We start from the raw sequence: 532139 nt of genomic DNA on the forward strand, positions 1-532139 counted from the left end.
AGAAAAAAGTTTGATCAGAAAACTAATTCTTAAAACAATGATACTTCTTCGTAGTGTACAAACAAATACTACGGTTTTATTAGAAAGTACATATCTCCGATTCGCTTAAGTATTCCTCAAACATGAAGATAGTCGGCGAAAAATTCGAGTGGAGAAAATATGTATGGCAGCGGCATGCGAAGGGTGCCGAGGAGGCTGAGAACCGGGGAAGAGGGGGCGATCCCCCCGCAGCGCGTTTAGTTTGCTTCCAGCCTTCGTGTACGGCTGACGTTTGTCGTCTTTACATTTATTTTTCAACGAGACGCGAGTGACTGACCGCGAGACATAGGTGCGTGCTACTTGTGTATGATAAGTGCAGTGGAGTGTGTGCTGTGCTGTTTTGTTTTTTATTAGTGCAGTAAAGACGATGACCGCGTGTGTCTGACGCGGGGATGTATCCGAGCGCGGGCGCAATGAACGCCGCCGCAGCCGCTGCTGCCGTGGCGGCCGCTAGACATCCGGTAAGCGTCGATGGGACATTTCTTGTACTCGGTCATGTTTATTCAAAATTACCAGAAACTCGTCGAGACGCCTGTTCAATTAATACTTTATTAAGACACATGAGCGGTCGCCTCATATTGTTAGCGAATGTAGTCTTTACTCTTCAAATATCAGCAACAGTTTTAGAAAGTATTCTGTGTTAACAATATTAACTCTTAATAACAGAAATATAGTTGTGTGTACCCTTGTAATTACTTTAGCTAACACATTTAAATGACGCACATGTTTGTAGTAAATTCATCACATAGTATTTTAAAACGTTTGAGGAAAACATTGGCATGATCTAATGTTTAATCAGAGTTGTGCACGTAATGAGACTTCCATATTGATCTTTAACACATTAACTATAGGAGTTGTATTAATTCTATGTAAATAACCGCAAGCCGCAACGCATCTGGCGTTTTCCGACGGCTAACAAACCGCAGATTGAAACCGTTACAAATACTATTTTATTTTTGAGTAATATAATTTTCAATAATAATCTATTAATACGAAAATTCAATAGTAGTTAATTGAAATTTTTGATGTTGTTTGTATTTATTAACTATTATACTTTTATATTTTTTTTAATTTTCCGACCTTTATAGCGTTATAAAAAACAAGATTTATAATAAGTTCGTAGATTTCATAACAGTAAAAATGGTTTAATAATAAAAATAAAACGTAATAAATAACATCATTAACTGTGTTTACAATTATTAATAATGAAAAGTATATAAAGAAGCCTGTTGTTTAAAAATTTAATTGCATTAACAATAAAAAACGCATTACAGAATTTGTGTTAATTATAAAGTAGTTTAGGTTAAGCCACTGACATCCATTTGAATAATATTAAATCACATCTAAAATGATTTTTACAAATGGCGTAATTATTAGGCAATTAATGATAAATTTATGTTATAACGCAAATAAAAGCTTTCACTAAAAATATACATTACATAATTGTATTTGTTAAGTTTTATTTTTACGACTGATTGCAGCCATAGTTGAGAAATTTCCAGTAAACTTTATGCCTATTAAAGTTACATTTTATGTTGAAGGACATAATACATCAATTTATTTATAGAGAAAGATACAGTGGCAAAAAGAAAGTTCTATGTAAAAATTAATAATAATGCACTAATAACGTGTTCCCGCCTACAGAAGTATACACGCATTACTTTTCAAAATATTTATAGAATGAATGCACACAAGACATATAATACTAAACACTTTTTAGAATGACAATTGACCGTCAAATCATTGAGATGTTTTTTTTCTCAAAAGTCTAAAATTTATATTAAAAAAAAAGAAATTTAAATATTTTAATATATGCCTTGAGATGAAAGGAGAGAATGAGGAGAGAGGGAAGGTAGAGAGGGTGTTAATGTAAATGTCTATTCATGTGTTTGCTCAGAATCCGTGTCGCGTCCTAGGCACTCGGCTCGTAGTCAATATTTGAGTGTTGGAATTACCGCTAGGAACAAACGCCTCGGCGTCCCACCGCTCTTCAAATAACCGTTTCCTCTTACTGAGATTCCGTCACTTTTGATACTTTTACGTCACAATTCAACCCAACGTGTAAAAACATGAAACGATCCAGTCAATTTAGTTTTTTTTTTTAATTGTGTGCAAAAAATAATTTTTCATTAGTAAATTTCCTGTTCCAAAAATTTCGGTCGTTTGACCGAGTTGTTATTAAGTTCTTAAAATTCAGAATTGTAATTAAAACATTGTGTAAAAATCTTTGTGTTATTATCAAGTGATAAGTCAAAATTTATCTATGAAAATGTATCTTGTAGATGAAATGGATTTACGTATCAGAGCTAATCTGATAAGTGAAGTGCTTGAGTCAATGCTCGGCCAAAAATAATTCCCGACATTTGTAAGCTAGATAGCGCGTATCAGTTTGTACAAACAACGCATTTGGAGTATACCAACAGCACTTCGTCATAATCAGGATGCCACCAATTCATTCACCTAGAGGCAACGTGATGATCGGTTAAATATGTTAAACCTTTTAAAAGGGTGAATAGCTTATTTTTCAGCAAAAGTTTTAGATCATTTACACCTATATTGAATCAATCCTTTTTATTATACTATAAAGTTATTTTGGGAACTTGTTAATTACTATATAAAGTTCATCTAATTCGCCATAGAAATTTAATGAATATATAAATAATAAGGAAAACTCACAAATTACAAAAGCTTAAAATAAATCTGACACGTGATGGAAGGGCAGTAGCAGTGTTTCTCGGAAAACAAAATCTTTTTTGTTATTGCCCATATATTATATTAGTTCTGGCATCTTTTGCTTCACCCACTGCGAAAAGCAATAAATAACAACCGTGTCAATGGTTTTATGAGCTCTAATCCGATTGGAATTTGGCATAAATTAGCTTAAAAAGTTTTAACGCCGGGTCGTACATTAAGGAGGCAATCTCCGTGTTTAAATATTTGTGTACGCTTGTTTGATTTGTAAGTGCGAATGGTGTTTAGCTGTTTGCTTTGCTGCAGAGCTTGTGTACGCTTTTCGTGCCGCTCTCTAATATCGCTAATTAACAGTTGACATCGATCTCTTGTGTTTTCCACGAATCACACTAAAAATAAAATAAAGCCTTAGTTAAAACTTATGTTTTTTTGTGTACCATCATCATCGTAGCACCCGATAGAGGCCTCCTGAAAAGCATAGGCGTCACCCAAATATCGCGTCTTACACTGTACGCACCCTGTGCCTTTTCGCGATCTTTATGGTCGCTAATTGAGAACCTTACGGTCCCAACGGCCATCGGTTACACGCGGGATGTGCCCCATGCACTGCCACAGATGTAGATGTAGCCACTACGGATGAATATGTATTAAAAAAAATATATACAAATTAAAAAAGGTTACAGACATCTCTCGGAATATAAATTAAAAAGTTTTCAGCTTGACTCCGTACAAAAAGTAAATCAAAAATTCTATCAAATTCCGTTCATTCATTCTTTCCAAATTTAGTATTGGGATTCCAACAAAAGAAGGCCCGGGCTCAGAGACGCCTCGAACAGGTAGACGTGGGCAGACGTATTCAATAATTGGAAATGAGAACACGTACATATTTCTTTTTATATCCGTTTAAACGCATTCTGTTTAAGTTTTGTTCTTACGAGCGGTCGTGGATGTATGCGGGCCTTTCATCCGGGCCTGCATAATACTGCCACTCAAAAACTCCTCATTGTATTTTAATTTGACCTTTTCGGTGATAATTTATGGGATTTTTTTGGACATCCTTTATTCTATTGTCGTAGGTTGTTTTTTGCGATCTATTTGGATTAAGTATTAAAGAAGTTTTAAACGTTGTTATTTTTTATTGAAAGTCATTCAGTGTGCTATTTATTGAATATGTCATTTATAATGGCCAAATATTTTACTTTTATCATACAGCACAGACCTTGCTTTCTCTCACTGTAAATAACAACGTTTACAAATGTCAACATCATTTATTTTGTTAATGCAGTTTAAATTTTTAAGACCTAAGTATGTAAATGATAAGCTTGTAAAGTATTAACGACGATAAGACATAATAAAGATGACTAATATTGTTTTATTTTATAAAATAAGGCTACGTCTTTTTTATGAGGGTTCCATTAAGTATGATAAAATAAACTTGTAGAGAACGACGTCAAGTGGGCTTTCAATTACAAGACCACGTGTTTACTGAGACAAAGGATTGCATATAACTCGCTGTCAATATGCAACGTATTATAAAAATTGCAGTTAGAGTTTTATTGTTATTAATGTACAATTATAACTTATGATTAAGGCTCTCCCCAGTATATTACTATGGGTTCTATATTTTGGCGCTATCGAGCGTAAACAAATAAATGAATTCGAAAAATTATTGATTTCATGGAAAGTAGAAGTAGGTAGAAGTCCACGTGGATTACCTTCTCGCTGGTCTGATCAAGTCGTCTATACTGCTCTATTGCAGTGGCAATAGAGCAGTATAATGATGGCAGGAAAAGCGTTTGTCGTTGATTCCGCGAATGCGTTTCAAAACGAACACAACACGACCTTCAGAGATAAAGAAACGACTGAGGCGAATTAATAATTAACAAGAGTTGTTGTAATAAAATATAATCGCTCTGAGAATGTACTAATTGCTCAGAGTTATCAATTTCCATTGGTCCGCTGGTGGAACTGGCGGAGTGCGTTGCAGTGCGTCACTGAGAAGCAATAATTTCTCCGACGCAGGGTGCGGTCGCACGCACCGGTTGTCGAGTGCGAGCGGGCGTGAGCGACCGCAGCCATCTCCGCGGCGGTTACATTCACTAAATTCTCGGGCGCATTTTTCCCGGGCTCGATTGTCCGCAGCTCCATTTACAACGTCTACACGCCGCGCCAGTTCCTTTTACGCTTTTATTTACGCTCCTTTTATTATTTTTAAAGTCCGTTTGTTGCCCGCGCGCCGGCGGGCGACGGTTATTTATTTTTTGCCGCCCGGCCTCCCGGCGACCGTGTGTTGTTCTGTTCCTCGCTTTATTTTTATTTTCCTGCTTCTTATTATGGAGTTGGTTTTTTATTTTTTACTTTATTATTACTCGCGTGTTCGTGTTGCTTCATTTTTATGTTAAGAGGTGAGCGGTCGCCGTTGTTTTTTATTAATCGTGCCTCACACCGAATTATGGTCATTAAAGGATAATTTGTATTACGGTAATTTAGGATGCGTGTAATTCTTGTTTTGTTTTAAGCTTCTTCCTTATTTCACATGCTGTGGAAGCAATGGATCGGTTATTTATTTGTACAACAATTTATTACCACTTAAAATAGTTGAATAATATTTAAATTTGGTTCATATTAAAAACGGTTGACGATGTCAAAAATAAGAAATTGAGTTAATTAACATTACGGTATTTGTTAACACGATCGAGTAAGTTTTAAATGTAGCCTCAAAGTGCCAAAGTAAAATATTATTATTTAGAAATATATACATATTCATTAAATCTACAAATTCAAAAGAAATAAAAAAATGTTGAGTTCCTTGAAACAAAGCTACTGCAAAACTTTGCAAAATAAAATTATATCTAGTTCGCGTAAAAGATCCTTTAATTAAATTAGTTATTTTAGTGTAATAATTCTTTCTTATGAAACCTTAAACGTCGTTTTTGTTCTCTTGTTTATATAAAAGAGTCTAGTAAATTGAAAGTGTGCCAGGTATTTATGTTTCACCTTACCTCTACAGATTTAATAAGTAATAAGTAAATAAAGTATATTTAATATAATTTACAATCTATTCATTTTATATTTGTAATAATGTCAATTTATAATTTAATGATTTCTAACATATTTATTCTTTTCTTCATACAGGGCCCTCCACAGCCTGGGCAGCCTATCAAATTTACCGTGGGCGAGTCCTGTGATCGAATAAAAGAAGAATTTAATTTTTTACAAGCGCAATATCACAAGTGAGTATTAATTCAAACACTTGTTAATATTTAAGGGACTTCTTGCTATATGATTAAAATGCGAGCAGCGCTATACAGGTCATCGTGACGATCACTGGGGCAGGTCTATGCCTTGCAATGGGCGTGTATCAGCTGAAAAGATGAGAAGAAGAATTTGTTATCACAAATTCATCATTTTAGTATAACATTTAAGGGGCAAAACGTTCTAAATCGGCTAAAATTGGTTTCCCTTTCTTGTTGGGTACATGCGAAATTACACATTACCTATAATTCCATGAACACGGTATAAATGTTATTGTGGCTTGTTTTTTATTTCTAAAGTTTCGTTTAGTGATAATATCAAAGGACATTTACTATATGTTTAATCATTTAAAACACACACACACACACACACATTAAAGTGGTTTTTAATTTAACAATTAGGACAAATTGAAATTTTTGTTTGTAACTTTTTTCTTTGCCTAGTTTTTATGTGCGTAAAAGGAAGGAATGATTTTTAATCGTTGACATTTATTAGCTGAACAAAATTGATAGCTGTTTCAGCAATTGTTTTAAAATTTTAAATTAACTTTGAGTAAAATCCTACTAATTATCTACTCGACTACTGTGTCTATTCATAAAAACAATTATCGGATATAAATTTTGTGAAACGATAATTTACAACAAAGAAAGATCAGATATTCGGATACATTCTGTCCTTAAGTTAATTTTAAATAAGAAATTATGAAGGCTCCAATTTAATAGTGAATAGATGAAATATCTAAGAAAAATATTTCGGAGTCGCAAGCAAGTGTTTTATTCTTCCATATGTATTCTGGTTTAATAAACGTTCTTTCCATAATAGGTTAGAGTAAATATGCATCCGATAGTAAATATCCAATATCTGATGATAATCAAATGAATTTTAGGTCCGCGACATTCTTTTCATACAGCATAGATTTTACATTTTTTTAAATTTATTTTTGTAAAAAATACTATTAATTTTATAGTACAGATTATGCACTGGTATGTAGAGTGATGTTACTCCGATAGTAGGAATGAACTTGTGTTTTATGGGCTCTGTACAAACTTTCATTTAATACAATTAAAGTAAATAGTTAGAAATAGGTAACTAAAATTTGGAGAAAATACGAAAAAAGAGCACATTTGTTACTGAAGAGTACAAAAAAGTAGACCGGTAGAAAAAGTAATAATCTATAAACGAGTTGCACACAACGCTAAAAACCCCTTATCTTGTTATGCCTCAAGGGCCGCTCAAACAAAGCATCGAAAGCTTTGTTAATGGCTATTTGTTGTATCGGATTATGTTTTCGTATTGACATAAATGTTTTTGTGGAAATGTACATTGCCATTTTTTTTTTGGAATTTCAGTTCTGTTATGAACATGTTTTAATTTCATTTAGTATTTCTTGTTAAATATTTTTCTAAACATTTATTATGTATATATTTATAAAGGTATAAGTGTTAGTTATTTCAGTGATGTTCCACAATTATTTTTATTATAACAAGCTTCATATATATTTTAAGTAATTTAACCCTTTCGCTGCGAACAATGCCTTTTGGCGCTCGCCTATAGACCCTTTCTCTCAGCGAACAGCTTATAGTTGTTTTACATTATCGTGTCAATAATTACATGATTACGGTAATTAATTTGTTGGTTACCAACGCCGCTGCATACGCTTCCTGTGCGGGTATTTTGTCACATACCCAAATACAAACCAAAAACATAAATTTTTCCCCTATCATGGATAAATAGCTGAGAGAGTAATTCATTTTTGGCGTTCCGCAGGGAAAGGGTTAAATGTTTATACGTAGCTTTTTATATCTTAAATTTTTTTGTTGAGATACTGAAGACGTTGAAATTAATTTTACGATATGTTTACACTATGTACTACTATTAGGTGAAGGTCGAATCTTTAAGATTAATTATTAACGTTCATTACGGCATATGTTACGTCTTACCGCTATCATTACGCCAATAGGCAATCATTTTTACTTTCACTCGTCATCAATTCTTGTCAAAGTTTTTCTTAGATCCAATATGTACCCATAGAATGACTGCCTAAGTCATCTAAGAACATGGAGGTCTTCCAAAATAAATAACAGCACAATCCAACTCTTAAAAAGGCTTACGCATGCTAGGCTAAACACTTAATCCTCTGTCACTTCAAACCCGGCTAAACTGTAATGCTAGGGGACTGACGTTATTTACCAATAATACGAAAATCATATCCAATGAACAATTAGATCTCCTATATATAAATCGATATAACCTTTGTTATTTATTGTTACAGTTTAAAATTAGAATGCGAGAAGCTGGCTAGTGAAAAAATCGAAATACAGAGACATTATGTTATGGTAAGTAAAATAAAAAATTTAAAATGAAAATTAGTGAGAAATATTTTTACATCACCTACCTGCCTTCAGTGTTAATAGTACAATATATTAATTGGTCCAGTCCATTCTCCGCTCACAGCAATACTAAGCGACAACGGTTGACGTGAGTAATGTGTGTGCAATGTGAAAACCTCCTCCAGCGGCCGTTCATAATGAAATATTGCTTGTCCTTATCCTTATACGTTCCTGTGTAATTATTATCCAATGAATTATACACAAGCAACGTGCCGTTTTAACGTCGTTTCGTGCTGTTTGTCACCGCACCTTGAACTTAAATAAACATTTATGGCGAGTATAAACAGTACTTATTGAAAAAAATTAACCGTAGTTAATGCTGTTAACTATATTTAATTACTTAAGTGGCATACAATTCATGTGTAATAAATAAAGTTAAACGCGCTTATAAAGACAAAATAATGTTTGTTTATAACTAAATTATAATTTTGAAATCGGAAAGAATAACAAAACTGATACGTGGAACGCTAGCCGCAATAACTAGCAACATTCAACATAAAAAGAGTAGACATTTGGCGGGCTCTCAGTCCCGCATGTTGCTACCATTCAGATATGAATCACGATTAAGTGTTGCCAAATCGCTTGCAATTTATTTTAATATGCTCTAGAGGAAATTCTCGCAAGCATTTTTATGTGTCGGAATCACTTCTGGCGGGCTTCCAAACAGTGCTGCGGATGTTTAGTCACTTGCCCCCAACGATTTGTGGAAACTAATCCGCGCCAACACCATACACGCACATTTACGCGTCGTGCACCAACTAATTTGTGCCATTTATGTTTCAGTACTATGAAATGTCGTACGGGCTCAATGTGGAAATGCACAAACAGGTACGTAAGAATTTCCCACTGCATTTTAATTTTAATCGCAGATTACTCATGTAGACATGTCCTCCCGTAGGAACCAAAATGTTTCCACATTTCGCTAACGATAAAATCTTAGCCAAAATATAATAAAATTTTATATAACTTATTTACGTTAATCTATATTCATATAATTAAATTATCTGTTTTAATTTATAATATAAAAATGAAAGCTTCCGCTCTGGGTGGCACCCAAAATAAATACCTTTTAACAATTCAATACAAAAGTAACAATGTGTAAGCTAAGCTGTACAAATAAGTGTTCAAAACAAAATAAACCAAACCTCTTTTAAAGTAGATGATCACTACTAAAGGTTTCGGGTGTATGTTTCTGCAGAGGATTTTAGCGTTTCACAGTAAAAAATAAAAAACGCGTTAATAGGTTCTACAAAATAATAGAAATGTTATGTATGTTACGACACGAAAGTGTAAAACACTATAATTCCACTAGATTAATTGCGATAAAGTATCAAGAGCATAGGGTAGGGATAAAACACAAATACCCGAAACAAAAATAATTCACCTTATAATAGAAGTTGTTGGCGGCAAGAGAGAAATGTTGTGATGGCGTTTATTTCAATACACTACGTTATGATCGAAATATGATAGGGGGGAAACTCTGAACAAGCTCCCCTCAGGGTGAGCGACTGAAGCGAACAAAATATATCTTTTAGTTAGGGACGCTTAAGGGAATTCATAAAACGATCCTTTTCATGGTTGCGACAAATGTTTCTTACATGAATCAATGAATACAATTAGCATTATTTAAAAACTTCTTACATCTAACCGCTTCGCAATAACTCGAACGCCATATTCAGTGAACAATTAAATATTGATTAAAAATATAATAAAAAGAAGTGTAAAAAAATACACTACAATGCAATGCAATGGACTTGCCCACTTGACAAATAAACCTTCAACTACCTGCTTTACTATCTTAATAGCTTAGTTTAACGGCAATGTTGAATTTCAAATCCCTTGCATTCACTCGACAACCCTAACCGCAGGGTAACAATAGGGTACGTAACGAATAGATATGACTGTTATGCGCCGTGGTCCCTCGCTGCAGGGGTGACCCCCGGGGGTTCCTCAGTAATCTGTTGATTTTACGCTCCTCGGCCGGCGTGCGAGAACCCCACTTTTAGTAATAACCGTACTTTAACACGTCCTCAAAGCAAAAACAAAATCATTTTGCTCCTTCTCAAAATATTATTTAATCTCATCTTTTTTATGGAAGAAAAAAGGTTAACAAGTGAGTATAGCATATTTATATTAGATGTGGCAATACATACAAGTTCAATTTTCTAAATTTTATTGTATTATAACTACCGACTACGCAGTCAAGATCATCGATCAATGATCAAAACAATTAAAGATCAATACGGGCATCACAAGGTCATCGTGACGATCTTGCAGGAGGCCTATGCCTTGCAGAGCGTCGATAGGCTGACATGATAATAATGTTGTAATAAGTTTTGGTATCAATTGTATTAACTAAAATTGTAAGGATAACAGTGAAAAAACACAGCGTTGGTACAAATGATTAACCCATTTTTGTTCGCGTAAGACTAAGAAGCGCATTACACCGGTCTTCATGTAATATTGATGATAGCGTCCATAAAATTATACAGGGCTTGGGCATCGCTGCGCAATGTTTGCACAGGGCCAGCGAACCAGCGAGGGTGATTTAGAAGGGAGCATTGTTTGCCATTGTGGCGGACAGATGGCGGCACTGCTGTTGAACGCTCGAATGCGCTATTTAGCGTACACTGCTGCGCTTCATTGTAATGGATTATTACATTAGCACTTAACACGCTTAGTCGAGCGAGAATCAGAAATGTACCCCTCCTCTTTGTTGCACCCCGCATCGTTGTAGCATAATGGCACAACGAGAGATGTTTTTAAGTTTTTTCCTTGCATAGTGCGTGCTTTTGTGAATGCGATTGCGTGACGGCTCAACATTCAATAAAAATGTTTTGTTGTGCGTTCCAATAGTCAATTCCGAATGATTGACTGTACATAATTATTAGATTGGTCACTCCAGCCCTCGTATGTACGAAAACCTTAAGTTCATTTGGAGTATTTAATTTATTTTAAACGCACCCTCTCCGCATTTTGTGGGTTTTATTCCATATAATCTATTTTTGGCAATTTTAAAAATAACAAAAAAGTATTTTAGCCAAATTTATACCTATGAGAGCTATTCCGATCAGCCCCCTTAGCGGGTGGGATTCCCAAAAATGCTTTCATAGTTTACCTCTATTCGGAAAAAGAAATATTTCTAAGAAATAGTCTGCCTTATAGTGCCAGATATATCGTAGCGAGTCAGTGCACGGTGTAAATGTATAGATAGATAACATTTTAAAGTTTGTTTACCTTACAAAATTTCCAAGATCAAACTTTAAATTCATTCAAACCTTTGAGATTCGAATAAAAGAAACAAAATCAGTTGAGGCAAGAACAATATTGTGTAAATTTTATGGAATAAAGTCTATTTTAGTTTAGCGCGTTGGCGGCGTGACCGCATCGCATCGGGCCTCGTGACCGCGCCTAACGCCCGTTTTCCGCTCTTTCTAGCGACGACTAATTGCTAAGATTTTCTTTTGTTAGTCGCGGGGCCGGAGCGCAGCCGGACCGTGGCCGGACCGTGCCGAATTACACCTACTTATGGCGTGAATTGATTGTTGCGTCTTTGTGCCTGTATCGACACGGCGCGTTATTGTTCCGCACACTGGCTGCCTCATTATTCACGCTCCGGCGAACTTTCACGTACACGATTACCGTGTACGATGCGATACGATACCTGTGTTTATATCTCTGATACGTTATAACACGTTTTAACCTTGCTGTTATTGTACCCGTCAATTAAATACACACATGCATTAAAATTAAACGAACTATGTTTTTAATTAAACGAGTTACATTGATTATTCTATTTTATCGATGTGTTTATTATGTCATATAATTGATTGAGTATTCAATAAATGCAAAGTGTTTATGACTAATAAACTATCATTAAGCATTCTATTAATTTTTAAATTTGATAGCTTATTTAAGCTACAATAGATAAGTATAGACTAGAATCGCCCGAGCTTCTCTACCTTAAAAGAGGTCTTAGGCTAGGCTCTATCCAAATGCCACCAGTGAAAGTTCGTTCCAAAGTCAACTAGATGTGTAATAAGATAATAGGCAATTTACATTTACAGCGTCAATATTCTGGTTAATAACAACTTTCTGATTTTATTATAATTTGTACAAAAGGTAAAGTAATAGAAAATAAATTTTGTACATGGTACTTGAGTTAGTCACAACAGTGCAATATACAATAAATGATTTGTAAGACAACGCGTCTAAAAGTATATTATAACTGTTAACAATGGTTTCCCGGGAGTCAGGGCGACACAAAAGGGCTGCACAATACGGGTCGAGCCCAGCGGGCTGTCGACGAAACACTTTGTTGTTTTACGACCGTCCGACGCTCCACCCTCCTACGGTTCAAACTTTCACGGCGTTCAAAAAGGACGATTCCTTTACAAAATACGTACCATCTTTATTGTTGCCAATGCCGATGCTGCTATTACTGAAGCTTTATTTTGATTTAAATCTTACATTTTTCAACTATCTTCTTTGCTTGACAGCAATAGACTATCTTTAGTGAATAGTCGGACCGTTTGTTCCTCTAATTATCGTATTGATTGCCGTATCGATACCGGCCGTCTGCGGTAGATTCCTTAAAAGATATTAAGTGTGTAAGTATAAAGGAACTACTGCCACTACAGTTTCAGTTATAGACCAAATTGATTACACTACCTTTTTAATAGCGTATCTCCACAATCGTTGAACGGTGTCCACGCGACACTAAAGTCTCATTTTTAAAGCCATTACATTTAACCTACTATAACAAACACTTGCAAAAGTACTCTCACCTAACTACATAATTTTAATGGTTGCTAATAACTGTAAAGTATTATCAACTCGTACGCCTAGATGTAATACAAAACAATTCACCTGGTAATAATCGAGTGAAAGATCGCCGCTGTCACGAGTATTATAAGTTTATCTCGAAATTCAATCGTAAAAGTAAATTGAACGATTCCGCTTATAATTCCAAATTGAGGCCTGTCTGTATAATTAAATAATTTACGGGATATTGCGATTCCACGCCGCCTGTCCCCGGCTGCGATGTTCAAATTATTCATACGCAGGGCGGAGGTCTGTTTACCCTTGCATTAGGGTTGCGTCCACAACGCACCCGCCGGCTCTCGATGATAAAAACATTGCACGTGCCCGATCCGCTTAGCTACTATTTATAATGAAACAACAGGGGATGCGGGGCTCGCTTTAATCCTGTTTGTTTTCGACCGAGCTCCCGGCTGTCGCGCAACTACTCGCCGACTACGCGGTAATTGTAATTACAGAACCGTGAGCTCGCTCGCCTGCCACGCTGTCCCCTGCCCATGTATTATCTGTTGCATTATATCTTTCACATTTAATACTTAAATAATAGATAGGTGAAATCCCGAATATAATCTTTTTTGAATATGACAATGATATTTTGTCATTTCTTATTATTACAGTACGGCTAACTAATCTAAGTATTAATTTGATATTGATAAAGCATAGATTATGTTTACACACACCTACACTATAAAACATAATCGTTAATCAAGATTATCCTCGATTAACCTAAATGTTTACATCAAAATACTCCCGAATTGAATTTAGATAATGAACATTCAGTCTGAACATGTCGAATGAACAATATTTATTAACGGAGAAGGTTTTTAGGCGCTCGCAGTGCGCATTGTGGCGTGTGACGTGCCTTATCAAATTATAACTGTTGAGTGTTCACGTCGGCGTGCAGGCCGTCGCCAGGGGCCCCGCATAATGGGCGCGCTATCTCCTACATCTACAGACGTATACAGCGCTGTGAATTGTCTAAATGAACCCAACAACTCACAATGAACGCTCCGTCGCCCCTCCGCTTTAAAAGGGAAATTATCTCTCCATCCCGGGCGTACGGCAGATGGCGCTTGCAATAAAACCACTGAACGCGATATCGCTCGCTGCCCCTCCGCTTTATTATTTGATCGGGGAGCCAAATTAAAGGATTTGCCGTAACCCCTCACCGTCGACCCTCGCCAACAATCACCTCTGTATTAACTCTAATTGTGTTTTCAAATTCCGTCCCTGCATTGATATGGGGACGCCATGTGAAAAAATAGGGCGCACGTCCCCCATGCCATTATTAATTTCGTCCGGACAATGCATTCGTAATATTTCATAGAAGAATGTTTCACGTGCAATCTCCGTCCCGTTTATTACCAACTTATGACGTACGTATACTGTGATTAAACAACTGAAATGGCTTTTCTTAAAACTTCCTCTTTTATCGAATTCTTGTCATTTTGTTTTACATAATTACACATGTCGTACCTATTTTACTTATCGCTCGTAAAACCAAAATCGGCCTTTGAGATAGAAAGGTTCTGACGTGCATAGTACGGTCTAGATGGACCGACGACAGTCGCGGGAAGTCACTGAATCAGGCAACGCACGATCAGCTATCGTGGCTATCTTTTTGAGGAAGCCTGAACCTTGCTGCTTTATTCCGTAAGCTGGCACTGGCAAGTATCTAGATCGTTACCAACAGTTGCCACGCCAGTTTATATTGATGAAGCGAATATAAAAGTAAATTCAACGAAGACCTGACGATGATGTTTTGTCTGATATAATTCCATTTGTTGAAAAAATTGATAATGAAAGTATAAAGTAATATGAACCATTATTTTGAACGTCGTTCCCTGCTCGTTCGTCGCTCCCGCAGGGAGAATATTATTGCGGTCGTATAGAGTTTATTCAGCGGGAGCAGCCGGCGGCGACGGCGCGAATCTAATTACAATGAATACGGCCTCCATCGGATGGGCCGCCTTAATTGCACTGATTGAGACACGGATATTGATTTCGAAACAGTTTGCGCCGATGCCGGGCGGCGGTCGGGCGTGAAACGGCGCTCATGAATAATGTACGCCCGGTCCGCTCCTTGACTCCTCATTCAAAGCAGACGATTTCTATTCGACTCGTAAACTACGCGCCTATGACTCACTCATTTTACATTCACTCTAATACTCCGTAAAAATGCAGCTCGCGCGCCCTCCGAATGTTAAGCAGCCGCATTAGCATTGTTCCTTTGCGTAAGTATTCAAAATTAAACTTTACGACCGAAACCAATACTTACTGCACATATATTTAATGTTACCAAATGTAACAGTAAACCGTTCCCACTTTTATATTTGCAAATAATATAACGTGTTCTTTAAATTCTGTTTTAATTATAACATGTAATAGATATCGTAATTTCACGAACTTAACACTCAATTAACTAACAGTAGTTAATTATAAAGGTTACAAGATACAATTATTTTTTTGTAACAAGTTACAAAATAGTACAGCTGTTGTGTATCAGCGGACCCGTCTACGAATACAAAACGACACAAATGATTGAAGGGGTACTAAATAGGAGGGGCGCACACCCTTGAGCCATTACGGTACTTTACATTTTTCAGCTAGTGTAGCGCATTCTTAACCATACAAGTATTGATAATATTAGACTGATACGCGATTATAGTATTATATTTTACGACCGATCTTAAAGACGACGCAAAAACCGATAATACAATTAACGATATAATACAATTAAAAATTAAGTAATAAATAGCCAAAATTATAAAATATAAACACTGAAGTAAACATGTTATCTGTTTTATATCTTTAATAGAGATTACATTTCGTATTTAATCTAATAATCTTGTGATAGGTAAGTAATTATGAGGAAGATTTACATTAAATTTATCAGGACGCACGAAATTACGTCAAAACGTACAATGTATACACGCATATATATTATAAATAGCTTTATTTACTTAAACCATCGATATTTACACATAAACTATAAAATAGAATTAACTTATAAATAAAATTGGATATTGAGTAAGTATAGTAAAACATATTTGAAAATTATTTAGAAGGCAACTGGCATTCCGACTCAATTGACAAAGTCAATGGTGGGCAAACCTTCATCAATTCACTGGTGCAGTAATGCGTATTGACTTCACGATTATTATTTATGTGGCTATGTCAAGTCTTCACAACAACTCTAATAAGCAAACCACTTTGGATGACCTCGAGGCCTAAATTCAAGAAGCTATTGCCAGAATAATGCCGCATCATGTCAACAAAAATTGGACCGACCGATTGAAGCATTGCCAACAAAGCCAAAGGGGGATATTTAGAGGATGAGCTACGCCATACACATAAAATTATACTTATTTAGCAAACAAAGGGATCAATTTTATGTTCCATCGTTATTTTTAAATTTATTTCTATTTCATTCTTATTTTGAAACACCAAGTACAAATTATATTACTTCTAAAAGATAGTTAATTTTACCACAATCTTAATACAATTCTGGTTATAAAATACCATTCAAAATTTTGAAGGTGTCTGATTTAAAAAAGTATTTTGAAATCTTTATCAGCTTGCCCTTAAAATGTATGTCTACTATCATAATTATATTATAAAAAAATATTTGCAAAAGCAACTTATCTAATAAAGAACCAACGAGAAGGTCTCTAAAATTAGTATATGATTTTAAAAAATCAAGATAATGAATAAATATTTTCGAAAAATAAAAAATAGCAGCGATTGCCTGGAATAACCGATTCTTTATTATTTTATTGTATTAAAAGTAATTTAAAAAATTTAATGCAATACAAATTTAAATCATTTCTCTATTTAGGGTTATAACAATTTAAAAAAAAATTCTCACAGTGGATTAGACTTCTTTTGGTTTTACCATTTTAAATATTATTTTGTAGTTTAAGATCTAATAAAGAATATTAAATAATATAACTGTCACGTTTTTAACAAAAAAATAACATTGTTTCATTGATTGTTTTGTCACTGAAGCGTTAGTATAAATATTTTAATATATAAACTTCTAGCGTTTTAAATAGAGAGCTGTCGGAAGTGTCCTGTATCCAACGACTTAGGACGATTTTATCAAGGTTGTGTGGACGTCCTATGCTGTGCTGGCCGGTCTGTGATCAGCCTGTAGCCTCTATTCACTATAACATCGCTTAGTTCCTCTGTATATAATTTCATTTCATAATCTTGGACGTTTAAACGAGAATGTTTCCAATGGTCAGACAAATGAACTAGTTTTAACACATAATTAGAAGTACCTTGTTATGAACGGTAGTGAATATTGTGTACTCGTAGTAGTTGTAAAAGTACAACTTTATTTAACGAACTATGTAGAAGTGTAACTGTAGTATCGAATAAAGCCGGGATCGCGAGTAAGGACACGACCGGCTTAGCGGCGACGGGATCGCTGCGGTTAGCGGGCGGGCGGGCGGTCGGGCCGCTGCTGCGGTCAACCGCCCCTGCGGCGTGCGGTCGCCGGGCGAGCCTCGCGCCGCTGTCGCGTCTGACCGCAACGCTTCACTACGCTCTAGCTGCGCCGTTTTGTGCTTTATTGCTTTATTCAATAAATTATTTTTATACAAGTATTTCCTAACATTATTTAGTTGTTTTATTTTCTAAAATAATTCCATATTAAGTGTTAATTTTATCAACTTGTAGTCTCATCCCGAGAGCAATAGAGAGGGCTACGCTCAAATTTTCTTTCCAAAATTAAATCAGAGAGTAGGAGATTTGCAAAGTAAACTATCGTAGTCATCATTAATCACGTCCAGTGCAGGATTCGTTCAGATTTCTCCCATAGATATCCGATAAGACAGGGTGAAAGCCGCCTAGACTGTACCTTTGTGTTTACATTGGGTTAATGTTAATTTCTTTTTAATACCAATAAAAGTTATTAGAACTTAAATTTGTTTTAGTTTTATCTTTATTTAAGACCACAAAGTATCTAAGATCTTTACAAACTATTTATTGCCGCCATAAATTTTCAATAACACTCTTAAGAAAAACGAATCCGACGGTATAAATAATTTGAATTAGCAAAACGGTCAACTTAATTAAATATTCGTTGAATGTTTGTAATCTCAATTATGAAATTACTTTTAGTCACAAATGTTATGATTTATGATTTGAATTATTAAATAGTATGAGAACATTGCTAACAAGTCTGATTTGTCATGGAAACATGAAACGGCACGGTCGTCGGCCGCTCCCAATAAGCACGGTAAAGAGTAAACAGTCTCCGCAAACTCTACTCCGCATACACGCCGCCCGGCTCTTCGTACCAAATTAATTTCGCGATGGCTTCTTATATCTAACTTTTACTTATCTAATTTATAAAAAGATTTTATGTGTATGCATCACATGTTAAATACTCATTCAAATCGCGACTTTACTTTAAGTAATTTCTTGAAAACATATTTTAAAAAATCACAAGGTTTTCCGTCGATCACGCTCTTCTCACATCTTATAACAGTTTGTTTTATTTAAAAAAAATCCAATCGTTAATAAGTAATAGTTAACAATCGCTTAACCATTTTGCATTATTTATAATATTAATATATTACGTACTCATTAAACGCTACAAAATAATTTCAAACGATATATAAAAAATACAGCACCACAGTACAATATCTTTTAAATTTAAATTTGCATCACTTAGTAACTGGAGATTATTAATGGATATCTATAATGAATTATAGCTATTACTAGAATAGCGTACCTTCACCATACGTTGTGGACGTATTCAGCCTGTCAACATGACTTATAACAATGAAATTCCAGGAACTTTTGTATGTCAATTCAAATATGCGATATGCTTTCTGTGAATACCCTTAAATGTATCGACTAACATTTTAGACACAATGCTATGGAGTTAACTATTCTTATGATTCTATATGACTTTTAAAAACGTGTTATAAATATCAGCATAAATTATTGAAATCATTCTCTTTAAATTGCACCTTCAATATTATGAATGTAATATTTAGGGCATAATAGTTATAATTTCAATACAAGAATATGTTTGCCGCATGTCGATGTGAACTCTCGAGGTAGGTCCTGTATTCTCTGTAGTGGAGCAGTTCGGTGGCTCTGTTTGCACTGCCCGCGCACGTTGTACGACTTTGTAAACAGCGCACGGTAAACGTTCTCTCTGAATAAATAGTCTTCAAGCCTCACCGTCGGACTAGCCGACGCCACTACGCTCAAACTTTGTGCACTTTGATTAACACTATTTTCCTAACATTATATTTCTATACTGTTTTTATTATAGAGTCTCGAATAATCTGGAAAAAAAATTACTGTAATTGTTAATCGACTTTAAACTTCCGATTTTGTAATAAAGTATAAAACTAAAAATATACAATAATTATGATATTATATTGATGTTAGTTAAAGTCTCTATTTCATTTTCTGTATTTAGTTTTTGAATTAATATCGTTAATTGTTCAATTACCACGAGTTCATTTATGAAACTGAGTTTTATTCTCAAAAATTTTAAAGAAAAACAGAATAACGATTATCTTTTGAACTTGTGTAAGACTTATGGCTTTATAATAGATGGGTTATTCTTGCAAATTAGAGGGTAAGAAATTTTGGTTTGAATATCTATTATGATATATAACATCATATCTCATGTATCAACTCGGCAATACTGTGCAGGAATATATATTTGATAATTCTAGGTAGCGCCACGTATTTTTTAGGTCATTGAGCTAGGCTTAACTATAATTGATTAAGCAATTAGGATTAAGCTGCAGTTTCAAATGAAACATTTTTTTCATGCCATTCCTTTAATTGTTTTATGGAATAAAAAAACAGTATCTTAATTATTTTATATGTTATTTGAATTTTTAATGTTACAGATTTGCTATAAAAATATCGTAAGATTATTACTCGACTAGATATTACTTTATTCAATGAGGTAACAATTGTATCATTTTGGAAACTGAAATAATTACTTTACATCGACATTCACGAAGTATTAAGTTGCTTAAAATTTTCATTTACAAAAGCGTGCATAAATTTTACTTACCGTATCTGTTTTCTTCATAAAATATCTCCAGACATTACATCCGCGTAATAAGGACTCTCCGAAAAGTGCCGAGTCAAAAAGGCTTAACGCTTTAGCGGGAGGGAGGGTACACAAAGGGCAGCAAACGTTTGGTGTGGCCCTAAACAAACAGGGGTAGCTAGGAAGCTGGCTTTTTGTTTGCCGAGAAACACGCGAGTCAACAAACTCTTCCTTCATAACGTTCGCCATCAAAGACATGGCTTAAAACAAGATTTAACACAGAATATTTTCAAATAATGACGATTTAATTTCAATGTTCGAAGACGAAGGTCGTCGCCCAGTGTGTGTTGCCGGTGATGACCTACGGATCCGAGACATGGTGGTTTACGATGGACCTTATAATAATAGTCTAAGTCAGAAAGCAATGAAGGAGCTATGCCCCCTAGTTGGACCGACGACATAATTAAGGCTGCGGGAAGTCACGATCTTTAGGGGGAGACTCATGCCATGCAAGCGCGTCTATGGACTGATATGATAATAATGATGAATGGTATTTCAGTCGTTATATTCTTTATTTATTATATCATTTCAATCTGAAAGCCGACAGTGTTTTTTCTAATTAAACAAGAGTCAGCATTGATGGAACGAACGTAAAAGTGAATTCAATTCTTGAAGCGTTTCGTTGTTATGAGGCTTAGAGGAATGAGTGCTGTTCAGTGAAGCACGCCGGCACTCGAGCGCCGCACAATCTGATCACGAAGCGACATTGCCCCCGCTTATACACAATATACCTACAGGTTTTGTGACGCACTCGATATTCGATATCAAGATAACGATGTCTCCCGCCCCACTCGCCCACTTGCCCACTCCATAACTCTCGAATCAACTTGTCCACGCCGAGTAATTATAACTATTTGTTTATAATCAACAACACTGATACGCACTCCATTTTTATGATTTTATTTTCTCATTACAAGTGTCTACAATTAATAAGCAATTAATAAGATTAACATTGTAATAACGATGACACGACGTGTAACCAGTTAATGATGTGATTCAGAGTTCAATGTGTCCCTTCGTATGAATAATCGCAAGTCGCCTATAATATCCTACTTCGTGAATATGTTTACACAGGATGATTGGTTATAGCTGTAAAAACTTTAAAAGTGTAGAGTTCATTTGACGCTGTTAAAGTATAATTTATCCAAAAATTAATGGTTTCAGAAATAATAAATAACAACAGTAAGTTAAAGCGTTTCCAAAATTCGAATTATGACATAATGAAATAAAATATTATTTATATCTATCGCTGCACACTTTGTACCACTAGAAGTTATTGGCCTTGTCGCATTCCAATAAAAAAAATTAACGTAACTTATTTCAGAACAATCACTTTATGCAGGGTAACTTGAAATAGGTGATAAAGCTGTTGACAATTTAGCTATACATTCACCACTATAAGGATTTTACATCTATAACCAGTCAACCTGTACATTCAAAAGTAATTTCAGAGAAGTTATTAGCAAATTATATAAGATCGGTGTCGCGTCACTATGCCAGGGCTTTCGAGAACATTGACTGATTTGCTCAATGAAGTGAAAAGTTAGAAAGAGCTGCGGGTAGGACAAGTCGAGCGCGGCGTGCATAAATAATTCATAAAAGAGCTGGCGGCCATTAATGAAGGTCGAAACCGCAGCTGGGGCGCGCCGTCCGTGGTTTATTTCTCCCGACACAATCGCGGTAAAAGTTCATCTTGCGAAGTGCTTCGAGGCGGTCGCTACCTATTGTAGCCAAGTGCCTACTTAGACTCGAAGTATTTAAACTTTCAGAATTTTTAAGATGTACTTACCCTCATCTGCACTGTTTATGCAATATTTTACTTTGTAGACGTTTTATTGTGTTCGTTTAAACTTTTTGAAAAGAAATGATGTAGTATGTTGTGTTGGAAGCGATGTATTAAAAAACAATGTTCAATATTTTGAGTGCAAGTGTGTCCGTATGGGCGGGTCGGAACGCAAGCGTTCGAGGCGGGAGACAATAAATTGCGACGTGCAGCCACGAGCGACCCGCATCTGGGTCACCGGCGCCCTCGCCTTGCACCGCGCCATGTGCATTCTACACGACTACGCGGCACTGATGCTCGACACCCGCGACTAAACACTCTTCCTCGTGTTTGTTCGGTGCAGTTATACACAATCGCATTATCATTGCCTTAAATAACTACACACGTGAAGCATTATACCTCACGGAAGTACATTCACCATTTTTATTACTCAATTGAAAGGCTGATCACAATCAATTTACTCCTAAATTTTATAGTTATCATAGACACTTATGAATCATCGTAAATTCAATGATAAGAACTATTTTAAATACGATCGATTACTTCCCTTGTTGATATCAAATTGAGTCTACCACCTTACCGATTGAAATCTCTCAGACCTGAGAACAGGCGGAAGAAACTCAGCAGGCCAATATATTTTTTTATGATTCAAAATTTGATAATTTAATAAATGATGGAATAGCACAACCGGAGGCGAATACATCTTTCCCAAGGTGTGCTATATTCTGTTAAGCCATTTACAATGTAGTAGCACACAAACTTTCTTTGACAATTTTATTAAATCTCGAAAAGAGCGCTTTCTGCACATTTTCTGATTTCCTATTGTAAAACCTTATACATTGCTCATAGAAAGAGTCACTAAATCGAAGAAGTGGAGTCTTAAGTATCAGTAGTTTAAAAGAATAGTAGAAATTAGCGCAAAAGTACATAATGTATATAATGGAAAAATATATAGAGGAATGAGTTGTATTTTCATGACTTTACTTCACTCTGTCGCAACTAAATGGAGCATCACGGCAAGATGCAGCTCGAGATTAAAAGCTCGACCGACTAAACCACGTGAAAATCGCACAAAAAGAGGAGTCACCCGCGGCATTAGCGGATGAGTGTCGGAGCCATTAGTGCACGCCCCCACCCGGCGCCGCGCCCGCCCCCACTCGCTCCCTCGCGCTCCCACTCGCCCCCTCGCGCCCGAAACCCCGACGTACCTCTTTTATTTCTCGCGCGGGGATGAACTCCTTAATGACAAACCTTACTATATCTTTTGTGGAGAGCGAGCTGGAGTACGTATTTTGCGGCCCTTTTGTAGCTCGCTTTTTATTCTGCCCGGTTTTCAACCATTTATAAAGAAGCACAAGACCTATGTACGAATGTGAATGCCATTTTCAAAGAATTTACGTTGCTTACAACTTTTAGTTTAAACCTATGGTAGTATATGATTTTAACCAAAGTACTATTTCTCTGTAGTTTCCTTATGTACCTTACCTTATATACCTATTCTAAAACAGCAAAGACAGCAAATAGAAGAGGATATACATTATTAAAAGCAATTAACAGCAAAATATTTATTTTAAGAGTATGGTATAGTTGACGTGTCTTTTATTTGTTTTCAATAGGAGCTAAGTGACGTAAAGTTCAGACTTACTTCTTTGACTCAACGTTCATTAACAATTGCCATAAAATATGGTACAATATTATTTTAATTTATAGTAGAGATCTCTCTACCATAAACTAAAATATTATTTGGACAAACAAGGCATTAGCCTAATGATTAGGTGACAAGCACACGTTTTGTTCGACACAGCGTGTGCGACGTCCTCGTTTAAAATACTGAAAGTTGAAATTTAGCAAAAAAGATTACAAGTCTGAATAAACATAAACGGGGTGATCGCATTGTGAAATCGCATACTAATTGAAAATTTATTATTGTATTTTTTCATACGTATTTTTGAAGCACCATATTGTTACAAAGTAATTATAGATGGGGGTAAATGAATATAGGTAAGCATTGTTGTCATTTCAGCCCATAGACGCCCACTGCAAGGCAGAGGCTTCACCCAAAGATATTTATGGGGAGATACACCATAATCGCCGCGCTTAGCAGGCGGGTTCGCGATCGCAGTATAGTTTTATGGTACACAGGGAACACTGCTGCTAGTCCTCTGGAAACTTGTTTGTGAGCAGCGGCAAGCAAGTGCAGATTATATAAAAGATTGTATTCCGGGAATCAAATCCGCTACCTACTATCGCAAGTCTCCGTGCTTTACCGCTAAGCTGCCACTGTTTCGTGAAAGTAGTCTCGTTGTGATGTGCATAAATAACGATATGCAACGACTCGCACCTATGGCATAATGAAAGTTGCTTAAACCGAGAGTTTCGATCTTACGAGAGTTTACATTGTTAATCGAGTTTAAATACGAACTCTTCTTATAAAGAATAATTTCTTATACAAACACTGCTCAGACCATTTTTACAACATACATAACAATCAAAGGCATTCATTAAAAATATTATTTATAGTATATATAGCAGAATTTTAAAAATTTAGGAATCTTAGTGAAGCAATGGAAGACAAAAGAAATGTCCGGGTGTTTGTGTGCGGTGGCGGTTTATTATTTACGATTAACATCGGAGTGAACAGTCGGCGTGCGAGCAGCGATAAAGTTTCGTAACAAGCGCCGAGAAGCGGTAATTTGCGGTAAATCGGCTCGCTCTCCGCACTTGTCGTGTACAACAGTATCGCCCTAACCGGCAAAAACATTTATTAACACTTCAGATTTCCATATTAAATTATATAGTAATATTTGATAAATAACCGGCATAATCATGCCGCGGAAATTCACTGGATGCAGGCAACTCAAGGCAGGTTATTGTGGCGATCTTTAAGGGAAGGTCTTTGCCTTGCAGTGGGCATCTATCAGCTGATATGATGACGACTTGACATACCGCATTGACAAGTTGAAGTGGCAGTTGAGTTAGTACTGCTACAAGGCCCTTGTGGTTCTGGAGTAGACTACCTATCAGCAAGCACGGCGTAAGAACTTGACTCGAAAACTAGACAGAAGTTTAGGCCGCTTGAAGACTCTATATGCAAGAGTCTTAAAACTGTTTAATATCCTGCCGTGGAAATCATTCTTGATTTGAAAGTTCATATCGTTCGTATTTATTAAAATGTGTTTAAAACTAATTTCAGAATCCAATTAGCATCAAATGGTCAGTCCAATGTTAATTGTTGATTACGAAATTGTTTACTTACTTACCTGAGTATAATTAAAGCAAATAAAACGTTAACGAACAAAGTTGTACAGCGGTGTAAATTCAGTACGGTGGCGGCAAACAGTGCATTCATTAGGGTGAAATGAAAGTGCAATTTGTGGGATGTGGCCGCGCGCTGCGGTTCGGCGGTCGCGTCCATCTTGCGCCGCTGCATTACGTCATCGCTGCCCAACAAATGGAAACAGAAATAATTAGCTCCGATACTTACCTACTACTGTCGCTTTTTAACTAGCTGTTACTCTTTAGTTCACTTTAACACCAATCTACATATCTTTATCACATAATTTTTTAGGACACAACATGGAATTGATGAACAACAGTTGATCTAAATACGAGGAACTTGATTTGTTGACTCATTTACATGGTCGATATTATATATAATTGATACATAAAACTTTTTCCATTTAAACATAAATTTCATTATAAAAGACCAAATACACTCAGTATTTGGTTTCAGGTGGTAGTTTACAATTTATAATATTAAAATAATTGAGGAATCAAAATTGCGCGTAAATACCTACTTGAAAAAATGTTTTGAATTTATCTCAATCTGTTTTTATTACAATTTACCATAAACGTAGTGATTCTAAATAGTTTTTCAAAGGAGACTACCGTATATAAGTTGTACAGAAATGAAGAATTCTCTAATAAAAATTCTGTATAAAATAATGCGACGAACCTCACTTCATGCAGAACTACTTCTGATAGAAAATTAGTATGACGTTAAAATAAATGTTTTATGACGTCCAACTGTTAAGTAAGTTAAAATATTTAAGATGCAGGTCTCCTTTATTTATTTTTCAAATACAAAATATCATTTGAGCTGTAGACGTCTAATGCTTGACGTAGGCCTTCCCTATAAATTTCCCCTAGGAACTGTTCGAAATGACCTGCACTTAATTATGTAATGCTTTACAGTTAAACGTTAAAGCTGATTACTAATAGTTGTAAAAGCGTGCTTCGAGTGCCGGTCTGGAATTCAAGTCAGGGAGGAGACAATACCCTCCCTGATCAGTGGCGAAAATAAAAAGACATTTTTATCCCTATGTCGAGAAATCGCAAAAAAAGCCATCGACAGAAACAAAACAAACATTGTATAAAAAATATAAAACAAAATAAAAAGCTAGAAGAACAAAAATGTAAAATAATAGTATAAGATCAATGTTAAACAATGTTAAATGAAATTAAAATTATAAATGTAAAAAGGAGAAAAAAGGGAAGAATGTCAGAAGAATAGAGCGAATGAGAAAGAAAGACGAAATGTAACATGAAAGATAGACAAGACTGAAAGATTATGTGAAGAACGATAGAAGAGAAAGAAAATAAAAATTCTGTGAAAAAATTATATTAAAAGATTAAGTCCCTGTCCCACTCAAGATAGGGGAACGAGAGGCCCCCAATAGCGGGGGTCATTTAAAAAAAAAAAAAAAAAAAAAAAAAAAAGCGTTAAAGGGCTGAATGTGTTGTTCATTGTCAATTAACGTGTGGTGCACCCTATCCAAAGATAGTAGTAATAATAAGTAGTATTGGTAATAAAGTAAGAAAAAGCGTTTTGGAAAATAGGATTACTACATATTAAAATTAATTATTATGTATCTGTCCCTGCAGATTTTGTACTGACAGAATTTACTGACGTTACTATTTCTGGTAGAAAAAAATAATTATTGTAACATATGTAAGAGTGATCCTTCTATACAGGTAATAGTTAATAAGTGTGAAAATCTTTAAAGCTTTTTGCAGACAAATGAGCATTCACGCCGTTAAAGCCTCTTTACCACTCACCCTTTATATCTTCATTTTCATTCATTCATACAATATTTGTATTAGTGAATTTATAATAATGGATCTGTTATCGAAATCATTTCCATCAATTAACAGGCCGCCAGCGATTAGCGTGTTTCATTAACGCTATTAGTGGGTCAATGTATTTATGAATAAATTATGTCATTATTAAATAACCTTGCGGCTTAATTATAACCAATCGTGATCTTATCAGTATTTGCTTCGAGTACCATTTTACTGACTTGCTAAAAACTTGCCATTATGACGCTTAAAAATATTTCTCTTTCTTATGCGAAAATCATGTTGAACGTGAACACGATGTTATCACTTTGATATAATATTATTCCTCTAGTTTAAAAATATATCATCTTGCGTAGTCATTATCAAAACTAGAATTTGTTATAACTAATATATATATATATATATATATATATAAAATTTGATATATTCATAAATTGTTTCAATCCTACCAATCTTTTCGTTTAATTTTAATAGTCTTGTTTACAATAAACCAATAAATACTTTTTAATTGGAATTGGAAAAAGTTTTATTTCAATATCATATAGGACTGTTCCAGTAGTTACCGATATATTACATATTTTAGTAATCGAGCTCTTGTAATTATAGCCACTGTCAGTAATTTACTGCGTGGACTACATTAGATGGGTCGATTACTTAGTTAAAGTCGCGAAAAGTCGCTGAAATCGGCTAGTGTAAAACCGGCCACGATTTTTGGAGGAGGCCTATTCCATATATTGGGCATCTATCGGTTAATTTAGAACATCTGATTATTGACTATTTAATGCTGCTTCTTCATATCGCGGGTATACACGCTTTTTACTATATTTGTATTCTACTGTTAATGTAAATCTGTAAGTGGTGCTACAGATGGTGGCTACTCCACACGTGCAACGCTTGTGTAAAACGGAATGTTCACAGCGACAAGTGGCGTGACGTCCACGATGACCGCAGCAGTGGATAATTCTTCCCAAACACCTTGTGCAAGTCTACACTTGCGCAAGTTAAGTTTGCGGCGAAAATAAAGAGGGACTGATCTCATCTGACCGCATTCACATTGTTTACCGATTAAATTTATTCATCGCTCCCGATCCGGCTTATCGGTTGCAATTATGTATACGCGTGTTATTATTGAATTCGCATCGCGTCGTAATGTGGAAACATTTTGCGGAACTATATTTTAAACGTGCAATCATTAACGTTCCGCAACTCAATTGATACTGCCTCTGTAATTGTGTTGTTTATTGCGCCGTGCTGTTCATTATGCACACAGATAGCGGGTTATGAATAATTATAATTGGCTGTGACATGTATTATAATTTTCCGTGTCACTATTGTACAGCACATTCAATTTTCACCTTCATTGATGAAAAAGTTCACACTGTTCTTACAAGATTATCTTTGACTGCATGTATATTCAAAATTGACAATTCCGTTTCTATGTCTGACACACGGAGTGGGCCATAGCGAGTGAAACGTACGGCTGTTAGGAAGGTTGCCGAAAAACACAAGATGCAACCGCTTCCAATTTTATGAAAAACTATGTGGGAGGCTTAAGCCCGAAAGTGAAAGTCCTACAGCTGAAATGATAAATGTGATCTAAGATATGCAATTCTTCTCGTGTTGTTAACGTTCGATTTAAGTACTCAATTTACATACATATGTCATGCCCACTAACAACTATTGACAAAGACGTAACAACGTCGTTATAAAACTTTGATGACATTTACATTCGCTTAGTTATTAACTAAGTTCACTATATTTAACTTAAGACAGTGTGAATAGCTATACTGTTAGTACAGGGGTATTTGGTAGCATTATTACCCTCATAATTTCAGCTCTTGTCGTAGGTATTCCTCGAAGATTTCCAATAAGCCTTTATTTTAAGACCTTAACAAGGTTGTCTGTGAGTTAACCGTCCATCGTCTTCAGAATTTTAAGGTCCCAGCTGACATCTGTTCCTTGAGTTATGTGGCCTGCTCCGTGCCACTTGTGTTATGGTTTATTACAATATAATGATCGTGTTGCAGACGGAGATAGCCAAGAGACTTAATGCGATAATAGCTCAAATCCTCCCGTTCCTGTCCCAAGAGCACCAGCAGCAGGTGGCGTCAGCGGTAGAACGGGCGAAGCAGGTCACTATGACGGAGCTCAACGCAATTATTGGGGTAAGTTCTGTACATACATGTTATATATATATTCAATAATACTTTTTCCTGATTAATCCTGGAAAAGGCATCATTGGTCTTCTATTTGATAAATGAACAACAGCAATTATTTTCGAAGTTCATCTGAACATAAGAGCGGGCTTATCATAACGCATAACTGGAGAGTGATACGAGGATAAGTATGCCTGAAATTTATCCGTCTCACTCCCCTTTTCGTTACCTAAGTTTTTTTTTCGATACATAGGGCTTTTAAAAATAATAGCATATTTTGATACACTTCAAGTTTGATTCACGTGATTTGAGGAAAAGGCCTTAATGTTCTGTAAGAGGTTATCTCTTCTAGTAATAATGTCAGTTGCGCGATAGCAATATTGATTCTAAGAAATAATTAAATATTGAAGAAAACAACCCGATAGTTAAAATGTTAGAATGAAAAAAAAAGTTATGTATTTTTCACTGATTCAAACAGTTGTCATTGCAATAAACAAAATTCGGTCGTGATATTTTAAATACGTAACCATGACTTTGTTTATGACATTCATTAATTTTCAATAAACTGTTTATAATTTTATAATAAATGTATTGAAAATTATACAATCATTATTCAGAATTATAACTAACAATGTAAATTTAAGGTTTACGAGTTAAAATGCACATAAAATAGCAGATTTACACTTGTGCAAATACAAATTATATATCTTAGTAACAATAGCAACGTTTATTTTAGCTTCGTTTGCTGTTAATCGTTTTGTTAAAATTTATTCCATTATGTAAATTTATTTCTTTACAATAAAAGTTTTTATAGTCCGGAGCGATCGGAATGAGTTGGTGTTTTTAGCGGTTTCGCTACATTTAACCGACACCTCAATAAAAAGATATAGAATATTGAAACGTCGAGATCGTGTTTAGTTGGGAATGTGTTTATGACTCTGCATAGATCCCGTTCGGCAATTTACACGAGCCGCTGATGGAATCGTGTAAACATTCGAACACAGCGGAGATAACATATAAATCATGTAAAATTCTTGCGTAGAGAAGTATTAATTTGTTGGCGGCAACGCACCGCCGGAGCGATTTAAACACGTGTTTTGTTTGTACAGCGGGCCGTTGTAAATGTGCCGTGGAATGTTTAGTGATGCTATAGCTCCTCGCCTGCTGATTGTGGCATCTGTCCAAACAATCCACCGCTCGCTGTCGTACATTATTACTCATTGCTAGCACTGGCCTATCTACGCCTCGGCAATATTGTTGTGTAGCTTCTTGTCTCGTTACCAACTACGCTTTTTAATTTTTATAATTTCATTTAGCTCACTCAATTGATTTGGTCATTACGCGTATCACTTGTACATTTTAATCTTTAAGCGATATATGATCATATCTTATCACCGCATAATGGTTTATGGTATACGACATAACTGTTTTATATGTTTAATACATTACACAGGTAATCTATGTCCTGGTAAATTACTTTTTAATCTCACTTTACTACGGGAATTTTTCAAATTCAAATAAGACATACCACTTATGTTAAAATTTAATATTGTTAACGTCGTTGGCCCCATAATACGTTTAAGGTTAACATGCTTCCATCTGTTTATGTTACAGTTAGAACTAGTTCTTTCTAGTTAGGTCTAATTTTAACTAAATGCCTTAGTTAAATCTGGAATTCACAACTGATTTATGTTTTTCAGATAAAACTAGTTGTCATTTCGAGCTTAGATAAATCTAGCGTTACAGATACTAATTTGGGATTAAACAAGATATAAATTTTAAAATATTTATTTATATAAATCTAGGACACGGAGCCCTGTACCTAGTAAAATATTAATTTTATACTTAAGAAACACTTTTAACTGACTTGCTACAGAATAACGCTTTTTCTATGTTACATATAGGATTTAACTGGTATACAATCTTAAATATTAGTTAATTCTAGTTTTAGCAATAGCATTTACTAAAATAAGTTCTCCCTAGGAAAAAAGGTATAACGAAAAAGTGGTTTTAACTGTTACTTACCTTACGAGTATATAAGGAGTGAACCGCAAGCGCTCGATCGTCCGTATTGTCCGATGAGAGCGAACAAGGGGTGACGTGTAGAATAAGTTCATTCCGTGAAGGCGCTGCTTTCAACAGGTCGAAAGTTACTCGATCGTTAATTAAACGATCCAGCCGGGCTGGCGGCGCGCCAACGTCGCGCCAACGCCGGCCGTGATCAAAACCCACCAACTGGTAAACGGTAACGTCCGTCTCGGATATAAAAATATTTCAGCTCATTAAGTCGAAAGCCGCCGTCTCGCGATGTGAATTAACATGTTTTTATCATGTGAAATATTTACGACACGCTCGGTTCTCTCGCCCGTAACACTCGATGAAGACGCGGACATTACCGGCGCATTAACGCCGCGAACATTTCGCATGCGCCCGTTAAACAAATCAGCTATCGTGTTTTTCTTAGTAATTTATCATCGAGTGCTATATTTTTTGAGGTTTTTAAAGATTGTTAATAACTCAGGGTTAAGACGTCTCGAAACATTTTGCGATGCGTTTCAACATGTCGACCGGTATTCAGGGTAGCGGACGGCTAAAATTAATCACTTGAGAGATAATGAGTTCCAAAATAAAGCGGTGAAGATGTCGTCGCTCATCAATCCGCGGCTCCCGGGCTCGAGTGTCCGCACGTTGGACGGCGGCCAACGCGATTAGAGAGCTCACCAGCCACTCACATCTACAGCTTCAATCACAACCTGACGCTGATTTAACAAGACTGTCAAAACAATTTTAATCTTCGATGCAATTTATATATATATATATATATATATATATATGTATATATATATGACAACGAACATTTTTTCAATCCCTGTACGGTAGAGATTTTATATTTCTATTCTTATTTACTTATTGTCTTTTTCGTATCGTAATAATAATTATTTTAATATTATTTATGTTACATTTTTAAGGTGTGATTGATTAATGGTTTCTAAGATAATGATATTTTAACATAGTTACATTAATCTATATAACTTATTTTCCTAGGCTTATGTAAAACAAGAATATACAATTATATCTGCGAGTTAAATAACCAAAATATTTCCCTAATTAGTTGAGCTCGAGAGAGTGATTTGAAAGTTTTGGCCGCGAATCAACTGCGCCTTGAGTTATTAGCACTAACACAAAAACCTACGTCGTGTTAATGCCGATCAGTAATTATGATACTTGCCAGAATTTATGTTCCCGGTATTATCTCTGTTGTAATGAATTGCTCCTCAGTACATTTTAGTATAAAACATGCAATTTATTCTGCCATAATATTTATGATTAATATGAGAATGATAGATATTTATGTAAACTCTTTATAAAAGATCAACGACCTCTTATTCACGAAACTGCTTTAGGTATGTATCGCCGACCTTCGAGGGAAGCCGGCAAAACGCAATATCGCTTTTCCCCTATAAAGCACTCTAATTTAAATAAAAAAGTGGCGCTACCTTCCGTATGTCAGTCCTTTTTTTTATTACGAACCTTTTTTTATCTTCGGGTCAGCTAGGGATCAAAGGGTCTCTCCCCTGAGAGCGGCTTCCGCACTGCGCCCTCCACGGTCTGATTTGCGACGACTCCGCGCGCCGATTTGTGAAGTGGGAATACACTTCAAATTGGGGGCTGTTTGCTTGCCTATTAAAATCACTAACTGTCTCTACTTGTATTTACTGTGCAAAGTTAATCGTTGTTTATTGTTTAAAATTTTAATATAGATTCTCATCATTTGTTTCCAATTTATTAGTTTTTACGTTAACTAAGGTAGATTTATAACGTTCCGTGAACATTGCGCAGCAAATTGATTCGATAGCATCGAAGATACGACGCTACTGTAACTGTGTATTAAAGCAATGTACAAGAATTCATCGACAATAAGGGAGAATTTATCGGAACGTCGTCGCTGCGCTATCGGTGGGTATATCGTTTCTCGTTGTGATTTTATTCCGTGTCGTGGAACCCCCGGGGTGGTCCCCGACCGTCGAGGTAATAGCTTCCAGATACGAACCCCTCTCCCCTACCGCCCCCCTCGGCTCACCTATACATGACACAAATGTTCACGTTGAAACAATATTCACGAAACATCTGCAAATCGATAGGACATGCGACCTCGGTTCGACTATACGAGACATGAATCTGATGACATGTCCCCTTTGTTTATTGTACTGTGCTAGCGTTAGGTAACAATCATAATTGAAATACCGCAATTGACGCAAGTACACACAGTGAACAAATGTATTGTGCGTATCTACTTTACGGAATATTATCTCCGGCGACATGTGCACAAACATGACGTCTCCGGTGTAAATACTTATTTGTTTCCTCCTCAATGGCTTTGTAAATTGCACTGTAGTCGCCTCACCTATATTATTGATTAAAAAAATTACAAAACTAACGGGATTTTTTGTTACACGATCGGATAAAATGAAGTTTAGACATGTAATACGATAAAAAAGAAAAAAAGAAACATGCACGGAGCGCACCCAACGGAAAATAATACCAAGTCCCATTTATCTTTACGTAGCCTAAATAAAGGAACTTGGATATTCTCTTGGAAATTAATAAGTAGGACACAGGAAGGTGTGACAAAATATTTTTTTTACCTATTTAGTGTTTTGACTAAGGTCCACTGCGAAACTACTTGTCTATCCTACCTACATTTTTTTGCCTAACATTTATTGATTCATTTAATGCTATTATTATTTTAATTGAAACGATTCCTTCAATAAATTTCATGTTTATTCGTATTATCGTATATAAAGTTCGTACATGTAGAGTGTATAAATGTTATCGCTACTGTTCGGTATTACAAATTATCAATATTTATAGTCTCATATGGTCTCACAAATAATTTGATTATATTTGCAAGTTATTATATTACAAGATATCTTAGGCATTCATTTTCTTAGTTTTAAATCTAAAATCAATAGTATATTATTGAATAAACTTTGTTAAAACATCCAAGAGTTTTTAATTGACCGAAATTAGGGAAACTTGGTTTGTTGGCTCATTTACATTTGCAGGGTAGATAATATAATGTACACAACAATCATTTTTAATTTTTATTAAAAAAGAACATCTGCGAAATTACTGACCGACTCTTATCAACATTCCGAGCCGGGTGTAGATGTATACATGAATAGAGACATTTTGAAGTTGAATGTATGAAAAGATAATTTTCCTGTTGTTCACTTTACTTTTGCTGACCTCCATTTGTAGTAAATGTTAATTAATCATTACATTCCGCATCTCGCGTTATCATTCGCACGGTGTTTACGTTTGCCGATAGCGTATACAATAAAGGCGTATCATTAGAAGCAATTATGTTGAAAGTGTAACACGTGTCGGCGTCGCGTGCCGCCTGGAGGCTTCCTGTCTAATGGTGCGTGAGCACTGAGCCTCCCTAACCTCCAGCCCTCCCACACACCCCGTCTCGATAAACTGCCCTCTTTATAGCGAGCTCCGTCGGTTTGGGTTAGCCTTTACCAGGGGACCGTTTCGCCACCTCTTGTTTTTTCGTTTCAATTATTGTAGCGTTGTGAAATTGTAATTCTTAGCGACGAGTATAATTATTTTTGTAATCTACTTTTTTAAGTTCGACGTGGCAGAGTGCTGAAGACGCTTAGACTAAACTTCTGTTACGGTAACGTACCCTGGTGAGCCTCGGCTCAGGCCGGTACACACAGATTCACCGGATTGAATTAGAATAGTTACCTATTAAATATTATTAGTCCAATTCCGTGCGGAATGTCTAGAGGTAAATTGGTCCAGCCAAAGTGATGAAGAACGAAAATTTAATTAAAAGTCAAAGTAACATTAAGTTAATGTTAAATAAGTTAGGTTGAGTAAGTCAGAGCATTAACTATAAAAAATAAAAAAGGACTGTACTAAATATGATGGTGTCAGTTGAATAATAAATAAAGACTAAAGACACCGTATTCCACTTTTATCTTTGATTAGAACTTGCCTACAGTAAGTTATATCTATGAGAATCATATACAATTCAGAGAACTAGTATTTTATTTTTGCTAGTAAAGAATATAAGACCTCTACATAAATAAATAATACTAAAGTTGTAATTAAGGGTTGATAAAGATAAATTTAGGTAGTCAGAAGAAGTAACTTCAGCAGGCTATTTCCAAAAGGTCCTATAAGAAATCTATTGGGATAGCCTTTGTCCAGCTGTGGACCTTCTACGGCTGGAATGATGACGATGAAAGACAATATGTGTTATAAATTCTATGATAAGTAAATTTTTACTACATATACCTACCTTTATACGTGTCAGCTTAATGTGTTAGCAAAAGATGATAAGTTTGAAGAATCGTGATTACTTAACATTAGCAATGTAAGATCTTAGTGATGTAGTTCATTATTAATGATATTTATACAAATAAATAATATATTGGCGGGCCCACGCCTCACATAGGTTCATACATATGTAAGCTACCCATGAATAAGTAAAGAATAATCCGATAGCGTTCAGACAGTAAACGCGGCGTGAAAACCAGAGCGCGTCGAAGCATTTTTCTCGTGACAATAGCTTCTAAGACAGCGCACGTCTGCTACTCTGTCGCATTGTAATAAGATTACGTGGTACGTGAGCACAGGATTTTTATTTTCTTTGCCGACTCACTTTACTTTTATTTTTTGTATATTTTTCACGCGTAGTTCATTGCTTGAAGACACTTGCCGAGATTCAAAGTCAATTTAGACGAAATCGTTTAATATAATTATTTTTTTTAAAACTTGGTACAAGTGACATTATCGATGGAATACTTTTGAAAACATTTCCTTTGCGTTTTAACCAAGTATATTTTTCACCAAAAAATTTTTATTTCGTAAAGCAAAACAAGCTTTGTTTGGCTGCAAAAGTAAACATCAAAGATTACTTAGAGATGAGTAAGAGGATAAAAAGTTTGAGGTAAAAGTCTTAATACCCCCGGAGAATATTACCGACATTTAATCACTTCAGAAAATGCAAGTCGAAAAAATATCACAGTGAAATATCAACACGCCACGGTATTGTCATTCATAACAGGCGCGAGGGAGGAGGGTGGAGGGAGGCACGAGGGTTTGGGGCTTACAGCTCTCGATAGCGGGTTGTGTCATACCAGCCGTTTCGACGTACCGCGGCTTTGTGTCTCCTACTCTAGTTTAGATTCCTCCGGGGGCTCGCAGTTACCCTTCTCACTAGTTTTAACACCGACGACACGCTCTGCTTTTATAATAAAATATTAAAAAGCGATTTTGTTAAGATTATGTTTCACGTCGTGTTAAAACGTTATTTACTCGTGACGTGTTAATACACCAATTTTATGACGAAACCTCAAAAACCGGTTTTTATTTCGAACATATAAAACAAAGTTGCGCTTGCGTTATAAAAACATGACCATTACCGACACCCACTCCTCGCTCGATGCTCGTTAATTGCCTAACAGACACGATCAAAGCCAGACACATTCCGATGATATTAAAATCTGTTTTGACATAATCGCTACAGAACTAATTTGATTCAAAAGTCCCTTTAGTGAAAACCCACTCCTGCTAAGTGGCTCTCACCGCCTTTTGACACACAATAAATCACAGCACTGACCGGCCAATAAAAAATATATGTTCCACCCTCGGCGAAAAACCAATTAATTTTCGGCGGGTGAAAAAAGATCGTGCTCGGCGGAACGGAAAAAATTCCGGGCGGCAGGCTCGTGAGCGACAAAGTAGCGAACACGGACGCGGGAGCGGAGGCGATAAAGTAACAAGTAAAGATCGCCCGCGGGTATTAATAAAGTTAAACGAGACGAGATAGGAAAGGGAAGCAAGCGCGGGGACCCAAAAGGGGAATAATGCAGATGGAGTAATCAATTTCGCCCACTCGTCGCCGGCGGTGAGGCTCTCATTTAAATTTTAAAATATCGCTCGCGGAGCCCCTCCGTGGAGGACTTTTTAATTTGGTTGTTTTAAAAATGCACGGCGCCGCGCGACACATTTGCTTTGATCGTTCCCTCCCTGCGCCACCATTCTTTTAGTTTCCTTTTATACGCGCGAATCTTTATTGATATCTAAAAATATTTTAAGTTCTCACATTGCTTGTTCAATCTACATCACTACGATTATAATAAGGTTTTCTAATGTAATTAGATATCCTATCACTTCGAAATAGTATTGCTTTAACTTTTTAATTTATCTACTTTTTAATTTATTTACTTACTGGTTTAAAATGTTTTAATTAAAAACAATTATATTAATCAAGTTCTTCGTTTGCAGCAACAACGACCAGATTTGCCACGGTTACTGCAACAAATGCATGCGGCGCATCTGCCAGCGCACGGTGCTCCGCCACTGCCCCTCCTCGGGCAGGGTGCTCTGCCACCAGCGGGGTTACTCGGCTTAGGAGTGCCCCATCACCCTTTATCAGTGCTAGCAAAACCACCCGAAATACATCGACCCGATGACAAGGGAAATGGTAAGTCAAGTATTATTAAGAACTATATATTTATTACTTTAGATCATTTTCTAGGTTAACATACAAAACCATGAAAAACTTCATAACATGCTTGTTTCTGCATCCACCGTCGTCCTATTTCGGTAAATAGGATAACACTTTTAAATTTGCTAGATGTAAACATTTTTAACATAAATATAACGTTGAAAAAATCTGTCACACCTTAACCAAATATCTTTTTTAGTTCGATCTTACCCAGGCTCCTTGTTGTCAGTCCAGGAAGCGAAGATTTATTTCGGATCGATACTCCCAACTGAATATTTTAAAAGGGGAGTTGTATGGCCGTGTTGTTTGCGTAGTGCCAGGTATGGAGACTATTAGAGGCCTCCTTCCTCGCGCCGCCTGCGACCCGGCTCCTCCAATATTTACAGTCTTCGAGAGGCTTTTTGAACTTAATGTTTGCGTGTTTTCGGATCGCTGACGGCTACGCTTCGAAAGATGTTGGCTTAAGTACGGGTGACTCACTTCCTCAAATCGGTGTACCTACCCGCATGTTTGCATAGACTACGCAAACATCTGCCTAGTACTGTCTGATATCAAATTAAATGCGAACTCCGAGCGGCTTTCACGTATATTTTAATTATATATTGAACCTAAGGAAATAAAATTATGATTAAATTTTATGAATATAAATAATAATAATAATAATCTATAAAAGTATTTACTTTTATAGATTATTATTATTATTATTTACATCGTTTAGTGATATGAAAAGTTTAATCTTCGCGAATTAGCTTCACAAAAGAATGTTCACTGAGTCCGTTTGGATTACGATACGTATAATAATTAACAGTCGACTCGCCGCGGCGGTTACGGAGCGGACACCGCCCGCGTAAACAACAGGAAGCGAGCGGCGCGGAGAGGCGAGCGCCGCAAATGAAAATGTAACACAGAAATGGATTTGGAAGCCGCCCGTCGCCCCGGTTAATTACAAAAGCAAGCGGTAATCTGCGCTCCGGGATGTTCCGGCTTAGCGGCCCCCGCCCCCACTGCCACTTCCCCGGCTAATTTGTGCCATTATCGGTGTACTGATGTAAGAGTTACCGCGCAGATGGCCCCCACCTCTCCTCCCACTCCACACCTAGCCCGCGCTCAATTAATTATTCCTGGCTGGTGTGAGAGTCGCGTGTTTTAGTCAATTAGTAACGTAATTTTGCGGGTGACTTGAGTGCGCCGCTCGCCGACTCAAACGCAGCGTTTGAGTGCCGGCTAAATTATACATGCGAGGATTAATATGATTAATGGACAGTGGCGCTCCTAATTACAATGATAATGGCATAGGTGTGTTATTACGTGTAATTGCCCTAATGGCCGGTTACTGCGCTGCGGGCTCTCTTTCAACTGCGCTCTTATTTTTATTGTGCCTCTCGTGCTGTGCATAGTGTTATACATAACGATCAAATTAAACGTTAAAGATATCTTTTGTTGTATTGAAAATAAATAATTTTAATTAATATTGCTCTAGGGGTATGCTATATATATTGAATAAGAAAATTAAAAGAAAGCATTAATTGCTGGAAAACCAGAGTTATTGCCGATTTATAAGAAATAGCGAAATTATAGATGTCGTAAAGAGAGAAATTATGATTCAATATAATTTCACCCGTAGGATGTCAGCCACTGGACATAGGCCTCTCTCATGGGTTTCCAATGGGGCCGCAGGGTAGCGGCTTATATTCAACGTTCTCAGACAATCTTAACAAAGACGTCTGTCCACCTTGTAAGTGGACGTACTCCGCTGTGCTTGCCGGTCCGTGGTCTCCACTCCAGAACCTCAAGAACCAAGTAGCCACGTAGTCTGATAGTTTCGATGAAATTTTGATTTTTTTTTGTTATAAATACATATGAATATAATTACCCTCACTTAAATAAGATTTAATTATTTAATCAAAACGTGCTCATGAAAGCTGTCGGCGTTAATAAACTAATATATTATGTATAATCAACCGAACACGCAAAGCATATTCACAGAAACGCTAGCACAAACACAATCAGCATAATGCGGCATTTCTAACCATTCAAACATGCATATTAGATGTTAGATTTAATTGGGCGGTAGTGTTAGGCCCGGATAGCGCTCCTAGCTCTATCGCTCGCCAGTAATTGATGCTATTGCGCTTAAATTAATCGTGGAGATAGTGCGGGAGACGCTCCTCGCACTGACATATGTATTGCTTGTGTAATTACATGATTGCTTCACAATTAACTCGCAAACGACTGGCTCGCCTTTGATGTGCGCATATTGTTATAAACGTAATCTGTTTTAATTATCCAATCAAACGTTCATACGGTTAAAATTATCACGTATAATGTTAAATAAACGTTTATAAGTGATAAAACCCGTGTCTAATTTGATAACAAAGACTACAACCGCTGATAATATGTAAAAAGGCGAAATGATTTAACGAAATGGTAAAATGAATTCTTTAAACGACTTCTTACAATACAATCATTAAATGGTACTATATTTTTAAACAAAATACTTTAACACGATAACGGTTAATTTCATAATTTAAGAGTTAAAAAAATATTAAACAAAAAAGTCGATGCACATTTACAGGCTCTAAACAAGCCAATTTTTGGTAATTAATAATATATGAAAAAAATGCGTACACTCGAAAAGAAGACACAGGCCGAAACCATGTTAGTCAAATGTAAAAATACAAGTTGTTATTAACGTCACTTACAGTCTTACAAAATAATTAAGGTTAATGTGAACATTACTACGCTTTTTACTTCGCTCATTAGCACTTATTAAAAATTACTTGCTAACCACGATTCGCAGTGCGGTACATTCCTTTACTTTTAAAACTTTTTATATCGCACATACTTTAATGTACCTTTGATGATATCGTGTACACATTTTGCTGCCTTAATTAGGTTTTTGAAAATATTCGCCATGTTGAAAGTATTGAATACTTAAATTGTAATTATTTATTCCTCGCCTTCAATTGTTTAATTGTATTCAAAAACAATAACATCACAATGCAAATTTAATTTTATTCAACAATAGTTTTACGCACAATGATTTTTTTAAAAAAATTCAACATATCAACATATTATCATAACAATCAGTTTTTAACGTCTATGCACTATGAATTACCATTTTTTTCAATTCTCTTTGAATTACTATTAAATGTTTGCTAATAAAATGTTTTATATTGAATCTTAAATATCTGGGTAACATACTTGGCTCGTCTATTTAATTTATACTGTGATAGATCTGTCTGATACATATTTAATGTCGTAAAATCATTTTTACAAAATTATACTCGATTTTCGTTGTAATTTTTTAAAATATACGTTCTTTTAATTATATTTTGTTAATAACAAAAGAATAATAATGAAGGAATTAAAGTTGAATAAATAAAGCGTAACGCACTGTCGGTTCTGACGGTACTCGTAAATCAAGCCGATATATAATTAAGATATAAATTGACACGCGGCAGGGGCAGGAGTACACGTCAGTCGACAGCTCCTGCAATATTCATGTAGCACTTTACAGCCGCACCTGAAGCCGACCCGACCTCCATTATACTTGTATTCGTGTTCTGCTTCCTGAGATTACTGATCCGTTACTTTAGGGTTGCCTTTGTCACGTTTATTCCTCTAAATCTGTTTAACTGCTCGTCTATTAATTCAAACAATTTTATATGTTAGTTTTTTTTATAATAGAATGGATTGTCTTAGCTAGATTTTAGTGATATTTGTGGAGCTACGGTCGATCTCATATTTAAAGTGAAAGAGTTTTGGACTCCTTTTTGGAATTTTATTTTTGGTTACACCATTGTATAAATAATTATTGTATCGCATAGAAGTATGAAACTGTCCAATATATAAACATTATAATCACCACATATAGTTACCTTTTGTACGTTTAATGTCACCTTTTGTATATATATATACAATGGGTATACATAAAACTAATTATAAATTTATAAATGATTTATTGATGATTAAAACAGTCCCCTTGATAATCGTCGTTGGATCCTGTTGAACTATTGTAAGAAGAAATGGACCCAACTCCCCTTTCAAGGACTTTTTCATAGTGCTTTCGAAGGAAGCCACCGCTTGTTCAGCATCTTAAAACCATCTTCTACGAAGGTTTTCTTTTATTTTTATGAAAAAAATGATAATATCAAACGTGGTCACATTTGAAATCGAAAGCAGTTGTAAAAAGTAACACTCAATTCACCGTGTTCTGAAACGTAATTTTTAATGTTTTATGTCGACGACAATTTATCGAACATAAATTACAAAAGGATGTATTGGATGAAAAAAGATCAGCAATTACGTATTTTAAAGTTATTTTTTAACTTTCCAGTTCTAATTACTTTCAGTGCCACACACACAACGTATATTAATTAAAAACAAAAATGTTAATGTATAACCAGATTATATTAAATATTCTTACCATTTGTTCACAGGTATTAGTTCAGCGGAAGAAAGACATGTAAGTCAATTTAAGTAATTGTCAAAATAATATTTTAATATCTGTTTATAGTGTTTTGAGTTATGTATATAACCTGTTTTAATAGAGGAATTTGGCTGAAAATATAATGATAATGTTAAAAACAACACTGGGTTGATTAATTGATTTATGTTCCATATATTTAAATAAAGTGTATCTATAAAGAGAGTAAGGTGTCACCGGGAAGACCGACAACATAATTAAGGTCTCAGAAAGTAGCTGGATGCGGGTAGCGCAATCCCGGGTATTGTGATGAGTTTTGGGGGAGACTTATGCCTTGCAATAGACATCTATCGGCTAACATGATTATGATGAAACTATCAAAGTTATATAAACATTTTGATATTGTATGTTAATTGATAATAATTTTTTTTTAAATACGAGTAAGAACTCGACAAACTTACATTATAAGTTGATATAAAAATATGTCAACGAAACTTATAATCTTTAGCAATACTTTACTGAAATGTAGTGAAACATTTGGCCGGGTTTCGCTTTGAAAATTTCTCCCACATATGCAAGAATTTCCATTCGAAAACGCGAGGCTTGAGTGTCGCTCGAACACGTTGATTTCATAACAGAGCGCCGCCTGAAACAAGAGGGCGGTGCGAGTGGTGCGGTGTGCCAGCGCTGCAGGGCTGTCGATCCTGCATTCTTAAATTTATTATATTTTACATGGCTTCCTAGCGCGTTCTGAGAATATTACAATCATCATCATCATTACAACTTTAAGACGCCCACTGCTGAACATATACGCTTAGTGATGCTTAAAATACGTCTAAGACATGTTTAAAAAAGGTTTTAATTGGTTAATTATAATTTGTTATGTATATCCGGGGTCAAATATAAGGAATTTGGATTAAGTTTACAGTATTTCAGCCATATCATCAACCGGTAATAAGTATACAAAAGACAAGACTTCATTAATTCTGTTAATTTCTTTAATAAAATCTTTTTTAAGATAATATTAATAAATATATTCTTTACTCTCGTGTAAATCGAATATTTTTTTTATTTCTCTTACATCTATTTGACAGTTTTATTTTCACATTGCGGTTATTATAAAATACACATGAGGTAAATATGCGACAACCCTAAATTGAAGTGCAGCGGCATACGTTAGCGAGGTGTTGGCAATGGGAGTGCTCGGCGGCGGGGGTCGCACCACCCTTGTCGCTCCACTGAACGCACCGCGTCAGGGTTGATACACATTGACAAGTTTATTTTAAAGATATCTCATGGGGTCGGTCGGATCTCGATAGCCGATGTGATTTCGTATTACTCGTAACATCACATATAGTGACTTTGGATACACTGTTGCAAGTTTTTTTTTACACTTTCTTTTAAATATTACATCTTAATCTATTTAAACATTTCCTTTAGGTTTATCATATTACAACTTCAATAATCATAATACATACAGCGGAGTATATACATTTATCACATTATAACCATTTGTATGGTAATTTTTATTAAAAGTATATATTTTGTTCTTGTGCCTATGTTTCTTTCATTGCATCAAGATTTTATTTTTTGTACATTTAGATACCAGATTACACTATTATATATTGTGCGATGAACTGGACATCAGCGTTCTAATTATCTGTTCCTAGATTCAAAAAAGACATCATCATCATCATTTAAGCAGGATTTTCACTACCTGACAAATGCCTCCGTAATATATTTTCAATAAGATCACAAACGGCTTGCATTTAGTGTATTCGGGAAACTAACAAAGTCATCCTCCCGCTTTTGGTCTTACATTGCGCTACCCGCTTTCGCAGGTCCTTCATCTTTGGAAAAAAACTGTTAAAATTGCATTTGTGACAAAAAGAAATTCATAAATGAATCAGCCCTAGTTTCGAACGCGTCGCTTGGTGCAAGCGGAATGCATACGAATCGATATCGCGCACCGTCACCTCCTAACAGTTTGTTGACTAACCTACTTCGCGAACTCTCGCACTGTCTGCTTTTGTCACTTCGTCACACTTTAATATCTGAATTGTGATCGTTAGCCGCGTCAGATGTGACGCAGCGCTATTTGCATCCGCCGCAATTAATGTTTTCTGCTCCAACACTCGCTGCAGCGCTATTCGTTCGATGAATATTTAGGCCTTTAAAAATTTAATGGCTGTCGGTTCAATTTTGCTTTAATGTTGTGTTGTTGTTAATATTTGCCCCGAATACATTTTACGAAACCGATAACTTTATACTTAACACTTAAACTTTGCTATTTATGCACTTCATCACGTTTGCTTTAAAATGTTTATTATTTATTAACTTCGTTCGCCCTGTGTGTTATTTACTAAAATCTATTCTAAATATTTTTGATAGTGTCTTAACTTTGTACCAATAAGTTTTAGTTTTTAAATATGCACTTTTTGAGCGAATGTCTCGTTAACTAGAAATTCTTAAAAAATTCCTACCAAATTCCAACTTTCTGAACATTATAGTTCCAGAGATATTGTGACGAGTGAGCACATGGGTGGAAAATCTTTTACACGTGTAGATTAACACAAAAATTCAATGTGAACTTTCAAATTGACGAGTGCGCATATATAAGTTTTGAAGTCAGAGCATAATGTAAATGTTTTCTCGGTGAGAACACGCCGGGGAGGTAGTTTCGAAACGTAACATGTTTAGAGTTGCAGCGTGACCCCAATAGCGCGTCGTTAGCAGTTGGCTCACGGAGCCGTCGATCTGTGCGAGCCGTCGCTGGGGTAATGCACGGACGCCTTACAATTCGATGAGGGAGCAGGGAGAAGGGAACCGTAATAAAGTTTACACAAACCGTCTCGAGGGGGCGTCAGGTTACACGCGCTCGCCTCGCCCGTTTGTCCGGCGATGTTTTTGTTGCAAATCACGGAGCCGGTGTTGCTACACTGTTGCAACGCCGTTACTTATTTACGAACACGACGTGTTTGCTTTTCAGATTTCTGTTTATAGCTCACCAATATTTTATTTCGTATGTACTATTTATTTTGTACACATTTTGCTTCTGCGTATTAAATACGGTAAGTTTTATTTTAACAAATGTTTAATCGCGTAAATAATATTTATGACAATATAATTTAGATAGTAGAGACATATTACTAAATGTTGTATTCCTCTCTACCGAGGATCGAAAGAGCTAAATATCTAGTAAATAAATAAATATGATAGAGTCTGTGCGAAGTCGAGCACATGTACGAACATGTAATTGAGGCGGGCGGCCGCAATCTCATTGGGAACATAATAACCGCGGATTTATCCGGGGCGCCCGCTGATTCGCTCCCAAATCGCGCCTAATATTCAATTTAGCGCGCGAACCGCACAAAAAGTGCTCGGAGCCGGTTCATTACGACGCGCATCTCGGCTCTTCATCCTCCTTACGTTATCTAAGCCACCGTGAATAGCGCCCCCGTGACCCCACCGCCCGCCCTCCGACCACTTCAAGTGGAAAACTCGCAGGGCGAGGGCCGCTCAACCTTGTTTAGCATTCTCCTCGACTTCTTTATTTAATAGATGCCGAAAAAACTCCACTCGGAATAAATTTGCGTTTGTTCTCCGATACGCCTCGCTCGTTTCGTGTTTGAAAGTGCCCGCGCGCCTTTAATTAAGGTGGCGGCGGTGCGTGTAAATGCGACTTATTTATTTCGCCGGCTTTATTAAACCATTAAAACAAAATTGTACGAAGGTGTTTTTGCAGCGGTGGCTACCTCGGCGCAGCATGTTTACGCGCGGTGGGCATTGTCGTGGCGTCCCTCACAATTTATCGCCTGAGACTTTTCTTAATTGGAAGAAATGGCCACTTGTAATTATTAAGACGCCCCAAAGTGAAACAGATTGTACGATAACGCTCCTCGACACGCTTTAGCTTTTTCCCTTTCTGAATAAAAGAAATAAATAAACCTTTTTTTACTTACGCTGCTCATGTTCATGCCGGTATCGATTTCAGAAATATTATCAAGCTATATTTATTGTATTTAGTTTATTTTCGTCTATCATTTGTCCGTACCAACACAAGTCTAAATTCCATAGTTAGAATGCTCAGAACCTTATCTAAATTACTATTAACTTAACTTAGCCTGGTCTCGACACCCTTGGTACTATATTGCATACAACTTCCGAAAAGAGTCATTAACGCATTGGCTAGATAAAGACGAATAAAAATGATATTTTTGTTTTATTTTGTGATATACGGGGTCCGTGAAATATATATTTGCTGCTGTATATCATCAATATTGAGTATACTGTATGCACCTTAAATATTCAGGTGCTTCAGAATGCTTTCATAAAGCTTAATTTTAACATTTTAATGTTTCTTCTGATGCATTTTTCTAAATAAATAAGTTATCCTTAAAGATTTGAAATAGATGTGATGTTAGTAGTAATAATTAACGCGGGTTAGCCAGTAACATTTAAATCGAGTCTATCAAATGCATCTGACAACAGATAAGTCGAGCTGAGCGTTAGCTGAGTTCAAATCCATCTTGATATTACGGTACCTGACGGCGGGTAGATTGCAATTTCTCACTCGATCTTGTATAATATAATCACGTCGCATTGAGATTAAACGCTCCGATTTCTCTTATAAATGAAGCTTGGTCATTTATCGATGCCTACTAACTAAAGACCAAACATGTGCTAATAGCATTGGTTTTGAACATTAGAACTTTACGAATTAATTGATTATATTTTAAAATTTTAAACAAAATTTACCGATGAAGTTTTTACATTTATTTGTATAAAATGCTTATTAGTTTTACTAAATAATCAACTTTTTAAAATATCTTTTGACTATGTATACATAAACATGTTAACAGAGATTTATCATCATCATTACAACCGTACGACGTCCACAGCTGCACACAGGCCCCCTCAAAGATTTCCATTAATTTTCGACGATCTTTACAAAGATTGTAGCACGGGTAAATAAAGGTATAACTTTAATGTTATCGTAGAAATAGGCTAGAAAAATATTAAATCAAGGAATGAAGAAATATGAAATCCACGTTCGGCAGTAACAAAGGCAGTAGCGTTCTTCGTAAAATTCACGTTCACTGAGGTGACACAATGGCTAGGTACGTGTGGGCGGGGTATTGCTCTGGCTTGCGGCTTTGTTCCCGATCCGGATCGCGTAGATTTATGCAGGCTTGATCGAATCTCTCCCCCCTTCGGCCCTCTACAGCGATACCTGCCGGCGGCCTTGTTGCTCGGGAACATCGGATTACACTGCGTTAGTACAGATTATGTTCTGAACGAATATTCCATTACGTTGTTCACCCAAATCACCCTAAGAACACTTGAAGAGTTACAAAAGAGTTTATTCTCTTGCACACTGAGGTCACATTTAATTAACAGTACTTTTACATCTTTAAACAATTTGAACAGTTCTTAAAAGCAAATTCGAAAAGAAGTCAAAATGTTTATAACATATTTTAACAACTAACTAAATAGGATGTGGCGTTCGATTGTGTTGTCACTGAGTGTATGGATAGAATTATTTATAAGTAAATGTAATTCGAGTTTTTATTTATGAAAGACAAATATCGATATTCCAAAAAAGTCAATCGTAAATGGTTAATCGTTTCTTTACACGTGAAACATTTAATAATTCAAAAAACACAGTTCAAATTTTTTGTATTCATTTGGTAGTTACAGTTTTTATAATTATTTCATTAAACATTATTTATTTACTTCACTTTCTGTTTATGTTTATATTTAAAATTTTATTTTATATTGATTTGCATTTGATTTTATTTTTAAAATTTAAGTAGAGGCTTTGTTATCTTGGATAAGCTTTTTATAGTTAGACAGTTAAATAATATATAGGTGATTTTTGAGTTGATTAAACGTGTTTAAAAAGTTTCTTTTTATATTCAATGTAATTAGCGACAAAGGTAAGCGTAGGATGCGATGTAATCTAGAGACACGCGTTCTCTGCGGTCGAGGGCGGTGTTTAACAATGCATGCGGTGCCGCCGCAACATGACCGCCCGTGTCGACCAACCGGCCACCAGCCTATATTCACAACACGTCGCCCTTACGATTACCATGCATTTACATAAGCCCAGCGCACCGCCTAGCCTGTTTTGACCTTTTAAATATTTAGTACACGAATATGTATACTACTACATCGAATCCTTCTCTTACGATCGGTTTTTTTAACCTTACTTACACTGTAACACTAAAAATTCTCAAGGTAACGAAGCTCTATGACTCCCGGGGGACTCTCTGGAAATTAACGGAATTATCACTGGAAAGTGAGACGCCGATTTTTTATTTGATTGGACTCTCACTGCTGCCCAAATGAAATTTGCAGATTTCGCGGGTATGAGGTGGCAGGGCGTAAAGTGCCTCTTTTAAAGTAGCAAAGTTCGAGGAATCTCGAGGGGTGTCAGCTCGGGCTTGCACATGTTACTATTTTACCAGATTGAGATGCCGCCGAGCCCTTAGATCGCTGCGGTGAACATCATGGAGTAACTAAGTTCAAGGGGACCTCGGCTTGGACCGTCACTCGTCGAAAATACCCGCGAGGCCGCCGAGCTATTAGACCAGACTCGGCGCACGTTACATGGGGTGACTACACTCAATAGCCTCCACGAGAACACTTTGGCTTGGGCTATCACTCGGATCTAACCTCGACTTGGCTAGTCTATAATTTCGCCAATAACAATTTCGAGTCCCGCAAATAACACAATAAATTATCAAAACAGAATCGCGCAATCTCCGATTCGCTTGAAACCGATTCGCAATAAAAAGGTTGCAACCCTTTTTCAAATTTCCTCGTTACGGGCTAAGACGAGAATCATTAGGAATTAAATTTCCCCTTTCATTAGTCCCTCAACCCTCGTATAATTCCGGACGCAGCAATAACAATATAAATCCCCCGTCGCGCCGAGCCGGGGATTAAGGCTTGTCTCGGCCCTAATTTAGGGCTGCCCCTGCTCCGGATTAACGAAGTGGCGGAATCCGCTAGGGTTGTCGGTGCGCGTAAACTTGTTACGTGTTTAATGTTTTATTGAAGGGCGACGGGGGAGTGCTCGTTTAAATACGCGGCCGCTGTCTGCGCACGGTCATTGTGTCGCTCAATGGCTTTATGATGCGGCTGTTGAAGGGCTTTATACGTTCCATATTTAAACATTACACGGGTACGGCACTTTTTATTGATAGTGAGAATGCACTGCATATCACCATTGGGTGATTACTTATATAGATGTAAAATCTTTAAATTTTGCTAGCAAATTTTTAAACTGGATTTTTTTAATATACCATAAAGTGGTCACTCTAAAATATGTCACATTTTCTTTTCTTTATTGAAATGCGACAAATCAATAACTTCTGACAATACAAAATCAGCACGGACAGACAGTACAATAATTAATTTTAATGTGTTATATTATCATTACGTTTATTTTGTGGATACGGTGCACCATACATTTATTAGAAGCTTTTTCATCTTTGACCAATCAACCTGTATATGTTGATGTTGGAAAATAACTTTAATATAAATAAAAAATTAGATTGTAGCCTAGGCGCTCTATCGTACCTATGTAATGCTAAAGATACCTCTTCACACATGTATACTGGACTGATTACGATTGTCGCTGTTTAAAATGAAACGGCTAAAAATCGAAATTAAAAAACTGAAAGTTTTAGAATTAAGTTTAAAAAGATGACAACACAATAAAAAAATCGTATTATTCTTATTTTAAAAGTACCAAAACGAGTAAATCTTATTGTTTCCGTCTAGTGAACGGCTTTCTCGACTCGTCACATTATAGTTTGAGAAAAAGCAGTAGTTGCTTTTAAAATAAAACGATTGTGAAGGTCATTTACCCTAACAAATTCAATAGCTATTATTTGGTCACGCCGAATCGCTCTCAAAGCTGGAACGAATCGTTTATCTCCAGTATTAAGCCGTGGCAGGATTGCACTCGCACATACTGCGGGTGGAGTCCCTGAGGTATTGACGCCCCAATCAGCTCTCACGATTAAATGACTTCAGAAAAAAAACGTTTTCTAACATTGACCATCATCATATCAGCCGATAGGTGCCTATTTATATATAGACTACTGCTAGGTTCGAATTGTTGAATCTAACAATAAGATCGATCGATCGATTTTTATTTTAACGCCAATTTTATAATTTTTCCTGGTACAAATTGCTTATTTGTAACTTAAAAATCAGCATGATACTACTAATCCCAGGTATATTTATTTTACTTAAATCTTTAACACAACTTACGACCAATTTTATTTTAAAAACTTTAGAATTTTTCGGAAATAAATTCAAATTTCCTTCTGGGATTTAGACACCTGCCTATTTGATATTTCTGTAAAACCATAATTTCACTGGAGAAAAATGTCGATAAGGCATTATGTCACACAATTTATAAAATTAGTAAATAAATATATAAATGTTCTAATTCTTTATGGAAGCTAATTATTTAATCTTCGAGGCGAGTAAGCAAAACTCGCGCGGCGCCCGTGTGACTCAATTCGACTGTTAATTTATTAAAGTAATTGTAGAGAGCACGACCGTGTTCGCCGAATTAAAATTTGCCTCGAGACCGCAAAGTAGACGCTAACACAAAATTAAAGTCGTCGACACTTAAGGGCTTCGTAGTTTGAAGGGGTGCGTCGTGAAATTTCTCTCGGAACTCGCAAATTGTCGGATGAGTTTCGCAAGTCAACTCAATTATCGTTTTAATTAAGGCGCCGCCTCGCCACGTGACATTTGTTTGCATGCATGAAAACGATCGCAGCCGACGCCCTCGCCCCCACCTAACCCCTCTTGTTAATTGTGCTAATTACTCCTGTAATCGAGCAGCCGTGGGGTGATGTTGCTTATCGACGGATTCTCCGAACTCCGCCGATACATCTGCTACCGATTTCGCTTCATTAACCGCGGCTACTTAATTAAACTAGCGGGGCCATTAATATTTTGTTGATCAATTCATTGGGTCTGCGGTAGTCAAACATCGCGCGGGGTGTTAAACATCCGTTCTTTATTCTGTAACTAAACAGAACTGTTGGAAATTTAAAAAAGAAAAAAAATGTTTAAAATTGGCTTTGGAATATAAATACTAAATAGTCTATCTTACAAATTCGCTAATTTAATATTTATAAAATAGTTATTTTAAATTGTTCCACGAGTACCTATGTAGGTAGCCATGCAGTGCTATTAAATTTATCTTATTTTTGGGGACATTTTTTCGCCCATAAAAATGTACTCGAGCTATATTTACTTTTAAATAGATTCGCATGATCCGTGGCAGAAGGCATATTATTGTGAACGTAAGCGACGTTGGTGACCGAACGCATAACAATGTCGGGCAAGAGTCTAAGCGTGCGAGAGCATCCGCTCATGACGAAGCGGGAGCGGGAGCGGGCGCGACAGGTCGACAACGAGCGTCGGGCAATTCGGTTATTTGGGGTCGGCCGTAAACCGACAGCGCGCAGTAAACGCAATCCAGCACTCGCGACTATAAACTTTACGAGCTACGTAAAAACGCGCTCAGAACTCCGACTTGCTACCATAAATTTATGCTAATGTATTCTTTATTGGAGTTTAATGTGTATTCAGAAATTCCTTCATTATTTATGTATACGAATGAACCGGTAAAGTTAATTTTAAAATCGTCTTGCTTCCCGCGCCTTCGCTGCCGGTTCATTTCTGTTTTTATGTAACAGCTTTGTCCACATTTCTAGTCGTCGCAGCGCTTGGCTTCCGTTTTCATTATATTCGTAGTTTCCAAAAATATTGCGAACTTATTATCGTGGATATTGTAACTTATAACTTATATGGGTATAAGTAAAACTGTAAAGACGATACAACGACAATTAACGAAACTTTTTATTGCCAGTATCATAAACGAAATCCGGATAAAACCGGTAGTCACAAATAAAAAGTGTAAAACGTCGCGTGTAAATCGACTAACTTTTCGAAAACTATTACGTCTGAAATAAAGTCAGAACTCAATCCGTACATTTCCGAGTGGCGGGCGGGTGGTCTATTTATCTATTTCCCCCACTTCCGCCCCTAGCGTCCGGTTAACCGCCCCCCTTCCGGTTAACCGGGCGGCGGCGAGGCGCGCGCGGCTAAACGGCTCGTCGCGTGACCGCAGACAATAAGCCCGGGCGGCGTTAACAGCGCGCCTGTGTGTTGCCACTTTATACGTTACGTCAGTGTTGCCCTCCCTCCTGCCCTCCGCCTCCGCCCCCGCTACCGCCCCCGCTCCGCTCGGCGCGACGCTTACACGCGACACATGCGCGACCTCCGCTACGGTAGCCGATAAGTCGTGTTGTCGGAGCTTGTAGTGGTTCGTACTTGTTTAGCGTCCCCCTCCCGCGGCCCTCGAGACCGACTCAATTGCCTTTTTCTTGAGGTCGACCCACGTAATGGGATAAAGTACAGATTAGCTCTATTCGCTTTTCTGCTCCAAAATGGAAAAGGTTTTCGATACACTTTATATCGCCGGATTTTTGTCTCGAATTTTTAGCGGGGTAAATAGCTGGTTTCCTCGATAGTAGTGAAATGTTTTCATGAGCGTTAACGCTGTTGTTGCCGTTGATTCTTTTGATGTTTATGTATTGTTAGACAAAGGCCCGATTGTAGTTAGGGAAATAACATTTATTTGACATAATTAATATATTAAATAACCTCCATTAGTTTCTAATATATTATATTAAACGATAAAGTATTTATTCTAGGTATGCAATATTTTAATTAACAGATTACATACGACGTTTGCTTCGAATTCACATATGACGAAGCTATGTCTAAGGCTGTTTTTAAAAATTAGTAAAGCACAGTGTCTTGTAGGACAGAGTAAAATTAAAAATTAATGAAAATAAATTAGTTTTGTATAAATTTATTTTCGTTTACCAATTTATATCACACTAATTTATAGAATTTAATAGTTAATGAAGTTTATTAAAATTGACTACGCTAATAAACAAAAAATAAATATATAGTAATTGAAATTAAGGATGTGGATATAAAATACAGTTAATTACTGACACAAAACTAAAACGGACGAGTATTATTACAAGCTCGCAGGCCGTCTAGCGTCGGCAGTGAACCGCAAATTCAATCAATTAAATTAGCGATTAACCGCAAATGGTGCGCCCTCGAGCGAACGACTCCTACGGGCAACATAAAATCCATCCAATCGAGACCGACACGTCGCATTACGGCGCGCCTCTCGAAATAGCATCTCTCGAAATTCGATATCCGACGCCATGCCGACCGGCCGCTCGTAAACTTTGAGCCTCGAAGCAAGCACACTGTTTCCCAACACGTGACCAAGCATCACTACGCTTCTTCCCTTTTCGCACCAGTAATAAAACTTTGTTTGTTCCATCTGATCCTACAAATATTTAATAACTGTTTACTGTTGCATCCTAGCACCTTTGCATACGGGGTGTTCTTACCATTTTGTCGATTATTACAACTTATAGTTGTTTGATAGCGTGACATCGATCGGTATCTCGGCTTAGCCGCTTTTGTGTCGGAGGACAGAGGGTTGTAAGTCACAGCGGGCGGCGACAGGGCGGCGGCGTGGTGAGCAAATTAACAGCCGTTTGCTACCAGCCTCTAACTTAGTGCCTCGTAAAATTAGGCCCGTTAGAGCCCTCCGGCCGCCGTACCTATTGCCCTCCCCAGAGAACCCGGGATTAGACTCCGTCCATTTCTCATTCCAGATTACAAACGACGTGAGCAATTTAAACGTACCTACTAATTTACAATCCTTACGGCACAACTTAACACACAATATGTAGCCGATTCATTTTCAATATATGTGTGATCATTTTTTATTTACATTGTGAATTCGATTCGTATGTTGTGTTCGGAAAATAATTACACTCGAACAGTATTTATTTAGTAACACCAAATTAATTTTTATTTTAATTCCATTTATATACTTTATTTTATTTATTTTTTACTTTATGAAATTTTAGATCAATTATTGTGAACTTGATAGTGACTAATATTCGTTCGAGCTTCTTTATAATGACATCCATCGACTTACAGACACGAGGTTTACTAATGCTACTGACCTCTCTTAGTTTTTTATGTGATCACCTACACAACGTCCTTAATAGAGCGATTTACAGCAATTCATACTTATTTGTATGAACACTTTAAATTACTTTATAAACTTTTACTACTTTATAGTTAACGAACATTTTTTGTTTATTGATGGTCATTGCAAAAGCGTTCACAGTTACCTAGAACGGAGTAATTTTATCACTTTAGAAAAAGTCAAACTTGTCTAGAGCTAACCTTGTGTGTATCGCTAACTCTCTTCTTTTTATCTTCATTCTTATAGACACACGTATGTAGAGTAGGTTTTTATATATATGTATTGGGTAATGTCATAATTTTTAACTTTGCCTATTATCAGATATATATACGAACGTTGAAAATCATTACGCTATTGTAGAGAGTGCGTTCATTTGAAACGCTTTAAAGAGCGACCTTTGATACCAAAATAGCAATTGGATGCAGTGAAATTCGGAATATTGGATGCCATATACGCGCTCAAAGCAGCAGCCACGTCGAGCACTGGATGCGACAGTTTCAGGCGGGTATTTCGAAATGGAATGACTAATAGTGGCGGCGGTTCGTCACATATGATTATTTCATTAGGCCGTAGCTCGGGCAAAAGCTGCATCCGCCCCCGCGCTCCTCTCCCCCCCCCTGGCGGCAGGGGAGCGATCTCGCCCACACCCGCAGCTAATCATGCGGTCAGTTTGTTCTGCCTCAGCGTGTTTTGATATTGATATTGACTGTAGCGTCCGCTTTGCTGCGCGTCGATTTATTTGCGAACAATGATCGATTGATTGCCATACGTACGTAAGCCGTAAACGTTTTGATTATGTTTGTTCGCTCTTATTTGTACTACTAACAAGAGCCGACTGCGCGTGTTATGAGTATCCGCGGGCTTTTTTTCCTTATTACTAACCTTTTTGTTTTGTTTTACAGAGGAATTCCATATCACCTGGTGAGAGAGAAAAATACAGAACAAGAAGTCCCGCGGAGCCGGACCACAAAAAACTTAAAAAGGAAGAAAAAGATATGGGCCATGTAAGTCTTCACAGCGGTCTTCATTACTTATTAAATACAAGCGCCGGCAACTATGAATAAATAAATTTGTTTTATATATTTATGTAATGTGAAATACGTTGCATTCGTACGGAAGTAAGTGACGCATCATGAAAACTTTTCTAAAAAGATATTCAACGAAATAAGTCTGTTATAGAATTAAAACTTGGTAACTTGCAATGTAGGCTTCGTGCGGGGGTACAACTCAACAGGGGCCTTGTTATAAAACATCGCGGAGAAGCGTAGAAGCTGTTAATATTATTTTAAGGTATAAAGTCGCTTCGAGCAGGCTGTTGTGCTTACGGACGAGCCGCTAACTCAATCATAGGTGAACGTTCTACACGTTTTGTCATTTTTAACTAACACTAAAAACAAAGACTTATTTAAACATTTTTATCAAATTTAAAATGTTTAACGCGAACTCAAAATACGTTGCTTCATTGTATATATAATTTCAAGCAGTGTTTAACTTAAAATGTAACAAACATTTTCGGGAAAGTTACTACATCTTTAAGTATTCAAAATATGTATTTAAATGTGGTATCGGTGTAATTTTTTATAGAAATAAAACTTTGATTTAGTAATAAGCTGTATAAGTTGAGTTATAATCTGTATAAGCGCTTTACCTTGAAATAAATTAAATATTAATACATGTGCAAATGATATTCGAAGGCGCAATTTACGTAGCACAAAATTTTATCTAAATTTTAAAATTCTACAAACAAACCTAATAGCGTATTAAAATGCTATATGTCTGGTTTATTGTTTGTTGAAGGAGAAAATTGACGATTTTATTGATGATTTAATTATTTATTTAACGAAAGTTATTTTGCAATTCTATTACGTATATATTTTTGTTATATTTAGACTATAATAAGAATCTATTACGTCTATGATTTTATTCCTAGCGCGAAATATTTAGAGCGTGTCTTATAGTCGATGCAATGATAGAATAATTCGTTATTACACTTTTTATGACAGTTAATGACAAGATAGTGGCATAGCAATCATGAACGCGAAATACTTACCTATCTACAAATACAAGCTCTAACGATCTCCTTTTATATCAGTACACTGCATCGAAGTTACCCTGTATATCTCACAACTCCAATATAAATGTTAAACTTTGTGAACGTGTATTATTATCGTAAAATTAAAATAAAATTCCCTTTGTACAGGACTTAGTAGTAGACGACGCGAGTGAAGAGCCCACGTCACCACACAACGGAGCCCCATCGCCGCGGGAGAATGGACTCGACAAACTGCAGCCTAAAAAGGAACACCCGCCTCATAGCCCAAGGTCAGTCACTAAAGTACATTTTCATCATCACTTTTATAGATTTTCATCCTACGCTGCCCTTGTCTGTCCATGGTCTCCACTCCAAAACTTTAAAGCACCAGCGGCCATCTAGTCTGCGCGCTATGTGGCCTACCCGCTTCTACTTCAACTTGTCAATCTATCGATGACTTCCAGTCATTTTACATTGATATAATCCTAGAGTTTTTGCATTGAAACAAAACTTATGAAGTCTTTGTCTCTTTTTTCGTACCTGAAAACGTATATGAGATGCTCTTTTGCAACGAGGACACCGTATGCGATATGCTAGATTTCTTCTCACTAAAACCCTCACTGTGTTACTTTAAAGACTCTTACTTGTTCGATTTCACATACTATCGTAGTTTGAACAGCGCTGGTCTTGCACTTCGATGGCAAGGTAATCTCGTCCACCTGTAACTCGAAGCTAAACTTACAAATATTTGTTATGCTTTTGTGAGTATTGTAGCCTTAATGTTCAAGTTTCTGTAATACTTCGATGATTCTATATTACTGACGGTATACATACTGAAATTATTCAGTCATTCTTTCTTTTTTATTTAACAATATATCATTTATTTATAAAAAAATGATGGCTCTCATTGCTCTCTCTCTCTCTTTCTCTCTCTCTCTCTCTCTCTCTATATATATATATATATATATATATATATTATACAAAAAAGAAAACAACAAATACTCGTTCAATAACCTATCTCCGCGTTTTAACCGATAGCCGCATAAAGTCGAAATAACAGCTTGTATATAGTTTTGGACTATAAAAGATAGGCAACAATGAATCAATAAATTGGTTATGAATTATATAACTAAATGGCTAAAACAATACAAGTGCTGTAAATCCCATATTTTGTTTAGGCTGGTTAATAATGAACTTAAATCTCAGCAGATTCAACTTGAGTGCAATAACCACTGTGCTAAACTTTTGTACAATAATATACATGGCCGAAAGAAATAGTCCATTGTTAGTTACTTTAAAAAAGGAAATCAATTGTTCGCATTGAATAAACTTTCCCGCTATTGAGACTGCGCGCGTGTTTTTCGAATGCCGTTTTAAGTTCCATTAACAATTTACTGGCACGCCCACGGGCTTCTAATGGGTATTATGTCGCGCGCGATCAACGTCGGTATAATCGTTGTATCCGTTTAGCGAAGCCGTATTCTGTGAACTGGTACACGCGGGCGTGACTTGGTCACTATCGAGTAACCAGACTAATGGCAATCCGTCAATCAATTATGTAATAATTGCCAAACACGAAATCGGGCTCGTTACAAATGCAAATTAAGATAATTTGTTAGCCGGTTCATTTTAAAATAAATAGTATAATTTTTTGATACAATCCGAAAAAAAATACTTTTTTTTTGAATCATAACAACAATTGTAAATAGAATTATTTTTATTTAGAAAGAAATCTTTGGTCTATGTACAAGATTCCCTACCATCTGGGTTGATGATTGAATTTTATGGGATTACTAACAACTAAACTTTAAATTTATGTAGTAAGTTTGCATGAAAGTTTTGTTTAAAGGGAAATGTTTTTTTTTTTTTCAATTGACTTTGAATTAATAGTATAATCTATACTCATTTTTAATTATGTACGCCGTAAACTGTCTTTCCCACTATTTCTACCATATCCATCAAAACTACATTTGTAACTCTACTATGTTATTATATAATATGTATATTGTAGATATTATACGTATTTTATAGGGTAAGATCAAGTGTTAAAAAAAAATAATTGATTTAACCCTCCAGTAGGACAGCCATTAAATTTAATATAAGTGAGCGTACTTTTTACGACTACTAATTTATGAATAAATATTGCCTCAGTTTATGTTATATTAACCTACTACTAAAATGGACAAAACACGTAATTACAACTGCAAATATTTTAAAAACTTATTTCAAATGAAAAATGGTTGTGTATCATTCGAAAAGAGAGTGTAATTACTATGTAACTAGTTACAATATTTATGTATATTTATTATCATTACTATAAGTGCATGCTATGCATGTTGAAGAATAGCGTTTACACGCAAAACACCTTTGGAGCGCATCATTTATGCAAATTTTGTTTCTTTTTCGAAACAAATAACAGTCTTGTCATTAAAATCTTATCAATATTCGAATAACGTAATCAATATTTACCAAACCGTAAGTGGAAGCTCAACACGTTTTTTCTTGGAATAACACATTAAATAAATCATTCTTTCAAATTACTCATTAAGTTTTTTTCGAGACCGGACGGTGCAGAACACCCCAGTTTACAGATTCCGTAGGTTCGAGGCAGCACTGCGTAGAAAGCGCTTAGCTATTAAAGTGGCGAACCTTTTAAGTTGCCGAGGAGCCTATGTTTTGGCCGCTACATTCTTTTTTATACTAATTTTGTAATATTTTACGACATCACCTTCACTCGAAGATTAATAAAAATGATTTTGCTTATCAATAAAAACTTTGGTTAACAGATCGGGAACATCGAGCAACGCGTCAACGCCATCGGCTAAGAAACTAGACGAAAAGCCGAGTACCCCCATATCGAAGCCGGTGACGCCGACGTCGGCCAGCGGGGCTAATGCCGCGCCCTTGAAGGGAGCGGTGAAGCCGCCCGCGCTGCAGTACCCGTATCTTGGCAACGGCGCGCACGACGCCTACGGGCTCGCTGGGTACTCGGCGCGCGCCGCTCTCGCCTACGAGCCGCTGCGCGCGCCCATCGGGCCCTCCGCGCTGGCACCCATCCCTGGCGGCAAACCGTGAGTCTACTTGCTTTATTGAATACAAAGCTTTTCCTACGTGGACATTCAAACTTCACAACCTCCTGAGACAAGCCTCGATTTCCAGGCGACGTAACTTTTAGTTATAGTTATAACTCAATCAACACAAATCGCAGTTAGACGAGACCACGTCCTTGTCGACGGCAGTTATAATTACAAACCTACACGTGAAGCATTATTTTGCTGGTTGGTGCCACTTGTAACGAGGAACAGCTTAAGTTGAGATCCCCAAGCGACATAAAAGCTATACGGCTTCCTAATCCAGTAAAAAAATCTAATCTTCATTATACTCCCGGGCTTTTACAATTTACTAAGTTTTTGGTAAAGCACGTTTAGCGCCCTTTCGCTTCTATTACACGGAATCTGTAAATGTAAGTAGCAGTTACAAAAAAAGGATAGTTTTCAGTCAACTCTTTCATATAATGTCAGTAGTTTTTTTATTATCGTAACTATTAAAATCACTGGTCAATGAAACCGATGTTTTATCACTGTATCAATTGGAACTAGCGCAAACACTGTACACGTGTGTAAAATCCTGTGTAATTTTGTATTATTGAATCTATGTAATGCATAGACATAGATTCTCACTAATGTAGAAGTGTTTATCGTGTACACATCTTTGATGATAATCTTTGACATTCGGTTCATTCATTCACATTCGGTGAGTTTCAGTGTCGCTACCTTTATGCAGATTCATGGAATCCACGGACCCGAACTATGATATCTGTTTGAAATACAAACATAATCATACCTTAACACAAAAACTTCTTTTTAAATTAAATTAGAGTTAAGTTTTTTGCTTACAATAATAACATTCGCAAACTGTTGCTTCTGAATTTTTTTAATACGTTTTATGATGCTGTAATTACAAAGATTGTTACATAAAAAATATTAAATAGATAAATACTCGACCGAAAAACCAACTTGCTGGAAGTCATTTGCTCTTTATAATAATATCTAGCCAGAAATTTGTTGTTTCTATATACATACCACTATTATCGGACCAGATTCGGAAGCTGCAGAGCTCTTAAATTGCATCTTAGATGAATGTGACCTAGGCTAAAGAGCCCCTACGAGGGAACCTCGGTATAGGCTGTCATTCGTCGATAATATCCGTTTAACATTCCAACGACACCCGAGAGGGCCGGACCTTTCTTTACTTAGTCTGTTGCTGGCTATTGCCTAGCTTATATAACTATCTATTCAAAAATTGTTAAACCTGGGAAGTAGCAGAAGAAACTCCAATAACGCTTCAGATGATCTTAGGAGAATCGGGTGTTGGCGTCCCCTGTGATATACGATTCGGCCTCGTTTCCTACGAAACATGTTTAATTAAATGCGATACTTTTAAGTGTGCTTCACAAATTTTAGGGACTCTTAATTTTAGATTATGTCATAATTCATTCAATATTTCTACAAAGATTTTCATTTGAAAATGTCAAAATGTATATATATATTACAATATAGTACATGTATATTACAATATAGAATCTTCTATAGACATATAGATCCCTGTGATATACGAACTGACCTCGATTTCTGTTGTAAACAAACATTGCAATAAGGTGTATGTTTGTCCGCAGCGCATACTCGTTCCACGTGTCGGCGGAGGGACAGATGCAGCCGGTGCCGTTCCCGCCCGACGCGCTGATGGGACCGGGCATCCCACGCCACGCGCGGCAAGTGTCGGCGCTGGCGCACGGTGAGGTCGTGTGCGCGGTCACCGTCTCCTCGCCCACCAAGTACGTCTACACCGGCGGCAAGGGCTGCGTCAAGGTGTGGGACATCAGCCAACCGAGCAAGGCGCCCGTCAGCCAACTCGACTGCTTGGTGAGTCGGTAACTGTCCGATAACCTCAAATTATTATTACAAATACTCTCTGAAGACTCTGAAAGACTCTGTCTATAGCGTGAAGTTATATACAATAAAGATAATTCTCGAGGTCTTCGTATTCATTTTTATTAAAAAGAATAAGAACATTTTATTTCATTCTTTACACTTTACGGAAGACGCATGATGCTGGCCACTAATTGACAGCCCTATTGGAAATCTATATGGGAGGCCTAGGTCCAGACGTCTCACTGCTGAAATGATTATAATTACTTTACAAAATAGTCTCCAGGCATAATTAACATTTGAATTATTTAAAAAGTTAATGAATAATTATAAAAATTTAAATGAAAAAATAGGCTATAGGGTGTTTGACAGAATAGATTTTTAAAATAAATTTTAAGAAATCTGCCCATAGTGTTACAAGAGTGATAAATTGTTAAATTTTTAACAAAGGAGTGTAGATTTTATTGCTTAAAAGTATTTCTATATGCTTATATTAACTGTCATGTCGGATATACTCTTGTAGTCTTACCCACAGAATAGTATGTAGTATACCGTAGCATAAGAAATGACGTCGAGATTTTTTTAACTTACCCAACATTTATCGATCTAAGCTATTGTAAGTCGATAAATCAATATTGTTCTTTAATAAAAATATATCTAGACTTCGAGTTTAATTTCGTAAAGACATAATGTTTAATTTAATGGTACTTATTACAGCAACGGGACAACTATATAAGATCAGTGAAGTTGCTACCGGACGGCCGCACACTGATTGTGGGCGGTGAGGCGTCGAACCTTTCAATTTGGGACCTAGCGTCCCCCACGCCGAGGATCAAGGCTGAACTGACCTCGTCCGCGCCCGCTTGTTACGCGTTAGCTATCAGCCCCGACTCTAAGGTAAGTCTCTAAATCTATAAACTTACGAAAACATGCCTTATCATGTCCATCATTAGGTACGATTCAGTGGTATCGTATGACAGTTGTACCCGTAGGCGCAGCATATGTCGACCGCCCACAAGTTGAACGGACGAAGACTACAAAAGAAAATCTTTTGAAAATCTATGGAGGAAGCCTGAAATGATGATGATAGTCTAGTTATAGATAAATATACGAATACTAGAGCCTTACACAAAGATAGTGATAGAAATAAAAAGAAGCTTGTTATACTTTTCTGTAGGCTCCATGAAATAGTAAGACTTTTAGCAGTAGAGAAATACAAACTTTTCAAACTTCATTGTAATCAAATGTAAAAAGAAACTGGTGTAATGTCCTAAGCGTATAAGCAACAAATAAAACCAACCTAGTTTAAATGGCATCCTTAACTTTGGATAATTCCACACCCTTCGTCGCTTCATTTTAAATTAAAAGAATTCAAAAGAAAAAGAGAACTTGATTTGATGCTTGTTTTTATTAGGATCCTCTGGCATTCTTCTTTTCACGTACACAAGTAAACACTTTTAATAATCCATAGTAAAAGATATAATGTAATAAATGATATTATTTACTGTTATCGATGCAAAAGAAAGTACTCCAATAGAAAGCAATGTATTTATAACGATTTTTTAATATTAGAGCGTCCATTACGTCGAAATTACCCTCGAAAAATATAAAAACAAATACCAGAATTTATGATTCTTAATGTTTCGAAGTGTCTTCCGTTGAGCGTTGGAAGACATTACACATTCCATAATTAACGTTTTGAACTAGATTGTTATTGAACAAATGGTCGTAGTGATACATGGGCTTTGCCGATAGTTAATCATCATTATCATCATCATGTTACCCGATAGACGCCCACTGCAAGGCATAGTCATCTCCCAAAGATTGTCACGATGATCAGCCTTGTACTGCCCGCATCCTGCTACACCTGCGACACCTGGGACCTTCACGTAGTTGTCGGTCCACATAGAGGGCGCCGCCTACCCACGCCCCATCTATCGTGGTTGCCACTCGAGAACCTGTCGGTAAAAAGATTACTAATATACGTTTTTAATTATTATTTGCAGGTGTGCTTCAGTTGTTGTTCGGACGGGCACATAGCTGTATGGGACTTACACAATCAGACGCTGGTGCGCCAGTTCCAGGGGCACACAGACGGCGCCTCGTGTATCGATATATCAGCAGACGGCACCAAGTTATGGACCGGCGGGCTTGACAACACTGTCAGGTTAGTTATTTCATTTTGTGGTCTTTATCAAACCGATACCTGGCTTTTTGGAGATTTCAGCTTTATCCAGCTACTTGTCCGGAGACTAAAGTTTTAATATTGTCTGGAATCCTACTGTATAAGCATTGCATATGGTGTAAACATTTACTAAATCAATGTTGTCGAGTCTTAAGGTTAACAAAATTCATTTTGGCTTCTTGTGTTTACATACATGTAAAGCAAATACTTTAAAGTTTTCGAAAATAACTAAAAAACTTGTGAAGCTCATTTTAATTAATTTTTAATCATGGTTACAGCTAAATATGTGATTAATATTATTTTGAGGACTTTATTTTGAATAGTCAGTGTCATAAAGTGATTTTGAATTTGTATTTACATACAAACTAGACTCCAAATTACTTAAAGTAATATTTTTTGTGTATTTAAATTAATTAAAAAATGTTTTTTTTACAGATCTTGGGACCTAAGAGAAGGCAGACAATTACAACAACATGATTTCAGCTCACAGATATTCTCACTAGGATATTGCCCCACGGGTATGTCAACATACATTTTATAATTAGTTTTTTTACATAAATAATCTATTCATCACGTTTTACTTCTTTTTCTCTCTGCCAATTTCTCTACATATTAACTAAAAAACATCGAACTCCCATCGATCCGGTTTTGATATTTACTGGCAATATGCTTTTTCTTATACGTCATTCCTTATTCGCTATTACGAAATCTATCTCTACATTTAGAGAATGTCTTCCTATTTCTTACCCCTATTCTTCTCTTTCCTTTCCACGTTTTACAGTGTTTTCTCAAACACTTAAATTTGATGTTTGCTCAATGTAAGCAGTAGCTTAGAATCATATGATGTACTCATTTACTTTTGTGTCAAAGACTATGATTTCATTACTAAAACGTCAAAATTATGTATCGCGAACATCATCGTCATTTCAGCCATAGGACGTCCACTTCACAGGACATAGGCCTGTCCTATGGACGTTGTTAACATAATTAGAATGAATTTAAAAAAAAAAACTTGCTACAAAAATTAAATATGACAATTTATCAATGTATATTATGTTACCAGGCGAATGGTTGGCTGTGGGCATGGAGAACAGCAACGTGGAGGTGCTGCACGCGGTGAAGCCGGACAAGTACCAGCTGCATCTGCACGAGTCGTGCGTGCTGTCGTTGCGTTTCGCCTCCTGCGGCAAGTGGTTCGTCTCCACCGGCAAGGATAACCTGCTCAACGCCTGGCGCACGCCCTACGGTGCTAGCATCTTCCAGGTATTACCTCATCTGTTTCTCGTCCCCACTCACCACATGAAACTTTTACTATAATGACCATAGAGCTTTTTGAGAAACTTCTAAACATCATAATCATCATATCAGCTGAATTACGCCCCCTACAAGGGACATAGTTCATGACTCTGAGGAAATCCTCAAGAAGAGCCAGTATCAAAAAGTCCAGATGTGTTCAGCGCTTTGCATTTAAACGCGGTAAAGCTATAAAAACCAACAGGTAAATACTAATGACTAGTTTTAGATATTTCTGAAGCAAACTCAAACGAAACCAATCGCATTCCGTTCATTGGTCCATCCTAAATTACTTACTTAATCTATAGGTCGGGCACACAACACTTGGATCCTTGGTCCGAAAGTTAATCATCAGACTACTTTATGTCGCATTTATTACTCGCATATAAATTATAATGCACTGTTATGAACTTGTTTGGGTTTTGTTGAGGTACCTCGAAACATACATACACTAGATTTTCCGTCGCAAAAGCGCAGCGAAACTACTGATATTACTATTAAAAATAGGAGTTGGTAGTAGAATAAAAAAAATTGAGGTGAAACCTCTCTTATCACTTAGGGGTTTGAAATATAGTTTATTTATATTTCAAATTATTGTTATATATATATATATATGTATAAGAAGATTAGTGTTATTAAGCATAATGGATATATAAAAAATAAGATGTTTTTATTTCGTGCACACGTAAAACTACCGTGGGAGTATACAGCTTAAAATTTCCTATTCAGTCGAATGAGAAAAAGTACAATAAATGCTTAACATTCGTAGTAAAACATTCTCATGGTTCTCAAAAATGGGTTACAAGCTCATAACGGAAATCTTTGTTAAGCTAACAACAAAAAGAGTAAAACAGGTATTGACATAAAAATTATATCATACGAAAATTAAACCAACAGTGACAACATGTATTGTAATGACTTTATTTTAAATTTTTTTGTTACAGTCTAAAGAATCTTCATCCGTGCTGAGCTGCGACATCTCCTCGGACGACAAGTACATAGTGACGGGCTCCGGCGACAAGAAGGCGACAGTGTACGAAGTGATCTACTAACGCGCGGGGCGAATGCGTCGCGCGAGACGCGCGGACGGACATGAACAAACGCGATCAAACACGATCAACTGGACGTTTGGTTGTCTGACTGTGAGTGCAGTGCAGTGCTAGGACGTGCTGGTGATATAGCTTTAGTGTATAGATATCGGGGAGCCTGTATGTACTTATGCGACTTGTTTATATAGATTAGTGTGCGCGGTTTATGTTTATTTGTTGAGCGCCCGTAGTGTATGTTGGCAGCAGATCTCAAACTGACGATTTCGTTTCATTATTGTTGTATAATGCTCGTATTAAAAAGATATGCGCAAACTCTACTCGCTTGTCTTTATATATCCTTTACCCTCATTCCTATACCCCGAAAAATGCAGCTGATGGCGCAACAAGAGGCACAACAAATAATATTTGTACACAGTTCAAGTTTGTAGTCGAATTGTAACAATTTTTTTCGTTTCTACAACAATAAAATTAAAAAAAAAGTCAAAGAAGATAATTTCTGGAAGAGGACGTGAACCTCGCCAATCAGGACACGCCTCGTGAACGACACACTACTTCAATGTTTATCAACATTTTCTTCGATATTTGATCCTTACTAAAATTACATAAAACAAATTTGAACTTGTGTCTTGGTAAGATTTCACATCCTTATGTGCCAACAGTATCAAATAATTGTTGGTAGGAATTACGTGTATAATGTGATTGTTGTTATTAATTATAAAAATAGGACCGCATTTCGTCTTCGTCGCGTTCTGGCCGAGTAAACAAGCAAACAAACCTCAATTAAATGAATTGCAAAATTACATTCCTACAAAATAAATCATTAAAAAAATATTATAATTTAAAATATTTGTTTCGTTATTATTAATTTTAATAATTTTTGTTTTTTCTGCCATTCTCTTTTCCGTGTATCATCCAATTTCTATTTATTTCATCTTAGATTGCACCTTTTGAAGCATAAATCGTAGCCTTGAAACTATGCAATACAATTTCATTCATTAATTGTGAGCATAAACTTAAATCACATACAAATATTACTTCGTTAGATAAAAACATTTTATCAGGTTGTACCGTCGTAAAATGTAGTCGTCGAGGTTTTTTCATTTGTCATCTAACAAGAACGAAAATAAAATATTAACTAATGAAAAAAAACAAATTAATTAATTCGTTGGCGGACAGTAATACTTTAATGAATATAGACGGATATTACCTTGTAAGTATTATTAATATGATAAGAAACCGTTGCCTAATTAAATTTGCATTTATTTAACTGACAGCCGAGAATCGGGATTATAAAATTGTGTATAGCGCCATCTAGATGCACTCGAGAGTATTAAAACAATTTTCTGAATTATTTAATTAAAAAGTTTCAACAGAATATTAATTATACTTTTTATCTCATGGTTTTGATGTTGTTATTTACACGAGCTACATGATTTTTTAATCATCTACTATATGGTAAAATGTCACTCAAAAACATGATTTTTACGAACCACAAATAAAAATTTGTGTTTCTTCTATAATTGAATGTAACAAAATCAAACAGTCATATGTTTATCAATAATGATAAATAAAGATAATAAGTATCAGTATCAGTATATAGTAAAATATAATATTTTATGCAGGTAAATTTTACAGACAACCACAAACTTCAAATTTTAAAAAAAATTACAAAATTATCGAATCTATTAATAAAAACTATGGGGTTCATAACACTTGTAATTTACAACCAATTCATTATTTTTAAAAAATAACAATTATCTTTATTTAAGCAATATAAATAGTAAGCTATCACCGCCAACACTGATCTAGGCTAACTTCTGGTCCCCTTAGTATTTTAGTCCAAACAACCGCATCCTAAGTTTAAGTTGTGTACTGACTGGATGTTGGTTAAATAATAGAGTTCCACACCTGTTGGAGTTAAAAATACCGCGTGTCTTCAGCCCAGCACCGAGGTCGCTTTTGACGTGGACTGAAGGAAGGCCAAGACAGCGTGTACTCATGACCTTTCTTTCTTTGCCCCATTCTTTTTGACTCTGGTGCAAGTGTCAATTTGGGCGTTATGATGTCATCAACCCCGACATCTGCACCGCCAGTAAATCCTAGAAGCGACCACGTTTAGTCAAGGAGGGAATCAGAGTAGTGTAACACCGGCACTCACGTGCCACGTGCTTTTACCACGAAAGTAAAGTCTATTGCATTATGATCCACAAGTAACGATTTAAGGCGACATGTTCATATGCCTTAAACGACCGGTATATGCCGACACGACCGGTTACTAAGGTGGAAGTAGAGTCAGATGTACTCTTCTCCGAAGTGGGTTCTGTTAATCTACTTGGAGCAACCGGGCCGTTATTTAAAAGCCGGCCATATGAATTTCTCTTAGCTTCTGTCGCGAAATACGCGATTTTTCGGCTGCGCGGTTAGTGCAATTAAATGTATCAAACCTCTTTTATCACCCTGACGTCTGTGTTGTCGCTATGCTTTTTTACTTTTTTATGACAGATTATGTCAAGAAGAAAAAAAAGGATGAAGACTGAATTTTATTCGGAAGGACCGAATTTTATTTGGAAAGACAGAGCGAGTATTTTTCAGGATAAAGAGGAGGTGCGTGGGTGAGGCATGTGTTGACGCACGGAGTGCGCACGTGCAATAATGAAAACGATATGCGTCTAAGAGGGCATATATTGGCGCACGGAGTGCGCACATGCTGAGGATAAAGAGGGGATGCGTTGGTGAGGCATGTGTTGGTGCACGGAGTGCGCGCGTGAGAAGTGCAAAGGTGGTGCCGTGTTGTGCGGTGACCGATTGGTAAAACGGTCGCAGGCCTCACGTGGTAAGATTCTTGCACGATGACGGTTGGTTTGTACTTACCCTTGACTCGCGTAAGTTGCATTGGTAGATTGATTTGTATTATAAGATAATGTATATCGAGAGATAGACTAAAGACCACGTTGAGATGCTGGTGGTTGTGGCGGGTCTGCAGGGGCGAGTGTGGAGGACCCTTCCGGGTCAGTAATACAGCCGTGTTTGTTGATAGCCTAGGACGACGGGTCTACCTGTTTTATACGGGAACCGTGCCCGGGTTTCAGGGACTCCTGGGTAGGACTGAGTGTCCTTGGTAGAGGCCGATGTACTTGAAATAGTGGGTGAGAATAACAAAAAATATAGGCGCCGTATTTCTTAATAATAAAAACATATTCATTGTTTATTTTGTAAATTTAATACGTACTGTTAAATATTACTTGATACTGCAATTAAAATATCGATGGCACTGTTCACCCAAAATATTTCAGCCGTGTGTAATAGGAAACCGTTTTTATCGGTGGATTTCCTATTTGTTTGCTGATTTCGCGCGTCAATCGAAACAACATTATTCCCAGGATGACGTTTTTATCTGCCAAACGACGGAGAAACCGATTATTCAGTAAAATTTTATAGAAACAATTCGTGTTAAACATTACAAAAGATAATATATCCCCAAAAATGTTTAACATGAATGTATAATCTATACACAGTAATTAGAAATAATAGTAAATGCTTTAATGGGGCGAATATATGGCCCCGTTTATTAAAAAGAAAGCTTTACAGCATCTATTTACATTTACAAGTATAAAATGTTCACCCTGAAATACAAAACATTAATTATTATTTTTTCTATTGGAATGCGACGGGCTAATTACTTCTACCAATATATATTAAGAGACAGATAGTAAAGGACAGTTTACGAATCATTTTTAAATGTAGTAATTCGAATTTTAAAAACGATATTTCTCACCATGTTATCATTATGTTTATTAATTATTTCTGAAACTTTTAACTTTTTGTAAAGGTACCATAGGCAAAAATTAGCTATACATTCATTCCGTTTAAGCTTTCACACCCAGTATATTTTCATGGCCGTGAAAACAGAAGGAGGCGTCAGGATTTTTGGATTATGTTATGGTATACGTAAAAACATAATTAACAAATGTAAATAAATCTTAAGAATGTTACTACCAGTTCCTTTAACTTGCTGACAAAAATGCTGTGGAAAAGAAGTTGTTATCTCGGTAAGTAAAAAAAAACGCGACGGTTACAGGCTTAAATTTCTTGTTTATTAAAATAACTGACAAAAATAACTATTTAGAATGTTAACAAAATTAACATTGTTTATGTCCAGATCAAATATAAAAAAATTTTAAAACTTTTAAACTTAGTGTGTTAGCTAAGATAGTGTAACATGGTTTATACTAACTCTAAATATTTTACTACCATACAATAGACGAGCGATGAGCAACAATTTCTTTCACCTTCTGAATTGTATTAAAATTTACAGTAATTTTAAATAGTTTAATTACAAGTCACAATTACTTAGTTAAATGCACTCTATATAGAGTAAATTATGTGATGTAATACCATTTAGTCATATAGGTGATATAAAGGCCTGGTCTCGAGCTCTCTTGATCTTTAGTTCCTTTCTACATCGGAAACCCTTGTGGCCTTCTAATTGAAAGAACTATTTTGTATAAAGAACAGGACTGTCGCTCCCGGAGAATACCCCGAGGTTAGTTCCTGTAATGAGTCAAAGCTAAGCCAAAAATACAAAGTTTTTAAATAATGATATTCATTTTTATTTCCTCAACATTCGAAACTACATTAAAACCCACTGCTTTAAGAAAATTTCACTTGTCACTTTCTATCTCATAGGAGTTAATTATATTTGAAATTACACTTAGTACTGTCGTACAGCGTTGGACATTACTGAAAGTATAGGAAATAGGAAAGAAAACGGTATATAAAAACTGTACCTAAAATTTTCTGTTTGTAAATAAGGGAAATTTAATCATTTTTCTGCCATAGGTAACTCTAGCGACGTAATAGTTAAGGTTTTAAAATTTTTGAATATCGTTGAATTTGTTACATCTTAACTAGGTTTTAAGAAATCAAAGTGCCTAACGAATACTACTCGGACTGGAGGCACTGTTAAAGCAAATGTACGTTTAGTGGCTAGGAGTTTTATTACTTCTTTTAATATGTTACAAACATAACTCTTGCATCTGTTACACAAGCGCATGGTTGAAACTCTATGTGAGAGGAGACGTGTAGCTCCGTACCAGCCACCAAATATTATCGACGACTGGCACCGTGTAATACCACAGTTGTATGTCAACAGTTACTTGTACCTGAAGCCAAATAGTCGGTTAGTTTACGATGACGTAAGTAGTTGTTGACTTAATAATCGAAAAAACTGATCCATTCATTCACTGACTTGAAATAAGAATTTGCTTTTAAAAAATTATCAAAAGTATTATAGTTCTGTTTAATTTTTTTTTGTTTACGACACTTGAACGATTAAATGAATAAAATAATTACATAGCGTTGATTACTACATAAATAATTATACAGTATTGTCATCTAAATGTTTTAATATGTTTTGATGGCTATAACAGTAAACGTCATACTAGATTGATAAGTTTTTTCTAACACTATTGTAATTATAATTATTTGGCGAAGAAATTAAAATATAAACTCAGACCTGTAAAAAATATTAGCAGAGATTACTCACAACTAACGATTTTTTCATTTTATTTGGTTTTTTTTCTGAACATCGTGTCCATATTGAAATGCTTTCACAGAATCAATAACAAGCTCATTCCGTACCATGTTCTCTGATTTACTTCAAGCAGTTAGTAACAATAAAATCAAATTAAGTTGACTTCATCAGACCAACTGGTGATCGTACACGTGGTTCATCTATTTTTCCTGTAGCCGCTTTATCTAATATCTTAAGACTCGAACCTGGTCTTAATCTTGGAATGGTTAAGAATGGAGTAGTCCGTCTTAGTTCATATTATCCATAATTAGTCCATAATTTTTACACATCTAATAATTTTGCATGGCCAGGGTAAATCGATCGCATGCACGTAGATATCGTAGAACAGTGTTGCAATCGGAGCCGGCGTCACCAACGCCAGATGCCGGCGGTGCCAGCCACTGCCGCCGATATCAACGGCCAAACAACCGATAGTCGTGTCACCACGTCCACGGGCTGACGTAGTAGCGTACAAAATTTAAACAAAGCTATCAATATATATTTATACTATATACACTCTGATAACAGGTATTACGTCGGGACAGAACTCTTTTTGCAAATGATGTGTATAAACTAAAAGAAACCTTACAACTCGTGTACCTATTTGTAATAATTTATCGAAACATTTATTTATTTTTTATTTAACGTAAACGTTTCATTAGAAACCGGATTATTTAGAAGAAAATGATAACTGGCGATAAAAAGTGGATGAAAGAACGTGCGAAAAAGGTCGTGATGGGTCAGGCTTCGTGGACTATCCGGGCTAACTCGCAATAAAGTAATGGTTTGTGTATGGGGCGTTGTTTATTATGAGTTTTTACTGCCTGGCAGAACCAATGCTTCAGATCACCACTGCCATTAAATTTGAGATTGAAACAAGAAGTTCGGAGAAAACGACGGGAATTAATATAGAGAAATGATGTACACGAGAAAATAATTAAACCAATTAAAACTGTGATACTGTAATTGAAATGGATAACTAAAGTGTTAAGGATGTACGAAAGGAATGGAATGATTGAGAAAGGAAGAAGGAAAAAGATATTGTGTACTATGAAAAATGAGAACGAAATTAAAAATTCTAGTAAAAAAAAATAATTAAGAAATACAAAACCCTGTTCCCAATAAAATAGAGGGTGGAAGGCGAGGTCCCCAATAGCGGGGGCCAAAAAAAAATATATAGAGAAGTGATGCTGTTTTTCATCGCCTTTTTCGTATGAATACTGCGTGGACAGGCAGATCTTTCCCTGTAATAGCCCGATACAATTATATTTGCACCATACCTACTTTATGTTATGCAATCATAGCATTTCGGTTCTCTTTATCACCCTAGTTCATTTTAATATCACAAAATATTTGACAACATATAAAAATGACAGATTCCAAATCCAAAAGTTGTGTTTATTTTTATTTAAAACATTATTTATGACTAAGTAAACCGTAGTTAAATGTAAATGAATTGAATAAATATGTCCTGAGTTTTCATACAAAAGGCGAAGAACTTTTTTCTCAATCTATTGTGTTTAATGAAATAACTTTGGAAATGGAAGAAAAATTGAAAGAAATGCCCAGGATTTTTGAACTTCGAATCAGGAATGAGGATGTCGGTATACGAACGAAAGTAATGGACATATAAGAACGTCCCTAGGGCCTAACAGTTACTGTAGTTGAGACCACAGACCAGCAAGCGCAGTGTCAGACATCGACCCACAGTGTAAACAGACCACCTTGGTAAAGTCATCTGATGTCTGGGTGCAGACCGCTTTCTACGGGATTTAATGTAAGTCAATGGGGGAAATGAAATAAAATTGATGATGATAATGAAAAGATCGTTCAATTCAATCGGAAAGAGTCGACTGTAGCAAACAGGAAAGTTACAACGCCGAGGCGGGCGGCGAACAAACTAATAAATAGTAACCTCGTTTGCGATGGCTATTTATTTATATCCTCCACCTGACAACAATTTCACAGAATTAAATATAACATAGCAATGTCTGTTTTTATACACATGTTTTGCATTGCATAAATATGCAAAATTGTAATTATATCTTAAAATTTATATTTATATATTTACATACTACTATGTTATAACAAATGTAATAAAGTGATATCTACATGATATTGTTCAGAGAACATAAAGTATATCTTTTTATGCCTTGTCAAAGTATGTCAAATGGAAGATCAGAGCTATGTGGGATTCCTTCCCACTATAACCCCCTCGGTGGTTATTTTTGGTAACTTAGGTAATGTCGCCGGAAATCGCTGGTGCCCCTCAATACTATACTAAGACACATCCCGGTGGAAAGCAGGGTCTCTCAGCTACACAGGGTAACTTCGCATTGCTGCCCTCCTCGCGTTCGCATTGAGAGGAGGTTGAAGGTCCCACCCTCAACGCCCGCGAACCAGACGCTCTTTTAAACACTTTTTAAAATAGGAGACACCTTACTCCTATATGATAAACCCGGGCTAAAAGCTTCAAAGCAAGCCTTCTCCTACTGAAGTAATTATTTTATTAGGCACCATCGCTTTGAGCAAATTCGGGTTTTCGGTGCGAAAGCGAACTACGATGTGATGTGATCACATCGTAGTATTGGTAACATACTTCTTTCAGTAAATACTTAAAGAAGTATGTTACCAGTGCTAGTTCTCGACTAGTTGCTAACTCTAGTTAGTTGTTGCATATGATTGGCATTAAAAGTTCCTAGACTTCAAAGGCTCTTGAAAATATTATTTGACTAATTAGGCGTTTACCATATTTAAAACTTCCATCTGTCGAAGTTTGCCGTGCGAGTCTGGAACATAATACGAGGGCCAAACTGAAAGTTTTTAGAACTGGCAACTTAAAAGCATTATATTAAAAAAATAAGTTTAAATTTTGAAAATAGAACTCTTTACCAATAATATTGAGTATACATTTCATTCATTTGTCATTTGTTTTACGATTTGGCGGCAAATTGAAAATTGTCTGCGCACGTCAGAATGAATTTAAGCCGAGAAAATTTTCGTGCAATGATTTTTTATGACTTTCGATGTCATATAAGTCAACAAGAAAGTTATGATAGACTTCGATTGGCTTTTCACGGTGAAGCCCCATCTCGTGCCACAGTTTACAACTGGTTTAATGAATTCAAACGTGGTCGAACTAATCTCACCGATGATTTGCGTGAGGGACGGCCTTCTACAGCGACGACTGAAGACAATATCAGTGTTGTGCGGCGTATGATAGAGACTGACAAAAGAGTGACCTATCAGCAGATTCGGACAAGTCTAGGCATAGGTATGAGTCAAGTGCACAAAATCCTCCATGAACATTTAGCGGTCAGGAAGCTTTGTGCCCGCTGGATACCGCATAATTTGACCGAGGCTCAAAAACTCCGCCGTGTTGATTGGTGCCGAGAAATGATCCAAAAATTTAACGGAGGTAACTCAAATGCTGTGTTCGACATACTAACGGGTGACGAAAGCTGGATTTACTGTTATGATGGTGTTTCCTTCCGAAGAGTTGCCAACTAAAGTGAAGAGAGGTCGAAGTGTTGGAAAAAAGATGGTGGCCTCGTTCTTCGGAAAGACAGGTCATTACGCGACAGTTGTCTTAGAGGATCAGAAAACGGTTAATGCAGAGTGGTATACTAACAACTGTTTGCCACTTGTCTTGGAAAAAGTTCGAGAGAAACGACCTCGCAGCAGGATCCTCCTTCATCACGACAATGCCTCGTCGCACACCGCCAGGTAAACGATCGACTATTTGGCGACCTCAGACGTGGAAATACTGGGTCACACGCCGTATAGCCCCGACCTCGCACCCTGCGATTTTTATTTATTCCCGAAAATAAAAGAAAAACTTCGAGGAAAACATTTTATGGACGCCGAAGAAGCAGTGGCTGCGTTTCAAAACGCCGTCGAAGAGACCCCTAAGGCCGAGTGGGCAAGGTGCTTTTCTCAATGGTTCCATCGAATGCAGCGATGTATTGATGTAAATGGACGCTATTTTGAAAAGTTATAATAAAACTAATAACTTGCTAGAATGCTTAGTTTTTGATTTTCTAAGAACTTTCAGTTTGACCCTCGTATTCGGTAGGTTTGCTCTAAAAGAAGCAGGCTTAGCAGCGTCCACATAATTAATTCATATTAAAATAATTTGAAGTGATAACTAACAGTTCTTAAGATATTCAGTACTGTGAAAGAAAATTTCAATAATAATAATAAGAAGAAAGTTGTATTTACATATAGTAGATGGCAAAAATTGTGAAAATGAGACGAGGCTAATCATTTTTTTATTGCAAATAATAATAAAAAATCCAATCTCTGCATAGACGTGCATTATTATCCAAAACTGAAATGTTTACCTGTATATTTATAAGAATATAATCAATCTACCACAAAGAGATTTCTAAGAATTTTGATTTTAACATTAGTGTTTACGATCGTAATACTGAGTTATTAAAAAAGTTATCTCATTAACGCAGAAATTCCGTTACTTTCGTTTTATATCTGTACACAATTGCTTGTGCTTTATTCGCTTTTTTGGTGCCCGCCGGTTACCCGCCTCATGTAAAAAAGCCGTGAAGTACGGTACACGAAGTGATTCTGATATCAACCGCTCTTGGCAGAGATGGGTTATGACGGTGCATAAGCATATGAAAGTATGCAGTTCCCCGACCCCTGTAGATAACAACCAAACATTAAGAAATCAAAAATATTGGATGATACGTTTAAGTATTATATTTTTTTTTTCAACTATTAAAATGTAGACCGACGATATGCTTAGTATGGCCATAAATTCTATTATAAATAATAAAAAAATACTTTTGAATTTGGAATCGAAAATTGTTTTCTCTTCATTACATATAGAAAATGGCAGTATTTATGCTGAAAGCTCTTAAGCAGCTTCCGGGTTAGTCAAGAGTACAACCCGGTGCATTATCTGATTTTAGTGATAGTTTGGTGGTGTGTTGCCTGTGAAGGAGGGACTGAGCCATATTTTTAAGATAAAAGTACCAAAATATCGACACAGTTGTATCAAGATACCATGCTTAAGAAGGTTTCAGTTTAAGGAGACCTTCCTTTAACTATGTTCAATAACCAAGAATGGCAGTGGACTTCTTCAGAGCTGAAGACTGGCCGTCATCTAATCCTGAACTTAATCTAGTGAATTATGACTTATGATCATTTATAGAGAGTAAGGCGAGTTCCTACAACAATCCACACGACTGGTCTTGAAGAATTTTCCCACAGAAAGAGTGCGTGCTGACTGGTCTGGGAGATCATAACCAAAGCAGTTGCGCGGAATCTTTTAACTCTTCTTGAGTTGAATCAATTTATTTTCGATCCATTACTTATCCAACGAATACTAAATTAAAATGCCCAATTAATTAAGGGAGATATAAGCGTTAGCAAGTTTTTTTTTTGGAAAAGCCTCGTTGGTGAGAGCTATTAACGTACTAAACAACTTAAAAAAATATTGTTGTTTATCTTTTCCTCTTTAACTTGCTTATGTCTATCAATCATTGTTATTTTTACGGCAGAACTATTGAGAATAATATTACACCCTTGAAGTCTTACTATGAGAACGTCTATAAAGAAGGGAACTCCAAGTAGTACTATGCGGTAAAACTACTGGGAATAGCCTGTCTGCGTTACATTCCGTGCAATTTGCATAATTCAGCCGAAGTAAAATAAAATAATAATGAGTTTTTACTTATCAATCTTATATAACAAATAACGTACACAGATTTACATGGGTATATATGCAAGGTTGATTGTTGCCAACTATATTAAGCAAAATATGTAACGCCTAAAATAATTCGAACGCACAACTGAAATCGATATTTCATGTTATACAAAAAGTTCATAAAAAGACGAGCCTCTATAACTTTATAATTTCTATAGCTTACGTGGACTGATGTGCTGAAGGTCCGTTTATGGGTGGCGTGATAGCTTTTGAATATGGTGTTTTTACACTCAATATACTATTCAATGTAATGTAAAATTCTGATTTACACTTAATTTTTTTTTCATAAACTTCGTTCCCGTCCTTTTTCAACAATTTACGTTGACTGGCAAGTATAAATTAATATTAAAAATAAAATTTGATTAAAAATCCTAAGCTACATAAATTTGCCAAAGATTGCTTTGATTATGCCATATTGTACATCGAAACTCTCGAGAATATACTACCTACGAGATCTAAGTTATTTTAGCCACATCGCCCGCAGACAAGATAATTTGGACAAAGTTTTGGTTGCAGGGAAGGTAGACGGTAAAAGACGACGTAACCGATCACCTACCCGCTGGCCTGATCAAGTCAAACCGATAACTAGACTCTCTATTACTACTGTCCTGAAGAAAATATGCAATAGGATAGTATAGAAAGAGGTTGTCATCGTATCCGACAATGCTTTGTGAAGAGACGACTGAAAGAAGTACAATTAAAGAAAGAGTTTCATATTTTTTTCTTATTTTTACATCCCACAATATTTTTATTAATATTACAGCGCGAAAAACCCTTCAGAGTTTATAATTACACATTAGTAAAGAGAACTAAAAAAAACTGCTTTCTGCCATAACGTACAAAAATTTTTCTTTTTTCTTTCATCATCATTATATTACCATCATCGTGTCAGCCGATGGATATTTTCTTTACAATGTAATAATATAGGTAAATAAACTGCACGATTCTTCGAGCAAATAAAAGATAAGAACAAAGAAAGTGAATGATCCTTGTGTCATTATATTTAATAAACACTGCTCTAATTGATATTTTTTCTCTTTTATCTATTTAATACGCAGTACGTTATGCATACCTAAACAAAAACAAATTAATGGTGATAATACACTTGTTAATTACATTTTTAATTGAACTTTATGTAAAATGTGTGTATTACATGACGTATATACGTCATGTAGGGGATGGAGATCAATTGTTGGTGTAATGTGCACAAAAAGAGATTGTGAGTTTGTCTGTCCGCCGATAATCGGCGATCGGTCTTATCGCGCGTCCGCAGCGGTGTCCGGCGCCGCGCTGCGGGGACCAGCGGCGAGCAACACTCGCCACGGCCACGGCTAACCAACCGCACGCGCATCACTTATACACACGCACGTCAAAATACATATATTGTATTTATTCCATTCATTTAAATCAAAACGCTTAAACTGGCGCCAATCGTTAGTATTAACTTACAGATTCAAAACTATTTTTTATTATGAATTACTAAAAACATTTTTTTTCATTTTACAGACTGAAGATGTATCGAGAAAACTCTAATTCTATCCTCGAAGAAGCGTTATTGAATGATCAGCTGCTGTTCGAGTACTCGCCGGCGGAAAGTTTAATAAACTTCGAGTTGCCAACAACAATAGACTCTGAAGATTGGCAACTAAGTAATTTGGACTTTAATTGTGATGCATTTCTAGGTAGTGCTAGCGATAGAACTTGTGATGGATCCGAAGACAAATCACCAATGATTTTTGACTTCGCAGATTTGGATAAAAATGTGAATTTTGATGATTATTTATTAGAAAGTTTGAGTTGTGAAGTAACGGATAAAATACAGTCTGGTGGTAACTCAATAGACAACTGCGATGACACCACAATGGAAGAGCTTTCCGTTCTTGGCATCGATTTGGACCCGTTCAGTGATGAGATTTCATCAAATATATTAAAGCCAATAGATAATGCAAGTTCAAGTGAATGTGACGATATTGGGACCAAGAAAAAAGAGCGGTCATGGGGTGAGCCGGTGTTCTGCTCAAAATTAGGCGCGTTCCGTTGCCCCGTTGTTGATTGCGGAAAGTTATATGCAAAAGCGTCGCATGTGAGAGCTCATTTACGTCGTCATAGCGGAGAAAAGCCTTACAAGTGCACGTGGGGAGGATGTAGTTGGCGATTCGCCCGATCGGACGAGCTGGCTCGACACCGCCGTAGCCACTCAGGAGACAAACCCTACCGATGCGGTGAGTGCAGCAAGCGCTTTGCACGATCGGACCATCTGGCCAAACACGGCCGTGTACATGCTCGACGAGCTGCCGCCGCTCTGGCCATACATACTGTGCCTTCGCACTCTTACAGAACAAGACGCTATTTGTGAAATGTGATTATCAATTTTATCGATTTATGTTTAAGTATAAAAATGCGCGGGCGCGACTTTCAAAATGTATATTTATCCTGTGTTATGAGTAATTTAAATTTGTACGACCGCCTAAAGAGCTTAGGTTAATTAAATATCATTTTATGTTGATTTATAATATAATGTTTTCTTATATAATAATTCACGTGGCGGCTCTATTTTATTTTATCTGTAGTTTATTGTTTTAATGTCTTTTAGAATATGTTCATAATATTTTGTATGAAATATTAAAGAATTATGGAAGTCACACAGTGTGAAGTTGTTCCTATAACATTTTTAATGGCTTTTTACTTCTTTAAATCAGTAACTTTAGCGGATTACTTTAAATAGAAAATTCAAAAAATATCGGAAATAAAAAAATTAAGAGCTTTTACATTCTAAGCGACTGTAAAAGCTCATAATTTTTTTTAAAGATCGTAGCGTTTGGAAAAAAATATTTTTGCATTTTACTACCTAAACAAGAACCACAAACACATAGCGCACTTATAAGTAATATTGTCAAGATTAAAAAGCTATGTAATAATTATACTAATTTTTACTGTCTACTGAGATCCCACGAAATTGTACTGTAAGTGTTAATTAAAAATGATACTGTAGCATTTATGTCACCGATTTTATAAATTTTATACTACCTAAGCTAAAAACTTTGTACTTGTTTTGAAAGTAAATGCTATTGTTAAACAAATAAACCATAATATTGCTTTAAATCTTTTCAAATTAATTTTCACAAATATTGCTAGACTCTAAAATTAAACATTTATTATAAATAATACCCCTTCCTGGTGTTTTTTTATTCTGTGATTCTGTATAACCCGATCATTTCAAGAAGTACCTTGTCATCTAACTTTTCTTAAAAGTATTACAAGTATTTTTAAATAGTCCGCTTTTCCTATAGATACACGATTCAACTTTACATACAAATAAAAATGGAGGTTCAATTTCTTTAAAATAGTTTAATTATCGAAATAGGGTGCAGATATCAATGAAAGCGTGTGAGAAGTGGTAAACTATTGAAGCAAATTTAAAACTGTGAGTTGACGCTTTTTGACATTTTAGTGTGCAAACGAAGCGAGAGTTATGTATGACAAATAACAGGTTGTTGGAGACACCGAAGTCGCTATAATCCTGTATGTTAATCAGAAGTGTTGTTTTTTTGAACCGAATTGAAAGTATTTATAAAACACGAAGTTAATATATTGGAAATATTTTAAAATACATAAAATATTACAACGAAGTTTGTCTGCAGCATCACAAGCTTGTCGACTTTATTTTGTTCAGCATGTGACCCACATCTAAGATTTCTCCTCGGTGTTTTCAAATATATTGATCATCTTAAAAACTACAAACAGCAAAATAAAACCGAGGCCAGAGTTGCAAGTAAGAGTTGATCAAAAGGATGTCATTTTATGATGTTGTTACGAATGAATACATTCGACAGATCTACCAGGGGGTCAGGCATTTTTCGCTGCAATATATAGAATTTTAGTGAACGCTTATCTGAAAGTGTTGTTTTTAATGTATGCACCAGTCAGTTCAAATGTGTTTTTAAATTATTTTTACGAAATGCCTCAAGTTACAAAGTATGCGTGATAAAGACGGATTGTTCAAAATAATGGCATCGAGGTGTCAGTGCGACAATTTTAATTATCAGGATTAAAACAATGGTGCACAATGGCTCATGCTGAAAATCATAGATATATCGTGCAGGTTGGTGTTTATTTTAATTTTGTCTTTTTATATTTACTTAGCTGTTTATCTGCTTTTTATTATTTTCAAGTGACTATTATGAATTAACATAAATAAAACCTCATTAGGTAAAACCAAAGCTAAGAACACATGATAAAGCTGTAACCATATAGTTAGATATATAGCTAATTAGTGCTAAGGTAAACACTTATTCATTTTCTTGATTTGGATTAATGATTATGTTATTATCTAAAATGTTCCTATAGTTAAGGATACATATATAAAAAAGCCAGCTGAAGCAGTTTTAGTATAACTGTAAAAACATTGGGAAAAAAAGAAGTGTGAAAATAAATTGTTAAGTAAATAAAAACAAACCTTACAGGTATTTGTGGGAGCTCTGTCTGCACAATATGAGGCTTTATCAGTAGAAGCCTCAAAGCAAACCAGTTCAGAGGAAATAGTTTGCTGTATTGCAGATAAACTCAATTTAAGTGATGGATCTGGAGGACCATATGAACTGGCTGAGGTTTGTTACTAACAATAATTTAATTACTGAAAATTGTGTATCACACAGGACAATCTATTTTTTTACACTCTGGATGCTAGGCATGTTTAGGGAATGTATTTTAAAACTTGTTTTCAGTGCTTTCTTTTTGTTTCAAATTTATTTTATTATGCTAATTACTAACAATTAGGTCTAGTAATTCTGGAAATCTGGAAATGTAAGAAATAATCAATAAAAAATGTTAAATAAATATAGGATGCACATTCACCGATACTCATATGTGTTGGCATGTTATGGAAAGCAATTTGTAAAAAAGTGAGTGAAGTTTTTAATGGTACCTGCTTTTATTAATGAGATGGTAAAATACACATTTGTATTTCATTTATGTGTGTACACTCAAATTTCAAAAATAATTTCTCTCATCAATATATGTATTACTGTCTTGTTAACACTGCTTCAAGCAAATATTGTATTTAATCATCACCATTGCATCTGCCCACTACTGAAGAACATATGCTCAACCTATGGATTTTTAATAGAAGCGGTTGAAAGCCGCCTATATTCAGTTTCTTCCGATTACCAAAACATGATCATCTATACACATTGTTTTTACTAAACTTCTGTCAAGTATTTTTTATTGGACATAAGTTAAAAAAATCATGTTAGTCATAAGTGTTATTTACTACCTTTTTCCTTAAGCAACATTTACAACTAGGTCTATTATCATTATAACAGTTACTTGGCTGTGTTGAGGGTTATATGTGTCACAATGGAAGTACAAAGTACTTTTTTTATAATTACTGCAGGTAATTATGTAGTGACTCACCTTACTTTAAAATTCACTAATTGTCAAGAAGGTAAGGTTGAATCTTATCTTGAATTATTTTATTTTACTCATGTAGTATTTGTGTTTCTGTTTAAATACACTAAAATGTAATTTATTTGATATTGAATAAATTACTTAGCCATATTTTTACACAGACTGCTGAATACCATTGTTTTATTTTCTTATTTAGTAGCTTATACTTTACATTCATGACTCTTATATCAATTGCTTAGGTTGTAGGTGACACAGTAAGTGGAGAGTGCAAAGAAAGGAGACTTGGTCCTAATGAGTCCCCAGTTGCCGTCATGTTGCTGTGGCCTAATAACAATACAGACCAGTACTACAGGTATTGAAACCCATATTTACATCTACTTTTTTATTAAAGTTTCCAATTTCATTCAAATCTTCATTTTGTTAAAAATAAGTGCTTCTCCCAATTAAAATTAACAAAAATTGGGTTTTAATGTGTTGTTGTATATTTATCATACAATTGTATGTTATAAAAATTAGCCTGTTATGTTACTGGAATGTTGTTTATTTGTCCACTCTTTATAGTAGTATGATTCATTTAATCATTTACGTCTCATAATTATGGAAATTGGTATCTGTTTCCTTATGAGTTGAAAACACATGTACTTGAATAAGTAAACTACTGTACATAATTATGGTTATGTGGATCAACAAATAAAGCATTTTTATTTAATGCTTTGAAATTATGCATGTTTAATGAATATTGGAAACATTGTCAAAGCACAGATTAGTGTTTGGGTTGCATAGTGTGTGTGTGTGTGACTCAGTCTTCCTGTCGCCGCACCATACCATGATAACAACCTTCCTGCCAATCAAATTAAAATTTGCCGCTCATATTGAACAAACGTTTTGAAGCATCCTATAATTAATATTTCTATTATTTGCATTGACACAAATGTAATTATCACTATTTGATTGTAATTTACTCTGTGAATACTTTTCATGAAACTCTTTCTACTTACCAGGTTTTATCTACGTGAGAAAATACCTGATGAACCATGGATGGAAAAGTTTTCTGTTGATCCGCAGCTGATAAAGGACTATTTCCAGAGGTTCTTGTATCAACCAAAGGACCGAGAATATCCAGACTTGTGTCAGTTGCCTGAGTTAAATGAACAGACGCTGCTAGACAATCTGAGAGCTAGATTTGCAGCCGGTTACATATATACCTATGTGGGATCTATTTTAATAGCAGTTAACCCTTTTAAATTATACCCTATATATAACCCTAAATATGTGAAGCTCTATCAGAATAAGAGGATAGGGTCCAGTCTTCCTCCACACATATTTGCTGTTGCGGATGCTGCTTACCATACTATGTTACGAGAGAGAACAAACCAGTGTATAGTGATCAGTGGTGAAAGTGGATCAGGAAAGACTGAAAGTACAAATTTTCTTCTTCATCATCTTACTGCGCTGAGTCAGAAAGGATCACATGGGAGTGGAGTAGAGCAGACAATATTAAGTGCAGGGCCTGTATTAGAAGCTTTTGGAAATGCAAAGACACCCCATAACAATAATTCCAGTCGTTTTGGAAAATTCATACAAGTTAATTATAAAGAAAATGGAATGGTTCACGGTGCAGTGGTGCAAAAATATCTTTTGGAGAAATCCAGAATATGTAGTCAAGGTCGTAATGAAAGGAATTATCATGTATTTTACTACTTGTTAGCTGGGGCATCAGAGCAAGAGAGAGAACAGTTGCATCTGCTCAGTGTTGATAAATATAATTATCTTTCAAAGACTGGATGTAGTGTAGTGCCAGGTGTGGATGAACAATATGAGTTTTCGAGGCTAAAGCAATCTATGGACATGGTTGGTTTTACATTGGACAAGCAGCGACGCCTGTTTGCTGTGCTGTCGGCTGTACTTCTTTTAGGTGAGTTGTTAAGTCATTTAAGAATGCATTGAGCATTTTCATTTTGTAATTGTCTCAATTTGATAAATAATCTAAATCTAGTCTACATCTTTGATTTTGTAGAAAAAAATTCCTAAAAATAAAATAAATCAAATTATAGTTAATGATAATGATACATTTAAATTTTAATCTGCGATAAATATTACAATGCTCAAACTGAAAATTTATGACAAAGTATCATCAATACAAATTTGTGTTCTAACATTTTTATCCTAATCAATAGATATATTACTTGTTATACATCAAATCTTACTAGTACGTAACATGTGGTAAAATTAAAAAATTGAATTAAGAACAGTACATTGTTTTGGGTCCTCAGTATTTACTTTGTGTCAACTAATCTCCGTTACCATGTCAACCTTGGACAGTAAAAGGTTATATCATATGTAATCATGAAAAAAACATATTTACAAATATGTTATAGTACACAAAGTTATTAACTTATATAATAGATAATTTAAATAATAATAAAAACATATATCTTTACCAAATTTTAAAACTAAATAAATCTTTAAACGGAGACCATGTCACTTCGAGACATAACCCCCTTGTATTCTACACATAATAAGGATGGTAAGTTTGGACGGGATTGAAATCAATTGCTGTCAAATTTAGTGGTCAATGTTATGTATATGTTTAGGAAATGTTGAGTTCCAACCACAACGCAAATCATATCACCATGATGAAGCAGTCGGAGTACGCAATCCTGAAGTTGTTTCACTCATCTCGTCACTCTTGCGCGTCAAGCAGGAGACCTTACTTGCTGCGCTCACTTCCAAAAGGGCGAGGGCATCTGGTGAAACACTTGTTATCAACTACAGGTTGGTTTTGAGGGCTTTATAAATCAGTGATTAACATACAATGAAGCTTAAGTTAATAAGTCTTTTATTTCACTTTTTTATATAAAAAAATCCACTTATGTACTGACTCATCACAATACCTCTGGAACCATAAGGTTTGGAGACTTGAAATTTGGTAGAAAGTATTTTTATATGTTGTATTTATTAATGGGAAGCTCATCAAAAAATGCTTATTTTTAAAATCTAGGTCTTATAAATATTGGTAAGATTATTTTTTTTGGCATGCTATAATTTACCAAGAATTGATTTATTATTTATTTGTTTTCTAGCTTTCTTTTACTGTAGTAAATTTCATTTATGCAAAAACTTCTAATTTTTGAGCAGTGGTAGCTCACAGTGGTAAAAAAACTAAGACTTGCGATTGTAGGTAGTGGGTTAGATTATGGGATTCAATATTATATAATTCACACTTAATATAACCAATAATATAGAATTGCCTCGGCTCATAAACAAGTTTCCAGAGGATCTGCATCAGTGTCCTCTGGGTACCATAATACCAGACTGTGATTACTAAGCATGGCGATCATGCATTTTATTGCGCGTCTATGGGCTGAAACGATGGGCTTCTTACTCTTTTAGTATTACTTGCATGTGTAAAAAATCTAAGTGTATGTCTAAATTTTTCAGGTTGCCAGAAGCCATAGCAACCCGCGATGCTATGGCTAAATGTTTGTATGGTGCTTTGTTCGACTGGATAGTAATGCAAGTAAACCATGCTTTGCTCTCAAAAAAGGACACGTTACGGGAACATCAGGGACATAGTATAGGTAAGCAAAATTTGTCTCATTAATGTGTATAGTTAATACAAACAATTGCTACCAAACACCTAAAATAAATCAATACAGCTTAACTTAAGAAACTCATTTACTACTTTCTAGTTATTTAATGCTAATTATGTCTCATTTATTTATATTTATGTTACTTTTATTGTCTTAGTTATGTAAAGATTAATATGGTTTCTTAAAAGAATGTTTATGAAACCATTAATTTTCAGAAACCTTCCTCAAGTAAAAATGATATTATTACATATGATAGTTTTTAATTTTAGTAATCTCAAGAATTTTTTTTTCACAGGCGTTCTGGATATATTCGGTTTTGAGGATTTCGGTCCAAACAATAGTTTTGAGCAGCTGTGCATTAACTATGCTAACGAGCATCTCCAGTACTATTTCAATCAACATGTATTTAAATATGAACAAGAGGAGTATAGACGGGAGGGTATACGGTGGACAGACATTGGCTTTTCCGACAACACGGGTTGCTTACAACTCATTGAAGGGAAGCCTAGTGGGCTGCTGTGTGTTTTGGATGACCAGTGCAAGTATGTTGTCTGTAATAATTATCTTGTATATACCATTATAATTTACAGTAGTTATTTGTACAGTAATGCTATGCTATCCATAATGTTTCAAGTCAAAATTCCTGCACAGCATTACAATTGCAGATGTTTTAAATAAAATATAATGTTTTAAAATGTATGGTACAGAAATATTAAAGATTCATAACATTATGACTTTGGTTAATTGTATTACAATTTTTATAAGCTATGTACCCTTCCACAATATTCACAGTTAATGTTGTGAAAAGGTATGTTAATTGAAAATAGATTTGTGAATAAAGTATTTATTGTTTTTAACTTACAGCTTCCCATGGGCAACCAATGAGACATTATTACAAAAATTTAACTCTGTGCATGAAGATAACCCTTTTTACGAGAAGCCGCAGAGAAGGGAGCCCGCTTTTGTAGTGCGTCATTATGCTGGCCGGGTCAAATATCAGGTAAATAGGTATTACAAAGCATCATTATTATTATTTCAATTGTAGTGAGTCTATTTCTAAACATAGGCCCAGTGCCATGGATATCTGTATAGACTGGTTGAAAGCAACCTACACCTGGAATTAAAATAGTGAAAGAATGCTGTATGCAAATAAACTAAACCTCTTTACAAGTAACTAAGTTTAAGTTACCCAATGGTTTTTCAGCTCAGGCAGTTTCATTATTTATTTTACCAAATTGTTAGACGAAGAAAATAGCGTCATTCATTTAGGGAATATTGCGTATAGAAATAAATGTGCACACATGTATTTTTGTTATTTCAGGTGACAGCAATGCGTGAAAAGAATCTCGACTTAATGCGACAAGACATTGTGAGTGTATTGAAAAACTCCTCTCTAGCTTTCGTAAGAGAACTAGTGGGAGTCGATCCTGTTGCTGTTTTTAGATGGGCCATTGTGCGCGCATTTTTCAGGTATAATTGTACTGCAGTTGATTTAATAAAAAAAAAACTAAATTGTTTAATAAAGTATCGAACATAACTTTATTCTACTTTTAAGTTATTTTTTTAAATTAATATCGCACGTTAATTTAAAAAAAAAAGTTAAGATAAATAGTATGTTTAAGCTTGTACAAAGTTATAGTAAAATTAATGACGAATAATTAATTGTGAAACGTAGTCGGTGGAGAGGGCTCTATGTTTTGGATTTTTATACGAAATAGAATCAGAAATGAGAAAGTCAATATAGGAATGAAAGCAACCGACGTGGCCCAGCGGATTGGTAAATGAATATGCGTAGGGCACATAGTGCGCAGATTGGATGACCGCAAGGGCTTTAAGGCCTTGGAGTGGAGACCACGGATCAGCAAGAGCAGCGTTAGATATCCACCGAGTTAGACCACTTTGTTAAGCACGACGGAAAAATAGGTGTGCAGGCCACTTCCAACTGGCGCTATTGGAAATCGTTGATGAAGGCCCGTGTTTTACAGTGGACGTCTTGCAAATAACTAAATGACAATGACAATGAATTAATTCTTTTCCAGAGGTTACTTCGCATTCTTAGAGGCTGGCAGAAGACATAGAGTTCATAGAGTAGATGGCGCCTCAAGAGTTCCTCGACCCTCAATTCAGTCTGTCAATGATAACATTATAAGGTGAGTTCGTGCGGTCGTCATTACTTCTCTGTTACATTTTGCGATTGTCTTCAGATTGTATTACATGCAATCATTGTCTGCTGCTTCTATACCAGATAATGATCTATTTATGTATGAATGAAAATCGATTGCAGTGACATTATTAACATAAATAAGCTAATAAATGTAATATAATTACAAATAAAAGATATGTTTTATATGTAGATAAACGCTACATATATATTGAGCTTCTGCTAATAACGTTATGTGATGTAATGATATGTCTTATTGCTCAGCCAACTGGTGACAGTATCATCAATCAATCTTGCAATCAACCGTATTGCGTAAGTCACCCAGTTTACGGCATGCCTCGTTCTATGTGCACTTGCATGCTTGTTGACGTTTTTTTATCACTCTGTGACACCACCTTTTGATTAACTGCGTACCAGACTGTGATTAATGATTATCAGCTATTACTGAACGTAATATGTAATTTAAAGTTATATCTAAACACAGTCTATTACGTTATTTGTTAGTCCTTGTACGTGCTCGTATTAACTTATATCTAATTAAAGTAAAGACACCTAGTTACATCACGCACGAGCTATGCATGCGTGCCGACTACGGCACTAAAGGTTTATTTTTACGTTTTGTGTTAATTTTATTTTTAATCCTAATTTGATTTGTCGTCACGATAAACTCGTGAAGAACGCCACACAGAGCGGCGAGTAAGGCGCGCGAAACGCCATCTCGCGCTCACAGCGATAAACAGCGGCCGGAGGCAGTGGGCGTGGCGCGCCTCGGTGGGAAGGGAAACAAAAATTACAGGATCGCCGAGACGCGTACACGCCGCCTTGAAAGAGATTTCGACGACACGGACGTCATGCAACGCGCCAGCCAGATCGTCCTGTACGTGCGCGCTCATATACCGTGCTCTTGGACATGCTCTGTCTCTCTCTCGCACAACCTTCATCAAACAAAACATTGCTCTCGATCTATGATCACGTGCTGTCACCGAATAATTGTAATTCCAATGATGTGACCAATCTAAAAATATAATATGTAATTTACACAAAAACACCAAAAAGTTATACAAAAAAATATTTTTTTCTATAAATTAAAATGGCACTTCACGCGCCTCCCATCTTAAGTCAATTCTTTAAAAATAATTAGCAAAGGACTCTTGTATTAATTGTTTTGTTTTTTTTTTCTTTTATTTTGTTTGATGAATCATCTTTTGGTAGTGGTTTCACTTCTTGCTCTATTTTAAAGGTGATGGCTTTATGGTTTTAATTTTCTGGTTTTTCTTGTTATTTGTGATTAATCCGTGTTGTTTGTTGAGTTTTACATGGTCGAAGAAATTTGCCGAGTGGAGAAAGTTGCTTCAATGTTTATTATTGTAACTGTATAAATTGTTTTACATTTTCTGCTCATGATACTACACTGTTCATAACTTTCTAACGTTGATTGTTATAACGGATGCACAAATAATTCTATTTGTAGTGATCCCGTCTGTCCTCAGTAAAGAGATTCACATTACAAGTTATGAATCAAAAAGAAAACATGATTCCCTATTTAGTTCCTTCATAAGCCGAAAATGTGAAAAGATCTGATCAGATTTCTCTCTTATTTACATGATAGCTTTATTAGTTTTAAGTTACAATAAACAAGAGTACAAATTTAATCGGTTCAATATAATAAGTTAAAACAATATGTTCATTCCATCGCTGGCTACTGTTTTTCCTCATATATAAATTTTGGTATTATATATTTTGCTATTCCTTGCCTTTAGGGAATCACCTGTTACTGAAATTTTGTTTTTCATAATTACATTTTTAATTATCTGCTTACGGTAATCCTATTTATAATTAATTTACATCAACTATTTGTAGAACTATTTGTTTATTTTTTTTTATTAATTCATTACCGTTAAAAGGTAAGAGCATAGTTATGGACTATGTATAACAATTTAAATTTATACAATTTTATGTAAATATTTATTATGTCTTGCCATTGGCATACTAAATTAAAATAAATGATTAAGATTTATTTCAATTTTTTTAAAATGGACCGATTAAATCTTTACTCACAATATTTTCAAGCTTTCTGATGACTGAAACTACAATTTTATTTGCAGTATTGAACGGCATAAATAAAAAAATAATTGGTTGCATGTTAAAGTAGATATATTTTTGGTGGTTGGATGTTTGATTTTATTTATTATAATTTTAAGTGTAAGTTTTGGGCTTGGCAGGAAGAATAAGTCGTTCAGGCCTAGGGAGCGCGCCAAAAAGGGTTTGAAAAACCTTCAGAGTGTAAAGACGTTAGCGGGGCGCACGGCTGCACCCGCCGGCAAACGGAAACAGCCTTTAACTGTAGCCGCACAGTTCCAACACTCCCTAGCCGCTTTGATGGAAACATTGAATCAAGCCAATCCATTCTTTATAAGGTTTGTGTGTGCTACCTATATTTCTGTGCGTGCTAATTAACTTAACATATTGTACTGGTGAAATAGAGCATCATTATCATTTCAGCCGTTGAATTTCAACTGCTGAACATAGACCTATTTTAAAATGATCTGTTGACCTTTCAGCGTCTTCGGATGATTTTAATAGTGTTCTATTCATCTTGTAAATAGCCAATCTACATGGCACTTGTTGGTCCGTGATCTCCTAGAACAATACGGCCCCCGCGGCTGTCTGCTCTCTGTGTTATGTATTTTACCCAATGCCACTGTAACTTGCTAATCCGTTGGGCAATAACGGTTACCTTCATTCGTCTACAGAACCCATGTATAACCGTTACGAGACATTAAGCGACTGTAAGCTTGGTATTGAAGCTCGAAGGGAGAGATTATGTTTCTGTGCCAAATTGACGAACTGTTGTTAATATTTTTTTATTCATTGAAGTTATTTTCATTCATTTACGAATTTTCACAATCCTGATATCAACATCGTATTGAAACCACTCGCATAAGCTCGCTCCATAGCTCGTTGAGCCACTGTTAACTTGCCAAAGAGAATTGAAGTAAAAAAATATGTTTCAGTTAGCAAGTTTTGGGAATGCTTTATTTAAATTGTTAACAATAGAACATACTATTTTCACATGGTTTGTGTCAAATTTATAAAAATAGCATATAAAATTATCATGTAATTGTATACTTTGAATAGTAATTATTGAAAACCTAGGCCAGCGTTTTTAGCGTTCAACATGAAACAATCTTCAAAAACTATATATTTAATAAAATTACATGGTCATTTTGTGATGTTCAATATATACAACTAGTGTATCAAACATTACCCAGTATGATATGTTTATGTGCAAATATGTTTACATAGTAAGTACAAAAGGAACTTTTCATTTTGGGTGTCCGAATGTGTATTCGTTGTGGGGTAGTTGTTGGTAGATTTTAGGCTCGCACCATGCTTTTAAAGAAATATTACAAAGATTATAAATATAGTTCGGGTTTGGAAATTAGAAATTTCCGTAAAATTAAAGAAGCAGTGAAGGTGTTAAAATATTTTAGAAATGGTTAATCTGTTTGACTTGGTAATTTAATGGCGTTAAAAAGAAATTTATGGGTTTTCTAATATATGTTTAACAACATGACGGAAAATTTATTTGAAATTCTCAAAGAGCATTTTAATTTTCTTTTATGTCTAGATAATTTTCTTCTGTATACATTGGTAATTGATTATTGGTGTAAAAACTTTAGGAGTAGATGCAGATAGCACATTTTTCAGCAAAAAAGTAATTCTTATACACCAATTTCCATCACATATAGAGGGATTGGTCTGAAATATGTTACAATAAATTATTTTTTCTATTAGAATACAAAAGGCCAATAACTTACGAAGAATAAACTGACAGTAAAAAGTCTGCATTGACAGATGTACACATAGCTTTTTCTTATTATATCACCATTACATTATAAATTATTTCTGAAATCATTGATTTTGTATAGGAAGTGCCGTACATTCATTAACAGCAAATGAACTATACATATAGCCCTTTTAAGGCTTTTAAATCTATAACTCTGTGTAGGCTAAATAAATACATAGATAAATCCCAATTTCCTTCAATAATAAGGTAATAACACAGACGCCCTAATGTGAATACAAAATGCAGGTGCATAAAATCAAATGGCGACAAAATATCGAATGTTTTCGACGAGGACACGGTGCAGAGACAGCTGCGATACACCGGCATGCTGGAGACGGTGCGCATTCGGCAGGCCGGCTATAATGTTCGCCTCACCTACGAAGAATTCATTCAGCTCTACAGGATACTGCTTCCAAAAGGATTGTTGAGCTCACAATCTGATGTCAGACACTTCCTCGCCACACTTAATTTGGATAGAGATAATTATCAAGTCGGTAAGTGGAATAGCACGCCTTTACGGATTACGAATGGTTGCTTAAATCCTATCAGTAGGAATATTACAGGACTAATATTATACAGCCGACCAATTATTATTAATTTAACCCAGAAGGAGTTAAACATGTTTCGAAAGCCTAATATGGGTCAATATTTAAAAAAAAATGGGACCTGTGAACAATTTTGGAATTATCCTTGGTTTACAGTGGGAATGTACTCTTCTTTTCTTTCATTGTTTATATTAAAATATATTTTATGAAGCGTGTCCTTTAGATATAATTTAGGGATAATGAGATGGAAAGATCAAATATGCAGTGCAAGCCTATAGCCCATAATTTTCCTTAAAATTAAATTTAAAAAACCTCTTCTAATGTTAAAAAATAATTCTTCATTACTTTATGGATGTCAAACTTACCCACCACTGATTTAATGTAAAAATTACGATAATCTTATAAAGTAGTTGATGTATAATTAATATTTCAGGAGCAACAAAAATTTTTATGAGGGAGAGTGAACAAAGAAAACTTGAATATCGCTTGCATCAACAAATAATGGCGTCTATTATCACAATCCAACGCTGGCATAGAGCCGTGCTCGAGCGCCGTCGCTTCCTAGCTCTGCGCCGCGCCGCTCTGATCATACAGGGATATTGCAGGTACGACGTACTCCCGGATTACATGCTATACTAGCTATCCCCCATCGCGTGACCCGCACTACCTTTGTAATGTGGTGGTGAAATGAGATTAATGGATGCAATTGAGAAGATCCTAATTTATTGTTCACACAACCACTATACAAAGGTAGGCGCGTCGGAACGAGAGTTTATTGCGGTGCGCTTGCATGTGCGCTGATTTGCGGCCGAACCCAGAGTGCGGCGAGACGCGCGCGCCGAGCGACCGGGGATCCAGGCTGCTGGCTTACGTCAATGCGCTAGAACGCACATGTTGCCGCCGCGGAAAGGACAGTCCGACGTAGTGGGACTGCCCGCCATAGTGAGATTAATTTCGGCGAAAAGAATATTCCTGTCAAATTTTTTCCAGTGTTATTATGATTTCAGTGGTATTGATAACATAGTACCTAGCGATAGAAATTAATCTTCATGAATAATGACATATTTCTTACCCGATTTTTTTTTAAGAATGACCAACCTTGTCAAACACTTTATAGTAAAGGTAATTATAAATATAGTTTACACAGTGTAATTATAGATTAGTGCATAGCTGATTTGTTCCCCTTCTCTAATTCCTTTTCTCTTTTTCATCACACATACAATATATTGACTGACAGTACATCGTGGTACAAATCTCATGCAAAATAGGTCGGTAATATTTTACACGGTAGCGTTGGCGACGAATGGTTAGAATCTCATTGAAAACACGCCATATTAAATACTCTCTCATTAAAGAGCTCAAAAAATTACCCGACAATCTATTATATTGAATCGATCGTTCGATTATATCGAAGAGCGCGGATAACCTTGGGAAGCTAATAGTTGTCAGCAATATGAAAGGTAAAAGGGCTTAGTAAGAGCATGCGACATCATGGTACACGACTTCTAAAAACTTTCACAAAATGGAACAGCCTGGAAAAAGATAGTAGTAGAAACTCACCTGCTTGGTCGCTGCGATGAAGGAGGACATTTTACAGTGATTTCTCCGTCAACGTTAGCACTTATTGATCAAATTAAATCATGCGCATTTCCCCGTTTTGACATTTCCGAACACATTTACGTCCCTATACACAAAACATATCCAGAATCTGAGAGAAAATATGTTGCATATCAAAAATGTTAATTGGTCGTCACCAGGCAATGGATGGCTGCGCGACAAGAAGCAGCGACGCGCTTGCAATCGTGGTACAGAGGCGCGAGAGTACGTCGTTGGTACGTGAACTTGCGACGCGCGGCGATCAACTTCCAAGCGCACGCGAGAGGACTTCTACTTCGTCGTAATATTCCACGCCTAAAAACGCATCGTCCTTCGCGAGCTACTCCACCGGTAATTGCGTATAATTTCACTCTCGTGGTTTTTGTTTTATTCATTTTTATTTTGATGCCTAAATAAAAACTATCCAGATTTCCTGGCAATTATAATACAGCACCTAAAATTATATTTAAAAGCAGTAAAAGTCAAATAGCAATATTCATTATACACTCACTCAACAAGCGATATATCTGCCAAAAAACCAAAACATTTTCGATCATATATCACAGGCATTAATTAATAACATGCGATATTTCAATCTATCACAAAGCACAAAAATACATGGATATGTTTGAGACATTGTTAACCATATTGTGAAATAATAACCGATTGTTCCCCAAATACTAATTATTGCGATTTTCTGATTTTCCCTTACCTGAGATAGCATAGTATCAAAGGCCAGTTAAAATATAAGACAAGAGTAATCAAGTCTTAAAAATAATAACTTAATACATGGAGAATGGTTCACACATGTATATAGCATCGAGGTGTGTGTTTGTTTTGACAGCATGACAGTAACGCGGTCCCCTCGCCCGAGGAAAACAATTCCACGCAGGACTTCGATAAAAACATGCTCGTGCTCAAGAACATTATGGACCTTAAGTTGTGAGTATTGTTAGTAAAATAAAAAAAAAGATTTAAGTTTGTATTGAAACAAACCAAACTAACTTTTAAGCATGTTCTAGTAGGTTTTTACGCATTATTCACAATTATATTAAACTGGATCTAACTATGAAGAAAAACCTTAAACCAAACATAATTAGTTAGATTTTAAAGATAAATGTGAAAGAAATAAAAGAAACATTTTACTGTATTATCAATCTATTCAATCTCCTCATAGTTATCAATGATCATTTAAATTTGCAACAAGTATAAATTTGAACTGCTAATATTTATATATTTATTCATTACGTACCTATTAATATAATTTGACTCGTTAATCAAAATAACATTAAGTTTATTTATAATTTAATGAGAGAATAACAGCTAGCATAATGTAAATATTTTTTTTCACTCTTCAGGGACGTGCTTTTCGACGGGTCCGCAGGTGGGAGAGCATTAAGAGCCACCTACTCCTTGCCGGTTGATAGGTATGTGTCTAAAACTTTTGCCGCTCTAATTATACTAGTATTAAAAGAAACTTCACAATGTTGCGTGCAATAATCGTATGCGTGTCTTTGAGGACTAATATTTATAATCCTACTCAATATACCTTTTTCAGAGACAATATAATTTAAAAAACCAAAAAAATTGCCATGTTTCATATGTGTTTTTATCAAAACTAATTCAGATGACTTTTCCTTAATATTCCTGATGATTTATGAAATATCATATTAATATAAAATGATCAGTTATATTCAATAACATTACGTTGATACAACAATTAAATATTAAATTAAATAATGTTTTATTGTTATAAATGCTAAACGTTTTTTTTTTATACCTTAATTCATTTTATTTATGGCAGCTGGGAGAATAAACATGAAATTGTGAACATTATTGCTAACAATCAAAAGAAGAGGATTTCTAAGACACAAAATGTTACCGAACTACCGCTTAAGCAATCCAGTACAAGGTATTTATGTATGAGAACAAACACAACATTGTGATACTGCAATCCTAATTTACTTATGACTGATTCGTCGGAAAAGTAATGTACATTTATCATTTTAGACGCTTTTTCTTTTGATCGGCACAATCGAGTCTATTCATGTATTCCTATTCAATGGATATTCCATCAATGAACGCTTTAGTATTTATTCAAAACATTTAAATGTCTATTTGTATACGTAAAATTATTTTGTTTCGATTAATTATGGAAGCGGCTTTAATGTGTGACTTATGGTTAAATAACAACAAAAACTATTTTCATAAACCACTGGACTTATACTACACTTACAAGTGTAGTTTGTCATCTCACTTGCACAAGCTATCTATCTCACTGGCCCATTCACATCTTGAACTATATTTATACGAAGCTTTCTATGTAGCCAAATGTGAAACTCAATTTCTTATATCTACAATAACTGTTTACTTGATACTTAGTTGTCTGTTAGATGGAAGCTGATAAAAGATATCTTTGTAATTATCTAAAACGATGCTTTCAACGAAAATACTTGTGCTAAAGGTGTACCATATGTAATAAAAGTACTGTATTAAAATGCCAAACTGTCAGTTCTCAGTTAATTGCGTCATTAATCAGATAAAACCTGCCTTGCTATCTCATAGGTTATATAGAATAAAAGTTCGATTAAAAATAAAAAAAAATCGAGCTACTGATATCAATTTAGGTCCCATAGTGGTAAAGTTGGTGCATAACAACCCTAGAAGAACTAGAAAGCAAACTCATATTAATTTTGATTGATAAATAGTTATTATATATTTTCAATTGCTATTTGCAGTCTAATCAATCAAGATGCTAACGAGTCGTCCCCTGACGAAAGTTGGAACGTTATGAACGCGAATAAATTCCCATCCGGCGTCGCGGTGCCGAACAAAATCACCGCCGACGACTTGGCCAATGAACTGCTTTGGCTGAAGCTAGACCGCGACTATATTATTACAGAAAGAAATAAGGTACGTAACTTTATTGATTTATTTATAGTGTTATTGCACTGAGGATCTTTTACTGTGACCACGTGTGTACTCCATCAGAAGAATGCATGAAATGTCAACTTGGAAACTAAATTCGGATTCAGCTGCACTGTAGAGACACTCTTAAAATAAAGGTTCATTGAACAGTTTTTCTGTAACACAAACAAATATGTCAATATCAGCATCATTACAAATTACTCATAGGATGTAATACTGTGAAATTAGACTAATCAAACTGTGGTAACATCTATTAATTGGCGGATTTATAGAGATGATACCGAGGAAGCGGGATGGTTAACTATAATTATTTATGAGCAGGCTTAAACTCGAAAAATAGATCCTTTTGCTAATTTATCAATTCTCTAACATTTAAGTTGTTGAAGCCAACTCTATAATTCATTATTCACAAAATATCTTTAGGCAAATATGTATCCGTTAATTTGTAGATTGTATGTAAGATTACCATTTAATATAAATATTAACAAAACATGTAGCATAGTAGTATGTTGGATGTGTAAATTTTCAATGCAATTAACGGTTTATGAATTACCAAGGGCACCGTGTGGTAGTTAATGCCCATATCTTATCTCTAAAAGGAGGCTTGTCCCGGCAGTGACATGTATGGTTAGTACCAAAACATCGTAGATTTAGCTCATAAACGCCCACTGCAAGGCATAGTCCTCCGCCAATAATATCTACGCTAATAGATGCACTTCTGACCATCCTCCGGAAACTTATTTGAATGCAGTGGCAATGCTAATTAGCACAAATAGTGTTAATTATATCCAAGACTGCATCCTGGGAATCGAACCTTTCCGCTGTGCTGCCACTGGTCCACCACCAATATATATATATATATATATATATATTGCATTAATTCCATATAAAAAACAATTCTAATGATATGTCCTGGGCTTGCATCTACATAATAAACAATATTGGTAAGTCCAAGGGAACAATTTTTAATTGATGTATATTGTAGAAGCGCGAGCGAGAATTGGCCGAGTCCTTAGCGAGCAGCAGTGAAGAATACTTGAGGAAAGTCAGTGACTGGAATCAAACCGACAGTGAAGAAGCAAGCCTGACTAGTGCAAGGTATGTATATATGTGCCTACAATAAATTATTCGAAATTGCAAACCTTAGTTGCAAATTGTAATTAATCGTGTGTTTGGAAACTGCAATGTTTTCGATAATTTTGTCAACAAAAATATTTTTTCTGTTTAGACGACCCTCGCCTCAAATGTACCAGCGTAGTCTGTCCAGTTTGCTAAGCCTACCTCCTGTGCGACGGTCGCCGAGAGAAGCCAATCAAAACCGCCCCACGCAGGAGCAAAATTCTGAAGCAGGTACATAAACACTTTATTTTAATGCTTTGCACAATTCATTAGAGCTCTTTTTGTCAATTTTTTTGTCTCCGCTAGCTGTTAACGATTAAACTGAATTTGACTCTATTCTTTATATATTTTACAAGCAACATTGCTATGTATTAGATTCTACACAAAAATACAACAGTTGTAAAACATAATACTCAAATATTCAAAGTTGTATGATATATGTTTATGATTTGATTTAGTAATACTCTTTTAATAAAATAGTCAACACAACACAACAAAACATAATTTTTTTAGAAGGCTACACAGTTAGAAAAAAATACAGGTTAGATGCTCTGACCACGTCAACAAAAGAAGAAAAAGTCTAGTGAATCTACCGACAATAGTGGCAATGACTTATGAGTATATATATGTATATACATACATATATAAATATATACATACTTATTATCTATTTTTTTAATATTCAAAATAGAATCGCATCGCTTATCAAAAGGATTGATCTTATTATTTATTTATTTTTACGATTGATCCTATTATTTATTTACTCTTACTATGAACAATCACTCAAGCAATTAAGAACGAGACGCAGTCGCCGTGTAATTTGTAATAGTTTTTCTAAAACAAATTACAAACAAAATATGATCTAAGCAGAAGATCGTAAACTAAACATTTACTTCAATAAACTAATTACCATAAACACAATTAACAAAAAGGATTATATATAGTACTTAATTGTTAGTTAATTTGATGATTAGTTTTAAAATATTGAAAGTATAAATCTTAATGTAATTGCAGATAATTAAATAAGCCATTAAATTTTGAATATGATGTGGTAGGTTCAAAGAAAATTATCTCATTCGCATTTCTATTTCGCGTGAATAAGATGGCTCTCAAAGTGTGCGTTGTAACAGATCTACCAAAGGACAAACTTCATATTTATTGCTTAGCAGTTTTAGTGGCAACATCTGTGCTGGGATATTGTACTTTTTGTATTAAATTGTTGTTTTATTATTATGGTAAGTTACTTTTATTTTGAAATTTTCGTATAAGCTATACGAACCGTGGCCTATTTCTAAAGTCAAATATTATTAACAGATTAATGATTTAAATATATTATCAAAGGGTAATACAAAAGGGTTGGAATTTTTAATTTCGTTTCTAAATATGCCTGTATGAATTTTTGACTAGTATCATATAGTGAAAATGTTAGGAAATTAGTTAAATGGAATAAATAGAGATTTTTGTAAAACGCTTCTGGCGTTTTAAAGCTCTGGTCTACGTTGAATTATGTCGTAATAGTGCAATTAAATTAATTTTTGGTTCTAAACGAACTATTCTGGTATTCTTTTGACCATCACTATTGCTCTTAACATATGTACAAATCACGATGTATTATTTTACATATACTAATTACAATATAATTATTATTTTACGAATAGGTTCAATAAACAAGACAACTCTATAGAGTGTTATAACACTGATAAAAAATATGTAACTTCTTAAAGTTTGTTTTATGTCCCTGTTTATATAAATGTGTTCTATGTAGTGACAGACACATGATACTCGTAAATATAAGACATAAAAACAAACTCATTACGCCTAAATTTCATCTTCAAAAAGTTAACTGATCTTTCATGGGTCTGGGTGTATCCATACATAATAAAATTTCACAAGATATCTTGTACCTTCCATTTCTTAGCTTTAAATTTAAAGCTAAAAGTATATTATTACACGAGCAGTAGTAGCCCAGTGGTAAAGCTGAAGAACTCGGTAGAACTGAAACTTGAGATTAATGGGTTCCGGGTTCGATTTCCGGGATAAAATCTTATATAATTCACACTTTGTGTTTTAATTACATATGATTGTCACTGCTTACTGATGAAATGTGTGGTTTATCGATTCATTAGCAGGGTTAACTTTATATTCTAGACATTAAAAATGGTTAAGTTTCGTTTAAAAGAGCAACTTTTGAGTTTCTGGTCGGCTTTTCTCGGCAGTTTAAAATTCTGAGCCGATTGTAATTTACAATGTTAAAATAATCTACGATCCAAACCGACATACACACAAAACAACTTAAATGCCTACATGAATAAATATATTTTAAATTTGAATTGGTCAGCGTGCGTGATAGCGCAGCGAGGGGTGGAGTCCACAAGCAGCACCGCGCCGGCGCCTCCGGTGCGCGCCAGCCGCCGCTCGCCGCGCGCTTTGCCGCCCGACCTTGTGGAGCTGGACCGCCCTGACGCAGCCCCGCGCCCGTTGCCCGCACCGCTGCCCGAACGAGACATGTATGTTCAAATAATATCAACACCCTTGTCTCTAAACACTTAGACATACAATCATATGTGCATTGATGCATCCAAAGTTACAGTTTGATATGGCTTGCCAGGCACACCAGTGATGGCTCGTAGATAAGAATCAGAATCAGTGCGTTTTATGGTAAAACTAACATGGCCGTATATGATTTAATAACGTCGTGTACTATTCTGCTTGATTACAATATTTTAGTAATATTATAAAATAAATATTAGTAATTTATAAGTTAGTTTTGTAATTTTCACTGATTCATGGCATATGTGACATCTCTTTGTAGGATGTTGATCGCAGGGATGTTTTCGGAAAAATGTGCCTTGTTAGAAATCTATGGGGAAGGCGTATGTCCAGCAGTGGACATTCTACTGTTAAAATAATGATAATGATGAATGAATGTTAGCTTATTATGGGAAACCAATGTGGCCAAAAAAATTCAAAAATCAAATTACGAAAGAGATAGACAATGTGTGAGTAAAATGACAAACTATATCTGCTCGTGTGCAGGTAGACTTTGAACATAGCGCCTTTAGTTCCTTTTCTTAATTTATCTTAACAGATAGTTACCACCATGATTAAACGAAGTTACCTCCATTATTTATCATTTTGAATTGCTTTAGGTGCTCATTTGAATATCTGATCTATAATAAGAAAATTTTTACCTACATGTTTTACTTGTTGGTAGCCCATTTGCTGGCTGATGGTGTAGTTTGGATGCTCTATTTAAATGTGTGTTTTATAAGTATGTGTACTTCCGAATATGTTTAAACATCGCTATCACCAAAGTAAGAGTTCCATAAGGTAAAATTTAAATGTATACCTGGATAGATTGTTACATGTTAAGTTAAGATTTTTGTTATAAATTCGATGACAATAGTTATAGTTAGTTTTACCTTTAAGTTAGTTTATTGAATACAAGAAAGTTAATAACATTTTTTACTTAGAGCCAATGTGTTAATGTTAATAAATATTTCAGTAAAACTGATTCTGTGGTGGACATGAACTTCTGCACATAATAACATTAAAGACGAGAGTCATATCGGCGAGCCATCATCTTAAGAATTAGGATGTAACTACTATTAACACTCTAAAAACTCTCTAATCTTTCCTTAATGCAGTAAAAACATTATAAAATACACTTAGTAATTAAATATTTAATACTATAATAGATTAGAAATAATAGAAAAAACTTTCGTGTAATTATTTTAGTGTGCGTACCGAAGCAAACGGAGCTCGGCGCCGTCGTAACTCGGACCCTGCACCCGGTGCTCCGGAGAGGCGGTCAGACCTGCGACCCGACTTACGACCGGACTTGCGGCCCGACCTGCACTCCGACTTACGGCCTGTGGACCCGCGCTCAACCGACTATATTGGACAAACGGGAAATGGACTTTTTCGTATCGCGGGACACCGGTATGGCATAAAAAACATAAACTTGAACAAAATTGTGTCCATAACCCTTAACTACCTAACAGATTAAATTATAAAACGTCACACATAATCTTGTTTTTTTACGTTGGACCTTATTGGCAAGTTAACAGTTGCTCAACGAGTCATGGAGAATGGTATACTAGAAATTTCTCTACGAGAACGAACCGGCAGTGAGTAGTCCGTAAACAAACAATAGTATCCAAAAAAAAACCGACTGATTAGCAAGTTGTTATGGCAGTGAGCAAGCCACACGACAGACAAAACTGATAGTGAAGCTTACTTAACACAAAAGCTTTACAGCCCCCTACTCTTTCAATTTTTGTAGACCAGACCTTATAATTATAAATATCTGATATCGTATATAAAATAAAATAATTTCAGGTTTCGCAAAGGCACGCGTTTCGCAAAAGGAGACAAGTGCGTGTACTGTCATCAAGCTATCGACGCATTCATCACTCAAGGTCAGCGGTGCATTGACTGTAAACAGCTTTATCACACCAAGTGCATACAGAATAAGGGCGTAATTACAATGCCATGCTCCAGTCCCGTCACAATATCGCCAAGAGGTCGACATAAATACAGAAAGAGAATGATTAAGGATTCCGCCTACAACTCCTTATCTGACCAGTCTAAAAGCTCGGCTAGTTCAAATTTCAGTCTCACTGGCACCTCCGAGTTTATGGATAGAACGGATAAGATAATATCTGACGCCACGGAATTGCAAGCAATGCAAAATTTCATCACAAAAAAGATTTATCAAATGGAGTCGTCAGAAAATGAAAAACAATCAGAGGTAATTGTTAAAGTTGGTTTATTAAATAATTCCAAAAAAATACAAACAATACAATATTCATATATTAACAGGTGGACAGGGTTTTCAAGCACGCCCTACGAGAGTTCAAAGACAATCTCGTCGCAACGTACAGTGTCGTGGAGACACGTGGATCGGCGCTCAAGTACAAAGATCTTATCGGAAACTTCCTGCATGTCATGGAGACGGTTTGTGCAAGAGAAGGATCTACTCTGTCGATTACGATGGGAGTAAACGCCTTCAGAGGGTTTATGGACGAGTTCATGAGTCAACATGAAACAGATAAAGCCAGGACTAAGCGAAAAAAGGATAAAAAGAGAAAAGTAATAAGTTTTAAATTTATTATATCGATTGAAAATATTTATCATTTGCGAATAAAAAAAAATGGAATGTCAATAATATGAATATTAATTTTTATGTGGTTACCTAACAGCACTGTAATATTGCAGGTGGATGAACCAATACAACACAAAGGACACACATTCATTCTGTGTATGATCAACATCCCCACAGAGTGTGAGATATGCAAGACTTTCTTCATGTGGCCCATAGAGCGTTCACTCATATGCCAAATCTGCAAGTTAACTTCCCATAAGAAATGTTACATGAAGGTAAAGCAAGATTTTGTCGATCAATATTTTTGTCAACAAAGCCTATTGCTATCACAAGGGTTGTTAGCCATTGTTGTGATTTAAATATATCGTTAGATTTAAGAGATTGTATATCCAAAAAAAAAAATAGTGCAAGCATTGACCTAAATTATTTATTTAAGGATAAAACACTAAAAATTTCTTTGCCAGGTGACTACACATTGTAGGAAAGATTCTGTGACGCCAAGCGCCGCTATTGTTGGTGCAGTCGATGCTGGTGGAAGAGAACAGATCGGAGTTCTTAAACGGGGAAAGGTTAGATAAAATATAAATTAAATAATAAATACAGGCTGGGCAAAAATTTTTGCACTTTTGAAACATGTGTAGAAATAAAAGTACAAATGCTATTTTGTTTATGATTTATTTACCGTAATTATCATTTATTAATATTTATTTTTTAAAAATTACATCGTCGAGATGTGCTCCGTCTCGCCGTTGGCACTTCTGTAATCAACTACGTAAACTTTGGAAAACTCGTTGACACATGCTATTTGCAAAAATTTTTGGCCCACCCACTTATTGTTAACATCAGTTTGAAATATTTCCAATGCCAATCCAAAAAATATAAAAGTCATGAAAATGGTAAATAATTACAATAATTGAGTTTTTAAAACTATTGCTTATACTGGCTGATTGGTTATAGCTTTAAAAGGATGACTGCGTAACTTATTTGCTGTCAGTATGTGTATGGAACTCTCTATCCAGTATCAGTAGTAAGGAATACCAAAATTCGGCACACTACGTATTGAAACTAATTATTGTTTACTACCAGAAGTTATTGGCATGTCACATACTAAGAAAAAATTATTAATGTAACATATCAGACTGATCACTGATCACTGGGAGATTGGAAACAGCTGTAAAAGCTTTAAAGATTTTTGCTGTTAATTTACATGTACATGTAGGTTCACATGGAAAATCTTTATTAAATTTCTATATACTCTAATCCACAGAACATTGAAATATTTGTTATTGACCTAAACCTAAAAGTCATACCTAAAATAATCATACCTAAAAGTCTGCAACACATAAAGTAGTTATATAGTATTTGAAATATCTAAATTGGAGGTAATTATAATATGCAAATATCATTATTACAGGTTTTCGGCGTTCCACTGGGTGAACTTCCGACCGGCGACGGGAACATACCCATTGTAGTGGACAGACTTATCACAACTATTGAAATGACGGGGTTGTATACAGAAGGATTGTACAGGAAGAGTGGACTTAGCTCTAAGGTACGTCAATTTTTATTACCTTGTAGATATACTATAAAGTGTAATTTCAAAACGATGACATTTAAATTAACTTTTATAAATTATAATCTATACTAGTTGATCAGTTATAGGTACAAAAACTTTAAAGGAGTAAATGTGAAGCTCATTTGCTATGAATCAATGTACAGAACCCTGCGATAAATATTGCACATCGACCTTTGAAAAGAGACAATCAGCTAATTTCAGCTTCGTAATACTTTTGATAATTATTTTTAATCTTAGTATAAAATACACCAATTTTTCTTTAAGTGCTGGCTTTAGGTTAGAGTAAAATAAAATAAAAAAACACGTTCACATTTTGTTTATTATATGTATATTTTTATGTGTATTATTTAGGAAAGTTACAACTGTACATAAATATACTCCTTTATATCTATTGTTAAAATAGGACATTTTAATAAAAATATCAAAAGAAGCACACAGCCCCTATCGGTATCTATACCGGACTGTTTGTATTTCGTGCGACAGAGATAACGTTCTACGAAGCCAAAATTTGGCAATAGTCTCTTTCCAAAGGTCGATTTTGCAATATTCTTTGCCGAGTCCTGTATAAAGCAACCTATTCAAAAACTATAGTTTCTGAAATAAAATATAACAATGATAAAATTGCAACGAAAGGCATTTTCAAAAGTTCGGACTACTCCATATTAAAATTAATTATCGCTGTCCTGTCCCAGACCAGAAGTTTGGTCTGTCGCATTCCAATAAAATTATTTAACGTAACATTTTTCAGAGTGATTACTTTATATAGGGGATAGAAAATAGGAGTAAAAGCTTTAAGCTTTTTGCTGAGTTTAATTTTTTTTTATTTCATTTAATTCACTTCGTTAAACCAGTACAAGTCGCATACTAGTAATAAGATTTTTTTTTATTTATGTCTTGATTGTAGTGATTAATAATTTTAATATTATGTCAGCAAAGTTAATCCAAATAACATTGCGTTAATTTGTTTGTTCGTCGATTAGGTGCGGGAATTGCGGTGGCTGCTGGACGAGCGGCCGCAAGAGGGCGTGGAGCGGCTGGACGCGTACGCGGTGCACGTGCGCGCCTCGGTGCTCAAGAGCTTCTTCCGCGAACTGCCCGAGCCGCTGCTCACGTTCGACCTCTACGACGACTTCATACTCGCCGCCGAGATATCCGATCCCCAGGTACTTTACACGTTTAGTCTGTGCCGGAGTAAAATATGCATGTGATTCAGGTTAAAGATATTTATATATTTAATAGTCGCCAATAAAGTTTAGTTAATGTATAAAAAAAACAACAATTCGTTACACGGCGCAGAAACGTGATCACTGCTAAGCTTACAGTTACTTTATGTCTCATGAAAAGGGCTTTATATGGGTTTCATAGACAAATGTAACTGATATAGCCCAACGGATTTGTTTATTGAAGTAGCAATGCGCGAGCCACACCACACAACAGATAGCCACTGACCAGAGTGAGTGCACGAACCGGCAAGTGCAGCATACTTACAAGGTGGACTAATGATCTTGTTAAGATTAGCAGTCAAAGTACAGGCTTATTACATGGTAAACTATGGCACAGGCCATATATCTAGTGGTGGACTTACGTCTGAAAAGATGACAATGAACTGTTCTTTAACATCTGACGATTTTTATGGATGTAGTATTAAATTCTTCAATTTTATGGGATACTATAATAAGGTATAAATATATGAATTGTTATTTTAATATATTTATATATGCTTCGTTATCTTCTAGCAATGTAATCATCATGAATTATTTTTTGTAGGAGAGAGTATCGAGTATATTTACCATTCTGAAAAAGTTGCCCAAACCTAACTTCGACCTAGTGGAGAGGTTGATATTTCACCTGGCGAGAGTGGCTTTAGGCGAAGATCACAACAGGTAAACGAACTTTGAATTATTTTATTAAAAGCTATTTTTTTTATAAATGAACATATCATATCAATAGCAACAATTTTTATTGGATGAGAAAACGATTTAAGGCAGTTACCAGATACAAGCTTGAAGAAGTAATGTAAATGTTTATGAAAAGTAATAAGTGCAACAATTTGTCAACATAAAACATTTGAATCTTAATTCAATGACACACCCGATCCCGTTAATTCCACTACGCTTTGTTGTGACTGCTTTAAAAAGTCTAGCCTAACATTTTCGTCCAACAATTTTTTTTAACATTACAAATTTCGTTTTTTTTTTTAAACAAACTATTTTTTTCGTGTTTTTATTAGCGAATAAAATTAATATGATTGTGATTTATTCCAGAATGGGTCCTAATGCGTTGGCAATCGTGTTCGCGCCCTGTATCCTCCGCACGCATAAGGTGCAGCCCGCGCAGGATTCGCTGCACGACATTGCGCGCCAGACCGCCTGCCTCGAGGCCATACTTGTCGACAAAATGCGCACCGTTAGTTATTACTATTATTCCCTCTTAATCTTAGAATTAAGTGATTTTCGTAGACAGCAAACGTGACGACATCTACACAAGCACATGCAATTAAAAACTGCATATAATGGTACCTTATTGACATTTGTCCGACATAATGAAGACGAAGTCTGTTACTTTGACGACGAAAATTAAGTATTATGAGATTGAAAGGTATAAGCTCGCTGTTCCTCACAACATTGTCAAAAATGTTATCTGTTTCACCATTCCATGAGTAAATTAATTAAGCTGAATTTTCTATAAGTCGTTAAGACAATATAGTACACCCAAATCTTTTTTTTTGTACAGTAGATACGTTGCTTATAAAGGCATTCAAAAATCGTGTAAAACATATATATGTGACATATGGTTAATTTGAGGATACACGTCAATAACTAAAATAATGTGTAAAAAGAAAAAATAACTAAATATTTCCCAAAAAACCACGCTACATAAGTATTTATAAAACACAAACATTTCCTTGTTATTACAAAATTATAAAAATAACCATGCCATTTGAATCCAAGGTTTTGGAATGTTTAATCCATAATCGTCTCTGTAAATTCCCGACTAAAATAATCTTCTTAATCGCACAATTAATATCGCACAAGGTACACTCACAGGGGAGTAAGTTAACAGTTCTTGCTCTTCTTGATTTTGGTAATGCCTTCAACACCATTGATTTTGAATTCCGGCTCGGCATATTGAGTTCTCTTAACATATCTCCAATGGCAGTCACGTGGTTTCGCAGCAACCTGTCTGGACTCCGACAGCAAGTTTCCATTAACAACAATTTTTTCTCTTCTTGCGCTACAACAGCCGGCGTCCTGCTGGGCGACGTTCTATGTCCTCTTCTCTTTACACTAACTAATGATAACAAACATGCAAGTTTATTACGGAGTGCTCCAAAAATGCTATCGTCTATAGATAGGACAGATACGTCCAGCACAAATGTTGGCTTTCAAGAATGTTCTTAATGGTCTTTGTTGTTTTTTTTGCTGTTATTAAGTCTTATCAGCAAGCTGTACAATTAAAAAATATTTTTGGGGACTCGCGCTAGAAAAAAAATCTTGTAAGAAAAAGTTGCGTGTACATGGTATTTATGAGGAAGTTATGACACCAGGTACGGGGCATGCTGCAAGACATCGCGACGCTGGACACGGCGTGCCACACGGCGTCGCACCGGCTGCGCTCGCTGCGCTGCACCGCACATGCGCCGCGCGCCGAGCAGCAGCTGCTCGAGGGACACATCAACGAGATACAGAAGGAGAAGGAGATCCTCACCAACAACCTGCCGACTCTCATAAGGTTAACCAACATAATGTCTGCTTGTGTTTTTCATATAGAATGTCTACTACTAGACATATGTCAATATTGTTTCCTTCATCAAAAAAGAGACTATGTATTAAAATAAAACTTGGTAGGTGTCACGCTCTGACAAATATATATATATATATATATATATATATATATATATATATATAAAGTAAATTTTGGTTAAGAACTTTTCTTTGATTTAATTACGGCACTTTCTAAAAATATATTATTACCGTGTATAGAGCTACGTCAGACGACGACCTGCTGTCTACGACAGATCACGACGGCGAGTTCGGCAGCACAGACGACCTGAGCACGGGCTCGGCGTCCCTGCGCTCGCAGCGCCTGCTGCACCGACAGCTCTCCTCCGATGACCCCATCATGGTGTAGCAAAAGAATTGTCCTGGAAATCCATCAGGATGTGGAAAGGTGACTGCGAGCTACAGATTGTGACCTGAACTAGAATTAAGGCGCTCATAAATGCAATGGACTTCTGGCATTATTAGTTATTCAATTACATTCTGTTATTCCACAACCAATTGGAATTATTGTGACATATTACCTATTGTTACATAATAACTGTAATTTTTATACAAAACGCGTTTATAAATATAATAATGCAAATAATAAATAAAATCTACCAGATTTTTTGAACGTTACAATTTATATAATCAATTTTGTTTTCAATCTTGGAAACTTAATTTGTAATTATTTTTTAAATAGATCAATAAATTTAGACTTTTTTTGAAATGTGACATTAAACGTTATGTATATTTTTATTATTAAAATTAATTGTCCAATTAATTCAATACACAAATTTTACTGCTTATATTTCCATGTAGGTTTAATACATATACACATATTTCGTTTATCCAGACAGTATTCACGTAATATTTGTTCATGAACATTTACGTTACATATAAATAACTGACAAATAACGCTTTTTATTTTTCAGAAATAAAATGAACAAGAAACTGAGTAAGGCTGCATTATTGATACGGAGAAATACGAGAAGTACATGTTAACCCCAGTTTTTATCTTTCAGATCTTGCCTTATTTTACATACTTGCTCATATTTAGTTTTACTTTTAAATTTGAAGTATAAAGTGGCTTCCCAAGTGGATTTTGAAGTTTTATGAATGATTGTAATTGTTTAAGAGCTTAACGTTGTGTACCTAGTGAGACTTATTCAAGGTACATATTAGATTACCAATAAACACAAATATGAGATTATTGTTATTGTAACATATTGTCTTGGATATGTTTTATATTTATTGAAAATTTGTTATTGGATCGTGATGTGATTGTTAACTAAGCCATATGTATTTTTCGGAATTTTTAGCTATATATAATTTACTGTTTAATTGTTAATATTACACATATTATACATCTTATCAATGATACACTTTGCACTGGTTGTTTTAATATTGCTATAGCAAAAATGGGTTATTTTTTATCATTCCCAAATAAAATGCATATTTTATTTTCATCGACATAAATATCATTTAACGTAGGGTAACATGCCTGAGAAACCATTACTGACGAGGTGATGTTTATTTTGTGATAAAATTTAAAATCTGCAATCTTGTATACTTATGCATCTTCAGTTATGCAGTACCAGCACAGTTCGCAGGTTACTATAGTAGCAACAGAATACTTTTTATATTTCATGTATATTACTATTCTAACACAAATTTGTAACAAAATTATAAATTTGTTAAATTAAATTTGGGTGGAAATTACACTTGAATATTGGTTACGCGGAAAACTGCGTTGGTTGACCGCTGTTGGGAATCGCCTTCGCAAAATTAGATATATTTGACGCAGACATTTTTGTGAGCCAATGCACTCGCAATATGTTAGGTGTTATTTGTTGAAACAAGTACAATAAAAAAAGCCAAATCATCAAAATTTTTTAGCAAGAAATAATTGTGTTTATTGAAATTGATGAATTGAGTTTCAATTTTTTTTATTAGTTTTGTTCTCATAATTTACGATTGGTGATATCTATACTTGTTCGAGGAACTCTAGCGTTGTAAAAGGGAGTCATACATATACTGGTAATTATAACTCAAAATTTTCTACAATGTTAATCCAGTTTCATAACCAGCAGTACCTTGCTTTTATTTTCTATTATTATCTAAAAGACTGTCTATTATTAAGCTATTGAATGTATTGTTAAGTCACAAATACTATGTACCCCCTTCTTAATAAGTCTATGTATAGTATAGATACCTTCTTCATACAACGAACTATTCTGTGAAAAAACTTATGAATTGGAAATACTGCTTTAAACGCCAAACCTCAACTATAGACTTAATTTGTATTGTTAGTTGTTACTTTTATAATAGAATCTCGGTTCATGACAATCTGTACTTGGTAGTGCTAAATGGTAAGCTTTGCGCAAGTGAACAACAAATTCACTGCTAGAGTCGCCCGTGCGTTAAATTCTTTTAATGTGGTTGTGTCACAGTAACTTATACTGAATCTTCTGTGCCTTCACTAGTTTGCTTTCAGCAATCCACGTCTAGCAATGTTAGCCGTTTGCTTAATGTTAGTGATGTTTATATTACAATATTGTTATTGAATCGTAAGTCGCATGTTTTGATATTTTTGTGGCGGTGTTTTATATAAGAAGTTAAAATGCTATTTGCAACATATGTAGGTATCTTGTTAGCGACATACTCATACTGGAAGTCTTAAGTTATGTAAAGTAAATGTGCAATGTGACATAAAAGTCATCAAGCTAGGTGTGCGTATATGTAGATAAGTTCAAAGGTCTGTCAAGGATTCTGTAAATATGCTGCTGCGGTACTGTTAGTGTCTGCTACGGTCCTGTTACAATAGTAGTAAACTTTAGCTGTTACACCATCATTTGCTACTGTCAATTCTATTTTTAGTACTGGTGCAGATATTTTGATTTACATATAAACAGTATTTGAAAAATATCACAATAATAAAATATTAATATGAATAAACAGTATGAATCATAACTGGAAATAAATTGTAATTCAAAAATAAAACAGGCTTCTAGGCCCTTTTATATTATATTTTTTTAACAGAATATGGTCATGTCTTGTAGATATTTAAAAATAAACTTATTCTCCAAGGACCAATTCTGCCATTCTTTTAATAGAAATTTTAATATTGCTGTATCTGTCGATTATAATCTGTATTATGTATAGAGTAAGTTAAGTAATTTGTATATTATTTCACTTTTAGGACTCTATGATGTCAATACAATGAAATGTAACCAAACCATTAAACTGTATACAAATAAAAAAATAAACAATTGCTGTAGAAAAGTATTTTATTAATTTTCTAGCTTTCTCCACATGTACAAAACTGTCAGGATTCAGTCTCTTGCATGCTAACTTCCTGCTCCCATGGCAATGTTCCAATTGGACATTTAGACCAATCATGCTCAGTCAAAGCAAGCTGCCATTTTCCACAAATCTGTTGCATTGGACTTGGATTTACATGTGTCCCGTTATTGCTTTGGAGTGTTTCACAAATGTCATAAGGTTCCATGTCGATAAAACAGGTGTCTTCTGTAGCTGCTTTTACATCATCTATGGTAAAAACTTTAGAAGTCACAGGTTGTGACAGAGGCTTCCTTGGAGATGATATCAATTTAGCAAGTCTATGTATCCTCTCCTTCATATTTGGGGGCATTTTCGGGTTAATTAGATTTAGAATATCTTTTATGAAGTAAACAAGATATTCATTATAAGTTGAAATTATTGGCAGTACAAAATTTATATCAGTCAAGTCATTAGGAACTGGTTTAAAAAAGTCTAACAAAATACCACGGCCCTTTTCATTTGGAAACCTATGATAGAATAATAATTTGAGATCTTTTCTTTTTCGTTTCTCCAATTCATTAGCCTGCTTGCTGAAAAAGATAAAGGAATTACAATCAATTTTAACTATTATATATACATATCATAGACACTAATATATTTACTGTGCATAATAATTTTCATTAATAATTTTAAACTGAGATTCAATTTGTTACTTAAACAACATGTGAACAATTTTTTTCTTAATGTCATGTAAAACTTAAAAAATGCTCACTTTTATTGTATATGTTGTTTGTTTTTGTATATCTACATTTGTCATACATTTTTGTTACTTATCTAAATGTTGTCACTGTATAAGACAACATAATTTTTAGCACAATCCATATTACACAATATAAGGATCACCTAACTCATACATGACATTGTTAAAACATTAATTTGTTTATCAATGCTATGACAATAGCACATTTTGTGTTTATAATATTAGTTTTGAACTTATTTTAAGTACTTACTCATTAATTGTCTTGACAAACCGGGATGATTTTTTCAATGCCTTTAAAATCTGTGAAACCCACAAAGCAGCTAACTTTCGTTTATTGGTATTCTCATCAGAGTTTTGTGATATTTTTATAAGCTCTAATATAAAACTTTGGAGTAAATCATTTTTATGTAAGAATGTAAGTAAAACCTCAAAACAATGAATATAATGTTTACTGAGAGAGGACACATTTCTTGCATTACCACCATTCAGAAACTGTAACAACTCCAAGGATAAAAATAATGAATCATTACCAAGAAGAGCTTTATTTACATGACTAATTGTATTTTTAGATTTCAAGAGACGCTTAGAATTCACATTAAGTTGATTAATTAATGACTGAATAGAGACCTCTTTCAAGTTTGTTAAATCTATAGGCTGTATAAATAAGTCTTGAATGTCATTCACTATTGCTTTTCTCATATCGGCGTCGGGTATGTCAGCTAGACTTTTTATATTAAGTTTCGAATGTGCACAAATACTTAATGAAAAACAAAAATTCATTAAAGCTGTTATTTTGTTTGCATCATTTTCATCTGAATCTATTTGTCTGCACACATAATCATTAACGATTTCTTTATGCTTATCCCAGTAATTATTCTTCAACCAATGTAAGCTAATCGATGTCGCTTCTCTGAGCAACTCGATTGAGGGTAGACTGTTACCATGTGCAGTATCATGACGTAGATCAATTATCCAGTCGGGAACGCCCAAGTTCTTGGCTGCTGCGTACAAACTATTACCCTTAGCAGTTTGGGAATCAAGCATATGGTTTACAAATCGCATCAAGGCTGTAGAATAAGCTAAGCGGATTATTTGATCATTAACGGTGTCGTCATTTTTAATGTCTTGTACATGAACTTCCAACAATGTAAGAGTAGACTCGATACCCGAAGGTAGGAAAGGATTTCTTGATTTCCAAATTTGCAACGAAACAAGAGCTTCTTCTTTAGTAAAATTTGTCGATTCCGAAGAAAAGATATTCATATAAAGTTTATGCCATTCCCTACTATTTCGCCAAGGCACTACGTTATAATATCCACTCATGTCTATAGTTCTACAAAATTGTGACTCAGTTTGATTTCAAAATGCAATTATATTCAATTTAAAATGTAAAAGATACCTTAAGAGGTTATGTTTTTCACGTTAGAACATCGCGTAACGGTATTGCCATTTCTGTAAGCTTGTATAAAGTACAAAAGTAGCCAGTAATACCCTTTATTGGAAACTTATCGAACATTTTTCCCGAGAATAATATTAAACTCGCTGTTACTGTTCTACTTACGAGAATTTTCCTTCATTTTATATTAGAAAAATCCTAAAAAACACAAGGTGTAATATTACCTGTAGAAGCCGAATTTAATTGAAAATAAATAACAAAATACAGGTTTATTCGGTGAGGGCGACAAGATATGGTTAATCTTACATTTTGCTTTTTCTTCATATATAGAGTGGTAAAACCCACCGTGCAAATAATAAATATCGTAATGTTTTAAACATAATTTAATTCTTGACGCCCACATTTATATGCATATTGATATCTATAATATTGGGATAATATACTTATTTACATTTTTGTTGTATCTCGTTTAGATATTCATTAACAAAATCATATTTATATTAAGGTATGTAAATTAACCATTTAAATGTATATTTACTTTGATACTTCGCGCCAGTATAATTCCTCTATGCTTAAAGTATTGTTATAATAGTTGTTGTTTGGTTAAAATCAATTAAACAATAATTAAATGGACTTCGTTAAATTGACCGTGGAAGTTAGAATTGAATTGATTTTTTTATATTACATTGATGACATGACTTTATGGTATATTATAAAAATCAAAAACCATTAACTTAAGACATTGTGATATTTTCGATAATGTTTCGAAGCTTCCTGAACGCTCAATTGGGTTTTTAATGCGAGAATAAATCCTTTTCATGGAAAAATATAGCGCATGTTTCTTGCTTATACATGTCCATTCATCAAATATCTTTTACCTTTATTCATAGTATATACTATTATAAAAAAAAAAACTAGTTTGATTCAGTCCTGAACACAGCCCAGGATATAATAAAGGTTTAATTTGTTTATGACATTGTGTTCTTGTTTAGGATTGCAAACTCACACTAAAGTACAGGAGTTACTGTACTATTAACGACCAAGTAAATTGAACATCGGAGATAACTCTCAACTGATATATTTATTGACAAATTTTAGAATCTTTGGAAAACGGATAGCTGGGAATAAAAAACAAAACACATAGAGCATTTTTTTTAATAAAAAATCGATTCCAAAGCAAAAGTTTATATTTGTTAACAGTCAAAACGCCACATTATACTAGTCTATTATCATTCTTTGATCATATTTCACGTCTGCGCGATGATATGTTTAAATTAGCAATTTACATTACATTTTACGGTTTATTATAAGAATCAACAGTTTTTGAATAACCTATCAAATTCTTTTACATTAAAAAAACGTCTATTGCAATGAATCAAATATTTAAAACTTAGGTTTACAATTCTTAAGTCTACATATGATTTAGTACAATTATTAAAATTAAATGTTAGTTAAATTTGTGATAAATCTGACAAGAACATACAATTCAATTATTCCATATAGTGTTGATAACTTAATTTATTTTAACCATGTTTGTGGTCTTTGTCCAGGATTAAATTTTTATATTAATTGTAATCTCTATAACTATTGCTTATTTTGATACTGGTACAAAATAAATAGTGTGGCGTTTTTACTGCTGAACTATATTCATAAATGCACATTTTACTAAGGTTTTGGACACAGAAAAAAAAATTATCGAGCAATTGTCATATAACAAATTAAAATGAATAAGAAAGTATATAGTTGATCAAAATCAAATGCGAAACAATATTGGTAACATTTTATCATTACAGTTTACACTTGCCTTACATTAAACTTGCAGGTGTCGTCATGACGTTGTAAAAATAATATTCGTTGGGTAGTGCGCATGGTCGACGGAGCTACCTCTACACATACAAAGGAACATTATGAAATAACTACGTTTCCGATATAAAAGAGTAATCTTAGTATGTACCGTAATAAATATCTATCAATATATACTCTTGATCAACAGATATAATTTAAAATAGGCAATAATATTATACGAATTTTTAAATCTATTAACATTATCACAATATGAGTTTCGACGACATTATGCCGTCTATTTAAAAGGTATGTCTCGTTTGTAACCTCCTGAATATTTACAAACAATGCTTCCGCTATTGTATATTGTACATTTCGTCTTTTTATTGAAGATCACCTATTTATAGTGGAGATACCAATAACTATGTTCGCGGGACGCCGCGGACCGGCGCGTAAGTACAGTTTACACGCGAGACCTGAACGAATGCCGACGCTCCCGCACAACACGCCGCCTATTTATACAAGTAACCTTCAAGCACACAACTCACTCACACCACATATGAATACTTCGACTTATGCTCACTATCTTCACCGTCGCGTATATACACGAACATGATATATACTCGTGCTACCCGAGAGAATGTGCTTCCATGAACCACGCTTCTATTCCCAACGTCCTAAAAAAAATCTCTTGCCGTAATCTTAAATAAAACCACATAAACTGATCGTTCCTATACTGCGGTGTTGATGCTACGAGTAAACAAACACACGCACTAATCGTTCGCAAACAATTGTTCACATATGCGCCGTTCATAAATCGACTGAATCCAGGTCCTGTTTAGGTGCACGCGGCGAAGGCGGCGTAGGGGGCGACGGAGTTGATTGTGAAGAGGCCTGCGAGACAGGGGGCGTGGATGGGCGCGGATGGAATTTTCCAGGTAAGGAGGCGAGTGCAGAGAGGGCAGCATCCGCGTGGGGAATCCGTCTCATTATCTTTCCGGAGGTGATAAGGCGACCGAATCCTTCCTGGTGGGCGAAAGCGTAGCCCGAGCGGACGGACCGTCGGGCTCGGCGGGCGGAGGGCGTGCGCGGTGCTGGTGCCCCGGCCCTCCAGCGCTGGCGTGCCCGCAGCCTCTCTGCCAGCGTGGGTCGCGTCCACGAACTTGCCAGGCGCCATGAGACCACCGGCACCATCAGAATTATCATCTGCAACCGAATTTAAATTATTATCTCAATTAATACACTAGAATCGATAAATTTACTAATGTTACATTGTACAGGGTTGATTGTTGGATAATTTGTACAATATTGGTCTAAAGCTTTTACACATATAATCAATCATCATGTATAGCGCTATCGAAACCGTTGCATCGCCCCCTTACGAATGAATGCTATACTTGCTGTAATAATAAATAACTTCACTGAGTTCAAAATTAGGTAAATTCTTTATATGGTATAGTATTTATATATTTTATGTTTTATATTTTGAGATTGATTTTTATAATTTTAATAAATTATTGTCTTCGTTATATTTATTATACAATGTTGCGGTTTATTTTTGCTTCGTGGGATTTTTTTTTTGTTTTTAGTTCTGTAATTATTAGTACGACTTTTATCATGTTATAAATATAACGAAAGCATTGCCTTCGTTATATTTATAACATGATGATCGACGCTAGTTTATTTCTGCTAGAAAAAATGAAAGTTAACTTACAGTGAGTACGGCAGTGAACCAAAAAGTGGCCTGCGTGAGCGCGACCGTGAGCGAGCCGACGTAGGGGCCCCCGATCACGTAGTTGTAGAAGTAGTCCAGCACGAAATACGACACCAGCGAGCCCCATATCGTGATGTGGTTGAACACCGTCCAGTACGTTGTGTCGAGCGCGATCTGAAACAAATGTCCATTACTAAACTTTACTTTTCAATCATTTGGTTTACCTTTAATTCTTAAAGATCCTTAATGTCCTCGAGAGACATAACTATGATATACTTTAAGTTTCTACATTTAATTTCTTCTATGTCATCAACAAAGTACTGACAACAACTAGAGAATAAGAGAAGACAAGGTTCGAAAATGAATTCCGTTACATATTCAAGACAAACACTATGCAATGTTTCCTTAATGTTTAGTCTGGATTTTTTTGCCTTCTAACAAATCTTCATACTAATGAGAACAAGAACTCTTGTTATCGTTTTTAAAATCAAGTAATTTAGCCACAGGTTAAGGGTTTCCCGTTTTTGGAGCAAAACCGAATAGGACGAGAGAGACGCAGGCTCTTTCTTGATTTTATAGGATATCTATGGGGAAGGCTTAAGCAAAGCAGTAGACTTCCTCCTACGACTAAAATGACGATGATAAGAATTTAATGTTAAATTTTAAATCACTTTCTGAATAACCCAGGATTTTTATAATATATCTAATAATATATTGTTCATATATATTTTTGCATAACTATAATGAGCCATAAGAAGAATTATCATTATTGTTAATTTATTGGAAAAAAAGTTTCGTTGCAGCCAATGTATGCACTTTACCTGTGTAGTGTTATCTATAATTAAAATTGTTGCAACCACACTACCCAACAGCATGTGATCCGACAGAATCTTGCCGTCTGGTGCCAGCCCGTCCTTGTAAGTACCTGAAAATTAAATTGTTAATTTTTAGCAACATATTAATAACCTTATTAATTGATTGATTGATGCTTAACTTAGTTTGACTTTACAAAAAAATAAAAAAACATATACTACCAGAGTTTATGAAATCATCGCGTATAATTCATATTTTTCATTTTTTTTTAGTTTTTCTGCGTCACTCACCATAAGGTATAAGAAAGAGGACAAGCGAAGTGAAACATCCGTGCAGCGTGGACTTTATGAACTCGGTCTTATTGAAGAGCTGACTGGTGTGGCCGGGTGCGTACAGCTTGGGGAACTGCAGCGCGGTGGCATCCGACACGTCCTGCTCGAACACGCCCAGCGCAAGAACTGGCAGCGACGTGTAGAACAGGTTATACACGGAGATAAACATCTCGTCGAACACCGTCTGTAATAGTAAAGCAAGCTTTATTCCAAGTCTTTACCTGTACATCAGTAATCGCAGTTTATGATCTCGCTTGTCTATACAAGTGTATCTATGTCGGCCAACTTGAATTCCAGGGTTTTTTTCATTACAACAATGTTTTTCGTACGAAACCTACATTTTTAATTTTACGGTATCCGATATCTGACGATAACAAAAGTTTAATTTTATTGACTTACCTGTGCGCTGAAACCGCAGAAAAATGCGAACCAGAAATGGCAGACGGTGAACGCGAAGTTTTTGTAGAAAAAGTATCGCAGGAACTTGCACATGCGGTAGTAGGACCAGCGGCCGTGCACCAGCAGAAGTCGCTGCAGAAATCGAAACTGTGCGATCGAATAGTCGGACGCCAGGACTGCCTGCATGCCCTCCTGCCCCGATATCCCCACCCCTATGTGTGCCGCTGTAAAACACACACACGTATTATGACATCTTTTCTCATCATTCTCATCGAGAGAGAAAGAGACACACATATATATTTTAGTCCTTTTTAATCACTCAATTAATTAATTTATTATTAAAATTAATTGGTTTTTAAATTGAGTACATCTATTTGTCTTCTGTATCTACTGTACACAGGACTTTCAATTAATGTATGCTGAAAACTTCAGGAAACCTCCCCTCCCCAGTTATGTAGTATAGCTTCGGTACACATTAAGAAACATGGATAAACCTTTAATCATGGAGACATCATTAGCGCCATCGCCGATGGCTAACGTAACGGCTTTACGACTTTTCTTGATCAGTTCCACGACCATCGCCTTCTGCAGCGGCGTCACGCGGCAACAGATCACCGATCGACATTGTAATACCACGTCCAGAAATCTGTAAACAAGTAGTTTCATTTATTCAAAATTCATTTCTACTACAACACAATCAAGAAAAACCTGGATAGTTTTTTGTATTCATTTCTTTTCTTTAAGCACGTACGACACGTACCTGGGGCAGACAGTCAAACAGAATAAGGAAAATTTTGGGAAATAGGTTAATCGTCGAATACAACTCGACTGGGTAGCGTTCGGGAAGCTACGAAATAACTATTGTCCAATTTAGCTGTAGAGGAAAGAAAGTAACAGGTACAGCCCAGCGGAATAAATGGCTGCTTTAGCTGTAGCCTTAAGATACTAGAGTGGTAAACATAGCAAAGGACGTCCACTAACAAGGTAGACACACGACATTAAGGTCAAGACCCGTGGATGGCCTCAAGGCTTCTAACCGGCAGTGGACGTCTTACTGCTGAAAGGATGATAATGAAATGTGTTATATTATTATAAAAAAGAATAACAAAATTTGTAAGATTACATGAGTACCCCAAAGTTATGTGTTGAGGTTAGTGTACACTTACTTCTCCTCGAGTTTGGGATGCAGGCAGTGCACGAGCGAGTGTCCGTTGACGACGATTGCGAACCCGTTGGCGTCGTCGTTGCAATGCTCCTGCGCTTCCGACGAACACGCGCCGCCCGCACTGTACTCGTTACTGCAAACGTGTTGCACGATACACTATCTCCGTGTTACATTTGAATTATAGTCAACTGAATTCCTCGATAAAATAGAAAGAATCATTAAAGGCCTTGGATAGCTTTTCTGCGTTTATGAGCTCTAGTTCTTAAAAGATAATTAACAAGGGCAAATATAATCCATACTACAGTCCATTCACGTAAGAATGCAATAAATCGTCGTTCAAAATAACAAAGGCAACTTCACAGTGACCAACTGAAATTAAACTTCCGATCGCAAAGGCTAATTGGAAATAATTTCGTTGTTTACAGGTCGTAGCTGGCCAACAACGACCACTTAAAGCATTCTTAACGTGAACTATTTGTTATGTACATTTTAAACAATTCAAAACTCTGTAATAATCTTAGTCTCGAAATTTGATAGCAATTATTGCACTTCAGTGCAAAAGTATATTTTTATTTATTATAAATTTACCAAGTAATCTACAAAGTTATGTTCAATGATAAAGGAAATATTGTATAACAAAATTTAAGATTCACTTGCTTTTTGGTTATTTTATTTTCATCTTGAGTATGCATAGATTCATTATAGTTAAATACGTAATTAGGCACAATTTTAAAAATTAGTTTACAGTGATAAGCGAATAGTAAGAAGTGAGCAATTAGAAAAAACTAACTACGGGAACTTTACAGTTAGTATGTGCATACAAATATTATATAATTAGCTACCTTTTCTATAATAACTATGCTCGGGTACGTCTTCAGGAGTCCTGGCTCGGGGTGTTAGTTTATTTACATTAAAGGATTGGAAACCCACCTGTTCGTAAGGGCTTACCCGAGACGGAGCCTTGACTTATGCTGTCAATCATTTGAAAGTGCGAAAGAGAGGGCCGAACCAAGGCTCTATTGTTATTATAAGATCTTTGCGGTAAAAAAAAAGGTATTCATATACAGAGAGATAAGGTGTTAGAAAAATATTTTTCCGAAAATACATGCATTTCATATTCACATTTTTTACATTGACTACTACTTAAATAAAAAGTGTGTTGGTTTTATACTTAACTTTTTGTATATAGTAGCAGAGAATTTATATTTTAAATAATATTAGTTTAGTGAAAGTAAAATTTTTAAAACAGGTCACACAAAACACACTCACGGACAGGAAAAGACAGACATCACCGAGGAAAAGTAAGGCACGCACCGTGAACAACTACAGCATACGAACATACACTTCACTAACATCGACTTCGGAAAGCAGCTTAATGTTTATATAGCAGGCACTAATTTACTGTAATAACTGCTGCTAAATATAATAGCGTAATTATAATATTTTTTACTTATTACTTAAAAAAAAAAAGGTTTAAATGTCATATAATTGTTTCTATTGCGTAATATGAGGTTTAGGTGATATTATTAATAAAATTCGAAGTGTTCTGTGATGTCGTCTTCATTTAACGCCAGAAAACAACAGTAATTGCAGAATAATCCTAACTGTATTTATTGACTGTACTTATTTGTAATTAATAACTAGAGCTGGGTTTTAATATGTAGTTATTATTTTGGCTGTGAGACTGACTACAGCGCGTTGTTAATTATTAACCTTTAAATATCAATCATTGAACAAATCTATACTAAAATGTACACTTAGAATATGAATTTTATAAAAATAAAATATCGTTTATTCTGCAGGCATTTTGCATTGTTTAGTTTAATCAATATTGCTTAATGCGTCCCGAAAATTAAAATGTACTAAGTTGGTTTCTAATGCTTTATGTTAAGCCGTAAATTATAATTATTTAAAAGTATTAAAAGTTTTTAGGTTATTTATTAATTTATTAACTAAATATTTGCAAGACGCACTCTAACACAAAGACTGTAAATAAAGCGTGGCCTATAGTTGTAGTTGTCCACGTGACGAGGTAGCGGTAGGCGAGCGATATATAGCGTAGCCGTCGGTGTCTACCTGTGGGGCGGTAGTGAGTTATGTTCCCACCTAAATGTGACGACGGAGACGGCTGGCGCATTCAGTTTCACATTGGCGGCGCGGCCGGGCGACGGACGGCCCACATTTGCGCCGCCATTAGCTGTTGAATTTTTTGCCTCTGAAGTTGACCCTGTAAACAAATTAAATTCGTTAATGAATTTGAAAATGTGAATTTAAAAATTTAAACATTTATTTCACCGTAATTTTCTTAATATCTAACAAATATGTCTGAAATAACGTTGAAAAAAATGTCTTTTAGATGTAATTACATGATCTGTCGGGATAAATTCGATAATTAGGTTCTATAATAAATCAAAATAACTTGTATAACTAAATGGCTTTTATAAATTAAAATTGAAGATTAATACCCAAAAGATAAAACATAAAACATCCTGCATTATTTCTAAATTAAATTTTACAGATCTCCATTGTAAGAGATTTCCTTAAATTTATAGACACATGCAGAATATGCGTCTGTACCTTTCTATTTGCTTACACGATAGCGTACGCAACACAATCATTCATTTCTTGTTCGAGCTCTTTCGATAATAATTATGTTCTCTATGACAAATATCCTGTTACCTTTAAAACCCTGAAATGCGTTTGGTAGCAATGGTATTCCCTTTAGTCAAAGCATAGTGAAACAACTTCTCGTAAATAACAATCTCTATATCTCTGCGAAAATCTTGTCAATACTCCGTGAGTATTAGTAAATTCATTCAAAAGTATAAAGTTGAAAGTATGCAAGTGTATTGATACCCAGAAGTCAAAAGTTTCAAGCAAAGCATAATTTTTAAAATCATGTAGCTTTCTTAATTTACACGTAATAGTAAAAAAGATATTAGATTTACCACATGGTAAGAAAGTGTTGACCACTCGAATAGAGTCCCTGCACTTGGCAAGCTGTCGGGCGACGTCATCATGAGAGGCACCGTCTATGATGAACACTTCAGCCATATCGTCCGTTAGCAGTTGACATGAGTATCCTATGTTTATCGCTGTCTCTGTAAATGACAAGAATAAAGATTGTTGTAAGTCTAGAAATCTCATATTTATTTAACAATTTATCATCATTTCAGCCGTATATCATCTGTTGCTTGTAAGCCTCTCTCATAGATTTTTAAGACGGGTAGGAGGCGGCTCGCATCCAATGTTCTTCAATGACCTTAACAAGATCATCTGATATCTGGATAGACATCCATCTCGTGATTAGACCTACACTGCGTTGGTCGGTCCATGGTCATGGTACACCAGGACCTTGAGGTCCCAGCATCCATCCGTTCTGTAGGCTATGTCTGCCCACTGCCACTTGCCAACCTGCTGGGATTTGTCGTTTATACATCAGTGCACATGCGTTCGCGAGACATGATATTTAAACGATATATTGTGGAACTTACAACAAAAAATAACATTGATGGATAATAGCAGTATTTGAAATGAGAAAAAATTAAAAAAGAACCTTACATGTGCATTACATTTATTTAAAAAATGGTATTAAAATCCGACGCAAATCTATTTTAGATAACTATCTTTAACAGTCTCGAAAGCTTGATAAAAATATGTTAATTTACCTTGCTTATCTCCAGTCAGAACCCATATCTTCATACCAGCCATGCTGAGGTTTGCTATGGTTTCAGGAACACCGTCTTGTAATTTGTCCTCTATGGCAGTCACACCTATAGTAAAATAAAATTTGATTTAATTAAAAAAATGAAAGCATATTAATGTCCTCTAGATATTTTTTTAACATTTGACATTAAAAATCAAACAAACTCAAATACTTAATTTAAAAAAAAGTAAAGGCTGTTCATTTCGAAATGTGTACCTTTAAAACAATATCAGCGTCGTGCATTGCTTTTAAGTCTAAATAATAAAGTTGTTAACTGTCTTAATTTGTTGGTAGAAACAAGGTACAAAAGAATATAACGAAGCAATATGCCAGTTTAAAAATAACCATTATTTTTAAACTGGCATATGTATAATGTAATAGATTGATAGTTAAATTAACAACAGCAACAGCAATTAACAAAAGCTTTAGGGAGGACATCAAGCAATCAATAGACTATTATAGATAGATGCAGTAGGGAAGAAACATATTCGGTAAATAACAAACTTTAAATGGTGTGAAAAACGCTACGAAAAAAAATCAAATAAATGAAGGATGAGGCAAACAATAGACAGGAATGGAGGTGGTGGCAAAATAATAACTAGAATTACTGTATAGGGCTGAATAAAAGGCTATAATAACATAATGTTACATAACATTAATACACTTTATCGAGAGTTGCAAATGGTTATGTATACATAGCAAATCAAGGATAGAGTAAATGTACCCATGAGCAGCAGGTCGGTTTCGATCTCCTCGTAGATGGCGTCGAGTCGCTCGTCGCGATCTCGCAACGCAAGCGCAGCGGCCTGGTGGCGACGTTTCCACTCAGCAAACCCGCGCTCCTCCAGCGGCCGCCAGGCCAACGCCAGCGTGCGGAGACCCTCGCCAGCGAATTTCTGCAAATACAAAAATTTGATTTTATTAGTATGAAACAATTATAAGTAACATGCATATAACATGTTCAGGGTGTGTAGGATATAATACAGTATATTGTTTTTTGCATAAATTAGATGATTACATATGTAATGTATAAATTTACCTGAAACGGGCGGAACGATAAGATCTCTCGAGACTTCGTTACGCTGATAGTCGAATATTGAAAGAAACTATGTTGGAAATGTGTTTTAATTAGTGGCTATTTCTTCAAAAAATAGTTTATATTATTCAATAAAAAGTTAAAACAATTAAACATTTACTTAAAACACTAACTTGTATTTCAATAACAAACAATTGAACACACAGATTCAATAGAATGTATTCAACTATAAAATATAAAGTTTATGAAATAATGTAACTTGTACTCTGATTAAGAACAATTCTTTAATTTTGTTTTGTTTTTAGGCTCGGAACTAAAAAGCCGCAATTTCACATTCATTTAGCCGTAGGTTGCTCCTCTCTGGCCTAGCCATAAATATGTATATATTATGAAGATAATACAATGAAAAAAACTTTTTTTCTATTACATAAAACATTTTTACTGTAATGTTGAGTTAGTTCACACAATAATATATGGGTAATAACAATAAAAATTGAAAACAATTTACATTGGGTTTTATTAAGACCCTCTTCATGGTAAAATTCCTTACTGCCAATATTAATAATAACAGATAGCTATTATTCTGAGATATAATAAGAGGTGTACTCACGTTTAAATGCTCCTGTGTTTTAGACCTCACTTCTTGCTGACATTCACTTTTTAATCTGTCGTATATTACATTATCAGCACCTTTAGTGTATAATCTAATTTCTCCATCCTTTCTTAATATTACGGACATTCGTTTTCTAACATTATTAAAATCTAATATACACAACAACTCATACACCTAAAACAATAGGAAAAACATTATTATTTTTACATTAATAACATACTGGTAATTAACTCAGTCAAATTAGTTGTTTTTTTATTGGTAACCTTTAAATTATTTTTTCCATGGATAAAGTACACTGTTCTTTTACCGCCAATTTCTAAAGTCAATATATTTAAATTTACAATTACTGTCGATTTGAGATGCTGGCACACATTAGAACAAATTCGATTTTAATTTGCAATTAACCTGTTAATGGATTATCATCAGAAAATCTAGTTTATCCAAACTTTATTCCTTGATCAATGAACTGTCAAAACTTCTATCAGCTAATCTGTGAATTTGCCTAATCAATTTCTTTTAAGTAAAATCGTATGTTGTTGGTTTTACCATTGACTTTTTTTAAGTTAAAAAATTTGCAATTTTAAAACAGAATGTTTAATTATTATTTAAAACCACAATTTGCTAGCTTTAAACCAGACCATAAACAGTACAAAATGTAGTAAATATAATGATATGAACTTGCCAAATTATTTTATAATAATAATGTAAATCGTTATAAATATGAATAAATATATTCTTTTGAAAAAAGCTCAAGAAATATACGACGGCGCTGACCCGTATGCTATTTTTAATAGATACAACTGAAAATCATTGACGTAATGATTCGTTCATTATCATAGTTAAAAAAGTAATTAGCAATTTTTTTCTAACCTTTTAGAAAAAAGTCAAGGCAATTTCATGTGATTGGCCTTGTGGCAACTGGGCGCTAAAGGTTTATTTATTATTTATTACTATTATGGCATATGTTTTATGGTCGATATAACGTGGTATTTTGTTACTGTTAAGTTATGGAGTTAAAAATGAAGTACTACATGTGTGTATATAACGTTGGGTACAATTAATAAAAGATGTTCCTTACCTCTGTTTTACCCATTACTTCTATTGTAATACTATTAGGCGAGCGTTCTCTGAACACAAAACCAAAATTTCTTGCTGCAGACACTAGCGCCGCCTCGTCCGGTGACTGAGCCTGAACACATTTCATTACGATTTTATTATTTACCGAACGAGTAAAACACAAGTCAAGCATTTGTTTTTAATTTTAAGTATTTTGATCTCTAGATAAATCAGTAGTTTTATTTTTTTTTTAAATTATAACTAGTCTTTGTTTTTAACGTGAACAAATATTTATAAATAGAATTGATTGCAACTAAAGATTATGCACATTAAGAAACGTCGCAATTCTTAGCTAAATACATTATCGCAGAGTGCCAAATACTTTAGATGGGTCTTTTGTCAAATTTAAAAATCAATGCCTCAACCTTTGATGTAATGACTCGTGTTAAGCCATGTGACAACGATGAGTCACAATTTTTCTGACAGTAGTACGGAAACAGCTTTACCGTGTCACAGGTATTCTACGGCGTGGTACACCGGTATCAGTATTTTAAAGCGAATACATTATTTCTTAACAGCTTAACTTTACTAATAAATATTTTTTTCATAATTAGATGTATTAAAAAAACATCTACTTTTACATTTGTCTTCTTAAAGTCGTTGGAAGTCGCTGAATTAGTGCCGCTTTCACAACCTGTCCCATTGAGAATCTATTGTGAGGGCCTGTGTTCAAAAATTGACGTCTTATGGTTAAAACGATAATGATGATGACATCTGTCTGTTAATAAGTATATAGTATAATATCAAAATATTATCTTCCTAATCTAAATTGTGCAATTATGGTAATATTCTAACTTGGTACTCAAGGCGTCCGTTTTTCTGCTCCGGCATGACGGTGTGACAGAGAGCCAGTAGACGGAAGAAATCGTGCACATTCTGATCTCCGCGGCGGACCGCCTCCAGTAACGTTGCGTCGAAGAACTTGAACTCGGGCTCATACTCTGGATTGAACGAAAAGTCCAGCGGCTCCGTATTCTGTACGAAAACATTGTACACATCATTTTTGGAAGAAAATAATAATTATGTAGAAAAATGAAATGATTTTAAAAAATGATTAAGACACTATAGGACATTGAATTTTAAACGTAAATCAAAATATTAATCACACACTCAAGTTTATCTTGAAATAAAATAAAATAAAATTGTACATCAAAAAAAGAGAAAACTATTTAAGTTGTGTAGATTATTCTGAAGTTAGTATAACAAAACACTACATAGCAAATACAAGCATTTTATTTACCGAAAACTTGTTACAGCGGAAGCTCAGCAATATAATTACAAATTACAATATTTAAACAGCAGAAAATATATATTGAACATAATAAAAACGGATAAATATAATTTTAAATTGTCTGCTTTTTAAATGAGTAAGGAAGCAAAACAAAAAAACCGTATGAATACAAAGCACAAAAAGCAAAACGGACAGCAGCTTGCGCATGCTTCAATATTTACAAATCAATCATTTCTCATACTCTACTGTTCAGTTGAGACGTCACTTGCAATATGTGTGGGTACGGTTGTGTGGAGATAAGTGGGCCGAGACAGACCTAAGAAGGTTTACATTTAACGTTTTTAACTGTTTCAATAACTTCTTACGTATTTCATAAGTTAAATTTAAAAGTGAAGGTACCGAGCAGTCTTTGTAGATAAAATTTATTTACTTTTATAATATTATCTTGTAAAATTACACTAAAATTAGTTTTTGTAAAAAAATAGAAAAAAAAATTGAGAAATTTGTTGACAGATGAGTATAGGTAGGTATAATTGATATTTTCATAATCGAATAAAGCGTTACAACACCAAAATTAGAAGAAGTGCGTTCGGAAAGTGTTACGTAGTGAAAGGGACAGGTCAAGGAGGCAAAGAATCATATCCAGCTCGAAGATTAGAATAGCAACAAGACGCAGCCGTACCTCCTCTATTCATTAGCCCTCTCGTTACTACACCTTACATCGCAAACGGCCAAAAGTATATACCTGATGCGTCGCTGCAACGTCTTGCTATTGTACGAATGTTGCCTATTTAAATTAACAACATATAACTATTCTCTGATTATGTCCGAGTCATAATATTCTTGTTATCACCATCAAATAAAATCGCGATTAAGATCAGTGCTTCCCAACCTTTAAACGTTTCCGTACACCTCCCATCATACCTTTCACTAAAAATAAATATCATTTCTTTGACAGTTTATAAATTTTTCAACTTATTATTTTTAGGCCCTTACAAATATAAATCTTAAGTACCCCGTAGGGTACACGTGCGACTGATTGAGAATCACTGATTTAGATGAATATTTAGAAACTTTTATTCATCATTTATCTTACTTCGATTATGTTTTATAGACATGAACAGTCCCAAAAAATCGTATCTGATACTATATGTTCGGAAACCATGCTTGCTAACATGTCTCTTTTGTCGCGACAAAGTATCGCACAATAGGAAGACGTGGCGGCGAGAGTGCGTGGGTGCGTACGTGCGTGGTCGCGGACGAGGCGGGCATTGGGCGACGGGCGCCGGGCGTGCTGCGGCCCTGCTCGTGCTCCAGCTCCAGCAGGCAGGCGCGGGGCACCTCCCTCGTCTCCCGAACACCCCGGGCTCCTCGCACCGTCCGCTGCACCATACACACATCACACAACAGCCCCGCCGCGGTACTCGCACTTAACCCTCCCTCTTACATCGAATTCAAATTCAAAAATTCTTAATAGAACACATGATGAATTACATCTTTTGTTGATGTCAAGTTGAGTCTACCACCTGTTCGGATGAAACGTCTCAGACTTGAGAAGAACAGGCAAAAGTAGCTCAGCAGAACCAAGTTTTTTTTTTAATAATTTAAATCTACACAATTTGATATAGCCTGGAGATGAACATATTATTTCCAAGGTATGCTATCTTCTTTGTTATCATTTACAGTGTGATAATCCTTAGCGCAAAATCGTTTTTTGACAATTTTTTTTAATCTAGCTATAGCTTTCTGTACATTTTCTCGGACCTTACTGTAAACTTATATATGGTCCATAGAAAAATATGCTTTTTTAATATTACCAAATGAGTTTGTAAAATAAACTTCTCTAATTATACTATTCAAAATATTTTTATGGTAGTATGCGTTAACACGCACTCTTGAATTGCTAATTACTTTAACATTATATATAGTAAACTACCACCGCCTAGAAAGACTGATCTAAGAAGAGACAGTCAGAATCTCAACAGTTACTGTTTTTGAATTAAATACAACAATATTTGATATGTATGCTATAATACCAACCAGGTAAACAAGTCAACAAACCAAGTTCCAGATGTTTTGATCAACAAAACTGTTGAATGCTATAACAAGATTTGCTTAATAATAAACTTTTGATTATATATTTAAAACTAAAAAAGGAAAGTCTAAGTTATTTTGTGGAATTCTATTATATATGCATACACACAGAGCTATAAATGATTTTTTTATTTTATTTTTTGAAGACAAAAGTTGGAGATACGATTTTGTTTTGGTTTCTACTTTTATTTCTTGTATTTATCATGTATTTGTCACTATTATTTATATAAGTCAGGGCTTCTTAAACTTTTATCATTCACGACCCCATATATGATTTCGAGTTTCTTGACGACCCCATAGAAATATAAAAGAAAAATAAATTAAAATTTTTTGATTATCTATTTATTAGGTAACAATATACATATGAAAATATATAGTTTAAGAATTCGTTTTGAAACACAAAAATCTAAAATTAAAAATTACACAAAAAAAGTTAAAATTGTATTTATTATACTTTCAAAAATAAAAGGGGATTCTGACCGTCTTAATTCGCTCGAATATATTCAAGTAGTAGCGTGGTAAGTATTAAATTAAAATATAAGTAAATAATTTAATGAGATGGATGTGCCTGTTTTTTATTGCATAACAAATCAAATCTTGGCGGAATGTGTGAAACTGCTGAACGTAAGACCTCTTCATCATTTTTTAGCGCTGAACGATATTGGGATTTAATATGTGATATTTAGAGGTGGCGGTCAGAGTTGAAAGTCAGCGGCGCGCGGTTTATTCAACATGCATGATACCGACAAACGCACTAACAATATACATTGTTGCCACAGTATAATAATAGCGATCATCGATCGTTTACTGCTGTCGGTGAAGATAGCTCAAAACCTTCAACTTATGCGTGTGTCTAGACGTTGCAACACTACTCACTGTATTCCCCGCCAACTCTAGTGATGTAAATAAAATGGTATATATAAATATTTGACATTATAATATCACGACCCCAGAATTATGCTACGCGACCCCATTTGTGGTCGCGAATGATAGTTTAAGAAGCACTGATATAAGTACTTAAATTTCGGCGCATAAATAATATGTTAAAACATCATGAATGCAATCTTCCACGTATGTATTTGCGACCACATGTCTACATTTATCTCAAATAGACTCATCTTTAAATACTCAAATTTCATTTCCTTTTCCTTAATAATAAACATAGTTAATGACGTAGATATTCAAATAACGTACCTAACCTAACCGTACGACATAAATTTAGATATGTTTTTACTTCATACTTATTATAATAAAAGATAACATACACATTTTATTTAAATAATAATAAAACGCGAAGTTTTTAGTCCATTGCAATTGTAGCCATTAAATACATATTAAATGGGAATTAGCCTTTATTTATCAACAATATATCAATAAAAATTATGTAATGTAATATTTCTTTATAAATATGATTTATTATTATTATTAACTAAAAATTCCTGGGTGGTATAACACGTAAGATATGTGGTGATATTTTGTGCCGTGTCATAAGCTTGGAGTTCAAGTAAATAAATTAAATAATCTAGTTTAATGTATAGCAAACTACTTGTGTATTGTTGCATTATTTATACATGCAAACAAGATATAAGTCTAAATGTAACGCTTTGTTTTCTGACAAGTAATATCAAAATGCTGAAATGTACAAAATGCTTTATGGTATCATGTTTTCAAAATAGATCAAGCAAAAAACAGTACAAATGTTTTCGTCACAAGGCTTATTTGGTAATTCATAAACAATATGTTATCATTACACAAACTTTACAAAATTATAAACGGAAACATAATAAACAAACATGAATAACTTCAGGCGTACAAACCTGACAACCCCAAAGCTAGGACAAACGAAATAAAAACATAAATCACTCATATAAAAAATATGTTTATACAAACTGAAGTACATGCAAAATCATTTGATTTGTTGTGAGAATACTCTTCAGTGAGTGCTATTAAATATTCGTAATCTCCAGTGATACAGCCTACATGCGGATCTACGCAGTGAAAATGGTACAAATGTGCTGCATTACGCACATTCATTGCGATTTGAGTAGAGTAGGTGAGAGGAGGAAAAACTGTTACCTCCGTGAGTTCGATCGTCTCGCCGGTGCTTTCGTCGACGATGTCTCCGTAACAGATGCCAGCTATAGAGCATTTGTTGAACGTCATTATGTTTTGCGTCAATGTGCCGGTCTTATCCGAAAAAATGTACTGGATCTGACCTGAAAAAGTATGAAATGTTATTTTTTACATAAAACTAAATATTTTTCAAAGAGAATTTTACACGAATACCTATAATTATTTGGCGTAAATAAGATTCTCGTAAACTTAGCATTCTGTATGACGAGACAATTCTTGTCCATAAAGAATTGTTGCGATATACAATACGAAAATAATAAATAGATAAGTCTCCTCCAAAGATATCTATGGGGTATATACTATAGTCGCCATATGCTTGGCAGGCGGGTTGGCGACCAAAGCGTGGTATTATGCTTCGCAGAGGACGCTGCTACTCGTCCTCTGGAACCTTGTTTGTGGGCAGTGGCAATCCTATGTAATGAATGCACAAAATGTCAATTGTATAGGATTGTATCCCGGAATACGAACCTGCGACCTACAATCGCAAGTCTCAGTGCTCTACCGCTGGGCTACCACTGCTCGTACAATACAAAAGTATAGTAACTATATTACATACCGTGTCCGAACATAATATTTAATTATATGAGTTTTAAATTAATAAGAAATTATATTAACAAACATGTAGTCAAAAGAAATATGGTAACAAACGACATGAATAGGATTTTCGTTGAAAATATATAAAGATAAGGTTAATAAACACTTTCGGAAAACTGTCCATTTCGATTGACTTTTTCTTATTTCATTATAATTGATGTGTTTTTATTACAATAATTAGTTTCTTTTTATTGAAACATTACATTTCATTAGTTAAATTAACGTTAGAAAATAAAAACAGTATTTATTTACAATCTTCGAAAAATCCCTTTAGTTTTAAGATTATTTACCAACTGCTTGTGTAATGTCAGCGAAACATTTCATTAAATACTTTCTACATTATTATAACATTTTATGTGATAGTCATGACATCAGCATATTTCTTTCAATATTAAAATGTTGATGTAATTAATATTATAGAATATCACACTAAAATATATACCAAGCTCTTCATTCAGTGTGGTGGTCCTTGCTTTAGCTGCGGTTCCAGTCTTTTCGTAATACATTTTTTCATCCCAGTTTATCAGAAAACTCTGTGCAAATCTTATAACCTGAAATATTGATTATTTACATAAAGTCGAAATTTATTAATTATTTATTCTCAAGTTCTTTGCGAAAGTAAAGAAATTTAAACATTTTTTATTCTTTGTTGTAGTCCTAACGGCTATTCTTACAACAAAAGTAAGTGAATTATTAAACGTAGGTGAAAATAATTAAAATAATGGACTTTAATCTAAATCTTTAGCTACTTTATTAAATAAAATAAGTACATTGTTGGTTGAAATGTTTATCTACTATTAATGTTTCTCATTTTTATGCTTAAAAAGCTGCAGACTCCTTAAGAATCAGAACTTTTTCAATGTCCTCCATAAAAGCTATTGCTTTAAGATAAATAAATATATTTTTAAATGTTTGCCTTAAAGTAAATTCAGTGCCTTGTTTAATTTACTACACCGAAACTTCAGCTGTTGTAAATTTCTAAATTAATGTACCTCCATCTATTGCACTTTGCATATTGATTTTAATCGCAGATTCAAGTATATTATTATATTCCTCGCTATATTTATATCTTGTTTTAAAAAAAATATATACTCATAGATAGTTCGATGTTCGCATTAAGTTCGTTAAAATAGTATTTCCTTGATTTCGATTGTAATTACTGTTAGGGTACCGATTTATGGACGTAAGATAATGCGTTCACGTATGAACGAACGTACTTTTGACCGAGTTAAAGGCCGGAAGCCGCGCTAGCTATATAACAACATACGAGCACGACCGGGCGATCGTGGACGTAGCTCAGTTATATTTGAATGCCAACATGTGAGTAAACAGCAAAACAGTAACACTGTTGATGTACGTAAGTCAACTATCGATGTAGCTCTGCGCGAGTCGAATACATTTTCAATGGCATACATTTTCTATAAAAGAATACATGTGTTCGTTTTTTTGTTACTTCATATAATCTTAGCTTTTTTATACACGTATCTACATACACTTAATGAGAAGTCTTAAAATAAACTAACAATCAGAGCTTATATACAATTAGCAGCCCGCTTCCCGCTCCGCCAACTTATTGAACGCACCCTCAACCCCCTGCGGCCGGAATTTCGTGAAATCCGTTCTTAGCTAACTTCTACTTGTAGAAAAGCAATATTCCTTGCCAATTTCATTGGTTTTGATACTGTCTTCAAGAATCAGTACATAGGTGGAAATCTTTTCTCTGTCTATATTTATAGAACCATAAGTCTCATAGACTTTATTTTAAAAATTTCATATGCATAGGGATTGAGGGGGCGGGTAATTAGACAGGTACATAACAAAAAATTACACTTATTTGTATATTTTATGCCTTCCTCAACGGGCAGGGGCAATTACTAAATGTACATAAAAAGTAGTTACATCCATAAATGCATTGCAACAAACACGTCAGAGTAAAACGAACAACATTCATGAAATTCTTAAATACAGTAATATAGTGTTTTTACCTAGATTTAGCATGTTTAACTCACCTCCACGGAGACATACAGAGATATCGGCACTACAGTGTTCATTACGATAGCGTACGAGAAGAATACTAGGAAGGCAATGACCACAGCTCCAGAGACCGGCTCTGCGGGTACCAAGGTATCCCAAGGCAAGTACACCTGGAAGTAGCGCCCCACCAGCCACTCCCACACGCCGCACGCCACCGTGCAGAACACGCACATCGACAGCAAGAAGAACACTATCTGCGTTATGGAAGAAAGCAGGTGGTAATCACGCACGTATTTAAAGATAAATTTACCCTTCAAAATTAATATTATTTTACCGTTTTGATAAGTTTAAAACTATCAAAATCTGACAAGATTATAGCATTCGCTAATTAGGCTTTCTATTTTCATCTTATATGGCGACACTGTAACCCGGATCATAGTTTTTCGTGGGATCTGGCTTTATTTTTCTTTAGGTTTGAAATTCTAAAACTATCACCTTAACGCGTATTTAAAAAAAAAATGAAAATAAATCTGATAAAATTCATGTTCTAAATTTTCTTTATGTTTATGTTTATCTAGGATACATTTTTGTTATGGTAGTATAAATTTCAAGGTCAAAATATTCTTATTCAAATAGACATAACGCACTTATGGAATGTTAATATTTTTTTTCATTAAAAATGGTCAGTTAAAAAAGGTAGAGAGTCTGCGAGTGAGCTACCAACGGAAGGTTGATTTCTGAAAAGAGTGCAAAACTCCACAGTGACTATTTTTTGCTAAATTAGACAATGTTTGATGTATACGTTATAATATCAACCCTGGAAATATGTAAATTAAACCAATTCCTCTCATTTCCACCACCTAAAAAGTCTTGAATGCTATGATACTTTATTTTGATAATGTTATCTAAATTTAGACTGAAAACTACGAAAGAAAGATCTAAGATGTCTTGTAAAACTTAAAACCTGTTAACATATGTTTATGTACATGCCCTCTATTTAAAAGAGATGCATTTCGTGTTACTCTGGGAACTAAAACGTTTAGTAATGGCTCTTTTCACTTTCCAGTCTTCGTCAATCGGCTATAAAGTTATTTTTATAAAGACGTTACTACTCACCCCTATGATTAAAAAATTAAGTAGCCTGTCGATGCTGGTACGTTTGAACTTTGTCTTCCCCGAGTTTTGCATGAGTTTGGTATCTTTTCCCGCGAACACCACCACGCCGTAGCACCACGACGTGTTTCTCAATACACAGCCACGCAGTAAGATCTTGTCGTTGTCCAACGAGAAATGTTGTTCACGCCAACTTAAAGTACCTATTCGACAAAAATTGTGTATGATTTGGTTGTTCATTTATATTTTATTATCCATATGGAATCATTTAAAGTAACCACTTATGTAAGTCGTGAGAATAATGCTTGAAAAGTCCAGTTTGATAGTAACCAGAAACATATTGAACTTTTCTATAAAGCATTCTTCAACTTAAATCTCCGAGGGTTCCACGAAGCCCTGAACTGAGAAAAACCCACAACAAACAGTCAGGTTTTTGCGATCACTTTTACAATATTCTTAACACTGTATTTAGTTCAATTAATTCCCCAGTCTATTATCACTTCAAAACCTTAACTATTTACTACCTAATATTGTTTAATAAACTTTATAACAAGATAATTTAGAGCAGTGATTCCCAACGTGGGTCCCACGCTCCACAAGAAGACGATTTGATTGTCAAGGATGCCTATTTCAAAAGTGGACGCGAAACGAGTTTAACCCTTTGGCAAAAATATATATGTTATATAGGAAGGCGTAAGAATCTTGGAATGGCTAAAATGGGGTATGACACAAAGCTTGAAAAGTACTGATTTAGAGACATTACAATGGAGTGTGTAATAGATCAATTTTGAACGAGTCATGTTTATTTGGGCCTGCCATCGCGGTGCCTTTTACTGTCGCCAAAGAGTAATTCTCAAAAGCGTTTCTGGTTGCAGGGCTGGCCATTGAGGTTAAAAATATTTCATTTATATTTATTTATATCCATTTATATTTACATATATGTATATATATAAATATATATATATATATATCTCTGAGCTTTTTATGTCCATCATAAACGATTACATCATGTATTTGTACTCGTCTAAATACAAATATTAAAAAATATTATCTCACGTTTTTCTTTTTATTTGCTTCGCTGAATAACTTCATGGTTATAGTACCCGGAATTTGCATTCGAGTTGGCACATCACGTTACATTGAAGATCAACTACGTTATTGTATAGCGCTGTCTTTATTGCACGGTGCTCTGGCAGCACAGTATACATAAAATCAAGTTAAAACTGACTTTTTTTTATAAAAGATAAATATTTCCATCGTGCCAAATCAAATGCCGAATGTGATAACCAAGTACGCAAAATTCATCTTAATTGTGTGATTGTGTATTTTATGTATATTGAGCAACTGCAAAAGGTAGCAGTATTATGTAATAGACATATTTTAATCCGTAAAACAATTTCGAGTATAGATAAAAAAACTGTTTATACGGAATATTAAGAACAAAAACCATGTAAAAGTTATAAAAGATCTTGATATTGTTCTGCCTTAATTTCAAGCATTAAGTAATATATATCATATAACTATTAGAAGACAAAGTTTATGATTTCCCTAAATAAAAGTCTTAGAAGTCGGACAAAATTTAAAAGCAAGGCGATTAAAAATCCAGTCAGTGCCGGCACGGTTGTCTGGTGTTACAACATGTACGACAAGTGAACGTAGGCGTACGTAATTTTGCAAAATGTTTTCACTGACATGTAACGTTTAAACGTAATACTATCAATGAGCCATATTAACGCGAATACAAGGGACCATTTTTTAGTACTGTACTAGTTGTCCCGATAGATTTCATATTGTCGAATATCAGTGCGATCAATTTATTTATTTAATAGTTTAGTACAAGTTTAGTAACACTTAAGTAGGTTTATCTTTTAATATAGTTTTAGGTAATAGATTCATATGATTATAAAATTATGTTACATCACAATACCTTTGCAAGTTGACTGTTAATGGAAAGTCTATAGTGTACAAGTCAATATTTGATTTGAAACAAACATCTCTGAGCCAAATTTTTATTTACTTAACTCGATAATTGTTGACAGTATTGTGTGTTATTAATGAGTTATTTGCATTAGTTGCATTTATTTAGAAATGATGAAAGTATATTCAAAACCAATGGTTATAGTCTAAAATGCCGGAACATTTACTGTGAAATAACACTATTATGATTCCTTTTACGAGTATAATTAATAAAAACACAAAAAATTACCTTTTTAATTAATACAATGTATAATATTCTAAATAGTATTCTAAATCGCCCTTAGCAGAAGCCTACATTCATTGCAACGAATTTATTTCTCAAAATCTATACAACTGCCACCTTTATCGAAAATTTAAGTTTGATACGTATAAAGAAAACAAAATTGTATTCTATATAGCCTTTTTTAAAAAGAAACTTACCTTCAAATTTATTGAGTAAATTGTTTGGCGTTTCGCAGACGATCTCACCGTCGAAGGCGCCTAATTGTGCATCGTCCTGTCCCATCGCTGCCGTCTCCAAAAGGCATTGACGACATTTCAAATTTGTCTCCCTGTTCAAAACAAAATTTTCAATATAAAATTAAATTAGATAATAATTTAAATGAAACATTCAAGAAAAAGTGTACTAAACAAACTCAAAATAATTAAATGCAATATTGTAATGGAACTTTATTCTTTTTACTCACCTCTTTAAAAAAAGGAGCAAAAATATTGTGTAACGTATCTTTTGACATGTGTTATTTATTATGTATAACACACGACACTTATTTCTCATACTAAATTTTAAGAAGAGAAAGTAGAAGTTTGTATTCAATATTCAGGTAGATACGACACAGTTTTGTCCCTATCCATAATACATAGCATTAATTCAATAAATTACTAATCTTTTATTATTTTATTTTATTTCTAGTTCTTTATAATAATACATTATAGTAAGCATTTACATGCACTTTTGAATCATCAATTAACATTATAAAAAGGTCGGTATAGTCAATCCGTAAGTAATCCTGCTCGAATGTTCATCAGCTAGGAGCGGACCAGATACTCAACAATTGTTCTTATTAAATAAAAATTGATTACTTTTGATGTGTATATTACAATATCAACCCTGCAATATATAGAAACTGATACAACGAACATAGAGAATAAGGTTGCGTGCAGTATGTCATACAAGTTAATATATGGTCATTACATTGAATAATTTAGTTTTAATAACTTGTTCCCATATTACTGCTTCTTGTTTTGTGCTATCCGAGGGGGCTACAGTTCGTCTGATGCTATATTTTAATATTAGAATGCACTCGAACAATGATAATCCTGCCAAGATAATGTCGATTTGTTCCTAATACGTCTAGCTTTGGAGCAGACGGATGCTTCTTAAAATATAAAATAAGTCTTTGTGGTCGACTCACCCGTCCAGCTCGGCGGTCTCGATGTAGCAGAGACCATTGGGCTCCGAGCTGCTGAGGAGTAGGATATCAGCGGCAACGAATTGATCATTCTCCAGTCGTATGACATCGCCCACTTGAACAGACGCCCACTTTTCCTCAACCAGCTTGCCATTGCGTAGTGTTTTTGCTCTGCGATGGTTTACTTGCGAATCGTTTTGATGACGTTGCTGTGAAAAAAAATTGTTTATAATATTCTGGAATGTATGCATACGTAAATAAAAAAAAAATAATTTAAAATGTCATCGTGTTTAAGGAAGTGTTACGAATAAACAGTGCCATAATAAAATTATGGCATCCGTTTAAACAGCTTCGGAGATTGAAGAGGTAGGTATAACTACTTTTTTATAACTATGTAGTATAGTACTAAGTAATGTATAGTATATAACTAACTAGTATGTTGGCAAGATTAACGATAATAACAGACGATCGTCATAATTAAACAGATATAAATGCCTTTGATACATTGTATGCTTTACGACCTACCGATGAGCCCCTGGCGTACCAATTCAGACCAAGTTAAACCAGATCTATTATTTTTAATAACTAAGATTTACAATGCAAAGTATATAAGATGCGGATATTTATTTATACATAAAATATAAGCTAGTGACTTTTAATATCTAGTTTTAGTGATATAGTAAAAAACTTTAACCCTACAGGTTCTTAATAGATATGTAAACCACGGCATCCAGGGTTTTGTTTGATAGTTCCAACACGTGGCTTGCGGGAAATGTTTCTGATGAACCTTACAAGCGGCTCACGGGTGAGCCCCATGGTTTAATCAGTTCGGTGAGATATAGTTCACCGGTGATCCGTGTGGGCTGCTGTATGGAAATTATCGATTTTCAAATAGCATTCAAAGAGTTATGTTTCTTTACACCCCATTGAATGTTTAAGGTAGAGCTCTTTTTATGTAAACAATGTAAACATTATTAAAATTCCATTAGAGTTTTACGAGAATGGTTCAGCAGTAAAACTGAATGCACGCTACGTTAGGTGCACGTATTCTTAAGCGGTTAATGGCACTCGGCGCTGTATGAAAGCGTTTGTTTTTCCTGTGGCGTCGCTCTGTTTACTACGCGACGTGGTGTTTGTAATATAATCACAAATGTTAACGTTTTTCATTATGACAAAATGACTGAAACAAGAGGAATAATTTGTTATTAGCACTTTTCGAAGGCCGTATGTGCGATAGGTAGGCATACTACACATTTACTACTACAGTTTTTATTATTAATTATAAAATAAGGTGTTCACACATTCTACATTAGATGTTACTTCACAATTTATGACACATTTCGATTGTTAAAGCTTTTATCTCTTTCAAACGGTTTAACAACTTAAAGCTACTAGTTTCTTGCTTGTTAAAGTCATCGGAACACGCTGAATGCAGGCGGCATTCTACTAATACTTTATGGGGGAGGCCTATAGTCAGGAGTCGATGTGCGAGGTAATTCCAACGAAATTATAATGATGAACTACTACTAATCTACTTATTATTTATTATTAGTCTATTTAGTAGGATTTTTGGACCATAATGGATTAAAGCACAAAAGGACGTATAATCACGTCATACTGATCCGATGAGATCTTACCGAGCCACTGATAACATATCATTATCATCTACCCAGCTTACATGCATTCAAACAAATCTCATAATCCAACATTCAAACAATAAAATTCACTCGGGTAGAAATAGTACGTGACACTTATTAAATTATTATTAGGTATTATTAACGATAATGTTACTATAATTTATTTTATAATCCTACATTATGCAAATTTGCTTTAGTACTATTTTGACACACATTTTGAGTAGCAAAGTTATGGCTAAAGAATATTATTATTCTGTTTAACTTCAGTCCACGCTAAAGGATCAGGTAGGCTCTAATTACAACAATAAATCAGGCTTAAGTTCATATTAATATAAATTATTAACAGGATGATTTGCTACAGGTGTAAAAAGTTTAAAAGGTTCTATTGAAACTACTACAATTTAAAAAGTAATATAGCTATCTACAAGCAAGAAGCTTCAAAGCTTTTACATCTATTTTCAATTATGCTGTATAAAGGAATGCGACAGACTCAATATCTTTTATTGCAGGGCTTTTTAAACTTTTGTCATTCACGACCCCATTTATGATTGCGAGTTTTTTTGACGACCCATACAAATGATGATTAATTTATTAGGTAACAATATATATATATCTATAAATATATATATACATATATGAAAATATATAGTTTTAGAATTCGTTTTGAAACGTACAAAAATCTTAAATTAAAATATGCACAAAAATTTTTAAAATTTTATTTATTATATATTTTCAAAAATAAAAGTTGATTCTAACCGTCTTAATTCGCACGAATATATTCAAGTAGTTGCGTGGTAAGTATTAAATTAAAATACAAGTAAAAAAATGAATGAGATGGATGTGCCTGTTTTTTATTGTACAACAAATCAAATCTTAGTGGAATGTTTCAAACTGGTGGACGTAAGACCTCTTTAACATTTTTAGCGCTTAACGATATTGGGATTTAATATGTGATATTTAGAGGTGGCGGTCAAGTGCGAAGTCAGCGGCGCGCGGTTTATTCAACATGCATGATATCGACAAACGCACTAACAATGTATAGCCACAGTATAATAATAGCGATCATCGATCGTTTACTGCTGTCGGTGGAGATAGTTCAAAACCTACAACTAATGCGCGTGTCTAGACGCTGCGACTCCACTGTATTCTGCCAACTCCAGTGATGTTATAAAATGGTATATATAAATATTTGATATTAAAAAAGTAACTAAAAGTCTGTAGAGAAACATAGTAAATAATAATTAATTTTAAAATCTTATAAGACGAATCTGAAAAACGCTTTATTCACTAAATTATCATTAGTAATAAATAATTAAAAATATAAATATATTATTTTTACACCATTGGTTTTAAATAGGATGTACCACAATTGATAGTAAATGTGCTATACAGTAGATTAGATAGTATTTACCTAGTACAAAAGAACAAAAATTACTTGGACATGTCATGAATAAATAAATCTGTCAATGCGTCGAACTGAGCCTATTTTGGAAATGTAAATAATTTTTGGCAACTAATCAAACACAAAAATAATAACATTGGCATACAAGGGTGATCTATATTCTAATGCTAATGCATACATAAAGACGTTTTTGACAAGTCGGCTTTTTATTTAACAACATCATCATTTCAGCGACGTCATCATTTTGGAACGTCCACAGCTGAAACCATAGGCCTACCTCTTGAGGGGCACAGATTTAAAATAAGACCAGTTAGAAGCGGCTTGAATCCAGCGTCTACCGTCTTAACAAGGTCGTCTGAGATCAGTTTGTGAGTGAACGTCATACGTCCTACAACATATAAATAACAAAAAGGACTAATTTTGGAATTTCCACCTGCGCATGACGGACCTGTGCGTAAAAGCAGATTTAGTCATCCGTCTCACTTGTCCATTCGCAGCATATTTTTAAAGCTATTATTATAATAAACCTCTTTAACAGTTAATTAGTTATAAAGTCTCGGAAGTACAAGAAAACACGTTGGACTATAATGACATGGACAATGGTCAATGTTTATAGAAAATAATGCTTTTACATCAGGGTTAGCGTACTTGAGTGTATTAAAACGAGGTTATTCGCAAAATCGTTTGAAAACGTCTGCTGTGCGTGTCCTCGGCGCGCTGTGACGTCACGCGGGCAGGCGGTCCGTCATGTGTACGTGATTCGTTCAACAAATATCAGACTTAGCTTACACATCAGCGGAACAACGTTTTAGTTGAACGTTACAGTTTATTTATATTTACATTAGGTTCTTATGGAGAAACTAGGCTGGCGTTTGCGTTCACAGGTCACTATTTTAAGCTGCCAGTTTTCATATGTTTATACTCGCGCTTTGCCAATTTTCTTAAACGGGTTATTAACCGCTGTTTCAGATCGTTCATTCATTATTTAACGTTTAATCTTGTGTGGTTTCGCCTATAGCATATCTCTACAATATTCTGTAGCGAAAAATAATATTTAGTTTCATTTATAACATTACTAAATGATGAGGTAGGGATACATGATTACCAATTTTTTAATCGCCCAGTTAATAAGTTTTAACGAAAACATTGTTTTAAAAATCCTTTTATTAATACAATATTGACTTAGATATAAAATTAGGTCAAAATAATAAATAGAATCAAACAAATTGCGGTGTAATGGTAAGGTAATACATAATTATTTTAACATTAGTGATGTCATGATTCTTTGAGTCAGTTATTTGGCTTATTATACATAATAATGCTGGAGGCTAAAGTTCACATTAACTTAAATTACTTTATCATCCGATTTCTATTTACAATCATATTTGTCGGTTTTAACAAACCTTAAGAATGTTGAGAAAAATTTGGTATAAATAATGATATTTATATCAACCCGATGCTTTCGGCAGGAAAATATTGTTATCCTGACATTGGTTTCTACGATAGTTTTAAAACACTCGGACTAGAGGTATTTGTTGAAAATACGCTGACTGTAGTAAAAACATGAGTATTTCAGAATATCGGAATAATATCCGAATATCATTCTGTAAATGACTCTACAACCAAAAGTATAGTTTGCGAAATCACAAAAGCTTTGTTTGCCTTATTGTTAGAAATTTCTAGAAGCCAAGAAGGTTTCATCTTCGTGGCCAAAATCAACGATATTAAACAAATTATCTGGTAGATTTTTGCTAACATTTACAACCCGTCAAATTAATAAGGAATATTTTATTAATAACGTGACAAAATAAATAATATAATAGTAGTGTAAAAATTGAGTTTTTGAAAATAGGTACGATTTGACTGATATTTTTACTAAGAATAGTAAAACAGACATCGAAAATATGTCATGTGTTATAGATTGTGTCTTCATAAACACATTATGAAATAAATTTCTGATGAACTGGTGTTGATGTATGATGTATTAGCTGATGTATGGGGAAAAAGAAGACTATTATTAGGAATGCCGCAAAATATTGCCGATAAAAATTCTCTTAATTCAACAGTGATCATAAACATTGTACTTAATTTTAGTAACTGAAAAGATTTAAAATGTTGAAATGACAAAAAATGTTTAAAAATAGGATGTATACAAACGTGGACGTTTTTCAACTTCATAACTCTACAAAATCTATTGAAGCCCTCGAAAGTAGGGTAAAGAATTTAAAAATGTATTTATATTACGAGGAGTCATAAGTCGAAGCAGTAACCATGTTAGGTTACTGCTTCGTCTTAAGTGTTTGATATGATTGTAAAATATCATCTACATGTAGTCAGTATTTCAAAAATGTAATATTTAATGGCAGTTAGCAAACTTGCTTACTGTGAAATGTGTTAACACATGGATATCTTCGACATTTTAATGCTAACATTAAAGTGCTTAAAAAACTGTACAATGAAATAAGAACGCTTTTAGCTGCAATAAACGACTCATGAAATGACGTACACTTTGACATTCACCCCACTTGTACTTGTGACGGCTCGTAGATTTCCATTCTCGATGGTAAGGCACGAAGTAATTAGCGTTCAATGGACGTCGAAGAGGCGAGACGGGTGAGAGCGTCGGTTACAATAGACCACTTGATTCGAACATTCGTTACCACGGAACACTAAATTCATTTTTATGTTCCTTTACAAAATCACCTCAAAATAGCTGTTTTTATCTTTAACAAGGAAACCGCGTACTTTTCTCACGGTTTTAATTTTAATTAAATGTTTTTTTGGTCTCACTGCTGCTCAAATAGCCTTAGTAATAGTTCGTATAGTCAGCGGGCACCGGGGCATGGAGGTTTTCTAGCCTAAGATTCTTCTCGAGATAGCGAAGCTCATGGCTCCCTTGTGCCCTGGCTTGGGCTGCTTACGTTCTACATTTCACCGTACTGGAAGTTGTATGTTGTGTTATGAATTAATTCTCGTACACAGACTTTCCGTCAAACTATTTAAATACAATATAAACAACGTGTAATTGTTGCCGCATTTTTTAGCTACGACCGCGCAATGATCACTACGGTCACCGATGCAGAACTCGACTAGCAATTATACACCGCAATGATAGTAAAGTAACCTACGATTTAAAGCGGATTCGCGTTATTGGTCGTTAGCTGTTTACATGTTACTTTCCTTGGTGAGAATGATGTGATACTTTACTTAATCAATTGTAAGTATATTGATCCAAAGGCCTAACTTGCAAACTCCAATTGATGTAATCTGAGGCATAGGTGAGACAGATAGAATGTGTATGAAGACGATTTTAAATCTAATCACATAAGCACAAGATCAAGCATGTACATCGACTGCATACATACTATTATACTTCGTATTTGTATACACAAATAAATTTATTTCTAAAGTACTACATATTTAATGATAAACACCAATTATGCAAAAAATGTATTCTTTTTTGTCATATATAAATATTGTTGCCGACTGCTACCTAGGTCCTAGATTCCCACACTTTCATTACTTAATTTTAATTGCTTTTTAAGCGATTAAAGTCCTAGATCTCTTTAGGCGGACGCTAAATGGTGTGAATCTCCCAACAGTAGAATTTCGGTTGAGGATCTAAAAATAGCTGAATCTGAAACGGTATCTATTATCACATTATAACAGTGCAGGTATTTTAACGATAACAAATTTCGGTAATGCATTGCTTTACCACTGTTTGGGATCCTCGTAGCTTCAAGATGAAAATGCCAACAAAAGAGAGTTCATTCTGATTTTATTTTATTTTCCAGTTTTTCCTGTGTACACAAATAGTTACTATAATAGTATGAATAAATGAACAAATTATATTGTGTGGTTTGAAGGGCACTGCCATGAGAGAAATTGCTGGGACAAAAAATTGTGTCATTTCATGTTTCACAGCGCAGCACTGTGTGACAGGCTGCGTAAAAAATGCAAGAGTACGATCTCATTTAATGTCGTTAGGGTGTCAATATCTTGAACTGTTTAGTGTTAAAGCATTGCCGACGTAGTGCAACAAAACAGCCAACGTATGATTTATAATCCCTGAACAAAAAGAGAAAGAAAAAGCATACGCTTAACAATAAATAGTTTTGTTATGGTTTACGATCCATTTCGACATTTTGTATAACACTAGTTGAAAACAACGCAACAATACCTATAAATAATATAAATAGTAAATTTCTGAGTATTGTATTTAAAACACCAATTTTACTTACAAAGTCGTCGTAAGCGTCCTTAACGGCCGTGAGCGCAAGTACACCGATGAGCGGGATAGCTGTTGTTATGGGTGTGAGTGACGAGATTGCGGGGATCAACTGCAACACCAGCAGGCACAGGAAGTAAAAGTTGGCAAGCCGCTGGAACTGCTCCAGAAGATTCAGTGGCAGGAATGTTATGATAGAATACTTCGACGTCTTGATGTAGTTGTTCTGTTGAAGAAAATAACACTAAGTTTAAGGAGTCGGCTTCTGTCGTGAAAAAGCAAATACATAATTTTTTGTTTATTTATAACTAAGCACAGTTGGCAGACATGTGTTTACCAATAGATGTATCATAAACTATAAGTTTAGTTTTTGTGCACATCTATATCGATCATCGTCAACTATCTGATTTTATTACATAATCAGATTATCAAGAATTGTAATCTTAATAATTGTTTGTTTAGCGTATTACTTAAAAGTAAAATTACTTGTGAGTAGGATGTCTCGTGCGTCATTCTTAATGATCCTACGTCATCAAAAATATCCATTTATAGCATTTTTAATCCCGTCCTTGTTAATCACTAATAAAAACTAATTTTCGTGTTAAAAACAGTTGTAGTTTTTAAAGCTAAATACGTTAACACTAAACTTATCGACATTGCATGTATACCTATTCCTGCCGTGCTGTCAAATCGACTGGTAATTAAGTCAACAGATAGAAAATGAAAATAAACTTGATTATCTAAATAAGTATTATTGATTGACATCGTGGAGATTAATGATTTGTGTAATTACATTACAGTATACTATTATGGGAATGTTTTCGATAGATTACGTGTGATTTTTGCCATGAGTCAAAACACAAAAAATAAAAATTAAGTATTGTATAATCTTCATGGCATTTTCATAGAAAAAGACTAAAAAACGAACAAGGCTTACAAATCATTAAATCTTATTATAGCAATCACTACTTTTTTTAAAAAAGAGTTTCGCGTCTTTCGATCACAGGGTGTTAAATGCAAATTAGCTTAAGTTATATGAGATTATTCTAAAATATGATATTGTAAATCATCCTTGTATTGACTTACACTTAATGATATATCAAACGATACCAATTCCGAATTTTATAGAAAGACGTACAGGCGCGTATGTTGCATACAAAAGTTGATGTCGATGGCATATAGTTTTTAAGTAATTTTTTGTGAGTATTGTATACAGTTTGCAGAGGCCATATTGCATTTAGTATGTTTTGTTTGATAAGGAAGGTGCTAAAAAGAAATTAAAATCTTTTCATTAGACAATTAACCCAATCTAATGTGACGTACAATTTTACATGCCAAAGCGACGTAGATTATTCACTGCTACGCATGGCTTTATATTGGCTAGGTATTACGGGTTGAGGTCAGAGTCATATAATTTTGTATGTACAGACAATCCCTGTATTATTAACAACGACATCTACTCTACACGATAGAAAGAGGATAAACTAGTAACGCTTAATAATCCACAATTATCAAAAGAATAATTTGATAACGGTTTTTTGTTACCGGGCTCTGACTGCTGCCCAAATGGCATTTACAGATTCTACGAGTTCGAGGCAAGGCGCCCAGCTTATGACCTATCTAAAAGTTGCTAAGCGCGAGGATTCCCAGGAGAACCTAGGCTCGTGTTAATTACGTAGTTATTAACATTTGTACCAAAATTTATTGTAATTATTTGATTGCAATATATAAAAAATGTAACACACATAACTGATAAGTTATTTTTGAATGAAATTAAAAATTTTAAGCTTTTTTTCAAAAATCTGCACTGTATTATTATCTAGCGTGATTGAATTAAAAAAAATACATTTCTTATATCCCCGCTCGCGTTGTGAACTTTATGATCACTTCCTCAACCCTTGCGAGTGGGATTTCGTGAACTTCGTTCTTAACTGACCTCTGCTCGATATAAGAAATATTTCTGCACAATCCCCACAAGCAAGCCTAGGTTCTAGAGATATAGTACTGAGTACATAAATAAAAATCTCTGAAGTAGATAAATAGACAACGTAAATAATAAAATAATAATAAAGTCGTAATCGAAATACGATGTACATTGTATTATAAAAATGCTGCAATATTTTTTCATAACATTTTGTTCCTATTACATTGCACGCGTCGGCTTGTATCGTCCTTGACAATAACACACGCATAAGCTTTTAAAATGCGTATAAATATTTAAAAAAAAACATACTGCGTAGCGAAACTGCGCGTTGTACTCCCTGTTGTTGGCTTTGATTCTCCGTTCATTGTCTGTAACAAACAAAACATTTATTTTATTTATTGTTCCAAGTTTTAAACATTCAAAATGAGTTTAATATTGTAATAATTTCATTATAGAATAAATCATCGTATGTTAAAAAAGAATAACAATAGAATAACTTTTAATAGTACCGGTAATACGTCTGTAAAAGCAAATTAATTTTTAATCTAAACTCGCATCTGTTCAGACAACTTTCAGGTAAATAGTATTCAAATCGTAACAAACCCAGAGTCTGCTAACAATTAACGAAACTGCGTTCGATTTTGCTTATGCTATAAAAAAACTAAAAAATATAATTGAATATAGTAGCAGTGAAAACGTTAAGTTAGGTTTGTTGCAGGCGATTAGTATGAAGGGCAACTTGCGAGGGTTAAGAGATAATACCGTGGGGCTTCTATAATATTATTGTAGCGTAATACTCGATCCCTAACTACGCTTAACACTTGACCTGACTTGATGCTAGTTTAAATACAATATTACTACACTGCATTCGCCGGACAGACTTCATATTAGAAGATACACAATCTGCTAAATTTTGTTAGTGATAACGAGCTTAGGATGCGTTTACATGCAACTGTGCGTTGCCCTGGCATCGTGTTCTTTAATCCTGTGTATTTCAACTTAGACTTATTTCTATTTCTTAAGACTTATTTCTAAATTAAAATTCGAAATTGTTTATTTATAATTTATTGTACACGTCAATTGGCGCAAGAAGCCATCAGTAATTAAATTCTTTCACCTTTTTTATTTATCGAGATATGTTGCAGTTTGTCATTAATATAAGACGTTTTGTACGTAATATATTATTAAATTGAATTATTGATCATCGTTTACTACATGGGACTTATGCGGAGAAATAGTGAAAATTTTCGCAAAAGGTTACTATGTTCATCAAATTTCAATTACTCATAAATTACAAAAAATAGTAACAATCTTATAATTATAAAATATGATGTTACCATTTTTTATTACACTAAATTAAGAGAACAAGGAGCCGTAATTTTATTCTAAATGTTACCATTTTTTTTAAGAAATTAATAAGTAAATAAAGATAACGTACTGAAAATTGTTTCATAGTTTAGTGTTTAGCATTAGTTGATGGACTAACTGGTCACCTCCCATTATAACTCATTATGTAGTAATTAAGTAAATAACAGAAGCTGACGTAATATGCTACGAATATTATTATGTCGCTTGTGTTTAAATTTGGTGCCCATAGTCTAACAATATACTCGTCATATACCGAACGTCGGGTGATGTCATAATACTCTGAGATATATTTATAGTGTACTTCATTATCGTATATAAACCAAGAGCTAAGAAAAAAGGGTTGGCAAGCATATCTACAGACACGCATATCATTTTGTCTACTTTCTTGTAGCTCACTCACAAAACGTTAAGAGCATACCAAAAACAATATTTTGAAATATGCCGTAAACAGTTTTGTAACTAATGCCACTTTTGAAGAAAATGAGAAGACTTCGTATAATAGGCGATTTTAGATATATCTAAATAAATATTTAACTTGTGTCGTATTTATGTGGAATAATCGAAGATTTATTTAACATCAGCAAGCCAATGTTCTTAGAGTTCCACATTAAATTATAGCCTTAAAAATTAGTTAACAAAGCATTTTAATATATAAACTACATGTCCTTTTGTGTCAATTTTTACTTTTGGCTCTTATGAATAAGAAGTTATTCCTACGTTTGTTACTTAAAATAATACAAAATCTTTTCTTTTTGTTTTACATAAATCGATAAGCAATATGCTCTATCGTTAGTGCAAAATCTCCTTTGATTCACTTTGTATTACAAAATATATAACTATTTAACAAAAAAATTGTAATTCTATTGTAACACAATCACTTTAATAATCACATAACAATGTGTACTCACATTACAAAGGCATTGATGCAAAACATAAAACAATCGACTCTCAATAGAGCCTTTGTCAGTACTGAACAAACACTGGCGATCGCAATTATTTTGCAATAGCATGAACGTAGAATGATTGATCGAGACAAGTTATTTATTTACGCGGGTGGAATGCCATCCCAGTGTGTAAAGAGAAGCAATCAAATTAACTCTAATAAACATTTGTCATTTACTTATTAAATCAAAGTTGAAAAAGAAATTGCAAGGAAAAAAATCAAGGTATTTAATTTCTTTTAATATAGTTACAGCATAATATGGTTCATAAACAGATGTTATATAATTTGAATGACGTCATCCGAAATTATAAAAATTACCCACAAGAGTAACTACTCACGAAAAGTTACTACAGGAACTAAACACAGAAATGTTAACCAAAATATATATCAAAAACCAAATAAGAATAGAATTGTCGAAATCAAATATTTGTAAAAATCAATGTGCATATTCATACAAACCTTTTTGATCTATGTTGAGGTACTTAGAATTTTTATTTAAACATGAAATCTAAATACTCCAACATAAATTAATAAAAGTGATAAGAGATACATTAATTTAAAAATGTATAGCATTAAGCAGCACGTAAGTTTTTTGGAAAAATATTCGATGTGGAATTGTATTTAAACAATGTCAACCATATATACGATGTCAACCATATGTCAGTTTTTATAAACGTGTTTTCGAAGTCGCTACGTAATAACCAAAAAAATGTAATTGATACTAAGATCCGTTCAAGGACTACGATGTTAATAAATGTATTATCAAGTTCTCGTCACAAGTTTTATAGTCTTATCGGTAAACTAGATGATTATTGTCTCGAAACTCACTCACATGTAGGCAACGATTAATTATCACATATACCTTTAGGAATATTATGTATAAGGCGTAACGAAACAATAAGCTATCTAACTCTTACTTAAACACGTTTGCATTTGTTGTTATACGATTTTATATTAGCAAGTTGACTGCCAACTACGAGATAACTCGTAGATTGCGTTCTTTTCTAGGACACCTACTACGAGTTATCTCGTCCTGTGTAACTGGCCATTTTTGTGCAGCTACGATTGTTCTCGAAATATATCAGTGATAATATCGATAGACGGCTTCTGAGAAAAGAATAAAAAAAATCAATGCTGCTAGCACGAACAGAAAATTTATTAAAAAACGAACAACAAAATCAATTGTAAAAATTAGTTCAAAATCAGGAAATAAAATAACATTTTGTTGTCTATGGAACTTATGCTTGATGAATCATCAAAGTTATCAAACTATACACTACAATAAGAGTTTTAATTAATGTTATTAAAACAAGTTGTCATTTTAAACCAGATCTTTAACCATTGCCGTGACAGTCAACGTGTTAAAAATATGGGAAGTTTATATCGTAATTGTAGCAAATCTAAAAACGCAAAAAAGACAAAAAGGCGTAAAACGTATATTACTAATGATAATCTATCTTTGCTTATTATGAATAAGTTCATTCATTCACTAATTTTACACCAAAACCAATTTACCTGTTAATCGTTTTTGAACCAGGGTAATTGATTTGATAAGAGATTTAATTAAAAAATTAAGATAAGTACTGTAACATATCTTTATCTATGAGTAACGTCAATGAGTTTAAGTAGGTTGTTAAACTAATCGACAGATAAGGGTATATAAACAAGTTTTTTTTCAATTTGTCAGAAAAATTTTCATGGGTTTGTGTTACAATTACGGGCTTTAAATAGTTCCATATTAGAATTATATAAGTAAAAATGGTAATGTCCATTATGTTCAATTAAAATCCTCATGAGATTTCTAATGTGGTCGTGACTTAAATCCTGCAGTTATCTTGTTTTTCAAGATTTTTCCTTCATGTGTTCGAGCCCTCGCGATATGTACGGCATCAGAAACATTCGTATTGAGAGTGGTGGAGAGCGAATTTAGTCAAACCAGCGTATATGACTAAGCCCCGCTCCTTCCCCCTTGGGCCGCAGACTTTGTTGTCGACGATAAATTTTTGGAGGTGACCGTCAGGTTCTCGAACGACGTGTCCAAAAAATCTGAGATCCACCATGAGCAAACATTTAAGAAACGTTTGTATTTCTTCAGCTCTTCGAATATGGAGTTGTTAGTTCTGTGCGCTGCGTATGGAATTTGTAGAAGTTTCTGACAGCACCAAACCTCAGCCTTGAGCGACTATGTCTCCCTCCGCACCGTTTAAAAATGTGGAATATACCCGGCTCTCTAAATTGAAACGAAAATCGTAACAAATCATTTCCTTTGCTAGAACAATTTAACAAAGCAATTTCTTTAATATAAAGTGTGAATAAACATCAAAGTGTTTTTCTACCACACAATCAGACACCGGAATGTGCGGCGATTTGCTTGTACCCAACCGTATACACAGACGGACACGCCGTGGACAGCTTCTACGGCTTCATGGCTTTCATGGAACTAGTTGCGTTCCGCTTATTCGTATAACTGCAGATAGCCGTTCTAATTCATTGCATATATCTCATATTAGTTGTTATAAATGAATTCTTTATTAACTGGTTACAATGTCTTACACAAGTGTATATATATTACATTAGGTTTTCTCGTGTATCTAAACTAGGGCTAGCCTGTGTCGTAGACATCAGAGTTCCTGTATAATATATAAGCATGCAAATAACAAGCAAGCAATAACAATCTGTTCAATTGAAAGTAGGTTCTCAAGAAATAGCCAAACCATTAACTTTTGCAATCGTTTTTATTAAGTGAGTATACACTGAAATTTTTATTGACTTTACAGTAAAAAAGGATCAAGAAAACGCAGGAATCTGCGCATGAAGCTGGTCCTGAGGGAGCTAATTGGACATAATTTATAATGCTTTCCCCCTTTCAAACGTTGGGGATCATAGAAGAGGCTTAATGATGATTTAAAACGATATCCATTATAAACAACGATCTTACTAGAAGTACATCACAAAAGGAATATAATTCCTCAGTATGAAATCTGAAAGATTTAAAATACATCACGTTAAGCGGGGAACGTTAAGCTCTTTCCACTTTGAAAAGGTTTCTTCGCACCTATCCAAAGTTTTACACAATAAATCTTTAAAAAAATGATTTTATATATATTACGGGTTGAGCTGTATAAATCAGTTAAAAGCAATAACATAATAGCTGATTGATATGTGAGACACGCGTTTAAAACAAAAGTCATGACTGATTTTTTTGACTCATCTATAACATGGCCAAGTAGAAAATTTCTGATTTCTCCGGTTGTGGACTTTAAACTTCTTTGCAAGTTCTCTAGTCCTTTTTCAAGAGATTTTTAGTGCAGCTGCTTGTATTCTTTTTCCAGATAATGTTGTTCATCTCTTGTTTTTGTTTCATACTGAGAAGATATGAATTCCAATTCTCAAATAGAAAAGTTATAGACTTTTCTTTTGATGGATTTTCAAATTTCATTTTTAATTTCTGCTATATGCCAAGTCTGTTAAGGATAACATTTTGACTAATTTTTACGTCCGATAACATTTGCCCGATTTCACCTTTAAAAGTACTTATGTATTCATCTGTATCTCTGGTATTCGAGCTTAGAAACATCAGAAACAGATTGAGTGTGCTCCGACAAGTTTGCAACTAGGTAGACTTCTTTTTACTCGTTGCATTTTCATTAGTTTCAATGTTTATCTAATTGCAGTCCCTAGTTATTAATTTTCTAGATTACCCTGAGCTCTACGAGAGTACCACTCGGCGGAATTACTACGATCAAAGTGAACATGTCAATATAATAATTAAATTTACACATTACTTTTTAAACTATACAGCCTTTGTTTTTGTTTATAACTAAATATGTTAATTTACAGACGTGAAAATATAATGCACTCTACGATAAAATAAAAATGAATTATTTTTTTTTGTTATATTTTTTTAATTACAATCTGATCGCAGGTGCAAATGGCGCTTAACGTTATTTTAGCCAACAAAGCTAGAGAGGTCTCCTTTCGATCCCAATGCTCAGGCCGCTGTATCATACTGTTACCGGATTGAGTGGCCGCCGAGCCCTTAGATTCGATAGACGCTCTATACGATCACCTGGCGCAAGCGCTTCGAGTGGGAACTTCGGCTGGTCATTCGATACCAGTTCAGCATTCCTAATCAAGAGCGCCTGAGAGAGCCGAATCTTATCTAAGTGGGTTACTATCCCCTAGCTAACATTGTTACTACTTTAGAAGTGTAAGCGCTGGGACAATAAACGGCGGAGGAAATTCCACCAGACAATTTATATTCAGACAATATATACAATTTCGTTCTGTTGACAAAATACCGTTTTGTAAGTGTCATTAAACACTTAATACGAATACCTCGTTAATAAGAACTACTTTGTACGTGACATAATGAACCTATAAAACTGCAATTAAAATTGAAATTGTTAGTGACGCGTTACGCAAAGAATGCCATTACAAACAAAGCTTAATGCATTTAAATTTAATTCAAATAAAAAAAACAGATCTTAGTTTTCACGGGTAATTAAAGTAACTCAAAATATAGCATAAACACTAAAGAGTATTAATTTATTTCGTAAAATTCCCCTCCTAGAGACATATCTCTCAATATTAAAAATATCGTGACTGTTTTAGAATGTTTGTCGCGCAAGGTATTAAGCCTATGGAATAAATTTAACATTCCTTCACGCCAGGTTAAACTTATATTAAAATAAATTTCTCTTCATAACTGGGACCGCTGTTGCCGCGTTATCAGTTGGTGACGTGATCGGTAATACTACAATGAATACATTGTTACAAGTGAATGCGGCTGTGATTCATAAAACGGTTAATATTTGGTTTGATAAAAATCACGTCATACTGAACAGTTGTACTCTCTCAGCCATTCTTCGTATCTAAAATAAATGCTATTATTATACCGCTAACACTATGTAGGATCTTTGTAAACTTAGGTGTGTGTATGTAAATATCATATCTCATTAAAATTATATGAAGAATATGTAATGACTTACAGCGATCAAGACTTAAATTTTTTGCGATTTTTAAAAATTAAAAAGAACTTCTAAGTTGAAAAAAATATCCGACTTTATCTAATTAGAATCTCTTTTGTCATAATTAAACTATTTGCAGTGTGTAATGATGATACATAACATCATAAAAAACAAAAATAACTTTGTGTGAAATAGCATAATATGGACAAGATCACAAGACCTTTAAATAAATCTGTACGTTTTTTCAAAACTTCAAAGTAGATTTCATAAAAAAAAATATTGAAATTTTGGTTAGACTCATTTGATCGCTATATTTGATGATAAATTATATTATACAAATATGTAAAAGATACAATCAATACAAATACTAAAGACTTAAGTTATGATTCATTGCACGGAAATGTAAATTTATATAACCATACATAAATTATAGTGTGTTACAGCCTATTTATGCATTGCATTAATAAAAACACAGAAAATTTATATCAGTAAATTCATTAAATCGTGATACAATGATTATGCGTCTTAATGCTAGGTGTAAACTAAATATAGTAGGCTAGCATCTATAAATAGATTACGATTCCAAGTACTACTAGTCTAAGCTTAGTGTTGCACAAAGTAAGACTTCTTATAATATTCAAAACCTTAAGGTTTTCCCAACTCTTGTCTCCTTTTGGAATAAATGACGTACGAAAACCGAACTAAATAACACCAGCAGTAATATCTTGAGGTAATATCGCGAATCTCACAAATTCGCACTAAAGCATTGATTAAGGTGTTTTTAGGTTCACAAGTGTTAAGAATAAGAAATCATTATCTACGAAATCAAACATGAGAAGGTCATGCATAAGGCTTTGTGCTGAGGCGCGAGGAATGTCATGGTTCATCCTTGGACGTATTAAAATACTGTACGAGAAGATTCACTATTTCTCTCGATCGATAAGGTTGCGAAGACACCTTCAAACCTCCTCCCCACTCTAGTCAGATGAGCAAAATAAATACATACACTCTCAAACCATAACTGAAAAATATAGAACGAACATCAATCGTGTGTAAAAGCCGATTCAGGATTTTTCTTATTCAACTTTTAAAATGTTTGTAATAAATATATTTTTTTTTATTTTTAAGTTACCACCTAAACAAAGTTCACCTGATGCTATTGGCTAAGGCACTTATGTTACTAAAGAGAAAAAGCTAATGAGAAACACACTTGAGAGTCAAGTGCGTTTTCATCTTAAAAGGCTACGCTGAATCAAGTAACAAAATATTTTAGTTTCTGATCATATACGTTGTTAATATGGTTTATAGATACATACCTCTTTATTTAGAGTAGACGTGCTAACATACCGTGTGTAGAAAATACGGATGGAACATGATTTAAATGCAACCAAGCTATGCAAGGCAAACATTTTTTTACAAATATTGAAAACAGATTCTTTAGTATTATGTTAGTTCACTCTTTTAAATTAAAACAGCCGTTACCAATACGGCACGAGCTAATGTACAGGAAAATTGGTGATAGGTGTAAAAGCTTTAAATGGGTGAATGTATAGCTCATTCGCTGTCAATTTTTATGTGGTACACTCCTTGCAAAAATTAATAGTTTCAGAAGTAATTAATAACGTAATGCTAATATATACTAACAATAACTATAATAAATATACTAAGTAAAAACGGCAGAATGACGTAATGCACGTGAATATATTAGTGAAGAGTGTCATCTCAATTTTCGATTTTTTTAAATATTACTATACACTGGCCACTTTAAAACTTTCAGTGCTACCAACGTATGTGCTTAAATATAATTTTTATTTCGATTCTTTTAAAACTCGAAAACTTAGACTATGAATACAGTACAACCTCAACGTCAAATATTTGCCAGCCCTATCTTGCGGATAAAATAAACGTGGTTAGGTGTGATAATAATCGCCCAACAAGCTACTAAATTTAGCATCGCTGTGTGAAAGTGTATATTTATATACAAGTGATATAATACAGGAAAACTAGCACGTCCTGAAAATTCATTGTTCTATCATTTTACCACGAGTTACAACAAATAAAGTTTAAAGATAGCGCCATAAGTAAATTTTTGATGTTTTTTCACACACAAATATTAATTAATGTTAATGATAAATTAAAAAGGCCTTTCATTAACAACATTAAAACATTTTAATTTTGTATAGTGCGTAATGACGTAGTATATGTGAACATGTACTACTATCTGCAAGAGACGGCAGTTAAATTTTTGTCCTTTAAAATAATTAAAAAAAATATGTATTTAATTGAAAACGACCGAGATTTTATGAATCGTCAAAACATTTACATTTTACATTATATTGTAGCAAAGTGGTAATATCTTTTTATTTGTCATTACAACAAGGCCCTATCAGGATCTCTGGCAACTAATATTTTAATTAATAACATCAAGAACATTGACCTCAATTTTCAATGAGAGCGCCTAATTTTAATCGGAAGTTGCTGCTTTTAATGAGACGAGGCCGTCTTCAGCCGACACTAATAAGCTTTGTTCTGTTTATAAGCGTAACGTATTACATAAGTTCTGAAATCTTACGAAAATATAACGATTACTTCAACGTAAACGCTTAATTTTTGGGAGGAACTACAAAAGGCATTGCATTAATGTGACTCGTAATTTACGTTAATATTTGCGAATGAAATTGTTGTATTAGGTTCGAACATTCGGAATCCAAATTAAATAAAGAAATATTAACAGATAATCAATAAGCACTGTGTGCGGAGAAATACGCGAGGCGCCGTCGCCCCGGCCGTTGACCGTGTGGGGGAGTGTTACTTACGACCTTGGATTACGTTTCAATCACGTTACAATACCTCCCATAAGATGGTTGATTTTACACAGAAATATAACCGAAATGGACTTCTTAACCGTTTGAATCCCAGACGGTATTGAAAAACCACTCAAAAAATCCTAAACGGCGCATATTCACGTTAGGAATAAGTTTAAGAAAATATTTTGTAACGTATTATTACTTTATTATAATAATGTACTACATATTGTAAAATGTACTGTATAGGTATATTATGTACTCGCGTCAGTAAATGAGCACTCAACTTGGTTGTCCACCTTTAACGCACGTTAGTTGTCTTCAATGCTCGGAAAGTGCTAGGTTCTCTCATAAAATCTGAATAACGCGATGGCGCTGCTTGGATACGGTTAAGGTAAGCAAACGGGGTACGCGGAGTGACGGGTGTGAGACAAATGATACCGACCGCACGAGACGAAGGTTCGGAATCGATGGTTGTGACGGTTGCGGCGCGGGGCGGTCTGGTCGCGCCTCACCAGCTTGCCGAGGAGGCCGAGCAGTGAGCGGCGAAGCGGCCGCGTGGGCACGCGCTCGCCGCCGTCCGCGCCGAGCACCTCCAGCTCCACGGCGTCTGAGCGCGCGCACATCCGCGCCGCTACCGGCCCATGCCGCGCCCCGCCCAGCCGAGCGCGCTCCGCCACCGTGCCACACGCGCTCTCCGGCCCGCCGATGGGCCGATACTCGCCACTACACACTAGCGCCACGCCGGCGCGCGCATTCTGGGTTACCATAATACAACTTTTTACCGCTTTTATTGCACTGCGTAGCAGGGCGACAGTCGAATTAAATCAAATATCAGTTTCAAATTTCGTGATATACACTCATCTCTTTTTAGATACTTATGTAATATTGATTTCATTATTAATTATTTTGCAAGGATTTTGGGGCAAATATTTAGTTTTTCGATCTTACACGATTATTATTTACACGCTATTTTAAGTAACACATCGACCGTGGAAAAAAAGAGTGTATATACCCTACTCTTTTTATATATAAAACGATATTATATAAATAATTCTATACAAAAAAATTTAAACGATTCATCTTTATTACAAAAACATAAAATTAGTTAAAAATGAAAAATAAAACCGAAAAATACAAATAAATCTTGATTTTGCAACTATACATTGTTACTTTATAACGTGGACATTTATATACGGACTGGATCAAATGCCGCGTTTGTGTTATTCCCCCAATGTTATGTTATCTGTTATTATATTGATAAGTTTCTGGAAAAACATTCAACATTATAAATAAAAATGAAATACATAAATTGTTTCCTTATATTACCTGTCGGGAAATTTTAAACATTGTTATTACAACCCAGGCATTTCACTACTACAAATTTTACTATAGTATTATTGCTAAAATGGAATGAAGAGTCCCAAAGATAATCCAATAAGACGCGTTTGAACAATAGTAAATGCAAAAGGTAACATTTAACTACTTTAAGACACAAAACGTATGGTAATTGAGAAACATAACCCGCATTTCTTTCAATATTAGTAAAAGATAAGATTAATAGGGAGTTGTTTAAATTTTTACCATACAAATTAAACGTGTAGAGAGTAAGTTGGATGTACTGGTAGATAATGCCTATAAGGCATTAAGTCTGCCATTACACAAGTTGCAAAAACGGTAAATAAATAAACAAATTAATTAATTAAATATTTATTATTCCATTTACTAGTGTGGCACGCAGTTATAACTAGTAGTGAGATAAGGATTTTTACAAAGAAGCGGAAATTCAAATAAAAAGCATTAAATTGACATTCTTTTGGCGTCAACTATATAAAATTCTGCCCTCTGCAGACCAGATGTTGAGGGTTTAATTTGAGTGTAGAAAATTGCGATAAACTTGAATGATATTTGACATTTCATTTTCGCCCGCATTTTAACTTTCGAGACAAGCCGAAGCGTTTTCTGCCAATTGCCCTGTCTCAAGAACTGTGCCTCCTTGAATAACAATAAACAAATGTTTATGTCAATTTATCATCAGTGACGAGATAATGAGAAAATGGTAATGTTAATTGTCAATAGTTTTTATTGTAAATATTACGTTTAAAAAGTAAAAAAACTAAATCGGCTTTATCATCTCAAGTCGAGACAAAACAGCTGATTCGTCATGTAAAAAATTACCAATTTAAAGGTTTTAAATAGCGTAACTAAATTTTCAGTTTATCTGTACGGAATAACACTGAATTAATAATAAACGAAATTTAAAACAATAATTTCGTTCGCGACTCAATATAGGACTTTATTGTTGACGTTTTATCCACAAATACCTCTAATCATCTCTACAAAATTCTTTGTTAATTTCAAATTACACAGCATATTAAAGTTTAACTTAGAGGTTGCAACAATACTGTAAGGTTGAGGTGTAATTTTGGATTTCAGTCATAAAAGTCATAGTATAAGATTTTGACTATCTGGAAAAAAATTAAAAAGAAACAAATAAATCCAGAAAAAGTATGACATCAAAATACTCAATATAACAATTGTATGACAAAAGTCCGGCCTCCTTATACCTATAAAGAACGCGATGTATTCCCCATTCATGGTAAATTCAAAATTATTTTCAGATAAATGAGTGACGTTTAAGCTTCTTAATAATGTCACATGCAACAGGTAACAGTTTACATTTTATTCATATTTTTCAAAAGTAATTAAACGCTCGCAAAGTGTCTTTGCAACCAACTTCAACATAACGCGTGATCTGGTTTTGTTCATGTTTTCAAACGTGAACTTAAAAAAAACCTGCGGTAGCAATACTTCGCCATTCATTTTAGAAGCATACAAGTGCGTGTGAAACATTCGTAGTTTACAAAAGCCTACCACACTGACACACGATCGAGCGTTACGTACACATTTAGTTTCCGTACTAGTTCGACCAGACTATAGACGTATGAAAATCGAAATGAAAAGACATGAGTTGTAGGTTACTGTTTCCTCCAATACTCGTAATAAAATTGAGAATAATAATCATAAATTTATAAACGTAATACAAAGGATAACAATGTAAATACTTTTTTATAATTTTTAAACCGGACTCAATGCTGCTCAAATGGGATTTGCAGATTCCGCGAGTTCGAGGCAGCAGGACGCAGAAGGCGTCAAAACAAAACCTCTGATAAGTAACGAAGGTCGAGGGCATCCTGGGGAGCCTAGCCGCGGTGCGCTGCAAAATACTATTTCACCGGATTGGAAGGCCGCCGAGCTCTTATATCGCTTCAGCAGACGCTCCCTGGAGTAACTATTCTCGGCTTGGGTTCCCACTAGTCGATATTCTGACACAATATCGCCGAACATCGACTTGGTTAGTAGCTATTGCCTGGCTAATAACACTACTACCACTACGGAAAGAATTAGCGCTAGGAGAAGTGGTGCAAAAAACTTCAGCATCGCTTCTATCTGGTATGATCGGAAGTAGCCATCCGCAGTGATATACGATCCAGCCTCGTTTCTGACGAGACCGGTTGGTTATCAAATGGCCACGATGACACTGTGTACGTAGCTTGCCTTATAGTCGTCGTGTCTTCCGGAAACTAGAGTACGTCTCTCTGTCTCACGACGGTTCGGTGTTTGAATACCGCGATACCGGGTTTTATTTTATTGTTTGATTTTATTATAACCTTTGTGATTTTTCATCTTTGCACGAACATATGAATAGTTGAGAAAAAATTGTAATAAATAAATAATAGCATAAACTTACGCCCTTGTAATAATAATACATGTGTTTGTAATTTTACTATTGAATTAGTAATCTGAATGGTCCAGTTAAAGATGTCTTTTCTTAAAGAGGACATAATGTATTTGCGTTAAGAAAATAATGACTCATAATTGAACGAAGTAACCGCGATGTGTCACAATTTCTTAACCCGAATGCCTCTCAATACGTATAACAGAATGTGTCCAACATAAATACCAAAATCAAAACAATAATTTTATACTTAGCAAATTTGTCGATTCAAGATACTTTCCTATGAGCAATGTGTACACTTTTTACATTCAAATTTTAGTAAAAAAAACTTCATTTGCTATATTTAAAAATAAAATCAAAGAACATCTGTGTGCTAAGGTTTACTTCCCTGTAAATTATTTCGTAAAGTATATCATAATACACTTTGGGTATTATGTGTTCGCGTCCTGGCTTTTTCAATGGCAATTAACTAAGTGATTATGTATATTAACATTTATAAACCATATGTAGTCCCGCTGAGTATCTTAAGACTGTTCTCAGGTCTGAGGTATTTATCATCCAAAAAGGCGGAAGGACTGAATGTCAATAAAGATGAAATCCATCCTGGGTTTATTAGATTGAGCATTAAAATCAATGAAACATTATCACAAATTGTTTTTAATTTAATACTCTTTATTGTACTATACGCTGGAAAATATACATGTTTCATAATAGTAAAAAAAATTACAATGGGCGATCTTTTTATTAACTGATAAGTGGACAGGTTTTGTTGTAAAATTTTAGATGCTTTTTTTTCTGTTCTTGCCTGTTCGCGATTTAATTAATAAATTTAATAACTTAGTTTACAGTGGTGATCGAACGAAGTCGCCTCGCGTGATTGTTAAGGCATGCGCATACTTACTGCGCTATTATTGCCCAAACTTGCAAACGTTTCGTAAAGAAAGTTAAACATTAACCTATTTTAAAAGTAATGTACTTAAGATAAGGCATCCAGTACATTTTAAAACAAATGACTGTTAATGAATAATCTAGACGTCACGAAAGAAATAGGGTAGTTTAATGAACTTTGTATGTTATATAACATTACCTTAAGGACATAAATTATTGAACGTTTAAAACGTAATCGTTAACGACATGATTCATTCATCTACACGTTTAAGAACGGTGTAAAGTTTTTAATATACACTGGGTTTATTTCCGGAAAATATATGGAAATACTTATAGGATATGGATAAGGATAGAGATAAGGGGTAACCGCTACCTACGCTGTCCCAAGGGCTAGTAGTGTATTGCTTTTCTGGCGTACTTCGGAGAACCTGGCATACATAGTGACTATATGCGGAAGAAATATTATTAGTTAAATTGCAAGTATTCAATATAAAAGCAAGTGCACAATTGGTCCTCGCTCATTAAAACAGCTAAGAACAATAATTCGGCCTTACAGACTCGTCAATTTAGATTAATGTGTAAGTATTTAAATGCCAAAACAATTTATACACACATATGATTACGAAATCCTAAACCCAAATTATAATACACACTTTAAAAAATTTATTCTTGTCTACTATGTTTGATTCATATAACCTTAATCAAAAGGCCAGTAGGATGTGCCATGGCACATGTATAATACCCCACATTTTGTTGGAATTAAGAAAGAAAAATATAAGGGCGAATATAATGGTCATACAAAAAAAGATTCAACTTTTTATAAACAATGAGTGAAAACATATAGTATAAACTCAAAAAGTACAGAATATACACTATGTTCTTATTACAATTCATAATTAACTTAAATGTAAATCTCACAGATTGCCCTCCGTCTAGTATATTCGCGTAAGTTAGATTTATTAATGCTTAGAACGCCTCAATACATACTGATGTGGCTAGAGGAAAAACACACAGAGGCTACGTAAACCTTAAGGTTCGTAGTCTCCCAATGGTAGAGGTATGTACGCGAGGTCAAAAACAACCATTTAAAAAGGTTCATAGTCAAAAGATTCAAACACGTCTATGGAAACAAATAAAAAGAGTTACTATGCAAGTATATTGAATGTTAAATTTGTATTGATGTTGCAAAACATACAATATAACATGACTATAGGGTATTTTATTCGCTCTAATCAACAATAGGGTATTTTAAAAGCTCAAATTACAGAATATTAATAAACGTAATATTCATAGAATTCATAATTAAACAATTTGTTTATAAATATATGAATACTTAAATGTATACCATATTTTAACAGACTATTGCTACAGTGAATAGCACATTGAATGCCGTCTCATTTACACGTAAAATGTATCTTTTATCATAATAGATGTATGTATGGGGAATATTAAAAACCTCGTTTACGATAGAATTAAAGAGCCGAATGTTATAAAATACCGATTCTGTACTATTATTAACCAACACTAATAAATTTCCAATAAAGTAGGGTATTGCATGTGTGCCTTTTATTAATTAGACTTCTAAACGCATGCCATAATTAACTCGGAGACTTCATTACAGTGAAGCCATCTGGTACGGTGAGTACATGTACCGGATATAATTATTTGAACGGGAAATTCTATTAATGTGTAAACGGCAAATACATTTTGTGCAGGACCGACAACGGAGCGTAGCTGTGAAGTTTTTAACTATTACGTAGATAACACTGAAAGTTGTTAGAAGTGGTTTAAAATAATATAAAAAGAAATTATTTCAAAATTTTTGTTCACTAATCTTTTCACGTCATATTTAATTCAGAAATTAAATTTTACAAATTGGTTGCACTTAACAAAACATAACACGTAGCAGCGTCTGAAAATATTCATATAAATTATACGTTACGATTTTCGTTACGGTCTCAGACAGCAGCAAAGTCACGACTAACTTTAAATATATTTTGGTGATGAAACTCCTTGCACTGCTGTGTACACCGGTTTCAACGTATTCAAACGTCGTTATACTAATCTGAGTGATGATTCGTGTGGGTGACATCCTTCAACAGCGACAAACGAAAATAATATCGTAGTTTTCGGTAGATCATAACGTCTGGTAAGAGATTTACCTATTAGCAAAGTCAAAATATTTTCCACAATCATTTGGGCGGAACGTTTGTTTTACTGAAACCGCTGCTCAAAAGCGCGGTCATGTTGAATGTTGCTATAAAATTATATTAAAATTCAGCGGTAATCCCCGAATGCTATAACGATACTTGGATCCACTTTAGTTATTCGGAAACCAAAATACAAAAATTAAGAGAGGAAGAATTATATGGAAAACTATTATCGCTACTGTCTTTGGTCAGATAGGCAGCCACTGTTCTCTAAAACAGAAAAATAGAAGTGGTATTTCAGCGTGAGTTCTGCATCATGACAACGCGACCGTGCACTGGGCCAAATGAACAACTGAACATCTGACTATGGTAGGTGAGGAATTTTTGGGAGCATCTCATTCTTCATTCATTCTTCCTACAAAACCGACTTCGCACCATACAACTTTCATTTATTAAATATAAAAGAAAATCTTGTGGAATTTCGATTTCCAAAAGCCGCAGAAGCGGCGACGGTGTTCATAAACACTCGCTCGGATGTCTCTCATAGAGAAGTGGGCCAACTGCTTCTTACAATGGTTTTACAGATATTATTATACTATTATTTTGTGTTCCTATTTTGAAAAATCAAATTTATACAATTTTTAAAGCTTAGTTTAATTCTCGGTTTTTTTAAAAAATCATTCGGCACTTTTCGTACTATACATAAATTACTTTATAACAAATGCAAATATAAATTTTATTTACAATTTATTACAAAACTTTCGGGGGTATTCAGTTTACCAATTAATTATTGATAGCATGGTTTAATAATTATTGGTAGATTTATTAAATGTAGTAAAAATATACAATTTTATTTGCAATAATATTAGGCGAAGAATAACAAGAATTGAGTTAATTGAATACTAGCTAGAACTCTGAGGACCTGTTGACCCATTATGTAATAAAAATCAGACATAGCTGCTAGCCTAAATTATGGCCAATTTATCATATTAAACGAATCAATCTGTAATAGCCAAGCAGTAATTTGCAGAGCCGTAGGTGACGTCCTTGACAGCTAACTCGGGTTCGGTCCACCACCCAATATGCTTCTGTATAAGACAGTATATCTCGTATCTATGGTATAGAGCTAACTATATTCACCTAAACCAGGAATACCTTCGTCAGCCGACTAATTTACAAAGGCGACATATCGATAAGAACTAATCAAGATGCAGAGCTCACTCATCGATTTCCTATAACTAAACCTTGCAAAAAACCAAAATAAAGTAACATCGCATCTAGATCACACGAGAATAACCAACCACATACATGCGACACGCTACGCAATAGGTAAGTTGTTTCATATTTGTGGTATTATTTTTTTCATATTGTTAAAGTTATTTAAGAAACTTGTCTTAACGTTAATACATAGTAGCGTTGGCAGTAAATTCTTGCGATACATCGATAATAGCAACCAAATGTGCCATATTTCACTCCCTTTGGCACACCCTCCAAATAATAATAGTCAAATTTTAAATACTTATCTTAATCGGCAATTGAAGTAGCTTCTAGAACAATAAAGACCCTGTTTGTCTGTGTTCGACAAATATTATATATAGCAGCCTTTTTTTGTTAAAGCTCATTAAATATCTATAAATAACATTGCGTGTCTTAAAATTTTTGCCTGCTTTGTTTCAGGCTTAGCAAGTTGAACGCTAAACTTCGTAATAAATTTTAAAAATTCAGTGTTGTTTGTGTTTTTATGTGGCATTGTCCAAGCCTTTAAACTTTTCCAACATTTTCCTTATATAGCATTTAATAGCTTTGTAGATTTTTCTGGTAACCCCACAAACTTCATTTTCTTGATAACCTTTGGAATTTTGAGTTCATTGCACATTTGTCTTTATTATATTTATGGGTATGTTGGTGAATGTAAATACATAAAAATTATCGGTTATTAAAAAAAATAGTATTTAATGGTATAGATGTTTATGTACTAAATAGCCATAATATTTTTGTTGCAATGCAGTAAAAACAAATTAAATACCAATTTGTGAAACAAAACACATGGTTCATCGTTATTTATATTTGACGAATGCTGGTTTCGCCCAGTTCAATACAAAACAATAAACTAAACCTAGATTAAACTTAAATTTTTTCTGGTATTTTTGTTAAATTAGAATCAGTGATATTATTAAAACAATTTTTTTTTCAAAATAACCGTCACAGTGGAACAAAACATAATTCTGATAGCATTATATTTAAATCAAATTAGTTTGATATTAAATGTAATTCTAAAGTTCGATTCCAAATTCCAAATCAAATTAGTTTGATAGACGAGTACATTACACACTTAAGCGCAAAACAGATGGCCGCTAGATCCCTATGATCCTGGGGTGGAAACTACAGAACGGCAAGCGTAATGCAGAAAGTCTACGTACAGGTGAACAGAAAACTGTCTTAAGATCGTCGGCAGACGCTGTATGCAGGGCGCATCCACCTGGTACAGCAGAGCATACTACGACTGGAATTATTATGATGATAAAACTCTTTATAAGTCTTGAAAGTAAATTATTATCAATGAACGTACTCTGCGATCTCATTTCAAGACAAAGAATCCTTGCATCTTTATTTTTGGTTTCGAACCTTACAGTTGACGGAACGTTGGTGCGTCAGAGAACGACAAATTATTATTTATTGACTCTGTTATTCTTCCGCAATTGAACAGTTAAGACCTCAGCCATTGTTTACACCTAATGGTAACCAAATCCAGACAAATTTGCAGGACGTGAATCATAAGCGTAATTCGAGAAAAATTACAATGGAAGTTAAAAGTTCTGAGCGTCATTCGTCGCTATTGAAAGAAAATGTAAACAAAGATTTACGATAAATAAAAATAAGAAATGCTTGAGAAAATGACAATTGCCTGGTGGCAGGACTTGGGGTATAACCTCCCAACGAAGCTCTAGAAGCTTCTTTGCGTGTTCTTAAAGATCTGTGCAGCTTGACCCTGTCTTGATAACACAACACCTGCCAATTCTGGACATTTCTTATCGATTGCCTGCTTTAATCTAATCTTGTGGAGAAAATAGGAAGGTAAGTCCGAATTAAGTGATTAGACCGATAGGGAACTACTCATAGCGGGGGTTTCTTTTTCAATTCAATCAAACACTTAGTAAAACTTCCTTTGTTGCAAATCCAGGCTTGGCAATTTTGTAAGTCGTCTTGCAGCGCTTGGATCTTTTTCGTAGGTGAACCATTCACCATTCCAAGCCACAAAAATGTTTCAATTTCGCAAGAATCGCAGACGTCAATTTACTTCAAACGGTTATTTTTGGTCATTTGCTACGACATCCACCCTCTTAAGAAACATTGCTTATGCAATCACTTCCGAAGGCGCGAGAAGTCAGTACTTATTACGTTTTACAAAAGTTCTAATACTCGGTTATATAAATAAATAGCAAAAAAAAAGTCACTTAAGGTTTTAAGTATTTTCATTGATCAATTACATAGTCTATGCTACAAATCAAATTTAGTTTTGAGCCTATATGAATATCAAAACTCAAAACGTATTATTCAGATTTTAAATAAAAGTAAAAAATATCCATAATTTATTTATTTAAAGATTATTTTTAATTCAAGCTGTATTGGTTATTAAAATAAGATCAATAGCTGTATTGTTCACCATCAGTTACTATAATGAAATATTATAACAATATTTTTTATTTAAACAAACCTATTAGAACACGTGTTATTTCTTATAAATACATTTCTAGAATTGACATATAAATATATATGACGATCGGTTGATTTTTACTTTTAGTAAGAGTTACTATCATGACTGAAATGAATCCAAATGGTAACTTTTGTACAACTAGTGTTAATCGCAAAAAATATAAGGTGAATAATAACCAAAATAAATACCTACCTAACTGGTGTTACCAGTTGTGACAGTAAGATTGCTACAAGAATTTTCTGAAAGATTTCAATAGAATATTAAAATTTTATAATACTTAGGAATTATTTTACGGCCTAATAACTGAAAAATATACTCTAATATATCCACCACATGTTTCCACGCAAACTCAGGGGCAGGGATTTAATCAAGTCCTTTAACACGGTAAGAAGTAAATATTTTAAACATTCTTACCAACAATTTTTACGATAAATTATTGTTGATGAACAATCGGAAGAATTACATCTAATCTAATCTTTCGTGACGATAAACATATTGTAAAACACGTAATATACGCAGAAACACAATCATATAAATCATATGATAGCTATTTTAATACGCTTTAAACTAAAATACAAACAATCAAAATTGAAAAATAGTGTAGTGTTATAAGACGCTTTAGTTGTATAGTGCTATTTTATGTTTTCGTGAATCAGTTTTAGAATAGACCGTCACAGATTTCAAGCCCCGTCGACAGCATAAGTTATGGACTTAAAAAGAATTAGACTCGTGTCAGTATACCGCATTACATGGTTTTTTTTTATAATATCAAGGAAACAAGTTGTTAGTTTCATACGACTAATGGGCCTGCTAATCGTTTTAAAAAATGATTTGTATTGAAATTTAAAGCATAAATCATTATTTAACTTAGTATTAGTAGGGCACCGCTAAAAGAAACGATTAAATGATAGTAAAGCGTTCGATCGACCTTCACGGCACCGACGTCTAATAGAGAATTGATACAGGTTAGAAAATTGACTCACCTTGACCATGTGTTCTCGCCGAGGACTTTCCCATGTCGGCCGCACCATCGGCTCACACGCGCGCTCGCGAATACTTAACACTACCACTGTGCGTACTATACGTAACTACTTAAATTTAATTAGGTCGGTGTAAAAGTGGCGTAAAAAAGATTACACTATTCTATCTAAGGGCACTTGCGGGTCAAAATAGGTCTTCTACGGAATCGCTGGCGGTACGGCGGTATCGATACGGGCGGAGGGCCGCGCGGTGCGATCGGCATCCTGCGGACCCACTTTCCACTTCTCTTCCCTGTAACAACATAATTCTAATTACTATTCAATGAATCAAGTGATAATGGAACGAGTAACGAGTAGACAAACAAGATTAGAAAACCACCTTGAAAGCATTCTAATTTTATATTAATTAGGTGCCTAAGTTAACATTTAAAATTTGACCTTTGGTGCTCCATTTTGGTGAACATCGCAAAACATTGTTTTACACAACACGTGCTTTATACGTAAGTTTAAAAACTACAGACAGGTAAGAATTATTCTAAACGAATATTCACAAAATTCCCCCTGTACCTGAAAAGGACATAATAATTGATGTGGCACTAAAAAGTAAATTCTAATGCACATCGTCATATCAGCCGATAGACGCCCGTTGCAGGTCGTAGGCCTCCTCAAATGTTCGCCACGATGACCGATCTTGCCCACAATCTTATTTATGTCGTCGACCCACCTGGCGGAGGGTCTATTCACTAGGGTATAACTATAATACATTCTGTTTCTATATTTAATTTAAAGTAATTTTGTATTTAATTAATGATAAATTAAAATATATTTGCATCATAAAAACGGACATAACAATTTTTTAACACTTTATTTTTAAACACTAGAAATAAGATAATGACTGCAAAAATACTTATTCACGTTTTTATTTGAATGAGTGGTGCGGCTATAACAGAATTAACCTTTAGCAGGTAATTGTGGACTTGTTCATGAATTTGCTACGGAAAGTAATAAAAGCACAACCCATGCAACTGGAAATATTTATTATTATGTACTCATATTATTTCTGTACATTATAAACGATGTGAATAAAATATCTTAAAAATAACTTTAGTAGAAACTATCATATAACTTGAATACATTCTATACGAAAGGCAAAAAGAAACAGAAAAAATGTTAATACAACAAGATTTTTTCCATATGACAGAAGCCCACAAATAACACTCCTAATGAGACAATTAAAATAGATTGGCGGAATTGAGATGCGGTGCTTGATACGCGTGTCGAGCGTTGACAATGAGAGCCTATCAACAACGTTGAGACACATTCACAGAGCAACTATCGTGTAAACATTTATTAATTTGTTAACATATATTTTACCCGAGATATATAAAATTTATTAAAAATTATTTATCAAAATTAAATTGAAAATCAATTTAATGCTAAATTTAGTACAGTAATGGCTATTGATGCACATCGGTAGTACAAACGACGGGCGTTGGGGCCGAAAGGTTCTCAGATGACGTGCCGGTAGAGGCAACGTGGGTAAAGGCCACCATTAGCTGAACTGACCATATAGTCAGTCGCGGGAAATCGCTGGATGCCACCAGAGCAAAACTAGTCTCTGGCGGAGGCCTATGCCTTGTAGATATCTACAGGTTGATGTAATGGTAAAGATGATGTTTTGTTGTCATATTAAGACGATTCCCAATTAAGCAAGCTATCCTAACTGGCTTGCTTGCGTATTAAGTATAATCATGTCATTTCCAAACCCTTTTAAATTATTTATCTATTCAATAAACCTTGACATAGATTCATTCGCATTAGTGGAGATGCTAATGTAATGGGTAACATAAAGCTTTATTTTTACGCATATTAAATTTTCTAGACGCTCCCTGGTGGCTTTATTGCTGAATTTTTATATTACTTATCATTACTATGAGTAATTTGTTTTGGTCGGTATGTACTGTTTATTTTTTCCGAAGCAAATCTGAAGCGTGGAGCTTGTGGTTTCATCGTTATTTTGGATGTAGAACATCGACTGCTGGACATAGATCTCTTCCGTAGATTTTCATGGGCCAAGCGGCTATCCGTTCTGTTTATTATGTGGCTTGCGCACTGCCACTACAACTTGTTCATCCGCCGGGCTATGCCGGTTGCTTTTGTTCGTCGATAGATCTCCTCATTTCCCATCCGGTTTCCTAGATAAATCCCGAAGAAAGCTTTCACAATGGATAAGCGACGGTAAACTTTTCATTGAGGCTCAGTTTTGTAGTTTATTTTTAATAGTCTTAATTTTTATGTATGCTAATCAACAAAGTAAATACAGCATCTTAATAATATTAATGAATCAAAAATTATCATAATTCTAAATTTTACCTTTATGATTTGTGGCGCAATTTACAGAAATCGTGTTCTAATTAGCATTATGGTGGACAAAAATTTCGGAAAATCGTAATTACTAAAGTAACGGGTCGCCTCTATTACTGTTCTTGTGTTTGTATCGATCGGCTCAAAAATCGATATAGTGCGTCCGCTGAGGAGAATACGTATAAATCGGACGTAAAAAAAAAAAAATCAGTTTCTTAACAAAGTATTTGAAATTGTCCCAATCTCATAAAAACAAATCCCATTCTTACGATCCTCGTGTATTTAGATCATTTAAACAAAATTCTGATGTTGAAACAGAAAGTGGCACATCATAGGTTAAACAGCATTGCCTATTAATCCTGTAAACATTGAATAATGCCCTCCGTTAGTCATCACGGGATTGGTCAGATTAATACAGCTCCACTTACGCGTAACGGTCTAATATCGCAATTACACTTTTACAGGGTAATTGGTCATTGGTATAAAAGCTTCAAAGGGGTGAATGTATAGCTCATTTGACAGCTAAAAGCCTTAATACATATACATCCATTTACAATAAACCTGTATAATGACTCTGAAATATTTAATTTTTATTGGAATGCAACAGATAAATAAATTCCGGCAGTACAAATTCTGCATGGACGGACATGTATCCAATAATTATTAATTTTAGCCTCACAGCTGCAGCTTCAAAGCTTTGACGCCTAGAAATAATCACCTTGTAAATATCCGTGTCTTTATCTGTAGTAAGTTTTGTCAAGTGAACATTTAAAACAAGAATCGAAACTTAAAATGTTTTAGTCCAAATTTTTTCATCGATTATAAAACATTAAATAATTGCTAGCATATAAAACGGAGTAAATTAATAAACATTAAAAACATTAAATTGAATAAATCAACATTTAAAACTTATTCTTCTTAAAACTCATTCTCATTTTTCACATTATGGAAATCTGAAACAAATTTTCTTAATAAATTATTTGTACTTGTATATAACTTTGTGCATTAACTACATAGTATTGTCACTGTTTACAAACAAGATTCCTAAACGGTGGGGAACAGCATCTTCTGCATACCATAATATCACACTGCGGTCTGTAACTCGCCTGCTAAGCGTGGCGATTATGGTGTAACCCCCATAAATGTCTTTGGCAGATGCTTATGATTTACAGTCTATAGGCTTGAAAGCCGACGTCGTGAGAGCCTCTGCGTGCAAGCTCTCCGCGTGCTTAAAATAAAACATTGTAAATCGATGTATCGGTTATCTGTACAAAAAAACATAACACAACTCTGATGTCCATTTCGAAATCAACCATTTTCTATAGAATATTGTAAGTACACAGATATTAATACGTAAAAAGTTTGATACATATACAAATTTACATAATATAGAGGGATATAGTATTTTAGCCCTTCGTATCTTTTTCGTATGTACTTTCTTACAAATATTAGGTATTGGAATACTATAAACTTAAAGATGCATGATAAATAAAATCCAAACCTGCCTGCCAAGCTTGGCGATTGTTTGTATCCAAACATAGATATTTTCGGGAGAGGCCTATGCAGTGCAGGGGATAGCTATGGGCTGAAAAGGCGACAACGACAACGTTTAGTAATATAGGCCTTCACTATTAATAAAGGTTTTTGGTCACTATTAATTTAAAGATGAATGTGTAACTTTTGTGTCACGCTTTACAAAACGAATTAAAATTTTAAAGCCAGAAAAGTCACCTGAAAATACTGAGTCATATAATGGGATTAACCACTAAACAGCATCGTGCTTACGCAGAAATGGATTAACTTGATTACACTTTCATGTAACTAAAAGAACATGCACGATAGCTTAAAAATATGAACTAACTAAAATAAAATTTACACTATAAAGTTCATCACTGTAACCTTTAGTTACAATCACTCGTGATTTACATTAACTTATCCGTACAAAACAACTCATGGAAAATTTTAGTTAATAATGTCCTGTTCCTAGAACAATACAAAACTTTTTATATTTATTTTATCGAACGCCAATATTTGTAAAATTATTAATTTGTCCTGACATATATGACCAAGGCGGCATTATTAAACTTATTTTAACAAGTGTTTTTAACGACTCCGCTACCGCATGACAGCCACCCTTTTTATTGAAAACTATATACAAGGTGAAAGCCTTAAAGGGGTGAATCTATGGCTTATTTGTCAGTAAAAAGCTTTGAGAATTCTATACCTATGTCCGAACACTGAGAAAATTTATTTTCTCTCCTGGAATGCAACAGACCAGTACCGCCTGGTAGTACAAAGTATAGAGGGATTGATAGTAAACAATAAATAATTTTAATATATATTGTCCAAATTTTGAAATCGCTTTTCCTTTATATATTATTATGATATTTGATATTATTTGTGAAAACATTGATTTTTAGGGTGTACCATACATTAATTCACAGCGAATGAGCTATATACCAAATTCATGCAATTACCCCGTAGAAAATACCGTATTAGTTATAGCTGGTTTTATTTGCAGAAGAGTGAACGTAAGAAATCTACTTTTAAATTTTATAAAAGAAATTAAAATAGTTTTGGCATTGGTTACATTTAAAGCACTTTATCCATATTTCTTCCATTTTATTTGCATTTTGAAAGCAGTTTTTTACTGTATTTTAATACCGTATTTATTATTTCAAAAACCAATAATTTCGTATAAGGTGTACAATATATTAATTTACAACAAACGAGCTATACACATCATACACTTCTAACCAAACGTTCTTTATATTAAAAAAGAAGAGAGTATAAACAATACGTAATAAATTGAAATTTGTATTTAAACATTTGTATTTTTATTGTTATGGCCTCACCGGAAAATAAACTACTGCAGAAAAATATGATTATTGGTAAGCAATATTTATTACAAAATATTGCTAACCAATAATCATTTTTTTCTCAAATAAACCTCCTTAATTACACAATACAAAAATATTTTCCTTGACCAAAGATCCATAGGCCTAGTAAAACCACATTACATCAGTACTAATTTTACATCGTTTCTCTCGACGATGGCACCCAAGAACAAACCTATGAGTTAATGCTGACATCACCATGGCCATGAGATTCAATCTGCGCGTATTAAAGGCACATTTTTCACATGGCAAATACATTTAGGTCAATTGTTTTAGGCGTAACGTGTAACGACAACTAATTTTCTAAATGCTTTCTAACAAAGCTTTTATTAAAATTGTTTAATTAATGTAGTATACGTATAGATAATATTATTTTAGCACTAGTTCGATCTCCTGACGACGTTTTGATTTTGTAATATTTCTGAACGCTATCAGGTGGTACTTCTACAGGATGATTGGTTGTAGATATAAAATGTTTAAGTGAGAGAGAAGAAGTTATTTTTGCAGCCACATCAGCTACACATCACATATATATCCCCTGTATAAGATCTTCAATCTCAGAATCGTACTATGTGATCGGGCATACACGGTGTTTGATAACTGTTCTAAACCCACCGGAAAGGCGTTCAAACATTAATTTTCAATTAATATCACATTTTTACAAATTCCAACCCTACACGTCTTCTAATGTAGTTTAGATGTTCATAGGTCCGATGAACCACAATATTACATGCTTCGTCGCTATTTAACATTGATTACAAAGCCGCCATTGTTTTTCCACAGCCGTTTCATTCGCACAACAAACAGGTTTTGTATATTCCCAATAATTACATAATGTAAATAGATATTTAAATACTTCAGCTAATCAACGATTAGATTCATTTTAAATCAGCAGAGAACTGAGCCTTTGTTAATAATTATAGCTTTATTAAATAGAACAGTAAATGTCCACACAGTTGGAAAAAAACGCTCAAGCTGAAGGTGCAATAATCTGAATTTATTCTTAATTAACATTAAATTATCATTTTTTAATAAATGTATAATTTAATTTATAGACCCGGGTTAGTAGCCGAAACATGGCGTGTACATAATATTTATTTAAATAAATATATTCGCGACTGCTCGATGACACTAAATTGTAAATACGTTATAAATTGTTTACATGACCTATAACCGTTACGGTTGCATCCTAGCAAAATTTATAAATAAAATCACAACATGGCCGCTCAAGGTAAAGTAAAACTGTAAAGTATTATAAAAACGGATAATAAGATTATATCGCGAATACATGATTTTCTCGCGTCTTAAATGTAAATCTCATTGTGTTTTTAAACATTTCATAATTTAGTGTTACATTATTTTAAAAGAAAAGCTCGCTCCGCTAACTTATCGATAATATAATTTTAAAATCAAGCAACTCCAAAGATAAACAAAAATCTTTTAGTCAAACTTTTTAATAAACTTTTTTTAAAAGAATTTAAAATGACTAATTTGACACACCCACCAGAAATTCTTTTTAGCAAATGACTCATGTCAACTAACATTTAAATAAAACAAATATGATTATTAAAAAAAACCTGTTGTCATTTTATATTTCAAAAGGTTCGACAAAAAGGAAATTTTAAATTAAAAAAAAAGCATTTTTAGTCACAGACTTACATCATAAATCAACTAGGCAAGTCTTGAACAATCCGAAAAGCGCTAAATCACGTCACCACACAGAATAAAATTTAATATTTAAAGGATTATTATCACACTTGTCATAAAAAGACACTTGTTAAACACTTTTTAAAGCAAGAATTACTGCTTTTTAATAATCAACACATATTTGTGTTTGCGTATGTCAAAAAGCTAAAACCGGAGCGGCCCCGACGTGCGCTTCAAGACGACGAATCCAATACACTGTTTTGATATCGCAGTTTAACGTAGTATGTTAAGGAAAACTTCAAGGTGAGTGGGAGTTGTAGCACCGCCCACCATATTCCTACTTTCATTGGCGTCTATGCACAGCTATATATTTGTAGTACACTGTTTAAAAATATTACGTATTCATAACTTTTTAGTCTTAACTTGAAAGATGTTGTTACTTAAAAACCTTTGCCTGGTTTTAATTTCATACACCTACCGTTAATACACCGACCCACTCCCTAAATCAACTAGGGCGTAAATGGACAAACCCTCTCTACAAAAGTGATTTTATTTCTCTCTGTTCTTTTAGTTTTAACTAAACTGTCCTAGTATTGGGAAAAAAATAACTTCTTACGATGTAAAACATGTTCAAATCCATTTTAAAAACTAGTCACCAACGTGGATGGAACCGTAATCTCTACTAAAATAGTAAAAATATAATAGAGTTAAACAATACATGTTACATAATTATGTATGCAAAACTCGATCATCACGATATTGGCCACATTTAAACACACTTTAAGTTTGTTATTGTTAATAAATTTTCTAAATCTGACAAATAAATTTAACGTTCAAACTACAATTTGTTTGGATGTCGTTAAAATAATATTTAAAAGTCACCGTTTTTTTAGCTTTGATAGAATAAATTCCATTAATCAATACAGACAAAGAAGAATCTAAATTGTTATTCAAAACACAGTAAACACATAAGGCCGGAATTGAATTATGTAAAAATTAATAATCAATAATTATATATTTAATTTATACAGAAAAGTAGTTCTATTAATAAAGATCATTCTTAAACAACTTTTTTTAAATGTTAATGAAAATTTTAAACCATACAATCTTTAAACCTGGTATACAAAATCGAAACTATTATTTAACGCAAATAATGTAATTTGTTACTAAATTATAACATTGTTATGATAAAATGCATTTGGAAAAAATGTAGCCTATATATTACAAGTTAATTAAAAAGTAATTTTTAGTTATTTGGCAGTTTATTTTACAAATGGTTATTTGCTGTTCATAGTTAATTTATATATTTTATTGTAAGTTTAAAGCAAATAATCGATGAATAAATTTATTATGAAAAAACGTTTACCGATCTCCTAAAAATAATACATTTAAAAATTGAAATCATCGGATGAATAAATAAAGGTATACAATAAGTGTAAGTATAAAACGATTATCAATTAAATAATACCTAGCAATCAGTAGAGCAATTAAAATTACATTCCACCGCTATAAACCTAAGCTCCTTATAAGAATGTCTCGGTGCAAACTTAGTGCACGTGTACCGCGCGCATCGCTTTAAGTACGTATGCTCTTGCGCAAAAAGCGTTTAGTATATACGTCCGTACGGAGGCGACATCGGTGCGTCACAGTGCGATAACCGTAAAATATTTAACGCATTTAATATTCTTACAATGTCCGAGACCATCGGACTTTCCAGCTTTTCCAGCTTGAATTTTGCTTTAACCTCTTTTAGTATGGATACATTTAATGAAACCTATTTTATACCCCGCAAATCTTTTAATACCACTGACAATCGGTACAATGTATTTGACCTAAACCTGTTTTAACGAGTAAATCTGTACACGAATAAAAATAATCGACATGGCTCAGCGGATTGAAAAGTGGACAAGATATAGGACGCTAAACAGATAGCTTTAAAGTTCTGGAGTGAAAACCACGGGCCGGTAAGCGCAGCGTAAAAAGTCTACCTACATGATATACAGACGAACTTTTTAAGGTCTTCAGAAGATGATGGATGCAGGCCGCTTTCAACCAGTTCTAGATGAGAGATCTATGGGCAGGCTATGATTAACAGGATGCGTACTATAGCTTAAATGACGATGATATTATAATAAAAAATAGCTCTGTCGATCTAAAAGTAGTAAAAGCTTATTCCATAAGTCCTTATTTGTTATAATTATCTAACAACTACAACATAAAACGAAACCAAATATTGTTATATTAAAAAAACGCACTTACATTATACAAAATCTGGAACCATAAGGCTCAAAGAATGGAGATATGGAAGGAATATTCCTTACGTCGAGTAGTAGTCAGATAAGAAAGGATTTTATGTAATGCGTTCCCACAAGCGTGTTGAAGAGGCTTTCATCAAAAAGATGCATATTTTAAAACAATAGCTTTATTGGTATTAAACATGACCAGAATATTCTTTCTGAGTATTAAAAATTATCAAGAATGGATTTTGTGAAATTACACCCACAAAAGGCAGTGTAACCCGATGGGACTAACATGTATGTAATTTGATTATAAGTTTTATGAGGTACAATCATTTGAATAGCGTTTAATTAATGTTAGTACAACGGCCTTGTTTCATTTCCACGACATGAACTACTATGGGATTCCGACCGTATGTAAGTTGAAATCATAACTGAAAGCGTCCATGAAAGCGCCTCGTCGGATATTCCAAAGGCAAATAACTTTCGTAAATTTTTTTCTGATGTTCAAAAATATGTATCTATACCTAAACTAAATAAGATTTTTGTAATAAACATATGAAGATATGAGTATTTATTTATTAAATTAATTTGTAATAATTAAACGATTTTAAGTATAATTAATTTTCTTATTAATTTATTTTCTTATTATACAACAATTGACAAATTATATATTACATCAGTCCACAGCGTTTACCTCACATATTAGTTCAAACATTAGTTTTCATTTGACGAGCTATCCAGTTAACATCATAGATATTATTGGTAAATGTGTATAAGCTTTATAAGTATATCTATATGACTCATACAATAAATATCTTTAATTATTTTCTTCTCCTTGGAAAAAAAAAACTTCCAACGGTCTGTATTTGCGATGTTTATTTTGTAAATGACTAATTTTATTATATTTCTGTAACAGAAAATTTATCAAAAAACGTTGTTTATTATGCTTTGTAATATCTTTCTTCTCTAAGAATAAGAAAGGTTATCCACTACGAAGACCTTTATAAATTTTTGCCCACAGTATTTTTATACGAATGTTAATAATGTTTTCCTTTTTTGTTATAAATAACATTAAGTTTGCGCCTCTCGGGGTTCGAACCTGCGGTTACAAACTGTTAGCCGTCTTTAACACTCTAAATTCGAGACCAGACTAATTAAAAAAAAAAGAAATTTGGTTACTTCGGATTCAATAATCACCAAAAGTTTTGTATTGAAGTGCTACATGATATATATCAAACATGGGAGACCTATCCAATCTAAGTAAATGTGACTTCGGCACCATTATTTAGTAAAATATATTTCTGTTTATTCTAAAATTTTATTTATAATTTACATAGTAACAACAGCATTACGATTTTAGATGCAAATTGATTTTAATTTACAATTATTTCATTGAATTTAAAACAGACAGATTAGAATAAAGAAGAGTAAGTATTATTAAAAAAAAAATTGTTTTATTTACTATGTTAAGAATATTTGTGAAAGAGATCACAAAAAACCCACTTGGTAGTCTCTTCTCTCTTACATATTTAACTTGACGAATGTCATTATAGTTGAGCTCAATTTGATTCTATCAAATTGAGCTTTTTACTTTTTCTCTTTCGAAGTCAATGCTGTTAGCCCTAAGGCTTTTACAGCTTCATCAGAGCTGAGTTCATAGAGCGGAAGAGTCCGTGTACTTATAAGGGATTTTTAAGATCTTTTCTCATGATGTATATAAATTATTTAAAGTGGATAAAAATGTGAATAAGTGAATAATGTGTCATTACGTTTTTATTCTAGGCGCTCTAGTTTATGAGTTTAGCGTTAATTTTATATACACTTTGGACTATAGGTGTTTAAACTTAAATATAGATTAGACTAACAATAATTTATTACAAACACTGGCAGGACCATGCTGTCGTGCCCACACCATGTGCACGGTCAAAATTAAAGTTTTTACGACGTATACACTTTGCACGATGTTAGAGATCACTTTGAATCTATAACATTATAAAACTAACAAACTTTACGTTACGTTTAAATGCATGTACTGATATAATTATCAGTAGTTATTTAACGATATATAAGGTATTCTATTATATTCGCCGGGCAGATTTAATTGTATTTAAGAAAACATGTCTCCACTTTTCAAAAGACTTTTGTCCTGTGTAACTGGTTTTTACTAGCCAACGAGATATGCTATCCATTTTTTGGTAAATATACAAAAAAAGTCTAATCTAATAACATCCTGCGTGTAAGAAGTGAATATTTAAAAACAAACATTTTTGTGTTATTCAGAAGCTTGAGAAAAACAATAAGGACTATAAATAAACACATTGACACATAAAAGTAATAAAAACCCAAATCCGTAAATGAGAAGAATATAAAAAGAAACAATCTGGCAGAAGGCCAACATGCTTTATAATTTAATAGTGTTTAGGCTCCACATTTCAAACAATCATAACAAACTTCCTATGTTACGAACAACGCTAGTTTTAATGTAACAATTATAAAATTTGCTCGTTCTAAACTTAAATTGTAAATATTTAAATAGGTTACTAATTCGTCCTTTATATCGCTAACAACAAATCAACGATGAAGTAGAGTTCGGAGCGACATCTGTACAAAAAGGTAAATGTCGGATTAGCCTCGGACTTGTAAATATGATCTACAGATTGTATTTAAAGCGTGAATTAAAAGAAAAATAAGTCAGTGGTGCTTTGAGTAGTTCTGGAAATAAGCCTTGCTTTCCATGGAATGTTTTCTGAACTGTACCCTTTAGAACGTGCAAGCTTTAGCACGGCTAAGCCACCGTTCGAAGACAACGGCCGAATGACGCTCAGAACGGATTTTTCTGTGCTGGGCTAGAGATGTACTCAACACGAATCCTTACATGAAAATGATTTTCCATGTAAACTATGTACAGCGAGAAGAATCTATTAATAAGAGTATTTCACAGGCCCCGTAGTAATACTTTTATAAAGCAAATAAGTGAGAAACATAAAACCTGTGTGACAGTCACTTTTCATTGGTCAACCTCTAAGTTACCTATGACGGTATAAGAGACATTTTTCTCTTGCTATCGTAGCGTTTTTAAACTTCATGAGACTTCAATTTCGGTCAAATGATCAATGTGTCTTTTATGTTTTTTATATTTCTTGAAATTTACTTTGTATTAGAAAAGAAATATTCATGCATATATGGACCTCTATAAGTAAGGCGGGTTCCTCCTGTAACTCGACAAGAAAGAGAGAGCTCTCACTTAGGTTCACCCAGGTTTGACTGACTGTATATTAAAAATTCGTCTTGATCTATGTCAACAAGCTATATGCCCACAATCATCCATAAAACGCTTATAACCGAGCCTTACATACGGATAATCCATCGTCGATTTTCACAGCGAAAAGACTTGTTATAACAGGCAGAGAGCGTTTTTAATATTCCAATAAGAAAAAATACTGTTCTTCATCCTTATAATGTAAAGATTGATTTCGCATTTGAAGAATAGGCAACCTTCGGAGAATATTTAACTTATGTTAAGAAGATGGCTAGTATGAAGCTGTTTGAGGTTAGTTTTAACGCATTAAAATTCTATTCTAAAATACGTAATAAAAATATATAATCAATGAGAAATTTTAAACCGAGTTTATTCCTCAAGTCTAATACAGATCAAAATGCATTTTGTAACAAATAGATCACAAACTATAATCACAAGAGTCTGAACTTTATTACCAGGACACAAAGTAAATATTACATTAGCAAAGATATTATAGGGCCGCGTTCTACTTTGAGGTACATTAAAAGCTCAAGCCCGTGCTTATGTGATTGAGTTAGGAGCGGCATGCGGTCTATCACGTCACCGATATAGACACAGCTATCACTTAAGTAAACTCACGTTGTTGTAAGAGTTAAAACATCCGCAGGCATCATAAGGCTATAGGCACACTTATTGAGGTCATAAGTTCTGTTGCAAGTAGGTCATTAAATGTATTATACATCTTTTGTTGTTTGTGGTTTGTTTATTAATTTCTATGAAATTAAGAGTAAGTCTTAAATAAGAAATGGAGACCACGGACTAGCAAACGCGGCATATGATATTCATCAGCAGGGTGGACAGACGAACTAGTCGTCGGAAGACGGCCTGCATCTTATGATATGCCTATATTACTAGATGCAGGCCAACCGGTCCTTTTGGCAATATAATGGGGAAGGCCTATATCTAGCAGTGGCAGTCCTCGGCCTAAAGTGAGAATGATGATAATTAATGAGTCTTTTAAAGCAATATCATTTAAAGCAGTGTGGTTGACGGCTAACAACACAACTAACAGGTAGTCCAAACCAACATTAAAATAACCTGAGCTTTTTAATACGTTTCTTTCCCTTTTTTTTTCATGTGCGTATTTTAGAAAACTATAACAAAAATCATTAAATTAATGTAATGACAGGCTAGTCACCGAACTTATGACCCCAATACGCATTGATATTTCACTCATATAGTTCAACCTTTACACTATTTTTTATAGCAAAGTTACGGCATAATGAATACAGACCGATACAATCAGAATCTTATATATATAAATATATGTGTGTAAACGTATAAAGTTTCGCTATGTAATGAGTTTTCAGCAATAATTACAAATTCCTGGTCACATCTTTGTCAATGTAAAAGAAGAACAAAAAATCTAACCTGAAGCTAAACGCGGTTTTCCACATTGGCGACCAACATGGATACCCAAATCGCCATTTCGTACCTGTTAAATGAAAACACATATTGAGACTTTCGTCATAGAATGTTTAAGTTATAAAAGAAAACTGTTTACGCGTGTTTTTAAAAAGTACATTAATCAAAACCGAAAATAATTATAATAATAACAATGTGCTTTATTTGTATTGTAGAGTCATGCGCAAATCGATAAAAATGGTTGGATCGAAATCACAGCTATCACAAATAGTCAAACAAAGTACTTCGTCACCTCGACCCCTTTACCCTATTGTCCACAACATATAGTCAGATTAACGAGTAAAGTAAAACGGAATTAGGTCGGGGCACAGCGGGCGGCCCGAGGGACGATTTGGACAAGCCGTGACGAAGATTAGGGTGGGCTGGGGTGTGGTTGGCGCACCGTGAAATGCCGCGCCATTTCGCTGCGTGGTGACGTCACGCACCACTCCTGACATTTCGACTACAGCAACAATGGCCCTACCTCCAGCTCTGATAACTAAAAAAATATCTATTCTTTTTCCAGAAATATGCCACACGAACATATTTAGACCAGCAGTCGTTCTTGCCTTGACATTTGTGAAGCGACAGAAACTCTTTGATGTCATAACCAATTCAGTATATTAGGTCACACGGAAACACATATTAATTTCTTCTTTTAATAGTAATGCGACAGGCCAGTACCTTCTGGCGGTACAATCTGCAGGGACAGACAATAAACCATAATTAATTTTAATAATAGTAATTAGAATTCTGAAAAAGCTTATTATTTTCCTATTATCTTTATGTTATTGATTATTTCTGTAACCATTGATTTTTCGAATAGGGTGTGTCATACATTACTTAACAGCTAATGAGCTATATGTTATACACATCCACCCCTTTACCTTTGCCCTATTAAGGGTTAAAGCTTTGACACCTAATAACCAATCAAAAATAAATAGGAAAAAAAGGTCCACATAAGCAAATAACCGTAAAACATTGTAAAGAAAACTCCTTGCATTTAACAAATCCAAAAAATTGTCAATAAGTATTCTTTCATGAATAATAAGATTTAAAGCAACAACAAGTTCTGGACCAAAATAAAAACAGGTGTACTTTGATGGCGTTTGTTAATAAAGCTAATAAATACCGTATTTTGTTAATAGGGCTTGTAATTATTGCATTCCATATTTAATGATAAAATATCTACGATATTGAATAATCGTAAGGGCCATTAGAATAACGTAATAAGTCTAATTGTTCAAGTCCTTTAAAAAACAATCGAATGATTATTTTAATCTATTATTACGGATGGAAAATTCCACTAATAGAAAATTATATTTCCCGTTTGCAAATTGTATTAACTACATTTATACCTAAAAAAACCTTAGTAAAGATGTGTTTTTGATATAATTGATAGTATGAAAAGTTGGAATAGGCAATTTTATTGGCAATGTATTTTTGTAAGTACTATGACATTTATAATTTTTTTTTTAAATAATAGATTCCTCTTTCAACAAACAACTATGAATTCTTTTACAGGCAGTTGTCATATGCCAGTCATATGGGCATAATTTGATTGGTTGAATAATTAGATCATCCGTATAAATAGAACAGCAGGGAGTTAAAAACGTTCATATGCCTATTGAATTGCAGCAGCTAATAAATAATCAGCTTACAAAAATCGCGTTATTTACAATTTTAAAACACCAATGAAAAACATTTTCGTTGCGAATTAGTTCAAGGCCGCTGCGTGAAGAGCAATAATTATGTCATAAATAATTCAATAAGCTATTGGTACACACCGTGAGAGCTCCATCAGCTGTTCGCTATCAATATTTAAAAATAATTCAAGTTTCTCAAGAACGCTCCAAACTCTGTTATTAACCATGACATTAAATAAATGACAAACGAATCGACTCCAAAAATTAAAATTATATACTGTCTATACCAACTTTTTCAAAGTATTTCGAATATAACAATATGATATATAACGGTATATATTAAAAACGCAAAGCTTTCGTTCATGTACGGTGAACAAATACATATTTTTTTTACTATACATACTTTAATGCATAGTAAAATATACTATACGGTCGCGGTAAATCGATGGATACGGGTAAGGCAAGACTGGTGATCGTGGCGATCTCTACGGATAGAGGAATGTATTTTTTATAGTTACAGTAATAGATTAAATTTAGTTTTATGTTACATTTATCCTTTAGTTTTCGACGGTGTGATTTTTCGTACATCTCATCCCATAATAAATCTTTGTGAAGTCTTTAAGAGAAAAGTTTAAAGTAACCGAAATATTGTTTATTATTTCTCAACATGTATATAAAAATGTGTTAGTCCACAGAAATATTTCCCCAGGAAGTGTGATAAACAATGTACAATATCCAGGCAATTATACGTGATTACAATAGGAACCCGTTAATGCTCTTCTTTTTTAAATAAATCATGTTTTCGTGCGAAGGTTCCTACACTGTAATGACTTCATGGAAGATAACACCTAGAGAAAGATGTGTTCGCCTCCTGGCTATTTCAATGTTAATTGAATATGTAATTTTATATTATTCTAAAAATATGGCAGTCCTGCTGAGCTTCTTTCGCCACTTTTTTAGGTCTGAGGCATTTACTACTTAATATTTTTTTTCTTCATTATTTTTTGTATTGTTACCCCTACCAGAACTTTTGATTTCTTTAAAAATTTAATAATTTTCGTTTTTTTTTAATTTTTGTTAAATTTTCTCTTGTTTCATTCTCCACATTTCATCCCAAACTTTTATTTATGAAACTTCCTTGCATCACCACCCATCCTTCGCCACAATTCTTACACCATTACGTTTTAGTTCTCTGCATTGTATTCTTATTAATGTTTTGCAGCAGCGTAAGAATATATGGCGTCTATAGCCATTTCCCATCAGAGGGACAATACTGCTGCTTACATCTTCCTTCCCAGCTGTATCTCTCACTCTGCTTTCTGACAACTAAATACGGGCAGCAAACGATTACGTATACCAGAATCTGGTCCACCGCTTGGTCACAAGTACACGAGAGACTTTCGTTGAGATTAACCCTGTGTAGATACTCCAAGAATCCCTCGTGCCCATGGGCCAGAACCGTGTCCAGCATGATTTTGCGATACGCGCTACATGCTCGACGTCAGGGAAAAATGAACGTCTTCACGTCTCGGTTCGCCAGGTACATGCAACCTCCTTTCAATCGTCGTGCGCCTCCCTCCTGAGATGACGCTTGACAAACTTACGTAATAATAACTCTGAACTAGGAACACACACGGCTCGTGAGCTGTGCGCGGATCATCCGAACAGTTGTTAAATCCGTCTTGACGTCAATGTCATACACCCCATTTTGAAAAAGAAAATTTTTATCTCAACTTACTAGCAGAAAAATAAACACAAATAAAATTCTTATCATATACGAAAAACGTAATGAGTTACGTTTGACAGAAAAATTTAGTCTTATAATTAAATGCGGATTTCCTTACCGTAAATTGATAAGACGATTCGTGCGAACACCTAGTGGTAAGTGACAGGGCTATTAATGCATAACCAGACAGTATATTGTAATACATAAACTTTGTGCCGATGTGGTACGTTTGAGTTATTTATAACAAAATACTATCATAATTGCGCTAATATTTATCGCAAGAAATAAAAGTCGCGGTAATATACCTACCTACACGGTCTAACAACAATACCACCTACCACAATAAAATAAGATAAATGAATTAATTAATGTTCAATTGACACCTGTATAAATGAAAGTGTGTTGCTAAGCACAAAATTCAAGATTGATTTCATCAACTCAGCAATTTATTTTCCAAATTTATGTTATGGTATGAGGTAAGTTAATTGCATGAAAAATATAAGAAAAAAAAAACTTTTTCTTTACATCCAAAAAGTCTGCTGGAGTTAATCCAACAAATATGGTGTAAATTTATATAAATATATTATTTATTTTAGTACATTAAATTTAAATTATTTTGTAAGTACTATTCTAAGAACCTGCGTCTCGTGAGCCGCATGCGGTTCTTTAAAAGAATATTTGTGGCTCTTGGTACTCAAGTGTACCCGATTTTTCTTATCATTTTTGTGGTACATTTTTAATATTTTCGAAAAATTCAAACACCGTTCAGTATTAACTTTTTATACAAAATCTGCATGAATTACGAAGGAGTACTGCCACCAAACTTTAAAAAAAAACTATCGACAGTAATATAGTAACTGACTTTGATTTTGGACATTTAATTTTGATACACTTTAAAAATAAATTAATAAAAAATAAATTTTATAAACGTTTAAGTTTTCAATAAATATAATTTCTTCACAAAAATTAATATCAAATAGATATTAACTTTTATGCATACCTTGTAAACATTTATTTACTTGCGGCTCACTAAAAATTCCCAAATTTAAAAAGGGCACACACTATCAAAGAGCTTGGCTACCCCTGTACTACATTATATCAATAAAGTGGTCACTCTAAAAAGGTTGTTTAATTTTTTTTACTACATCAGGCTTAATTTTAGGCGAAGAAAATTACATGATTTCAAAATAAAAGAAAAAATCACACCACAATTACATTTTTATACTTTTTAACAACTATTAAAATGTGAGGGTAATTTTACAAGTAAATATTAAATTAGGGTAATCTTGGAAAAGGTAGTAGTGTTCGCTATCACTACTATCGCTTACAAACGGCGGGCGAGGCGCCCAGTGCGTATAGTGTTATTGTGTAAGGAATTCTTTTAGAGTTTATAGTGTAATATAAAAACTAAAATTCTATTAAGACTACTCTTCATTGTAATATTGAATTTATTGTTAATAAGTCAATATTGAGCGAGTTTCACTTATACATATTATATTTTTTAAACTAAAAGTATAGTTTATATATACAAATTACTTCGGTCGGTGAGATGTAACTAAATTTTAGGACAGTATGATCGTTGCGGTCATACATATATATGCAATGTACACATAATATAGTATAACTTATACTGTTTATAAAATGGCATTAATGAATTCAAATATCATATGTCAAAATATAACTCCAGTAAATAATTTCCGGTGGAAATCATACATTATGACGCGAGATAGAAGAATCACTAAAATAAGTACAAAGTCGATCCACAACCTAATGGAAGTTTCAAAAATCCGTACTTTCTGCCTGTTTATATAAAACAAGAGCTGAACATAGGACCACCCTTTGTGTCTTTCATCATGCCCGGTCTTCTATCATCAACCAGCCACCGTAAGTCTTTAACAAAATTATCCCATTAAAACGTTCCCTGCCAAGACAATTTTTTAAGATTTTCCATGCAAGCCGCGTTGGAGCGTATACAACCCACATTTTAAAAATTAAAAAAGTCATTTAAGACGCATACTTACTTTTTGAATACTGCAAAATTATAATTAGCGGGAAAGTTATAAATTTTAACATACATTACGTATGCGCTTACGTGATGTGAAGTTATCTATATTCGACCCTACAATTCATTATTTTAATAATCCTTTGTTTTTCAATGAGAACTGCAAATGGCCTGAACGGAAAGAGCAACGGGGGACGTATACGCCACACATGGCATGCAATGTGTTGATCCCAAACTCTTGCGTCTTAATCACGACCTCTAAATATTGATGCATTGGTAAAAATCATAGGTAGTATTTTTACACCCACCCGAATTACCTATAATTCCCGACCTCATGTTAAAACATGATTTGGATTTTAGTAACAGAAAATAAATACCTAATTAGCCCTTTTCCCTAGTTGAGTTTGATATTTTTATCGTAAACTTACTGATTATTACGGTAAACCAGCCAAACATTAGGGCCCTACGTTCCAAACGTCGTAATTATTTTGCGTCGTGTACATATACGACGCAAAATGAGCGCAGTGTCGCTTGGTTGCGGAAACCTGTTGAGAAAAAGCAAGAAACGACACAACGTCAAAAAGCATCATAGAGACCACACAACGTTTAACTGAAACACTATAGCTAAGGCCACATACATGTCACATTGCACATTTAACCAGACCAAAAACATTGTCTCATAACTTATAGCGTAGCCGTGAACAGTTTGAGATATAACATGATTTCGTCACATCTCGCTGCATCTGGAGGATTTGAACAACCAGCCTACCATCACTACAATTTTATTTAGCGCAAAAGAAATTTTTAAACGAGCTACAAAAATAAAGTAAATGGCAATTACTATATATATTATTTTGCTACCGAAATCTCTGTACCGCGCCTTAGGAATGCGTGCAGTAAAACGGAGTTGAGAATCTGCAGCGCACTTCCGTCTGTCCACCGTGACGGTGGTGGCGTTCATAATACTCATTTTTCCTTGACTTCACCTTGCTGCTCTATCTTAAGATATGGTACATAGATTTCCATAGAATTATAGTATTTTATACAAGTGGGGAAATTTATGCATTTTATACACCACTTTACTATGTTCAGGCAGCACAGGACAGATGGAGTGATTGTTATAAGACCACAATCCCTCCAGTTTCATCAATTGTTTATTTTTACTCAAGAATGTCCAGGATAATATCAAAGTGTATCAGTCTCATAGAATACACTATAAATACTTTTGTCTCATACATATATTTTTTTTAATAATTATTACATATGAAACAAGCAAGGCTAATGGTAAATACTATGATTCATCTATACACATAACATAAGATGTTTGTGGTTACAGAGTTATGTGATATGATTTTAACTGCAAAATCATATTGAGTAGTAATCATTTCTCAATAGAATAGCAACTTTAAGTATAGGCCACTGTAAATCTCAGCCATCTGAATATATCGCCTTCGAGTTGTCATATATGGGCAATGGCGTATGTTGACTAATCCATAGTAAATATAGTTCTCTTGATTATAGTTGCCCAAACTTTAAAAACTTCAAAGAGTGCTATTAGCTTAAGCATTTTCCAATTGAGACATAGGTTGGTAATACAGGTTATACATAGATACATCTTCTATTGGAAACTTATGCCATGAAACTTCCTCCATATGTTTTTGTTCAATAAGTTGTATTTAAGCTACATCAAATCAATGGCTTTGAGGATAAAAATATTAATTTATTCAAATATACTTAAATCACTCAAAAATATGTGCTATGATATGAACTTGTACTTATTAAAAATCTACTAATATGTCATGTTTTGCAAACATTAAAAAAGAAAAAGCAATTTGTAATTTTTCCCAGATATATCAGTAGTATTAGAACAAAAACTGCCTTAACAAGAAGTCTTGTAAAGTTTCTGTTACACAATTACAGGTACACATTGCATATAAAGATAAAATAACTTTCACTACTCTTGAAATTCTTATAAATCAACTAAGAAATTTATGAAAATGGCATCATTTTAAAAGTAATGTTTGAAGTATTTTTCCATTTTGCCTGATCACATACATAAATGATAAAAATTCAATATAATTTGTACAGTCACTGTTAATTCAGTTTTAAAACTTGTTATTTTGTCATGTTTTCTATTCAATAATTTTAAAATAATTATAAAATACTTAAACAAATTTTGGAATTATAATATATAAAATGTAAGTTATGATATATATATATATATATATATATATATATATACATATATATATTCTAAAGTTTATTACAGAGCTCATCTAGCTAGCTCATCTAAAGGAATGCAGAAGACTTGCTGATATATTACTTAAGCAATGTATTTAATGTTAACTTGCCCATAACTATTATAAATACAATATTAATTATAATTAATAGTTACAAATATTCAACATATAGTTCCGGTTAAATAATTAAAAGAAATCAAAGATATAAGATATTAAAACTTATTCACGAGCTTTATCCTGTTCATATAGTATAAATAACGTAAATTCACAAAAAAGAAACTGGTAAGTAAAATGAATTAAATGTAACTCAAGAAGAAATTTTTTAACAACATAAAATATATTTAAAATTTATATAGATTGTTTATGATATCGTTAATATATGTTTTATAACAACAATAATTAAATAGGTATTTAATTAAAATATTATTGGTATAATATTTTTAACAACGAAAAATGTAAGTTAGGAATTTGGTACTCATTAGCTTGCTTCTAACATGTTGTTACTTAAAAATAAATATAGCTGTATGTCTTTAATAAAATAAATTCGCAGCAGATCATTGGTTACGTATACAAATTTGTTTATGTTGAACTCATACCTAATAAAAGTGAAAGTCCCCAAATTTTGACAATTATGCTAGACATAAGCGAGAAAAAAAGTTTGCTAATAGCCTTATAACTTACTTGTAATGTGTTTACGGGAAATCTTTATCGAACACAATTAATCACTTTGATAAATATTCACTTTATTTTATTTGCAAATTCGCAAAGTAAATCCACTGTTAGCATTTTCTGACACTCAACGTTGACAATTTAAATAAAAGTTGCAACAGTTAGAATTCCCCAACACAGATTACAAATGGAACAACTGTGTTCGCCGGAGAGAAATAATGAAGCGTTCATTCAAACTCCTTTTCATAAACTATTGAAAAAGGAAAATTATTAAAACAGGCATTAACAAAAGTAAAGAATCCTTAAGATGTGGGTAGTTATTTGAAGTTCGCAAATAATATTTTTAAGTATTGTGAAAGTTTTTCAAAACCTTTGCTGGGCAAAACATTTTTATACCCAATGCAACGCCTCCACATTGAATGAAATCTATTTAATTAGTTTGAACAATTGATGCATGAAATCTAACATGTCATATAAATTTGGTTAATGCAATTGTTATTTCAGATTAATACCCAGTTTAATTTTTAAAATTTTGAGGAAAATATTTTTTTAGACGACGGAGAGTTTTTGTTTTAATATAAGATCTGCCTGGTTTAGTGTATTTTATGAAACTGTGATCTGTGTGTCTATATAAGCTGTCTATGGTGTTTTGTTTAAATTAAACATCTGTAAGTAAAAGTTGACATTTAGCTCTGATGAATATATTAAATTAAATACATGTGTTATCACATATTAAGCTACGTATATCATTATTTTTAAACACCCTTTTGTAAAAAGTGTCCCAGGTATATTGATGCTGAATATGAATATTTCCATCGAAAGAAAAAGAGCAGACTGCTCAGCATTACCGAAGGGTTGGCAAAGAGAAGAAGTCTTGAGAAAATCAGGATTGTCTGCTGGCAAAGTCGATGTTTACTATTACAGGTAATAAATTGACTTACTTTATTATTTAATGTTAATTAGGATTTTAATAATATAATTCCTATAATCTATTATTCGCCGGATGGAGTTAATACAACAAAATGCAAAACTGATCTCTCTTGTATTATATTATTATAACGAGATGGTTCCTGTTTTACCTGCGATATTTACTAATAGCATCTAACCTATTGTAGTGTGTTTGAAAGGATGCTATGTTTACTCTGTCCTGCCAATATAGTTAGCCGGTACTGTCATTTAAAATCTAGAATTTGTTTTCAAATTTGTAAGTATGAAGTAGTCAATTAAATGTATAAAAAATTAGGTTTTATTCCACATTAAAATATTATTGTACTTTTGGAAAGTCTTAATAAAATGGCAATGATCCACAAGTCTTAGTATAAATACACACTGTAATTTCTCATTTGTCATATTTTAAATTGTGTATAACTTCTGAAGTTTACTATAATGATTTTTACATGTGAAAATATTAGATTTAAATTCTTTTATAATATTGTATCTGTAAACCTATGTTTGTATTCATTATAAAGCCTTCTAGTTTGTATATTAAAGACATATTAGTAAATTCTTTTAATATATTAATACTAATGTAAACATTCATTGGAGGATAAACATTTAACAAACACTAACTGTAACATCAGCTTGTCATTACCAATTGGTCTAGGGTGATAATATATTTTCTACAGCCCTACAGGTAAAAAGTTTCGCAGTAAACCAGAGCTAGTTCGATATCTGGGTGATAGTATGGACCTGTCGTGTTTTGACTTTCAACAGGGTCAAATAAACACTATGCTCCTGTGCAAGACCAAGAAAGCTCGAGCCCAGTTTGACTACAGGTTCCATGTGTCATAATTTCTCACTTGTGTTGTGATAATTAGTGCAATCTAGTGCTTTGTTTATACCTACACCTATATTGCTGTTTCCCAAGTAGCTTTTATGGTAACAAGTAGCCAATGTGCTAGATTCATATTTATCTAAAAATTGTGTGTATTTTCATGTAAAGCTTATTCCAGTTTAGTGCAGTAAAAAGCAGCATAAATATTAAATAGAAATGGCACAGCTTCAAAACTTCACCAGTTCCATTATCAAAAAGCTTATTATTCACTTTAGAGCTTTTCCCTTGCCATAGAATCATATTTCTTAACACAAATGAACATAGCTATACACATTATACAGTTCTGCTAAAATTTGCTATTGTAAATAATAATTTTTTTTACATCAAAGTTGAATTATGTTATTCTGTAATATAATAGTTAATGTTTAATTATTTCTGTCATCATTCTTGTTATTAACATTTTTTTATTATTGAAAAGCATGTTGTGTCATTAAAGCATGTCAAGAGTCACCCTAACTTTGTACCGGTTAGGGGTATATACCATAAGCTTAATCAAATATTTCTTAGATAGAAAGAAATACAAGACTTGAGATAAGATTCTGATCATATTAATATGCACTGAACTCTTTTTTTATCAATCTTTTTTTATAAATCTCAATAAGATTAAGTGCCCTTTGATTTTGATAAATTATACAATTTTTTTTTTGATAAATGACTGAAAAAATTTGACAGTGCTTACCACATTTATAAAGCAATGAGATATAATTATGGGAATACTGTAACCCCGGTATACATAATTCAACAAACTGTTATACCATCCTTTGTACCCAATAGAAACCCTTTTTAGTGAATTGGTATGTTTAGTCTAGGGGAATACCGATAAAGGGTCTACTAAAAACAACATTTTTGTTCTAGGCTTTAATAATGTTCATGCTTGTTATCAATTGCCAATGAATACTTGCAAAATTGATTTTTTTGATTTTGAAATGTGTGTAATAAGGATCTCTTTGTTACTTCTTTTACAATTTTGGAGAAAATATTAAAAGTTTTTTGCCTTACTTTGGTTTTTTGCACACTTTCCAACGGTGTTTTTGTGTACCGTGTAAAAAAAGAGTTTGGTGTAGTATATTTTATATGCGTCAATTTTTTGTTAATTGCGTTAGACTGTGCAGTATGAGGTCGTTTTTTAACATTTCAATTGTTTAAAGCAGTATTTTACTTAACACTGGTATTTTATTAAAGACGTTTTAGTAGTTCATAGTACCAAAAATAAAAATTAACAATATTAAAACACAAGGATGATTGTTATAAAAGATAGTACATAATATACTTGATATACTTGCAGTTATATATTGTTATTCAAATTAGTGTCTTTAATAGTACTACAAATAGGGTAAAACAATGGACTTTTTTATATTAAAGGTTTTTAGGTTTAAAAATATAGATATTGATGTTATTATTGTATTGACATTGAATTTTTTTTTTTCATGGCAACAGAGGACGCTCTGATGCTTCACTAGTGCCTCCTATACGACAAACAGCATCAATTTTCAAGCAACCAGTAACTGTTTATAAAACTCAAGAAAGCAAAGTTAAGACAGATTTAAAGCAAGGCACACAAGAAAAACCCAAGCAATTATTTTGGGAAAAACGACTTGAGGTAAATGAAGATCTGGGTCGAAAGGTTTTAGTGGTGACTTTGAGGTGTTAGACGACGTGAGTAGGCCCTCCACTACACAAGAACGACGACATTAAAATGAACACATGTAATCACTGAATGAGTCAATCGTCGGGGAGGGTCTATTTCTTGCAGTGGGCGTCTATCGACTAGCATGATGATAATGATATTATATTCTTATCTCGCCAAGCGACCACAGGAAAAATAATAGTAAATCATCGTCAAAACTTATGTCACTTAAGTTTATCATGTATTATTTATACTGTTTTAGAATTTGACTGCATGTGATGCAAATGGAGTAATTGGGACCACCACATTGCCAAAATATATAAAACCTTTGGGACCATTTACAACTGATGCTACTACTATTCAATCACTGGCTACTGCTCTACATGTATCATCACAACCTATAACAGGTAATGAATTTTATCCAAACTATGCCAATAAAATATTTTTTACAGATAAAAATATGTTTACCAACTTCATTTTGTACAGTTTTATAGAAAATTATGAATTGATTTTTTATTCAAAGGTTAGAAGAATAAATACTTATGTGAATTAAAATCTTGTTGGATTTGGTGTTGTGATAAATTTACTTTATTATTAGTGGTGCCAATAGTGTGCATGTGCTGGGTGTAGAGAGTAATATGTATTTCTCTCTATAACCAGGCTATAAATATAGATCACTTTGTGTACTAAGATTGGAACTAGGTGCAAAAGCATTTTGCTGATAAATAAGCCATACATTCACTTCTATAAAGTTTTTACACCTAGAACCAATCGGTAAATAATGTTATTAAAGTACAAGAATAAGATTACAATACCAATTTACAATTTATTTTTATCTAAATATATTTTATTAGTATATTACACTTGATTTCAAGTACAGAATAGATAAAAATATCTGGTGTATTTAACGTTTTACTTTTGTTTAGGTCAAACAGGTTCAAAGCAAACAATATTGGAGAATCCAGGCGTTTTTTTAAATCCAGAACAGCCGCTGATTGCTGCCGTGACGATTACCAAAGACGATGTGAGGCGTCAAGAGGAAAGAGTAAATCGCGCTCGACAGAGGCTACGGGCGGCTCTAGCGGCCGCGTAGGGTTGTGACGGCGACGGGGAAAAATCTTTAGGTTCCTCCGCCGCCGCAGAGGGAGAACCGCAACTTCCAGACTCTACTGAAGGTGTCCTTAGCCTACAATCTAATTCTACACTTAATGATCTAATTGACTAGAGTAGTTCTAGGCACAATATTAAAATGCGTTTTTAATAAATTATACATTCAAAAATGTTAACAAATTAGCATTGTTGTATAATTGTATTGTTATTCAGATGCTAGTCTTAACAGAAACATTAAGGCTAGCATCTGTTTTTGAAATACCAATAATGCAGCTGATGTTAAGTGCCGAGATACTGTTTGTGCTGTTTTAAAGTAATACTTTTGTACAATTATAATCTAATTCCTGCTTGATGACAGTGTAGTTATTAAGTGAATATTTTTTAAACGATGCACCAATCGTGAATGTAATTTTTTAATTCTTTATTTAAAATGTCTCCTAATGATAATGTAATAGTTATATAGGATTATTTATACAAGAATAAAACAATTTTGAATGTGTCTTCATTAATCATTATAATTATTGGAAATAAACATTAAAATCATGCAGCTTTGCATACAAATATATATCAAACTACTTAATTTTTAGTTTTTAAGTTATCATGACTTATTGATTTACAAATAACATATTCATGTGTTTACCAAAGTACATTTTGTGTATCAATAAACGGCTTTCTGACATCTGTTACGAATTGAATAGAGAGTATTAAGTAATAGAATTTAGATATTTTGATAAACTAAATCGTATAGTGAAAACCCGTTTACATAATACAGGCTTATTAAAATACTAGATTTACTATCTTAATCCTATAAACTCTGTATCTTGTGATTTCACGGTGACGGTTTTAGTTTAAATGTATTATACAAAGCTTAAATTTACTCAACAACACGTCGGTTACATCAGTAGTTTTAAAATAATGTCAACATAAGTACGGAATAAAAGTTTTACAACAAAATCTTTATAAATATACACTGAATTGAAAAGACAATTTTAAAGTATTTCAATTAACTCTAAATTTGTTACATCTTAAAAAAATTGATTTAATATGTTGTATGCGTTTGCAATAACCCACTCGTCACGAATGAAACCATAGCAAAAAGAAAGAATGTTTAATAACTCGTTTTTTAGGCTTTTCATACTAAACATGCAATGTGATTTCGATATTTATGTCGCCTAACAAACGTTTAGTCACAAAACTCAACTCACTGACAAGTTATATAGAGGTTTGTTTTAAATGTTATATTTTCTATTTATGTATTGATACAGAATTTATTTGGTAACATTTTAATAAAGTTAAGGTACTAGTAGACTGAAGTTTTTCATCGGAGTGTTATAAACTGGTAATATTTTCTTCTAGTGCTATAGCGTATATAAACATTAAAGGACACGTTGAATTTTCTAGTAAAACCACCGGGTTTATAAAAGATTGCCAACTTAGAATCTACTAAAACACTAAACAAACATCAAAAAATAATGCCACAAACTAGACTAGTAATTATGCTATGATGCCCTCATTCCGTAACAATGCTTAGGTACAATTTGTCAGCAGATACAAGGTACTTAAATACGATTATCAAAATAAAGCAAATCATGGACTAGATTCATCAATCACATATATGGTTGCGTTGCCAATAAAACGATTAGTAAATGTTAGAGTTAATAAGTTTATAATAACTGACATTTTAATTAAAGTTATTATAACCAACTAGCTGATCCGCCAAACGACATATCCATGAATGACAAATTAAATTTTTGCATTAATTTTTATTTTGCGATATCCATCTCGTGCTACTATTTACTACTGGTTCAGAGTTCAAATATGGTCCTACTAGTCTGAAAAATTATCTCCACGAGGGACATCTTTTAATAGCGACTGCTGATGCACATAGAAGAAACTGGTGGAGAGAGCTGCATATCAGCAAATTCGGAGCAATTTTGAGAATCGCGAGTTAAATTCAAAATATTTAGCTGGATCACTTAGATGTGAAGAGGATTTTTGTAAAGTTGGATACCTCATATGTTGACCGAAGTTCCAAAAGCTTGATGATTGATTGGTACCGTCAAATTAATTTCAAATTCGACGGCGGTGCCTCATTTGCTCTAATTGACAATGTCACAGATGTCGAAACTTGGATTTCTTATTCAGAATCTGGAAGCGAGAGATAATCTTCACAGTGGATATTTCCTTTATAAGAATTCTTTACAACTTCGACTAACAGGATATTATGCAACAACTGTTTTTGAAAACAAAAAAAAAACAGTATTAGAAGTTGCCTGTTGTCAGTCCACGTAGTAGACTCCTTTAACAATACGTTTCAGCGCACTCGGCCAAGGGAACAACCGAGTATTTGACTAAGGCGGGTGGGGAATTGTAGGGTCTTCCTTTCATTCTCGACCTAGGCAGTTTTCATTCATTCATAAAAATAAAAACTTCGCGATATATATAAGAAGCAGTAGTTTTTTCGCCATCTACACACTCGGAAAGCCATGAAAACTACTCTCAAAGAGGAGTCGACCACCTGCTCCACTCAACGTTTTTAAAGCATGTAACGATGCATAGATAAAAGGACTTATTTTTAAAAACATCAATCAACTTGATATTTAGTTTAATTTTTGGTACTCTTAAACCTTTGTCACCTCTCGTAATACTAATCCTATAACTAGAACACAATAAAACTAGTAAACATTAATAAAGGCCACATGTTTTTAAGCTTATAGATTTAATTGGCAGTACATATTTTTTTGTCAATCTGATGAATTTTAAAACTTTAAAATTGAATGATATGTAAATATGAAAATTGTTTGATTACAAATATTTTTGTTAAAGCTTTAAATCTATAAATGTTGGAAATATGATATGTGATTGGAAGATTATGAAACCTTTATCATGTCCATGGATAAAAATTAGAAAAGAAAATGGTTCCTATGACTAAATATCCAATGAAATAGCATTGTATAAATCGTGACTGAAGGTCTGGCATCTGTTTTGATATGATAAATGTTTTCCATTTACTATACATATTGTCCACACCCTCTAAGTTGGCAATTGAAAGATGATGACTTGGAATCCGCTTGCCTAAACCAACACGCCGAAAATGTTCATTTATGGCATTCTGGTCAGAGGATGGAGTTGGTCCTACATTCATTCTACCTGCACAAATCCAATATAAAATAGGAGTACCTGATGCCAAAAGCCTAGTAGAAACCTGAATGTGGACAAATATGACACAGAAAATACTAAGAAACATTGCATGGATCACATACACAAACATACAAGGGTCATTGGCCCCAAAACCCTTTGAATATTGCTTTGGCCTAAAATTAATTTTGTTTAAATATCCATAATTAAATAAATTTTCTCTTATTCCAAGTCTAAAAAATAATCGCAAATTATTTTTAAGAAAAGAAATTGTATGAAATAAAATCAAAACTAAAATTGGTGAAGCTAATAAGAAATTTGGTACTTGTTTCATTTTGTAATATTTGAAAAACCCCACATCCCAGTAATGACTTTGTATGTATGAATAAGATAAAGGTATGGAGTAATTACACCATGGACTTTCTGCAGACCCGGGTAAAATATATTCTGTGTTAGATAAAAATTCTGGTAAGTTATGGTCATTATATGTACAAAATTTAAAATAATTATACAACTGAACAAGCATAAAAGGAATTAATGCAACAACAACTGTAAGAAATAGTGCTACACTGCAAGTCAATAGAGGCAAAAACAATAAAGGAAGCATTACTTTATACTTAAGTGTTTTATACTTGTATACAATTTCTGGCAGAGTTTTCTCTAATAAATTTTTGAAACTAGTGTAAAGAATGAAGCCCAAATTAGTTGCACCATTTGATCTTGTAATCATAGACAAACCAGCGGGAAATGCAGCAGTTATATCAATATTGGCAAATCTTAGTGACTCACTCTCTGTACATTTAAACATTGTGTAAAAAGACATAAAAGCAAACAATGTTTCCGAATATGGAGCCGTAAAAAATATGCTTGCAGGATTTACACAATACAATATTGTAGATTTATATGCATAACATTCATTTCTTAACACTCTTAAGCTTAAACTATAAAGTACATCAGCAGATTTTATGAAAAATAAAATATTGATTATTGTAGCAGATAATAATAACAAACTATGAAAGTTGAGTAACGATCCCAAAATACTACTAAACATGTAAGCGAGATATCTAATAATTAATGAATATAATGGGAAAAATGCAAGACAATTTTCGTATGTGTATCCATACTGGGCTATGTGGATATAATACTGCGAGTCCCATCTCTTCATGCCGCCTAAAACTTTATCAATGACGATATCTGCTGTCGTTTTCCGAAGCGACGGATCTTCTGGACTAATAAACACACCTGCATCATGGTCAGGAATAATAGCATTCGATATTGCTTGTAGTAATATTACAGCAATTCTTGTATTTAAAGCAAACCATAATATTTTTTCTCGTGGTGAATACATTTTATCTGTAATAATACGTGATAAAACTGAGAAGCAAGATTGCAATGTAGAAGTAAATAAGTTTACTTTAACTATATACAATACTTGCTTTTAGTCGAAATACTTTACTGTTTTTATAAGATCGCAAACATCTTATTAGATGTGGAAGTTAACTTTTTGTTTTCATTGTATTTATTTAATAAACTGTATGTCAATGTAAATAATTCAAAATATTTTCCGGCTATATTCAGACATTGGTGGATACGAAGTTACCAGCTTCAAACGAAAAATTATAGATACGCAAATGCAAAAAATTCATGTACACGCTACATGTATATTTATAATTCAATACAAAATATTAGAAATAATTATGTTTTCCGCGAAATATATGTTTTATTGAAATGACATGTTCATTATGCACCATGTAATATTTTTAGTTATTTTTTTTGGGTATGTACAACTTTAAAAAAAATGCTGTATTTATTTCTGTCGAGTGATGAGTACAAACTATTATTGATTTTTTTAGTATAGCGTACAATGATTTTCATAAAAAAATATAATTAATGATTACTAAGTTACGAATATGTACTCAATTATTGTTGATTTAAAAGGCGTAAAAATTGAGTTTAAAACAAATATTTGTTATTGCTGTCAATTTAGAACATAAATACTTTGTCGTGGCCTTTGAATATAACAATTGAACATTGTCACAATTTATATTTTATAGCACATATAAAAGTCTAAATAAACTCTAAACTTAACCTATCATGTATCAGCCGTATTTTATTTTTTTATGCAGATTAGAGTTTCGAATGCATTACAACTGGCGAAAAATAAAACAACAATATGCACCCGCCAATTTTACTGGACTCGGTCAGCACATTAGTAATGTGTTGTGTAGCCCCTGTCAAGAAATTTTGTTCAGCAGTACATATCCATTGATTTAATTAAACTGTTCATATTAATACACAAATGTATACAAGAGGAAATTATGAAAGTTCAAATTTTAAAAACATGCTGGCTTTTTCTTAAATGCTACTACAATACGCCCGGGTATTGTAACCGAACCTAAGTTACTTTGTGTTGCAACTTAATACATTAATATGTGTACATCATCATACATCTTTCTCGGTAATTGTTTTTAACGATGTATAAAGGGTAGTCTCCAGTCTTGGTTTTATATACGTATATATGATAAGGTAAGTTATTAAAAAAATAAAAACCCATATTATAATTTTATATTGCAATCCTATATCAGATATCAGTCACCACACAATACCATATCATATTTATAAAACATTTTGTAAGCAACTAATATAATTTATAAGCAATGAATAATATTACACACAAAGTCGTGGGTAGATAAACAACATGACAATTTGTTATATTTATAACCATTTTTACTTTTATATTTATTGTAAGACAAAACTATTTACATACACCTACAATCATAATTGTAATTTAATTCTAACTTTAAAGTAAATTTAAACATTGTTATTAACAGAACAAGTAATTAGAAAATGGGAATTTTTTTTTCTTTACAGAAATAAACGCTAAATAACCATTCTTAAATTAATACCTTTGCCCAACAATGGGTAAGGTTTGTTTACCCAAGGAAACAATTTACCTAGCGATAAAAAGGAATGGTGTTAAATTGCTACCGATTTAATAGATCCTTATAATCAAGGCATTTTCACACTAAAATAATAGTTATCAGGGCTTGAACTTTAGGTTTAAAAGTTTTATGGCTTGTGTCATAAACCCTACATATTTTTAATATAACAGAAAAGAAGTTTCTTCTATCCAATTTTACTTAAATAACATTTTGATCATATTTGAAGTCAAGGCTGACAAAATGTACTAATTCATTATATAGATTTGAAATATATAAAAATCAATTTTTTGCGTTTACATATCATGGAGGTGAAGTATGGTTTAATGAAGCATGTCAACTCGACATCTTAGTTTTATTATACTCTCTTGCAATCATTTAACAATTATATTTTAATGAGTGTCCATTCATTTTGCTACAACTGAAAAATGTGTGAGATAATTATAGATTTGCATTACTAGTCAAAATTTTTCATTTCATGTCAAGATATGATGGCTAATAAAATGTTATTAACACGATGATCTAATTAAATAGCGAATAATAGCAATATATCTAATTTCATAGCTGACAGTGTATTATATTAATAATATAGTGTTTCGTATTGACATATTTTTAACACTTTGCTTCAAATACTTTACTAAATTTTACTTATTAAACCAGAGTACTCTGTTTTAACCACTGCATCGCGTGGCCTACTTTATATCTTTACACATGTGAATTTATATGATCCAGTTTTGACTTTCATTATAAAGTAAAGAATGCACTTTGAATATAGAAAGGTTTACTTTTGATATCATGTATATTTGTGATGAGACGGCATGTTTTTTTTTAGTGGAAGTAAGTAAAGTATTTGAGAAACTATTGATAAAATGTAATTAAATTAACAGTAGATTATGTTTGTAAGTTTCCAAAACAAGACATGACAAATGATAACTTTGACTGCACCAAAAATTACTGTTTGATGAAATACTACAGTGCAAGAACAATTTCAAATGTATTTATCACACTATTTACTGCAACAAAATACGACAATGTAATGCACAATAATGTTTCAGAAGGCAAACTGAATGGAAAACGTATGTTGCGGGGCGAGTGGTAGCCTGAGAAGGTAGCGATATCTATGCGCATGGATGTTAGTTAGCTCATAGATAACTGCCCGAGGGCTAGTAGCCTCTCCACAGCTGCATTCACGTCTCCGAATGTTGCGATCAGTGCTGAAACATGAAATTAAAGTTTTTTCTCAGTTTTTTAGTCACTAGTGATTTTTTTTAAAAATTAATGTCTATTTTTTTTTCATGCTATTTTATTACAAAAATATTGTAATTCAATCATGTTGGCCAAGATGCTTAAAAATCGTCGAGCTATGTGTGTTATTATATCACTCTAGAAAAGTTTGTTAATAATTTTTTTGTTTGAAATCCAAAAATCAGCAAAATTAGTTAAACAAAAAAAAACTTTATTACTCTGCATATTTGTTAACACAAATTCGCAAGTTAAGGTTACCAAAACTTGTATCTAAGAATAACACACCTTGTAGATTGGCCTCCCTGTTTAGGAATCCCATAGCAGCTAGTTGTTCTAGTTGTTGGGAGTATCGTTGTTCTGGTGGCTGGGCTGTGTTTGTTTGGTTATTTGACATGGCCGACATCATTCGCTGCATGAACTAATGGGAATAAAATCACACATGTTAATAGAAACACAATAATATACAATATTTTGCTTTAAGTACAAATACGTAGTTTTCTTTTGATATATGCTATATTAGCACTTTTCAACTTGATGTTGTGTCAAAATACCTGGAAAAGGCCGAGTGGCTCACTGGCGATGGAATCATTCTTTTCCCTTGAAGGATACCACATTTCATTTAAATAGAAATTGTGATGCATGCAGACTGCTAAATAGCTTCTAGAAAGCTTGACACAAAACTATTATGTTTATTTATTTACACTGTATTGTACACCATAGATAATAACAAAAAAAAGAAACAGTTTATGTAGAAGTACAGGAGGCAGTCTCTACCAGACAACCTTTGGATGGAGATGGGAGACCTGAAGGAGAGATTTAGTAACTTAGTAAATCTCATATGTTTATATAGTACAAGGGAAAATACTCATGTAAAAAAATTCATATCGGCGTAATAAAGCATAAACGTAGGAACTGTCACAATCCCAAAGTCCTTTATTAATATCATTGAATTTTCTGCACAATGTTGGTAGGATAGTTTTCTATATATGATTTCAAGATATTTGCAAAATGTAATGTGTGACATATTTTAATGTCTAAATGCAGTAACTAATATAAAAACTGCGCTTTTTTGTTGTTTTATCGTACGTTTGTTACATAGCTTTTATTGAACAATTCTTACTATAAAAAACGCAAGCTCCAGATGTTCTTACTTCATGTGAAATCGGAAAAGTTTTTTCGCTCTGGTGAACAATATATTTGTAGGCCTTCATTTACAATTTTTTTATAATGTACGGAGGTGAAAAGTAAACATATTTCCGAGAATTTGAATAACGGCGACTAATTTTAAATGACATAGATTTATAGGTACTTAATTATGATAAATACAAACCTGTGTGAATAACTCTGAGTTCTGTTGTTGGCGCGGCGGGGTGTTGTTAGGCGCAGGTGTCGAGGGTGTGGTAGTAGTAGTGGTGGTAGTAGGAGGCTGAGCCCCGGCCGCTGCCACACCTAATCCCAGATTGTTTACTAGGCTTGGTGCAGCTGTGCGCAGCTGCTCTATGCCTTGTTGTATTTGCAGCAATGCATTCAGAGCCTTAAGAAAAACAATAGATATATATATTTTTTGTGTGTATTTAATAATTTGTGCTTTACATACCCCTTTAAAATTTTTACTACATATTCCCAATCACCCTGTATGAAGTGATCATACATTGATACATTATTTTTAATACCTACTGAAATACCACAGGCCAATAACTTCTGCCAGTGCAGTCTGCAGAAAGATGATAAGCAATTATTATTTTAACACATGGCAATCTTTATTTTAAAAAAACTTCATTATTACATTATCTTGTATCAGAAATAATTTTTGAAACTAGTTTTGGATAGGATGAACCATACTTTAATTGATGGCAACTAGCCATGCAATACACCTTTTAAATTTTTTTTTATGCTAATAATCAATCGCCCTGTACATGTAAATTTGTATTAAATACAGAACAACAATAGTTACAAATATCTAGGTACAAGATTCATTGTCTACAATGAAACAGAATTGTGAAAATGATTGCATATTGATGTCAATTTCTATGTATTGTAAATGACTATGAAGGTCAAAGTAACAATACATGTAATAAAAAAACTTTACATTTGAAAAATTTATAGACGTGATAAAAATGTTCTTATTTATTTTATATACCTGGGGATTAGACATCATCTGCTGCATCTCGGGATTCTGTAACTGAGCCAGCATTTGAGGCATCATAGTGCGGATTTGTTCCTGCAGTTGCGGATTATTGGCAAACATCGGATTCTGTTAAGGAAATTTAAATCATTTATATTTAAATACAATGTACAACTTCTCTTGTCCTAAAAACAACACAAAGATAAGGTATAAACCCTTTTACCCAAGCTCATGTTTTTTTTTATAATTTTTGTGGATTTGTTTATTTGGTGTATGCTTTACAACCTCCTGGAAAGCCTAGTCGTACTAATCTCTACAAGCCGAGCCAAAAAACTCCCTGATTTTAGCTCATCAGGGTGGATGACTCCCATAACTTAAAAGGTTCAGTGGCAGATGACTCACCGATGAGCTGTTGCCTTTATGGAAATATTAGATCTTACATATGGTGTTTAATATGAGTTGTTAATAAATAAAAAACTCATTAACAATTAAATCAACTCAATATTATAAATTATTTTAAGAGAAATATTAGCTAGTTAGGGTCCACTTATTAGAACACTTCAAAACACGACACTACAATATCCATAAGTAGTAATAAAAAATGGTGTTGGCATACTTGATTTATGAGCTGGGAAGCCATATCGGGGTCTGCTGCGAGTGCCTGAAGCATGCTATTGGTGTAAGGCGCGGACAACATGGACTGCACAAGACGAGGATTCTCCGACATTTGTTGCAACAGCGACTGCATGCCGGGTGTGTTGATGAGACCGGGTCCAGCTGCGGGCGTACTACCAGTGTTACCACCGGTGCCTCCAGTGCCACCGCCGCCGCCACCACGCTGCCACGGATTCGGCAAAGGCTGCCGGTTTTCAGCGCCTTGTTGCGGGTTTGTACCATCTGCTAGTGAATTATATTAGACTTTGATATACATTAGTAGAAATTATAATATTTTTAACTATATTCAGAATTTATAAAAATAATTTGTAATAGTTTTTAATTTTCTGTTGTTGTGAACTAAAAAGGAAGGAAGTAGTAGAACAGAAAATGAATGAACTGTAATCTTCCAGTCAAATCAAGTATGAGTTGCTGAACACTAATGTGTCTTTACTCAAAATGTGTATTCCTTTAGGAATCTATAAGCAAATTGCAACTGTAAGCCACAATCCATTATGTTTATACAAAAATTACATTGAATTAAAAGATGCATGTTAGGATTATAGTTAAATACAGATAAATATGAATTACCTATTTTATTCACAAATACACAATTTTTCACAATTATGTTTAGTTTTGACAACACAGATGATGCATAGAAGATATACATTCAAAATCTGAAACTTGAATATGGTTCACTAAGTTGTCGCTCGATGCGGGCAGCGCAAGACCGGCGGTCATCGTGGCGATCTTTGAGGGAGACCTAAGCCTGCAGTGGTCGCTTGTCGGCTTATATGATGATGTAGGAATTTTAAATCAATGACAAACCTGAATTATCAACAAGTCCTGAGAATGGATTTCCAGCCATGCTACTGGCCACATTCAACATTGGCTCTTGAATGTCGCGGTACATGCGCTGCAGGGCGTTGTATCCTCCTGTAACAATTTTTAATTAACAATAACAGCTTTATTTGTGTCAAATGAACAGTATGATAGGTATAAAAGCTTTGTGTGTGTGAATATATAGCTCATTTGTCAGCAAAAAGCTTTAATGATATTACACCTATTTGTATACACTTGTATAAAGTAATCACTCCGAAATATCGTACATTAATTTATTTTTTCTAATGGAATGCCAAAGGTCTGCAGGGCCAGATAGTAAACGATAATTAAATATAGTATTTAGTTTTTGAAAACTCTTTTTCTTACCATATTATAATTACATTATTTAATATTTTTGAAACTATTACACTTTTGTATTATAGGTAGTATGTACCATGCATTAATTGACAGCAAATGAACTGTATGTTCTTTAAAGTTATTACTCCTATAATATCCAATGATCCTATGTACTAAGTGTTCTTAGATTCAAGGTGACAGCATCGCGTGGATTGCTTGGGCAGACGAGCTACAAGGCACAAAAGCATTCAAGATCACTGGAGGCTTGGGATGTCACTAGTTACGCGTTTTTGGTTTTGTTCTGAGAAAACCGAAAAAAGCTGTACCAGGAACCCCTAGAATGTTTTTAAACAAAACTATTTTCCCGCTCTAAATAAAATTCTCTTACCAATTTTTTCCAGGACAAAGTTTTAATTTTTTGATAAAATTACAGTTGAGAAATGTAGCCAATAATTGTCACAAGGAAGATAATTTGTTTCATTTACTTTGGCACATACAGCCATTGGCCAAAAACAGTTCAAATTAGACAGAAAGTTATTTTATGTTTTATAGTTTATGTGATGTGAACTTTTATGTAAATAACATTATCTCACTTGGCTTTATTTTCGTAATACTATTCTATACACTGTTGCAATTTTTACATAATAATGAATAACGGGGACCTACCCATGCTTGCTAGCTTGTGGTCACACTTGAGAACCCTTTGGCCTCAAGGGCTAGATAAAAAGATACAAATAATAATTGATTACCTGGTATACTTTCAAGATTTGACAGTGCTCTGTCATGGGATCTCATGAGTTCTTGGAGCATAGCTGGATTACGAGCCAATTCCATAGTCTGGCGCAGCAACTCGGGATTATTTAACATATGGCTTATTTCCGGGTTTCTCTAAAACATCAATAAATGCCTTGCAATAATAAGAAACAAGTTGATAATTTACCATCTAAGACAAACTATATAAACAACAAACTGCTTAAAGCTATGGCATAAAAAGAAATTATTCCTACTATGTTCATTATCTTTGTTATTTTAAATCATTCTCTGTCACATTATAACTGAAAAGCATTAACAACACTCTTCTGTTAGCAATGTACTATAAATATTAAAATTTTTAATTTTAGGTTTTATATTATGTTATAGGAAATATTTATTTTGATTTTAATTGCATACTTAAAGCATATTTTTTTTATTTGCCACCTGAAACCTTTACTGCTTGTTGGCAGAGTCCATATGGGTAATAAGTTTTTTTTTTAACTGAACTGTTTTATTTATGCTATAGTCTTGCAGTCCATTTTATCCAACTACATACTTACAGACATAAGATCTTGCATTTGGGGATTAGATGTAATCAGTGTACGCATATTTTCTGGATCATTCATCATTTGTTGCACTAAAGGATTATCCAGAACTTGTCGGAGCATATCCGGATTTGATAACAGTTCTTGTTGCATTCTAGCCTATAATAAAAATATGATTAATAGTGAAATACTAATTAGAAATTCATATTATTTACAAACAAATAACCTCCTTTTACTTATTTAACTAATATATGAAGGAGGGTCAAGAAATTAACAATATACAAACTTTCGTAACAAAACTTTTTTGTTTTTCTATCAAAATGCTTATTATGCTTTTTACGCTTTGCAAACAAGTATACTTATACAAAAATGAAAAATATAAGGGGCAATGATCAAGTGATAGCAGGGATTGTAAATTCGATGGACATAAATTTTAAAATACAGAATAAATATAATAATATGTAGCAACATAAACTACACAGTTAAAATACTACTAAATACACACACATTTACCCCTTTAAAGCTTTTACACCTATTTCCAATTTTTCTGTTTAAAGTGATCACTTTGATTTTAGTTGCTTTAATTTTTTTTATCATTACCATAAATTACCATAGAATTACTATCATTATTGAAATATAGATAGACTTCAAATTTTTATTTTTATATAATACTAAACCATGTAAGAAATATTTTAGATGACCAAATTTATGGAATTGGGCTTAGGAAAATTCCAGATAGCTAGCATCAGAATAGTCAAAAAGTAGAAAAGAAGAGATTGCAAATGGAGGGCAATTTTGGAAGGAATAAGATGTAAATTACATAAAGTAAGCCGCAGAAGAAAATATTTTTTGACCCAATTCTTGCAATGGGGACCTAAAGTAGTAAGTTTTATAAAAGAGAATTCTTCAAGAATCAACCTCATCGCTTAAAGGTAGAACAATTATCAAAAAGGGCTTTGGGAAAACCCATTGATATTAATATTAGAGATTGCTACCATTTCAATGCCTGGGTTATTGCGAGATTTACTATAAAACCTAATTTCATAGTTTATTCACAAAAAAGTGTTAACTTTTATTTATTGATTGCAGAAATAGTATTTATGCAATCTGTTAGTGCAGAGTATTTTATTTCTTGGTCATCAGCATAAATATGATAGAAAGAGATAAGTCACATGTGATAAAAACAACAAGAAAGTAGTGGTGATAAAACACCTGTAGATAAATTAAACAAATTTGATCATTACTATTAAACAAGTATGTAACTATGAAACCAGCACACAACAACCTGAGCAGAACATCATACTTAACAGTATTAAAACTGTACAAAGCTACAATGTTCAACTTGCCCTTTTACATAGTAGCCCTGATGTTGTTTGTGATATTCACCAGTGCAGTCATAGTGAAATGACTAGGACAAAATCTGGATAAAGTATTTTGGTTAATTTGATTTACAAATGTGCCAGTTAAGCTATGTAGCTGAACTGGATAAGGTATGTATTACTGAAATGGAAGCTTGTGGATAAAACTTGCAAGTTCTTAAAAAAAGGATGATCATGTTGCAGCTGACACAGGCACCAAACTGCTCTTTTAATCATTACAATTAAAGAATTGATTCATGAAGATATTGCATGCTATAAAAAACCATCATTAACACCTATAAAACATAATTAGTATAAATTGTAATTTTACTTATGGTGATTAACAAAAAATCAATTTTAAAAACTGATGTGTCTCATAACTAAAAATCTCTATACCTCCAGTTTTTGAGGTAAATTATAGTCCTCACATGTTTTCTCAGAAAAGTCTTGACACACCTGTATCAATTAAAGATGCATGCTATTTTCATGTTTTTGCTGTATCTAAAATTCCCAGTTCTTTAAACCACTGACTACAGTTTACTATAATTATTTTTTTTTTTTTATTAAATATGTCTAAAAATGCTGGCATCTATTTGATAAAAGAGCATAATGTATTAATAACAAACTTCATAAGGTAAATTATGAATTTTAGCATATGCTTTCAAATTTCACCTCTTATTACTTCATCTGTAATTACCTGCAAATCCATGAATGTGCTCTGACCAAGGCCCAGACTTTCCAAGCCTGCCAGACCTCCCAATGAATTTAATCCAAATGGAGTTGCCCCAATATCAGCTGCAAGCAACAGATTTTTATTTGATTTTGGACACAATATTTAATGGTCACTGTTTAACTTTGGTCCTTTTTGACTAAAGTATTCATCATTCATGGTATCAGAAATATTCATAATATGTAACAATTTCAGTTTACACTTTTTAATAAAATAAGAGAATGGGTATTAGTATAAAATATTTTCTGATACAACATATAGCAACCATACCAAAAAACAAATGGTGGAGGTTCAACTTTAGAGAAAGATTTTCTTAAAGGAGTTTATTATACAAATTTAGCAGCAGTATTTTGTGATTTTAAGCTATATAATTACACAATACATTTATTTAAATGCATAATATAGTATAAATCAAATAAAGTAATTTTCTAATAAGACACCGGAATTTAGGGCCAATAAAATAAAAAGACATATTAGTAATAAAGACCTGGCGGACGGCGCGTCCCTCCCTCGGGCTCCGGTCTGGGAGGCGTCTTGATTACAAGATGAACGGTCAACCCATCTTTGATGTTATGTTGTTTCAAAGTATCGCTATCATTCATTATTTTTCCGGCAAAAATGAGACACAACTGCTCTGGCTCAGCGGTGAATTTAGGAGAAAGTACTTCTTTGAGCTACAAAAAAAGAACGACAGTAATTCTCACGTTTATAGATGATTAAAACCAATGTCATCACTGATTGCGTGTGCAATATCTATGTTATTACGCCATTAAATAGGGATCTAATTGCTTTGTACATACTTTTTTAATATCGGCATCTTCCTCAATTTCTACTTGTTGTTTCTCTTTTGGAGTTTTTACTGTAATTGTTATCTTTTTCGGTTCTTCTTGGCCTTCTGCCATTTTACCTGATATCGATGACTATGTACTTTAGAACAGTAAAATTTATGTAGCACTACAATTTGACGATAAAAACGCCTGACCACAGATAATGTAAAACGATATTTCGCTCCTCGGAAAATAAACAAAGATAAAATGAGACTTTGCAGATGAGCTTAAATGACCACTTCTTCCCAAGAAAGTGATACCTTTCTGAATTTAGTAAATATTTTTCTAAAATTACTTTTATTTACGGTAGCTTACGGTTTATTTACAAAGTTTTTAATGTAAATCTATGTCATTTCTCTCCTATATTATAATAATATTTTGCTTCATCATTAAGTTCGTTAAGAAGGAATTATTAAATATCATATAATAGATATTAAATTACAAGAATATTGTTACTAATTTTTTTTATTACGTACATAATTCTTTATAAGTACCTTAGATAATTTTAACATGGTACATTATAACAGACATATTTTAAAAATGGTAGCACCGTCAAAGTATAAAAAAACAAATGTCAAATTTAAATTTACAGACAGTTTCCGACAGTTTTCGTGTAGTCGTGTACTTTTCGAAGCTTTTTCAATTGAATTAACCTTATAAGTAAAATGCAATATTTGTAAAATAATAAGAATATAAATAAAGTGTTTATTTCAGTTTACAATGGATTTATAAATTTGAACACATTTATAAGTGTAATAATGAATGAGCCAATATTGCGTTATGAGAAGATAGACTTCTTGGGTGAGGGGCAGGTAAGTTAAAACAATACTATCACATTATTTACAACAAAATTTAATGTCCATAATCAATATGTGTAATCATCAGTTATTACCGTGTACCTTAATACAATTAGTGCATATAATTTTATTTTGATGGGATTTAAAATTTGCGTTTGTTTCAGTTTGCCACAGTATATAAAGCCAGAGATGTGAAAACTGATAAAATAGTCGCGGTGAAAAAAATTAAAATTGGATCCCGTCTCGAAGCTCAAGATGGAATCAATCGGACTGCTCTTAGAGAGATTAAACTTCTACAAGAATTACAACATATTAATCTGATTGGTTTACTAGGTTGATATAATGGAAATTATATATATATTATATATTCCCTTTTTATAAAAAACAGGACATGTATGACCTTTGTGATTTAAATAGTTTTGCTACTTGTCAAATAATGAATGAAAACAGCACAAGCATATTTGGGGACTATTTAGATCAATGCACTTCTCTTACTATGGAAAAGGCTTATATCTCAATATTGAGAATGTTAAAAGTCTTTTATATTATAGAAAATGTTCTGTGATATTATACATCACATAAAAATTATTAAAACATTAAGTTTTATCTTTTGGAAGATAATGTCATAGCAAGTTTACAGTAAATATCAAATGCATCTTTCTATGTACAATATCTAACTACATATTTATTAACATAGTGACTGTATTGGTAACTAATTATGTTAAACAGTCTGTAATTTTTAATTTGCTTATTATATTTAATTTCATAAATTCATGCATGCTCTAGATTTGATTAAATTAAGAATCAAAGGTCAAAAGAATTTACACATGAATTAAAACATTGCATACCAGTGATTGGTAATAAAAAAGATAATAAATATTAATATTAATTAGAGGTCTATTAAAGTATACAGGTTTGAGAAGCTCCTTTGTCATGATCATTTTGCTTAGTCACTTTAAAGAGAATTAACTCTCTATCATGAAATAGCATTCTAATAGAGTTTTAAGTTAAAATCAATTCAAATACCATAAACCTTTTTCTGATTAAAAAAAGATAAGTAGTGTGTATGGTCAAAAAAGTGCTATTTAAATGTGGATGCTCTTAAGGCACAAAATATGAGCCTACCTTGAAAGTTCAGCAAAAAATTGAAAAAAGCTTTCTCATTTTTTTATTGAGAGTAATCTTTGTAATATTTTTTCACTAACAGAAGCTCAGAATAGATTTTCTGAATGTTTCTTAGCTACTGATGTGTTGTTGTATTGTTGATTTAAATGTATAATACATCCAGTCCAAAATTTATAGGTTTTATACTATAACTTATCACCCAGTGAATATATATGAATCTTGTCTATATGGACTTAAGTTAGAGTTTTTAACAATTGTCATTTCTCTTAATTAGCAAATTCATTTTCAGATGTGTTTGGGCAGAAGTCTAATGTGTCCTTGGTGTTTGACTTTATGGATACTGACTTGGAAATAATTGTTAAGGACAGTAACATAGTGCTTACTCCAGCTAATGTTAAGGCATATACAATTATGACACTTAAAGGTGAAAGCTTTTTACTTTATAAGTATGATATGTAGCAGAGGTTTATGTCCTGGCATAATCCTGCTATAAATGTAATAAAGCTAAGGAAATTAGATAAATTGCATTCAAAGTTAAACAAGTTAAGTAAATTCACATGCACATTCTCACTAGCAGGAGAATTTATTATTTAGTTTTGACTTTGTATTTAAAAAGCTGTTGCCTCTGCTGAAATTTTAACACTTCTATTGAATACAAGACTTTTCTTAGATTTTTTATTGTTCTAGGACTGGAATATTTACATCAAAATTGGATCCTGCATAGAGATTTGAAACCCAATAATTTACTTATAAATCGTGAAGGAATATTAAAAATTGGTGATTTTGGGCTCGCTAAAGCCTTTGGGTCGCCTACTAGGATAAATACACATCAAGTTGTAACAAGATGGTACAGGTAGGTGTTCTTCTTAACCCCTTGGCTTACACGATATCTGCTAATTGCGCGTGCGACATATGTTTTTTAGAGCAATGAAAAGAATTGTGAAATAATTTAAAACAATGTTTAGGTACAAATAGTAATTTTTAGACATCTAGGGTGCAATCATAATCAATTAATCAGTTGACAAAAATAATACACGGCATCATATGCACCAATTCCTCATCGAGCCTGACTAGTGGCTTTTGTTTATGGCACAAATTCTTTACCATGAGTTAGACATGTGGTTTTTGCTTATGGCACAAACTTTTCACCACCAATCAGAATCATGGGCCAAAAGGTTAAAGAGTGTTTTCATAAAAAGTTAAATTTTACTAAATTGTAGTTTCACATTATTTCATACTTGTTGTACTTGAAAATATGGGGTGACCACAGGTCATTAGTATATTTATAGATTATAATAAAAATTTAAATCTTACATTATGTTATACAAATATTATGATGTGTAAAGACTAAATTAACAACTATTGTTATCTCTAAAGATGCCCCTTAATATTTATCAGAGATTTGCTCCCATGCAACATTTGAGAACTGAAGGGAGTCAATTGTAATACTCTGATTATTTTTTATTTTTTTTTAATCATGTATTTTTAAATTATTAATTAGTGGTTGGAACTCTTCCGTATCTAAATAGTTTCCTTCCTTGCAAGTAATCTTAATGTTATTGTCGTAATTTGGGAATGTAGTAGAAATAAATATAAGTATGCAGAGGATCCACTGTAACCAGCTAAATTTTGAAAATGGTCTATGAGAAAAAAAACTCCCTTATGGGGCACAAATAGGCTACTTCAAAACGAATATTGATGTGCTTTCTTCTGCAACAAGTTAAACTTTTTGATATTTTCATTTTACAGATCCCCAGAGTTACTGTTTGGTGCGCGACAATACGGTACTGGTGTTGACATGTGGGCTGTAGGTTGCATTTTAGCCGAATTATTACTGAGAGTGCCTTTCTTACCTGGAGAATCTGATTTAGATCAACTTTCCCGCATCTTCCAGGTGTTTGGAACACCAACTGAAGAAAATTGGCCAGTTTGTATTACAATACTTATTTTAAAATAAATGAATAGAATTTATAGTTTGCATAATCAATAATAAATGAATAACAATCGTATGACATACTTGTAAAATTGAGTGTGTGTATATGGATCACATTGTTAAGCGAAAGACATAGCTCAGTGGATTAGCCAGTTGAAGTGTCAGTGGATAGGTCACATAGCACTCTGGTGGCCACTGGTTCTCAAGTTTCTGGGTTGGAGAACAAGGATTTGCTAATGCACAGCAAAGGACGTCCACCCACAAGGTGCTCAGATAACCACAGTAAATGATGCATAGGAAGACAATTTATCTAGTCTGCTTCAAACCTTCGGGTTGGAAGAATGAATAGGGGAGACTATAGGCCTAGATACAGTCCTGGCAGCACTTGCAATGTTTATATAATAATATAAAAGTACAAACCGAAAATTACAAGCAAAATAATAATTTTTTAACAAAAAAAAATTATTACACTTTCGTTTTACAAAATTTTCATCGATGTTTTGATAAACTGTTTACTTGACGCTGTAAAATTTGTTTTGACGAAAATTGAATTTTAGCAGATATATTTAATAGTAAATTATTATTTCAGGGCATGATGGGTCTGACAGACTATGTGCAGTTCAAACAGTTTCCCCCGCAGCAATTACGTCACATCTTTAGTGCAGCTTCTGATGATCTGTTGCAGCTGCTGGAAAGCCTGCTTGCCTTGTATCCGCCAAATCGCTGTGACTGCACACAAGCTTTACAGATGTCTTATTTTAGGTAATTAGTGTATTAGAACTTTTCTTTTTTGGACATTAACGCAGTCTCACCAGGTTTGAACTCAAGGGTTACCCAGGATTAACCTCGTGTAACCTTTTGTAGCCTCACTATTTTTTTTAATTTACTAATATTCTTCTCGCTAATAAAAATAACTAAAACAGACTAATTGAACTGTGCTCACATGTGTTACTTGACGGATTTTTTATTGCATATATTGCGAAACAGTTTGTTTGATAAAGCAGATATATGGGGGAACCATTTTTATTTTGCATGTAAAATAAGCCAAAGAAAAACTGCAGTATATATGATACTAATTGACTACTTTGGTTTCAGTACTTCAATACTCAATGTATCTCAAGCGAAGGTTTTTTGGTACCTGTTATCAGTTTAAATGTATAAATTCTAATGATGTTTGATTGATAGTATATTAATTCTGATTATAGTAAAAACATTACATGTTTTATTCTACTTATTCTATTATTCTATAAGTTTTATTTTTATATATTAAGGTTACTGCTTTATGAAATAAAAAACAGAATCTTACTGTAAATCCGCTTTACTTGGCTACTTAAATATTTGCAGAATATATGTGTACAGTGTTCTGATTAAAACATTGGCCTGTTAAAGGCAGACACATAGAGATGACAGTATTTTTTATTGCAGTAATAAACCCGCTCCAACCGTAGGTGCGAAATTGCCGATGCCGTCGAATATATCAAAACTGGAGATGGAAAAGCCATCGCTGAAGAGGAAATTATTAGAAAATATTGATGGAGGGTCTCTGGCAAAAAGACTACAATTTTAAACTTACAATAATAACAACGTAACGTTCTTTGACACTGCCATCTGAAACATCGTTAGCAGGTGCAACGACTTTGATTGATGCATTTGTTAATGTTGTATGTTATTTGACAAGAAAACATTAAAATGAGACAAGAGCAGGACTTTACCGGACATAAAAATATTATTGATTAACGTATAAAACAGATTAAAAAAATATTTTAATAGAGGCAAATTTTGTTGTTTTAATTAGCGGGGCGCACACATTCACATGCACAAATATGGTGTACGGGCAACATTGTCATCGTCAGCGGCGCATCGAAAAAAGGCATTCCACAGAAATATAATTATTTATTTACATCTGTATTATAGGAGTAACATTACATCAGTGGCGTAGCTAGGATATTTGGGGCCCCTGGCAAAATTGTGGTCAGGTGCCCCCCCCCCATTTTTTACTGAGTTTGAGAAACCAATGGCCTTATCTTTTCACGCACATAAGACCATATGGTGTTCTCTTCAAATGAATCTTTTTTTTCTGAAAACGCCACATCTTGAAGGTCAAAATTTACAAAAAAACATAAGGTGCTGTCTTAAAGGAAAAACTTTTAACAAACACATATTTAGTTATCTTAAAGGATTAAAAAAACGGGCGTTGGTAGCTTTGGGGATAGGGTACCAAAAATAAAACGAAAAAATTACCTTGTAAAAAGAAATTAGCCGAAATTTTAAAAATAACATAAACCGAACAGGATGCATTTGAACCTGATGACCTACTCTGACTAGTGAATGTTTCTGTAAAATATCGTGAATGCGGCTGACCCACGCATATTGAAAAGGGAAGATTCGCCACGCTATTGACGGACGAATGAGGTGTTCACAGAAAACGTAAAAAAATACTTCTCTGTTTTATAACACAATTTCGAAAATTAACATATGGCGATTTCGGCCACTATGCGCATTTTATATATAAATTGTTTAGGCATGAAAATGAAGTATATTTCGGATGAAACAGATGTTAGCAGGTCTGCGATTTATGCTATAATTCATGGCTTCTCAAATTATTTAACTCACGATACCCTTTCGGTATATAAGTTTTTCGCGACCCCATTCAATAAAAGATTCCTTAGCGACCCCCTCCAAAAAATAAAAAAGGAAACAGTCTTTTAGAAATTCTTATTTTCGAAATCTCGCGACCCCCTAAAATTTTCAGGAGACACGCTAGAGGGTCCGAAACTCAGTTTTAGAAGCCTTGGTATAATCTATATATTTTTTAATAAATTCGATTATGGTTTTTTTTAATACTTATTTCGATAAATTTGGGCCGTTTAATACGATTGTGGAGGTGGACCAACCCCTACATGCAAAAAATAAATAAACATAAACGAATTTTACAAAACGAGAAAATATGGATAATTTGGGCAATTTGCATATACACTGAGAATAGTGCTCTGAAAGTAACACATAGACATCGTACTGTAGATTGTGTATATTTTGTTAAAGTACATGTTAATTCGGTATCCAAGTAGTGACTTATTATTAGAGGTGATACAACCAATTAAGTTCAAACGTTTACGTCGCGAAACAGTCACCACAATCTACACTTTGTTGACCTTAACGATCTAATAATTCATACACAAAATATCGAATGTTTATGGAAAGTCTTCAAGACTGTTTGCGTTAAAACAAATGATTTAGGTCTACTGAAATAGCTGCAAACCGTTTCGTTTTCAATAAAAATATGCGGCTAGTTCCCTATTTTAATAAATTCTTGGCCTATTTCATTAAATTCTTGATTTTTAATTTTAGGGCCACAAAAGATACCAACTCCCAAAAAAAATTAAATAATAAAAATCTCTGACTAACGAACCGAACCAGTTTCGGCATATATTAAATTTGTAAATGTTCTTAGGGCCCCACTAATCTGTTGAATATATCATTTTTGGCAAAAAAGGCCCCACTGGAGATCTGAACTCTGACATCGCTAGTTAAAATCGTGGTTTTCATTTTTGTTTTAACATTTTTTTGTTCATCAAAAAAAATATTTTCAATTTGGGTGCCCCCCTTGCCTGCGGTGCCCTAGGGCGACCGCCCCTCTTGCCACCCCCTAGCTACGCCACTGCATTACATCATCATTAGTGACGCATCGTAAAGGGGAATGAATTTTGCCTCAACCTCCATCAGAGTGTCAAATGTAGTAAGTAGGTTCTGAAACACGAATGCTTGTTTTTAATATGAGTTCACGGACGTTCCGGCTCCGTGTACTCATATCCGACAAAGCTGTAAAAGCCTCAAGGCTAGCGGCAATAACATCATCGAAACAATAGAATAGAATGAATATACACATTTCTACTTCGGACTTCGTGTCGTTACTACCTGAAGACCAACCCTACCCAAGACGAATCCCACAGTGGGAACACTGACTATTATCATGTTCAATTTTAATACTATAAATCTATTGCAATTTATATTTGTTATTACAAATATTACTAGTTACTTTGGCTCAATAATGTTTCTTTATATGAAATTATTGCATGTGTTTATATAAATTGCGCCAGATACTTTTTGCGTCTTTTTAGGTTGTACAGTTAATAAAACACATTTATGGCTTATTAAATTTATTCGAATTACATTATTTAACAAAACATGTTCTAAAAGATTTACACTACAGATGTTAACAAATACAGAATCCCACATTTATGTTGTCAGAATTATGGTTAGTATGCCTGGAAAGCAAAACAAATGGGCAGTAAAAAATATTAATTTGATTAATAGATGGGTTTCGATTTTTAAAACTGGCAAAAAATTTAAACTTATCGAGTTATAATTACTATATGATTTAAACCTTGGTTTTGATAGGGTGTACTATATATTCATTGACAGCAAATGAACAATACATATAGGCCTTTACATCTGTGTATAACCCCTATGTGAGTCGTATAACTTTTATTTCCATTGCGTTAAGCTTAAAATATTTTCTTCATTTAAAATTTAGATTGAACAATTTAATTTTGCAGGGTTGTTTCTTTTGATAAGAACTTTAACCCAGTAGAAAAAATTGTAGCCAGTATTATGAATTTAAATTTAATTGAGACTAGATTGAACTATGTGGTGATTTATAATTTCATCATCATCAGTCAGCCGCTAGACATGCCCACCGCAAGGCATAGGCCTCCCCTCCCAAGGCAAAGAACGCCAACACACTGATAAAAGATCTTCGATATTGCAGTATTATAATTTACTAATAGATATTATCTTACCAAATTGGTGGTCACGCAGTAGATTCTTCCAGTGCGTGGTTATAACGCATTCGGTATTTATTGACAAAATGGACGTCTCTGTATGATTGCGTCACGACTTTCTACGCGTAACACTGTTCAACGTACATTGTAATATTGGAATGATTGAAATTATTAAAAACCTATGCAGTGGCCACCCCACGTAATGGAGTCAACTCTAAGTGTTTGCTTGTGAAATGCTTCGGAAGAGCACTAGTAAGGCCGTGCGATGATTCCCGTGATCATGAAACTTAGTAAGATGAGAATGTAAATGAAATAATAGAGTTCTCATATTTAACTTAGGTTTATTATCTGTGGACATAGTTGCAAATATATTCACTTATTCATATTTTTATCCACATAAGATCATTAATAGAGATCACATACGTCCTTCTAAAATAGAATCAGATTGAGCTTCTATAGCTTCAAGCTACGAAGGTTCCAACCGATTTGAGATATACAATGGCTATAGGTTTTTTGTGGTCTCTTTCACTGTATCCTTAAACAGTAGTAGAGCAATTCATTCCTGAGCCTTATTATCACATAAAAATCCTTAAAATTAAGTTTTTTTTACAGAAATGAATGACATTAAATGAACTCAGACAGAGGACATGATAATTCAGAGGCATTAACATGAAAATGTATTATAATACCGTACATAGTTTAGTGAAAATTACTTTAATATGTTAATTATCTTTATCTAATATTTCAACGTGACCACAAAAATAGTAGTTGCACAGAGTATTGTAAAAAACGTGTGCACCTCCATGTTAATGATGTAAGCAATGCTTTCGTCACAGGTATGAAAAATTCTCTCGAAAGCTATCGAACATCTAACAGAAACTATTATTGTATCATCATATCAGCAGACAGACGCCCATTACAAGGCATAGGCCTCCCCCAAACATTGACACAGTAACCGGCCTTGCGCTTCCCGTATCCATGGACGTCCCGCGATTTTAACAATATATAATTTCAAATAAAAGTTAACCGCTATTTATATATTGTCTAACATAATGCTTTTACTGTTGAGGGAAAATCAAGTAAAATTAGTACTTACTGTCAAAAGATACACAAACTAACGTGTCTGTAAAATTATGTTACAAAAACACTTACGTTCATTTAAATTGTTGACATCTTTTCGTTGATCTTCATTTTTTAATGACTTTGTTCTTATAACGCCAATCTGCACACAATAATTTGTTCTGTCCCATGATTCTCATAATTTGGATGTTATATTTTTCTTTTTTTTTATGGTGCTGTCAATTTTATATTTTCTGTAGGAAAATGGTTTTCTCTAAATACTGTAAAGCCGACAATAGCTCTCAATTTACCAGTTCTACATACGGATTGTTTAAAAACATTCTTTTGTTAGGATTTGTTACGATAGTTAATTACAACCACCTTAGGTGAGCTGGACATGGCTGTGAGACGCCCGTAAACTCCATATTTGCGTTCATCTTCGGGCCTCAGGGTTCCCATTTTCTTCATCGCTAAGTAAATCTAAAAATAATTATTAAAAAATATCGATGGTCATTAAAAATATTATAGAAATCTATTGCGTATTGCATTTGATGTGTTTGAAGTTTTACTGCTAGACGATTTAGGCTTTTGCAGCTCCTTCTAAATTTACCCTGGGTGATCGTTCCCCAGTTACAACGAAAACGCACACGTAGAGGGACTGTACCCGTGTAGGTGTATAGTGTAGTGAATGAGGTGTGAAGTGAGGTGAGAAGAGACAAAGGCAGTAGTGACGAAAAGATTAAGAATTTTTTTATGGTTTATTTACTTTTTGGTGTAAATATTAAATGTGAAATGAATTCCTAAGTAACGGGACTTGATAAAAATAACCTTTTTATATTATATATTCTCATTGGATAAACCGATTAGAAATGGATTTTCGATTAAAATCGTCTATTGTATATGGGTGACCAAACTACTAGATAGCTGGAACCATTTCTCAAAATTTGCAATTTTTCGCGAGCCACAAATTATGACTTATTTAAAAGGTACCAATTTTTAATTTATATAAATTATACGAATTGGAAACATGTAAATAAAAGTACAAATTATTTTTATTGAATTTAAATATTACAGTAATTCAAAAGACGTTTTGCAACAGATACGGTAATAATTTTTGAAAATATAATTACACCAAAAAGTTTAGAAATTCAGGTACATTTACAGCGATCCACCAATAGTCTTTCAAAGAGCCGCAGATTTTACCTCTCTGGTCTACTGTTTGTAATAGTAAACGATGTTCAAATAGCGGTTGCTCGATTGTGCTGGAGAGCGTTGTTAACCGATTGCGAATGTTTAACCGAGAGGACAAAATTAAATTTACTATTCATTGAAGTTAAATTTTTTAGCAAGTGTTACATAGTCATAATATTATATGTATATTCAGATTCAAACGTCATAGAGAATAATGCAAATTGTGACAATGATATCTTATCTCGTACCTGTTCCAACATTCCGTAACTCCTGATGAGGAAATCACGTTGAGCGAGCAAATTGACGCGCTCACGTTCTTCTTTCTCAACAATTGGATCCGGCTCGAATGAACATAACACGTATGGAGGCTTTGATACTTTTTCCACAATCTGTTTAAAATAACATTTATTTTTATCGTAATAAAGCGTGTTTTCGTAGAACACAATTCGCAAATTAGAATTATTTGATTTAATGCTTGACTACTTCTAGATTTATGTTGAAGAACAAACGATACTATAACAAATCCACAGTTAAAAAAAGAGTAAAGTATTTCCAAATGTACTATGAAAAATGTTAAGGAATATATTAATTTCAATGTAAAGGACTAACAGGCTGTTGCGATTGCGACGTTTTGTCTTTATCTTGCTTTGATTTTTCTTTTTCTTCATTATCTTTTCGTTCTTTTGCTTCCTTTCTTTGATCTCTTTCCGAACGTGATTTTCCTTTAGGTTTCTCTGTGACTGAATCGCCAACAGATGTGATCGTTCCCTCTTCACCTTTCTTCTCGTTTTCTTTTATAGTTTTCATTTGAGATGGTTTCTTAAGAGCTTCAGCCTTTGCCTTGCCTTGCTGTAAATGCAAATACTTTCAAGTAAAAGCTTAGCGTTTTGTTGCCTTCATCGATATAATGGAACTAGAAGCCATTGGATATTATTTACATTTATAATAATTACACAAGATTTATTTAAAATGGAATCGTGACTAGAAGATTATTTACACATTCGAAACCACATAACGAAAATTCATTTCTACAAAGTTTTTAAACTGTTCAGCTGTTATTGACGTTTGCATCTGCCACTTGAACCTTCATATTTTATCGGCCACTTACTAACCACGAGTTCTGATCGAATTCAAAACAATAGCCTTGTTGATGGACAACAGACTTCGAGCAACGGCTAAAGTATAACAAGTCTATATTTTATGAGCCGCGCGATTTTGGGACATTTGATATTATTCCCGCAAGTAGTAATAATAATAATAAATAGTCATGTAACTTCGTCAAATACAAGCATTGAGTATTACCATTCCGTATGGAACAGTCATTCATTTAATTTAAGACACTTCTCTCTACTTCTATAGTCTCTATACCTATGCGTTAATTATCCAGGTAATTGTTCTTCGGAGCAGTAAATATGAACTCCCTATTGCTAGTGATTAAATATATCATAGTTCGTAAAGCCTGCTTTTGAATCTTTTCTTCTTGTATCAATTTACCTCGAACTGCTCGCGCTGCAAGCGGGCGCAGTCCCCGCGCGCCCGCGAGGCCGCCGTGCCCGTGTACAACGAGCCCGACGGCTGCTGGAAAAGAGCCGCATACCGCTCCCCTTCGGGATATACCCGCCTATGTTTATTTTAACAATATATTTTCTTATTTTTCAGAAAAGATAGCAAAGAACTTATTAAAATCCCTTACTATACACAGAGATTGTAAATAAAAAAAAACTCTGAACAGGTGAGCTTGGCTCGTTTGTAAATAAATAGTTTACTTGTCAGCAATTGCGTTATACATTCACCACTTTAAAGCTTTTATTATCTACTCCAAATAAAACTGTATAAGTAGGATAAAAAATATTTATAAACCTTACTGGATGGATTAAATGACGACACACCAGTGTCACAAAGAAAGAGAGAAAGAGAGAGTTGTCGCTTTAACTACCGGACCGATCGTTATATTAAAACGTTGCGATGTTAATTGAATATAAAAAGATTCTCCTAAACTGGTTTATATTGGAAACGTGATATAATCATCAAAGTCATAAATATTTTGACATATTTCCTTTTACGTCTTACTGAATAATTTGTATACAAAGTTTACATTAAAATTTATTAAACACTGAAAATAATATGCAAATAAATAAATTAAGAGAATATAGATACAATATATACACCAAAAAACATAAGCGTACCTAAAATTACCCAAATGTGTTTCTTCCCATTGTATTTGGGTTTGCCATGGAGTTTTTTCGTGCTCTTTGTCTTCGTTTCCAGGACTTTCAATAGCTCTGTATCAACAATTTATTACAATAATAAACAAAAATTAAACAAACTAAGTACTGTGCTAGATACGGTTAACACCTGAATATGCATGCAATTTTTTTCATTGTATGGTTATAAAAAAACTATGGATGTTTTTATTTAGACGAATGACGTTTGCACTTTGTTGACTTCTTCTCGTACTCTTGTCGATAAATCTTGTTTACCACATGGCCAATTTTTGGACTGATTTCTCTTTTATATGTTCTGAAACACGTGCAGATTAACTGAAAAGGAATTTCGAGGACCTTACGTTGCGCACTGTTAAGTTTTAATTAAAATATTAACTCAGTCCGGTTAATATAAAATCATCATCATTATTACAGCCGTAGGAAGTCTAGTGCTGGATAGTCTTCACCCAAAGAATTCCTATAGGACCATTCGAAAGGAGCTTTCATCCAGCGTCTTCCGATGACGTTACAAGGTCACCTTTCAACTTTGTGGGTGGACGTCCCTCGCTGCGAAACCTTAAGGTCGGTACCTTAAGGTTTCGCAGCTAACTTAACTTAGCTAACTTAGAATCATTAAATGCTTTTACTGAAATGTTTACTTGTTAGTTTGCAACAATCTATCTCGTATTCGCCTCCGGTCCTCCTCTAAGACACGTTTCTTGTCGCACTGCCAAATGTTAAGCATCGTGAAGGTATCGGTTAGAAGACCCTCTTTAACTTCTCGATCGAGTTGGGTGTCTGTATGAAAGCTTGGAGAGTGGTTTACCTAATAAAACAGACAAAACAGTATTTGACATTTTATGAGGCTGATATAAGGTAAGCTGTATACAGTACGGTACCGCAAGCTGATAATAGACATTACCACGGAGTCAGTTCTTGTATAGGAATAAGAAGACCCAACAGCACGCATTGACAAACGTCGCCATAACCTGCTATTCATACGTCATGCGACTGTAGATACTTAATGATAATTTTTACGCGTGTGTATAAATAGCTATGTAATTTTGTCAACTCAATCTTTCTCTATCGAACAACCGTGTGATTTACTTCGCACAACAGTATTTTGTTTCAGTTAGGGTATCAGCCTACTCTACTCTTCATGCCGTGATGCTTACGTGATACCACTACGATGCAATTTTAACCTTATGTATACTGTTAAAAGTAAATAAAAAAAAATTAAGAAAATGCTTCCTTAGGAACTCATGACAAAAATATATGCAGCGTATATATTTTTGAACAAAATCTTTTGTTTTTATTTATTTATGATTTAGTTTTTGTTATTGTACTTTTGTTTGAGCAGGGCGGGCGCTGATGATGCTTAGATCTCTTTAAAGTAATTAAAGTGGAGGTACTTTTCGGGCCTTTCCATAATTATTTCTTCTAGTTGTCAGTGACTGGACACAACGTTCACCGAGAAGTAAGCTCGGTTTGGACATATATCGTATAGTAACATGCGTTTAACGTCTTTATCTTAATTATTTTCATGGTCTATTATAAGAGCATTTAATTTCCTTTTTTTAAACTTACTTCTAAAATATACGGATGAAGCTTCTGATCCAAAAGTATATCAAAGCCGAGAATCTCAAAGCACGCGTGAACCTGTAAAATATGATTGAATTTTATTACGGGTATCCAACAGAAATTCATTTGTTCCTCATTTGTTGTTAATTAGGTTTCAGAAATAATAAATTTCGTAATGATAATAACATGTTGTCAAATATCTCCCTTCCGCTTTTTTGCTCTTTATTCAATGCTTTATAAAAAGTGTTACAGTGATCGGATTTAGTTCAAATATGCGCCGTTTTTTTCGATAATCTGTTTCCATCTAGACGGCAATTTCATAATACCTCCCTCGTAGAAGCCCCCCTCCTTATTTGCGAAGAACTCGGACAGCCACTTTTCACAAACCTCTTTTGAGTTCAACTTTACACCACCAAGGGCGTTCGCCATGGACAGGAACAGGTGATAATCACTTGGCGCTATGTCCGGGCTATATGGTGGATGTGATAAAACCTCCCATCCGAGCTCCCGTAGCTTCTGACGAGTCATCAACGAAGTATGTGGTCTGGCGTTGTCCTGGTGGAACACTACACCCTTCCTGTTGGCCAATTCTGGACGCTTCTGGTCGATCGCCTGCTTCAAGCGGTACAGTTGTTCGCAGTAGATGGTAGAATTAAGCGTCTGGCCATATGGGAGCAGCTCATAGTGGATGATTCCCATCCAATCCCACCAAACACACAGCAAAACCTTCCTGGCCGTCAATCCCGGCTTGGCCACTGTTTGGGACGATTCACCGGCCTTCGACCACGACCGTTTTCGCTTGATATTGTCGTATGTGATCCATTTTTCGTCGCCAGTCACCATCCGCTTCAAGAATGGGTCGAGTTCGTTCCGTTTCAGCAGCATATCGCAGGCGTTGATTCGGTCCAGAAGGTTTTTTTGCGTCAAATCATGCAGCACCCAAACATCAAGCTTTTTTTTGTATCCAGCCTTCTGCAGATGGTTTAAAATGGTTTGGTGACTAACTCCCATCTCCTGGGCGATGTCACGAGATGCCACATGCCGGTCTAACTCGATGTAGTCCATGATTTGATCGGTATTTGTCGTCACAGGTCTTCCGCCGGCTGGCTTATCCATGGTGTCGTTTTCGCCGGCTCTGAATCGTCGAAACCATTCCTCCGCGGTTCGAAGTGATAGCGTACCATCCCCCAAAACACCATTAATCTCACGGAACGTTTCTCTAGCGGATTTGCCTTTAACGAAGGAAAACTTTAAAATAGCGCGAATTTCGGCGTTAGTGAACTTCATGTTTACACGTCTGTAACTGTTGAAGGCAATATCCAAACTAATCATGCATAGCGTCGTTTTGTAGGTTATGTCAAGACCTTTCAAATTATGTATAGTATTGCCAGATACGAGCTCTGTAGCGCTTTGTACATAGCCGCGAAATTCAAAAGACAAAAAGGCGGAAGGGAGATATTTGACAACCTATTATGATAAGAAAATACGATTTAAAAATTCAGATTACTACAAATTAAAGTTAATCACTGTTTACTATTTGTCCCTGTAGACTTTGTACTGCCAGAAGTTATTCGCTTTTAATGCATGGTATGTGATGCGCTCTAAACAAGGTATCGCCACACGAAAGTCGTTTGTTTTTTTTCGTAATGGAACTTGCCGATTTCGCGGGTTTAAAAGGGTCGGGCGCAGAGGGCGCCTCTTTTAAAGTAGCGTAGCATGAAAGCTCTCGAGGGTGCCAAATCTCCGGAGGTCGCTTCATACTACTATTTTACCGAATAAAGAGGACCCCGAGCTCTTAGATCGCTTCAGTGGACGCTCCATGGGGTGACTAGGTTATTACATTCCGATTAAATAGCGTTTAAAAATGACCAATAGAGGCATTCTTTAATGGCGTCTCTAACTTGCCGGACGATGAAGATTCGCTGCATTCTTAAAGCAGTGTAGTAAAATGTTAATTAAAATCTATTTTCAACGAGCAAGTTACATAAATATTTAAAAGATAATGTAATTAGTAAACCGTATCGTGCGAAGGAAAGCAAGCGTGGTAGCTGTGCTTGAGGATCGGCCACGCGGCGATGATGGTCTTCACAATCACTTGGTCTATGGAATACCACAGCCGGCTCAGATCCACGCCTTGTGACATCAGAATCTTATTCAAAGTCGATATCTTGCTGGCATTAAAAATACAGTTTTAAATAATTAAAACATAATATACGTATATTATGTCGATTTGTAGTAGATTATATAAATCTAGTTGCCGTTGTAATTGCAATCGATTATTTAGAAGATATTTCGATCGAGGTATTATTTTTTTTAAATAAAACCTTTCAGTCTCACATAAACATTTACATTTCACACCTATCTATATTAATAAAAATGGAAAGTAATGATAATAAAATGCCATTAAACATATCATAGTATACAGAGTCAATTACGTTCATAATGTCAGTGCATTAATTCCCCTTCTATTTAAGGTTTTTATACTTTATTACTAAAATAATTTCCTAATTTCTTTCTGCACTTATTACTGCCTTGTATATACGAACTTACAACCAAAATATTCACAAAATCATTTTAACAGTCTTACTATATGTTTAAGTATTTATAGAATAAGTAATCAAATGTAAATGTTGTGGACTCCTGTAGAAATAAAATTAGAAATATTAAAAATCTTCAACATGTGTAATTAAGCCTTTGCCTCACCGTTTACTCCCGGCCTCTGAATCGTAAACATAAGTTCGGCTATGCTTATTCAAGGCATAATTCGTTAAGTGCATAAACACATTTGTCGTGTTGTTTGCATTGGGATCCGCGTATCTGCTTGTAGCAAACCTTAAAGGACATGGCAAAAGAGTTTAACTAGAGTGTTACTGAAACCGCTGTACCGTGCCTAAAGTGCAAGAGTGCGCGGCGGGACGGGGGTGGGGATGTTGATACCAGCCGCTCCGTTCCGATAGTTCGCCGCGCTTACATTAGACGCTGTACTGCGATTTCAGTACCACTTTAAATTACATTCCAATTATCAAAAGATGTTTAGGGATTAGTTGGTTCTGCTTGAATTTTTTAAAGAATTTATTGGATCGTACTTTGGCGCCTTACCGTACAAGACCTTCGTTGTAAACAAACACTCTAAGAGGATCACACGATGTTATAAGCGTATATACTCTGATATCGAATTTGTAACCATCCACTAAGTAAGGTTTAGATAAATACACCTGGAAATAAAAAAAAATTTCTGAGTGCACCCTCATTATATGTGTAACTTCCACACTTGAAGCTACATATCTTGTCTCCCAATGGCTACCACGCGAGTCCCGATCGACGTCACACTGAAGCGCAACAGGACACGGCGTTAACTAAAATTGCCACAAAGAATCTAAGGCTTGCTTAGAGCCCTACTTTGAGTCGGCTCCTTCTCACCCAATCCCTCTCATAGCCAGGTCTCCTCGGTACTCCCCCCGTACCTCAACAAAGCCAAAGACGTACTCCACACGGGTTCCCACAGAATACGCACCACATCATACCTATTGCGATACTCCCTCAGCAATAGAACAAAACACTACTTACCACACCACAACATCCGTTCTAAGGGGGCGGCTGCCCGCTCCCTAATCGCGATCAGCGTGTTCGTATCGAGGTTGGATCCGGGTACCTCCTTGGCTCGATTCCGATCTACGCTGCCGTCTCAAGCCGCATAACACAACATAAACACTACACAGCTCTACTCGGGTAGAGCGGTTTACTACGTGTAAACGTCATCGTACAACTGGAATGAGTCTGTTCAGCTTTTGTTTTATTTTTAAGTTCACAGACCCATCCGCCCCGTGAACTTGATTCCGATGAAGCTGTAAAAGCTCCCGAGCTGACGGCATCAATTTCAACCGAAACTAATAACAACACAAACACAAAGAGCCATCCATGACAAGTGCGACTGTAAGAAACCTTCATGATATTACTCCCGTAAATGTATAAATAGCCACGTAACCTCGTCAATACAAGCATTAAGTAATTCTTAATGTTCTCTATTCCTTACAATGTTTCGCTTGATAATAGCTTCCAAATATTTTTTTGAAATTAAACATGTATATTTGTGTTTATAAATTTCTAAAAGTAAATACTACTTACATTATCAAAGGATAATTCTTATTATTATTCTGGACTTTACCTGTGCAATTAACTTATCGGTAGGCTTAACTTCTTTTAGCGATTTCGTCAAGTAAATACCTCGTCCTTGACTTCCACACTCAGGTTTTATTATAAACGTTTTGTTTTTATGCGTTTTCGAGTAGTTAAGAGCTTCTCCAAAACTGAAAATGAAATTTTAAAAAATATCACAGCTTCTCAATCCAATGTATTAAATAGCTCATTTGTCTTACTCTGCCGGCAGGCACCATGTTTTAGGAAAGAAATTGTATTCCTTCGGATATATTTTTTGCATTCGGTTCAAGTTTCTTGCCAGTAAATCTTTCCTGCAAACGTAACATACGAATGTTTTGTATATAATTTAGAACTTCAGTAATTATCGAATGACAAGTATGTTACTGATTAAACAATTGCTAGATTTTACTGCCTAAAAGGAATACGAAAAATAAAGTTGAACATCTATTAAATATGTATGTATTGACTAATGACAATTTTTCTGGAATCACAAAGCTTAAGGAATTGAAATTTACTAGGAATAATCCTTTCGCCCAGTAAAGCGAGTCAGTTGAGAACGGATTTTACAAAACTTCACCCGCAGAAGTGTTGTGGGGGCAATCTTTTAGTTTACGAAGCGATCAGTTAAGAAGGAAGTTAGCATGTAACGTATAAAAATATCTTTATACATATACACGCGAGCTCTTTTGTTTGTTTATATTGACATAATTCAACAAAAAATTATAAAAGTAACAAAACAAAGCGATGACAAGTTTTTATTAAACCAGACACCAAGAAGTGACATGACATTCATTCTCCTGATGAGAAGTGGTACAGAGATTGTAACCTCTTTTCGGGATGTGTTTTAGCGCAGTAGTCAGAGGCACCGGGGTATTCCGCACGAGATTTTGGAGCCTATCGATAATACTGATTCTACCTCTCCAGTAACCCCAAAGTGGAGGAAGAATCATGTTTCGACCAAATAACAGAATATTTGCTGTGCAGAGATTTTCCCCACACGTTAGAGTCCTTTCATAACCGCACAGTTCTTCACAGAATTTTGATAAAAGGAATCGTGGCTTTATACCAAATTACATTTGAGCATTTGAGAAAATGCGACTCGAATTAGTCTCATTTGCACAGTACACTAGTCACAGCATTCTCAAACAAGAACAACGAACGTTTTTAATTTAATCCAAAGTAATGCAATGGTATTAATCTAAATAGTTGTATTATGAATCTATATTTTAAAAAAATTCTCTAGAATACCATACCTGCATATTTCTAACATTCCCGGGAAATGGTTTATACGTTGGAACCTCTTCATCTCTTTGGCTCTTTCGACGGAGACGCTCATATCGGTCCAATAAAAATTCCAAGTTTCCTCTTCAGAAACTTCTCGCATACCGAAGGCGCTGGCCACTTTTCGAATGGACTCATATCGACAGTTCGTGAGACAAACGGTTATTTGCGATCTAACAAAAAATTAACTTTTGATTCTATTTGATAATGAATGAATTTTTGTTTTATCTTTGAACATTCGCGAAAAGCTGAGTTTTAACTTCTCAAAATTCTATGGATTAACCGTGCCGGTATGGGGTTATCGCATTACAGAGAGAAAGCCCAGGTACGATGCTCGTGGCTGACCGGCATACTAGGTTGAAGGAGGGTTCCTTACCTTCACGGACATGGCCCCTCTCCCCTACTTTGCTATTTCGGAAACTAGTTCTAGGAATGAGCTGCTTTTCGCTTATGAAGAGCCTACATCCCCAAGCAGGTTGTAGAGAAATTTCTGCATACAAATTTACTATGAATTTATTCTAGTTATTTCGTCGAATGAATCGCATTACTTGTTCATCTTAGCTATGAGGGCTTTAGGTATACTTCTTTCCTAGAGAACAGTATTTTCTGTTATAACTGCACGTTTTAATGTTCTTGAAAACAGAGATAATTCTGAATACTAAAAGGCGTTATCGCCATGTCTCCATGGATGCTATATTATTTCTCGTATGTCCAATCAAGAGCTGGGTCAATACGTAATATTATCACAACTTATTAAAGAAAATTTGTTTTAATTGTGTGTTTAAAGCATCGTTCTCAATATAAGGTTTTGTCCAGTTCTCGTTCTTAATATTAATATTAATAGATACTCTGATATCTTTAAACAAGTGTCTGTAAATTTATCCATAACATATAATTGCCAGTACATGTTAATAATTGTGTATATCACAGGGAACACTATATTATTTATTAATAAATAAATAGTGTCTGGCAAATCTACGTAATTTATTGCAGGCTAGTTATGCGTAAACGTGGACATTACATAGGTAGTAGTTGCTGCCATATTTCCTAGATATGTTATTACCGAATTACTAACCCGCGTGGCCTGGCGAGTTTTTCTATATAGACGGATTTGAGTAGCGCCATTTGCAGCAAAAGCCTCTAATACATCGCGTGACTATAAGAACGTATATTGTGACGACGTGTCACGGGTATTATCAACGATGGTCAGGTTCACTGAATATCAATATTCATCTGATACCACCTGCCACCCTCGCTTCATTGTACGACGTAGTGCCACACATTTGCGTGACATAGAACGACAACTCTGTTATTCGATTCAGCTAAAACTAATCGGAGTAAAAGTTTACGTCTTCTTCCGACAATCGAGTAGATATCAATTAGTCAATATAATACATCAGGCGTCATCTGACGTATATATATACATATATACGTAATAGGGTTCCGTATGGAACAGTCGTGCGTTTTACAATGTAGTCTTATTTCATTTTTGAATTTATAAAAATAATTTAGGAGGTATAGAAACCTTTTTCTCCGTTTTTTCTTTTTGGTAGTTTCTTGAGGTATAATAGGAGCGGTACAGGAAGTAGGTTGCGAAGTATCATCTTCACCATAAAGTTTGCTATCATAGTTTCTCATTAACATTGTCATCTCATTCATATCTTCTTTAGCTTGTTGCTCCATTGCGAGTTTACCTTCTATGTGGCAAAAGAAATGATTGTTAATTAAATTTTCACATATTTAATGTTATTTAACAGGACGTAGGTAGTTTTGAACCAAACGGTCATAGCTTCGTATGTGTACAGAACCGATTGCTGCGAACACGTCCATGACGAAGGTTGTTCTCCTTCGTCATGAACATACTTGTATAATACACACTTAACAAGATATTTTGTAAAGTCTAATTTCCAAACTGTTATCAATAAGTGTGTTATTTTTACTTTAAAAATCTTACCTTCATTTTTTTGCTTATTTGCGTTGAAATATGATTGGATTTGATTATTAACAAAACTTTGATCTTCGCCGTAAGCTTGATGGAATTCCAACTATTAAAAATATAGACCATTTCATTATAACAAAAAGAAAATTTCAATATTTGTTATAGAGAAATAAACTGACCTCCATTTGGCGTGTAACACCAGTAGGCGAAGATTAAATGATCAATAGATTCATTACGTAAAAATAGTATTTAATTAAAAAAATATTTTTCTAAAACTGTTACCAAAATTACACGAAGAACGCCAAAAGAATGATTTTGTATGTAGAACGCGGTAATAAGTAAAATAACCAAATACAGTTTAGATTTTGTCTGACTTTGTCATAAACGACTAATAGAAATTTGTAAAAACGTGAACGAAATTGATTTTTTTCTTTTTTATTAAACCAATCCGCGTTTAAACTTTGACAATATTTCCAAGAAATTAGAGATTTAAAATATTAAAATAAAGAGTGGTGATTAAAATTACATCAATAATCATAAATACATGATTATATGTAAAAAAAAATCTAAGTGGGTACTTTTTAAAAGTTATTACGATTCTGATTGTATTTGGTTTCGTATTACAATAACCTGCGCTAATCATGTATGATGGCATGTCCCATTAATTAAGTAAATACACTATAGTTATATTTTTAATGAGATTAAATAATGATAAATAGTACTATTTTGTTAAGCAGAGAAGTGCCATCAAATCAAAAGATACTTATGTATAGGGATTTAAAAAAGGTAACGAAAAATTGTAATGCATATTGAGACAAAAGTGTTTTTTTTTAATGTTTCAATATGCAATACAAAGAAAATACAAATATTTTTTTTTATAAAATACATCATCGAGATTATGTTCACACCTTCAAAGTTAATTGTGTATACACTTCATAAGAATACGGCCAGCAAAGGAAAAAGATATATATTGTAAGTGTGCTTGTGTGTGTTTTTGATGTTTCTATATTTATTTAGTGATTTAATTACGTCGTCAGAACTGAGCATCTGAAAATTAAAGCGGTTAAGGATTTCGTGATAAAAATTATTGCAAAAAGCAATTTGGATAGATTATAAAAATCGAAATGTTTCCACACACCTAATTCTGCCTTTAAGTACACTTGCGTACTTTTCTATGTTTCAATTTAAAGGTCACTGTAGCTAGAGTAAATATTGTCGTAAATTTCGTTTGGACCTCCTCTACCGCGCGTTAGGAAAGCACGTACAAGGAACGCGTAATTTAGTGTAATATTTTTTATAAAATGTCATAATCGGTGCTGAACACGATAATTTGTTTTAAAACAGTCATATATTCTGCTACGTACGTTTGTTATACATTAAATGTTTGGTATAGTTGACAGAGATACGTCTTTTTTAATTTTTGTATTTACCAAATTCATATATTTCGTTAATAAAAGATGGTGGCTGCATCAACTATATTTCTTTGCCTAATTTCCTATACAAAAAATCTATGTAAACACTTAGACAGGTGTTTACTTTATAAGTGTTTTTAATATCACGTCTTTATTTAGTTTTTTTTATTCCACATTAGTTACTATTAAAATTAAAAAAATATTAAAATTGAGGTTAAATAGCTACCAAACATGTACAGATTCATATTTTAATTTCGAAACAATATAAGAATGTGATTGTAACCTGATTTATTCAATAATAACATGGGAACTGTATATTACGAAGATGTTCCACCAGGAATGCTTAACGAAGATGAATTTATTTGCACTGAAAGAATTGTTCCAAGAAAAATTAGGCCCCAGAATATTGTTATAAGACTTATGGACAGAGAAATTTACGGGTCTAGGAAGCCCGGATCCCATTTCCATGTTGTCCGAGAGTTTTACCAGAACGTGTTTCCTAATTTAACGATAGTGAATGTTGAGAAACCGCCTTGTTTCTTACGTAAATTTAGCCCTGATGGAAAACACTTCATAGCGTTCTCTGCTGATCAAACTTCTTTAGAGGTAACAAATATGCATACACAGTGAATTGTCTATGTTGCTTCTGTAGTTCTTAATTTAATCTATGTTGATAAGTTTTATTTTTATTATTCTTTTTCATAACTATGTATCATGACTTTAGTAACATTAAAATGCTTTAATTTAATTAAATTCTTGTTTATGCCAAGTTCTTCTTTTAGTTTAATTTTACAGTATGTAAATTTTGGTTTAGTAAATTTGCTAAATGTAACATGTCTACATTATTAGTAAGTAGTATAATAAAAACAATTCTCACTGAAAAAAAGTTTGAGTAGGGAATTATAAATTGATAGTAATAATGTCAACCCTGAGGGATAGAAAAGTGGATGATGAGATTTAATAGTAAGTGGAGCTTTTATTCCAAATTATATTATAAATTGTATCACATGTCAGAGAACAGATATATTTGGTTGTATATGTTGTAATGTTGGCTTATTACAGAATGCACTTGTACTTAAAAATTGCATATGAGCATGTCTGTCTTGTGCAACTGAGAACATTAACTTTATCTGCTTCTTAGTACAAAATAACCAAAAAATTATTTGTATTAAGTAAGCATCCAAATATTCAATTTTTGTTTATTTATAATAGATAAAAAGTTGTTGATAAATAATTATGAAATATTTTTCTTAGATATATGAATATAGAGGGGCACCATCCGCAGGTGACCTTGTGGCTGGATACCCATCAGATTTGTTAAATGCTGATGCAGATGCTCACCATAGAATACGAACACATATATTCTACAGATTTTTTAAGGTATTATTATTTGCGATTAATTTGCAAACATTATTGATTACTTGTGAGAAAATCAACCTAATCAATGATATGACATTTTTAATTTGTTTATTTCAATTTTATTTTAAAGGGATTTACATAATTCCAGCCAAAATTTACAGTTAATGTTTGCCAGCAAAGATTGATTTCAAGGTCAGAACGTAATCCCGCACAACTTCCATTCATAGAACAGCAATTGAATCGTGAGTGCAGCCTTTTCACTGAAGATGGTCGATATGTGATTGTCGGCTCTGCAGCACATATACCAGATGACCTTCGGCCTCACTTCTATCATATTCATAGTAATAATGAAGCAGTTACGCCAACAATTAGGTAAATTATTGTATATGTGCCATAAAAACTAGAGCTTTTATTATACAAAATGAACTTTTATCATATTTTGAATTCAAGGTGTGACACAAATGGCCAGACCTCTAGCCTATTCCTATGTATTCTGTTTATACTGGCTACAAAGTGCCAAACTATTAGGTCACACTAATTAGGAATGTAGGCCGATAAAGAGAGACCTGTTTATGATAGGCCTTGACTTCAGTGTCTCTGATGGCAGTATCTGTAAGATGAGTGTTCCATGTGCAAATGCACTACCGGACTCTTCAAATAAATAATTGAGTAAAAAGACAAATTCACTTCCCTTGCACCACCAAGAATGCACCAATGATTCACAAGGGTCCAATTTGAGGAATAATGTAGGAAAATTCTATTTTTAGTAAGAATAATTGATGTATGAATAGTTAGTAGTGAAGTAGTTGTTCTATACAGTTTTGCTGAATTGAACCAAACCACACTCGGCTTGTTTGTTTATTATAAACTTTCTATCACCATGTAGTTGGAATTACTATATATTGTTCTCATGTGTGGTTTTGATTATGTAATACAGCAAATAAAATCTATTTGTTATATTTTTTTGGTTTTTTAAACTTTTTTGCTGATTTTTGGGAGGTTGTGTAAGGATGGGTGTGTGAACAGTTAGAACAATCAAAATTGACCAGATAGTAAATGCAAAAAATAGCTGTTAAATTTATATCCATATGTTTTAATTGTAGATTTTAATTTTATTAATAAGTTAAGATCTTTTCAGATCTGCCCTGGAAGACTATTCACTCCATTTAGTTGATCTACATCAGGGTAAACTTTGTGATACCAAGCATTTTAGAATTGACAAAATCTACCTTTCTCACAATCAAGGAATTTATTTATATAAAGAGGTTTTAGCAGTGTTATCTGTACAACACCAAACAATACATTTATTTCAAATAGTTGAAGGCATGTTAATTGAAATTAGAAAAATAGGACGATTTTGTTATGATGACGATCCATTTATTGTTAATTCAGTTTTTACGCCACATACTAATGAGAGACCGTTTCATGAGGAGACAATAAATAGTTTAAAACACAGATTACTCGTATTTCTTTTTAAGAGAGCAAAGACAATAAGTGACGAAACAAGAGATCCTTTTGAACTTAGAAAGTTCTATAAATACTTTGATATGTTCAAGAGCCTCAGAATGTGGAAAATGCAGCTCTTGGATGAAGATCATTTATTTATTAAGTATGCAAGTGAAGAGGTTGTGACTTTGAGGGTAGCCGAGCCTAACAGCCAATCTTCATTCTTCGTTATCTACAATATAAGTGGAAGTAAAATTCTCGAAGTGTACGAAAATACATCTGAGGCGCTGTTACAACTGTTTGAAAATTACTGTGACTGTTTTAGAAACGCTAGATTGTGTGCCGATTCACAATTCACATGTTCACCTTCTAATAATTTATATGCGAGACTGACACAGCAGAGATTTAAACAAACTATTGTGCGCGCCATTTATGGAGGGCGGACGGAAGCAACGAAGCGAATTCTTGCGCAGTTACCAATAAGCGCTCAATCATACAGCGGGTCTCCTTATTTAGACCTTGGACTTTTTAGTTATGATGACAAGTGGGTATCTGTCATGGAGAGACCTAAAGCTTATGGAGAATACCCTATCAGGTGAGAGTTTCTGTAAATTATATAATTAAAGATTAGAGTGTTTAAAAGGTTATTTTTAGTAGGTTCGAAATTTGAAAACAGTAAAATAGAGATGGAATATTTAACAAAATCTCCTGCTTGTGGTGCCTGGTGCGGCCGCCCCGCTCGCCACCCCCTAGCTACACCACTGCCTATATATTGTACTTTGTTAAATGAAACTAATGTGAACTTATTAAAATAAATGTATTCAGGTTTTACGCCCGGGACTCAGGACTGCTGAAATTCAAGATTTACGCTGGCGTGATGGGACAATCAGTTCCAGCGAGCGCACGTAGACTTGTCGCCTTCACCTTTCACCCCACAGATCCCTTCGCAATTAGTGTGCAGAGAACAAATTCGGATTACATTGTCAACTTCCATATAAGAAATGCAGTCTTAAGTTGATAGTTTCAAGAACTATGAGTTCATTTTATTGTATATTAAGTAATGTACCTTAAATGGAATATAATGTTGTTTCTAGTACTGTTGAATATTAAAATTATTGTAATAAATATTTATAATTTTTCAATTTTGGTGTTATTTTTTTTACTTTAACAGTTTAATTATATTCATCTGCCCGCACGTCATATCGGTAAGGGTATATCATAAGAATTTTACATAGTTTTCGTCATATCCGTTCATGTTGAGGCCTTGCTGTTAAAAACTCATGATTATGAGGAACTAAAATACTCTCGAATTAAGCACTATAGAAGCGCTTATGTATTTTGTGATGTCAATAGTATTAATTAGCTTAGGTTACTCAAGCTTAAGCTATTTATTTAGTTATTTACAATAAACACATAAAGAGATGGAATAAAATTTCATTCTTATATATTATTATATATTAGTTATAGTAATATTGAAACTGCTCTACCACGCTTTAGGAAAGCACGACAAGGGTTCTATGACGGGAAAAACGCACAAATTAGCAGCGCGCCACATTTTAACAGCGGATTGTCGAAACGGATAGGGCGATACTCTCCCTCTCTCACCGCGTGCATATATAAGGCGGGATACAGTGGTTTCGGTAGCATTAAAGTAATTTAAACGTTTACGTTAATAACATTACATATTAAGTCAATGCCATTATACTCGTTTCTCGTTTAATTTTATTCCTTACCTTAAACCTTTTAAAGGTGACTATTTTTAGGTGTCGCAAACTAACAAAAAAGTTTTTAAGAAATGGTTACATTTAAATAGTGAAAAATTCAAAAAGTCCTTGTCAACGTTTAGCGTCATTAAGCAATTGCTCCACAATGACGTTCGCTCGAATCATGGACATCTCAACCACAAGAAAATAGTAAATATACAACAAAATAAGAAATGTTCATTATGGCCGTTTCAAGAATCAGTTATAATAATCGTTTAGTTTAAAAAACAATGCATTACTTTCCAATAATGCAGCGCAATATTTTTTACGCTTCGGGGCCTCAAAATACAGGGCCATTTACAGTATATCCGCAACGTAAGTATATAAATAGTTTATGTGCATAAATAATTCAACTATATAATAGCAGTTGCCTCTACTGTTAACCCGTGGCCCCTTTTGAACGCAGACGACTCTCTTTGAACAACTGTCATCCCTTCCGGTACTTTCAAACGTAAGGCCGTCCTAAAAACACAAGTTCCAATCTACGTACGATTTTAAGACAACCTAAGTACAAAACAATTCGCAGCCATGCGAAATCCAGCCGGCCTCCCGGTCTGGAGGCTCTCGAGATCCGGCTTGCTTGGAGGCTTCCGAGTCCAATAGTACACTAGGATGTAGCGGCCCAAGCCGAAGCTCCCGAAGGAATCCTTGAGCTTTGTTACAGATAAAAGTTTAGACTACTCGTCATCCAGGACCTTACTCACGAAGAGTGTGAAGCAGTTTACTTCACACTAAATCTTCTTATGCGACAAAGAGGCATTTTTCAACAACCGAGAAACAATTGTAAAAGAAACTATTTGCACACTATTAAAAGTTGCTTGTTATGTACAATATCCTTTATTTTTTTTTTAATTATTGACGACTACTCATTTATCTACACCCTTTGCTTATAAAAATGCAGTTGAAAGAGCGCTATATTAACTCCGCAGAAAAAGTGTAAAGCTCGTTATCCCTAATTATATAAATTCATCATCATAAAGGATACCTCTCTTAAAAATTTTCAAATAGACCCAGTTAGAAGCAGTCTGCATCCAGCGTCTTTTCACATTGACAAGGTCATGTTGTCCACCTTGTGGGTGGAAGTCCTCCACTGCGCTTGCAGGTCCGTGCTCTCCACTCCAGAACCTAAAGAGCTCAGTAGCCATTTCTTCGTTTCAGCAATACAAAATAGTGAACAATATCCAGAAATTGTGGGAGAAGGTGATGTTACATCTGTAATTCTTCCTAACGGTGGTGTCCAATATTTTTTCATCCCCACTTTGAAGCATGATTTTTGGACTCCGTTTCCATATAATCCAGCTGCCATGAACTCGAACTGGAATTTTTCTACACAGGCATGGTTTGTAAGGAATATTTCGAACCCGTAAGTAATAATTTAATGTTTAGTTATAAAAAATATTTGTCAAGTCCTTAATTACAATTACTTTTCCCGTAGAAATCCAACGCCTAACTGTACGAGTCAATATTTACCAAGGCCTCGTGAAGATCCCTTTGCAACAAGTTATTTTCCTCCAGATTTCAATGCGCCTGCGTTAGGGTACAATGTGGTAAATATGATTTTACAGCACAATTTAATGAATGGACAAGACTTCAGGTCTAAAAAAAATTTTTTTTTATGAAAAATGAGTGTCTGCATAAAAAATCCATCACTGCGAAACTTTAGCAATATTGTGATTATATTTTCATTGTAATGCTCTATGGTACTCGATATTTTTTAATTCAATTACATTCAACACAGTTTGGTCTTGAACAAAGATTTTTTTAAGTTTTTTCTCTATATTATTTCTAATATGGTCCATAATGAAATTTATTTATGAATAAGATTTTTATATGCGAAGACATATCAAAATCAAACGAATGTGTAAACGTCATCGTTTCATATTGCATTAATTTTTTGCTGTAAGCTTTAACCGAGTTCTCTTGGTTAGTGTTTCTTTATTACAATAAAGAAACACCTCGGAGAATTTTAATTATTTTATTAATCATCATCATTACAGCCACGTCCACTGCTGGACGTAGTCCTTAGATTTTCGGAAGCGGCCTGTATCAGCTGCGCCATAATCTAATAATTTATTATTATTTTGCAGTTTCATTATGACAAATGGACTTCCACGACAGACCTGCGATATTTTTATCCCAGCCAGTGCCATTTTAATCCAGCAAAATACACTGCCAGTGTTCAGATGGAAAAACCCGTCACGAAAACTATTTGCCATTACCAAGTTCTTTGTGATAGGCCGTGCCATTGTCTTACGAAATGCAACTCCGATATGTGCATGGAAAAGACTTCTAAACATGAAGAAAAAAAGTTGAAGAGTGTTGGCTGTTGTATGTCAGTCGAGGAGGTGAAGGCCTGTGAACGTCCGTCTCAAAGTCAAAAGTGCAATAAGAGCGTATCTATGGACACTTATCCACAGAGTAACTCTACGGAGAGACAAAAGGGCAATAAATCTTCATTTTCTAAAAAGAGAGTCGAATTATCTGATTGTGATGGGAAATGTTCAAAAAAGAGAAAAAACAGGCCAATTATAAAATTAATAGGCAAATGTGAGAATGGCTGTTGTTGTAGCAGTTCAGGGACCTCTGAAGCGGAGTAAATAAAACAATCTTTTTATTTGTAGATTCTTATCATACATTTATCCCTTAGTGTTACATGTATTTACAGTTTTAAAGAAAATGGTACAATATTAAACAATTCAAACCGAGAAATTGAAATTTATTCATCAAGTTATTTTTAGTTCTCACATATTAAAAACAGTACAAGCATTTTTGAGATATGTCAGTCAGTATGGGATTTAAATATACAGTTTCACTTTATGTGCGCCTGTGTTTTGTTGTCAACAATTTAGCAAATAATTGGTACGTCGCATGTAAATGTAAGAAGGTTCTTGTTTACGATTTTGATTGGTCGCTTGTGCGTTATTAGTTATAATTCCCATAATTAAACCTAAAATACAGTTTGAAATACAAGAGTGACGAAATGTTTTTTTTGTGAGCGGGTTGCGCTGCACGATTTGATGACAATGTTAACGTCATGTGATAAGAACATAGTTGATGTCAATAAGAAATAGGCGTGTTTTTACACCTACCCTCCTGTTTTAGACAAAGGTTAGGCATTTAAAGCGAAGCGAAGCATATTTAAAAGTTACTCTCATATGCTACAATAAATTTTAATGAATCTTCTTAAAATTACGTTTAATTTATTTGTGGATAAACTTTGGTTGAAAATCAACGGTGTTGTTGTCTATCAACAAATTAGCGACAATATAAAGTAAATAATAAAATAAAAAAAGCACATTACGCAGGTTGGCGGATAAGATTTTTTTTAGAATGATAATATTTACTAAAAAGCACCAATATTTAATAATTTTTTAAACAGGTGGGACGATTCAAAGTTATAAATGTAATATTTTTATTTTGACAAAGCAAAGTATGCATTTTTAAAAGTTTTTATTTCTTAAATAGCCTTCTGCTCTTAGAATAATTCATCTCAAAATTATTTCAGTAATAAATGGATAGTGGATATAAATAATTCGATAAAAATAACGTAACACTTATAACTAGTATTGCATAAGAATACATTACATGAACGAATTTTCCCATCAAATATCCAAAAATTTGGGCATTATCTAATTTAAAAATATATCTTTAGGGTAAATGTACTCCCATATGCTTGATGAAAGAGAACAATCAATATTCCAGTTTTATCTAGTATATTTACACACAAATATAAAATTTAAATGAATACATAACGATAAACACTTCAAGCATACAAGTCTACCTCAGCTTGTAGGATTTTTAATGCTTAATATAACTGACTTCCCGTTGAGATTCAGTTTTACACAATCATTTGTCGCATTGCACAATCCGACATAGCGGCAACGACGGCGCTATATGTTCCTATTCAATAGAATGGCGCAAAAAATATCAATTCTTACATTATCATTACAAATATCTACATTGTAAAATAGCACACAACCTTAAAGTTGGCTCACACAACTTTCCCCTTTATGACTAAGCACACATCACTATTCTATAACACAAAGTGCATATACAACCCTATCACATTGACGCAGATACAATTCACAAAAACATTTTACGAAAAATTCAATAGTTTCTTGTTAACGTCTTAGAGGAATGAATTGTTTACATTATGCCATAGAACTGTTCATTTAATACGAAAAAACTGGTAAAGAATATATTATTGTGCTGAAACTTGAATCTTATCCAAAAATAGAGAAGAGCTTATTTTGATAAATAGTTAAAATTCATACATTTCTATGTGCATTTGCTGTAATAGAATCAACAAGTTATCAGTCAGAATAATGATTATAATAAATGAAAAAATAATATACAAACAATAATTCAAACGTTATCTTGACTAGACAGTACGACAGTACCGACATACGGTCACCGAATTAAGTGAGGACTTTCTCAAGGTGTTGAAACAACAATCATGTCTGTTGTACTAAGGAAGAACTTTACGTGTGTGTATGTTTACAAGTATGCTAGTCGCACTTGGCTAAATTCCTTAAGCACTTGCTTAAAGAACACATCAAATAAATTGAGATTTTTTTAAAGTGGTGTAGGAAATATAATTCAAGTATAATTTGCGGAATTTTTACTTGACTGATCGATAAACGATGTTATGATAATATGAATAAACTTTCCCACGAAAAGTTCATCGAGAGTACATAACAAACATCGATATAATCTTATTTAAAACACATAAATTCTTCATTAAATTACTTTTAAGCGAGGAAGGGTCTTTAAATATTTATTATCAAAATAATTTAGTACTTACAGTAAACCTAATGAATCAATACACATATAAAATACAGGTGCATCTTCACAGCGCATCCTCTTAATGTACATGTAAAGTTGCGTTGTTTCTTATTTGGCCTTTTCGCATTCACTGTTCACTGTAAAAATAAAGTGAGAGATTTTTTTGATATTTGACAGTGGTTGAAGAGGTTACCAAAGTAAAATAATGTATTAAACGACTTTTACAAGGTTACAATAAAATTAGAAAAGGAATTGGGCTAAAAATAAAGTCGCCGGACGACGGCTTTTTGAACTCAATGTATCGAGAGTCCGTTCATTATAATTTTTCTGTACCTTACCGCTTCGTGCAACAGAACTCATCTCCCACGTTTTACTATAAAAACGGGGTTCTTAGTAAACTCTTTTCCCGATAATAAAGTGTTAATATAGCTGTTTTTCTTTAATATATTAATGTGCAACGGCAATGTTAATACCGTCTTTATTTTGGAATGGAAATTGCCTAATTTGTGTAACAGTAGTGCACTGACCTGGTGGGCGTGGTGCGCTGCATCGAGCATGGTGGATAGGCGCACGCGCGTGGCCGCAAAGGTGGGACGCTGGGCGGGGTCGGCGTGCCAGGCGGCCCGCATCACTTCGTAAGGGCCAGCTGGGCAGCCCTCGGGCGCCTCCATGCGGTAACCGCGCTCTACGTGACGCACCACTTCCGCGAGCGGCTGCGGTTAATTAACCATACAAATAAATTATCAATACACTATTTCTTCACAATTCCATCTTCGCTACGGAAATAGAGGTTATAGTATCCAACTCTGCAGCTCACTTTTGAAATGGTCTATCTGAACTCGGACAGCCGAAACAAGAGGCTCGGTTAGGGCTACTTATTTCTATTTATTTATCATCACACATTTTTATCAAATTAAAAGTAGACAGTTTTTCAGCAACAAGATAATGTTTCAGTTTGCTATTAAAATACAATTTGCTAATTTTTCCTAATAAATATATCCACCAACTGTATCATAAATCTTCCTTTGTCCTTTTGGACATTGGAGGGGGGGGGGGGTTAAGTACTATCTACTTTGATGTCCTGGCTGATATGATCGTGATAATAAAGGATTTACAATGATATCTTAAAAATAATAAAGTCGTTCGTGACAATGAAACTCAGACAAGACATTAAAAACTCAGACAGATCTTAACCAAACTTCCAATAAGTACTATTGGATATGTATGTAGGTCTAGGTCCGCAGGTTGTACTATGGTGTAACTAAATTATTAACAAAATTATACAAAATATACAAACGACAGAGCATAGTTTTATGTGAATCGTTTACTCTTATTTAATACAATTAATGACATTGCTGAGACACGATTTGTTCACATAAGAGTTTGGACTAATAAATAGTACAAAACAGGTACTAACAATTCTAGGGTATGGCACTCTTCCAAATGAATAAATCTCCCAGAGTAGAATTCCGAAACTCCATACATCTGACTTGTTCGAGAATTTCTGTAAAGGAAAAATGTTACTTATTAATGTGCAGACGTGATATAGAAATAAATATGGAATAACTACAATACAAGTGCGCTTTACAATTTTATTAGGCAGCAAAAATTTATATATTTCAATATTTGATCTTTAAAAATATTACACAAATCTTCCAACTATTGTTTACAAACTAAGACATTTATGAACTAGCTATTGAATTTCTTGCCAGGTTCTTCTCATTAGAATCGGCATAATGGCAATAGTAAATGGAGAAAATTGGGTGTAATACTGTGTATAATTTACACAATTAAATGTACATTGTATAAATGCTCTGGCCTATCGCAGGATCTTAGCATTACCTATTTGAAAGAATAAATATTTGTTTCATTGGGATATGGGATGCATTTTTGGTCATTCAAGTTACTAAGTTTTTCGGGACCTTTTTACTATAGGTCAATTCTGTAATTGTAACTAATAATCATTGTATTGTCATGAAAATGTAACATTCAAGTTGTGTTATTCTTGTGGGAAATTTGGATTATAACATATAATATACACACATTGTACTTGAGTGCCTCGGGGGCAGTCCATTTAATTGGCAGTTTGGCCTGCACTCGCATGGCGTCGGCTGGGTCTTCGGGTGCGGTTTCGCTACGCGCCAGTCCGAAATCCGCAACTTTGGCGGTTCCCTCGGCGGAGATTAATACATTACGCGCGGCTAAGTCACGATGCACCACTCGTTGCCTCTCAAGGTACTCCATTCCGCAACATGCGTCACTTTGAAAAGTACAAGCGTTTTATTGCACAAAGAAACAATATATATATATTTACATGCAATATTCTCGCGTCGAAAGTTATTATCTACTGTAAAGTTGTTTCAGACAAGGGTCGGATAAGCGTATAAATAATTTTACGTAACAGGTTGTCAACTTTTTGACATAAACCTCGTCTGTAAATATCATATTGCACTAGACATAATTTCAAATAAGCTAAATTAGAAGAATAAATTTCTTTTATTTCGCCACTATTTACCCTGTCAATAGATTTCAGCTTAGTGGACACTTTTACATAATTAACTAACTTAATTTTCTATTGTAACGAAACTCATCTTGGTGCTCAAAGTGTACTACTTTGGCGAGGTTTAGCAGAAACAAAGAGTGTGTAATAAACACTTGGTAGGATATAGAAGAACTCACTACGCGAAGTTGATCTGGTCTAGCTGCGTGACGTAGTGGCGACCGCGACTGCGCAGGTAGTCGAGCAGCGAGCCCTGCGCACAGTGCTCCGTCACTATGCACGTGCTGCCGTTCGAACTGAACACCACGCAGCCCAGCAGGCGCACCAGGTTCTCGTGCTTCAACGCCCTGATAACAAAGTGGTATTATGGAATTGTGTTATCATCATTATGTCAGTTGATACACGGCCATTGCAAGGAATAGGCCTCCGTCGGTGATTAATTCTTCTGCAGATCTCCTTATTTATGATACGGTCTCGCAGCTAAGCTATGCATAGCCTTTTCCACTATATTGTATACATTCCACTATATAGTAAAAAATAAGAGTGAAATGTGAGTTAAAACTTTACATACGACATAACACTGGCTTCAGCGCGAAACTTGCTAGCTGCCTCTCTATCTTTCAGTATCTTGACAGCAACTTTTTGGTTTCCGTTTAGGATGCCAAGCATAACATCTCCGAACTCTCCTTTGCCTATGTTTTCTCTTATCTCCAGATCACGTTCAGCTATGACCCAACCTAAGAGAAAAAGGAAACAAAATTAATAAATGTAAGAGATTAAAAAGTCGTTTAAGAATATAATCCCCCGGTAAGCTAAACTAAACTTTAAATATTACTGTGTTATTATTTGAATGTAGTAGCATGTTAAATTACTGTAATACTAATATAATATCTGCTGCAATATTTTGACCTTCAAAATTTCAAAGTTCCATTGAATTGTGATGGGTCAAGTCATGTGGACTGTTGTCTGAATATTTGTTCTTAAAAATTATTAATAGCAACAAATCTAAATGAGAGATTTCCACACTGACTTATCACAATAACTCCTAGAACAATAGAAATTAGAGACTAAAAATTAGGTAGGAATATTCCATTCACTGAGTAAAGATCAGCTAAGAATAGATTTCACCCGTAAGGTGTTGAGGGGGTGATAATTTAAAAAAAATGCATACTTTCAAACTATAGCTCTTATGAGAGAATAAAACTTGATAAGAATATTTTCTTGAACATGTTGAAAAATACCGAGATTGGATTTTATGAAATCACCTAGAAGAGGCAACTGTTTGAGTTTACAAAGTTGTTGAAAAGTAGTTAAAACTAACTCACGTGCATCAACAAATCTCTGCGGCTGCAGAGCGCCGTCGGTTTGATCCGCGTTGGGGACTTGCGCGGAGTATGTGTGTTGGAAGTGACCCGAGCTCAGCGCACTCGACACGCTCGGCGTCGGCGGGTACGGAGGAGGTTGCTGTTATATAAACATATTTTCAAACTTCTTAGACTTCATTCATACATTACAAGCATCAAACTAATCAAAAGTGTAAAAAAAAGTAAATCAATAATATTTACGTGACATAGATGATTATCGTTCTAGTGGAAATCTATAGAGTAGGCCCATGCCCATGTCCAGCAGTGGATTCTTAAGATTTAAATAGTGTTAATGAGACGATAACGATAAATTATCATTTATATACCGTCAGTAATCAAAAAAAATTACCATTTAAAATTATCACTGCAGCTTTAAATGTAAGTCATAAGACATTATTAAACATTTACATAGTAAGATATTCAAATATAGTAGAATATGCCATAAAACAATTAAACCCTATTCTTTCTTCCTGGTCCAACACAACGTCAATTTATTAATTTATTTACGTTTTAGAAAACTTGCAGCTATAAAAACCTGAATAGCTCTTAACTAATCAACTGACGGGCCTATAACAAATTGTTAATACTATATTCTTATAGCTGAGAATAATATATATATATATATAATATTTTGAAAAACTTACAGGTGGGTGTGGTGGGTAGGGCGGCTGAAGGACACCATTATTATTGGCGCCGTTGATCGCTGCTTTCGGCAGGCACCGGACCAGTTTCGTGCATAGGCCATCGGCGTCTTTAAGGTAATGCTGTAAAAATAAAATGGCATCAAATAATTTTATTCTTAATTACAAATTTATAAATACTACCAGAAGTTGAAGGTGCTGGATATATTATGAATGACGGTTTAAGCATATTCATATTTAGTTACCAGTCTCTTTCGGTTGATTTTATTGATAGTTTTAGTACTTTTATATACACTGCCGTTACATTACAACATTATAGAAACCATTGTCCAGATTACTGTTCTCCATACTTAACTGTACGATGTCTCTGTTATAGAAATGCGAACATCCGGGGCATTCTTTATAAAAGTATTCCTCTTACAGTGGTTAATAATGATACTCATTAACAGAAAGCACACAACGATAGAATCACCATAGCACTAATGCAAAATAATAGAATACTATAACATCAATTTATTACATTGGTGCTGCACAATAGAGAATTGTTTTAGCGACATACATTTTTACATTTTTAAAAATTTGGTATTGTTTAAGGGCTAATATTAACAGAATTGATGATTTGCGAATGTTATTGTGATTGTGGTTTCGGATAGTTTTTGTCTCAAAAAAACTCTCAATTTATTTGTAAGAGAAGACTAAGCGGTTCATACGATTAACCTATAATTTTTTACAAGCTTATTTAATTTATAACATGTTACAGTATTTCACGCCTATCATTGATTATAACAGTTACATATAAAACTAATAGTACACTAGAGACAATAATCAATGCTTCCAAAAATAATAAATAATGTAATGGTAATATAATAACAAAAGGCGTTTTGTAGTAGTACGAAACATTTTTGTAATTTTTGTTAAGAAAAAAAGAATAATCTTGGGCAAGCTTTAAAACGAGTAGTAGAAAGTCGTGGATATATTCAAACAAGTTGCTTTGCTTTAACTTATGTATTGCTGGCATTTAGCGGATTGGAAAATTTGCATTCTTGAGCAAAATCATTACAAAACTAGACTAGTATAAAACCATCTATTCCATAGACTGTTAAAGCATGGTGTACATAATAACACTACGAGTTTGTACGCATATTGTAACGGAAGACTGCCAAGTGTGGCTAAAGAGGAATTGGTCTAATCTGATCTATGTGTATCCACCACGAAGTAATGTGTTAACGTTGTAAGTAGTCTAAGACCAACTCTAATCATTCTTTGGTTTAAACTAAAAATAAAAATACAGCGTATAAATTTGAAAACTCGTATATGCTACGAATATGCAAAAGATTTTCATCTGACTAAAAGATTTAACGGTAATGCCTCATACTAAGTTACAAAAAATATAAAAAACTAAAATAATACAAAATAATATTACATCACCTCCTTGATTTTTAATTTCGCAAAGATTATTTGTACTAAATACAACAATAACTCTGCATCTTAATTTAGTCACTGTATATATTATAGCAACTTTGTACCATATATTTAATTCATTACTAGTATTCACCAGCAAAGGAAATTCAGAAATTATATTTGTTAACACTACAATACTTATTAATTAGTAAATTATAATCTACATACATGTATTAAGTCGGTCATTGTATCGAAAAACTCTTCATCGTCAATTGTCAGACGTTGAGTTTGGCTATCAGGTGCTGTTGCCCATTTTACCCTGTGAACAGAATTAGAGTCAAATTAATGTACAAGGACTTTATTATAGAACAAAAAGAAGACAGTTGATCATTTTGCTTGTAATTTATAACGCTAGCCTAAGAAAATGTAAGATAAATAATAATTTTCGATTTCTTACCAATAATACTAATAGCAAAAAATTAAAAAATATTCAACCAATACTGCATTTTTTTAATATTTGCGAAGATTAAACAAAAAGATTGAAAGTTGCGAAAAAATTACAAAAAAAAAAACAATTTTCTTTTCCCGGTAAATTAAAACATCTGTTTCTAGTTGTTAAAATTTGACGTATATCAAAACCAAAATAAAACGCGTCAGAATCTAATCTTTTATATCGTAAAGCATTACAATAAAAAATTAATCAAATTATTATTTAAGTGTTGCAATGTACGAAATACTAAAGTTATTTTCTCCAAGCTTGTATATTTGTTACAGTGTTTTTCAGACGCGAGCACATAATATGTAATGGTCCTTCAATGACAAAATATTTTTACATGTGTTTAGGTGTGTTGTTTGTCGAAAATTAAGCTTATAACACATGTAAATATTGTTTATAAAAGTAGTACGCAGTTAAGTGAGGAGTTTCAATGAACTATCGTACCGGTAGTGTTCGACGCGGCCACGAAAGCGAACGCAAAGCGTATGGTCGCCGGGGAAGTTGGTGCTTTCGCGGACAAGGAACACACCGTCGGGCGAGCCAGACAGAAGTGCTTCGGCGCGCTCGCGGGATATCGCGCCGTGGTGCCACCTGATTTAAAGAAAATATAACACTTATTAAACAGAATATACACATCACACCAACATCAAACTGTTCGTTTTATGGCTAAAGATGTTGTTATACCAAAAAACATGCGTTAAACCTTAAAATACGCTTTAATTCATTCAAATCAGCTGACGGCACAAAAATTTATAAATAAAATTAAACACTTGTCTGAAACATCACTATAAAGTTTTCTACTTAAAAAAAGATACCACAATTCTTGCCAATTATTTTGTTAGTAATAGAATTATCAGGAAATAACCTCTCTTATAACATTAATTCACATGATTCAAGAAGTTATTTTTGATATAGGCCAAGAGCACTGATGAAACATTAAAGACGATGTATGTAGGCCAAATGTTTGGCAGGAAAAACAAATATATAAGCGGTAAATATTGAGGTAGGTAACGAAACAGAAAATGTAATTATTATGAAGCGCAACCCCGTAAAACAAAGTTAATTATTTATTTTCATAATACATTACCCTGGTAATATTTATCACAAAAAATTATAAATTTATAAAGAACACTAGAAATATTTACTCGTAGATGTTGTATTGCACCGATGTATTTAATTCCGCGTTAGTTGATAACTCGCGTTTCACACTCCCCATAATTTAGAGGAACCGTGACTATTGCAGTCTTTACTCTCCGATACGCCTACGATAACCACCTATCTTATCTATAGACACTGTAGATATATGATTTAATTGCCGACATCATTGTTACATTGATAAGGTGTAAGTTAAGGCTAGTTTTGATTGTGGTTTTGAAACAGAACATTAAGGCAAAGCAACCGTGGATGTTTATTTAATCGCAATGCTAGTTGTGTCGTGATGAAAATACCGTGTACGTCGATAAAATGACAGATGTCGCGATAATGGAGCGGAATAACTATTTTAATAGACTAAAAAAATTAATTTGAAAACTGTAGCCTGCAGGTGGTTCCGATTGTCAATTGTTATATTAAGCTTCATGGGCATTCACGTTTAGGTTATTACAAACATTTAATCCAAATTTACATTGACGGTGTTCATTTAAATGAAAAAAGTATTTAACTTGATTCGGTAATGTAAACCTTTTGCCTATTATTGTATGAGATCGTAAAAAACATAATCCATATAATTCAGCTACCGTATTCTGTCTTTCAATAATTCTAATAATGTATATAATTAAAAGTATGGCGTCCATCTGAAGGTCTTTTGTGCAAACTGCCAACAGCAAATGATGTAGAGCGATATTTTGTAATAAAAAGTGCTTAACAAAATTACAACAATGCTTACAAAAAAGCAGACAGTGATGTTACATAATATTTTGGTAGCGGTTGTACAACTCTGACTGTTGGCCTCTATCCAAAGAGACCATCGAATGTAGTAATTAAGTGCCTACATAAATGTTTTAGCCGATTTTCTGTCAATATGTATGTAGTGTAGTGGGATTGTCTCAAATAATTGTACCCCTAACTAAACGAGTAACCGTTTGGTTGCCCCCAAAGCGAACTGATAACATTTTCTCACACAAAACGATAACATCGTGCTTGCAATATGTTTAACTAAGATAATTAACAACATCATTTCGACTGTAGAATGTGCAGCGCTGGAGTGAGTCTTCCGACGACCTTGATAAGATCGTCTGTCAGTCGAGTGAGTGGACGTCCAACGCAGTGCCCCTGCCGATAGTCCGTTGTCTCCGTTCTAATTTAATGAGCCCAGCCAGGTATCTTTTCTGCGCGCCATGTACAATGCACAGTTATTTTAACTTACAAATTCGCTGGGCTATACTAATTCCGCTCGTCTACGGATGTCCTTATTCCTGATTCAAACTCATAGAAAAATCCCGAACATAGCCCTGGTTGAGCGACTGTGAGCTTGCTGTGATCAAAATAATGTATTAACAATAAAATACAAAGACTTATGTTAAAGATGTACTTACGGCCACTGCGTCATGTTGACAAGCCTGTTGGCGGCGGACGGTGGGTTCTGCGCAGAAGAATTGACCAGCACGTCGCTGGCACCTTTGGGCACCGCTGTGTACATATTCAAAATTAGTAATTTTTAATAAACACGTCGATTAAAGCCTAATATTTTTAGGTACTTATAACTTATTTTCTTTGGACATTGAATTCTAAAGATCAGGTAAAAAGAATATATTATAACATACGCTAATAACAACAACTTAGCTATCTTGTGTATCAATATTATTACAACTACGAGAGTAAATGGTGGGAAATTAATTTTCATAAAACCTCTTATTGTTGGTTTATTTATAAATCTTAAGACTACCGGATACGTTTGTGGACGTTGATTTTTATGATATTTATGTCAAATAGTAATTGTAAAATCTATACATACATTATTCACATTTACTATGGTTAATACTATCATTTAATGTTTCCAGTATTTCAATGTCTTTATAGAAAGAGAAAATATAGTTGAAGAATTTAATTTCTATAGTTAGTACATCGCATCCAGTGACGCACTTGTAGATAACCCGGTCACTGGGCCAGGTTTTGACCCTAATTGTGTATTCACCTTATCGCAATATTAATAAACGTGTTCCTTGTCTATGATGGGCTTTTATTTCCTATTGGATAAATTTTGTAAACAGCGATATATACTCACATATGTGAGTAGAGATTTGATTATAAAATTTTCATTTGCCCAAATAACTCCAGCACGTGGGTCATTAACGCAAAAGGTAATTATATTTTTAGAAATTACCAATCAATACCACAGCGCTTTATTACGAGAAACCTCGTTTATTATATCCAATATACTGTAAAATTTTGCCCACAATCATCGGATAAGCTATTTACTATTGATTCATTACGAGTTAGTTTTACGGACTTTACCTTGAGTTTTCTTTTTCTTTCGGATTTTCCAGACGGATAACAATGCGCGTTTTCCGCTTCAAAGCTCTAGCGTCCGCGTGACTTTAAATTTATCAACGAGTACTACTTTACACAAGTTTACTACAACTGGCGATTGAAGCTCTGAATTTTAAAGCACATTTATTTGTTCACAATACCAAACTGTTTTAGGAATATTATACTATGAAACTTAAACCGTGTATATTGCTAATGGTAGATGTTTATACCGTCATTTTACTTAATTTTTGGTGGTATTTTAAATGTGACGGACAATATAGTGACAAATTTACATCTTTTGCAAAACACTGCGATTCCCAAACTCTATTGTGTGCGTAGTCCGATGGAGGGTACGTGTAAATGATGATGATGGTGGCATATAGTGATAATTAAAAACAGTAAGCTAACATGAACATTGCTATGATGACTAAAATTTATAGCCTAAAATGTATTTGATAACTTATCACTAATTAAGGTGCCAAACTATGAGATTCGGTTAATGTACATATGAGAGACCCCTACAGTAAACTCCTGCATATCATGTCTCTGCGACAGTACTATTTCTAAGATTGAACAAAGACCTTATTAGAAACAAACACATTTTTAGATGTAGGTGTGGAGTTATCAGAGGAGTGGATCTTACAAATGAAAGCTATTATTATGGGTTATGAATATTAAAAAAATGGTTGGGAAGCACTGACGTAAGATTTCATACTCACTAACATTAAAAAAAATTTCTAAAATCTTTTTGCTAACTAATGAGCTCTACATTTACCTTTATCGCCTCTAAAAAATTTACACCTATAAGTTAAGATCTGAGAGCTTGGTGTCCTCTTAATCCGGTAAAATTGTAGTTATTAGATACCCAGGGCGACGGTCTCCATGAAGCTCTCCAGTTTCGCTACTTTAGAGATTTTAGGATAAGCGCTCTGTGTATTCTGTCCCCATGAACATGTGCAATTTGCAAATGCCACTTGGGCAGCAGTGTAAGCCAAGAAAAAAATAATAGTGTCGAACAACATCGAATATATTAGAAAAAATAACATACCGGGCGTGGTCTGCGAGGTGTGCATCGCGGAAGAGGTGGCGCCAGTTGGTGCGCCCGGCGCCGCCGCTCGCACCGACGACGACATCACGTTCTGCTGCCCGAGTGCAATATCGCACTTGGCGCTGTACGACAACTAGAACGCACGCAAAAGCACATCTTTGTATATCACTAGTAACTATAATGTTGTAATGCATGTCGTAGTCATGCCTGCAATTACAAATCTAAAACTTATTTAACATTAACTATTCGATTCGGAAGAACCAAGATCACCGATGTAGCTCGAAGAATTGCTCTTCTGCAGTGGTAGTGGACGTAGCATATAGCTCGTGCAATCGATGGCCATACGGGCCAAAAGATTCTCGAGCGACGACCACGAGCCACAAAACGCTGCGTAGGCAGTCCGCGGATTAAGCGAGTGGTAATAGCAGTGAGCAGTATATAAAGCGAGCAGAACCAATGTCTGCTAAGTGCTTACAAGTTCTGGCCTTTTTCAGGTCGCCGGAATTTGCTGGATGTAGATAGCGCAATATCGGTCATGATATCGATCTTTGGGGCAGGGATATGCCTCGCAGTGTGCGTCTGACGGTTGACTCGATGCAGAAAATTCATTAATTTATCTAGTTCGTTTAAATAAACTAAATTTTGCACAATTAAACACATAGCTTTTATCATTAATGTCCATAATCCATTCGCCTTATTATTAAATTGAAACCAAACGTTGACGGTATCAACTGGTACATAACCAAATGTTATAATGACTACAAACTAATGCACCTCCAAATTGAAATACCCAAAACGAACATTTCAAATCTGATAAAAGTGCCCTTGAATTTATTTTTGATATGTGTCTTCAGCTGATAACATATCAATAGACAACAGATGATAATAATATATGAATATACCAAAATAAAACAAAATATTAATTGAAACGTTGTAAATAAATATTTACATATGAAGTCTTCTTAGAAATTGTTAGATGCAGTAAGAATATATAACAAATACAACAAAACTATTTGCAATCACAAAGAGCTACTTCTAGACACAAGGCTACTTCTAAAATTCCTAATAGAACCAGCTGGAAGCGGCTTGCATCCAGCATCTTCCGCTGACCTCAATAAGGTCATCTATCCACCTTGCGAGTAGACCACGCAGCGCTTGCTCCAAAAACAAACCATGACCTACATTTTTGCCAGAACATTAAAGCCTCGGCGAACATCCGTTCTGCGAGCTATATGGCCTGCCTGCTGCTACTTCAAATTACCTAACCCGCTAAGCCATGTATGATTTACAATCTACAAATCTCATTCCTGATAAACCTCGTAAAGAAATCCCGTGCCCTCTCCATGTTCCGTTATGTAGCTGTTAGTTTGTTAACGAGGCTCAGAGATTCTCACGCTTCGAATTTTGTTTGCAAGTACACTATATAATGTATTCATTGAAATCTATATATACAGTTCTAAAAATTTAAAAAAAAATTACAAAAGTCCACCGTTTAAAAATGTTTCATGTAGGAACAAACAGAGCACAACACGTTCACTGTTATTACAAATTGTTTACAACATAGGGATAATTACAGATCTCACAACATTAGTCTCTCACAATAGTATGAAAAACCGTTAAGGGTATTACACGAGTGATTGAATGGAGTTATTAGTATATCTTTACAATAACATTTAATGCAGTGTGGTCCAGATTGATAGCCAGGCGCAGGCTTGCAATGAGATGAGACGACATGAGAGATGAGATGACATGAGAGATGTGACGGTTCACAAAATTGATAGAAAGTGAAGAACTAAAATGTTGGCTTGACTTCACGTATCAATTAATGTAGGTAGATATTATTTAAGGTCAGCGACTGTTACTTATAAAAATGATAAAAGTGCAAAGGATTCACCGGAACCACATAAATTTTGAAAGTGGTCAATAAGATTTAAGTTTGGGAGCTTCTGGTTTAAAATATAAATTTAATATTACTAGTTCTGAACTTTTTATTTAACCGTGAACTGTGTTCTCAAAAAAAAAAGAACCATCTGTTTAGATCGCCGATCAAAAAGATTGAAATGTGTGAATAAAATACTTACATTATGTTGAATCGAATTCTGCAATGCTGTGGGCGAGAGAGGCGCGTGCGGACCATTACTGCCGACAGCACCACCTCCGGACTACAAACAAATACACACTATATTACACGCCACCGTTTCAAACACTATTATCTTAAATAATGACTTTAAAAACGCATGTATCATCTCTTTTAAGCTTTTCCAATTATAGTAAAATTTATTTATTATTAACATTGTCTCAGTAACAATGCTGCGTAAATAAAGTCGATGATAGCTTTGTGAAAAATAAATAGAGGAAAATTGTGTTCCGAGTGACACATCTGATCATATGATCGTATGCTATATGTTTATAACGTGAATTGCATTATGGATATGGACACGTGTATGGAGTGCATAATTAAAATATTACTCAAAGTCCACCATTAAAGGTACATTTTTTTTTCGTTACACTTGCTTTGTAAACTTATTCATTTTATAAATGTTTGTCCGTAAACATAAACTACATAAGTAATGTTATTTGGATAAAGAAGTTTATATTAACGTTTTTATAGCTTTACCACCTGAAAATCTATATAGCACTTGAGAAATGTGTGAAATGTACGAAATGAAAAGAAATTTGGGATTTAATACCACGGGGAGTGTACAATATTAAACCCTACGATATATATATATATATATATATATATATATATATATATATAATATGTGAGATATTACTTTAACTATTGAAAAAAATGGAACTGGTGATCATTATCATCACTTCAATCACACATAATACTAGGTTGGAACCGATTTATTACCTCGATCAAAGTTTCGTTTTGCTAAATTTTTAAGATTTATTGCATCGCTATCGTTAGAAGTTTAGGTAAACACGGGCTGAAAGAACCAAATAATTTGTATAGCAAGAAATCTATAGCCTAGAATCCTAGCCTCTAGAAGATCAGGAGGACCTAATCTCAGGAGTTAGAAGACATCTTGGGAAAAAGCGGCGAAGGATAGAGCGAGATGGATGATGATCGTGAGGGATGGCTAGACTCACAGAGAGTCGTAACGCCGCAGGAAGTGAGAAGATTAACTGCAAGATTGTAGGCACAGAATAGGCTGTCGTTAAATTCCACATATCAAGTGTATTTTGAATGGATATCAGAAACTGGACCTCAAGGCTGGACCTTTACTTCCTGCACAACAGCAGTGAGTATTGCAAGAAGAGTAAGTCTGTTGGCATTTTAAGTTTGTAAATCATACCAACAGCGAAGCTCCAACGTTAAAAAGATGTCAATTTGATATTTTTGAGCTCCGCAAAGACCACTTGTAATTTGCGGCGGGCAGTAGTCTCGTGAATATTTCCGGGTCAATTGCTATCTCGGTCGTCGCTTTTCATCACTTTTTAATTTGCTTTGGCAAATTAATGTTAAAGTAAAACCTCTACTGATTCTGGAACGGTTTTTTTACTTTCAGTAATCATTACATATAAAATCTGGCAGTGAAATAATTTATACAGAAGTTTTTTAAATGATAGAGTGTTTTTTAATGATATACCACGGAAAATGTGTTTTACATAAAAATTAATAATATATAATGATAACTTTTATCACCCATTTGATGATTGCAATTTTAATATCAAGTCAAATTAAATATGAACCAAACACTTTAAATGCCTATACATTAATGACTACAGAGAACAAACTATGACAAATATCTTGTCTGTGTGATTGATTGCTCTGATTGAGTTAAAAGTGTCAGGCCGCTAATCATCTGCTATTTGTAAGCCTCTTCCGTTATCGTATATTATCACTATAAGAAGCTTTCGATTATATGATGGAACACAGCGATAGGGGAACCCTAGATTGTAACTCTCTCGGAGTTGATCAGAATCGTGGAAATTCGAAAGTGCACTAATGTTGACACTGGAAATGTGCCGGCCATAACTTTCGCGTTGATGATCAACGGCAGATGCAACGGCAAACGGCAGATGGGGGAGTAAATATTTTTAACAGAGGCTTTGTGTGGAACAAAAAGGTGTAGGGCGTCTTTCCTGATGGATCTTGAAATTGTGACCAGATATCAGTGGGTAATGAGAGCAGGGCCTTTTTTAGCTTTAGGGACCATTTTTTTGAAAAGGCTTAAGATACCTTTCTCTTTGGGGGAAAGATAAAGTAATGGGAATTCTACTCACTGAAATCCCCTCGGTGATCTCAATCTCCTACACACCTCACAGGTATCCCACTGTTTTGTGCCAATATACATCCCGTGGTGAAATTGAACCTTCCCCGGGAACCTCGCTTTGCTACAATAATACGAAACCACTTCGCGTTGCTGCCTTTTCAGACTAAAAGCGAGAAGAGCTTATGTCCAAACTTTGATGAATGAACGCTTACAGTGGTAAGAATTTAAAGAAGAGAGTTAAGAGTTACTTACAGGCAGTTGAAGTTGGGGCTGCGCTCTTTTGAGACGCGCCGGTGCGGTGGGCGCAGGCGTGGGCGTCGTGGACGCGGAGTACCAGCCGCAGCCCACGTTTTGCGCCCCCGTGTGGACACCGTGCTGGAAATATATACACACTCGCACGCGTTCTTGTCTATACCATCACGAAATCATCATCATATCAGCGCATAGAAGCCACTAAAGCACTAATACTTATGTAATAAAAATGTTTACATAATTATACACTCAATTTGTTTTCAGTGATATAGGTAGTTTTTCCATATTTTGCAAATGTGTTAAGCTAGTAAACGACCCGAACAATTTTTGTTTTATGTTATTAGAACCCTTTAGTTATCAACTAAGCTTCAATTTTATATCTGCTCTTTTTATTCGATAAGATGACAGTAGATATGTTTGGAAATATAAGATACAAAGTGAATTGGTAAACGAAAGCGAGATTGTTTTATCCATTTCAAACAGATAAGTTCCTGTACAAAAAGACTGCACTTAACGAACGAGCTGCTAAGAGGCATGAGTTGGCAGCGCGCCAAGGCAATGCAGACACCGCTTACAATATATTGCCGTGAATTTGTTCACACGGATCCTCTTATTCTCGCGATTCCTTTGTGTTGTAGTGCAATTTATAAAATATTACATTTTTTTTCGATATTACAAATCTGCTTCGAGTGTTTATTGAATATCAACCTTTAAATAATTGATATACATTTCGTTCTGCCTTTTAAAATTTCTGTTTTATATTTTTCCCATCTATTGTATTTGAGCAAAATCTTAAAACACCATACAAAAAGTAAAAATGTTCTTCAAACGTTTTTTTTTAAATTAATGGTATCTTTCTCGAGTATTTTAATAATGTTTTCTTTCAATTCTACTTTTTAAAAAGTAAAAAAAACCTTGGCGAGTCCGTTACCAAAGGCACTTTGGTGGCCACTTACAAATAATATACATCTTGTCAGTTTATTTCTTGTGCTTTAATCCATGACTACTTTTTTAAATATTATTTTTTTACCCAATAATTACGCATTTGAGATTTAACACATTGCATGCCATGTGAGGCGTATACGACCCCGCTGCACTTTCTGTGCAGGCCCTTTACAGTTCTCGTTGAAAAACGAAGGATTCTTAAACAAATGAATTGTAGGGTCGAATATAGATCGAACTTCAAATCACGTATGTGCGTACGTAATGCATATTAAAATTTATAACTTTTCCCGCTAATTATAGCTTTGCAGTATTGAAAAAGTGAAAAGCATGCGTCTTACACGACTATTTTAATTTTTAAAGTGTGGGTCATATACGCCCCACGCGGCCCGAATTGAAAATCTTCAAAAATTTCCACATTATTAAATTATATAATTAACATGTCGTTAGCGTTGGATTCTTGAACCGGATCACCTGCTATCGCTGTTTCCCACCGTACGTAAACAACACACGGAGATTATACCGAGGTGTCAAATATTGTTAATATTTATGTTTGCATTGTGCACGGAATAACCGAATACGCATTGCACTCACACTTGGCTGACACAAATGACAATAACAATAACGCGGTAGTGTTATTGTGTGCACCAGGACGTTTATCAACACTCGTCACATCATCAACATCAATACTTGACATTCTACAAGTGAGTTATATAATATATAAGACTTATACAAAAGCGCGACGAGAGTATTTACCGCTGCTTACCATCAGTCCGTCGTCAACGCATCAACGGCAACATAGGTTTTGCTAGCAACAATAAAGCGCATATGATGCTTAGTCATATAATAATCACTGTATGAAAATATGGTAAGCGCTGGACGACGGACTGACGGTGAGGAGTAGCCGATACATGAGGTGAGGTGACTTCTCCGTCATACAGCCACACGCATACCTAGAGACAGCGTTAGAGTGGTTTCAGTACCACTGTAGTAAACTAGTGATAATATTCAAATGTGTAAATCTTCAAAAAGTTCACATAGCAGCTATTAGATAAGGATGATGTTCGTTTTAATCTCTGCACTCAATATTTATAGAGCAACATAATTTAAATATTTTTGTCGACGCAGCGTTGGTAGGCCACCCATTAGATGGATTGTCGACATAGCCAAGGTTGCGGGAAGACGCTGGATGCGAACAGTGCAAGTCTGGTCATCACAAAGATCTTTGGGCGAGGTTGATGCTTAGCATTGGGCGTTTATCGACTGACATGTTGATGCTGATATGTGTGCTTTGTGCTCTAGACATAAAAATGGCCCAAATCACAATGAGAATTATTTAATTATGGAATTAAGAAAAAAAGTGTAAATAGATTTATAAAACTTTATTTAAAATCTTAGTAATTCATACCTGGGCGAGCGGTGGATGGGCTTGGTGACGATGCACGTCCGAGTTCATGTCGGCCCACGTCGGAAAACTAGCACTAAGTACGCCTCATCGTCTGTAGACAAAGCAATGACATTCTTTACATTTATCTAACCATATTCTTTATAATAGTTAATAAAATTTGGTAGAGAAATTTTGTATTCTACAAATGCAGAAATATTTCTAGGACTTAAAACTAAGAGTCTGATATTGAAAATAATTTATTTATTTTAAATGGGCACGACAAAAGCTAACAATAAAATAAGCTTACATTAGTTTCGTATACTATAGGACAAAATTAAATACGATTGAATGTTGTAGGCGTACAGCTCTGGCCATAATTATACTGGCTTATATGTCTATAAACGTAAATAAATCAAAGCACGAACGATTTACATTAAATGAATCATAGTTAAAGATTATTTAATTTCAATACAGTGATATTATTAAAAAAAAAGAAATGTTTAATGAAAAAAATGCAAGTATGTAATTTCTGTCGTCTTATGAGAAACAAGTTTAACAAGAAGTAAAAGTAAAAAGTACGTAATTACAATAATACAAGGCAGTAAACTTTTGCTAAAAGTATAATGTGTAGGCATAAAATTAGCTGTAGCTAAAATACTAAAAGAACTATACACCCTTTATACATTTAATAAATATGCTCAACGCTTGTATGCCAGAATGAATAGTTCAAAAAGTTTTTAAAATTTTTTTTTTTAAATCGTTAATTGACCACCGTTACATTTTTACATGTGCTTTTTCGGAACTTTGCCAGAGAGAACAAGAGTTTTTCCGCATAGTAAATTCATTACATAAAGAAACTGTCTGTATATATAGTATATTTTGGTTAGAGCTATTTGCCCGTAGGCATTTACTACTTAACTGAATTTGAGGCAGTCGAGAACTGTTAAGCCTAAACCCTTTTTGCAGTTACTCTAACCTCAAGCGTTCCCTCGGGGATTTTAGTTCGAGCCACTACATTACTTCGAGAATGAAAAACTTTTTTTTATATATTTCTCTTTCAACGCAAGGCTGATACATATAAATAATAAAAACAAAAGTCTAAACAAGTACGTTCGTCAATGTGAATCATATTAGATAACGTTGTTGGAATTTCTCCCGCCACATCTTTTCCCGAAACTAACGTAGCTCGACAAAAGCGAACGAGCAAAGTCGAGGTCTTGAATGTAAAACGGGTATCCAGTGACAATCCAGCGAGGGTGTCCTCTCGGGAGTCGCCATGGAGCTTCCGTCAAAGCGACCAAGTGTATAAGCAGTGCCCGAACTGAGGATTCTATGGAAACTCATGGACTTTGCTAGCTATAAATGAGAGTTATTCTAAGCGCCACAAGTACCCTGTCTCCTCGCACCCGGGGAAAATGCAAATGTCATTTGGGCTGTAGTGTCAGTCCAAAAACCAAAAAATATTTATATCGTCATTAAAACCTCTATGCATTTATAACTATGAAGTCATAGCGTCAGAATTCCAAAAGTACAAAAACCTGTTCAGGTTTCATTTAAAAACGTTACTGTAAAATTAAAGTAATAATTACTTTTTTAATTGTTTAATTAAAATACGACATTCACTGGTATGCAGTAAACAAATAACTTTCAAGGTCGCAAAGAGATCGCAATACGAAATTCAATGGTCTGCGACTGTTATTTATTACACTGGTGTAAACAATATAATTATTTATGGTACAACTATTCAGGAAAGTATAAAAACAAAGATAAAATACCACATATGATGCCATTTGCGAAGTAATAGACGTCTATGAAACATAATATCAGACTAACAAAGTTACTCAAATAATAGTAAACAAAAGGAAGTGAAATAAATGTACTCTAATTTAGACGTGACTTTCACTTACCTCTTGCAACAATTAATTTATCGCAACGTTTCGTTCAAGAAAAAAATTTCTTTGTGTATCGATTTCACTGACATTAGTATTTATGTTCGTTCTATTGGGAATCCATAACGGATGCCAAGTCCATCAATGATAACATCCGGGACGGGTTATTCGGAAGCATATATATATCAAGATATTTTCTGCTAAGAAATTTTAGATGCGACGTGAACGAGTTCCTAATAGATTAATTAACGAAAGGAACTATTTTCAGAGTCTACCTACGCACAAAATGTAGCACGTCGTTTCACACGCCCATTCGCATTCCATATACTACTGATACTAAACATACTTTGGTAATCATTATAACAATCATTTGTAATCTCGAAACGGTAATCATGATATCTATGATACTAACAAATACCAGGACTCTTCTGTTCCCAGGATTATGTTTCGTCTTTTGAGCTCTTAGTTCTTACATTATTTGTACAATCTTTTTTATGGAGTTATCTCTATTTAATTTATTTTCAGCACATCATGAAATGAACCTTTCGTTAAAAACTTAGATATAAAATCAAAAAATGCAATCTACATATTCTTTAGAATTTTTTATAACTGAAAATTACGCCAACATGAACCGAATAAGAAGTACTATTACAGCAAAGATTTTAAATAAACTGGTGGGTTTTGTTAAACAAAGGTTTATTCCGCCTAATTAAACGAAAGTCGGGCAAAGTAATTATTAATACGCGCTCTGCTTATTGTAAAATTATAACAATGATATTAATTTAATTCACACTAATTTTAATCAATTCCGGTCAATGCCTGCATTTTCGAGTTATCAGAGTTTAGGAGTTGGGAACATATGTTGTATATATTTAATACAGCTTTCAAAGCTCTTTTCATTTCAGTATACGTGGAGATCTGTTATAATGAGCAGAGCCTGCATAAAGCCCTGAATACAATGTGTTTGATATCATATATCATATCATGTTCAATGAATGATAATTGTAATTGATAGCTTGTATAAATTATTATTTTTTGTTTTGATTATTTGTTTATTTTATTTGATCGTCTATAGTTATAATTACATTAGCTGTAATATTTTTGTTACTTGTATTTAAAACTTGATGTACACAACATACAACATTATGTTGATAATCCTACTAAGTATACATATTTGTCTATATTAGTTTCAGTTGAGAATTTCTTGTATGTACCAAAAGTTGTAGAGTTAAATATGCTCTAATGAAAAGGAAATTGCGCTATTTAACTCTCCGAGCGATCGATAACACAGAACGTCGCTGAAGCGTACAAGATGCCGTGCCCAGTTCGGTTACGCTTCTGTAAAGCGACTTACATAACATGAAACATAAACGATCACTTAAAAACTAACTGCAATTATGAAAAAATTCTGCTTTTTAATTGGATTCATATTTTTTTTAAATACAATAACACGTTTATTATAATTAACTTATATTCGATACCACAACTTAAGTGGTCCAGTAGAGAAGTCTGTTTTAAGAAGTAGTTTATCCGTGAGTTGTTATTCTTTGCCGGTTACAACGTAATATAAACCATGTCCAGATTCTGCCCTCCGCACGTCAGAAATACTTCCTAGTGAAATGTCTGGGCTAATGAGACGGATCCCCTTATAGAGGCGACAACAGTCGACACCACACTGACTTTAGTATCTCGCTTTTATTTCCATTTAAAATCAGGTCGCTGACATGCCTTCTTCGTCACTTTCTACCATAAAGTCGTTTATATCGTAATTCGAAATACAGCGCAACTTCATAATATTGGCAATCTGCCCATAATAGTAGTGAACATATCCTTAAATCAGAAACAAATCTACAGACCACATAAGTTTATTGACTTAATCCTGCTATTTGTTTATATTTTGGCTGTGTTTTTGATCGTTATTAAATCGGTTCATCATTATTTTCAAACCATACAGTTAGAGATTGGAAATATACATATTGACCTAAAGTTTATTTATGTATAACAAACAAAATAATAACATGAATTTATATACCGATTGTAATGCCTGTTATAATAAATAAGAAAAAATGATAGCAGCTGAGAACTTATGTGTACATAATTGCTTTTGTATTACTTCGATTCCAAAGAATAATTGGAACCTTGTGTGAAATGAATTATGCGTCGAAACCCACTTAGTGTGTCCGCTATTGCAACTACGGATATGGTAATTGTTCACGCAGCTATTTGGCGAATGTCAGTAATATTACGTATTTCGTGTTTTAAGCCTAACTTTTAGTATAAATCTAACTGGTTACATATTTCAATATCCATTTTAAATATATACTACCGTATTTAGATTATCAATACCAACTGTGCCATACGCTATTTGTGCCGGTCTTCGGCGTCGAGTATTATGTCTGTTATTTCGAACCTGATTCGGGTCTGATCGGAGCAGCTTATGCTGCTGTAGCCTGGTCGCCGTCAAGACGCGTAATCTTAAGTTTTTCCAAGATGTCTCCACTTTTACTTGCCATGTGACCAAAAAACTTAAAAATTCGTAGTTCAAAGGCGTTCTAAATGATTCAACAGGTACTAAAGGACATTTGAAATCTTTTATACGTTATATGTTTCAACGTAATACCTAGCTATAGGTCTTTGATTAGTTGGACTTATTATTTATCTTATCATTCCACAATAGTCAGCTGCCTTGTGCCTTTCCGAAATATCCACCGTTCCATCGTGAAATAGTTAATATTACATTGCAGCACAGATCTAGCTTATACAGTGGGTAGTTTTAAAATAATCTATCAATAAACATTTTGATAATAATCCAGTGCACACGCATCAACACGTATCCCAGTGTTTGAATCGCCTTGTGAATGTTTTCTATGCAACGGAACGTTAATTTTGTAATTATCACGCAAATTAAACTGGTCTTATAATTATTTCACAATTGTTAAACAACTCATTAACTCCACGATTCGATTCAAGGAAAGGTGGGATAATTGCATCGATAAATAAATAGCCCGACTGATATCTACCAACAGGTAATCATCTCTATTATCTGTAAGGCGATGAAATAAATACCAAGCGGAAAATAATTACTTATTGAAAATAACTTTAACAAAGGTTCGCTTTCAAAACCGGTAAAAAATTTAGTTAATGTACATAACAAATATATTTATACGAATATTAAGAATTATTATTCATGTAAATATCAATACAAAATTCATATCTACCTAATTACATGCTAAAGCTATATTTAAAGAGCAATCAATAAAATTGTGCAATATTCATAGATTCTAAAGACAATAGAAGTATATATGTAAAGGGGAAAAAAAGACGGGAGATACGCTTGTCTTTGGTGTGTATATAGATGAGTGTAGTTCAAATGTACTAAATGAAATGGCCAGATGACCGTTAAGGTAGTCGAAAGACGCCGGGTACAAGCCGCTTTCAACGGTTCTCATTGAAGAAGTGTGGAAGGGGCCTATGTTCAGCAGTGGAAGTCCTACGATTAAAATTATGATGATGACTAGATTTCATAATTTTCATAGTTTATTTATACCAGGGATCAGTGGATAAAAGTAAATTCACCAGTCGTTAATTCGCAATTTAAAACTGGTTAAATTAGGTAACGCAGGTTACTATAAATAGTTGTTTTTTATGTCATCCTTATAATAAAAATAATGATTCTGCAAACTTTACATCATACAATTGATTAGTTGTTTGCCAAATCGAATATTAAGCTTTCTGCACGGAAACCCAAATTTGATAGTGTGTTAATCTCTATTGGGCAATTCCTTGCGAAAGATCTAGCACGAAAACGGACACCAAGTTGTACATTAATTAAAAGTTATATTTACTCTCCAATAAAAAATAGTTTTTAATAATAATGTTTCGTCTTACGTCGTATATGCAATGGCTATTATGGAAAAATAGAGATGTTTGATATCTGCGCAGTATCGAGTAAGTAATGTAATAAATTAACGGCGTACACAGCATTAGCAGTGAATCGAAGAGATCTGCGACTAGTTAGACAATCGCCGCCGCAACAAACACGAGGCGACGTTCAATGAGTAATGTTCATACAAACGTTGACACATCTGTCCGCGCGGGTCGCAAGGTTTCTTCAAGGTTGCACGTACATATACGACACGGTGACCAACTGATTCAGAGTTACACAATAAAAAAATGTATTATAACACGCTCAGCGAGCATCTTTCGTGTTGTTCTGTGGGTAACGCGTAATTACTAATTGTTCATGTTGTTTTTACATAGTGTTCAAAGTTAAAGAACTGCGATTATCTGTATAATGTTGTTAGGCTTGTAAAATAATAAATTCTACATTGAAGAACAGCGTTAGGCAAACGAGCTCGTTTTTAATCGATTTACGAAATTTTGGCATTATTTATTTCAACCGGAGAACTTTCACCGCTGGACACCGGCGTTCCCTAGGCGAGCTTAAGTAAGTGGTCATAACAAATTGTCCAAAATGGTAAAATTATTGAATGAATTAAAATAAGCAGTAACAAAGTAAATACATTTTTCATGTATTAAATAATTTTCTTAATACACAATTATTGTTTTAGATGCACTTAATTAATATCAAAGAAGTAGAACTGATCTATACACAAGTGTATTTTAGTAATGTCACAAAACGTGTAGAAGGAAATTGGGAAGTTTTCAGTTTAAAGACTAAAATGGTTGGTCGCGAAGTGTTGGCAACGATATCGTATTCATAAGTACAATGCAAGCAAGTAAGGAGAGCGCGCCGGAGGACAGACGCGTGCCGAGTTGAACGACCACGCGTTTCACTTTTATCCTCTCCGCGTCCCCTCTAACACTGCCAATTTAACTTTATAAACTTGCAATATTTCAACAACTCAAACAAAACCTCATTTTTGTAAAAAACGTCAGTCAGTGTTGTAAATTTGGATTTCATAAGCCTACGAATCTTATAAATAATCTTTTTTACAAAGTCGATCGAAGCATCATGAAATTATTAGTATAAAGGCAGACAATCCACCGCACATAATGACAATAATTATGTTCATTTAAGTTTGTATATTTGATAGATAAATATCATTAGAAATTATTTACCGCATCAATAACTTTCATTTGATTATTATTCACGTTATTCTAAGCCCTTCCAAAAGTGAAAGTAATCCGAACCCAAAAAATTTTTCCAGTCTTTCGGTACCTGGTCAATTATGTTTTATATCAATACCTACATGAGGTCTCTATAGCCACATTCGCATTAAGTGAATAGAAAACATAGCAGTCAGACATTCCGTAAATACCGATCGCCGGGAGTGCTCTACTCCAGAACCGGTCTCACAATGTAAACATTGATTTGTAAATTTATGAGTGAGTAATCATATTCATTCTTTATAACAAAAGATCACTATTATCTTATTAATAAAGTATCTAAGATAGATTTCTTTTTTCAAGCCAATACATCTATATTGTTTAACTAATTTAAAATTTAATTTGTTATTCATTTAACACATTATAATATTATAATGTTTGATAACTATTTTGCATTAACAGGAATAATTGATATAAATATGTTTTAATTAATAAATAAGTTTATTGACATAGTCATACAGTAAAATCTGTGATAGAAATGGCAAACATAGCAGCGAACGTGAATCTTAAAAAAAAACGGCGGTTTATCAACTATTTATATTCTTAAGATCATTATGGTTGTGGTGTGTTTTATAATACACAATCTATCACCAAAAACTTGAAGGGGCATAGAAAAAGTAACTATCAATGTATTACAATTATTTTTTTAGAAATCAATTAATTAAAAATAATTAATTACCAAGTATATATATTTTGGGTATAGATGTACAGAAAGTAATTTCAATTTTATTTTTAAATTAGTCTATGAGTAGGATCCAACAAACCTTTTTTTTTCGGAAGTAACACAACTTTACGCCTGAAAAATTTCATACGGGGCCACGCAATAAAGGTCTACCGGAAGAAGTGGAAGTTGGCCGTTGACTTTTGGCCTTAAACGCATGCAGGAAGCGATAGCCGCGAACTATATTTGTATAGGTGTCCACGTTTCACCACTTGTTTACTTTAACGGCCATCTGTCTGCAGTTTAGATTTATTTCAGTAAGGCTTAACCCGGAACTGTTGTCACAAAACTAACAAGGCATATCGCGTGTGCGATCGTGTTGCAGGTTATTAATTACATGAAATATAAACTTCGTTATCAATAGTGAGTTACATTGTTTTAATATGCATGTTCTTGCAATAATAATTAATTCTCCTTGTTCTATTCTTAGTTGCTATAAATTTATCAATAATAAGAATATAAAAAAAAATAGCCAAAAAAAGGACAACTTATACATGATTTTCTAATGGTTTAAATCACAAATTGTGCACTTGTAGGGGCTATCATAAGCATCATCGTCATAAACTTTTATATATACTTTTATATATAATATGATACAAAAAAGTAAGACAAGGACCAATATTCCGCACAAGCCACTTCTGCACAAGCAGTCGTAATCGTGCAACAAAGTGCACCGCCCGCCAGCCCGCAGATAAATCCGCATGCGGCAAACAATGCGAATAACACAACTACCACCGCTAAATGACACAACACGTGTTTCACCCGTCACCGGGGCATCTCCAGGAGTTATGTTACACCGATTAGTGCCAAACACAGAGTTGAAAGTCTGATATAAATATAAATTAATACATAATAAACTTGTACTATTAATTAATGAAAATAACGAAAACTATGGGAATGGAACGACTGCTACATAAATACAAACTTCCAACGATAAAACTATAATTGAATTATTGACTCGACAAAAAAATTTTTAATTCATTAACACATTGTCGTCGTTTCAGTCCATAGACATACATTACTATATAGACCACATAGACATACATATTATTTACATATAGAATAAATAATAGCGTTTTTAACAATCATTACTGAAGGTTAAAAGGGCAATCCCTTCAAAGACACTAAATATAAAACTTATACAATATTTCGTTTCTGAGTTTCGAAGGGAAATTTTAATTTTTTTTAAATTAGAACGTGAAGAAAGGTACATTGTTCCAAGTGTTGATCACAAGGGGAACATGTTTAAATATACGTTAAGGGGTTACAATATAGTTAGCGTGAATAAGTATCAACAGTCCAGTAAGCGGAAGGCGGGAAAGCTTTCCCAACAAAACAGTTTGATTTATATTTCCTTTGACACAGGAGTGCCTCGCTGACTCATACCTTTGCGATAGTTATCAGCAAGGGGGTTTTAAATAGCACTTGACTTTAAGCTATACCCACGTATTGACTTGAATAAAATAGAACGGAGCCCTTTAAACATGAATAATATTGAAAATGTAATAACCTGTAGGATGACAAGTTACACAAAAGTTTAATTTAGTAGTAGCGTATTAAATTTAAGAATAATTGCCTTTTATCACTTGAAATAACGGGATGTAAATATCCACAAAATATATCCACAAAGAATGAAAATTCCTTTTCTTTCTAAATTATTAAGCAGGCCATAAATAGTATTTTTTAAAGTACAAAGAGTAAATGAGAAATTTTAAATTCAAGTAAAATTATTAATTGCTTAATTTGTATAGATCCAAGGATCACGAGACGGGTTACGCCGCACAGGATACCCAGCCGACTAAAAATACACGATGCCGCAGGACAAACGGGATGTCTGGACATTCTATAACGGTTGCAATCGATATACAATGGCCGCGCAGTTTTCGCAACCACGAAATATTCGTCAGCTATGTTAAAGAAAGCCCATTGATCTTTTTTCTACAAAATATACCAAAATAACACTCGATGTATTTTCTATATTTTATTTAACATCACATTCTTCATATAATGTATTATATTTATAAATTAACAGAGCCTAGCTGACAGTCTGTTAGTTGAGACCAGAAATTATTTGATGTACCAAAAACATTTTTTTTTGTTTATTGAATGAACAATTTTTGCCTATTTGATTTTTCAAACCAATGTACCGTTACTGGAAGTGTTAAATATTATAGGAGCAAATTTTAGAGCACCCAAGTAGTTAAAATAGCAAATACTGTACTCAGATTTACTTTTTAATTTCCTAGTAAACACGCTGTGCATGCGATCACACAATATATTTACTTTCCCAACATCAATATTTTTATTGTTTTATTTGCTTAAAATAGTACTTGCCATTTTTGACAGCTTATCATCGGTTTTGCAAATTATTAACATCTCAGATCTAATTTTGCCAATTGATTAGTCCAAATAAGGATGTACGGTGAGGGTGACAGTGACATGACGCATGAGAACGACGTCGCCCGAGACGCGTCCACGTATGGCCTCGCCGCACACGACTCGACGGCGACAATCGCAAATAACCGTTAATTTTTTTTCTGCGGTTTATTCCTTTTTTATGATTATCAAATATCTTCATGTCATAAGTGTGTATATATTAACGATGATATAACATTAAACCAAGACAGAAAAACCCGCTATATTATTTCGTAGACTATTTTGCCTATTATGTGGTGTAAATAATGTTACACTGCCAGCCATATTCTGCTTTGTGTACCAAATCGAAATTCAGCTCACGGAAACAGAGATTCCAGAGCTAAAGACTTTACTCTGGCAGACCGTGTTCCAGTTACAACGGTGCCGCTCGAAAGAAAAGGGATTACGTAGGTGTATAGTGTTGTGACATAGTGCAGTGTAGTGTAGGACTGCAGAGTAGTAGGGAGCGACACGGGCCTCCCCTGACCATCCTCGCTAGAACGCGGGCAACACAGGCGGACACCACCCTCGGTGTTGTGTATAAGAGTGTGTGGTGCATCGTGGCCAACGGTAGCCGGATGTAGGATGTTATTTTGCCTGCAAACACATAATTTGTATAGATGTTTACATATAAAATTTTGTTGTATTTAGGTTGTTATTAGACTTATTACCATTTTTAAATGAATAATTTATTAATTCATAGTAAATGTTTAATAGGGCGCTATTTTAAGTATTAATTCATGATATGCAGATGACATTATCGTTTGCATACTCTGTGGCGCCAGGTAGATGGTAAAACTGCAGCCTCCCCACAATGACGCGAGCTGTATTAGCTCGCATACCACCGCGGTGCCAGGACATACTTGCGACAAATCATAAGATTTCACCTCCAAGGTCTTAAGAGGTTGAAGAGGGTACGGAATAACTTCCTTCGACTCTTCGGCCAACAAATCTAAGTTGTTTTGGTCCAAACGTCCGCAGACCTCTAGATAACTTCGACCAACGTCTCGTTACATGAAAAGTAGATTGCGAAAAACCGCGTAGTTGATCACCTACCCCCAGTGGGTAGGTGATCAACTACGCGGTTCTCATCAAGTCAAGTCAATAATGTGCCGTCGTATTACTACCGTCTTGAAAAAAGCGAAGGACAAGGTTGAACGAAAACATCTCGTCGGCTTTTGTCAAGGAGTTTCAAGACGGATAGAACATTCCGTAATAACGAAACGATTGAAAAATAAGAAAAAATTAGAGACGGCACAGCGGTTTCGGAAGCATTTTAAACAACTTTTGTAACAATTAAACAAAGCTTTTTTGTTTTAATAATCGCACTTTATTATCTTTACAAGAATGTTATTTAATTTTCCAACGGATTATATAACGTTACCTATTCGATAAAATAAATAAACTCTTAGTAAAATTATCCAACAAGAGTTGGTTATTTAGCACCGTCACACGAGTAAATCAGTAGAATGTTAACTAAAAAGTGATTACGGTTCTGATTGTCCACAATTGATACAAAGAATCGGATAAACAAAAGCGAACGGTAATCGTTATCGAGAAATGCCAAGAAAACTCCAATTAATGCAGTTGCATATGCACTGGTAGAATTCTATTGCGCAACGCTTGCCTATTCAGCTGCTCATAGAAACGAACATTCGTGCGAGATTTACTTTGTATATACACACGGCGAAAGTTAGATAACCGAGCGGGAGCATTATCTATTGTAATGTACAACATACATAGTAATTCACGATATAAATATATATTTTTAAGATTCGTAATACGTTTATTCTTACAATATGTTATTATTATTCTTACAATATATATAACAATATATATATATATATATATATATATATATATATATATTCAAATTAAAAGCAAAAATCACTTTTTTTTTCTTGTTTACTAAACAGTTTGATGCAATTTATAATTGCAAGTTTTACAAATGTTTAGTAACTAAAATTAATCTACATGTTCTGCGAATTTTAACCGAACTATATACAAACATACCTTACTTTATACAAGTAATATTAATTCTATAAAATTATTGTTTAGTTAAAATTTGTACAACATAAATGAGAAAGAGTGAAAGAAAACGAAAGTGACTTATTTAATACTCTTTATAATTATTCCTTCCTTGATTGTTGAATTGTTTTCGAAACAAGTTGTTAGGTGGCGTGCATAGGTTTATAATTTACAATATAATTAACGTTGACTAAAATCTCTCAACACACGAGAAGTTATCGATTCTCTACAACTACACCACATCGGATCTACAGCAACTTACGGAAAATGCTAATTAAGTTTACCGCAGTACACAGGTTGATTGGTTATAGGTGGAAAAGCTTTATGTACGTAGTACATTTGTCAGCCAAAAGTTTTTACACCTATTCCTAACTAACTAATATGAATACTTTGAAATAAGCCACATAAATAATTTCTTCATTGAAACGCAACTGGCCCATAACTATTAACAGTGCAAGTCTTCAGAAACAGATAGTGAACAATCATATTAATATGCAGTAATCCGAACTTTGTAAACGAGATTTCTTACCATACTATCATTACGAAATTTATTATTTCTAAAAGCAGTGACTTATGAATAGGGTTATACCATATAATAATTGATAGCAAGCTATACATTCACCTTTTTAAAATGTTTACATCTATAACTAATCATCCTGTATAAGAGAACGTTGTCATTAATTATTTGTTGACTCCGTAGTACGTAGAACAGTACATTAGACGCCATTTCCGTCGGAGTCTGCGTAAAACGAGTGAAAGAGTTGACCTAGTTGTATAATACTGTCTGTGTACCATCAACTCGTTACGTGAAATGTACATAAGAAAAATGAATATTTAAAAATATGTTTAAAAAAAAAAGGATTTGTCTTGCTAGTTATGTAAAAAGTACAATACGAACTTTGCCACTTCCTTCTTTGGTTTGAATTATTTGTTTTGAAAATAGCTAAATCTATTTACACATAAATTAGATATTTGAGTTTGTGATTCAATACATTTAAAAATATAGCTACGGGACATATTGCTAAGTTTATCTAAGGATATTCAATTTGTAGTTCCTATTAAAATATTAGCAATTATTAAGTGAATAATACGTATATTTTTGCTAAAGAATGTAGTTACGCCAGTTTAAATATTAACTACCAGAGTCATAATAAAATTGAAGGTGTCAAAATACATTCAACAAAATTTAAGACGCTTGAACATACAAAAAAATCGATTTATTTTACATATCCTTAAACACTATAGATGAATAATTTATGATATTCATTTTAAAATATGCTAATTTAACACAGCGATAAGTAAATACTTCTTTTTAACATACACAATCAAAAAGGTACTGGCACAGTGAATACTTTAATAATTAAATAAATTTTAATTCAACTCTAGTGTGAGTACATATGAGAGTTAAAAAGATAATTTGACTATTTAGTTTTGCTTAATGAGTCATTAGTTTGCGTTAAGACGTAACACTGGCGACATACTTTGTAAATACGTAACACTTGTAAGGAGCGATAGTGAATAGCTTCCACATAATCTCGGTGATCTCATTTGATGATTATACAGATACATCTGGATTATAAACTTACAAACAAAAATTATGTACAGGAAGAACATCATTATCATATCAGCCGAAAGATGCTTATTACAAGACATAGGCCTTTTTAAATCGCCACGACGACAGGTCTTGCTCTGCTCACATTCACCAATTACCCCCTTGTCAGTCCACTTCATAGGGGGCTTGTTCACGCCGCGTCTACAGGCTCGTGAACCTTTCTTCCCCAACGACCAGACCAGTTCTAACATATAATATAGGAAATCGATTGGCAATACAATAATTATGTAGCAAAACAATAATTATGTATGGAATATATATGTAATACATACCCGACGTTTTCTATCCTTCAATGTAACAAATAGTTGCTTTAAATTAATTCAAAGCACTTAACTTGTTTATTCCTACGCACTTAACAAAGACAATCATAATTAAAGCTAAACACTGGTAGTTGCAATCATCCGAAAAAAAATAATTACGAAGCACTAGATGGTTGTTTACATCCGACGTCGCGGCGTCGTGAGTCAACCGACTCTCCTTTGTTTATTTACAACATAACGTGACGCGTAAGTGCAGGAGCCGATCATGACAACGCAAGTGGATTTGTGGTTTTGTTAGCGCATGCGAACAGTCGCGGCGAGCGCCCGGAGACGACTGAGGAGAAGGGGCACGGCGAGCGCACGTCAGACGCCTTCATATTTAAACAAATTAGTTTAGTTGTACATTTATAAAGAATTAATGAGTTTTTATTCGGAAACAAATCCTCCTTTTGAAACTATTATTTCAAATGCTGAGTCAATCACTTTAAACCATAGACATAGTTAAACGATAGACTACCGCTTAGTCTTCCAAAGATAACTACGATGATCGCTCTTGCGCTGCCCTTATCCAGCGACTTATCGTTACATTGCCTGTTATAAAATATCAATATAATAAATTCCTCAATAATTCCAATAAAAATGGAAATAAAAAGAAAAAAACTGATTTTCTTTTGTAATCGAATAAATTTTATGTAGCAATTTGCAATTTGTGTAGACCGCTTCCGACCGGTCCTGTAAGAAATTTATTGGGTAGACCCATGGTTAGCAGTTGACCTCTTGCGATTGAAATGATGAATCTGTGTAATAGGTTTAATAATTATTTCTTTTATACTTTAACATACATTTTGTAGAAAACAACGTGGATCGATAAAAATAGTACATGAATTGTAAAAAAAATTAAAATTAATTTGTAACGAATTAGTATTCTTAAATATTTGTAAACATGGTCGTTAACTTCTCGATTTTACCTTTATTATGCAAATTACTATTATCGGTTATAGGTTTACTGATCAATTAATCTATTACATTTAATTCTTGAAGTCATTTAGAAGTAAAATGAAGGCAATAAGAAATGATGACTTCACAAATCACCGTTAACATTGCGGACATAAGCACTTTCGCCATATGCAAAAACTAAGAAACAATAAGGATAGAAATGACCGACAACGAGCGCGTGCATGCTTCCTGCCGCGTTCGTTATGGGTATCCGATTGTGGTGAGCGATGTGACTCAAATGCAGGAAATGCTTTGAAACCTCGCGTCGATTGATATACCTTAACAGTAGCTGGCGCCACGTGATACAGTTTGTGCGACAGCTAGCTCTGGCGATTTAACAATGAGCCAATAAAATGTCACAGTTTCTACACGATACACCTTGTCTTCTGTATATTACGAAATAATTACAGCATCAAATTTAGGAATTTGAGTAACTCAAGTAAATTCAATTTAACTTTAAACAATTTTTTAACAAAACATTCATGTCTTCATGTATATGCTATGATGAAAACTGTTATAACAGTAAACCTATTCTTTTTTAAAATAAAAGTTACTATAATTAAGATCATTACAGCCGAATTAGAATTGATCGGTTCAACTGTAAAATAATTATAAAGAAGCGAATATCCGAAATTTTATCATACATTCAGTTTTCATACATTGTATAAGCAAGTTGAAGATGCAGAGCGCAGACCACGTAGCGCGCAGAACAGAACGCTAGTGCCTCAAGGTTAAAGAATGGTGACCACGGATTAGCAAACCTAATATTCTTATAACTTCCATCCACAAAATATACAGAAGAGCTTGTTAAGATCGTCGGAAGACACAGAGTGCAGTTCGCTTCCAATCGATCGTATCGGAAATATATTGCTAAGACCTATCCACTGGAGTATCTACGACTACATGATTATGATTACGTTTTACCCAAATTGTTGTCGTTTTATAAAATAAGGGCTTCTTAAGAAGCATGAAACATGTCGTTGTCTGACGTTGTCTGTTGTCTAGCTTTGTTAGCGCGTTAGCATTTAGTTTCACCGTGAGCTTGAGAGCTTTTTCCAGAGCTTTGGCTCGAGTTGCTATATTACATGAACGCCGCCAAGCTCTTAGATCGCGTAAGCATATGTTTTGATGAAATGGTTTACCGCACAAACTTTAACGTGGGCTGTCATTCAATAAGCATAACGTAAGGAGGGTAATTGAATAGGTCGACCCACGATCCAATCCGTTGCTACTATCAAATTATAAGACAGGTAGAACGTAGTCTTCGGATTTATAAGATGCAGTTGGGCCCTTATTATAATTAAATGAGAGTACGTACATCTGTACATCCGGCGGCGTGATAAAAATGCATTGCATACAATTAGTGTTATTTGCAGCAACTGGAGCGTGAGAGGAATCCGGTGTTCAGTAACGCACGCGCCCCGCAATGCCCCGTGACCGACGCCACGTCGAACGACAGCCAGCCCCATACGTACAGATTGAATGAAGGCCCGTCTGTTCATTCATATACATTATACATTACAACTTCATGATTTTATTCATACAAAAAAGCCGCTAAAAAGCGATCATGTGTTTCGAAGGTGAACAGATAAGCCATAATCTGTCATGAATTTACTATAGTTTCTGGAAAAACGACCACCTTTATCAATATAATGATAAAGAACTTGTATATTATATATTCATAATTAATTCTGCTTTAGTAAGTTTTGGTCTAGTAACTATAGCAGTTAGGGTTCTTGTAGTCCTTATTATAACATCCAGAAGATTCCTTAGGGTTTTAGCCGAGACAAGTATAATTTACCGTTGTTGTAATCACAAAATTAATTAATACACTGACCACAAAATAAAGGATTTAAATTACAGAGGAAAAAAAATGCTATGTATATTTACACCCCTGACTACTTGTTATTTCGGCATTACTAAATTTTGATTGGTTGAGAATGCTTTTAAAGCATTAAGTTATTACAATGTGTAAAATGAGTAAATAAATATTTATATTAAACATACGTGCGCATGAAAATCAATTCGATATTATTTTTTTAATTACGGCCGTGACGAACAAGGAAACGATGTAGATTATTCAACTTGAATACTTGTACAATATAAGGACAAAATGTCAACTACTGTTGAAACAATTACCAAGTGCGGTATTACAAGATGTCAGCACAGCGCGCTAAAGCAATTACTCGCGAGGTAAACCGTGCTCGTGGATTTAGATCTACGTACGTCGGAAACTTGCGGGTGATGTCATCAGGCGACCTCTTGTGTAGTTGCCATTATGTATTATGAATAATATTTTATGAACTTGAATGTTGTGTATCAAGGGCTTTCTGAGTCATATTCGACGCACTTACGACACTTACAAATTCGTCTATTGATTAGTTGGATTTTTTCAACTAATTCTATTAAAAAGGTAATTCGTCTTTCAAGTATGTCTGAAGGCGTCATTCCGAAATGAAAGGAGCGGTTACACTTTTACAAATCATGGCGACACGTAATGCACGGCATTATAGCATAATTACAATGTTTATCAAACATGGCCTCTTCTTTATTTCAGCCAAAGACGTCCACTGATGGATAAAGATCTTCCCCATATCCAATAGAACCAGTTGGAAGCAGCCTACATCCAGCATTCTACAATGACTTTGACAAGGTTGTCTGACTACCTATCTCCACATATTCTCCATTCCAGAACATTCCAGGTTTCCAACCAGTCTGACAACAAAATGTTTTATATAACAAATATGTCTCTGGCTAATCAAACATAAAATGTGGATAAAATCAGCATAACCTAATAGCCAATTGAGCCAAGCTTGGCCCTTCTTTCTCATACTAAATATTTTTCATATGACAGTCCAAGTCCAGGACTAGGGATATCCACCTAAGAGTTTATCAGACTTCCATTTTAGTGAAATAAAATTGCAAAGTTTAAGCTTTCCAAGTGAAGCCATTAATTTCTGTAAAGAGGTTTAAGCTAAGTACCTACAGCATTCTGTCACCCTAAAATTGATATAATAAATGCTAATTTGTAAACAGCATTTGTCAATATCAAAAATCTTGACCAAAGGCAAAGTGGTTATAATATTGTTGACATTTTCACTAATTTTTCTCAAAAAATACTCTTTCTAAGCAACAATATTGTGTTAATTTTTTTTTATAATTTTCTTTATTATGAAGTACCCCGTTGATAATAATAGTCAAAATTATTAATTACTTCTACTCTGTGATTTTATTTTTTAAACAATTCAAGGAGAGCCTTGAATTAGTATGAATTAGTATTAGAATTGAGCAAAATTTTTTGGGCAATTTTTCTTTCAATTAAAGTAACCATAACTAAACACAACAAAAAAAAAAACATTTATATTACACTTTGTAAAATCTACAACAAATATTTTAAACACAATAAGGAAATATGTAATACCTGTATATTATGTATTTCCTTAGTGGTTATAGGTGTGAAAGTTTTAAAAGTGAGAATATATTATAGCTCAGTTGCTGTTATTTAAAGTATGGTAAATACTCCAAAAGGTTTCTGAAATAATATAAAATGTAATGTAGTAACATTTTTAAAATTTGTATTATTAAACTTAATTATTGTTTACTACTTATTCCTGCGGCATGGGTAGGTCCCCCTCCAGGAGACTGACAATGTATGTTATGGTTGTGGAAAGTCAATGGATGCACAGGACAGGTCATTACAGTGATCTTTGGGAGAGGCATATACCTGGCAGTTGGCTGCCATCTTGAGAGAAGATCTCTCTATGAAGACTACTGTCAGATGTTATTGGTATGACAAATTCCAATAAAAAAATAGGTAAATTTAACATATTTCAGTTATCAAATTATAAATAGCAGATAGAGAGAGAAAATAGCTGTAAAAGCATTCAGGATTTCTGATGATAAATAAGCTATACATTCACCCTTTAAAACTTTTACATCTATAACAAAATAATAGAGAACAATAAATGACAATGCAAGTAGTTTATTTTTCAACAGTTTGTGGCAGAAGACAGACTTATATATTATCTTGAAAGGCTAGATTCCTGTAATACATAGGAATGAAAAATACATGACATTCCGATATTGATAAATCAAAGCATAATTTTTTGTCATAAAGCTTTCATAATATTTTTCTTATTGACAAGTATTGTTCAAAAGATATGTATTATTATGTTATTGATTATGATCATTCGGTAATTACTTCTACTAGAATGATGGTCTACAACTATAAACTATTTAATTTTATTTTAAATATTAAACCTTATCAAGTGGGACATACAAAGTGCTACAAACTATTTTCGAAAATACTCTATCATTAATTATGACGACAGTTACTATTGAAACGAACTAATCTGAGTGAAGGCCAATAACAATAGTTTCTTTTCCCACATTATAGAAAACAAGTTTCTTAGTAGCATATAACATTCATGGGAATCTAAATTGTTTTTTACGATTTAAAGCAATAAAATGTCATGTATAGTGACTAAAAACCCATTATTAATTCTACTAATACGCCAAACTATACATAAATGAACACATATATTTACTGCTCTTAAAAGAAAATCTAGAGAAAAAGTATGTTATGATGTTTTACATAAGTGCAAAATCCGGTGGCAAAATACTACTAATACCAGAAGAAAAATTTTACTCAATTTTCTTAAGAGTACTATTTGTTGTTTATTCACTTTCGAATATTGTTTTTCATACTAACCAAAAAAATTGAAACGCTTGTATAAAAAGGCAGACAGTTCATTTAAAAGTCATCCGCCTACAACTTCAGATACCCCAACGCCGTAATAAATTATTAGTCATGCGAATGAAATTAATTTACATAAAACACTCACCACTCAAATGTACATATTAAACTTTGATGCAAAATTGTTAGTTGATAGTCTTTAATTCATTATTCAATCACAGCACTAACAATTTAACACAAATTCACAAACACAACACATACGTCACTTGGTGCCGTCCGCCATTTTATAAATTTATTTTTAGGCCATTGTATTTTGTTGCCACTTGTTAAGTCATAGTTAACACACAGGAATAACAGTATTACACACAGCAGCGATTTTTTTAAATAAATCTTTATTACAAGATATTTCGGACCATTTCGTTATTTGCTTACGAGAACTGTGCTTAAAATGATAACGAACAAAGTCCTAAAAAATAGACTAATTTGAAACTTACGGACCCATCACGCACAATGAGTTAGTTGACCTTGAAACACAACTCATGGTGTATTTGTTGATTTATAATGATTGTTAATATCTTAGTAGAAATCCCGTTGCATATAGGTTCACCAATATTATAGAATTGTGTTATGGTAACTTTTTATTCATATTCCAAGAGTAATACTTCTGAATACAGGTGTTTCAGTAAACAAATAAAAAAATGTGAACCTTTATTTATTTTATTAATGCACCAATTTCTGCACGCCTAGCCATATTCGGCAACACTCACACCCAGTGACAGTATGATAGTATTATAACTTTTGACATTTGTACTTGTAGTGAAATTTACACCGGTAGGCTTTGTACAGTTCCCAAGATTTTTGATTTTCTCGTTGAATTAGCTTTTTCTAAATTATCGCAATAGCTATAACGTTTAATGTAAAATGTCAGGTATGGCACAGAAACTCCATTTAGGCTTAGAATCCTTTAGGAATCGCATCATAAAATATAGCAAACGCAAATCTTTTAAATATGGATTGCCTTTTCTAATTTTTGTTGTTGGTGGATCATTTGGCTTAAAAGAATGGACTCAAATAAGGTACTTATCAACGTATAAATTAGCAATAAAACTTTAATAAATATTTTTTAAGTATTATATTATGTTCATTAATTAAGGATTTCGGACAATAAAGGTCACAATCTTTACTCTATACCTTGTCTCTCACTTATTTACCAAATCAAATTTTAAAACTTCAAATGGCTTCATCACATTGGTGTATGTTAATAAATTTTTAATTTTATTGTAAGTGACAGGTAAAGGAAGCAGGTAATTAAGTAGTTGTGTATTAGTTATCAACTAAAATATTGCATAATCAATTTTCAACACTCTTGGGTATCCTCAAATTGGAAGCTAAACACATTTCTGAGCTACAGTCCAAGTTGTAGTGCCCTATAAGGAGCTTTTCGATTTGATACATAAGTAACTTACCTTGGCATGTAATGATAGGCATGATCTAGGCTCCCAAATAAGTGTAGATACTTTATATCATTTGTCCAATACAAAAAAGAAAAAAACAATATTAATACAAGAAAAATGTTTTACAGATATCAATTTTCAACTGTAAAAGGTGTTAGTAGAGAAGAAGCGGAAAGAATGGGCCTACATAAAGCCAAAGAAGTAACTTTAGAAAAAACTTATGAAGAAATCCAAAAATTGGATATTGACAATTGGGAAAATAAAAGAGGACCCAGGCCTTGGGAAATGAATGAGGAACAAAAAAAATAATTTTTGTTTGTTAGCAGTGTAAATATTATATATTATAGTGTAAAGATTATTTAGGATTTCTGTGTTAAAATGTTTTTCTTTTTACTAAATAAATGTTAGTAAAATTTTTGAGTTTTTAACTATCTCATGAATGTTTCTTTTTGGCTGTTGTAACATTTTCCTCATAAAAGAAATTTGTTTAAACACCATTGATGTAGAATGTGTGGAAAGGTCATGATTATTAATATTTTGTTCCATTATCATAGCATCTACTTCAAAAGTTATGTTTACCTCAAGTTCTTACGATAAATCTCATAAGTTTTTTGAACTGTTGAAGTTGAGATCTGAGAAAGTATTGTCTTTAGTCTTAGTTACCAACAAGACTTCCATAGTACACAAAAATTTCAGAAATGTAGATTCTTTCTTGTCACTAGAATATGGATAGAAATGAACATTCAAATAAAACAAACACGGTTGTGATAATATCTTTTTTATTTTCAGAGTATTTGCTGTGCAAGTTTTAAATGAATATGGTTATAAATAAGAAACATTTGTGTTTTGTTAATAAATTAAATAATTAGTTTAGGTATTTATTGCATTTAACATTATTTCTTAAATCTAAAATAGCAGTTGATTGCAATCAAGTGGCTGCTATTTCACATATGTACTACAAAGTATAGTTTCATTTTATTTCAGTGCATTCTGTAAAATGATAGATTGAAAGTGCATGTGCTTATTATAAGACATATCAAATAAAGCATGATTAATTAAGAGCTGTGGATGTAAGTAATGCAACACCGCGCTCGTAGAAGGCGTGTGGTTCTTGGCCCGGTGCGATTGGCAGCCTTACAGTAAATAGTAGCTCTGAGCGTGCGCTGTTCAAGTACACAGGCAACGTTAATGTTTGCCCTCCCACTGGTGCTTCCGGACCGCTGAAATTTTATCAAATTAACCATTAATATTTTTGCAGAGCACTTCCAAAAAGTGCAAACTAAAAAAAATATATATTTATAAGTTTATTATATTGGGAATCAGGCAAGAAACTCATTGGTTACTCTATTGACTCATAAATATTTATGTACATATAACTTGTTTACTTAAATTTCATAGTTTTATTAGTAAATATAAAAAACATGCATTCAAGTTGTAAGTCAAATTTACTAACCGAACCCATGTGAGCACAGTAAGAGGCAAATCAACCATGATTGTGTTGGTGAGTAGTAATCTGTTGCCTTTAACAGTAGCGCCTTGAAGTTTTAGTCCAGTTACTGAGAATGACCACTCCGTCTGTGCATTCTCAGTTGGAGTTCCCGGATCCGGAATAGTCACCTGAACAAAATAATTATGTAATAATTAACGTTATATCAGTAAATATATATATATTTAAAGTATAAGAAGTTTATTATGGAATATACTTTTACATTAAAATTCTTAAAATTTCATTTCTGATCTGAATTGGTGACTAAAATGATGAACTACATCTGCTTATGCGCAAGCGGAAAATATTAAAAATAACTGACTAAATATGGAAACTATTATTCAGCCTCTGGTTGTAGCATACAATTGATAAAACAAAAAATGTTGATGCCTGAAATGCGACTATATAGATAAATAAAATGTTAATTTTCGTTATTTACAGATATATTTTTACATGTGTAATTATTTTTTGTATAAATATGTGAGTACTTTGTTTTATTTTCGCTGAATAAAATTTACAAACCTGCAAGTGTAGTTCTTCTAATGACCAGGAGTTAGCTTGGGCCACGCATTGACGTGTTGCAGTAATATAAGCTTCTGGATTCAGCAATCCACCAAGCCACACTGGGATACTCTGTATAAGAAAGTATAATCTGTATAAATATTATATTTGGATCAATTATAAGTTGTAATTAAATAAACTAGATAGAAGATAACAAACTGACAAGACGGAAATTACATATAAAGCCCCATTGAGCCACACTTGACATTGGATGTGGTAGGATAAGATCAGACGTGCTGAAACGAAAAGGTGAAGAGTGTTCAGTCCGCCAAATCTTAAGGCAGAGTCTATCAGTTTTATCTATATGTACATAAAATTTACGCTGTTTTAAAATATTGATATTTTAAATTATTGAATATTCTTTGTGTGCAACACATTAAACTCTACATATAAATATAAAACAAAAGATTTAGATTTGTGTATTTAATATGCATATGTGGGTACCTGTAAACGTTTGGCGCCGCGTTCTGCCACGGCGTTGGAGACGGCAGCGAGCTGCTGTACACGACGTGCGAAGTCTCCCGCCCATTGCTGGACCGTGCACCCGCGCGCCACTGCGTAGCGCCGCCACGACGCCGGCAGCATGCCGCGCACCAGTGCGCCAACCATGCACCGCGTCTCGTTCGTTTGCTTCATCTCACCCTGCGGCAAAGTTATAACCATTTACTACACAACCTACAATATTTAAGCTTTCATAACCTACAATATTATTCAAGTTCCTAGTCTATGATAGAGTTTAAATGTAACTAATAAAGAGGCTTCGGACACGATAACAAGTATATCATAATTCAATTTATCAAATTAAAATAAATTAAGCTTAATTCTTTAGAATTATAAAAAGTCGATTCTTTATTGAATAAGTATCATTATTTCTGTCTTTATTTATAGGAGATTACCAATGTACAGGGTTATCACAATATCTCTGAAACCGCGATGCTGAGATTTAAAATTGGGTAGAAAGATTCTTAAAATCCTTGTCGTCAAAGGACGCCATCAGCAAAAACAGGTGACTATGATATTTTTTCAGTGTATTTAATTAGATGGTATTTCACCTGGCAGATAGAGATCACGTTTCTGAGGTCGTGCAAAACTTGCTGCAGGAGCGAAGCACCAGCCGCTACCTCGCGCTCGAAGAACCGATACAGAGGGTCTTTGATGTTTTCCACAGTACGGCGCAACGTCTGATAATAAAATAAAATAAGAATTAACATGTGCAAAACAAAATAAAAAAACAAAGCTAGAGGTTTAATTATTAATTAAAATACTGTTGTACATGTATTAGACACATTGAGAAGAAATATCAACTATACCAAAATTCACAGCAAAAATCCTTTTTGATTTCTATTCTATATCTCCTTAGAGTAGTCCCAGCATATGTGCAACAAATTTATTTATTGTTACTTGCAAAATATTGTTTTATTAGTTTTTGCATAAAGCCTTCTGCATGCTTATCGTACAATTGGCCGCAAAATTCGTTGACATAAAGATAATAATATAGTTTTCTGAAGAAGTACATTGAGGTAATGTTTAACAGACATTATTATTAATTATATTTTTAAAGTTTATTTACCGTAACTACCAAAGACAAGGGCACAGGAAACAAACTGTGCTTGAATTTCTTAACAAGGGTTATTTTTATAATGTTACCGGGAGCTCCTGTGGGAACAACTGCAACCAAGCTGTGGCAGTTTGGTGGAGAGTCTTCATCCAAGCCGGTCTGCCATCGCCCACAACTACTATAGCATCTGGTAGATAAAATTTTAGAAAGTTAAAGAACTTGGACATGTAACATGATCATGGGTTGTTGAAGGTAATTTTTGTTAACAAACTTACTGGGATCATCTTGTGCGGCATTGTAAGCAAGCTCCTCTTCATCTTCCAGTTGTTGCATTTTCAGCAACTTAGACACTAAGTCACTTCCTTGGGTGGTCAGCAATACCTATTTTTTAACATTTGTCAGTCAAAGGTGTAAAATCATACATATAAACTTGGAAACCTTCTGAGTAAATATCAAAAAGGTTCCCTATATAATTCACAAAATATAGTTTTGTTATATATATGGATAAAGACTACATAGTCTAACCTTCTCAGCATTGTTAGGCAATCCAAGCCATGAGGGCGTCTGCCGGTCGGAGAGATCCTCAATCCACTTAAGGAAGTGGTCACGACGGTTACCGTCCGGCATTGTGATATGCCGCTGGTTGCCGCTCGCCTGTACAGGTTTACTTTGTTAATTTTAAGAAATTTTATTTACAAAATCAAACAATAAGTTATACATTTGTAACAAGGAGAAATCTTCAAATAGTCAAAGTAAAAATATTTTACGTAAAATAAAACATTTTTTAAATGATGAAGACACAATTACTGTTTTTCGTGTTTTACTTGTTCACCAATGTTGGTGACATCCCTGCATATACAAACTATTATTTAAAATATATGTTATAGCTCACTTTAAAAATATATATTTCTTTATATAATTATTTTACTTGCTATATACTTACAAGCCCAAGTAATGTAAGATCAAAATAAAGATAACTTTTTTTTATTTTTAACAATATGTTACATTCGTGTGGAGAAGAATTAAGCAAATTTTAAAGAAATGGCTAGCACATGTACATCATCTTAATAGCAGGCACTGTTTAAAGTTACCATTCTGCAATTTATTTAGTAAAAAACTTTTAAAAATATATGTGATTAATGAGACTTAAAAGATAGCTGTTTCTAGCGAGAATATTATAATTTGATTGCATTTTTATAGGAAATAGGAAACAGCAAAATGTAAATCAACCCATAACATAACTTACCCCATCCACATTAGCGACGAGAGCAAAGTCTGCTTCGAATGACTTGGGCGTGAAAAGTTTGCAAAGGAAGGAGTGTAGCAATCGCTGGTCGAATAAATTGTCGATCTTGCCTCCGTAGATACACTGTGACAGCAATGTCACCAGAGCTTCCCACGGGACTTTCTCAGGGGGCAGATTCGTACGGCCCTGATTTAAAATGATTTTTTTTATAATTATCTTCATCTGCATAAAACTCACGTAAATCTTTTTGAAATTGAAAGATATTGCAGAGATTCAAAATAAAATTTCTGATAAGATTTATAAATTTAGACTAAACACAGGGTTCAACAAAAATATTTATAAAATCATGTGATTGAAAATGATTTCATTATTTAAATCATGGCCCAAATAAATAGCCATCAAAAGCTTATAACTAATTGCTATTAATTTTAAATATTTTAATTTTTAGGGAACTAAATATAATAAAATAATTTGAAAATAGGTAAATTGCTTGCATTAGCAACAATAGCATACCATGGCTGTAGCATCGATCCAAGTATCGAGCGTGTCGCAAGCTACACGCAGATCAGACTCATTGAACTCGTAGTATTTAGCCCAACCCAACGGTACGTAGCGGAGACGCTCCTGTACTATGCCTAATAAGAGTGTAAACCACATCAATATTAATAAGTTTAAATAAGAAATAAATTTAAAATGAAATTTAAAGAGCAAGTGATGTCTAATTACCATGGAACCAAGCCAGAAGGAAGTATAATCTCGCACGTTCGGAAGGTGGTTTCATCATGCGAGCTGCTGGAACCTGTAAGTGAGTATATTATATTGTACATAAAAAATGGACACTGACAAGTCGTTCTAAAAAGAACACTATTAATGGAAAAATATTTTGTAAAAATATATTAATACTTACAGTGGCAAAAGTCCTAAGCAGATTTGCGCGAATACCGGGAGGCGGTTCAAAGACAACAACTCGGCCTGCACGTAGGAGATTGACCGGCAACTTGGGGCTGATCTCCGTTGTAAGGAACAGACGGAAGTTGGGATGAGGTTGCAGTGAGTGGAGCTTTTTCTCCAGCTGCACAAGCCAGACAGGAGCCAAGTGGACGTTCTTAAGCATGACCCAACTAAAAGAAATGATAATCGTTAGAATAAATGATTACTTTGATCACTTACCTTCATCACACGACTTATTTTAATCATTTGGTTTACAAAAAAAAAGATATATTACTGATGTGTGCACTTTGGAAATTTGTCATAATTATGACCATACTAGATATACAACAATGGTTATACTACAATTTCACCTTACCCAAATTGGGCCACGTCACAAATACCATATTTATTTAATAATCTTTTGACAAATTTAGCAATGACGGACTTTATTCTTTTAGGCATTTTTTACCAGTCAGCTCAAGGTGGTGAAGAGACAATGAGTAGGCAGGTGACTAATGTTATAAAAAGTTACGAAACAGTACTACTAGATATAGTTCAAAGTTATCAGACATGTATCTGGGGTTTCAGTAAATTTGCATATTTATAGATATTAGTAATTATAGATTGGAATTTGAAAATAATTACCGTCCAGTCTTGCACGCAGTGTTAATGGCTCGCTCGGCTTGGTTGAAGCCTTCCGCGGAACCGATAGCGATGCTTGAAAGTGGTTTATTTAATTCTGTTGCCATGTCATCCACTCGACCTAGGAATTTAAATTACAAATTTAAATCATAGAAGTATTTTGTATGTACAAGATATATTCATTTATCATACTTATAAAATATATTTTTTATTCAAATACATGAGATTTTTGGGAATGCGGAAAATAGACTCAAATAAAGAAGGCCCTTGATACCATTAATGAATTGGTTTCCGCCATGTGGAGGGGGAGGGCCTGCTTACCCATGGTGAAGCTAAAAGGAATGTATATGGTTAACCCGAAACATAGAGCTGATGGCGAGTCCCCTCAAAATTGTAAAGCATGGTAGATTCCGTTCGCCTCGGCTTTTATTGCAAAGGCGGAGTCGCGAAACGAGATCAGTATTGCGACATACAGCTCTCTCTACACTCTGCTTATAATATATGCTTAGATATGCATATCGCTACAAATTTAACCATAATTTTTAAAGCGTCATATAAATTTTACCGCTGGCGTCATATCCCGGCACGGAGCAAAGCAAAGCTGGCGTGGTAGCATTGAGTTGGCTCTCGGTGATGGTTGCTAGATCAAGTTCAGTTTCTGCTTTGGACATGAAGCTACTGCCCAGTACGGCGGCGACCAACTGCGTCGCAGCAGCGATAACCCGGTCGGGGCGGAATGCCTGTGAAAGCCCCCACGAAAAAATAGTTTTGGATTTCTATAAAATATATTCAAACGATATTTATTCATTCGGATTTTTACAATAATCATAATTTTTTTGTAGGCCTGCTTGATACTGTATTAATACAAATGTTTACACAAAGACACATACTTTTAAAATATGCACAAATTCATTTAGATATTTTAAATTAAAGATGACGGTGGCAATAATTTTAGATGTTAAAGTTAACAATAATAATAAAAATGATTACAAATCGCGTCATAGAGTAATATATAAAAGTAAAGAAGAGGTAGTCTAATTTAAAACAATAAAATGACTCGACAATTAGGGTAGTGTTATTGTTACCTGTATGAGCAGTAAGCGATACATAGCGAGAGAATGAGGCGCGGGTGGTGCACTGGGTTCTGTGTCCCACAGCGTGGGTACACACTGTTCAGGTGCCGCTTGCGACAGCCAAGCTGAAAGTTCTGGAAGATCCGCTGCTTTTTCTAGAAGACGGCGGAATTCTGGAAGCCTACATGAAACAAAATTCATTAAATTTAAATAGATCACAAATTAAGTAACGTTTAAAAACAAACTATATTCAGATAGGATAAAATAATTATATGATGGATATGATACAAGTTACTCTGTGCAGGGTCTGAGTGCAGAACATTATGTGCTAGCGACTAGATCTCTGTGTTGGAGAAGTAGTTTAATTGTTAAATAAATGTCATATGTTTTAGTTATTATACACAAATAAATGACGAGATTTTATTTCTAGTTTTTTCCGCTGATGTGGCAATTTGAGTAATTCGACAATTACATATCACAATTATACATGAACTGTTTCCCTTACAAAAGTTGAGGATTGCGTTTTTGCAATTATTAATCTCTCGGACTGAATAAACTGCCCATTGCGTCTAACGTTGCCTACTATTTTATTATATATTACATGTGTGAAAGCATGTTTTGGTGATTTATTAAAAGAAAGAACTTTTTTTCATCAAAAAAATGTTAGAAGTTACAATTATGTTGCGTTAAGGTTCAAAAATATGTATAAGAGTATAATATGGTAGAAAAGTAAATAAAGTGGTAATCATACATATATGACAGAGTATTAACTCCGAAAACATTTTTAAAAAGCATGAAGTGGCAGCATTGTTGCACAGCACTGACCTCACAATTGTAGTTTTGATGATTACTTGGCATGGTGAATCTTACAAAGAAAACTAGAATACGAATTGTGAAGCATCGATAGTGTGGCCGTTTGTTTAAACAGGATCTATCCGTGCACGTGTGGCATTGGCGCCGGTAAGTCAATTGACAACGTAAGTGATTAAGCAAAATATTAATTTATAAAGTTAATTGACTATCTGTACGAGTCGTTGCACCGACATATATCTTCGGCTATAATTCCTAGGTATTAGTAATTCGTAGTTATGAGTGTATAGTACCTGGAGCTAAGCCGTGCAGCAGCGTCGTGCTGCTGGTGCGTGAGTGGGTCTAGGGGCTCCGAATTGGCGACAAAGCCCTCCTTGCCACGGAGGAACACACCGAATTGGCGCTCCAGGGTGTCTTCCGCGCCTGTACCTTTCAATTGTATGCGGCACAACAACAGCGCGAATGTCAATCGGTCTGTGTGTAGCATCCCGCGCGCCACGCGCTCGTAAACCGCCTGGGAAACAAATACATTATGTGGTTTATAGACAATACATATACAACAACAATAAAATATATACATTTTGTTGTCGTTAAATTGTTTCACTTCTCATGTATAAAACATCGATGTTAAAAAAATATCTAGGTCTAAACTAAAAGTTACTTCGTTACAAAGTTATTAATCGTGAATAAAAGTGCTACCGAAACCACGAGAAATGAAGAAATAAGGAGGCATCGTAAATATCGTTAAAATATTTAGTATTAGAAGAATAAATTGCCCTTAAGGGCAAAAAGAGACGGATATACATTATAATGTAAAAACAAAATAATTCTACTCAAGTAGCTGACATAGACATTGACAAGTTGAAGGTGGTAGGCCACAGAACAGATGGCTGCTGACGCCTTAAGGGTCTAGAGTGGAGACCATGGATGTCCACCCATCTCCAAAGTGGAAGTAGATCTTGTTAAGCTTTTCGGTAAATTCGCTGAATACAGCTTGGTTCTAACTTTTCCTTATTGGAAATCTATAGGAGAGGCTAATTTATGTGTAGCAATAAAAAAATAAATAATATACCGTGAACAATTCCTCTGTTATGGTGTTCAATCGCGCCGTGTAGTCGGTGACTCCGTTGAGCAGTGGACACACTAGCACTGAACTGAATATGTCTAGGAACATCTTCAGTGAGTATTGGTATAAGAAGTGCACTTGGTTGAGCGATTCCATTGTAAAGTAAATACTGCTACAAGCCTGTGAAATTTATATTAAATTATTATGTACCTCTTGTATTGATGTAAAGTTTCTAAGTATAAAAAAATTAAGGTTCACACAAGTAATAAAAAATTAGCTTTCATTATAACTTTTTTCAAAATCCAGAATTAAAATTTCAAATAAAATAAAAATCTAATAAATTTTCATGAACTTATTTATAAAAATGGAAAGATAACTTACTTGTGATAGAGGCAAATATTGCTGGCTAACGGTTTCGATTTCAGCTATAACCTTGTCAGTTTCTTCAACCTGTTATGTTATAAAAAAACAGTAATAACATTTATTAATTTACATCAGTGTTACAGAAATCTTTGATCTGTATAATTCAATCACAAATTCAGAGAGTTTTTTCGTTCATTGTGTCTCCTGAACCAGGCAATTGTAATAATTTAATATGAGTTTATTATGAGAAAGTGACAGTTACCTTTTGCCCAATATCATCAGCCTCCTTTTTAAGTGTTTCAAGTGTAGCTATAACAGAGTCGTCATCAAGAATTTTACCCTTAGCATCATTGAGAGCTTGCAATAACGACTTCTCAAGTTGTCTCAATCGGAGGTGGAATTCGCCTGCATAAAGAAATTAAAAGATGATTTTGAACATTTGGATTAAACTTCTGAAGAAAAAGAAATAATTAGATTCAAAATTCATTTAACTACAAAAAACTATTAATTTATGTTGTGTAAAAACATAATTATTTTTAAAACGCGTCACATGAATAATGTTATTGTTATTTATTAATACCATCATACAAAAAAAATATATTCGTCGGAAAGACTTATACAGTATGACAGTGCACTACAATCACTGTTTTATAAGTGGGCATTAACAATTGTAATTTAAAGATGCGTTTACATGCGTTTGCTTTTTCTAAAGGTTTTCGCACTTCTGTCTGGCAAATACAGTATCGTAAAAATACATATATCTATAACCCTGCCTAGTATGCCTACAAGCTTACTCAACCCTTTTTCTTTCTGGAATGAATCAGGAATCTTAGTTGTATAACTTCAATAAAGTGGTCTGTCACTGCTATACAGCAGTTTATCGAGAATCTAAGTTATTAAGTCCGTGACCAAAAAGAAGTAACATTACCTTGCAATTTGAGCAGATCAGATCGTTTGGTGTCTATGTCGGGTCGTTCCGCTTTGAGTACTCTGTGCAGGCACTGCGATTGCAGAGAGGATCGCGTCACGGTAAAGTTAACGAAGGTCACTCTCGAGCACATATCCGGAGGGAACTCCACTGTCGGATCCCTAAAATGAAATCATAAGCTATTCTTATACAATGTAGCATCAAAACTGCTGTACCGCGCCATAGATGTGCGCGGCAAGACAAGGGGCTTACGGCAATCCTTTGCAAAAACAACTATTAAAGAAGATAAATCAGATTAAATTATAAGTTAGGATTACATATACCTAAAGTATTTTTTTATTAGAAATCACTCTAAAAATCAATTAACTGACAAATTATTTTCGTTCATAACTTTTGTCTGTCTTCATTTATTTCATCACTCTTGCCCATTTACATCCCGGGATTTTATCAAAATCAAAGTTTTTTCTTTGTATATTCAACATTTCAACTATATAGTTATATAGTTAGGTAGAACTATATAGTATATTGTTATGTTCAATCGTAGTTTAATACTTGAAATTTTTTGTAGGACAACTTGAATGAATAATCAACAAAAGCTCTACCTTTGTTATCCCATGATTATTATTATTCTAAAAAATATTTTAACACATGCAAGCAGTTGTTTCCGAACGAGTATGAAGAAAACAAAATAATGTCAGAAATTATTGTATACTATACCTTGTACTGAGGAAAATGACGAAAGACGGACTAAGATCGATGTCCTGGTCGCCGAGAGTGATCAGCACTCGACCGCCAGTGCGTCGCAGCTCTCGGTTCAGCACTGGGTTCAGTATTGGATCATAGTTCTCCACATCCTATTTTGAAATTAGCACGTAAAATATGTTATAATAAAATAAGTATTACAAACAAATTTATACACTTTACAGATCACGTTTACATTGCACCCATGGTATGAATTCATTTGTCTTACGTACACAAGAAGTCAAAATATGAGATCATTACAATCATTTATATCTGTCAGTCTATAAAAACGTTTACATTAGGTCGTAATGCGCCTGTTGAGAAGAACTAACAAGACTCTTATTGTTTTAACAATTTTTTTCCCTTAAAATTAGAACCACGTCAATTCTAAATACTTTCATCGTTAACATACTCTGAAATAGAGTAATAGGTCTTTTGACAGAGCCTGTGCTTAATAAATCTCTTAAATTTAATAAGTTATACACTCTTTGATAAGTGATTCTGTGTTGTAATTAAGATCAGAGACAGTGAACACTTACTTTTACATATATTCATTCATCATTTAATATATATTGATGACATGGTAAATATCGTATTTGCTTTGTTATTAAGAAAACTACCCATAATGTGGAATGGAAATGTTTTGTTTAGATGTAGTCATAGTTATTTCAGTTAAAATAAGAGGTACACACACTAGTTTAAAAGTTGTTGGAATATTTTTATCACTATACAAATGATAGACATTTTATTTGATAGTATTATGTTTGTAAAGAAGTGAGAAAACAATCGTGATAATTTATTAGAATGACTTGCACTGACCTGAACGAGAAGTGGATTGCCGAAACGTAGAGCTGATTCTAAGTTCTTCCTAAAGGAATCATCGAGGAATGAAGTCTTGGTGATCTTGCGTTCGTTGAACTCTCGCATTATAAACTCCGTGGCCTGACCCGACGGGTCAATGATCAGCGGGTAGCGGTTGAAGCGCTAAAAAAAAGTTATATTTGAATAAAAATATCATACTACCTTATATGTAAACTGGTATGACTTTTTTTATTAAATATGTAACTGTATTAAGGAAACAAGAACCTACCTATTCCTTAGCATGTATTAAAAAAGTAAGTACTAAGTCATGGTTCATAGGAATCCGGTGTTTGAAAATAAGATCATAAAAACGCATTACCAGTCTATTTTCGGTCTATAATCTCGAATTTGAATAGAAGTACAGTACCCGGCGATAGACATTGCACATCGACCTATTGTACAGTGAAATCAGGACGTGTGGACTAGATATTGCAAGTTCTGCTTTCTGAATTCTGTTTGAATTGAAGAGTGAATCTTATGGTTCTCTTGTAAAATTTACTTTACGTGAGCCGGAATTACTGTTCAGCGGCGTCTTTCGGTACATTTTCGTTTCGTACAATAGCGCGAGTGCTGCAATGGTAACACAATGCGATACCAAAGCGTAACCGGCGTGGTCTCTTCGCGCAGAAGTTTTGATTGACATGAGAGCAGTAAAGCTAACTCTACGGACGTAGAGCGATTTTTGAAGAATTACCAAAGTAGAGCGAATTAATACTACGAAGCGAACACCATGTAATCTTTATATCGCTTAGCTGCGACTAAACTTCATTAAAGGCATTTTATTTTACCTAGAAACTCGTAACAATACTATAGAACATTCTGAAAAATAAATTCCTGGTATTATTTATTCACCTTAAGCATGATGGCGTTTTCAACGCACAATTCGTCGGTAGGCAACGCATTTGCTTGCCAGCGGAGCCGCTCGTCCGGGTTGCTGAGGTATTCAGTACGCGCGATGTCTGCACGGTACTTGATGCTCGCAGCTGCTAAGTGGCTTGTCCACGTCGTGAAAAGGTTTTGACGGTACTATATACAGAAAACATGTCATAATTTATTATCTATATCATATCTATAGTAAATTGTCTTAAGCAGTAAATTCATCTATCTAGGGTAGAGGGAGAGAGATAAGTCTACGCGCAATTTCTCTTACGACTTACATGTAGTCATGAACCATTATCATTATTTATTTATTTACCATTTTTACATATGTGTATCCAACCTTATAGGCATTATTTTATAGTCAACCAGGTGCAGAAATAACTAATAGGTAGGTATATAATTGTTAATAATTTTGATTCGGTCTCGAACCTTCTTCTTGAACATATAATAGTTTGCTGACTTTCTAATTCAGAGACGAAGTTTATTCCAAACCAGAACGCTTAGGACTGGTAAAGCAGAATGAACTAAGTCGGAATTATAAGTAACATTGTAGTAAAATATATTTATATCTAACTGTGGATCAAGAGTAGTGATCATTTGTGTACTTCAACAGCATTTCAGAAGGGTTAAATTTGTTTGAATATTGTATCAGTTTGTATACATGGAGTATATAGTTTTTTTTTAATAATGATATCTCTTAACATTAATTTAGTTTTTAATATTTTCGTTAACATGGTTAAACTTTATATTGCTACAGTTGAAAAAATGCATTATTTATTTCACTCACATGTTGATCAAAGTATCCACCATATGCGATGAAGGCGGCGGAGAGCAGTACGTCACCGACGATGGTGCTCATCTGGGACCGGAACGTCTCCGAGCTCGCCTCCCACCGTTCCCGCTCTATCACCAGACTCTTAAGTAACGCTATCGATCTGTCCACCTAAAATCAAACAATCAGGTCAACTTTATGTATTAATGCTTTCGAGAGAGGCATATTTACTTCGACAGATAATTGTTAAAAATCAAATGAGATGTTGACGCATTTACTGTCTGATGTAAGTTCTTAACCTGCTAACCGAGCGAGACGTATAAATATGTCCAACGTAAACAGTAGCGAGTACGCGAAGGATGTATGACTACGTTTTCCAACTTATGTTGCTCCCTGGGACAGGTGGGACGCATAACTGCTTGCAACAAAGGTATGCGACATACATGCATGTTCCAACATGAGTTTAAGACACGAGGGAGGTCAGTATAATTTCGTTATTGAGAGTGAATGAAGTATTGATGAGCGACGTGTATGTAGTTACACTTACCTATTTATTTTCGTATTCTACTTTATTTACCACTATTTATATTTTTTACATTTTCGAGCTTTTTGTATATGCACCAAAAAATAATGAAAGCGAAGACGAATTCCATGTACCGGCAAGTACAAAAAGGAAGACATATTGTGAGCTCGTCATCAGAGTAATTTGATAGTAATTTTGCCAACAACAAGGAATTGAGTGATACTGAATGACATTCTACGATTAAAGTAATGATGATAAGAGAAATGTATTCTTAAATAATTCACTTACCCTCCATATGAACAAATACTATGTGACCTGTATATGCTGTATATCGTTCATCTTTCGAGCCGTTTAATATAGTTTTATATTTTATTCAGTTATTAACCTTATATAAACAGGCATACTTATGACTTAGCTAAATGCAAAATTGAATATATATATATATATATATATATATATATATATATATATATTATATATTCAATTTTGTATTTAGCTAAATGAAACTAACGTAAACTTATATTAAGTATAGTATATTCAACAAACATACCTTGGCTTGTACGTTTTCAAGATCAGTTTTAATGGCTTGCGCCTGGCTAATCAGTTGCGCATATTCTTCCTTGTACGATGCAATGGACTTCTCTAACTGTTCAATCAGTTCTCGTACGTCATTACCAGCCTTAACGTTGGTCTGGGCCTGATCTTCTAAAGCCTTCAGTTCATTACGCAGAGGTTCGACACGTTTCAACATGTCAGCGTATTCAATCTGAAAAGTGGTTAATTCCACAGACAAGAGTTAAACTACTGTCAAAGTTTAAATAATACTAATAATATTTTATGACATTTCGATAAAATAAATTTAAGTATTAAGTTTTAGTTTTAAACATACGTTAATCATTTTATAAATAATTAAACTAGATAATGAAAAACATTTACCTGTGCAATAGCCCATTTCACCATGGGACCACAGGCCATACTAGCTCTGTTTACTTTTTCAAAGTTGTAATCCGGATTACTGAGGTATCGAGTTCTCATTTTCTCGCGAACATCGTCACTGACACATAAAATCGATTAGTAACCTGGTCTTTATCGAAATATATATACCCCAAAACGACAAAACTGAATGACAAATGCACCTCCATACCACTTATGCCATTAAAAAATCCTTTCAACCACAATTCATGCACATTACAATATTGACTTTTCACCTGGGCATTGGATAGGACGTCACTTACCACCCACATAGCAAAACCAAATTGTATGAGAAAATCAATGACTTCATATAAATAGATAGCAAACAAAAAAATGAGATGTGAAAAATAATAAGCCAGTCAATTTATAGACTTTGGAGTGCTTTTAATGGCTTTCTTGGTGTCAAATGTGTTGATGGACATTATTTATTGGCAAATACATTCATGCAATAAAGAAAGAACTTGTACCGCAAGTTTTAATAGTGAATACTGAATTCGTATCACTGCAGATTGATTTACTTTGGTACATAATTCAATTAAAAATTAAAATATTTGAAGTATTTGGTGTAAACGAAATATTTCGGGTAATGTTATTTGTTAAGTATGTGTTCACACATTTATCTTTTTTAAACATACACCAGTGTTAAAAATTAGTTAGTACCGTAACCAAGATCATGCCATTGTAAGTTGCGAAGAATGAAAATTTTCACCTCTTAATAACATGTTTTTATTCCAAAACCCATCAGCAAGCGAAAAACTTTCACCCAACTCAACATTTTGCATGCAATAAGCTTGCTTAAAAGCATTAAAAATAAATCGCAAAAACTAAACAAAAACATATATATGATAATTCAAACAGTCATGCTTTTTAAATTAAAACTAATACCATCAGTAAAAAAACTATTTTTACTATAAATAGAGATTTACCATTAACAATATTCACAACGCTTATAATTATCATTGTTGATTCGATGATTGCATAAATAAAATCATTGCGTCAAATTTTTTTTTTAGGCAATAAGTATTTCCAAATTTTTTCTAAATGTCTTTGCAATCAATGTGTTAGTAACTTTAACGAACTGATGGTATCGCATACATTTACCACCACCTTTACACTATTGAGAAAACATATGGAAAGGAAGGTTATAGGGTAATGATGATACTTGTATGAATGTGGTCTTACCATATTTTTAAAAGAACTAAATACAATTAATAGACAATTAACAAAAAGACATTACTATTTAAAAACTATATGGAACAAAATAAGGTTTACAAAAATGTCTATAATAATATTGAGTCTATTTAAAAAAACCAAAGTAAGTGCTGATTACAAAATATAATTCCAATCTTTAAGTGAACAAACCAATTTAAAATAAAAACCATAAAACAAATGTTTTAGCACTATCAGAGAATCAAAATCATTATGAAAGTAAATGGATTTGCTATCTATACAATGAGAAGTTTCATGAACATATGTTATTTAAAAGGAAAGGGATGGTTTATATAAAGCGATGAAGACAGCTGGGAAAGGAAAGAGTGGAAAAGTGATGTTCTGTTAGAGTAGAGGGATGTAGGGTGCGGGATATTGGAGGTTATAGAAGCGGCGGTGCTCACGTGATGTCCTCGGTGGAGAAGTTGGAGACGATGCTGTTGATGAAGTTCTCGCGCATGATGACCGCGCGGATCGCCTTCCAGTCGGTGGCGTTCTCGCCGAGTAGCAGGCAAATCGATTCCAGGGCGACTTTCACTAAAGCCGGGGGGTTGCCCATCGAGCGCACTTCCACCAAATGCTGCTTCTTTATAGATTTCACGGCTGTACAGCGCAACGGTCGGTCGTCGGTTCCACATCGCGTCCGTCACCAGCACGAAGCGAGAGCGAGAGATTACAAAAAAGAGAGAGACAAGAGGCGTTTAGCGATGTTGCATGCGGCCGTTGCCGTTGCAACGACCCGACCGCGTCGCGCGGACCTCGACGGCTCCGACACGCGACGATGCTTAGCAGTGTTAGTCACATACGAACATGGTCATTGTTATTATTAGTGTGCCTTATGTTGATGCCGTTTTAATTACATTCAAGTGTATGTAGCGTTATAACATTTCATATCAACAAATCACATACGCAAACAAGCTTAGCATATTTACATTATTCGTTTTTCAAAGTTCTAAATAATCATTCACAACAGTATCGCCTAATATTTCATACAAAATTAATGCTTAACAATATGTTTAAACTATGGACATTGAAATAACAAAACTAATGCATGGATACACTACAATGTTTTTGCCAATAAATATAGACTGAAACAAATGTACGCTTGCTATCTACTGGAATGATTAAAATAAGGGTTCACTTTAAAATAAATTATTTAGTACAAAATTAACAAGATAGCATATTGTTACATCCATCAAAATGAGGTTATTAAAAATAACAATCGTTACCTTTTCATATTGAAAGTTAAATTATTATGATTCTCATAAAATTTTCAATTAATATTATAAAGTAGTACACTAAATGGAGAATATATTTGAATGTATTGGTCTAAAGTAAAGTATCACCATATCGGAGAGACTGGGGGTTATTATCGAGGCAAACAACATGCTATCGTTATCTATCAAAAACATATCAACACTAACGTGATGTTCTCAGTTTCGAAGTTAACAATAGTTGATATGAAGTTGTCCTTCATTACAACGGATCGGATGCCCTTCCATGTGTCCCCCTTTTCCCCGAGCAGTGTGCAAATCGACTCCAATGCCATCTTGACCACGGAAGGAGGATTGGCCATTGACCGAACTTCTACCAGTTGCTGTTTCTTGATCGATCGAACCGCTGTTTGTGGGACCATATACAATACGGGGCTTATACAGACAACAATTGTATTAATTCCCGTCAGGTTAAATCAAATTTGTTTTTATTTTTATTTTAATACCATTGTTGTCTAATTTTATATTAAAATCTCACTGAAATTTGTTAAATGTATTAATTGGCACACATTACACACTACATGAGTTCTAAAAAGACATCTTTTTGTGAATGACTCAAACATTGCATTGATTGTACTGTATACATGTAAATGATAAAAAATATAGTCCGTTATAACTACTTCAATATAAACAAACAGATGTGATAAGGGTAAAATTAAGAAGGAAGCATAAAAATTAATACAACTTAGCGAATTATATACATAAGCAAAGTGAAAACTAAATTATTGTTTTTTAAAAGTTTTGGTTCACACACACTCAATCGAGTTTGAATAAAAAAATAATTAAAACAGGCACATATGTGCTCCATAAACAGTAGCACAAAATAAATATATCTAAAAATTTTTATTTCGAAAGTTTTAAAAATAATAAATAGTGAGTAATGTAATAGAAAAGGAATCAAACCGTTTTGTGCTTCTATGACCGCAGGTTCTACTTGAGCAAGATCAGCCATGACATCCTTTCTCTTCGCTTCTATTTCTTTAGTTTGCTTCTCTAATGCAACCTAGCATTGAAAAATATATTAGATATAGAATAATATTACTACTAACAAGTAATATTCTTACGTTTTATATAAATTTAAACATACCTGAATTTCTTGACTTTCAACTTTTTTCTTTTCAGCTTCATGTTGATCTTTAATCATCTGACGAAGTTTTGCATTAGCTGCTTCGTTCTTAGCTTGGAGTTCCTAGAAGTGGGTATAAAATGTTTGTTACCAGGTTTAAAAAAATTAAAAGTGTTTATAACAATTTATACTATTGTAAAGGCTTAAAATAGTAATGGAAAGTTTTGAAAGTATTATTGAAGACCTAAAAAATATTCTCAGGCAATTGAAACAGTTAATGTCTTAAATACCTGAGATTTGACGGCGAGACTCTTTTGCATCTCTTCAACCTGTTCCACAGTCTCTGCGATTTTACCCAAACCAACGTTCAAGTGCAATTGTTGCTCTTCCAGATCGGCACGCTTTTCGGCGTATAGTTTCACCATTTGTTGAATAAAGTCTAAGTAGTGGCTGAAAAATATATTTTTTTCTAAGTTAATTTATTTCTCTTCAAGACATCTTTTTATTAATTGTTAATTAACCGTTATGTAATACAACCTGCGGCAAGATCCCCCACGCGGTTAACAGACAATGAAATGGCCTAGCATGGAAAGAGTCATAAGGGAGCTACATAGACAACTCAGATTATTTAAGACACTCATAGTCGTATAAACAATAAAGGACATTAAAGAAACTATTTTTTATTCCAGAAATTTGAATTTGGTTTTCATTAAAATTTTTAAATTTTTTTATGCCTATCCACTACTTTCAAGGTTCCACCCCGCTAGATTTTCAAAAGTAATATTTTCAGGGAGGTCGAAAACGTGTAACACAAATAGTAACAACGAAGCGCCACTCCTATTTGTTTTTTACAAAATGCATTTTTTCATTTTGAATATGTAATGAATACATAATGAATATAATATAAAATGAAAATGGGAGTTAATCATTTGAGCTGAAGTAAGCAGGTTTACTCACCGCGGTGTGATGGCCATGGTGCGGTTCGCGCGCTTAGCGAGGCGTGCGTTCGCGCGGTGCAGAGTGAGATGAACGTACACGCACGCGTTCACAACCGCGTCTCGATGTGACGGTCGAGCGCTTAGCTCGCCGCACGCGGCTGGGAATTCTTCGGGAGGCACGTATTCCGCGGAGTCTAAGTCCATGCGACTCGTAAACTCCTTGCCCACCTGTCATACAAAAAATTGCTATATCTTCACAAAATAATTATTTTTTAAAAAGAATATAGAGCAAATAAACACATAAAAGGAAGACAATAATTAAAATAGATAACTATTTCTTTATTTTTGCTCTCACAATTAATAACAATGTATTGATAAAAATAAATTGCCAAATGCGCTAACAAACGCTGAACTTGAAAATGATCCGATAGTTTTCTTTTTAATTTTTCGGTACAGCATTATAACAATCAAATTATCATATATCTTTTTACACACAAATTAGAGTAAATTAAAACCTTTGAACAAATATTTAACGTTATTCACAATCAAAAAAGGCGTAATCAAACAAAAATATTATGAACCACAAAGTTAACTTTTAAATATAAATAAATAACATTTAGTTTAAATTAAGATATTAATCGAACGGCTGATTAATATCTTAATTTATAACTAAATGTCTACTCTAAAACAAGACTTATTACTTTTTGAATTGAAATGCATTAGGCAAAGAATAACCTTTGACAGAATAAAATAATAGTGAAAATATGTTACTTGGAAAAGAGCACCGTCGCTCCAATCACCGAACCAGTTTAACACGCATCGATTGAACAGCGCGGGTGAAGTAGCGGCGCGGTCTTTCAACCCTTCTGATGAAGGGTTCATAGTAAATACCACATGCAAATTGCGCATTACTTGTCCCGTAAACCTGGAATAAAATTGAAAATTATTTGTTAACTATGTCTTTGTTTTAAAAGGAAGGATTGTGAATAAACACAATACATTTAATAACAAATACGATGTAACCTCTGAGAACTGAGATATCTGACTAACATAGACTCAACTTGGTAAGGTTTGGTATTGGTCAACCTGTTTTCTTTACTTTTGCATATAATTTCGGGTTACTCCTATTTGGCTACGAAATTTGGTTTATTTGATTTGGTTATACTTTCATTAAGGGTGCATCTCTTAGACACTGGTACTACTTTTTAATTCTGCTAAATATTTTATTAAGTAAATATTTATAAGAACTCTATTACAGTGTAAAAAATGTCTCCCCAAAAAAAGAAAATAGACAGTTTTTAATGAGCTATTAATAACTTTAAGTTAGAAGACAATAAATAGGGGAGCCTAATCTAATTCTATTTTTTATTGAATTAAGTGCTTTTGGCAACACTGTGATGATATACACAAGTGGTCACTGTAAATGATTCAAAGTGAATAATTACCATTTATATAATTCATCATTTGAATCCAGCATTAATCCCTCCCTTTGAGCTCCTTCTTTACATTGAGTCATCAATGCTGCAAATTCATCCCCTTCAAACAATCCAGGGACCTAAAGAAAAATAAGTCACATGAAACATCTTGCACTTAATTTTCAAGTTCAACACCTTTAAATATGTTTTGCTTGATGTACTTAATTGTACTATCGGATTACATTAAGTGATACAAACTGAGTAAAGCAACAATTTTTATCAAAAAATAATATTTTAATTACAAAATGATAACAATTATTGTTATTACATCCAAATAATCCAGTATACATACTTCTCCATTAGCCAACAGAGTGTTCATACGCTCCAAGAAACCGCTGTCTAATACGTTGGACTCGTCCAGTATGAAGGCCACTTTTTCATCACGACACCCAGCGCGGCGAAGCACCGAGCGCAGATCCTCGTCGAAGTCGGCACCCGTGTATTTATTGTGTACCTACATAACAGCGAGTTGTGATTGTTATACAAACTATTTCTATTAATTATCCCAACATAACAAACACTTGTTATTTTCTGCTGTGGCAGCCTTTTCTTTAAACAGAGAAATACTTTAATGATAATAACGTCGGAGGAAACGAAAGATCTCTATTCGAGTAAATAACTACGACAATCTTTGACACCTGTTGTAAAAAACTATTGAAACTGGGTAAATCAAACCCATCTAGAAAAATGAGCCCCAAATTTAATGTCGGATCAATATCTTCTAAATATTGAAAAAAAAACCCGAGAAGAGACCCATTTAACCAGAAACCTAAAAAAATATTTGATTACTGTGTAGGCCTATGTCCTAACATTATAAACTTTATGGGTCTGCTTTATAAATATAAATAAGCTTAATATTACTTGCAATTTCTAATTATATTGATAAAATATTTTGCTATTACTGTGATTCGGTTTGAATCAGTTTTAATCTGAATTGCATTAAAAAGTAGTGATGAAAAGGTAAACATATGCTTTTTTAATAATTTATAATTAAAATCAACCAGAATTACCTTTATCTGGAAGATGCTGAGTCCGTTCATCCAGGCTACGAAGCGGCTGAGGGTTGTTTTACCCGCACCCGACACTCCAATAAGAAGTAAATGCCCTTGCGGTTGTCTGAATATACGGTCAATACGCAACACGTGATCCAACACCTCGTCAAATAGCACCAATGGAACATCAAGTTCTTCCTCATAAAATACCTAAGAAAGCAATTAAGTCAATTACATTTATTTCATGCTAAATATCGCCAATATTAATTTGGTTTATAACAGTAACAATACCTTAAGCCTTGCTTTAACATACTCGCGAAGTTGGTCTCTTTGAACTGGTACATAATCTTTACTTAACCAGTTGCTGTACAAAATGGGTCGAGCCAATGCCTGCTCTCTGTTGATACCTATATTTACCACATTAAAGAAATATTATTTTAATAGAGAGAATAGTGTTATTTTGCTAAACATATACTGTAAGTAAGAATAAAGTAAAATGTAGAAGAATCAAATGTTTTTTTTATAGATAGTTTCTATCTATTATGAAGAAAAATTAAAATAGTAACAGAAGGAGTAAAAGTAATTAAATGTAATTATAAATAATTTATGTAAATTATTTACACATGTATATTTACATATATGTAAAGACTAAATTGGCGGTGGCAGTAAGAATAAAAATAATTTTTCATATATTCAAATTTTGTAATACTATTTCTACATTATTACATATTTCAGACAAGTTACATGGATTTTTCTTAATGTAGACAAGATTATGGTTTTTAGCAAAGCTATGGATTGGCGCTATTAAAAGTTTTTGCGTAAGAAAAGCCTTTACCTGGGAAGAATCTCATAGCGACGTTATCTATGTTCTCATCTGTCCATTGTCGTTCACTATCTTCGACCAGACGATCTTGGAACAGACGCAAAGCTTCATGAGCCCAGAGTCTGACTAATCCTTCAACACTCAAGTTATCCAGTGGTCTGTAATTACAATTAAGAAAATGTACCATGTTTTTACTTTAATTATCTATGCCATCATTAAAATATACTTTGTGGCAGCTCTCAGATTCAGTATTATTGTATAGTTAGATAAAACACTCTTTTAAAGGCACTTCTATAAGCAAGTGAAACGGACAAATGATCTTGTTGTCTTTTTTACCATGAAACACTATCAGTTGCATTATTTCCTTAACATACGTAGATTGCCACATAGTCACAATGAAAACAAATTTCATAAATGAGATAAGTTGTACATTTCCGGACTAAATCTTTTTAATAAATAATTCATACTACTGTCAATTTCAACAACAACTCATAATCACATCAATACATTTTATATTACATTAGCTTCTAGTTAGTGGATAAGTTAGAGACATACGAAGAATGGTTCGTACATCGTCTTAACATGTTAAATTGTTGTTCCACTGAATTAAGTGCATTACCTGATGGCCTCGCAGATGCCGCGGACCCAACGTGTCATTTCACGCGGCGAGTAGACATAGTGGGGCTGCATGTCTTGTGTGAAGCGCTCTTGGGAGGCCAGGTAAAGGCGAACCATAGCTTGAGTAAGAGGTTCCGCATATCCACGTAAAGATGGTTGCATACGAAGCATTGCACGTGTAAAGGTGCCATAAATCTAAAAGCAATCAAGATTTTTTTTAATAATTATTAACATATGTTTAAAATCATATTCTTCTGTATGTGTTAAACTAGTACTAAAAGCACAGCTCAAAATCGCCACACACCTATCTATCAATAATACTAGCAGCTAATTATATATTTCTATTATGTGTCTAGGGGGCGTTAGCTTTTTGTTTTTAGTAACACACAAGGTAAAATACCGACTTTTTACCGACGAGGAATGCCAATATGGTAAAAATTACCAAAAATAAAGGAATCTTTGAATTCATGGTAAATGTAGACAGATTTCGAAACAATATAATTTATTTAAAAAAAATAAGAAATACTGTTAAAATTTAATGCATTTATATTGAGCAACAAAACAAAGTTATTGCTTCTGTATAAGATTTAAAGAAAACTGCAAAAGTATTATTTGTAATATTTTACCTGCTCAAGCGATGTCTCTCCTGGATAATCAACGTAAATGACAGGCACGTGTCGGAGTAAACGATGAGACAGCGGTTTACGGCCAGGATCGGTAGGTGGATTGCAAGCGCCAACAAATTGTATGCGCTCCAAATGTACCCACGAGTGATCTGGTGGATAATTCAAAAAATATTTCATAAATACATCATGAAAATAAAATATTAAAGAATTATAAACTCATTTAGCATTGTATATCTCTAATTTAAGCAAAACTCTGGCCAAGATTTTTTTATATTTTAACGCTACTGATTAGTTCAGAAATGTTCATTTAAAACTAGTTACATAATTATTTAACTGATTCGTGAATAATTTCAGATTTTTACCCACCGCTTGCTCTGTAAAAGCCCTTATGTTCAAGAAGCTGACGCAAGAAGGAGATAACTCGCTGAGTACCGTATTGGTCCATGTCTGGCAAGTTGATTTCGTCACAGAATAATACTAGCCATTTGCCAAGCTGTAAATAAAGAAGTAGTATAACACTGATCTAAAAGAAACTGCTTGCTTCAAATGGTAAACAAGACTTTTTAAAAATATAATTTATATCACATTTTATGTAAAGATATATTAGGTACCAAAACCACACGCACTATGATATCAACTTATCAAGATAGTGTATTTCCGATATTGAAGCAATATTTTTTAAAATTATTTAGACTCAAATGTAATGTACACAGCAAAGAAGATTATTTAAGTTATTTCATGATTTAAAAGTAAAACATTTGTTAAAAAAACTTATTAAATATATTTAATAATAGATATCCCTTTAATTTAACACTCAATTAGTAATTCATGTTACAACTAATAATATTACCTGTACTGGAGCTAACACAACACCATTTGGTGTTTTGCGGTATTCACAATAGTGGTCAAATGTCTTGAGCAGTAACTCGGGCGTTGTCGCTGATGAGAAATTGAGACCAACGACTTCCATATCGGGCAAGGCTCGAAGCGCCGAGAATAAGGTCATAGTCTTTCCGGACCCAGGAGGACCACATAACACTGTAGAAAAAAAAAACAGAAAAAACATATTTTAGTTCATCTGAACTGTTGTGCACCATTTTTGTATGGTACCTATACAGATTCGTAAATTAAATGAGGAGCATATTTTTAGTTGTATTGTAAGTTTGTTGTAGACGTTTCGTAGATACTTTACCATTGAATAATTCACAATGTCTTATAACACTTGTGTGTCGTCTTTTTTTCCTTATTCAAGATTTTATTCCCGACAACGCAATACTTACCAAGTGGTTTGTGTTCTGCCAACCATGTGTAGAGTAAAGCTTCATGTCGTACAGTATCCAGTGTAGGTACAACGACATCAGGAGCAGCCACCTTATGGGTTTCCACTTCAATTTGAGGTACTTTGGCCGACCACGGCACCCATTCTCCTGTTATAGATACCTGAAAAAAGATTGTTGTATGGTATTTCAACATAATTTCAGCCACAGGACTTTCACTGCGTGTATAGGGCTGTTAGTTATATTTCTAACAGGAACGGTTCAAAGGACCTCGGTCATCGTGTCGTGTCGGACATCTTCCGACAATCTTAACCAGGCGGTCTACCTAGTGAGTGGTTGTCCTATGATATGCTTGCAGGTCCTTAGTTTCTATTCCAGAACCATAGATCTATAGCAGCCATTCTGCACACTATGTTGTGTTATGTTTGCTGTGTGTTACTTTGTTTGTTTACAGACCTCATAATTTCTGTTTCGACCTTGTAGACAAATCACCAGATAGCTTTCTCCATAGCTCTTTGAGCTTGCCAATATGGCTCGAAGTGAGAAACCATGTTTCTGTGGCATAAGTCATACTGTATTTACCACATGTAAATGTACATCTTTACAACTGTTGACAATCACTAATCATATTTGTCTATTATAATGTCTGTTTTATGATTTAACATAGACTTGCAGATTAATAAATTCAACTAACCTCAAAATCAATGATATGCTGATTTGCACCGCAATTTGGCAAAACCATGGTGCTAGCTGACCTTATGAAATCGCCTAACTCATTACGATCCTGTAAACAATATTCAATATTTTTGTATTAAAAATTTTATTATATTTGAATGTAGGGATTTCACGATAACATACCTTCAATTTAGCATCGCCGGCAAAGGACCACAGCAAAGAATAAACAAGCCATTTCGGTACATAGGCTTCCAATTGATCGTTAGTTATAGGGAAGTCCGGATGTTGTCGGTTATAGGCGAGGATGTTCCTGACACCGCGGTTAAGCATGGAGTGTAAGGACGAAAGCGCGCGATGCCGAGTGAAGTCCATGATGTGCTCGAGCGAGACAGCGCGCTCGAGACATTTCACAACGAGACCGTCGCCGTAGAATAGCGGCTGCAATATTGCAGCCACATCTCGCTGGGTCTGTAATAAATATGAACACATAATGTAACAACAGTTCTTTGTATTCTCTAATAACTTGATTTAATTTTACTTACATTGCCACTGACATTAACAAAATTAAGAAGAAAATAGGGTAATTTATTTTTAACATTTCCTGAACTGACATGTGATATTTTAATTTAAAAATTTTGTATCCAAAAGGGTAATTACCGATGTATTAGGCATTTTAATTCACTAAAAGTATTTAATGGAATCAGGCGTTACATTGCGGAAGTCCATCCTAAATAAGAAAGGACCAATATCTAGCCACCTCCGCACATGCAGTGGTTGTCGTGCATGAAAGTGCACCGCCCGCCAGCCAGCTACGTCGGTATTGACATTTTTTATATTTCGGCAGTAAGAGCATATATCTTAAAATGCTCAAGTATCTGTTAATAAATAAATCGTACCTGTAGACCAGGGGACAGTATATTCTCTGTGGCATTCTGATCGCCTCCAGCTGTTGGAGCAGCCATTACAATACTGAAAGAATCTTCTTCGCCATCTTCTAATGGAATATTCCTTAATCTAAAAAAAATAATAAAATTCAAGTGACATTACATTCTTGAAAAAATATTTTTATTTAGTGCAAACCAGACAAAATATTTTGTGAAGTTGACATCTACCTGTTACTAGTTGTCACGTACTTTATCTTTTGATTAACATTATATTAAGTAACAGCTGTTAAAAAGTTTTGAGTTTACGTAACTTCATAAAAAGTTCTGGATAAGGTAAATATAAATATTTCTTTTTTACCTCAATAAATAATTCTCGAAAATCATTTCTGTTGTGAGTACATCCTGAGAGAACCAAACCATACCGCACCGTGATACTGTAGCTAAAGTTGCATATTTTAGGTCTTGCACCTGAAGACATAGTAATGAAATAATAAATAGGTATTCGCATAATAAAAATTGAGATTACATGGCATTGTATATATGTAGTTATTTTATAATAGTAATTTACAAAAAATATGTTGAAATTAACCTTTGATTATATGTTAGCATATTAAATTTGAATATTTTGAACATACCTCGAACATAACGCGTACGTTGGGGGGCAAAGACAACCGCTCGCCATTGGGCAATGTTAGAAGCTTGTTGTCGTCAAGCACGGAGTTTAGGTTCTCCACCCACTCGGGGTCCACGTCGCCGTCGAATATTATCCACTGACGTTTGTTGATTTCACCGCGTACATTGTCGATGATTTTTCTACGGATTATATACATTTTTAAAATATTTCGTAATTATAACAGCTAATTTTACGTGAAGTGACTAACAAAATGGTAGAATTAAGTATAAATGAATCTTTATGACCAGTCTAACAGTTTCTAAGGTTTTAAATCGGAGGTTTCCAAACCTTCTCATAGAGCACTTTCATTTTGTTGGTTCTGGTGGACCTCCCTTTCTGGCTACTTTTCTACCATTTTGTCAAAACTCGATAAAAAGGTGAGGATTAGATCAGATGTGGGTTAATGATGACGACGGAGTATTGCAAGACTCGGCACATTGTACAGAACATAGAATATGCAAGTTTTTACGAAGAACGGCTGAGCTTCTTAAAATATTATCTGCCTACATTTATAGGTGAGGACAAGTCAACATTTTAGATTTTCAATATCGCAAGAAGATAAATTTTCGTGGACTCTCCGCTTATAAATGTTAATCACCTATTAGTTTGCCACGGTAGACCCCGTCGGCTCTGTAGTGGAACCCTGGGAGTCCAATAAAAAAGCTTTGGGAAATATTGGTAGAAAAAAATAGTAAATAGTTGATAACATACCTTAAAATATGAGTGAATAACCCGTCAGTCCATTCACGGGTATTGGGATCTAATACACCATACAGGGTCTCCTTGGACATTGCTTTTGGATCAATTACGTGCGCAACACCTTCTACACCTTCAAATCTATGAGCAAATCAATAAGTTTAATTGACGTTTATTAATCATAAAAGAATATAATCTTGCAAACATCTAAGATTTTATGAATTTTAATATGTTCAAACTTCAACAGGTCTGCTATTCTCGGGTCTTAGAAGCTAATGAAATTGTTAATAATGCAACAGATTTGGTTTTAGTGTATGTGCGTATTAATGACAACGACACTAAAACATTGAATTTTATATAACCTTATGATAGTATCAGTCAACAAATTCATGTTCTCTGGTATGTTTTGTTGGCTGTTATCTATTTATATCAAAATTTTTATACACATAAGAAGTTGAAATACGTATCAAATCAAAATAAGTATCAAATATATATTAGAACAAAACAGAGCTTCTAATAAAGATAGGTAATTATAGTAAAGTCCGAGTACTAACCACATTCCTAAGTTTTTTTTTAAATTTTATAATAACGAACGGAAATATCGTGTAATATTTTTTTGTCAGTGACGAAGAATAAAATAAAAATGTCATAATACCTTTCTAGTGCTTTCAGAAGCACACGCCAAGCGGTAGACTTTCCGCTACCAGAAGGACCAACCATCATTAGACCATGGTTGAGTTTACAGATCTGGTATAACTGCAGCACCTGTATTGCATTTTTAATTGATGTTAATTAAGAAACTTCTGATAGTATTCTAAAAAGATTAAAAACAGAATAGCTGAGTGGAAAAAGGACAAATACCATACAGACATAAAAGAAATATGTAATAAATAGATCAGAAAACAAAACAAAGCTAAAATTTCGGACCGTCTCATAAAATGTAAATAATTCTAAAAAGAATGTGCGTAGTTCGTTGTAGTATGATTTTTTAAATTGTTATTACCAGTTAGTTTTGATTTAGAAGGGAGGCATGTTCCTTAAAATTTTCAAAATCATGACAGACAGACCACTAAATATACACTGTATTATATTAAGTAATATTAATAATATATACATTGTATTATAAAGTTTTTAAATTTGTTTTAATTTAAATAGTGGATATATGACGGAATATACTGCAATGTAGTATTACTTTTTGACTACACATTGTTATCAATTTACATACAGGCTAAAATGGTGTAAGCAACAAAATATTGTTGCAATTATGGCCTTATAGAACCAAGTATTAAAGAATGAAAATGTTGATAGTAGTGAAGAGTGCTGTATTGTGTAGAGGATGCATTTTATTATAAAATAAGCGGTCGTTTGCTGGAATGGCAGTTTGAAAAGTTAAAATAAACAACGAGAGTGCACAAAAAAGAAATACATTAACATAGGAACAAACACCCGGACCGAAATAAGCTAATGAAAGGTAGCCCCTTTTCATCACCAACAGACTGGTGATGATGATACCTAATGATGTTTTCATGAGGAAAAATAAAATATGTTTATAAAAACATGTGATAGGTTAATAAGATCAGTTAATGGTATAACCCTTTTGCATCATATGAAAATATGAAAAAAGGTCCATATCATCGAATTTAAGTGAATTGTTTATAATTAAAATGTATATTTCTAAAACATTAGTATTTTTGTGCCCTATAGCCTATAACTATAATTGCCCTCTTTTTCTTTTAGGTCATCCAACAAATGTGACTGTTCTCAGTAATAGTGCTCGTTTCTGATCTTATGGAGTATGTTTCAAACATTACAACGCTGAATGTAGTTGGCGCGTATTCGGTGATAATGACCAGGAAAACGCGTATCGTATTTACGCATATGATGCAAATAGGTTAAATCTGAAAGAATACATTTATATTTTTCCTCCGGGAACATCGTTAGTACTTCCCCGCGTCGCGAGTGGCCACTGACCTTCTCGATCCACGTGCTGTGCTGGGCGCGGGACGACGCGTTCCTCCTCTATTGTAGTTAGCGGGTTAGCATGGAAACGCATATTCATTCACACACGCTTTCAGATAACATATCCGTGCATGCCAAAACTATGTTATTATTGACTATATCATCTTTTAACTCAAAATCATTTACTAATATTTAAATTTTCATGTCTAAACTTATAAAAATTTTTTTTTTTGAATCACAATAAAACATAGTTTATAGCAATGATAAGCAAAAATATATTAAAAAATTAGTTATATTAATCAATGAGTTAAATAAATGTAAATCGGTTAATTATTATAAAACATTATAATGTTTATCGCCATCACCTAGTTTTTATGATTAGAATGGTAAATGTAAATGAATAATTCTAATAAATAAAAATAAAATGTGCTTTTGATGGTTATTATGTAGCACCGATAATGATGTAAACAATTTTTATTGGTTATAATATCCCTTTTTTTTAAATATATGTAGAAGGTTAAGCACAAACCTTGTCCATCCAAGTTGAGCCTTGTTCATCTCCTTCTCCACAAACCAGAAATTCCTCAGCACAAACTGCGCGTATTTCATTCTTCAATCCTGACAAGTTAAATTGATTATTAAGTAGGTGTCGTTTACATTATACACAAATTTTCACTCTATTATCATCGGCACATTTATTATTAAGTGAAAGAGAGATAAGATTATTAAGCATTAACAGTTGTAAATATGTTTTAATACGTTAATTTATTAAGAGAGTGAATATTCTATAAATGTAATTAATAAATATGGTATTATTCAAAAGTTCATCAATATCCGAATAAAAGTCAGTCTCAAAGTTTTTAAATTATTAGTATGATCTTATTGTATTTCTTCTTCGACTGATATTTGTTACTAACGTAAACGCACCCTTACGTTTTATGACTAACCAAAGGGATAAGTTGTGCATTTTAATGAAAACTGAACGGAAAATACACTATGGGTACCTTTTTATAATTTTTTTATGCATTTATATTTAACAATTATAATTTGTTATTTTACCCATATTTTAAATTTATGCTACTACTGTATTTTTAAATTACAAAGTGGCATAAATTGGGCAAAGTAAAATCATACCCTGGTGGCATGACAAATAATTTCTAACATATTAGCTTTTACCTGTCATTTCAGCTCTAGTATAGCCGACGTTAGGGAACACATCGTTTAGCAATGAGAACAGTAGTGGGATATCTTCAGCTACCAATTTAGGCACCATGGTCTCGCACACCGATTGTATTAGGATATCCTGCTCAGGTAGAGATTCTGCGATAGAAGCTTCATCGGGTACTTCATTGCCCCGCTCTACTAGGTTCTCCTGAAAAGGTAAAATTGTTGTAGAAAAATAGTATTTGTCTACTTCGAAATGATTAAAAACCTAGTGTTTAGACTTAATGGCCATGAAGATTTTAATCATTATCCATCAGCGTGTAGAGCGTTTTTTATTGGAAAAGAAATTAGATGTTTTTTTGATTTTGTAGGTGGTGCATTACGAATGTAAACTTAACTTTAAGCTTACAATTTTAAATAATTGTATTGTTAAAGATATTTTGACTTTGGATAATTTAAAACCGCGAGAACTGCTAGGCTGTAGCGATTTAAAAGAACTTATAAGGTTAATTAAATACCTTGATCTTCTGAATCCGATCGCGCTTCACGTTACCCGCTGATACCAGTACAGATTTTAGAGCACGCAAACCAAAGTCGTAATGTGATTGATTTGATAATTGTTCATCACACAGTCTGAAACATTGATTAACAATTAGTATTAAATTATTTAGGTGCATGATGAATGCCTCAATTTTGTTTACTGTTAGGACCATAATTCATAAAGCCATTTCAGCCTTTGAAGATTGAGCAAAATGTAAGAAAATCGTTAGTATAACTAACTATGGTGTTTGTATGTTGTTCATAAGTAATTTCTCTTTCATAAGTTTTTTTTCATACTGTATAGGTACACTTAAGCATGCATGCCATGCATGTTTTACCAAATGTTTAGTTCACATAAAATGCAGAAGGATTGGTAAAAAAAATTATTTAACACTGACTTACTTGAAAAATGGTACAATTTTGCAGGCCAGTTTCTCAGCGGTCCTAAAACCTTGGCTAAAGAGCATAACCTCGGCGATGAGTTGTCTATCAGGCGTGGTCATTGCCAAGCTACGGAATAGTTTTTTAAGATTGTCAGGCAGGTTGGAGCGACCAGCATACCCTGGGTTCATGGTGATGAAAATTGCCATGTCTTGACTTACACGAACTTGTTTACCAACCAGTTCTACAGTGATTGATTTGGCTGGAAGAAAATAAAAATTTGCATTCACATATGTTAAAATTTGCAATCTTTTTGATTAATGCAGACAAGATTAGTAGTTAATACTATCTGGTGTTTCTTTTGTATGTACCTGTATTATCACCTTCTTGGTGGCTCTTCAACGCCTCCTGTATGGTCTGAACTTGTTGAGACACGGCTGACAACATTCTCTCTTCTAGACGATTGAACTCGTCAAAGCAACCCCAAGCGCCAACCTATTATCAACAATAAAATGTATATATATAAATAATAAAGTTTATTACAATATAATTTAGGTTTCTCATTGACTTTGGTTTTAAAAAATTTGGTTGCTTTTGCATAATACAAATTTAATGAAATTGTCGTGATAAAAACGCAAGCGTAATTTTCCTTAAGTAAAGTTATTCCAATTTCCAATACTGTTTCTATCAGAAATTTGTCATAACAGATCCCTTTAATTTAAATTAAAACAAATAATGAAAATATTTTTACTTATATACAGAAATCTGAGATTAGTATGTACGTTTACTGTAAGTTTTTTTAGAAATAAACAAAAGTAATTATTTTTAACAAGGGTTTTATTTCCTACACACCAGTCTGCGTCACTAGTAATTTGCATCTTTCCCGGGAGATATACGAAAGTGCATTCCGTAATAAGCGAACACTAACTTGAATTTAAGCAAAATTTACACCCAAATGAAAAAAATTAATTGTGCAAATGAACTTAAATGAATTATCAAATAATTTTCAATGTGCTTCACCTGGCAAAGCCCTACGAAGATTCTTCCCATAGCTTGGAAGTCAAATGTCTCATCACAGTTGAACACCAGCACAAAACGTCCCAACTGATTTCCTAGAGCCTTAACAGATTCGGTCTTTCCAGTACCCGCCGGTCCTGAAAAAACACAATAAATTGAATCCACAAATGGTTTTAAAACTTTTAAATGGCATTACCTTTGTAACAACTTAAGTGTTACACAATAAAATTTGGCGTAGTTTCGGATTCCGGTATTGCTTGAGGTTAAAGGTATGGGCTATTTTTAAGCTCACCTATATAACATCAACTTAGCTTAATGATGTAGCTTATGTATAGATTCTTGATTTCATCAGTATTAATCAGCATTACTATATATATATATATACATATATATAGAAAGGTTGTATGATAAAAGAAAGATTGAAAGGTTATTCATTAGGTTCGTGAAGCAGAAGATGGACAGCTTCTCTCTTATTTTTATCTGGATCTTTTTATAGTGATACATGTTATAGGAAATTGAAAAATTATGTTTTTTAAATATATTTACCGAACGGAGATCCTCCGAGGCGGGCTTCCAACGCCTGCGTCATGGTTAGGTAACAACGGTCGGTGAGTGGCGTTTGCACTAAGCGGTCCTGCACACCTAGGTACTCGAATCCATAAAGGAACTTGGCATTCGCCATGTGAATTGTTAGCTGTTGTAATACCTGAGGAAAAAAGAATTACATCATTATATGGCGGAATTATTCGTTGGCGCGATAAAACAGACAGAATGCATATTTGCATGAAGATAGAAAATTATGTATATGGCTTCAATGAGGTTCTAATAGATAAATTAACAAAAGAAATTTTTGTCCAGTTGAATGCATCTGCACACAAGCAGGTAATTTAACGTATGATTCGCACAAGCAGGAAGACTTTTAATAGTATTTTCATAATAAACTAACACTCCCTGCAAAATAGATAAATATACATGCAAATATTCAATCTATGCTTATTATTTTTTAATAATTAACATTTGTCTATTGGGTTTCAATGCTTCCATATGATTGTTAAGTCATTATATTTTTGAAATTATCTAGTTAACCAAAAATGCTTAGTAAACATGAAAAATCTTTTTTGACATATGTAAAAATATTAATTTCTTATTTTATTTATACATATTGCCAAAAAATATAACAATTTATTTTGACAATATGTGTAAATAGATATAAATGAATAATATTAAAGGCAACTGTATAATAAGTACTCACATCATTGTTTCTTGGATCGAAGTAGAATCTCATTTCACATAGCCATTCGAAGGAACGCGGACTGTTCACATCAGAGGCGATGAGGCGGCGAGTAACGGTACGTTTGTGTACGAACTCGTTTATCTATGGATAGGACAAAAAGAATAATATCATAATAATTTTTGCTGTAGGGCGTTCACTGCTGGATAAAGGCCTACCCCTGGATTTCCTATCGCAACGGTTGCAAGCGGGCTGCATCCAGGGTCTTTAGCCGACCTTGACAAGAACATCTATCCACCTTGTGGATGGACGTCTATCTTATTCTGCCTAATATATATAAACACAGCTTGTGTAGGAATTGAGCATTTTTAATTCTTGTATATCTCTATTTTGAAATTTAATATTTTTGGAGCGATTTTAGTTACCTAAATACTCAGTTTCTGAGTTTCACTGAGTTATGATATTTACTATATACTTGATACAAGGCGAATTTTGTAATTTAAAGAAAGTCAAGAATGAGACAATATGTAATACGAGAACTCATATTTATTATTATTATCATCATTAACATCATCATAATTTTTTCACGACAAATAAGAGCAGAGATAAATTGGTTTTAAATATAATATTGTACACACCAGATGTTCAAGTTTCCTTCTCCTAAGTGGTGGTTGTTCCTGCAGAACAGAATCGGCGAGAACATTTAGCATGTTTTCTACATGTGCTAGAACTTGCTTCAGACCATCACCACCGCCATTTGCAAGCGCGTTTTCAACGTCTTCTGACCATAAAATTTGAGCGGCTAGGACGACAATTTGTGCCTAAAAAAATTTTTTTATTATTTATTATCATTACCAGTGGTAATGATCATATTATCATTACCAGTGGTAATGATATTTTATAAATAGAAAAAAAACATATAATTAATTTCCAATTTGCTATTGAAATTTTGTTAAAATAAGTTACCTGATATTTGTCACACCATTCAATGAATTTCTGTGGGTCTACATTCCCGTCCTTAAATTGTTTTACATCAAAAACTGCATCTTTAAGTCGGCACGCGAGAGTTACGCGCATCTCTCGCTCTACCATTGATAACCATGAATTAATTTTAGGATTTTCTATGGTTGATACTGGGGATGTGAAGTACACCTAAAATAAATAGATGTTATAGCACCATTCTAATGTATGCTTAAAATAGTATAAAAATATAATTAAAAGTACAAATAATATGCAAGGAGAGTTGACAGGTTAAAGTTAGTTTGGTAGAAATTTAACTAGAGCTATGAAGCCCAAAACAATATTTTAATGAAATAAGACCCCAAATTTTTTTGAAATTACAATGCTAAAATTTTTCTGTTATAATCACCTCTTCGCCTTCTCGAGAAGCAATTCCATTAATAACAGTGTTATCTTCATTAAGAATGATTGCAGCGACGCCAGCAAACATTTTTTTGAAGTGCTTCTGTAGTCTTGCAATATTCTTACTGTTGCCGATTATCTCCAATAAATCCTCGTCGCCCACAAAGTAGAATCTGAATAAATTTGTAAATTTGTGTGTAAATGTAGTTATTTTTATTGCAACACAGAAAAAGTAAGATGATAGAAATGCAATGTATGCAATGACATAATATAATTCATAAATAAATACAAAAATAGGGCAATAAAATCATTATAATGCAAGCCTAGTAGCTACAAGTCGTACATATTAAATTGTAAAGGTATTAAATAAAATAACATCAATGTTATTGTAATGAAATGACATGTGTTTGCTGTTCCTCATAGATTGATGCAAGAAAATTATTTACCGTGGGAAGCTGCTTCTCTCTCGCTCCAGGTATTCACCCAATGCCTTCTGAATCTTTCCAAGCAGGTCTGCCAAGCGTTCTAGTGACCTTTGCACTCCCGGAATATTAAGCACATCCATTACCATCGGTGACTTGCTGACCTTCTTCATGAGACCAAGAAATTCAGAACTAGAAATTACAAGATATGTTGTTAATACTTATCACAAAAGAAACAATAAAAATCACAACAAATATATATATTATTCTTTTGTGAAATGTTAAGAAAAAAAATATTAAGATAGCAAAATACATAGTTTTTGTTTGTAATTCAATTAAAAATAAGTTTAAAATTTTTTAATTATTTTGATTAATATTAACAGTGTGAAGCAATGCCTCTGAGATGCTGGAGAAGGAACACAGATTTTCTAATGATAGATAGATTTAAATAATATTAATAAAGGTACCAAATGAATTAAAAAACAACTTTTACCTGATGCTTTGGAAACGACTGGTTTCTACAGGCAATAAGGTTTTAATGTCAGCAGAGCCACTGAAGATGCCTTCCAAATACACCCAGCGTCGCTGTACATCGATCCAAACATCGAATAAGGCGTTAATGCGGTTCAATTTTTCTTCCCAAGTCAATGCTTCCTCTTCAAACACCTGTTGAATAATAAAATTAAATTTCATTATTTATCATACCATAAAGTAGTGAGTGATGGTTTAACTCACTGCAGGCTGTCTTAATTATTCATTTATGTTAGGTTAAACAAAAAATGAATCAGTTAATATAACTGGTTAATAAATTTTGATCAGTTGCTTTGTCTTACCTTGTAATAAGGCGAAAGCTTCATGGCAGCTACGCTGTTAATGTGCTCTTTAACTTTATTAAACAAGTCATCCCAACCTCGAATGATCTTGCATTTGTTTTGATAATTGATCAAATCTAGTTCATAACTCTGCCATGACTCCCGCACCTGTAATATTTTCATAGAAGTCACTTAAATAGTACAGTTTGTCGTTAAGTATTGAATACAATATTTCAGATTCATTTTGGAGTATAGACATTAAACCAATGTGTAATTACTACCCTTAGAGCCACTCAAAAATGTTAAAAAAATATGTCTTTTTAAATAAACATGCTTTTTTATAATGAGTATGTTATTACACACACACACACACACATATATATATATGTATCTATTTTCATTGTTTGGAGTTATCAACGATAACTTATAAGAACACTTGACATCAGCCTATCAACTTATAGCGCCTTAACATTGAAAAATTTTGGACCTAACCTGTTTCAAAAATTCTTCAAGCGCCATTTCACCTTGCGCCACGGACACGACATCTTTAACTGTGTGTTCATTATGTAGTAAATCCGCATCCCACACCTGACCCAGAGTCAACTCTGAGAGAGCCCACTCTACTCGCAAGGCACGACAAAGCTGCCGCCAGTGACGTTCTTTTAGAGCATCCGATTTCAATTCTACTATTAACATGTTAACCTGAGAATAAATGTTTTAGTTAATATATACATACATATATTAATTCAAGGATGTACGAACATACAGTAAAAATAAATGTGGAAGTGTACATTTCACATACATATATATTGACACTTTATCATACTGTTATTAATGAATAATAATTTATCTAATGTTCACCAGCAGATTTTATCTTAAATTTACATATAGTAAAATATAGTCTTATCCTTGGACGTGACACATGTAAAATTAATTAAACCTTTGTACTATAATTAAGATGGAAACAAAATTATGAAGATAACTACGGTCGAGATTAGAATTTTTTAAAACAAAATTATTATATAAATTAACAGGCTAAAATAGAATAAATTGAAATGTTCTAACCTTAGTGTAGGACTGCAGAAGTTTTCGGACATATTCATAGCTGTCATACATGCGCAATCGGGCTGGTAGTTCTTTGAGCTCATTTAACATAGCTTCCAATTGTTGCCTAAAAATTATACAAAAAAATTGTGAAATCTCGAACCATTTATTATATTTTAATTGAAAGTAGAATTTTCGGAATGGCCTTAAAATTATATTAATTGCTAGAAAAGTTGGGTTTGTATGCAGCAGTGGGTTACCTTAATTTCCTAGGCTGAACAGAGAGCCAAGGTTTCTCTCTAATATCATCTATCTGGGTCCATATCTTGCTGAGTGATGACCATACGCCGCGTAGATCTTGAAGTTCCTCCATTACCACAGTCATTCGTTCATTGTTCACTGAACTACCTGTTCAAATCGTAACGAGTTTTTAAAGTAAAATTCAATAATATTAAATTACATGTAAATGCACAATTGTAATGTATGTGTAATGCACAAATGCATTAAAAGGTTTACGAGTAGTGTACTGTGCACACAGAAAAAAATTACTAAAACGTCTGAAATAAAATATGTTAATTGACACTAAAATTCGTTACCGAATTTTGAAGTCATACATAGAGAAGTTACAAATCTCAAAAAATCAACTCTAGTTCTTTAAAAAAAAAAAAAAAACAAAATTAATTATTGTGCTTGGTATTATTATTTTATAAAACTGTTTTTTTTGAGTTGATATTAAACTGATGATTGATAATAAATTTAATTTTACTAACCAGTATCATGTAATTCAAGCGCCTCTTTAGCCTTCGCGACATTATCTCTTTCATCCTTGAGCTTGGTGTATCGAGTCTCCATCACCTGTAAGCGAGCTAAGGCATCTTCCGGTCTAGTGGATCCGTCTGTAGGTTTGTTTCTCTCCCATTCAGTCAGGAATTCCAGAGTACGACTCTCAACAGCTTTGTCTTCCGCTACGATCTTTTGTTGGAGTGATGCCACCTAAAATTGTTGTTTCAGATGTAAATATTTCATTCAATAATAAGAATTTTAAAGAGTAAATTATCATCTTTATTTCAGCTGTACGACATCCAACGAATTTCATTAGTTCTCTACACCATAGCTCTTCTCAATAAATTTCTAATGAGATTGGTTGCAAGTTGTGTGCATACAGTCTACTTTGTGGGTTGACATAACTAGGTTATTAAGTATCATTTAAAATACATACTTGCGTTTGAATTGAAGAATCTTTTCTACGCATAATTTCATTGAAAGCACTCCACTCTCCTTCAATATTATCCACATGCAACCATTGAGCTGGGAACTGGAATCTGTAATGTAACGATTTAACAGCATATTCTTGAAACCTCAATTATGATTTGCAACATCATTGCAACTTTCATAATCAGTAAATAGGTTTAGTACCATTGGTTCTGCTTAGTAGAAAAGGGCAATCATAGCTAACTTTACAACATTAAAATATCTCTCAAAAATAATTTACAAAAATTTCTAGAGAACATGAATTCTAATTGTGATTATATTAGTATTTTCTTTATAGACGATTTTTGTATAGATGTTTTGAATGTAGGTATAATTTCTCAATCAATATTAAAAAAAGAACTTCATTAACCTTTGGCGTTCCAGGATTCGTTGTGCTTCTTTGTAAGTATCGACTTGTTTCTCCCACGCCAGTACCTCTCGTTTTAGTTGTTGAACGTAGGTAATTAGCGATACGGCATCGCTGGTAGATGCTGCCTCTGATATACCCGAAAAAAAAAAACCAATTATTTAAAAGAGCTTATACAAAAAGTGACTAAATATAGAAACAATCATTATCATAATAAAATGTAATAATAGGAATTTATTTGAATAATAATTAATAAATTAACACTGTTTATAAAGTGTTTTTAAGCTTAGTGTGTTTGACTGTCACTTGTTGAAGAATGCTAAATGTAATAAGGGGTTAGATTAGATTATCTAATTGTTCACAGTGTAGAATCAACTGAACAAGAAATACATCCACTATACATTATAAAAAACATATATATTCACTTGTGCATGGTTATGTTATTAATTAACTTTTACTAGATGTTTATAAATAGTGGGAATATTTACAAACAATAGGCCTGTTAAAGAAACACTTATTTCTATAAATCACTTTCAAGTATAAAATATCTATCATTGAATTATAATTAAAGACATTTTTAAAATAATGATTTCACTAGCGTAGTCGTATATTCTTTGTAGCAGTTAGCACGAATAAAGCATATAATATTCAAAATACAATTATTTTAAGGTATAAATATTAACGAAGAGTATACCAATGGTCTGTTGCTCAAGCTGTCCACGTGATTTGGCGAGGCGTGCGTGGAATTGAACCATTTCGCCGCCCAGCAACGCTCCGAATTTGCCCAGGACCTCCTTATGCCATGCGTCGTACTTCAGCGCTACTTTGCTTTGTACGCGCGCAAAGTCAATTACAACAGGTCCATACTCGCGACGTGTGTCCGAAGTGTCGAAGGTAGTTCGAGATTTTCTGATAGAAACAAATATTATAATTAGCTAAATAAATTGAATGTAAAAGTATACTATATACTTTAATAAAAAATATTGTCGATTGTATTGAAGCTGATGAGTGTAGTAATATATATTTTCTATTATTAAAATATTTTTATAATAGTCGTCCTAAATGCAAGTAATAGTTTGTAATGACAACTAAAGAACTATAATTTATTTCTAATAGTGCCAATCGTGGCGATTATTGTATATATCCCCATAGATATCTTTGGGTGAGGCCTATATATGCCATACAGTGTCTAGGACCTGAAAACACCTATAAAATACAATACAAAAGTAATTTCTTTGTTTTTAAGAATATACCTAGTCTAGCCATAAGTTCTGTAAAGAAAACATCAGATAATTAAAAAAAATTATAGAGTTTCATAAGTGATTAAGTAGAGTGAAAAAGATATGTTAACGTAAACTAGTAATTTAAAGTGTCCACCCTTAGCTTTAACGCAGGATTTTAAGCGGCCGGGCCATGTGTTGATGGATTTACGAACGGTTTCCATTGGAAACTTGGTTACTGCTGCCTCTAAAGATTTCTTGAGCGACCTAATATTTGGGTGACGCTTATATCAGACCATGTCTTCTAACACAGACCACAATTTATAGTCCAAAGGGTTTAAGTCCGGACTAGCCGAAGGCCAATCATCGGTCTTTATGAAGTCTGGAATATTTTGCTCAAGCCAAATTTGGGTAGTGCGCGCCTTATGACCCGGGGCAGAATCATGTTGGAATGTCCACACTTCTTTATTGAATAAATTGTTGTTGAGAGGTTTAACTAACGCTTCTAACACGCCGTTTTGATACACTTTGGCAGAAGTTTTCACTCCTTTTTCGAAAATATGGAGTATAGTAACTCCTTGGTAGGAGACAGCCCACCAAACCTTGACGTATGCTGGATGATGACTTCGCTGAACTTTGGGCACTACCTCGGAAGCTTCTTTAGAACTCGATCATTTTGTTTGTTGTAGTGCTCCATGATTGTAAATTTTTTTTCATTGATAAAAATAATTTTTCTGTTTTTCGTCCGCTTATCAAAGTAACCGCTTTTTCATCTTTCGACTCTCTTTTGTTTTATTTAGTGCCTGATTTAGGGTATGTCCTGTGTATCTCTGGTAAGCCCTTAGACCTAAGTTTTGTTTGATAATCTGAGAAAGTGTCTTTGGTGGGATTTTCATTTCTCTGGAAAGGATTTTCTGCTTCCTTATTTGATTTCGACTCTTGAAATCTATTCTTGACTGCATTAACGGCCTGGTTGGTTCGAATCTCCGCGGTCGGTCGGATCTCTCACGGTCATCAACAGACATGGTTTCAGTATTCCTTTGAATGGTACGACAAACAAACATTCGGCTAATCCCTAGCTTTTTCAATGTATCAGAAATATCGGCTGGCTCCTTACCTACTTTGTAAAGTGCAGTTACTGCAATCTTATTCTCTTTAGTGCCCTATCCATTTTAAAAACAAATAATTTCTAAACAAAAAATATACGATTATCGCGGGAAAGAAATCTATTTTTTATCGTAGAAGCCTAATGTTCGAAATTCAAATTAACAATTTTTTAAAATGTATGTAAATAGTAACAGAATTTATGGCTAGAGTAGGTAGTAATTTTAAACATACAAAATCATATTTCTATTTACTTCTTAGTTGTTTGGTTAGGAGTATATATAATATTAAAATATTGATGTCTCAAACTACGCCACTGAATTCGTGAAATCTTTACAACAGTATTTTTTATGTATGCAATTTATTCAATGTGACCCCATGTCACAAAAAAAAAACAAATGGTTAAAAATGGTTAATTAAGTCTACAACTAGAACAAAGTATAAGAAAAATGTTTTATTATCCTGTATTTAACATGCATAAATTGATGTTGTAGTAAAGTAAAAAAATAAACATACTTGATATCATTAAGACATTTGATCCACAAGGTAATATCCTCTCCTAGGCGGCCATACAATGTTTCCGGTTGGAGATCCCACAACGCTTGATAACTGTAAAATTTAATAAGTATAATAATTAATTATGTCTTGTTTAAAATTCAATAGTTATGTAGTTTTAATAAACATCAAATGTTCATATAAAGCCACGTACCGTAGCCACTCATCGACGTATTCGCGAACTTGCGATATCTTTTGTTCAATGGCATCATATGCGTTCTCCAAGGGCGATGAGCCATTGGGTAATTTAGTCAGCAAGTTTCTGTATGTCACTGTTTGGGCGCGTGCAACTCCTACTTGATATCTGTAAACAAATTCAAAGCCAAAATAGCTTTATTATTTACGATTATTATAATCGTTTATTAATTTTATTCTGACGATTATCGTTCAAATTCCCTTAAAATTAGAACAATTCATTTCTAAACATCTTTATTATGAACATACTCTGAAATAGAATAATATGTCGTTTGGCAAAACCTGCGCTTAATAAATCTCTTGAAAATAGTATATGAAATTAATCGCGTAATCATGTATTTGTGTATGTGATTTCTTTCTTCTTGTATTCATGTTTTATTGTAATTTTGTTATAAACAAAAGCAGTTATAAGTTTTAAATAAAAAAGAGAAACTAACCTAGTGCTCTGTAATCGATGCAGGCTTGTAACAATGGCTTGCCAAGCGAACATTTGGCGCATGAGTTGGAAACGCGCCTCTTCCAGCGACGGGAATAGGTACATCTGCTGGTTGGTGATGCGTACCTCATGTACCACTCTTGCGATCTATTGGAGGAATAAATTATGAGTACATTGCCCATAATTAAGTGTCTATGATGTAATAAGTACTAATTGAGCCTATATTACCTGGGGTTCTCCACCGGGTTTATGAGTAGGTTCAGCTGGTGAGTAGGTATCCATTGATAAGTCTAGTTCATTTGCCTTTCCTAGTAAAGCCGCAGTCCAAGCTTCAATGCCGGCTTGTAAACGCGCCGCTAACTTCTTCTCCACCTTTATTAACAGAGTATAATCGGCAAAATTTAGTAGTAAGTATTACACGACAGTGGTAAAAATCCTTAAAATTTATGGCTTATTTCTAATAAAACATTCTAAAATAAATAAAAAAAGCTCAAATTTATACCTCTTCATCAAGACGTTGCACCCACAAATGTAGGTTACTGTACTGTCGCAGTGAGAGATCATCAATAGCGCGTTGAAGGCGACTCAAAATATCTGCAAGACTTTGCGCAGAGTATGGACAGGTCTCCAGCGAACGAGTGTCCACTGATATCTGTTCTTCTACAGCCAGTAGATCTTCAACCTATAAATTGAAATCATAAATAGTTAAGGTAATACCAAAGGCAACTGCTGATTATTAGAATTGTCTTTTGCCAGCCATATACAGAAAGAAAGTTGACAGTCGGCACTGAACTTCCAGTGAGAGTAATCTGCGCTGGTATACTGCGAGTTTCTATACAAAGCATAAAACCAGCGCCGATAAGCGCCGGACCTATCGGAAAGCGGACGGAGCTGGCAGATCGGTGCCGGCTGCCAGCTTTCTTTCTTTCTGTAAACGGCTTAAGATCAAAGGGAAGATTTTTTTAAGTTTTTCTTTTGGTTATAGATATACAAACTAAATGCTAGTAGTTTGTACGCCTTAGTTATATTTACAGTTTTCACAGATTGAGTGGCAGGGGACTGATGGTTCTTAACAAAACCTGTTTTTTCTGCTCTTGAGCCAGACTTGTAGTATATTTACTACTACTCTTTTAATATTTAATTAATCTCTATATATCAATCAATCTTTTAAAAGAAATTAATGTTAGTTTTATATCTTTATATCGAAATATATATGTTAATGATAAGATTTCTTATTATTTTAAAAATAATTAGTACCTTCTCTTGGAACAGGAGCACTACTTCACTTAGCTTCTGCACATATGGGTCCAGTTTAAATGACTCCCATACAAGAGCCATACCCTCAGAAACTTGGTTCAATACATCTCGGCGGAGTCCAGCCACCAGCGGTATAATTGAGGCTTTATCACGTATCTATAAAAATTAAGTATTAAATTGCAATAAATGCAATTTTAAAAATAGCCAGTCTATTTTAAGCAGCATTTCACAATAAAATAAATGCAAAGAGAACAACTTACGTCAGTTTTGAAGCAATTCATGTGAAAGTAATATAGTGCTACAGTATGTTCATAACAAGCCAAAAACTATCACTATCTTATATACAAGCATGCATTCAATATTCAAACTACCTTTGTATGGGTCCTATTATTCAGCTGCATAAATACAAATGCATGTGTTAGTAAATTCATTCTAGTTTTTTTGTTTATTTATTATAATGAATGTGATCGATGCCTGTATAGGCGCAATATGTGCCATATTTCTTTCCTGTGCTTAAATAATGCAGTGTTTTTGTGAAAAATAATATGGTACAAACCTTCTCCAAGGTGCGTTCGTAGGTACGAACGCTTTCGATGAGCGATATTGCGTATGGATACAGTTGGTTTGCTTGATGTGCCTTGTTGACTATAGCCAATGGTACTCTGAAATTGTTATATATATATAATAAATTATGAACGAGTATGTAACAAAGAAAATTTATAATTTTTGTTGAATTCTATAAGCTTAGTTCAGAAAAAATTTAATATTTGTCGTGACAACAGTGATTATGGGACATGATGGAGGTGTCTAACTTTTCTTGCAAAACTAACACACCCACAGAAAAATATTTGTACCATACGCTTAAAGTTTTAGTATGAAAAGATTTATAAATCCACCATAACTTATACGTTATTTGCTCTATATGAAATTTTCCGTTCACGTAAATAAATATTTTTGTTTATTATTTAGTGCGAACTATTCTTATAAGCGGCGAAAAAAAGAGGCGTTTCTAAAAGTGAAAGGCTTCAACAATTACAACGAAATGTAATTACAAAGATGAAATGCAGCTACTTTTTAAAAGGCGTGCAAGTAATACTTTACTTTTTAGTATCATCGTTAGGATGAATAATGCTGTTCTAATGCCTTTGACGTCGATTTTTTCGATGGTCAGTGATTTTTGGAGGCAATCACAAACGTATATGTTAAATGAAAATCAGTCAAAAGACATGGCAAGTCAAAGGGAAAAAAATCAAGATGTGTCCGCAACATACAAATGACATTTGCATGTGAACGTATTCTTAACGGTATATTACTAACTAATAAATAAATTGTACATTTTTAGGTACAAACTCAATCCAACGATTTTTTTTATCAATAAACATGTTGCTTATAAATGCCTACACAAAAAGACTCATCCAAGGCTCATATTACACTATACTCATATTTGTTAGAAAAATATTATAAATGGTGTACCTAAACCCAAGGTTCTTTAAGTTTCGCACTTCTTTGTATAAGGTGATAATTTCGGGCAAGAAATTCACTTTGAGTTTCAGAATTGTACCGCTCTTGCTGGAACGAGCGCGCACGGACTCTATAGCGAATATTCTACCAGACACGCCGAGATTGCGTTGCTGCACCTGACACATACAATTAAATTAAAACATAAATTGTTATAACATTAAAACTTAATTGATAAAATTTGAAAATGCGATTGATACTGTAATATATATGCACATACCTTGCGAGCCCAATCGTCAAATACTTCTTGTGTGTCTAATTTAAGACGAAAACTGTCACCGTCAGCCTTCAACTTTTGACCTTCAATATGGTTTTCCCATCCTTTACCTAAAAATATGTTAATAATATAAATAAACATACTACACATACTAATTAAACTATTTCATTTGACAAAATTATATAGCGCTTTGTTTCAAAATTGCAAACTTTTAGTAACAATTTTATTCTTCTCATAATAAAAAAATATTTATTGTTTTTATATTATAATCAATGATATTTATTTTTGGTTCCACAACATTTGTTTACCACAGTTATAAAAAAAGTCTAAACAAAACACGCTAAGTTGTAAGACAGACAACGACTAACAAAAGAAAGCATCTGCACCGTGCATAAACGGCATATATAATAGTAAACTGACCTTTTTTCATACATAAACGCATACTTAGATCGTTCCTACCACACTTCACTGGTTTTAGTACATACTGACAAATATATTATCATCATGTAATTATTTTATTATACATACCAAGGACATCTTCAACTCGCTTCAAGTAGGCAGTAAGTTGATGATCTATTTGCTTAGCCCAGATGATAGAGCCAGCTACCGGAGGCAAATCGCGTACCAAGGATAAGCGACTGCATTTTGATTGAGGGTATTGGACCTGTTGTTACGAAAATTTGGTATTGAAACTGTTAGAATAATGCATTATAAACTAAATAAGTGTCGTGTATGTTTTTGTTATAACTAACCTTGAATTTTTCATGTAAAGCTTCAATATCGTCCTTAACGCGTTGAATGAGTTGGGTCTGGTACTCGCGAATAGCGCCGCGGATATGTGGTCGCACGAACAACGCGTTAAAACGTGAAAATATGCGAAACATTTCGTTTGCGTTCTTAGCGGTGCCCAACTGGTCGCGAAGGTGGGCAGTGATGCGGGTCTCTACGCGATCTATATACAATTATTGAAATTTTATTTTCAATAATATCAATTTTAAAAAATATAAGTTTTAGGTAGTGGAGAGGACTTATTTAACAATCCGCCAAAATATAAAAGTAACTTATAAATAAAAAATGATACATTTCAATAAAAAAAAATTAACACAATTACGTCAATTAAGTCAGTGTCAAAATTACACAAAGTACAACTATGAGCTGAATCTACAATCTGTTTTCTTAATTTTAAGCTAATTTTCTTAAAACCTTTCTCTACCCCTTGCATAGTTAAAAATTTATACAGGAATCATTGAAATTATTACTATAGAATAATCTATTTACCAATTCTGTCTTCGTATCGACGAACAGCTGCCTCCCAAGCGTCACATCCTTCTCGTGAAATGTCCAAGCAATCCACTTCCTTTACATTTTCATATGCCAAGTTAACCTATAATAATCATACCAAGGAAACTATGGTCAGCTACTAATTGATGGTAGAAATAAAGAAAAAAAAATGCAAGGGTTATCCAAACAAAAGCTTTAAGTATCAGGTAAACCATAAGTGTAGTTTGGCCATATTAAAATGGTCAGCAAAATGAAATTGTAGGCTAAGGCATTTAAATGTTAAGAGAGATAACGAGAGAATCATCAGAGCCATCATCTGCAACTGGAGACCTGGATGTCGGAAGATACACCATACTTTTCTTCAACACCCATAACATTGACTTTGACAGTAGATTCAGAGAGAATCCCTAACCTTATATGGATAAGACTAAAAAGGAACTCCAGTTTTATGCCGAGTTAAGGCAAAAGGCCCATCACTTTGAAACTATGGTATTGTGACAAATTGTTCCTGTAGTTTAAAAGCAGACGTCGAAAGAAGACCGTGGGTTTTCAGCTAGGAGTACGGCATAACCATTTTGTTGCCCCGCAACAGAAAAATGTCTCAAGATTATATAATAATATAAAGAAAATGGCGTTTGAGTAAGCGCGCTGCTACATGGCATAAAAACATTTTTTAAGGTGATTTTTGTCTTCTCATGGCAATTATCACAAATAATGTTAAGTACTCTAAAAATATAACGTTCATGGCAATATTTATTTCAACCGCAATGTTTTATTTTCAGAACTAAATTATTTTTTAAAAAATTAAGAATAGATCTTAATCATATATCCATACCTCGGCAATTGCATTGGCATCTGCAGCATCCATAGGCAACGAGAGGGGCTGAGTCACTTCTCCTCCAGCTTGTTCAGTATTCACTGTTGCACGTGGCCGTAAAACCTTAATTTGTAGAATATGTTAATAGCTTGCTTGTATAATATACCATAATTTATTTCGTTTAAATAGATATATATAGTATTTTAAGAATGATAATTGGAACGAAAATATTTACATTGTAAAAAATGTGATACTCTGTAATGTGACATTGATTGTTAACATGAATTTTTACCCTGAGCATAACAGTGCGCAGTTGTTCGTGGTGGCGACGGAAGCGACGCATGTGCTCCATACGAGCCTGCAGCCGCTTGTGTGATGGCGACACACGCCAAACCATCTTGAGGTGTTCATCCCGCTTCTTTTTCACTATGTCTCTATAACATTTTTTTTAGTTTTACTTCTTAAGAAAACTACATTTTATTTCATTTTTTAGACCAGACTTTTTCTGTTTCTTAAGCTGCATTTGTAAATCCTATTTGTTTAAGATCTCTTTTTGGAGGCCTCTGAGCTCTTAGATCGCTTCGGCGGACGCTCCTTGTAATGATTAGGCTCAGGGCTCCCATGAGAGAACCTTGGCCAGAGCTGTCACCAGTATATATATACCAGTATATATTTCTATATACCCATATAGAAATTTAACACACGAGCGCCCGAGAATGTTAAAACAAACATCCATTATTGAAGCTAAATTTTCTTATGATAATTCAAGTCTTAGGCTCAAACATAAATTATTTATATCCATGATAATACATTAATCATACCGCAATAGGCCTTGAAGTTTTTCATATTCATCATCCCAACAGGAGAAAACTTCAAAGCACTGCGTCATGACGCGTTCAAAGTCTTCAAATGGAATGTGCATCAAACGTCGCGTACCAAGAACCTGTTAAATTTTTAAGAATCTACTTATTTCTTGTTACATCTATATGTGTAAATAATGTAAATAAAATCCTTTTATTATAAGCAACTATGATAGTTTCATAGCATAAGGATTGATTTACATCATATACAAACCTTCAATAGTTGTTGTCCCAAGTCTCGAGAAATAGCTTCTACAAGTCTCAGACCTCGCTGGATGGGATATTTGGTGGAACGAATTTTACGGAGATGCGCGAAAATTTGTTGAACTGCCATCCTTATAAAACAAATCCAATAGAAAAATTATCTCTTGTATAAGTGGTTTTAATCACAAATCTCAATTATTGAAGAATAAAATATATATTTTTTAAATATTTTGTTAAATGGTTTACTGTAAAAATAAAATTTATACCTGATTCTTTCCAGTTCTGTAGCACTAAGCAGATCATTAATAGGAAAATCTTTCATTAGCGGATTATAATCGGACACAGTGGCCAGTGCCTGTTTCAAACCTGTATCTGTGTCAAATGACACTGTAGCATGAAAACGTTTGCCATACTTTAAGATGTCCAATGTTAAGGCAACCTATAAAGAAAAGAAATAAGATGTATTAATGAAGATTTAAAAAGCATTGTTACATCATAACTACAACAAAATAATAACAGTAATAAACTAACACCATCACCAAGGTGATAATACCCCGCTGAAGAATTACAGACCCCTCTTACTTCTGTACCATGTCTACTGATGTTATTCTCGAGGGTCATTACGAGTCTTGCACGCAAGTTTAATAAATGTATACATAAATAATGTAAATGTATACTCTGCGGCAGATTATACAGAAGACAACAGTATAAACGTCTATTATGTTTGGCATTTGAGGGTTATGAGAAAGTCTTCGATGCTATCAAGACTTGGGCTGTGCTGCAGTCCCTCAAAAGGTGCCTGATCGGCTATCAGTACAACCAGATGTTGAACTGCTTGTATGAAAACAAATGTCAGTCTGGCTACCGAACTAGAGCTTGAAACCAATCCAGTTGCAGCGTGTTAAACAGGGAGACATTATCTCTCCGAAACTGTACATCGCTACACTGGAAGATGTATTCAAGCTCATGGACTGGAGGGGGTTCGGCATCAACATATACGGCGACTTTCGGTTTGCCGATGTTATAGTCGTAATGGATGAGACCATGGAGGATCTGAGTACAATGCTCGATGATCTCAGTAGCCTCTGGACAAATAGGCCTGAAACATGGATAAGATGAAAGTGATGTCAAATATCCATGCTGTGCGTAATCAAGTAGTTGTCGGCGGCGCTACGTTAGAATTTGTAGACAATTACATATACCTGGGACAAAACGTCCAGCTTGGTAAGTCCAACTACGAGAAAGTGATCACTCGCCGAATCTAACTTTAACCAATGTGTATTGCCCGTGATGACACGGATCTGAGACGTGGTCACTTAAGACGGGCCTTAAGAAGGCTTAAAGTCACGAAAAGAGCAAAAGAGAGGGCTATGAAGGGAATTTCGTTGCGAAATCGAGTCAGAATTGAGGAGATCCGAAGAAGAACCAAGATTACCGATGTAGCTCGAAGAACTGCTCGTCTAAAGTGACAGTGGGCGAGGAACAACGCTCGTGCAACCGATGGCCTTTGGGGCCGAAAGGTTCTCGAGTGGCAACGACGAGCCGGTTAACGCAGCTTGGGTAGACCCCCTACTAGGTGGATTGACGACATAGTTAAGATAGCGGGAGTCGCTGGATACGCGCAGTAGCACCGGTTATGTTGTAGCGGTCTTTAGGGAAGGCCTATGCCTCGGTTGAAAAGAAAATGAAGAAACTAATATAAATCTTCTGAAATTCATTGAATAATTTAAAAACCAACACACCTCAATGCTTTCACGTTTTTCTTGAATACGATGAAGGGCGCGTTCAAGATTTAGCCAAAATGATATTTCTTGTAAAGCTGTACCATTTGATGGGTCTCGGTCTAATTTTGTAACCTAAAAAGCAATAGTATAATAAAAAAAAATTGAGGTATAATATTTTGAGGAAAAGTTGAGAAAAGAGCTAGAAAATACTTTTTGTATTTCTTTAATCCAACGGTTGACTCCATTCTGCAGTTGGTTCAGGAATGTTGAGTCTTCCACTTTATCCCCAAAATCAGCAACACGAGGTTTTCGACCTTCATCAGCCGCTCTATTGAAAATAATATTTAAATATAAAGGTTTAGATAAGTAGAAAATAACACAAAAAAGTATGGTAAAAAGTTCACATTTGAGGTGTTTGCGGTTCTCTGCTATTCAAAAACCTAAAATTTCTTTTTGTTTACTTTTCCCTTTACAGATGTACTATTTAGAAATTGAGGGACTTAATCCATCTAGAAAATCTCGATTACATTCTAATTACCACTTTAAATTACAATTGCAATGAACTTTATTATTGTATAACTTATATAACTGTACATACTAATTATATTTATAAACTAAAATTATATAAATCATTTACTCACTTCTTTATGACAGTTGCAACCAAAGGATGTACTGGAAGTGTGATTTCAGGAATATCAATATTTTGTTGCAAATGAAGCAAGCCCATCTCCAGTTCTGCTATTTTTTTTTCAACTGATGGTGCCATTTTGTCTCCATCCCTAAGATATACATTTATTTGAAGACTGTTATTTTGATTTTTATGAATATTCAATAAGAATTAAAATAAAAATAGTTTGCAAATAGATAAACTTCTTAAACAATCTATAAATGATCTTGAAGAAACATTGTATTCAGAATTTTTTATACTTATTGCAAATGACATCATAATTTATTTTACATTTTTGATTTAATTATTAATTTTCATATTTTTGAAGAGCTGTTATAAGAGATTTGTACAATACTCTAGTTTAAGAGTTTGGAATGAACTATGCAGAAAGTTACAGGAGATATAGGAATAATTTAAATTATGAACTTAAATAAATATAAAAATTATGTTACCTATCAGCTCTTCCACTTTCTTTGACATAGCTTTTGAAGAATGGTGCCATTGTTTTGCTAATGAAGGCATGGAGAGTCTCATAAGGTGAACCATCTGAGAGATTGATCAGACGTAACTGACTATGGATGGATTTATCTGCTTCAATCACTGCACCACGCTTGATGCAGACAAAAGCTGCCACTCTGGGTGATGTGAAATGAACCTAAACCAATACATATCATTTTTACTTTTCAATATTGTTATATAGAAATATGAAACCATGAATATCAAAGTAAAACTTAAAAATAAATTACAGCTATAATAAAATTTAAAATGTTCTGTTGACTAAAAAACTGAAAACTAGGGAAAAATGTTGAAATTATATTTATTATTATTATCTTTTGTCTAACAAATATAATAGAAACAAATACCATATCAACATGGGAGATTTCCTTCTGTAGTTATCCAGAAATTTTATGAATAGTTATTTCATTTTGCATAAAATAAAGATTGTGAGTTTTCTTTAAAAATATAATACCAAAAATGTATGTATGGGCAGACTTACTTCATTGCTGATATGATAGTTAACAGCTTCTTTTTCTTCTTCCCCTTCTGTAGGTTGTTCACTATCATCTTCTGTAAAAAAAATTATTTGCCGAAGATGAAATTATTTAACCAGATTTTTGAATAAGTGGGTATATATAACTTTTATTACAAACCTTTTAAGGAGAAACGCTGTACATACAGAGAAGATACTTGTGGATCAGATATAAATTTGCGAATGCAATCTTGATTTACTCTATCATCTAAAGCAGCGTTAAGTGCCGGTGGAACTATGTCATCTTCAGGTAAAAGTACCGTTGCAGCTCTGCGCAGGTAATTCGCAAAATCTTGAAATTCTACTACAACAACGTTTTGTGCCTCCGGGGCATTTTCGCTCCCATCTAGGGAGTCACCCATGATGTAATCGGGTTGTTCAAAAATTTGTAACAATTATTTGATGTAATCTGTTCAAACTATGCTAAGAAGTCCCAACGCTATTGACAAGAGAAAGAAAAATTTGGTGAGCTATGACGCACCATTTAATGTTGCCATAGGTTTTGCATAAAATCAATAAACGGGGAAAAAAGCAAAAGGTAATACTTAGAAAAACTGTGTTCAAAAATATTATAGAAAAAGCTATTATTACTATTATAACATTCGAATATAGCTTATTTAATTTTCAGTGATAAAATAATACCTAAAGTCATTAACTTTTTGGGAGATGTGTCAAATTTGTCAAACTGTGGCATATTATCCATAAGTATAGGAAAAAAAAGTTCTTGATACTTACGTATTCTTTAATAAATGAGTTCGGCCATAATGATTTGCAATATCATAGGATTTACAGTAAAGAAAACAAGAATGTATAAAAATTAGATTTACGAATTGTAATAAACGTTTTATTATGACAATTATAAATAGAAACAATTATTTAATTATGTATGACTTAAGGAAATTTTTGTTAGTTAAAGCACTACTTTATCAATAAATTCCTGTTCTAATTTCAAACATATTATAATGTATAATTGAAATATAAATTAAAGAAATATAATCAATATCCTGTGTAAAACATAGAAATAATATAAAATATATAACCTCGTTATATTTAATACCCCTGTTAACATGACCAATGACTGTTTCAAAATTGCAATAGTACACTGGGTTGACTCAAAATGTCGTTTAAGTTTTTACGCCAATTCTTTGTCTTGCCTAAAACCCTTCATCCTGTGCTGCTTCCTTTAGTGTTGCAAGCTCTAAACTATAGCCTGCAACAACACTCGCACTACCCGAAAGTCTAGGGTGTGCGTATGTACTAGGTGTCCAGTAACAGCTTTCTTAGGAATTATCACGTCTTCCTTAAATAATATTGTCGCCGCATAGAACGGTACCCATTATCACCATTTGGTTACTGACCTATTTAGTAATAGGAATAAGGAATCATTTGGAAATTATTACATTTATTAGTAAATCTCATATCCGACATTATCTTGAATAGTAACAATCAATTTTGTTTGTCAACTATGTTTGTATATACGTTAAGAATAAAAAATATTCCTTTGTTCTAAAAATTATATTCACTTGGTTCTTAAAATACAAACTACTTAACTGGTCTTGAAGTATGATTCACCTCCAGGATAACATCTTTCCATTACCTGTTAGGATGAACTAGGTTTATACACTTGTGGGTGTAGTAGCATTCCAAGAAAAGCTGACTGGGTTATCGTGATTATAATACACTTGTTGCGACTTTCTCGCTCATTTAACATTGAACGTTCCGAAATGCAGAACTGAAAGCGACGTCGCTAGAGTTCCTGACGTCATCCTTTTACACCCGCTACTTAAAGACACACTACAATGTTAGAAATATCGATTCGTTTGATTTTCTTGTGGATCATTGTAACCTACGCTACTTTTCACATTTTATAAGTCAACTTCCACCTTCCTGGTTTCATTACATCAAAGCAGAAGGCAATATCCTAAATACTTTAAAGTAATTGTTATAGTACGTTACCTCGGCCTTTGAACTTCGCGAAGTACTGACAATCGAGCTGGCACAAGGCATGTATGTAGTACGTAACGAAGATGTATTTTTAAGGGATTTCTATGTACAAGGAATGAAGCTGATAGTCGTTTAAAGATTAGCAGATTAATAATACATTGTAATATTTTTAAGAACTAAAAATCCTGCAATGTAATTTTGCTTTGTTTATACTTTTGTGTTATAAACTTTCTATTACTTTTATACAAAACCTACTTCATTAATTTGCTACTATACTTCATCATTGTTGATGATTTTGCAAAATTCCGCTGTGTTCAGTTTTAGAGCATTGCCCTTATCATACCATGTTCATACAGTAAAACTTAATCTTTATAAAAGATTAATATTTTCCAAGTAACAAATAAATTGCTAGGTTACTGCAATACGTAGATAGATCTATTTTTTGCCAGTAGTCTTTTATAACTCTGATTCAAGTTTATATGCATCAGCTTCAAGCACGCACGGGATAGCATGTCCCTACATACATGTCTTTTAATGGAAGAATATATATTTTATATGCGTAGACAAAATAAAAAATAAAAAACTTTAAATTAGAATTTCTTCAAACGCTTAATGCATAATATATAATTTCACTTTGATTTACAAATAACTATAGGTTTGTTTACTAAGTATTGCTACTTTATTTTGCGTTATGTTAATTAATTTTATTTAAAATATAGGTAACATAAATTTTGTCTTTTAAATAAAGAGAAGTTAATATTCTTTTTTGGCTTGACCGCAATGCGCCGGGGCGCTTGTGCTGCTGGCGTAGTGTAGCGTTCCATTTGTAATAAATCACCGGAGCTTTTATTTATGGTGTGATTTCGGAAATGTTTTAAGGTTTTCTTTCATTATTGTGAACTTAAAATATCCAAGTGAATGACTTAAAATAAAGAAATGTCATTGCTTATAATTTTAATGCTTTAAATAATCATTATATCAGCTGATAGACGTTCACTGCCAGGCATAGCTTTCCTCAAAGATCGCCACCATGACCAGCCTTACGCTCCCCATATCCAGCGACTTCCCGTGACCTTGTCTGTGTCGACAGTTAACCTAGTAGAAGTCTCGGCCACACTGCGTATACCGGCTCGCGGTCGCCATTTGAGAACCTTTCCACCCCAATGGATTAAAATATTTTGGCAAGATCTTCTTTGACAAGTACGCTGTAGCTCAACGAGCCACGGACTGGGCTTACGAGATCGAATGATTAATAAACCCCAGAAGAACAAAAGTAATTGACATTAACCAGCAATCTGGAATATTCATCTGATGCAAGATAAACCACTTAAAGCGCAGAACAAGTGATCGCTGAGTGTGTGTTTCATGTTTCTGGAGTAGGCAGCAGCGTAGGACAGACACAGGGTTGGCAGGCAATCTTGATAATCACGTTGGAAGATGCTTGATGTAGGTGATGCATTTCTAATCGTTAATTTCGAAGCAAATATGAATGAAAATTAAGGGACTCTCTGGTTTGCCTTGCACTTTAAGCTTGAATATCACGTGTCTTTTTTTATCACGAATTAAGCTATAAGCCCGTTGAATGTTACATCTTCGCCGGCTGTGTGGTGGCAGGGTGCCAAAGGCTGACCAAGACCTCTGCAATACCTAAGCTAAGGCAGGGAATATTTTTCGCTTGCACAAAAAATATCGAAACACATTCAGACCGAAGACGTGGACGTTTTCGCGCACAGACACGTCACCGAAGTAACATTTAGGCATCGGACGAAAACATTTTGTTTATATAGATAGAACAAAAATGGGTTTATTTTTTTCTCATTACAGACTTATGAAGTTCCTCGGTTATCTTAAACTAATTATACCTCACATGACAACAGTTTGTGGTCTCCTATGTATCTGAAGCAATTTTAACAATATTCACAAACAAGATCGTGAAGCCCGACGGTATTAATAAGTTCGCGCTGCAAGGGTCGGGTGCAGTGTTACTTTACTTTTCCGCTCGAACTATTCAGAAAACGTTACTACAGCATAATGCTGACTTATTTTTACTTAGCTTACAATAGCGTTCATCAATAAGACGACCGCACGACCGCTAGGGCTAGGATAGGATTCCTTTCTAATCTTCTTTCATTCATCACCCTTTTTCATCATCTACATTCCTGGTAATATTTGTTTATTTTTACAACTTCTTTTATTTTCATGATAATTTTAATTTACATTTTTTTTACTTTTATTTATTAGCAATATTTTGCCTTGCACATTACACTGTATAACACACTACACTAAGACTCTACTGTCATAAATAGTGTAATCTACAATCAATCTGCTTCGCATTTCAACTTTAGGTTCCAATAGAAAATCAATTTGGCTACAAAGGCACATTGATGTAAACAGAGAAATCGAGACCCAATACATGTAAACACTTGTAATCGATCCCGCACTGACACACGGTCGACCACCGGAGTCACCAACCGGTGCACGGCCCCCACAGGAAGGGCACACCCGCTGCCAACTACGCTCCAGTCACTGATGTCTACTAATTTACGCGAAACACCCAGATCCACCCAGGAGTCCCAGAAACCGGGGCACGGCTCCCGTGTAAATCAGGTAGGCCCGTCGTCCTAGGCTGGCAGACTCGCCACAGCCACCATCATCTCAACATGGTCTTTAATATATCTCTCGATATACATCATCATATAATACCAATCAATCTACCACTACTACTAACCAACCGTCATCGTGCAAAAATCTTACAACGTGAGGCCTCACACACGGCTCCACCTTTGTACTTCTCACGCGCGCACTCCGTGCGCCAACACATGCCTCACCAGCGCATGTCATATTCTCCTTTGTACGTACGCACTCCGTGCGCCAACACGTGCCTCACCAAACCATGTCGTATTCTTCTTTGCACGCGCGTACTCCGTGCGCCAACACATGCCTCACCAACGCACCTCCTCTTTATCCTGAAAAATACTCGCTCCGTCTTTCCGAATAACATTCGGTCCTTCGAATAACATTTCGTCCTCCGGAATATAAATTCGGTCCTTCCAATAACATTCCGTCCTCCAAATATAAATTCGGTCTTCATCCTTTTTTGCATCTTGACATGATCTGACATATTAAAAAAAGTAAAACTCGCATGGCGATAACACATTGTCAGGGTGACAAAAGAGGTTTAATACATTTAATTGCACTAACCACGTGTCCGAAAAATCGCGTATTTCGCGACATTTTTTTAAATATTTATCTTGTAGACGGGCTTTACCTGACCATTTATTTTCATTCTTTAGTTTTATTTTTGTTGATGGTCCGCTGCACTACCCGTTTGCAAAGAAGACACTTGTTGTCGCCCATGAGGGACGTGACACTTTCATCATCTATTTTTTTACCCATTTCCACTTCTAGATCAAAGCGGAGTCTTCTAAACACATGAAAGTCGGCAATAATGTGCACTATGGTCTGGTAGACCAGGTGGAGGTGGACCTTTGGGTCACAGATGCAACAGGGACTCTCCTTGAGCTTAAACCTGTGTAGATACTCGGAGAGTATCCCTAGCCATGTGAGTATCTGGACCAGACACGTATCAAACTGGTCTGTCCTTTTGTTGACCTCCTTTCCCATGAGCCCTATCACCCAGAATATCTTTACATCCTTACCTTTTGCTCGTGCTTTTATTAAATTTTTTTCACTCTCAACGGTCAGGAATGGAGGGTGTCGGTATGGTTGTTTTTTAAACATTCTCTACATTAATTTCGTAAATTAATTGATAAAACATGTCCATAACAAACAAAAACATTCTCCGCTGTGAATCAAGTTTCTAAAGAACATGTTATTAGTTAGTCGTGTCTGTCCCACAGGATCTGTTCGAAAGCTATCTATAAAATACACTAATTGTATAAATAGGTATAATTTCAATTTAAAAATATTGAGTTCTCAGGAATTTTAATCTTTATTAAATATTAAACGTCAAAATTACAATCTTCAAAGCTTCACAAAATCTATCTAAGGCAACTTAAAAAATTTAGTAAATGCTAATATTGCCTCTACATAATGATTAAACATTTTTTTAATTGTGTGTATCTAATAAGAATTAGAGTTTTGAGAATTAAACAAGGTGAAGACTGAATAAGTTCCTTTTATAACCTGAAATTAGAACATTCTCGTCAATAAATAATTAAAAAATATCTTATATTTTTAATTATAATAGGTAACGAATATAATAACATTATATTGTGTTGAGTTTGTGTTTGGTTATCTTTTTTTATTGGCAAATGATGTATATCTGTTGTCATTTCGCTTATATCACTATAGGTACTATTTATTGCGTTTAAAACTGTGTTTTTTCATCCAGGTGAGGCATACGGTCTATGGAGACAGGATGTTTCTTTTAGAGTCCGCCAGCGGATGAAGTCTTTGTTTTAGCGATTAGATTCTAGTTTCTATCAAAATGGGCTATTCTGTTATTCTTTTCATGACATACACGATTGGGCACTGTAAATAATACTTTTAGGATAATAATCTAAATAAATAGAATTTAATTCTGTAAATACAATTACACGGCATTAACTACTTACCTTTGTAGTCAGGTGGTCCCACAGAACTAATACCATTTCAGTAAATTACCTTTATCCAAGAAATACTAATTATAATAAGTTTACCATTAAATATGTTCGGTGTGTGAGTTCAATCATCTTAAATGCTTTAAGAATAAGTGGTTTTTGCGCTTGTGTGTACGCGAATAGCACAAGCGGTCCAATTTTTTTCCCTTTCAATTGGTGTTTCCCAGAACAAGCGTGCCAACCGCAGTAAAAAATGGAGTCTGCTAAAAGCGCAGCCTACGGAGAAAAAAACATGTTACTTTCTCTATCATTCACTGCATCGAATTTGATGTGTCCGTTCGTAAAACCGGCACTGAGACTATTAACTAATTTACGGAAAATCTATAGATGCAGGGTGATTGATCACCAAAAAGCATTAAAGCTTTTACAGTAAAACTATAAAATATATTACATTCATTAAAATTTTGTAATGGAATACGGTATGCCAATAATTTGTGGTAGTGACGAGTCTAGAGGGACAGATATTAAAAAATAATTAATTTTAATATGTAGTAATCCCAATTTTGTAAACGCTTTTTCCTATATTATGTTACATACATTACTATTACGTTATACTTCTGAAAGCATTTATTTTTGGATACAGTGTACCATACATTAATTAACAGCAAATATATTCCTACTCATTTAAAGCATTTACACCAATTAGCAATCTTATATACATTCATAAAAGTGCAAAAAAATTGAGATGCTTTTTTAAATTATTTTTTTAATTCAATATATGAATATTAATAATTTATTGATCCCAGTACAAAAATGCTCCGATAAGAGAAAGTGCTCGACGGGTGTAAAATATGAAATGGCGCTCTGAGTGGCTCTAGGCCACAATTTCTTTTGTTTGGTTCAAGATGATTAATTAACTAATATACGCTAAAATCTAAGGACAATGTTTATTTATTAAACACAAGAAAATAAAAATGTCATCTTTCGATAACCGGTTGAATAAACTCTTAAAAACACAAACCTGGTATGTTATTTCTCCCGCATTGCAAAGAAAACGTCCCAAAAGAAAGAATAAAGCGATGACAAAAAAAATTATCTTCAAATTAGCCATGAATGTTAATTTTTCTGCAAGCTGAAAATAAGTGCAAATGATACCGGCGTCAAAGGTGTTTAGGATGAAATTGAAAGTTTCGTGGTGCCTAGCTGTAAGACCGTCGTCATCGTTGTTGGTTTTGTATGTTTTGTATATATTTATTCATTTAAATTAAGTTTTAAAGCACAAACTCTTTCGGTCAAATTTATTCAATGTTAAAGGTACACAAAAGTAATAAAAATAGAATATTTTAAATAATGATTCAGATACGCGACAAACACGGGACAAATGGTTTTGTTTGTACAAATTGAAGTTACGCGCCGCTGCATTTTGGGAGACTGACTAATGAACGCAATGTTCGGATTGCTTTCGTAGCTGTACCTCGATTACTAAAACGAGTTCCGGGAATGAATGCTATGCAACAAGGCGGGGATAGAATTTCTGTTAATAAGTGCAATTGTAGAAAAAAAATCTTTTTTTTCGGGTAACCTTGCACCATATGTCAATAAAGACTAAAACTCTGGCTAGATTATCCATTAAAGGATCGCGTTGATTACAAAAGATCTTGTAATGTTTTAGTAGCTACACATTTCTCTCGATTAAGGTTTAATAAACGTGTGAACATTGAACGGTTTAATAAATATATTTAAATCTCTACCAGGGTACGTCTCATATAGTACGAAGTATTAACATTTCTTTTGTACGTTGTGGAATTATGTAGTAAGTATCCTGACATCCGCAGGTTGTGAAAGCATAGAGTATGTAATAGAATCATGCGTTACCTCGCGGAGGTCCATCCTAACTAAGAAAGAGACTAATATATAGTTAATGGAATCAGGAAACCTTGCGGAAGTCCATCCTAAGTAAGAAAAGGACCAATATTTAGTCAAACACCGAGTCAAATAGCCTACAGAGTGGCACTAATCGGTGTAGTATAACTCCTGAAGATGTCCCGTGGAGGGGTAAAACACGTGTTGAGTGATTTGGCGGTGGCAGTTGTGTGATTCGCATTGTTTGCCGCATACGTGTTTATCAACGGGCTGGCGGGCGGTGCACTTTGTTGCACGACTACTACTGCATGTGCGGAAGTGGCTAAATATTGGTCCTTTTCTTACTAATATATAGCTACTTCCACTATGTAGCAGTAGTCGTGCAATGAAGTGCATCGCCCGCCAGCCCGCTGATAAATGCGCGTGCGATAAACAATGCGAAACACACACATGTTAGACCGTCCGGTAACGGACCGTACGGTCTAATATCTCCTGAGGATGCTCCGTGGAGGGGTGAAACACGTATAGAGTAGATTAACGGTGGTAGTTGTGTTGTAGCTACATATTAGTCCCTTTCTTAGTAAGTAAAGAATACCCAAAAACAGTGTTCAGAAAGTTTATAAGAAAAAGAACATTTTTAACACATTAATAATACCAAGGTGCAATACATTAATTATGCATTGCGTAGCGAGAAATACCATCTTCTACAGGTAATAACGGAGAAATCTAAATTCGCCAAAGACTAAATAGAAAGATTTGAACTTCAGGATTCGGTTCAAGATGAGTATCAACGCTGTTCGGATCAACAGCATCGATAATCTAGAGTGTCCTAATGATAGCCTACGTGTACGGCACGAGAAAGCGCTAAAAAGAGGAAAAAACAGTCATACATAGGCACGGAAGAAAAAAATACATAGTGATTTTTCTTTAAATAAGAAATATTTATTAAAACAATTGAAGCATTATTCCGTCAATGCAGTTAACACAATAACAATCATTTTCATTTTATGTATATAACTGAAATTGATTCTTAATTGATTTATTTTCTTATTCTTAAATTCAGACATTGTATAAAAATTATTATGAATTGTATTTGCATTGTTAATAACCATCATTCAATTATTTTTATTATAAACGATTTTATATTATTATTTTCATAAAGACTTCGTTGTACAACTATGTCCACTTAATGATGTTCATCATATTTTTTTGTAACAGCCGCTGAATGATCTAAATAAATAAGTAGACAAATAAATAAACGAATGAATTAACAAATAAACTTTTTAAACAAATAAACAGACAGAGAAATAAATAACTAAAACAAATAATTCTTCGGCGCTATATTGAAAATAAAATGACTTCTAAAGTCTTTGTTTGATTTGTTATGTATCCGCATTTTTTATAACTTTTCGGTAATGAATTTTTAGTAATGTAATTCTATTAAGAAATTTAATTTATGCAACTTGAACTTACAGCAATTTGAAGTAATAAGGATATAGCTGACCCGGAACTTTGGCATAGCTGCAGTGATATCACTATTCCAAAAGCTTGGTCGATGACTCTCAAAATTCTAAAAATAAAGTATTTAACGATATTTAGTGTCAAAATAATTTTCTTACATTATTAAGTTAATCTAAAAGTGTTGAGTGACTTTGATGTTTAATAACACCGTTCATGTGAAATGGGTAACGAAATTGTGTGCTTTAATTATTAATATTTCATCATGTTTTAGCAAATACTACGTTAGTTGAGGGAGTTAAGTCCTTTATTCGTGTGTATATCGATATTTGTAAATCCTCTAATGAGGATAAGCTTACACGTTTCACCTTTGAGATCAAGAATCATAGCAGAGAGAATAAATATTGTTTGTTTTTAAATTGCAACAGAAACAAAACAAGAATTAAATTAAATCTTTCATTATTTTTTTTTACCTTAATAGCTCCGTATGCATCTTAAAACCTTTTATTAAACCTTTAGTTAACATTTCGATTGCAAATCTCTGATCTCCGCTTTCGTTAATTTCGTTAAATTGTGCGCTCAAGTTTTCAAAATATTTCCTCAACGTAATTATCTTGTATTTATACATTATAAGATTAACCATAGTGAAGGTATCAACGGACACAATCATTGTCATCAACATCATGAGTAGTACGATTGTACTGTAAATACGAAATATCGAAGCAACATACGAGTTATCTTCAAAAGAAGGATAATAAGTCACTACTGTTATAAAATGTGACCCTGAAACGAAAAAAAAAATTTACTATTACTTAGCCTTATCCTTACTATAAAGGACTGCCAACATGAATTTTCAAATATATTTTCATAAAATATGATTTGAAAAAACCATTATAGATGACTAACATTTTTTATTTTTATGAGAGTTCGATATCAATTTCATGTATTAAAAATGTGATATTTTCGTCGATCTGAGTTATAATAATGCACAACCCATCTTTTGTGGTTAGGTTAAAATGTGTTTACAAAAGTAAAACGTCAGTTTACAATCGTCGATTGTATAACGTAGACGCGTCCAGATGCTCTTACGTTTATTTTTCCTATTTATGTACTACCTTAATTTTTAACTGATTTAATTTTTTTAGTTTTTGTTACAAAATGATTTTGTTGTTGGACGTGGACATGGGAACAATGTCTGAAAATTGTATTTCCTTCTTACGACATTCTCCTTCATTCTGAGAGACGTAACCTTCTCTCGCCAACTTCTGCCATATGATGTGACGTCATCACTACGCAGTACAGATGGCCAACATTTGGTGTCAAGTGTGGTGGTGATTGAACGGATCCTGCGCTACGTTTATGCACTCGTTTGTACTCTACTTCGTCGGTATCGATCAGTTTGTCCAAGCTATAGCTCATCTTTTTGGCAGTGTATAAAAACTGTCAAGAACTCGTTTGGAGCCGACAATAGAGAGCCTTAGTAGTGATTTTTAGTTGCTCGAATAGACTTTAGTTCTAAATTTTTACTATTAATGTAACAAATCTAGAAACCAACAGTGAATTAGAGCATTATGAATTATGAAACGTACCGTGTACCGCGAGGAGGGGGGGGGGTGAGGGGAGCTTAAGGTAAACTAAGGCATAGTATAGCAGTTTCGATAGCTCTGTAGCAACCTATTGTAAACTTGAAAAATTCTTGAAATATTTGACAACCATTAATATCATCTATACAATTTTCTTATAAAGGCGCAGTTGATAGAGGGCTCTTTCAACTTTGTTCGACAAATATATGTTGATTTAATATAACTTACCCTCTTTCATTTTCCTTAATCCTTCAAAAATAAAACATGCCGCTGAACCATACACGGCGACAAAATACGCGATCACATTAATTTTTATTGTAAAATATTTCTCTTTCTGCAAAAGTTCGTCCTCGTACTCTTGACAAACATGAACCATATCGTAATTTAACTTTCGAATGAGTCTCTTGTTGTAAATGACAGAAAATATTTTTATCATAACAACGGTATGGCTTACTGCAAATGCAACTGAGTCATTTTTTTCGTCTTTAGGTAAGGTACCTATCACGGCTGCGGCAATTTCCAACAGCGTCATAAACCCGTACATAAAAAACAAGGTACATATATAGGTTTTATAAAGCAGTTTGTTGTCATCGCCAATGCTCTGTTCATACCAAAAATTTCCCGAACCGACAAAATAAATTTTCCTACAAAATGACTTTAAAATTTTGTAATCGCTCATGTTGAATACTTTCCGCAGCCTAACGTACAATGTCGACGGTATCAGCAATAATGAAGAACGGTATACAATCAAGTAGTCATCAAATAAATTTGTAAAGTAATTTAAGTTAAAGAAGTTTTGTAAAGAAAAGTGTCAACTAGTACGTAAAGTCGGTAATGACTCTAATATTTTCAGCTTGTTTTTTTTTTATTTGTTTTAATGAGAGTTACGAGGACAGGACTCGGTAAAGTGAAAAGGTAAGAACATGCGTCACGTGCGCTATTTACCATAGCCGCCATCTGCCTAACGAAAAGTAATTCAAAAGTTTTTTTTAGTTATAAATAAAAATTTTCTGCATCATACGAAAATTTTAATTTCAGAATTTTTTCACATACTTATTGGCTTAATATATATTTTTAATTAAATTAAGTTTCAACGTATACCTTTTTATTTTTTACTTGCTTTAAAGTGGTTAGCGTCTGCAAAAAATTTATATACATAGAATTTATGGCTAGACTAAGTAGTTACCATAAATTCTGTTACTGGATGTTTACATACATTTAAAAAAAAACATTAATTTGAATTTCGAACATTAGCTTCAACAATAATGGCGTCAAAAAAATATAGATTTTTTTGACGCCATTATTGTATGTTTTTTCTTAAGAAATTATATGTTTTGAAATTAAAGTTGGCCACTAAAGATAATAGGATTGCAGCAATTGCACTGTACAAAATAGGTAAGGAGATAACCGACATTTTTGATACATTGAAAATGCTAGGGATAAGCCGAATGTTTGTGTATCGTAGCATCCAAAGGCACACTGAAACCATGTCTGTTGATGACCTTGAGAGATACGGCCGACCGCGATCTATTCGAGCGAACGTGGCCGTTAATGTAGTCAAGGCCAGAATTCGTCGAAATCCCACAAGAAAACAAAAAATCCTTTCAAGAGAAACGAGAATACTACCGAGGACACTTTCTCTGATTACCAAAAAAAAACTTAGGTCTAGGGGTTACCGGAGATACACAGAGCATATCTTAAACTAGGCACTAAAACAAAATAGAGTCAAAAAATCAATACAGCTGTTACTTCGATACGCGGATGAAAAACAGAAAATTTCTCTTTACCGATGAAAAAACTTTTACAGTCGACGAGCGCTACAACAAACAAAATGATCGAGTGTATGCAAACAGCTCTAAAGAAGCTTCTGAGGTAGTGGCCAAAATTCAACGAAGCCATCATCCAGCATACGTCATGGTTTGGTTGTTGCGAAAAAGAGCGATTTTTCGGACGCGTGGTTAGTGCAATTAAATGTATTAAATCTCTTTTGTCACCCTGACAATGTGTTGTCGCTATTCTATTTTTAATTTTTTGATGACAGATAAAGAGGAGATGCGTTGTTGAGGCATGTGTTGGCGCACGAAGTGTGCGGGTGCGGAGGAGAAACCAACATGCGTTGGTGAAGTATGTGTTGGCGCACGGAGAGCGCGTGTGAGAAGTGCAAAGATGGAGCCGTATTATGCTTTGACCTATTGGTAATTAAACGGTCACAGGCCTCACGTAGTAAGATTCTTGCACGATGACGGTTGGTTAGTAGTAGTGGTAGATTGATTGATATTATATGATGATGTATATCGAGAGATATATTAAAGATAAAAATGTTGAGATGATGGTGGTTGTGGCGAGTCTGCAGGGGCGAGTTTGGTGGACCCTTCCGGATCAGTGATCCGGCCGTGTTTGATGATAGCCTAGGACGACGGGCCTACCTGATTTACACGGGAGCCGTGCCCGGGTTTCTGGGACTCCTGGGTGGATCTGGGTGTTTCGCTATCGGTGTTACTCTGTAGTGATTTGAATTGGTAGACATCAGTGTCTGGAGCGTAGTTGACAGCGGGCGTGTCTGTCCTGCGGGGCCGTGCACCGTGAGGTGACCCCTGGTGCGACCGTGTGTGTTTACATATGTTGGGGTCTTGATTTCTCGGTATACATCAACGTGCGTTTGTCGCCTTTGGACTATAAATTGTAGTCTGTACTATAGGACATGGTCTGCTCTAAGCGTCACTCAAATATTGAGTCTCTCAAGAAATCCTTGAAATCCTGTGATCAAGATTTCAATTGAAACCCTAAATCTATCAACCCATGGCCCGACTTAAAAGCATGCGTTAAAGCTAAGGGTGGACACTTTGAATTACTAATTTAGTACGTTAACATATCTTTTTCACTCTGCATAATCACATATAGAACTTTAAAATAGAATATTTTTTCTAGAAATTATCGGATATTTTCTTTGTAAAAAAAGTTATGCCTAGACTGGGTATTTATACATATGTACACGGATATTATCCGACTTCTTTGATGGTTTAGTAGACGGTAAATCAAATTAAAACTTATTTTTGTATATTATCATTCCCTACAGACTTTGTACTGCCAACTAGCTGACCCGGCAAACTTCGTACCGCCTAACAGACAATAAATGTCGTGTTACCTTTTAGCTGAACTAATTTAGGCTTTGATGAACGTAATACAATGATACAAAATAATATTAATATAGATAGAAATATAAAAGTATTTTATTATAATGAATGATAAAGGATAATGAAAACATACAGAATTAGAATAAAAATTAAAAAAATAATGATAATTAAAGACATGTTTGAAAAACATGTCAGAAAAAAAATGATTGAAAACTATGTTGTACAGATTGGTATACACTCGGATTAATTCATTAATCGGATTTTCATTCCAGCGCCTTGTGGTAAACGACATTCTTTGTTTTTTGGTCAGGCGCAAGAACAAATAAAGCGGATGATTTGCCGACACGTGAGCATGCCACGTACAATTGACCATGAGAAAAACATGCATTTTCTAGATTGAGGCCACAAATAGTCAAGGATTGGCTCTGTGATTTGTTGATCGTTTAAACTCAAAGGGAATATCTGTTGGGATCATTGGAATTTTTGGAATAAGAACTTCCTCATCTTTAAATTTTCCTTTAAGTATCGACGCGTGAATCACATTGTTCATTAGTTTTCTCACCAAAGGCGTTCTATTGCACAGTTTTGGTTGGCTTAAATTACTAAGCATGATGGCTACCGAGCCAACCTTCACATGTATCACCACAAATTGTGCGGTGGCACACCAGGCACATCCAAGAAGTTTAAAAATTCAGTTGTATAAATAGTGGCTTCTTCTTCGTTTGTTATACAGTCCATAGATTTAAATGAATACAGAGTACATCTTTATTTTTAGCCGCAAAATTGCTCGCTCAGTTAACCATTTAGTATTTTTGTGGTTAGCATGATATCCGTAAATACTTTGTTGATAAGCTCGTCTTTTGATGAGACGAAATTGCAATAATTTAGAGGAAATGAAATCAAACCGCTCGATTCGTCAACAGGAAAACGGCCATTACCGATAGTCAGCAATTGCTTCGAGAAATTATCAGCAGATAGATCGTTCAACAACGCAACTCTCATATTTACAGACAGTTGAAGTTTCTTTACATATCGCCACAGATTTGATGTTTTGAAGCAAGCGTTTATTTCGTCGGCAGCAGTAGAATCTGATGATGAATATGATGAATGACTGGTAGTGTTTGTCGGAAATCGCCAGATAATAAAATCATTGCACCACCAAAACATCTCGTGTCATTCCGCAGATCTTCCGCAGACCTTCCCAAATGATGATTTTTGATGCTACTAAAACTTTGGCCATTGCGAAGTATTTCGAAACGTTACATGTAGCTTGTTCAGTAGTTTGAAGATTTAATGGTAATTTTAACGCCGAATGAGCCGTACGGCATCCGTCTAACAATGTGGCCGCTATTCCAGAAGAAGCAATTGCTACCGCAATTTCGGATCTCGCACGTACAATGGCCAAAAATCAATGACATGAGGAATGTCTTCCCAGTTCCACCAGGGGCATCCAAAAAAAATAAGCCACCATTTCCATCATCAACTGCATTATTCAGTGTATTATAGACTTCCCTCTGCTTAGGATTAGCACACATGAATAGTTGTTACAGTATTTGACAGGGTTGGACAACAAATGTTTGACATGTAATAAACAAATGAGTATTTATTGAAATGATTAAGTATTCATTACACATATCGAGTTTTCAATGTTTTTAAGATGTATTCTGCTATTAGGGGCGAAGACAAATCCAACGAATCAATAACCATGAAAATTGGTTCAGCAGATCTCGAATTATAAGTGTTGTAACAACCCCGTCTTTGTTTTATATATATAGATAAATATGCTTTTATAAGTATCAATATTTACTTTCCCAAAGATATTTTTGTGAATATCAGATTTAGTTCAAGTAATTAATAATAGTCTTTATTAATATAATTGAATATATTATTATATTAAATAGATTTGTAATTTTGCATTAAAAACACGAAATACATTTCTGTGCATTACATAATCAACAAATTAAGCACGAACTAAAAGCTCACGTTTTTAAATGAGGTTTATTGCGAGAGGTTTATTGCGAAACTTCAGAGAATTGGGTGAACTTAGTTGTTCGATTTCTGTAGGGGCCGAAGATCATTAGTTTATTTTAACGATAGAAAAATTAATGATATCTTATTACTCGTAATTATAATCTGATATATAAAATTCTCGTGTCACGGTGTACGTAATTGAACTCCTCCGAAACGGCTCGAATGATTTTCGTGAATCTTAGTGAGCATATCGGCTAGGATGGAGAATCTAAATCTAAATGTTAAGGGTGGTCCACCCTTAATTTTTTTTATTTTAAGATCAAATTTTTTGTTTTTATGATACAGCATACAAAAATACATACAATCCTTAATTTTCACCCCTCTACGATCAACCCTTATTTTTTATTTGTTAATTAATTTTTTTTTTGGCAAAACAACGTTTGCGGGATGAGCTGGTAGTAGATAATTTTCACGTAGTTTATTTTTAATTTCTTTTTTTTTTATTATTTGCGAAATATTTATTTGAACAAAATTTATTTGACATTGTTGAAACAGGTAGCCTGTGCTCACGTAGAATACAGAAAAGGCACGTGTTCAACAAAGCTATCAGTAAGATATTTTTTACAGGGAGTGACGTCGTTAAGTTTCGTGTGGTTCCCTCATAAATTCAGAGGAACGTGATGTCCGCCTTAATGATGAAGTTTGGAGGAACCTTTATTTAAACAAATAATGTTAGTTCTATGTGTAAAATGTTTAGAAATTTTGTATAGTAAACTGTACATGTGTAATGTTGTAATAAAAAAGTTTTATGACGATTTTGTGTTTGGTTTTAGATCAAGGGAGGTTTTAAGGGAAACTAATATGGCTACCGTCACAAGGCGTTTACCAGACCGTAAATTACTAAGCCAGTGGTTGAATGGCAATATTACGTAAAGAATTAGCAAATAGAACAATAGACAAAACTTTTCGAAGCGTAGAAAGGTGGGTCTTGACCTAATAACAGCATTTTTAAATAAATGGTTGATTGTAAATAAGCCTTTGAACGATTTTTAAACGGTTAATCTCTTTAGCATATAATTAATCAAACTGTCGTGTTATTATTTGCGCCTACGATGTTGGAGTAACTAAGTATATGATTTAAAATTGATGATTAACTTGTCAAACATAAAACAAACGCGAAAGTATATTACAAAAAAAAATAGGTATTAATAAGTAGAAATCTACAAATTCTCTTTATCTACTATCTTTAAACTGTTTTAAATCGACTATTTAGCTATAGAGCGCGGGCTGTGCTCGGGATTTCTTTACGAGAGTGAATCAAAAATGAGGAGATCGGTAGACAAATGCATGTAAACGATATAACTCAGCGTATCGGGGTGTTGAAGTGACAGTGGTCACATAGAGAACGTGAGGGCTGCTGGGACCAAAGAAAGTCCGCCAACAATGTCATCAGACAACCTTGTTAGGGACATCCAATTCTTATGTCATTGATGCCTAAAATTTAAGTTCATAACTTCACAACAGCGTAGTATCATACCTTAAGTGTGTGATTGTAATACAGGACCATACAAATATTTTGAACAAAAAATCTATGCGCTAAGTTTAACAAATACTGGTTTTGGTTAGCTAATTAAACAATTGGTTTTTACAATACAACAAAAAGCAAAAGTATAGGTTTTTTTTCTTTCTAATAAGATGTCATGGCTTCGCAAGCCCTTTTTACAGATTCTAATCGGTTCTGCATAGATCTGATTATGGCTTTTTGCGGAGTATTTTCCCATTTTTGTGAAATCACTGTTTTTAGTGCTGCGTCTGTCGTGGGCGCAGGGTTTCTCGCATACACTGCTTTTTTTAATATATGTAAGTGCTATTGGTTTACGATCCGGGCTGCGTTCATGTGCGTATCCTAACGTCTTAGTAATATAGTCGAACTTGTGCAGCAGCGCGGGGTCGGGCATTATCTTGCACTACAGCAAAATTATATATCTATTAATGTAATTCTTCTATTCTAATTGTTATATCCATTTAATTATACATTTATCAGTCTTGTGTAACAGAAATAATATAATACGTTGTGTAGTGTCATTGGCGTAAAACCGCCTCTTCTATAATTTTGGAGAGCCCAGTCGAAGAACATAAGTTCCGTTCGCCCGATCATCCAAATGCCACCTCACACTATACACGAACCGCCAGCAAAAAGAACACGTTCCTCAATAGCGTTACCAGGTTTTCTTGATAGAACCTTCGGTAGGTTTGTAGAAGCAGGTTCTTAGAAATACTCTAGAAAACGTACACTGGTTTAAATTTCAATTTCTAGCAATCGTTCTTTGATCAAAGCCTTCCCGCTCCAATAGCACAATCTGCGTTCGGACGAAGTATTCATATTTACCGTAACGAAATTTTTGTCGAGTTTAAAAGTTAATGCTATTGGTAACAATGAAATCGCACAAATTTGTGACTAAGTGAAAAGTTTAATTTCTCGGTCATAATTTTATCTCTAAATGCAGTTCTATTTTTAAAAATAGTTTTTTTTTATGATTAATGGACAGTCACGACATTTTCCTGTAGTTATATTAAAAGTTTGCATACTCATCAAAAATATTAATTTAAAAGTAATTCTGAACTTTGATGCAGTTAATAACTCTGTGATGTTATTTGAGTTATTTTCATTAAGTTATTAAGTTGTCTTTATGTAATAATGAAGAAATATTTTTGTACACAGAAAAAAACTTTGACGTACAATTACAATTTATATTTGGTGAAAAATGCTCGTTCACCCTGAACCAAGTTAATAAAATTCTGTAATACAAAGAAAATTCAACAAAAAAACTGGGTAACGTATAAACGTTGTTCACTTTTTTACTCTAAATTTTGTATATGGTTTTATGTATTTTGCAATTTGCTTTACTACTAAAACTAATCTTTCACAATGAGTTGCTTGTTTAGTATTTATAACTGTATTTTTTAATGTAATTGCATAACAAGTTTTTTTTCTGAAATGAAGAACGATTCAAACTTTCTTTTCTAAATCGATTCTTTTTTACAAAAAGCTGATGCTTAAGATTTTCTTTAACGTAAGAAATTTTCATTTTAAAAAAAAAATACATTTTCGATGCTACTGGATTATGTAAATTTATAACATTCTTAAGTAAATGTAAATACGGTTTGTTGATAAGTGCTATGTTCTTGTGTGTATTATGAATGTAAGACACGACATGGTACGTCGTATATGTTTATTAATTTCATTAGCTACTACAAACACGAATTAAGCAATGCTCTAACTGTAATTGTGTTATTATTTAAACAAAATAAATGTACTGTACTTTAAACATCACGGCGGTTACAACTAAAATAATTGTTAGTTAGTTTTATATAATAAGACTATCAAAGCTATCCCTGTGAAAACATTTCTGAAAATATATTTTAAACATTTTTACATTTCATCCAATAACTGTTATATTTTCAGCTGCTCTAATTTTTTATATAAATTAAATGTATTGGATTGCTTCCTATTCACTATTTAGTTATTTATAAATGAATATTGGGTATCTTCTCTACAATATTGACGAGAGTTCATTAAAGTTTTCGATTTGGAATTTAAATTATTGAAGTAGTTAAAAAAATATGATAATTAGTACAAAAAGAGATATTGATATTGGATCAGTAGTTCAATCCGCTGTAAATAGTATTTTAAATATGCGTAAGTACTGTGATCTTATATATATATATATATATATATATATATATATATACACACATATATATACATATATATAAATATAAACGAATGTATATATTTATATATACATATGTCACCTGTGGCAGCCCAACGACAGGGGCTGACGCTTGCGATTGTAGTTCGCGGGTTCGATTCTCGAGATACAATGTTATATAGTGCACACTGTGCATTAATTATACAGGATTGCTGCTGCTCACAAACAAGTTTCCAGAAGATGGACAACAGCGCCCTCTGCGTACCACACTGCGATCGCAAACCCGTCTGCCAACCGTGACGAGTATGGTATATCTCCCATAGATATCTTTGGAGGAGGCCTATGCTATGGACTGAAACGAGGAATTATAAATAACGTGATCTTTCTCTGGCGACTGAGTTTTCAATGAATTATTTGGGAACTCAGTCATCATCCATAAACTGACACAATCTGCTGGACAGATTGGCAAATTGAAGTCAGTGGGCAGTCGATATAGCGCGCGAAAGTAATTAAACTTAAGGTTCTGAAGAGGAAACCATAGCTAAGCTCAATGTAGCACATCCAGCTATAAGGTGGACAGACGACCTTGTTTTGGTCTTTAGTCCACCGGTGGATAAGCAGGCCGCTTCTAAGCGGCACCATTGGACATATACTGGAAAGCGTATGACCAGCCGTGGACGTCCTATGGCTAAAATAATAACTATAATTGTATAGGGCACACAAAACAAGAAACAGCCATTGAATAATAATCTCAAGGGTCTTTCCTGTAGTTGTCCAACAGAACCGTTTAGAAAAGGCATGCATCCGGCGTCTTCCTATAGATATTTTATTACAACAAATGAATAAAAAAGCCGACTTGTAACTATTTGTAATCAATAAAAAAGTTTTAATCATCTATTTATTCATTTTACTTTATTCGTCAAAGTTCTGAGTGTAGCATATCTGTAAGTCTTTAATTCACCTTAAAGTCTTTTTTGTATGTTTATACATGACACTAATATTTAAGCTTACTTTATGTGGTATGCTGGCTGCTGATTAACTAACAGTAACAGGATCTTGGTCGTTTGACGTAATTATAGACATAAAAGGCTACTACCGTTTTGCCAATGGTACTTCATTGTTGTCATTTGGACGTTGAAAACTTTTTTCGATCATGTTATGAAATTTTTTCTTGTCTAAAGTATATAGTTTATTTCCTATACTAGAATAAAATAAAACATAATATAAAATAATAGAAAATAAGTCTGCACAGCTTCGTATGCCACTCGCATCAAGACGGTGCATCATAAAGCCGCTACGCTCTATAAAAAAATCCAAACACAATATTATTTTTTTTAATTAAAAATTTTTATTACACACGTAACAGAAATAAATACATAGAGATATAATAAATAAAAAAACTACCTTAATTACTAACCTGCGCACTTGTCTTGTGGTAGAAATATGCATCGAAATAGGACTCTCCCAGACTGCCTATGGCAAAAGAGATCAATTTACAGTAAATACTACGCTTACATACATTATGTGAGAAATGTATGACCTATTTGATATGCATTTCTTTTGGTATCTTAATATAAATAAAATTAGTCCAGATGTAACGATAAAATAGTGCTGGCCATAACTACTTAATCTGAAATAAAAGACGTTAAATTTCTGGCGTGTGTGGATAATGTAAATAGATGTGTTTAAGAGATCATAATTAGAAATTGTCTCTTATGTACAAGAACGCAAGCGTTATATTCGTTTGTCTACAATAAACCAAGAGCTTCGATATACAGTGTAACGTTTTATTTGTAATAAATCACTTGAGAGTTTAATTTATGGCAACTTGTACCCGCCCTGTGTAAGTGGAAACCTATGCGATCTGACATAGGCACAGCTGTCCTAACTATGTATCTCCGTAGCTTTATGTTTACAAGAAATTAATAAGTTTGGTTTAAGTTGAGCACTAACCAAGTATTGATATTACTTCTTTCATGAATTCCACGATATTCTTTTATTTTATTTTTAAAGCACATCAATAATGTAAACAATAACATTCAAAAACCATTATAGCACATCTTAAAACTAATGAATACGTTAAGGGCAGAAGTGCACAACATTTTAATGTAAATTATAAGGGTGCTAAAAATATATATTGGTGCAATAAAACAGTTATTCTCATTGAATCTATCAACAAAACAAAAAATGAAACAATGACGTTAGGGCGGTAATTAAGGCAAAAAATACATTAATTAAGTATTTCTCTGAATATCTATCTTGTCATGAAATATATCTAGGTCAAGTGTTCTTTGCGAATATACATTGCCTATAAATATCATAGGTTGAGGAAACTTTGGGTACAGAATTAACATGTTTTTATATTATTGAAAATAAAATTTACACCATATCAACCAATAGACGCCCATTGTAAGACACAAACACAAAGTTGTGTAGCAATTCTTATTTTACTTTTTTGTTGTTTACATTTAAAGTAGCCCCTGTTATAAACTCAACAATTTAACTCACTTCTCCGTAATTCAAATAGGACCTTAGTAATGTTTGTGCTTTCTGCTGCTTGCCGTGAAGGAAACCAGCTTGGGAAATCGGCTATCAATATATTATAGTGTCATTGAGCAAATATGCACGATGTATCATTAAATCAACGTCAGTCCGAAATCGGGTGACATGGCAGGTAATGGCTAACTCAGAATATAAATTAAAAATATTTTTACGTAACATAGTCGAATATAGTTGAACAAAGCAATAATTTTAAATACATAATTTGAACAAAATCTGTTGTTTTATTTAAAAAAAAATTCTTTTCATTTCTTATTTCAAAATTGTAGTAAGATTTTTGCTTCACAGAAGAGTCACTTGCAAAGTCAGAAATAAAGAATTACAGAGTGCGGAAATTCATTTACATTTTTGAATGCCAATTTTTAAAATATATGAAATGTATTTAATGAAATAAAATTTGCCGAGATTAGCCACTACGTGTTATATGACCATATTTCGGTTAAGCATTGATTTATGGGATCAGGTATATAATAAACAAAGCCTGCCTTAGTTATAAACATATCCCATAAATCGTTTATTAGCAATATTAAATTATAAGAGAAATATCTAATAACAATGTTAAAATTAAAATGAATTTTAATATTATTTGTGAGAACGTTTTGACGATTTCATAATTCAATGTGATTTCATAAGATTCTTGTTTACATTAGAGCTCAGTAATCGTCTGTATACTTTCCGTCATTTATTTTTAATTCATTCCGAGACGCGTTTTAGATTGAATTTGAAATTTGCGATTTAACTTGCCAGAAACTATTTTTATTATTATCATGGCAAATAATTTAGTTAAAAATGTAGCTTTTACGACATATCTTTCTCTCTAATAATTGTCTAACGACATTGTAGCTGGCATGTGCAAACCAAAATTGTTACTGATAATCGCCCAACAAATTACCACTTAATCAATCGTCAGATATCAAGAGACATTGCAATTTTTGTTATTTTTTAAAAAACTCGCAACAATTTATTATCGACTATCGATAAATTTTCTTATAGTTGTAGAAAGAGTATTCTTTATTTTCTGAAAACAAGACAGTGTAGTTCCATGATTCTCCCGATTGGATGCTATGTAGGAGAATTGTTTTCGACCCGTGGCCTTGGAACAATAGTGTAATTAATTGTGAATTAGGGTAGAAAAACATTGTTGAGAGAGGTGTAAAAAATCCCAAGAGAAGATCGGCTCAGTGACGAGATGCCTTGGCTCCTTTATCAATATTTGTTCTATGTAAGAAAATACTGATTTTAAAAACATTTTATTGTTTCCAATGACTTATATTTAATACTAAATAGCATTAAATGTACAAAAAATAAATTAAGAGTTACAATTAAGACGCGTTTTAACAAAGTAAAATACCGCCTGGAACTCACTTAGGTGACACAGTTTACGACTTAATTTGTGCTCGTAATTATTTGAAGAAAGTACCTCGAAACCGGGCTGACATAAATATTCGACAAACACTAATCTGGCTGCCCGTCAGATGAACTCATTTCAGTAGAAAAGATTACAAAATCTTTATTTTATTTGCAATTCGCTGAAAGTGTTTTTTTTTAAGATTCGTCTATTTACAAGCTATATTTTAATGTGTTGTAAAGCTATTGGAGATGATATTCATTTCAGTGTATTACTATGAAACAGTAACTTTGGACGTATGAGGAGACCGATATCCATTTACGCTCAGCGAAGCGTTATTAACATTAGTACGCCGAGTTAAACATAATTTAAGTCGAAAAGAAACCATAAAAAGGAATATCTTCACAATTCTTACAAAGTTCGATGAACATTCGTTTTTTACTAACAACTTTGTAAACTCCAAAGTATACCTACACTTGTTAATTAAAAATTCTGAGAATTAACTATAAATTTCTATCTCTTACTCACAATAACTTCTGAGAAACTAATGTAACAGCATCTTGAAACAAAAATCTGTTTTTATGTTCAACGTTTCTTGATAATAAATTAAGTAAAAAATTCTCAATAACTTTCTAATTGTAATATGAAGGCGAGCAAGAATTTTTCACCTGTAAACATTTATCATTTATGCACGAAAGATTCTTTTGGTTTCGATGTTTATATTTAAGTAAGAGGCTTCTATTTTTTTAACTTAATTATAAAATAAACTATATATCTCTACAACATTGTAAAAATAGTAGTCAACTACAAGTATCGAAGAAGAAGATGTTTATTTATATCGGTGGAAAGGTCAATATTTTGATATTTGCATAATTAATACTAAAGTTTACACCTTTTGAATTTTTAAACGATATAACATTATATGTAATGTTTAAAGCTTTTAAATAAATCTCCTTTGTGGTAAATATAACACAGAACAATACCAAAAGATTGCAAACAAAAGTTTTTGTGATCATTGGCCTTCATTTGTTTTCTTTCATCTTTTGTACTCAAGAAAGAAGAAAATAAATTGAGACACATTTATCCTTTCTCGATGTTTTATTGGCGCAACTGAGCTTATGATTAATGATGAAAATTCTTACCGGTTTAGATATTTTTTCTATTATTTTTTGTGGAAAAGTATTTCGGAACTTATTTCAATGATTATCGAACTGTTTATACACATAAGTAGAACACATTTATTAAAATACATTACACGTTATATGGTAGATCTATTGTTATTATTTATCTTAAATTAATGATTTTTTTTGTTAGGGTTTCGTTTGTACGTATGTAAATGTATATTTAATTAAATATTGGATAATGGCGTCATGAATGTTGTGTGAGTGATAAAATCTTGTCACACCAACGTGTGAAAATAATAGTTAGCAGGTCTTTTCCTCGGTAAGGATCATAAAAATTCATTAACATTGATGTTACGCATTAGTTATTTGAGCGTTTTAAACGCGCTTCAATAATATTAATATGTATACGGCTATTTGAAGAAGAAATATATCAGTTGTTCATTTTATGAAATAAACTAGGTTATAAAAATTCAATAATACCAATTTGACATTTATGTTTAGTTTTTGGAAATGTTAATAACTAAAGATAGTTTTATAAGACTGCACTAATACTGATATTTTATGAATTACAAAAAAAAATGACTTGGTATTACTTATACTATTATATTACTTGGACAAAGTTAGAGATTGATAGTAACAAAAGATTATAGGAGACGTCATTAATTGTAGAAAAAACGACCTTGACATAGTTTTATTCACTTTTGGTTTTTTATACAACAAAAATGACTAAATAATTTATTGTTAATATTTAATTTTTCTGTCGTACCCATTTTACCATTGGTGCAGTAGAAATCGGTTTAATAATACGAAATCATAGGGTTTTTCATGGTACCTTTTTTGGGGCCTCTCGTTCAACTCTTATCATAAATGGTCAGTCTTTATTTATATAATAATTTCTTCAAATAATTTTAATAAATTTCTTTGATCATTTTCCGACCTGCTTAATGTCTTTTATCCTTTTCTCTAATCTCCGTCACAATATCTCTCATTCCTTTCTATACTTTCCTTCCACATAGCGCCTCACTTCTTTCTTCTTTTATTTTTTTCATTACTCTTGTTCTTTACTTATTTATTTATTACTCTTTTCTGTTTTCCTTATTCCCTTCTTGCAGAACTCCAATAAGAACAGGTGACACTTCTCTTTACTCACCAGTGAGGCGACGTTCTCCTCCTTTGTTCTCTCTGATAACCGAGACTGGTATACTTATGTTACCGCATCAACTAGCAACAACAAGCGCTATCGTCTCATGCAAATGGCGGATGTTAATTGATATTTTGTTCCAATGTTACGCAGTCATAGTTTGTAATTATTAAATGATTATTTATTGTATATTTTTTTAGTGTTAACTCTGACATGTGAAATTTCCGTCGTCTTCACCATCATCGGCCTTGCGCTGCAAGTATTGGCAACTTCCCTCAACCTTGACTTTAACCTTGAAATTTATATATACTTCTTTATTTATTTTATAATATTAGAGCCTAGTTTTTGTTTTAAGAAAATATTGTCATTGTCATCGTTGTAATAACAAAATATATTTATTTTTAGCATTATGAATTTTTCCAAGTCAAAATACTACCGCTAGTCAGCGCAGCTATTTGTCCCTAAATCCTTATTTATCGCTTTGTAGAAGTTAAAGAGGCGAGGAGGCACGTTTCGAAACTTTATTCCTTACGCCGTGTATTGTACTTCTGGAATAAAATTTCCGCTTTCCTTGGCTAGAATTTACGTACAGAGAGCGATCAGAATATTTTGTGTAACCAATTTTACTTCCGTTAGTACAGTTATCCAAAAGGTAAGTCTGTCAGTCTTATAGCCATTTTTATCATTATTTAATTCGTAGCGTATTGGATTCAAATGAAACTTATTTCACCATCAATACTTTTTCGTGGTACAGTATGACTTCCTTAACGTTGGTATATTATAAACAAGGCGATTGTTTCGTGAATTTCACATTCTTTAAAAATGTTCAAACGGTGTGACTACACTATTATTCTGAGATTGAGTTAATTCCTGATGATACACAACTTGCACACAATGAACTAACGATGCGCTTATTTACATTTGATGATTATAGTACGCGGACATATACTCTTGTTCTTATTATGATTATTCTTTTTTGCCCACGACTTTTCGTGTTTTAGATCTAATTGTGTATTGTTGTACTTGCATTTTCTATAGTTTAACTTATTACTAAATGTTTCACAAACAAAGACGGCTACTATATCTACTGGATACTAGCCATAAGCAATAAAGAGATTGAGACGGTATTTTCGTCAACTGAAAAGATGTCGATAAGAAGGCGCGGGCTCTGAGGGCTTTCAATTGTTACATCGCAAAGCAAGGCGAACGTTTGATCTCCAGCCATTCACTACGTCTTGGACAACAAGTCTATCCATAGCTGCGTTTTTATTTAAAATTAACTTGTATCAATTTAATCACAGTTGCGTTCGTAAATAATTTACTTTTGCTATTTGCCGTATTATGGCGTTTTATATTAATTTGTCTCATATATAATGTGTAGCTAATGATTGTTTTTTATATTTTCACCTTGCTAAAAACAGGTATATATTATATTAATGTATTTTACTCAGAGAGTGATTATTGTAATGTTATAAAAAATAAACGATTCATAAATTTGAAAACTTTTTGAATTTAAGACGTATGTTTTTACGTATTAAGAGCTACTGTTCAACGTTCTCCTCCATCACCACATTTCAACAGCAGCGTATTCGTCCTCTCTCTTTTACCGTTCACGCGTCTGCTCTGACTAATACTTGAGCGCTTCAGGTTGATGGCATTAAAGGTGCAACTCGTGGCCAGATGCTACCAATTCTCACAGTGCTACTGAAACCGCTGTACCGCGCCTTAGGTATGCGAGTGGCGAAAGGGTGGAGAGAATTGGTAGCTCCGGTAATCTGTCATTAACGCTCGTGGCGGCGGCGCCCATGCTGTTTTTTCCTCAGCTTCCACCTCGCCGCGGTTTGCTGAAGCGCGATGCAACGATTTCGGTAGAACTATAGGACAATGATCTCTACCGTACATGGAAGGTTTAAGTAGCCAGTTAGCGGTTTGTGAATTGGACTTTGCTTTTAATTGAAAGCCGACTTATAAAATGACTAAATTATCAAACTTTTTGTAAAGTTTTATTTAAGAATGATATCCTATTATCATATATTTTATTTAAGAATGATATCCTATTATCATTATATGCTGGATGTGGGCAGCGCAGGGCCGGCGCAAAGCCCATGCCTTGCAGTGGGCGTTCATCAGCTAAAAAGTAGAAGAAAAATAATTTAAGTGCTTACTATGTTATGTTGTACTATATGCACACTTAACACGAGCAATAGGTTAATTTGTTATAATGTGTTATAAGCGTCAATTGGGGAGGGGGGGGGGGGGGTATTTGTGAAACAGTAGACATTTATATCAGTTGGTAACAAAACAGCAGGGTGCTCGTTTGATGTTAAACGATACAGTTTGGTCCCAACAATTAAACAGTTTTGTTCATTCATCATTAAATGTTAAACAGTTTTGTTCTCTTTAAACAAGAGATCGTACTCGTCATTAACCTTGTAATTTGACTACCTCAACATCCTCCTACTCACTCCGACTCACGCTATTATTGAATAGTCGTCGTCGCTTAAGCCCATAGACGCTCACTGCAAAGCCTACGCCTTTTCCATGATATCTATGTAAGAATATAACATAATCGCCACGCTTGGCAGGCGGATTGGCAATCACAGTGTGGTATTCTGGTAGCCAGAGGACGCTGTTATACATCTTTTCGAAACTTGTTGTGTGAGTAGCGGAGGTTCTTAATAATTCCGTGTAAAAATTAAATAACTCATATTATTAATAGAACTCGTAATAAAAGTATAACAAAATATTGTAAACCCGACTGAAACTCAATCTCGTTTACTGTACAAAGGCGTTTTAAGAAAAGACGTCTTACATTGACGGTGTATTATCATAACAGAATGCTTTCGCAGAAAACTGTAACTCACTTTTTACTAACATTTTATAAGGGTAAAATATACTTTGACTTAAGCCTTATTGTGTATAAGAAAGCTGAAGGATTGTCATAGTGTGTGTTGCAAAACGGCACAGCACATAGAGTGCAATACTAAGTGTTTAAGCGTTTACACTCATATTTTAACAATCATCATCATTATTTCAGCCGGAGGACAACCGTTTCTAGACATAAGCCACTTCTATATATTTTAAATAAGACCAGTTGGAAACGACCTGCATCCAGCATCTTTCAACGACCTTTAGAATGACCTATATCCACCTCATGGGTGGACGTGTTGCGCTCATTTTTGTATATATTATTTATTGTGTAATTAATAATACGAATTATTTTAAATCTTAATGGTATATCTAGCTTAAAACCTCTTTGTAGTTTCACAAATTGAGGACATACCTTCTTCACCACTTATAAAAAGTATTTTAACAACTTTAAAGTGTGCGAACGCTGAGTCGTATGTACATGAAATGTCTGTTAAAAGCCGACAACCGTTTATGCTTAGACAAAGGTTCTCACGAACTGAAAAGATATAAGCAGAGCTTGCTTTTTTAATATTTCTTTACGACCCCTAATTATGGCTTCCTTTTGAAGAGTAATCGATTTTTCGAATTCATTAATATTAAACTAATTTACTTTTATGAATATATATGTTGTTTCATTGAACGTATAAAATGTACATTCTAATGTGTTTCAATGATTCGGGCGTATAAACAATTATTCGGCTACGTAGTAATCAACCTACATAAGCCTCTATTTGGGGTATGTAAAGATAACTGTTACCAGTAAAACAATTTGTTTTGTGAAACAGTACAGAAACTATGACAAGTATTCGTATTTAATTATATATATTAAACTGAAAATATAAAATATAATTTTGTGCGCATTATTATTATCATCATCTTTTCAGTCATAAGACGTTATCCCCATAGATTTCCGATAGTGTAGTTTGTATGAGGCCTGTATACAGCTTCTTACAGCGACCTTAAGAAGGTTGTCTATTCGCCTTGTGGGTGGGAAGTCCTACGCTGCAGTTTGCGGGTCTGTGGCCTCCACTCTAAAACCTTGAGGCCCTAGCGGCCATTTAATTTACCAACCCGCTGGATTTTGGCGGTTACTTTTGTTCATCTACAGATCTCTTTACTTTTGACTCGATCTCGCAAAATGATCCCATATAGCCTTTCTTCACGGCTCGTTGAGTGGCTATGAGGTTACCAATGAGGCTTAGGGTATTTTTTATATCAGTTTTATTTTTTAACATTCTAAAAGTAATTTCAGTTAAAGAAGATTTTTGTTTCCACTAGAAAAGTCTATATCATAATGATAGTTTCTTTGAACACTATCGAAAATACTATCTGTTACCGCGTATAATTCATCTAGACGAATATGTTTTTATCATAAAAATTCTCTATAATAAAATTGATCGTCCTGAACCATTCGCTAATTTGATAAGTGAAAAATTATTTTGGTTGGCCATCAGTCAGTTTCGAGCTGTAAGGTTTTCATGTCATATATAAGTAAATTAATTTTGTTCGTATTAAGAGGGTAAGGTATTATTATTAAAGCAATTTTACTACTGGTTTTGTCATTTTGGAAGTTTAAAAGTAGTTCTATAAACTGAATTCAGTATACGTGTCGTTTGCTTAAAAACAAAAAGGAAGAGATTTCAAACGTCAGAGCAATGTTTTTTATTTCCATTCTTTTCTTCCATGCGACGTATTTCCATTCTTTTACTTTCTTTCCACATTTCCTCTATGATCCCTTTCATTCTACTTCCTTATTTTCCGACGCCTTCTATTCATCACCTCGTCCTCAGGTTTACAATTTTTTATTTCTTTATTCTTATTTTACAATCTTGTTATTTTATGTACTTATTTCTACATTTACATAAGCTTAATTTCCTTTACAATTTTCACCTTAGTTTTTGTTGTTTCTCTCTGTCTTCTCTTCTATTCGTCAAGCGTTCCCAGCCTAAGCTGTCGCTTGACGAATGAGATGGCGCATCCCTCATATTTCGGTCGTCTTTTAATCTTCAGAGCCGCGTCCTTGGCCAGTTGGTCCGCCCTCTCATTCCCCTCCGTTTCCGCGTGCGCTTACACCCAATATAAACTGACATTCTCCCCATTTTCTTTCGCTCTCCTAACATTCTCTTTTACTCTTAACGCTAAGGGATGGAGGGTGTCCGCTCTTGCGACTGTCTGGAGGACGGACCGCGAGTCACTTAGTATGGCGCATGACAGCGCTAACCCGCCGGCCGCGTACCCTGTCGCTTCCGCTAAAGCTAGCAGCTCTGCCTGGTATACAGAGCAGAAGCTGCCCAACTTGAGCTTTTTACTGTACAGCTGTGTGGCGTCCCGCATAACGCAGGACGCTGCACCCACCTTTTCCTCTATGCGGCTGCCGTCGGTGTAAAAGATCAGATCGGCAGCCGCGGTGGCAAATCGGACAGCTTCCTCACCTTCCTCTAGGCAGGAGAACTCCACATCAAACTAACCAGACTGGTATGGAAGTCTCAGGTAGCTGACAGGTAGCTCCAGATCCCGTTCTCCCACCACTTGCCAAGAGTGTCTACGTTTTATTTCAAATAAATGGGATGGTTCTTGGACTCGAAGGTTCAGAGGAAGCAGCCCGTCAAGGACAAGGGCCGAGTTAAGAGACGCGGTCCTGTAGATCCTCGCGATCTTCTGTGCGAAGCCCTCTGGACTGCGTCCAACTGGTTACGTATCAGCAACTTCCTAGCCGCCGGCGCCCATGAACTCGCCGCATACAATATCGTCGGCTCGAGCACTACCAGGTACATTATCCTAAATAGCGGCAACCCTCTCCCAGCTGTCTGCGTTTAGTAAAAGCGAAAAAAAAATACTGTAGAAAAAAACACTAGCGATACAAATTAGAATTAATAAAAAATGTCGAATAGTTAAAGCTCGTTTTGTATTTTTATTTTAACTTAAGAACATAATGAATTTATTAATCAAACAAAAATTCCACACACACTCAATTTACTCACTCCATACATACTTTCATATTATTCTACCATCTGTTTCATTTCTGTGTAGACTAAAGACATGTCGTGATTTTATTGGAATTAATAGTAATGAATATTCGTAGTTGGCGTAGTGTAGTGTAGTATAATGTGAATAATCAGCTGCGGAAGACTTCAGAATAAATAAATCATTGATGTCGCTTTAGCCGTTTATTACCCAATCAATTCTCATATCGAGTATGAATCTTTTTTGAAGAAGTAAATATGTACTGTATAAAATATGTACATACAATTTTATGGCTTAAACTATTAGGCGTAAAATCATTTTCCACTGTACCTTAAAAATATTAAAAATGATAAAATATTTTTAAATTTTGCTATGAAAATAAAACCTTTGCTGGAGAGTCTCTGGAACGACTAATTAGTGAATTTTCAAAGTGTATGGTTTTTGAAATTGGTTGTAACAGAATTTTACATTTTAAAATGAAAAATGATTTGGGCTAAACGGGTTTGCTATGTAATGCTATTATATTCCAAGACGTACAATTACAAATATTTATCTCCTGAGCTGTCACCTCGAGACTTAAATTGTTACCTTGGGTCGTAAGGCAGGATCGCTCTGGGGCTTGTGTGTCAACGCGGTGGGAAATTGTTTTGTTTAGAAATGAATACCTCCAGTATTGATTTCTAAATTCCCACTCTTCAGAGACTAAACAACTGAAAGAAAGAAAATTGTTTTTGTACTGTGAGAGGAATATAAGAATTTCTGTAGTAATATAAAATAATGATAATTTTTTTATTACACAGGACGTAAAGGAAAAGTTTACTTAATATACTTGCCTAAGTATATTAAATAAAATTAAAATTAGTTCAAGACAACGACGTCGTACTTGTTAACAAAGTATTTTACATAATACATTATTAATTTTCGTGACAGGTTTGTTTCAATAAAGTTAGTTAAATTTTGTAATATCAATTAGAAATAATTTATATTATTAGTATTTTTCCGTTAACATGTTTCCATTACGTTTTTACATTCCGTTTCCAAATTGTTCTATATCAGGCTTAATTGAAAGTTTTGACCACTCATCATAGCGATCTATGAGGAGACCTATGTATTACAGTGGGCGTTTATCGGCTGAAAAGAAGAAGAATGTTTTGCAGTTAAATTTTGGTAGTATCCGGGGTAATTTTTTAAAACTAATCTATTGTAAAAATGTTTGACATAAATAAACGCTTAACACGAGTAGTCACTCGGAGAATTTTACTTTACTTTAAACACCTAGGGCGAAAAAGGAAGACCAAATTATTGCGGCTTCAGACTTATTCTTGTGCTAAGACACTTCTTACCTTTGTGGGACAGACAGAGAAAAGAAAAGAGTTATGATAAGCTTGATAATGCTCTATGTGATCGTTTTAAAACTTATATATTACTATTACTTCTGTAGTATAATTGTATTTTATGAAAGTTTTCATGTTTTTATTCTGGTATACAATGTCGTACCACGTAATAAATACCTTATAATAAATTTTGATCGCTAAAGTACAGCGGATATTTTAGACGTCAAGCAATATTGTATGTTTTAATTGTTCTGGTTTGTAGAGCCTCTTAATTGTATAATAACTATTTTTTATCATTGCCTAAATCTATTTACTCATTATAATTTAAGCTGCATCTGGTTAGAAGTGACTGAGTGCTGATGTCAATTATTATAGACCTTTTTACAGTAGCTACGCCATGAGGTTATCTCGAAGCCGCGCATCGACCCGTTAAATGAACGTTTGATCGGATGCAATGGTTCTGGCAGAGACATTTATTTTGATGGGTCGCCGTTATCTATCAAGAAAGTTTCTACAGAAAAGATTCATTAAAATTTTTAAACACTTTCCCCCATTTTCAATGACAGTCGCCTGCATCTACGGTCTTTCTATGATCTTAACAAGGTACTCTGTAATCTAGTGGGTTATAGTTCTGCACTGCACAAGCCGGTCAGTAGTCTTCACTCCAGGAGCTTAAGGCCTTAGTAAAAAAAGGATCAATATTTAGCCACTTCCGCACATGCAGTGGTAATCGTGCAACAAAGGCTTAAGGCCTTGTCGAGTTGAGCGATGCAGCACCGCACTGTTTTTTCGCTGTTCATGCGAAACAGGTGAACATCACGCTCGTTTCAGAACCAAAAGAAGTATGAAACATATTGTAATTAAGTTCAACTATATTGATTTAAGTTTATTAAAATGGTGCTACCGAAAGGAGACGAAGAGAGAAAAACTAAGAATTTAAAAAAAAATCTCTTATACGAATGAAAAACATGAATTTAATATTTTTAAAATACTAAAGCTGAGAGAACAAATATAACTCTTATGTAAATTATATGATTTCCGCAGTCAAGGAATTTCGTAAAAAGAGTGTAGCTTTTTGATGTTCTCATTTTGAGTTTTTTGTAACATCTTTTCACATGATATTTAAACTATTGCTGATTTCTTTATGTGTAACCTACACATCTTTTACTTTGTTTTCTAAATAATAAGGAATATGAATGACATAGATATCGGAAAATCATGTAGCATTTTGTGATTTCTCTCATGAAGTCAAAGTAAAAGTAAACATATTATGTTTACTTAATTCTCGAATGAGTGAACTAAAATGTTTATTTTGTGTATAGTGAACAATTTTTCACCTTATTATGAACAATAGCTTAGATATAATCTGACTTATCAGAGAGTGGAGATGCAGTCTTAGGTGAAAATGAATTAAAATTGAATAAATAGTATTATTGTTAATGCTACTAAACCATGGCAATTAATCATATACGTAACAAAATGGTTTAACCGCGTTTAAAATTTTCATGGTAATATTTTAGCATTTTTCATTTTGGATTACTGTATTGTGTAATTTATTTTATTCTCCGAAATGTGTTCTGCTCTATGCAATTATAATATCCGAAGTCAGTTACAATATGCGTGTTAAAAAATGTGCCAGCTCGGGTACTCAGGAAGACAATAATTCACGTGATTACGAAGTCTTTAAGCTCTAAGGCCGCTCGAGATCTTTACGCTTTAAATGACTTTCAGAGAACCGTGGTTGCCGTAGGCTGTTTCTCCATAGGCATTCAGCATTTTCATTCGAGGTTGTTCAACAGCTTCGAACCGCATCTCGATCGGTGGTTATCCAATAATAGATTTTAAAAAGTTATTTGACTTTTACTTCGATAAGCGTATATACTGGGAGGTCAAATGGAGAAACAACTTTCAACATCGCTTAAATTAATAATAATTAATAGCGCAAACTTGCAGGGTATGTGGTCTCACAAGTATGAAGGATTTGGGTACTTCATGAGCATACAACTGATATTTTTTGAAATGTCGTCTTTGAAAGCCTCCAAAGCAGCATTAGTGAGATAATGAGAGATTTACAGACGTCAGGTCGGTGAAGGTAAGCGTCAATGCATTGAAAGGAGGCCTCTTTCCACCTGATACGCAGATCGTCAGTAATCAGCACCGTATCCGGCCCCTCATCAAACAACTAAGAGTATCTGGCACCCGAACGGTGAATCTATGGAATTGAATTAATTCTGAGAAATAACGTCCCTAGATCATCCTCACTGGCGAACACGACTTGTGATTTGACTGCGAATGCGAGTTGGTTCCCAACAAAACTCTCTGGCAGTCTGGCAGTCGCAGTGTGCCATTTTAATATCCACATTTAGTCACATCATATCTTTTACGAATTGCCACATCATAAAATATTTTAAATTTTATCACAAGTATCTTAAAATAATATAATATTAATTTATTACGTTACAGAACAACTCAATAATAACATCTTTTTAGGACAGCAATTAATATTATATTGTGAATAGACACCGGAAATTCTCTTTAATAAATCATATCATACAATTCGGTGTATTTTCTTTGAATAAGCTTACCCGATACTTGCATAAAATGTATGTCGACATAATTACTAAAATGATTTTACTCAGTACGAAGAATCGACGGTCTGCGAGTCTCGTTAATTAATAAATATCCATACATGCCTGCGTTATTACTTATACATGCAATGTAATATGAAACCTCCGAGCTCGTCCTTTGGCGTAGAGCGTCTTTGTTCTTTTACAATTGATCATTTCTTTGATTTTTAGATATAACAGACGTGTGTTTTATCTATAGCGTGTTAACTAATATTTTTAAACCGAATATTGTAAGACGAACACTATTTATTTATTTGTTTAAATATCCTGTTAACAAAAATGAAATTCAAATATTAAAAATAAACTATCGTCATTTCAGTCCTAAGGCGTTTACTGCTGAATATAGACTTTCACTATAGATTTCCAAGAGAATTGAAAATGCTTGGTCTTGATTGTTCTGAGACCTGATTAGTCTACCTGCTGCCACTTCAACTTACCTACCCGCTGGGCTAAGTTGGTGCCTTTCTTGATCTTGGATCTTCTTATACCTGCTTAGCCTAGCATGGCCTTGTGAGCCATGGCTCGTTAAATAAGATGTGATGAGAATGAGAGATTTCCAATAATAAACAATGTATATAAATAGTACAGTAAAGTTGTAAGGTCTTATTTGCTATCTACGTAAGGGATTATAGTTTTTTTTTATACGTATATCTATAATGTAGGCGTAGCAAGAGGCGGTCAACTTTATGTATTTTTATTGAGTAGCAATTTATTAAATTGAAATAACTTGTTTGTATTATCTGCGGTATTTTCATTATAGTGACGTATTGTTTATTACCTTACATTTTGGTTTATTTTTTTCTGAAAAAAATAAAGAATAGCATTCTCTAGGGTGCGGTCGGGTCACGGATACTTTCTCAATTCGATTGGAAGAAGGGCGAGTAATTTATGTTGAATTGTGTTTGTTCGAACGTAATAGAAATTTTTCGTCAACTTTGAGATGGATGCCGCTACAAAAGCTAATTTTCGGATGGAGTATTTTTATTTTTACTGCACTAATACATTTTACATTAATAAATATTGCGTTTTGGGCATAATCATTTGAAGGTTTTGTGAATTTTAGTTCACATTACAATATATTAAACATTATTAGATACACCCGGTCAACGATGTTAAAGAATCATAAGTAATTATAAAGAATTAAACACTTCATCTAGTTTCAGTCTATAATAATCAAGTTCAACGAATATTATATGCTATATGTACCATTAGCTGTCTCAACTGACTTTGTACCACTGGATGTTATTTGCCTGTCACAGAATATTTAATTTTACATATTTCGAAGTAATGGCATTAAATTATTGATATAATGTGAAATAGACAACTTAATTTTGTGATCGGTTTAAATCAAACCGTAAAAAATCGGTTCGTTCGTTCTCGTTCGTTCGGAATCGTTTTTGTTTTGTTTATTTTATATATATATATATATATATATATATATATATATATATATATTTAAATACATATATTTTACTTAATTAATTCATAAAACATCAACACTGGATACGTTTAAAATAATTTAAAACAAGGTTGTAAGTCACTTTTCACAACCTTATAGTAAATTGTAACACCTAATCAATAACATCGAAGGAACGATCAGAAGCAAAGTCAGCGACGCGACCTGAATTAATGCGATTCAAATCACATAATTTGTAAATTTTTCATAGAAAGGAATTTAAATGAAATTATTTTGATTCGCAAGAAAAACACTTTCAGTTTTTTGGATTGTTGTCTTAAGGAATCATCAAATTATTTCTCTTTTTGGGTTAGATTATATAATAAAAGAGAGTCCTCTGATAAAGTTGTTTATTAAGCTCAATCTTATAAAACGTGACATAATTCTTTAAAACATATTAAGTACTGGTTATTATTTAAATTCAGTGTTATTTATCTCAGTAGCGTTATGAGAAAATTAGTAACGCCTGTAGAATTTTGTCATATCTTTCATTAAAAAATATTCTTTTGAAAAGTCCGAGATACTTGAAAAAAAAACATGCCGCTAGAAAAGTAATCTAGTACGTCCCAATGCTGCTCTTATGGCTTTTAATTTAAGTTTGAAAGAACGAACCGTACCCGCGGGAATATTTGAATGCAAGAATAAAGGCAAATGGATCTTGCAAAATCCTTTCATTTAAATAAAATCTAGCATTTGAAAGATTACTACACTCACTAGTTACGATTAACTTTTAATTTTATTCATTTTGTCAAAACTAAAACAAATGTAACACGTTTGTTACAAACGTAGTTATTTGCTTCATGCATATTTAATTACTATCCCTTGTCACGAAGCTTACGGTTAACATAATAATAACTTTACAAAATATCAGGCTCTCGAAAAGGCTTAAATTTAATTGAATAATATGATCTGTTCATAGTCTACTGCAAAGTTTATTTCATCAACTTCATTTCAGCCGTAGGATATCAGCTGTTAGATATAGACCTCCTTGGATTCCCATTAGGACTGACAGGAAGCTGATTCCAACGTCTTTTACGACTTCCAACGACTGTTACAAGACGTACGTTCAAACACAAAACAGAGAATCGTTAATTGACTACAGGCGCAAGGCTACCTAATTGTAAGTAATCGTACCATTTAAATTATGCATCAAACTGTGGTTGAGACTTTAATTTAAAATCCTTTAATAGTTACGTAGTACTTTGAGATGGAAATAGCAAAGTTTTACTGTAAAGTTTTGTATTCCGAACTTTCGAATAGAAAACGACACTTATGCACAGTTTAGGTATTTGTCTAAATCCTTATTTATAGTAACTTGAAAGTTAAAGGATAACATGTATGAAAACTTTATTCCTTGCACTTTAGTCTTGATCCTTTACTTTACGAATGAATTCTCTTTTCTTAGTTTTATTATAAGTAAATTGTGACTATTTATTTATTCAATCCGTTTATAGCTGTATTAGCAATAATTAAATGAATACTTTTGAGTTTAATATTTATATTAATTATTGTTATTGATTGGAATTGATTTTAAGACGTTTATTAATTTATAATTTATTCAAAGTAGTAATGTATCGGAATTCCTCTTTAACGCGGGGATTTTGCTTTAAATCGACGTCAACTGTCTTAGTGCCATAATATGAAGCAGAAGACAATATCCCATACCTGGTTCTATTTTTGTACTTTTAAGTTTATAGTCATTTGTGCTATTCATTATCAATTTCGCATAAGTATGCGCTTTGTGCAATTGTGTCTGTGTAAAACTAAATGAAACTATTATTTTAATTTGTGTTCTTATTTTTCTATTGTAAGCCTACTACGAAATAGAATGAAAATTTTATTTTTGATGAAATACTTATTTTTCAGTGATGTGCAAGATGAAAACAAAAATAATGGTAATAAATCAACAGTAAAGAAATTGGTCCTGAATAAGTCAACGATACGAAAAATTAAACAAAATATGCACAAAAAAGTGAATAAAATACAACTGGGCAAATAATTGTAAATACATGTTACGAATTGTGATTCTTCGGTATACGACTTGCTAAATCTAAAATAAATCTTCAATACTGAAATATATAGAATAACCATAAAGTAGATAACAGATAATCATTACATAGAGAAATTTTAATTAATACAAGCAAACAAGAGGAAAACAAATTATTACTATAAAGTAAAAAAACAACAAGAATTGAAATGAAATCTGCGAACATAAAGAAATGTTGTATGTGGAACGTTATTTCAGATAGCACAGACAGCGAATAAACATGTAATAAAACTGCTCTAGGAATTATGTAATTTGTTTGGAATTAACTAGTTTTGTTCTTACAAAGTTGGCTTTTATATTAAAATGTTTTTACTTTAATTTAAATAGCACACATGTATTTCGTTTATAACATTATTTTTCTCTAATATTCAAAGCCCCTTTACCAAGAAGCTGCTCTAATCATCATCACCATATTCATTTTAGCTGTAAGACGACTACTGCTGGATACACACAGCTCCTCCATTGGTCGGACCAGTCGGAAGTGTCGGAATGTTCTACGCTGCGCTTGCCAGTTTCTGGTTGCCACTCTAGAACCTTAAGGTCCTAGCAGCCATTTGTTCTGCGCACTATCTGGCCTGCCCACTGCCTATTCAATTTGCCACTAGACTTGGCAATTTCGTATACTTTTGGTGGTCTACAAATCACCTTATTCTTGAATCGATTTCGTAGAGAAATCCTGAGCGCAATCTTCTCCGTGGGTCGCTCAAGACTGCGAATGCCAATCACACTTGAAGTGAACTTTAGGTTATATTTATTTTAGTTTTTATTATCTACCCTTAGAGTGACAAATCATGTTCCAGCACCGTCAATAATCACTGGTGTAAAGTCTATCGTTATAAAAAATATAGTCAATGTGTGTTACATTGATCACAGACTTTCGTCTTTAGGCACTGAGGAACATTGTACGGGATGTTTCGTAGTTACTTGAATGCTACTTAGCTAAATTGGAATCGAAGATTGACTTCTTATAAGAAGCTGACTTTGGAACATTCACACTGGGTAAGCCCGAGCTTACATAGTTTGACTGTTTGCCGAAGGTATACGTAAAAGTAAACAACTTCAAGAATCCAATCCAATCTAATAAATAAAAATAATTAGTAAAGAGATTCCACTTTTACAGCGATATCCAAAACGAGATGTTTACATTTCTACCAGCGACGGAAATAAGTCCTGCTAGAATTGATACTTCTAAAAGTTTTGTTCTTCCTTCATCTTCGAAATATTTCTCGTAGAATATTAGTTTGAGGAGGGGAATTTTGTATTAATACCAGAGCCAGTTAAAATAATTTAATTTTTATTTTGCGATGTATTGTAAAGAAAGCGCTGCATTTTACAAAGGAACCTAGGAAGTAGATTTACCGCATCGGCGTTGTTAGTAATGCTTGCTGCTAAACGCTGTACGGGCCGCTGAAAATAAATCAAGATAAACTTTTCCGTTTTCACTGTACCACACAATTTCACATGTAAATGGTCTGAACCAGTACAATTTACGAGTATTTAGCAACAGGATTCATGGTTTACTTTGTTGTAGCCGTTTAAATCTGCACCGAGTGTTTATTGTTAAGCATGGATTGTGCATATAATATGTATACATTTTGCTGAAAAATCTTTTTACACATTCTTCTTATTTAATATTTATCAAGGAGAAAAATTAAATAAAATCTACATAATTATAGTTAAATATCACTAGTGAATAAGCATAATAGTAATTTAGAGAGATATGCCTGACCTATTCGTAAAGAGGCATTTAGGAAAGCGTTTTATTTTTCTGCCAAATAGTAGTAATTATTTTTTTAGGTTTTTAAGGCGCTGTAGCCGAATACTTCGCCAATGAGATGTCTCATCGAATATTTAATATTTTAGAGGTAGCATATCCACAATCGATGCATCGATTTTACATTTCAAAGTTTAGGGTGTCACATTATTTAGTCTATATGGTGTATTACTTATGATTAGGTGAACCACATGTTTATCAATTATGGTATAATATTATTCACCATACGGCAAAAATGACCCTTCATATTTTTATTTAGGTTTGTTCCAGAACATCAAAGTAATTCATTATGTTCTTGAAAATACACGGATTAAAGAATCTGATTTTTTATTGAAGAGTTTTTCCAACGCCGAGGATCATCTTACATCAAGAGTCTCTTTGAAGTCCATAAGCAGCCCGCAATCGAAGAACACCTTACTTGAGATTTTTTTTTTAATTTTTAAAATTATTTTTGCGGAACTTTGCTTTTGTTGTTTTGGAACCACACAAGTACTATTAAAAGTACTTATTTGCTTTTAAAACTACTTTTAGAGCTTTTTGTATTATAAATTATTTACTTTCAATCATAATATAGAATAATTTTTCCTTGAAAAGCCTTCACATATAGACCAATGACAGCCGATAGATGCCTACTGCAAGGCATTGGCCGCTTCCGAAGATCAGCATGATCCCCGTATCCAACGACTTCCTGCAACCTTAAATATGTCGACAACCTACATAATAGGAGGCCTACCCCGGCTGGGTCGAGTCTGGAGATCACTTCGGCCCAACAGGCCTCGGTTGAACGAGCGATGTGCCTCAACTACTGCTACTTAAGAAGACCAATTCTTTGAGTCATATATAATTTAAAAATAAAATTTCCAAATATATGATGGGTTAAAATAAAACTTACAAAGTTTTACCTTTAGTCTCGTACCATTTTTTATATATTTCACGCTATACTGAAAAAGATGTCAAGAACTGTGATAACTTTCATCTTGACAAAAGTTCCGGGACGAAATCGCAAAAATTTATTGACTCTGAATCGGTCCTTAAAGAACTCGAAGCACGGTTTTTCTAGTTACGAAGGTCCTGTTTTGTGTTATATTAAAAACCAAGTTCTGCGGAAACATTTTGTGATCGACCATTACTTGGTCTTTATGTAAATATGTTTGAATAAGCTTTTTACATATATTTTAACTTCTCAACTTTTTATTTTTATATAATTAATGTAGAATTCTTAATGAACAATATACACTAAATAAAATAAAAAACATACACAAACACTAAAAATGTACATATATCCATAAACATGTAAATGTACATAAAATTATATTTAAACCAACAATAATGCAATCTACAATGGAATTTAGTTTTGAGATAGGTTTTTTCATATAATTGCACTGTTAAATGTATAGTAGCGCAACTGCACGTAAATATAAATAAGATATGCATGCCTACGTTTTCTTCGTGCAATGAATACAGACAAACATAGCATTTGGCATATATCAGGTTTACCTTTGAAATGCATACAAAATTACAATTATTTAGTGATAAATAATATTAACACGATGATTTTCAAAAACGTAATAGATTTCTTATGTAAAATGAGAGTCTTAAAATTTGGTAAGAATATTTGTTTTGTCAAGTAGAGATGAGCTCAGAATGAATTTTACCAAATTATACCCGAAAGGGGACGTTCATTAAGAAAAGTCTTTTTTTCTCGTCAAAAGTTGGTCTGAATATTTTTTATGCGTGTTATAAATTGCCAAGAATAGATTTTATGAAATAACACCCACAAAAGGCAAAGCGGGCCATACGAAGCGAGCGGGGAACGACTAGTTTCTTAAAGAAATTGATATAATATATTACTTATAATTTTTTCTCTCAATCCTATTTATATTTCGGTCTACGTTTCAAGAACCTAGTTCGGAACCGGTCGTTTTAGTTAATACCGTTGACACTCTCTTCATCAACTCAGTGAATATTGGCACAGTTGACGTGTGTCCGGAAACGGTCCTAAAATTGCTTAAAGGTCTGGATCTCTCTAAATCTGGTGAACCCGACATGATACCTCCTACCTTTATTATTAATTGTACTAAAAGTCTTGTAAAACTAATCTGCTTACAGTTTGAGAGGTATTTGAGAGAGGGGGTCGTCCCTAAGATATGGAAGTCGGCATTTATTATGCCGTTCTTAAAAAAAGCGATAAATCGCATATAGAGAACTACCGACCTATTTCTAAACTATGTCTTCTCTCCAAGGTCTTGGAACTTGGGTCTTGAAGTAGTTCACACACAACTCTATTCAGCCCTGAGATGTCAATTTAGCAACTAACAGCATGGCTTGCTTGGAAAAAGGTCCACTGTTTCCAACTTCGTAATGTCGAATAAAATTATAAGAGCTGAGATGGATTTTACTAGGTCCTGGCTTCTCCATGTTGCGTTCTAATCCTGGCTAGGATTAACACAGCACCTAAAGACAATTACAGTACCTACTTAAATTACCCATCTTTTTTTAAATTATGAGAAATAATTGATTAAATATTATTCCTCAGAAATTTTAAGATTTTTATACAGATTTTATATCTGAAATAATGACGTAATTATTACAGTTAGAGAACTGCTGATAAAAAAAATAGTAATTTTTTTTATTTTATTTTAATATTTGGCTAACATTGAAGCTAAATTTGATTAAAATTGATCAAATAGGTAGGGAAACACTTGTTAATAACAGAGTTTTACTTACGAATTCACTACACAATTATACACGGCACTTGACGGGTTAACACTGTAACAGTTTTGCTATCGGCGGGCCACCAGTATTCGACCGGTGGGCCGCATGCGGCCCGCGGGCCGCGGTCTTTGCATCCATGGCATAGATCATAGTGTACTTATTCAGAAGTTAATATCTGCAGGAATACATGGCGACTTATTTCGACGATTCTCTTCTTACATTAACAACCGGACCCAGGCTGTAGTTTTGCGTGGTTATACGTCCAAGTGGATTTTTGTCCCGTCCGGAGTACCACAAGGTTCGATCTTAGGATCTTTACTGTTTACAATATTTATCTTAGATGTTAAAAACTGCTTCATAAATTCAAACATCCTACTATATGCAGACGATATGAAGGTCCTCAAGTTGGTGCGCACTCTATCCAATACTGCACAACTTCAGGCAGATCTGGATAGGTTTGCGTCATATTGTAGAGTTAAAAAATTACATCTTTATGCTTCTAAGTGCTACGAAGTAGTGTTTTCTCGTCGGAATTCCGTCATTGGTTCGGGATATAGGCTGGATGGCTATCTCCTTACTAAAGTAAACACTATTAGAGATCTTGGCGTATTACATGACAGCAAACTACTTTTTGACAACTATATAAAATCAATTGTTAATAAAGCATCTAAGGCACTAGGCTTCATTATAAGAAATTGTTTCAACTTCCGTTCACTGAAACCCATTAAAGTGCTCTATTGTTGTTTTGTGCGCAACCACTGCTTCTCAAGTATGTGATCCTCAGTACGAGGATCACATACTACCGAGTGTTTATTGTTAAGCATGGATTGTGCATATAATATGTATACATTTTGCTGAAAAATCTTTTTACACATTCTTCTTATTTAATATTTATCAAGGAGAAAAAATAAATAAAATCTACATAATTATAGTTAAATATCACTAGTGAATAAGCATAATAGTAATTTAGAGAGATATGCCTGACCTATTCGTAAAGAGGCATTTAGGAAAGCGTTTTATTTTTCTGCCAAATAGTAGTAATTATTTTTTTAGGTTTTTAAGGCGCTGTAGCCGAATACTTCGCCAATGAGATGTCTCATCGAATATTTAATATTTTAGAGGTAGCATATCCACAATCGATGCATCGATTTTACATTTCAAAGTTTAGGGTGTCACATTATTTAGTCTATATGGTGTATTACTTATGATTAGGTGAACCACATGTTTATCAATTATGGTATAATATTATTCACCATACGGCAAAAATGACCCTTCATATTTTTATTTAGGTTTGTTCCAGAACATCAAAGTAATTCATTATGTTCTTGAAAATACACGGATTAAAGAATCTGATTTTTTATTGAAGAGTTTTTCCAACGCCGAGGATCATCTTACATCAAGAGTCTCTTTGAAGTCCATAAGCAGCCCGCAATCGAAGAACACCTTACTTGAGATTTTTTTTTTAATTTTTAAAATTATTTTTGCGGAACTTTGCTTTTGTTGTTTTGGAACCACACAAGTACTATTAAAAGTACTTATTTGCTTTTAAAACTACTTTTAGAGCTTTTTGTATTATAAATTATTTACTTTCAATCATAATATAGAATAATTTTTCCTTGAAAAGCCTTCACATATAGACCAATGACAGCCGATAGATGCCTACTGCAAGGCATTGGCCGCTTCCGAAGATCAGCATGATCCCCGTATCCAACGACTTCCTGCAACCTTAAATATGTCGACAACCTACATAATAGGAGGCCTACCCCGGCTGGGTCGAGTCTGGAGATCACTTCGGCCCAACAGGCCTCGGTTGAACGAGCGATGTGCCTCAACTACTGCTACTTAAGAAGACCAATTCTTTGAGTCATATATAATTTAAAAATAAAATTTCCAAATATATGATGGGTTAAAATAAAACTTACAAAGTTTTACCTTTAGTCTCGTACCATTTTTTATATATTTCACGCTATACTGAAAAAGATGTCAAGAACTGTGATAACTTTCATCTTGACAAAAGTTCCGGGACGAAATCGCAAAAATTTATTGACTCTGAATCGGTCCTTAAAGAACTCGAAGCACGGTTTTTCTAGTTACGAAGGTCCTGTTTTGTGTTATATTAAAAACCAAGTTCTGCGGAAACATTTTGTGATCGACCATTACTTGGTCTTTATGTAAATATGTTTGAATAAGCTTTTTACATATATTTTAACTTCTCAACTTTTTATTTTTATATAATTAATGTAGAATTCTTAATGAACAATATACACTAAATAAAATAAAAAACATACACAAACACTAAAAATGTACATATATCCATAAACATGTAAATGTACATAAAATTATATTTAAACCAACAATAATGCAATCTACAATGGAATTTAGTTTTGAGATAGGTTTTTTCATATAATTGCACTGTTAAATGTATAGTAGCGCAACTGCACGTAAATATAAATAAGATATGCATGCCTACGTTTTCTTCGTGCAATGAATACAGACAAACATAGCATTTGGCATATATCAGGTTTACCTTTGAAATGCATACAAAATTACAATTATTTAGTGATAAATAATATTAACACGATGATTTTCAAAAACGTAATAGATTTCTTATGTAAAATGAGAGTCTTAAAATTTGGTAAGAATATTTGTTTTGTCAAGTAGAGATGAGCTCAGAATGAATTTTACCAAATTATACCCGAAAGGGGACGTTCATTAAGAAAAGTCTTTTTTTCTCGTCAAAAGTTGGTCTGAATATTTTTTATGCGTGTTATAAATTGCCAAGAATAGATTTTATGAAATAACACCCACAAAAGGCAAAGCGGGCCATACGAAGCGAGCGGGGAACGACTAGTTTCTTAAAGAAATTGATATAATATATTACTTATAATTTTTTCTCTCAATCCTATTTATATTTCGGTCTACGTTTCAAGAACCTAGTTCGGAACCGGTCGTTTTAGTTAATACCGTTGACACTCTCTTCATCAACTCAGTGAATATTGGCACAGTTGACGTGTGTCCGGAAACGGTCCTAAAATTGCTTAAAGGTCTGGATCTCTCTAAATCTGGTGAACCCGACATGATACCTCCTACCTTTATTATTAATTGTACTAAAAGTCTTGTAAAACTAATCTGCTTACAGTTTGAGAGGTATTTGAGAGAGGGGGTCGTCCCTAAGATATGGAAGTCGGCATTTATTATGCCGTTCTTAAAAAAAGCGATAAATCGCATATAGAGAACTACCGACCTATTTCTAAACTATGTCTTCTCTCCAAGGTCTTGGAACTTGGGTCTTGAAGTAGTTCACACACAACTCTATTCAGCCCTGAGATGTCAATTTAGCAACTAACAGCATGGCTTGCTTGGAAAAAGGTCCACTGTTTCCAACTTCGTAATGTCGAATAAAATTATAAGAGCTGAGATGGATTTTACTAGGTCCTGGCTTCTCCATGTTGCGTTCTAATCCTGGCTAGGATTAACACAGCACCTAAAGACAATTACAGTACCTACTTAAATTACCCATCTTTTTTTAAATTATGAGAAATAATTGATTAAATATTATTCCTCAGAAATTTTAAGATTTTTATACAGATTTTATATCTGAAATAATGACGTAATTATTACAGTTAGAGAACTGCTGATAAAAAAAATAGTAATTTTTTTTATTTTATTTTAATATTTGGCTAACATTGAAGCTAAATTTGATTAAAATTGATCAAATAGGTAGGGAAACACTTGTTAATAACAGAGTTTTACTTACGAATTCACTACACAATTATACACGGCACTTGACGGGTTAACACTGTAACAGTTTTGCTATCGGCGGGCCACCAGTATTCGACCGGTGGGCCGCATGCGGCCCGCGGGCCGCGGTCTTTGCATCCATGGCATAGATCATAGTGTACTTATTCAGAAGTTAATATCTGCAGGAATACATGGCGACTTATTTCGACGATTCTCTTCTTACATTAACAACCGGACCCAGGCTGTAGTTTTGCGTGGTTATACGTCCAAGTGGATTTTTGTCCCGTCCGGAGTACCACAAGGTTCGATCTTAGGATCTTTACTGTTTACAATATTTATCTTAGATGTTAAAAACTGCTTCATAAATTCAAACATCCTACTATATGCAGACGATATGAAGGTCCTCAAGTTGGTGCGCACTCTATCCAATACTGCACAACTTCAGGCAGATCTGGATAGGTTTGCGTCATATTGTAGAGTTAAAAAATTACATCTTTATGCTTCTAAGTGCTACGAAGTAGTGTTTTCTCGTCGGAATTCCGTCATTGGTTCGGGATATAGGCTGGATGGCTATCTCCTTACTAAAGTAAACACTATTAGAGATCTTGGCGTATTACATGACAGCAAACTACTTTTTGACAACTATATAAAATCAATTGTTAATAAAGCATCTAAGGCACTAGGCTTCATTATAAGAAATTGTTTCAACTTCCGTTCACTGAAACCCATTAAAGTGCTCTATTGTTGTTTTGTGCGCAACCACTGCTTCTCAAGTATGTGATCCTCAGTACGAGGTTTACAAATCTCGTATTGAGTCTGTACAGAGGAAATTCATCCGGTACTTAGATTTTAAAGCAATGCAATTTTCAAATGATAACGATCAACGTTGTAAGCGATACCATTTTTTGCCATTGGAAACAAGACGTAATATTAGTGATATTTGTTTTCTACCGAACGTCGCAAACGGCTCCATTGACTGTCCCGATTTAATTTCCAAAATACGAACTAATCAAAATAACCTAAGAAAACGACCGCCACTAAACGCACCAACTGCATCTACAAACTACAGGCGCAGCTCTTTCTGCATACGCGCAGTAAAAGCTTATAACGATTTACCATTACACTTGGATATTGATCTATTTAACACCAGTGCACGTCAAATTAGAAAAACCCTAAGTAGGGAATATTTTGGTGATGATGGAAGATAGGAAATAGGCGCGACAATATAGCACGGCTACATTCGGTTCATTCGTTTTGTTGTTTTTTTTTTAGTATGCTTGTACATCAATCAATATAAACGCTAATAACATAATATAAGTGGAAGCTTGTAATTAGCAATTGTCACAATCCACTGTCGTATTTTAAAATTTGTTATTAGTCTATAAGCTTTCTGTAAAATCAAGTATATAAATAAATAAATATTTCATGAAATTTTTGTCAAATCCTTTTGTTAAAACAATTATTTTACACTTGTAAGTTACGCGTTCCGCAGTTGTCACGTGTATTTGTGTAAGCAGGCAACAATTTGTGGAGTAGTTAACGCTGTGTATCTTTACAAAGTGGCGTCTGTAATCAAGTTTAAGTTGATCGTAGCTTAATGGAATATACATGTACAATGCAATGTTATGGGAAGCATAAGTTATTTGGGGATCTAAGTTTATATACACTTATCAAAATATAATATTCCTCTCTCTTTTTTGTCGTTAATATTCATTGCTGCATCGTTTTCAAAAAGCTAACAAAATTTTCATGGGTTTCAGTTTACGCTCATATAATAAAGTTCCACGAAATATCTTAGTTCAATATAATATCTTAGACTATCATTTTTTGTAAATCTAAAATATAAGTTTATTATTAAATAGGTCTTAATAAAACATTTAAAAGTTTTTAGTTGATCGAAATGTGTGGACTCACATGGTTGATATAATAATGTCTATCAAAAATTGTCGAATTTCGTTTAAAAACAGTTAATTGTGGAATTGTTGGCCGGCTTTTCTAAATAGGTCTGCGTTTCGAGCCGCTTCGGGCTTACTATTTATTATGTTAATATTATCGACAATGAAAAAGCGCATGTAAAGGCCTACTTGAATTACGAAATTTTCCTAGGTGGTCTTGGTTAAGGATTTTGTCGATGACCTGCTTTCCTAGGTGTTTCTATTATTTAATATCTTTAATGGTATCATTATTATGAGTATTTGTTGCTCAACTAAGAAAAAGGTTCATCTTGAATTTTTGCCATTTGTGGAAAATCATAATTTATATAACCATTAAAATTTCTTTTTGGTTTGCCGTTAAACTCAGCAAATCATATCGATTTCAAAAACGGACTAAAAGTATACAAATAATTACGCACGAAATTCGACAAAATTTAAAAACAGGCATATGATGACAGTAAGTGAATTTATAAAACATGTGAAAAAGATTGAGTTTTATTTATTGGATTGTACTTTTAACGACGACTGCGCAACAGTAATGACTTTGAATCGTCTCTTTTTGAATTTATTTAATCAAAATACTCGGTATCATTCGTGTTAATAATCCTTTGCGTATATGGGTAATTGGCGTTTTATTATTTATCATTGGCAATATTTTCATTGTGTAAACTAAAGTTATTTAAAACTCTTTCTTTAGTTTGATCCTTGAGCAATGGAAACCATAAACGTCAGAGCCGTGACAACTTAAGCCCCGTAGTATTAATTTTGACAACCATTGTACCTTCAGTTTCACGCAAAAGGATCAGTATTCATAAAAAGATGATATAAACTACAGTTTTCTCTAAATACCAGCTGTGAGCTACTACGAAAATCGTATTGCTATATTTTTGTGTCGCTGTGACTTTTAGATATATGGACGAGAATCTCATTTCCCTTATGAAGGTTCCTCAAAATATTCCCTTACATGTTAGATTATTTTCCGCTGACCGGGAATTTTTATGACTGCGGTCATAAGGGACCTTTTCTTTCGGGTATTTCAAGGGCGAGTGGTTGAAATTTCTAAAATAAGTATTGATTCATGCTGATCAGTTGCTTTTAACGGAATTTAGATATCGATTGAGAAAAACGGCATCTTTACGGCCTGTATTCTTTGTGTTTCCAGGATAGTAACATCCGTTTTAAAAATATGATTTTTTTTCTCGTTACAATTCTATAGTTTATAGTTTTATATATATATATTTTACAAATTTATTTTTATATCTACACGAGTAAAATAAATAATCAGTCGTATGTTTAAGAACACTTTTAAAGAATATTGTTTGATAGATAACTGTTCTATTATCTTTCTTCTGTAGTTTTCGTTGCGAAAACTAGTAGTTAATTCCATATATCCCATTAAAAATATTTGGGTATCACTATGAATAAGTATTACTAAATAAAGTTCCTTGGAAATTATTCAGTTACAGACAGTACGCAGTACAGAGACCATATACAATTTAAATATGATTAATTTAGAGCATTCAATATTAGTAAATTAGGAAAAAAACAAAGGTTAATAAATATTCGTGGTATAAGATGTGCTTTAGCTAGTCACAAATTAAACAAATGCTTTATTTTTTCAGGACGTAGTGCAATAGGTGTATATGTAATTTAAATACGTTGGCGAATTCCAAAGTTTTTATGCCGGGGAGTTTAAAATATTTTGAAATTCGAAAATAGAACTTTAATTTATCTTTTTGCGTACATTATTTCATTTAAACAAATTGGCAACATAAAGATCGTTTTCCAGCGTCTTTATGGAATGAACGCTTGAATTTATTCATGGGATAGTTTTTTGAGAATTTTGTTACTGTCGCAACCAAGTTATAATAGATTTCGGATAGCCTTTGACGATGAAGCTTCCCTGTTGTAAGTAATAACTTATAACAGGTTTAACGAACTCGAATGTGGTCATACTCAGAGCACGAAACTCAAAATCACCGTCGCATTCATTCTTGCTGTGAAATATTATTGAAATACGACGTTAGTTCATCGTATTTTGTATTTGTGACGAAACTTGAATATATTGTTAAACTTAGAGGCAACTTACACAGTGGATGTTTTCTCTAGAAGAATTGCCTACGTAAATTAAGAGGTGAAGAAAAATATCATGGCCTCGTTCTTTAGTTGGGCAAAATATTATGCAACAATTATTCTGAAAAAAAGATAATAGTAAAAGCAGAGCGATACATCAGCATTCATATGCATGTTGTTTAGGAATAGTTCGATATCATCAGGACAACCCGTTGATGCATTCGGTCAAACGAACAACTGAAAATTTGACTATCTTCATTATATTAACTAACAGACACACACGGGCGTCCTTCAAAGATCCCCACGATGACTTACCGCAATCTTGACTATGTTGTCGGTCCACCTATTTGGGGGACTACCCAACCCTACCTGACAACCGACGCAAGTATTTCACTATGCTATGGTATTTTCATTTATTCCGCAAAATAAAAACTTCGTGGGTAACGGATTTCTAGATGACGAAGAAGTAGTAGCTGCGTTCGACAATGCCATGGATTCTTCTCCCAAAGTTGTGGGCATCCTGCTGCTAACAATGTTTTTACAGTATGCGATGACATATTGATTATCGAGAGGACTATTTAAAAAAATAATCAATTAAAATTAATATATCATATTATGTTTGATATTTTAAAAAAACTTTCTATGTTACCCCTCGTATCATTCAAGAAAAAATTAACATTCGCGTTCGATCGCTAGGGAAAACTTACTGCTTCAAATATACTCTAATTCCTTTTAACTTAAATATTAAAGAAAATAAAACATTTTTAAATTCTTCCGCAAACTATCATTGCTTAAAATACTCTTAAATAAACGGACAAGCGGAATAAAAGTAAAAACCTAAAAGGCTTTTTTTCATCGCTTTTATTTCTTTTTAATATGAATTTTTTATTTAAAAACACACAGTATAGATCTTTCAATAATTTAAAAAACAATATCAACCGGCTATCTATTATACACATGTCAATAAATAATATTTTACGAGTGAAAGATCAAAATGCTTATGATGCGAATACAGAATAAACGAAAATGTAAATTAGTAGTGTATTCTATATGAAATTTAGAAGAAAATATTTAATTTCAGAATTTATCCCTTTAAATTCGTAATGGAGCAACGTATCATAGGCAGCACATATTAATAAAGTTAATGGAAAATCTAGCCCAGTTCTATCTAGTTCCATGAATTCAGTTTAAAAGGTTTTAAAGATTTTGTGAAACAAAAAATTTGGAACACGCAACGTACCACCAAATATTTAAAACTAAAAAATAATAACGAACTTGATTAAATTTTACGTTATCAAACACGGACTATTTAAATAGATTATTATTATAAAGTATGGTTGTAACATGGTGAAAAGTGTAAAAGCTTTAAAGGGGTGAATATTATTATATTCTATTAATTATTGTATGGTACGCCCTGTCCAAAAATTGATAGTTCCAGAAATAATAACGTAATAATTATGTAATAAGGAAAAAGTTTTCAAAATTTGGATTACTACATATTACAATAAACTATTATTTACAATCTGTCCATGTAGAGGTTGTACTGCCAGACGTCATAGACTTGTTGCTTCCCAATAGAAAAAAAAGTTACATATTTGAAAGTGATCACTTATACAGGGTGAATAGAAATAGGCGTAAAAGTTTTAAAGCTTTTTGTTGATAAATGAGAGAATATACATTCTTCCTTTTAGAACTTTTACCTATAAACTATCACGCTGTATACGGTGTACGAATAAGAAGTTAGTTATAGGCAGCTTTCAGTCGGTCTTATTGGAAATTTATGCGGGAAGCCTATGTTTAGCATGGCTGAAGATATGAGGACGATATACGGTGTCATTTTTAATTAAAAATTAAATATAGCAGCAAAGCAACAATGTCTGTAGGTTAAATGACAATTTTCATTAACCGATTTAGGGTATTTGAGAGTTTTATGCCGTTGCAGCGAACTAGAAATCAATAATCGCGAGATTTCTGTCGGCGCCGAAGTTTTACGACTGCGACCCAACATAGCCTTATCTCTTACTCTAGTACTGTCATCAGTAAGCAAGGTATTATACTTTAGAATTGAAGACTTGACATTGATTATCTATCTACATTTATACCTATTATATATCTATTAGAAATTTCAACCGATGCGCTGACACATCCTAATATCTCTGACTTTAAGACTTAAGATTCGGTAGAAACAATCTTTTTGCGGAGTAGAAAGCTAGTCACGGAATTCCACTCCAAAAGGGAAAAATAGTTTTCAATAAATAGTACTTGTATTCTAACCATAGCTATTTATTCATCATAATTAATGACAGAATAATTAATAAAGAAGAGAATAAAAATAGTAAAATAAGAATAATTTGATATTCTTCTCTATATTTAAGGCCACGGGAATCTATTCAATTTTTTGAATAGGTTTTTATTTAATACTATGGTGATTAACATGTAGTATGTATATGATTTTGGTACTATATAAACATTTTCAATTTTGACTCTTACTTTGTTAATAAGTAAAACTAAAGTGTTTCGAATTAATTCAAATTATGTTAAGGCGTTGAACGTTTTAGTTATAGTGCTACAACCAATTTTCAAGGAAGTTTATATATATTGACTATCGTACGTCACAATTACAGACTTGTATCAAAAGTTATGCCAATGCTAAAATATTTAACGCTGCATATCTCTGTCATCTGATTCTGCAAGCGTATATAAATAAATTGAATCGATACGATACACAAATATTGGTCTAAACTAATATCGTGTATCCATTGCATGAAATCAACCTAGGTCAGGAAGTATATAGCATTAATTTTTTGCCACCTGCTTTAAACGTATTGTTTTACCCAGATGTGATAAGCATTTTGTATCACTCTTTTGTGAAAAAAATATCATTATAGTATATATGTGTTAATCCGGTTTCAAGCTTTAGATGAAACGAAAAGGGGGACTATTCAGGTAATATGAAATATACTCAAGTAGTGTATTTTGGTAGTTATATTGGTAAAATGACGGAGATAAAAGTTTTAAAGTAAAATAAATCCCTGATAATTAAAAAAAAAGGATAAGTCGATGTTTCTTTTTATAAATAACGAGGTTAGGAAATTATAGGAAGAATAACTAAAAATACCAATAAATCTGCTCGAGTTCTTTAATATTGCATACAAACCAGCGAAACAGGTTATTACATATCACAGTTTTTTTGGCAACGGCTAACTTTTCTCACCGCAACGGAACGGTTGATTGACAGAGAAAGACGCTAGGCATTTTGTTTGACTTTTTGAATTTTCTTATAAAGTGTAACTAATAATATAAATACATACATATATATACATATATGTGTGTTTGTGTATACATGTATGTATGTACATATACCTATTTTCTTTACTTAAATTCTTTACACGTAAATTGTAAAAAATATGTATAGTTAAAATATTTTTAATAAGGCAGGAGTACCAGTATATGTTTTTTAATCAAATTGATAAATAAAATAAATTAAGTAAAGATTATTGCTTAATTTTTAATTTTCTCTTTTCGACTTTAAATTTTCTCCATTAATGTGAAAGTTAATGTAGCATTTAACTTGGATGTAATATTAAGAGGGAATAAACGAGCTTCAAATTGTTTCTCTTGTTTCCGTGTAGAATATAAATAAAGCGAATAATGGGCTCTCATAATTTGTACTTTTAGTCTTACAAAAAATACCTGGTGGCCATTTTTAAATTTTTCCTTGTATTTAATGTAATTGTAAGAAGATTTAACGAGGAAAGATCATGTCTTCATTGAATATCAAAAAAGAATTTTGAATTTTGTAATTATAAACCTAAATTAAATTAATATTTTTATTACAATTATCATTATCATAGAATAGACGTCCGTTGTAGGACGAAGACTCCTTCATACATTTCCAGATCATCGCTTGGGAGCAGCGATGCATCCAGCGTTTTCTTTTGATATTAACTAGATCGTCTGTCCACTTTGTGGGTGGGCGTCCTATGCTGCGATTGCTAGTATGGGCGGGGGTCTACACTTCAGAACTTTAAAGCTTCAGGTCATGTGTTCTGTGCGCTATATAGCCTGCCAACTGCTTTAAATTTATCATTATATTATCTCCTGGAATACGTCGGTTACTTTTCATCCTTGTTTCAGTATTGTAAAGAAATTCCGAACATAGCCTCATAGAGAACTGTGACCCCTTACACTAGCCAATGAGGCCGGAAGTACACATATTTATGAGAAAATATTGTTCACAGAAATTTTAAAATGTTTTTAATAAAAATTCAGGAGGCAGAAGTGATTGTAATAATTAGATGTGTCGAAATTAGTGCATGGAACAATTATGAAAATATGTAAAGAGATAATGGTATTGATTTCATTTCAGGCCCTTCTACAACAAATATATTTTGATATTACGTTAAAAGATTATGTAGCTACTAATTTTTTCAGAAAAAAAAGTTATTCAAATTGTGGTTGCCTGAAATTTGGTAAAGATAGCAGAGTTGATTTTTACTTAATTATAGCAATAATGCGATGACACTGCTGGTTAGAAAGGCGCAGTGATGAATAACAAAGAAGCGAAATGATGAATAACTGAATCAGCGAGTCGTGCCAATTTATTCCTCATGATAAAGAACGCAAGGGCGGTTCCGTGCAGAATATTCTATTTTAAATTCCAGACCAAATGTAGTCAAATGCGGTAACGTAAAAGGAAAAGTAATGTTTATGAATATGAATAACGTCACGGCTGCCATGAATCCGTTTTTTATTTCCACGCCGGCGAACTCATAGGTACATGATATTGTTAAAAAAGGTAAATAGACGCTGTGTATCAAATTTAAGAAACTGCAACGCAACAAGGCATAGTTAATTAAATAGAGATGTTAATGAATAATATTCGGAGAACTTGAACATGAAGCGATAAATCACTAGACGCTATCAAATCCCAAGCTTATCTATCTGTCCATGAAATTCCCGAATCAATTCAGCGGTTTTTATTTAGTTCTACGCTTTTATATGTACGCGAGTTGGCAAAGATGCTTTATTTTACTCTTCTATATAATAGTTATGTTGCTTAACAAATTATGAAAATATTTCTTGCGTTTATATTTCGTCTACGTCGCAGTATGCATATGATTTTAAAAAAAAACGGCAATTTTTTCTCAAAAATACTAACAGACATGTTTTTTTATCTAACGTATAATGAATGAAGCATGACTTTTGAAAATTAAAGGTTTAATGCCGCAATTCAATTGTATTTAATTTACTTACGAAACGAGTTGGTGGTTCACTCATAGTAAACATAAAGAGTTGACGAAAACTATCTATTAAAATTATCATTAGTTTAGCTGGAGTTCTAATGGGACGTTCATCGACGGGGATCTTTTTTTAAAAAATAAGGCGTTATAACTATGATAACTATATCATTTATTATATATAAAATTAACTGGCTGTACGTATTAGCTATGTGGTAATACACCGAAAAGATATTTTTATGTCTCATTTGCGGCACTCGATTGTATGAATGCGATGGACGACCGGCGTCATCTGAGCGAGATATAACAGCTTTATTAAAAAATACAGTGACGGTTACTGACTCCTTTGTTACAAGTCTAATATTTACCAAAAACTCTAAAGTAAATAATGAAAATAATTAGTGTTAAATAACATTTAAATGTTAACATAGTGATATAACAATAAATGAATTCAGGAATTTATTTATATTTTTCCTATCAAAATTTTTAAGTTACGTGTTAATGAAGTATTTAATTAAATAGTTAAAACTCTCACAAACAAGATTTATTTACGACATGCTTTCATATTCATGTTATAAAGCGTTTTCTAAAGGAAGATTTCGGACGACTGTATAATGAGTTTCATATGTACAAATAAAAAAGTTTTTAAAATATCTCTATATATATCTCTATCTCGGCTCGCTTGAAAGTGTACGCTTAATTTCTTTTTAATTATTAAAGATGTCTTAAAATTTATAATATTAAAAAGTAATAAACATGATAATGGATGGACTCCTTCCCCTTACGTACCATGGATAAAGCTATCATAATTTGAGGTCTTTCATCTTTTCATCAATGACTTTTCCTACTTAGTGAGAGAAAGTTAAGTGTGTATCCAGGCCGCCAGAGCGTCTTTGAGCTGCTTTTCAACATATACTGACCGATTTGGGCCAGGCCAAAATATGATCGAGTCAAGAGAAATGTGGTCGATAGGAGAAAAAGGACAAGCACTATACCACAGCTCCGAGTAGTCTCAATGCGTCTTCTTAAAAAGAGATCTAGAGGCTTGAACAACAGAGAGAGAGTCTAAATTTTATGTTCTAGAAGTTAAGAAATCCTTCATGGGTCTGAGTACACATTATAATAATGTTTCTTGAGATATATTAAAGCTTACTTTTAGTAGTTCTAAAATTAAAGTATATTATTAAATAAATCTCATTATATCATTCACGAGTTTTTGGTAGATCAAAATGATCGGAACTTGGTTTGTGCTTTCTTAAGTAGTGATTTAAAAGGATTTCAATAACCACATAAGATTAAGAAAGGAGAAATTGAGAAATTTATCTTCTTCTAGTCAGGTCTCTGTAAGCGATGCCCTGGCCCTGTCTGATTTTAGACGACTAATTGAGAAACTTCTACAAAGCTTTGAGCATAAACTCGGTCATTTTGTTTATTAAAATATTGCTCAGATGTGAAAAAAACTTTCAGTAATTATTTTTTTCAACAACTCTGCATACTTTAAAATAGAAGGTAATTTTGATTCCAATCCTTTAAATATTTTAAAATAATTACTGAAATAGTGGCCAGCGCGTGTCTTATAGATCGCAAGTCGTATATCTTCTTGTAAAATACGCGACATGGTTATAAATACTATTTTCAAAAAAAAATTACTTTTGGACAGAATATTTTCCAACCTTTTCTTTACCGCTTTTATCGCAATTTTCGAACGAATACTACGTGGAACGATAAATGTTTTTCTGCCACAAACAGAGGAGGTTTCATTGTAACTATCAATAGCCCGGTACTTAAAAAATCGTATAATACCGAGCAAATGGAGACTATAAAATTGCATTTAGTTCTATACCTGCCATCTGTAATGTTATTACAAAAGTTCGGTTCTCTTTATCACCCCACTTTACTTGGACATCACAAAAATATTTAATATCGATGGCGATTGGATGCATAAAAGTTATGCTACTTTTATGTATCCTTTTATTTCGTATAGCAGTAGCAAGATGATATTTTTGTGACAGAAAAAAATAATTATAAACACTATTTTACGCTGAAGAAAAGCATAACAAACAATATTTCAAGTTACCCTAATCGAAGTAAATAAAGCTGCAAGTCTCCCTTTATAAACGTAAAAAAGATTTTGTAGGTAGTGTTTGATCTAATTAAAAATTTTACATAATCATAAAGTGGAATGACATTTTAATTGAGATAGATACATATGTGTAACGACAAGACCCTCCATTGTTAATAATTAAACAGTTCCAATTGTATCTCTCTCTGCTACCAAAGATAACACATTAAAATGTAAAGGTATTAACAGAGCCGTATACATTGGTGATTATCATATACATATACATAGAAACAGAATAATTTAAAAATTAAAATAAAAATATTTTATAAACCACGAAAACTATTATAACTGAAACTGTTTGCAATTTAAGAATGAAAAGTTTTAGAATTAAACAGTGATTTTATTGATTCTTATCGACATTATTACTACTTCAGCCATAGACCATCAGCTAGACATGGGCTTTCTCCAAAAAATTCCAATCAGTCTCTCTATGTACGTACATGTCACGTAGACGTGTACGTACATGTACATACACGTCTACGTAAACGTCATATGCACATGTCAGTCTGTGGTCTCTACGCAGAACATTAAGGCCTTTACGGCCATGTGAAGGGCCCATCGCAACACGCCGATCCGGAGGGCAATGTCGGTTACTTAGAGACAGTTTTTCTATGAATCTTGTAAAGAAATTCTGAGCATAGTGCTCTCTGTGGCTCGTTGAGCGACTGTAAGCTTGCCAAAGAGATGAAGTTGCCCTAAGTGAGAAACCGCGTTTTACTGCTGTAAATCATCACACACATTTGTCGTAAACTCCCTTCTTATGATACTGAGGTAAAGGTATGTGAATATATTATTTCTGTCTTCCTTACCACCATTGCATCCATTTTATAATTAGAAGGAACTTTAATAAAATAAAACTAAAATAAAGATGCAACGAATGGAACTATGAAAAGAAACTACGAAGATTTGTTAAATAACTTTTAAAAATATTGTAACGTGTTGCTATTGAATAGTTAGATAATTTCAATAAATGTTATTCAAATGATGTATTGAATATCAGAAGAACGGCAAACTATTATTAAGCGTTCGTATTCTGTGAATGCTATCTATTCTTATTCCCCTGCGACACAGATGGAAATGTGCTTTACCTAGTTTTTACATTTAGGTAATGAAAAACTCTCTCACCGACTCAACTTGAAATTCACTGTCAACTATTAGGATTTTTCCAAACGCCTAAGTCATTTTTGAAGAGATTTGGCTATCTATAAATTCACTAGTAATTAAATATGTTTATACTACTTGGCATTCTATTGAGGTATATTTTGGCTTAAATGTTTGTCTTAGAAAAAATCGATGAAACGCCTAGGTACCAGCACCAACTCACATTTAGGCAACGCCCATACGTTGCAACGTTCATATTAAGATCGACCAATCAAATCCATAAAAATATTTACGCTCTTTTATAAGAGCCCCGAGATAACACACGTTTTAATTACGCAGAGCGAGGAGTTCTGACCCTACCCTGAGCCGTCAAGGTTTCAGGAAAAGCTATTGAAACTATAGTAACTTGCGAAGGTTTCATGTAAGATTTCTCCAACCGAAAAATGGAATGGGCACCGGACAACAGATAAGACTAGTATCAATTCACTAATACACCAGATGAAAATTTGATAAAAAATTTTAAAAAAGTACATTTTCAATTTTATATAACTTTTTAAGGTTAACCACCGTAAACACAAACACTTTAAACAGAAAATATTAAAATTATGCAAAAATTAATGACAGATATGCACAACGTCTTCGTGAAAGGTACAATAATACATTACTCTACTCGAAACTGTAAGCAAAATAAAACAATTAATTAATAGAAAATGAATAGTAAATAAACAATAGAAACTATGTAATAGCCCTGAGATTTTTTTTGAATGACGTGCTCCGGTCATGAAAAATATCCAGGTCAAGCGGTAATAATATAAAATTATTATAATTCTATTTTACAAAGAAATATTGTAACATTATATTATTTATGTTATTAATAATATTGATATATATAACTTTTTAAAGAATAAGTTTCTTGTTTAGACTTTCTAGTTTTATAGATCTTAGAGTTCTCATATGTTTAATCTCTCAGATCTGTTTATTCTTATATAAAATTTCTTTAACAAACTTGAGAAATGATTAAATTATAAGAAAATATCAACATGAGAACATAGTAATCAATAGATTCACGACTTATTTTGTCCTCATAACACTTATTAGTGTTAAATTTCCTTTGTTAGAGGCCGCGGCGTATGTCAGTAAATAAAATAGTACGAGTTACACTTTGTTTCAGTTTATATGTGCCGTAGGTTATATAATTACTCGGTTAATAAAATTTACCATGTCCCGACAAAAAGTGAGAACGAAAGAAACTGCACGTAAATTTATTAAAACTTCACGACACTAGTTATTGAATATCTAAATAATGACGGATTTTAGATTATAGAATCTAAAATCTGTCATAGTCCCACTAATAGTAAGTATTTTAGTATATTTATAAAATTTTAATTATTAGTCTACTTCCGTGAATAGTCACACATACATATAAAATAATGATACATTTTCCGGGTAGGTATTATCAGTACTTGTAAACATTCCGCAGTCCACGGACGATATCAAACATTGTATGTGTGTATTGTTAAATTTAGCAAACGGCAAATAGGTTTATTACGTTGGTCATTTACTGAGGCCGAACTAACGCATTCATGTTTCATACGCAGTAGGCGGGGAAATGAAATTGTGAAATAAGGCGGAACAAATAAGTCAACCAAGGACTTATATGTCGCCTTTATCATTAATTCGGCAGTTTATATGGAAGCCAGTATGTTTCTATACTTATTATATTTCTATACGTAGAAAACGGCAATACAACATACCGGCAACTACCACTAACTGGTATTAACTGCTTAGCTTGTGATTTGTGTATCCTATGGTGCATAAAATACAATAAAAGTTCAATTAGTGAGACATCTTTCTGCCCTCTATTACTTTGATTACACATCATTAATATTTTAGTGAAACCGTTGAGGTTCGCCAATATGTTACCTTATTAAGTCAAGTTTGTGGAACAAAATTATAAGTAGCTTTATTAGAACTTAGCCAGGTGCGGAGCAGCTGTCGTTTCAAATAATAATCTCTGGAGGATTTTCCTTAAAATGAACTTACGAGGCGAGATTCTTAAGATCTTTTAACGTGATATTACAAATATTCACTTGGAGCTTTCAAAATGTTTATCGATTTATTATTGAAAAATTGCTAATGTCTTAGATTGCTTCTGCGACTTATTCACCGTCACGTAGTTATAACGCTGTAGCTTGTTGGTATACTCTGCCGATGTCGGTGGTAATCTTGAATGGAGGAGAATTGGGCAGGAGAGATCATCTTCCCCTGAACAGGGGCCCGTCAGCCGTGGCCTGATTGCCTTCAGCGGAGAGAAATCTAAATAGGTCTCGAGTGCTCTAAAGGGCATCGATACTTCAAAGGTGAACAGGCAGGTTGTGATATTGGTGGATGCGTTCACATTAAGAAAGATCGCGGGCTGAGAGGAGAACCGGTACTGGAATGCGGCCGCTCTACAAACACCCCGCGATGAAGCTGACATTTACCGCAGGTGATGCGGGTAGGCTGTGGAGCATAATCATTCCCAATGGTCTAATTTGTCTATGCAACTTCTGGATAGAGACGGGCCTGTACTTGTGTGTATCTAGGCAACTATGGGTATAAAGGTATTTACCCTTAATAATCCTAATTCGGAAGGACATAAGAGCCCATCACTATAATTTTTTTTATTAAAACCCGCCTTACTACAGTAAGAGGAGGTCAAGTCCCTCAGAATTGAGGAGAATGACGCAAAAAGGAGGTAGTGGAGTTTGCAGAATTATTTGGCGAAATAGGCGGAATTTATCAACCATTCCCCATTTTGAGCGTGGAATTCGCTACATTTTCTGACGCAATATTTTAGTTTAAAATATAGGCAATGATTTCAAAAAAAATCATTTTTGATTGAAACTAACGAAAAGATTGAATTAAATATCTAGGCTACTATTTTTAGTTTTTTTTTTCGACGCTTGAATTCAAAAAAGTTTATAGCAGTTATTAACTCAAGTCTATATTTTTTGTGGTAAAATGAAATGAAAGATTAAGATAGTAAATTTTCCTTTACAACTAAAAGAAAAGGTCAACTTATCACGAGAACAATGGTTTCTTAAACGAAAATAATCTTTCTGATAATTTTGTACTCAAATGTTTTTCTAAAAAATACTGTATTAAAATCTTACGTATATATGTATATACCGAGAAAATTTATGAAGTCCTCGATCTTTATTCGCAAACTATTAACCAAGAAACAGGTTAGTGTAAAAAACGCAAGCCATATAGACAGACTCCTGAACCTTTAAAAACCCACCGACCAATTAGTCTGCGCATAATGTGACCTACCTACTTCCACTTGACAATCCGCTTAGCTATGTCGCTAACTTTTGTTTATTTCAGGATCTCCACATTCCTACTTGCTTCATTCGATCACATAAAAAATCCTGAGCACTCGTCTTTCCGTAGCGTTTTGAACGATTGCGAGCTTTTCGATGAGGTCCGAAATGAGAGACCACGTTCCAGGCCCGCTTGCTTGTTTTTTGTTCACACCTTAATACCAGTACCGTCAAGTGACAGAGTCTTTTTAAATGTAAGTTAATAATTTTTCCAGTTGGCTTTTTTTTCATATTTAACTATCTTATTTATTATTTTCCTAGACTGACCGGCTCTTAAGATCTACTTTATTATTTTTAATATTTTAATAAATAGTAAGTATTAGTATGCAAGTAGCTGTTTGCTTGTTGCCATATACAACTTCATTGGGGTGTGAGAAGGCAGGGCGCTGAAGATGCTTGACGTACATCTCTATACAGCTAAGATCTACGATTACTTGGAGGGTATCAGATCGAGCTATTATAATAAGCCAGGTTGCTTATGGGAACGCCATAATGAGTTTTATTGAACCCGATTTGGTGTATTATTTAAAATACGTTTAACACTCGCGGGTGCTCGAGAAAGCCGAGCCTCATCACGTTCGTTGGCAATTATCGGATTATTTCTTCCATAAAATTTTAAGTATCTATATTGTGTACTGATTGACTTTAATTGTGCCAGAGCTTTGTGTGCCGTGCCTATGGGTGTTTTTTTAATAACATCAATTATGACGTCCGTAGACGACAGACCGTAAACAAACCTACATACCCCGGCAGGAGGACAGACTACATAGCGCTCTAGACAGGCCGGTGGGTCGTCAAAGTTTTTTAGTGGCGGCTACTGACTGGCAAGCAAACTCTAGGACATCCATTCATGTGTTAAAGGTCATCGGAAGACGTTGAATGCTGGCCGCTTAGGATCAGTTCTATTGGAAATCTATGGAGGAGCTATGTCCACCAGTGGAAGTCCATAGGCTGAAATTATCTTGATAATGAATAGAAACATTAAAGGTATTTCTTATTACCCCGGTTATTCCATTAGTTTTACACTGTTTAAAACAAAACACGTTTAGGTAATATGTTATGGTCTAGTTGTAATTTTTCTTATCAAATGTTACACTTATATCTTGAAAATTAGTACTAATCCACGCTTGTCGAGTCTGTTACTGTTAAGTCTACCTTGGACAGCCCCTTAGAAAAGGACAGTTGAGACACCTGGAAGATAAATATCTTACCTCTAAATGTATATAAATATATACATATTTTTACTTTCATCTATCTCACCTGTCTCTCTAACAAAACGCGACAGGCGTGTAAGTCCTCATTTTTTCTGTACCAACTCTTTTACATTCAAATTATTTTCATTTAAAAGCCGTTACTCGAAAAAAGCAGACTCACTAAAAGACGTGGTTTTGACGCTCGGAAAGTTAAAAACATTCACGAAGCCTTAAACATTTTTAGTCATAATAAATCACAAAGCGAAGTTGTGTCGGACGAGCACCTTCGTTGCAAGCTAATTTCCGTTATTTTTTCTCGATAAAATATATTTTACACAAGAAGGCGATTATCTAAGTTCTATTTTTTAATTTGTTCGGGATGAATGAGTGTTGCTGTATTATTTATTTTATTAATATCTACATTAACAACTATGGGAACATTTTTATGAATTAAAACATTAAACTAAATTTAAATACTAATAGTAGTATCAAAAAAGGCAAACTAAATGGCCACACAGCAGTAAATGTCCAACACAGTAATATAGTTGCCCGAAGATGCTGGAGGCCTACCCGTCGTAACAGAAATTAATGGTCGTGCCGGTAGTGGACGCCCTTCGGCTAAAATGATGATGATAAGGATCAAAAATCCTTTGGACATTTTCTGTATTAGAGTTATAACTTAATTGTAAAATTTTAACCATTAACCATTTTGTAACAACAACAAACAAAATCATTGAATAAAAAAAGCTTACAGTTGAAATAGAAAATAAGGATCCGTATGCAAATGTGCTCCGTAGAAAAAACCTTCTTCGCTATCACACGTAATTGAGTACGTCCCAACACTGCTCTTACGACTTCCAATCAAGTTGGAAAAGGAACCGACCACGCTAGTTTTTATGTTAGAATAGAAAAACAAATACCTTAATTCAATAGTACAGTCGAATTATTTCAATGTTTAATATAAATTTCGACTATTGTTATTATTTAACATTTGACTTAGAAGAGGGATACCAACATTAAAATTAAAATATAAAGGGGCATGTACTGCTGATTAATATTGTTTTTAAAATAAAATTATTTAACATGATGATCTTACAATTGGCGTCACTCTTTGATACATATGTCCTGTGAGAATGTTATTAAAATTGATTGCGTTTATTTCTGTCTCCGAGCAGTATTATGAAAATAGCCTTGGTTCAGTTTGAAATGACTCGTGGAATTTATTAATGTTTATGTAAATGGGTTTCATGTTTCTTCGTATGGACGAATTTAGAAGCACTCCTACGCATATAAATTCTCCAACTCATAAAAAAACTATTACGACAATGAATTAATTATTTACATAATGCGAATCTATTTCATAATCTTATAATATTTTTAAAACGAAACTGATTTTAACTTGATTATTGTCATGTCTTGTCTTATGTTGTCTCTGCGGGCTGGTTTTCGCTCTAATCAACTTCTTCCAAACCAACTCTTCTAGAAATCCCTGTAGAAATATTTTGTCTAATGGCAGCCATTATTAGATAGGATGATTAGTCATAGGTACAAAATCTCCTGGAATAAGTAGTAAGCAATAATTAATCTTAACATGTCTTAATCCTAATTGGGAAAAGGCTTTTCATTATTATATTACCATAAAATTACTTATTATTTCTAGAACCATTGATTTTCGGATGGGTTATACCATACATTAACTGGCAATAAAGAGCTATAGACTCACTCCTTTAAAGCTATTGTACTTACAATCACTCTTTATATTATTTGATTGTAAATAATATAAAACTTTTTTTTTTTCAATTTAAATGGGCATTAGATGCTTTCCATAGAGAATAAAACTCTTTATTTAGTTGTGTATCAGAAGGTACGAGTGAATGAATTTATTTACCCAAAGCGTAATAATAAATAATCTCTTAATATATAAGCATAAAGAAGTTAAAGTTAAACTTATTTAACTTTGTTAATCTGTAAGATAAATTACCTTACACAAATAAATTACTTCGTATATAAAAGATCAACAAACAAGAAATTAACATTACTCTAATTATAAATGTAAACCGTCGACCCTTCTGAACTGTCTAAAGTTTACGATTAATTTATAACTTACGCTTAACCCCGCATTTTTGTTTCATATGTTATTTTATCTTATTTATATTAGATTTAATAATTTTACGATTGTCAATAATAATAATAGTATCCATTTTTTTAAAATAATATGAAGTAACCATAAGAATTAGTAATAAAAATAAATATATATCTCTTGATACGCCAGGCCATTTCATGTAAGACGGCTTCCAACCTGTTTTATTGGAAACGTACGAGAGTGGCCTATTTCATGCACTTGACATCCTACGGCTAAAATGATGATCCAATAAACACTTAAATTTTTTTAGTAACTTAAATATTGTTAATAATTATTTAAACGATTCTTGATGAAAATTTACAGTCGTATAAGTTATGTTCGTCAGGATCAGCAAAACTTAACAGTGCACAGATCTCAAAAGCATATTCTATATACAGGGGTATATTTTTACCTGCTGCTTAAACCCTACTTGTACCATAAGAAGCACTAATCGTAGAGCTAAAGAAACTTCTGAGCCGCACAAATGTTACAACCTGATTCCACGGTTTTGGTTTGTGTTAAATATATCATGTTTTAATGCTCATTACATAAGTTTCTGATATTTCACAAAGAAAGTAGTGTTATTATGAACCTTCCTTTTTACATCAACCATTCTTAAAGGAGTTTAGTAATTTAAGTTACCGAAGTAGCAGTTTATTATTAAAAAGCTTTCTTTTTAATCTAAAAACTTCGGGGGGTATTTTATACCGATAAGCATTTTCTTTCTTTTTGTTTTATTTAATATATATATATATATACATATATATATATATATATATATACAATATTATACGGGATATATAATAACATTGTAGATATTTATCAATTAATTTTTGCATTCAGTAACAATGAATGAAAAACAAAAATTTAAGTAGAAATCATTTTGCCTTTGGAATTTCAATAATTCCACAATTTAAAGTTTTCAAATAATATGCACATATAAATCAATTTAGGTTGGAGAATAAATTTACTTATAACAATCTACAGAGAGTGACGAACGTCTTCCGGTCACCTTAACGACGTGGACAGATGACTGTGATGCCCAAGACTACGAATGAAAGTAACGACTTAACATAGCGGACTAGAAAATGGTAGTGAGCAGGCCACGTATCGCGCAGAGCTTATGGTTTTTACGGCCTTAACGTTTTGGAATAGAGACTATGAACCTTGGTGCACAGATGAACTTATTAGTGTCATCAAATTCCAAACAGTATTATTGGAAATTGATTGCATAGACCTATACCTAGCAGTAAACTACGTCTAAAAAAATGATGAATCTACAGAAATTTCTAACCAGGAATGTGTTTTTTTTTTCAAAAACATGCAATCATCATGTTCGACATTTTTTTCCATATGCATTGTCTCTAGTTTTCCCCTATATTCACGAAAAATTTTTAGGTGTGTTGCCTCCTTTATATTAAGATTTGGGCAGGTAAGAAAAGTGAGACAACCCATTCTTTTTTACATTTTTACACCGATACATAGTACATTGTAAAATGTATTATTAAAGTCTAGGTTTTTCATATAATCACAAAGAAAAATAATGTAATAACAAAATTTCGAAACAAAACTGTACAAACTTTAATTTGACTTTAATTTAAATTTGAAATTGTAAATCAAAATGTGGATTTCCAAATTTCATGAATAGGGGCCTAATCACACTTGCGAATTACTATTAAACCAAACAGAGGTCGCGATATCCACCTAGAATTCACGCAAACATTTATTCCGTTAATAGTGCTCTAATATTTGTGTAGATACGTATCTTATACAAACTTTTGAAGTTGCTCCAACTTATCAAAAGTTCTATGGTTAAATATAGTGGGCAGAAGAGATTCCACAAGAGCAGGCTCAGTCGTAGTTAAAGTAAGTTATGTCGGCTTTGCAAGGAAATAAATACTTAGCGACTTATATTTTTAAATTTGCGTTAGTGTTTGTGTCCATATTTATGTCAATGTTTTTTACTACTTTTCTTACTTAACGTGGGTTAATTCGAGTTATTAAATTTTCATTAAAATGGACATTTAATAATATCAAATAAGAGAAAAAATAAAAGTATTAAGATAAACATTTGAACAAACAAAATAGTGTCTGTTAAAATAGTTTCGTAATGACATTTATTAAAAATTTTATATTTCTTTATTTATTTAATGACCTCGGTATAGTATTAATGAATATGCTCATGAATTATAAAATCATCAAAAATTCAGCTGTAGGAGATCCACTACGTCACGTAAGACATTCCGCTATAGATTTATATTAAGACTCGTTAGAAGCAACCTGAATTCAGCTTCTTCTAACGAGTTTAAAATTGTCGTCTGTCTACGTTTTAGATGGACATCCTGCTTCGTACTTGCCGATGTATCCACTCCAGAACCTTATAGACCCAGCGGCCGCGTTTTTTTTGCTCTATGTGGCCTGCTTTTTGCCACTTCAACTTACCAATCCGCTGAGCTATGACGGTAACCTTCTTCCGTCTTGTAATATAAAACTGTAAAATAGCATAAAAAAGTACCGGCACCGAAGTTTTAATTATTTAAAGTTCTTAAATAACTTCAAAAATAATACCCGTTCTAGATCCATTATGTAGTTACAAACACTAATTTTCTCCTACGAGTTTCTGTATATTGGCCACATAAAACGTAAAATTATAATGTATTTACCGGACATCGTTATTACTAGAAAATTCTCAACTTGTCTCTATGGTTTGTAGGGAGTTTAGGATTACATTCATCCAATGTAAACAGTGTGATTGCGTTCCCTTGCTCTTTTATTGATTGTGTCTGTTTACTTTATTACTTGATGTGTTTTGTACTTATTTTTATGTAGCCAGTGATAGGATACTGAAGTTTTTCGTAAACCAATACGATAAAATAATGAAGTAATAAAAAAATTCTTGCTCACACATCTTTGAAAATGTAGCCACATGTAAAAATATTTTTATGTTTTTATTAGAAACAGCGCTATGTTAACTTTTTCCGGCGAATAAAATAATACTCAATTAGCCTTTTCTATCAGGCCATACTAAAGTAATTAACCTATAAACAAACCCAGATATTAAGCGATTAAAAAAAGTTAATAATGAAAAAGTCGATCGTCTTTTATATTATTTTGTGTTCCGTTTGAGTTGAAACAACTGTGGCTCTTAATTAATATCCTGCCACTTCACAATGCTTAATCAAAAGATACTGGAAGTCGTGTTTAATGATCATCTCTTTAATAAACGATTTCGTAATTAATTCATTATCCGAATTTCCAATTTTCTACATAACTGTCTATTATAACAAAAGTAATTGTTTTCGATAAATGAAAAAAAAAATTACGCCTGTCCTAGATTAGTATTGATAGGAATAATGTTCAAAAAATCTCAGTCTTCCGTCCCAACTCACGAGGTGGAGAGTCGACCTCGTTGAGGTGATTGGAAGACGCTGGATGTTTATTGGAACTTTCTAGAGGAGGCCTATATCTTGTAGCGTACGTTCTATGGCTGGCATGAGGTGATTATTATTTTTGGTCATAACCATTAAATCGTGATTTCTATTTGCGTTATATGTGGGTGTCCCACTTTCAAAAACTCTCTCATGCGTGTACTTATAAATCTGACTGCTATCTTTGCTTTAGCAAACGAACTTCGAACGGCGACTAATAACGTTAAAACTTATAAATAACTTCCCGACCTTAATTCATTTTCATAAGTTTGGGAAGGAAGATATGAGACGACTGGCTCGTACGAAGTCTATATTTAATTTAGCGCACAGTTAATTTAGTTGCTATGTAAAACACATATGATGTAAAACAATTTCATAAACCTATATCATTTTTAAAAACTACTTTTAACGTACTTTTCACATTTTTCGACGTTGGTAAGTTCTAAACATACGCATATTTGAGGTATACGAGAAAATTGAGGTTAGGTTTGCGGGAGGACGTCTATGTTATTTTTCATATAATGCTCCGGAAATCCATGTACCGTGCGTTAGAAAAACGCGGCATGGTGGGAGTCGAGCAAAAGAGTATGAGTAGCAGACAGCGGATTAAAATGGAGAGGCCGCTGTCCGTCCCCGCCCTCCGCCACTTCGTGTGCATACCTAAGGCGCGGTACAGCGATAGCACTATAGTAACATTTGTCTCACCGTTTAATACATTCGTCATTACCATTGATAGGAAATAAGCGCACAGACATTAAGTACATGGTCTCTAAAACAGTAGTTCAGTTTCGTCTATAGATAACTTATACCGTATTTTTTAATTCTTCACATAAACTCACACGAACGCACGAAATTCAATTTCTTCGGTCGCAAGTCAATCTTTACTACTAGGCCACTACTGCTGCACACTAGACAATGAGTTTTATACAAAGTTACATATATATATAAAGACGAATGCTGCACGTTTATGGCATAATTTTTGACATAATGTCCCATTTAGCGGTAATGGTACAATGTTACTGCAGCTGAAATGAGCTTTCTAACATTTCTCTTGTTTGATTCATAGCCAATACGGGTGTATAAAACAATGTGCAGTTTATTTAAACATAGCTCACAAAGCAAGGCTACTTGTTATTTTTTTTTACTTTACGTTTAAAATTATTTTAATAATTATCATCATTTCAGTTTTAAAACGTCCACTGCTGGACATGGCACTCCCCAATAGATTTCCAATAGGACCGATTGGAAGAAGCCTGCTTCCATGCATCCAACGTCTTCTAACGACCTTAATAAGATCGTCTGTCCAACCTTGTAAGTTGATGTCCAACGCTGTGCTTTGCAGACCATGGTCTACAATCCAGAACCTTAAGGGCCCAGCAGCCATCTGTTTTAAGAGCTATATGTTCTTCCCAATGCCATTTGACTATGTCGGTTACTTTCAAATACGAATCTTACACGACCCGCCCTCTCCATCGCTCGAGGAGCGACCGTGCGTTTGCTAATGAGGCCAGAAGTGAGAGACCACGTTATTGTGACGTAAGTCATCACTGGTAACAGGCACTAAACGATTTAAATTGTCTATAATGGGACCACCATTATCAACAGCAAAATATCGTTCTCAATACGATTAAAAGTAAAGATTATTTATTAAAATGTATATTACTTTGCGTTATGAGTAACACAAATTCTTACAAAAAAATGTGGAAATGTAAAATGACAGCCGGTTTTCACGCTTCTATAAAGAAGAGGTGTATAACGTCTTCATTGAAGTTGGAACCATTCTTTATATTAAATTTGTTCTCGCTGTCACTTTCTCGCTTGATTAAAATTACATATCAGTATTGAACGTCTTACGTGATGCCATTATTTTTTACTAACAGTTTCAAACTAGACCTTTTAGAAGACGAGCAAGTATTTTAACCGTAAATAATTTAAAAAATGTATAAATTAGACACATCAATTTAACAGGATTTTATAAACTATTCAATCTTTTAATTTTAAGGCTAAAAATTCCATGTATGCAATGCGAGGCTTGAATATTGAGGAAAGTTCTAAAGTCGTTACTGGCGGATCAAACTTCTGTATTCCCAAAAGTATTTGATCGAAGAGATAAATTCAATCTAACGTGGTTTATGTGTCATTGGTTTGCAATTGAAATATGGCTATCTTTTGATGTCTCTCCGAATCGGAAAAACTTTTTTGCCACACTTGAAATAGTTATTACACAAAAATCTTTTATATAAATTTATTCACTTGTACATTCTTATGCTTTCATTATCTTGTATTTTTATTAACTTTAAAATATTAATTAGTATTAGTAAATTCTTTGGCAATTATAAAAGTGAGTAAGCCATATAGTAAGCAGAATAGATGGCCGTTTGGGCTTCAAGATTCTGAGCACAGACATGGTAGAGCAGGATGCCCACTCCCAAGGTCAACAGACGATATTGTCAAAGTCGTCGGAAGACGCCCGCTTCCACCCTGTCCTATTGGAAATCTGTCTGTATATGGCGAGAGTGTGCCTGATATAGTATTGGATTGATTTATAAAGGGCATAGAGTACATCTAATTGAAAATCATAAAATGAGCTTTATTTTGTATGTATATATAAAGAGAATGCAAAACACTAGTATGGAAATTTATGAATAAATGTATATAACCTTATCGCATGATTTAATAAATTAAATTAAATATTTGAAAATTCAACATTTGCCTTATTGAAATAAAAATGTACTAACAGTAAGGATTTCTTACAAATAAAAATGGAACTGTTGTTACCTTCCTAATATTAGTTCATGCGGTGTAGAATTGATTCTCGCACGGAACAAATGTTTGTGTGCGAACCAATATTTGTCTGTTTGTGCAGCTTCTGTTCAGAATTTGGGTGTGGACTAGGTAAAGGAATTGAGAACATGTAGCAATGGATTGGTGATATATCTAAGATTTTGTCTTACTTCATTAGTTATTTTATTTTATTTTCATTATTAATTTATGTAAGTATATAAATATTATATATTTGTTTATTTACTCATTAAGCTTAACAGATGACTCTAAAATTTTAATATCTCTTTATATCTCATTATGAACATGTAATTTGTAAAAAAATGTTAAGATTAATATCTTACCATAATACAAAATTTTTCAACAATGTTAATTTTAATGGAAATGATTAGGATCAGCAAAGTACCAAAAATTAGTTTGTGTTACGGGCATCGGGTACTATTTTTACCTACTGAGTTTTCTGTAAATTACTTTGCATTATGTAAAAAAAGCACGAAGAAAAATATATTTATCAGATTACGTAAGCTAAGGGAAAAAAGGATTTTGATAATTTTAATGCTATTATTTCCACACACATACAGGATACGTACAGGAGAACTTCTTCGTCTTATTTACCATATATCTTAGACCACTTTTAACACATTTGTCTTTTGGTTTTATAGTAATCTGAAGAAAAAAACATTAAAAGTCCTAAACTGACGGGGATTTTCACATGCGATACAAAACTATGAAATGGTAGAGTATATTAACCAATCTTCTTTTTCTTTCGTAAAAAAACACTTCGTGTAATACTATCTTACACAAGTAGTGGATAAAAGGTGAATTTATTTGTTTTTTTATACAAAGTTCTGAATTTTTACTTTCGACTGTGTGCCATAACAAAGAAAATAACAAGTTTATTATAATATTACGCGTAATTTATCATAAATTTACATATGCGACTGTGCGAAAACAGGTACAGAACCTGTTCAATTTTCAAAGTTGCAATGTAATTATAAATTATTTTAAAATTGTAGCTGGGACACATCAAACAAACGAACTGTTCCATAAAGCTTACGTATAAGCGCCTTAACCAATTTTTGTATTATATTTATTCTGTAACCGCGCGATTCTATTCATATTATTTTCTAATGCTAGAGCTTATCCGTCAGTGGAGTTTCTAAGATATTTTTGTACATTTATTTGTTTCAACGGCTAAAAACTGCAAGCTATAATTGATGCCTATATAATGAAACGAAATACATTCAGTAGTTTTACGTAGCGTAAGTAGTCCTCTTACATAGCTTTGAATGGCAACATAATTATACTGTAACGCTGAATTCAAAAATGCTAACGAAATATGTTACGGTCGGGCTAATGGAGGTACATAATAGCTAAAAGCCCTTAATGCGTTTCAAGCGATATCGCCTTTATACTCTTTCTGGATATTAATTTTCTTCGTTTTATTAATATAATTTGGCTTTAAAAATGAATTGTAGAACACGCGCCGGTTTTTGTCAATAATATTTATTGAATCGCAGAGGTTCTGATTGTAATGTTTATTTAAGTCAATAAATATGTCACTGCACGCTGATGTTATTGTTAGTTACCAAACCTTATCTATATAGCTTGTAAAAATATACTTACCGAAACTATTCATTAAATCACTTTACGATAACTTGTGTGTTTTAAGTGAAGAATGCAAGTAGAGCCCATAGTATTAAACTCAGCTCAGCCGTCTCAGCCTATCGCGTGCTCCGCAGTATCGAGGTGGACGCGGTTTTGGTCCAGCTCTTCACGGGGCACGGGGGGTTCTCCGAGTACTTTCACCGGTTTAAGCTCAAAGAGGACCCCTCATTCTTCTGTAAACTGGGCGTGGACCAGACCGTGATCCACCTGGTAGCCCACTGTCCAACATTCTTAGGACTCCGGGTCGACTCCGAATACCGGCTGAGCGTAAAAATAAATGAGGATAACATCGCCTCTATGCTAGAAGATGCCACAAGTAGGGAATCGTTTCACAGTTTTTGTGCAGTAATAGTTTGACATGTTACAAAAATAAACAAGTAAAACAGTGTAATAGAGTGAGCAGAAAACTGTTAATAAAAATGTGAAATAATGTAAACAAAATTGTAAAATAGAAAATTAAAAGGCGATGTATGATCATTTTAATTCTCATGAATTAGAACGAAAGAGAAAGATGCAATGAATTGTGGAAAGAAAGAATGGAACGATAGATTACGTGAAGAATGATAGTAGAGAATGAAAATAAAAATGACAGGGAAAAAATTAGTAAGACAAAAAACGACCCTGTCCTTCCCAAAGATAGAGGAACGAGAGGTCCCCAATAGTGCGGGCCACAGAAAAAAAAGCTCAACTCCTATTGACATCTCCAAATTAAAGAAATAGACCTATGAGGCTACCCAACACCAAGAAAAAATCTCGCTTCAAACTCCGTCTGATTTATTATTGCGTTCCCTTCTAGAAATTTACTTACGCAATACAGTACTTAAAATTAAAATTATCATTAAAACTTCCATAAAAACTACAATTACTAACGCTGCCATTTAAGTCACATAATAATATCACTGTTAAATGTTTAGACGAGAGAGACTGACATCCTGCGACACGTGTGACAAATTAGAACAATAGTGTGACGATTTCACTTTTAATATGCATTGCTATCTTTAAAACGAGTTCTCTCATAAATTTCCAAAAATTTGCCTCAATCGTAACCCAATTTATTAACGTAACTGATTCTATTCTGGTAAATGCTATACATAGGTGTTAGCAAATCCTGCTCCATTATAATCAATGATATAAACCTGGTATTGTGTATCTTACTAATGTCTATTATTCGTCAATGACCTGAAACTATTGTCGGACATACATAAAGGTGTGTCATTGATAATTCCAGGTCATTTATCAGATCCGAATTTAAGTTTCAATCTTAAAAAAAGTATTTATTTCGGTACGAAAATCTTAAACTGTTTGTAAATCTATATACGGATTATCATTGAAGATTTAATTAGAAGTTGACTAGAAATTATCCACTTTAGTTCATAATATAGACTATTCATTTCATTCATTCAATTCATTCTTGTTCATTTATAGACTATTCCTGATTTATTCATGGTTGGAATTTATATGTACATACTTAACATTGAAAACGTGTAAATTGTTTGTTCTATTTATTATTTTCCATCCATAAATAACACAAATTTAAATGGAAATAAAAAAAATTGATACTAGTCACAAAGAACGAACCAAGATAAAATAAAGCAGAATTATTGTTCCCGGAAGGATTCCGGAAAAGATGCCGAGATTGCGTAAGATCTCTGGGACGTAGTGGAGGTTTTGAAAGCTTTTGACTATTCCACGAATAGCTCCGTAGCAGCAAAATCGAGTTTTCTTGGACCGTGATATACGACACATATATTGAAAGTGAAGTTAGTAAGATTCTAAATAAGCATAAAATATTTAAAAAATTGCGACCATATTTTAAATTCGACCATAACTTTAAAAGTGTAAAGAATGTAGAGATATCTCCTATTATATATATGCAGGTATATTATAACAACCACTCAGTCGTACATTAATAAACAAATGCTAATCATTTTTAGTATTGATTGCGTGGCTTTATTCTTGGGGTTAATAACTACACGCTTTATCACAGCAGAGTTTCGTCACGTGAAAAAACTAAAAATTTGTTTGGAAGTAGCATGGTTTCAAATTCTTTCTAAATTGAAGTAACTTTTATATCTTATTAAATATTTATGTATACACAAAAGAAACCTTTCCGTCTATGAACTAAGTCATGTGTAATTTTGAACCTTTGGACTTAGAAATTTGAATTTTATTGGGAATAGTTTTCACCCAGTTGAAGTCTTCTAATAATCAATTTTACAAAATTACACCCACAAGCGAGATGCGGAGGTGTTAATAGTATAGTATTTATTTCAACATGTTAAAATAAATAAAGAGTGGATATTAAGAAAGTACCAACCCAAATAGCAGTGCGGGCCGCATACAGTGTTTGGGGGTAAGCTACTTTTCTTATTCATTCATCATAAATTTTGTTTCAAACAAAAAAAAATTGTAGACACATTTTTCATGTTCAAATTTTGTCCTGTTACACAAAAATTGTATATGTATAAATTGCTATCAAAACTTACAGAGCCATTTATGTTGATATAATTTATACGTAGAGCAGCCATTTTAAAATAACCTGTTGAATTAGATACTGGAAAAGTGAAGCAAGGCATTACGCTTCGGTTCTCAGGGGTACCAGCTCATTTACAATTTGCCGTATCGAGAGCTGCATGTAATTTATGAACCGTAGGGACCACTTAAAATTGTATACTTTGTTACCATTTAGTGAGAAATAAATGGGCATAAGGAAAAGAAAAAATAAGGAAATAATTTCTTCAAAATAAAATTGGGGGTGCTTGATTAAGCTTACTAGACAGAGCCTTATTTAAATAAATTGACGAAACAAGCTTACATAATGTCGCACCCCCGCAAGAAAAGTGACACAAATCATAAACATTAATTGGGAGTATGAAAAGGACCAATATATTATAGCTACTTCCGCCATGCAGCAGTAGTCGTGCAATAAAAATAGAGTCTCTCTAACTCTGTGTTAGGCACTAATCGGTGTAACATTACTCCTGAGGATGCCCCGTTGAAGAGTGAAACACGTGTTGAGTGATTAAACGGTGGTAGTTGTGTAATTCGCATTGTTTGTCGCATGCGCATTTATCAGCGGGCTGGGGGCGGTGCACTTTATTGCACGACTACTGCTACTTAGCGGAAGTACCTGTATATTAGTACATACCTTTACCTTACCTATACCTTTTCTTACTTAGGATGCACCTGCCTGAATCCATTATATATTAAATTGGGAGAGTAAAAGAAATAAAAATTAAAAGTAAATGTTATGAATAATCCTTGAAAAGCAATAACGGTTTTTAATTAATGACGTTGTTTCTAAATCTGCATTAAGGTAATCAGAGTTTTTGAGGACATAGTATGAAAGTTAAAGAAATTTATATAGTGTCACTTTTCGAGCGAAAACATAAGTCCCAGAAAGAAAAAGGGAATGAAAAAAGGTTCTGGCATCGCCTTAGAAAATCCATGGTAGGCCTATGTTCAGTAGTACACATCTGAAATGACAATGATCATCATAATCTTAAGTGCTCGCAAGTAAGTTTTGCGCAGAAAATATTATACAAAATGAAAGAATGAGACAGCGTTGCATGCTTGTAGTGTGATAATTACTTGTCGGTCGGGTATAGATCTTTCACCGAAAAGTAGTTTCAGATATGTTGCACTATAGCATCGGCAGTTTCATTGATTTATTAGTTCATAAAGACGAGAGAAAAGATGAGATAACGCTTCATAAGATGTTAATAAACAATGAAAAGCGCTCAATCGACTGGTTTACCAAGCCTCTTTCTGGTATCCTTAAGCTTAAATTAATGCGATTTTAATTGAATTCTAACTGAAACTGAATTCTGTGGAAGTGCAGTTTCAGGTCTGAGGCAGCTTTAATTAAAGTTAACCATAATATTCACATAGTATATCTGTACACATTTAAACCAATAATGCACAGATAATATTTTGCCGTATAGGATGATAATAAATACAATCCTTCTGAGGAATCCCAATATAGTTGCGATAAAGATGATTTTGTTTTACCGAATTCTAGATATTTTACTCATAGCGAATTTTCAATTTGCACACTGTTTTTAATTCTCTAATCGCATTGAGCTCAGGTACACAATCTAGCTCATAAACTCGACGAATGCGAGATGTCCAGTCCGATCAATTACATTTTTCTTTGTTTTGTTGACGAAAAATTTAACCGTCACACGTTTTTGTTCAAACCCGCGAAACCTTTCTACAAATTCGCGTTAAGCAGATGTAAACAACATCGTGTCATTTGGACCTCGGTTATTCGGTTCGATTTTACCCTTCTAAGACTTTCCTCCTTATAAACTAGCCATGTATATTGAAAAGAAGTATTCACACACTTTCTCCGTCATGTTCAAGTTCCCCATAAGTACAACCGAATGCCCAGATACTCCTATTTATTGAAGTATTTTTCACCAAGGTTTCCATCTAACTCAGTCAAAAGTATTTGAATATTCTATAAAATATTAGCATATTTTATTCACAGCTCTTGCCTAATATTTGACTTATGTTGACTTTTCTTCCTCTAGTGCAGCCATTAACGAAATCAGCTCTCTGAAGAACTCAGCAGGTGTAAACCTATCAAGGTATGATCTCAAACGTCCGTTTATGAAATCGCATGTATTCTTAGTAGTGTGTGAAAACAAGGGCCAAACTTCAAAAAATTTTATATGAATTCGTGAACCCTGTCTTTTACATCGGTATTGTAGAAGCGATTCGTTCAGTCAATGATTATTTTCATCTGAAGGTGAATGTATGTGAAAAAGGAAAAGAAAATAAATTACATAGATAATATCAAAAAACTTAACTTTACACTTGGACTACACGGTATTGTTTAGATCTGTTTCAATAGATGTCTAGACAAATGTAAATATTGTGCATTCTGTTATTGTAACTAACATGAAATTAAAGGAAATATTTATTATTTTTAGACAAGTAAATATAATGAAAATTAACTAAAGCGAAATTATTTTTATCATTATTACTACTAATATCAGAGAGCCGGTATTTTTATCTCTACTTTTTATAAAAACACGCGAAAAAATTGCACTCACGTAAACGAAGAGGTTATTAGGAAAACAATTTTATAAAAAAATATCTTTTGTAAAGAAATGCGTATCGTTAAATAAAGTTAAATTTCTTTTCTCTTTTTCATTTACTGTAATAGGTAAATAAGCAATTTATGTGTAAAGTATTACTTTTAAACATTTACACACCTCCATTTACACCTATAACTGAAAATATTAAAAAACATACGGCCAAGGAATGTGTTTTCAATTTATTTCATCATTAACATCATTTCAGCCGTTAGGTCATAGGGCGTCAACACCTGGACTGGAAATATGCCTTCGTCATAGATTTTCAACAAGACTGGTTGGAACGGTCTCCATCTTGCTGGTGGACGTCTTACGCCCAGAATCTTATGCCATAATTAATGCTAATTAAATCCAAAACTTTATTAAAAAAAAATTTGAGAAATTTAAACTTATGAAACAAAAAACATTTATAATTCTGAGTTTTCCAAAAATTACGTACATTTTTGTAGTTCCCGTAAGAGTTATAAACTGTGTCCACAATACACAGTTTTAAATACTATATAACCATTGTTTCGACAGCTTACATGTTAAAGTTATATCCGGTTACAGATGTTATTCCCGCTGTGAAGTCAATAAAGTTTTTCGAATACGCGTTCATTATTTTTAAGAATATAGCAGTTCTTTTTTATTGGTTTAAATAAATCATATAGCATGTAAATTAGTAAAGAAAAAGTCTTTATTCTCTAAGTAAATGGTTTTCTATTAAGTGTTTATTATATTATTAAACGGATAGGACGGGACAGTATATGCCGAATTCATGGCTGCCGGTTTTAAAGTTTTTTTTTTCGGAAAATTTCAAAAAATTTCCCGTAATCACAACAAAAAACAATAACAAAAAAAAGGTAATGCCGCGAAATACTAAAATAAAATATTTTATTTAAACGTACATGTTGGAAGTCTATATTTCTTCTTTCTACATGTACTTTACACATGTATGTTAGGATTTAATAGTTTTTGTACTAGGTTTAACCCACATGCGACACTCTTTATATTGAAAAGTTAATTGAAAAAAAAAATGTTTAAAAATAAATAAATGTTCTTATACCAGTAAGTGACAAGTCGTGCTGGCCGTCTGCCTGGTAGTAAGCTAACTGTCTGCACATTACAAGTGACGACAAAAACTTTTTTAACGGAAGGATGGACAACGTAAATAGAAAGGGAACCTCGGACTGATGGGTTTCGTTCCAGTCGTTTCTTATGGACATTAGACATGTCTGGACATTACCACGCCACGACTTCACGGAAATTTCTAGTTTTATTGCTAACAAATAGTTTTTTATCCTATTTACTGCGGCATTTTTTTTTATTTTTTTGGTAATTCCTTTTCCGGACATTAAACATTAAATTTTATTAAAATTTTCTTTTATTTTACATCATTCGGATTAACCCCGTGAACAGTATCCAAAATATTTGTTAATAGGCAGACGAATTGCCTTCCCTTACATGAAATAAAATGAAGACGAGTTGTATAAACGAATAAGTGATATAAAGAATTAGTTATTTCCGTTCTCCGTTGCGTTGAAAATTACAACTTTCGCCGACAGCGACATTAATATTCTGCCAGTGATTATATAGAGACGAGTGGGAGCCACGAACTCAAACTGAAACTTGTGAAACCGTACTCGTTACCTATTCAGAGGTACCCTAATTACGCTTCTGACGTTTAATAAATTATCCCCTATCGTATGACTAAAAAACCTTACGCTTTGTTAAAGCAGTAACTCATTTACTGCTTACAAAGGATTCATCCTGAAGCTAATAATTATTATTTCTTATTAGAAACCGCCCAGATTAATTATTTAGAAATTTAACAACAATTACAATTGGCTAAATTGGCTGCCGGTAAGAACAACGAGAGAGTTAAACTATAATGACGTGAGACATCATAATTACTTAAATCATTATAATAAGCTAAGTACTTTTTATTAAAAATGTTGACGAGTTTTATGTTTAGTGGTGTAATAAAAGTAAGCCAACTAACTTGCTTGAACATAAATATTTACGCTTATATTCATTTACGAGAATGGCCAACCTCATGTTAATTAATTTAATTGTAATATCACTAACAACAGCAAGGTGTAAACTGACGGAATCGTTGATGGGCTGTATATCATGCTTGGAGTATTTTCCTACATTTTCATAATCAGTTTCTAAAGAAGGATAGTGCAGCATTTAGCCCTTGCCTTATACGCCACAGTAATAATAATACTGTCAGCGCCTGACGTTCGCAGTGAACGACTTCCTAGCCCAGGCCTTTACTTCCTTTTTTGCTAATCGGTCAACAAAGGGAGTAGGTAATCATCATAAGTAGTAGGTAATCGCAAACGCATCACGGACTCGTCACGTAACAGCGGTAAATGCCCACGGGTAGCCTGTGTGTAGGCGAAGAGTGGCCGATACTCCTCGATATTGAGCATTATACACTCATGAACCTCCTGAACAAATATGTATTGTATTTTCGATGCATCACCCTGCCGATACGAATTGTTTTCCTCGTAACATTTTTATTAATTTGCATGCATTAAAATGATGTATTCTATTTTCTATTTCCAGAGATCCTAAAAATATTTAAATTAATATACATGTTTATGAACCACTTTACGTATCCGTATTTACTTGGTAAACAGGCATTAGAACTTCCCTTTTCAATCTGATATTGTTTTTTCAACGAATAAAGGTTCACATCTTTTATCTTTTGCATATGGATTTTTAAATGGCACAAAATAGTAATATTCAATTGGTATTAATATAAAATGTTTGTATTATAAATAAAATGACATTATAGTAAAAAAGCCTGTAACTATGATAACACTTATAAACACTAATATTTTATTTGCTTATTACAAAACAGTAATGTTTGTAAACTCGAATAATTGCTCATCTGAAGTGGCAATGAGCACATCGCTAATGCAATCAGTGGCTGTTGGTATCTAAAGTTTATAGAGTGGCGACCACGACCACGATCCGGTAGACGCAGCATGGGTGCAAGGTGGACCGACCACAAAGTTAAAGTCACGAGAAGTGGCTGGATGCGGGCAGCGCAAGACCGGTTATCGTAGCGATATTTGGTTTACAGGCGTATGCCTTACAGTGGGCTTCTATCAGCTGATATGATGATGATGATGATGAATGTATGTAAGTTTAAAATATGTTGTTGTTTAGAGGTAAATCATCGAATCTAACATCGAGCAGCGTTCGGAAAACTATGAAATGTCATCTCGTCCAACATCCCTCAGTGTCATACGAGGAAAGTCTATGACCAATTTGTGTTACAAGTGATGACTTTCAGCACTGAAACGTGGTCACTCACTCAACACACAGTCGCACAATTGGTCGAGGAGAAGGCTATGCACAGAGTTTCTCGACGAAATCAGGTATGAGGAAATCCGTAGTCTAATGAAAGTTACCGATATAACGCTGCGGTTCGGCAAATTGTAGTGGCAGTGGTTACGCCTTGTAACACGCAGACCTGATGGTCTCCGGGACTGTAAAATTCTGTAGTGGAGATCATAGAATAGCAAGCACAAGACATTCACCCGCAAAATAAACAGGTAGCCTTGTTAAAGTCGTCGGTCGTCAAATGCTGGATGCGGGCCGCTATCGACTAGTTCTGTTGAATACCTATAGGGGACGCTTTTACTGGACGTCCTTCCCTCCCCACTTTAAAATTAGGATGATAATGATGTAGTTTATTTTACTAACCGCTTTTCAAAATACTAAAATTTCAGAAACGCATATGGGGCGTACATAATCTTGTCTCTGGCGTTATTTAATCTCATAAAGTCTGAATATTCCGCCATAATCATTATGTTACTACCTAGTTTGGCATACATTATTATTAAACGACAGTAGTTTGCAGGATGCGTTCAACGTCAGTATTCTGTGGTAATTCTAGGATGTTAGTTATTATATTGTACCTTAATTGGATTTTAAGAGGGATTGACTCAAACACCCGGTTTAATATATGAGAAGCACATAATTTAGAACAAACTCCACACGGGTTATCGGTAATCATTGCCTTCTTAGAATGTTCACTACTGAACTAACTTCGTTTATTTTCAAGAGACAGAGAGTTGAAGGCGTTTAGTCTAGACCTCTATTATAAAATTATTTTTCCGGATAAAAAAGGTACTTCGCTCTTGAACTGTATAGACGGACTGTTCATAGGGTGACTGATAACAAAGGATCTTGAGAGGGTACTTCGACTTGAACTATCTATCATTCGAAACATGTTTAGAATTCCAATTTGAAGACGTTCAAGGGACGATCTTTTAGTTGCTTTTAAAGGATTTAATTTCAATTCTTTACAATATGATAGCCGAACTACAATACTATGCATCCATATTACTTAAATTTAAAGAATATAAAGCTTTGGTAAAATATTTTTACTCAAGCTCTTTAGCTGTACTCGTGACGAAGAGAGCAGGAAAATTTTCAAAAGTATAAGGTGTTTGATTGCGTCCTTAAAGACTTCAAAGTAGATCTTGAAATAAGACGGCTCTTGACAACGGCGATACTGCCGTGGAATAAAAGTATTTATTCTACTTTTAATTGAAAATTAAGGGATTAAAAATTTTAACAAGTTATTTTGATTTTAATTTTTTTTTATAAAGGTGGACGGAAACGTTTGTAAACAATATAAGCTGTATAAACAAGGAGTCGAAATATACTTTACTCACAATTAATACATTTTCTTTTAAAAGATACTTCGTAAATCTTAATTTATCCTATAAAATACTTAAGTTTTGTCAATATAGAATGTGAGAAAATTAATTAAAAGTGCGTATTTTTTGTACTAGACCCTGAAAGAAAATTCTAAGCACCATTCAACAAACAATTGAGCGCAAAAAATGTTCTCTGTCCATCATATTATTATAGCTCTTTTTATTCTTAAGTATCAATGGCAATGTTATAAACGGACTCAGCGGTAGAATCCGTCTAGATAGTCTTATGTAAACCTGCTAATTATAGATATGGTAACACTTAAAAATAAATTTTATATTACATGTATATAGATCATAAATCTTTTACCTACTATCATTATTATTTCAGTTATAAGACGTCCACTGCTTAATAAAAGCCTCCTTCTTAGATTTCCAATAAGACGCCCGCATCTAATATTTCCCGGTGAGCTTAACAAGGTCATCTATCCACCTTTTATGTGGACATCTGACACTGCGTTAACCGGTTCGTGATATTTATGCTAGAACCATAAGATCACAGCGGCCATCTGTTCTGCGCATTATACGTCTCCGATTATATGACCTGCCCAGTGCCACTTTAACCACAGGTTCGCTTTTTCCTATACATATACATCCAAAAATATTTTTATATCAGAGAACACTTATTCCTTGAAATACATCATAGCGCCGTAAACACTAGAGCAAACGGCAACATACTCTATTAAAAATAGCTACAGTGCCTTGTTTATCCAGACATATCCAGAGCATATTATAATTATCACCAAAACTTAATAATAAAAGTACTTCTTTCGTTGTTAATAACAAAAATACATTAGTGACAAAAGACACAAATACATTATTGAGTATTGTAGTTTAAACAGGTTGTATAAAAAATGATTATTCGGAAAATATAAATATAACCTTTCATTATTTTCCATTAGGTATAGCAGGTGTACAAATCATTTATTATTGCCGCAAACAATATAGTGCGTTGTAATTTATGCCTTTGTTACAGACAAATATTAATTTATATATGTTCTAATTTAATATTCAAAAGCATTATTACAATTTTTATATATTGATGACTTATGGCACAGAAATGTGATCTCTCGCTTCGCACCTCTTGTGCAAACGTTCATCGTGTTACGAAGAGAACTTTCTCTGCGACATATAACCAGGAATGAGAATAGTCCAGCGGAGTGGCAAGTTGAAATCCCAGTGAGCTAGCCTGGATGACCGCTCGGGCCTAATGCTTCCGAAGTGGAGGCCAAGGACCGCAGTGCAGCGTGGGACGGACACCCTCGAAGTGGACAGACCACTTTAATAAAGGTCGTATTAGGAATCTGACGGAGACTTATGTCTAGCAGTGGATGCGCCATGGTTGAAATGATAGTGATGATGATTATTAATTTTATAAACTATCACTACAGAGGTCTGTGATAAACTGCTAGTCAATTATTTATTTATCCTATTGTTTTATTTGGATCAAACATAATCACTTGTGCACGTTAAGATAAGAATTCCAAAAGAAATAGTCCAATTTAGTGAAAATTAGGAACAAATTGATGTTCTATATTTATGTGACTCAACTTAAAACGAAGCTACAGTTTTTCAAAATCTGCTCTGACCATAGAAGAGACAACAAAAATCGATCGGGTTTTTTTATTGAGTGCTTTTTTCAAACGTTGTAAATACAGTTCCTCGTGTACTAAATAAGGTTATAAACATCTCATACGAAATCGCCTCAGCACAATATGCCGCAAGTTATTAATAAAATTAAGTGTGTGTATATATTACTTATTTTTTACCAATAATTGTTTTTTTTAATTGCATTTAATTTTACCATTAGGGTGAACAAAAGAAATTAGCGCTTAAAACTCCCGGGGCAACAAGTAATAAGGAATAGATAACAGATAGTAGTATAGGACAACTTAGGAAACTTGTATGATGAAATGTGAGGTTTGTTTTCCTATAAATTTGTTTATTTCTCTTATGATATTACATTCGTAAATCGTTCTATACTTGAATTTAAGTAAATGATAAAAGAATCACGTAATTTATTTTCCACGCTGGCCGCACGTAATAATACGAGACGTAGAAGCCTTCTCGTGTTGCATCATTTCGTAATCTTATTTCCTTTTTCACGACCATTTTATTCAGCCCTTTTGGCCTTTTCCCAAATAATATTTTTCTTTAAGTAATACTGGTGATATGTTTTCGTAATACTGAATCAGCCGGCGAAATTGTTTTGTGCGGCTAATTTAATTTTAATTAACAAATTTCATTTTAATATTAATTTATAAATGTTATGAAATCGATAAATGTATAGCGATAAGCAAAACTCAAGAACGGCTTAAACGGAATAATTCGTCTTTTATAGTTAGGTTAAAGCACGAAGATGTTTTTTTTTACAGAAAGAAAAAATGAAAAATTTTTCCGCAGATAGTAAAAATACATAAAATACGGTAAAGGAATGAGATTTACGATAGAAGGTCGCAGTTCGACTCCCGGGATACTATTATATTCATTTAGCGGTTGGATGGAAAATATCACACGTGCACGTATTTGGTCTTCAAAAATTATTCGAAATGCAATGGTAAAACAACGATAGTTAATGCCGGCGATGCCCGAATTGAAATTGTCGTTCGAATTCTTATTCGAAAACACAAGAAATATTTAAAACAAAGAATTGTGGTCATAGTGGCCTGCGCCATACGAAGCGTTCTTACACAATCTTATATAAGTCACACTTTGTGTATTAATCTATGTGATAATTACTGCACACAAACAAGTTTCCAGAGGGCATGTAGCAGCATCCTCTACATACCATATGATGTAGTAGACATCGTGATGGCCAACCCGCCTGCCAAGCGTCGCGATTACAGTATATCCCTGCATAGACATCTTTGGCGATGGCCGACGCTTCGCAGTGGGTATCTTTGGATACGACGAAACCATAATATAAATTAAAACATGCATTGATGGATATTAATACAATAAATGATTAAGCATTAATGTTAATAAAAGTTTAACGGCACGAAAGAATCTACATACAACTCTTTTCTCACTGTATTGAATTTTTATTCCAACTTACTACGTAATTACTACATAATCCTGTGTTACTGGGGGTAAAATGCCTATGCAATTTTGGCTACCTGTTGTGGTTTATCTAAATATTGCCTCTTGTTAGTTAAACCATTCCAATTCAGATAATAACCAGTCAGCCAATTAATTCAATTTGTGTGGTCGAAATTATTCGGGAGATTATAAATGTTAAATACTACGTACTATTTAGAAATTATATAATTTGATATAGACTTGCAATTTCTATATTTTCTTTATTGTTTATCAATAGTAGTATAGTATAGTATAGTTTGCGACTTATGTTTCTTCTAAAGAGGGCTGTCATACGTTGGAATAAGTACGCGTTCATGTGGCTCACGAACTTTTTCGACGGCCTGTCACCATAAATACGCGTACTTTAAAATCGCCTACCGGCATGAAATATTTTTCGTAGTCCATCTCAGCTCGCTTGGTTGTTTACTTCATTGGATATTATAAGTGAGATGAGTCAATAATTCCTTTCTTCTTCAACTTTTATTTGAATAAATAAATCCGTTTATCTTTCGTATTAATTTGTATCGTTGTATCCTATATTTAATTATACTTCTTTCGGTAAACTCCTATTTGCCCGTTTTGTTATTGAAATATCATTATGTATAAATTATACTAGTAGTATTGAGTAGTGGTGGCCGAGCAGTAAAGGATTAAGACCAGCGATCTTAGGTCGCGGTTTCATTAGTTATGTAAAATTAACACTGCTCACAAACAAGTTTCCAGACAATGAACAGTAGCGTTATCTGCGTACCATAATATCACACCGCGATTGCCAACCCGTCTGGTAAGCCATTGCTAACTTTGAAGAAGGTGAGTTATTAAATGATCTGTCTATCCTCTACAGAATGATTAGCATTTTGATAATACATATGGAAAAACTCCTGTTTCGATATGAATCAATCACTGTTCTTAATTGATTAATTTATTTCTGCAAACTGATGTTGACACGTGGCTCACCAAAATTAGAATAATGAATGAAACAATAGTTTTTAAAATATCCTTTAAAGTAGTTCGTATGTAAAAGAAACGTTTAAAGTTCAATTAGTCTTAAAATGTCTTATATTTTCATTTTATTTATAATTAAGCACTTGAAATGCCAATATCGATTTATATATTTTATTCACAAATATATATATATATATGTATAATTATTTTTTCTAGCTGACCCTACTAACTACTCCAGTCCAATATGGTATAATGTGTAAATATATAATATAACAAGCAGAAAATATTAAGAAATATATAGCTTAAACAAAAAAGAATTAAGGAAATACTTCGTTCTAATCGGCAGTTACCATCGAGAGTGTATACTAAAATTACGGCCTTTTCTTTATTCGTTTTTTATAATCTTTACTATGGCTACAATGTACAATATAGAAATGAATGACGATTATCCATAGTTCGAAACTAGAACGTCGAGTTCATACAAAAACTAAATAAAAAAGTCGTTCAGTGTTTTCAAAATGTTCATATTTTCCGAACAACATTTCCACTTTTCATTGTACTTAAAACCTTATTCCAACTATTAATGCATTTAAAATGCAGGCTAATTGTCATAATATTACCCAATAAGCAATATCTAACTTTTATACATTCGTATACAGATTGATTGGTTATAGATAAAAAAAACTTTAAAGGGATGAATATAATATAGATCATTTGCCATCAATATATTTACGGTACCTAATCCAAAAATAAAGGTTTTCATAAATAATAAACATAAATAATGATAATATACTATTGAAAAGCATTTTCAAAATTCGGATCAAAATTGCACATTGTTTACTGTCGGATCTTGCAGACGGTGCTGCCAAAAGATATTGACCTGTCGCAAAAGAATACAATTTTTTTTCATGTAACACTTTTCAGAATGATCACATTATAAAGGATGTTTACAATTAGTTGTATGACCTTTTTTCTGCAAAATCAGCTGTAAAATATATAAATCCGTCACACTTATAAACAATCATCTGTATACGCAATTTAGAAATCAAAATATGCGCCTCAATGGTAATTAATAATGTTTTATTTGCATAATATCGCAACAGAAAGCGCATGGTAAAGTCAATGGTGTTTAATTTCAGCATATGTTTTGGAAATTCATTTCAAATAACTTTTCATGTTGTAAGGTAATATAAAAAGGGTAAGAAAAAAAAATCAGTGTATTTTGTGTGTTGTGTCAGAAATCAAGCCTCGATTTCCGACGCGGCAGAATGCTGATATACCAACCTCGTTTGCCGGGAATGAGGCGTACTACGTTTCTCGACTTATTCTTCTTTTTGTTTTCTTTACTTTATCTTATACGTTGTTCAAAGTCTCAAAGCTTTTGCTGTTGTGTTACCTTTGTGTGTTCACGCATTCCGGACAAATGATTATATCGCGAACAAACAAATAATTAATAAATACATAAATAGATAATATAGGAGTTCTTATAATGTTTCATGATAAACTTATATGATCACTATAAAATAATTTTAATTAGACGCATCATAAAATAAATGACAATTTCATCATCATTCCACCTTTAAACAAACCTCTAAAAAATCCAAGATTGTTTTGGGTTGAATAGTTTTATCTCAAATTAAATCTAATGTAATTGTAAACAACCAATAAAAATGTTTCTATATAATGTTTTAAAAACCTTACCGTTTTTAATCTGATTAAATTGATCAAGTTTCAAGCACATTGCCATAGAGCATCTTTTGTCTGCAAGCTAATATTACATACATTTGACAAAAATTGATATACACATTAACATATTTATTCAGAAAAATTTGATGTCGCATGGTTACCGTGTTAATAAAGTACGTTATATAAAAAAGGTTATGGTTAGCAAATCTATATCACCGTAAACTAACGATTATAGGATAGATACTGTGAAGAACTAATTGTTATACCAATAACGAGGGAAAATTTGGGAATTACAAACAATAGCGGATTAAGGCGTATACTAATCCAACAATATGAGAGAACCTTTTTTTTTTGTTTTATGAGCGAAATGTTTCGTACCCAGGCGGTCGAGTCGTATTTCCACCTACTAACGTTCCAACTTCTCGTTCAATGTCCCACTTCGAACCAAATTCAACTTAGCTCTTTAGTTGTTCCAAATAAATACCACAATGACTAATACAAGAAAATCATGAATGTTGAAGATACTGAAATGATTTTCATAATGTTGTCTATACCCATGTATAAGTTATAAATGTAAAGACTTTAATTGGTTGAATGCATTTCTCATTAATTTACCCTTTTAAAGCTTTCACACCTATTTCCAATCACATTGTATATAATGATCACTCTGAATATATTAATTTTTTCCGTAGGATTACGACAGGTATCTAAATTCAAATTCTAATAATACAAAGTATTATGGGACAGATAGTGAATAATAATTAATTTCAATGTTTAATAATCCGAATTTTGTAAACGCTCTTTCTTATTATATTCTTATAATCTTATTTATTATTTCAGAAACTATTGATTTTTAAATAGGGTCCATGCAAATCACAGCAAATAAGCTATAGATAGCCTCCAAAGCTTTTATACCTATAACCAATCACCCTGTAGAACTGTTTGAAAGTTTCAACATTTTTTTTAGTTTCCTCAAATACAAAAACAGCTTACGAGCAGTCTTTAAAATAGTGAAAAAGATAACCCACACTTTACACAACAAAATGAAGTAGCTGGTATTAATCACCCCGCTCCTGTTCGTAATGCTTGCTGCTAAACGCTGCACGAACCGCTGAAAGTAAATCAAGATAAACTTTTCCGTTTTCACTGTACCATACAATTACACATGTAAATCATTTATAACATTTGAACACGTATATTTCAACCAATTTAATTTAAATTTTTTAAACTTGAGCATTCTTATATTATATAATATTTTTTACAATGAATTTTTTAATCATAATTATTTTTCAATCCTGAATATTAACATTTATATGTTCAAAACAAAAGATAAAAGTTTAACGAATAAATGTTTATGAAATCGGAGGTACCCCACTCGTTATCTTTCTTAATCCGGAGTAATTTTGAATGGAAATAAGGTGTCGGCTTTTTCAGAATCATTAGATATTTAAAGTGAATTTAGGAAGATTTTGAAAAATATTCGCTATATTACCTATTAGCCTAAAGTTATTTATCCTTTCTAATATTATTAATTAGATATAATGGTAATAAGCTGGCTGTATCTTTCATAGAACTGATCACTATTGGGTTGTCGATTACCATAATTGAGACCGATTTATCATGTATTTTTATATTTTACATGTAGTGATTTTGTTCAGTTAGGAACCACTACAGGCCGATTTTGATAAAAATCTATTCTCTCAAAAAGTACTCGAAGAGACAATGGTGAATCTTTCTGGAGGTATATATAGGTCAAAAGTATCCAGTAACTATATAAATAGTAAAAAGATGCATGATTCTTTGTTGCATGGGAACAAAAATAAAGGCGTAATCCAGAAAATATTGCAATACAGAATCCTAGCCTTCACATGGTTTATATAATGGATAGGTGGCGTAGGAGAATAGACGTTTTTAACAAAAGTATTGTATAAAATTATACTCAAATTAAGAACATAGATTCCGCTCATGCTAGAACTGGAAATTTAATGATAATGAGGCTAAAATCGTTACACTCCGAGCGAACGTTATTCTATAGAAATAACCAAATATATTAGTCTTTTTCCAAAAAATAGGTTGAAATAAAGGACTTGATGTTGAAATTTTTTTCCCTATATAATTATTAGGTATAAAATAAATAAAGAACAGTTTTGATTGGTAAAGAAAACACAAAAATTATATCACTATCTTCGTCGTATACGGCTTACATTAACGGAAAAAGGCATTCAAGCTCAGAGAAGAACTGTTAAATGTACATTTGTTAATAACTGTTAACGTAAGCTTTGCCAATAAACTTTCCGATTTCAACATCGTCGTAGGCCTCCACCAAAAATATCTATGAGGGAATATACGATAATCACCACGCTTGGCAGGCGGATTGGCAATCACAGTGTGGTATTATGGTACGCAGCGAACGCTGCCCGCTCTGGAAATTTGTTTGTGAACAGTGACATGCCTGTATAAATAATGCACAAATTGTGAATTACATAAAATTGTATTCCGGGAACCGAACCCGCGATCTACGGTCACAAGTCTCAGTAATGAGCCACTGAGCTATCTTCGCGATTTACTTTTACATAATAGTTAAAAGTAACAATAAAGTTTAACTAGGCATCGGAATTCTAATTTGTAGGTTAATAGGAATGAAGCGCACCAAATTTATTTAGAACTAAAAATGGAATATCGTAAGGAATTAATAAATACATGTTATGACAATAAATTTTTCTGAATTATACCAGAAGCACGAATATATTATTTCGACTTATGGTTGTGATCTAACATCAGATTTATGTAGCACATATGCCGTGTTATGAAAATGTTGGCCTAAATAAAGTAGTACACCATGACAACCTCCTGCGAATTAAATACACTATAAATTTTTGTTTGCAATTAATCAGTATGTGAAGTAGAAGTAAACAAGGATCGGGGCTCACCATTAATATTAGTAAAATAATTACATAAATTATCATAAAAATGATGTTGAAAGATAAAAATATTTGTCTTAACTTAGACCGTTTTATACGAAGGTAGAATTTGTAGGCGCCGAATATTTACATCCGCCCGGGGTCGGGGTGCTTTGTTTAAATGATCACGAGCACAAATTAAGTCGTAAAACTGCGTCACTTACAACGCGTTCACGGAGGAATCTTGCCTCATTATACCGCAAACCCACATTATTTACGGCTTATTCGTTTACTTTAGCAATTTGCTTAACCTGGTACAGAGGAAAAATTATAATCTAATGTACACAACGCGCAATATTGTATTTTTTAAAGCAATATAAATTTTAATCATAATGATTTTATTTTATAGAATAGAACCCGTATCAGTTTATATATATATATATAGTAGTAAGTAAGTACCGCTTTAAATGAACAACTGTTTGCGCTACGTCGGTGACCTTGGTATTCAATTAGTATTTAGTAAGTCTTTATCTAAAATTATCATCAATAAAATTGAAGAATCTCATATTGAAATAAACAAATAATTTATTGAATGAAATATTATAGGAGCATATATGGAATAGAAAATAAGGTATCCTATGCAAATATGCTCCATTGGAAACCTTCAACGCTATCACGCGTAATCGAGTTCGTCCCAACACTGCCCTTACGACTTTCAATCAAGTTGGAAAAACAATCCTTGTGTGGCTGTGGATTACTTTTAGTTTTTCTCCAGAGAATAAAATTTTCTTCTTATATCTTATATACAAGAGACAAAGATGGATGGATCTTAAACCACTTTTAAAATACGCAGTAAATTCGGACATTTTTATATATACGCCAAATGTATTAATACGAATATTTGTACTATTTAGTTCTACATAATAATTATAATTGGTTAAGTTTTATATAAATTTTTAACATGCAGGAAATTTAGTATTGCTATTGTAATATTTGGTGCTTCATTAGTAATAAAACGTTATTACACAATTTACCGCTTCCCTGAACCTATTTCAATTAAAACATTGTTCCTTATTTCTATTATTGATTTCTATTATGGATTTAATTAAATTGTTATACTTAAAAAGTAATTTTTAAACACATTAACTATAATGTTATGTATATTAGTGGGTTGGTGGTACAAATATATATATATATATATATATATATATATATATATATATATATATAGATAGATAGATAGATAGATAGATAGATAGAAATAATATAAATATATATACAAATATACATATATATGTGTATATATATATATATATAGATAGATAGATAGATAGATAGATAGATAGAAATAATATAAATATATATACAAATATACATATATATGTGTATATATGTATATATATATATTTATACCAACTCCACAGGAACCATTTAGACAAAGCCTTGATAAAAATGTGAAATATAAACGTTCAAATTTTTTTGATGACCTCGAAATTATTAATGTTAATTAAAAATCGAATGCAAATAATAATAATAAGGTAAACAGAGGATCTTATTAAGGTTGTTGGAAGACGCTGGACGAACACCGCTTCCTGCCTACTTCCTAGTTTGTTTACATTAAAATCGTAACACAATTTTCTTATAGGTCGCTATCTACGTAAGGAAGACCACTAATTCATTCAACGAGTATCCTATGTTAAGGTAATATAATAAGCAGAAAGACGTGTCTTTAAAAACAAACTAAAACAAACGAGATTTACGCGCAGGAACTTATTACCACGATATTATTGTGCAAGTTCTATTTCTCTAGTTAAATAAATGAAAAGCTTCGAAAGGTAAATTCAAACATTAGGAAAGGCCTAATAAGTGTCATGTGACTATTACGTGTAAATTTGTTCGCAAACTTTATTTGAATAGGATTTCTTTATGCAAAAGTTCAATCGAAATCCTTTGTTAGTACAACAATACAATATTTATTCATTGGTCCTCCTTTAATCATCACTATTTCAGCTGTTTAACGTTCCCCGCAGGACACGGGCCTCCTTCTTAGATTTCCAATACGACCACTTGAAAGTACCTGAAGGCCACATTTTAAATTAATTAAGCATAATCAATTTACTAATCCAAATATTGTAAAACGTTTTTTATTGTATAGCTTTATCTATTTAGGTATCGTACGTTAGATTGTGGCATTTTATGCTTCTACTAAAAGGCAATATAGAGCTTTTTTTGAAAAAGTTTCTTTGACAATTTTGTATATAATAAATAGGTGTTGGTAAGCGTTTTAACGTTTTATAAAACAGATGTGACAAAGATGAAATCGGCAAATAACACGATGGTCCGAAAATTTCCGTTCTGTTAACATAGACGTCAAAGATAAGACTAGTAGAAACAATGACTTCGCGGGATTGTGAAATGTCTTGAAAATGGATGGTAATCATCGAATTATATTTCCTTTACACATTATGTCTAAAAATTCTAAATTTGTTATTTTTTTTCTTAAAACATTTTAACGTACAAAAGAGGAAACGCCTGGGACTTTTTACTTTAGAAGTATTTTAACTCTAAAAGCCTCCTTTTATGTTCCAATGTTAAAGTGTAATTTTGTATTCCAAGTATCACTCGAAAACTAGTACTTTTTGCAACAAGAGAAAATTCAGCTTCGGTTACAAAAAGTGTTTCAGTTGTCGGAATTCAACGCCAGTAATGTTTCGACATGACTTGTCGACGGTTTCACCGGGACAAGGAGGTCGCACGACTTAACTTACACTTCCATATATACATAGCAATATATGATATATATTATTATTACCACATGATTGTTAACATAGAACCAGTTTTCAGATTCGGTAACAAAAACTCGTCAATTAAACTGGCTTAAAATAGGTAATTGGGAAAAACATATTCCTATATTTTCAGGAATCCCATAGCAGCTAGTTGTACTATTTGTTGAGGGTACCGCTGTTCTGGTGGCAGTTTTGCATGTTGTGTTATTGTGTACAGTATTTTGTTTTAAACATAAATCTGTAACTTTGTTATAGCCACTATTTTATATACATTTATTTGCATATATACGTTTATACGAAATCGTACTGTACTGTGTGTAATGTATTTATAACATATATGTATGTACATATATAAAGCTATAACGATTGCAAAGCTTATTTTTTGTCAATTGATGAATAGTAAATATATTAAAAATAATTATTGTTTACTGTCTGTTACTGCAGACTTTGCACTGCTAGAAGTTATTGGTCTGTCGCATTCCAAAAGGAAAACAAAACACGGTTAATGAAAGAATTTGTAAAAACTTTAAAGATTTCTGCTGAGTAATGTTCAACCACCCCTTAAAGCTTTTAAATCATCAGTCAATCATTCTGTATATAATGATACATATTTTGTGCTAAACTATAAAACGCGTCAGCAAAAAATATTTAAGAACTGAAATTTAGGTAGTAAAAATGATTAATTGGCCGACTAGCAATTCACTGAAGCTATTTAACACTCGAATCTACCAACGCATGCAGTACACTTGATAAATTGGTGTGGACAACTTTTAATATAACAATTAGGCAATAAATCTGGAAATTATAACAGTTAATTTTAAGTAACCTACGATATTTTGGCACGCATTATATCAACAAGCATTAGAGTAAAAAAGTGAAATGTCATTAGGAAGTTAACTTTCTTACCGATGTTATGATCTGGGTAGAAAGCTTTATAAAGGAAAGCACTTAAGAGACAATTTTTTTAACTTTATCAAAGTCTTATTGCTTTGTAACTAAAGAAGGTTTTTTTTATTTTTGTATGTAAATCATTGCTCATAATTTGGTTTCAAATTTTTTCACATAGAGATTTTAAAATAATGATATAGTTATGAAAATTGAAATACACAAAAAGAGATTGTTTTAAAAAAACGTACGTTTAGGTAACTTAGTCAAGGAAACTTAAAGTTCTATTCCTGAGAACTTAATTGAACTATCCTAAAAGCAGAGCACATCGCTATTCTTAAAATATTTTTTGCTGATACAAATACTTTTGTTAATTTATTAAAGCCGCAAGCTCACAAAAGTTAAAAAATATAATGCAGGTTGACTTATAAGTAATATATAATGATCCTGTAACATATTCCTTTATCGTCCTTTCAGCCCATCCACTCACTGTAAGGCTTAGGTCTCCTTCAAAGATATGTACTTAAGGTTATACTATAATCACCGCGCTTGGCAGGCGGGTAGGCGATCACAGCTTGGTATTATGGTACTCAGAGGACGCTGCTACCCATCCCCTGGAAACTTGTTCGTGGCTAACGGCAGTCCTAAATAATTAATACACAAATTGGGAATTTTCTAAGATTGTTTCCTGAAAATCGAATGTGCGATCGGCGATCGCAAATCTTAGTTCCCTAGGCTATCACTACTTGTTTCTTGAATATGTATTGGTGACAAAATAATAAGAAATTACTATTTAATAATATAATTAACAGTCTGTAAAATTTTTCAAAGTTAGGCTTTAAAATGTAGTAGATAATGCAAATATTGATGTAAAATTTTTCTTTGGTATGTTGCTATACAAAATAGACAAGAAAATAGATCTAATAAAACCGAGCGCATTTGTGTTTTAGTTTTACTCAATGCTAATTTAAGTCTGTTGTTAAGCAACGAGGCTAAGCGCTAAGTAAAGCGAACTCTTTGCAAATATTGTGGAAACAAGTTAAACCTTTTTATAGGCTAGAGAAGAATTATTTGCAGCGGAAAAATGAACTGATATTTAAAAATTGTATATCCATATTTCTATTGAGATTTATTTACAATAAAACATTTGCATTATCCCATTGCATCTTCTATATTTAATTACATATAAAATTTCTGACAAAATTGTTCTTATCTCCAGATACATTTAGTAAACTATTAAAGGCTTTTATAATGGCGGTACAGAATAGCGCATACATAACTTATTACACTAAGAATTTCTGTGACATCCCTCTCTTGTGTAGCAAGGAACAATGCAGGTTTAGGCTTAAGACGAAAATGGAACGGCGCAGGCTCAAAAACGACCTTGCCATGTGTATAACGTGTTCGGTAGGGATCGATTCAGCAAAAATGCTAAGGACATAGTCACTTAATCACTTGTCATGTCAAATATTTTTTATACAGCCCGAAGCTCAGCCACAAATTATAACTAATTTTGTTTACTCGACTTCCATTTAACATTTTCTTCAAAATATTCTATGTAACCATACACCAACAATGTAGAAATATGTTTGGTTTTAATTCTTAACGAATAAACATTTATAAACTAATTTTTTGTATAGATTATTTTAAATGTTATTATTTATATTACTTGTAAAAGAATGTTGAGAATTTTGTTTTGTTATAATTTAATATTATTATATTTAAACTACATATTTTAAATTCTTATTACTTTTTCTACCGAATCTGCGGAAAGAATATGTTATACCTGGGTATGTGTTCGAAAAAATCTCAAACGATAAGCCCTTGTCATGCTTAATTAGAGCAATGATGTGATGAATGTAAACACAGAATAAAAATATTATAATTTGTAAGTTATGTTTTTCCGTATGTTACTTAAGCACTACTTTTATAATGATTTTAAAAATTGACCGCTATTATCTAATCATAACTAATATGAATAACAATAATGACTTAATTAAGAATATGTATTATAGAAACTAGTTTTAAAAAAGTTCTATAATCCACATTTTCATTGCTTTCTATCTTGTGCTACTCTCTCCATGTCGAACCTGCCATTGGTTTAATTTTGTGTTATCATTGTCTTTCCAGCTTATTGTCCCATGTTTACAATTACGTCATTGTTTAGCTCGGTTTTCCTTTTATCTTTCACGTCATATATTTATTTGCTATTTGATGTATTTGATGTTGTGCTGCAAGCCGATCTAGGCTTTGTACAGCTTCATCGAAATTGAGCCCGTGGAAACAGAAGTCCACGGACTAAAAAATTTTACTCTGGGGATCGTACCTCAGTTACGACGAAGACGTCTACACGCGGAGAACTATAACCGTGTAGGTGTATAGTGTAGTGAGTGGGGTGTTGAGTATGTAGCACAAAGCGAGGACTACTCGGCGGTCGGGAGGGACACAGTCCTCTCCGGACCGTCCTCGCTTGAACGCGGGTTAAGCGGTCGCGGCCGCCCTGTCATGTGTAGGTGAGTAGTGCATGACATGTGCATCGAGACCGTCGGCGCTCGAAGTGAGGCGTGTGTCCTAGCGTTAATACAGGGGAGTGGATATTATTTAAATTCCGCTTTCAGGCCGGCGAGAAGGGATGAGTGCTCCGCAATACAGAGAAAACGCTCCGAGGGCTTTGCGGCGAGAATGCAGACCTCGTCGAGGTCTACATTGGCTAGGTATTGTGCGAGGGCTTTGAGTTCCTCGGCAGGCGAAGGGGACCCGGTTTGAGGTTTGGAGGGTTTCGATTGCTCGTGAGCAACCGATGGGGCGGTAGGGAAGGTGGCGGGCTTGCCTCTCGGGTAGAGTGGCTTCGCCCAAGCAAAAGTGGTTGGGGGCGGAGTAAAGAGAAGAGATTTTGAAGGCTTCGAAATATTCTCCGCGGGAGCTGAGGAGGTTGTTCGGGCGGCGACTTTGGGAGGGCGGGAGGTCGAGGGGCGGCCTGCGCGGCGTTTTTTAGGCGCCATAAGACAGCCCCTGTAGTTGGCAGGGTGGACTTTGATCTTACAGAGGACACATGCGGGTGGTGTTCCTGTGACCGCAGGACGGGGACTGTCTGCAGTCCCGTGGTCCCCTAGGCACTCGACGCACCGGAAGCGGGAGAAGCAGTTGCGGGCTACGTGGCCGCACAGCTGGGATCTGTGGCACTGGCCGACGATACCTCTGTGGTGAGGGGCCTCGAATGAGACCCCTGAAAGAGAGTAGACCCCTTTGAAGGCAAAGATTTTCTTTCCCTCGGAGGAAAGCTCTATAGTTGTCATAATGAGTGGCATAGGGAGCTTGGTGCGCAAAGATGTCATGCGCTTTGCGTCGCTGACGGGGATGCCCGCTTTCTTGAGGTCGTCGTTTACGTCGGCAATCTCTATTTCGAGCGGTAAGCTGCGGATAACGACTTTTCTGTCTTAACGAAGTCGCTTATCCTCTGGGAGGGCGTACGTGCGGAAGGAGATGCCTTCCACGCGCAGGTGGTGAGTAAAGCGACGGAAGTCGTTGACAGAGGAGGAGCTAATCATGATACCTTCAGTGGTTTTCTTAGCTTTGGCTTTGCCCATATCGTTGGCGAGAAGCCACGAGTGGACGGATTTCCACGCTTGTTTGTCGTGGAGAAAGACGGGCGAGGGAGGTTTGGTCCCGTTGTCAGGAGGGCCTTGGGAGGCCACTTATTGGGGTTGCTTGGGAGCTACCGTTGGGGAGGGCGTACGACTTTTTTGGCCGGGCTAGCCGATGGGGTGGCAGTTTTGGAGGTACTGCCGCGGTGAGTGGGGGAGGGAGCAACACGGAGTGACCTCTTCCTCTTGCCGGTGACGAGGGTGAAGCCGTCGATTCGGGGGACAGACTTCGGTCCGTCGATCTCGATCTCCGAGTCCGAACCAAGATACTTGGACCCGGAGGTGTAGTCCGACGAGCCGTCGCTCAGGTGTGGGTCCTCGACCGGGAATGATTTTCGCTCTTCATAGCGAACGGGGGTGTCTGGTGACTGCAGGGAGTCACTCAGTAAGTGGGTGGGACGGTCCATCTGCCTTGTACGCGTCCGAGTATTTCATGGCCATCTTACGGCTGAAAGTGATGACCGGATCTTCGCCGAAGGGAGGGCCCGTACAAAGACGCCAGGATTGCGCTATTTTTGGGTGTAGTGGTGAGGTTGGGGTCGAACTACTCAACACCTCCCTGCCGAACGGCAGGGGGGAGAGAAGGACACTGCGACCGCGGATCGATGGAGAGCGCGGGATCGCGGTAGCCTAGATGAAGTGACCTCTGAGGTCACTCTGAGCACCCTTGTGCCGGACAGCGGTATCCGGCGGAAGGTAAACCCGCGATACTGAGCGTAACAATGCGTCAGCAAATCTAACTAAGCTCGGCGAAAACCTAATGGCCCTAGCCTTACCTACCTAATTCCCTAAGCAACCCACGCGGGGGTGCCGTTGGCGGGGAGGACAGTGCCTAGTCACACGTGGACCGCGGCCCCGCCCCGGGGCGAGGATAACGGCAACAATGCGCGACGGGTGTCGGAACCCGGAGACGCGAGGAGCGGGCAGGCCGCCAGATGTTACCGAACACGTGGCTCGGGTGCGGCTTTCTTCTTGACTTGGCACGACGAAGGAGCCGTCCGGACCAAAGCGACAGGAGCAGCGCAGTCTGCGACCGTTTACAGGCTGAACGTGCGTTCACTGTCGATTCCTCAGAGACTACCTTAGACGTTCTCTTACAGTTAGAAACCATAATCTGCGTCAGCTACTAAGCGAGGCGGAGAAGTCCGAAGACACTTCCGACACACCAAACGCTGATCGCAAGGTTTTCTCGCAAGAAGGCGGACGCTACGTCGGCAACTACAGGACGCGGGAAAGTCCGAGGACGCAAGCACTGGGCTCGCAATGTGTCATATATCCTGTCGATCTCCGTATTTATATGGTCTTCTACTTCTTCTTTTTCGTGTAAAGTTGGTAGTGGTGTCATGATCACAGAGGTTGTAGCGAGAAAATACTCACTCTTTTGGGACCTCTCCCTTTTTGCAACACTGTGCACTTAAAGATTTCGTGAGAGTCTTTACCTGAACCTTTCATCGCATAGCTGGGCGACTTGAATTCACAGTCATTTAGTGTACCTTGGACAAGAAGTATTTCCACATCAACGTATTTCTTTTGCATAATATCATCATAATATATTAAAGTAATTGATTCTCAACTTCACTCTATAGGTTTTTACATTGCTTTTTTTATATTTATACGAGTTTTGTTCCGGCACGGATAGTTCTGACTCTATTTTTTAGTCTGTATATGATATCTTTCTCTCCTTTATCCTCTGACTTCTGGCGAGTCCTCTTAGAGACTTAGACAGCGCCCCTCTTTGACCATGACTCAAAGTTTAATAATATTTAATGCTTAGAGGACGAGTATTTTTTCGGAATCTAAGTTTTGGTGTGTAATTGTCCATAATAATTAAGGTTTTTTTTATTTTGATCTTAGTTTTTAACTTCTTTGTCGTTAATTTAGTTGGAAATGTGAGTATCATAATAAAGAATAAATAAATAAAAAGTTTTAATGCCTTTCACATATTATTTTCTGGTTCATTTGTTATACAAAAGCTTGCACGTAAACAATATACAAAACACGTACCTCCGCCCCTATATACGTAATCTTAAATTTAGTATTAATTTTTTCGTATTTCTTTTCCTGGTAAAAATATACATTTTTTCAAAATCGTTATTCATTCTTAATAAAATTAATAGATATTGCATGGCTAGGTCTCTTTTGTAAAGCAAATTTTGAGATCACCACCATAGCGACGATTTCCGCCCCAGCAATAAACAAGTATTTAGATAACATGATTTTTCAAAATGATCTTGTTTATACATAAGAACGTCCATAGAGAAATACCAATATATAAATTGTATGTATAAATATACGGTATAAATATCTGATAACGTTTTTATTTAACAAATTTTACTAAATATTTAATTAAAATATAGGCTACAAGTTCCGGAACTATTTTAAAAACTGGCGACGGCATAGGCCCGAACATAAGCTTTATGGGATTTTTGAATGACTGGATACGTAGTAAGAATAGCAAACTTCCGAACTGGACTTTTATCGTTCAATGCGATTAATGGTTTCAATTCCAACATGTAGGCATTCGCATAAAACGAAGATCAATGATGGCATTTATTGAATGGTCTAACAAATATACATTTAGGCTACAGTTTTTTTTAATAGACGTCAATCGTTCAAGGTCTTAACCGTGTGCCGTGAAAATCATACGGTTATTGATTTTACGAGAATGATTCGTCACATTTCTGATTTCATTTATTATATTATTTAATTTAAGCAAAAACCTACGATTACGTACTGGTTAATTTAATTGTAATACACTCTGTTATGTAGTAAAGAAGAACAAAACTACCTCTCCATCTACAGAATAATTGGTTATAAAGATAAAAGTATTTAAGGGTTTAATTTGTACCTCATTTGATGTCAATTTATGTATTGTTCACACTATCCAAAAATCAATGGTTTCAGAAATTACAAACAACGTTTAATAATATAGTACCCCGCAAACTATGTTACCAGATGTTATTGGACTGTCGTTATCTAAGAGAAAAAATTTACCATGTTTTAGATGGTCCCTATTGCACCATGATTGTAAATAAGTGTAAAAGCTGGAAAACTGTATATATACAAATATGTTCATTCCTTTAACACTTTCACACGAATAACGAATCACCTTAATACGTCACGTATGCTTACATAAAAAAAAAACATATGCTTTATTCTGACCTCGTGTCTATATGACAATAGACTAATTTCTATACTTAAGCGATTTTTGCAGGGTTACTTTCTATCTAACCAGCCCAACTCTTGGAGAAATCCCTGTAGACTCCAAGACGAAGTGAACTCCGTGAACAGTGTGTGGTCGGCGATGGTGAATCGGCCATGATGAACTGACTGTAGCATGCTTCCACCGTATACTGGAGCAGTACATGGTAAACACTGCTTCTTTAACTTAACTGCAATCTTCGTAGTTCAACCACTAATAATATGCGGTTTCCTAATGCGCGCTGATATGAAAGGTCTGGTCTTACCGACTGGTAGAAGCCAGAATGAACGTACTGGAGCCTCTTTTGTCCAGTTTGTTTGCAGCATCGTTGCTTCTAGAACCGCTGTAACATTTTATATAAAGGTTATTCACATTAATGTCGTATCATCATTATATATTTTATAGTAAAACTATTTTAAGCTATCTTTTATTAGGTTTGTTTAAAAATATTTATAACATTAAAAACATTTTTGGAAATTTCCAAATACCTCTGGAAGAAGCTAAGGTAGATTTTACGTTGCCATTTAAAACCAATTTGGCTTACTGCCAGTTGCAACTTTCCTTCAAATTCGATTTTTCTGTTATAAATAGCAAAGTTTTGTTTTTCGTGCATCAAAAGTTCAGTTAACATAGCACAACCTACAGTTTTTTGGTTCCTATTTTTTATTAACCACAAACCAGTTTTAAGTAACTTGTTTTTTCTAAGAATTTTTGCAGAGAATTGCGAAATCCAGCTAATTGTATTACGTATTCAGATCAGGTCGGAGTCAACCCTTTACCCGCCTTTGAAATAGGTACGTTTAGTGCCAGGCTTAAGTAACCTGACGGACGCTCTATTGAAATCATCAGAAGGCTTGCGAAAATTATGAGATCAAATATACGAAATAATTTTAAATGCGTGTTTAAACTTTGAGAGTGTGTGTTTCAAACGTAACTTATAATGTATTCAACATTCTATCTGAAATCAATGATTTTAGAAATATTGTAATATAATATATTACATTCGACAAAACGTTTCCAAAATTCGGATTACTATATATTGGAATTTGTTATTGCTTTCTATCTCTCCCTACATACTTTATACCGTTAGAGGACATTAACCAGTCGCATTCCTGTAGCAATATTTTAAATTTCTTAGTGATCATTGTATATAGGTTGAATGGGTGTAAGTGAAAAAGATTTAAAGTTTTTACTGAAAAATATCTATACATTCACCTACTTTTACACCTACTTGCAAACACTATATGATTGAAAAGAGTTTAAACATTTTTGTGAATTATTATTTTTGATTTATTTATATTTCTAGTATTTATAATGTTATACCACACGTGCTTTTACAAAATATAGTCACCGTAATATTTTCACCAGAATTACATTGAATTCTAATTTCAATTATAATTAAATATCTTATTACGTATATGGTATGTTATACGTATATGTTTACATTGAAAGTACTTTATTTAATTTTCTAAGTATGTTCTCGGGACATCCGTGTTAACCCTTTGTCAACGGCTCTAGAGACATTTACTAAAATATGCACACCAACACTGTACATCAATAAATTATTTACTTACATAAATCATTTATTCATTTAGATCCACTACTTAATACACTATACTTATTTCAAAAAAGATGTTTTAATTTATTAATGTGAATACATAACTTATTACGCAAAGTATCGCAAAGATAAGGTTTAATTATATTAACTTAAAAAAACATGGCACAATTTGTTTTGATTTCATGTTCTTTATTTGATACGTAAGCTACGTTACTGCAATTTGCAAGTATTCTGGTAGTTGTTATTATAAAAAAATAACAGTTAATATAAATTAATTTTATTACGATTGTTTGGAAGATAGTGGACACTCCGAATTACGCCCTTATACGTAAATGTTAAAGTCACTTTGTTTCTAATTCATTGTAGATATTATTGTTTATGGGTCGCAAAGGTCACTTAACGTGAACCTCAATCAAAATACTTAAAACTTAAAGCTGTTGTTATTAGTTCCCTAATGTTTCCAATGTTAGGACAGGCTTCTTCTTTGAGTAAAGGGGGTATAATCAATTAAACGCGAACAGAAGTTATTAGTGACTTTTACACATTTCCATCAGGCTGTAATTTAAAATCATTAGCTGGGGACAGCTGAGCCACTAGGCGTCTACTTGTATATGGTTCGATTAAGGTTACGAGGGAAGAGGTTTTCCTCACTTTCCTCCAGCCTCCTTTAACAAAGTCTTAGAACGATCCGCGGCATGTATCTCCTACCCTGCGGTGACGATAGATTATTCTGCTATCATCTATGTGGTAACAGATTCGGAGCTCCAGCTCTATTCTATGAAATTGAGACGTTGAGACAACGTCGGTAAAACTACGGTAGTATTTGAAAAAAAAATCAAAAAAGTCAACAGGAGTCCGACTGCTTAAGGCGTATGATTCGATAAGCCTATTTATGAGACAAAAAGCTGCAGGGCTCCCCCTAACTTTAACGAAAAATCGGGATCACGCTGCGGACACAGCGGCGATGAGGTTGTGGGCGATACTGATCTTCCGCGGAGTGATAGTGATAGTGATAGTTGGCAATAGAACAAAAACCTAATCTGCCGAGAAAGGCCGAGGGCTCATACATGTGGATACTCGTTCTCTTGGTCCTAGGCTCTGTGTGACAGACTCAAGGAGTCCGTAACAACGCGGCCTATTAACTCAAGGAGTCAGAAAAAACGTGAGCTGGGTGAAAAGGTCGTGAAAGCAAAGCTATAAAACGTTACGTTCCGGTGCACATTTCGTTGCGATAAGCGTGAGATTATCTACCCCAGAAACGAGGGTGGCCGTCGCTTTCCGAAGAGGGTATGAATGCAAAAGCGTCCCCGTGTATGTAGAGGTTAGCACGCCATGGCAGTCCACTTCTATAAAACTAAAAATTGGTTATTTACAAATCGATCAACCACTCCGAACTGGGTAGCCCACATTACTTGTGAGGACCAAAGATTTGAAGTTAATTATAACCACATTTTTAAATTCACCCACTTTCCCAAAATGCCAAAAAACGCTTATTAATTTTTTTCTAAAGCGATTTAATGTATACCAAGTGAAAATTCGCAGCTTGGGATTTATTAAGAGAGAAGATAACTTTTAAATTTATCTTTCGTTGCTGTTAAAAGAAATAAAATGATTAATTAGTCCTGAAGACGACACTAAAGACTTGATAAAGACACCATTACTCAAAGAAAAGCATTATTACAGATTCTAAAAATATTTTCTAAGATTATTTTTAGAACAAAACTTATTTTTAACTGCATAATTTTAAATAAATATTTATAGCAGATCAAACATTTATAGGCTAATACGTTTAATAAATAAGTTTCTTAAGTACTGTAATTCAAATTAATTACGGTAGAATTCCACATATGAACAAATTTTGTCTCATGTCTTCCGTTAGAAATTCGGTAAAGTGAATAGACGACTAAAACTTAATTTGCAAGTTATTAAGTTATTAGATTTCGTTTGAAAGTCGCTCGGAGTTTGCTCATAACGATGATAACGGTTAGATTTATTACCGCAATCAAATTCAAGAAGGAGAACTTGTAGGAATATTTGTACAAAGACTGCTGTTCCAAAATATATCCACACCTAGAGTTTGTTTTATGAACAAAAATCCTTTAATCAAAGTAATTAAAATATACCAATATTTTCAGTTTAAAAAAAATAATAATTGTAATTATTTATTTAACTGAAAGTATCATCGTATTATGACCGTACAACTTATTTATTAGTTGACTTGTAAGCTAAAATTAGCAATTCAGAATAATCAGCGGCAGGTGTTACAGAAATACAACGGGCATGTTCGGCACTCTCTTGTTTTATAATATTTTTCCTTAGTAATACAAAATACACTAGGCCACAAAAATAACGGATCAAATAAAACAGCGTTGGTTTCCGGGAATGTATAAAGAAATCGCTCGTATAAATAATAATTCCTTATAATTTTTAGAACGCAATTTTAAAAATTAACAAAACGCGAAATTAGAACAGCAATATTTTTCAGCTTTTGTTTTAAATCCACTTGGTATTATAAAAGATGTATAGCAAAACATTATGGCCTGTATGTATATCATTTGATTGTGAAACTAGAAGAAATATATGAGAACAATCTCCTGAAATAATAAGAGAATCTTTACCTACGATCTAGAGAGTATCCGTCATCTGCAGACATATTATCCGTAAGCTGTTCTACTGGAAGATGACTTTGGAACTTGGCTATCTTTGATAGACTGATTAGAGATCGGTCTAGAACTTTAAGGCCTCAGCAGCCATCTGCTCTACGTGCTATAAGGCCTGCCCATTGCCACGAAAAATGAATCGTTCCTATAATTATTTCGAGAAGCTAATACAAAGAGACTGTATGCGAGCAAAGCGTTTTTTTACTCGAATAACTTAGAGATAAAAGAGAATAAAGCATCTATACGCATGAAATAAATTGATAAACCGATTACAAATTCAATCAATGAGCTTTATGCAATGATCGACGAAGAACATATGGACGACCAAGAAAGCATGCTTTTACACGTTGTCATTCTACCTATGTGATCGTGCCATTCGATGATGAATCAGTAGCTGTGTTAACTAGAATGTCTTCTGAAAGACATAAGATAGTATATAAAGAATAGGAAAACAATTTTTTAATGAATATATGCAGGCTATACTTTCATTATATGCACGATAATCACAGAGTCAGAAAGCTTACTTGCCTATACGAGCTCAGTGAGAAAAGATGTATAAATGGCGATTATTCTTGTAATCAGTTTAGAAGTTTCTATTTTGTTTGTAGTATTTTTAATTAAAACGATATACTATAAATTTCATATGTAGTGTGTGTTTCTAGTCTATTTTTAGGCATTAATAAGTTATGCACTAGATGAGCTGTCAACGAGGTGGCAGCGAAAGATCTTTGGGGGAGGCATAGGCCTGACAATTATCGTCTATCGACTGACGATAGCGATAAAATTCCTCAACTTACCAAAAGGAATTAAGTTATTTCTGTGAAGCATTTTTGCAACTAAATGTATTTGAATTGCGTGATACATATCTTAAAACACTTACTTTTCCAAGACCACTTACTGTAAATGATAAATTTGCTATATATAACTTATGTGCAACTCATTAATTACTAATGCAATTTAATTGGTTTCATTAAACAACTTGGAGACCTTTACTAATGGTCAGTGACGCATCGACAATTCCCATCCACTCGCAGATCCATTAGTCGTCGCTTAGCTTCAGGCGTATAGCCAGATAATATTCGCTAGCATTAATTCAAAAATATTTAGCTATATTTTTATTACACCTCCATCAGAGCCATATAAAAATGTTCTAATTTTGTATATATCACGTCGAATGAATTTGGAATATTCGAGAGGTAAAACTGAAAGTTTGTAAAAAATGAATAAAAAATTTAGATTCAACTTTTTAATGATTTATCATTTGTTTAAAACAGGCTCTTTCATAATGTATGCATCTTTACATCCTGTAAAACTATTCCTTGAAGCAGAGGACGCACTTCCCTTCAGTTATAATTTCCACAGCCTTTACGAATGCAGTCACTGTTTATCGGTATCACTTAATTGTATTTCTCGCGGATTTTCTTTTAGTTTTGGGAACAAATCAATGTCGCACGATGCAAGGGGACTGTAAGGAAAATGACCAAACACCTGCCATAGTCAAATAGACGGTTGTATGTTTGGCAGAGTGCGCTGAAGTGTTGTCCTGATGACAAAGAACTTTGCTAAGTGAACGTTACTTTCCACCTTTTTCAGTGTGTCTCACTCGCGGATCATCAATAAAATTAGTACGACTACGCTAAAACTCGGTGGTTTAACTAGTTGTAAATAGCACCACGAAATGTAGCTTCTCTGCTAACAACAAAGTTGCCGTCAACAATCGTAATAAAATCATGTTACGAAAATGTTCACTGATTAAGTTCATAATGATGCTCTAACGTAATTTTTAACAGCGAGCCTATGAAAATACATTAAGCTATGGTGTTACGTGCCTAAAAAAATGAACAGAGTTCTATTGACGAATTTTACAGTTCTTTAAACAGTCACTATCACCCACATACCAACCTATTACGAATTTATTTATTTAATATAATTTTAAATTAGTATTGTGCACGTATGTATCAATAATGAAGTCTGTTTATATTTCTGACAAGACATAACTATGCATATACGCACAAAACATTTGAGTATAATTGCAGAATTATAGTAATGTAATACATTAACAGGTTAAAATTTTTGTGGCTAGCGGGTTTCACCATGTCGACCGATAAACACCCACCGGAAGCCATAGGCCAAGATAATAGCCAAAGATCGTCAGAATAATAGCCTGTGCCCTTTGCAAGTTATACACACCAGCACATACCACATAAAATTTTTTAATTACATTATAAGCAAAAGAGTGACAAAAATATAGGAGCATTATGTTTATATTCTTTAAAAATTAATTACGATTGTAACTTACGTATTCGTTCCACTACACACTAGTATAAGCAACTACTAGAAAAAAGCGAATATCTTTAGAAATTTTAAAAATATTATCCCAAGTGGTAAATTATGACCCATGATCTCTAACTTTGTTACAATAGTGGAACAATAAGAGCAATCTCAAGTTTTATCAGAATTTTATCAGTAACAATTAAAACAGCGATGAGAAACGGTAGTATTTTCTGTATGAGCCTGTTTAAATTATTACTAATAATATTTCTAAATAGCATTTCCAGAATTACATAGGAAAATATTGTTCTGCGGAAATAAGGTTCTCCTACATAGTATTGCATTGCTAATAATTCACGACTTAATACGTCGGTTGTACATAACGCTATACACGTTTGTTTGATTGATTTTACTTCACCATTGTATTAGTAGCCTCTACCGTGGAAGGCGTGTTAAGCTATAGCTAAGCTAGAATAGTTGTCATTAATGAAAGTCTCGCAATCTCGTTAAATTTTATATGAAGCTCTTAATGATTTCCTCTTGCTCTAGCTTAATAGTCTTAATAAAAAATACTAAGCGTTTAAATGGGAAAAATCGATTTTGATTCAATGCAATTTGTGAGCACTTGTTAACGAATCTACCAGCAATTTGCTTCTATTCATTCAACATTGACGCTGACGTGAAAGCGTCTACCCAAGTCCGATAAGTGTGTAATACGGGCTGTGTCTGTGACTTCATTTACGGGATTTTTGAAGATGTATTTCCTGTTTTAGTTCTGTTAGTTTCGGGTTAGTTTTAGTTTAATAAATATTGTTTCTAATTTATTCTTTTTTCTCTTTACCTGCTGCATTTTACTCCTTTTAAGCTCAAGATTATGAAGAACTCTATTAAAAGAATTAAGCCGTTAATCCCAAAAGTAAAAGATATATTATCTAAAATATAGATTAGACTATAAATTTATTATATTAAATTACTAAATATTTGCAAGGCTAAATTATCCTTAATATAGACAATTTAGTTCTAACTTTTTAATTATGAACGAAAGCCCCTTACGGAAACTGAGTACGGCTTTAATCTAATACCAACAACTTAGGATTGGGACACCACAATATTCTCGCGATGTTTGCTATGTGAACTGTTTTTTTTTTAATTTAATAAATGTCTTGCCAATGAACCTGAGACATGCGATCCTTAGTCACACTCCTTAACCGCTAAACTACCACACCTTTTTTATATAACGTTGACTTAAAATTGCAAAGAAACAGCAAATAGCATACATAAGAAAATAGTTTTTTATAATGTACAGAGTAATATATTAAAATATGGCAACATAAGAATTGTTCTAAAGTAGGACCGAAAAATATTATTATCCCTGCATAAGGGCAAAGATTTACTTAAGAGGAAAATTTACAAGCATTCCTAAAGCCGAGTAAAGAGGCATTTGAAGCTTCCAGTTGACCTAATTAGCGTTGTGTCATTAAAAATCTGACGAAGTCTTCTACACAATTCTTTTGTTTCTCTTTATGTTTGGCTTTTACGTTTTTAAGTGCAGTAACCTTAAACTTTTGAATCTAAACAATGTTAATTATTCAACCACAAAAAATATCAATAAGTTCCGGGCCTTTACAGATCAGTTGCAATTCGGTATTCTTAATAAAGATAAATTAAGTAATAGTTATGTGTCACATATAACGAGGCAATCGGGATAAAAATAATTAAATACACTTTTTAGTTGATTTCTTTATTTTAATTTTTTATTTCCTATAACATCAAAACATACGTTCAACGCGTATGTACATTTATCTAATTCGAAGTAATTCTTATGACACAACCGTATATCCTATTTCACTTAAATTTAGTATTCGTTAATAAATCCAAGATTAATATTACTTAACCCATACCCATAGAACATTGTCGAGATTTTCTGTTAAAAATTAATTTATTTACATTGTTATATTTACAAATTCAATATGTTTCTTTTTGGTATATGCCCTCCTTTTTATTAATTTTATTGAAAAATGTACGTATGTTGTTGTATTTTATCAGCTGAATTATTGAAATGTAATTGAAGGATATTATACAAACATTATTCATTTGTTATATCTTGATAACTAAGTACAGTGCAAAAATAAATACCTACTTGAATACATAAACATTTCTATGATAGTACCTTTTACCATTAGGACAAACTTTGTCACAGTTTCAGGACGATAACGAATTTATATTAGATTCCTTTTAATTTTATAACGAAAACAATAATTTACAGCGTTACACAACATGAATCGAAATTCCAAAACTAAAGAGAATGTTAATGAATTCAAAGTATCAAAAATTTTAATGAAATTTAACGGATTGTAAAATTGTGTAAAGGTGTGAATGGCAGATTCAAACGTAGGGTGGCATTTTCCTCTTGAAATAATATTATTAATAACTTAGATTACATAAAGGTTAACAAGTGATCACAGCTCGAAAATAAAAGATGTCTACAGCTTAGAGGATTTACATGTCTCGTCGAGAAAAACTGAAGACGTGCTGTTGCTTATGAGAAGCAATTTTACTTCACGCTACCTATAATCAGAATAATATTTATGAACAAAAATTGTCCTTTAATTGACAAAAGATATAATATATTATTTTTTATTTACATCGAAATAATACGCTTAAAACTAAATTCACATATTTTGTATAACAAAACAACAATGTATTTGAAACGCCAGATTAATTTTAAAAGTTTTTTCGTAAAAAGTCCGCATTTTTCGTTTAAAAAATATCGCCACCGTTGATTAAAATGGAAGTTTGAAATCTAGTCATCTTAGATTAATTAACAATAAAAATGTATTATGAAGAATGAAATTAATGATAACATTAATAATAAAAATGAAAATAGCAATTGCAAGAATTGAAAAGTAATTAGCTAACACAATGAAGGTAAAAGATGATCGAGGAGAGTTGTTGACGGCGTACATTGTGAAGAGGGATGTTCCTAAGAGGACATCAAAACGGAGCGTGGAACTTGAGCTCTGCATTGCAGCCGGATGCTCTCCGCTGAGCACGTGGACGATTACCGACGCCGACTCTGTGGGAAAAATTATAGCGATGTACATAATATTTAATGTATGACTATCAATACAAGATCATTTCTTATTTAAGGTCATTGTGTACAAAAAAAATTTTCAAAATGGGTCTTAATATTTTGCTGTAAGTCAAGTCCGGCGAAATTGTTACTCTAGAGAGCCAAGTTTGATATTATGGGTTTAGTAAACTTTAAGTTCGTAATATAAATTTAATAAATTACGAACGAGAACCTAAGTTATAAAGAGAAAATACACGACTAAATTAAACAATAAAGAGAATGTAATAAATTTCTGTCTAAAAATGCCATTAAAACAAGACCAAAATCACGAATAAGTAAATTATTCACTTATTTCATTCATTTCCTCAATTTTTATTTCAATTTGTAGCAATTATCACTTATGTGCGTCAAGACAAGTGCACGATTTGACACGTTCATCCACAACAGTTGCACTCCCCTATAAATAACATCGCTTAACATAAAACAATGCTACTGGCGTTCCGATGCGTCCTAGATTGAGAAGAGATAAACTAAATCCAGTTTAAACAATTGTTAGTTTATAATAATTTTTTTGTCAAAATACAAAACTCTAAAGCCACGCACAGAATTTGTTCTTAGAATTAGTGCTGCTAACTCAAGTAGGGAACGAATATATTAAAAAGGTACCTTTTTTAATTCTACCGCGGTTATAAAAATATTGGAACCGGACACAAAATATTACAAAAAACTAAGAACTATAACCATTATTATCAGTACAGTAATACCCCGCTTTACGCGACTCCGTTATACGCGGTTTCACTATAACGCGAATTGCAAATTTCGCGCTCAAATGCCTCGAATTACGCGAAAGAGTGCCTATAAATATAATGTAGTCATCAACTTCTCTATTGTGTTTTGACCATCTGTCAAACAATTAAAAACAGTGTTGGGTGTTATGAACGTATTTTGCAAGAACGTAAACAAAACGTTACCCAAAAGACAATAGATGTATTTTTCCGTAAAAAATAAGAGAATGTAATGCATAAAGTGTTCCTAGAATTAAAGTGATTGATTAAAATGATTTGTATTTTTTTGTAATAATTTTTGACTATGTTTAACCATAAACCTCGTTATACGCGAATTTCAGTTAACGCGATTTTTTTTGGAACGTATCCCACGCGTAAAGCGGGTTATTACTGTATTTATAACTGTATCACAATTTCGTCAAAAAAATAATAACATTAATCCGATAGTAAAAATGTAAAAAATTGTAATATATGAAGTAAATTAAAACTTGAAATCACCACATACCATTTATTATAACAACTCTATATTTAGACATTGTATAATATTAATATTATATATTGCCTGAAACTAAGAAATCAAAATACTGAAATGAATAGAAAAATTAAAACTTTAAGAGTAAATCTATTATATTTTGAATAGCTTATTTAACACACCAATGATTATTACTATGGTTATTATCTTTTGGTCTTAATAGTACCATTAAGTATATGGAAAGATTCGAACATAGCAGTGCATTCTACTTATGAAATAGTAATATTTATAACATATGTTACATATGTTAATCTGTAACAAGGATTCTCAAACACAGCCTGGAAGCTAAGAAAAAGAGATATTTGAATAAAAAATTAAATCAATTATGTATCAGTTATTTCAATTTAAATAAAAGAAAATATTGCGGTAACCAAATCCATGTCCATCCAACAATCTCTCTAAAAGCAACTCCATGTTATAACTCGTATACTGCGCGTGAATAAAGTTTACCCGAGCTACTTGGCGCGCAAGTATAGTTCCCTGAATCGTGTGGCAAGGCCCGCGCTATAAGGAGACGGCTGGTCCTCGTACGCTGCTCCGTGACGACGCTAATGCCTCCTCGTTGCGCATAATTTACCACCTGATCGCCGCGATACCAGTAAATGAAACTGCAATTTACAACAGAAATGCACATTACTTTTTTTAATTCTTTAAGCCAGTTACATAAAAAAATCGTTCAACAAATACCTTGGCGGATCTGGGGCATGCTTTGTAACACAAGTGAGATTGATGTCCGATCCAGCTCTAACGAATAATTCAGGCCCATTTAAAATCTCGGCTTTGGAAACTGTTGAAAACGGAGAGAAAAATGCATGAAAAACCTTATTCTCTAGCCACCTTTTCCAAATCTGTTGCTTCAGTTCCTTTATAATATGTAGTAATGAAGTTAATAAAACTAAATAAATATGTATCTTACAACTACATGTTATAAGGAAAATATTTTTTTTTTCTGTCAATGTTTGGACGATCCAAAAAAGAGGATATCCTCTGTTTAAATAGGACGCTTTTTACTGTGTACATTTACTACGAAAGCTATTAGATATAACTCTATTTTCGAAATAATTGCGCAAATACATTTAATAAAACTTGCAAACACGAAAAACATAACATTTAAACCACATAAAATCACATTTTAATTGTTTAGAGTTATTACAAGACTGACACACCATTTTATACATGTATAACATAAATGTATGTTTATCAGGTTTACCATTTGTTGATATAAGTGAATTGGTTCATTGATATATATATGACGGTGACGATTATATATATACGCCACTTCTCAGACCAGTATATACCGAGAATACGTCAAAGACAATTGTTAACGAAGACATGGAGCCGATACGAGATATATATTATTAAAATATTTCCATGTATGTACTGTACTCGCCATCGTTTCAGCCTATAAATGCTTGTCAATGGATATACCATAGTCGCCTTGCTTGGCAGTCGGGTTTGTATATTAACTCCCTGTCATGTTTCACAGGGACATTTTGATAAAATTATTTTTTTACTTATTATTTATATATTCACTCTCATCTTTTAATCACTATTTATTGCTATTCAATCACAAAGTCTGTAACTTTCTGTTCCTTATTTATTCCTTTTGATGGTTTCTCCTATGACCTTCCTGCTAAATTGTAGAAAGGTGCGTTGATTCTCCTCGTTGTACATTAGCGAGGCGATGTTTCATTTCTCGATATATATGTGTGTGTGTGTGTACTTTAACAGAGTATAAATAGTAAAAAGCCGTTAAAGTATAAAGGATGGAAAGAGTGTAACTCGCGCGTATCATATTTTTGTTTGATGTGTTCTTTTCATAGGCATCGCAAGTTCAGCACTCGGAGCTATCGCACGTGTCTCACGACTTACCCGTCTCTCGATGTAAGAACGCTCTGTGCTTTCAGTGTTTGGGGAATCGAAAGTGTCTTCCGACTGCCCCGCCCCCCGTCGTCTTACTTCTAGGTAAGGAAGGCATCATCTTCGACACGTATGCTCTTCCCGAAGACAACCGCTTGGGGGACGTCATCCGCAACTTCCCTCTCGAAGTGAAAGTCTACCCGTCATCGATACCAAGCGCATGTTTTCTCAGAGCACATCCATCGCAGTGATCATGACAGCTCTTGAACGCCCCCCAGAAGAAAAGAAAATTTTCGACTTCAAAGTATCTGCTTCATTTCGGGACTCTATTTCGAAGCCCCGCACAGGAAGGGCATCGTTGGCCAATGTCACCGGTACCGACTGTAGGGGCACTCCGCAATTTCCCCAGGTGCGTTAAATATCTCGAATACCACTACACTGCCGACTGCTTTCGCCCCGCGATTACAAATGAATCGCGTTCGTGGGTCCTCTGTAAATGCAAGTGCCACCAGCCAACAATAGGGATTGCCTTAAGGCGCCAAAAGGCGCCGTACGGACCGCCCCAGCTTCTGCTCCCGTGACCAAAGTTTCTAAGTCTGCTTTAAAACCTCTCCTCCCTCCCCCACCTGCGACTACATCACCCCAGGCAAAATCTCTTTATCCGAGAGGCAAGTCTGCTCCCCCCAATACTAAATTTATGGCGGCTCCGTCTGAGCACCCAAAAATCTCGAAGCCCTAAACCAGCACAAAATCTGTTGAATATAAACCTCGACGAGGTGTCATTAGCAGCCGAAAAGCTCCGCAAAGTCCATCAGAGCGCTCTTAAAGAGGAATTCAAATTAAGGTACGATACTCTTTCCACATTGGGCACGATGCACCACACTGTTCACATTCGTACTCAAGACACCGGTGGCCGCGTCAAGCGAGGGTGGTCAGGAGAGGTTCGTGTGGCTCCCGACCACCGAATAGTCCTCGCTTCGCTAACCTACGCTTCTCTTCAGTCAAAACACTATACACCTACACAATATAGTCCCACTTCGTGCGAGCGTCACTGTTATAACTGGGATGCGATCTACCTGAGTAAAGTTTTCAACTTACGGACCTCTGTTTCTGTGAGCTCAATTTCGATGAAGCTGCACAAAGCCAAAAATGGCCAGCAGCGTAACATCATTTACACCATATAGTAGTCGTTCTTATCATCATAAAGCTATCTTTTTTCAAAGGATGTTATTGAAAAATGATTTACATTAAATTAGATTAGATTACTATTTTCTTTTTGGGATGTTGCGAAGGTTTTGCCATATGAAAGTGCAAAAATGCTTGCCTTATACTTATTCACGTATAGAAAAGTACGCGTCCCAACTATGAAAATATTCCCCCAAATTCAAAGCCATTCATTCACAGGTTGGTCCTCCGAAACGGCGCGTTTTCAAAAAGTAGTTTTTTTTATAAATGTTTAATTTTCGTTACACATTTTGCTTCAAGAATGTTTTATTTTTAAAATAGTTTTTTCGTTTCTATTTACAAAAGTTTGAATGACTTTTAATACTACTCGTGTAATGTTTCTGTTTGCTTTGAAGTTAACTTAATAAACACAGTACTGTTTAATAAATGTCACTTAATTTTAGATTTTTAAATTCTTTGTCACGTCGAGGTACCATTGTTTGTGAATGGAGCTATAACTGTAATGAAAGGCATATGGAAGAGTTGCAGCCCCATAGGTACATTCTTAAGCCACGTTCTCTTTATATTACCAAAGCCCACGTGTTACATGTTTTTAAAATTTAAAAGAAAACCTTTAGACTACGTTACCTTTTAGATTTTTAAATAAGAAAAGGACCAATACATAGATACTTCCGCACATGCAGTCGTAGTCGTGCAATAAAGTGCACCGCCTGCCAGCCCGCTAATAAATTTGCTTGCGGCAAACAATGCGAATTACACAACTACCACCGCTCAATCACTCAACACGTGTTTCACCCCTCCACGGGGCATCTTCAGGAGTTATGTTACACCGTTTCGCCTAGTCGATTGGTTGCGCGTTGGAGGTGGCGTGTTGGGGTGGCTGCGTGTTTTCCCGTGGCGAATAGCGCAGTGTCGTCCGGGAAGAGGGTTAGGTTGACCTTCGGGTCGATGGGTATATCGCTGGTGTAGAACGAGAAAAGCAGCGGGGATAGGCAAGAGCCCTGGGGGACGCCTGCCTTGAGGGGGTGGGGGGAGGATAGAGTACCATCTAACCGATATCTAAAGGCACGATTCGATAAGAAGGCTCCTCTTGACGAGCCGATCGGGCACACCCATTTTGTACAGCTTATACAGAGCAGACTGATACGGCGGTAAGAAGTTGGAAGGTTGGGTGGTTTATACGGCTTTTTAATTCCTATCATTACTGCTTCCTTCCAGGTGTTAGGGAAAGTGCAACTTGTGATAAGGGTTTTAAAAATCGAGAAAAGGAGGAGTGTTAGGTGGGGAGGGAGCATTTTGAGAACCCTGTTGGAGATGCCATCAGGGCCGTGGGCTGATTTATTTTTCAGGCCCTTAATTAGGTCAGTGACCTCGTTGAAGGTTACGGGGGGGATGTCTGGTCCGGAGGGAGGATGTACCGAACGGCTTCGGACCTCGTTTTTTACCACGCATCGATATCGTGGGTTCACTGGAGTGGTTGAGGGAGTGCATTGTTTCTCCATGTTGCCAGCCAAACGTTCATCCTTGTCGATGTGTTTCTTCAACTTTATTCACTTTTGTTTAACTTTGTCTGCTTTGATACACCGAGCCAGTTGCCAGAAGGCAACTTTGGAAGGCTCGAGGTCTCTAAGCAGCGCATCCCACTTTATGTTACCAGCCTTTGTAAGTTGCGGAGACGGAGTTTGTTTTCGTCGGTCCTGTATCTATCATAAAGTCTCAGCGCCTTATTCTTTGTTCTAATAGAGCTCAGTCCATCACCGCTTTGTTATTCATATGCCACCTCCTCCCCCACTACCACTCAAAGTCACGTGACCGATCACGTGGACTATTTTTATTATACCCTCTCTTACGCGTAAGTTATATGCGATTTTACGTAATAGATGAGTACTTTGAGCAAGTCCCCTGGTAAATTTGTAATAATGGAGAGAAGGAAACATTGACCTGCTCGTTAAATATAGGTTCAATACCCCAGTGTCTTATTATTTCTAATTTTAGATTTGTAAACACGCAATTTGTTGAGCACGTGGTTTGGGATAGGATATATAATATGTTGTTCAAAATAAAAAATATACAAGCTAATTTGTATTTCTTATATGAAAGCAACTTAATGATACACGTGAATATGTAAGCAATACCAAAACAAAATTAAAGATTAATAAAAATTGTCGTGCTTTATTTATTTATTTAAACAGTTTTTATACATTTTATGTATAGCGGCGAACTTTATACCGAAGGCTTTCTCTAACGGTTAACGGTTTGGGCGGTTCATAGATAAATTAATAAAGGTAGGTGACCTTGTGTCACCATATAATATATCTAAAACACGAAAAATAAAATAAAAAAGTAAAATCAAATTAAGAAGGAAAATCATCGCATAAAAACACCTTATATAAACGTATTAATACTAAATACATAATTAGTTTTTGAAGATATTTTAACTTACTGAGGAATTTCTGTAAAAAAAAATTTAGAATCTATTTTAGACACATGTCTTTATCAACTTAGAATTCCATTTAAAAAATGTTAAAATTTCATACATGCTGAAGCGTACATAGAATTTCGTTCTACGTAGCAACCTGTAAAATTGTAAATGAGTTATCGAAAAGAGCGATCGTTGAGCTTAGTGCACATTGCGCTCTGCAGGTATCTGCATTCTGAGCAAGCGTTTTATTAAAGGTCTAATTGAATAAACGATATTTCGATTGCAATTTGTTTGTACAAGAAATATTTTACGTTTAAAATTTTAACTACTAACCAACAACGGTGAGTCGGAACGACAGGCTTATCTTTGGTTCCGTCGACACTTGACATTCATAGGCGCCTGAATCTCGTGGCTGTGCCGGCGAGACTCGCAACGTCCACTCGTCTGAGCCGTCCGCATGTAGAGAGGCGAATCTGCCATCACTGCTATACGTATGAACGCCGACCGTTAAGATGTGCAAGTCTCGCTTTCGAATCCACGAAACCTGCAAAAATAACTGTTTTAAAATTCTGTTTAAGAATCTCCCGGCTGTTTGAACAACTTGTTATATGACCGTATGATCATCCAATTATTTATTTATTTTTTAAAAGCTTACAGACTACAAAATGAATCTTCATCATCATCATTTCAGTTATAAGACATCCACTGCTGCACAAAGGCTTTTTTAACAAAATTCCAATGGGTTCGGTTGGAAGCCGCTTGTATCCAGCGTCGTCGAACGACCTTAACAAGGTTGCCTGTCCGCCATGTTGGTTAGACGTCAAAATAGCATCGTATACAAATAACTTTTTGCATTATCCTTCTTTTACAGTTTTCTAGGTAACAATCTTACATGTTATGCGACTCTATTTTTTTATACAAAAAAGATGAAAGACCTTGTAAATGTAATAAAAAAAACAATTTAAAATCAAAAAGAAATATCTTCTGCGAAAGTAAAACAATAGTTTGCATTTAAAGGTAAATGTTTATAGTTTTTTTTCTGCGTCTTTAACAATTCGATTGAAAATTAAATATGAGGTTGTAATAAATTTAAAATATTTGTTAATAAAGAGTCGTTACTCTGACAAAGGATATGGAAAACGGATCATAATTTAAAAATATAAACTACCAGATAAACATTCATAAACAGTGCATAAATAAAAGGGGAATTTTTGCTTTATACAAAAAAAGGTAACTAACACTTCCTGACGGTCCCTCATTCGCCTAATATTGCGATTAACATTAATAACCTTTGTAATCATGCTCATTATAAATTCTTATTTTAAATTCTTAAATTTATTTCCATTTTAAATTCGTGGTGTTCATGTTGGTGACAAGATTTACATACTCTTTTCGATATCGTACATATATTTTTAAATTCACATCCACCAATGACTTTTTTTTTATTAATTCTAATTTGTATCGCCGGTGTTTTTTTTTACAGTATTTATCTTTCGCTTTAACTAAACGCAGACAGTTGGGAGAGGGTTGTCGCTATTTAATACGGATCCTTCTTCTCCCAGCTGCGAGGCATGACAGCGTTTTATATTTTTTTTCTTTTTTACAATTTTCACTCACAGGTAAATACAGCTAAAATTTATACATATTAACAATACAATTTGGAATACACAATTATATATTAGTTGCTACATTATTTTATTTAAGTCGCTGCCCAAGCGCTACAGACCGTTAAATGCCTTGAGATGTAGGACAATGTGCCGGGCCAACTCATCAAAAGATTCTGCTGTAGATTTTTTCTTGAGAAGGTCCGGTAAGCTGAACGGAGATATATTAAGGTTTTCACATAAGGTCACGTGGTTATGTCTTTTGGATGCGAATCGGTCCACCAATGACTATAAATGAAAATTCTTATGCATCATTAATTATTTATAAGACTAAATTTGTTATAGTTGAAGTATATATTCGATTTGTTTGGTTCGTCTGCATTTGCGAAGCACAAATACATACCATATTGTACAAATGTTTAAAACAAACAATTTTTTCGTGGCTCATTTTCTTCTTCTTCTTCTTTTGAGTTGACAGACGCGCAACGCAAGGCCTTCCCCAAAGATCACCACGATGACCGGTCCTGCGCTGCCCTCATCCAGCCACATACCGCAACCTTAAGTATGTCGTCGGTATACCATGTGTCACACCTTAGCCCGCCCTAGCCGCGTTTACCGCCTCGTGGTCAACACCCGAGAATCCTTCGGCCCCAACGGCCACCGGTCGCGCGTACGATGTTCCCCGCTCACTGTCACTTCAGACGCGCAGTTCTTTAAAAGTCCTTAGTTCTTCTGCGGATCTTCTCACTTCTGATACGATCTTGCATCGAAATTCCGAGCATAGCTCTCTCAAATACGAAAACATAACATGAACTGTACTTTATTTTTAATTACTTTCTGAAGCAGAGCAAATCGCACCTTACAAACAAACCTTAAATTATTTTTAAAAATTTGGGAGAATTACATATAAATTGGCGATCTTTTACTTGCACCAGGCTAACGGAGAAAAAACTCTTATTTAAACGCGGTAAAGGTACTGATGCACAAAAAATAACTGCAAAAAAACTGTGTAAAACCTGTTTTAGTATACATTTTTTTATAAAAAGTTACGAAACAAACATTATATTAAAACTATGGGATTAAAGGTTTTAATATAATGTTTGGGCCGGACCATTACAATTCTATACACAAAATTTTGTAATAGAATATCCTAACACGACATCCGCGTTCACCGTATTAATATATAATATAAGACAGTGTATCTTACTGACTTAGTTATTAAACTGACCACTGCTCTCTCATACCTGGGCATGTTGCATAGGTCACGAGAGCTTGAAACAGCACATTTTAATGGCAAAATAAAATATCGCTTATCTTATGGTCTTTTACGTCTTTTCGTTCTTACTTTTCTTGGGCTTAAAAAGAATATGTTAGAAGCGACAATAAAAAATAAGTATATATACCTAAACATTATGATTAGTTATAGTTATAGGCGTGAAAGCTTTAAAGGGGTGGAAGTATAAGCCCATTTGCTGTTAATTAATGCTTCAATAATAATAAATAATGTAATTATTATTATGTTAAAATTGTCAATTATAAAAAATTTTCTTTCATAATTCACATTATAGCATATTAAAATAAATAATAGTTTATTATTTGTCCCCGTAGACTTATTTATATTTTTTTACTCCTTAAGAATTCTGGTAGAGCTTTCTTCTGTCAGAAGTAATTGACGTGTCGCATTCCAATAAAGTTTCATAATGATCACTTTATGCGGAGGGATTTAAATTGTGCTAAATAAATAAGCTGTACATCTATAAAAAAAATAGCCTGTGTAGCTAAATTATTACTAATATTTTTGTTTTCATTACGTAAACCCCGTCGTATGTTGAATGGACAAAACCAGAAACTCGATAACGGGGCTTTACACATTTGTCCACAGCGGTAACGATGCGTCAGCAAGTTTGAGTATCGAAGATTAATCGGACCTCAAATAGACCGACGGATCACTTGAACCCAGTGAACTTTGTGCCTCTATAGAAAGGCCTATTGCTCGATGTCAGTTGCATTTAACGTATTATGTATAGCTTTATTTGAAATACACAACAGATGATTAAATATAACTTATATTATTGCTTTATTGTGAAACCAAAAATGATTATGTAAGAATATTTTGTACGAATAGTTTTTATAAAACAATTTTGCATTTTAAATACTATTACTAACATTGTCTTTAAAAAATTAGTTTCGTAACAAATTTTAAAATATCAAGGATTTCCTTTGCATATATTATTTTTAAAATCAATGAGATTTGAACACATTAATTGACAACAAATATGTTCTACATTCACCTCATTAAAGATTATATACCAATAATCAATCACCCTATGTATAATCTGATTAACTTTTAATATAATTATTCTTATATTAAAAGTTAATCAGATAAAACAATATAATCGCCACGTGTGACTTGTTGATAATAACGAAAGATGTAAAAAGTTTGTTAATTCTAATAAATGCTACTATATCATAGGCTACATAATAAAAATTAATTAATAGGTAAATATTATTTATGGAATAGTTTATCTTATAACTTCTTAGTACTTATGGAGCAATGGTAGCTCAGTGATAGAGGACTGAGACTGGCGATCGTAGGTCGCGGGTTCAATTCTTTGGATAAAATCGTATATAATTCACAATTTGCTTCACACACTGAATTCACCTTTGCTTCACAAACAAGATTCCAGGGTATTGACACCATGGTCCTCTGCATGGCCTGGCGTCCATAGCATGGCGATTATGGTATTTCCCCCAATAGATATCTTTAGAGTAGGTCTATGCCTTGCATCGGGCGTGTATGGACTGAAACTACAATGATAACTTATTTATAAATATTTATGTATAATTAAAATCAAGATGTTATCATTATATATGTATATGTAGATACAACCAATAAGGTATTGTTAAAAAGCCTTGTAATTGATATACAACGTAATTTTCCTGCTTATAAAAATTCATGGACGGAATGTCATTACCATAAGCTGAGTAAAGTGAGAGAAAAATCAATTCAGCTAAGTCATGTCGACAATATATCTCGTATAAATTTTCATTATTAATGAAAATTTATTAAAGATATAAAAAAATCACCATATTTTACCGTTTAAGGATAACAAAAGAAATGTAAATCTATCCGAAATTTGCGTTAATTATAACTTTAATAAATATTCTATGTAACTCCGAAACGAATACTAAAAATACCACACTTGATAAAATGTTGCGTTTAAAACCCTATCATTATTAATATATGCCATGTATTTATATTAAATTATTTTTTGGGTTAGTTTTTATTTATATGTTTTATTATATTTTATATTATTTTTTGTTTAATAGAACCTAATATTTGGTTTAACTTGCTTATCGATTTTTTTCATTTTATGTGCGGCGAACCATCTCTTTGTTGTGGGAATTCCTTGAATTAGAATGAAACATTTTACTTGGTGATTTTTAATGTTTTCCTTCGTCAAAAATTTCATCTGAATTTGACGCGAAAATGTTAAAAATTGCGAGCTTATATTTGATTTAATAGCTCATTTTTAGCAAAATCTTTAAAACTCTTACACCTATGGATAAATGGAACTCTGAAATACAACTTGTGTCCATTGGAATGCAATAAGCCAATAACTTCTGATAATACAAAGTCTGCATGGACAGATATAATTAATTTTAATAAAATGAATATGTAGTGACCTAAATTTTAAAACTCTTTTTTTTACTTTTGTTACTTATAAATACGTAGATTGGTGGTAAGAAACGATGCTATATAGTGTATAGAATAATAGATAAAAGACGCTGTTAATGTGCTCAAACGAAAGTTATTTGCTTTTTAAGGATAATCGCAGAAGTCTTTCTTTTTATCGCTAGTTGAACGCTTCAAAAATGTTCTCTTCTTATAGCGTTTCAAATACGTCTCTTCGTATCGCGTTACAAATACGTCTCTCGTATCGTGCTTCAAATACGTGTGTACCGTCCGCGCTGGCCACAGCACTTATCTTTTAAACGAATCAAGTTCCAGGCAGTTCGTTTTATTTTATGAATAAACTAATCAGCAAACGGTATACACCTAAACTTCCAATGGACTTTTTTGAATTCCGTAAACAACAACGGACCCCAAGTGGCAATCCACCATTAATCTTTATGCGTAAGGTCCGACTTCGTTCGTTATCTTAAAAGTGTTGAGATGCCATCACTTGCACAAACGTGTGTCTGTAACACTATATTCACATTTATTGCTTCTGAAACATTGATTTTTTGATATGGTGTATCTAAAATTAATTGATAGCATATCGTAATCCCTTATAACCAATCACACCATATAAAGAAAAAACACTAATAGCTTAATTGCAAAATTCGAGAACTGAGCGACCAATTCGGCTATTTTATGATTTCTTTCTAGTTAGGCATGAGGGAAGTTGTTATGGTTAGAAAAAATTACATTGCTGCGAGAAACATCACTCAACTCTTCTTTTCCCTTTCAAGCCATGTAGTAAATTAAAACACCTGTTCTTAGCTGATAAACATTTGACATCAATCAAAATTTAAAAAAAAACGCGTGGTAATAAAAATATCTATATGTATGCTACATTGCAAGAACATAGTAATGAAAATATAATCACATCAAGGATCACTATAAAATAACTATTTTATTTCTTTTGGACTGCGTTAGACGAATCATTTTTGATATTACGAAATTTGTCTGGGCATATAGTATTAAATTCATAATGCTTTACATAAATATGCTACTTACAGATCTGTCGGCAAGATTCCTCACTTTGCAATGCAAAAATGCCGGCTGTCCTACTGCAGCTGTTGTTTCACGCTTCGTGCTGTTGTCGAAGTACGGTTGACCCAAAGGATCCCAAATACCAGACCGAGCTGATACACCTAAGACACCAAAAACATAAGACAATATTCGTTATTGTAATTTAAAAGTGTTAAAATTTATTTAGAAATATTTGCTTAACAATGAACCTCTTAGCAAGTTGACTACGCTAGAGGAATACTATACCTTCTTACTATATAATCGAACTATTTTCGTAGACTATTATAGCGAGTGAACATTATCGGAAAGACCTAACATAACGAAACATCTTATATAATGACATTTCTTGGTTTTTTTTTCTATCTAACATTCATAGCAAGACGCTTCGTCACAGCGTAAGCACGTAAGCACAACGTCAGCAAAAGTTTGAAACAAGAACTTTATGGAAACACAACTAAATAATTGAATTCTCTAAACATCTATAAACTTACCACTTTACACTATATTCGATAAATATCTTTGAAAACAAAAATCATCATAATTATCCTATTTTTCGTATACGGATTTCTTTATTCTTATCAGAAATGAAAATATCCATTAACGAACGAAAGTAACCAATGTTTCCCAGGGGATTGGCATGTTGAAACGACAGTAGGCAGGCCACATAGTGCGCTGAACGGATGGCTACTTAAGCCTTAAGGTTCTGGAGTGTACACCACAAACCATAGACAAGCGCAGCCTTGGATATCCATCCACAAGATGATCAGGCGACCTTGTTTAAGTCGTCGGAAGAAGCTGCATGCAGGCCGCGTCCTATTGGAAATATGTGGCGGAGGCTTACGTCCAGCAGCATATTACATTTATACGTACTTTAAAATAATACAAAGTTGAAGCTCGTAAAAATTTGGTATTACATTTTTGGTATTATATCAGCTAGGATTGGATTCAAACATTTATTATGATGAATAAAAAGACGTTACCTTTTTAAAGTTTACATTTTTTAAATTTGTCCATGTACATATGTCAGTGCTACAGTTTGTTAATATAATGTTATTATGTCTTATTAATTAATGCCACAAATTCTAATGTCAATAATCATTTTGCAAAATCTTGTTTAGTTCGACTACAGAAGCTGGTCGAGTATTAGTTCGGCCCACTGGGGTTCCCTTGAATAGGAATGCTACACGTATTGAGTGACAGTCTAAGCCGGAGTTTCCTCTCAAAGGCACTCCATGGATCGTCAGCTTAAGCGATCTAAGAGCAATGCGGCTCCCGATCCGGTATAATCTAAAGCCGAGGGAGCCGTTTCTGCGGAAGCTTTCGAGCTCAGATACTAAATATAGGAGTTTTAGAGGCCACAACGCTCTGCCAAAGACAAACAGTTACCATAAAAACACAGCATGTGCAAAAATAATAATAATTCTTGCTAAAAACCAGATTATAAAAAATCCGACCGAAGCGACTTACAATACATAATTTGATATTACATTCCATTGGTGACGAAACAAATTAAACTTCAAGATAAAGATAAATACTAAACCATTGATAATATAGTCAGGCTGTTAAGATATAAAATCCAACAAAGCCAACATGCTTGAGCTCGTTACCATGGGACATTAATTCTCGTTGGCCGTGTCATAAGCATTAAAGCTTTTTAAATCAAAGCACTACAGGACGTCACATTGGCAAACACCTTGCTACTTATTGCCAATTTAAAGCAATTGTTAAAAAGTCTTATGTTTCACTCGTTTTTTAATTTTGTAATTTTTAACTTTCTAGAAACCATTCTTTGAACACGATACCACCTAGGTCTAAATTTCAACAAGCAAAATTTATAACTTTTTACACTATGTAAAGAAACATAAATCATAATCATTTTAGCCATAGAACGTCTACTACTCGACATGGGCCTTCTCCAAATATTTCCAATAAAAAGACATTCATAAACAAGACATTCGTAAACAAGGTCAAATATTTGATAATTGTATAATATTATATCCCCAAAGCTAACACAAATTTGTACCAAGAAAGAAATTCCTAATGGTGGAAAAGAATCAACAACGAAAAAGAAATGCTTGGTCAATGTTATCTGAAGCGAATGAAGATACTTATAATAATATCGTGCTAATCCTTTTGCATTATTCACTGAATGTTTAATAATATTCGATGACACAATCAACCAAGAAAAAGGGTGACAAGTTAGAAAACTTTTGGGCACCGGAAAGTGGATGGATGGCGACGAAGATACCGAGCAATACACGCCGCTAAAGACCGGCACAAATGGACACGACAAATTGTCCAAAAAGTATCACGATCGGTAGTGAGGGATACAACGCTTGAGTCAATATTCCTTGGAATAGGAAGTTTAATAATAAATCAGCGAGCACTAAAATGATAAAATAAACATCTTATAGTTCGAAGTTGATAATACTATCCCGAAAAAACGATTCTAAATTGGTAATACTGTTATTTACATCACCTAGTAACGAAAAAGCAATTCACTCTAAGTTAAGAAATAACTGATTAGTACGCACGTGAAAATTTTATTGCCATGCGCGAAGACAGATCAAAATTGACAACGAACTTCGAAAATAATAATATATAATAATAAAATAAAATATACAGTTAAGTTGCTACTATTGTAAAACTTAATTCATTAAAGGTTCTGGTCTAAATATTGTTTGAAATAAAATTGCTAGATTTTCCATCATCATCGTCATCGTTATTTTTGGCAAAGGACGTCCACGGCTGGACACGTAATACAAGTTCAGTCGTAATACTTTAATGCGAGAGTCTCAAAAACTTCAAATTTAAAAAAAAAACTCATTCATAAAAAATATCAATAGTCGTCCCAAAACCTCAAACGAGATTTCAAATGCCGAAGGCATTTCAGGTTTTAACACTAACAATGTACATTAATCCAAACTTTTAAAACTGCAACGAGTAGTAACAGTAATATCATTGCAGTAGTATATTTTAATTATTTTTACAACGAGGAGCTAATACAAATTATAATAACAAATCAACTTAATGAATGTAATTGTACATGATCTCTGCGGCCTCCAAACATCGTCACTGACATCTAGGAAAGATACAGATTAGCCATTGTGCTTTAAAAACTATATTATACGTAAAGGGCATACTGTTGCTTTTGCATTTTTTTTCTAGTTATCAAAATAATTGACTAAAATCGAAAATAAGTTCCTGACGATCTAATATTTTTAGACCAGAAATCTTTGCCAACTCGCTTGTATACTTCATTATTTGCGATAGACGCGATAGACGCGATAGATATGTTGTTTTGGTGTAAGTTTCACTTGGAACTGTTATTTACATGTAATCTCTGGGAAATCAACCCCACAGCCGAGATAAAAATGAAAGTCAGCAGCGCCCGTCCACTAAATAAAATTATTTTCACATTTATTTAATATTGGTCATTTTATTTTAACAATACATTTATCAAATATGAGTAAAACGGTTTTTAAAAAGTTTGGAGAAAACAAAGATACATTTTATCTATATAGAATTGCTTAAATTATTTTTTTTATAAAAATCATTGGGCAACAAATTTGAAAATCTTTCAATAAATAATTAACACCGGTTTCCTTGCTTTGTTTCTAGTTATAATTTGACAACAGTTACATTAAAAATTTAATAGTTTTTGGATAACTTACCAAATAATAGAACGACAAATCCAAGCAGGGCACCCACCATATTGAAAAATAATGAGTATTTTCACATTATTTCAAAACAGTATTTCAAAACAATTCACCACACTGCACAAAAATCTGTAGCACAGAATTATTTTAAATAAAGTAAAACGATGTAACTACATGCTTTTTAAGATAAAATAAAAGAATACCCTTTAACCAGTATCATTTTCCCTATGATTCTATAAACAAAAAAATATTTAACGCACAATAAAATACAGACAAATCTAAAAATTGATAGATATAATAAAAAGGTCCATAAAGCAAAAATATTTATGTAAAAAATATTTGTCTACGAAGATTTTTGACTTAAAAGAATTCAAAATAATCCACAAAATAATTACACAAATTACGTTATCTACATATAATATAAACATTTTCTTTAAATATAAATTATGTTTCGATTAACAAATATAAAATTAAATTCGTCATACATTATATCATTCACTAAAATTGATCTATATTAGTTACTAGCAGGACGAATGTTATTCCTGAAATTTAAAAAAATAATTGGCTATTTATAAAAATATTGGCTTCGTTCCGGTGTTTTCTTTATTTATAACCCAATTTAAAATAGCCGACACACCTCACTGTAAGTATTAAGTACAGTCATAAAATTTTATTACAATAAGTAATAATTCAAATAAAACCTTAATTAATTCATTGTGAAACTTACTCGTATTCGTAACATTAATTATAAAAGAGATTTAATAAAACAACTTGTCATTTTAATTTCCGAAAAACACAAATTCAGGCTATAGTTCAATCATTTTAGTTATTTTCGGCACCAAAATATTGACCTCCACGTAATTATCCGGTTTGCTAAATATCTCTTTGGTTATTATGTTCACAGAGCGAAATGTGACGCGCAGTTCGGCCGTGCGAGCGGATTCGACTGCTCCACCGGGTGGATGAAATGGCGCGGCGGCGCATTAGTCCATGCGCAGAAACAATCCTTTGCTTTGAACTTTTGGAATTGGTACTTACCCCTAAGCGGTTCACTCTCTTACCCTTGTTATGCTGTGATAGAAATATAAATTAAATACCCTCCACCCATAGAAACTCATTAACCGTTTTGTCAGACAGATTATTAATTACAATCTTATTTTAGATTTAGTACAATCATAACAAAAAAATGCATAAATCTACATTTTTTTAACTTCAGAAGTGTATAAATAAAATACTTGGGAACTAGATCGTGAAAAAAGTCAAGCTTGAAAAAGTTTTGTATTTTGTTTCATGTGAACTGACTGTTCACATTGTTTAATTATTTGTTTTATCTTTATAACACGTGTTCAATGAAAGTTTATATTTTACAGATTCATTAAAATTTTAGTTATAATAATCAATAATACGTGTCGAACATAAATTAGGTGTGAAAGCATTATCCAAGTTTATGTATAAAACGCGTTCACCAACAGCGTTTCTCGCAAATTACAATGTAACACTAGCGAGTTTAAATTTATGGTATGATCGTGTGGTTTAATATCGGCTCCTTGTATATAACGCCGTTAGGTGCTTTTCTTCATTGAGCAAAAGGTTGAAAACCTTGATTTATTATTGTAACAGCGAATGATTGTGTATTGTGACGCTAAAAACGTTTAATAGCGGAATAAAGACACGTGTCTTTTAGCAGTAGTTTAACTGAAGAAAATAATTAAATGTTTTTAACGGCGGACGATGTCGGCAGCGGACTGTATAAACGCATGTGGCCTGTCTAAACCTCTTCTCATAGACGAAAGCCCGGACATTGCACATGCTAGTCTGCGGGACATTTGCCGACTCCAGATTACATAAAACTGGTCCATATCAATGGCCACTAGAGCACCGTGTTTCAAACTTAATGAAATCTAGCACGTAGACCTGGAATTTAAGCGGCGAGATAAGTTCTTTGAACGATAATCAAAACATTACTTTGACCATGCCGTCATATTGGATTTGCAAAACCATCGTTAGTACGAGCCGCAACCTACATAATCAGTCACTCTGATACTTTCAAAAATTGCGCCCTCGGTAGAATAAGATACATTGTCGAGTTTCCGGACCACAAGACAACAATAAGACAAGCCAAACATATAACAATTCTAAGCCATTAAAAAACAAATTATTCTCATCATGTCGACCGTCATAAGCTCCTGTAGTTTATGAGTCGGACCAAGTCTCGGAAGAAGTCTTACGAGAGTTCATTCGCCATTGCACCCAGTGCTAATGATTATCGGAGTGGTTGTAATACTCAGGCAATAATATCAAGCAAGCAAGTCGCCCTCCCGGAGACCCCTTCTTTGTCAAGAAGGTCAATCCATGGAATGTCCACCAAACAAACCAAGAGCTTGAAAGCCTCCCAATCCAGTAATAAAACAATATGTAGCTACCCGAGCTGAGACTCCCGAGGAAGCCCACGAGCCTTGCTATCTAAAATTAGATCCAAGCTAAGCGCCCTCTGGACTCTATTCATTGAAGCCCGCGTCAATTTTCAATTGCCAGTATAACGCAGCGCCTTTCCATTACAAAAAAGAACCTTTCGACAACTGACTGTCCGATGCTGACTGCGTACATTCACAGCGCACTGCACTCGTTACTAATTTATTAATTAATTCACCTAAAGTTCAAATAAAAGTTTTAAATTTATATAATAAAAGATCTAATTTTGTCAACGTTAAGTGTTTCATTTTTCTAAGAAATTTTCAGAATTGATAAAAAGCTTTCTCTATATATATTACAAATAATAAATTAAAGAAAACCCTTTCTTTTTTGATAACTTTATTCTACTAAAAGCGCTCTAAAGTGAGAGACAAATGTTAAAACCTAAGAGCGCAGGGTCAGGGTTACGCCGCGACTGCCTAGGCATATTCCCTTAGTATTTTCTTAATACTTTCAATGTTATACATTTATCTGTATATTTATTTTGTAAGCTTGATTGTTAACTTAAAATTATGAGTAGCTTAGCTTATCGGTAAAATCTTATTATGAACAGGGAAAGATGGAAAAGCTTAAAAAGGGTGATTGTACAGCTTATTTATCTATAAAAACTTTAAAGCTTTTATACCTCTTTCTAATCGGCTGATATAAAGTAATCTCTTCGAAATAGGTTACACCAATTTTTTTTATTGCAATGCGACAGACCGATAATTCTGGCAGAATAAAGTGTGGAGCGACTGATAGTAATGCGAATTTTGTAAATGCCTTACTTCCTGTTTTATATTATTTATTAATTATAAAACTATTGATTATTGAAGTAGGTGTACCCTATATTAATTGACAGTACATACATACGTACATACACGTTTAAGCCTTTTACACTTGTAAACAATAACCATGCGTTCGACAGCCTTCACAGGTCCCTACCATCTCTAATAAACTGTACTAACTTACTACTACTTGCTATTAATCCATTTTATAACTGTTGAAGATATTTTATTAGTTCTTGTAGTTATTCGAGTAAATCGCCTTGAAAACGAGCGTATAATGCTAAGTGTCATACGCCGTATACAACTACGAGCTTCTGTCTAAGGTCTTTTAAAGAACAATATTGTTCGTAACACTGCATTTTTGATTGTCTCCTTGTGACATAAGATGTTACTTCTCATTAACCTAGTAACTTCATTGCGAAAGATCTTATTATTTTTTTCTTACTTATTAGGTTTCAACAATTCTGTTTTATTACGAATCTTGTGACAATTTATGTAACCACTCTACTCATTATAGCTTTATTTACAAGAAAATTTTAAGTTCTACTTGTGTCTCAGGGGAAAATAATATAAGCACGAGATTGTATGTATTTATTCAGCTTTGTAAAATACATTCGCCAATCGTTGTTTATATGTTTTAAACAGTAAAGATGCAAACATTTTAATATCATACCTCCCACTTTAGATGCTGAAGCTCATTACTAATCATTCTAAAGTTAGTTCAGAAGCAAACACAGCGCGGGCACAGAAAAACGTATGAAAAGTCTTTTTGCCAAGTAGACTGAATGAGTGCACTAACAAGTAGTTGCATCATTAGGCTGGAGCTACTAATGAGCGTCGACACGGGTTACTCGCAATAACAAGACTGTAACACTTGCTGTCGGTATTAGAAATATGTATGTATAATTTTCAGCCCATAATTATGAAATAAATTATTAATGTAAGTATAATTAACGCTCATTTTACAAACGTCTAAAAAGCTATTATAATCGTTTTATGTTATCAGTATTTAACTTTTTAACCACATATTTAAGTAAAACAGATATTGCATTATTAGCTAATGCTAACTGGGCGGGAAACAGTTATCGTATGGTATACATTTATTTAGTTATATGATTAGCTCTACCAGCGATTATGGTTCAGAAAAAAGTTCCTTCGCATTCTATAATAAAAATTCGATACATATTTTTGAAACTTTAATTACATTGAACTTACTATTTATATTATTGCTATAATATACTTGACATCTTATTCGATGACTTCTTGCCATTTAAATGAGTACATAATGCCGTCGCTATAAAAATCTTGTGACTTAAAAAAACGTCTCAAGTTACTTTGGCAGTCCTACGTTGATGATACCTAAGGCCGCCTTAAAAATTATGAAGAGACCGAAACGTAGAAATACAAGGCTATGGCTGTAATCACTTTGAAGCCAGAGTCTCTTCGTTTTTGCCGAGTAACTAAATATGTGTGTGGTCTAGTGCCATCATGATGAAATACCTCACCCTGTATGCTTATTCCTACCATTTTCTTCCAACTTCTTGCTTTTTTGCTTTTACCTCAATAACCAATTAATTAAATCACGGACTTCTAGCACCATGGATAATAATAACACAAATAGGATTGTACAAGAATATCATAAATAAAAATATCATAATTCCAAACAGAACCACGTCGTCAATTTAAATTTGACTGATTACAGTTTTCTTTTATTTGTTGTGAGATACACGGCCTAGTCGTAACTAGAAAATATAATAACCTTTTCAAATTAGGTTAGTACACTCAAGTTGATTTTATTATGAATTTCTTTAATAGAACACTAGATTCACCTAATTAAATTGTTAATACAATTTATTTAAAATGTTTATACTCTAATTATGTAGGTTAGGCATGCTACAAATAATATAATGAGAGTAATTAAGTTAATAATAACAGTCATTATGTTTTTTTTAATTGCGACGCATAATTAAAGGAAAATTACAAAAACTGCACAAAGGAAATACAATAAAATACGACGCATCCAACATGTAATATTATATTTCGAACATATATTAGTGACGAGAAAAAGAAATTATACATACTTATGTTCGCGAACTAACAAGATTAAACAAAATAGTTGAAAGTAATGTAATTACTACATTTTCTCAACCTAATTCTTTTATTCGTCAGAGGAAACGTGGCAGTCATATGCTTATATTACATGCAAAAAAGAGATTTGGCCCACATCAAGTTCGTGCCTTCAACATCCAGTTTTCAACTAAACGCCAACTTATGAAAATTTAAATGAGTAAAGTTTTGTATGGAAAAAAAACCTTTTCATAGTATTTTTTTTTATTATTCAAACGATATCACGAAACTATAATTTAAATGGGATTAACGTGCTCTTTTAATTTAATACGTGTAGATTGACACTCTGAATATATCAAAATTAATTACTACTATTGTTGTGAACATTCCTTGCGCTCGAACGAAATGTTGTGCTGTGTCTTTGATACTAAATCGAATAAGGTTTAAAATAAAATCTCTTCTGTGTTAATTGTTAATGTTCAATTCCTTCGAAAGAGATAATTGAAATTGAATGCTTGAAAGCGACCCACTTGTTGTCATCATCGCCTTAGATGAAGTAGTGACCAGATACTAATATTTATAAAGTACTCTTTCTTAATAAAACTTTTTTCGTTCAAAAATAGGTGAGGCTTAAAAATTAAAAAGAAAATTGAAAAATAACTCATTTTAATTGTTAAGATAAAGGAAACATACGTTGCATTATTTTGTGCAAATGATATAAATATTTCATATATTTTAACAATACATCGTATGCCTTAAGAGAGACTTATAGTCTTTAACTAAATTTTGGTTACGTACATAGATTTATAATATTTTATTACATATAATAATTTAAAAAATAATAAATCAAATTTTGTAATTATTTTATTTAAATACATTAAATTTACGTGAAGAAGTATTAGTTTAATTAATATTATATGCATAAATATGAATATTATATACACAAGCGAGCACTAGTACCCCAACGGTAGACTTGAGTTCGTTCGTCGTGCTCACAAACAAGTTTCAAGATGTGGGTAATAGTATCCTTGATGTACTATGATACCATACATAGATCACCAATCCGCCTGTTAAGTGTGACGGTTGTGGTATATCCCCCATAGATATTTTTGGAGGGGTCCTATGCCTTGCAATGAACGTCTATAGGCGGAAACGACAGTATACAAAAAATATCACGAAAATATGAAACTACGAAAGCGACATAGATTCGCGTAGTGAGATATTTAGTGTTACCGATGTTTTTATACGTGATTATTCTTCTTAGGACATACGAAACAAATGCGCAAAGTGAAACCTTTCATGATTGTTGTAAATGAAACTTGAGATAGGTCACAGTACAGTGATAATTATAAATTTTTGTATTATGATAATTTCAGCCGTAGGACGTTCACCGCCACAGATTTCCAAAAGAATCGGTTGCGAACATCCATAACATGATCGTGTGTCAACCGTGTAGGTGGATGTTCTACGCAAAGCTAGCCGGTGCGTAGTCTTCACTCCTGCACCTTTATCTTTTATTTATTTATTTTTTGTTTCATGTTTGTTCTTTTTCTTCAGCACCTTTGGGCCCCATCAGACATTTGTCCGTCGCCCTACTGCGGTAAGACATTCCCCAGTTCAGATCTGTCATATTAATGATTCGATGTAGATAAAAAAAAACTCCCAGCATATCCCTCTCCATGAATCGTTGAAAGACTGAGAGCTTGCCAAAGTGAAGCCCAAAGAGGGAGGCCATGTTTCATTGCCGTAAATATTCGCTGATAACACACATTTGTCAAAAAATCTGCTCAACCTACATAATTAGTTTGGTGAAAGCAAAGTAAATATTTAAAATGGAAATTTTCAATCATTTGAAACTCAAATCTCACTTGCATGCGTTGGTGAAATTTAATTATGAAATATGATATTAATTAAATTACCTATAACATATTGACATAGGGTAAAGTTTGATCATATTTCTATCACATTTCGACATGTAAATGTGAATCGTTTTCATAGTTTCCCGATGAAGTTCAATAATTAATCATTTTAAAGTACGAGTCTCTTATATCAAGATTTTACGGGAGACATACCAGAGCTATATTTTATATTTGTCTTTTTTAAGCCGATTAGCGGTTTGTCATTTGGGCATGGTTAAAGGATTGATATATTAAGCCAATTTTCTTTAACAACTGTCATTATTTTATTAAATATTAGTACGTGTTTCATACACGTTTACACTTGTATTTGTGAAAAGCAATTTGCTTGCACAAAAGAAAAGTTTTTCTCTGCCAAAATATAGTTGATGATAAAGCTGAAGGTCTATTCTCTGGGGTCATGAGACCGAGTATCTACGGGACCGATTTTGAACGTAACAAATTTGAAAAAGAGAGACTCACCTTCATTTTTTGAGTAGAACGTCTACTTGAATTAACATTTATCTTACATGTACGATTATTTTACTACCATGGATTGCCATGCATACGACGTATAAACTGACAAACTTTACGATTTCGGTGACATCACGAGTCGTCGCAGCGGATTATTAATTCAAGATACATTGATTTCAATTGTTGTCAACCACAATCGTAAAACATTTTTTACATGTCGTTCGTATTTAGGCACATGTATTTATCATACATGTTGACCGAATGATCACAATTATCTAAAGTAGAATTAAAAAAAAAAAAATTTATTAGCGTTTTTAATAAAAATGACCATACGAAATGCAGAGCTACAGCGAATATTAATATAATACTTTATAAAGACCTTCCTTTGACGGCTCGACCAACATATGTTGTCACTTTTGGTAAATAAACGAGAAGAAAATATATTGCATGTAAATAACAAAGATTTAAAAATTAACAATTATACAAAAGGGCCCTGTAAAACTAGTGATAATTGTTTCACTTAAACTACCTGTCAAAATTAATAGCGCGAGTAGCGTCTTAAAAACTTGCTGAAGAACAGATTTCATCAACATCATCATCATCATTTCAGCCATAGTAACTCTAGTACTATGTCTCGTCATAGATCTCCTCCATACTTTTCCAACAGGACTGTTTGGAAGCGTCTTACATCCTGCGTCTCCTGATAAAATTACTAAGGCCGTCTGTCCGCCTTGTGGATGGTCGTCCTACGCTTTAATAGGTTCATCAGTCATCGTTCATGCATCATCAGCCGGGAGACACCCACTGCAATGCATAGATCTCCCCCAAAACCACAATGACCAGTCTTGCGATGCTCACATTCAACGACTTTCCGCGACCCCGTTTATGAATACGCGTTACCTAAGTCCATAGATATAATAAACCATTTAAAACCTTTAAATTTATACCTTAGATAATAAAACACTTTTGTGCGCGCACTAAATTGTAAAGCAGTTTTTACTTTGTAAGAAACAATGCTTATATCTTGTTAACGAAAATTTTTAAATAATTTTCGGGTTTACGGCAGTTAATACTTACGACTGCTAGTACTACAATAATATTATGTACGGTAGTCCATTACCAATCAATTGGTGATAATATTTAAACTGTCCATTTCATACGTTTATCCAAGATCAAAAAGGAAGACATGTTTATTATAAACAAGATATAATAATCATCATTGTCATCCTTATCACCATCATCATCATTGCCGACGTGAAAAGTCCAGTGCTGTACAATCTCACACTTCCAATAGGTTGAAAATGACCAGCATCCAACATATTTCGTCTTTCATTTCGCAAAACTGTAAGACATAAAATGGTTAACAAAAAACAAGAAGAATATATAGACTATGTTATAAACAACAGTTTTCTAGTGTTCTTTTACCATAAATTCACACAAATAATAACTTGTTTGCGGATAGCTAGCAATTGTGACACACAAGTGACAATTTGAGCAGTTTGCGACGTTCATGTTTCCATTTCGTACCGTTGTCCTCCACACAATCCATTTTAATTCCTCCATGTTTACGCTTGTAATGACTACAATATATACACAAGTTTTTGTGCGCGAAAGTTTATCGTACGCTATTTCTGTAGCTTAATGTAAATATTTAAATTGTAAGTAAATAAATAGTTTTGTTAAAATTATCAGTAAATAAACATGTTTACTTCACACGTCTTCCTCTTTACGTGAATTCAGTGCTATCCTTTGAAATTCAGCACGGAACCTTATCTGACAATAGTCTATTTTAAAGTGTATATAAATTGACTAAGCCTTTTTAAACCAATTTCTAGAGTCAAAAATCTACCTTAAATACTGTTAAAATAAGTTATATTTCATTTCGATCAATAATTTTTAATTTCGATCTTTATCCGCTTTATTATAATTAATGGTCAGGTTTAGAGAGTGCAAAATGCTCTAACCGGGATGATAATTTGAAGTGCCTGAAATAATCTATAAGATTAGCAGCGAAGAGTTTTTCCATGAAGAGAATATGTAGCTCTATTGACAACTAACTTTAATGTTACAACGATTGTATTAAACGTAAAATTTTGAATTAGCTTCATACATTTTTAATGTTGTCTACTCTTCTGTGAATGGTCTGGTTTCCGCAACTAATTAGTGCTTGCTCATTTTGCGGTATTATATTCATATATGAAGTAATCAATAACAGTAATAAATGGTTTAGGTAATAGAAAAATCAGGAGTTTCATAAATAGTTACCGAGAGAATGGTTAATATTTTTAATTGGAATGTGGACGAACGAGAAGGTGGCTCACATGTCCTAAGTCATATAATATGTCCTAAGTCACTTGACATAGTATCTGCAAATGGAAATTATAACCACAACGCCGGCTTTTGAGATAAAAATTGAGATTATTTATGAACTAACATAACAAGACTACGGTGATTCAAGAAAAATTGTCAGTGGAATAACAGTTGAACCATATTGTGTACTAAGTCTAAGAACCTCAGCCAAGCTATTTCAGTAACATATACACCTTTGTACAATGCTGAGCAATTTCCATACAAACCGTTCCATATATGAAATAAAAAAACAAATATTATTCGTGTTTACTGTACAGGTTGAATTTTTCTATTTGTAAAAATGGGATGGATCATTACTCTGTTCAAAAATCAATGGTTCCAGAAATAATAGAATTTAAATTATATTATCACTATGTTATATGATAATATAGATTTTAAAAGTCGGAAATCTAGTACATTTTAAAATTAATCATTGTTTTCTATCTGTCCTTGCAGAATTTTTACTGTCAAAAGTTATTGGTCTGTCTTATTCCAATAGAAAATAAATTAATTTAATAAAACTTAGCTTGAAATTGGATGTAAAAGCTATGAAGACTTTTTTCTGACAAATGTGCACCATTCACCTCTTTTAAAGCGTTTACATCTATAACCAAATATCTTATATATATATATATATATCAGAAATTGTGGGCCGTACCAGCTCCGTTAAAATTCTGCAGTATTAAAATGGTTGCTATAAACTCCATAAAAAAGAACAACAGATCGCTCCCGAGTAGAGTAAATAATATGTTACTCTACAACACTAGTAGTTAATCCCACGTCTGCTATTTACATGTAATGCGCCAGCTGCAAAATTTCCAAAATAATAATTAAATAACATTTTTTGTAGATTTGCAAAAAAAATGTTTATGTAAAAAACATTTATGTATTACTATTATTTATATATTTCATTGACTATATTATAGTGATATAGTATTTAGTACATTATTGGACGTTAATAAAGATGGAAAATAATAAAGTCAACTTTTGAAAATATTTAAAAAAAAATACACGGGTCTACTTAAGAACGAATAAATATTTTTGAAATTTTCATAATTGTTTTACAAAATTGTTTAGTCTACCAAATCTTAAAAAACATTAGTCCAAAAAATCACATTTACACATAATGTTCAGTTTGCACAAAGTTATTTAAATAGTAAAATTTAGCCTTACTACACTTTATGTGTATTTATTTTTAATTTTTCGCCTACTTTCTGGAGATCAGTAAAGAAAGAAAACATGAATCCACCTCACTTGTAAAATTTTTCTTTGTGCATTTACAAATAAAATGTTGATCACCACTGATCTACACCTCTGTCCGTCATACGGAAAGTTTAAATAACTCAACTCCAACCCTTCGGCATTAATTTGCTACTCGTGCTGGTTACACAACTAGTGGTTGCGTTTCGATAACTTCGTCGAATATATTAAGTTGATAGTTTTCTGCTAACAAAAGCTCATTGATTTGACGTAAAGATAACTAATCTCTTCCGTATCGCATGCTTCTACATTATCGATGTGTTGTGGTGTAAAAAATAAAAATATTATATGATATATTGAGAATTCGAATTATTTAACGATCATCACAGACCAGCACAAAGACCTTTTATAGATTTCCAATAAAAAGCGGTGACAAACTAATATCTAACAATGATAATTTAATTTTTTATCTATCCATCATTATTTGTAATATTTTCGTCTTCTTCTAACTTCAACATCATGTTAGTAAAAATAACAAATATAATGATCGAAATAAAATTCATTAAGAGAAAATGTGAAAGAAATAAAGCTTAAAAGATTTTAAAAAAGTAACTACGTATCTCTTGAATCTATTCCTTTAAGCAAGTACGCTGCCTCTGTAACGAAATGAGGTTAAATCGTATTTTCTTTACGTAAACGATTTTTACTCGCAGTAAAGGACAGATAATCTTTTTTTCTCTGGATCAACATCTTTTACTTCTGTTTAAATAAAAAATTGAAATGTTTACTTAATAAAAAATTGTTACTAAATATCTTAAAAAAACATATACCTTTGAACTAAACTATTTAAATACAAGATGCTAAAAGCTTCCACTTGAATCCGAAACTCTTCCGTAGAGTTTCGGTTATTAAATAAGGAAGTTAATATTCTCGTTAGCTGAATAACATTTTAGCATATCATTGCAATCACATGTAAATATAGTATAGTGCATTATTACTGCTGCTAAAAGTGCTTTATACGCGTCAAGCCTTTGGTACACGCGCGGCGACACAGGGTGGAATATCGGCAGCTACCGTCAGTCTACCATCAATGCTCGCGGCGGCGACAACCATGATCTTCTGTTTTTCCTCGGCCGCCACCTTAAAGTGCTCCATAGGAAAGCACGGGAGATGTATCGCTATACAGCGGTATTAGTACCACTGTAACTGTTATATCAATAATTGCAGAGTAGAAACAAACATCTACAAAAATTAATTTTTAAATGAGAGAAATTTTATAAGAAGTAATAACCGTTTTTTAAGCTCTTGGCCTATTACAATAAGATTATTAAAAAAATTACAATGTTTTATCACAATTAACTTGTTTTTCGGAAATAACAATAACGTTTCTTTAATTATGCAATAACGTTGGAGTACAAGAAGACATTAGCCTCATATCTTATTTGTGACATGGATAAATTCTCTCTCTTTGCAAAATATTTTATAAATGACGAATAATATTCAAGCAATACTCCTGAAAGTATTGAAAAAAAACTTAACAGCATAGGGATACGATAAATATAATCAAAAAGGTATTTTTCTTCAATCAAATTGTGCACGTGCTTTATGTTGTGTCCTTTACGTTTTATGAATAAAATTAATATAAATATTTACCACTTAACTCTATCTATATTTATCAGTTATGCTTATCTATTTTGTTTTCAAGTACGCACAACTATTTTTGAAAATAAGTCTTAATATGTTTTCGGATCATAAACTGAATTTACATCATCTTCATTGATGGATTTTCGCCAGAAAATAATTTTAATACGAACTTATAACCTTAAGTTTTCGTCATCGGATGCTGAATATGGTTACTTAACTTTGTTGCCAATAATTATGTTAGAAGTTTACCTCTCAGTGACGATAAATAATCCTAAAAGCGTCAATTTATTAAAATTTCATCGTACCTGTAATATCAGGTATTAAAATTATAAGTCTCCTCATTGCTTTGTTCCATTTTTTGAGTCTTAATGGTATTTATGTTTGAACTTATAAGACTGATGACATGACACGAATTAAATAATAAATTTATTTTCACAATAAGAATAATGAAAATAAAAAGAACCATGTAATTATTTAAAATTAATATTATAACGGAAACAAGAATGTTATTACATCAAGTGAAACCATTTACACCCGTATAATTAATAACTAATGCATAGTTGATATTTTCAAAAGCTTTCGTATTATTTTGAAGAAATTTAAGTACAAATGAGGAAAACCACAGAAGAACCAAGTTCACCGACTTAGCTGAAACAATTGCTTGTCAGTGGATTGAAACATCGCTCGTACAACCAACGGCTCTTTGGGGGCCGAAAGGATCTCGAGTGGCGACAACAAGCCCGTATACGCAACGTGAATATGACACAAAGGTCGCGACAAGTCGCAGGATGTGGGCAGCGCAAAGCCAATTATCGTGCCAATCTTTGGGGAGTCCTATACCTTATAATGGGCGTCTAATGACTCAAGTGATGGTGATGATGAATTTAGAAAAAAGTTACTGTTTACGGAAATAAAAAATCACGATTAGAAAATATTTATTAATTATACCTTTTATTGATATAACATAAACATATCCAATAATTATTTATAATTAAATAACAGCAAATTATTTTAATTGCGGTCTGTATAAATGTTTTTTTTTAATTGTAATTACCAAGATGTGTATTCATGGTTATTAAAAATATCAAATCACGAATGTAAGGCGATTGTACGATGATAAAATACTGCGAAAATAGAATACGTCATTCTAGCAACCTGAAAAAAAAGTTATAGTCTAGGAATGAATTACCATTTGTAAATGGTAGCATTCGTGCTCCGTATCGCTGGCCACTACCGTTACAATATTTTTATTAAATCATTCTTGTGTTTTGAATTCAAATTTAAACTCGAATTTGTATTCGGGCGCCATTAGTGATGAAGCCGCCATTAGTTGGTCTTCTTATACGTGTAAATACACCATCTCGGTCACTTTTATCTATCACCTTTCTCGCCATTAAGTATGAACAAATAAGTGCACGGATGGTAACTTACCTCCACCCGCTAATCGCAGAATCATACCTGCACATATTTCAAACAAAAATTTTGTGTCCGTAGTGGCCACCAACACGGACCGTAAACGTTACATATATTTTATAAAATAAAAGTAATTTACCGAAACAAATGTCGCATAAGATAGTTCTTGAATTCCAAAGGCTTTAAAAATAAACGGTTTCTGCGCTTGCGCACAACTTATTAGAACCATATGCTTAATCTCCCTTCCGAGGGCATCCGACTGGCTTAAATGCCATCCACAGGAATATATTTCAAATGAAAGGAGCGACGCCTGTATGAGCAAATAATATTAAACCGTGTTATTTTTATCAATCATTAAACTCTTCAACTAATATTACTTTCGGTAACTTATAACATAACATAATTCACTTTCTAGCATTACTGCTATTCGGTGTATAAAAATTTAAAGAAATTTAAAAAACGAGAGCGTTAGGCTAGTCATATTGACATAAAATTTTATATCTCACACTTTTGTATACATTAGGAAGTGTCATTCTTACATAAATATTAATAGAGTGTTCTCCTTTTCGCGCTAATCGATATAAATATTTTGTGATGCGTAAATGGAGAGAGAACGTAATGAGAATTGAAATGCTATTATAGCATTACATTAGGTTTAGTTAGCCAAAAACGATTTTTTAAATTGTCCATCTGCTTGATATTAGCCAAAAGTTTTCTTCGAATGGCATATGCGTACTGATCTTTTAAAAGATATAGAGAAACCACCTCTGACAAAAAAGATCTGGACTTTCACGTAGTATTCGTATAGCAAAATCTATGAAAGTCTATTACATTGATAGTAAAAATTTTCCATGAAAAGTGAGCGTGATTTTATTACGAGGTCTCTCTTTAAATTACTATATTAAAGGTCAAAATTATCTTTTATTTTGAAATATAATTTGGAAGAGAGATAATACAAAAAAGCTAACATAAAATAATAATAAACGTTTTATAAATAATATAAAAATGTATTTATCCCTGTAATATCCTTATCAAATGACTGGGTACCTTCTTGCTTTTGTTGACACATTACTTAGTAGCAAAAACATAATTGTGTGGTTTATGATATGTATATACAAATTTGAGTATGGTAATCAATCTTAAAGGAAAGTTGTATTAACTTACTATACGTATATTTAACTTACTGTTGATAGTGAAAAACTAATAAACACTGACGCCTCTCAACGCATAATTATAGTCGAGAAGCGGTAAAATTTTTAAATGAGTATTGATGCATAAAAAAATTAAAAATCAAATGAAAGCAAGGAATATTTTGTGTGAACACGTAATTAGATATGTAATTGACATATGAAACATAACCTGATATGTGATTTCGCCTGCATTCCAAAGGTTAAGAGCCAATAAAATAAATAAAGATCCAACAAACGTGTAGGTCATGATTGCGTCTGTAAAATTCACGTGTAAAGATATCTGTAACATTAATGTTCAAATTAGTTTCAAATAATTAACATGAAACATGATACCAGTACCGTAATAAAACATACCGCTAATCTCAACAGAAGTAAAACCGCGACTACAGAACTCTCGCACACTTGTAGAGACATTATTACACCAAAAACACGGTTCACTTCGTTTGCTAACCTGTGAATAAATATTTAGTTGTGTGAGTAAATATTTAGTTATAACTGCAGCCCTCCTTCATCCTATTAATATTATCACCATCTTCACTCCAGCCGTATGATAAACGAAGCCCCTCTAATAGATTTCCAGCAGGACCAGTAAGAAGCGGCTTACATGCAGCGTCTTCTGACGACCTTAACGAAGTCGTCTGTTTACATGGTCGGTGGACGTTTCCGCTACGTTTGTCGGTTTGCGGTCTCCACTTCAGAAATTTAAGACGCTAGCAGCTATGTCTGCCTGCCCGCTGCCACTGTAATATGCCAATCTACTAGATTAATAAAACCCGGGATGAGAGATTATGATTCAGTGCCGTAAGTCAATACTGGTAACACCCTTGCATCTGTCTATAATTGTGAAATTACTAAATATTTTAGATTTATAAGTTATTTGTTTAATCACATAGTGAATTAACCTTTCGATTAAATTTAATTAACGATAATTAATGAAGAGATTCGAAAATGCCAAACTAGTTAAAACGAGGCTTAGTTTGCTGACAACCATTCATACGTTACATAATATATTTATTGGACACAGCTCTCTGGAAATTGGAATCTTTATTGCAATCACTGCTACATACATTGAGTATTGATATTACTTTTACTGATATAGTAATTCAGTTAATTTTATAACATATAATATATAAATTCTCAATGAAATAAAAATGATAAAGTAACCGAAAGTAATCAGAACATCCGTCTTACACAAGAAGCTTCTGATGCATCGTTATTCCCTGCATGCATTCATATTTAAGCTTCGCAACAGCAATCTGTTTACTCTTATCATACAAATTCTTTCTAAAATCTTCGCTAATTTTTTTATAATGATCGCAGAGTGTTATAAATTTATAAGCTATTATGATGAGATGTGCTACTGGCATACAGTCTGCAGACATCATCGGAAGCATCATGTAGAGCCAAATCATGTAAAAAAATACTCTCAATACGAAAGCAATCGAAGATGTGTCGTCGTAACTTGGTAAATACGTCACCACTGTATAAAACGGCGTGCCTGTAAATAATAAATTGACAGTTAATGTGCAAAATACATTGTGATCAGAGCCAAAATTATTAAAAAATGTAAAAGAGAAATTTGATTGTCACCTTCAATTATATATTTTCTCATACTTGCAACTCCATAAGCAAGCAAGGACAAATAAACCGAAAAAACGTATAGAAGTAAACCATATTTAACTTTTTTATATTGATTCCTCATGGTGACTTTTTGCTCCATGCCTGCACCGACAGCGGCTATTTCATAGTTCAATTTCTTTATCGACTTCTTGTGATAAAGTAAGAGAAACATTTTAACCAAAACTATATTGTGAATAGCTGAGAACATTACGGCTGAGTTTTTCTCAACTTTCGGAAAAACTCCGAACCAAGCTGCAACATTTTCAAGAAATACCATAATGATGTAGGCAGAGAAAGATACAGCGCTATAAACTTTGTAGCAGCTTGTTTCTTTATAAATATCCTCAATCCAATAATTTCCGAGCCCTGTATAGTATATATAACGACAAATTTTTTTTACCAACAATCTTGTACTTTGAGACATTGTAATAAAAGAAACAGTCTGTTTCAACGACAAAACTGAAATGAATGGTTAATATGATTCATAATTATTACTTAGTAACACTTTGGAACAGACAACTAATTAAAGTTGGCTGAAGTTTTCTGCTTTTGAAGTAATTACCACACAAAATTAAACTTCAGGAAAATTTATTATTAATGAAAAATTAAACCATTGGTAATAACATACCAATGGAAATATATACGTTATATAATAATATTATATCTCATATTATATTTTTACGTTATATAAAACGTTAAAAATCCTCGTGCTGTCTTCAGTGCTACCTACACAACATGCCAGCTTAATCACTTTATATTTATCTAAAAATTATTCAGTGCAAAAGACATTTAACCTTTCATTTATTTTGTGCACAAGATGAATTCTGATACACCTTTTCAAATGTAATTAACCAATATTACGTTCTAATGCATCGTAGCACAAATGTACTTTGTCTTGGAACCGACACTCATGAATATTTGTGAAATATTCTATTTTGCTCACACAGCGATATTCTACTAAATTTATTGCTTCTAATAATATAGTACATATTGGTCAGACAGAGTTATTACTAATAAATTTATTATTTATCTAATTTATAATAACTACTCGAGGATGCGTGGAAAACCTTCGAATAAATAGCCAAGGGTTTGATATTTCTCAGCTTAGTGATAGTTTTACGCAAAACATTTTTAGGGATATTGATCAACCATTTGTTCGAAATGGAGATATTCTATATTAATACTGTTTTAAATTAAAAAAAATTCTTTCGTACCTGGGGTATCCTACTGCGGTTGGAGCAGTGATAGGGCCAGGAGCCATCATACGTCCGTTCCTGACCAGCGCGTAAATATCATTTTATTGCGATAAGAAGAAACCTTCACGACAGAATCAGCATTACAAGTATTTTGAAGTTGGCGTTAGCCTATGTATAAAAACATATTAATTTGTAAGTTGTATCAAGGTCTTGACTTTTCAAAGTGTTTTGGGGATTATATGTTTTATTACCAATTTAAATAAGAGAATCCACATTTGCGACAGCTCATTAAAAACTAAAATGTATTCTTAAATCGAATAATTAAAAAGTTCTCAAACGTTGAGCTTGAAAATAAGTTTGCGTGTTCGCTTGTTATAAGAAAATGCGCTTTCCTTTGCTACTAATTAATGATGGCGTTCTTCGTGAACAAAGCCAATTTATCTGTCGGGTAACGCCTATTGATGAAGAGAGCGAAAACGATAAGCACCGTAGTCTTTGATTCACGATGAATATCTATTTATATATATATACATATATATGAATATATATGTGTGTGTGTGTATATATATATATATATATATGTATGTATGTAAATATAAATGTATTTATTTACAAAAGTACCTCGGATATAAATGATATATAATTAGTCAAAAAGTATATGTTTTGCAAAGTTGATTTAAATATTTAACGCGTAAAAAAAATAACGTGATGAACAGAATCAATTTATAAATAAAGAATACTTAAAAATTAACTTACGAATAAGACAAACAAAAATCTATTTCGTCATGAGAATAATGATTACAAAATTTAAAATGGCAGACGGAGGTAAAAAAAATAATACAAAATCTTTTCGATACTACGTCTAGTTCATCATCTTATACAAATTAATGTCCAAACCCAAAATAATTTACAAGAATTAGTTCTAGCGTATGTATTAATATTCATAAATATATAGGTTAGATATCACAGAAGTTGCTTACACAATTTGTAAAGAAGGATTCGTTATACACTCATGTAAATAGATGTCGGTCACAGCATTTTATGAATAGTGCGTTTTAAAATTATACATTCCTTTTTACTGTATATTGCCTCTTTCTGAAAGAAAGTTAGTACTTTTGACTAAATTAAGCCGTGAAAAAGTGGTATAAAAAACTCAAACAGTGCTATCAAATTCGCAATTCAATGTTCAGTTGTACAAGAAAAGTTTTTTTGTGTTATTTCTTTGCAGCGGTTTCTCTGGCGCAGAGGATTTTCAGTTTGAAACAAAAAATAATGCGGCTCTTAAAGTTTTTTTCTGAAAATTAAAAGGCCTAAATTGAGAGGCTTTGTAAAAATGTACTGTCAATTTAAACTTTTTTATTCACTTCATAAACTTCAATATAATCAGCGACTATATCACTATGTACAGTCATTGTACCTTAAATTTTATCAAAATGTATTTGAACTTATTGTTTCACGACGTAATTAACCTAAGTGTAATAAAATTAATTAATTGGCATGACACGTGACGTGAATGGGGAGAGGCTTTTGTCCAGCAGTGGACGTCTTATAGCGGACTACCTACTGCTGAAATGATTCTATATGCTAAGTGTATAATTGTTTTTTTTTTTCGTGATATAATAAATTTTATCACAATAGATACACTAAAAGTCATTTTAATACAAAATAATATGTTTACAACATTATTCCGAAGCCAGTACAAAAATTTAAATAATTAGGTAATGTTGCTCGAGAGCATAATTCACGAGTATTTAGTGAGATCAGTGTCTTCACTTATGATTTACCCTACTGGACTGAAATTATCGACAACGATACTAAAACAAAATTTTTGTTACAATATTTTTTCAAGTAATTTATTTTGTATCGATGAATGCTAAGCTTTTTACGGCGAAACTAGCACGAAAATATGTGGAATAGTCAAAAGTATTAACATCGATTGTTGCACTATTTTTATCTTTCCAATTGAAAAGCAGACTAAAATAATCCTCACACGCTTGTTTGTGAAAGCTCCTAGTTTAGTTGGGGAAGGCCAACTGACAAACTTTTTTTGCCAGATATTTTTGTCTTTCAGTTAAATAAATAACTTTGTATTGCTCTATACACTTTTTATTTATATGTATTTGATTCACAATTTATACATTTTTATTTTTCAAAATTTAATTTTTAAATTACCCATAAACATACCAAGTACGTTCAAAGACGAACATAGATATTATACCATGAGAGACAACACAATAAGCAAAGAAAAGAAAATCTTTAATATGTAAATACCCGTTGTCAATAACTTAATGAAAATGATACTTTTACAAATCTTAAAATATTTATCTATGTAATATATTTTAGAATACATAATCATAGATTTTTTGACAATATATCCTAATGAAAATCAAGGGCGAAGGCTATATGTGTACTGTGTGTAGGTGTTGAGTTATAGTGCAGATATTTAGAAAGTGCTTAACAAGAAGCTTTGTTTAAGCGTTCCTTATAAACTAAAGAGATAAAGTTTTTCTTTCTAGTCAGTAAAGTAACAGATATTCAAATTAAAAATACGATGACAAAGTCCGTCTAACAATGTTTACAAAGCTAAGCTGACAGCTTTTGCTTTCTTCTTGTTATGAAAGAGTTTATTATCGCCTCAAAATGACAAGCGTTTAATCAATAGCTGTAAAGTAATACAAATCCTTATTCAAAACTTTCATACTAAATTTGCTAGTTTTTATACGAAATAAAGCCTATTACAAAGCCTTTGATATTAACTTGCAACTGCAAAATGGCATAAATAAATTAAAAAGCAATCGTTTTAAATTAATAACTATAATTTATATCATAATCACGAACTGGTCGCATCATTAATTTGTGATTACAGGCGATTATAAGCGATAAATAGGGTATTATTTTCTATATTTAGGTAAATTATGGCATTATGATTATTTTTATTTATATTACGTTATTACGATTAAGTTATTTATCGTTTCTGAAATCATAAATTGGATATTATAAGCCAAGGTAGTAAGGAGTTTTGACTTTTTTAAGCCGTTTGGATGGGTACTTCTGTTGAACTTATTTCTGCCAAGCCCAAAATACACATAAATCACTTGTTTAATAATTGGTACCTTACTTAACTAAGAACGAAATGCATAGACGGTAAGTGGAAGGTAACATTTCGAATACCTAGGCAATAGCCCCTGGTTTCCTTAGTGTAAAAAAATAAATCACATTTATTACCTTTATAAATTGCGCTTGTTGAATTAATAAATACGTGCAATGTCCACGCACATGTTTAATCACTTATTCAATCTCTAACAAATATATAAATTTAAATAAAACCCATTGTGTAAAGAGACCGTTAAACACTTTTCTTTTTTTCAATTGTTTTCAACGAACTGCACTATTCGTTTGAAATGTTTTCACGTTTCAATAAAGCTACTATCGCAAAAAGTTTTAGACATTTATGCTATATTCAGGTTAGAGACAACATCAGATTGCAAATTTTTTACCGAATATTATTTTCTCCGAGCAGTAATATATTATACAATGTTAAAAAATAACATTTAAGTGTAGCAGGAATAGTCCTGACTTATGGCGTCCGAAGAAATTACATGGCTTTTTTGTGAGTAAGAAATAATCCAAATAAAGTCTTGTAGAAAAGCAACAAATTAAATTTGATCAGGATTATTATAAAGCAAGCAATTATAAGAGGTGATAGGTATAAAATCTCTAAAGTGGTGAATTTATTTCAACAGCAAAAAGCTGGCTGTATATATAGACTGTATACAGCGTGATTTGAAAAAATCTATCAAAGTGATAACTCAAAAATATGTTACGTCAATTTATTCGGTACTAAGTCTGCAAGTACAGATAGGAAACAATTATTAATTTATATACATATTAATATTAATTTTGAAAACGCTTTTTCTTACTGTATTACTATTACGTTATTTATTATTCCTAAACATGATTTTTGGATGTACGTTAATTGACAGCAAATGAACTATACGTTCTCTGTAAGACTCAAAAACTATCACTTCTAAATTCGGCTCACCACCACAATGCATCAGGCATTGTGTTGGTGGTCTTACGTAAATCAATATTATTTAGTCACAAAACAGACATAGTACAGATTAAAGCCCGTATCAATTTGTGATGAAGAAAATAACTTCAGAAAGCTTATTATAAGCTTATTTAGGTCGATAGTAACTAATAATACTTCTTCTGTAATAATTATTACTAATTACAGAATATAAGCAGGCCGGCCGCCTTTGACGCAAAGCCCGCCAACTTGTTAACGTTATCGTAAGTTAATGTTTCCTTCATTGTTAACGTCCTATAATTACTCCAAAGTTGTTTTTTCTTGTATTATTGATTAATGATTAATAAATTGGTTTTTTCCATTTTGTATTATTTACAGGCCTTTAAAAATAAAGGCCTGCAACTTTACTCATCTCCACCATCATCATTTCAGCAGTAGGAAATCTACAGTAGAGGCTGATTTACAGCAGTGAACGTCATCCGGCTGTCAACTCTGCTTACGTGAGATCAATTTACAAACTAAGTTAAGTAAACTTAAGCAAATTTATGTAATGCTTTGTCTATATAACCACTAAATCCAGGTATATAATAAAATAACACGATCGGCGTATATTTCGATACGGTTGCGAAAATAATTTATATTTAAATATATTATCATTTTACTCAATACAGTTAACCATTCAAAATACTAAAAGTAAACTTGCCAAAATTTTTTAAAATATTTATTCTTTTTTACACATCCAAACTACGACGCGGCTTTTAACACTCATGTAAAATGTTAAATCCAATCTTTTCGCTCTGATCTTAACTTTTTATAGACAACATAGAGTTGTAGCGATAACACAGCGTAATGCTAACAAAAATTTAGAGCACGGACCTGAAATATATCAAAAGGCTCAAATAGCACAAAACATGTTTTGCACATAACAGATATTGTATATGAAAATGAATATTACTTCACCTGTTAAAGTATTTTGCCACAGTTTTTTGAAATTGTGAAATATTTACCGAATTTCGTTGTAAAATATTGGTTTACCCCACCATCGAACTGCATAATGAATTGCCGGGAATAGTTGATTGCAATAAATGCTTACGTTTTACTTTACTCGTTCAGATGGTTAGGAAGTACGTGTCATACAATTAGTTGTTCATTACAGTAAATACAGACGACTAGTCATGCTCGCCAGTTAAATTTTAATGAAGTTATTAACTGAGTTTAGTTTTTAATGATTTTACATTTTATATTTGTTTTCATGCGAGCACTTAACCCGAGGTCCGGTAATTGAGAAGTGTTTTGAAACAAAAAGTTAAATAAACAGCTAGTCAACAAACTGCCAGTCTACGCTGCAAGACCTCTTTACCTATATTCCAACTGTGTTTTAATTTGTTTTTTTTTTTACGTTTTACTTAATTTGTGACTTTAAATCCTGGTAATTTACTAAAATCTATCTGTAATTTAACTGGGTTGATTTGAATGAGAAATAAACTCACGTCATAGGAAGTTAAATCTTAAATATTTTAGATAAACTATTACAAATTTAATAAATAAACTTGTAGTTTACAATTCTAAAATATTTTCTTACTTAAAAGAGCGAAAGGTAAAATGAACAACCTACAACAAAACAAAAGAGTAGAATAAATGCAAATCATGAAAATTGTTTGAATTTTAAACGTTAAACCTATTTATTTTTGAACCAATACATAGTATATATTTTTCTTTATTTAGTAGAGTCCTGCTACAAAAGAACATAATTTTACACAACATCGTGCCTCTTATAAAAGTATTAACTATACACATTATTTACTAATTATATTCAGGCTATCTATATATAAGTATCTCTTTGATTAATAATTTATAACAAAAAGATATTATTGTTACATATAACTGTTACGTTTACCACATGTTAAATATTTCTAAGAAAGCTTCATGTAATATGAGATCTAATATTAATCTCATATACAGTATTCGACGTTTTTTTTTCGTACGGTTTATACATAATAAATTAATAATATAGACGAAGGATGTAGGCCGTTTCCAACCGGTCTTATTGGAACTCTATAATAAAGCTATCCGTTCAGCGGTGAACCTACTACATCTGAAATGATGATGATATTATGACTTAGTTCATCAACCATTCCTTCATGAACTGTGATTTAATCCTATAGCACACTTATTGATAAATTGCACCCACTCTTGAATGTCTCCTTATCACAAAGCGAAGATTTACATTTTAATCCATTCCATAACAAAATTATCCCTATATTTATTTATTTTTTTTATAGTGATTATAAGGAAATTACAAATTTTATAAACGAATTTAATTTTCATCAGCTTTTTGAAGAAAGAACTGATGTAGGTAGCATGCTAAATATTTCCTTTTTATGTGAAAGAGGTGAAAAACCTAACTTTGCTGTGCGATAATCACAGATTAGGGCGCATTTGGAACCGTCGTTACTTTATTCTAAATTGAAGCACGCCATTGTAGATATCATTTTTAGAAATATAAAAATAAGAGTAGATTCCATGTGTTTGGTTTTACACTTTGAAATGAAGAAACTGTACTTGTTTACTTATTCAAATGTATAAACCAAAAGTGATAAAGGATTCAAATGCCTTACTACAATTTTAGCATGTCTGTAATGTTTGGCGTGAGCGGATACGACTCGCTAAACGAAACGTCTGGAATGTTCCGTGTAAACCACCACATGTATAACTCACGTAGTATGTTTGGGTGTGTGCCCAAATAAGCAGACCCGGCGCGCGGCTGTTTTTATTAAGTCGTTTGGCGCAGCTGTGCTCTGTTACTTACTGACTTAACTCACTTCTATGTAAGTTGGTTTTTTTTAACAAATTCTTCTACCCATATGTAATCAGCTTATAAAATTTGTATTTTTATAAATAGAGGTTGTGTTTAAGTATTATAAATATTAGCATAATTAGTACGACTCGACCGCGATTCAATATCAATTCAGCCGTAAGACGTCAACTGCTGAACGTACGTCTCTTCCTTAGATTTTCCATTGAAACGACTGGAAGCGGCCTGGACCGGAGTTTTCCTACGACATTAATAAGGTCGTCCGTCCTCAATATGGTTGGACATCGTACACTGCAGTTGCCGATCCGTGGTCTCCGCTCTAAAACTTTAAGGCACTAGCGGCCATCTGCCTGCGTGCAGGCCATCAATATGCCAATCCGCTGAGCATATTGGTGTCACTATTTAAATGGTATTTATTTCACTACCGATTGTTACTCCATTTTTAATTTGACAATAGATACAAAAAGGCACAAAAGATAATTTTACCTAATTTTCAAAAAAGCATATTCAGCTTTAATCTTGCTTTTGTATCACGTACCTAAAACATGTTTTTTATAAATTAGTTTTTAAAAAAATTTAGCGTACGTAAACGGGTAAAATTACCTTTATGTAAAATGATACGACACGCACATAACGGTAGAATTTTAAATAGAATTTTATGATAGTATCTCTTGCTCTCCTTTTTAATGTCAGAGGGTAGGGATGTCCTAATAATGATTTCAAATACAACACTATATGTGTTATAACTCTACAATGACGTAGCTAGGCGTGGGCGAAGTGCTCCCTCGCCCACGGTCTCTTGCTTATAGAACCATCGGCCTCCAGACTTTACTACACATACTTATTTCGTTTAATTATTTTAACGTTCGAAAAAAAAGTCACAAATTTAAAAATATTTTTGTTTCAGAACTCAACTCAACAAAAGCCTCCATTCGTATGCGAGACCCTTGCAATTCCATCAAAGACCGCGACCAAACCTGTTCGGTAGTATCAACCTTTAAAATAGACCTTTGGAACAAAATAAAAGGGGTCCCGTATTTGTAGCTTAACCCACGTCTATTTTAGGCTACGTCTCTTTAATCTTAGTAATGTTATGGTCTAACAGAATAATTTAAATTAAAAAGTTGCTCTATAAAATATATCAAACCGCGTATAAAAAGTCTTTACTTTTTATCTAATAGACCATTAGCAATTTACAATAATTGCAATTTTAAAACAAATTGCATCGAAAACCTTTTCATCATAAAATCAAGCAATTCATGTTACAAGTATTATGTGTATATCTAGAGTGACTAACGACATAGTACAGGCTGCAGGAAGTAGCTGGATACGGGAATCGCAAGATCAGTTATTGTGACGATCTTTGGAATGCGTTCACCTTTCAGTAGGGGTTTATTGGCAGATGGTGATGTACATATATATGGCTGTGTACGTAAGAAATAACATAACACTAAATAAATATAATAGTAATCCATAAGGCGTGATATTACTTCAATAAGCTTTTACTGAATCGTTAGTTGTTAATATATTACTACAACTCATATTCTAAACAGCTTAGCATTATTTTGCTATTGTAAACAACAAAAAATTCTTGGTGCGTGTTATGAGGTTTTACAAGCAGATTCTTTTGATCAGCAACTAATAAGAATACTACCATTAAAAGATTTTATTATGTTGCTAGAGTTTTTTCTTGCATCATTTCGGCCGTTGGCCGTCTATTACTCGACCTAGACCTCCTCTACAGATTTCCAACGTTGCACTTGTCGGTCCATAGCTTCATCTCCAGAACATTATTGCCACACAAAGAGGTACATATTAATAAATATATCATAAGAATGGAATTTAAAGAAATTGCCAATCATTATTTAAATAAATAAACCTGCGTGTAAAAAGAAGCGAATACGTATTTTTCAATATCATGATGAATCTTTTTGCAGAAAAAACTAATATTTCGAATAAAATTTCCGTTATTAAATTATGAAAAAGTCGACGTAGGTCTAACTGCCAAGTTGCCTGAAATACGCAGCGAAACTGCATTGCGGGATTATTATTACCAAATAAAAAAACATAAGCATATATAACACGTACATACACTTGTAAATGTATTGGGTATAGTGTAGTCAATGTAATTATCATAAATAATATTAATATACAGAAATAAATCCAAAGAATAAATCACTGAGCACTCAAACGCATTATATTATCTTCTGTGCATTCAGCGTTAGAATTAATACATTCTACAGGTTTAAAATTTTTCACCTTCACGTTGATTTCCATATTTACAAACATTTCAGGTGATTTTTGTATAATATTAATTAAATGATTAACTTAATTTATAATATAATTTATAATTTTTTTATACGTTTGGAAGGAACCATATGCCTGATAAATTTGCATTTTTCGCATCTATGGCGTTCAAAAATAGTTTATAAAGTACCTCTATTTATACCGATAAATTGTGTATCATTCTGATAAATACCTTAAACTCTGTCAAAAATATATTCCGTTACCGCCAGTTTATGAGATAGCCGTCTATGTTTTTATTCCAAAAAAATTCAATAATTGTTTTTATTGTCCCGCGCTATTACCTAAGCTGTACATAAATGTCCCATGCAAATCAATTTGCCGCCTTCGCATTCACCCAGAGCGTATTCGAATTACAGGCAAAACTGTTGTATTGTACGGGTAAATGCAAGCTTTAATAAAATATGTCAGCAGTGCGATCTCGATCCATTCACAACGAGTATGTTCGCGGCATGGTGCTTAAGTATTAACATTTATAAGCGCTATATATGTTTATTGCAATTTCACCTTTGTATAATAATCCAAATTGACGGGATACTACTTTATTGTTCATTTTTATAATGGTTATTACAATACAATAAATTAAAAGTTGTTTGGCAGTGAACTAGTTAAGAGTAAATAAGATCTTAATTGCTGTTGGTTTTCCAATAATAAATATTTAAAAATAATGGAATAAGTATGTTTTATAAGTCTAAGTTTAAATTAGAAATCTAATCGATCGTAGTAACACAATAAATCACTGACCACCAATATATCTATGCGATCAAGCTTTATTCGAGTTCAGAAAACAATAGTAACCGGTACTGAAACAATAGAAGACCACAAAGCCGTTGAGACTATAAGTTAATCCCCGGAGTTGGTAAAATTACAAACAACCTATCCGTAAACATTTGTCCAAAAATTAATTATTAGTCGTTTTCACGCAGAAAGCTGCTTTTAATTAAGAACAAGGCGAATCTTACCTCAAACTACTAACGAACACGCAAGAGGACTAAATAAATTAATGGTTATCAAAAAAAAACACAAAATATCTATCCGTTTATCTATATTATTATCTATATTTATGTATGACTTTTTCCATTTAAAATGTGATAGGTGAAAAATTCGCTAAAAAATATCTTTATGATTTACCTCTTAAGAATTACACTTACCGCCTCAGTTTCAATTTGTAACATGCAGAATATTTACTAAGTCTTCAATTTTCTTTGATTTTTATGCATTAACTATATTTAAATAAATTACAAAGTTTAGTATTAAAATCTTATATAGAATAAATGTTACCATATCATTTAGGTGAAATCTTAAATATTGCCGTTATGTGTTAACTATTAATTATAATGTACGAAAAATACCTAATAAATTCACTTTACGAGCCATTATTAAAAGTCCCATTGTCTTATATTAATAGGCTTTTAATAATGGCTCGTCTACCTTATTAATATAAGATGGCGTTATATTGCCCTCCGAGACGTTTGTTTAACGGGAAATAGTTGACGTTCACTCATTAGAAATCTGTATCATGGATTATTAATTACTTCATTATTAAAAAATTACAAGCATATATATTTATTATATAAGAACAATGCTTGACCTAGCTTAATTGATATTTTTTAAAACAATCTTGACAGCTTCTGTAATATTTAAATATATCTGTATTTTTATGAACGTAAAATGTGTAATAGGTTGGACCTATAAATATATAATACTATGTTAGCATTGATATCGCTCTGTTTCAACATGTAGAGCATCAGCAATTGGAAAAAAATTATGAATATACTTGTAAAAGAGCTACTGTTTAGAAAGTGTTAAATAATTGATATTATTACTTAACACTTTGGTTACCGGCAATTTTACACAGAAACTATGTCATGTCACCGGCTACTTTTTTGTAATTAAATATGAAAGTAAAACGTTCTAACAAAAATTCAATGAATTTTATTTATACCAAATGAAATGTAATTAAACTTTGGACATTTTTTTATATAAATTTTAATAATAATTTTTTGGTATGATAAACTGTATGGCAATCACCTGCATGTTATGGTACACAATTTTTGCACACATATCTCGTTTCGCTGCGCTTTCTTTTTGAAAAACATACTCTACACCTTCTAGTTGGATTTGTTTTTACGCCAGTGACTATTTGTTCTATAACATAATCGAATAGTTTTCCGGAAAGCCCGGAAGGTGGATCTTTATAAGAAGCCCTTTCAGAAGTACTAGAAATACTGCTAGCTGGTGTGCTGCTGCACTCATTGGAATCTACAGAAATCCATTTTCTAGCTACTTCTAGCAGAATTTTTTTTGTATCTTGGTTTATTTTGCGACGTTTCAGAGTAAACTACGAATGCATTAAACAAAATGCAATTGATTAAAAAAAATGCTGCCTTTTTGTACCACTTTATACTTTTCCGATAGATACTGCTGTTTGCCAAATACTAATCTGCACGGTCGACTTCTTTCATGAATGAAATGGAAAAGTAATTTTTTGTTATAGAGCGGACAAGACTAAACACGATACGCCAAGTTTTTGCAATGTTCTATACCGCCCTTGGTATTATAAATTAAAACAGATAATGCAAGTGCAATGACGAGTTACCTTGTCACCGGTCAACAACGTTTGGACATTAAAAGACGAGTTAACTCGTCACCGGTCAGCAAAGTGTTAACACAATCCAAAAATTTGAGTTTATCTAAATCTCTCTTAGTTTTTAAGTTATTCCCATTGACAATGATAATTTCAGTTCAGGTCCAAGCCATATTTGTGAAACATTTTAATTCAAACTATGTAATTTCAATCTTATAAAATAAATTCTTATACCTTAATCAATTTTTGTTAGTGTCCTGTGGTAAATCCGTTCAGCCAGGTTGTCTAATAATAAGAAAAAAAAGAGAATCTAAACTTTATTTAAAGAATCATTAAGTTGATGTTGAATACGTTAACTTAATTGAGCCATAGCCTTAACCGCAAGCAATATCGGCACCGGAAAACTGCGCCACGATAACGTCATATTACATTATACAGAATTGAGGAGAAAATAGTTGTTTTAAACTAGTCAATTTCATTATTTATGAGCACTCCAAGATAACAAGTTCTTGCAATTCTTAAAACAATCTGGTGAACAGTTGAACTGAATTATGTCATTGGCATGTTTTTCTTTGTGGAGAAGAAACAAATTTAGATCAACCCTTTTTTCTCGACAAATGTAAGCGGACACTTTGTCATCAATGTAAGCGCATCCTTACATAGTTATGACGAAATTGTGTTATGAAGAAATTGTACATTTTCTAGCATTATCCATTATATGTCCTTTCAGCGAAGACAGTATAGTACGATATATCTAAGTAAGTATTGATCTCCACAATGCTTGATCAAGACAAGGCCAGTTTAAGCCAGTCACTGAAGTACCAAATTACCTTTGTTATTGCGCATACAATGCAGTCGTATACACAGAGGCCGGTCAATTCAACACATCGAGCCGACAACGGACTAGCGGTAATTAATGACTACATTTAGTGATCAAATACGTAACGATAATTACATGTAAAACACGAGATAAAGTTACATGATAGAAAAATTCAATGTTAAATAATAATATAACAAAAATTTCGAGGAGCACATGTGATTTAAAGTAATTTTAATTAAAACATTTATTTTAAAAAAAAAAACCCAAAGTATCAGAAAAAATAAAACAACGTTCTGAAATTCTTTATATAATATAAAGAATATATTAAGTATCTTCAGTAAAATAAGGTTAAGAAAAGTAAAAAAAGTAGCTTGTGAGTTAAATTACAAAAATAATAAAAATAATAACATCTCTGGTATATAGAGTTTCAATAGTACCGCAATAGTAATTACGCAAAAAAATCTTTAGTCTGTTTTATAAATTCCGTTCTGTATTAGCAGATGAAAAAAAATGTAAAATCTTAAGCTGTATTCAAAGTTTGTGGAGCAAATAATAAGTCTACTAAAACACACCGTTTTTTTCTATCAGGTGCGTAAAGAAAAACTGGAAATTCCCATGTTTTTCCAAAGTTATTTATGCACTTGTGATTTATATCTGTAATTTTAAAAAATAAAAATTCAAGCTATCTTCGAAGGCATACAATTAGATAACTTAGATATTTCTTCTCAAATTATTACTTTATATCCCTATTGTCGCAAAGTAAACAAGATTTTATCACCTTGTATTGTATTGTACAATCAACTATACATGGTAGAAAAAAATCATTAAGATTTTGAAGATCTGCTTGTGGTTCTTCTTGTCTTTCTAACACACATTCACCAAAATGTATGTTAAAAAACAGAGATAATGGTTTTCAAATCATTTATGAGTGTTACTCGGTGAAATACAAACGTGTTTAACATTTGTATTTATTCGCGTGTTTGCTTGTAATTAAAGAGACTACATTTTGCTTTGATTCTAATTAATATTGGCGCTTCGTATGGAAACGCTCATTTACCTGTCAGTTCAAATGAGTGACAGTTCACGGAATAACTGCTCTGCTTTGTATATAATTCAATAAAAATGTAGACGATAACAGACTTTCATCTCACTTCAGTAACATTACATTATGAATAGGTAACATTTTAAATTACGATTTAATATGTAATACGTTATAAAGATTCTTTTTAAAAATTCTAAAAGACCTGGGGAGAAATAGCAACAGAGAATATTAATATCAATGAAATTAGGTCATTTTTTTATTGAAGTTCATTTGATGTTGAAAAGTATGCCATATTAGAATATAGTAAAAATATACAAGATATTACTTTTGAATTTGGTATATGTCATTTTATATGATTGTATTCTTATTTTTGTGCCAATGTACCTAGTCAAGAGATAAATTCTGTTACTGGCTGTTTACACACATTTTCAAAAAAAACATTCATTTGAATTTAGAACATTTGAGAAAAAAGTCCATCTTCTACGATAAAAAAATGGACTTTTTCCCATCTTTATTGTATGTTTTTTGTTTAGAAGTTATTTGTTTTTAAAACGGATAGGGTACTAAAGAGAATAGTATTGCAGTAACTGTACAAAGTAGGTAAGGAGCCAGCCGATATTTTTTAATACATTGAAAAAGCTAAGGATTAGCCGAAGAGTTGTATATCGTACCATCCAAAGGTACAATGAAACCATGTTTTTAGATGACCGGGAGAGATCCGGTCGACCGCGTTCTATTCTATATGTTCTATAATAAATGAAGCCGTTAATGCAACCAAGTCCAGAATTCGTCGAAATCCCATAATCAGAAAATCCTTTCCAGAGAAACGAGAATCCCACTGAAGGCACTTTCTCGGATTATTAAACGAAACATAGGTCTAGGGGCTTACCAGAGATATACAGAACTTACCTTTAATAAGGCACTAAAGCAAAAGGGAATCCAAAGATCCAAACAGCTGTTACTTAGGTACGTGGACGAATAACGCAGAAAAATTCTCTCTACCGATGAAATTTTTTTTACAATCAAGGAGCATTAAAAGAAACAAAATGATCGAGTGTATGCACCCAGCTCTGAAGAAGCTTCCGAGGTAGTGGCCAAAGTTCAGCGAAGTCGTCAGCATATGTCGTGGTTTGGTGGGGTGTCGCCTACCAAGAGGGTACAAAACTCCATTTTTGCGAAAAAGGAGTGAAAACTTTAGCCAAAGTGTATCAAGATACCTTGTTAGAAGCGGTGGTTAAACCTCTCAGCAACACCTTATTCAATAACGAAGTGTGGACATTCCAACAGGATTCAGCCCCGGGTCATAAGGCGCGCACTACCCACATTTGACTTGAGCAAAATGTTCCAGACTTCATAAAGGATGATGATTGGCCTTCGACCAGTCCGGACTTAAACCCTTTGGACTATAAATTGTGGTCTGTGCTAGAGGACATGGTCTGATCTAAGCGTCACCCAAATATTAAGTCGCTCAAGAAATCTTTAGAGGCAGCAGTATCCAAGTTTCCAATGGAAGTCGTTCGTTAATCCATCGACGCATGGCCCGACTGTCTAAAAGCGTGCGTTAACACAAATGGTGGACACTTTGAATAGGTTAGTACTAGACTAGTTTGATGCTTTACGTACTTTGAGAATTTTAGTACGTTAACATATCTTTTTCGCTCTACACAATCAAAAATAATCGGATATTTTCTTTTTAACAGAATTTATGGCTAAACAGGGCATTAATAAAAAATTGGGATATTAAAATGGAGTGGGATAATTCAGAGAACCGAATTGCTGTGCCTAAAGGTTGTGCTAGCTAAAGCTATTGATAAGTAAATTGAGATCTCCTTTGTTTGTGACAGAAAAAAATCGAGCCTTCCGAATGGCAATCAAAGCAATAAGGGTAAGAATTCGAAAAAAATCATCTCCAAAAGCAAATGATTTTATCTCGGGAGATATAGATACGACCGTATCACGTCACGCATTTTAAAAGATTACTTAGGACTTGAGACCTATGAGCGACCCACTGATTATTTTTAATTGATAATTTAATAAAGAAAGGGGTGGTAAAATCAAAACAACTACTTAAACGGTACGCAAAGCGAGCATATAGCTCAATCAATATTGAAATGAAAGTAGAAACGAACGTTGCGAATCAGAGCTAAAGACTGGCCGTCATTTACTCCTGATCTTTACCCACTGGACTATAATTTATGATCAATTTTAGAGAGTAAGGTTTGCTGTAAACGCCTTGATAATTTAGACTCCCTAAGACAATCCATACCAGTGGAGAATTTTCGCATAGAAAGAGTGCGTGCTGCTATTAATTTAAATAGCTTCAAAGTTTAAAGGACTGTATTGTAGCCAGTGGAGACCACTACGAATAAGCTTTATATATTTTAATAGTTCTGTATACATTTATTATATTAACATACTGAAGTATAAATATTACTAACAAAAATAGATGTTTCGAAGTATATATTGTTGCACAGTAATTAAAATTTCAAATACTTAGGCAAACGCTTTATACAACATGAGATTGACACCTTATTCTAGTACAACACTTTCTATAGCTGAACCAGAAAATAATTTGAAACTATGGTAAAAAAAAGTTTTTTAGTCTAGATAACTTATTATGTCACGTATCTTCTCGAACACTGTAAGCATCTTCTGGCGACGAACAATATATCGCTTTGAGACTGTTTTTGCTTTTAGTGAACATTATGATGATGACATAAGGAGCCGCATCAAAACTTTAAGGTAGATAAATCAGACAAATTAGGATCTATGCAGACACTCGTCGCGGACGCGTTGAGTTTGTACGATGCTCAGCAAAATTAACAACTTTATGCAATGGTGTACAACATCATAAACTTTTTCTTATACAACCTGCAAATGCTGGTTAAGGGTAACTTAAATATTTCTATCTAAAATCTACCCACTTACACTCGCAATTAAATAAAATATAACCTTTTAACGGTTTCTTTTGGAGTTTCGTAAAATAACACCGCTTGCATCAAAGGTTGCTCGTCTACTATAAAATTAAACGAAGCGCTTGGACTTTGCGCAGCCACTGCCCCAATTTATACACTCGTGCGTATCTTAGTGTTTTATTACTTGTCACAAAGGCTTGTTATAATTAACGATTTTGTAATGCCTAAAATTTTTATATACGAACCATATAATTTTTTAGTTACACGATGTTTTCCTTCTAGAATTATAAGACAACTATCACTTCACCTTTACTACTTTTTTTTGATAAAGATTATTTGTTTTAATTAAAAATAAACATAAAGGTTTTCACGCAGTTGTAAAAATGCATGTGCAATGCTTTTCGTATTCATTATAATGGCTCGAAAATTATGACACACAGGTGCTAGCAATAAAATGTTTCATTCAGTAGAACTATCGTATATACTGTATTTACATTACATGCCAGAAAGTCGAAAATTAACACAAAAATTCTATAATCACCATAAATGCATTTATATTTAACTAACACTTAAACTACTACTGACAGCGTGGAATCTCAAAAACACAAAACACCAATTGAACTTCATTGATAAAATGGATTCAAAATAAGAAAAGCACAGACTTGATTCATGGCGTAATAAATTACAAAATCAGATACCGCACCAATAAATACAGATAAAATAAGAAAAAAAAAATCTTACTATAGTGCTACCGAACGGTTGTACCACGACTAAGCTAAAAGTGCGGCAAGGTAGAGAATTTATCAGTGGCTACGTAGATGACCAGATATTCTGTTCCATTAGCTTTCAATGCTGGAGGCAGCGACTTAGTGCGACCTTGTTTAGGTCATCGGTCTACCTAGTAGGGGCATACCTAAACAGCGTCTACCAACTCGTAATCGCCACTCGAAAACCTTTCGGCTGCAACTACCGTCGGCTACACGAGGAAAAATATATTTGTGTTGTAATAAATAACATTCATAATACTTATTCCTAAATTAATTTGTTACACTAGTATTTTCTAAAAAAAAATTACAATAATTGACGGTTGGTTTAATCCTTTGGTTGGTTTGAAAAATAATTAACAATATTTTTTCGGTAACGAAATGGTTTAATATAAAAATCTTAGCCCTCAAATATAAAATTTCGAAATTAAATGTTAAAATGAAACTACAAATATTTTAAGTAAATCACCACATTAGTTAAAAAAAGTACAAGTATAAAGTTTTAGCCTATATAAAGAAGCCACTTTTAGCAAATTGGGTACTAAATAAATGGGAACGCCTCATAGTGTCGTTACGACCGGTGGCTGCGGCAAACTCAACTCTCAAAGGTTGTAAACCTTACGCCGTGAATCCCAACGCTTCCACTTTTTGCAACAAAGATAAAAATATATTATATGAAAGTAATATTTATAAGATGCCAGTTTATTTTTAATATTCAAAATTCACGATGACACATTACCGTGTATAAAATGAAATAATAATACAAACATTTATTTATAAGAACCTTCAAAAGTCCAAGAAATTGATATAATACACATTTAAATGTACATTTATACATAGCAGCAGCGTCCTCTGCGTACGACAACACCTCACTGCGATCGCCATCCCGCATGGCAAGCGTGGCAATTATGACATAAACTCTATAGTAATCTTTGACGAAGACCTACGCCTTGCAGTAGGCGTGTATCAGCTGCAACGATGACGACGACAATATAGCGTTATTGATTCTAATTTTCATCACGTACTCTTAACCGCGATTTTACAAGTTTTTTCATGTTATAATTGTTTTATTTGTTACACATAAATCAATAAAATATTATAAATCATTATTGTACACTCGTGACCCAAATAAAAGGAAAAGAAACTATATACCTTAAAATCCTTAGTGTTATGGCTCAGAAAAGCAGACAAAAAAGAGAAAGGCCGTAAAGTATCGATTCCTAGGAAAGGTAGTATGGATATCATATGTTCGGCATTCACTAACATCTCTATTCTTAGGAACTCAAGATCAAACTAACTCTCTTGGCAACCATTCTATGGATTATGATACTTAAACCACGTTACGCGAAATATCGTTGTCCAAAGAAAAATAAATGGCTCTTGATCAATAGGACGCTCCATTATACGATTTACGCATCAAGCGAAGGCTCGCATTAAATCATTTTTTTTAAAATTAAGTGTTATATCCTAAATATATCAACTCCATTGTGACCATCTAGATGTTAGACGTTTTTAATTTTGGTTTTTAACATCGTATAGATTAATTTCAGTTGCTTTAACAGTAACTCTCTTTTAATTCGATTTTTGGGGTATTCATTCAACATGCGATATGTCCTCTGATTGAATCTTTCTGATTGTATCTTTGTCAGAGATGATATAATATATTGGGTATAGCAGAGAAAAGCACCGGAAAACTGCAAATGAAGACATTCAACGGACCCACTAATGACAAATTTTTAAATGCACGTGATAACCGCTGGAGCACTAAAGGATGGTAAAAGATGATAATCAAAATCAAGTTTACCTAATTTTTACAACTAAGACAGAATCGCGTAAAGGTTCAGCTTAAGTTATTACTAAAGTAATTATAAACAATACACTCTAGGCTCTGTCCTCCCAATGGATCGATTTTCCAATAATTGATTTAGCCAAAATAACTTATATTTCATTTCAATCAAGACGAACAGTTTTTATTTTTACCCAAGTACTATCTTTGTTCATAATTTTGTGTAAGCTAAAACGTGGATTATCTAAAGGTTAGTTAACATGGATAAGTAAGATTAATTTGTTATGTTGTCCCAGTCCAAACAAAACTTTTACTATGTTGTTTTCAATTCTAATTTTGCTTACATTCCTTAAAGTAAACAACTTAAAGATATTGTAACAGATTTATTAATAAGGAAGAGAAATATGAAATAAAATTATATTCTTTAGAATTTACTTGTGTTTTTTCATTCAAGAAAAAAAATTATATCGCTTCTTTTATTTATTTCATAATTATTGTCATCATGTTAGGGGATAGACGCCCACTACAATACATAGGCTTTCATTAAATTATTAAAAAGGCAAGGCCATAATTTATATATTTAACAAATATAAAAGTACTGACAGTAGGGAAGCGTTAAGTTTCCGTCGCTTTGTTTCAAAGGAGGAGAAGGAGAGATTAGCGTGGGCGGGCAGCCATCGGTAAGGAAGTGTAAGTGAAAACGTTCCTGAGGCCGCGCCATGTATCGTTGGAGAATCATCGAGGTATTTTTCCGATTTAACCCGTCCTAGTCCTCACAATAGCGGGTATATGAAGGTATTTTACCCAACGTAAAACAAAACAAGAGCAAATGCCATACTGCTAACTTTAAACAGTCAATATTTGTTAATTTTTCCAGTACAGTCCGCATTTTGTCCTTTACAACATCGTCGAACCGAAGATTTGTGGTACGACATACGCAGACGACAGTGGCGAGCTACGCTTGGATTTAAAAATCATTCTTCTGTTCAAAGCGAAAGGAACAGTACCTTTCAGCTCAGTATATGCTCTAGATTAGTCACTAATATCGTTTTAGTTACATGTATCACGTACAGCACTCATACTACGAAATTATAAAGGGTGATTGATTTTAGGTGCAAAAGCTTTAAAGAGATAAACATATAGCTGATTTGAAATGAACAAAAAGCTTTAAAAGGTTTTTAGTAACACCCATTTCCAATCAACCAGTATAAAGTGATTAATAAGTAACATTTATTTATCTTTCCTATTGGAACGCGAGTAACAAAGTCTGCAGGAATAGACAGTTATCAATAATCAATTTAAATGAGTAGTATCCGAATTTTTAAAACGCTTTTTATGTATATAAACTATATAATTAATTAAATATATAACGAAAAATTAAATATCATTTGATTAGAGTTACATTATAGTGTATTTAATGAAAGAAACGGATTAAAATCGAATTAATTACCGTGGACTAAATATTTACTAATGTGATAAAAATACGAAACAAAAGTACTCATAAGCTTACTCTCTAAGGGCCGGGCTATGACATTTCACCTTATTAATGTGCTTTAATTAATATAATGCATATCCATTAAATTCGACGACGGTTCTTGGTCCACTGAATATTAGAGCAGTGGATTGGATTATCCGTTCCATTTCGCGGCAAGATTGAATTAAATATTTTTTTAATCATGTCACGTTATAAACCTCTTTTTAAATATTTCACTCGAACACTGTTATTACACATTTAGGATATGTTTATCTATAAACACTTACGTAATTATTATTTTTCATTTGTACTTTAAGGGCGCAAAATAGTCATTGTTAGAAATAATACATATATACATGAATATAACGAAATATACAAAAGTTTGCTAAAGTGTTATACGCGTAAATGTTTTGAAACCCTGCAAATAAACTGTTCTTCAAATAATCTTTGGATAATTATTTATACATAAGAATATCCTCGTTAAAACAGTTTAGTCTGTCATTTTCGTCATTACACTTTGTTTCAGTTGATAATAACATTGCCGTGGTAATTATAATAATTACAAGGGACAATATTTCCAATCAACCTTTAAGGCGCAACAATTGCTACATAAATATATTTCCTCTAAACAATTTCTTTTACTTGAGTCATTCTATTACTGTTATCATCATGAAAACAACAATATTCACTTTTGCGTATTAAACAAAATCAAATGTAATATATTTTTTAAAAGGAGATTCAAAATAATAATATAAACAAAAATAGTTTAATATGCCTCTAATTAATAAATATCATAAATCAAACAAAAAAAAATAGAAAAAATGAAGGGGATGTAGTTATTATTTTTTCTTTTATTTTTAAGTTATTTATAATAAAAATTAAACATTTAGATGAACAGGTGCACTTCCCCTTAAAAAGGTTTCACGTATAAAATATGTTAATAGTTTTACACAAACAGCTTTAAAATACGATTTGATAGAAAACAGGCAACGTTGCAAGGGTTTAAGGTAGTCGTGTAATAAGATAAGATTTATTTTAACTATGAACTTCTCACTAAAATTTCTCTGTTCAATATTAACAAAATTTCTTCCCTATGGAATTGTCGAGGCAAGGGACAACCTGAACCCGACTCTTTATCTTAGTGTTCATATATTTTGGTTAAAATTTTACGGTATGTGGTATAATAATTACCCGTGGAAAACCTATAAATTTTGGCTTAACATCTTGTATACATCTTCGGTATTTTGGCTAGTGTGTATTTTGCCGGGTCTAGGTGAAATACTTTATTTGCTGCGGCGTCGTGAAAGTATTAGTCACATTGCGGAAGGGTAATAACTCACCCGCAAATAACATGTAAATAAAATTACCTTATGTCGTGGAATTATTAATTTTGATTCTATTACAGATTGTACCTATTTTTAAGCGAAATGTATACATATTTTAAAATAATGGTCTTTTGGTGTAATAAAAGCAAAATTTTAAATATTTTAAAATTTATGCATTGCATCGAGTTTAAACCCGTGGAAGAAGAACATAAAAAAATTATAAGAAAAACAATCAAAACTGCACGAATTGTAATGAATGCTTACACGACAATGTGCGTCGGCGCTGTCTCGGGTATGTTGTTAACAGGAAGATAGAAGATAACAATTTGTATACAAATTTCTTAATTTCTGCTAATTTTTATTTAAATTCGGACAATGTGTTTTTTTACATAACTGATATTTTATTTTATTGAAAGCAAAGTTTGGGCTTATTGTCATTCACTGTTTTCGTGTATGCAGACCGCTTAGAGCATTAAACCTAAACTTTTTTTTGTAACTAAACTGATGGACTCCCTAGGGAACAACGATTCACATTAGACATTTCACTGGATTGGGAGACCGCCAAGCTTGTCGCGAAGACCCTAGAGGGAAAACGTTTCACAAAGTTAATGAAAATTGTTATAACATTTGCTGTTTAATCCATACTAGGTGAAATATGTTTGTTGTAAACATTGTTAATTTAAATTATTCATAATTTCAGTGGGAATATTGTTGCCATTAACGGAAAATTTCGTTATATTACCGACCAATGTTGAATATCCATTTGTAGACGTGTATAAATCACCAGCCTACGGTTTGATCTATCTGCACCACGTAAGCACGTTTAATTTGTACCCATTGATCAGATTATATATTGTAAACTATCAATTCATTAGTTTAATCGTTCGATAATTACAGATATATTACAAACCAGCCACTTGCATTATCGACGGCGTTATGGATACAATGCTTGCGGCGTTTATAGCATCTGCGAGTAAGATTTTTTATTTAATTGTATTTCGCAAGTATAAATTCAGTTTTAGCAATTCAGTCTTTGTTATTAATATAACGAAGAAAAAAATATAAATCACCTTGCACTGTGTGCATAGACTTAGATGAAAACAGCTCCATATTTTCATTTGTCGTAAAGTTATTAATTTTTAAATTTTTGAATTTTAGTTGGACAAATTGAAATACTATCATTTAACTTGCGAAATTTTAAAGTTCTGGCAGAACGTCAACGGATGAAAAAATCCAAAATTGGTATTCCGTTAAAAAACAATGACACGAAAAATATTTTAAAGAAGTGTATTAAACATCATAATGCTATCTTAAGGTAAATAATGTATTTTATTACTGATAAAAATAAGTTTGCTTATGGGTCAATTCCACCGCCGGGCCGTTTTCCGCGGCCGTGGAATAGTGAGCAAATATTATATCATTTCAATAGAGCAAACGAATACAACACAAACTCAAATTGTAGGTTTACCAGAATCAAAAAATTTAAAAATAAATGGAAAAAAGTAACATCTATCAACATGAATTTATTTAATTCAAGATGTTGATCATCAAAATGATATTTTACTTTGTGGCTATTGTTATTATTTTTATTTGTAAGTCTATGATTTTAAAATAAGCGCTATATTAGTTGAAGGTATCTATTTAGGTATAAACAGTGCTGTTTTAAATACATTGGATCATCTACAAATTTAATGCTACAAGATAAACACGCATATCCCTTTCATATTCATCTTGTGTGCTTTACTATATTTTTACATTTGAATTATAAACTATAAAGTTAAAAGAAAATTATTTATATCGTATAGTAAAGTTAATTATCGACTTGACTTAAATAAAATATATTTCATAATCGTTACTTATCTAAAAGTACCAATGAAATTTCAGATATGTCACGATGATAGAAAACGCTTTCAGCTTGGCGTCAGCTCTTCAATTCATGCTCAGCGTCATGGTTCTTTGCCTCGTGGGCGTACATTTTTTTTCTGTAAGTCAAAGTTGGAATGATAATATTACATTATACCTGTTAACTAAACCGGTCCAAACTAACGTTTAATATAAGTAACCGAATGACTCATAGTGGGAGACCCCATACTTATTACAAGGGGTGCGAAATATTTACTGCCTTAGATCTAAAATCACAACAGCGAGGGGAGTAAGGCAAAACTATTTGGCACGTCAGGTTTCGATGCAGCCCCCTACTTTTCATCTACCTTCATCCATTATCGGTTGTACTTTTAACGAAATATAGGTTTCTGTAGACCTGGAACTAATTTTGATCACGGTGAATCGAACATTAAAAAAAACATTTTTTTTCTCCTATATAGGAGAAAAAATAGTTAAGAAAAAAAGGAAAAGTTAAGACATCTTCAAACTACATCAAACTACAAAAAAGCAAATTACGTTCTTATTTAAATAATATTCTTCAATATGTATCATTAAATATAACTTACCAATTTTTTATTTTTATGATATGCTATCGTTTATGATACAGATCGAAAACCCTTCCAGCCACTGTATGCAAATAATGTGGATGGCTGTGTACTTGAAGTGTATGTTAACAGAAGTATTTATTCTCTGCTGGTTCGGCAACGAATTGATATTAAAGGTAATATTTACATAAAGCTTAATCGTTTGCATTTTAAGTGATTTTTAACCAATATTTTCCACTGTTTATATACATACTTATTCAAATTAAATTATAACTATTATATTAAATTATACCTTTTAAAATGTTAAATATAAAACAATGATGTAATAAAATCATTGTTTTAACTTTTGCATTGAATAAAATATCCTGGAATACGTGAATATGTAACAGTTTCATAATAGTCAATACTGTAGATTTTTGTTTAAAAATTAACAATAACTGAATAAAACTTGGACGTCAGTGTATAAAGTACCTAAAGTTTAAAAAAACTACACCTTGACAACATGTAATAAGCTTGGGTTGTGTTATTAAAAGCAGACTGCCTGGGTAAGAGTTTTTTCCACCAACACTTCACAACCACGGAAATACATTTGCACTCATTTGCGATCCTGCCTGAACAAGAAGCAAAGGCATCAAAAGAGCGCAACAACCGACCAAGTCAAGATTCAGCACTGTCGGGCACCATCAAGTCAGTATGCTAAATGGGTATTAGCAAAGAGCAACAACTTAACCCACTTGGAGTGTCCGCCTTAGCGATCTATGTTTTCGGAAGCTTCTTGATCAGGAGAACACGTAGTGTAAAGTAGCACGAGCCGAGGCTCTTTAACACGTTCACTACGGGCCCAATTTTGAAGAACTTTCAGCTGGTGCGGCTGAGGTCGAATCAGCCTCAAGCTGAACTTCCTAGTAGTGCGGTTGAGGCCTTTTCTGCCTCATGTTTCAATCATTTTTTTTACAATATTGAGTCAATGCTTCTCAGACATAAAGAAAGCTATATTTGTTTTTGTCATATCTCATACGGTTGAGTGTAAACAGCCGCCGCACTAGAGAGAAAACATGAGTTTTACGCGCCGCACCAGTGCAAAGTCTACCATGAAGCTTAATCGGCCTCAAGCCGCAGTGAACGTGTTAAGGAGCCCTCAAGCTACCTCACCATTTTACGCTATCTTACCATTTTATACAAAGTGCTCCACTTCCTTGAACCCGCAGCACCTTTATATATCACTTTGCTAACAGTTTAAGTTAGTCCAAAACGAATTCAAATATACAATCTTCTGTTCCTGATGATTTACTGACTACAACAGTAGCTTGTGCCTCATGTCATATACAAACATGGCGCCCGCTTCGCCGCGACTGGTTAAACTTCATTAATCACTCGTGTCGTCGACTTCTTATGGCATCAATTATAATATGTTCGGGTTACTTTCCTTTGTTATCATTGGTAAACCATTTGAAACAACCACCTTCGCGGAAGGCTATTAAAGAAACTTTAATCTGAAGAGTTCACACTTTTTTGTGATTACTCCAAGCCTAGGCGCTACAACTGAAAACTATTAGATGCCTAGGTACCGACATCTAACCTGAAAGCCAATAATGAAAACTTGCTGCTAACGAAATAAATAGACCAATACAATACCCCTTGCTCCTTAAAAATTTTTAATTTAAAATAAATGTATCCAAATTATTAATGTTAATATCTATAAATTCGCAGAGCTTAGAACTTCGAAATGCGGCATTTGATAGTCCCTGGGTAGATGAAGATCGTGAAACGAAACTATACATTATAATATTTATGGAACGATGTAAGCGCCCGCTTATTGTCACCGCAGGAAAAATATTTTCCCTTTCACTTAGCACATATACAAATGTAAGTACTTGTTCCTGTAGCTAAATAATCTCTGTTTTATTATAAAAAAACTTAAATATTCTAAGTTAAAGATTTTGAAAGTGGAATTGGGAATTGCAGAAAATCAATGTCACATACTCTTAATAACCACGATAAATCTGGATAAAACCAAGATCGCAGTTTTGCGTTGCAAAATGCAAAATCTTTTTAGGCTTTTTTCGAGTATTTTATTCGAAGTTTATTATAGATTTCCATTACAATACGTTTGAATATTCAGTACATAAAATTGTTAATATAAGATTTGAATTACGAGTATAAAAACTACATACACTTAATATGACATACTAAAACGCTGTCAGCATTTAAAAAGACGGTAAAAGAGTACCTCCTTGCCGTCTAAACTAGGAAATTGCGTAACACTTGTTACTTATTCGTATTTATGTAATATCTTTTCCATGTAAATGTATGTGTATTTTTATATACATGTATATATATTAATACAAATAATTTGAATGTATGTATTTGTACGTATATATATGTGAATATATGTGTATTTATATATCAAGTATATTATAATCTGAAAAGTATAGTAGACTTTAATGTTTTTATTTTTTTATTATGTACGCCCTCTCATGGATGTCTCTCATCTCTATCCAAAGTTTGGTACACATCGCCTAAAGCGATAAGACAGCCTGTTGACTTCTATATAAACTTTTTAATTTTTAGTGTTTACTTATGTTATTTTGTTACATTTCCTTTTAAAAAGATTTTTTTAAGTTTTTGGTTTACAATAAAATATATAAACACTTAATTACTGTAAACAAAAAACAACTTAATTTTAAATGAAGTTCTAAATATAGTTACCAACAGCTCTTTCCCTTTTCATATGAAACTAAAGCAATATTAAATATCCAACAAGTCATTTAGCTGAAGCCGTCATACAAAAATTATTCTTTAGTTTAACAATTTCTATTAGGCTTAAATACAATTTTACTACCACCTACTACAAATTTTTATTTTTGTACAAAAGTTTACTTGCTTATATATTTTTTTCTTTTTACAGCTAATAAACTGGTCGTACAAAGTTTTTGCTGTAATGAGAAACGCAAAAGTGACATACACGTAATCGGGGTTTATTATTGACTAGCAAACAAATAGTTGTTATTTCATATATGAAATAACAAATAAGTATACTTTGCCATAAATCGTTGCTTTCTAATTGCGGTGTACTTTTAGAATAATTCAATAGGGCTTGAATTATCACTGCTACGGTTTTTGGGCAGCATTTGCCTAGCCGTAGAGAACTGAGACTTGAGATCTTTGGTCGCTGTTTCGATTTCTGTGATACAATCTGATTAAATCATAGTTTGCGCGTTTATTATATAGGATTGCAACTGCCCACAAATAAGTTTCCTGAGGATAGGCAGCAGCGTTCTCTGGGTACCATAATACCACATTACGATCGCTAACCCGCCTGCCAGGCCTGGCGATTACGGTATATCCCCCCTTAGATATCTTTAGGGGAGGTCTATGACTTACAGTGGACGTCCTTGAGCTGAACAGCAAAGGTTTTTCAAAAAAGAAACTGAATAACCATAATAAGAATACCGCTGTCAAATGCCCAAATCAAATGCTGCCCTCTAAAAATATTGAGATATACTTAGCATTTAACTGAAATTCTGGTGAGATAGACCATATCAAAATCACTAACGGTAACATAGGCAATAGCACCGAATAATAAATACATATAAGCTGCACAACGTAAAAAGGTATGCTTTTGTTATAATTTTGTCCGACAAAAAAAACAAATCGTCACCGAAATATTAAACTAACAATTAGTTTTATATCACTAATTATCAAAAGTTAATTAGAACAGATCAAATGCACTTTTTGGCTTTGTAAGAATTATTTGATGTTCATTTACCCTGACATTAAACTTATTTGTTACGTTGCAAATTGTCATGGTTTTAATTTTTACCTATACAAAAACTTTACATAGAAAATTAAATAAAAAACTGCCCTAGAAATTAATATATTACAGGTAAATAAAATTATATCTTTTGCAGTCTTGTGTGAGCTCTACAGAGCCCGTGTTTTGATAATTAAAGCCAATGGCGCCAAAAACATCCTTCGGAGCTAGTAGTGGACTCTTCACGGATCGGCGATCTTTCTAGGCATGGTTCTAATTTCTGCCAAATTGGTCTGCTTTGTTATTCTTCTCATGACGTACACAGCTGGCCATTGTAAATGATCCTATGTGGATTACAAAATAAATGATAATTTTTTTTAAAACAAAACTTAAGTTACGCACACTGTAACGATGCGACCATCGAGTGAATGTTCTGAAAGACTTGTCATTTCATTGTATTATAAAAAGGTTTTATTTTTTATATTTTAAACGTCCTCTCCTGACCCATAACGCATTCTTCGATGATTAATATTCCTATACTTTAAAGACATTTTGTGTTGTTTCTTTATTACACCTCTATTAAAAGTGGAAGTCAGCAAATAATTTATCGGCAATTAAATCAATCAACATGGTTGTACCATATAGATTATTATTAATAATTGAAGAGACAACCCCCTAAGGTCATCGAACAACACTGGACGTACGCATTCTAAACGGTCCTTTAAAAAATCTATAAGGTAGGCCTTTGTTCACCAGCACACTTCCTATGGCTAAAATAATAATGATACTGATTAATACTGATAAAAATAATGACCTTTTTTAATACATTTACAATACTGAAACAATATTCGTTAATCGATCCGCTAGGTCAAGATGTTTAAGCTGTTCATAAATATTATTTCGTCTTGCCAGTCAGGTTTAGACCTATTAACAGAGATCTGTCGCAAGATTACAAGAATGCTACATCGATAAGAGAAAATAAAATATCATTAAAACAGCTTAAAAATAACGAGTTGCTCACTGCAAAGTTTGTGTTATCAAAATCTGCCTTGAAACATCAGGATGATAATAGCTTTACCATAATATATTCAATGTAAGCTGCAAATGCATTATTAAATCTATGAATATATCCATACATCCGTTAAGTGACGCACTCGAATACGTTCTTTCATAACTTGGCGAGCAGACAATGATAATGTTTTTATTTGATTTCATCAAACAAAATTAACATAAAAATTCACGGACTAAAAATCCAAACTGGACAGACAAGTTTCTTAGCGAAAATAAGCTCTTATAAACAAAGATTCAATTACTCATAAATTAACGATAGAAATTCACATTGTTGCATTATATACAAGTATTTACACATTTATAAAGATTACTTAAAGACAGATCTATTGTGTAGACATTTATTGACATTTCTTAGGCAGCCTATTTTATGAAATTCACTGATATTTTAACACCCTCGTATGATATAGATAAGTAATTCTGGAGATAAAAAAACCTCTAGTTAAATACTAGATTACAGCTAACATATATTCTAAATTTATTAAAAACGTGTTTGTTACTTCATTATTACTGTACGATTACCTAGTGGATAGTTACAAAAATTGGCATACATTGCCAATCTTTATGGGTGTGAATTGAATCCCCAACCCCCCCCCCCCCCCCCCACCCCAACAAACAGTGATAAAAACCATACTTAATAACGAATATAGGAAGAAAACTGGTAAATCTTCGTCATTGTATGGCACAAGTATCGTGAAGTAAACCACGGACCAGACACGGTACCTATCTTCGTCCCTTTTGACGTTGGGTAATTACCACGCTATAACAATTCAAAATTAGATCAAACGAAATTTTGAGATTTATGACATTTTACTCAATCGGGTGTCAAAATAACAGATTTCTAATTTTATAGAGTAATTAAATTATTATTCTTTGTAACAATAAAACCCAATGCCTTAAAAGATAAATACAACAGTAAGAATTAAAAAGTTAAAAGATGGTTTATAATTTATTAAAAATAAATAACAGTATCTAAAAAGTGAAACACAAACAATTAGTCATAGATGTGTAGCTATTTATTTGTTAATAGTTAAATTAAATTTAAATTGTAAATGTAACTTAGCTTACTTTGAAACTGTATTAATTATGTCTTATTTATTTATTTTACAATGAAAGTGATGATGTAAATGAATGCGAACATCAAAACAAACAAATAATTATGAGTCGTATTTAAAATTAAAAAATTAAAGTTGGTAATGGCTTTAAAAATTAGCAGTTGAATATAAAAATGTTTACTAAGCATTTACAATGTACAATTTATAAAATTTGAACATTGAAATTTATTATAACGAATCAGCTAGTAATATTCCATTATTTTTGCTATTTCGTTACGAATATTTTCTTACAAATGCGACAGGAAATCAATTTAAAATTAAACTTTGATTCAAAATAACTCAATCGGAAAAAGTCCTTAAATATTAAATACAAACCGTTGTCACTTTTCTCATAGGTGACTTTGCCAAGGAAAATTTTACAAAAGTGTTGCAAAGACGTATTGTATATGTGACCTGCTGTAACCATATTGTGTAGGCTATGGCGAGAAAAGTTTTGCAGTTCAGGCACCAAGAAGTTGTCAATAACAAACAAAACTTTCGTTTAAGACACCTTAAGCATAAAGTTTGTATAAAAGCTTACACATATTTAATCTTATTATATTGAAAACGTTGACAATTTTTCTAATAAAATGATTGATTGGACTACGGATAAAGTCCAAAATGAATCCCATTAGCGAAATCACTGATATCCCGAGACAAGTGTTAATAGCTCCTCCACTTCTCACTGTGAACAAATAAATAGAATTTATTAATAACGAAATCACTTAATAAATTAATTTGGAGTTTTTTTATGGATTTACTGAGAATCACTTATTGATATAGCCGAAAACGGTAACTGAAGTAAAATTTAACAAATTCCCGAAGTACTAAGAGTGAAACTCAAGTTAAATTTATACATATCCTAGCAACCGAAAAAAGTCAATGTTCGGCCACTTTGGGCAGCCCCAAATTGAAATGCTAATTAGAAGACAAGCATTATTTAGCATAATTAGCAACACTTTTCGGATGAGTAAGCGTCTGTGCCACTCTGCATCCTTCACTCCGCAAATACCAATAAGCCAGACAGTGACATCTAGTTATTAAAAATAAACAAATAATAATAAGCAATCAATTGTTTTAAATCAGTTTCATTATAATATTCTATTTACACGCATGATACAGGTACATTAACACTAATTACCTAGGCGAGAATGTTTAATGCTTTAAATATCTTTATAATTATATGTTTCAGTTATTTTCTCGTTTGAAATTTAAGAAATCCTGTAGTGATGTATATAATTTATCTTTGGGTAAAAATTATACAGATTTAACCATGTTTAATTATATTAAAAATAAATTAAAATATGTCTGTGTGTCCATTGGAAACTATGGTTCTGAGGTCAGGGTAAAATATTCTTTACTCATTATTGAGAGCGCATATATCGTACACGTAATAATACAATAAATGGTATTATATTATATAAAAATAATAACCAATCCTAATTTACACAAAAAAAAACTTGAAAACATTTTAACATCTTTTTAATTGTTAATATTTACATAAACTTGTTAACAGTAAAGGTTAAACATTTACAGATAAAAATTTAGTACATAAACGTGAGCAACTATAAATTGTTAACAATAGGTTTTGAAAGCAGCTTTACTTACTTACGATCACTGAAATTAAGAAAAATAATCTAAAACAAATTAAGTAATTAACAAAAAAATGAAGAATTTTATCCTTGATATACGTTATGAATCTAGTATACGTATTTGTGTATATATATACTTACAGAATACATCAGAAAAACTAAAGATCGTCTCTCTCACAATTCTCATTTTCGGAAAGGCTGAAAACATTATACGAAGTCGTCTCGAAGAAGGTTCGGGTGTAAACATTTCTCGATCTTTGCGATAAATGTCGGTCTCGCAGCTACTTAGACAGGCACAATCTTTCGGATTCTTAGGCAAATGTTTACTAGAACTAAATTTTTCTAAAGTTTCCTTAGAAACGGAGAGTGCCATTATTTCCCTTCTGTATTCAATGAAACAAGTAAGTTCTGATAATTTGCAAGTTCTTTCACCGACTGAAAAGAATTAGATGAAACGTTTATCCAAAATATAAGCTCATAATATGCGCAGCAGAGTAATATAGATCAATAAATTATTATCCAATTAACAATAATTCATACTAATTGTATTGAAGGCCTCCACTCTTCGTATCTTTATTTTTACAGACGATTTTTCTAAAGAAAACATGCACTGTAAAGATGCACGGTAACAATCGATGCAACGGCGTTTTTAAGCTTCAGTCAAATAATGATTCATGTAACATAAAGCCTAACGCCTAGTGGATTGTGCAAAATTTTTTGAATTTAATTCATACTAATGCTTAAGCTTGACAAAGTTGGTGAGAGGCTCTTATCAGATTATCACGTTATGATTTCTAGTACTAGCTCATGAAGGAAGTCTATCACGCGGATCATAATTAAGATTATATAATACGACCATGTATGAGCTCGTAAATCAGTTGTAAATAGAACAACGAGGTGAAGCTTCATCACCAAAAGCTAATTGTCATTTATGACTTTGTTGCTGACTGAGACCCCAACGAAAATCGTAAAAAATATTACAACGAAAATGTTTAAGTGTTAAATCTATAATAATCCAAATACGTTACTTTGAAGTTACCGCCATTTATAAAAATGAAGGACAGAATGATATAAAGCACGTAAGTAGATCGGTACAGAGTTCTATTTACGAATTTTAAAATATTTTTAATTACATTAATAACTGACCAATTTTAAAAACTTTCAGCATCAAATGCTATTAATATTAAACTTTTGAGTATAACGACAGTTATCGACATATAATATTATTTACTACGTGATAAATATTTTGAAAAGATCATTAACGTAATCTAGTGTCAACAAACGGTTTTCTTAATGAATATGATAATAAATGGTAGAAAAATGCTTTCTTTACCTGCAACTTTATAAAAATGCGGTACACAGCCGCATAGTTTTAAAATCAATTTAATGCGACATTCTAACAAGCAGTTGTTGTACGAATAGACTGGATATCTCGTGCTAATCGGTTCATCTAGAAACCTACAAGTATAAATTATATAAACCTTAGAAAGGTAATTATCAAGTTTTTGGTCAGGGTCTTCTTGGTAGAGTTAATATTCCAAACCTGACAGTTATACATGGAGAAAATATAAAATACATATTTAAATGCAAATTATTTTAATACATTGACTTTTACGAATGTGCTTAGCAAAGCTTATTTAAAAGCAAAATTTTTGTTGTTGTTTCATCTACGTTAAACAATAATGTGAATTTTTACTTAACGGCACTAGGCTTGTATTGTTATATAAGAGATATAGTTTTGTATGCAGATCTAGCTTAAATTAGTGAAAGTCACATATGTTACGCGTTTTTAGTCTTAGTACACGGCAGTTTCTCTAATGGTTTTTTAAGGATAAAATCAAAAATCATAGCGAGCTGTAGAACCAATAAACATTAAAAAATCGACAGTGGAATCGTTCTAGGTCGATTTAGCGAAAAACTATCGTAGTAAATTAATTAACATTGGCATTTGAAGTTAATAATTTTAGTACAGAACTTATATCACTTTTAAATCAAAATATACTCTTATTACATTTTAGCGTTGGATAATTTTAATCAAAGAGTAATTGCCGGTTCACAGTTGCTTAAGTATATTTTATATTCACTGTAACAAGATGTATTTGCATATAAAATTGTTACAAAAGGAATATTGGAATTGAAAAAATATATTTTTTAACATCGGAAATAACCTGCATTTGCGAACTTGTATCGGTGCAAAACGAAGCTCTTTTGATATTTTCGTGCTCCAAATTTGAAATCCATAAGTCATATAGCCATCGGTGTCGACAGTATACGACGGAAAAGTGCTGAGTATTGGTTCGTTAGGGCTATGAATGTACACCTAAAAGAAAACAAAACCATAATTATTGTTTATATATTAAGCAGTGTATTATGAACCTATAATAATTAATACTTAATTTTCGATTGTGAGAAGACAATACAAAACTAATGTGTACATATACATAAGTTTTCACACTAAAAACCGATTCAATTTTGATTTGGTTATAAGAGCAAACCTTAGCCAGATATTTTTACCATAACATTGCAATCATAGACAAATTCAGTATGATATTAGTTTCAATCCAAATGGATTCTTCTTGCATTCTTCTCATTACGGTATGTGTAAGTGGACTATGAATAATTCTAACGGGATAACAAAATGATTAAATGACAATCCCGATACCTAGTTACTATCACCACTATTTTCTTAAATGTAAAAGTTTATATGTGTGGTTGTCAAGTTCATATGTAAATTAGTAAACAATTGGTATGTTTGCATGACTTTTACTTTGTTTCTACAGAATCTTTAAACTCGTGAGGTTTTTATCGTATATACTTGAGAATCGATAATATTGTACATCAGCAGTGTCTTATATTAAATAACCGAGCGTTAGTCTGTTCAACTTTAAACATATAAGTTATTACAAATATACGACTATACTACGACAATATATAAACGGTATCGTAATTTGTTTACTAAACGTCAAAAATCATCTAGTGCACTAAAGGGCATACCATCAGAAAAAGGAAATTAATTATTTATCAAAAACGAACTCTAAGCCTATTCGGTGAAACAAAAATAGGTAACGTTAATTAAAACTTTAGATGTATGGGTTGAAACACGACCAATGGTCAAATGTAGCTCAGAGGTGGGGGACCTCAATATAGAAGGCCTGGTATTTAGCTAATTTGTGGCAAAAATTAACTTTCCTGAAGGAATCTGATTTTAAAACAAATAATAAATTAAAAAAAAAACAGCTAAAACATTGAAAATCTCTCAACATACATGAAATGGATAGTTATTAAAGCCCCTTGTCCTATACGTATAACATATTTTCATAATTATTTATTCGGTTACTAACATGGGCGATGACCTCATCGTTTTTAATTTGGGTGTAAAAATCCATATCAAACACCGTAAGCTCCAGGTTCGATTTAACGTATCGCACATCTCGATCTTTATATTTTCTGAAATTAAATTGAAGAAATATTTAAAAGTAATGTAAGTCTTTTATTTAGTGTTTACAATTTTCCAATTATTGTTTCTAATTATTTTTTTCTTATTAAATTGTTTTTATTTTAAATATCTCTCTTTTAAATATAATTACAAACTTGTCAACTTCGAATTTCAAATTTGATTTTATTTCAAATATAAGCTAACAGAATGTTATTGTAGATTATTTACTTACCTATTAGTTTTTCGGTAAACTATGTTATGACCCATTTCTGTATGCAACGACAGCATCATTTTTACTAATTCCATTGCATAACCTTTGCTTCAGGAATGCAATGGAATAATGTGTACTGACTACAAACTATACCAGGTGTACTACAGCGTTTCAAGTAGTGGCCAAACATGCAAGGTAATGAAAACCGCATTCAATATTTTCACAAATCTCTAAGAAATTTTTGGTAAACGAATTACTGAACTTCTTTATATAAAATTATGAAACAATTTTCAAAATTTTGTTATTTTATTTTGTTTTAAAAAGGCAATTTTAAATGAGTGAACCTTAAACAAATTAAATCTATTTTCATAACATATATATAATAAATACATTTCAAAGCACTTAGAAGCTTTTTTTACAACATGTTTTAAATTTCATTGCATGCTCAATAAATTATTGATGAGTTTCTAATGATAAAGTGATAAAGTTTTGATATAAAATATACATACAACAATTTAACAAAATAAATTCATTAACCCGTTCAACTGGCCGTTATAAAAAAAATCAAATAATAATTTAATAAGTAGTGTAATATATTATACGTATGTACTACAACAAAAAATTTGGTGTAGTAACTTATGTAAAACATGTTGTCTTTGAGAGACACTTTTAATTGCTTGTTCAATACTCTTATTTATATATTTACGACGACCATTATTTATATATCTTAATTTCCCTTTATAAACTTTTAGAATTAGTTTAAAAATATATTTAATATTAATATACTTCGTCATCATCATTATGTCAGCCGATAGATTCTCACTCCAAAGCACAGGCAAAAGATCGCTACGATGACCGGTATTAAGATGTCCACTTGCAGCGACTTCTCGCAGCCTTGACTATGTCATCGGTCCGCCTAATGGGTATCACCCCTCGCCGCGTCTACCGGCTCATATTCGCTGCTCGACATTTCGACCTTAACGGCCCTTGGTTTCACGGTTGATGTTCCCTCCTCACTGCCATTTCAGACGGCAGTTTTTCGAGCTACATCGGTGACTGGTTCTTCTGCGGATCTCCTCATTTGTGAAGCGATCATAATGTAAATTTTGAATATAAATAATTTTCATTTAAAATTTAGATTCACAAATAAAAGTAACAAACGAATCGTATTTGAACGCTGATGAACATCACGGTTAGTAGATTAATAATTAATGGCGTAATCCTAAATATTATCCATAACGTTATATTATCCATGTATTCAAACAGAAAAAAACAATATAGTGCTTTGCTTCACTTAGTACATAATACTAATGTCATAATAACTAAAAAGCGTTAACAGTTTCTTGTTTTAATATATATGTTTGTTGTACGTATTACTTACAGTGGATCGTCAAAAACGGCGACATTAGAATTTATAATATGACACATGCCCATTTCTGTCATTGCAGACTGTACGAAAAGTGAATAATTGAAGTTTGTTGAGAGAGTACGTTTATCGAATTGATTAAATAGTTGCGCTGCTGTTTTTGCATAGTCGCCGGGATTTATTGGCTGGAATTAATGTTTTTGCTTAGTTTGACACGGCACAAAAAAGTTAACTAGACATACGATAAGATTTGTGATAGTATGAAATAGTTCTATGTCATATAAGTAACATAAACTGCAAAAAGTAAAGTATATTCTTTATTTACAAAACTTTTTTGTAAACTTCAAATAAGATGGCTTAGTTTTATCGATCATTTAGTTAATTGTTAAAAAATATTAAAATTATATTTATGTCATTGTATGATTTCAAACGATTGAGAAATAATTACAATAACAATAGAGACGAGATAAACAGATGACCTTGTTAAAATCTTCATGGAAATGTATTGGGAGGCCTACTATGTAGCGTTTCTCTTTTTTCGTATGAAATATAACGACTCCATCCCTATGCGTTTAATAGACTTTATGGCAATATACAATCGATGTACACACACACACACACACACATATATATATATATATATATATTTATATATATAATACTCATGTCGGTGTGCATAAGAATATTAATAAACATAAGAAAAATAACAATGACCGCTACCGTCGGAAATAAAGATATACGCGTGTATTCGTTTCTCTACGCTCCATAAAATTAGTATTTTGTGGGCATCTGTCTGCTGTTGTACAATACACTCCCGTGTAATGTCTTTGATATATCAAGTAATAATTTTAAATATGTTATTAAGTAAAGGCTTGACAACATTCCTTTAAAGTGTAACTGATTTTAATGTGATTATGAAGCTTGGGAATGTCTACTTCTAACTACTGAATTAAATATATGTGTAAAAGTTATCAAAAATATTTACACGACAGTCTGTTACGAGCTCTTTACAAAGCGTCTGAACTTTCGTATTTTAAGTTGAACAATGCCGTCATATGACAACTCCATTCAATTTAACTTTTTTATAAAATTGGATTCTTCTGGCACTCTGCTCATGACGTACAAGAATGACTGGAAATTGTTCTAAGTGGATAATATGAATAATTGAATAAAAAAGTCTACACTGTAATATTTCAAATTAATTAATTACACTGTGGAAGTTTGCATATTAAGATACCGTACTGGTTGAATAGAAGTTTTAATTTAAAGATAGAACATGAACAAAGTTGTCATTGTTACTTGTTTGCTAGACATAGTTTAAAATAAATGATTTAAAGGTCTAGTAGTATCAACAGAAGTATTTTATTTATTGTAGTATTCTTTTAAGTATGTTTGCATAATGAGTGTGTGTGTGCATTTTTCAAACATTACATATTTTTAAGATATTATCATATTTATAGATTAAAATATGTAATGTTTGAAAAATGCAATAATACAAGAAGAGATCATATTCCGTTTCTTGAGGCCTATTACGATAAACACATTTCATTTAAAAAACTGCCTAATTTGTGGGATAGTACTCTTGACCTGCTAATGATTTGATGACTCTCTCCGGCGTACGATGCTACGTACACGCGCAGAGCGAATAAAGTCGGAATGAAATCGTTCAACTTTTATGCATGTGTTCTCGCTGTTTGTCTAAAACCATTAATTATTTGTTCGATTCTGTTATAATATCAAACGTAATCGAGAGTTTGATGATATGATCCGTCAAATATTAAGAATAAGAGAAGAATATGAAACCGCAGTGCTTTTTCAATAATTTTAACTATTTTGTCGGGAATACAATAACATAATTTTGGTTTATGGAGTTTTACAAACGGATACTTTTGTACTTTTCAATCAGCCCAGTGCCTCTGAAATTAAAGTCAATAACCCGTTAATTCTTTTTATATCGAAGAGTTTTAATTTGAATAATTTAGAAGACGAATAAAATTTATTGCAATATCAATTGTACGTGCGAAAATCATATTGAAAATGAAACAAAAAGCCTGAAATTCAAATTTGCACACTTCAAATCACAAATTAAGCAAAAATGGTTAAAAGCTTATAAGATGGAAACACCTTTTATTTGTCATAATGTGTTAAAAAAATGTTTGAGTTTCTTGCCATTAAAGTCGACGAGAATTAGCTTCGAAATTATTTAAAATAAAATAGAGGAAAACTTTTATGAAAAACGTACAGGAAACGTTCTCTGGAAGCTATTATTCAAGCTGCTCAGGTTAAGTTATGGAAAGTTGGAAATCAAGATGCATTTAATCTACCAGTATCAGTAACCTGACCCTTGCATCTAATTATAAAAAGGCTTTTATGAAACCAAACAGTGATAAAACTAGTTTACAACCTTTATTTACCTATAATATTAAGCTATTATCTTTATTTATCTAAAAGTGATTCTCACAATATTAATACAGCAAGGACGTGAAATCTTAGGCCTTATTTCGACCCTGGATTGTGATGACTCACATCATTTGCAGGTCAAACAGTTGTTCGATAATGATGCGGACTCAGATATCATTACATATTTTTGTGTTTTTACGATTAGTTGATTAAGCCAAATGTTACAATCGTGGTACATACTCAGCATTGACAGCTTCGTTTCCCTTCGCTCCACCGAAACTGTTAGTTTACGGTATGTTAATTCTTTTATCAAACATTAAAAATGTAGAAAAACTACCAGTAAGAAATTTATTTTACTTACATTGGTGTTGTTAGGATCTATCAGAGCCACTGCATTCAAATTAAGCACAGAAGCAGTTGCTATAGCCCACACGTATGACTCAAGATACAGGCCTGTTTTGTTGGAAAGATCCCTATAAAATATTATTACAAATATTAGTACATTGTATTGAGTTATAGAAACATTACGGATTTTGAATATTACACTTTTTATTGCAGTATTGCTTTGTCCGAATTTATTAGATGACAATGTTCCATTTTTTCAAAAAATACCATTGGAAAGTTTAGTTATTCTTCCAAGAACTGTCTTTACTCGAAAGACAAGTAAATAACTTATTTAGCGAGTTAATGCGTTTTATATGTATCTTCAACTGGGGTTTAAAAAATTGTGTACACAAGTACTTTCCAAAAAATAAATGCTTTTACTTAACTATGTATAAAAAAAGAAACATGTGGCACGAAATTAATCTTTTGGTCAACATACAAAAATAAAAAAATTACTTACTCTACCAAATTTTTAAAACTTTGCAAATTAATTTTGATGATAGGGCATATAGTAAGAGCTGGATATGAAACATTCCACTCTAAGTAATTCATTTCCACACTCATGACAGTCGGCGAATTCTGTTGAATGATTAAAGTAATCAGAAAGGTAGAAAGGTTCGTAGCACTAACGTAACGTTTACGTAGGCTATTAGATATTACATAAATTCTCATTTAATTTGAATTTTTCTTCTCAATAGCTCGATCATATTATGTGTCTAGCACAACATTGAAAACCTAACGAGCTACGTATAAAGGATACACAATTATCCTATATGAAACGAAAGTTTAATATATTTTGAATATAATATTAACATTTTATCACAATAAACGTCCTCGTAATATTTTTTTCAAATTACATAGCTCACAGATATGAAAAGGGGCTCGGTAATGTAAAAATGGTGTACTCATTCCGAGTAGAAAGCATAAAACTTTAAATTCATATTTAATGGTTAAGACTTTCGTTGGAACTGAAAATGTAACCTAATTTCATACAATTTTATTTTAACTGTTTATAAGTAGATTCTTAGATGTATAAAACATATTTTTTTTTCATAACCTAAATCATAATCTGTGCTAAATTTACATTTTAAAATAAATGGGGCGGTAATACTTACTATGTATCTATAAAATTGTGACGAAAGTAGGTTGTAAACAATTATTAATGCAAATATAACACTTCCGATTTGAAATAATCTGAAAAAAATAGCGACATTAACATGTTTCTATTTTAAAATATATTTTTTTCGGCTAAAGTTCAATACTGAATCTAAGAACACAACAAATCATATGAGTAAATGCAATAATTTTGTTTGTGCTCATATTATGTAATATAGTCAAATCGTCTTCAAATAATCTTATTTACGAGTAACCAAAAGACAATTCAAGTTAAAATATTCTACGACACAAAACAACTTTATTAAGCTACATGAAAAGTTTTTTTCTGTCGAATAATACTTACATTAAATATTTTTAAAGCATTCTGTACATGATATTTTATTTTATTGACCACCTCTTACATTAAGATACTTTGAAATTACCCAATAATTATTTTAATTCAATCTAAATTTACTACTACGTTTTACTCATGTTGTACTTTTATAGAACGCCGTTAGTGGCAATAGTAGCAAGAGTGAAAGATATCTTCAATACACAATAAACAGTTTTATTGTCGCTTTAAATACGTTCTTTATGCTAAGTATCCAAAGCTTTCCGCAACTCGCACCAAAAACAGAAAGGTCCTATGCATATAATTAGAGGTACGGAAATTTCGCAAAAAAAAATCACCAATTTCGCATTTACATTTTTCAAAATTTAGAAATTTCGCATAAATTTCGCATTTATATTTTTGAAATTATAAAATTTGTGTAAATTAGTTATTTATTAAACAAAAATACTTGTTTAGTAATTTTATTACTAAATATGAAAGTAAAGTTTAACAAAATACAAAATTTCAAAGTACAAGTCTTAACATTAAACAATTTTAATTAATTAAAAGATAACATTGTCGAAATTTCTACATTTGACTCCTTAAGCGTCGTTCTTCGATCCGCTACGACAACATTGTATATGCTGAAGAAGCGTTCAGCGTCCACGTTGTTGGTTGGACTCCAAATACTCTGTAATGCTGCTTCAGCAAAGGACGGAAAGTTGCATTTGACAGCCAACAATATGCCTCTTACATTGGGGTTTTCATTTATATTAATAGGCCGAAGGATTAACCTATGAAAGTGCGCATACCCATCAATTAGCTCATTTTGAGGAAATCCTTGGAAAAAAGGAATTTTCGAAAAGCTTTCCAGCAATACGTTTATATTTAATGTGGTTGAACTTGCAGCCACAGATGGAGAAAACAATTGGCCAATGTGAAAGAAAGCCTCGTTCGTCTTATTTAATTTCATGTGAAGAGAAAGCTTACTGAAACTTTTGTCGCTTGCTGATTTCAACATAGTTTTCATTGTCTCATCAATTCCTTTATAGTCCTTAAGACATAGTGACGTCTTTTCATCAAAATAACCTTGACGTTGCCGTTCAAGCGATGATTTTACATCCTCTAATTTGTTCCATAACAGGTGTGCAATTGGATAACTTGTCCCTTCTAACTCTTCAATCAATTTCATTATTTTGGGGCAGAACTCAGAGATAATAGTTATTTCAATTTTTAGTTTTCGCTTAAAAGTTATATCAACGTAACATTTTTTCAAAAATAGAAGAAGTAGTAGAAGAAGAGAAAGTATGTAATCCGAATAATCATTAAGATATAAAACTGCAATTTGCAACTGTAATTGTCGCGAGTCGCGACTCGGGCGATAAGATAATAATTTAATAATCATTACTAACACTACCATACATTTCGCATTTATTCGCATTTATGTGTAATTTTCGCATTTATTCGCATCTATTTCGTAAATACGAAATTTCCGTACCCCTACATATAATCTACCACGCACTGTTGCAAGCAGGCAAATGTATTCTTCTATTTCGTTAAGATGGAAAGTACCCGCATTAAGGACATTATAATTACAATATAATGTTCATCATATCAGCCGACAGATGCCCACTGCAAGATACAGGCCTCCTCAAAGATCACTACGATGACCAGTCTTACGCTACCCGCACCAGTGATTTACTGCAATCGCAACGTAACCATGATGTCAGTTCACCTAGTGGAAGACCTACCCATGCCGAAAATTGTATATAACCTAATATTATTTTAGCAATACAATAGTATTAATAAAGTAATAAATGTAATAAGTGCATTTGATATACAGAGGCAATAATGAATCGATAAACGTGAAATATTTAAGAAAATTTGTATCATACCTATCCACCCAATGAATGTTATCATTAAAAATGTTAAAAAATCTGTCATAAATTGTAGTTTTATTAAATGTCCGCGGATTATTTGTATTTATCTTCAGTTTAATCGACCTCACTTTATCTGTTCCCTTTCTTTTTATTGTCATGTTAAAAAGATGTTTATTCTGTTAGCTGTTAGTATAGTGCAAATCACGGGAAAGTCTTCTTGTTAAATATCAACAAGCAATTGTACACAGGGTAATAATAGTTATCGGTAATCACTCTAATGATTCGTTGGCTAATGACTTGGGTTTCGACATCCATAGAGCAGACCTATAAAATATGAAAATATCTATTTCTAATAATGTATAAACGACATGTGTAAACGTGCCATTTAGTTATGTTATTACTGTAACTATGTCGACAGTATTGTCTATTTAATTTAGCAAAAACTACACGTGAACTTTGTGTATTTTTATTTTGAGATTATACGCTCGTTAGGATATAACCAATCAATTGTGACCATTATACACATATAACCTTTAAACTCTTTAACAATCACTGCAGAAACAAGAGGCCAATTTGCAGAATAATCTAGTCGATTCTGATTTAGGTTTTAATAAAATAGTTTGCAAAGTATCACTTTAAATCGATTAAACACTACAGTGAGAAAAATATGGATTTTTCATTAATAGAAACTTGACCACGATGAACATTGAAACAAACCAACTTTTGTGGCCACATGATGAATCTAATTCTATTACATTTGTTATTTTATTAAAAATTAGAAGGTAATATAAAATACCAGCCATGATAATCTTGATGGACATTCTAAACGTCGCTAGGTACTTACAGTAAAGTACTCTGGGATTTGCGTTGCTGACACAACGTCATGTGCGCTTATTGTGTTTACTGAACTGTTAGTTGACAAATACAAATGCTTTAAAGCTTACCGTTCGAGAGATTGTACTATTTATTTATCTTTTATAGAAACAATGCTAAAATCTTTTTTAGTTTAATTGAGACGGTTTATAATTTCTCTTCATAAATTTGGTGGTGACTCCATGAGAGCCCAAGACATCGGCAACTACTAATGGTTTTCTAGAGTAAACAAAGGCTTCGAAGAAAAAAAACACTAATCAATATATTTTCTCAACTTTACGATGTATCCTTCATTACAAAATCCAGATTACTAACGTGTAACGCGTTTCTGCATGAAAGAAAAAAAAAAGATGAAGCCAACGCCAATTGTGAAGCAAATTCTCCCTCTAATAATGTAAAAACAATTCAAATAGACCAAAATCTTTGACTGGGAAACAATATCTTAAAAATTACTCTGTCCTGTTGCTCCAATAAATATGCGAAATCGGGTTAAATATCTATAATTTTAAAGATGACATAGTTTTAAAGTCATAAGTTATAAAAACAATCAACGCAAGCAGTTTAAAACCTTTGTGAAGGTCCAAAAATTAATGAAGATGTGGCAGAAATCATCAAAATGTATTACTATGTACATCGAACATCACTGGCTCTGCCATAGAAATTGTGATTTAATTTAATAATAGGTTCTTTTTTAATATATATAGAAATACTGTACAATTTCCAGTTTTATCTTATAAGGTAATTTATTGCAGACGAGTATAGCATGAAGTCAGAAAAAGAAACTAGCAGATGACGTGTACATTCTATGCAAAAGTTTACGACGTAATAAATATGGAATATGTACCTAAAATAACAAATACGAAAAAACATATGTAAATTCATAAAAGTAGATACTAAGTTTATAAAATGTAGAATCATAAGGGTGTAACTAAGTAATATTAACATATAAGCAAACAAATGAAGTGTGAATAACCAGTAACATTAAAGTAAAAAAATCTTGTAACCACTTGGAAAAACCACTTGCAAAAATTTATTTTAAGAAATTATTTAGGGTCGTTGATTTTTTTTTTAATAATTAATGCCCAACTTAACCAAGCGGTGGCTTTTTGAACCACTACCCACTAAACGAAAGCGCGAGGTAACTGACTACTAACGCTATCTATCAACGCCGTTGGAAATTACCGCTTTCAAAAACGTAAATCTAAAATGTTCCGTTATGTACAATCACCAACCTTTTATACAAATTTAAAATAAAATTGTTTAGACTAATGAGGGAAGTACCTAGGAGATAAAACTTATGTTTAACAAATGTTTTTTACGCCTTATACAGGTGATAACTCATAGGTGTAAAAGATTTAAAAGAGGTAATGTATATCTCATTTGTTATCAATTGTCTATGGTATATTACAAAAATTAATAGTTTCAGAAATAATATAAGGTTATGATTTTAATATTATTACTACATATTAAACTTAATTACTGTTTAGTATTTGTCGCTGCAGACTGCTGTACTGCTACAAATTATTGGCCTGTTGCATTCCCATAAAAATTTAAAGTAATGACCTTATACAGGGCTATTGCAAATTTGTGCAAAAACCTTAAAACTTTTTGTTGACAAATTACTACCTATGAAACTTTTACACCTATAACCAATTACCGTTTGTTACAGAACTAAAACGGACACAAGCCGATTAACTAAATAATTGTTTAGTTTGGACGAAAGTTAAGGTATACATAATATAGACCGACACAAACTTCCCATTATTCTGAAAAGTATATAAATTTATTGTAAATGTCGTTTTATTTTGAATTCGTGTATATGAAATTTGTGTATTTTATATTGTATTGTATGTTCCCTTTGTGAGAATAAAAACATTTCAGCTTCTTGGAGAGGACATATTACATAACAAAAGGGAGTCCAAACAGTCATCAAAACACGATCTATGAACTTTAGTTATTTATTATAATCCGTAACTTCCGGTCCACGATTCTAATTCTTAATATTTTAAATTCACATAGTTTTAGTAATTTATGGGGCATGACTATAGATGTAAGGCCGGTTTAAAACGAATTAAACCAATCGGTTTAAAACGAAAAAAACCGTTTAAAACCGAAAAAACTTATTTTTTTCGATTTTAAACGCTTATGTTGACGACTATGTTTTTCTTAAATATAAACACATTATCTATTCCATGCGTAGACATTACCTAGCTAAGTTGAAAAACTATTACCTAGTTAACTATATTGGTTATTTTGAAAAGATTTATCAATCAGTTTCATTCGGTTTAAAACCAAACTCACACACTTGCACTTCTCACGCGGAGAGACGTCATGAGAC

At 33.5% G+C, this 532139-nt stretch overlaps 18 protein-coding genes across 33 annotated transcripts; 8 read left to right on the forward strand and 10 right to left on the reverse strand.

Moving 5' to 3' along the window:
• Positions 1–233: 233 nt before the first annotated feature.
• gro (groucho) lies at positions 234–66203 on the forward strand. Its single transcript, XM_068766399.1, has 16 exons — positions 234–500; positions 5866–5963; positions 8258–8321; positions 9159–9203; positions 29182–29319; positions 37618–37816; positions 42283–42308; positions 55302–55403; positions 56600–56721; positions 59218–59502; positions 61107–61353; positions 62077–62256; positions 63366–63526; positions 63980–64062; positions 64608–64807; positions 65782–66203. The coding sequence occupies exons 1-16, from the start codon at positions 432–434 to the stop codon at positions 65887–65889; spliced, it is 2127 nt and encodes a 708-aa protein (XP_068622500.1). The 5' UTR covers positions 234–431; the 3' UTR covers positions 65890–66203.
• A 12185-nt stretch (positions 66204–78388) lies between these two features.
• Positions 78389–80262, forward strand: LOC137923365 (Kruppel-like factor 3). Its single transcript, XM_068766590.1, has 2 exons — positions 78389–78619; positions 78693–80262. The coding sequence occupies exon 2, from the start codon at positions 78700–78702 to the stop codon at positions 79540–79542; it is 843 nt and encodes a 280-aa protein (XP_068622691.1). The 5' UTR covers positions 78389–78619; positions 78693–78699; the 3' UTR covers positions 79543–80262.
• A 257-nt stretch (positions 80263–80519) lies between these two features.
• LOC137923414 (unconventional myosin-IXb-like) lies at positions 80520–109237 on the forward strand. Of its 4 annotated transcripts, XM_068766660.1 has the most exons (34): positions 80520–81288; positions 81650–81793; positions 82832–82944; positions 83594–84507; positions 85187–85367; positions 86034–86173; positions 86481–86727; positions 87050–87185; positions 87507–87655; positions 88225–88335; positions 88611–88658; positions 89023–89223; positions 90569–90763; positions 92443–92690; positions 93175–93346; positions 94499–94688; positions 95182–95279; positions 95696–95764; positions 96142–96249; positions 97076–97250; positions 98251–98363; positions 98494–98615; positions 100723–100891; positions 102123–102326; positions 102726–103137; positions 103209–103478; positions 103605–103766; positions 103956–104060; positions 104906–105043; positions 106048–106230; positions 106835–106950; positions 107332–107473; positions 108615–108799; positions 109051–109237. In XM_068766660.1, the coding sequence occupies exons 1-34, from the start codon at positions 81253–81255 to the stop codon at positions 109196–109198; spliced, it is 6144 nt and encodes a 2047-aa protein (XP_068622761.1). In that variant the 5' UTR covers positions 80520–81252; the 3' UTR covers positions 109199–109237. The 4 variants fall into 4 exon arrangements, with proteins under 4 accessions (XP_068622761.1, XP_068622762.1, XP_068622763.1 ...); XM_068766661.1 differs by lacking the exon at positions 88611–88658; XM_068766662.1 differs by lacking the exon at positions 89023–89223 and having other exon boundaries at positions 80521–81288.
• Positions 109238–112100: 2863 nt separating this feature from the next.
• Positions 112101–114318, reverse strand: LOC137923415 (uncharacterized). Its single transcript, XM_068766664.1, has 2 exons — positions 113124–114318; positions 112101–112703 (listed from the first exon to the last, which is right to left on the reverse strand). The coding sequence occupies exons 1-2, from the start codon at positions 114194–114196 to the stop codon at positions 112157–112159; spliced, it is 1620 nt and encodes a 539-aa protein (XP_068622765.1). The 5' UTR covers positions 114197–114318; the 3' UTR covers positions 112101–112156.
• Positions 114319–115401: 1083 nt separating this feature from the next.
• On the reverse strand, positions 115402–192503 carry ATP8B (ATPase phospholipid transporting 8B). Of its 8 annotated transcripts, XM_068766696.1 has the most exons (27): positions 192364–192503; positions 184036–184099; positions 170222–170510; positions 148971–149029; positions 146751–146963; positions 139474–139679; positions 138482–138612; positions 136088–136287; positions 135007–135225; positions 133440–133548; positions 132347–132486; positions 129422–129559; positions 128418–128492; positions 127741–127920; positions 126908–127018; positions 125827–126003; positions 124905–125076; positions 124143–124247; positions 123423–123575; positions 122551–122701; positions 120476–120607; positions 119804–119955; positions 119310–119533; positions 118869–119094; positions 118587–118690; positions 117766–117939; positions 115404–117257 (listed from the first exon to the last, which is right to left on the reverse strand). In XM_068766696.1, the coding sequence occupies exons 3-27, from the start codon at positions 170253–170255 to the stop codon at positions 116862–116864; spliced, it is 3981 nt and encodes a 1326-aa protein (XP_068622797.1). In that variant the 5' UTR covers positions 170256–170510; positions 184036–184099; positions 192364–192503; the 3' UTR covers positions 115404–116861. The 8 variants fall into 8 exon arrangements, with proteins under 8 accessions (XP_068622793.1, XP_068622796.1, XP_068622795.1 ...); XM_068766697.1 differs by lacking the exon at positions 184036–184099; XM_068766698.1 differs by lacking the exons at positions 184036–184099; positions 192364–192503 and adding an exon at positions 177139–177346.
• A 526-nt stretch (positions 192504–193029) lies between these two features.
• Positions 193030–197402, forward strand: MBD-like (methyl-CpG-binding domain protein 2). Of its 2 annotated transcripts, XM_068766478.1 has the most exons (5): positions 193030–193275; positions 193977–194126; positions 195623–195785; positions 196075–196219; positions 196739–197402. In XM_068766478.1, exons 1-5 carry the CDS (start codon positions 193145–193147, stop codon positions 196903–196905), a joined length of 756 nt encoding a protein of 251 aa, XP_068622579.1. In that variant the 5' UTR covers positions 193030–193144; the 3' UTR covers positions 196906–197402. The 2 variants fall into 2 exon arrangements, with proteins under 2 accessions (XP_068622579.1, XP_068622580.1); XM_068766479.1 differs by lacking the exon at positions 193977–194126 and having other exon boundaries at positions 196739–197399.
• A 132-nt stretch (positions 197403–197534) lies between these two features.
• PIG-V (phosphatidylinositol glycan anchor biosynthesis class V) lies at positions 197535–201429 on the reverse strand. Its single transcript, XM_068766385.1, has one exon. The coding sequence runs from the start codon at positions 201406–201408 to the stop codon at positions 199807–199809; it is 1602 nt and encodes a 533-aa protein (XP_068622486.1). The 5' UTR covers positions 201409–201429; the 3' UTR covers positions 197535–199806.
• A 2190-nt stretch (positions 201430–203619) lies between these two features.
• Ubqn (ubiquilin) lies at positions 203620–212560 on the reverse strand. 2 transcript variants are annotated; one of them, XM_068766314.1, is made up of 11 exons: positions 212389–212560; positions 212076–212262; positions 211556–211653; positions 209516–209659; positions 208952–209090; positions 207852–207959; positions 206986–207266; positions 206385–206498; positions 205575–205778; positions 204530–204662; positions 203620–204213 (listed from the first exon to the last, which is right to left on the reverse strand). In XM_068766314.1, exons 1-11 carry the CDS (start codon positions 212488–212490, stop codon positions 204137–204139), a joined length of 1587 nt encoding a protein of 528 aa, XP_068622415.1. In that variant the 5' UTR covers positions 212491–212560; the 3' UTR covers positions 203620–204136. The 2 variants fall into 2 exon arrangements, with proteins under 2 accessions (XP_068622415.1, XP_068622414.1); XM_068766313.1 differs by having other exon boundaries at positions 206986–207269.
• A 460-nt stretch (positions 212561–213020) lies between these two features.
• Cdk7 (Cyclin-dependent kinase 7) lies at positions 213021–218037 on the forward strand. Its single transcript, XM_068766551.1, has 7 exons — positions 213021–213227; positions 213377–213545; positions 214627–214761; positions 215025–215190; positions 216087–216264; positions 216860–217032; positions 217696–218037. The coding sequence occupies exons 1-7, from the start codon at positions 213174–213176 to the stop codon at positions 217835–217837; spliced, it is 1017 nt and encodes a 338-aa protein (XP_068622652.1). The 5' UTR covers positions 213021–213173; the 3' UTR covers positions 217838–218037.
• A 4199-nt stretch (positions 218038–222236) lies between these two features.
• Positions 222237–234208, reverse strand: LOC137923474 (tubulin polyglutamylase TTLL13-like). Its single transcript, XM_068766733.1, has 15 exons — positions 234051–234208; positions 232498–232698; positions 231463–231555; positions 231252–231393; positions 230186–230301; positions 229790–229918; positions 229104–229257; positions 227093–227164; positions 226165–226331; positions 225488–225583; positions 224796–224922; positions 223911–224150; positions 223550–223690; positions 222492–222590; positions 222237–222364 (listed from the first exon to the last, which is right to left on the reverse strand). The coding sequence occupies exons 1-15, from the start codon at positions 234206–234208 to the stop codon at positions 222356–222358; spliced, it is 1944 nt and encodes a 647-aa protein (XP_068622834.1). The 3' UTR covers positions 222237–222355.
• Positions 234209–236026: 1818 nt separating this feature from the next.
• abo (de-etiolated protein 1 abo) lies at positions 236027–239778 on the forward strand. The gene is made up of 5 exons (XM_068766488.1): positions 236027–236482; positions 237131–237256; positions 237384–237607; positions 238374–239276; positions 239507–239778. Exons 1-5 carry the CDS (start codon positions 236180–236182, stop codon positions 239697–239699), a joined length of 1749 nt encoding a protein of 582 aa, XP_068622589.1. The 5' UTR covers positions 236027–236179; the 3' UTR covers positions 239700–239778.
• A 3298-nt stretch (positions 239779–243076) lies between these two features.
• LOC137923271 (tyrosine-protein kinase CSK-like) lies at positions 243077–282970 on the reverse strand. Of its 3 annotated transcripts, none has more exons than XM_068766468.1 (16): positions 282850–282970; positions 262976–263066; positions 260626–260748; positions 258229–258309; positions 256148–256280; positions 254166–254259; positions 252076–252222; positions 251364–251454; positions 249738–249857; positions 249055–249193; positions 248301–248466; positions 247909–248076; positions 247273–247489; positions 246647–246733; positions 245757–245942; positions 243077–245366 (listed from the first exon to the last, which is right to left on the reverse strand). In XM_068766468.1, the coding sequence occupies exons 2-16, from the start codon at positions 263021–263023 to the stop codon at positions 245364–245366; spliced, it is 1803 nt and encodes a 600-aa protein (XP_068622569.1). In that variant the 5' UTR covers positions 263024–263066; positions 282850–282970; the 3' UTR covers positions 243077–245363. The 3 variants fall into 3 exon arrangements, with proteins under 3 accessions (XP_068622569.1, XP_068622571.1, XP_068622570.1); XM_068766470.1 differs by lacking the exon at positions 282850–282970 and adding an exon at positions 282717–282818; XM_068766469.1 differs by lacking the exon at positions 282850–282970 and adding an exon at positions 277022–277320.
• A 504-nt stretch (positions 282971–283474) lies between these two features.
• On the forward strand, positions 283475–284570 carry l(3)neo43 (cytochrome c oxidase assembly protein COX16 homolog l(3)neo43). The gene is made up of 2 exons (XM_068766635.1): positions 283475–283777; positions 284284–284570. Exons 1-2 carry the CDS (start codon positions 283623–283625, stop codon positions 284462–284464), a joined length of 336 nt encoding a protein of 111 aa, XP_068622736.1. The 5' UTR covers positions 283475–283622; the 3' UTR covers positions 284465–284570.
• Positions 284571–284962: 392 nt separating this feature from the next.
• Positions 284963–337855, reverse strand: Dhc64C (dynein heavy chain, cytoplasmic). Of its 2 annotated transcripts, none has more exons than XM_068766782.1 (93): positions 337549–337855; positions 337395–337465; positions 336850–337052; positions 336372–336509; positions 335941–336058; positions 335749–335862; positions 334273–334445; positions 334017–334137; positions 333764–333885; positions 333235–333376; positions 332961–333065; positions 332123–332228; positions 331597–331796; positions 331373–331508; positions 330848–330954; positions 330583–330746; positions 329666–329771; positions 329110–329265; positions 328355–328534; positions 328081–328224; positions 327854–327999; positions 327376–327525; positions 327183–327275; positions 325037–325251; positions 324346–324472; positions 323944–324046; positions 323495–323717; positions 322985–323132; positions 322746–322851; positions 322173–322382; positions 321702–321848; positions 321362–321534; positions 320893–321060; positions 320454–320619; positions 320051–320236; positions 319723–319905; positions 319106–319228; positions 318400–318559; positions 317857–317990; positions 317208–317331; positions 316858–317098; positions 316434–316548; positions 315928–316123; positions 315281–315369; positions 313448–313557; positions 312808–312933; positions 312059–312236; positions 311782–311891; positions 311436–311553; positions 310723–311007; positions 310559–310648; positions 309868–310027; positions 309438–309625; positions 308954–309080; positions 308588–308736; positions 307963–308156; positions 307356–307501; positions 306812–306927; positions 306539–306730; positions 305821–305982; positions 305499–305608; positions 304825–304978; positions 304073–304281; positions 303406–303565; positions 303137–303238; positions 302953–303052; positions 301180–301378; positions 299531–299648; positions 299145–299360; positions 298087–298242; positions 297273–297446; positions 296379–296543; positions 295536–295672; positions 294819–294979; positions 294153–294295; positions 293909–293977; positions 293534–293707; positions 292755–292975; positions 291664–291832; positions 291144–291318; positions 290582–290699; positions 289914–290127; positions 289733–289805; positions 289520–289641; positions 289007–289192; positions 288286–288414; positions 288036–288141; positions 287850–287947; positions 287255–287383; positions 286647–286844; positions 286164–286274; positions 285609–285772; positions 284963–285375 (listed from the first exon to the last, which is right to left on the reverse strand). In XM_068766782.1, the coding sequence occupies exons 1-93, from the start codon at positions 337787–337789 to the stop codon at positions 285207–285209; spliced, it is 13953 nt and encodes a 4650-aa protein (XP_068622883.1). In that variant the 5' UTR covers positions 337790–337855; the 3' UTR covers positions 284963–285206. The 2 variants fall into 2 exon arrangements, with proteins under 2 accessions (XP_068622883.1, XP_068622884.1); XM_068766783.1 differs by lacking the exon at positions 301180–301378 and adding an exon at positions 302200–302395.
• A 5599-nt stretch (positions 337856–343454) lies between these two features.
• On the reverse strand, positions 343455–349540 carry LOC137923475 (odorant receptor 4-like). The gene is made up of 6 exons (XM_068766734.1): positions 349066–349540; positions 347728–348037; positions 347270–347366; positions 344955–345065; positions 344033–344209; positions 343455–343517 (listed from the first exon to the last, which is right to left on the reverse strand). The coding sequence occupies exons 1-6, from the start codon at positions 349514–349516 to the stop codon at positions 343455–343457; spliced, it is 1209 nt and encodes a 402-aa protein (XP_068622835.1). The 5' UTR covers positions 349517–349540.
• Positions 349541–450578: 101038 nt separating this feature from the next.
• Positions 450579–467824, reverse strand: LOC137923364 (zwei Ig domain protein zig-8-like). The gene is made up of 6 exons (XM_068766589.1): positions 467755–467824; positions 464066–464202; positions 458051–458261; positions 452938–453037; positions 452701–452858; positions 450579–450936 (listed from the first exon to the last, which is right to left on the reverse strand). The coding sequence occupies exons 1-6, from the start codon at positions 467792–467794 to the stop codon at positions 450668–450670; spliced, it is 915 nt and encodes a 304-aa protein (XP_068622690.1). The 5' UTR covers positions 467795–467824; the 3' UTR covers positions 450579–450667.
• A 13872-nt stretch (positions 467825–481696) lies between these two features.
• LOC137923476 (uncharacterized) lies at positions 481697–485254 on the reverse strand. Its single transcript, XM_068766735.1, has 6 exons — positions 484801–485254; positions 484402–484708; positions 483565–483661; positions 483380–483490; positions 482160–482330; positions 481697–481762 (listed from the first exon to the last, which is right to left on the reverse strand). Exons 1-6 carry the CDS (start codon positions 485252–485254, stop codon positions 481697–481699), a joined length of 1206 nt encoding a protein of 401 aa, XP_068622836.1.
• Positions 485255–507688: 22434 nt separating this feature from the next.
• On the forward strand, positions 507689–513288 carry LOC137923478 (odorant receptor 46a-like). The gene is made up of 9 exons (XM_068766736.1): positions 507689–507891; positions 507987–508180; positions 508589–508701; positions 508786–508861; positions 509047–509203; positions 509773–509872; positions 510380–510493; positions 512028–512183; positions 513226–513288. The coding sequence occupies exons 1-9, from the start codon at positions 507737–507739 to the stop codon at positions 513286–513288; spliced, it is 1128 nt and encodes a 375-aa protein (XP_068622837.1). The 5' UTR covers positions 507689–507736.
• Positions 513289–532139: the final 18851 nt, after the last annotated feature.

This window comes from Battus philenor, unplaced genomic scaffold (genome assembly GCF_028537555.1).
Source record: "Battus philenor isolate CCGP_79_NKW_IND1 unplaced genomic scaffold, ilBatPhil1.0.hap1 SCAF_21, whole genome shotgun sequence".
NCBI classification, from domain to species: domain Eukaryota; kingdom Metazoa; phylum Arthropoda; class Insecta; order Lepidoptera; family Papilionidae; genus Battus; species Battus philenor.

What these genes read in the sequence shown, in the direction of transcription:
- LOC137923474 (XM_068766733.1), bottom strand. Translation starts at nt 234,208, where the DNA reads ATGGAGCAACAAGCTAAAGAAGATATGAATGAGATGACAATGTTAATG. An exon ending in CCGATAAGTTAATTGCACAG is followed by an intron (nt 230,302 to 231,251) that starts GTAAAGTCCAGA and finishes TTTTATTTCCAG; the next exon opens with GTGTATTTATCTAAACCTTA. An exon ending in GTTACGGAATGTTGGAACAG is followed by an intron (nt 222,591 to 223,549) that starts GTACGAGATAAG and finishes AATTATTTTTAG; the next exon opens with ATTTACTTAGCGATGAAGAA.
- LOC137923415 (XM_068766664.1), bottom strand. Translation starts at nt 114,196, where the DNA reads ATGAGTGGATATTATAACGTAGTGCCTTGGCGAAATAGTAGGGAATGG. An exon ending in TTTGTCAAGACAATTAATGA is followed by an intron (nt 112,704 to 113,123) that starts GTAAGTACTTAA and finishes TATCTTTTTCAG; the next exon opens with CAAGCAGGCTAATGAATTGG.
- Ubqn (XM_068766313.1), bottom strand. Translation starts at nt 212,490, where the DNA reads ATGGCAGAAGGCCAAGAAGAACCGAAAAAGATAACAATTACAGTAAAA. An exon ending in AGGACTTGTTGATAATTCAG is followed by an intron (nt 207,270 to 207,851) that starts GTTTGTCATTGA and finishes ATAATTCACTAG; the next exon opens with CAGATGGTACAAACCCGCAA. An exon ending in CTTCCCAGCTCATAAATCAA is followed by an intron (nt 206,499 to 206,985) that starts GTATGCCAACAC and finishes TTTCCTTAACAG; the next exon opens with AATCCGATGTTTGCCAATAA.
- LOC137923414 (XM_068766660.1), top strand. Translation starts at nt 81,253, where the DNA reads ATGGCTCATGCTGAAAATCATAGATATATCGTGCAG. An exon ending in ACACTTGTTATCAACTACAG is followed by an intron (nt 85,368 to 86,033) that starts GTTGGTTTTGAG and finishes TAAATTTTTCAG; the next exon opens with GTTGCCAGAAGCCATAGCAA. An exon ending in TTGTCGACAAAATGCGCACC is followed by an intron (nt 107,474 to 108,614) that starts GTTAGTTATTAC and finishes TTATGACACCAG; the next exon opens with GTACGGGGCATGCTGCAAGA.
- LOC137923364 (XM_068766589.1), bottom strand. Translation starts at nt 467,794, where the DNA reads ATGGTGGGTGCCCTGCTTGGATTTGTCGTTCTATTATTTG. An exon ending in CATGCCCCAGATCCGCCAAG is followed by an intron (nt 452,859 to 452,937) that starts GTATTTGTTGAA and finishes TGTAAATTGCAG; the next exon opens with TTTCATTTACTGGTATCGCG. An exon ending in TTGCGCGCCAAGTAGCTCGG is followed by an intron (nt 450,937 to 452,700) that starts GTAAACTTTATT and finishes TTTTTCCCACAG; the next exon opens with AGTCGGCGTCGGTAATCGTC.
- ATP8B (XM_068766692.1), bottom strand. Translation starts at nt 159,372, where the DNA reads ATGTGCGCGCGCTCAGACGCCGTGGAGCTGGAGGTGCTCGGCGCGGAC. An exon ending in AGACGATCGAACTCACGGAG is followed by an intron (nt 129,560 to 132,346) that starts GTAACAGTTTTT and finishes TGTATGGTGCAG; the next exon opens with CGGACGGTGCGAGGAGCCCG. An exon ending in AAGTAATGGGTAAAACAGAG is followed by an intron (nt 126,004 to 126,907) that starts GTAAGGAACATC and finishes CTATTGTTTTAG; the next exon opens with GTGTATGAGTTGTTGTGTAT.
- LOC137923478 (XM_068766736.1), top strand. Translation starts at nt 507,737, where the DNA reads ATGTGGTATAATAATTACCCGTGGAAAACCTATAAATTTTGGCTTAAC. An exon ending in GTTTGATCTATCTGCACCAC is followed by an intron (nt 508,702 to 508,785) that starts GTAAGCACGTTT and finishes CGATAATTACAG; the next exon opens with ATATATTACAAACCAGCCAC. An exon ending in GGCGTTTATAGCATCTGCGA is followed by an intron (nt 508,862 to 509,046) that starts GTAAGATTTTTT and finishes TTTGAATTTTAG; the next exon opens with TTGGACAAATTGAAATACTA.
- Dhc64C (XM_068766782.1), bottom strand. Translation starts at nt 337,789, where the DNA reads ATGGGTGACTCCCTAGATGGGAGCGAAAATGCCCCGGAGGCACAAAAC. An exon ending in AGTCGTTTCCAAAGCATCAG is followed by an intron (nt 321,061 to 321,361) that starts GTAAAAGTTGTT and finishes TGTAATTTCTAG; the next exon opens with TTCTGAATTTCTTGGTCTCA. An exon ending in GCAATCCACTTCTCGTTCAG is followed by an intron (nt 295,673 to 296,378) that starts GTCAGTGCAAGT and finishes ATTTCAAAATAG; the next exon opens with GATGTGGAGAACTATGATCC.
- PIG-V (XM_068766385.1), bottom strand. Translation starts at nt 201,408, where the DNA reads ATGTATTCACCACGAGAAAAAATATTATGGTTTGCTTTAAATACAAGA.
- LOC137923271 (XM_068766468.1), bottom strand. Translation starts at nt 263,023, where the DNA reads ATGAACTCGGACGTGCATCGTCACCAAGCCCATCCACCGCTCGCCCAG. An exon ending in AGCCCCAACTTCAACTGCCT is followed by an intron (nt 258,310 to 260,625) that starts GTAAGTAACTCT and finishes ATTTGTTTGTAG; the next exon opens with TCCGGAGGTGGTGCTGTCGG. An exon ending in GGCCGCGTCGAACACTACCG is followed by an intron (nt 251,455 to 252,075) that starts GTACGATAGTTC and finishes TTCTGTTCACAG; the next exon opens with GGTAAAATGGGCAACAGCAC.
- gro (XM_068766399.1), top strand. Translation starts at nt 432, where the DNA reads ATGTATCCGAGCGCGGGCGCAATGAACGCCGCCGCAGCCGCTGCTGCC. An exon ending in ACCCGATGACAAGGGAAATG is followed by an intron (nt 37,817 to 42,282) that starts GTAAGTCAAGTA and finishes ATTTGTTCACAG; the next exon opens with GTATTAGTTCAGCGGAAGAA. An exon ending in CCCATCCCTGGCGGCAAACC is followed by an intron (nt 59,503 to 61,106) that starts GTGAGTCTACTT and finishes GTTTGTCCGCAG; the next exon opens with CGCATACTCGTTCCACGTGT.
- LOC137923475 (XM_068766734.1), bottom strand. Translation starts at nt 349,516, where the DNA reads ATGAGCGATTACAAAATTTTAAAGTCATTTTGTAGGAAAATTTATTTT. An exon ending in ATTAAGGAAAATGAAAGAGG is followed by an intron (nt 348,038 to 349,065) that starts GTAAGTTATATT and finishes TTTTCGTTTCAG; the next exon opens with GGTCACATTTTATAACAGTA. An exon ending in ATGCATACGGAGCTATTAAG is followed by an intron (nt 347,367 to 347,727) that starts GTAAAAAAAAAT and finishes CTTTATTTTTAG; the next exon opens with AATTTTGAGAGTCATCGACC.
- Cdk7 (XM_068766551.1), top strand. Translation starts at nt 213,174, where the DNA reads ATGAATGAGCCAATATTGCGTTATGAGAAGATAGACTTCTTGGGTGAG. An exon ending in ACTTCTTGGGTGAGGGGCAG is followed by an intron (nt 213,228 to 213,376) that starts GTAAGTTAAAAC and finishes CGTTTGTTTCAG; the next exon opens with TTTGCCACAGTATATAAAGC. An exon ending in TACAATTATGACACTTAAAG is followed by an intron (nt 214,762 to 215,024) that starts GTGAAAGCTTTT and finishes TTATTGTTCTAG; the next exon opens with GACTGGAATATTTACATCAA.
- LOC137923476 (XM_068766735.1), bottom strand. Translation starts at nt 485,254, where the DNA reads ATGTCTCAAAGTACAAGATTGTTGGTAAAAAAAATTTGTCGTTATATA. An exon ending in CAGGCGAAATCACATATCAG is followed by an intron (nt 482,331 to 483,379) that starts GTTATGTTTCAT and finishes TTGCTCATACAG; the next exon opens with GCGTCGCTCCTTTCATTTGA. An exon ending in CTTATGCGACATTTGTTTCG is followed by an intron (nt 481,763 to 482,159) that starts GTAAATTACTTT and finishes CTTTTTTTTCAG; the next exon opens with GTTGCTAGAATGACGTATTC.
- abo (XM_068766488.1), top strand. Translation starts at nt 236,180, where the DNA reads ATGGGAACTGTATATTACGAAGATGTTCCACCAGGAATGCTTAACGAA. An exon ending in TATTCTACAGATTTTTTAAG is followed by an intron (nt 237,257 to 237,383) that starts GTATTATTATTT and finishes ACATAATTCCAG; the next exon opens with CCAAAATTTACAGTTAATGT. An exon ending in TATGGAGAATACCCTATCAG is followed by an intron (nt 239,277 to 239,506) that starts GTGAGAGTTTCT and finishes AAATGTATTCAG; the next exon opens with GTTTTACGCCCGGGACTCAG.
- MBD-like (XM_068766478.1), top strand. Translation starts at nt 193,145, where the DNA reads ATGCTGAATATGAATATTTCCATCGAAAGAAAAAGAGCAGACTGCTCA. An exon ending in GTCGATGTTTACTATTACAG is followed by an intron (nt 193,276 to 193,976) that starts GTAATAAATTGA and finishes TATTTTCTACAG; the next exon opens with CCCTACAGGTAAAAAGTTTC. An exon ending in CGAGCCCAGTTTGACTACAG is followed by an intron (nt 194,127 to 195,622) that starts GTTCCATGTGTC and finishes TCATGGCAACAG; the next exon opens with AGGACGCTCTGATGCTTCAC.
- LOC137923365 (XM_068766590.1), top strand. Translation starts at nt 78,700, where the DNA reads ATGTATCGAGAAAACTCTAATTCTATCCTCGAAGAAGCGTTATTGAAT.